This window comes from Leopardus geoffroyi, chromosome D4 (assembly GCF_018350155.1).
Source record: "Leopardus geoffroyi isolate Oge1 chromosome D4, O.geoffroyi_Oge1_pat1.0, whole genome shotgun sequence".
Taxonomy (NCBI): Eukaryota; Metazoa; Chordata; class Mammalia; order Carnivora; family Felidae; genus Leopardus; species Leopardus geoffroyi.
The window spans coordinates 25,782,131-26,358,846 of record NC_059342.1 but is presented as its reverse complement, the minus strand read 5'-3'; the positions used below and the strand labels follow the sequence as shown (position 1 = coordinate 26,358,846).

At 43.3% G+C, this 576,716-nt stretch overlaps 1 protein-coding gene, 3 long non-coding RNA genes and 1 pseudogene across 8 annotated transcripts; 2 read left to right on the top strand and 3 right to left on the bottom strand.

The window, feature by feature from the left end:
- Positions 1–41,983: 41,983 nt before the first annotated feature.
- On the top strand, positions 41,984–71,014 carry LOC123592788. The gene is made up of 2 exons (XR_006709929.1): positions 41,984–42,352; positions 66,737–71,014. It is a non-coding gene; the product is annotated as an uncharacterized LOC123592788 (long non-coding RNA).
- Positions 71,015–154,635: 83,621 nt separating this feature from the next.
- Positions 154,636–162,967, bottom strand: LOC123593261. The gene is made up of 5 exons (XR_006710218.1): positions 162,788–162,967; positions 158,762–158,957; positions 157,671–157,805; positions 154,964–155,911; positions 154,636–154,807 (listed from the first exon to the last, which is right to left on the bottom strand). It is a non-coding gene; the product is annotated as an uncharacterized LOC123593261 (long non-coding RNA).
- A 15,344-nt stretch (positions 162,968–178,311) lies between these two features.
- On the bottom strand, positions 178,312–516,923 carry NTRK2 (neurotrophic receptor tyrosine kinase 2). 5 transcript variants are annotated; one of them, XM_045468970.1, is made up of 18 exons: positions 516,350–516,717; positions 488,562–488,636; positions 488,368–488,439; positions 483,662–483,730; positions 480,766–480,920; positions 467,826–467,962; positions 467,186–467,318; positions 464,420–464,725; positions 452,570–452,605; positions 449,447–449,547; positions 443,065–443,164; positions 336,823–336,870; positions 331,115–331,303; positions 267,271–267,401; positions 252,295–252,467; positions 245,699–245,933; positions 183,578–183,736; positions 178,312–182,792 (listed from the first exon to the last, which is right to left on the bottom strand). In XM_045468970.1, exons 1-18 carry the CDS (start codon positions 516,559–516,561, stop codon positions 182,607–182,609), a joined length of 2,517 nt encoding a protein of 838 aa, XP_045324926.1. In that variant the 5' UTR covers positions 516,562–516,717; the 3' UTR covers positions 178,312–182,606. The 5 variants fall into 5 exon arrangements, with proteins under 5 accessions (XP_045324926.1, XP_045324927.1, XP_045324929.1 ...); XM_045468971.1 differs by lacking the exon at positions 336,823–336,870 and having other exon boundaries at positions 516,350–516,923; XM_045468973.1 differs by lacking the exons at positions 178,312–182,792; positions 183,578–183,736; positions 245,699–245,933; positions 252,295–252,467; positions 267,271–267,401 and adding an exon at positions 326,228–326,968.
- Positions 229,101–231,761, top strand: LOC123593308. The gene is made up of 2 exons (XR_006710250.1): positions 229,101–230,863; positions 231,407–231,761. It is a non-coding gene; the product is annotated as an uncharacterized LOC123593308 (long non-coding RNA).
- A 53,982-nt stretch (positions 516,924–570,905) lies between the features above and the next one.
- Positions 570,906–576,450, bottom strand: LOC123592692 (annotated as a pseudogene).
- Between the last annotated feature and the right edge of the window lie 266 nt (positions 576,451–576,716).

The following is a 576,716-nucleotide window of genomic DNA, read 5'->3' as shown; positions in this document are numbered from 1 at the left end:
TGCTCCCACCTTCCATACTTGACCATACACAGATCTTGTTCTTTTCCACCTCAACCAAATTCCTAACCTTAGTCCATCTATTCTAAGTCTCTAAGGCACACAATTTTCCTGTTTTGGGGCCATTTGATAGGTTAGTGATTATTTAATGTTTTATTGTCCTACTTGAGTCCTGTGTCTGCCAATTTGAAAGCATTTGGCCAATAGTATCTCTACCTCAGGTTAGGAAGCTTCTAACAACAACAGAAAGTGTGCATTAATATGTAGTTTATTTATTAATTAGAGTTTGAGGGTGTGATTAAGAAGGAAGCTTGGGGATCTGTATGTTTGAAGGAAGGGGGGTCTTTTGAGTCCAAATAACAAAATGTGTTTATTATCCTCATCTTACCTATTAGGAAGTTTATACTCAGCTCTGTCTAGTATCTGCCCAAGAATACCCAGATGTTAAATTGTGGAGCCAGTATGTGAACCCAACTCTGACTTCCAAGTCATGCTCTTTCTTTACAACACAACAATAAGAAATGGTTTTATTCCCCAAGACATCAGTGTCTTTAGCTACACAAATAAGAGCTATTATTTCTAACATGAGACTGAAATCTATAGGACTTGTGTAAAGGTAGACAACGAATATCACTATGTTCAAAGTCTCGCTATTGTATTCCAATTTTTTTCACATTGCAAAATTTTCTAAGACAAGGATTCTCAATGATTTCCTGATTATAATGATCCTTATTCTTGTCAAAGCCTGGCAAAAATAAATGCAAAGTGGAGAGAGTAGGTTGTGTTACTTTTAAAGCAGTAATTATTAATATAAAAAAAAAGGGGGGGAGAGGGCTTTCATGAAACAAAAAGCATGAACTCTTGTCTCTCTCTTGGTGGACATATGTCTTAGAGAGTAGGTTAAAAGTTTACCATAATATACTTGGGTTATCTGTTCAATTTCAAGTCCAGGATCGATAAGGCTTATCAGGGTATTTTTATGACTTCAGCGAGGTTATCACTATCTTAATATAGTGATGAAGACAAAACCCAGACCTCACTTGAGGTCAGAACTGAGCAATCAAATTAACATCTGTTAGGAACGTCTTGGTCCGATCTTCAAGGTCAACATATTCACAGATGTCAAAGTGTCTGAATGGAGAGATGATAATCATTGACCCTGAAACCCTCGGGGGCTTGGCAGGCAGTTGAGGGGGAGATAAGGAGCTTTCTTCTGAGATAGAAAATACATGTTTGAAAGTATACTTCCTTATTTTCTTTTTGTGAAATAAGGGGAATTGCCAAAAATCACGTCTTAGTTAACTGTGGTCCTGTTGGGTGGAGTTAAAGGAGTTTAGTGAGGTCCTCCGTTCCCACAACCAGTTTCTCCAGAATTATAGCTCAAGAGTTCTTGCCAGATATTGTTCCCATGCTTTCTTTTACTTATTAACCCTGAATAGGAATTGGAAAGGGGTAGGTAGCCAGGAAAAGAAACAGGAAAGAGGAGAGATTAAGTATGGCTAATCGATAGAGGGATCAGTCCACTTTGCATGGAAAAGCTGTACGTTTCATACAGCTTTAGTGTGCCGTCATCAACCAGGTAAGCTCTTAACAAGGTTCATATGGAAAGATTTTCCCACTTCAGATCAGAAACTGCGTTCCTAACTGTAAATATAGACCTGAACTCGAATTTATTAAAAACAAAACAAAACAAAACTTAATAGAATTGACAACTGTGTCCTTTACAGTCTACAACGGTGGGGCCTAAATGGATATTACCTACCGATAAGTGTAAACTCTTGAGGAAGGAAACATTATCTGTTTTGTTCCCCAGTGCATTCTTAATGCCTAGAGAGGTAGAGAGGCATACTGTCTCTGAAGCCGTTGTAAAGTCTCCTGGAGCATTTTTTTCTCACAAAGTGAAGCAAATCAGTCAACTGCAACACTCTAACTCTGTTGATGGTGAGCATGCTATTGCAAGCAAGATAAACCAGATAAACTGTGGGGCGCCTGGGTGACTCAGTTGGTTGAGGGTCTGACTTCGGCTCAGGTCATGATTTCGTGGTTTGTGGGTTTGAGCCCCGCATCGGGCTCTGTGCTGAATGCTTGCTCAGAGCTTGAAGTCTGATTCAGGTTCTGCGTCTCTCTCCCTCTGCCCCTCCCCTGCTTGTGCTCTGTCTCTCTCTGTCTCAAAAGTAAATAAACATTAAAAAAAAATGTTTTTAATAAAAATTAAAAAAAACCAACCAACCAAACAAACAAAAAAACCCAGACAAACTGTACTGGAGGCTCAGATCTTCATAGTAGCTCTTTTTAAAAAGTTCTGATTTATGGGGTGTGAAAGTCAGAGCCTTATGAAACTCTTTGTTTGTTTGTTCATTTGTTGCTGTTTTTTGTGGAAGGATCAGTGGATACTTGGTGCCAATCAAGACTGACTTATAACTCGATTTTGTGCCAATTAAGACTGACTTGATCTCTAACTGTGATGCAATGCCCATCATCATGTAGTGATGGCCCCGACTACGCACTGGCCACAAAATGATGAGAATTGTGGTATGCAATTAGATAGAACACACAGCTCAGCTATGTGACTGATGACAAAATGTCACAATGTTGCCTAGATATTAAAGTGACCTGTAATAAAGCAGAAGAAATAGTGGCAATCAGTAAACAGTAATTGGTTATGTCTATGAGACTTGGCCAGAGACTTGCTGGTCTATCTGGGAGACCAGGTAGGGCATAGTAGAAGGAGCACTAGCATTGGGTCTGATGAAGGAAGTGGATTCAGGTGCTAATCCAACCTCTGGAATCTCTATTTGTCTCTAAAACATTATCATCCAGCATCCTATAGAGATTCTTTTGAGGGAAGTGTTGTCATTCAAAACCAGACTCTCAAGAAAAAGATACTTGGGTCATCTCTCAGTTATTAGTCTATAACTTATCCATGAGTTAGATTTCCTACTATACTTTTCAGTCCTATGTTGGCTTTTCCTGTTGCTACTGGGACACTTCCAAGAAAGCTCCCCCTGCCAAACAGCCTGTATGTTTATGGGAATAAATAGTTAGCTGACTTTTCATGCTCTCACTCTTCAAGAAGAAAAAGCACACCTTCTAAACTGTCGAGGGGGGAGAAACCTTCCCAGAGGCTCTTATCTTATCCTGAAGTTAAGCATTCCTGGTCCTACAGAAGTCCATTAAAGACCTCCTCCTGCCAATGTATATCATCACGGTCTCCAATGACAATAAGGATAATGATAACAGTGTTAATAACATTGTTGTTCATGTGACATGGCCTTTGGCCCTCTCGCCAACCTAGAGTTTTGACTTTATAGGGACTTACTGGCTTCACTTACCCATTTGTCAAGATTGCATAAAAAGAATTGGCTATCATGTTGATGAGATGTATGCCTGCTTCATGAGGGGTTTAGGAGCTAGTCTAAGTACGGATAAAAGTGAGTAATGTCTTCAGCCAACATGCTTATCAAGAAGTCTCTGTAATCTTTCACTTTCAAAAAATGCCACAATTCTTGATGTAAACGCCTCTTGGTAGTTAGAAACCTAAGATCTTTCTTAAACCATTGAATTAAAAATAGGAATTGGAGGGACACCTCGGTGGCTCAGTCCGTTAAGCATCTGCCATGGCTCAGGTCATGATCTTGCAGTTGATGAGTTCAAGCCCTGCATCAGGCTCGCTGCTGTCAATGTGGAGCCCATGTCAGATTCCCTGTCCACCCCCACCCCTGCGCCTCTCCCCCCACTGCCCCACTGGCTCTCTTTTCTCTCTCAAAAATAAGTAAACATTAGACAAAAAATAAGAACTGGCCAAAAAATCGGATGGCTCTCACCCTCCAGAAGTGGTAGTGTTTGACTGTATTTTCCTCCCTACTCTGCTTTTCCCATCATGCACTTCCCTACTTGCATTTCATTAGGCAGTAAAAGAGAGTGACCCCATCTGTGCACCTTTCCTTTTAGAACATCTACCGTGCCGTGTGCAACAGCAGAGTAAAGAAGGGACTAATCTATTGAACATCGACCATATGCCAGGTGCTTTGGTGTCAAGATTGATCTTCTCACCTGTAAAATATCTCAGGATAATAACAGCTCATGCATTTTTGAATTAGTGTGAACATTAATTAAGACCATATCATGAATCTACTAGATTCATAAGCCAAATTAACTTTAAGGGTGAACCCTCTCTTCCTGAACCATTCCAAGTACTCTGAGTGGCCCCACGCTCCCAAGGTCTTTCCTTTTGTCTCAGGTCAAAGTCTGCTGTTAAGGGGGAGCTACATAAACTCTTTCTCACTAACTGGTAAATGGTTCATAACTCCTAAAAGTGAATTGTCTTAGGAAGATTCGGATTTGGCCGGGCTGGAAGATTTAAGAATGATACTTACACGGGAGTGAGACACCTGCTCGTGACAGATCCCTTTTTGCAGGGAATAGAGGAGGGGGCAAAGTCAGCTCCTCCTGACAGCCCGCCATGATCTTCCCCATCTATGGAGAAGGAGGGTGGTGGCTGAGAGGGTGTGTTGTGTTAATTGTCTGGGAGAGAAGTAGGCCCTGCCTGTTCCCTTGAAGATGCTTCACGGCTCATCCATGAGAGGGCACTGGTGCTCCAGACAGCCCTTGCTCTGAGTCTTGTGTGAAGAAACATTCATCCCATAACTTCAGGAGTGGCTAGCCACTTGTATCACATCTGTGGCTGTGTTTGCTAGAAGATATACACACACACACACATATGCATACATACACAGACAGAGAGAACCTTAGGAATTCTGTCATCTTGTCCAGCTTAGCATGTCTGTGGTCTTCAGACTCTGGCTGCCAGCTGTTAAACCTACTGCCCATGTGTGCAAGAGCTGATCACCAGGTGCAATGGATATTTTTTAAAATGAAGGCAACAAGTCTGTAATTCAGGATTAGGCTAGAAAAAAGACACCAGGACTCCCTAGAAGGCCCTCCAAAGGAAGGAAAAGGATCTCTTTCAGTGGAAGGAAGGAAGGTATAGGAGGAAAAAAGAGGGGGTGGGGGGAAGCAGGCAATTTCCAGTGAAATGAATAATGTCTTACACCCCTCACCCTAACTTGAGAAAAGTCTTTTGACAGACATGGGGGTCAAAGAAAAGTCAGACAAAGCCCGTACATACATAGATTTTCAGTTGGGAGCAAACGGCACATCACAGTTCAAAACGGATCGCCTAGTGGCATTACCCTCATTCTTTACAGCCACTCTCTTTCCTATCATCCTGTTTTATTTTATTCAAAATGCTTGACACTATCCGAAATAAGCTTAATCGTTTACTTGTGTGTTTATTTATTATTGCCTGTCGTGTTTCCTCGAATATAAACCCCCTGAGGGCTGGGTCGTTGACAGTCTTTTGAATGGTAATGTCCCACAGTGTCAACATTTCCTTCACAAAGAGGGTCAGGGTGTATGTTCAGTGAAGGACTGTGGCTTCAGAGAGACTGAAAAATGGGTTATAATACAGCCTGCCCCCGTGGGGTTTGAATGTGAGCAAAGTGAATGGGTTGCTTTTCTGACCAAGGTGAGCATCTAGTCACATCAGTGGCCATACACTCTCTATACCCATGTACGCACACCCACACATTTATACATTTTATTAACTTCTTAATATGTAATTATGGAAAGAGTGGCTTCAGACTGAGTAGTCCTAGGATTCGAAGAAAATATATTATTCAACTGGGCAACCTTCCATGAAACAAATTAACTGGGAAAATTCATGAAGATTTGTATGTATAACTGAGCTACCTGTGTAAAGAAGTGGCCATTTGGCTAGAGATTTGGAAGATATCCCCATACGTCTTTATTTTGGAGTTCAGAAGATTTGACCAGTAATACATATAAAGAAAACACTAAGTGACTTCAAAATTGAAATATAATCTTTCATTTAAGTCAATCTTGATTTGGATTATGAATGCTGGATAACCAAATAGTGAGGTACGGGTGACCAGCTTCAGGCAGGGTGTCAAATTCAGAATCAGTGCCTGATTTGGGGAACATCAGACCTCCTGGAGTCACAAAGTGGGTTTGCTATGGCCATCATGAATTTATGCTTCCTTTCTAGTTTCAGTATCAAATGCAATAGAACAATTCAGAAAATTAATGAGGCAACACATTTTTGAGCGGGTACCACATACTCTGTACTCAGCTAAAGCTATGGGGGAGAACTCAAGATGATCCTCCCTTTGAGAAGGTTAAATTGTGCTGTGGAAATATGGCACACTTGCATCTTAGAATGGTTTTAGTTCTTATTACTCTCTCTCTCTCTCTCAAAAATAAATAAACATTAAAAAAATTTTAAAAAGTGGGGGGGGGGGGCACCTGGGTGGTTCAGTCAGTTTGGCGACCGACTTTGGCTCAGGTCATGATCTCACAGTTTGTGAGTTTGAGCCCCACGTCGGGCTCTGTGCTGACAGCTCAGAGCCTGGAGCCTGCTTCCGATTCTATGTCTCCCTCTCTCTCTGCTCCTCTTCTGCTCTCTCTCTCTCTCTCAAAAATAAACATTAAAAAAATTGTTTTTAAAAGAATTGTTTTAGTTCTGATTAGTCAGGGTTCCCCAGAGCAACAGAGCTAACCAGATATATCTCTATCCCTATTGTTCTATTATCTTTCTCTCTCTTTTCCCTCCCTTTCTCTCCCTTCCCTCCCTCTCTCTCTCTCCCCCTCCCTCTCTCTTGTTCCCTCTCTCTCTTCCTTTCTCCATTTACTCCCCTCCCTTTCACTCTCTCTCTCTCTCTGCCCGTTTTTATCTCTAACTGTCTCTCTAATCTGTCTACCTGTCTATCTATCCATCCATCCATCCATACATGCATATACACACAAATACACAAGGAGATTACAGGAATTGGCTCACACAATTATAGAGGCCAAGAAGTCCCATGATCTGTCTTCTGCAAGCTGAAGAACCAGGAAAGCTGGTGGGCAATCCAGTCTGAGTCTGGAGGCCAATGGTGTACTTCCTGGTCTGAGTCGAAGGCCTGAGAACCAGAAATATCAATGTCTAATGGCATAAGATGGACATCCCAGCTCAAGCAAAAAGAGAAAATTCACTCTTCCTTCTCCTTTTTGTTCTCTTCTGCCCTTCAGTGGAACGTGGTTGGATAATGCCTACCTGCATTGGGGAGGGCAATTTTCCTTACTCAGTTTGACAACTTAAAAGCTAATCTCTTCTGGAAACATTCTTACTGACATACACAGAAACAATGTTTTTACCAGCTATCTGGGGATCCCTTAACCCAGTCAAGTTGACATATAAAGTTATCACAAGTTCCACGTAAAGAAAACTCAACTCAAATTGACTTAGGTAAAAAATACGAGTGTGTTGTCTCATATACCTGGAAAGTCAGGCTGACTTTGGACTTTATTAGATTTAAGACTCAAAATAAGCCACAAGCTTCCAGTATTTCTCTGTCTCTCAGCTCTGCCGTCTCCCTGTGTTGGCTTCATTCTCAGTCTCCTGGTGGATCATTTCTCCAGGGCTCAAATCTAGTGCAATAAATAAACTCTGCCTTCCCATCTCTCAAGCCAAAGCCTTGAAATGAACACGGATACGACTAATTAGTATAGCTTGCCAAAATGAGGACAGGGGGCTCTTACCTGAGGGCTATGAATGGATGTGAGTGACTAGAAGTCTACTATTGACCCCAGCGTGAATATCATGCAAATGATTCGGGTCAAACATGATTTGAGAATTCAAGAGGAGGAGACGTTAGTGAGGTTGGAGCCATAAAGGTATAATCCACAGATAAAGGTAAGCTGGGTAAAGGCCTCTAAAGACAGTTTTGGGGCATCTTCTATGCCTGGATGCTTTCTGGAGGGCTCACCACGTATAAAATACTGACTAAGTTTTGTGGACAATCAGCCAGTGACACCCATTGTCCAACATACAACTTGGCATCTTCAAAGTGCAGAGGAGAAATCTGCCTCCTGTAAATGCCTTTGGGTGCAGTGCCATTTACTGAGCCCCAAAGTGTCAAGCTGACAAGTTTTGACTTCGTGTTGATGGCACAAGTTCCATTTCAGTTTTCAGTCCACTGCTATGTGTCTCAAGCCTCCCCTGAGCAGATGATCAGCTATCGCACCAAGCACGTTCCCCACACTGGTCTGGAAAGGGCTGGACACAGAAAGCGTCCTATCATTGCAGAAACCAGCTCCTCTGCCAGGTGGGAACTGCTCACTCAGTGTGGGATGACCCCAGTGATCCAGCCCTGGTCTGGGTGGCGGACATAAGCAACAGCCTATGTCAATATTGACCTGGGATCTAGGACTCTTATGTTAGGTTTCTTTGGAAACTGTGAAATTTGGGATCTCGCTGAAGTTTGCAATAGCACAAAGTTTAAAAGAGAGATAATCAGAAAACATGAGATATATATACTCCTACAGCCTGGGAAGGCTGATTAATTAGACTCCAGGAAATAGTATAGGGTTCTAAATATGTGTGGACTACTTTCTGCTTTCTCTTCCTGAGTATGTGGTGTATTATTTAAATCTCAGAGTAGTTCTCAAAAATATCTGAACATCATTTTTTTTTAGAGAGCTTTCTTTTCTTCCCATATTTTAGGACATATTTTTATTGGCACACAGTAAAGTTTTAGGGTATTTTACATATGATTAATGTATCATCAATGGCAACCAGAAGTCCAGTGACTAGGTGCAAGTTAAAGATTCATAAGTCAGAATTTTATTTTTAATCAGAGGGGATGCTCAACAAATCATTCATTCATTCGATACACACTTATTGAGAATATTTCCAGGCCAAACACTCCGATTAAATATGACTTCTATTATTATCACTGTACGACATCTCTGTGCCTGAATTTAAAGGCATTTATGTTTGACAATATTGACTAATTCTCTACCCCAGATGTGAAACTACCATGGACGTAGGCATATGGGTATATATGCATACCTAAACACACATATACATACACACAAACATAAATTTATAGTTAGGAAAAATCCAATGCATTACCACTCGCTGAAAACACCTACTGATTTTAATGAAGGTAGATGATCTTAGATAATTAACTTGTCACAATAAATGGAAAAGGCTGAAAATGAAGAACCATGTAATAGTAGTAGCTAAGGAAAAACAAAACCATGACAAAGACTTTTATTTTTAAAGAGTTAGGATTATCCTGTAATCACACGTTGATTGCTGCTGACTTTTACACTTATGCCACACCCCAACCATCCCTCTTCAGTCTTTACATCTTTTTCACTTAAGGGAAATCAGGTGAGAGTTTGAGGGGTCTGGGGGAGAGTCCTGTGACAAGTCCTGGATTGTTATACTTTGCTGACCGCTTGCTATTCCATCTTAACCAGTTAAAACCGCAATTTGCAAAATGAAGGTTACAGGGTCTGATGATCTCTCTGGGTTCTAGCAGGCTGTAAGATGCAAACCCAAATGCCACTGGGTTTCAGAGGAAAGAGAGTCCGGCTTGAACCTCACGCCGGATCTGGTTCAAGTTGCATGACCTACTTAGCTCTGTAACCTTAGGCAAGCTGCTTGACTTCTCAGAGCTGACTTTCCCCCATTTTGGTTTTCTCACTGTCAACTGGTGGTAGTAATAGGTGCTTAACTCTTTGGGGTAGGAGTGGTGGGCAGATTAAATTAGCACAGGGAGGTAATTAACACAGTGTGGGTGGATGGGAGATAGTCACGGGGTGGAAGTAACTGATGATAGTCAAATGGCGGATAGTCAGCTGATGGAAAGGTGGTGACATTTAATTCTCTGCTCTCTGATTTAGGAATGCTGAATAAATGAGGATAACAGAGGCTCAGACAAATGGATGAGATGGTGACAGAAGACGGCCTGGACTTGTGCCTCCTGTCTCAGTGTTCCTCAGTGCAGCCCCAGATCCCCCTGGGGGACTAGCTTGCTATTTATGGCCGTTAAACATTCAAGTACCCTGAAGGGATATTGGCTGTGCAGTCTACCCAACTTAAAAAGCACTTAGAGGAATGCAGATCCATTAGACCAGGCATAATGGACCCACTCAGGGCCGTGCTTTGTAAATACACGGCTAATGTCATTCTGACATGTTTACAGGCCAGGACGCGCTTCACACGGGTCAGGACCCTCGGGTGAATCCGCGGGCTCTCAGGAGCCAGGACCCTTACCTCGCACACCCAGGGCTCCATCCTATGACTTGAATACGAAAATTTTTTAAAACTGACAGTAAACAAATTACTGTTTCAAAAGACTGTGGAATGGCCTTGGAGGTGCCCGTGTCAGACCAGCACAGGGCAGTTGCCCAGAGGTGAAGGAAAGCCATTAACGTCCTTTGTAGCTGGTTAATTAAAGCCTATTTTTGTCATCTTCAGTTCCGAGAAAGTCAAGAGAGCTACAGTCAAACTTTCACAAGAGAAATTCCTGAGAGAATGGGGCTAAACACTCATTAGCTTTCTCTCTCTCGAATGAGAGTTAAGCTTGTCCTTCTCACACCCTCCAGATTTTGCTTGGTGAGTGTAAACCAAGATCTCAGGACTTTTCTTTGAAGCTTCCTGGAGTCTAAATTACCTGGAGATGACCCTGCAGGAGGATCCTACGGTTGTGGTTTATCTGATTCCTTTTTCCGTTTTGCAAGGTCACCAGCATTACTGATGATAGAATGCAAGAGGTCTTAGTATTATGTGTTCAAAGCTCAGGCAAGTATTTCTTAGACTTTCTCTCTTCAAATGCTTCCTTTTAAATATTATGTGTTAAAAGCGCATGAAAATGTTTCTTAGAATCTTTCCTTTTAAATTCTGAAGACAAATTATTTCGTTTTTGGAAATACACTGGTATCTCCTAACTCAGAGAGATTTTGAATCGATGCCTAACATTTTAGAGCTAGGAGGCTTCTGAAAAGCCATTTTACGGACGGGTGCATTTTTGGCACTTGTTTGCAAGGTCGAAATAATTTGATTACAATAAAAATGTACATAATTCAAAATTCCATGGCAGAGAAAAAATAAGCAAACTCAAGTCAGGTACTTCTTATTTTCTTTCTTTCTTTCTTTCTTTCTTTCTTTCTTTCTTTCTTTCTTTCCTTCTTTTTTTTTTAAAGTTTATTTACTTATTTTTGAGAGAGACAAAGAAAGAGCACAAGCAGGGAAGGGACAGAGGATCTGCAGGGGGCTCTGAGGCTCTGATCCGAAGGGGGCTGACAGCAGAGAGCCCACTGAGGGGCTCAAACTCACAAACCTCGAGATCATGACCTGAACCAAAGTTGGATGCTTAACGGATAGAGCCACCCAGGCACCCCTCAAGTCAGGGACTTTCTACTGTTTAGAAAGCACCTCTGATTTCAGGAAGCCTGGGTACCTACTCACTTCCCCTCACTCCTTCTGTAAATTCCCCGTGAGAACACTGGATCTTCTTTTTTTTTTTTTTTTTTTTAATTTTTTTTCAACGTTTCTTTATTTTTGGGACACAGAGAGACAGAGCATGAACGGGGGAGGGGCAGAGAGAGAGGGAGACACAGAATCGGAAACAGGCTCCAGGCTCTGAGCCATCAGCCCAGAGCCCGACGCGGGGCTCGAACTCACGGACCGCGAGATCGTGACCTGGCTGAAGTCGGACGCTCAACCGACTGCGCCACCCAGGCGCCCCAAAACACTGGATCTTCTTAGCAATAAGAGGGATGGGTCATTGTCTTTACTCTTTGCTTCTCTTCCATCGATGGAAAATTAGGCTTGTGCACTTCAAAATAAATAACTTAATTTTCAGGTCAAGTGATACCAGTTTACATGTCAGACTTTTACACTGAGTTTCTAAGTAGTCAGTATTGAAAAATCTATCTAATTGCAAAACTGACCAGTGAAAATGACTTATGACCTTCAAATCTAAGACTCTGAATGGAGCAAACCTACCAATCAAACTGTTGGGATTCCCCACTGGTGTGTGTCAAAGGAGTTGACAGCCAAGAGAAGAACAAAGGTTCCTTGATTCCTGATCTGCTGAGCCCCATGACCTCATTATGCCAAGTTAGTCACTGGTCCTGGTCCTAGGATCACAGAATGATATCCCAAAAGAGATATGGCAACCTTTCCCACCGTAGAAGAAACTGATATGTTGGTGAACATCTTAAGGCCAATATAGAATACACATGCATAATCTGGGTCTTTGTGCATGTTGCCGTCTTTCATTACGAAACGCCTTTTGAGCACCAACTCCCAATGGCACTTCTTCTCCCCTATGCATGGGCCAGGCAGATTTGACCTTCCCCTTCTCTCTTTCCTGTTGTATAGTATCACAGTCTCTATTGCAGCGCATGTCATAATTGTTCAAGTTTCTTTCTATCCATCTAGAATTTGAGCCCCAAAGAGCAGGAATCCCACTGTGTTCCCTGATTTATCCCCAGAGTCTTACTCAGAGGTAGGCAATGGAAGAACACAACAGAAGGTCTTTGAATGGTGGACAAAGAACACCAGGTTCTCAGCTCTCTGTTCTCTCCTTCACCTCCCTGCCTGCCTTCTTACCACCCCTACCCTTTCACTGCACTCTGGCTCTGTGCTCGAGTCCCCAGTTTCCCCATGTCAGAGGTGTGTGGTACCATGATACTCTCTGAGAGGCAGCACCGGAGATTGGGTTTCTCACTCGGAGCGCACCATCAATGCTAACTAAATCACACGACTCTATGTGTGTTTCATCTCCATGGCTCCAGGTCAGTGTCCTGAATGCAGCAAGGATCTTTATGCATAAAAATCATTAATCCGGATGTTCTCATTTGATGGATCTGGGAGTTTGGAGTGACTAGGAAATAGTCACCAGACTTTTCTGCCTCTGTGTGTGGTTTCAGAGAAGCCCTCTGCTTTTAATGATGAACAGATCCCATTTGTTCTCTTCTTTGGTCTCCAAGCATCTCCCCAGTCTTCACAGCAAGAAGGTAGTATCTAGAGTTGGCCACCTTTCATATGATTCACAATTTGCTTCTAAATCTAGACCTGTCCCCTACATCAAAATAATGAGACACTTGAACTGGTCCCTTAAAATCGACCTCCAGGATTCTTTCCTATCTTGGAGCAAACACATTGTCAGCATAATGCTATATACAACTCACTGGGGCCATTCTTTTGAATGCATTGTCTTCTTGGGAAGCTAATGGTTGGGTAATGTTGAAAGACTAGAATGTTTAAACCAAGAGATATTTAAAAATGTATCGCTCGGCTTTCAAATGTTCTATATATTTGTTAACATGCCACTTGGTTTTTATGTTTTGGTGTTAAATTAATTTCTATTTAACACTGAGTCACGTTGTTGTTTTCCAAATACAGTTCAGTCCTTATGGTTTCATTGTCTGGCTCACGTTGTTCCCTCTGCTTAGATGTACCTTCTTTACTACTTTTCTTCTCCCCGACAAATACCTCTCCTTTTGCCACAGCTTTTTTGGCATGGCAAACTTCTATGCATCTTTGACACTCAGATGTCACCTCCTCTGATTTCCATAACTGGAACAAATTGGTTCCTACTCCATGCGTGTAGCTAGGCTTTTATCAGGCTGCGTGTAGCTAGTTGTTCAATCTCCCCTTGTGTGTCAGCTTCTTGAGGGGACCCTTCTCTCCGAATTATAACCCAGGGACCGATGAACAATAACTACCATTTCTTAAGAACTCTGTACGTGTTGCATGCTTTGGGAAGGAGTTTGCCTGCATCGTGTTATTTAACCCTGACAGCTAGGCTGAAGCTAGGGACTATTTGTTACACCCTGTACTGTCTCAGAGCAGTAACTGATTTGCCCAATTCTTATACCTAGTGAGAGGGAGAGCCAGGATTTGAATCCAGTTGGTGTGTTTTCTGACTCCTGGCTCTTCGTCACCATTGCTTTCCCAGAAAGTGTGGTAAACGGTGGCCCAACCAACATAGGGAAAGGAAGACCCCGATGGACAGAGGGGCAAAATATGCTTACAGGAACTTGAGGGAGAACTGTGTGCCAACTCTCCCTGCATGGCTCCTAGATGCCTCATGGAGAGGACGGAGTACAATCGTGTCCTGGGGTCTCCACGGCCTCCACACGGTTAGAGCTCTGATTTTAAGACGCCCACTCACTTCTCTCCTGTTTCTGTGTTCTCCTCATATTTTCCCAAGCATATGCTCTCCCCAAGCACCTTAAACCCCTTCCATTTGAAATGTCTTGCATTTTCCAAAAATCTTAGCAGAATCTCTTGTATGTAGAAGACATTCACTAAAGGAACAGTTATTTTTATTGATGTATTTTACACATTGTTATTGAAGGATGGCCCTCATACATAAAAAGGCACAGATCATAAGCATACAGCTCAATACATTTTTGTAAGGAGAACACACCCAATTAGCCAGTACTCAAGAAACCTCCCCTGTGATTGGTGTCTCCCAGAAATCACCACCTCAAACATAATCACAATTCTGACTTTTATCACAGATTTGTTTTGCCTTTTTTTTTGAACTTTATACAATTAGAATAATAGAATATGTGCTTTCTGTGTGTGGTTTCTTTTATGTAACTGTGTGTGTGTGTGTGTGTGCGTGTGATGTTCATCCAGGTAGAATGAGGGGTTTATTTGCATAGTTGTGTAATAGTCTATTGTATCAATGCACTACCATTTATTTACCTATTCTATGGTTGATAGACAGGCTGTTTCCAGTTTTCTGCTATTGCAAGTGATGCTTTTAGGAGCTTTTGTATGCAAGGTGTTTGGGGGGTATGGTGGGGAAGGATTCACATGTGTGCATTTTTCTTGCGTCTATATTTAGGAGTAGAATTGCAATTCACTGAGTATGAATATATTCAGCTTCATTAGATACTACTAAGCAGTATACAAAGTACTTGTACAGAGTTAGAGTCCTACCCACAACATTATATGAAAATTCCTGCTGCTTCGTATAAATGTCGACTTTTTGCGTACTCATTTCTATCCATTTCAGCAATTCTGATGGATGTGTAGCAGTAATTCATTGTGATTTGAATTTGCATTCCACAGTTGATTTGTGTAGAGTGACCTGGTATCCAGTAAACTTACTAATAAATTCACTTATTCATTACTGTACTTTATCTGCAGATTCTTTTTGCTCCCTACATAAATAATCATATCATCTGAAATAATGATAGTTTTGCTTCTTCCTTTCACTATCACGTGCCTTTTATTTCTTTTTCTTGAACCACCAGTATGATGTTGAATGGAAGTGGTGAGAGCTGATGTCCCTGTCTTGTTCCCAATTGCGGGAGGAAAAGCCTTCAATATTTCACCATTAAATATCATGTGCTCTGTGGGCCTTTTTGTAGACATTTTTGTTGAGTTTAGGAAGTTTCATTTTATTCCTACTTTCCAATTGTTTGTTTTAAATCATGAAAAAGTGTTACATTTTTTTCAAACGTGCTTTTTTACATCTATGAGATGATCGTATGACTCCCCCGCCCCTCTTCCCCTTTCCGTTAATGTGGGAATCACATTGTGTGATTTTTGAATATTACCTCCCTTACGCTTCTGGATAAAACTCATTTAGGTATGATGTATTACCATTTTTATGCATGGCTGGATCTGCTATTTATTTTGCCTTTTTGCATTTACGGTCACAGGAAAAGTTGATCAGAATTTTCCTTTCCTATAATAGTCTTATCAGGTTTGGTATCAACTTTATGCTCTGTTTTCACTTTCTTCTTTTTTCCTCTTTATTAACTTTTTGGTTATATATTTTTTGACTGTTATTTAGTGGTTACCCTAGAGATTATAAAATCTATCCTTGATTTATTATCATTTTGCCCTTTCCCAAATAATGTTAGAAACTTCTAATACTTTAACTTCATTTTATTCCCTCTTTTCAATTATAATTGTTATATAATATGGCAAGAGTTATATTATATATAAGTGTTATGTATGTATTATAACAATATATGCAGTATTGTGCACATATTATATAACATATACATTATATACATATATACACATCATATAATATTATACATAATACATATTATATGCGAGAGGCATATCATACCTAATTTATATGTATAGCAATATAGTATTTATAAATAATATAAATACAATATTTATATTTTATAAAAAATACATATTGTATATATTTTAACTCCACAAAGCATTATTAGTGTTGATTTTACTGTCAGTATTCATTGTTATTTCCTAAGTTTTCACTTTTTCTGATGCTCTTTATTCTACTACTATGTCCTTGTTTCTTTCTGGGATCATTTTTCCTTCTGCCTAAAGCATTCCCTTTTTTGTCTTTAATGCAGGTCTACTGGCAATTAATACTCTTAGTTTCTGTTTGTCTGAAATATCATTCATTTCATCTTCATTTTGAAGGATGCTTTCACTGTGTACGGTCGTCTAGATTGGCAGTTATTTTTGTTAGTGCTGGCAAGGCAGTATTCCATCATTCTGTGGCTTCCATACTTTTCTACTAAAAACTCAACTGGAAGCCTTATTGTTCCTTCTTTGAAGGTAACGTGTCTTTTTTTTCCTCTGGCTTCTTTCCACATTTTTCCCTTTGCCTTTGTTTTATGTCGGGTTTGCTCTGATATGCCTAGTTGCGATGTTCTTATATCGATCCTGGTTGGTGAACTGTTGGCTATGTTTCAGAAGTTCTGGAGCATTCTCAGCTATTGTCTATTCACATATATTTTCTGTCCCACTCAATCACTCCCTTCTGGGACTCAATTACAAATGTGTCAGAACTTGTCTAAGCTCGGCATATTTTGCTAATGGTCTTTTCTGTATTTTCCATGTGTTTTGCTCTCTAGGATGCAGCCTGGATATTTCTTACCGTCTTTCAGCTCCTCAGTTCTCCCTTTTGTTGTATTCAGTCTGGTATGAAACCTAACAAGTGAGTTCTCAGTTTCAATTATTGTGGTATTGAGTTCCAGAATTTCTACTTGATGCTTTCCAAAGAATATATTGCAGGTCCTCGGTGCAATTTTCATACTGTCCTGTATTTAAAAAAACATATTAATCATGGTCCTTTTAAAATCTGTGTCTTAATAGCTCCAATAACTGGGCTATTACTTGTGTGGATTTTTTTCCATTGTCTGTCTGTTTTTATTCTCTTGTTTCTATGTTTTGGTATGCCTTGTGTGTGTGTGTGTGTGTGTGTGTGTGTTTAATGTTTATTTATTTATTTTTGGGAGAGAAAGAGAGAGCAGGGGAGGGGCAGAGAGAGAGAATCCCAAGCAAGCTCTGTGCTGTGTGTGGAGGCCCAGTGCAGGGCCCAACTCGGGGACTGATCCCATGACCACGAGATCATGACCTGGGCTGAAATCGAGAGTCAGACGCTTAACCAACTGAGCCACCTAGGTTGCTCATTTGATTAACTCATCAGCCACCCATTTGATTGAATGCCAGACGCTGTACATGAAAGATGTAGGGAACTCAGGGTAATGTTAGTTCTTAGAGAGGGTTCGTCATCCTCTTTGGTAGGTAGCTTGAATTGGGGGAAGATTTTTAGTCTAATTGATAGGGAAAAATCTGTTATAAGACGGTCTACAGGACTGATAGGGAAATTCCAGTCCCTGCCTGAAGACTCCCCTTCTGGGTTTTTCTTCCCACCCTGCTTGCTGCATGCCAAATTACTACTAATGCAGAAGTAACAGACTATAAATTGTCCTCTCTGCTTATGCTCGCTTGGGGCTCAGACCTCTGGAGGGTGATATCCTCTGAGCCCACAGGTAGTAAAGTAAACCTCCTGCCTTCCAACATCTCTGACCGCCGCTTGGTTCTTCCCGCTGGGTGATCCAGACCAGGTTCCGTAACATAATCACACACAGTGCTGACCCAAGGCTGGATTTTGGGTTTGATAAGGCTCCATCTGCCTCCTTCTTCATCCTTGCTCCTAGGGATGAAAGCCCAGGATGTTTACTGCTGCCACTTTTCTTGGGGGTTGCTCCTTAACTAATCAGCATATCAGACTGTGGAAAACTCTGTGATGTTTTCCGCAGCTCTCTGCTGAACTTTTCAGGCTTTTGCTCTGAACAGCTTGAGAATTTGTCCCTGTGTTTCCTTGCCTCCAAATTCTCCGTCTCTCCCGTGCCACCTACCAGGCAGCTCCAAACCCCAGCTTTTTCTCCCTGTCCCTGTAAGCTTTCCAAAGGTTCTAGTGGCTTCCTTATCTGTTAGCCACAGCTCTCTGCCCGGTTTCTCACATTCTAACTTCTAAAGACAAGACCCAGCAAATGTCCTGAGGGGAATTGCAGCACACAGAAGGTCAGTTCAGCTCCCCACATATCCCTTCTCTCTAGGCTCTTGTGTTCTCAAGTTCTGGTTACCTTAGCAGCTCTCCAATACCTTCAAGTAAATGTTGGAGTATTTTATCTAATTTCCTAGTTAGTTTTGGAGCTATTAGCATCGTAATCTAAAGCAGATGCCTGTAGACTTATTTTTTTTAAAGCCTGCAACCAGCACACGGATTCTATATTTTTTGTGGACATTAAAACATCTTTTGGTAACAAAAGATGTGAAGATAGTTGTAAAGGCAAGTGGAAAAAGGGGGTTTTTGAAATTGATTTATAATGTGCACACTACATTTGATCCAAAGCCAATTAGAGAACACAGTGTTTGGGGTAGCCAAACAGCACTCCTGTTCTATTCTTTAATCATGAAATATATAAATGGCTTTGGAATATATTTTGTGGAGTGAAATAGGTTGTGGCTGCAGCAAGGAGTAAATCAAGTATGTTTAGCATAAGTTCATACATTCAGTGATAGGCTCAGAGGGAGAGGAAGAGCAAAAATTCTTACCTAAGTCATTGACCTTGAAATATATTCAACAATTATGAGTTGCCAAGAGTGATAATTTTTCTAATTTTGCGATGGGCATCTGCCCACACTCTCATGTGCTGCAAAATGTGTATTAAGTGACATCTCTCCTTGGAGATAAGTTATTTTTGCAAAAGACATGGGTTAGGAAAGTTAGAATTTTTTCCTGGTTTTGAACCCAGGATGACCCAGTGGGAGAATTCACTCAGTTGTTATTTTCTGTTTCAGGAGACTACTTTCTGTGCTTTGTATTGTGTAATGGAATGAGGAGTTAATCAGATGCATAACGTGGCTTCTCTTGGTAACATATTAAAAAGCACTCTGTCTTCTATGGACCCAGAAATCACAATTCTGAAAGTGGAGAAGTGATCTTTCTTTGCAAGAAAACTTTGGAAAACCAGAGGCCAAATTCGGCAGGAGTCAACCCCTGCTTCAGAATCCAAGCTGTGGGACAAATCTCATCAGACTCCCTGTGCCTGGGGGTATTTCTAGCGAAATTCGGCAGTGGGGGTTATGTCTGGGAAGGTGAGACTTCCAGCAACGGGGCCTCTGAGGAGTAGGGACATTCTTTTTGATGTCATTAGAGCTAAGGGTTTTGGAAGGGTTCATGTGTCCTTTGAGTTATTTTTCAACTTTGTGTGGTAAGCAGTTAGAAAGTGTCCCCAGACATTTAGATAATAGAGGGCCTTAGAAGATGGAAAAAGTCCGTTTCCTGAAAGTCTTTTTACAAAGGATAAGAGTCTTGGGATGCCTGGGTGGCTCAGTCGATTAAGCATCCAACTTCGGCTCTAGTCATGATCTCACAGTTCATGGGTTCCAGCCCCGCCTCAGACTCTGTTCTGACAGCTCAGAGCCTAGAGCCTGCTTCAGATTCTCTGTCTCCCTCTCTCTGCCCCTCACTGGCTAGCGGTCTGTCTCTCTCTCTTAAAAATGAATGAACATTAAAAAAAAAAAAAAAAGGATAGGAACCCCCTGGAGATCTTTGTTGTCATCCAGACATTGCTTATTCTGTATTTCTGCACTCTGCCCATGGTCACCTTTTACCTCTTATGCTCCTTGCTCAACTTCTCACTTCTTTGACTATTTGAATTGTCCAGCCTTCAAACCCAGTTCATACCCAGCCTTTTCCATGATGTCATCCCTGACCTGGAATTGATGCTTTGGAGGAGAAAGGGGTTTAGCATGTGCCTTTGGCATCTTCTCCATAGCATCCACGGATGGTGCAGGGGTGGGTGCGTTCCTCAAGGAACAGGGGAGAGAGGCTGGCATTTTGAGGGAAATTGCACAGTTAGAAGGCAGGAGCAGGATAAGAGAAGTCTGAGCAGTTGAGGAAAGTTTCCAAACCAAGGAGGAAATGAGACTGGTGGGGGCAGCAGCAGCAAGTCCCGAGAGGTCCAGAGAGTCAAGGGAGTAGCCATTAGGTGTGGTCACTGTGGGGTCCCTCAAGGCTTTGAAGATATTTTTCTTGTATATTTTTGGTGAAAGTGGGATACAAAGCAGTACTTTGAAAACGAAAAGATTAAAAATTGCCCTGCTGTGTGCAGTTATAAAGTCATCATCATTATTATAGTTATATAGAATGTTCTACATCATTTCCTTCTACCCTCGTAGTCTCTTTGGTTCAGAGAGGATTTCAGTGCTTCCAAGAGGACTTTGGATAAACACTTCTTTGCTTTCTTCTCTCTCTTTCTTATTAGTTGCCTCCAAAAACATCACACATGGGAGACTGCATTCCTGAACTGTTTCCTTTTCCACCTAATTGCCATTTTCTCTCATATGGAAAACAAACTCAATCTTTGCTGCTTAAACAACATTGTATTTGGAGACTGTCAAGCTTAATTAAAGCTGAATATTTTTCCAGGTGGTGTATTAAGGGCCAAGGTGATAGACTGCGTTCCAGGACAGAGCTCAGCCTTTTAAGAGGTTCTCTGGGCAGAGAGGGAAAGTTCTATTTGTGGGTGATGTATCGGGATAAACCTTCTCCGATGGATTCAGAGAAAACAACTACGCTCTCCTGCCCCCACGGGTCCATTAGGATCGAACATGCTTCCAGTTAGCTTTCTCGAGGAAGAGAAAGAAAAATAGATCAATAATATTTATGATTTCTTGAAAAGATGTTTCCTTGCTGCACCATTGCCCCATTAAGGCTCTTTGCTATTAATAGAGTTGTGTTGGTTGCACATTAGCTGGGGTTCATTATATCAAGAGGGCTGCAAAAATTGTCTTTGCTCTGTCCTGCTGAAAATGTTCACAAGCTTCCTATTAACTTTGATGCTGGCTTGACATGCTAAGAATTCCCTGACGATAAAATGATAATAATTAAAAAATAATAAGGCCAGTAATAATACATACCTTTTATTGACTGCTTTCCAAGTACTAGGACCCGTGCTAAGTGCTTTGCATATATAATACCATTTAATCTTCAAAGTAATATTGTGAAGGTGACAGTCTCAGGCCATTTTCAAATGAAGAATGTGAAGCATCGGCAGGTTTAAGTAACTTCCTCAAGGTCACGTGGAAGACTGAATTCTGAGCCCCGATCTTCCTAACTCTATAGCTCAATTTCTCTTAACCAGATTACTCTGCCTTTAATCTAGTCAGTGATTTATGAATCTGTAACATATAATATTAATTCTACAGCATAAATTTCCCATTTGGAATATGTAATCGTCTGCTTTTTGAAAAGTCACAAATATGATTCATTTAATATGCATGCTTAAGTATTCTATTAGGCAATTCTAACTCATATCTTTTCATGGTTTAATATGTCAGATAAAATTACTCAAAACATCTATTTTCCAGAAACTTTTCATGTTGATCTTTATAACCGCAACATTAAATCTACAAATTTACTCCACTGATAAATTAGGTTATTAATAATATTGCCTATAGCCTTTAATCTACTTTAGAACATCATAAAAATCAGTATGATACCATCAGTAATACATATTCATCCGTGCTGGGTAAACGGTTTGAAAAATGAGCTACAGATGGCTTCATGTTTATGGATGTCCACATGCATTTTGCAATAGTTAATGAGGATCCGTTTGGGGAGCTTGACTATGTCTGACAGGTAGATGAGATGCAGAACAGGTATGGAAAGCTATTCCTCAGTTCTCTTGTTCCCTTAGTCCTATTCCATTAATGATCACTTAATAAATGGTATCTTTTAGTAACTCTGAGCTGAGCACTCTGAGCTTTGCTTGAAGATCAAGTGTATGCACTGCTCCTACCTTCAAGGGTTTTACAGTAGCATTGGAAAGGTAAGAATGAGTTGCGAAAGAAGTTCAGAACATGGGCTATATGGTAAAGTTGATCACTGTTGGAGGAATTTGAAGAGGTCACGTAGGGCTGGGGAAGTCAGGAAAGGTGTAATGGGCTCAGAGGGTGGGCAGGATTTGGAGATGGAGAAGAGAGATAGTATTCCAGCTGCTTACAAGAAAAGACAGAGGTGGGAATTAGAAGGTGAGAGAGGTGGCTGTGGGAGAGAGGACAATGATGCTCTGTAGCAGGTGCCATTTAGGATGTGATGGGGTATAAACTTGTCCGGACGATGTAGGACCATGATGTGGAGCATATGTAACAGGTCTGCCCAATATAAAACAGGATGATTGGAATTAAAGAATGTTTTCCACCCTCAAGTTGATCTTGGGGGGAGCTGATATGAGGAGGATGGGGAAACATATCATAAAAGCAAACACATTGAAAGAAATGTCTTTAAAAAAAAAAAGAAATGTCTTGTAGAGTTACAAGTAGGGAATTATGGTTAATGCACACTGGACTTCCTAATAAAGATTCCATAATATCTTTTATTGATATGATTTACATGTTTATTATTGAAAATAGTATAACAACATGAAAAGATTTTTTTTTTAGTCCATATTTTCACCACTGTGTTGCAGGATAAGAAAACTAGTCTCTTTTTGTGTATTCTTTTCCAGTCTGGCTTCACATAATTGTACTAAGAAGGTAATAGAATGTTGTGTTCTGTTCTTTTCACGTAACACATGGTTTGCCATGTTTCCATGTAGTGTTTATAATTATGAGTTTTAATGAGCATATAGTATTCCATTCAGACAGTTAAACAGAGTTTGCTTTAGCATTAGAGTACTGTTGGACACTTTCATGGTTTTCTAATTTTTGTCATTACAGGTGACACTATGGAAGACGTTTAGGACAGTTTTTGGCTTCTACTGAATTACTTCCTAAACATGTATTTCTGGGAGGGTTTGTATGACTAGGAAAACATTGTGATACTTTCTATATGATAGATATTATACCAGGCTGCATTTCAGAGGCTCATCCTGATGGAGGGTGCTACCAGCAATAAATTAGGGTGCCACTGTCACCCCAAATTTGGAGCAGGCATAAAAAGCACTTTTGTGGATGCTAAAATATCATTTCATTCATTGGAATTTCTGTGTAACTATGAATCTTTTTTTTTTTTTTTACAACATTTACTTTCTGCATACTAAGGGGAAAGGGGAGGCTGAAATGGGTTTGAAAGAGAAGCCGTTGATAGGTGATGGCAAGAAAAAGGAGAAAGAGAAGAGAAGGAGAGACAACAATGGACAAGTGTGATGGAAAGACTGGAAAAAAAAAAAAAAAAGGAGAAATACGGGCTAACTGCGCAATGGTCGTTCAGTAGTGAAGGTAGCTATTGAAATTCCTTGGTGTCTGGGTGCTGTCAGCCTGACCTCTCCCAAGGCCTGAAAGGCCCTGGGAGGGTCAGGTCTGAAAATTTCTGCGCCATCTTCTCAGCCCTGGGCGTCATCTGGAGTTCTGTGTTTTTCTTCAACTCATGTTCTTCACAGCTTCTATCTGTCTGCACGTGGTGCTAATGGCCTTGCTCTTGAGCCGGCTGGGCATGGAGGTGGGAATTCTTAGGAGGGCTGGCTGCATATCCAAGGCCTTCCTCCCTTCTCTCCTGCCCTTGCTTTTGGCCTCTCCTTGGGCAGGTGTTTGGGAGGAGCGTTGATTGTTGAGATTGGTCTCTGGGTTTGCCCTCCCATTATCATAGATCCCCATGGATCACAGCTGTGGAGAGAGTGCACAAACATAGTTTTGATTCCTTTTTTTTTTTTTTTTTTTTTTGGAATGAAGTTTCAAACACATTTATCTGTGCAGGACTACAAGTAGGTCCTTGTCTACACTGGCTGGGAAACATTTAGAGCAAGAATGTGCTGGAGTAGCAAGCCTTCCCCTGATACTTCACACATTTTCTAGCCTTACTGTATTTTTGTCAATGTTTTATGAGCAAAAGTATAAACCTCAGGAAGTTTTCATACAATTTTAACCATCAAGGAATGTCTGAAGGGCAGAAGAAATATGGGCTCTAAGAAACAAATTTTTTTTTTTCTTCCTGAGTGCTTCTGCAGGTCTTGGGCAATGGAGACATGTTCTCCTCCTGGAGTTCTCGGCCCCAGAGAGTCACATGACTTCCTTTAGGTCTTTGTTCAAATGGCACTTCCTCAGAGAAGCTTCTCCAACCACGCCGGCTACGAGTCTCCCTCCCTCACATTCCATCCCAGTATCTGCTTTATTTTCTTCAGAGTTGTTATCTGACACTATCGTTCTTCACTCGCTGGCCAAAGCTAACCATTGTTTTCCCAACTCCTAGGAGAGGTTGCTCAAAAAATATTTGTGGAATGAATGAATAAATGAATGAGACATAGGTATTGGATCTTTTGACTTAACATAGAAAAAAAAATTCTAAGAAGAGTCACACTGGAACAATACTCGGGTATGTAGAAGAAATGTCTAGGTTACAACGGAGATGGCGTATGGAATGAAGCTGGCTCGAAGGACCACAGCATCGTTGATACTAGAAATTTGCATGCTTACTCAGCTGACAATCTCACTGTCTTGTCTTGAGTGGAGCCTCTTCTCCTCACGTGTCTGCTACGGGAATCTGCATGTGGGAGCAATGGCCACATATGTGGAAGCTTTGGTTCCCAGGTGTGAATCATGCCGAGGGTGGTGGTGGTTCACTGCTCAGAATCTGCGAAGAGTCAGGACGCAATTATACCCTGACAGAGGGTTGATCCAGATGGGAGAGAGAAGCAACAGGAAGTGGATCTCGCCTGTTCTCTCTCCTTTCCTTCTAACACAGTCATGCCACTCTTGATTCCCAGAAAGTATCTGAATGGGAAGGGGAAAGGGGTGTAGGGTAACAATCACCTACACTTCTTCCACAGGACCTCAGCCACCCATGGGGACCTAACAGTGGCCCAGGGCCCAGGTGAGGACACGGCAGAAAGGTAGCCGTCATTAGGAACGTGGGTAGTCGTCCACGGTTCTTTTTCCCCATCACTGCCAACGTGGTACCCTTTCTCCCACCCTGAAATACCGTGCAGCACAGGGTAACAGGTATTAATTGTGGTTTGCCATTTTTTTTTTTTTTCTGAAAGTTGCTGGTATTTGCTTTAACCCTTAGCTATAAAAAGATGAGGATTCCCTGAAAGAAATGTCACTCATTCCTGTGACAGCATATGGAGTCAGGTCTCGGGAGAGAGAAGGTTTCGTCTCTACTTGAGGAATCCTGGATGCCTGGTGCAAAAATGAGCCCGCTTCTCTACCGCCTGGTGTCCCTGCCCTTCACAATGTGGCTGGTAGCCCTTCCCAGTAGCAGGGTGCTGTCCATTCCCCCGGAGGGCCACCGAAAGGGCTCAAGCTTAGGCCTCAGGAGGCTTTCGAGAGAAAGCAAACCTCCGTGGCCTTGTGGCCTGAGAGGGAGGGGAAGAGGGAATGTGCAAAGAGCTTCTATCCCTTACCTTACCCTTAAACTTGCTAGACCCAAAAGGTGGTGGCTGAGGAGAAATGTATTGATAATGGGAAAAAAACACCTGTTTCTTTTCTTTACTATGGTTGGAAACATGGGTGTAGATTCCTGTGTTCGAATGGTGCACAACCAACGACCCCAAAACTTTCATTTGGAATCCTTCCGCTGACATAGGCTCAAGCTTAGGCTACTCACCTGTTTGAGTGACATGGGACACATGACTCAATCAACACTTGTCACTCCAGCTGTCAGACAGTCGATGGTGAGCCATCCTAGGCCAGGTGACTGGTTGCAGGCACAGCAGCGAGCCTGGCTAAAATGGGCAGAGTCTGGCCCAGATTCCCAGACCACGCGGCTAACCCGTGCATTTACGGTCAAAGACAAAGGGTTGTTGTTTTAAGCCACTGAGCGTGGGGAATTTGTAACATTGCAATACGTCACAGATACACCTAGACTCAAGGGAAGCAGAGGTGGGGGGAATGTTGAAGGTTTGGCTGATTTAGGGGGCCTTTACCCACTTGGTCATCCAGAGGACAAATTGGCCGTGTGGGCATCTGTACTGTAATATTTATATAACCAAGAACCGAAGCAGGTAACCTCCGGACACTTCGACGGATTTCCTTACGTGGGAGTATGTCTAAGCTCAGGCTTCAGTCGTGAGGATAAAGCAACCAGCAGTGGCCCTTTGGCAGGCAATTTCCCATCTTGCATGAACTCCACCCACACCCTGCCAAGGATTGGCAAATCCAAATCCAGGCAGCCCCAGGTCATGAGGTAGGATGTCCATGTTATTAAGATGCAGGAGTGACAGATACAATGGGGGAAAGAATGAGCAGGATGATGTAAGCCCAGCCTGTGGTAGTAACTGATGGTGAAGTCATAGGAGGAGAAATGGAATAAGGAGCTTCTAACCTGCAATCGCCAAACTCAATTTAGAGCCACCCTCCGCCCTGCAGCCCCCAGCTCTGCTCTCCACACGAACCTCATGTCTGCTTACAATCTGTGTCAAGAATTTTGGGGCTTTGGGGCACCTGGGAGGCTCAGTCAGTAAAGCTTCGGACTTGGGCTCAGGTCATGATCTCACGTTTGTGAGTTTGAGCCCCGTGTCGGGCTCTGGGCTGACAGCTGGGAGCCTGGAGCCTGCTTCGGATTCTGTGTCTCCCTCTCTCTCTGCCCCTCCGCTGCTCATACTCTGTCTCTCTGTCTCTGTCTCTCTCTCTCTCTCTCAAAAATAAATAAACACCAACAACAAAAAAGAATTTGGGGGCTTTAGTTCAGTGGTAGAACTTCTTGTGGGTAAATGCTGGAATTAGGTCTTGAATTTTCTTCAGCGATAAAGGCTCAGGACTCAAACTGGCACACTCCCTGTGGCTAAGCGGCTTTCCAGTGCAATTCAAAAGAAGTTCCATAGTGGTCCGGGAGGGTCATTTCATGAAGTTGACATGCCCATCAAAGCCCCGTTCACATTCCATAGAATGCAATAACTGTAGTGGCTGGCTGATTCCTGGAAAATGAAAAGGATCGTCCCAGGTTTCTGAAGATGGCTGTGTGAGCTCAGTGTGGCCACCTGGGGATGGTTGTTTACAGCCTTGCGTGTTGGTTTTGGTCGTGAGGCCAAAGGCTCAGCGGGTGTTGCTCAGAGCACTTTGTCCTGTGTGTAAAGTGTTCTTAATCGACTCAAAAGAGGTGATGGCATCCACTCTCAGCTGCACCCTTGCCTTATCCTTTCTCTTTCTGGAAGCTTCGGTCATATCTTATTTCCTCTGTGGTTTGAGTGTCAGATGAGTGTTTTTCGAAATATGGCATGGGAAAAGAATCAGTTTCTGACATTTAGCATTTAGCCTGGAGTTTCTTTGACACTATTAATGTTTTCTCAGTCAGGTTAAGTCACTGCAAACTTACCTCTCTATATTGGCTCTGGTTCTTAGAAGTTTCAGACATGGGTTAGCAGGTTTTGCCTGACTCCAAATATCAAGGGGAGGAGGAAAAGTTAATCTAACAAGCACGCCCTTCCCGGGTTAGGGTGCAAATGATTCCAACCCCCATTCTTCCCTGGATGCATTGCCTGAACAGCCACCCTAGAAGGAAGCAGAGACACTGATCCCCCTTCAGGGCTCTGCTGCATGCTTGTCTGGCTGGGGATCTGCGCGCGTCTGCAGGGGAGGAGGCTGGTCTTCCTTGGTTCTGTATCGTTGCGCTAACTGTAGTGTAGGGTTGCAGCTACCTAGCCGACAGGGGCCTCCATGAGTTTGCCCAAAGTACAGGCTAAGTCCTTGGCTTTCCAAAGGGTCCAGGTGCTCATGGGACGTCCCCCTCATGGTAATTAATCCACGTTCCTCTGTGGAAGGGTTCCCGGCTGTATTACCTGGAATCTTCGGCTTCAGATCTTCTAAACCTCTGTTCCTTGCTGAAGCCAGGGCCTCCAAGGAGCCTACATCCTGGGAGGCCATGAGATGTCTGAGGAATGTCACATTGAAGGCCGTCTTTCGGATGTAGACCAGAAGCTTCTCAGTAATATGATGGCTGTGAAGTCTCTCCAAGAGAGGACAACCGGCTCCTCGGGTAGATGAACAGTGCTATTTATTTTATGTGTTGCACACCCACCCCTAAACACCCAAGTCACTTAGCCATCGCCTCTGAGTTCTCCTGTACAGACAGGTCCCGGGGAGCAAGTGCACATGAGGAGTATGGGGTTAAGGGCAGTTCTGGAATCTATCCATTGGAACCAGCGCCATGTTTCGACCCATCCACAGCCTACACGACCTCTGTGGAAGGGGCCGACCCTTCTCCAGGGTCATTAAGCTGTAGCCTCTGCACCTACCTTTCTGTCCTAATCTGAATTCCCCTGCCCAGGGAGACATTATAATAGAGAAGTTAATAACGCGTGAGATAAGAAAGTGGTTTATTTGGGAGGGGATTCTAGGAAGCACAGTTGGGAAGGGAGTCAGAGAAGAGAGGAAAGATAGTAAAATATGTATTAGTAAACAGGTAACCACCAAGGGCGACCCGGGCTCAAGCTGACTGAGGACCCTCTGAGACACTGTGCCTCAGGACACCTCAGGACTGTTGCACTCAGGCACAAGGAACCTGGGATACCCTGCCACCAACTAGCACCCCTTACTCATTAAGGGGTTAAGAGTCAGGGCCTTTCTGGCCAGCCCTGCCTGTGGCACAGCACTCACCTGCCATGAGAGGACCCCCCACACAGAGAGAGGCGAGGAGCCCTTGGTGTGCGAGGAGAAATTTGCAGGTGTATTCCAGAAGGGCTGAGGGGATTTGGGCGGGGCACGGAGAGTGTCCTCTTCTCCTTGCAAGAATACTGCACCCAGTGTCTGCAGCCTTCGCACTGTCCCTGCCTGTTCTCTGGAGTGTCCGGCAGATCGTCTTATCGAGAAGGACGGAGTGGAACGCACATGCATACACTTGATCCCTCCCAGGGAAGCCCCACCACGTTCAGAACAGGAATCTGCAGATAGGAAGTGGGGGCGGACAATGCGAAACACCAGAGGGCTGGTCTTGCCTGGAGGTAGGGGGTGGGACCTTTGTAAACCCTTCCCTTCCAGCCGCTGACTGAGGAGGTGGCCTGGGGCATCAGCGATTCCCGAGAAGGGGGCCACGTGTTGCCCACAGCGGCCGGAAGATGGCGCCCTGGCAGATAAAAGGGGCCAGAGTGGGAAATGACACCATCCGGGACACTCTTCTTCTCCATCAACGATTCTAGGACTTAATAGCTATTTAAAATTTTTCTTTGTGGTTTAGCGCACTGAAGATACATCTCGTGTAATGTTGGGAGCATCTGACAACGACTAGATGTTATCGGTGTTGCCCATCCTCGCCCTCTCTCAACATGATTTCAATTAAGCCCACGACTGTGCAAGTCAGAGAGATGGAACATTTCGGGGGGCTGATCTGAGGACGTGCAGTGTTGCATTTTGTCTGCCCCCATGTGCTGCAATGGAATCAGTAGTATCTTGTTTACCTCGTCCCGAGAGGGTGTCATGATAGGTTCCCAAGCGGATGGTAGCTGCTTTACAGGAAGAATCTGAACAGCCTTCTTGGTATTACATAGTTGCGGACGTAGAGATAGATCCAGAAGTTGGGATGGAATAGATAACCAGGGGAGTTTATTGCCTCCTTCTGAGCAGAGAAGCAAAGCGTCCACCCAGGAGAATAATCTTCTTATGGCTGGGAAGACGTTCTGGGATGGCTGGGATGGAGACGAAGGTTTTCATAATGGGGGGAGTGGGGTGGCGTTGCAATCCGCCCGAGCCAGAAACAGAATTTACTACGTGCTTGTGCTTGACCTTCAGGCTGACACAAATTGAAGTGGCAGAATCGATCTCCTCCCTAATTTATGACATGGCAAAGAGCGACAACAGACGCTTGTTTTCCTGCGTCTCAGAGAATCCTCGCCTCTGTTCTCTTCAGAGAAGCATTTTTGTACCCGGAAGAAAACTCCCTTGAACAGTAGCATTAATGCCAGAAATCTTGCCTATCTTTCTAAAAGTATCACTACTTTTGTTAATTTGCAGAAGAAAAAAGCAAGGCTCACCGCAAAACAAAAAAATCTATAAAAGTTGTCTTACTCCTTGGATTTATAGTGGTTAAGGGAGGGTTTAGGAGCTTCAGGGAGAAAGAATTTTTCCCAGATTGGGCTTTGAGTCACCATTCCTGAAGTTAGAACGAAAAAATGAGGCAGTTATAAAAGATGCCCACGTGAACTGCTGGTAGCCAGCAAGGTGACTTCGAGCTCAAAAGCCTTTTACTCCTTACCAATGGCACAACCCCGGTGAATGTCTAAACCCAAGCTTCAATTCCTTCTGTTATTTTTTACTTTTGGCCTAAAGGGAGTGATATGAGGAGGGGGTTGTTTTCCAAATGTACTAATACACCAAGAAAATGTTTATTTTGGAAGTCAGGAATGTGAAGCGCTTGTAAAACAGAAAATCGCTGTACCAGTGAGAAGCATCATTATGGTTATTGGAGACAGACTCTGGAACATGCAGAGGTTGGAATGTGTCATCACAGTGCTGGTCCCTGCAGAGACCTTCAAGTCCTTGATCATCTGCTCTCACTGGCTCATTTGGAGTCAAGGGTGGACCCCTCGTGCAGGAACTAGCCCTGATTGGACTCCATTCTATAAAGGAGGCTTCCAGATAACCTGCCCACCCAGATTCAGACTTTTTTTTTTTTTTTAAGTTTATTTATTTGTTTCTGAGAGAGAGAGAGAGAGCGCGCGTGAGCATGTGAGCACATGCACACACGGGGCAGGGGCAGAGAGAGAAAAATCCCAAACAGGCTTCAGCACAGAGCCAGACTCAGGGCTCGAATGCACAAACTGGGAGATCCTGACTTGAGCTGAAATCAGGAGTCCGGCGTTTAACCAAATGAGCTGCCCAGGTGCCCCTAGACTCAGACTCCTGATCACAAATTTAGTCAGATCCATCTGATAGAATACCCTTTTAAAAGTACATTTTATATATTAAATATAAATTTATATTTATATAAATTTATATTTAGTAGTTACATATTTATGTTAAATATAAATATAATTATAATATTAAAATATAAATGTATTTATATAAATTTATTTAATAGTTACATATTTATGTTCTATTTATGTTAAATATTTATGTTAAACATATTTATGTTAAATATGTAACTATTAAATAAATTTATATAAATACATTTATATTTTAATATATTTAATATATAGCAGAAGAAATACTTGATAATGGCTGAATATGATAAACTCACACCATGCACATATTTAACTAATATAAAATCAACCGCTCCAGTTAGCAACATGGGAAAATATTTCCATTGTTTGCTCTGAAAGAAAGAATTACCCCCAATCAAATTACATCTCCTTCTTCATATTCCCAGAGGAAGGAAAGCCACAGACAAAAGGCAAAAAAAAACCAATATAACTTACTTCTTGGTTTTTGAACACCAGTGGCTCTATGTCCTGGTGAGTTCAACTCTGTTGAAGGATTTGCAGGCCACAGTTAATTTCTGGAGTCCAACCTCTGTGAAATGCACATTGTGGGAAAAACTATTTATAGCAACTAGGGTTTATTTAAGTGGAAATGTATGCACATCAGCTACCAACTTTGTAGCTCTCTCATTGTATTTAGTTACATTTGCAGCTCAGCCCTCAAAGTAAACCTCAGGGAATCTGTTTCACTGCATCCTAAGGGACAAGAGCAAGGAGTTAACCACCAACCTTGCCTCACAGAGCCTTGGGGAACCCCCCAGCAGGTCCTGGTGTGATCTGATTCCTCCTCCTCTTTGGGTTTCCGGTTGGTTCTGTGTTGGCTGAAGAGATCCATGCCCCCACAGTAAAATTGTAACACTGCTCGCTTCCTCCTGCTTCCACGAATCCTAAGGCATTCTTGATTGTTTTAATCTGCAGCGACTCATGTTCAGCCTTAAAATGCAGCCTCATCTCTCATCTCTCATAAGTCTTTTCTTCTTTTAATTTTTTTTAATGTGTATTTATTTCTGAGAGAGAGGGAGGGACAGAGAGAAAGAGAGACAGAATCCAAAACAGGCTCCAGGCTGTCAGCACGGAGCCCGACGCGGGGCTCGAACAGATGAACCGCGAGATCGTGGCCTCGGCCGAAGTCAGACACTCAACTGACTGAGCCATCCAGGTGCCCCTTTCACAGGTCTTTTATGTTGAGTGATTTCTAATTTTGCCATGGGTAAATCCATAAAGTGCTTGAAAGGTGACACTTCTCAGATGGAATCTTCTCTGCAAATGCCTCCCGTGAATGCTGGTGAAGTTTTACAGCGCTGACTCATAGTGGAAAGAGAGTAACTCTTGTGCTGAGTGATACCTGAGGACTTCCAGCCCATACTGGGGAGAAGCCTTCTACTTTCTGGTAGTTTCCCATTTGTTCTGTCATCCCTCAGGCAGCTCGGTGGTGATAAAAAATAAATCTATTTGTATTGCTCTGGGGATAGGAGGGTTCTGTTTAATTGCTGTGGCAGTGAAAATAAATGCTCCCCCACCCCCAGCCAAATGTCCACAATCCCTGGAGCCTGTGAATGTGTCAGGTGACAGGACAAAGGGGAATAAAGCTTGTTTTTATTTATTGCTTCCATGAAGATGGAAGTAAGGTTGCTAGTCAGCTGACCTTAAAATAGGGAGATTATCCTGAATTGTTCGGATGAGCCCAACGCAATCTCAAAGGTTCTGAAAAGTGGAAGAGGGAGGCCAGAGAGGAGGTCAGGGTGATGCCATGAGAGGAATCTCAGCCCTCCGTTGATGGCTTGGCGATGGAGGAAGGGATCTAAGAGCCAAGGAACATGGGCAGCTTCTAGAAACTGGAAAAGGCAAAGAAACGAATTCTTCCCGAGTTTTCAGCAAGAAACACGGCTGACACCTGGATTTCAGCCAGGGAGACCTCGGTTAGATTTCTAAATGCAAAGAATTGTCAGGTAATAAATTTTTATTGGTTCAAGTCACTAAGTTGGTGATCCTTTGTTGCAGCAGCCATAGAAAACCGAGACAATTGTGTAATTTCAAATTATATGTGGGGTTCCTTGGATTTGGGCAATTGGTACTATAATTTTGCTGTTGTTACTTGAGAGTGGCTACTGTTTACGGAGTGCTTACCGCAGGCACAGACGGATTTTACAAGCAGGTTAGGTTCAATGCCTCTCTGCTATACCGTCGCCTTGCTTTGCCACGTGGGAAAGCAAGCCGATTTTGTAGGTGGGAAACTCTAAGCCCTGAATTGCCGGATGAGATGTTACCGGAGCCAGAGCAAGCCCCCTCTGGGCATGTGGTCCCCAGGATTGGGCTTTTTAGTCAATAGTGGTGCTTTCTGAGAAGCATGAATGCTCCCCCATCTAGATGGAGACAACTGTTCAGCTTGCATATCATAGAAGGGGCAGCAGGGGGAGGTGGGAGCAGGATGGGAAGAGGGGAAGGCATGGGATGTCAGGACAGAAGTTGTAGGCAGCCAACTGTGAATGGTCTGTGGTCTCCTGTTCTGTGACCTCTTTTAAACTCTGATATGACACACAGATTTTTTAATTAATTAATTAATTAATTTTGAGAGGGAGGGAGAGCATGAGCAGGGGAGGGTCAGAGGGGGGTGGAGAGAGGATCCCAAACAGGCTCTGTGCTCTCAGCAAAGAGCTTGATGCAGACTCATTCTCATGAACCATGCGATCATGACCTGAGCTGAAATCAAGAGTTGGACGCTCAACCAGCTGAACCACCCAGACTCCTCTGTGATCTCTTTTAGTAAGCGTGATGTCTTCATCTTCTGGGGCCAAGAGTACGGCTTGAGAGTCCATCAAAAACTAATGAATGTGGCATGACAGTGGGGTGGCAACCTGAAAGGGTAGGTCTCATGACCACCGTTCTCCTACTTTTGTGGGCCATTCACAGGGTACAGCCCCTTAATCCACCTGCTTCCACTTGGCCAACTAATTAAAAAAAAAATCAGATGACCACACTGAAATCAGCACAACAAATCTCACCGCTCTGGATGAGAGAGGGGCCAGGTGTCTTCCTGGCTTTTATTTAAGACTACAAAGTGAAAGTATTCAAACATGCCCCCCCCCCAAATATATAACCGTTGTCACAGAAAGATTAAAAAAAAAAAAAAAAGATCTTCCCGCATCAACCTTTCCACACTTTAAGGGCCTTGCTTAGGACATCTGTACACCACTGATTTGTGGCATGAGTGTGGGAGTACAAAAACATGTTCTCCATTGTCTCAGGTCACATAACGTTTATTTTTCAGCATGCTGGGCTGATTTTTTGTGTGTGTGTGTCTTTACTCTCTAGTCATTCCAAGCTTTAGGATTGTCCAACCAAATTAAAATGCATCTCAATAATTTAGATTAATGTAAGTCTTTTCAGTGGAGACTGGTATAAGTTGCATAAAAAAAAAAAATGAGACCATTAAAAGACGCCTCTGGCAGCGTTACATAGAAACACAAGCACGGACTATAATAGTAATATTAATAATATATTGTTTTATGTGTTTTTCATCCCAAAGGATTTCAAAGAGCTTTACCAACTTTGCAAATAATGCTTGTGTATACAAGTAATGCATGTATGCATTAACCTTGTGGATATTCCTTAATATTATCAGCACCTACTCCCCCCATTTGAGCCTTCATATCTTTATTAGGATTCTCCATATTTTCATATTATATACTTTATCCTCTTATTTTTTAAACGCAGTGAGCACCCTGACTTTTTTGCTTGAGTACTCCCATCAGTAAAAATGCTGAGGTCTGTACCCCTATTACACATATATGTAATTACATACCAATTGTTCCCCCATACTATGGTATTGATATATACTGTGTATTATAAAACATACCTAGAAAAATATTTTTAAAATAAAACATACCTAGAAATATAGAAATTAAAGATGATGATATAAAGATGAAATATACAAAGTTTTGAAATGTTAACTACCTCTGAAGCCTTCGCATTTTCAGTAGCTTATATCTCAAGACCCAAGAAACACCTAGAGAGAAATTTAGTAATGATACTGGATGTATACCTAAATTTCAAATAGCATCCTTGATAATTTCTTCCTCCCTTTAGCCAACTTAAAAATTTCTTTAAACATTTAATTGTGAAAAAAAAATTAAGTACATAAATGTAGAAAGAATAGTATAATGAAACTCCACATTTTTATCATTCACCTTCAACAATTATTTTTTTAACCTTTTTGTTTTTAGAGTTTATTACTTATTTTTGAGAGAGACAGACAGAGCACGAGGCAGGGAAGGGCAGAGAGAGAGGGAGACACAGAATCTGAAGCAGGCTCCAGGCTCTGAGCTGTCAGCACAGAGCCTGACAAGGGGCTCGAACTCATGAACCGTGAGATCATGACCTGCGCCGAAGTTGGATGCTTAACCAACTGAGCCACCCAGGCGCCCCTCACCTTCAACAATTATTAATGATGATCATCATGATTAGATCATCATTAACTGGTGATATGGTTAATAAACACTTTATAATGGAAGCAAGGTCACAACTCTGTTGTTTTATTTTTGTTCATTGTTCTTGCATTTTTTTTTTGGTAAAGATACAGTAAATAAGCAAGCCAGCCTGGGTGTGTGCGTGTACATGTGTGTGCACGTGAGTATGCATGAGTGCATGTGTCGGCCATTAGCTTCACCTTGATCACTGCCACAAGGTAGATGTCACAAGGTTCATCCTCTCTTTAATACTCTCTTGGTATGGGAAGAAGGAAATGCAGGCAGAGAGAGTTCATACACAAAAAGCAGTCAGCAACTGCAGTAAATACTGGAAAGAGCAGAATCTCTGCAAATTGATTCTCAGAGAGCAAAGGACGGAAAAAAAAAAAAAAAAAACTTTTCATATGCCAAAGGATAATTTTCAAAAATGTAAAGACATGACTCATTCAAATACAGAATGAACGAGTGTCAAAATGTATTAGCTCATTACTAAGGGAACCAGGAAGTTGATAAAGCTACGGAGGGCATTTAGAGAATTGGAATTTACTAAGTCTGTTAGGGGAGACACACATGGAAATGTGCACATGTGCATGTGCTTGTGTGTGTCTGTGTGTTTGTGCACATGTGTGTATAAGTTAGGGGAAAATCTGGTTATTATCCTACAGGACAATGTAACCGTAACCTTTGGGGCATCTCTCCTACTGAACAGAAGTAATTTGCATTTCTACGAGACACAAATGCACAAGTTAACATTTAACTTCACAGTGTCTGGGCTCTAATCAATAGTAAATAGAAATGTCAACAGAGGTACAGTCTCCAAGAGAATTAAATAACCCCTCCAGGGCCAGGAGCAGTATTTCAGAATGGCATTGTAACTGGGCAGTCATCCTGCCGGCCTGGTTGCCAAATCTGGATCCATTTTCTTAACACAGGCAATTGCTTTAATCCAGTTTCCCCATGTAGGGGAACTACTTCAGCAACCCAATACCTGTCTTGCACAAAGACTGATCAGGAGTTCCAGACTGCATCAGCAAAACATGACCAAGGCTGGGGCGGGCGTTTGTCAGGATGGCCCGCAGTCAACCCTTCCAGAGAAACACAGATGCTGGAGGCCCGTCCAGTCAAGCCCTTATTTTAAAGGTGAAGATTCTGAGGCCCAGAGAAGCAAAGTGACTTGCCTGGCACGCCCTTTCTTGCTTTGTCTTTTAACACCCAACCCCAAAGCTATCTTTTTTCTAATCCCCAAATCCTACTCGCGTTGGTAGAAGCTATGTCTTCCCTGCCACTGTGATCTCATGGTATTTTATTCCCATGTTTACCGTAAGATGTACCATATTGTTTAATACCCATTTGTTTGCTTGCGTATCTCCCTGGCGGGGCTTTGGGTATTCAAATGTAGGAACAGTAACAAATTCATCTTCCTCCCTGAGTGTTGAACTCTGTGCCTGACATGTAATAAACACCCCGTAAAGGTCTATTGACTTGAACTGCAACTGACATCCCGCCAGGTTGTGGCAGAGCCCAGCTCTCCCAGATCCTAGACAACAACTCAGAACTGCACTCCTGTATTATCATAAACGGTAGCCCAGTATCATGAATCACGTGTGTAACAAATGGTATACGCAGGAGTTCAAATACATGGAATCTTTCCTTCCTTAGACTTCCTTTTGTATCAGTCCTTAGGTGAGCAGCACAAATGCTAATTCATGCGAGCTCCCGGCTCTGGCTACAGAGCTAACAGTCTTCATAGGTTGGCAGCTTTTCAGTCTCTCCTAAAATTCCCTATTCCTATAACAATTTTACATATTATAGTTATCTGATAGCTATATATAGTTATGATCAATAATTATATATATAATGATATATATATGATAAATAACTATATACAATTACTTTTTAAGTAACTTTTATGAGATGATATGTAAAAAATAGTAAAGAAGAAAATGAAAAATTTAAATCATCCACAATTTCATCATTCAAAGGCAACTGCTGGTAACAAATTGTGTGTACATCCTTCCAGTCATTTTTCTGCACATGTATATCTGAATATGCATAACATATTTAGATGAATTGTGATCATACTGCCTATACTTTTTATAGTCTTCATTTTTTTTTAATCTGCACTTTTAAATTACCTATGTGGTATGAATGTCCTGCTCTGTCAATAAGTATATATATATTTAAAAAAAGTTTTTTAGTGTTTACTTTTATTTTTGAGAGAGAGAGAGAGAGCGTGAGTCGGTTAGGGGAAGACAGAGAGGGAGACATAGAATCTGAAGCAGGCTCCAGGCTCCGAGCTGTCAGCACAGAGCCTGACATAGGGCTTGAACCCATGAGCCACGAGATCATGACCTGAGCTGAAATCAGATGCTTAACCGACTGGGCCACCCAAGTGCCCCACAATAAGTATATTTGTATCTATAATTTCTAATAGCTACATATCTTGCCATTGTTTTGATGACCATAATTTATTTAACTATTTAAAAAGGTTTTTCTTGGCCACTTTGGTTGTTTCTAATGTGTTGCAATTATAAACAATTGAGAGATAAATATCATGGAGACTAAATCTCAGCACATATCCTTTGAAAATCATATTTATTACATGAAGGTTTTGTTTTTCTATTTACAAAATTTAGGTTCTTTATTGGTGGTAATTTTCTAAACCTTCTTTCTTGCTTCAATTCTTTCTACCTCAGTGTTTCATCATTTTCTTTCCCTGGGTGCTTTGAGCTGATGGTGTGCCTGTCTCTGCCTCTTCTCCTCCCTATTTTCTAATTCTTTTTTTTTTTTTAATGTTTATTTATTTGTTTTGAGAGAGTGTGTGTGTGTGTGCATGAGTGGGAGAGGGACAGAGAGAGAGGAAGAGAGAGAATCCTAAGCAGGCTCCATGCTGCCAGTGGAGAGCCCGATGTGGGGCTCGATCTCACGAACCGTGAGAACATGACCTGAGCCAAAATCAAGACTTGGACACTTAACAGGCTGAGCCACCCAGCAGGCCGGCGGCCTGCTAATTCTTTCTTTTTTTTTGAAAAGAGGTAGTGCCAGAATGAATGAACAGAGAGTCTCTGCCACCATTGTTTGTTCTTTCTTATTTTTTTCAAATTCTCTTCCTTGCCTTTTCTTCAGTACATTTCAGGGATGCTTCTCGTGGCCAGCCACTTGGAGAACCAGACAAGCAATATGGTAACCGCAGCCAGTGGACAGGTCAAACAACACCTTTGATTACTATTACCAAGATGTTTCATCTCCATTGATGTCATCTATGCTTCTTAAAGAAAAAAAAAAAAAAAGCTAACCAATCCAATTGCCTAAGAAAGAGCCATATGCTTTTCACTATTAACGAATCATCGAAAATTATCATTTCAACAATCTTCGGGGAATTAAATGTTTTCCACGTGTGAGATTGCCCAGTCATCTTCGTAGCACCTGCCATCTGGAATAGCTGTTCTACATGAGTTTTCTAACTCTTTCCTAACATCCCCATAAGATACTCAAGTCTTGAAATGCTTATTTTTTTCTGAATTTTAATGAACAATGTGGCAGCTGAGGGCACAGTTGGTTGGAGAAATGATTTAATAAAAGCTCTGCCCTGTCTGGATGTGCTGGAGTTGAGCATGATTGCAAGGTTGCCTTCTTGCCTTCTTTTCTCTTCTTTTGGTTCTTTGTTTTGCATGAAGACCCTCTCCCTTTCAGAGAGCATTGATCTTACTTGATCATGTATGGGAATGGCAACATGAAGTTAATGCAGCTGTGAAAGATTATAAGTGAGAGAATGGTGGGGTGGGGGAAGATGGGGAGACCATCACACGTGGTTAATAGTTTCCTCTTAAATATTTCAGTAAACTATGAGATGATTGTCTTCTCTGCTCTCCCTTTCTGCTGACCTTACTCAGAAGATGAAAAAAAGTGTGTGTGTGTGTGTGTGTGTGTATGCAGTGATGGGATTCTGTCTGAAAATTGGCTGAAGCCCCACAACAATTATTATCAACTATCTCACATTCCAAAGTCAGGGGTCCTCTCTGCCTCCTAAGATGACATTTAAGTACTGACTTAGAGACCATAGCTGACCACCCATTCCTGGTTTACGAGGGGTTGAGAGCCTACAGAAGAAGCTGAAGATTAGGTCGAGGATTTCTTCGGAGGGATCTATGCTCTGGGTCCTACTCCTACTCCTCACATAGGGGGAATGAGGGTGTTTCTCTCTTTTCTCATAAGCTGAGCTTCCAGAGACCTTTGGAGTCCTTTGATATGTGACCCCTCGAGTCTGAAGGATGGTGCAGGGTCCCTACTCCAGAAATCTGAAGGATTTCAGGCTGGCTGATGTAGTCTGTATCACAGAACCAAAGGAAGCCTGCAGTTAAGAGCTGGGGCCTTCACAGGGAGAGAGAGGGTGGAGGTCCCAGGCAGGGAAGACATGTCAGGACTGTGCTGGGGACCTGCAGGTTGGAGGGCATGCCCAGGAAGGTGTATCGGCCAAGATTCCAGCAAAGCACCCCATGACAGGACATCTCCCACTGCGAGAAAACACCACTGTAAAATCAATGTCAGTGAAGTTAGAGTTTTCCGCTCTACCTCTCTCTTTCTCACTCCAACATGGGTGGAGGGTCCGGGAAATTCCAAGTGAGGGAAATAAGCCAATCATGCCTCTCTTCCTCACTGTGACATTCCTGCCTGAAGGGGCCTGGCCTGGCCAACTGTGAAGCTTAACTTCTAAACGAAGTTTCGAGTTTGATTATTACCTTGGACTGGATACACTGATAATACTGAAGTGAGACAAATTGAGAGATTAAAGAGAACAGAGGTGGTTTTATTACCTGACGATCTGCAGACAAGCATCCATGCCTGCTGGGAATTGTCTCTAGGGCAAGGGAAGAACTAACCATGGACCAATCCCGTCATTGGACCAAACAAAATCCCTTGTGATTTGCTTACACGAGTATTACTGTTTCAACATACAGGTTACCTTACGTATTCAAAAGCAAACTTGGACCTTAAATAGACACTAAAATGCTTCTTTTTTAATTATGAGAGAGGTGTAAGCTCTATATCTAGTATGTAACTTCTATAATGACTCAAAGAATTCTACCAACTGTAATAAATGTAATAAATCTTGTCAAAGTATTATGTCAGTCATGGCACTATATAAGCGTAAGAAGATACTGGTTTTGATTACTGGGGACATTCCCCCCAGTTTAAAATTAAAGTCCACCCACGGCTGGGTGGATGGTCTAGGCCCAACTTGACCTTTTATCATCAAAGTGTTCTTTCCCTCTGTGAGGAAATGACCCAAAGCATTCATTGTTGTGTGCGGCAGTGGATCAGGTCATTATCATGGCGTGACAAACTCAGTGATGTGAGACGATAACCTTTAATTATCAGTCTTGCAACTGCGGGTCAGCCAGGGGTCAGTGGATCTAGCCTGGGCTTGACTGGGCAGCTCGTGACTCTGCCCTGGGCTGGCTCACGTATCTATGGGTTGGTCAGCTCTGTTCTAGTGTCCTGTCCTCCTCCTGGGACCAGCAAACTGGCTGGGATGTGTTCTCACAGTGACAGCAAAGGCCCTAGAGGACAAGAGGCAATGTGTGAGGCCTCTTTAAAACTTAGCCGGGCTTGAAACTGGCACATCTTCACTTCTGGCACATGCCCTGGGTCACATGACTAAGTCCAAAGTCAAGATGCAAAGATGAACACTTCATCTGTAAAGGGGCCGTGGCAAGGGTACGGAGGCAGGAAGTGATAAAGAATTGGAGCCCCAAATAGCATCTACCATAGATGGACCTCTCGGAAATGTCGAAGGTCCAATAAAAACATCACATCCTGGAGGAAGTGGGTACCTACTGTTTCGGCAATGTTTGGGCCTTTAATCCAGATCTGTCTTGGGTGTAGGAGGTCATACAAGGAGCTGGGGAGGGAGAATCGGTAGTGAGTCCACCCAGGGCTGAAAGTTCAATGTTCTTTCCTTTTGCCAATTCGCAAGGCAATTGGGACCAAGAAGCTGGCGGAAGCTATTCTTTACTGAGTACCGACTACATTCCAGGAACTAGGCTAGATGATTTTGTAGAGCGTCTGGTTTCATCTTCACCAAAATGATGCTGTGTGGTGGTCCATAACCTCCCCATTTAATAAATGCGAGAACCGACACAGTGAGCAGTGAGTCGCTTGTCCCAAGCCAGCACACTGGTGCCTGGATGAAGTGAGTGGACGAGGTGGTCCGTGTCGCATCTGCCACTGCCGTCACGCCCGAGACGAGGGCTTCGCTCCAGAGAGAGTTGCTCACAATCCCCAGAGCTCCAGGCTTACACACTTCTGCCACTTTGCACACTCTCACTGAGACTCAGGGAAGTGCCCGGTGGGAGCAGGGGAGGTGCCTTCTCTAGACAAGGCGCGTGATGGGGGGGGTGATTGGACTATTTGACTGAGCCCCGTATGTAACACTTCCAGAAATACCGAGCTTCCCCGTCATTATGAAATCTTGCCTTGTCTCTGAAACTGAGGCGCCCTGTTTCCCAGAATGGAAAAAGTCAAATCCATATCTGGTTTATCTTTCAGCAAGAGAGCGACTCTACCTTCCTGAGGTCCCAGACAATCTCTGCACGTGCATCCTGCCCGTGGCAGGCCCGGAGGTATGCTCCCCTCGGGCCCCAGCCTTCACTAGTTTCCAAGAAACAAAAACACAGGCTCCGCATCTCACTGTCATCTTTTCCTGGGCCAAATGCAGGAGAGGGTTGTCATGGCAACGGCGGCCGAATTTAGGACACGGAGGATGTTTGGGCCCTGCTGCATCGTTGACCGAAAGTTGTGCCGTGTGACTGTGACAGCATCGCGACTGCCCATTCAGGGCTCTGGGTGCATGTCTCCCTCTCAAAGTTGTGAGCATTTTGGTGAGTTATTTTCTGTTCTCATAGGCTCAACTTTTGCTCTTGGTACCCTGCTTCCCCTCCAACTCGCCAGTCAGGATACATTTTCTGTAATCAGATGGGCTCTGGCCGGGCTGGCAGTGGAGGAGAGCATACATGTGTGTTCTGTTGAGCTCCGTTTTCCCATCCTCTTAGCCTTCCTAAAGTCTTGCCCCTAGCTTCCTCTCCAACACACCTTGAAACATCATTCCCAGATGGCCCTCCGATGCCAGTGATTGAGTCGGGGTCATCTTTGAAGGAGTTCTCAAAATGACTTTTAAAATTCATATCACGGTTCTCTTTGGGGACAATTGGAGGAAGTTTGAATGTGGATTGGATATTCGATGTGGTGAAAATTCACTGACAAAGTGGCAATCGCGAACAGACCTGATAGTTACACTAAGATGTTAGTAAGATTAATCTCTGACTTATGGGAAGATGATGTATTTGCTTTCTTTGTTGCTTAATTTTTAAAAAAATGTGTTTATTTTTTTGAGGAGGGGGTGGCTAGAGAGAGAGGGAGAAAGAGAATCTCAAGCATGCTCCACGCGCAATGCAGAGCCTGACTCAGGGCTCTGTCTCATGACCACGACGAGATCATGACCTGAGCCGATATCAAGAGTTGGATGCTCAACCAACTGAGCCATCCAGGTGCCCCATTTTTGCATGATTTTTTGCAATGCACATATACTGCTTTTGTAATAATAAAAATTTGTCTTCACTATTAAAATAAAAAAATCAATGTCTGTCTTTAATATATTAAAATTCCCAAACTGGTTAAAGTTTGTGACTAAAACCAAATCAAAGCAGAAGATATAGTTTCTGCTTTCTTTTCATGCTGCACACAGTCTCAGAAATTCTGATTTGTAACCCTTGCAGAATCACTTTTGAGTATATAAAAGTAGAAACTGAATGAGATGATAGAAATGGGTACTTCTTAACCTATTATTATCATTTCCTCCCTCCAAGAGCCCAAGAGCCTAAGATACTCTAAGTCCATGATGAGAAATTCAATGGTGAATCTATTCTTCCTCTAAAGCATCTTACCTTCCACCAATCTGCTTATCACACAGCCAGGACCCTTCGCAAAGGGAGATGTCCTACCACCTTGCCCCTTATGGTGTCATCTGGGAATCACCAGTATCGGCAACACGTGGAAACTTGTTAGGAAAGCAGAAACTCAGCCCCCACCCTAGATCTACAAAATCAAAACTTGCATTTTGGTAAGATCGCCATGAGATTCAAATAACATTAAAATTTGAGAAACACTGCCCTGTATACTACCTCTGGGCCTGAAGAGTATGCTTACCTTTCAGAAGATGGGACCTTGGCCTCAGCTCATACCCCTGTCAGACACATGGCACGCCCTACGAATGGGCAGCTTTTCGATCAAATCCAGAACAGGAAAAAATAGATGTGGACCAACATTTGGCTCTTTTGGTGCTACTCCCAGAGCTGTTCCTCTTTAACTCTGCCTTGCTCTGTTACCTCCGTTACATATGCCCCTTTGTAATAGTTATCTCTGCTGCAGACCACATTACTCCAAAACATAGTGACTGAAAACAACAGGCACCTGTTATCTCGCAGTTTCTGTCGGTCAGGAAAAACGAGTACAGTAGAGCTGGTTGATGCCTCCCCATCAAGTTGCCAGATTTATCAAATAAAAATATAAGGTGTCTAATTAAATTGGGATTTCAGATGAACAATGGGGTATTTTTTAGTACAAGTCTCATTCAATATTTGGGACATACATAAAATAGAAAAGTTATTTTTTGCAACACTGTCCACACCTCTTTGGAAGTTGTGATCAAGCTGTTGACGGGGACAGTTATCATCCCCAAACATGACAAGGATTAGCGGGGTGGTTAGTTTTGTGTGTCAGATTGACTGGGCCACGGGCTCACAATACTTGGTACTTGGTCAATTGTGATCTTGGATGTGTCTGTGAAGGCATTTTTAGATGAGATTAACATCTGAATAGGTAAACTGAGTAGTCTAATATGGGTGGGCCTCATCCAATCAGTTGACAGCCCGAATAGATCAAAAAGGATGACCCTCTCATAAGCAAATTGGAACTCCTCCTGCCTGACTGCCTTGAGCTGGTTCAGCTGTGTTTTCCTGTCTTTAGATTTGAATGGAAACATTGGCTCTTCTTGGGTCAGGCTGCCAGATTTTGGACTAGTACTCAACATCATCAGCTCTCCTGGTTCTCAAGTCTTTGAACTTGGACTATACTTACACTATAGTCTCTCCTAGGTCTCTGGCTTATTAATTGCAGATCTTGAGATTTCTCAGCCTCCATAATCACATGAGCCAATTCCTTACCATAAATCACATCACACGTGTGCGCACACACACGTATGTGAACACACATGCACAAATCCTATTGGTTCTGTGTTTCTGGAGACTAATACAATCTGCTTCTGATCACTCTCACATGGCTGTTTGGTTGTGAGCAGGCTTTGGGCCCTTACCACGCATGTCTGTCTACAGGGCTGCCTCATGACATGGCTCCCTGGTGAGCCATCCATGAAAGAGCAAGAGAGAGTACAACCAGGGTGAGAGCCAGTCTTCTTATAACCTAATCTTGGAAGTCACATTCCAATACTTCTGCCACGTTGTATTTGTGAATCGCTATGTCCAGCCCACATGCAAAAGGGGGATTTACACAAGGATGTGAAAACCAGGAGGCAGGAATTACTGAGCCATGTTAGGGGAGGTCCACCATACTCTTGCTTCTTTCCGCCCACCTGGAAATAGGGGTTAGAAGGGGACATAGATACTAACTTGCAATTTATATTCTGGAAGACTATAAAAGTCACAGGAAGATAGTGAAGTCTGAGCCTTACTCGCGAAGACGTCTGGTGGTCATTCCAATGATATGAAGGTAGTACAAAGAACTGTGGGAAAACGGATCTGGAAATTAAAGTGGCAGGAGGGCCCTGTAGGGTCTGAAGGTTCCTAGCTGGGGATGCCCTGAGCAGCAGCTCAGTTCCTGGATCCACCACCAGGAGTTTTGTTGGGTTTCACGTGGCGATTCTTATATAGACTCCCTGATTTTCTCAGATTTGCAACAATTACATGCTAGGATTGAAAGAGAAACGTCCCAACAACATTTTTTTTTAGCATTTTAAACACAAAGTGTCTTTAGAAGACTGAGAAAGTAGGTTCAGGGATAGGAAGGAGAGGATGTATTCTAGAAAAATCATCCAGAGAGGATTCTTGTTTCCAAATGCATTCCCAGAGCTCATTCCCAAAGGCAGAAAAGTGACTCCTCCCCTTCCATTCTGCCTTTCCCCTCCCTACTTATAGAGAGAGGAGTCACAGATGTGACTGCACCGTAGGCCAGCCCAATTCTGAATCCAATCGTGCTCAGAGCATTTTATGGTAGAGGAAAATGGGATCAAATATAAAGGGAAATAAAATGGTAGTAATGAAGGGCTTTGAGCCAAAAGCACCATTAAAATAAGAACATGAAATAAAATACATTTAACTATCTTAAGGTCTTTTTGTTTTTGTTGGTGGTGGGGTTTTTTTTTTAACCATGCTATGCAAACATTACAAAAATGATTTTTACAGAACTCAGCTTTGTTTGAGGCAGCCATGTAGAGCCAGTTTCTAGTAATTATAAGGCAATCTCACAAAAATAAAGCTAATTCCATGGCAGCCTATCAATTCAAATTCTCACAAAACAAAACGTCTTTCCAAAGTTTCCATTAAGCATGGGGTGGGCTTGCAAGCATATATGTATTAAAAAGAATAGGGTAGAAACAATTGAAGTAAGTGATTTTTACATTGAGTTCCCAGAGCATTTTGCACACAATATAACATCAACTGTATCCCAAAAGTAGTCTGTGCATTTAAGTTTAATAAGATACAATTGAAACCAGGTTCAATATGGAGATATCCCCAGTGACCTGGGAATTCTCCTTTTACTTATGTTACAAAATTTGGATCACATCCTTTGTTTAAATTTATTGCAGAAACAAAGCTTGTTGAAGACTTCTCTTCTAATCCTTCCAATCCCTGTCAGAAAGAAGGAATTTCTTGGTGGGTCTAAGCACTGTCACAGGGTTGGTTAGGCTAAACATACTAGCATTGGTATTTTCAAAAGGGGCTTTGGTCTTAAAAGGCAAGAAACAAAACTGGATTCGTTTTTTTTTTTTTACAGAGCTGTGTGCAGCTTATGTTTTCTCAGTATGTCTCTGTTTCAGCCCCCAGCCAGTATGGCAGTTTTTAAAACATTCATTAAGCATTCAAGTCAAAATATATTTATTTTGTTAAAGGCCGTGTCCTAACAGCAGAAGAAAAAGGTGGATGTGAAGAAACTTCTGCCCTCTAGAACCTTCCATCGTGTTAGTGGGGTCCAGGCAAGTGTGCCAGGCATGGCCATTGTTAACTTTGTTGATGCCTGCATTTACATTCTAGGCGTTGCTCCTGGTGCTTTACGGGAGTTAACTCATTTCATTCCTACCACAGCCATATGAAGGAAGTTCCATTATCATCCTCATACTATGGATGAAGTAACCAAGGCTAACAGAGACGTTGAGAACTTTCTCCAAGGTAAAACAGCTAGGTTGTAGTATAGACCATGTATGAGATGGAATTGTATCCCTCCAAAATTCATGTTAAAGCTCTGACCCCCTAAGACCTCAGAATGGGAGTGTTTGGAGATAGGGCCTTTTAACAAGTAATTAAGCTAACATGAAGCCACTTGGGGGAGGGGGTGCCTAATCTCATATGACTGTTGTCCTTATAAGAAGATGAAATGCGAACGTAGAGAGGTAGAAAGGGAAGACCATGTGAAGCTATAGAGAGAAGACGGCCATCTGTAATCCAAGAATTCAATGCCATAGACACCCTGTTCTTGGATTTGTAGTTTCCAGTACTGTGAGGAAACACATTTCTGTTTTTGAGCCACCCAGTCTGTGGTCCTTTGTTGTGGCAGACCGAGCAAACAAATGCAGACAGGATTCAGACCCAGACTGGCTGATGTAAGTGTCTGTGCTCTTTACCATGCAGAGCTTGGTTATGTCACCTCTTTTAATTTGAAGAGGAACAGAAGAGAAGTGCAAGCATGTGGCAGTGGAGACTCAAAAATGGGGCAATCACCTCTCTGATGGTTGTGGGAGGGGCGTGGAGAGGCTTATATATGAAGAGGTACTTGAGATGATCCTTGAAGGTGGGAAGGATTTGGACAAATTCCGACAGTAGGGAGAAGGCATTTCAAGTGGAACAAACAGATGGGACAAGAGTGCTATAGTCAGAAAGCATGGAGTAAATTTATCAAACCAGGAGCTGTCCCGGCCTGGATGGAGCCCTGGGTGTGATAAGTTAAGATGAAGAGGTTCTTAATCCTTTATTACTATTATTTTGGTCCCATATACTTCTTTGATGTTATGGCCAACTCTATGGATGTCTGCAGATTAATGTTTTAATTGCATAAAAAATACCAAAAAAAAGTTTAAATACAGTCCTCAAAATAAATATTAAAAAGTCAAGGTAAGTAATTAAAAAACACATGTGCATCTTTGTTAATGAATTTGATGAGTAGATCTATTGGAAGGTCTAAGAACCACCATAGTTTTGAAATAACGCACATGTGTGGTATTTTGAGATGTCTGCTCTACACGCAGCATAATAGGAAAGGGCTTATAATTTCTGCCGAGAGAAACATATGTGTTGCAATTACTTACTGTGCTTTGTCGCCTCATTCACAATCAAAATAAATGCTAAATTTCAGTTCGAGATTAGTAAAAATAAAGATCTACTTTTTTTTTCCCACCCAAATTGGTAGACCCCTGGCTTCGAGCAATAATTTTTTTATCTCTCTGGGTTCCTTCACTCCTTCTAGAACCTGATGCAAATTGTAGATCTTCCTGTGTCTCCCACTTCTGACAAATAATAGTAATAAAAAAGCCCATATACATGAAACCCAATTTTGCATGCAACTTGAGGAGATAAGTGGACTGCTAGCCTAGAAGCGTACCAGACTGGAAAGACAGGTTCAGACTATATTATGGAGAATCATGAATAATAATGAGACTTTCTACTGAAATTGATAGCTAATGATAGATAATTGGAAGGTTTTCAGCAGCAAAATAATGCAATTGGAGATGTGCTCTCAGAAGACTTATCATAAACTATTTCTTGAGAAGTCGCATAATCTCATCTTGATTGTCCCTTAATTTCGATTTTACAAATGTATGCATCATTTACTTTTAAATACCTGCATGATCCTGATAATGCATTTTTCATGTAATTTCTTAGTAATGCAGTCTTCTTGCTTACCAACTTTGTGGAGAATCAATAGTATAAGGAGCTCCAGCAGAGCCTGCCTCAAAAGCATCGGTGACCACCATATCTCAGGTGTTGTGTTCATGGTCATGGCTGAGTACTGAGCCATTGATCATCTGCCAAGTATTCAATCCAATTTATTTGTTAAAATGGCTGGAACAACTAGGCAAGTACCACTACAAATGCTTAACCACAGAGCTGGCTTAACCACTCATCCATCAATTGATTTTTTTAGCCCATATGACAGCTGAGAAACCCAAGAATAATCTCCCGACAGTCCATTCACTGGCACTCCACAGACGCAGCTACTCAGGTGAGAGAGTGCCCTTCCCTTTCTCCCTGGTGTCATATGCAACAGTTGTGCAGGATCCATCCCGCCACTCCTGGGGGAGGGAATGAGTCACAGTCTCTGAGGCTGAGCGAGGGTCTGTGAGAACCTTTCCAAACTCCGTGCCCTGGGGCTCAACCTTAGAGAGGACTAAGGGTCAAAGAATACAGTCCTGTGTAAATCAGCCAAATCCTTGACTTGTGCTTTGCAAAAGCCACGTGGGGATCCACAGCAACTCCCAGGAGAAGCCTCTGACTTCTGTTTACTTCCATCACTCCCGGAAGGTATTCTTCAATAATGTCCCCACAATCCTTTGCCAAACCTCTCTCAACTTCTAGGCTGGGCCCTGCTTCATCTTGAGCTTCTCTTTTGCATTTCCTCCACCTCTTTATTATGTAGATTGACTAAACCTTTCTAGCTGGGAGGAATTCTTCCTGTTTCAAAGGAAGGTGGAAGGAGGAGAGACAGAATCTGTGCTGGCAGGTGAAGGGCTGTCTTTGAAGGGTTGGATCATGAGGGGGCTATGGACAATCCACATTAACCATTTTTTTCAAAAGTTCTTTTTTTAAAAAAAAATTATTTATTTATTTTGAGATAGAAAGAGAGAGAGTGAGCAGGGAAGGGGCAGAGAGACAAGGAGAGAGGGAGAATCCCAAGCAGGCTCAGCACTGCCAGTGCGGACCCCAGTTGGGGGCTTGAACCCATGAATCATGAGAACATGACCTGAGCCGAAACCAAGAGTCAGATGCTTAACCAACTGAGCCACCCAGGTGCCCCCCCATCCCCATTAATCATTTTTGTCTTTGCCTCACAGGCAAAGTCTGAAGACTGTTCAAAGTAAAGGCAGCCTTGGAAACCATGAATTAACAGATGAAAAGAGAGATGGTTTCAGAGAGGTGAAGTCACTTCCCTCACCCTTTTGGTTAAAGTGACAGAAAAACTTAAACTGGCTTGAGTCAGAAAAGGGAATATGTTGACTTCTGTAACTGAAAAGCCCTGGAATAGTCTTCAGGAGCAGCTGGATCCAGGTGTAAACATGAATTTACCAAAATATGTTGTTTCGTCTTTTTGTTCTCTGTTGAACTTATTCCTGGGAACTACTTCCTAAGTGATAGCACCGTTGGTCTGCAACAGCTCCAAGTTACAACTCAATGAAAGAATGTGCTTCCGCCCTCATTGTTCCAGGAAACATTCCAGGAACAGTGGTTCAAAGTCGACCATGTGCCCATCCCTAAAGCAACCTCTCTGAATGTGATTGGCTGTGCCTAATTCTTGGTCTTGTCCATGGAACGAGGATGCACTGAGAATGTGTGTATTGGGCAGAGATAGACATTTGACCAAAGAAAACAAAATGCTATTAGTAAACAAAGGGTTGAAAGGATATTTGGCAGTAAAAAAAAATGGTCAAAGCCCTGCAGCCCAGTTGCTGGCAGAGGGTTGCTGTCTGAACAAGATGCTGCAGGTACCCTGTGGTATGGTTAATCACTGTTCTTCTATGATGGCTCCTGGCAAGATGGCTGAAGTACTGAGGACTTCAGTAGAATTGTCAGGACTAATGCTTCCAAATGCTGAACCTCTGTGTGACTCAGTTTGCAGCCTGGCTTCTTCTTTCTGGGTTAGTTGGGAACCTGGGCTCCTCTGTCCTCAAGTGTAAGACATTGCTAGACCATCTATCGGAGACCTATTTCCTGTCTTATTCTTTCCCGGATAGTCTCCCAGGTATTGGGTTTCGCTTTGCTATTTTCTTGGACCTGATGCTTGCTTTGTTTGGCACTCCAGGCTGTGGTTCCAAAAACAATGTCTCCGGTTGTGCTTGAGTTGGTTCTCCTTGCATTTCAGTATCTCCTTGGAATTGGACTAGTTTTGTGGTACCTTTATTTAAACTTAGGTTTGATTTGTCAAGATCTCATTGTGGTTGCCATTTATAGGCCCCTATCTGCCTACATAAAACTCTGTGCTCCTTGACCTTGATTCCTATACACCTTAAATGTTCAGTAGAATTCACCAGTGAACCCTTCTGAGCCTGGTGTTTTCTGTTCTGGAAGGTTATTAATTATTGATTCAATTTCTTTAATGGATATCTGCCTATTTAGATTGTCTATTCAAATCATATTTATTTTTTTAATTTATTTTGAGAGAGACAGAGACAGAGACAGTGTGCGTGGGGGAGGGGCAGAGAGAGAGGGAGATAGAGAATGACAGTGCGGAGCCCGATGTGAGCCTCAGACTCATGACCTGTGAGATTATGACCTGAGTTGAAGTCAGATGCTTAACCAACTGAGCCACCCAAGAGCCCCTCAAATCATACTTCTTAGTCAAAGAATCCCATACAATCCAAATCAGGTTAGAAAAACTCATGCTACAAGACAATTGCCTGCATTTGTGGAGTTCCTACTTTGTGCCCAACACGAGGCTCAGCACCATGGATACAGCAGTAAACTAGGAAGATCACAGTACCGGACCCAGGAATTTTAAAGTGTATTGAGGGGCGCCTGGGTGGCGCAGTCGGTTAAGCGTCCGACTTCAGCCAGGGCACGATCTCGCGGTCCATGAGTTCGAGCCCCGCGTCGGGCTCTGGGCTGATGGCTCAGAGCCTGGAGCCTGTTTCCGATTCTGTGTCTCCCTCTCTCTCTCTGCCTCTCCCCCGTTCATGCTCTGTCTCTCTCTGTCCCAAAAATAAATAAACGTTGAAAAAAAAAAATTAAAGTGTATTGAAAATATGTGTAAGAAAATATTTATATTTAACTAATTAATTATAGTTCTGACAGTATAATAGCACAACAGAAGAGCACAGAGTGCCAAGAGAGAAGATTGAAATTAGACCAAATTAAAGAAGGGCTTTAAGAAGAACTTCCAACCCGCTTGATGGGCCCCGTTGAGTCAGCCAGATTCACGCCAGAAATTCTGAGCACCTAGCACCATGGTTTCCCAAAGTACCTGGGAAATCTTCTCTGCTAGCACTTCCTCTCCCTTAATTACATTTGAATTTCCAGAATAAAGTAGTTGGTAAAACAACGTATGTCCAGACTTCTCTAATTCTGCTCTGTAACCTTGAGTTGGGGAGAAAGGGTGGTTCCTTTTCCAAACTTCTCAGTTTTGAACATCCCGTCCCTTTCTTTTGTCCCCTTAATTCTAATGGTGATAACTGTTTCCTGATGTTTCTAATATCTGGCTACCCCACAAACGTCTTTTTATCTTTGGTTCTTTCAACGATTGTACAATCTCTTCTTTGCATTAAATTCACTCTAGTTCAAATGCCCAACGTGGTTTCTGCTTTTCCAATCTGATCCTGACTGATAACAAACGTCAAATATATGTTTCAATCTCAACTGAACTTGATCTCTGTATGTGAAGCAGCTTTTGTGTAAAGATATTGTTTGGGGAGGGGGGGGATGAATTCTGGTTACAGCTCAGCCACTATTTCATAATTTGACCTTAAGCCAACCACTTTGCCTCTGTGGGTCTCTATTTGTTCATCCACAAAATGAGGAGTTGAACTTCATCACCTCTGCTTGAACTTCATCCACCTTAACATTCCATGGTTCTGTAGTTTAATCATTTTAGCTTCATCTCAGATTTCATGTGAGCAGTTCACTAGATCTTCCAATTCTCTCTTTAGTGTATATCTTTATATCTTCTAATAATTAGAAAATTCTTCACACTTACAGGTGTTGTTCTTCCTTCTGAGAGCAACCTCCCTAGCCTACATGTGGTTAAGTCATCTCTTGGCTAGACTGTTTTCTCAAGGAGAATTTAGCCATCCTAGACAAAATTGCTCCTTTCTCTCTAAGACAGCTTAAGGATTGAACATCTTGGTTCAATGAACTCCTAAACTCTTCTCCAACCCTCTGAGTTTTGTGCTAAACCATTTTCTCTCTTAGTATGAAGCTGCACGTCTCAGCAATTATTGCTGGCATGTCAGTATTCTGTCTACACACTCTTCTTGACATGGAGCAATAATAACAGTCATAAAAAGAGTAGACCAAATGTGTAACAGATGCCAAGTGCAAATTGAGGTGAATGATTGTGGATAAAGAACTGTCATCACCTACATCACAAACATATCCAGCTGGTATCTGAGACATAATTTACATGGAAATGTGGAATACACCCTCAACCTCTAGCACTAAAGTAAAATAAATATTGTATTATAATGTTGATGAAACTAATAATACACTCAGGATATCCCCACCAGTTTCAAACATGTATGCCTTTTAGAAGTTGGTTCACCTCTATGCCAAATTAGCCCAATTCTTATGCTTGGGAGCAATACCAAAATCTGGGACCAAAATGGCTGAGACAGTTAGTTCTGTGGTCCTCATCAATGGACAACGTCCTTCCATTGGGCAACATGTGACTTTCACTGGTGCCATAACAACAAAATTAGAGATTGAAGAGGATGGCAAAGAAAAGAAACAGAATTTAGTCTTAGATGACATTGGTATTTTTTTTTCTATTTCCAGGCACTCTGTAGTCATATTTTTTCTTCGATTAGTAACTCTAATTTCCAGGAAATAACAATGGAAGAATGTCAATTTTTCAGTCTCCAGTTTGGGTCTCTCAAAGTGTTTTGGTTGGGCTTTATCCATTGTCCTGAGAGGCAGTAGATGAGGAAATGCACATACCCACTGAGAAGGCTAATCTTTCTCATCTGTGGGTTGAGTACGAACATCACCAATAGTCTTTTAGGGGATTCTTTAAGAGCCACTTAACTCCTTTGACAGCTTACCATTAATTGGGAAAAGTGTCAAAAGGAAGAAGGACTTGAGTTTGGATGCCAAAAACTGAGAGCTCTTTTCCAGCTTTAGATCCATGAGGTAGGACAATGCTTTATGTTATAATATTTACTGTCATTTTGGAGCCAGAGATCTTGATTTCTTCTATTTAAATTCTCATCTTCCAATTATTTTCCTTTCAAACCTCTCAGGGACTCTTCTGTCTACCCAACAAGTCCTTCCATGAGATACTCTATTGTGAAAGAGTTTAGAGTTTATTGACCTCAAATACTATGAACAGCATTAATGGCATCGGTGTTCTTGGTCTTATTAAATGGTGTTTATATGAGTGTTTGGGGTCACTGGTGATCCACGGGGGGTCATAGCACCCTTCAGGAAGAAAGAGACACAGTGGTATTAAGCATTGGATCCCATTTGCAGGTCCAGACAATATTGTTCAGCAAATAAAGTTTTTCTTCTGTCTATTGGTCGTCTTTTTTTCTTTTCCCTTTAGGGATCTCTGATCTCTTTTCCTTTTCTCTCAGCCTGGTATCCTCATTTTCACTCTCCCTTTAAAAATCTCCTCTCAATAATGGATCTATTAAACTCATTTACACTGAGTTATGTAGGACAGATGGGACTTAATGTGTCCATTATCATAATCGGTTGGAATAAAAGATAAGAAAGCATGATAGGGCAAGTGCCCAGAGTAGTTCGCATTTAAAAGGAAATATACTCATGAGTGGAAGGAGTAAGTGTCTAATTAGAAAATGGAATACATCAGTGCATTGGTAGAAATGTTTTAAAACCCCAGAATCATTCTACCTCCATGACCATCTACTCATGGTTCATCTTGCCCAGTTCTGAAAATCTCCAACTGCAGACAGCAAAACTGACATCTCCAATTCCAGAAGTTTGGTATTTTGGATGTCCTTCACTCTGAATTGACATTGTGAGAATTTGTATCTCTCGGGGTGGAGATGATCCAATTTTACATGGGAAAGTCACTGGTATCATTGTATACGTCACTGATATGCTAAAAAAGCACATAATCAAACACATTTGATTTTTTCTTCCACCTCACCTTTATTTTATTTTTAATTTTCAAAAATGTTCAGTTATTTTTGAGAGAGAGACAGACAGAGTGCGAGCAGGGGAGGGAAAGAGAGACACAGAATTTGAAGCAGGCTCCAGGCTCTGAGCTGTAAGCACAGAGCCTCACGTGGGATTCGAACTCATGAACTGTGAGATCATGACCTGAGCTGAAGTCAGACGCTTAACTGACTGAGCCACCCAGGCGCCCCTGCCTTTAAAGTATATTGTATGGTGAATCGTTTATAATACCTCTTGATGAAAACTTTTCAGGTCCCTGGACTTTTTTAGTCATTCTTTTGTAATAGACATCCTTAAAATAACTTTAAGTCATGGGGACATTCTCTCCTAATAATCAGAATGCCTAGAAGACATTGATCAAAATTATGGAGCTGATTTAAAGTGAAATTATCTCTGTATTTGCAACTCTTGAGGAAAAGTAGGTTTCTCAAGCTCTCAAAGTGGTCCCATGAAACCCCCTTCCTTGGGCTTTAGGTAAAGAAGGTAATATCCCTTCCCTCACTCCCTTGGGAAATTAGAAACTTGGGATGGCAACAGTTCTTTTTTAAGGAAACAATTCCATCTCTTCACAACATGTCCAATTTTTCTAGCCTTGGCATTGCTGAAGAGTCAAGAGTATGCAACTAGTTCTCTACCATTTCTTTGAAAATTATGTATTTGAACATTTGTCCTGCACTCACTTTGATAAATGGAATTTATCTTAGAGATATTTTAGTTGAAATTGAGACAGGAATAGTTCCGCTCTAACACCTTCTTTTATCAGTTAACTGTTCTTTCTCTTAGTGGTTTCAGTTTGTAAGGTGGAGTTGGGTAGGGTCCCATGGATCAGAAATATTGAATACTTTCTATTCTGTAGCTGCAAGCACAGAATTGATATTTTATGTCCAAACAATGGCTACATGGATTAAGAAAGGCGGCCATTGATTAGACATCTGTTAGATATCATAGAGACTTGCATTTGCTACTAATTTAAAATTTTCCTTTCTGCATTTAAGTTCCATGGGACAGTTTGTAGTCTTTATAATCATGGATCATGTTTCTGTAAGTGTTGTTCTTAATCTCTGGAAAAGCAAATATAAGAACTCTTTTAGTTATGATTTTACAGCCATGTGAGTGAGTCATCTTGGATACAGATCCTCCAGTTCCAGTCAAGCCTTCAGATTATTGCAGCCCCGGCTAATATCTTGACTACGATGTCACAAGAGACTCAGAATCAGAACAATTCAACTAAACCTTCTTTTAAATTCCTGACTCATAGAATCTCTGTGATGATAAAGGGCAAAAGCCTCTAAGATATGAGGGCAATTTGTTATGCAGCAGTAGATAACTAATACACCTCTGCAAACAATATTTTTTGCATGTCTCTGAAATGGAGACTCATTGAAGTTGAACTGAGCTGAAGAATCATGCAGAGTCTAGTGATGGTTTGATCACATTAGGAGAAGAATTTGTTGGCATAGGAATAGAGTCTGGAAAAGCCACAAACAGCAGTAAAAAGTATTGGAGAATTTTCCAGTGAAGGTCACTGAAATTACTGAAGGAGGCTACTGGTAACAGGAGGTTTTTTGGGGTTGATAGAAAAGAAGAAAATAGAACATATTTTCATAAGGGCATTTTCATTTACCAAAAATGGAATCTTAGGGGCATTCACATACTAGATTTGGCAGTGAATGTATTCAAAATAGAAAAGCTTAATTCAAACCCAGTTTGAATGTTCTAGCAGATTTGAGGAATCCCTATACTTGCTCTAAGAAGATTATACTTCTCTAGTGCCCCAGGGTCTTGCACGATCCCTTGCACTTCCCTTATACCCTGCTTACATCTAAGTGGTAATGAAGGACCTAAATAGGGTCTTTATTAATCTTTCCTTGAGCTTCTTAATTTGAGAATATCATCTCTTTCTTGCCGGTAGAGTCCTTAGAGATTTTCTTAAAACCCACAATATTGTCTCTTTGTCTACAGGCAAGCATCAGGCCTTATCAAAGGCAGGATCACATTACTTTTATTTGAGTGTCAAGCCCACAGTATGGAGTTAATACAAGTTTAATAAATGTGTAAACAAACTCAGAGGAGGTAGAATCAAAACACATAATAAGAAGGAAGGGAGGGAGAGAAAGCATGTTCATCACAGAAGCGTATTCTATATGAATCTAAGAAGTAATACACCCCATCTCCAATATTATGGAACTTGGGAATAATATAGAAAGCTGCATATCTTTCAATTCTTTTCAGATAAAACTTGGCCTATAAGGTAAGCTTTGGGTTTAAGAGCCGTGCTTGGAAATCAGGCAGATATCTCTGAGTCCTTTTCTCTTTCCAGTTTTATAAACTTGAGAAAGGCATTTAAACTTTGGACCCTCACTTCCCTCATCTACAAAATGGGGATAACAATACCTACATCTAAGTGTGTTATAAGGGTTTGATGAGGTTATGTTTGTAAATCATTTAGTGTAGGGTCAGACACTTGGGAGAGTGTAATAAATGAAAATGCTGGGCATTTGTGGGTTTTTGTCAAGGCCTTATGATTTCCCCAAAGACATAGTAAGTTGAAAATTAACTCAACATAAAAGCTTAAGCCAATGTATGCAGTGGATAATCTTTCCTCCTTTATCCCACATTATAAATATTGTACTCAAAACACGTAAGTCATGCCTGAGTCCCATACACTTGTCCTGATTACTCAATCAATTATTATGCATTGGGCATTTCTATCCTGTCCCCTTTCCTGTGTCAGCTACGCTTCTACCTTAGGGCCTTTGCACTTCCTGTTTTCTCTGCCTCAAAAGCTCTTCTCTCAGATATTGACATGTGTCCATGATTCGCTTTGCTCAGATTAATACACAGACATAACCTGTTCCCACAGGTCTTCCCCTTACCTGGCATTACTTTTTAAAATAACCCTTATTACTATCTGGTATGTAGGCATACTTACTTCTTGGGGTATTATCTGTCTCTCTAATCCCAATGTTAGACCGAGGAGAGCAGATATTTGCTGTGTTCTCTACTGAGGCTCAGTTTATAGAACAGTGCCTAGTACCTAATGGGTACACAATAAATACTTGAAGAATGAATGACTGAATAAAATTCTAAGAGTTATAAAGATAGCAGTGTATGACATGACACCCGAAATGATAGCTTACAGACTATCTCCCTGCATTTGTCAACTTGTTTCTTCCCACCTGGAATATCCTCACTCCAAATTATTACGTCCATATTTTAAAACTCCATATGTTTAAAGTTAATCTTCCACTCCCAGCCCCAACTCTCAACTTTTCCCAGAAAGCCTTGTCTATTCCATGCAATTTATATCTCTGACATTCCTTAGGACAGATCTCCATCTTGATCAATGAGAAATAATTAAACAAGAGAAACTTTGTGGCTGATTACCTATATTTAGGAAGGATACTCTGTATTTTGGTGGAAGCAATGTCTACTAAATGTCTTCAACCCAATAGTTTTGTGAATAATTTTGTGAATAGTTTTGCAAAGAGCAATTATCTGTAAACTCACCTGGTGTTTGCAACTTTGTCTTCCTCTGAGACCCTCCTGTGCTGGCCCCATAGGTGACGGGAGACATATAAACTGGCCGACTCAATTTCCAATACATTCACTTTCTAGTTAGATAAGAGAAAGAGTATACGTGCTGTCAAAATTCTATTCCAGACCAAGGAGACCTAGAGTATTATTCAGTCATCATGCAAAGAGAGGTGATGGGAACATGAGGCATTTCCCAAGAGCCATAATTAATGAGTTAATACATCTTTGACACCAGTCAAAATGCACGAATCTGCAACAGAAAGATATGCTCAAGGCACATCCCAATTTTTATAGTGGGTGGTTCATTTCCACTAGGGCTGCTTAATGTTCTGACATTCGCTGGATGAAGACACTGGTATTTCTTCTGTTGACAATATTTCTACCTCTTCTTTCTTTTTCATTCCTGCCCTTGTCAAAACCTCTTTGGGTCAATGCTCAACACTCCTTTACTCAACGTGAGAAAAAGCAACAGAGGAGGGAGAGGGAAAGTTTTGTTTAATACATGCTCCAGAATGTTTAGTAAACTTTTGAGGATGTGACGGTGATCTGGCTGCTACATCTGTGACCCCTTGATTGTCAGGGTTGATTCGGCTGATCTGGCTGGCTAGGCAGCTGTCCATTTCCTCTCTCACTGTTCCATGTGCGTCTCTCCCAAAGCTGCGTGCTCAGTAGAAGAAAATGACCTTCCCTGATACAGGAGGACTGTTCTTTGGTCAAGGGTATATGAGTAGCTGACTAGCTGCACTCCCCTACTAGAACATCCAAACAGGCTCTCAAGGCCCATTTTTAGGAGAATATAGGGTAGTCAAACTTCCAAGACTCCGAACACATTCAAATAAGGCATTGCAAGTGGTAGTCTGCTTTTTGAAGAAGAAGAAGAAGAGGAAGAAGAGGAGAAAGAGGAAGAGGAAGAGGAAGAGGAAGAGGAAGAGGAAGAGGAAGGAGGAGGAGCTGAAGAAAACTTTTGAGTAAAAAGTACAGGTTTCCCCTGCTATCTGAAAGTACAATGTCCCTACGAACCCTTTCACTAACTGAAATGGTGTAAAGCTAAGAAGCAATTACCATTAATTTATATGGAAATCTTTTGAGCGTTCCCAGACCCCAAAAATAACCTCTCCTAGGCTTTTCTGATACCCTAGGACACATCTTGCTAACGGATGCACAAAATAAATTAAGATAAAGCACAGATGCTCACAAACGCATTCAAAGCTCTGGCAGCTCGATGCTGAGTGCTGAGTGTGGTTTCCCGGAAGGAATGGGTGGGGCTGCTCTCTGCTTGCGGTGCATTGCTGTCTTTGTAACGGTGCACTGCCAAACAAAAGCTAAATGCTATTTTTGCTTCTGCCCTTTTTTCAAAAAAGCAAAAATCCTCTTGGGATTTCTTTCCGTTAGCGAAAGCCGGTACTGATGTGATCTTTCATAAAAGTGAAATGGCGTTAACATGAACTTTCAAAAAGCAGGGGGTACCTGTGGAGTGAAATGTCTTCTAATTGTACTGTATACTTGCCACGCAGTGAATGTTAATTTCTGGGCAGTGGTGCTTTGCATAAAGGCGGGATATGAGCTCTTACTGGTTGAAAACCCAGAAAAGTTACCAACCCGGGCGCTATGTCTTTGGAAATCCATTCCCTCTAGAACTTTTTTCCAGAATCCCTGAACAGGCAGCTTTCTGCTTTTTCAAAGACCTAACCAAAGGATTTTGATCATGAAGAGAGAGGGCAGGTTGTTCCTTTCACTGAAATTACAACTTCTTTTTCAAGCTCCCAAATCGGGCATTGCTGTGTGCATTGCCAGGTTTTGGTTATGTAAGGGGATGTTAAAATGGAAGCTTTGGTAGAGACCCGTAGGCACTAAATATCAGATATTGAAGTGAGTTGTAACACATCAGATTGTAGAATTTAAAGAAGAGAATCAAAAGTCAATTGCTCCCCTAACCTCATCAGGACTATAAAAGGGTCTAGATAGGTAGAGATAAAGGGAAGATTTGTGACAAGATGTCTTTGAAGGGAGATGTGCTGACACCCACCGCCCCTTCCCCAAGAGAAGGGGCAGGGGAGGCTCCCTCTTTAGAGAGTGGCTGTAACGAAACGACTCTGAGAGCACATCTTATATCCTCTGAACTCAAGAGCACACAGTGGTTCTTAGATATGGAATTTTGGCTTATTATTATTATTTATTTTTTTTTTCAACGTTTATTTATTTTTGGGACAGAGAGAGACAGAGCATGAACGGGGGAGGGGCAGAGAGAGGGAGACACAGAATCGGAAACAGGCTCCAGGCTCCGAGCCATCAGCCCAGAGCCCGACGCGGGGCTCGAACTCACGGACCGCGAGATCGTGACCTGGCTGAAGTCGGACGCTTAACCGACTGCGCCACCCAGGCGCCCCTGGCTTATTATTAAAAAAATAGTCTTAGGGTGCCTGGGTGTCTCAGCTGGTTAAGTGTCTCACTCTTGATTTTGGCTCAGGTCATGATCTCCCAGTTGGTGGGTTCGAGACCCGTGTCGGGTTCTGCGTTGACATCGTGGAGCCTGCTTGGGATTCTCTGTCTCCCTCTCTATCTCTGTGTCTGTCTCTGTCTCTCTCTCTCAAAAATAACTAAGTAAACTCAAAAAATAATCTTTCCATTTCATCTCCATGGCTGGAGTATACCTCACCTGGCCCTGCGATTTGTCACTCTACCATGTGATTTGATTTGTAATGGGACATTAACAGATGTGATTTGAGCAGGGTGTGGAATATGCTTGCATGGTTGGGCATGCGCTCCTAGCACCTCTGCTTTTGTCTTGATAGGAGCAACATGCCTGGCTAGCCCCCTGGTCCACAAAGAGTGAAAGACATGGGGAACAGATCTTCTGCTCCAACCAATCTACAGGTACAAGAACAAATTTTGTACCCCCCAAATCGGGGGTAGTTCACTATGCTGCATCATCGGGGTTATTGCTGGCTAATATTTTTGACTAACTGTTTGATGGTAGAGAGAAGGGGAGCTGCCACCTGCGATGTCGGAATTAACCCCCATGCTAAGCTTATCTGAAGACATGTCCCAGTGTTTCTGTGGATCGAATGTGTGCTACGTGCCGGAAGGAGACTTAGCATGGGGATGGTGTCAAGCAAGGCTGATGGATTTTGGCTGGTAAAGAAATAATGATCGCTTATTCGATTCAAACTCTTTGCTACCCACATCGCAAAAGCAGGAGTAGCAAATGCGCTAGTTTTCTGTGTCCCTGGTTCTGTCGGACGACACCAGAGCAAAAGGGGCTGGATGATTACATGAACGATAAAGCATTCTTGGTGCTGACAAGCCCGTGCCCTGCTGTAGCTAAGCCGTTTTATGGCCTGTGGCTGTACCCTAAGTGGGAGTGAGACAGAACGCCTCATACCTTGTCGGAATCCAGGAGGCAATGAGGAATTGTCTGGTGACAGCCTCCCGGGAAGATCGGGAGGCAAGTGGAAGATGGTTCTTGCAGCAGCAGCTTCCACACCACGTATTATCATTAGTCTTTCAGCTTAAAAAAAGTGTTTGAATGGACGGATCCCAGAAGTATTTTCAGATTCCAAAATTGCAAGCAAATTTTTGAGTGCCAAAACGAGATCTGCTGTAATAATAAAAAATGAACTAGCTGCTTTTATAATTATAGAGATGATCAGAGATCTTTTTAAAGGCATAGCCATGGATAGACGTAATCACGGTGCAAAAAAAAAAAAAAAATTTCCTCTGCTTGTCCAATGTATGTATTTTTCTCACAAAAAGACTTGCTTATAGGCTCCTGTGAATACAAGTTCTTCTAGATAAAAGTTCAAAAATAATAGCGAATTTTTGCAGAGACTCCATGGTTGAGTTGGACTTTATGAAAAAAAAAAATAGGGGAGATAATGCAAATACAAATTTCAGTAAATATTTGCATAAAAGTGCGAACAGAGTTGAAGCAAAGCATAGACAATTCTATGGGAGATGTGGGTGTCCTATCCATATTTTGCAAAATGTTACTCAGACAGCATCTGATATCTTTGCTATTGACATCAAAGTTAGGAAATTTTTCTTGTATTTCAGGCATTTATATTGTGTGAATTGAGCAATTAAAGGATTTTTGTGATCCTGTTGGTATTTAGTATTCTTCAAATACTCTCATGTTCAAAAAACCTATTGGTTTCTCTTTAACAAATGTAATTGTGAGAATCTCCAGTTTTATTTGAAGCTCCGAAAGCAGATTTTAATTCTGCAGGATAGGTCCTCCAAATTCTTGTTGACTTTTTAAGTAATCTATTGAATGAGGTCGACTTATTTTTTTCTTACAGTCTCCAATATCTCTTTAGCAATAGGATTATGCAAATTGAAAGAAAAGCAAATAGTATTATTGAAGACTCCATGGCTTACAGAAACTCATTGAATGTGTTAAAGAAAGAAATGACAGAAAAATTTATCTCTTTAAGTGTCAAGGCTGTTCTTAAAAAGACAAACTTACTTATGCGCAGGAAAAGAAATTCTGACTTGAAATGGATAATTATCACAGCCATGACTTGCCATGACTATCTTTTGAAATGGGTTTTATCCCCTGAAGAATTCAATGATGTTATATGGATGTTACTAAATACTCTTACAGCATGTGTAGTGTTGAAGAAGAAGGGATTAAAAATTGATGACCGTGCTCTTTTTTTGTTTTTGTTTTTGGTCACTGGACACTTAAAATATTGCTGAAAAGATTCAATGTAATTGTGAAGAATTGAAAAGCAAGTTATGCCAGGAAAGATGGCATTATATGTTGCAGGAAATCACATTTGAGGAGCATTTCTTAGAGTTGTTACCTTTCTATAAGCGCATGGTTAGTATCCTGGCCCATAGTGTTAATGTTGAGCATGGCTTCTCGCTAATGAATGTTCAGTGGACAAAAGAACAAAGCAAATTGGACGTGACCACCATAGAAGCTAGATCACAGGGACAGAGCCAAAAGCGGCAAGAAATTTTATCAGCAGATTCTGCTGAACAGGTAACTGCTCAGGCAAGCCAAATCATCAGAGAAATACAATTCAAGGAAAAAAGTATGCAATTTAGATCCCCGTCAGCTTTATCAGATAAGTGACAAGTAATTTTTAAGTGTAATATATACCAGGCAATACATCTTTTAATCACAATCTACAATGCATGGGCAGCTCAAAATAATTAAAATGTACTTGGGCATTACATGCTTTTATTTGCTTAATCTGACAACTGTAAGGAGGGGTCAGATGGAGGGTGACTCAGGGCTCTCCTAAGCTATCTAACTTACTTAGGAGCCAATCTCTGGCGTAAGCAGAACATCAGATGAAGAGGTAACCCCTAGAAACTAGAGGTAGCCTAGTCCCACAGCAGGAGGAATCCCATCATTAAAGATGGCCTTACAGCCCCGCCTCACAGCCTAACTCTGGAAAAAGCCAAGTAGACTGTCAATGCACTTGTTGTCAACATTTCTCAACACCTTGCAGGCTTTTCTTAAAGTCACAATTTACATAAAAGTCATTTCTGGCTCTTGCTGACTGAAGACAAAGTTAGCATTGAACTCTGGAAGATGCTTCCCTCAAAGGAGTTGGCTTTGAGCACCAAGGAGGAGTGTGTAATCCCTCCGCCCAAGGCTCGCCCATCCCCGGGGGCAGTGGAGGACTCTGGGTTGCATTTTTAGTGTTTCTTAAGTAGCAGCCGTACTGCCATTAACATATTTCCTAGTTAGAAGGTAAACTTCATTCATGGAAATGTTCTGTAGGGTTTCCTTTTTTTCTAAAATGCTTCTCCTACTGGTCTCTCAAAAAAATTACATTTTCTGTTCCTGTTTTAATTGTACACCAAGAAGCCTGTTTCTGTGTCCTGGCCTGAGCATGGGGTTTAGCCAAATCCTGAAAACATTCTTTTGCCTGCATGTTACCATTAGGAAAGGTGATAAGGAACAGCAAGAATGGCAGCAGGTGGGAGTCACAGCAGAAGTAGGACAGCACTTCCTGTATCAGAGATTCTTCAACAAGGGAAGATGCCTGGTGGCACTAACCAGGCGCCTAGAAGGTGCCTTGGAGGCAACTCACCAACCTGAGTTGAACCTTAAGGAGTGGAAGTGAAATTCATGACACACTGGTATAAGGAAGAAAAGAAAGAAGAAAGAAAGAAAGAAAGAAAGAAAGAAAGAAAGAAAGAAAGAAAAAAAGAAAGAAAGAAAGAAAGAAAGAAAGAAAGAAAGAAAGGAAGAAGGAGAAAAAGAGAGGAAGTCAGGAAGGCAGGGAGGCAGGAAGGAAGGAAGGAAGAGAGAGGGGGAGAGTAAGAAAAGAAAGAAGGAAAGAAAGAGAGAAAGAAAGAATGAAAGAAAAGAAGGAAGGAAGGAAAGGAGAGGAAAGGAAAGGAGAGGAGAGGAGAGGGGAGGGGAGGGGAGGGGAAGGGAAGGGAAGGGAGGGAGAGAGAGAGAAAGAAAGGCAGACAGGCAGGCAGTCTTTGGTGGAAAAAGCAGTGGATTGATGCTCTTACAAATTTTTATTATGACTGGTCTGAGTTCCAGTGTTTGCCAGAAAAATATCAGCCCCTTCAAATGTGTTTCTTCTTTTGAAAAAGAGGCGTAAGGAAGGGATGCCCTTTTCACAAAATTGTGTGAGGATTAAACGCACAAGGCCCTCAGTAAATGTTATGTGTCTTTCCTTCGATTTACTCATGTCTGTATAAAGTCATTCAATCTACAAACACTTATGGAACACCTACTTTACACCAGCCAATGAAAAACAAAACTGCAAGCTTCAAAACAAAATATGTGTGTTTATTTGGGGTCTTTGAGATTGCAATCTGTTAGATACACTTTCGAGCTAAATGGAAAGCGAGCTCCCAAGAGACAAAGGAGGTTAGAGTTTTTGCAGAGGAACACAGAATTTACATAAGTTGTTTTGAACAAAATGTGATTGGTGCTGGTGTAGCTCCAGTTACACTAAACTCTAGGCGATTGGTTGCTAGGCCTGGCTTTGGATGGAAAGCCTGCTTATGTCCATTTCAACATATAGCCCATGTCCTGGCTTTTGGCAGAGGTCAGCAAAAATGCCAAGAATTTGAGACAGTTGATGTGCATGAGCCCCACTTCTTTAATGCCCTCCCAGCTCCATTTAAATAACCCTCTTAGCAATGCTTACCCCATTTTATTTACTCCTTTATCATATGTGATGGCACTCTTATAGGTACTAGACATACAATGAGGACCAAACTCTACCCCCTCCAAGCAGTAACCCCCAAACCCATGATTGTCACTTTCTATGGCATTTACACTGGCAAATGAGACAGGCGTGAATTAGACCTTAGACTTCAGAATATAACTGGGATGCTGGACGTGAAGGGAGGTTATGATGCTGTTAGAATATTAGAGGCCTCAGGTAAGCTTTCCCTGAGAAAGTTAAGACTGAGTGCAGATTCACAGGATAAGTAGGAGATAGCTATGCTAACAGGACTAGTGTGTGCAATGTTGGGAGGGAGCCGGGGGGCACCCCAGGAAGGGAAAAAGGCCAGCAAGGATGAAGCAAATTGGAAAGCGTAAAGTGCGGCAGGTGAGCAAATGGGTTGTTCTTATCCGCAAAGCTGAAGTAGCTGATATCGGAACGCTCTGATCAGCCCTCAAATTGAATGCGTACAGCTTCATGCTCCACTACACTGACCCTTTGTGGACTGACTCAGTGCACAGCAATGGATTAGATTTTCTTTAATGGTCACTCAATTCAATTATTCATTGACCAAAGTAACCAGATCATAAACAATTATTTCAGTCTTCTTAATAACACATTAGCTTGATTACAGCAATAATTGCGAAAGATGACCCAGTTAATTTGTTTAGGGGAAAATGGGTTTTCTCATATATGTAGGACTTAATGTAACCTAATACGGTTTGGTTAGAACCTAGTTGGAAATGGAAAGATGTGTTCATGACAAGCTAGTTTAGGTTTTAAAATTATGTCTTTGTTTATGATCTTGCAGTACTGATCTCATATTGACCTGACATGACCTGATATATTATGCATGGCTTTCAGGGTCCAAGGATATGTCCATATATCTGTCAGAGAACCTTCAGCCGAAGTACTAACCCTGAGTGTTTAACAGAGCAAGATGCTATGTTACAGTGTGAGAAGGCTACGATCGTTTCCAAACTGTGAATCTTCAGCGATAGTTGGATAGATCCAGCCTGAGATTTGGAATCACCCAAACTGGGGTTTTGAATCTAACCTTGGCCGTGAGCTGTGTGACTTTGGACAGATGACTTAAGCTGTATGGCGCCTTAGGTTCCTCATCTGTACAATGGGGATATAATTCCTATTTCTCAAGATTAGATGAGACCAAATACGCAAGAGCAGATATCTAGTAAGTATTTACTGCTCTATCTCCTTCTTTTGTAAGATGAGCCAAGGATCCTGAACATGCATGGTGAGGAAGGAGACGACCCGAAATAAGAGTTCTCCGGGGGAGAGAATGTCAAGTCAGGGACTCAAGGAGAGAGGACAAACTCTGGGCTCAAAGGACTACGTCACCCAGCGATGGGGACATCCATAGCGATTGCTATTACACCCATTGGACCTGTCTGCAAAGGGGCTGGCATGCCTGAGAATCAAGGAATAAATCAAGAATATGTGTGGCTGAAAAGACCCAATATGCAAACAGCTGTCCTTTGCTCTGGACAAAAAGCAGGGCTCTGAGTGTTGCTGTTTCTTCAGCCCCAAAGACACCAGACTCAGAAGGCCCGAGGAGCACTGATTTGCCAGAAATGGTGTGAAGTTATTCTTGTGCTCAAGAAGTCTACCCAGGGGAACTGGCTGTCCCTACTGCCATCGGCTGAGAAAGAAACAGAACTCACATTCTGAGGAGACCAGTGTCAGTTTTCCAAGATCCTACAGACTCCTCGGGCCGCCGGAGAATTCTGTCGGCGCTCGCTCGGAGCTGGCTGCAATCTCTTGTTAAAATCATGATCCCATTAGCCGTGGAACTATTAATCTTCTTATAGACTGTTAGACAGAAAACCACAGGCAGTGAAATAACAGCTGGTTGGGGGTGACGAAACTTTCAAAGGGCACAGTTGAGAGGCCCGGAGCGAAACCACACACCAAAGCCCAGCCTTCAGGCAACAAACCCGATTACTATCCCCCATAGGCTGGCTGAAACTCGTCCAGAACTGGGAAGATCCACAAGGTGGGTGTGAGAAGCCTGAAATGCCCTGTTACTCATGCCACTCACTGCTCAAGCCCTGGAGGAGTCAGCCAAAAACTAAAATCTCTGAGTTCACAAAAATTCTGACCAGCTTACCACACATCTCTCTCCCTTCACTTCCCACACTTATCCTTGTCAGTAACAGCACGGGCACTGGCGAATTGCCTGGCGAAAGGTCTGGGTGCAGGTTGCAGAATTTCTTTTCTATTAGGACTCATATTTGCTCTCAGGGCAATTTTCTCTGTACCTATCCTGGGCTTTAGCTCTATGCTGGGATAAACAGTTACATTATTTAAGCAGAATTTAGTCTTGTGAGTCCCGGCACTTAAACTGAGGATAACAGTAGCCAATCGGGTCAGCCACAGGGGGATTATAGCTTGAAGGACGGGACCTCTGCCAAATTTCTGAGCTCCCAATGGCTCCCAGTAGTCTCTAGGCCTGGATATGTAAGTTGGATTTGATACAGATGTAAAGTTACTCAGCCTTCTTCCACGAGCCAGGCAGAATATCAACGAGAAAAAGGAAATTCCAATATTCAGCTGCAAACTGTCACACCACGGGGCCGCAGAGTATAGGGGCAAGAGTATTCCTGGAGAAACAGCCAGTAGAGCCTAGCATCTCTGGTGCCCGACAGCATTTTCCTAGGTGCCTGTGAGAGGTATATCATGGTAACGACTCAAGGGTTACCTTATCTATTTTCCAGGGCTTTCCTTTCTCAGATATTTTCCTTTTATGATTTGCCAAAAGAAATCTCCTGCGTGAGGATGTGGAACAAGCCTCCTACATTGCCGATAGGGCATGCACTTTGCAAAAAAAAAGTCTGGTAGTTCCTCAAAAAGTTAAACACAGAGTTATCATATGACCCGGCAATTTCACTCCTAGGTCTATACTCAGGGGAATTGAAAGCATGCCTACAAAAAATGTGTATATGAGTGTCCCTAACAACATGACTCATAATAACAACCCGAGTGTCCATCAACGGATAAATGGGTAAAGGAAATGTGCTATATCCATAAAATGGAATATTGTTCAGCCACGAAGAGGGATGAAGTACTGACACATGCTGTGACATGGGTGAAATGTGAAAACATGTTAAAGGATAGAAACTAGACACGAAAGGCTACATACTGTATGACTCTATTTAAATGAAATGTTTAGGTGAAGCAAATACATAGAGGGCAGAAAGTAGATTCGTGGTTGCCTAGAATTGGGGTAAGTGGTGTGGGGAGTGACTGCTAATGGATATAGGGTTTCTTTTTGGGTGAGAAAACTGATCTGGAATTGGTGGTGATGACTGCACGTACTAGAACCCACCAGATTGCATGCTTTAGGATGGTGAATTTTATAGTATGTGAATACTATCTCAATTAAAAAAAAGAAATCTTTGCCAAAATGAAATGACACTCTAGTAGGAATTTATAGCTAAGGGACAGATTCTGGATTTGTACTTGGAGATTCACATGCTTATTTTGACTGTGATGGACATATTTTGAGCATTTTATGATGTCTATAAGAAGTACTGTTTATAAAAGGGTAAAATCATGACTCTCATACAAATGTAAAATAAACCCACATCAGAGGCTTTATTTAATTCATGAATTAATGAAGGAATGAGTAACATTAACAACAGGTTCAAAGGAGAATTCGAAGAATGAAAAATATATGGGCATAAGGGATAATGGAATGAAACTTCAAATAATTATACAACTGGTCTACCCACAAGGCAATAATCAATTGTGTTCCACAGGACGTAATTCATTTCCATTTGTATAGAGAAGAATCATTTGCATTCCTGTCGATTTTCTCCAACTTACAAAAATTGTAAAATAGCTCAAATCAATAAAAGGCAGAGGAAAAACCCCAGAAGAATGCGCTAGAGAGGAGACCCAGTAATCAAAACTGTTTGTCCATTTCCAAGGTCATCATTTTTCTTGCCTAAGATATTGTAGGTGCTTTGTTGGTTGAGTGGTGGAATGAATGAATACTATTGTTTTCATTATGAGTATAGTAGATGACATAATAAATGACAGCCATGTCAATCACCATCTATTTGATAAACATATATTTAATAGTTATATGTAGTTGGGGAAGCTGGGTGGGAGGCACAAATTATATTGAATATGAAAGTGATTAGCCTCTTAATGAGAAACACTGGCAGTGTAAGAGAGAGTTCCAGAGGAAGGAGGGATCTCTGTGGGTTGGAGCAATCTTTGGAAGGAGGTGATACTTGGAGCTTAACCTTCAACACGACAAATATTTGATAATCCATCACTAAAGGCAATAGACTAACCTACATGCTTGGATTCAGGAGACACCCAACCCGGGCTGAATCCCAACTTTGCTATTTGTGTAATCTTGGACAAGTTACATAACCTTCCTGCACCGGGGTTTTCTCATTTTCAAAACAAGGCTGATAAATGGAACCTATCTCATGGATTTCTTGTGAGGATTAAGTGAGATAGGAAATGCAAAGTGTTACAAATGGCACCTTGCACACAATAAACCCTCAGTAAGTGATAGATATGTCCACCAAACTTTCCTGAGGTCCATTCCTTGCCCTGTAATAGTTCAAAGTTCAGGGATGATAGCCGTGCATAGGGAAAGGCACTGATTTCTTAATATGTCTATAAAGTGGAGGCCCACCTGACACTTTTATATACAGCATCTCCTCTAATTCTTACAATTAACTTGTGAGTTAAATAGCATCAGACCCTTCTTAGAGGTTAGGAAAAGCAAGCCCACTTTGGGGTGAGAATCAAGGTTTGGCATATATACGTGCCGTCCTTAGAGCAGGCGTATACGTGCATGGTGCTCAGAGAAGGCAGAAGAGAAATCTTTCCCTCTCAGGAGAAATACCATGGCAGGGGGACAGCCTTCTGTGTTAGGAAATGGCTGAACAGAGGCACAAAAGCAAATGGAAAATAGGAAATGGGTTCTAGAGACAATGACAAAGGATACACATGACAAGGACAAGTGGAAAGACTAAAAATACCTTTACATTTGGATGCAAATGTACAAAAAGGGTGGAAGCCTGAGAATGGCACCATCAGGAGGAGCCAGTAGAAAACCTTTAACTCCTTTCCTCCTGGCCATTATCCCTGGGCCAACCTTGTCAAGCATTTCATGGTAGCATAAGGGTCCTTTTGTTCAAACATGACCCCAAACAGATCAATTAAAAATGGGCCCGTGATTGAGGCTGAAGCTGGGTGCAGACCTGCAAATTGTGAATGTCTTTGCATACAGAGGTTTGTATAATATTTGCTAAGGGTTATTTGAATCTGATAAGCTCCTTTGTTGCTTATGAACAAACCATGCATGCCGAGAGTAACAATCTAGTTATCCAAACTGCTGGTATCCAAGATACTGTCTCTCAAGATTAATGTGTTTGCGTTATGAGTTTGCCTCTGAGTGAGAGACAGTGGTCCTAAATAAATTGCATTGAATCGCTGTAACAAACAATAAAAATAAATCAACTTCTTGTGTCAATTCTAGACTGGGGTGATTTCCACTGTGGATAGAGCAAGGCCAGTCTTGGGCGCTAGAATTAAAACAAAGTAATTTTGTGGATCATGAAGAACCATGACAATCCTTCTTGGCTAACGAACTTCCTTGTTGTCCTTCTGGAAGCACAGTCACCCACAATTGTCCTTTTTTATTATTCTTTCCTGCAGATGTTTATTTCACCCAGTGGCTTTCGACCCTGCCCAGACGTGTTCACCTAGTCCTGGGGGTGTCCCGCCCGAGGCAGAGATGTTTCAAACATTGGGGTTGGCTCTAATTTAGTGATTAAAAAGTGACCCTGGAGCCACATTGCTCGAGTTCAAATGCCAACTTCTAGATTTACTGTGCACCCTGGCCAGGGGCTTAACCATCTTGTGCTTCTGTTTCTTTATTTGTAAATGAGGATGATATTACAAAGATACTATTTTATTTTATTTTTTATTTATTTAAAAAAATTTTTTTAATGTTTATTTTTGACAGGAAGAGAGACAGAGCATGAGCGGGGGAGGGGCAGAGAGAGAGGGAGACACAGAAGTAGGCTCCAGGCTCTGAGCTGTCAGCCCAGAAGCTAATGCGGGGCTCGAACTCAGAAAACTGCGAGATCATGACCTGAGCCGAAGTTGGACGCTCAACCGACTGAGCCGCCCGGGCACCCCTATTTTATTTTATTTTATTTTATTTTATTTTATTTTATTTTTATGAGGATAAAATGAGTTCTTCACGTAGGTCTTTAATAATGCTGGTTATCATAATCTTCGCTATTACTGTGCAGTATGATGGATAGGGTCCTGGATGTGGAATCAAAATAGCTGGGCCCAAATCTTAGTTCCACTGCTTGGAATTCCAGATCTATGAATTTGGGAAATGTTATTTGAACTCTGAAGTCTGTTTTCCGTCCATAAAAGGCAGTAGCATCTACTTTGTGGGGTTTCTGAGAGGCTTAAGCAGGAAAGCACGCGGAAGCAGGGGTAAAATTACATAGTGGTCTAGGGCGGATGTGTATTATGGAGCTGCAATGACCTGGGCCCAAATCTCCGCCAGCTATGCGGCCTCAGGTAAGTTATTTTTTTTCCTTTCTGAATCTTAGATTTATTGTTTGTAAAATGGGAACAGCAATGCTACTTATTGCTATGGGGATTAAATGGTTCAGCACAGTCTGGTCAGTGTTCCATTGAGCAGCCAATAAGCAGTGGTGAGGGGTATTGTCACTAAAGCACTCAAACAATGTTTGGCTCCCAATGGGCACTCAGAGCACCCATTTTCCACCTCCTCTTTCTCTTCCCCCACCTCCTCTTTGGGAGCAGCCAGCAGCTTCCTCCCCGTGCGTCTAGTTAGGATCTGCTGCTTAGGGTGGTCAGCATTCCAAGATCCCTTCTCCCTAACGTAAATCACACCTCCCCCCTCCCAGAAGGAATTGGCCATGAGATCCCAGCAAACAGGATCCCGTCCTGGACCTCTTAGGAGGGAAGGTCCAGAGCAAGGCAGGGAGAGATGTGTGCCATCGTGGGTCTGATCAGAGTCTAGGTTTCTTTCTGTGGCTGCTGTTTCTCTTCCTGGCAAGACAGCAGACACTCTTCTGAATGGCTCTCAGCAAAAGCAATTCTCCATGCCTTTGGTGACAGAAAGCTTACCAAATACTGACACGGATTATTATTTCAAAGGCCTCAGCTCATGAAAGTTACTATTTCTTCTCCTACTCATACCAACTCAGGGAACAGCACTTCGTGTTTTTTTTGTAATGCTCTGTGGTTTCCAAAGGGTTTGTATGACAATAAAATTCTATGGGATAAGGGGGTTTCTTAGCATTAGATCAAGGGAGTACGGGTAATAAGTCTCATTTACTGAGGGTCAAGGATGTGTCAGACATTCATGAAACAGATTTCAGAGCCCAGTTTTGTAGTTCCAGAAGCTGGAGCACAGAGCGATTGATGGCCTTGCTCACTGTAACACAGATCCAGATCCGGAGATGATTGCTATTCACCCAAGGGTCTGTTTGATTTCCAAACCTTGAGGCTTAAATACAGGTCACAAAAAGAATCAGGGCCTTGCCACAGGTGTATTATTACTAAAATTTGGCAGAGAGGAGTTATTTGAAGCAACGTTTGTGTTTGGCTTTCTTCATTAAAGAAGAAATAGTGAGACAATGGAGCACCTGGGTGGTTCAGTTGGTTGAGTGTCCAACTTCAGCTTAGGTCATGATCTTGCTGTTTGTGAGTTCAAACCCCACATCACGCTCACTACTGTCAGCCTATCGGCACAGAGCCTGCTTTGGATCCTCTGTCCCCCTCTCTCTGCTCCTCCCCTTCTTGTGCTCTCTCAAAAATAAATAAATATTTTTTTTTAAAAAGAAAAAAATTATGAGGTAACTGGGGTAGTTCAAGAATCTGCCCCTGAGAAACTTATAGTCGATGAAATTCACTTGTCTCTCAAAGGGAAATGTCCACGTGACTCTAGCATGCAGTAATTCTGAAATGAACTTTTAGTAAAATCTAAACCTGCATTGCACAATATGGTAGCTACTGGCCATATGTGAATATTCACATTTAAGCTTAAATCAACTAAAATTAAATACGGCTAATGCAATTAATGCTATGTTGTCCGGGTCTCCTGCCTCTCCCGTCTAGTCAAGAGCTGGGAAGAGCTGTGCCCTGTAGGCACCTAGCACTGGAGAGCCTGCACTGGTCTAGCAAGTGAAAAAAAAAAAAAAAAAAAAAAAAAAGCAAGCTCTCCAAGAGACTAAAGAGAAACTACCCTAGAACCAAGAAGGAAAGCATTTTGTCTTCCAGCATGTTTTCTAGAAAATTCAGAAGGGGCATGAGGTAACTTTTGGGACATAGAAACATTTTCCGTGTTTGTTGTGGCAGTGGTTGTACGATGCACATATCATCGAATGGTGTAATTTAGATGGGTAGCTTTTTAATATGTAAATTATCCCTCAATGAAATTGTTTTAAGAAGAAACATAATATAAACACTAAACAGACACATACACCTACCTCACCTCAGAACAGCTGAAATGAAAAAGACAGAAAATGCTAAGTTTTGGTGAAGATGTGAAGTAATTGGAACTTCCCTGGTCCTGTTGCTGGTAAGATAAAATGTACAAGATTGAAAATAATTCCTCTTTTCAGGGACTATTAAAACTGAACTTATGAATACCTTGGATCCAACAATCCCAGGAATTAAGAGAGGTGCAAACATAGGTTCACCAAAAAGATGTTCAGTAGAATATTCAGAGTAGCACCAAAATGTTTCTGGTTTCAAACTGGAAGAAGGTCATAATGGAAGAAGGGGTTAATCAACTGTCATATGTTAATACAGTGGGATATTAAATATCGACGGAAATGAACAATCTATAACCACATAACACTATGGGTGAAGTTCACAAACACTGTGTTGAATGTAAGACAAACAAAAGAGCAGAGCATGATTCCATTAATTTCAAAATTTAAAACAGGATGAGGCGCCTAGGTGGCTCAGTCGGTTAAGTGTCTGACTCTTATTTGGGCTCAGGACACTATCTCATGGTTCGTGGGTTTGAGCCCTGCCTCGGACTCCGTGCTGACGGTGCAGAGCCTGCTTGGGATTCTCTGCCTCCCTCTTTCTGTCCTTCTCCGCTCATGGTCTCTCTCTTCCTCTCTCTCAAAATAAATAAATAAATGAACATTTAAAACATTTAAAATAGGCAAAAAATTGTGGTCAGAAGTCAGGGCAGTGGTTAGTCTTTTGGGGACAGTGACAAGAAAGGAGAATGTGAAGAGTGTTGGTACCACATTCCTTCTTGGCATGGGTGATAGTTACATGGGGCATCCAGTTTGTGAAGGCTCCCTGTACTGTGCCCTTATGGTTGATGCCCTATTTGATATGTAGATCATACTTCAGTTTAAAGTATGCAAAACTCTCAGCACTGCTTGGTACAACCCAGAGCCCACAACCCGTTGGGTTTGAATATGTTTTAGGGGAGCTTATGCTTCTTCAGAAGGAATCGGCTATTCCCATTTTAGTATCTTGTGAATCCGTTCACCTTGACTATATATATCCCAGGTACTATTTGCAAGAACATATTGGGCCATCACAGGCTGTGGGACACTATAAGTGCTCTTCAACTCTGTTGCCAGGTGGAAGAGGTGCCAGGTTGTGTAGAAAGAACATTCTGGTCCAAGGTGGTGAAGCCCTGGGATGGAAGCAGGTGAGCCTCCTTCGGTTGGTAGAAGTTTCAAGGAAAAGGCCTTGAGCTCTTTGGTTTGTTTTCATTCTACGGGGTTAGCTTGGCTCTTTCCTGTTTGTGCTTCTAGGCAAGAGGAGAATTGAGGATAGGCCAATACCATTGGTGTGCTTCTGGATGTTGAATGATAGAAAGGCATCCTGTGTAACAGAGGGAGCTCAGGGCTGGCAGTTAGGCTGTGGACTTGAGCTCTGAGTTGCCACTTAGTGTATTAAGATGAACTTGAGCAAGTCATGAAACCACGTAAAACAGAAGAGATACACCACATTTGGGGTAATATAAGCATTATTGTCATAATTGTATATACTTATTTTGATCACGATCTGCATTAAGATAAACATTCTACACACACACACCCACACACACTACAAAATAATACTCTTATTATGTGGGATAGACTGATATTTTCAATTCCATTTTTTTTTAAATAAGTGCCGGTTGCAACCATCTAAATCGACTTCATCATCTACCAATAAGCCACTGCCCACAGTCTGACAAAAAACTAGCACAAGGCACATAGTTGTCAGGCATGAAGGAGACCACCGTAAAGGTTGGATCAAATCACTTCTTTAAAATTCCATCAGACTGAAGTCTGCTGTTCACTAGCAAAAGTGGGTCTTCCCAAAGCAAAAATGCCTGAAAAGAGTGGTTCTTGGTGGGACTTCTAACTTTAGTAAATGGTTCTCAACCTTGGCTCTATATTAGAATCACCTCTTGTGCTCTAAAAACTCTCTAGGCCCAGGCCACGCCCCAGGCCAATTAAATCAGAATTCTTGAAGGTGAGACCCACATCCTGAAGCTCCCCCATTGATGTCAATGTGCACCCAAGGCTATGAACCACTGGTCTAATGGGCCACATGAACAGTCCGTCCCTATTCCAACCCACTCTTCTTCCTCAGGGATCAGAGACAACTGGACATTCAGCCCTCCCTTTTGTCCAGGCCTCAAATGCCCATCAGAAGCATTAGCAATGCCCCGGTGGTAATACCTTGATACCCATTGATGGGAGATGGGTGGAGAAGAACTCACTTTCTCTGGCTCTGAAGCGGTGACTAAATCTGCAGTTATCTGAGAATTCACCTACAGTGACATGAACGGGAGCCTGCCAACCTCCTCAGGCCGTTGTTGGGATTAGCAGGCTAGTGTTGCTAAAGCAAGTGGAGGTCCCTGGATCAAGTGACCGAGAGATCATACAAGAAAAGCTGTGACTTTTATGTTTCACTATGGAGCAGATATAAAAATAAGGCAGTTATCTCCCTTTGGGATATGCCCAAATCACACACTCTGCGAGTTTACTCCGGCTTGCAGAATGTCTCATCGTGGGATGTGCAGGTATTTGGCTAACTGGGAGACCAGAACTTTCCCTTTTTACCTGCATTCTGAAAGATGGTCTGGACCGTGGGGCACCAGGGTGGCTCTGTCTGTAAAGCGTCCGACTTCGGCTCAGGTCATGATCTCACGGTCTGTGAGTTTGGGCCCCGAGTCAGGTTCTGTGCTGACAGCTCAGAGCCTGGAGCTTGCTTCAGATTCTGTGTCTTAGTTTCTCTGCCCCTCCCCTGCTCGCACTCTGTCTCTCTCAAAAATAAATAAATGCTAAAAAAAAAAAATTGTTTTTGAAAGATGCTCTGGACCAAAACATGTCATGGCCCAGAAGTTTCCAATCACATCAGAACATAACTGTAAAGATGCCCTACCTTTCTAATCTAATTGTAGGACTTCACCTTACCAGGAATCTCCCCCCATTAAAGAAAATCTGACCGAAAAATGATGCAACAGAAATGCTCACCGAGCTTTCTTCTCTTGATTTTTATAGGCCACCAGAGTCTAACCTCTTGCAAATAAACATTGAAACACAGAGATTTATTTGCTTGTTTACTTCTTGTATAAAGATGTATTTCCATTTAACATTTTCATTAGGGAGGGGGGAAAGAGGATTGAGAAGAGAGAACATCCATCTCTCGTGTGCAATTCCGATCAATCACTACATTTATCACATGATACCAGGCACACGGGTTATTGCATTATGGGGCTTATCGAGCTCAGATCTCTGAGACCCCATTTACTCTTCCAGATGTATGTGCTCTGATTAATAATAGATGGTTAGCCACATAGTTAAGTAGAATGACTGGCACCTTTTATTGGTTGTCTTTAAAACTAATTTAATGAAGCTGGCTGACCAGAGAGGGGAGGTTTGTTGCTGGCCGGCTAACAAATAAATGCCTTCCTGCTTATAAACTAAGAAAGCCCTCTTTCTGAAAATTGAGCTCTCGATACCCTCTGGACATTTGCTACATTGTATGGGGTGTTCAAATCCTTTTGGAGACTATGCCCTGAGTCTTCCCTTCTTTTTAGTATAAGGATATTTCACCATTTTGGTAATCGGCAAAAGTTTGTGCTGATACACGCACCCCTCTGAGCCGGCAACATCATTAGAAATTAACCACTGATTTGCTGAGACTGTATCCCATGAGGCTGGTAAACTTTGCAAGGACAGTTTTGCTGAAGTTTAGTTGCTAAAAACGCCACTAAAGAACGGGCAGTGCATCAGGGTGCCTCGGTGGCTCAGTCGGTTGAGCGTCCGACTTCGGCTCAGGTCATGATCTCACAGCTCGTGAGTTCGAGCCCTGCATCAGGCTATGTGCTGACATCCCAGAGCCTGGTTTCCGCTTCTGCTTCTGTGACTCCCTCTCTCTCTGCCCCTAACCCACTCACATTCTGTCTCTGTCTCTCTCAAAAATAAATAAACATTAAAAAAAAAAAAGAACGGGCAGTGCAGTGAATAAACACTTTAAGCCAAACCCTAAAATTTAAAAACACAAAAATAGCGGGGTAGGGGACAGGGGAAAATGGGTGATGGGCATTGAGGAGGGTACTTGTTGGGATGAGCACTGGGTGTTGTATGTAAGTGATGAACCACAGGAATCTACCCCAAAAACCGAGAGCATACTTTGCACGCTGTATGTTAACCAACCTGACAATGAATTATATTAAAAAAAAAAAAAACCATGAAAATAGAAAGCTTGAGTTAGCTTGAGTTGCAGTGAACTTTATGTGCGTGTGTGAGTGTGTATGTTGAGATCTCTACTGAGCATAGGGCAGGGACTGGGGCAGAGTCATGGGTTTCTCTGTGAGTGCTGGGGGCTGGGGCGATCCGGGACATGGAGGTTTACTGCTCTCCCTCCATGTGCCGGGCAGTGACACGGACTTTACAGGCTGACTTGTTCCATGCTTAGACTGATGTTTGTTGGGTTTCTTCTGCTTCAGCTCCCACCTCCCAACCCAGACCCGCTCTTACCTAGTTCTGGGCCCCCAGGAAGCTGGTCTGCATTAAATGCATCAACGGGCTCCCTGTTCTGGGACTTCCACTTGAGTGTGACCAATAGTTTAGTACTGGCAGAAAGGAAGCAGGAGAAAAGCAGTTACTCTTCTGGTCCATTCCTGTGAGCTTGCCAAGGGTTGGCTGCAACTCTCAACCAGAGGCCACAGCACTTGTCAGATGTCTCTGGCTGCAAAGTTACCCCTCTGGGTTCTCATAACCATTTCTCTCCCAGCCCTTCGGATCTAAGACTGCTCATGCAGTCTCCGTACCACCCTTGCTGGTTTCCCCAAACCCTACCTGCACCCCATAAATAATCCCTTAATTCAGTTGTGCCATCACCCAGCTCGAAAGGCCCACCTGATTCTTGCCTGGGCTGTGGCTGAGACCACATCCCCAGCGCTGTCGGTAGAGATGAGGCATCTGAAGGTCAGATCACATAAGTAACTTGGCTCAGCTCCTACAAAGAAGAACTGGTGAGATTTTGTTGGGTCTTTTATGAACACAAAGCAAAGTATCCTCAGATATGGCAGCAATGGAGACCACAGCTGGAGCTGAGTTTTCTCAAAGGGGACTGATGGCGACTCAGACAGGCATATGAAACCGGGTGAGGAGGGCAGGTGCACTGGCAGGCTCTTCCGATGCTTCTCAGTGCCAGTCACCCCTTGGGCGGCAACACGATAATAAACAGGGGAACACAGGCATCAGCACATGTCTGCGTTATAGGGTAATGTGGATCCTGGGATCATCTAGAGGCCAAACGCAACTCCTCAGGGACAGGAAACCACCGTCTGATGTTTGCTCTTGTTCTGTCAGCTGACAACTCACCAAGGGATTCTTACTTTCTTCTAGCACTTTCTTAAACTTTTGCAGTCCAGTGGAAATGAAAGGTTAACAGGAATGCTGTGTAGCAAATACGTTATGCTGGGGGAGTTGCTTAACCCATTAAAACAAATAATACAATGAATATTTCCCGAGTGGTTATGGGGCATTAAACACTGGGATCATAACTGTATACACAAATGTACTCAATTCTTCCAAAAAATCTACGAGGGAGCTCCTGATAATGTTCCCATCTTATAGATGAGACTGTGGGTTGTAGAGAGACTCAGAAACTTGAGTTATGTCTTACAGCTAGTCAATGGTAGAACCAGCACAAACAAGCCACCCATGTTTGTCTGATATGAATATTCTTGCTTTAAACCATATGCTATGTGAGTATATTGGTAGTTATATGGGTGTTCTTCTTTTCCTTGTCATTTCTTCTCTAAAACTGGCAAGACGGTGGCAATTATCTACCGAATGTCCTGCCCCTCTCCACCTCCCCGTTAATACATGCTTTCTCCCATTTCTCCCCATGGCCTTTCCATGATCAGAGAGCTCCTTTCTCCTTGTTTAGGCAAGACACTGACTTTGACCTGCCTTAACTTTGAAATCGTTGAACCTAGGTATTGTCCAAAGTCTCTCATCCATTCTTGAAATGGAGAGAGCAAGTTTGTACTAAATGTTAAAAGGAATGGACCAATATTGAAAGAGCACTAAGAGGTCTTCCAACTCAATGTTTCCCCAGAACATAGAAGTATTTCCAATTGCACTGCTTTTCTTCAAACCTAGAATCAACAAATGAATAACAGATGTCAACTTCCATGGAAGGAATACTCACTGAATGCTGGCTGTTCTTGCTTAGTAGAAACCCTTTAGCCTGGGTTCTTTGTGTTTCTGTTACCATGACAATATCTGGCCCCTTCCTATGCTTTCTTTTTCCAGATCTGAGGCACACTTCACACGAGTGAACTTATCATGACAAGCATTATTTTGCCCCCTATGATGGCAGTCTTAAGTGGATTTTGTTTATCGTCCTCATCAGGTTTGTGTTGCACATATGATTACTTCGGTTTGTCAAGCTATGGCATTTAGCGCAATTGGTATTTATCCCATTTGTGCTTCAGCTTTCAGCTCAAAGGTCGTTTACTACGAACTGCTCTCCTGACTCTGCCAGACTGTGCTAGACTGTTAAGTTCCCTGCATGACCCCCTTCGTTGCATTTTCCACAATCAGTGTAGCTTTCCTTTCAAAAAAAAAAAAAGTTATTTTTTTAAAGCAATTTCAAGTTCACAGAAAAATTGAACAGAAGACATAGAGAATTTCTGTATACCTGCTGTTCCTACACATGCACAACCTCCCCCACTATCACATCCCAGCCTGAAGTGACACGTTTGTTATAATCGATGAACCTATGTTAGCACATTGCTCCCCCCACCCCACCCCCAAGTCCAAGTTTACATGAGGATCCATTCTGAGTGTGGTACATTCTATGGATTTTGACAAATGTATAATGGCCGTTACAGTGTCACACAGAGTAGTTTCACCCCCCTAAAATTCCTCCATGCCCCACCTATTCAGCCCTCCCTCCCCACCAAAAAAAATTGCTGGAAACCACTGATGTTTTTACTGTCTTTATAGTTGTGCCTTTTCCAAAATGTCACAGGATTGAAATAATACACTATGTAGGCTTTTCAAATTGGCTTCTTTGACTTTGTAATATGCATTTAAATTTCCTTCACATCTTTTCATGGCTTAAGAGCTCATTCCTTTTTATTGTTAAATAATAGTCCTTTGGATGGGTATAACAGTTTATTTATCCGTTTATCTAATGAAGGGCATTTTGGCTGCTTCCAGGTTTGGGCAATTACGAATAAATAATGTTCTAAACATCTTCGTGCAGATTTTTGTGTGGATAGAAGTTTTCAATTTATTTGAATAAACACAAAGGAACACGATCATTTGAGCATATGGTAAGAATATGTATATTTTTGTAAGAAACCACCAAACTATCTTCCAAAGCGGCTGTACCATTTTACCTTCCACCAGCTTCAGAGAGTTCCTGTTGCTTCACATTCTTGCCAGAATTTGGTGCTTTCAGTGTTTTGGATTTAAACCATTCTAAAAAAAAAAATTGTTCTTAATGTTTATTTATTTTAGAGACAGACAGAGCACAAGCCAGGGAGGGGCAGAGAGAGCTGGAGACAGAATCTGAAGCAGGCTGCAGGCTCTGAGCTGTCAGCACAGAGCCGACATGAGGCTCGAACCCACGAACCATGAGATCAGGACCTGAGCCCTAAGCAGGACGCTTAACCAACTGAGCCACCCAGGCACCCCAGATCTTGGCAAATCTAATGGGTGTATAGTGGTATCTTATTTTAACTTGCAATTCCCTAATGACATCCCATGTTGACCATCTTTGCTCATTTTGTAAAATAATATTGTTTATTTTCCAGTGTAATTGTTTAATGCCTGTGTTCTCTGAAGGAAGATGAAGCCCTTGGAGGCCGGGCCTGTGACTTTTTGTTACAGCTGTATTCTCAGCCCCTCGTCCAGAGCCTGTAGGAGTACAATAAGTGTTAGTTTAAGTAAAGAGTGAGGGTGTGCATGAATTTGACCTCTGCTCCCGTAATTAACAAAGCAGTCAACCTGGCATCATGGATTCACCGTATTGACCGATGTGCTTACTTTGCAGCCACAGGTAATTTAGTCTGTTTCTTCATCTGTAAAGTAAAGATAATCATAAAACCAAACTTTGTGACGGTTGTGAAAATGATATGGGATAATAAATGTGAAAACACTTTGTGAGCTAATTTTTTATATTTATGAGCTATTACTTATGATAAAGTCAAGCAAACTGGGCCTTAGGTAAACATTTCAGGAGAACTTTTGGCACAGGAGAATTGTTAACAACTTCTACCATTTGCAGTCTGGGTACAGAGGAGCACCTGTTAAATGAGCATGTTCTATATGCAAGTGTTTGCCACAACTGACTTTTAACCATTACAACCGCGCTGCCCTGAAAGTTTCATTTTTTCTCTTTCACAGATGATAAATCTGAAGCTCAAAAAATTTCAGCAACTTGTGCAAGATCGCAGTGACTGAGCACAGACTTGAGCCCCGTCGGGTTTGACAGCAAACACGAAGCACTTTCTCCTTGCCCTGAATGGTCTCTGACGACAAACCTAAATGTCTAGTCTGCATATTTTTAGAATTTTCTGAAAGAATAACGCAGTCCATGGAAGAAGAAATCGAGACACTAGAGAATCTCTTTGCTCTCTTTGGGTAGTCGTTGTGAAAGTGTCCTCCCCTCTGCTCCCTTCCTTTGAGCTGCGTGTGTTGGGTCCATGGGAGACTGAGGCTCTGAGCCCTCATGCACAGATGGGAGACGGGGGCCCAAGAAGGGACTGCGCCTTGGCCTTGCTGTGAAAGCAGCTCATTCAGGCCAGAAGGACAGCAATGCTTTCCCAAATGGAATAGCATGTTTGAGCCTGAGGCCCAGATAGAAAGGCGGGAACATGTTTGTCCCTTACCCGTGGGCCCGGCATAGATCCAAAGATCAGACTGCACTTGATGCAATCAATGCTCTTTATTACCTATGCAGGATTGTCCATTCATATGTTTCCAGTGACTAAGATACTGGATTATCGAGAGTTGCTCTCATGGTGATTATCCTCTCCATCTTGCTACGACCACAAAACGCTGGCATAGAAAGATTAGGAGGTTACCTGGAAACAGAACACCTCAAGAAGAGAGTTTGGAGCTGCAAACAGAAATACAGAAATAGACATTCCCGTATACTCAGCCACAACACAACAGATGTAGATCTAAAGGAGTCTGTTAGAACCAGTCCTGGGCACATTTTAGGAGCTTGACAATTGCTAGGGTTTCTATTTCAGTCTAGAGTCTGAAAATGTGTTTAGTGCTAATTCTACTGCCTAGGTACAGTATTCTCTCAAAGGATGGTGGTTCTTGCCCTACTTTTTCTTTTCTAAAAAGCTCTCCAAGGAAGAAATATTTCTCTTCTCTACGCTGCTGCAGATTTCTTCTTCCAGCACTTCGACCATGATCAAACCAGTAGACGGTAAGTGCTCTGTCATTACTGAAGGGCCACAAACAGAAGTGACCTTTCTTTCCCACTCTCCACCCCTGGCCTGGCCATCATCCCCATGTGAAGACATTTGACAAGGTCTTTCAGGACCGCCAGTGGGGAAGGGTGTCCCCACCACTGAGTCTGACTTCTGCCCTGCATCAGTGCCTCAGTGCATTTTATTACCCTTATCTGCTTATTGGATTACCATTAGCTACTTATCTTGACAAATGCACAACCATAAATATAATTTACTGGATTTTGAAACTGCAAGCCATGGCTTGTTTATATCATTCTTTGTTTCCAGGCAGGAGTTAGTAGTACATACGTTTTATTAAGGAATCTTTCCTCTGCTCTACTCCAAGCAAGGGACTATATTACACAGATCCTTTATTTCCTTGCCAAAGAGGCCCAAATAGAAACTGCTGCTTGGTTTATATCCCTTAAAATTTCTTTTTTTTTTTTTTTTCCTGGAATAGAAGAATATGGCGTTTGAGCAAAATATGGCACTTCCTTCACAGAAATTTGTATGTTCGTGATGATCATGAGCCAAAGAAGGATTCAAAACTATTCCTGACACCTATGTCTCATATATGTGCCAGTGAAGTTTTAGACAGGGATTCATGAAATAAAGAATCTTCTCATATTTTACCCTTAATGAGCACATGTCTTTCTTCATCTGAGCAGCATATATTTTATTGAGCCCTCAGAGACAAAGTACCTACAAACTGGGTCCCAGCTGCCAGACATGGGATTGGCAAAAGACTATTCTGCCTCAGCGTCAGCTCTGGAAGTTCTTTGAAATGCCTCTCTTACTTGTTCTAAAACCACTCACAACACCTTACCTTTTGCGTGTGCATGCTGTCCCCCTAGTTAACTGATATTTCTACCTGAAACACTTTTCTGGAATCTGGCATGGGAAACTCAGGGGCAGGACATGAACACGTGGGTTGAACATTTTTCCTTGGAGTTGAAGGCAAATCCAGAAATAGAATTCAGTGGTGTGGGCGTGGAAAAATTTCAAGAGTCTGCAGACTCTGCTAATGGACTCAGCAGTCACCGCTTTTTAAGCCTCTTATCAAGCTATTCATAAATAAGCAGGGAAGACCTGCCCTTTGTGCACTAGACAGATGCTTTCCTTATGTCAGGTCTCAGAGCCCCCAAAGGGGACCCCAAGGCTGCCTTCTGTCCTCTAAAGCCCCTGGGTTGTCACGATATACCCTTGAGAGCTGGGAGCAAATATAGCTCATTCATTCACACAGGCAGATGCAAATAAAGAACAGTTGTAGGGGCACCTGGGTGGCTCAGTAGGTTGAGCATCTGACTCTTGATTTTGACTCAGGTCATGATTGCAGGGTCATGGGATCCAGCCTCGCGTTGGGCTCTGTGCTGAGTGTGGAGTCTACTTGGGACTCTCTCTGCCCCTCTGCCCCTCTCCCCAACTCGTGCTCTCTCTCTCTATCAAATAATAATAATAACAAAGAGAATTTGTAACTGACTTTTAAAAAATTTTAAGTTTATTTATTTTGAGAAAGAGCACAAGTTGGGGAGGAAGAGAGAGAGAGAGAGAGAGAGAGAGAGAGAGAGAAAGAGAGAAAGAGAGAATCCTAAGCAGGTTCCACATTGTCAGCACAGAGTCTGATGTGGGGTTCGAACCCATGAACCATGAGATCATGACCTGAGCTGAAATCAAGAGTTGATGCTTAACTGACTGAACCACTTGCACACCCCTGTAAGTGACTTTTATTATTTTTACCAAGTGCACTTGTGAAAACAAAATACTCTCTTGAAAAGACCCCAGAATTCACCATGCAAATGTCTCAACCTTCTGGGGTTGCCCTTTATCTTGGTATGATTCAAGAAGAGAACGCAAATCCCCATCCTACCCTCCATGGGCTACTTCTCCCAACATCCCAGGAGATTTCAGGGATGCTCTTGGTCTTCTGGTAAGTCCACAGAGCATCCAGTTTGGTATTATGGATTTACGTTTTGTCTTGTTGGTTTTCTTCACCCCACACTGGAAATTACTGTAAAATCTTTCTTCCTTCAAAGTACTACTAAGTCTTTTGTGCACAGTGAACTTTACAGAATGTTTAAAACAACAAAAGGAGATTACTGTAGGCAACTTCATCTTAGATGTTAGACATCACTCTCCAAAGATTCTTTCAGCCATTCCTTATCCCAGGCAATTTATCAGTAGCCAGGCTCTCTTGGGTGCCATCTTAGTTTGACCTTTTGGAGCCTCTTTCTCTTTCAATAGCCACTCTTCCTCCATGCTTCCTATCTCCAAAACATAAATGTCTTATGTGACATTCCAGCTCTTACTTTCTCCCCCACATTAATTTACAAAGCTACCTCTACATAGCCAAGAACTTGCTGAGGTCTTCTCAAAAACAAAGAATGATCTACTCCAACCAGGTATCCACATTTTATTGGTACAAAACCAGGGAGAATATTAAAATCTTCAACAACTGGTATAGCATGGCCATTGTCAATCAAGGGCCACCCATAAACTTCTACGTGGCCATACTATGTGTACCATTAACAAAAAATTCAACTAAAAGTATGAACAGAAGCTATGAAATTATGGTTTTTCTCAGCAGGAGACCCTCCTTCATCAAACTCTGCAGGCATAAAAGGAGTAGTTGAAAGAGGTACTCTCCCACTGGCCAGGGCAAGTCCCTTGTTTTTTTTTCTCCTTCAAATTGCATTGATACTGTTTATTAGTACATGGAATATCTAGAAATAGGAAGTGAACATTCACTAGCTCCTGTTGTGGGGTTGGTGCCAAACACATATTACTTAAACTTCCTATACTGATGCTTGGAGACAAGTAACATAATCCACACTTAATGAGGGAAGAATGGGAGTTTCAGAGGCTTGAGGATGGTAGGTAACTTACCCAGGGTCAAGGTAAATGGTAGAGATGCGATGTGATCTAAGGTCTGGCTGATTTTTTGGTCTATGCCTTTCCCTACATACACAAGAGTGAGTGCCCTCTGTCTTCTAGTTCCACTTCTTTGCCTTTTCAGTAGACAGGGAACATAATCTAGGCACTCTAATAACCTAGGAAGCTTAGATCCTGTCTTCTGTCTTCTAAACATACACTGAACTCCTTAGAGAAAAACCTTAAGTTCGCCAAAGCTTCATGTCTGTGTGGAGCACATGCTACCTTCCTCTACAAGCATTGTTACAGAACATTCACTCTGCAGAAAGGCTTGGGCTTCATCTACAGATATTCTTTGTTTTATCTCAAATACCCATTGACACTAGTCATTCATATACCCCCCTTGTTGTTAATATTCTAGGAGAGAAATATAATAAATGAAATGAGCTAGAATGTAGAAATGTTCCCCTCGTTCCACTCAAGTGGAAGCTTGAGAATCTTTTTCCTCATGTTCTCCCATTTCCTACACTGATCCTCCCAAGGTCAGTGTCTTGTCCACTCATTTGGGATAATGACAATGTTATGGCAATATTGGGGAGATGGAGGTCAGAGATGGTTAGGAGTGACTCAGGCTTTTCCCTGTTTCTGAGCTCTTCAGATTACAACTGTATCTGCTGATGGATGCAGACCTGCTGGCTCACAACAACGGAGAAATGAGAAATCTTTGTATTTTTTCTTGGCATCTTAGAGTAACCAAGTTTCCTAAGAACTTCTTCCCTGGGGGAAGGGCAGAAAGGATTCACTGACAGATCAGACCAGAATTAGCCATTTAATAAAGACAGCCTGGATTATGTCAATTGCCATTGATGAAAGGTATCCTTCTCCTGCCAATGAGCTTCAAAAGTTTCAACAGAAATCCCCAGGGTATTGCTGAGACAAAATCGTGATGGGCAAGCCACTATCACCTTTCACATAGATTAGAGGCTCGACTCACCTGGTCTCAACGGCTTCCACCATGTATTGGGGGCCCCAAGACCACTCTCAGGCTCAGTGATTTGCTAGAAGGACTCACAGGACTTAGAAAAGCTGTTGTTTTCTTACTATGGCTTATTACAGCAAAGGCATGCAAATGGAAATCAGCACAGGCAAGAGGCAATAGGACAGAGTCCAGGAGAAATCAGGCACAGGTGTGTCCTCCCAGTGGACTTGCAGAGGACACACTTAATGTGTTGGCAATGATGTGTGACAACACGTGTGAAGGATTTCACACAGGGAAGCCTCGGTGTCCAAGCCTATTGGGGGTCAGTCATGTAGGCATGGAACATCTGCACGACTCACCCCACCGACTCAGACTCCAGCCCTCTTACCTGGTCCAAGGCCTGTGGGCAACAACACTCTTATCACACAGAGTGCTCCAGGGGCTCAGAGACTATCTCCCAGAAGCCTCTCCCCAGCCAGGCTTTGTTGCTGTTGTTGAATGAGAAGGGTTTGAATAATCTAGGCCTGCTGAATTAACCCTTTCCCGCTCACACCCTCACTTGCCTTGAGTCAGTTCTCTGCAGAGCCAGAGAGATGCTGTTGAAAACTCTTCCCTTGGCGATAACCTTCATGACACCACGTGATCCAGATCCCCATCACAACTGGGTTCACCTCGCTGCACTCCACCCACACTGGCCTCCTCCCTGCTCCTCATGGCCCCAGGCACATTCCTACTTTCAGGCCTTTGTTCCCTCTGCCCAGAAGGCTCTTCCTTCAGCTATACACACAGCTTCTTTTCCTGGCCACACCGTCTAACATTTGGCCTCACTCTCAGGACATTAGACATCTTATTCTTGCCTATTTTTTCCTCCTTGTCACTCACCACTAATGATCATACTCTATAACTTCTTTATTGGCCGTTGCTCCTAGAATTGCTTCTTTATTGTTCATGTCTCCTAGAATGTAAACTCCTTAAACGTTTTATCTATTTGATCACTGCAGTATCAGTGCCTGGCATCTTCAATAAAATTGTTGAATGAATCCATAAAGGAGGCAAATATGGTTGCACCTGTCCCTATTCTCAGTAGGTAGGAAGCGATCATCAATGCCGCCATCATCAAGAAAGCCTTACTCTTTTTTGGCCATTTACAGATTACACGGAGTTCTCACACCTGTTAACCACCTGAGCCTCTCCACCTGTACAAGACCAGTGTAAGTGTGGGCACCTCTTCTGTTCTGCTGTGGGTTGTGACCAAGTGGAAGAAAAGCAGGGACAGGCAGAGGAAAGGTTAGAGTCAATGTCTTCCACACTTTGGGTCCTCACAGATTTTCATTCTGTGGGGCTTGTGTGAGTCAGTTTATCATGTATGGCTCATTTCACTTTGTCTGTAAACTACAGAAGTTGAACTTGTATCTTATCATTTTAAGTCATTCATCTTGCAGAAGCTGGTTGTAAAATCCCAGTTTTATGAGCTCCAGTGAGGTTTTTGTGTTATGTTTTTCCAACTAAAACCATCTACCTCTCCTTCTGAGGAATGACAGCTTGGGCCAACAGTCTTCTTAAGCTCCCATGATTGTAGCTGGGCCCCTGGACATGTCTAGAGACTCACCTAAAGCTTTCTGTACCAATCCTTGCTATTGCAACCACGATAGGTCATTTTACCCCTTCTAGGGTTACCCCTTTAGTCTAACCAGGAGTCTTTTGTGATCTAAAATATGTAACAATGTTTTGATATCCTGGAAAAGTGCTTATGCCATCTACTAAGTGTAAATAGCAGCATCTAAAAGTAAATGTAAAGTATGATCTTAATTACAGAAAACCACGTAGAGCAAGACCACTGGGTGGAAATATGCAAAATGTTGACTGTCATTTCCTTTGTGCAGTTAACTTATGGTTTTCCCAGCCTAGCTATTTGTTCATTTCTGTATTTTTTTTCAAATATTCTAAAACAAATATGTATTGTTAAATAATGTTATTTATTTAATTTGAAATTTTAAGACAAAACCCCAAAATAATAAGAAGAAAACATAAAATATAGAGAGACATAACTTATAGCAATAATTTTCATTCTCCCGGATAATATCATGAGACTCTGAACATAGCCAACAACAAAACTTTAATGTTTGCCTTTCCTCTGCTTGAGTTTCATGTCAACACTTAAATAATCCCAACTGGTAGCCAAGCTCTCCTTTTGGGGTTGTAAGCTACAAAACCGGGAACTTATTTGAGGAGGGTAGACATTGGAATTACAAGTATTTTTATTTTTAGTTTATTTTTTATTTATTTTGAGAGAGAGAGCAGGGGGGTGGGTATAGAGAAAGGGAGAGAGAGAATCCCAAGCAGGCTCCACGCTCAGTGCAGAGTCTGATGCGGGACTCAATCCTACCACCATGAGATCATCATGTGAACCGATATCAAGAGTCAGATATTTAACCAACTGAGCAACCCAGGCGCCCCTGGAATCACAAGTCTTCATGCAACTTCAGTTGCTTCCAGAGTTAACTTTTGTTCCAGCCTAACTGAGTTTCAACTCACCACAATTCACTGAGAAGAAACTCAGACTGAGAAGGCTTTGCTCTTTCTCAGTTCTGGGACAGACAGACCCAAGCAGGAGCAAGTTCATGTTCAAATGGACCAATGCAATGATGTTTACAGTGGTTCAAATTAATTTAGCACAATTCCAGAGCAAAAGCGCGTGTGTTTGTGTGCATGTATACATGTGAGAGAGAGAGAGAGAGAGGTTCTTGCATTCTCTTAAACTGAGTCATGTTTCAGTACTCCCTCATTGCCCATGCATGACTGTCCCTCATTTTAGGGGAGCCACCACATACAATAACAACAAAAACAAAACCCTACATGAGCCATTTCTGTGCTTCATTTACACAACATCACTTATGTGCTGAGGTACTTGAATTTACATCTTCTCTCTTTCTAAGTGTGCCAAAACCGATTGCAGATTCTTTTACATGAAAAGTAAACTCTGTTTTCCCAGGCATCAGGTTTTATAGGTGGCCGTTGCATAGATGTATTTGTGTGTGTGTGTGTGGGGGGGGGTAAACATTTTGACCTCCATTATGGATGAAATTTACCCAGTTTATACCCCTGCCCGCCAGCCTCTGCCTAAATATCCAAAGGATTGGGACCCAATTGAGCTTTTGATAACACTAACTGCCCAATTGTGTTTGTATCCATGCATGTCAGTGCACGTACTTCCTCTCCCTATAAAAAATTACAAGCTTTTAAAGATTAGGGCTGAATCTACTTTTAAAAAATTCCCGTATCCCATCACACAGTGTCTTTGTAACAAGAGGTGACAGGTTGTCACTGAGACTACCTATAACTGGGCACTAAGTGGCCCATGGTTAATGGAATGGGGTGGGGGGTGGGGGCAAGAGCAGGCAAAGAACTAAATGCACTGAGCACCACGTCTTGACAGTTACTGTATTATGTACATTACAAAAGCTCATTTCTTCCCCATAATATATTTAAGGTGCGTGTTATTAGGCTCACTTTATAGATGAGGAACAGGAGACAGGAAAGCCATGCCATTTATAAGTGGAAGCATTAGGGTTCAAAATCAGTTCGGTCTGGGGTGCCTGGGTGGCTCAGTCAGTTAAGCATCTGACTCTTGATCTTGGCTCAGGTCATGATCTCACGGTTCATGAGTTCGAGCCCTGCGTCCAGCTCTTTGCTGACAGTGCAGAGCCTGCAAAGAATTCTCTATCTCCCTCTCTGCCCCTCCCGTTCACATGTGTGGGCTTTCTCTCTCTCTCTCCCTCTCTCTCTCCCCAAAATAAATAAATAAACATTTTTTAAAAAACAGAGATCAGTTTAGTCTAAGACTTCAATTCTGTCTTGGATTGTTGTTCCATGACCCCATAATGTCCTTGTCTTTGAAATGTCCTCCTGATTATCTGACAGGCATGAAGACTATATTCAGGACAGCAAGCACTGGACCACCTCTCTCTTGCATTTCTGTAGTGTCCACTTCCCTATTTGTGAGGGGCATCCAGAGCCTGGGGAGAACTTGCGTTTACTTTGAAACTTGGCTTTGAAAAGTAGACCCACTTATTGGAAAAGCCCTCGGGGGCTAATAGCTCTAGCATTTGCAGGTTGACTCCTGTCCAAATCGAGATCACCTTTCACAGAGTAACAGTTCAAGGCAATGGTCTGTCTTTATCTCTGCTGTCTTGTATTGCTCTCGGCAGATAACTCAGCCATCAACAGCATGTCAATGGTAAATCTTAATTTCTAATTATTTAAACCTCAGGAGGGACATTTTCAAATGGACACATAGTATGACACGCCCCTGAATGTGTTTGCTGGAAACATATGCATTCAGTCCAATCCTTCACTGACTCCAGAAATGGAACATACCAGAACAGTTTAAAAGAAAGTACATGCTGTGCTTTATTGATCACTCTAGTGAGCCAGCCTCTCTCCCTCCTCCCACACCATTACAAGCAGCCCATGATCTTGGGGACACAACTTACATATTTAAGAAAAGTGGGACTGGGAAGTTGTTGGAAATTATAGGAATTAGGCACGGTATGAGCTCTATGCAGCCAAATACTGCTCAAGCGGGTAAAGGTGAGGTTGGAAATTTAGAGGGGAAGAGTCAGGAATAAACAAAATGACTACCTCATTAAGGAGCCCTTCACTCTTCAGGGTGTCCGGGGCTCCTTCTTAAGCTTTCCTTACCCCCCAGCTTCTACCAAAGTTGTCTGTGTTTGCAGAAGGCTTGGTAAGAACCTCTGCTCATTTGAACATTTACTTACACAAAACCTGTGCATTAAGAGCTCACCCTGAGATTTCACTAAGCCCTTGACATTATCCAAAAAGAGCATTGGGAAACGGGGCAAGTGTGAGTGTGTCTGCCCACGTGCAATGGAGACTTCAGGAAAAGAGCTACTTTGGGCATAAATGGATGGCTAAGTGTCATGAACTCAGCCCAAATATATTCTGTGCTTTTCCCAAACAGGAACTCACCATGGAACTCTGTGCCCGTGGTTTCTCTCAAGTTCTTCTCTCTGAAGATTTTATTTTCCTTATGCTTTTCTTAGGAGAAAAGCATGGGGGGGGGAATACATGTCACTATTTTCTTAAAATTAGAATTTCATTCCTTCATACTGAGAGACCACATGAAACGAGATACCCTTCTGCAGACAAGGCACAGGACGTTGCATAAACCTGGTCACCTGCTTCATTTTCCCCTAATGCAAAGCCTCTGGCTTTATGGGCATGGGTAGAGTCTGGGAAAGACTCATGGCCGTGGTGCTCCCGAAGGAACAGGCTGGTAAAATCCCTCCTCTATGAGCTGTTTCTCTTTCCCTCACTCCCCACCCTCTAAGTTCTTCCTTCATTACTTAACAGAAGAGCTGATTTGGGGTAAAAAATAAACTTAAAAGGGACTTTGACCTGTCCCTTACTTTAGCACCTTCTCCCAACTTGAGCTTCTATGTACCATACATCTGTGTTTTCCCATACTGTTGTAGACATTTGCCTACTTTCGTGAGCAGACAACCTCAAACGTGTCATGACTATGTTCCTAAGTCACTTACCAGTTTGTGTGAGAATTAAGAATGGGTTGTGGTTAGAGGGTAGATTCCAAGGCCAGCTCACAAGGGTCTGGGGTTCACTGTGGTCATAACTGACCCTGACCACCGAGGCTGAGTATTGTTATGTGAATCAACATTCTGATTCCACCTTGCTAAGGCAAGAATGTGGCTGAAGTTTTGTAGAAAGATGGGGAGGTCAGGGGAAGCTGCCTGTGGGGGATGGAGGAGGGTCTGGACGGAGGAGCTGAGGTGGGGCAGAAGGACATTGGACCCAAGCTCATTCCCTCTCTCTGTCCTTTATCAAGTGCTGAACAGAAGAAACAAACATAAAACAAATCAATTCGCCTATGCTCTTTCAGACAAGTGTACATTTAAGTGACTTTCTCCTTCACCAATTTTATTTTTCTCCCCATGTTTCTCACCCTCTTCGGCTGGCACCTCAAAAGACAAGGCATAAGTCTCCTCTGGCCAGAAACTTAGGCAATGTGGCTGTCAAGGGAATATATGGAAGGGACAGCCCCTCCTAGATCATATCAGTTCTTATCATCAAGGTGCCTGCTGACTGTCCATGTGAAGGCCAGCTTAGCCAGCCCTCACCAACCCCGAGGTGGGCCAGCCATTCCAGAGGACAGTTGCTCCACTGTCTTCTAGGCAGGTATGTCACTGGTCAGAAAGGAAACCGTAAAGAGAAGGGTTTCCTTTGACAGTGGGCATTCACGCCCTGTTTCACCAGTGCTTGCTCCCTGGAAGGGCAGCCCAAGCCCTGGCACTAGCCCATCAAGCCCTGGAGCTACACTTTGGGATGGCTTGGCATCTCATCAATGTGCACATCTGGGATGTGCAGCTGGATTCAGAAGTTTCCAGTGGACTCTGGCGCTCGGCAGAGGGTTAGGCTTGTTAGCATTGACTCAGCTTGGAGGGGTTACAGCACATCTTTCTTGGGAAGGCCCTTCTTGCTCCATCCACACCTGTGGACCAAGGTAGGGAAAGGAGCCTGTGCTCCACTCAGGCCAAGAGAGTGAATGCATGATCAAGTTCAATGAAAGCACAGCAAGTCCAGATGTCCGTCAGCCATGGGATGATGTTTTCCATCCAGAGGAGAGTGGTGAGCCACAGAGTGTGACTAGGGGTTCGCAGAACTGACTGGCTGCTTCCCAGTCCCTGGCCACCTCATGGCACTCACAGGTCACCAGGTTGCCAAAGTAAGGCAGGTTGATGAAACCATTCTTACCCTTTCTCCTGCCAACCTACTTCTACCGTGTCTCTGACTCTTGAAAGGCAGCAACAGCTATTTATTGAATATTTATTGGGTGCCAAGAACTTTACATACATTGGCTCACTTAGCTTTTACAATAATCCAAAGATGTCTTATTCTTATTCAAATTTGAAGCAAAGGAAACTAAACTCATAGATATTAATTATCTTGGTCCTAGAGATAGGAAGCGGCCACATAAGACTCTGTGTCGCTTCTTTGTGACTTGAAAATCCATAACCGTCATGGCTATGTCATACTACGTCCTGAACTCTTGAAACTCTACTTCCTAAAAGTTTCGACAGGAGTTACAGCTGTAGACATAGCATTGGAATGTCTGGCTTATCCAGCCTATGCTGTGACTGCTATGACAAAGACCCATGGTGAGAGTAGCTTCTACAAATTAGAAGTTTCATTTCTCTCAGTCCAGACAAAAGCAATCCACTACTGATGTGGCAGCTCCACAGGGTCAGGTAGATACTAGCACTTCGTCCTCATCCATGGTTCTTCTCCATGTCTGCTTCTGACTGGCAGGATGAAGAAGAACAAGGCAAGAGAGGGAACACCCCCAAAATGGCCACACCCGATTGACCAAAACTTAGACACAGAGCCATGCATGGTAATAAGGACAGCTTGAAAATTAGCCTTTATTCTGAACATTTGTGTGGATAACTAAAACCTCCTTCCAAAGAATTATAGAAGAAAGGAAGAATGGATGTTGGGGCACAATTCTTAGCCTTTGTAATATATTCTAAAGGTCAATCTGGATTTCAGAAGGGAAAAAAGTATTATACTTCTGATGTAAAGACACCTGGGATATCTTGGAGGACAATAAGATTCTGAGGTACAATCAGGTCATTTTCTGAAAAAGAGAGAGAGAGAGAGAAAGAGAGAGAGAGAGAGAGAGAAATAGAAGAGGGGGAGGAGGACAGACACTTATAGTCACTGTGGTTAAAACTTACTTCTGTTCACAGACCACTGAACAAAATTGGTCACATGGCTCTAACCAAACTGCAATGGAGGCTAGAAAGTATAGGGGATCTCAGGGATTTGGGGTAAGCACTGGCTATCTCTACCATGGATATTTTCACATAAAAACGGGAATTTCCAACTTTTCTTAGAAAAATCAGATGTCGTAAACTCAGCTCAACTTTTACTGGGCAAGATCCACTGGAGCTCCTCAGCTGCCCCTTTAATCAGAAAAATTGGTTTCCAGTGTGTCTTACTAACCATTGTACAGCCCCACCGTAAGGACTGATATTGTCAGAATACAGTTCACAATGATTTCAGGAGCCTTTTCTTAAGTTGGTCTTGATAAGCCAGGGCAATTTGTCTTATAACCAGGGTTAGAACCATTTCTCCCTAAATGTATTACCTTGCATTTTCCTCAACGACTCTCTACACTTCCTCACAGTTTGCCTTGTGAGAATGACCTTAATGTAAACCTGTGGAATTGATATTTTATTACTCAAATATTACGGAAGCCATCTAGTATGAGCTGTGGTAAGTAAGTATAAGAAATAATATCATTTTGCATACTTTAATCAAAGCTTCACAGATGGCCATGCTTCCCCTTTTAATTCTATTCATGGATGTTAGGTGGAATTTTCAATCTAAAGACATAGGTTGGAGATGTGGTCCTAAGACTTGGTGGCTATCTGCCAATGGGTATATCTCTGAATCTCTTGGAGCCCTCATAAACTATTCAGTACAAAGGTGGTCATGAGGGTTGTAAAATGCAATACCAAATCAGTTTCCTATCTAGTTATCTGCCAAGTTTTGTTGTTTTCCATTTCTTTTCCATTTTCAGTGATTCATTCTCCTCTACATTTTACTATTTTATTTTCTATTTTATTTTACTTCAGAAAAAGAATGCAGGAACTAAGAAACAGTTCTAACCATCTAGAAGGGACATTCTGCATTTGTGAATTTGTCTAGCGGCCAAAATGTATTGGTAATTCCAAAAGCAACACTCCTGGAACTTTGCTGTCATTTGCAGACATGTGCAGAGCAGTGAAAGATTTGAGTCACCCAACATGCATGTTCCTAGCTGAGCTTGACAAAAGGTCTGCTTGCTTTCTTGTTTCAGTCTCAAACTTGTTTCAAGTGGCTTTTTTTTTGCATGCTTTTAAGTTTTTGTGCTTTTTGATGGTGCTTTCACTGTTTAAAATGGCCCCCAAACACAGTGCTTCAGTGTTGTCTAGTGTTCCTACATGCAAAACTGTGATGTGCCTTATGGAGAAAGTAGGTGTGTTAGATAAGCTTCATTCAGGCATGAGTTATATTGCTATTGGCCAAGAATTCAATGTTAATGAATCATAGATATCATATATACACACACATACATATATGGTATCTTTAAACAGAAACACACAAAACAAGATCATGTACTGATTGGTTGACAAAAATGTTGTAACCATAGTCTCATAGGAACTTAACTTTATATTTCCATTAGGAGCAATGGTTCAGTATAGCTAATTCTATGTTTGAGGCAACTTTAGAGAATATAATTACTATGAATAACGAAAATCAACTGTACATTGTCAAATGTGAACCCTTCATCATAATTAAGAAGCTTTAAAAATATTGCTTTCATTTCAAGCCCTCTTCACGTAAAATGATGGAACCAATGAAAAGCTCTGTCTTGGTGGGGCATCCTTGACATGCCATTGACATTATCGTTAATTTTGGAAATACATGGCCAAACTTTTGTTTCCATATGAGTGGAGGTATGATCCTAAACTCAAGATTTAGTTTCTAAACTCAGAAATGAGTAAACTTCATTCTTTTTGACTCCACAATCAAAATGAGCTAAAAGTTGAGGAATTGGTAGGTTTGGTTAGTGCGACAGTAAATGAAACATTCAGACTCGTCTCTCCTCTTGAAATGGTTATGTGATCCAATCTTTTTGCCTTTCTTCTGTCCTTGCCTTTCTTTTCTTTTTTCTCTCTCTTCCCCCCTATTTTCACCTCATTTTCCTCTCATACTCCTCCCTCATTTCTCCTTTCTGATGTCATTACATTTTTCTGTAGACTTAATAATTATTCGTTTAATTTTAGGAATACAGAGAGCTCACATCAAGTCCACCTTGAGAACTCTCAAAATGCAAAGACCAAAAGGCAATCTGAAAGGAGCTGTGTTGTGAGATAACCTTTAAGATTCCAGTTTGTTCTTCTCCTAGTTCAGGGCAAAGGAATGAAAAATAATGGGAATCCATTTTAAAGAAATTCTTAAAAGTAGCCCTGCCTTCATAGGTAACTTAGATACCAAAAGTGACATTAAAAAACATAATTAGATGTTAACTGCATTGAAGAAAGCCTGGTAATGAAATAAAGAAGTGATTTCACTTGGAGATTTGGATAGGAATTAAGTAAAGCTGGACCCCCCATTGCCCTTCAGGAAATATCCCCACGGTTTGCATTTTGAGACATTAACGTACTAACTGGTCTAGCTTTGTACAGATGTGTGCACGTCAGAGGTAATGTGCTTGAGCTGGATTAGACTTGCTTGGTTTCTCTTTTCCCCCTTAGATGCAGGAGTTTCAGTCCTGATCCTTCATCCCAAGAGAAGAACCAGAGAGCTTTTAGTTGAAGAGCCATTTAGTGCATCTGAAGGAAGTCTCAGGGCCGCTTCTCAGTTTGTCCGGAGTCACTTTAATGATGCAAGGGAGCACATAATGCACTTTATCATGACATTTCATTACTTTAGGCACTAACCCATTGTCAGACCCACCATCAATATCTTATTAAATTCGTCATTATGTCCTTGACATTATTTTAATAGCACTGGCAACGGCATGACAGAAATAAATAAATCACGAGCCTGAATTTTCTTTTATGTGACTTCCTGACTCAATCTACCACTCACTTTTCCTTAGCTCTAAAAACACTTAGGCAACCAGTCGCTCTTATTCATTTGGTGGAGACCGAAGATGGGCACTTCTCATGGTTGCTTTCTGTAGCAACGACTTCAACAGTGCAGATTTGTACATGGAACCAAACCCTAGAACGTTAAAAACTCAATGTGTTTGGTCGACCGTGATAAGTAAGAATTTGGCCACAGCATTCTTCAGTTCAGGCACCAATGCTAGTTACCTGGCAAAAATGTGTTCTCGTGATTCCTTCACGTAGGGAAAGTGTGGACCGAAACGTTTCCTTCAATCTTTGCTACATGGGAGCATCATGACTATTTCAAGCTTAACAAGCAGTCTGGTTTTCTATATTTCACAACTTGAATAAACCAAACATCTCATTCTGAGAAGTTCTCTGCCCTTTTCTTTATTTCTTTCTTGTTTTTTTTTCCCCCTAGCAACATATGAGCCTTTACACCATTTACTGATGCTAACTGTGGATTTTTTTTTTAGAACTATGCTGTGGCTAGCTTCTTTATGCTATAAATACTCTAGCTTGACTGTTTTAGAGACAGATAAATTATGAATTTTGCGGAAAACCAGGGTAAGATCAGGGTCCCGTTAGATAATATTATGGCCAACAGGGCACAATTCCCCAAATCACACCCTTAGAACACTCACCCTTCTCTGGAATGTGCCTGAGAAGCAGACACAATAACAGGGTGATAGACTGCAAATAGAAGGCAAAGTAACATCCCCCATCCTAATGAAAAACTCCAGTGAGGTGGGTTGAGTCACAGGAAAACAACTTCTTCTTCAAGTTAGACACATGGTTCTCAAACTTGAGCGCATACCAGAATCAACTGTAATCCTGGTTAAAATACAGATCACCAGGCTCTGCCTCCATAGTTGCTGAGGCAGTAATTCTGGGAGGGGGAGGGGGCTGAGAATTTGCATTTTCCCAGGTGACATTACTGCTATTGCTCTGGGAACCTCTCACTTTGAGAAGCACTAAGTTAGACCTTTATTGCCTCAAAAACAAAACAAAACAAACAAACAAAAAAAGCAAAACATATGGTCTACTTACCTATTCCCCTCAAAGTCCACACCTAAATTTTTGATCTTACCGTTGTGGGTGTTGGGGAAGCTCCTTCAGTTTCTGGGCATCTAATGACATTTCAGTAGTTCTAGGATCGCCTAATGGGTGAGAGAAACTTACGACTGGGGCCCCATGGGTGGAAGAGGAGAATGAGACAGTGTCTCTTGCTCATCCACTGCCCTGATCAACTTTCAGAAGCCCTGCCCTCCACCCTAAGCCCTGCCCCCTACGCTAATCCGTATGCTGGGAACTGACCAATCAGCTCACCCCCACCCCTCGCTGTGTGTCCAGAATTATTAAAAGAGGGAATCGTATCTCTGTTTCTTTCTCTAGTAGCAAGCTGCCTTCCACAAACCACAGCCTGTGGTAATTTACGAATTTCATCGCCCCCCTGTACCAGTGTGTCTTTGTAGGTATGCCTCTATCTGGACAGCTGGGGTCCGCTGTCAAATTGCACAAGTATGTTTGAAAACAGATTCAAAATGCTACATGTGTTAGCAGAAAATATCACTGAACACAATCCTCTAATGAGTATTTCTGTAAATTATGTCCTTTCTCCTATACTCAGCCATTTTATATCCCCCCCGCCCCCACCCGCCTCGTGCACACATACGGTCTGCTCTGAGTGAGGCATGCACATTCACACCTATTTGCCCACTGCTTCGTGTGCACATTTCATTGTGGAAAATTGCAAACATGCTTTCGTTTTTCAATTAAAAAATTCTTCACCTTAAAAAAATGTTTTACCCCACTTTTCTATTGTTCCAGCTTTATCTGGTGCTGAGGGAACATAAATAAAACTCTCTAAGGAATTTACTCTAAAGATAGTATACTTCTTGTCACATGGTATTTCCTTCAGGAAGCCTCAGTGTTAGGAAAAACTATGCTTTCCTTAAGGAACAGATACGTTTGTATTTGACAATGTGACTCGTTCTGATCATGTTTCCCTTAACTTCAGGTTGAAGACACTTAGACTAAATGTGCCATCAACTTCTAGCAGTTGTGCAGAATCTTGGGCACTCATGTAAGAATACTAAGGTTGCCCTTACTTTCTTTTCCTTGTCTCTCTTTTTTTAATTAAATTATTTAATTTAATTTAATTTAATTTAACAATTTTATTTTACTTTTATTGTTTTTTAATGTTTATTTATTTATTTTGAAAGAGAGAGAGAGAGCTCATGTGCACAGGTGCAAAGCGGGGGAGGGGCAGAGAGAAGGAGAAGGAGCGAATCCCAAGCAGGCTCTGAGCTGTCAAGGAAGAGTCTGATGTCGGGCTCAATCTCACAAAGCCTGAGATCATGACCTGAGCCAACATCAAGAGTCGGACTCTTAATGGACTGAGGCACCCACGCGCTCCTTCCTTATTTGTCTCTTTTTGAATTCTATTTTATTTAAAACACTTTTGTAAACTCTTTCTAAGCATCATTAAAAAAAGAGGTTGAAAACAAATGGATGATTTTTTCATAGAAAGGTACTTTCTTCCTATCCTGAATATACACCATGGCATGGAATCTGGGTGCTATGTAGAAAAAGTGTTTGTTCTCAAAAGAAAAGTTGTGCCCAGAAGCCAACTGGCAAACTAATCTCACGAATGTCATACGGCCAGCATAAGAATGAATTCTTGTGGCCAGCTCTCATGCCTTTTTCCACTGGGCATGGTGGAAAGCTTCCATTACCATCATGTGGACCTTATTTACTTGACCGAACTCCAGTGAACGAACAGCCTTTCCAATTTGGCCCCTTCCCACCTTCAAGAGGCCGTGATCTCATCACTGCTTTTGGTTGTGGAAATATTTTATATGAAGGTAAAATACATGAACAAGGTAATTTATAATATATAAAGAGCTCTCACAAAATGACAAACAACTCATTAGAAAAGTGGCATTGGGGCAAACAACTCACATAACTAAAAATGACCACACACGGCTGAGAAAATTCTTGGCAACTTCGTTCATAATGGAGGACAGTCAAATTATACAACCAATCAAGTAATGTCTTTGGCCCGCCAGACTGGCAGTATTTTAGAAAAAGTAAGAACAAGTGTGAGAAACAAATACTGTTGATTAGATTATAAATTGTCCTACACTAGAGGGCACGTTGCAAAGAATTATCAAAGTTGACATGCAGAGACTGCACCAGGAATTCTTTTAGGAATTTAGCCTACAAATATTGGCACACGTGCACAGAAGCATGCATACGTGTGTCATTGCCATGTTAATTATAATATTGAAAAAGGAGATAAACCGCTAATAGCATTTATTTATTTACTTACTTATTTATTTAAATAAACTGTGGCGTAGCCATACAATGGCGTACTATGCAGCATTTTAGAATGTGATAGCTCTCCATGTGCCAGCATGGGAAAGTCTTCAAAGCATATGGTTAAAAGGATGAAAGCAAGACACAGAACAATATGAAGAGGGTATGAGTCCACATATGTAGTGAACAAACTATGGCAGACAATATGTTTGTGTGTGTGTATATATAAAACACATAGAGAAAACACATAGAGAAAGGACTTGTTTTATAGCTTTCCTTGGTTACGGAGTAGGATGGAGAGGGGGTGGAGAATGAGAGTAAAGGGGGACTTTTATCGTTCTATCCTATATAGTCCTATCCTATATAGTTTGTCATATGGAGCCTATCCTATACAGTTTATCCTGTATAGTATATCTGTATAGTTCTATCCTCCATAGTTTATCCTATATGGCCTACTTTATATACCCTATCCTATATAGTTTATCCTATATAGTTTTATCCTGTATAGTTTTCCCTCTATAGCTTATCCTATACAATTTGAACTTCTGCACGTGTGAATCCCTCCGTTGTGCAATTACAAAAAATTCCTTTAACGTAATGTGAAAAATGGGGGCACTTGGGTGGCTCAGTTGTTTGGGCATCCGACTCTTGATTTTAGCTCTGGTCACGATCTCACGGTTCGGTTGGTGGGATGGAACCCCGTGTCGGGCTCTGCACGGACAGCGTGGAGTTTACTTGGGATTCTCTCTCTCCCTCTTTCTCTGCCCCTCTCATGCTTTCTCTCTATAAAAAATAAGATAAAACGTAAGAAATTAAAAATAAAATGATGCGAAAAATGAAAATTAAAGGACTAAATAGCTACATACTAAAATATAATCTAGGTAATGAGATTGTGGATACATTTTATTTTCTTTGAGCTCTTGCTCCAAATTTTTTATTTTATTTTATTTTACAGAGAGAGTGTGAGAGAGCAAGTGAGGGAGAGGGGCAGAGGGAGAGAGAGAGAGAATCTTAAGCAGGCCTCACACTGGGATCATGACCTGAACGGAAATCAAGAGTTGGACACTCAACTGACTGAGCCACCCAGGTGCCCCCCCCCCAATTTTTTACAATGGATATTATGTTAGCAGACTAAAACGTGTTCAGCTGGATAACGTTTTCCCCCCAGTACGAATCCTTTATTTTTTTTATAGAACACTTACTTGGAAATGTACATATATTTAATGACTTGGTTATACTCTAGATGGAATACAATCCTGAATAGCTACTTTACAGTCCCAAAATGTTGTCCTGCTTCCTCTCACCCCAGATAAATGTGCTAGTACCACTTGTATGCATATTTCTGTATCGAATGTTCACACAGGAGACAAAGGACCCTCCGATGAGCAGAGCCCCCATCCCCAGCCATGTGAGCCTGCTGGCCTCCCCACCTGCGTCCTAACTGGGTCTTTCCTTTCCAAACACATAGGGAAAGGATATGACACACTGTATTTTAATCTCTAGGTTTTCCCTTCTCACTCTTTTACCCACTAACATCGTTAGAGGACATCTATTTCTCCCGTTACTGTACTTCCCGTCTCTGTGACAGAGGTGGCTGGGCCAGGCTCTTGGTGACCACTCCAAACACCCAGAGTAAGGTTCAGCCTGGCTAGCATCATGTGGGTAGAAATGCCTGCCTCCCTCCAGGAGGTTGTTAGGGGAAGATGCTGAACGTTTAACAAATTTGTCTTTTCTGTCGGTACAACATTAGGCAACCCTGAGTCTCCATTTCCTGTGGATTTACCTGGATACCTGGAAATTTCTTTTTTAAAGGAAACATATTTTCTTCCAGCTGTGCCCTCATGGGCAACTCCCATCTCCATTTGGTCTGGAGCTTTCACAAGCTGAATTCCTGCCAGTCTCCCTTGGATGGGCTCACAGTCGTATTTTTTCCTGAACATGCCATATGGACTACTTGTGGATGATTTCCCAAGGCCTGCTCACCTTTCATTATATGTGCGACAGGTGTTTTTGAGAGGTAAAGAGTATTTCACAGAAATAGATACTTGAGTGAGCTTCCCTTTTCCGGGGTCACCTTGCTTTAACCCCCGCACCCCCCCCCCCCCAGTGGTATCTCTGAAGCATTCAAAATGTTTCCATGGGGGCAGACTTCTCTATCAGTAACCTACTGGCAAGTCACCTGGGGATCTTGTTGAAATGCAGATTATGATTCAGAAGGTCTGGGGTGGGGCTCAAGACTTTGCATTTCCATCAAACCCTGAGGTGAGGCTGATTCTTTTGAACTGCAGGCAACATTTTGAGTGGTAATGTTCTCAAGGACTTGGGAATGAGTGAGGAAGTCCCATCAAAGTCCTGCAAGGGTGAGATGCAGTTTGTTTAATTGGAAAAAGGAAGCCATCCATATAATAGTGAAATAAAATGAAATAAACATTAAAAAAGGAGAACCAGAGATGTGGCTGAATGTATGGATGGATGTAGGTTTCATTTAGAGTTCCCTTCTTTTTTTTTAAATTTTTTTTTTCAACGTTTATTCATTTTTGGGACAGAGAGAGAGCATGAACGGGGGAGGGGCAGAGAGAGAGGGAGACACAGAATCGGAAACAGGCTCCAGGCTCTGAGCCATCAGCCCAGAGCCTGATGCGGGGCTCGAACTCACAGACCGCGAGATCGTGACCTGGCTGAAGTCGGACGCTTAACCGACTGCGCCACCCAGGCGCCCCATAGAGTTCCCTTCTTAAGTACAAACCAAGAGGCCTCCAGTTTTACAGAAAGATCTGGCTGTGAACAGTGCATCCTGGAATCACAGGAACGGAAGGGCAGCCCAGAAGGTGTGTATCGGGACTTTTTGAAGGTAGCTGAGCAGGCTGTTTTTTTTTCTGTGGTCTAAGCGAGAGTAGTTTGCAGTGCGCTAGGTTGTGAATTGCAGGAGAGGTGTGCCCAGGCTGTGTGCCCATTCAAATGTGGCATCAGAAAGACAAACATATAGTCCCAGCTCTGTGGACCTTTGATATGTCATTCTGAAATTTTTTTCCTTTTTTTTTTTTCCTGCTCAAACAATTTTTTAAAACTTACTTCTTGGGATAGTTAAATAATTCACACATTTCAAGCATCAAAAGTACAAAAAAAAGATACAACAAGTAGATAAAGGCTTCCTATTGTAATGCCCGACGTTCCAAAACCTCCCACAAAAGACCACCAGAGTCGTGAGTCAAAGCCAAGCGGCAAGGGTCGTTTATTGCAGGTTCGAACCTGGACCTCTGCGCACTCGTTGCCGGTGACGCTAAGAGGCCCCGATCAGAGTTAGTATAGGGTTTTTATAGACAGGGACAAACAGCATAGGTGAGGTTTCAAATTATGAGGGGCCTGATTAGTTGATTTTAAAGTACGGACATTTGTGGTTTTCTGATAGGGCGTCCTTTGTCTGTCCTTTGGCAGGAAGGCTTTGTCCGTTACTTGTGGTGGGAGAAAAAAAAGGGGAAGGGGATAGGTGAGGAATGTGCTAAGCAAGCAGGTTTACAGAAACGAGAAACGCCGGTTAGTTTATGTACAACCACTCATTCCATTACATATCAGACTACATTTAGGAAGGTTTACAACCCATTCTACTACACAGCGGGTTACATTCAGGAAAGGTCTCACAATGCTCATAGCAAACAGCAAGCAAAACAGACTTCTCAGCAATTGTATTTCTTATCAAAGATCCATAATAAGCAGAAAAGAGAACCTAGCTTTAAACTAAGGTAGGGCTGTCATTTGGATTGTTCCTTTCATTCCCCCCTTTTTCTTGTGCCTAAAGAGCCAATCTTGGATCTTCAGTTTTCTATTTGTAATGTCTCGAGGGGTTGGTACTGAGTTCGTAAGACCATTAATTGTATAGCATTGAACCTGTCTTGGACAAAATTAATAATTTTGTTTATGATGCAGGGTCCGAATGTGAGAGCGAGAAGTAGGATGGCCAAAGGCCCGAGTAAGGCGGAGAGCAGGGTAGTTAACCATGGGGACGCCCTGAACCAGGATTCAAACCATCCAGCCTCCTGTTCTCTTTCCTTTTTTCGTTTATTTAGCCCTTCTCGGACCTTGGCCATAGAATCTCTTACTATTCCTGTGTGGTCAGCATAGAAACAACATTCTTCTCCTAGTGCTGCACAGAGACCACCTTGCTGTAGGAACAGCAGGTCTAATCCTCTCCTGTTTTGTAAAACTACTTCCGAGAGGGAGGTTAGGGATTTGAATTTTCGGGGCCTTTTTTTTGGGGGGCTACTTGGGTGTCCGAGGAGCCAGTACTCCTGCCTGTGATGGTATGGGGCCTAGTAGTGGGTTTTGGAGATGGCTTGTTAGGGCCCTTTCCCATGGGGCTTGGTCCCACTAGTACTGGTGGGACTTTGGGCTGTGCCTTTAATTTTATCTGAATGAGGGTTCCATAGAGAGGATACTGATATAAATAGAGTCCCCAAGTCAGCCCGTGAACCCATCGAGGGTCCTTTTTTCCCTCTTCTGTGAACTGCACACGGATGAGATTACAATTTTCATTATACCTGGTGCGAGTACATGGTCGGACATAGGACATTTCAATGAATTGGGAGGTTACTTTCCACTTCCATTCCCCATCATTAGTTGTGACACAACTCCATGCGGCGCAATAGAGAGATTCTATCCCCCCACAGGTGCGTTTCATCTTTCCTGGTTCCCTAAATCCCGGACATGCATAAAATCCATTTCTACTGATTGACACCCTTCGCTGTTTCTTCCTCCACTCACCCCCTTCCATATCTTCTAACGGACTGACTTTTTCTAGATTAAAATATAAATCTGGCCACCAGGTATTCAGGGGGACATCTGTCTTAGTGGTGACATTATATATTTCATGGGTTTCTAGGTTAGTAATTTCCCAGGTTAAAGTATAGGGTGTATGGGGGTTACTTGCAATGCTTATCAGTCCGTAGGAGGTGAGCAGGAGTACGCTAATGAGGGTTCCTCCGATCATTGTAGGTCCGGAGCTGTTGCAACAGTCCTGGTATGGGACACCCAGGCCTTTGGTCTTAGCTGGTTTTCGGGGTCAGGTTTTCGACGCAGAGTCAATTTTAAAGGATGGGTCTTACTCTGGTCAACCGTCCAGGCGGTGTTGGCTTCCGGCACGAAGTCTTTTTGAACCGCAAAGGTATCAGCTGGTCGGGCGTGGGTGTAATGGATCCAGGTAGCAATCCCGTCGACTTTGAGAGCAGTGGGTGTGGTTAGGATCACAATGTAGGGTCCCTTCCACCGTGGTTGGAGGGTCTCTTGCTGGTGTCTCCGCACATATACCCAATCTCCGGGTCGGTAGTGATGCGGCTCAGGAGGGGGCCCGTTCTCATAAATGGCTCTCAATCTGGGCCAAACTTCCTGGTGGGTGTGCTGGAGTTCCCTCAGGGAAATAAGAAGTTCATGATCATCAAATTCAGTTAACACATTAGACTGTAGGTTGGGAATTATAGGGGGGGGCACTCCATACATGATTTCAAAGGGGGTTAATCCAAGTTTGTAAGGGGAATTCCGCACCCTGAACAGAGCGTAGGGGAGTAAGACTACCCAGTTAGCGCCAGTCTCCATGGTCAATTTGGTTAGGGTCTCTTTTAGGGTTCTATTCATTCTTTCTACCTGTCCTGAACTTTGGGGTCTATATGCACAATGTAGTTTCCAATCGGCCCCAATAAACTGCGCTATCCCTTGTATTACCTTTGAAATGAATGCTGGTCCGTTGTCTGATCCTATTAGGGTAGGGAATCCGTACCTGGGCATGATGTCTTCCAATATTTTCTTTGCTACTACCTGCGCAGTCTCATGCTTGGTGGGGAAGGCCTCTGTCCATCCTGAAAAGGTATCTATAAACACTAGCAGATATTTGTATCCATATTTTCCAGGCTTTACCTCGGTGAAGTGTACTTCCCAATAGGCTCCCGGCCTGGTTCCGCGAGTTCTGGAGCCAGGGTTTTTCCCGTGGTTGGTGGCGTTAGTTAGTTGGCAAGCTTTACAGCTAGTAACTATCTGTTCGATTTTTGTCCCCTCCACTTGTAGCGTTACCCTAGGTTCGGGGAGGGGATCCGAACCCCGTCCCCCCTATTCTGCATCTTGAGTGAAGAGGGCAGGTGTAGTTTTTGGCTGCCACGGTTTTTGACCATAATGTGGCTTTTTCTTTTTAGGGCATTCTCGGGCCCAGTGGCCTTTTTCTTGGCAATAGGCGCATTGGTCCTTATCTAGGGGCTTGTGTTTATCCAGGGGCTTTTGGACAACAGTAGCCAGGACTTTGGTCATTTTCTCGGTGGCTTTAAGTTGCCTGTCCTCTGGAGTCTCTCTATTATTACAGACACGCTGGGCAATACGGAGTAAGTCCTGAATCTGTTTTCCCTCCAGGTCCTCTAGCTTCTGGAGTTTCTTTTTAATATCAGTGGCTGCTTGATTTACAAAGGCCATTACAACAGCAGCTTGATTTTCGGGGGCCTCGGGGTTCATGGGGGTATACTGTCTGAAGGTTTCCATTAATCTTTCTAAATAAGCGGCAGGGCTCTCTGTCTTACCTTGTATTATTGAATACACTTTTGCCAAATTAGTGGGCTTGCGTGCAGCAGCCCGGAGACCCGCCATTAGAGTCTGGCGATAAATGCGCAGCCGTCCCCTACCTTCTGCCGTGTTGTAGTCCCAGCCATCCTGTGGGGGTCGGGTCAAGGGAAAAGCTGCGTTAATGAGATCAAGGTTAGCAGTGGGTTGGCCGTCATCTCCAGGAACCAGCTTTCTTGCTTCCAATTGAATTCTTTCTCGCTCCTCGGTAGTGAACAGGATTCGGAGGAGCTGCTGACAATCATCCCAGGTGGGTTGGTGAGTAAACATAACGCTGTCTAAGAGACTTATTAAATCTTTAGGGTTGTCAGAAAATCGGGCATTCTGGGTTTTCCAGTTATATAGGTCACTAGTAGAGAAGGGCCAGTATTGAAGTCGGGGATTCCCCGTATCATCGGGAGGCCCTATTTCCCGTAAGGGTAAAGCTACGGTGGAGTCAGGAAGGCGGAGTCCTGGCTCACGTGGGGCCCGCCTACGGGTATGTCCAGCCGGCCCTTGGACTTCGCCCCCACTAAGCATGGGCGCGGGTTGAGCCTCTCTATTCTCCAGTTCTCCTATGGGCTGGGCTATGGGAGGCTCTGCCGGCGCAGCAGGGATAAGGGCAGCTTGCGGAGTGCGAGGAGGAACCTGATAAGGGGGAGGGTCAAGGAAAGGTAAATCTTGGCTGTCGGGGAGAACAGGGGGTGCAGCTGGAGTTGGCGGCTTGGGAGGGTTGATGGATTTAGCCGCCAGGATTTGGCATGACTCTGCTATTAAGGAAGAGGCCATCCAAGGAGGAGGGTTTTCTACTAAATCTTGCCACACCAGAATATAGGGAATCTGATCCGAGTGACCTTCTTTCCCTGGTAGGAAAATTTTTGATTTTACTTTAAGGACCACAGAGAGGCAGAAGGTTCCCTCTGTAGGCCAATTAACCCCAAAGGTGGGCCATTCAGAGCGGCAATAGGTAATCAACTTCCTTTTGTGAATGTCTAGGCTTAAGCTGTGTCCTCTAGCTTTTACGTCCCTGAAGTTGGCGAGAAGGAGGGAGAGAGGGGTGCTCTGCGTTTGGCCCATATTATGATTCTGAGGAAGAGGAGAGGAGAAGGGGGGCGCCGCTGGCCAGGGGGCAAGAAGGAAAGCCGCAGAGAGCTGAGGAAGGAGGAGAGAGAAACAAAGGATGGAATAATTAATTCTGATCAGCCGAGAAAACACTTAATTCCAATAAAACATCCGACCCATGAAAGAAAAACAAGAACTAACAAAAATCTTTCGCAGCGGTTCCAACTTTCTGGTGCTGTCTCGGCCAGCCCAACAGAAAGGGTTATGGCTAGGACGGCGGTAATTACAAGGGCCCAGGGGTGACAATACATTTAGACTGACATAGAAGCACTCGCGTACTCGCCCGTCCGCGTCCCTCGCGGGAACTTAGGTGCCTCTTGGCATGGGCGGGCAGGTATAAACCCCCTGCTCGGATCAAAAAGATTTTGACCGCCTTAAGCCGTATGAGGATCACCGCGGAAATCGGGTTAGAGCCCACTCGAATCCCGTAGCTTATGCTGTGGGACTACACATAGGGTAAGTCAGGCGCGTGCCCCTGACTCCCAACAATCATTCCATTCAACAGACAGACACACAGACATACATCACATCAAAATACCGGTAACAATTGGCATGCCTAGATGGTTTTTCCTCTTTTTTTTTTTTTTAGACGCCTAGAGATATTTCTTAGCACTCTAGAGGTTCATAGAGAAAATGAAAGTATTTAGTTCGCAGGCGCGTTGGGCGTAAGCAGCCCACGGAAAAGAATCCAGATGGGCCAAGCAGCTCCCAGATGGACCGAGCAGGTCCCTAGTTGGACCGAACAGGTCCCCAGATGGGCCAAGGAGGCCCCAGATGTCAGTGGACGTCTCCAACTGACCCCGGCTGGGTGCCCTATAGCGCGTCCGCCAGGGTCACACCAGCTTCCAGACAGAACCGGTTCTCCAGAGAAGAAGCACAGATCAGAGAGAAAAGGAAGAACGTTAGAGCCGGCTTACTTACCGATCGGAATCAGATACGACCCATTGATCAGAAGTCTGGTGGGCTCGGGGGAGATCTCGGTGGAACCTCCAAATGTAATGCCCGACGTTCCAAAACCTCCCACAAAAGACCACCAGAGTCGTGAGTCAAAGTCAAGCGGCAAGGGTCGTTTATTGCAGGTTCGAACCTGGACCTCTGCGCACTCGTTGCCGGTGACGCTAAGAGGCCCCGATCAGAGTTAGTATAGGGTTTTTATAGACAGGGACAAACAGCATAGGTGAGGTTTCAAATTATGAGGGGCCTGATTAGTCGATTTTAAAGTACGGACATTTGTGGTTTTCTGATTGGGCGTCCTTTGTCTGTCCTTTGGCGGGAAGGCTTTGTCCGTTACTTGTGGTGGGAGAAAAAAAAGGGGAAGGGGATAGGTGAGGAATGTGCTAAGCAAGCAGGTTTACAGAAGCGAGAAACGCCGGTTAGTTTATGTACAACCACTCATTCCATTACATATCAGACTACATTTAGGAAGGTTTACAACCCATTCTACTACACAGCGGGTTACATTCAGGAAAGGTCTCACAATGCTCATAGCAAACAGCAAGCAAAACAGACTTCTCAGCAATTGTATTTCTTATCAAAGATCCATAATAAGCAGAAAAGAGAACCTAGCTTTAAACTAAGGTAGGGCTGTCATTTGGATTGTTCCTTTCACTATCTGCTCAGTTTCCAGCTTCCCAGCCAGGTGAACAATTATTAGTTCTTTGTTTACCCTTCTAGAGGATTTTATGCTTATACAATTTAATATAGATAAATATTATTTAGCCATGTCCCTTTTTAATGCAAATGGGAGCATACTGTGTGTATTTTAGTCGCTTGCCCTTTTCACTTAAAATATATCTTGGAGGACTTTTTTCTTTTTTCTTTTTTTTAAAATACCAATGCCTTTTTTTTTCTTTTTAAGTTTATTCATTTATTTTGAGAGAGAGAGAGAGAGAGTGCTATGTGTAAGGGAGCTCTTGCTCCTGGGGAAGGGGCAGAGAGAGGAGACAAGGCTCCTCATTGGCAGGGCAGAGCCAGACTCAGGTTGGAACCCACAAACCCTGAGATCATGACCTGAGCCAAAATCCAGAGTGGAACACTTAACCACCCAGGTTCCCCTGGCTTGACCTTTCTAAACAAAACAGAAGCCATAATTATTGCATTTTAGTTATGAATGCTTTCAATTTCTAGATTAACTTGGGGAGCTTGACATCTTTATAGTGTTGTGTCTTTCTTCCTAAAAATATGGTAATATCTCAATTTTTTATGGGTTTTTTCGGTCCCTTAAGAGTGTTTAAAATTTCCTTAAACATCTCCTGCATATTTGATCTTTTTAATTTATTTACCCCCATATATTTATCCCCACATATTTGATCTTTTTTATTTCTATTATAAATTGGCTTTTTCATCAGTTTTTTTTTTATTTTTTTTTATTTTTTTTAAAAAAAAATTTTTTTTTTCAACGTTTATTTATTTTTTTGGGGACAGAGAGAGACAGAGCATGAACGGGGGAGGGGCAGAGAGAGAGGGAGACACAGAATCGGAAACAGGCTCCGGGCTCTGAGCCATCAGCCCAGAGCCTGACGCGGGGCTCGAACTCACAGACCGTGAGATCGTGACCTGGCTGAAGTCGGACACTTAACCGACTGCGCCACCCAGGCGCCCCTTTCATCAGTTTTAATTTACAACTGATTATGGTGTATATGTATGAAATCCACTAATGTCTGTATAATCCATCTGTGGTCCACTGGTTTACTGAATTATTTGTATTGTTTATTATCATTGTTGATAATCTTGTGTTATCCAGATATACAATCTTTACCTCTGTAAATGTCAATAGTTTCTTTCCTCCTTCCAATTTTTTTCTCTTGTCTAATTACATGGCTAGTACTACTAATAATACAGTGAAAAATGCCATTGGTAACAGTGGGTGTAACAGCTATTTATCGACATAATAATACCACAGAACAAATTCCTTCAAAATTTACTGGCTTAAAATAGTAATTGTTTATGCATGAGCAGGAGGCTACAAATTGGCTAAGTAGTTACTCGGGTCTCATCTGGGCTCCCTAGGACATCTGTCATTTACTGTGGTTTGACTGGTTGCCAGGTGGTCTAAGAGAGCCTCATCTGGGAGACCATGGGTAATTCAGATGTCTTTGTGATCTCTCTTCTTCCAGCAGGCTATCCTGGGCTTCTTTTCTGGGATGGCAAGGGATCGAAGAGAACAGAGGCATCTCTTGACAACTGTAGGCTCAGAATTACCATAGGACCACTTAAATCACATTCCGTTGGCCAAAGTAAGCCACAGGTCAGCTTAGAAAAATTACATTGAGAAGGGTGTGTGTAGAAAGAGGGATGAGCCAGTGTAACAGAGGGGATATTCTTGCCTTATTCCTGACTTCAGGAATTCAACAAGAATGCTTCTAATACTGTCCCATTAAGAATGATGTTAGCTGGGGGATGAATGAGCAATTTTAGTATCATTTTAAAGAAGTATTCATTGAGTATGTCTCATTCGTTATGTTGAATATTGTTAAATGCCTTTTCAGTTGGTATGGAAAATTGTATGTGTGTGTGTTTCCCTTAGACCAATTAATGTCCTGAATCTAATTAACTGACCTCTTAATAGTAACCATCTTTTAAATCTTGTAATAATTCTCATGTAGCCATATATATTCTTCTTTTGTGCTACTGACTTCTGTCTGTGAATATTTTCTTTTTATAGTTTTTGTTGTTGTTGAAATTGATTTTTTTCTGTCTTGCCAGTTTTGAAATCAGTATGCTTGCACCATAAAAAGAATTTAAAAATTTTTATACGCCCTGGAGTATTTTAAATACTACTAAATTATTTGCTCTTACAGATTTGGCTGGTTTGCTGTGAGACCATTTGGATGTAGCACTTTTTTTTTTTTTTTTTTTTTAGTTTATGTTATTTTGTGGAAATCAGTCTGTTCAGATTTTTCTGTCTCTTCTGAGGTCAATTTTGTTGAAAGTTTTTCCTGAAAGAGCCCATTTACCCAGGTGTTGTTAATATTTGCATTGAATTGAACAAAATTTCTCTTAGCATTTTCTTTAATTTCCCAGTTTATCTGCCTATTTCCTCTTTACTTATTTTGTATGTTTGTATCTTTTTTTTCTTATTTTGATTCTCTTGTGACTTCTCTGTTCTAGTCTTTTTTCCAAAGTACTAGCTTTAAAATTCTTTAATTAATTTTAATAGTTTTCTATTTCAATGTACTTTTTATTAATTTTTACTTCTATTTTCTTTTGGCTTATATTTTTTATTTGTTTTTTCAAAATTTTTGAGCCAATCATTTCATTCTTGTCTGTCGATGTCATTCTTGAAGGCACTTTTTTTTTTTTTTCTGAGCAGATTTAGCTGTATCTAATTATTCTGATAAATTATATTTGAATTATAAAACATTTTGGTTGGCACTCCCATTTTGTAGTTTCTAGGAGAAAAAGAATTTGTCATGTTGCTGTTCATTTTTAGTTTTGGTACATTATAATTAGAGATTTACCAGTGCTATTTCATATTTCGGTATATATTGATGTTTTTTTCTATGGTCTCAATTTTTTTTCAATGTTTATTTATTTTTGAGAGAGAGAGAGATGGAGAGAGAGACAGAGACAGAGCATGAGCAGAGGAGGGGCAGAGAAGGAGACACAGACTCTGAAGGAGGCTCCAGGCTCTGTGCTGACAGCTCAGAACCCATGAACCACAAGATCATGACCTGAGCCGAAGTCAAAGGCTTAACCCACTGAGCCACCCAGGCTCCCCTGAATTCTTTACAATTTTGATGAGTCTTTTTCTTTTTCTTTTTTTAAAGTTTTATTTATTTATTTTGAGAGAGAGAAAGAGAGAGAGAGAGAGAGAGAGCATGACCAAGGAAGGGGAGGAGAGAGAGGGAGACACAGACTCTGAAGCAGGCTCCAGGCTCTGAGCTGCCAGCACAGAGCCTGACACGGGGCTCAAACCCATGAACCATGAGAGCATGACCGGAGCTGAAGAGCGTGACCTGAGCCGAAGATGGACACTTAACCAACTGACTGAGCCACCCAGGCACCCCTCTATGGTCTCAATTTTTATTGGCAATTGTTAAAGCTGTGGTATGGGCACTAGGAAATAAATTTTAGCTCTATTTCCAGAGTACATAATTTGAAATATAAGAATGTAATTGTATTAATCAATTCTTCTGCATGTTTGGTTATTTTTTTTTTTGTCCTTGATCTTCAACTGGCAAAGGCAAGATAGTCGCAAACTACATGTGCATTACTTTTTGTCTTGTGTCTTTTGACTTTTTTTAAAATTAATAGATGTTGATGTTACGTAGAGAATATATGTTCATAATTGTCATGGCAGCGTTACGAGATGCCCCTTTTAGCATAATAAATTGTTATTCCTAATTTTGTGACCTGAATTCCACCTTGTCTAATTCTCAGTTTTTTTGATATCACCTTAAACTGAGGCACTGGAAGAAAGGACCCACACACCTCACCTTGATGCCTTCTCATCGTCCATTTGTGCCTGCAAACTACCTCATACTCATATTCACTAACAAAACCAGGTTGGAAAGTAGATGAAAGGAACAAAAAAAAAAAAAAAAAAAAACCAGATGATTCCTAAAAGTAAACTAAATTGAGTTAAAAATTTAGTGAAAGTCTTGAAATATAAAGTCTGGATAAACTTCAAGAAGATAAAACCAAAGCCAATGACAGTAATTTGAGAGGAAATTTTAAAAAATGAGATAATCAGGAGCTCTTGGGTGGCTCAGTCGGGTGAATGTCTGACTCTTGATTTGGGCTCAGGTCCTGAACCCAAGGTTGTGCGATCGACTCCTATGTCGGGCTCCACGTTGAGCACGGAGCTGCTTAAGATTCTCTCTTTTTCCTCCCCTTCTCCCCCACTCATGCATTCTCTCTCTCTCTCTCTCAAAATAATTAAAAAAAAATTAGACAACCTGATCAGAAAATCTAGTATCAGACTATTAGGAATTACAGAAATCAAAAAACAAACAAACAAACAACCCCGCCGCCCCCCCCCCCAAAAAAAATCCCAAAAACAAAAAAACAAAACCAGGAACAAAGGGGAAGCATTTACAAATACTTCCAGGAAATTTCTCTGACCTCAAAGACACATGTCCCAAATGCCCAACAGACACTGGCCCTAATGAATGACAAAAGATTCAAACTCAGCAACGTCATTGTGAAATTTCAACCCATCAAGGATAAAATCCTATAGGGGGGAAAAAAGGAGAAATATATTACGGGTGAAGGAATGAGCGTCAGAATGGCATCAAGTTCTGCACAGAGCACTTTAAGCACAGCCTGGGGAAGTTTGCCCCTCCGAGATGCTGTGCCCCGTATTAGCTGCCTGGTTGGACTCATGGTGAATGACTGCGTTATATCTGAAAATAAAAATGCCATAACGGTTAATGATACTTGTAGGCAATGTTACAGAAATAGAGCTGAACCAGGTGGTCCCCAATCACCATTGCAGTCAAGAGTCTGAAATACCCACAGCAGGTAGAAGGTGAGCAACCATCCTTAGAATGGGGTGTCCATTCATTTGTTTGGCACATCGTACAATCAATACTACTATATAGACTCTGCAGGATTGGGACCTGCTCTGTCTGTTCACTAAGGCACTTTGGGCATCTGAAAACTTAGGTGGTGTAAACAGGTCCTCCATAAATACATTAAATAAATAAATGAAAGGACGTTTCATCTCTGAAGCTCTTCACTTCTTCTCCTATGAGGAAGGCAGATTCTATGTAAACAAATGTCCATAGATCAGCTGGAAACAGGAGCCTCCTGGTGTGGGCATGAATCAGAGTTGGGAAGGAACACAGGGGGATCCAACCTTTTCAGGTACATATTTAGAATTCGGATGTTCCCCTTTGGCCTACTTCATGGTACATACTTAGCTTTCATTGATAACAGAGAAGTTAGTCAAACATTTGGAAACACAGAGGTATTTAATAATAACACAAGAATGCTTGTTATTAGAAGCCCTAGTTTCTAACACAGGCCCCCTTATTACTTTAGGTTTGGTTTTCCAACTATATTCCAACTATATAGGTTTTCCAACCTATTACTTTTGGTTTAGGTTTTCCAACAGTTTCAAATACATGTTTCTTCGAGAAGTTGGCACGTCTATTTTCAGAGTTTGAAGAAAACATATTTTTGGCATTGATAGAGTTTTTGTCTTATTTGGTGGTATAGTTTCTTCTTTTCTGGCATTTGTCTTTTCTTCTTATTTCTCAGGCCTGTAATGCATTTAATCTCTTCACTTGTATATGCCCAATACAGTGTTATGAACCCTGGAAGGTCTCGACTAAATACTTTTCAGTTAATGTGCTGCCATTTCTATCCACTTTCATTTGGATTAAAAAAAAGTCCTCCCGTCTCTAGCAGATGCCTAAGGTGCCCCACAGCACACTGCTGTGAGATTCGTCAGCAAACTTGCCAAGAAGACTGAAGGTTCCTCCCTTTTACCTTGAAGAAATGTCCCCAATTTAAAAGCCAGCCCCAGACACATCTCTTCCTCACCCCCAGGAAGAGGGAGCAAGGAAAGCTGCATCATATTTCCACTTAAAATCTTGTTAATCTGATTTTCAATTACTTTTTAAAGTTTTCCTCTGCTGAATGTAGCACATAAGTGCATGTGATTCACTGCGGGGACCAAGGCAGGCCTGCATCAGAAACAGGCCAATCCTGTAAGTGATTAGAAAGTGTCCTACAGGACTATTTCGTGCAAATTGGACTTAGCACAAGATCTGCCTTCAAAGGGCAAAACTGATGGTTAAGTGGAGAAAAATTATTCCCTTATGATTAAAAAAGAAAATGGTATATTTGGTGCAGACTCGCAGCATCGTTCTGATGTTAAAACTTTCTCCCGTCCTGTCTCTGCCTTCTGTGAGGAAGCAGGGAAAGAGAAAACTAATCACGCCCTTTGTGTTCCTTCTCCCTAGGGAAGTTCTAGACCAGTGCTACTCTCAGTGAGGTCTGCTGACAGGCTGCGGTTCCTCACACTGGTGGTGAACAAGACAAAGAACATGCCAGGGGATATAAATCCATCCCATTAAGAAGCACACTTTTTGGCTCAGCTGAAATTCATAATGAGACGTTCTTGATGGAGCAATGCCTTGATTCACATCTTGGTGTAAGCTTCTTGTCTCAATGGGACTGTCACCTCAGGTAGAACTGCTCTAGTCCATGGTAGAAGGAAAATGCTGAGCTCTGACTCTGGAAGAAGCTGCAAAACTACTTTGGGTTTGCAAACGGCAGCAACACATTGGAGGCAGCACAAGAAAAGCATTTATGTTAGGGAGACAGAAGTGGAACCTCGTGGAAATTCCAGAGCTAATATAGAGATGAAAATACCGGAAGCAAGTGCCAGAGACCAGCTCCAGATCCCAAGTGGGCTCACCAAGGCGGCAGCCAAGCTTGTGGACTTACATACCTATACTGTTAAACGGACAGGTTTTGGAAACAGTTCACGCCTTCGCTTTGCTCACAGTTCCTTTTCCCTCTTGACCAGGTCTCTCGCAATATCCTGCACTTAATAAATGGAATCTAAGACTGCCTTTGAGGTCACTCTTCTCTCAATGAAGGCATTAAAGGTAAAGAAAATCTGGAGTTATTAAGCCTTTGCATGGGGATTTGGGGAAACACAAAGCCTTAAGTAGTGTTTTGGCAAAATCTTTTACCTTCCATTGGCAGGGATTAAAAAATCGATTTGAGGAAGATGTAGCAGACAGTGCCAGTTACCGTAGGTGAGAGAAAGATAAATAACAAACACTGTTTAAAACAGACACGAACTAATTGTCTGAGGGACAGATCTGCCCTGCAGATAGGTTTTATTTGGCCTGCACGTTGCTTTCATATATATACACACACACGAACACACACACACATGTAGATACACACATATGTGTATGTATATAATTTGAATTAATCCATGTGCATCAATCCATATCCTATTTTCCACCCAGAGGTATTGGTCTCCTGTGGCTGCTGTAACAAATGGCTAGAAACTTGGTGGCGTAAAACAACGCCTTAACGCTCTTACAGTTCTGAAGGCTAGAAGTCCAAAATCAATTTCACTGGGCTAAAAGCAAGATGTCAGCAGGACGGTGCTCTAGTGGGGGGAAGGCTTGTCCCTGGAATGTTCCAGCTGCTGGTGGCTGCCTGTGTTCCTCGACTGGCCACATCACTCCAAACTCTGGTCACATCGCCTTCTCTTCTGTGTGAAATCACCCTTTCCTCACTCAAAAGGACACTGACGATTGCATTTAGGGCCCACTCAGATAATGCAGGACAATATCCCATCTCAATGTCCTTAACTCAATCACATTTGCAAAGGCCCTTTTTCCATAGAAGGTAGTCTTTACAGGTTCCAGGGGTACCTTGGGGCCTTTACTCAGTACACCGCACCGCATGAAACTATTGGTTGGCTACTTTTGATCTGTAAAAGTGATTTTCATATGGTGAAGTCTAATAGCTGCCAGCAAGTAAATCAGATTTCACACAAATACAGATCTCTCTCTCTCTCTCTCTCTCTCTGAAAATGGGAAGATCTGGATATGCTGGCCAAACCCTGAATAGGAACATGGCTGGATGTCTGCGGCATCTACCCCTGTTCAGGACTCACCTATGACCCCTGACTCATTGCCACACCCATTGATAGTACTTAATTGGATTCTGAATGGATCTGAGTTTATAACCTATGACTTTAAATCTAGACAGAGTTGCCACATTCACACACATACACACCTCCCATACAAAGCACCAAGGGCTCCCTCATGGAAAAAGTACACTTGAGCTGATTCTCATGGGTAGGTCAGGCAGAGTTTGAAGTAGGGTGGAGATGATGGAATGGTAAGTAGGTGAGCAGAATTTGGAGGTTGGAAAGTATTGGGTGCTAAGTCACCTTAGGGCAGCTTAATGTTTCTTCCTGTATTCCTGAAGGCAAGACGGCTCTTACATGATGTTGCTGAACGTGGACCTGGAATCAGGAAAAGCTAAGAAAATCTCCGAATCCCACCTGTGATCTTCACTCTATTAACCCTGTAGCAGAATCAACTGAATAGAACAGCTGGCCAGTCCTGTAAGGCCCTGGAAGGCACAGAACATGTTTCCTTACAACAACTTGCACACACAAATGATATACAAAATTAGAATGACACTCACCGAGAATGAAAAAAAATGTAGTTTGACTTGCTTTCATCATGGTTCCTAAAATGCTTTGTGAAGAGGTATTCGTAGCTAGTTTGGGTTCGTTTTCTGGCACTCAATCGTAATAGTGTTAAATTCTATTATTTTCTGAACTTGTAAATTATACCTTTCTCAAAATCTGTGGAGGACAAAATGTATTGCATTACAAAAAAGTAATATACTTTTAAAATGTGTATATTGTGTCAATCACTAAAAAATGAATATAGCTGAGGTCAAGTTGACATTTTTGTAGCTTTTTTACTGAATCAGAGAGAGGAGGTGGGAGCAGAGATGTGTGGTTGGTACTCCTCTGTGAGTTGGTGTTTTTGAGAAAAGTAAAATTTTGTAAATTCCTTCTTTCTTTCTCCTCTCTCCTCCCTCTCCTTCCTGCTATGTTTTTTTTTTTTTTTTCTTCTCGTGTCGGAAACAAATCTATTCCATGATGTTTTTGTGGGGGGAGAAAGGCTTGATGTCTTGAATGAAAACTATAACGATTGAGTTTGAGTAGTCAAAGCTCTGATGAGACAAGATGAGCTTCTCCTCCAACTCACAATGCTGGGCGGTGGGGGGAACTCAACAGCTAGAGGTCCAGCAATAGTCAACCATTTTCTCTTGATAACAATAATGTGGGTGGTAAGAGTCAGCTTTGTAGGCTCTTCTCTGGAGGAGAATAAGTGAAGAATAAAAATAGACGGTTCGTCAAAATCGTGACTGTGCAAGCATGTGACTTTTGTCTTCACCTTCTCTTCCATCGCATCCTTAAGTTAGTACCTTTTAATCTTTTGTTCGCTAATTCAGAAATATTTCATGAGTATCTACACATGCTTGGCACTGTATAAGTTGATGGGAATATTTTAGTGAAAAGAATAAACAAAATCCCTGAATCCTGAAGATCACATTCTAGTGGGAGAGCAAATAACAATAAACCCAACAAATAAGGGAATGATCTCATACATTTGAAACTGGTAAGATGTCTCCGGGACTCAAAGGAGAATAATAAGGAGCAAGGGGGCTGGGGAATGAGTTGCAATTTTAAATGGGGCAGTAAGATGGGCCTCACTTTGCTCAAAGACCTGGAGGAGGAGAGGGAGGGAGCCACGTGGATAGCTGGAGAAAGAGGAAGAGCATATCATGCAGAGGACAGCCAGGACAAAGGTCCCAAGGTGGGACACACCCGGTGTGTTCTGGGAGCAGTTAGGAGGCCAGTGAAGGAGGAATCAGGAAAGCAGTAATCAGGTTGAACAAAAGGGTCTTGCAGGCTATGAAGGGATTTTGATTTTTACTCTGAGAGGGGATATTACAAGGAGATTTTGAGCACAGGAGTAATATGATCTGATTTGTGTTTACCAGGCTCGCTCTGGCTGTTCTCTGGGGGTTAGATTATAGTTAGTCCAGAGTGGCCGCAGAGGGATCGGAGAGGAAGCTTCTGCAAAGAACCACACGAGAGAAAACAGTGGCTACTCTGGTAGGAGAGTGGAGGCAGACATATTGTTTGAAGGTAGAGTCAAAAGAATGTCCTCACAAAGACATTATGCTAATTAGAACCTAGACCATCGAAATGCCATGGTGTCCCAACTTAAGATAACGTAAGAAGGCTTCAGGGGAAGGACTGTGACATAGAACACAGCTAAAACTCCACATCATGCCTGAAGTGTAGTAAAGTGGCCAAAACAGAAGTTTAAAAAGACATTCTTGGTTTTTTTTTTTTCCCCATTGATTACTCCCCAGGTACAATCTTCTTCATCCTCATACTCTGTCCTTCCCCTGACCCTCAAGCTGGGTCTCTTTGCTTCCCAAGGACATTGAACTCTGGCTCTCAGTTTAGAATCCCCTCGGCAAAACACAAACCGACTAGGGGGCTATTCCCTCACTCTTCAGCGGCAGCAACCAGCTAAGCTATCGGTACGCAGCATGACTGCAAGTGCTAATGCTCCGCTCCCAGCACTTTATTAAAATATTAGCCCAGCAGATACAGATCCTTTCTTGGATTAAGGATGCTTCTGCCAAAAACTGTAATTTTCCTACACATTGTTACAAAAAGAAGTTTGCAGTTCATCTCGTAACCATAGAACATCAGGTGCTTTGGAGGGTTTCTTCCAGAAACAGAGAAATACAGGAGCACATAAGGTTGCACACAGCTAGCCGTGTCTTGGAACCAGCTCATACGGGTTCCTGACAGCCATTCGTCTACACCCTTCCAACTTCTACATTCGGCGACTTCATGTTGTATGGTAGTATGTATACCATAGGAATTACAGCACGGCCAGTCAAGGTTTTAGTTTGCCCCATAGAATTGATTTACCAGATACCCCTGCATACAGGTCTTACTAGTAAAGATGGCAGCCAAAATTATAAAAACCTCACTTTCAGTTGCCAATTTGGAACAAAGCAGATTGAGAAGTCTAAATTAAAATTTTTCATAAAGATAGAAGAGAGATCAAATATGAAAAAGCTACTGTTTATTCTCTCTAAATACAGACTGAAAATGGAACAATGTGGGACTTATGGTGCAGTAGCCCCTTCCCTGGTCCTCCCCCTCATAACTAAAAAACGGACACAGTACAACAAACAAGGATACAAAATTTCTGAAATGTGGAGAGAAGAAAGCGGGCTTCCGGGGATCCTTGGGATGTGGTGGCGCATTCCCTGAGTTTCCTTATTATGTCCCATGTATGCCTGATAGGACACTACAGAAGTCCTCAGCCCAGCACCTCCAACAGACAGACAAAAACATGCTCCTCCCGCCCCGCAGCCAAAGGACTGGGGAAAGGATAATCCGTCAACAGAAAACCTTTCTGACAATACCCTCTACGTGCTAGCCAAACACAAATGGAAAACATGCAGCCCTCTCTGAAGTTTCCAGTTCAGTTTATCTTGCACGACCCCACCCCTCACAGAAGCAGGTGGCATCCTCTGATTTCCCCTGCCAGGTGGTGTCTGTGGGGCTGAGTATGAACTTACTCTGTCACCCCTCACCTAGCAGAGGGAATTAGTGGCAATCTGGTCCGACCACTGGGTAGCGTTGGGGGAACCAAGCAGGCAGCTGATCTTCCCGCTCTGCTTGAAGGAAGCAGGCCATGCCCTAAATCCCCCATCTGGATGTCGTCCATGGGGTCCAGTGAAGAGCGGAAGTTTTACCCCCACCCAGCGGCAAAGGGATATGGGGAAGAGGCGGCAGGCAGGGGCAATCACCACGTAGATTCACCACCTCCCCTCTGATGTCAGCAGGGTCCTGTGGTGAGGCTTTACCCCAAGCTGGCAGAAGTGATCTAAACAAAGTAGGCAAAGCAGGGCTAGTCAGAACATTTATTCATTCCTTTGAATGAGAGCCTTTGTCCCACCCAGCATCAACAAGTCATAACAATGCGGTACAAGGTAGGGGAGTCAAGACACTGTTTCCACACCCTCCCACCTCCCACCCCATGTCAGCACGGCCCAGTGGGGAGCCGCCTCCACCTAGAATCAGCAAAGCTGAAGGAGCTTGTCAAAGGCAGGACTAGCTGGCACTGGGCTCCCTGCCCCCCTCCTCTGGTGTCAGTGGGGAGCTGGGATTCAACACTCACTTTTCAGTCACAAAGCAGTGTGAGTCAGCCTTCTGCTTCTGCCCTCCCCTGATGTCAGGGAGACCTGGTGGAGAGCTGATCTTACACCTCCATTCGAAGATAATGAGCTCGTGTAAGGTGGTGCCTATTCCCCCCCGCCCCCCCCCCTCCACAGAAGGTGTTGGGGGGTGCTGAATTCTCACTGAATGTCTTCACTGAGGCAATGTGAGCCAGTGTCCCACTTTTGCTGGGATGGTGTGAGCACTGCCCTGCAGGAACCTGAACATATTTACCTACACCTCAACAGCAGGGATGCCTGCTAAGTTAGATTATATAGAATCCTGAGTCTCAAAATGTAATATTCAAAACATCCAGAATACAATGAAAAAAAGTTACTAGTTAATCCAAGAACCAAGAAAAATGACAAAACCCAATGAGGAAATACAGATGTCAATAATGGGATGAATCCAATGTTGGGATTGTCTGGAAAGGATTTTAAAGAACTTACGATAAAAGCGCTTCAAAAAGCAATGACAAAGTATCTTGAATTAATGAACAAATAGGAAGTATCAGCAAAGAAATAGAAGTTAGGAAAACAAAAAAAGAACCCAAGGCAGGTGTAAAAACGAGCAATAAAATAACTGAACAAGCCCAGTGCATGAGTGTGTTCTAGAGTGGAGATGACAGAGGACAGAATTAGTGACCTTGAGGACAGATCAATAGAACTGTTCAATCTGAACATACAGAAAAGACTGATAAAAAAAGGACAAAACCTCAGGTACCTGTGGGACAATAACAAGAGTTAGTATTTGTCTCGTTGGAGTTCCCAGAAGAGAGAGAGAGACAGCAGGATTGAACAAGCATTCAAAGAAATACGGTTGGAAACACCTCAAATTTGGCGACACAATCTACAGGTCCAAGAATCTCTGAGGATCACAAACATGATAAACCCAAAGAAGTCCACATCAAGACGCATCAAAATTAAAGTGAAAACTAAAGATAAAGAAAAACACTTGAAGGACATATCATATTACTTTTAGAGAAACACAGATTTGAATGATAACAGATTTCTCATCTGAAAAAAGAGACCAAAATCTTATGGTAAACATCATGGTTAAGTGTACTATTAGAAATGTAGCCCCTGAGGTGCCTGTGTGGCTCAGTCATTTGAGTGTCAGACTCTTGATTTCGGCTCAGGTCATGATCTCAGGGTTGTGAGAGGGAGCCCTTCTTTGGGCTCTGCACTGAGTGTGGAGTGTGCTTGGGATTCTCTCTCAGCCCCTCCCCTGCTTGCACATGCGCCCTCCCTCTCAAAATAAATAAATAAACATTAAAAAACAAACAAACAAACAAACAAACAAACAAAAAACGAGTCCCTGGGATTGGGAACAAGACAAAGAGGTGACTTCACAGCTTCTATTCAACTTCTCTCGGAGATACTAGCAAGTACAATAAGGCAAGAAAATTTAGTAAAATGCTTAATAATTGAGACGGAAAACAATACTTATTTGAAGACATTGTGTATACAGAAATTTCAAAGGAATCTGCAAACAATTAGAATTAAGAATCAAGCTTAGCAAGATGCCTGGATACAAGGTCAATATAAAAAATCAATTTTATTTCCACATGCTAGAAACAAACCAACAGAAAATGAAGATGAAAAAAATCCCTACACACTGTTATAATCAATACTTGAATTCAGTTAGCTAAATAGATAGATATGAAATAGGTAGTTATGAAATACATAATTATGAAACAGAAAATTAGGAATTCACGTAACAAAATTAGTGAAGGTTTCTACACTGGAAACTACAAAACATGATCCAGGGAAATTAAAGATCTAAGTAAATGGAACTATAAGCCATGGTCATGGCTTGAAAGACTCAGTATTGTCAACATGCCAGTTGCCTCCCCCCCCCCCTCCGTTTATCTATAGACTGAATACAATCCTACTCAAAATCCAGATCCCAACAGGTTGTGTGTGTGTGTGAATGTGTGTGCAAATTTTAAAAATGGATTTAAGAGTGAAGGGGGAAAGGCAAAGGGGCCAAAATAATTAAGGTGCTTTTGAAGAGGAGCAACAAAAAGCTGGGCACCTATGCAACTGGACTCCAACACCCACCGAATAACTACAGTAAATGAGAGAGTGTGATGCTGACCCAAGCAAGGGTGGACACAGCGACCATTATGACGGCGGAGAGAATCCATGAACAGGTCTGCGCATGTACGGTCTCCTGACTTGTGAGAGCAGCACTGGGATACCTTGAGGAAAGGACAGTCTTTTTAACAAATGATGTTGGGTCAACTGAATAGCCACATGGCAAAAAAAAAAAAGGGCTTGGCTTCTATTTCACCCCCCCACAAAAATCAATTCCAGATGAATTGCAGGTGAAAACACGCATGGTATCACAATAAAGATTTTAGAAAAATGTCCTCATGAATATGGGCAAGGATTTCTTAAATGTGGTACAAAAAATACTAGTAATGAAGGGCAAAAAAATTGATAGATTGCATCACATTAATATGACAAATTTCTGTGTAGTGTTAAGGGAGTGAAGAGGCAAGCTGTGGAATGGAGTTATATTATTTGCAATACATATATCCAATTCATGCCCATAATAGAATATACATATTTTATTTATTTGATGTGTGTTAATATAATATAAATTGTATATAATATATACATAAATATATAATGTAATAATATTATGTATAAATATGTAAATTCTATTAAGCAATAAAAAAGCAAGAAAACCAAAAAAAAGAAGAACAAAAGACTTGAACAGACTCTTGCAAGAAGAAGGCATCACTATGGTGAATAATGAAAAGATCAAGGCCATCAGTCATCAGGGAAATGCAAAAATAAAATAAAACCACAATGCATCACTTCCACACACCTAATGATTGCAATGAAAAGGCAAAAAAGATCTAGTGTTTGTGGGACAACCGTGATCTCTTGCACGCTGCGGGCGGGAGCGTAAATGAGTAAACCACAGCGGAAAACAGTGTGGCAGTATCTGCTAAATCGGGACATAAGCAGACCCTAGTTTCACTTTTAGGTATACGCGCGACAGAAGGGCAAACATATGTTCACCATGAGCACATATGAGGCGGTTCCTAGAAGTGCTTCTTGTAATAGCTCAATATTGGAAGCGATCAGATTGTCCATCAAAAGCTGGCTGACCTGAAGGGGAGTCATGGTCACAAGCAGGAGCCCTACAGCAGAAACCGGCAGAGACCCTGTAGCACGGGACCTTCAGGGATCTGAGAGTCTGGAGGGGTGGGGTCATTGGATGCCTGCAGAGATGCCCCAAACTAATAGTTTAGCACAGACCAGGCCCTGCTTCGCCGCTTCCCCCATCTCCGCATGATGTCAAATGAGACCAATGATGAGAGACAAAAAGCTCTCTGTTGCCTGAGCTTAAATCTAAAAAGCCCAAGAGTAACACTTAAGTGACTGAATTTCTTTATTTTTATTTTTATTTTTTAGCTTTTTAAAATGCTTATTTATTTTTGAGACAGAGTGAGCGAACGAGCTAGCGCACGTGCGTGCGCACAAGCAGGGGAGGGGCAGAGAGAGAGAGAGAGAGAAAGAGAGGGAGAGAGAAAATCCCAAGCAGGCTCCACACTGGAGCCCCTCTGGGGTAGAGGGGGTAGGGGAGGGAGGAAGGGACGGAGGGAGGGTGGTGCTTGATCTCACAAACCGTGAGATCATGACTTTGAGCCCAGCTGAAATCAAGAGCCCAGGGCTCAACCAACTGAGCCAGCCAGGAACTCCAAGTGACTGAATTTCTTTGGAATATTTTAGATTCACCTTCCTTTTTTTCTTTTTTAAATTACTTTCTTGCTTCTTGCTACTTTTTAAAAAAAAAGTGTGGTAAAATACACATAATATTTACCATCTTAAACATTTAAAAAATATTTTTTTAGACAGAGAGAGAGAGAGCATGAAAAGGGGAGAGGGGCAGAGGAAGAGAGAATCTCAAGCAGGCTCCATGCTCGCATGGATTCCAGTGCAGGTCTTGATTCCGGGCTTGATCCCACAACCCTGGGATCATGACCTGAGCTGAAATCCAGTCAGAAGTTCAACCAACCGAGTCGCCCAGGTGCCCTGTATCATCTTAACCATTTAAAAGTGTACAGCTCATGGGGCACCTGGGTGGCTCAGTCAGTTAAGCATCCAACTTCTGCTCAGGTCGTGATCTCACCGCTCGTGAATTGGAGCTCCGCATCGGGCTCTGTGCTGACAGCTCAGAGCCTGCAGCCTGCTTCAGATTCTGTGTCTCCCTCTCTCTCTACCCCTCTTCTGCTCTCTCTCTCTCTCTCTCGAATATAAATAAAAATTAAAAAAATAAAAAACGTATAGCTCAGTAGTATTAAATCCATGCATGTTGTGCTACCATCACCGTAAGGACTCTCTTCATCTTATAAAATGGAAACTCTGTACTCATTAAACGCGAACGCCCAATCCCTCTTCCCTCCAGCCCCTCGTAAACGCCATTCTACTTTCTGTCTCCGTGAATTTCACTACTCTAGGAATCTCATATGAATCATACAGTAGTAATCCTTTTGCATCTGGCTCATTTCACTAGGCATAATGTCATCAGGCTTCATCCATGTTGTAGCATGTGTCAGGATTTTCTTCCTTTTTAAGGCAGAATAATTTTCTTCCGTATGGATGTACCATATTTTGTTCATTCACTCATCCGTTGACGGACAGTTGGGTTTCTTCCGCCTTGTGGTTATCGTGAATAATGCTGCTTTACGTATGGGGTGCAACTGTGTCTTTGAGCTTTTGCTTTCAATTCTTTGGGCTCTCTACCTGGAAGTGAAATTGCTGGGTCCCATGATGACTTTATGTTTAAATTTTTAAATTAATTATGATAAAGACCACCGTATTGCTTTCCATAGCAGCTGCACCATTTTACATGGAATGTTTTGGATAAGTTTTTAAATAAAAAGGAAACTCAAGACTGAAGCAAAATTCAATTGTAGGAAAATAAAGAAAATTAGATTTATTTTCCACACCAGTGTTTGTCGACTACAGAAATGGATACCTGCTGTACTAGTTTGAATTAAGAATTCTGTTTTCTGCCTCCTGAAGTTTGAATTCATTAACTTGCTCTTTATTTTTTTTTCTAGTTTGCAGATTGCCTACAAAGATGATTTGCATGAATTTTTGCCTTGGCCTTCTGTGTCTCAGTATCATGGAAACAGCCTTTTCCCTAACTTTTCATAGTTTCGAGAAGTAAGCAGCAGCTTTAACGAATGGTCTTTCCTCCAGACATCCTCCTCCTTGACATCTCTGTTGGACTGGATATTGTGGACCAGCCTCTTTTAAACGTTGGCAGTCCCTGGTTTCTGTTCCTATTTTCTTTTGCACTCCTCTGACCGCTCTCTACCTCCTCCTGTTCCCAAAATATCCACGAGGATATGCCCTTTGCCTTCCTTGCCTCATTGACACTAGCAGTGACCTCTGTGGCCTGTGATCTGGGGGAACCCTGGGAAAGCAGAGCAGAGGCTGAGAGTAAGAAGCCTCTTGACATTGATACAGCTCTCTGTGGCCAAGTACACGGAGTAGCTGAGTGAGTGGGAAAGCCAGCGTTGAGATAACTCAGAGGTTCCTGCCTGGGCAATTGAGTTGTTTCACCATTTGTGGAGGAAGGCAGAAGGAACGACAGGCTCTGGGGGAGATAATAACTTCAGTTCTAGACATGTTGAGTTTGAGCTGCCTGTAAGACATTCAGGTGGCATCTGCTGAGGTCCTATCATCTCTCACATCTACCTCTGTACGTCCCCTCCTGCCAGCGCCCTTGTCACCCTTCACCCGGCCCCCCCAAACAGCCTCTGACAGGCCTCTCTGTCTCCTGGTGTCTCCTTTCCATTCCAAACTACCCTGTGCTGCGAGATTCATCTTCCCAGAGCACGACCCGTGCTATCACGTTTGCATGTCACGCAGCACACACTGCTACATGGTCACATCGCGTGCTAGCCTAGACCACGTGTCACACAATACACACCGCCGCAGCCCAGATCGCATACTCCCCGACACCGCATGTCATACAATACACGTCGCACACGGTCACATCATATATTCTGATCACGTAGCCCATGCCACATAGTACACACTGTCATATCACATGCACACATCACATGATGCATCACATCCCATGCTTTCATATGTCACACCACTCCACCGAGTACACACTATCACATAATCGTATCACATGTGAAAACTCACCCCTCAACAACCTTGAAGACACCACCCATCCTCCTATATTTAGGGTAAATTTCCTACCCTGGAATTCCATACAAGTTGGGAGGTTTTTGGTTGAAAGACACAAACCTTGACTTCAAATGTCTTAAGCCACAAGGACACTTAATATTTTTATTTATGCCCAGTTAGGTGGATAACATTGACTCCAGCTTAGAGAAGAAGAAACTGAGACCCCAGATTCTTCACTGACTTACCCCGCACAAAACAGCTAATGCCTGTTAGAGTCAAGAATTAACCCCAACTTCACCATCTCCAAAGCTCTACTCTATACCCTCCTGATTTGAGTTTGCCTTTGCTTATCCATTGCTTCTTCTAAGACGTTAGGGACAAGGAGATGTCACTGGATGTCAGGACCAACATTTTTTCAATTTGAGCCAGTGAATTGAAAATTCCTTTTGGGGTATCAGCTGTGTCCCAGAACAGTGGGACACATTAAACATTGCTTGGCCCAGGGGTGCCTGGGTGGCTCAGTAGGTTAAATGTCTGACTCTTGATTTTGTCTCAGTCACGATCTCATGATTTGTGAGTTTGATCCCCTGGTCAGGCTCTGCACCGACAGTGTGGAGCCTGCTTGGTACTCTCTCTCTGTCTCTCTCTGCCTCTCTCTGTCTCTCTATCTCTGTCTCTGTCTCTGTCTCTCTCTCTCAGAATTAAAAAAAAACCAAACAGTTGCTTGGCCCAGTTCTTGCCCTCAAGGAGCATCCAACCTGGTAGGACAAAGAAGGCATAAAAGCATAAGTAACCTCTAGACATCAATAAAAAGGGTCAAGTCTGAACTTGTTTAGAGCAGAAGAGAAGCTGATCGCTTCCTGCCTGGACCTTGTAAGTGGGTAGGATTTTCCTAAAGTGAGTGGGAGGAGTATTCCAGGTGAAATCAACAGTGTGAGTAAGGACACAGCAGAAGGAATTCATTAGTGGTCATAAAGCAAGAAATCCTCTGCCTGCTACCTTTTCTGCCACCTGTCCCCCTCTCTGCTCTGTTACAAGGGAAGAGGAAGGCATGGCTTGGCTGCATTCCTCCCCATCCTAAACCCTCCCTTCTTCTTGGGACTTCCCTCTGACCTGTCTACCATCCATTTTCTCTACAGTCACAATCTCTCCCTCTCTATGGACTCCTCTGTAACTGCATCTACACATCATTAAGAAAGAAGTACTTCAGCAAACACATCTGCTTCCATCTCTCTTCTTTTCACAGTCTGCTTTCTTTTCTTTTTTTTTTTTAATGTTTTTACTTATTTTTGAGAGAGAGAGAGAGACAGAGACAGAGACAGAGACAGAGTGAGTGGGGGGAGGTAGAGAGAGAGAGAGAGAGAGAGAGGAAGACACAGAACTTGAAGCAGGTTCCAGGCTTTGAGTTGTCAGCAGGCTCCAGGCTCTGAGCTGTCAGCATAGGGCCCGATGCAGGGCTTGAACTCATGACCTAAGCAAAGTCAGACACTTAACCAACTGAGCCACCCAGGCGGCCCTTCACAGTCTGCTTTCTTAGGAGAAATATATGCCCTCACTCTCCTTCTTGGCCATCATGATCTGCATTTCATTCCCCATTATGCCTCTTCATGTTTGCACCAAGATCCCCAAAGGCATCCTTGCTGCTAAAGGCAATGGTCATTTCCAGACATTTATGTCCTTGATCAAGCAGCAGTATTTGGCACTGGTCATGCTCCCCCTGGAGGGCTTTTCTCTGACCCCACCCATCCCTCATTTCCCTCCTGGTCACTTACACTGATGTCATTTGGAAGGTTCTCTTTCTCTGCCCTGACCCCATCCCCTTAAATGCCGGTGTTCCACATGGGGTCACCTAGACCTGCGAATACTGTCACTACACACTCTGACCCAGTATCGCCAGCTCCTGCCTTGACCTCTACTAACATGAGTGCCATTTTATGTCTACGGGCCAGAGCTTTCTCCTGAGCTGCAGACTCAAATGGACATATCACAGTGATGTCCCCAAGAACTTCAAAGTCAACATGTTCAAAACCAAACTCATCATCACCTCCTCCCTACCCCTGTGTCTACCCCTCTACCTATTAGTCTTACCTCCATAAACTGCCACCCACCCAGAACCAGAAACTTGGGGCTCACCCTCAATACCTCCTACCTCACACCCCACCATGGCCAATCTATGACCACCTCTTATGGATTCTAAGTTTCAAACACACATCTCTCCAGCTTTTCTCACCATCCCTCCTGCAACACCCTGCTAAGCTCATCGTATTTCCCTTACCTGAGTAACTGGTGCAGCATACCCAACATAACTCCCCACTTCCAACCTTCCTCCCTTACAGGTTGATCTTAGCATGGCAGCCCAGACTAACTTCCTAAAATTCAATTCCTCAAAACATTTCAATAGGCTATTGCTTGTCATTCTGGATGATCCAGGTCACCTCTCCTACCTCACCTGCGACCATACTCCCCTCATCCTGGAACTTCTTTTGTTTTCTAGAATGTGCCATTCTCTCCTCTGCCTCTGGGTCTTTGTAGGTGCTTCTCCCCTTTGCCTGACACATCCCCAGCTCTGCTTCCCAAAGGCTTTCCTTGGTATAGGAGACTCCCAGCTTCTCCATGACATCCTCTACCTCCCTTTCATGGTATGGATCTTATGATTGTTTGGCTGTCTGATTCAGGCTAGACTGTGGGCAACATGAGGAAAAGGTCTGTGACTAATTCATCGGTTGCTGAGTCCCTTGGGTCTAGCACTAGGCTTGGCACACAGCAGACCTTCAACTTTGTGTTAAATAAATAAAACGACTCTGGCAGATTCACTTTCTTTCCACGTGAGCTGCCAGAAAAAGACAACCAAAGATGGTGAGTTGACAGAATAAGAAGAAGATGCAACCAAGAGAAGACATTAGTATGAAGAAGCACCTAGGCCTGGAGTTGGAAAGTCTCCATCAGTGTCAGAGACTTGCAGAAAATTTGAGCTGAAGGAGCCATCCGGACGTCAGCGCTGCTCAACCCCCTCACTTGACAGATGAGGAAATGCGCGTGTCACTTGCCTAAACCTGCAGTGGAGCTCACCGAGAACCAAACTCTTCGGTGCTTGGTGATGGTTGCAGGCCACGAAGCCACACAGCTCCTAAGGATTTCATGGCTCTTCCTACAGCTGCGGCTAGCACCGGCCCCAGTCCCAGACAGGGAGCTGGCCCAGACACACAGCCACATGTGCGTCGTGGTTCCTACAGCCTCCGCCACCAACCGCATCTCATTTCCCTCAGCAGACCTGCCCGGAACCAAGAGTACCTAGGAGGCCGCTCTACTCTGAAGCACCCCTCATGCAACCCAGGTAAAATAAGTGAACCCCCTCTCAATTTCCTGTCATCTTTTGCCACAATGACAACATGCTCATCTATCAGACTTCGAAGTCTCCCGTCTTTTTGTGCCAGAGGCTGACACTAAAACCCTTCCTCCCCTGATCCAGTGCTGCTGCCAGATTTTTTAAAAATGTTCTTTCCTGGTATCTGTCTGTCGTCATCAGACAATTCTTCCATAAAGTGTCCGTGTTGCACTCATTTCTCTTTCAAAGCAAATAGGACATATGTAGTCAGTGCTGCTTTAAGAACAGTACTTCTAGAACTCACATGAAAACTTGCCTACTGGAAGCCAGATGCACACAAGGAAGGTCTGCTCAGGCTGGAGCCAGGACTGGGAGATTTTGGTTGACCTTCCCAGCAGACAGAAAGTTCTGGAGGGTCCATAAGGAAAGGAAGAGAGAGCCTGAAGCTACTTCTCAGAGTGAGGAATGAAGTCAGTTCTGTCTCCCTCTTATAAGAGACAGAGAGGGGAGACCTTCTCCGGAAGGCAGACAGAGCCTGTCTGTGGGAGTGGGCTGGGTGAAGTGAGACATGGGAGACAGAGGGGCTGGGAGGCACTTTCACAAGAAGATTGAGAACTCAGACCCTGGCTTAAGATTCCACTTCTGGGGAGCCTGAATGGCTCAGTCGGTTGAGTGTCCGACTCTTGATTTTGGCTCAGGTTGTGATCTCACAGTTCGTGACTTCAAGCCCCACATTGGGCTCCATGCTGCCTACACAGAGCCTGCTTGGGATTCTCTCTCTCTCTCTCTCTCTCTCGTTTTCTCTTTGGGCCTCCCCCACTTGCTCTCTTTGTCTTTCTCTCTCTCTCAAAATAAATAAATAAACTTAAAAAAAAAAAAAAGATTCCACTTCCTGTACCGGGAATGTAGCAGGTGGGAGGAGCAGAGGCATCAGTCGTGGGGCCCGGGACAGACTGCTCATCTGCAGATGGGAGGGGAGTCACAAACCCACTGCCTTGCTGTGGGGTGGCTGGCACATTGCTGTCTGCTGGTGGACAGCAGAGGCCAGCGAGCAACAGTCAGCCTAAAACATTTACTTTCTGGCCCTTTATGGAAGAAGTTTGCTGACCCTGGCATAGAGAGTCTTCTGGCCATCTGGATGACTCAGAGAAGTATTGCATTGAGGGTATTTCCACTTACAGAACAGCCTTCATGGCCCTGGGTGCAGGTTCTGTAAAAGCCCAGGAGGGACCAGACCCCCCCTCTCTGAGGTTGAGGTGGGACTCTCTATGGGACTCTATGTCCCAGCCTCACCCTCATGGGAACTCAGAAGTCATTCTAGTGTTCACAATTAGCCTTGTAAGTACTCGACATTCTCAGGGTGGGTTTTTTTTTAATTTTATTTTTAATGTTTATTTATTTTGAGAGGGAGAGAAAGAGCACACAAGCAGGAGAGGGGCACAGAGAGAGGGAGAATGAGAATCCCAAGTAGGATCTGCACTACTAGCATAGAGCCCGACATGGGGCTTGAACTCATGAACCGTCTGATCATGACCTGAGCTGAAACAAAGAGTTGAAACCTTAACCGATGGAGCCACCCAGGTGCCCCGTCAGGGGGTGTTTTTTAATGAACCACATTTTCCAACTGAAAGACTAATATGTACATGTGAGTTTTTTGAAAGAAGTTATACAATGAGAAGAGTCTTCCTTCTACCCTAGACTCCCAATTCAAAATGACTGTTATTGAGAGTTTCTTGTGTATCCTTGTATGTGTGTGTGTGTGTGTGTGTGACCTTTTACTTTATACAAGTGGAAACAAGTTGACACCATTATTCAGGCTCTTGCTGTCTTGCCCCTCCCCTTTTTTTTCACTTAGTAATATAATGAGAAGTTCCTTCCACATCAACAAATACAAATCTGGCTCCTTTTTAATCACAGCATTGTATTCCTTTGATGGAATCTAACCCATCTGAACGAACGAATCGCTTATTAAAAAAAGAAAAAAGAGTTGTCTCTAGTGTTTGTCTATTGTAAACAATTCTAAATTTAAAATCCTTTTACAACTCCTTTGTACAAAGAGTGAATGTAATTGGAGCGTGACTTCCTGGCTGTGGAATTGCCAAGGTAAAGGGCAAGTGAATTTGAGATTTTTATACGGTCTGACAAACAGCCCCCCCAGAAAAGTTGCACTGATGCATGTTCTCACCAACAATGAATAGGAGACCTTTCTCCCTAACATCTTCCTTAACATTAAGCCTATCATTACTAATTTGGTGGGTGAAAATGACATTCCATTGTACATCATTGAATACCATTGTATAAACTGTCATCTTTTATATTTATTTTTATAGGATCTGCCAGTTCATGTTTTTGTTCATTGAGATGTTAGAGTTTCCCTTTTTAACACCTCCCACACCTCATTACACACACCCCCAGAATACAGGGACTTTATCTGTCTCATTTGCCCACTGTGTATCCCCAGAGGAAAGCCTCGAGCTGTACCTGATATGTAGTAGACGGATAATAAGTATTTGTTAAATGAATAAACAATTTTAAAAAATCGCTAATACAATTAAGTCCTTTGACTGTCACTATGTGTTGCAAATCACTTTTTTCACTGTGTTGTATTTCCTTGGTTTTGTCATTTAATATTTTGCAATGTAAAAAGTTCATGCAACATTTCCATGATTAAGGACATCATTCTTCAATTTGTTTAAAATATATTTTGCCATAAGTTATGTGGAAGGGCTCCAACTTAAACTTCTCTGCCTTAATGTGTTTTCAAAGACACTTACATGGGCCTCTTCCTAGAATGCCTTCTGCACATTGGTCGATCCATTAAACTTCATTGTAAGCACACCATGCCTTTATCTCAAGGCTCTGGTTCACATTCCTGAGAAGTAGTCTTAACATTGCAGGCTTTTGTACTTGGACACAAACAAATTCATCAGCTATTCCCACAGTAGGCTTCACTAGGATGGAATGACGGGAATGGGACATTGTGATCAATCTGGAATGCTGGTTGGGGTAGAGAGAGAAGGTTGGTGTAGAGAGCCAAATGTACAGGAAGAGGACATTAGAAAACCCAAGGATTTCTTTGCTTATTTCACAATAGTTCTGGCACTGGCTTAATTAGGATATCTTCTAAGGTATGTGCAATTTTATTTTGGATTTTTCTATGCAACACGGAGATATCAATTCTGAGCCTCTTTGCCCTTGAGATCTAGGGGGGATTGGGCAGTGAGAACCCTAGCATTTTTGAGAATTCCTGGAAGTCTTTAGTTCTCCTGCTTTCTCAGCCTCTTCCACTCCAACTTATTCACCATTTTCTGTGGGATGCCTCGTATGAACCCCAGTGGAAACACAGATCTTTCTCCACTGTCATTACCCACAATCACAACAGAAATCCCCAAGCCAAATCTTTGTGCATCTAATGGAGTTTACTGAAGACATTTTTGGGTAAAACTTTCTGTCATGATGGCATCACCATCCTTCCCTTCACCCTAACCCTCTATCTCTGCTTCTCATCCCCCCCCCCCCACCGGATTGGCTTGCAATTTTTCTCCCTCTGTGAAGACAAGTAGCACACCCCCACCTGCTGAAGTTTCATCTAATGGAAAAAGGAGCGTGGGTCACCTTCAACACAAAATGTAACACAGGACACCATTAGTACAGAATTTTTCCAACAAAGACAGCTTTGTCCCCAAATGGAAACCTGGCACCACAGATCATAAAATGTTCTCCACTTGTTGCGCGTATGTTACATTTTTACAGGCCCACTACTACTTTCTCCCATCATGCTCCACCTACCAGCGCAGACAAGCATCTGTGGGCACACGCTTCTCTCTTTGCTTCTCCTTATCCACTAAAAAGCAACTTATCAACCAATATGAAAACCAAGTGAATCAAAGTGACTGATAGGCTTTGGGGAAATGGCGGAGTTTTTTCTGGTTTCTTGCGGTGCAGTAGATTGGACAGATGAGGTCTAGGCCTGATCCAGAAATTAGAACTTCTCACCTAGTGGAGCAGACACTTAGTGGGCTAAGTGGTCACTTGATGATTTGAGGTCTCAGAAGAAAGTCCGGACTGGTAGACAAAAGGCAACGGATAGAAAGGGATGGTCTAATACTTCCTCTGACACTGGGGGGATCTACATAGACTTGGTCACACAAAGTCCAAACAGGTGGACAGGGGCCAATGACAGCGAACCCAGCAGCTAATCACACATGAGTGGCTTCACCTGGTGCCTTCCGTTGTGGGTAATTGTATATCTACACTGCCAGCGGGGGGCGGGGGGCACCAATGAACTCTGACACCAGGGAGCAGAGCCCTGCTATATTCCATATTCTAACAGGCAGAACTGTTGGCTTGGAAAACAGGATGAAGGAGTCTGAAGAAGTGAATCGGGTGTGTCGTAGTCTCCTAAAACTGAAAATGGAAAAGAGAAACCCAATGGGAAGCTAAACTTCATCATGAATCTCTGGAAGAGGGTTCAGCAGACTATGGCCCATGGACCAATCCAAGCCACTGCCTATCTTTGTAAATAAAGTTATATTGAAACGCAGCCACACCCAATCACTTACTTGCATATTGTCTACGTCTGCTTCTTTACTCTGACATCAGTAGTTGAAACAGAGATCACAAGGCCTGTGAAGCCTACAATATGCACTACCTGGCTCTTCACAGAAGAAAGTTTGCCTACGCCTGCTTTTGAATATGAGCTCCCAAGAGCAGCAAGATTTTTTTTTTTTAACGTGTATTTATTTTTGAGAGACAGAGAGAGACAGAGCATGAGCACGAGCAGGGGAGGGGCAGAAAGGGAGGGAGACAAAGATTCTGGAGCAGGCTCCAGGCTCTGAGCTGTCAGCACAGAGCCGGGCATGGGGCTTAAACCCACAAACCACAAGATCACGACCTGAGCCGAAGTCGGACGCTTAATGAACTGAGCCACCCAGGCGCCCCCTGAGAGCAGCAAGTTTTGTTCATCTTGTCTACATCTCTGTTTCCAGCATCTACAAAAGTGCCTGGCACATATTAGGTACTCAGTCAGTATTTGCTAAATGCACAAATAGGCAAATAAACACACGAAGTCCTGAATGTCAGCAATCTCCTACTTTCCAAGCTCCTTTCTCCAGACGGCAGGACTAGTCATGGAGACTACAATCAGGTCCCTCCCAATGGTGGAGAGAGCAAGGTCTGTGGAGAACATACCAGAACCTAAAGACCATCCCGTAGGCAGAGGGAGGTTTTCAGACGTCCGTAACTGCTTTACCAGCAGAAACTTCCCCTGTGTGTCTATTTCTAGAAATTCAGCCTAATTTTAAATCTGCAGAAGTAGCTAAACAGCCTGATAGTCACTAATGAATTCTAATGGTTAATTATGCTTAGTCTCTTAATGGTTTTCTCCCTCCATCAGGGCCCTCTGTGCTGGCTCTGCTCAGAGGGCACAAAATGATACCTACTGATACCTACTGATTGCGTTTCTTAAAAAAAAAAAAAAAAAAAGCTTTGAGTTCACCGCACTGTGGAGGTTTCTTTTCTTTTTCTTATTGATCTTCTTCGTTTTTGCTGATAACTAAGAGCTGATAGGAAGAAAAATAAAAGAATGGCAACCAGCTAGTCAGGTTCAACTTTCAGTGTTTAAGTGACTGCAGCTGACATTTTTTAGACCTTGGGCTTGGGTGAAGGTTGGTGTTAAGTGACCACCCCTCTTCCTCAACCACTAAAGTTTCCAAAGAAGTGAAATAAAGTCCTCATGTTTAGAAGCAGAACGTGACGAGGATGTGAAATCCTGCTTAACACCAAACTGCTAAACAAGAGGTACCCCGCTTTCTTTTTTTTTTAAATATTTATTTATTTATTTATTTTTGAGAGAGAGACAGAGAGTGAGCAGGGGGCAGGCAGAAGGAGAGAGAGAGACACAGAATCCGAAGCAGGCTCCAGGCTCTGAGCTGTCAGCACAGAGCTGGACATAGGGCTCAAACCCATGAACCATGAGATCATGACCTGAGCCGAAGTCGGATGCTTAACCAACTGAGCCAACTAGGCACCCCAAGAGGTACCCCACTTTCTTAAGCCTCTTGCATAGCATGTATCAAAGGACCCTATAATCCTTTTATTGGTAATTTCCTTCAAGTTCTTCTTTCTTAAGGACCAAGGGAGATTATGCTATGGTTGACAAGTCTTTAAGCCCTGTAGGCGTGATCAGCCCTTGCCTGAGTCCGTTCGGGCTGTTACAACAAAACCACAGATGGGGTAGCTTAAACAATAGCAATTTATTTTTCACAGCTCTCGAGGCTGGGAATTTCAAGATCAAGGTGCCCGCAGATTCAGTGACTGGTGAGGACTCACTTCCTGGTTTGCAGATGGCCATTTTCTTGCTGAGTCCTCATGTGGCAAAGAAAGAGATCACTTCTCTCGTGTCTCCTATAAAGGCACTGATCCCATTCATGAAAGATCTTCCCTCAGGCCTAATCACCTCCCAAAGACCCCACCTCCAGATGCAATCAGACTTCAACATATGAATTTTGAGAGGATACAAACATTCGGTCCATAGCACCATTAAAGCACTAACATTAGTAAATGAAATCTCCGCTTTCCCAGCTTTTCTGTCACTGTGATTGTTTTACATTCTCTGAGGTTTTCAGTGAGGAGGTAGGATGTTGGTTCCAATTATCACATACCCACTCTCCTTACTTCTGCACTCAATGTGCACTGTTTATAGTGAAAACTTAGTCGCCAGAACCCAATTGTAAAACTGGGGGGAAAGAAAAAAAGGAAGATCATAGGAGTGGGCAAGAGGCGTGCAACCAGACCCTTTACATCTGTGAATCTGCACATCCATTTGACAATTAGGTTTCAGCAAGTTCAGATCTGGAGCCATGTGAACTTGGAGCGACTTCGGTCAGTGGCTTTCCCCGAGGCATGCTGGAAAGCATCCAAAGAGTTAGCAGAGAAAGTGTTAACATAATTAAAACAAGACCAGATAACATCCTGGAGGAGTTTCTGTATCTGCCCCCTCCCTCAGTTTGCCTCCCTGTGATGATATATATTCAGACCATGACTTGTAGGTATTCAGTAACTGTCCACCTAAGCCCCTTTGTACACATGTTACACATGTGTGATGAATAACCTCACCGTAGGGCTATCATTGCCCTGCTGAGAAGTAGAGTTTGAAGAGTGAAGCACCCTTTTGCTGGTTAAGGTGTGTTTGAGATATGTGTTGGTATATGCCAAATGAATTTTAGCTTTTAAGACATATAAGAATGCCCCACTCCCCACTACAAAAAAATACAAAAAAAAAAAAAAACCCCAAAAAACAAAATCCAAAAAACTCACAAATAATACACACCATTTAGTCAGCCTCAAACCCTGGACCCTGGAGTAGCAATGGTGGCACAGAGAGATGGCCTCCCTTGACTTTGGGACTGTCCCAGAGACAAGAGGGGCTTGGAAGTTGCTGAGGGCCTTGATAGGTATAGGAAGGAGGAGGAGGTACACAAGGACCGGATGTTTGAGGCCACAGAGGCACCCCGTTACTTCTGAAGATGCTGGAGTGCTGAACTGGGATCCGGGGCATGTGGGGGGCGGGGTCGGTGAGCACCAGACACAGTCCCCCGTCTGGATGCTACAAACTTCTAGCAGAAGCTTCTGTGCTAACTAAGGAGTCTGGACAGGCAGATGTCACCCTGGGAGAAAAGAGAGAGGGGGAGGATTCTGAACTGACTGGGGATTCACCTGAAGGGGACTCGGTAGACCTAAAAGTTACTGCATCTAATCCAGAAGTGAACGTCAAGGTTATGTTTCTTTTTTTGCCATTAGCAGAAATAGGGATTTGGAGCTACTTATAGTTTTATCGCAGACAAATAGAGCGCGTTCTGTTTTTGCACTCTGAGTTATTCAGTTCCTGGCTGACAGCAGTAACATCCAGCCAGGGAATGGTTAGGAGCAAGGGCTCTGGGTGAAGACTGGGCTTCATTTTATGAGCACCTCCACCCTACCCTTTACTAACCAGAAGCGCTGGAGTAAGTCATGCACCCATTCTGTGCTTTGGTTTCTTGGTTGGGAAAACCTGGGTAAAAAAAGCACCTCCCTCGTCACTGTGACAGTTCAGTGAGCTCCTCTGTGGACAGCACATGGAAGGCTGCTGCCTCACCTAACTCGGGCTGCACATTTACGTGGCGCTCTGCGTGAGCCCGCCTGTGCTGGTGGTCCTGATGCAGTGGCTGGTGGATAGCCTTAATAATGACAGCCTTTATTATTCTGAATATTACTACTGGATTCATATTTCATCACCTTTTCTGGACAGTTCTCCCTGCCAATCTCCTTCCTTTCCTCTCACCCTGAGTGAAGGACTTAGAAGCACCTGTGGAATCCCCTACAGTCCTGCCCTTTGCTTACCTGTCTTGCCACCTAAACTGAGCCCCTTGTAGGGGATCGTGGCTCTTGTTTGTTTCTCTGTCCTCAGGCCAGATACAATTTAGGTACCTTATATAAGTGGCTCAGCTCTTGCCTGAGGCGTGGGCAGATGAGGCCAGGGTTTCTGATAGTAGATCTAGTGACCTTCTTACCATGCTTTTGGGGGCTTCCAAAATGATAGAGAAATAGGTTATAGAGATGCAGCAGCCAGCTGGGAGAAGGGCCAAGATAGGTAGTAGGTTCATTTCCTGTTGCTGCTATAACAAAGTACCACAAACTTGGTGTCTTAAAACCAAGGAAATTTACTTCCTCACAGTTCTAGAAGCCACAGTCCAAAATTAGTAGCATTGGGTTGAAATCAAGGTGTGGGCAGACCATGCTCCTTCTGGAGAGAAGGAGGGAATCCATCCTTCGTCTCTTCTGGGTCTGGTGATGGAAAGGCTGGTGGTGGTAATCCTTGGCCCAAGCGCCCATCATCCCAATTTTCCAGGCCAACATCTTCAAATTTCTCCATCATCACATGGCCTTCTCCTCCATGTGTGTCAAAGCCCCCTCTGCTTTTCTAAGGAAAGTTATGATTGTATTTGGGGCCCACCAGATAATCCAGGATAATCTCCTCATCTCAAAGCCTTTAATTTAATCATACCTGCAAAGACCCTTCTCCCCCAAAAAGATAACGGTTACTGGTTTCAGAGATTAGGACCTGGCTACCTTTGGCGTTTATTATTCAGCCTACTACAGGCAGTAATAGGCATTTTCCATAGAATCACCTGCACTTATTTTTCCTGATTTTTTGTGTGGGGGGGAAAGCAGTGACAGCCCAATTTCCCAGGACATTGACTGGCTTCATGACATCCTGGGGTCCTTGGGTAGAAAGCACGTGACAGTGACCTTCTTCCCTGAGAAGCAGTGCCGCTTAACTGGAGTCTGTTCAGTAATAAGCATTTCTTGTGTGTCTTGCATGGATATGCCATTCACAGGGATGCGTGCTGGAGATACGAAGAATGATAAGACAAAAGGAGGGTGAGTTTTGAGGAAGAGTGAAGGGGAAGCCAAAACGCAGAGGCACACGTGTAGTTACGATTCAACAAGTACTTCATTAAAATCCCGGGATTATCTTAAAGAGCAACAAAGTAGGAATTTAATTGAAACATGGAACCTGGTCCAATTGCAAATACCACCCGAGTGTTCCAGCTCTCCCAGGTGGGGCTGCCGAGTCCTTTTGACAAGGCAGTTAAGGTCACCTTCAGTGACCCTCCGCAGAAAATGTATGTAACAGATCTCATTTCTTCTAGACCCTGTCTTTTTGTTTGTTTTGGCTTTTTTGTGTGTGTGTGGCTAAACTACAGCTCAAAATAATATCTATAATATCTGCACAGGACTGTGGAGACGCATCAGTTTATGAATCCTCTGGAAAGCTGTCAGGATCGATGCTGAATTAGAAAAGACCGCTGACACCTTGGGGCACCTGAGTGGCTCAGTCGGTTAAGCGTCCAACTTCAGCTCAGGTCATGATCTCATGGTTCATGAGTTCAAGTCCTGCACCGGGCTCTGGGCTGACCGCTCAGCAGAGCTTGGAGCCTGCTTCAGACTCCCCCTCTTTCTGCCCCTCCCCCACTCTCACTCTGTCTCTCTTTCTCTCTCTCTCTCTCTGAAAAATAAACAAACATTAAAAAAATTAAAAAAAAAATTTTTTTTTTTCAACGTTTATTTATTTTTGGGACAGAGAGAGACACAGCATGAACGGGGGAGGGGCAGAGAGAGAGGGAGACACAGAATCGGAAACAGGCTCCAGGCTCTGAGCCATCAGCCCAGAGCCCGACGCGGGGCTCGAACTCACGGACCGCGAGATCGTGACCTGGCTGAAGTCGGACGCTTAACCGACTGCGCCACCCAGTCGCCCCAAAAAAAATTTTTTTAAAAGAAAAGACCAGTCACTGATTTGAGGGTGAGTATTTATATATTTTCAACATCTCATTTGTAACTTTCCCTGTAGTTTTCCCGAAATGTATTTTCAAAGTGAATTTAGAATGAGTTTCAAAAGTTATGAAAACCGTGCTAGCATAAGTTTTGCGGATTTAATGGAACTCCTTAAAATGATTATTACATGGAAGTTTCAAACATGAAAGTGCACTCCCGAATGAGCCCCTGATAGTATACTAGAATACCATTATATATATAGTATATATAATAGAATACTAATTCACGGTGGGGACTTTAGTACTAGATGGGCGTGTTTGGGTCATAATCATAGAATTTTAGCTTCCAAAAATAATACTATGAGACAATCTCTTCTCTTATGTAAAGATCTCTATCTGTCCCTGCTTCTCCTTACTGAATTTCATGACTCAAGCGCTGAGCCAACAGAAGCTACCCTTCACTCTGTGATGCCCCTTCTCACCTCCTCAATAGCTTTCTCGGATAGATCCTTGTGTCTAAGTGGGAGGCCACAGCGGTGCCTTTCAATGTGAAAAATCTGCCTTCTGAGCCTTCGGTTTGCTAGGAAACAACTATCCATCGTGCAAGAATAGTTTTCGATTTGGAGTTTGATCCAACTGACTGCTCTTGGTGGAGGTGAATGTCAGACCTTGGGATACTGCCGGCGGGGAGAGGGGCAGGTGGGTTATTTGCCTGGCCTCCCAGGCACAAAGGACAACCTGTCACGGAAGCAGAGTGATAGGACTGAAAGCAGATGTCCATCACACAGCTTCCAACTTGTAGTCTGCTCGAAAAAATGATCCATGTCTCAGAAACAAGGCAAAAGAATGGCTTGGCCCTCTTCAGTGTCATCTCCTTCATCTCTAGGGCGGGGGTGGGGGGGGGGGTAACATGGTTTGCACAGGTGATTAAGGTCCAGACATTTGCAGTTCTGTGAAACTGAGTTGTAATGAATTTCTTTCCTGACTTTCAAGCAAGACAGCCAAAGGTTACAATTTCATTGCGGTGGGAATACATTCACCAGTTAGTGATGAGGGAGCATAAAGCAAGTTGACACCCCATAACTCTGCCACCCCCCCCCCCCCACTCCCCCAGGTGGGATGTGTGTGACTTTCCTCAGGAACTCCTGGCTGCCCAAGAACAAAGGAAAGGGAAGAACAAATGGTTAACAGATAGAGATCACAGTCATCCAGGACAGGAGTCTCTATCCGTTTACAAATGTCTTAGTAAATGATAAGAAAAAGGCAATCTTATCAATAGCCTAACCTCCGGAAACCCAAAGACTCAGTTTCCTGGAGCCCCAACAGCACCCTCCCCTCCATAGTGATGTGGGGAACAAAGGCGAGAAGGAAATGGCAGGTAAAATTAAATTTCCTTATAACTGCAGCCCACTGACAAATACTTGAGGCAAATAAGGAATGTTAAGTTTCTCCAGGAACCCCTTCCTGTCTCAATGTTAATGCCTTACCAGAGGGAAAACAACCTTAGCTTGACAATAGCTGAACCTCAAGTATCTTAGGAGTCTTCTTTAGCATATGAAAGTCCTTCTGAAGACCTCACTTTGCCTTTACCTCCATCAACTCCATGGTATATAATCAGTCACTTTTCACAAACTCCAGCGCAGCTCTTTCTGACCCTGGGTCCTGTCCCTGTGTTTCAATAAAACCACCTGTTTGCAGCAAAGATGTCCCTCTTCTTTCTTGGCTGTCAGTTCCAGACCCCTACCACTCCAAAACCCCATCAGTTAGTATTTAATTTAGTAATCTTATTTTAACATTCCTGTATCTCCCATTGACCACAAAAATCCCACATTTTCATATTTTCCTTATGAACTGGTAATGTCATCCTTCTCTTTTCCCATTAATAAGTCAAACAAAACTCTGGCACGTGTTCACTATATATTGTGCAAAAGTGTTTTTAAGGGTTTTTTTAAATTAGATTTTTATAGTTGTTACCAGACCACCCACACTACCTATACAGAACTATGACACAGTACTGCTTATAAGTCTCTGGATACCCTTCTGAATGGCTCATTCATATGGCATTATGTGTTTGTTAAGGGCATTAGATTCTTCAGTGTAAACATTTAAAACATACTACAACTTTTGTATCTCTGGTTTGGCATTGTCTTATTTTCAGTACAGCAAGTGTCTCAAAAAATAAGTGTCTCTTGACTTCTGAGAAGCCTTGGTTGATCACCACCTTCTGAAATGTGCCAAGAGACGTGAGAAAGTCTCTCCTTGTTACCAAATTGTCGATAGAATTTTAAAGACCTATTGAACATTGAGAAACATTAACACATATCCCCTCCGACCCTTTTCTTTCTTGAAGTAAGAACTTAAGGATGTCCCAAGGGGACAGAAACCTTTCCCTTTGATTTTGTTTTTTATGTCTCCCTCACAGTCTGGGTACCATTAACACCTGACATCAAAGTCACAAGCTAAAAGCATGACCTTCCTCAAAGGAATTCTAGAGAAAATTACTTTTCAAAAATGGCCAGTTAGGATCATGGAATTTTGGGAACCCAGAGGTAGAGACCAGAGATTAAGGACCACCTTCTAGGGCTGCCCTTGACAGTACTGAACTGTGGGCTGTTAGCAGCAGCCCCTAGATCCATGCAGTGCCTCACGATCTATATGGCAACTCTGGATGGGGTCCTGCAAGAATCGCAAACTAAGCATGTCCAAAGCTGAACTCATGATGCCCACTTTCTTATCTTCCCCATCTCAGTCAATAGTACTTATTTTTTCTCATGACTGACCTTGGAATCAATCTTAAAATGCCATTCTCTTCTCTTCTTTCTCTTCTCTTCTCTTCTCCTCTTCTCTCCCTTCCCTTCCCTTCTTCTCTTCCCTCCTCTTCTCTTCTTTTCTCTTCTCTTCTCTTCTCTTCTCTTCTCTTCTCTTCTCTTCTCTTCCCTTCTCTTCTCTTCTCTTCTCCTCTTCTCTCCCTTCCCTTCCCTTCCTTTCTTCTCTTCCCTCCTCTTCTCTTCTCTTCTCTTCTCTTCTCTTCTCTTCTCTTCTCTTCTCCTCTTCTCTCCCTTCCCTTCCCTTCCTTTCTTCTCTTCCCTCCTCTTCTCTTTTCTTCTCTTCTCTTCTCTTCCCTTCTCTGTTTTCCCTCCCCTTCCCTCCCCTTCCTTTCCCTCCCCTTCCCTTCCCTTCCCCCCCCTTCCCTTCCCTTCTCTTCTCTTCTCTTCTCTTCTCTTCTCCTCTTCTCTCTCTTCCCTTCCCTTCCCTTCTTCTCTTCCCTCCTCTTCTCTTCTTTTCTCTTCTCTTCTCTTCCCTTCTCTGACTTCCCTCCCCTTCCCTCCCCTTCCTTTCCCTCCCCTTCCCTTCCCTTCCCTTCCCTCCCCTCCCCTCCCCTCCCCTCCCTTCCCCTCCCCTCCCCTCCCCTTCCCTTCTCTTCTCTTCTATTCTCTTCTCTTCTCTTTTCTCTCTTCTCTTCTCTTCTGATTCAAGCCAATCCAGCCCCAGTGAGGCTACCATCTAAATCTCTTGGATTCATTCACAACTCCCCATGTCCTTTGCCAGCAGCTAATGTGAGACGCCATTATTTCTCCCCTGAATGGCTTGATAGTTTCCTAACTTACCTACCCACATCAGTCTTTACCTTTCTCTAATTTTGATAAATACAAATTCATACCTGTTCATCAGCCTACTGCTCCCTTAGAATGAAGCCAGTCTGGACATGGTTTACAAGGCCCTGAACGACTTGTGTGACGACTCACCTCTCCAAGCTCATTCCAGTTCTTCTCTCCTTCGTTCTCTTGTGTCTTTTATCCACCTGCAATGGCTTTCCTTCAGTTTCTTGACTCCACCAGGCCCTATCTGCCCCAGGGCCTTTTTACATGCCATTTCCTCTGCTGAGAACACTCTTTTTTCCTCCTTGCCCTCTTAGAGATGACATCCTCACACCACTGGTCTGGGTCAGGATGTCCTGTTACAAGTTTTCACTTCACTTCGTATTTCTCTATCAAACCAGTTACCAGAATAGAAATTGTAGCAGTATCTTAAGTGCTTGAATATCCAATGTAATGCTGATATGTTGAAATATTTTTTTCTTTTCTTCCTTTTTGTGTGCATTTGTTGCAAAAAAGTGTCTTTTTACCCAACCTTGATGCAGGGGTGACTCTTTCCAGGTCACGATGAAAATGTACCTCCTTCCCTCTACTTTCTCTCCACTGCATGCAGACCAGGCAAATCTTTCCAAAGACCAAGAGCATCCTACCCTTGACACAGGCGAACCATGTTTTCTGTTGGAAATGGTTTGGGAGCAGGTCTAATAGGGACCCAGCCTTTTCTTTATGGGCCAAGTTCTATTGGAAGAGACACAGGGGCTTTGAGCTAAAACATTGAGGCTGAGGCGGGGAAGTTAGGACAGCCGGGGCGGGGGCAGATTTGTGATACGAAGGAGAGGATTCTGGGCCTGAGGACTCCATGTGCCCTCCATGTGTGGGATGTGATCCTGACCAGCTCTCTGAGAGTGGATCTGCTGCTAGGAGGCATCTGGCAAATGGACAGACTGGAAAGACCACTGGGAGAGCAGCAAGCCTACCTAGCAGCCTTCAAACAAGGGGCAATTCCAAGACACCTGCATTTGAGCTACTCCCCAGCCCCCATCTGAGGACAGCTCCAGGGCATCTGTAAATCTAAGGGGATCTCTGGAACCCTAATGGAGACTAATGAAGAGTTAACGTTCTAAAAAGTCTATCTGAGCATTCTGGAGCATTTTAAGCTTTTCTAGAGCTCAACCTATTGTATAATTTAGTAATGCTGCCTTTAATGGCTGCATGTCTTTCAATTCCACCCCAGTGGATTGTGACTTCCAAGAAAGCTAGACTGTCTGCATCCTGATTTCTACTGTATACCCACACAGGACACAGTAACTGCACGCAAACTTGTTGAATGTTTCCACAATGAAAGTGGGGAGACTGGATCACATATGGTTTTTTTTTGGTGATGTTAGCCCTCAGAAGTGACCCTGATTTTTTTTTTTTTTTAATTTTTTTTTTTCAACGTTTATTTATTTTTGGGACAGAGAGAGACAGAGCATGAACGGGGGAGGGGCAGAGAGAGAGGGAGACACAGAATCGGAAACAGGCTCCAGGCTCTGAGCCATCAGCTCAGAGCCCGACGCGGGGCTCGAACTCACGGACCGCGAGATCGTGACCTGGCTGAAGTCGGACGCTTAACCGACTGCGCCACCCAGGCGCCCCATGTGACCCTGATTTTAAAAGAATCAGACTTAGGACCCCATACAAACATCAGTTAAAATGAGAGTTCTCTGGCTGAGTCAGGAATGGGCCTCAGCGTCTCAGAAGGTCCTTTACTTTCCCTGCTCCTTCCCTGATGCATCCCCCACCTGGAATTCCTGGGACATCATCCAACACCCCCAGGACTGGATCATCTATTAACAAGCCTGCTTTGCAGTTGCATAAAGCTTTCCAGTTACAACATGCTTTCTAATATATTATTCTTACTAAATTGGTGACCTCAAAATACATCCTGTTCTAAGACTCTGGAATTAGTGTGGCAGTGAGCTAAGAAACTTGTAAGCTCTAAGAATCTTCAGGATGAGCCAATTTTCTTGATGCCTGAGGCTAGAATTCCTGGCCCCCAAAACAGCTTCCTTAGTACATGGCCATGAGCTGATTCTGGTATTTCAATGAAGCAAGGAAAAGTTGCCCAGGGCTGTGGCCTGTCTCACACCAGGTGGTCAGAAAAGGTTGACTTAGCCAATTCCTGCTTTGGACAGGGAAGTTCGCCTGACTTCCTTGATTAGTGATTGCATTTGACAGCCTAGCCTTATCTTAATTCCCCAGCCCTCTCTTACTTAAATCTTAGGAATGGGAGCAGGAACCCCATTCTGCCAAGTCTGGGCTCTGTCTGCACTTTTCTCCACTGCCTTAATCATACCACTGTCTGTCACATTTTCCAGACCCCAAGCAAATCTCCCTGACGCCAGCAAGACCAAAATCTTCTGCTTTCCCTGCTCCTGCATTTATTCTTCATCACTGGCCTTCAGACTCAGGGGACTGTCCCCACTGTGTGAAGACGGCATGGTTTAGATTGCATTTCCTAACATGCTGGGACCAGATCTTCAGCATCATGCCAGCCCCTTATGACAGACGTGTGAATTAGCTTCTATCCAAGGGGCTGTGATCTGTAAGAAATTAAGGGGGATAAGAGCTAATCATGTGTCGTAGGAGAACACATTTTATGTTGCAAATAGGACTCCTGGCTCTAAGAGTGGACCAACCTCTTCTGCCCCCTCTCCGCTGACTGAGAGCAGCGCCCAGAGCCTCGGTTCTAAAATACGTAGATGCTTAGAAAGGGGCCTAAAGTCCCCACACTGTAAGAAAAACTGACATCCACATCATCATAAGCAAAGATGGTTATGATTTGAGACCTCAATTTAGCATCTGATGGACCTGAAAAGTATCACCTGTGCTTTCTTAATGAAAACCATTTATGTTGCCCTCTGTGCTCTGAAAATATGTCTCTCTGACAACAGATATAATGTGATTGATGTCCATGAGAACATTCTATAGGCCCTAATTGCTCTGATTGAAAACAATGACTTTCAAAGTCTTTGAGTGAGGGAAATATTGTCTCCATCAACCGCCAGAGCCTTTCCCGACATATTGCCTGCCTTTTTCCTCCCCACTCACACCTTTTCTCCAGATGAATTACCCCATTACACCAATGGGAAATTCAAGCTTATGGCTGGCAAGTTGTGAAACCAGCAACTTAACTCACATCTGCTGGCTTCCAAAGGATATGGCTTTTTGCAATCTCCTGGAAAGGATTGTCTATATAATCCTTTTTCCACCAAGCTTCCACCAACTTTTATTTTTTTCTTCTCCATTTGTTTCAGCCTCCACACTTACTTCCCAAACACCTTCCCCGTATCACCTCAACAGTAGGCCACCTTTTCCCCTCCATCGTTCCTATTTCGCAATGGCAGAAATAGCCATAGAAAAAGGAAAATTGATTAGAGAGGGTTGGAATGCACACATGATGGTCTTTATTCTCTATCAACTGCACTAAATATTCAACAATACCAGGGGTTTTTCAGACAAGTACCCTCATCTAAATTTGTTCATCATAAAACAATTTCCTAATTTCCTGGGGGAACATTACTCTTTGGGGGACTAATACTCCACGTTAGGTTTCTTTTACAATAAAATCTCATTAAATTTGGCTCAAGCCACTGGGAAAGTGTTGTAATGTTCCTGCATTGGGAGAAATGGAGAAATGACTTTTTAAAAAGCATCTATGAAGAACTAATATGCTAAGCCAGTAATAGTGTAAACGAGGGACCTGTTTGACCTACTTTAAGGAACAAATATTTAAAGAACCATGGTATAATGCATCGTTTAGGTGTTAAACACAGTGCTTCTCAGGCAGGTATCATTCAAATTAAGATACTCCAAGTTTTGCCAGATCTTGAACCACATATACTGCTTTATTAATATTTTTCTTTATACCTCCTCTCTCCTTTTCACATACATGAATATATCTCTAAAAGAAACTTTGTATCCCCAGATAAATAGAAAACAAGACTCAGTCCATAAGTAAAAGCTACCAGTCAACATTAACTCAAAGGAGACAGTACAAGCTACCAAGTTCTGGCTAATACTGGCTGCAGAGGTTCTCCGCCTGAGACTGGCTAGGGCTGCACAGTGTTGATCAAATAATAATCCTGCGTTGAGTCTTCCTCCTTTAGGGAATCAGAATGTTATCTATTATATTCTGATATTCATATTCTGATACTATCATTCTCTCCTTTAGGGAGTTGCAAATGGAATTTGCTATGTGATTTTGCTATGTGATTTTGTATCATTTAGCACACTCCGCCCTTCTAACCTTAAATAATCTTTCTGCCACGAGGGGTATGCTTCTATCACCCTGAGAAATCCAGCGAGCCTCCCTCCCTCATGTATTCCTCACACTCTCTCTATAAGCAGGATCATCAAATCTTCATGTAAATAGTTTCTAGCTAGTAAATTTGTAGATTTGAGTGTCACAAAATTCCATTCCTTTAATGACCTCCCTAATCCAGATTCTTACTACTTTGCGGTGACCTTCTGAGACTTCCCCCTTCTGGTCAGCCCATTAGTTCTGTGCTTCACTATAAACAACCTGAAGCCAAAAAGTTTTGGGGGATTCCCAGACTCAATTCTGAATTGGGCTGCTCCTCTCAGAAACAAAGCAGGTCAGCTCACCGTGCAACTGCTCTGTGCCATCACTCAATACATAAATCTCTAACCACTGGGATCCTTGCAATAAGAACTGAAATCTCGAGTGATTTCCTCATTCTGGAAACCTCTTACTCATTAAAAAAAAAAATTTTTTTTTTTTTACATTTATTCATTTTTGAGAGACAGAGACAGAGCACAAGCAGGGGAGGTGCAGAGAAAGAGAGAGGGAGACACAGAATCCGAAGCAGGCTCCAGGCCCTGAGCTGTCAGCACAGAGCCCGACAAGGGGCTCGAACTCATAAACGGTGGCGAGATCATGACTTGAGCCACCCAGGCGCCCCGCCTCTTACTCATTTTAAAGGAGCCTGGGACCCCTTCTGCCAGTGAGGCTGGATTTCTTTCTCACCCACTTACTTCTGCAAATGTTGTAAACTCCTGTAGTGATGTAACGGGAACTGGTTGCTGGGCAGAATTTCCAGGGTGGCATGGAGAACAAGGAATGACAAGGCAGGGAGGAAAGTGCATGGACAGGATCTCATTTTCACAAAGCAACACCCCAAATCAGTCTTCACCTATGTGTGAAATAATGGTGAACTTGTAAGTAGTTACTTAGATGTGCTTATTTCTGTATTTAACTGAATCATCCTTTTGAATCTCTAAATGTGGAGGGTAGAAAACTGAAAACTTTCCAGTCAATGGACTATTTTGATATCCAGTCTCCGGTGTATAAACACCCCCACCCTAATTTAGCATGGTCTCTTTGGGAGCAACTAGACTGTGAATTCAGTCTGTCCTCCTCCCCGTCTCCTTCCAATATGGTGTCCGGTGAGGCTGCCCCTGGAGGCTCTGGCTCACAAGGGACACTGAGCACAGGTAGCCCATCCGGGTCCTTCTCCACGGGGCTCTGGCTGAGAAGTTTTGCCCCACTTGTTACTGGACACAAGCTTGTTCTCTGCTGAAGTCCCTGCTTGAAGGGAAGCTCCATGATGGCAGGGATTTGGATCTATTTGTCTCATGGTTCCCTCTCCAAGACCCAGAGCTGCGTCAGGCACACAACTGGTGCATGAGAATCCCTTCTTGAATGAACTAATGACTATAATTGGTTCCTCCTGTCCTTCTGGCCCTGAGCCACACTGTTGCCATTGAGGCCCCAGCCATGGTGCCCTACCTGCCCAGTCCCAGGCCAGTGCTAGCCCACAGGCCTTTCGGTATGTCACATCTCCCTGGGGGCCCACACAGAAATTTTCCTCTTCCAGAAGACCTAGACCCAGAACCATATACAGAAAAGATCTGTGAAGAATGTTATTTCCCGGCTCTCTTTCTATAAAGCAAAGAAGAGCTTCCAAGTGCTGAGTGGTAACGTTGAGTCAGTAAGTGAAAAGCCGCAAACCCTGCTTAACTGTTTAGGAAGATGTTTCTCTCTTGCCAAAGACTATTGTCTTTCTGCAGGTTCAGAGATCCTCTTTTTGTATGTCATAACAGAACACTCGTCTGGCTCTTCCAGTTCTTTCTGTAGGGAACATAATTCTTTCCCTGTTAGAAGGGATGTTAGCAAAGGGATGCTTCTAACGGAAAAGGAGATTGGTTGTGCTCAAGGCAATGCAAGAAAGAAAGACATTATTTTCCCAAATGAATTAGCCAACAGCTTGTGTATCTGTGGACGTATCATTTTCATGAATATACAGCAAGGTCTGGGAGAATAAGCACCACATTATTAACATTTTTCCTGTGTCGGGGGCCGAGTAGGGTGGGCTTAGCATACAGAACAGTAGTTGTTCTGCACATCTTTGTTGTGTGAATGGCTAAAATGAACATTGTTACTTTCATTTTTAATTTTTTAAAAAATATTTATTTATTTTTGAGTGAGAGAGAGAGAGGCAGAGAGAGAGAGAGAAAGAGAGAGACAGAGGATCTGAAGCAGGCTCCGTGCTGAGAGCAGAGAGCCTGACACAGGGCTTGAACCTCACAAACTGAGAGATCATGACCTGAGCTGAGGTCGGACCCTTAACCAACTGAGCCACCCAGGCTCCTCAAACACTGTTACCTTCAAACTCAAGATCTTGATACGTTGGACAAGTGTTACAAACACTGTTACCTTCAAACTCAAGATCTCGATACGTGGGACAAGTGTTACAAGAATGACAATGATAAAATAAGCTGCTTGAATCTTCAGAGGTTTACATGTCTGTGTGTTTATGGGTTTGCTCTGCATAGTACTTACAGCTCTGAGGTGCAGGAAAATCACTGGGGGACTGAAAAAACCCCAGAGAACTGACACCGATTGTCTTGGGTGGGGACCCGGGTGGTCCTCACACACCGTGGACACTGAGAACCACATCCAGCATGGATGGCAGTCACAGTGACGTCTTGACAAGAAGTCCTCCTGTGGAGGCAAGCTTGAGGGAGAGACTCTGAGATTGAGGCTTATGACCTTATCTGTCCCACCCTGCACCCCCAAAGAGAGGCTGCAAACACCCCCTTTGCGCCAACAATAAGCAACACATCGCCAGGGCTGACTGCTTTCAGTGAAAGTGACTGATTGTTCCTTTCACAAACCTTTCTTAGATACCTACATGATGTGTGGGGCACCCCCATAGCATGGATCCTGTGGGAATGTCCATAGCAGGGTGCAGGTGGGTGTGGCGGGGGTGGTGGGGTGAGGGCGTGTGTGCTGATGTCTTCGAAGAAGCTGGAGTAATTTGCAATACGCCCCAAGGAGCCTTCTGAGATGAGTTTTCAGGCATACAGATTTGAAGCATGAGCTAGATAGAGAGTTGGGGTGATTACAGCACAGTTCTGTCACTTGATGTCCGCGTGGAGGGGTATGCAAGGAAGAGGGAGCCCAGGACTGGGCAGCCGTTTGATCAGAATCTCAGCGCGATCTTAATATTGCAAGATCTCAGCAACGCCAACAACACCAGCATGGTCAGTGATAAAAGGAAATAGGGACAGTGACTTTGAAACCATAAACACACAGATTTGGGAGAGGTTATGTGACAGGGGCCACCGAGAACAGCCCCTTGGAGGAAATCAGCGGCCGTGCTGTTGAGGATTCAGCGGTGTGTGCCCTCACCGTTGGCTTCGTCGTCTGTGCATCAGCAGCTTGGTACATCCCAGGGACAGGGAGCGGGGGCACGCCGACCTGCATCGGGCAGAGCTGGTCTGTGGAACTCATGTGAGACGCTACCAGGGAAACTTCTAAAAGTCACTGTTGGGAATACGAGGTGAGAACAGGGCTAGAAAAATGGTGCTTGTTTCATCATTAGTCTGATTTAGTCTTGGACACCTGCATCCAAAAAAAAAAAAATTGCACAAAATGCCAGTCACCCATGATTAGCATAGCGCTCTGAGCGTTAACGTGGCCACAACTTGAGGGCCTAGGAGAGCAGGCCAGGCAGGCCAGGCAGAGTGGCTTCACTGAGGAAGTGTCAGGAAGTTTGCCCCCCCAGGGGGTGGGGCACGACACAATGCAGGGTTTTGGTGGAAGTTGGCTTGTCTTTGTCACAACCCAGCATTCCCCAAGGATGTCAAAGACCCTCAGACAGGGCCTGATCTCTTGGAATTCACCAGCTAGTCTGCATGTCTGCATGCGCCTTCGGGAGGTGGGGAATCTCTGGTTAGTGTGTTGTCTGAGAATGTATCTGTGGTTTCATCGGAGTAGAATTTCCAGTTACCAACTTGCATCAACAAGAAAGGAATTTGTCACCAGCTATTCTCCAAACATGAGGTTCAAAGCCCCAAATACTCGTGAAAAAAAAATCTGAAATTTCTCCTATCTTGTTTTTTGTTTTGTTTTGTTTTGTTTTTTCTTTCCTCTCTCTCTTTTTCCCAATGTCACTGTTTGAGTCCTTGGTGTTTTCTTACTTGTGATGGACGATTTCCCTTCAGCTCTGTGTTCTCTGTCAGCGAGACCCAGGCCAACTTATGGGGTTTATGGTGTAGCTCCTTTCTTTGTTGGAAAACAAAAGAAGTAAATGTGATGATGTTCAGAAGACCAAGGAATCGTTCTGCTGCCCTCCTTTTTGTGAGTTTTGCAATTTTACGTTTCAAACCCCTTTGAAAGAAAATTCAGAGCTAAAGGTAAAAACCAAAGATATCAACTTACCTTTCATCTCGGCTTCTGCACATTTGGTGATCCTTACAGCTAAGAAACCAGGGCACCATTTTGCCAAAACATGTTTTTGAATTATAAACGTATTTCAATAAAACTTAAGTATATTTAAAACATAAACTATGTATTTTTGAGGTGTATTTAAAAGTGAGTAAATATTAAACAAGGTTGTAAAAACTGAAGTCTATTTTACACATGCCATTTAATAAATAAATGTTTTACTGTGACAATGATGGAATCATTACACTATTCACAAAAACTTTACAGAATTTACCAAAATATTAATTTATCGTGATAACAGAAAAGAGGTCTGGGAATGAGACCTAAAATTGGAATTGTATGATGGGTATCTCCTTTTATTTCTTTCTTTGCTTTTTTGAGACTCTTAGTATAATTTCATTTGCTGTGCCTTGGGGTCATGAAACATCATCCAAATGGCCCTCTGGTCCCCCCATCTAAGCCTTGCACCTGGGGTAGCTTCGTCTTGCTTTGCCAGTGGGGCCAGTTTTGTGCACGAGGCAATGGCCAAGAGAAAAGACTTCTGCCTTCTACTCAGCTTGCTTTTCCCTCATGAAATGGCTTTGACATGGCTGGACCACAAATCGTGCCCATGGCACAAGAGAACCTGCCCCATTCTGGCCTCCTACTGTGGAGCCCATGGGCCTCACTCAAGCTCTCCGCAGATTCTACTCATTTTCTTTTAGACCATACATGCTCTTCTCCTCAAGACTCTATACAAAATGGCAAAGGGAAGCAAGACACATAGACTCACCCTGGCATGGAAAGATCGTACAATTGGCTTGGGGCCCTAGCCTGAAAAAAATAAAAAATAAATAAAACCCCAAAAACAAAATGGGGAGGTGTGAATATTACCTAAGTTTGAAAAACAACCTCCAGCACTCCCCCATCTATGGCTTCATCAGATACAGGTCTGGGGTCATCCTTGAAGAAAGACATGGCAGCATTTTGGTGGGTTGATAGGAATGTTTGTAGATTAATAAATAGACCCAATAACTGTACCCTACCCATGAAATTTTCTTGAGCCAAATTCTAATAGAAATGAGTCTTTTCTAGTGAAGTTTTCTGATGAAATTCCAATATGGACATCCACTCACTTGGGAATATTTATTAAAGGGGGAAATGGAACAGAGATAAGGAGGAAGACCATGTCAAAACAATGTAAGGATTTTTCAACAAAAGAGCATGAGGAGGGATGCCTGGGTGGCTCAGTCCATTGAGTGTCCGGCTTGGGCTCAGGTCATGATCTCACGGTTCGTGGGTTTGAGCTTGACATCAGGTTCTGTGTTGACAGTGAGGAGTCTGCTTAAGATCCTCTCTTTCTCCCTCTCTCTCTGCCCTTCCCTCACTCACACTTTCTCTTTCAAAATAAATGAATAAACTTGAAAAAAAAAGTACGAGGACAGGTAAGGGAAGACGAACTCAGTTGTTCCTTGGCCGTGGGTTGAATGTTCACTATAGTTGGGGGAATGAAGACGGGTATGGAACTGGTAGGAGATGGTGCCCTGTTCTGAGGTGTGGTGACAGGCCATTGCCATATGCCAGAGCCACAGCTACATACATCATGGATTAGGGAAGGAGAGGCGAGGAAATCCCTAAAATAGATGAGGGATTGGTACCCCAACTTTTTCCATCCAGGAGCCAAGTTACTTTGTGTCTCTAGGATACACATGGGACAGAAAGATATGCATCAAAAACTTTGGGTTAAGAGGGGCGCCTGGGTGGCTCAGTTGGTTAAGTGTCCGACTTCAGCTCAGGTCATGATCTCACAGTCTGTGAGTTCGAGCCCCAGATCAGGATCTGTGCTGACAGCTCAGAGCCTGGAGCTGCTTCGGATTCTGTGTCTCCCTCTCTCTCTGCCCCTCCCCTGCTTATGCTCTGTCTCTCTCTGTCTCAAAAAAAACCTAAAAACAAAATACTTTGGGTTAAGAGACCAGAAAGTCACCAAAACATAAAAAGGAAGAGGCATTAATACCTCTATGAATTATCATCAGTAAAAAAGCAAACTGAACTTTCCAGATCCGCTTTGAAACTTAATGGGAGGGAGAACAAAAAGCTTAGGGTAGAAATTCACTGTACAGTATGCATGAGTATTGATGTGATATACGTAGAATGGTGTCAAAAATGCCTTTATTCGGGTACCATTTTTGTCTTGTTTTGTGTACATGAAATAATACACATGGAGGTTTCATCTGTGTGTTCATAAACTTGTTGCCATAATCCTGCCAGTTCCACGGAATCCCGCAATCTGCAATCTTTTTTTTTTTAATGTTTATTTATTTATTTTGAGAGAGAGAGAGAGAGAGAGAGAGAGAGAGAGAGAATCCTAAGAGGGCTCCATACTCAGTGCAGAGCTCGGCACAGGGCTTGATCCCATGACCATGAGATCATGACCTGAGTCAAAAATCAGGAGTCGAACATGTAACTGACTAAGCCCCCCAGGCATCCCTGAATCCTGTGATCTTGAACTGTGTTCTCCTACTTTGAAAATCTCAAGGACTCGAAACTTTAAAATTCCTTACAAGTCTGGATGTCTTGATAGCAAAACCCAGATTTGCCAAGGCTGGTCCGACTTTTCTGGGGACTGGGAGTAAACATGTGGGCAAGTTTGGATGACCTTGCGTATGAACGCCCCACAATCTCTCTAGGGCAGGAAAACAAAAGCCTTAGAAATACTGCTTACGCTGGCCGGCCGTGCTTCAAGAACATCCTGTCTGCCTGGACTCAATCAGAAGCCTTTTCTCCATACATTCTCTGCGGGGCTCAACTGTGGTGCATCTAATGACGGTGCTGCTCACGTGTATGTTCAGTTTCCTCCCTGCAAGAGGGAAAAAGGAGCCAGACCAAACGCAATTAAAAAGAGCACTGTAAAACTTTTAGCGTGGGACCTGAAAATCTGGAATCTAATCACAGCTTTGCTGCCACCTGACTGTGCACCCTGAAGCAAATTACTTCACTTCTCTGGGCCTGAGGTTGCTTACGTTTAGAATGGAGAGGCGGGGTTAGTGCTAGAGGATTCCTCCAGCTCTCACATGTTAAGATCCTTTTTAAACATATTTTCATTTTTAGGTGGTGGACACCTTTCTAAAACATCAAAAATCACTGATATTCCTCTGTATCAAATTTCTCTGCATTGTCTTTTCTGATTTAAACTCTCCTCTCCCTTCTCAGAGGGACTGGCTCTTCTAAATATAGTGTTTATTATTCTTTGCATTTCTTTTTATACTTTAATGATATATGTTTGTACCGGTAAGCAATATATGTTGCTGTTATGCATCTTTTAAACTAGATGTATATAACCATAATCTAGTCTATTCTTTTGCAGATGGAATTATTTGTTTGAAATTCTGTATTTGAGGGTCGTATATGCTGGCAGAATTTTACTAATTTTCTTTGTTGTAAAAGAGCATATTAAGAATATATTGAGGGATGCCTGGGTGGCTCAGTCGGTTTAGCACCCGACTTCGGCTCAGGTCATGATCCACAGTTTGTGGGCTTGAGCCCCGTGTCGGGCCTTGTGCTGACAGCTCAGAGCCTGGAGCCTGCTTCAGATTCTGTATCTCCCTCTCTGTGCCACTCCCCTGCTCATTCTCTCTCTCTCTCTCTCTCAAAAATAAGTAAACATAAAAAATTTTTTAAAAGAATATATTGAATACATGTATTGATTACTCAGCTGCTCAGCATTTAAATTGCTTTCCCTTGTTTGTATTACAAACATTAATATTTTGGTATGTGTGGTCTTGTATGAAAAGCTATATTCTTAGAGGTATATACCTAGGAATGGAACTCTGGTCAAGGTCATGCATGTTCAGCTTCAGTAGTCCACTTTCCCGAATTATTCTCTAAAGTGGTCGTGTCCAGTTACATTCCCACTAGGAAGTTATCGGAGTGCATGTGTATCACATCACGTCCTGCTGGGTTCTCCTGATAAGGCAATGTAGTCCTCCCTGCATACAGGTGACCATCTTGTCTAGTTTATAGGGCGACAGTGATAAGAAATGGAAAAGAATGAATATGATTCATTCGTTTGACAAATCTTGAGTACCTACTGTGCACCAGGCATGAGGAAGTGCTGGGGCTCGAGAGACCTGCCCTCGTGGAACTAACCAGGCACATGTTTAGTGACGGTCTCCTCTGTACAGGGAATCCATCGCCTATTATTCTCACGTCATTACTGCAAAAGCCATTTGAAGTAGCTGTTGGCAACTGTGTTTTACAAATGAGTAAACTGAGCCACGGAAAGGGCACATAACTAGGAGTCCAGAATGGATCAGAACCCAAGTGCGACTGCAAACGCCCCGTCTATTCTTCTACTTGGTCCTTCCCCACTGTTTGTCTGAAAGCCAGTGTGCAGGCTAGACTCACCCTGGAATCCAGTGTGAACAGGAAATATAAAGCTTTGTGCCTGCCTTTCAGATTGAGAAGGCTGGAAATCCCCGAAGAGGAAATTGTTCTTCAAAGCTCTCATATCTGGAAATATTTTGAAACTCTGGGGAAGAGTTCTTATGTCTACTCCCTTCTTCTTTTTTGTATCTTTTGAGAGGACTCATGTTTGATTATGGATGGCTGGGTTATGGTCTCTGAGAAACACTAGATACCCCTAACCCACAGAGATATGAAACTATACAGGTGCTGAATAATATTGACTTCTAAAGAGCTGGAGACTTGCCCCACCCCCCCACCCCCACCGACATCTTGAAAGTATTTTCTCTGTGTCAACTACATTTCTAATCCTAAAAGAAAGATCTTGGTATTTGGAATATACAATGTGCCTTTTTCTCACAGCAAGGTGTACAATTAATTCCTTATGTTCTTGAATAAAATAGTGGAGCAGAGTATCTCCAGGATCCCCAGAGCTTTCAGGCACACAATAACCGTGTTTATCTTTCCATTTTCAAAAGTGACCACTGCACACCCCTGCCTGCAGGAGAATGAGTAGTTAGAATTTTTTCAATTGTTTTCCCAAAGAAAAAGAGTAAATGAAGTCATCGAGCCATCTGGTCGACCTTCAGCAATCATTCACTATATTCATTTATCATATCTATGGGTAAACTGTAATAACAAAGAGCTAGCTACAGAAATACGAACCCTGGGAAAAGTTTAAGTGTGAAATGTTAAAATTTATAAAAGGAGGACACGGGAAAAGGGAATATAGCCTCCTCGTACCTCTTGCTGTCCTCGTTCTTCCTGTGTTTCTCCATCTGTCCTTTAGTCTTGGCTGTTCTGACTTTTCATGGTGACAAGTATTTTCATACTTCCCCACTCTGGGGGAAGGAGTACAGGGGAATAAAATTTGGGGGGACCGCCTTCTCTCTAAAATCAGGCTTCTGCCTCTCAGAGGCTGAGCAACTGCCCCAAATAATAGAATTTTAGACAGACAACTGGAATTCAAACCATCAGGCTGCCACACTCCTAAATCTCCGTCCCTGTACGTCCACTTCCCATCATGGGGACCTAACTGGTTAATTAAAAACACAAATCTTGGGGCGCCTGGGTGGCGCAGTCGGTTAAGCGTCTGACTTCAGCTCAGGTCACGATCTCGCGGTCCGTGAGTTTGAGCCCCGCGTCAGGCTCTGGGCTGATGGCTCAGAGCCTGGAGCCTGTTTCCAATTCTGTGTCTCCCACTCTCTCTGCCCCTCCCCCGTTCATGCTCTGTCTCTCTCTGTCCCAAAAATAAATAAACGTTGAAAAAAAAATTTTAAAAACACAAATCTTTATCAGATTAAAGCAGAGCACACAAAACCTACAAACTGACTTGTGGGAACTAGGGCGAATTTTTATAAAGTGACCCAACATGTCCTCATCTCCTCTGAAGCTACACAGTGTCCGCATCTTCAAAGGAAACCTTATTTGGAAGCTATTAGGTAAGAAATGACCTGTGATTAGCTGGTGTCACAGTAATTCTGGATGTGGACTTCTGGTCTTTTACAAAGCGATTCTCACGTCCGCAGGGGAAGGACAGAAAGATCTGACAACCAGGTCCAGGAATTATTCTCCAGAGTAGCCCAGCTCCAAGCCAGGTCAACTCCCAACTCATACACTGGAGAGTTATGGATATGGTGAATGGAACACAGCATGTTCATGGGATAAAACAGATGGGTGGCTAACAAGGATATTCTCAATTTGTAATATTAAGAATGTCAAGGATGGATGATCAGAAGTGACATCCCATCACATTTGCCATCATCTATTGGTTAAAAGCAAGTCACAGGTCTTGCCTACACTCGAGGAAAAGAGATTGCATACAGAGCATGAATATGGGGCACCTTAGGGTCTATTTCCCCCACTGGGTGATATGAAAGGTTGCCAGCTTTCAGTATCCATAACAGGAAAGGGCTTTGCAGCCGGTCTGTGGTCAGTGCAAACAGCACTGCTGTTTGGACCATAGAGTCTGGGACCCCCTATGGTAATAGGATAGTAGAGGTAAAGTGCTCAGAAGAAAGGCCATGTGGATTTAACTTATTAATTAATTAATATTTTAGGTATCAGAATCATAATTTTATATAATACAGTAAATAATAATGCTTTATGAATGTGCTATCTTGATTGGTCATATGATTTTTCTGGCCCACTTTCCTACAAATTCATCCAAATGTGGCAAGTTCATTTTCAATGAGTTGAAAGCAATGTCAGCAGCTCTTGGCAAATGTAAGAACCACAGTAATTTTTAATTTTGAGAAGTCTCTTTCAGCTGATGCAACCGTAATTGGAGTTGAGTGTTTTACAGGTTGCAACAACATGAGGACAAATTTCTGATAAATTACTTCAAAGTAAGTTTTTAGTACATCTAGAGTATGATTCTAAATCTTTTTTTCTGAAAAGACTTAACCCTTTATATAAATCATTTTTGTTTAAGTCTGAGTTTAATTTTAAACATAAATTTATACAGTGGCATTTTAATGCTTCCTCTGACATTTCCTGTAACTTGTGGAGTTTGTACAAGAAACCAAGAGGGACTTTGTGATTTTTATATAATTTAAAACGCCCATTATGTAGTCTGTTGCTATATATTCAATGACAAGAAAACATTAATTTAAAAATTGCCTTTGTTGTTAGTAGGAATTTGTTCATTGAAAAATTCATAGGAAACTACTGTTTCTTTTGAATGGATGCAACAATTTTTAACTACAATTTCTATTTCTAAATTTGCTTTCCAATCTTGCAGCAAGTTTCAAAGCCAGAGATTCTAAATTCTTTGAAGAATTCTAGTAACTCCTTGATACGTTTTATTGCAATGTCTATTGTGTATGCCTTCTGAGTTCTGATCCCAATTTCAATGTGTGTGTAGTAATGGCGGGTGGGGGGGGGGAGTAGTTTCCCCACACATTCAAGCAGTTCTGGGACACCAGCTGGGTGTCCCACAATTCAACTCAGTTCTGACACTATCTCCAGGTAGATAGTGTCTTCAGATGCCACTTGCAAGTCTCGGTCATTACTCATGCTTCTGGTGACTGGCTATAGGCTGGAGGGTCCAATGACCCCCTCTTTGGTAGCCATTAATTTGCTAGAGTGGCTCACGGATGCTGAGAAACATTTTATTTACTAGGCAACCGATCTATTATAAAAAGATACATCTCAGGAACAGCCAGACGGAAGGATGCATAAGATAAGGTGTGAGGGGCAAGGGTGCAGAATGCCCATACCCCCTCCAAGTGTGCCATTCTCCCCAAACTTCCATATTTGTGTCAATGATAAACTCTCTGAACCATTCTGCCCACACTGTTTTTGGGTGTTTATGGAGGCTTCATTACATAGACCTGATTGATCAAGTCACTGGCCATTGGTGTTGATTCAACCTACCTAGAGGTCAGGTAGGTAGTAGGGAAATTTCAACCCTTGGATCACAGGGTTGGTTCTTCTGGCAACCAGCCCTCACCCTTAGGTACTTTCCAAAGTTGGTTGATGTTTCTTGCTGTCATTGATATTTATTGATGTTTATTGCTCTCTTCACTTAGGAAATTCCAAGGGACTTTGGAGCTCTGTGCCTGAAATAAGGATGAAGACCAAATATATATATATATATATATATACACACACACATATATGTATATATATATTTATACATATTTTTATACATACATATGTATGTATACAATATATACATACATATATCTATATCTATACACACACATATTTCATATTATAAATCACAATATTACAGCTTCATTTTGCAATAACTTACTGAAACATCTACTGGCTGCACAGGTAGTTCCCACCCTGGTGCTCAGGATGGAGAGTTCGTGTTGGTGAGGCAGCCACAGGGACAGGCTCCAGGGACAGATGGCAGAGCTGGCCTTTCCCCACAGGTCCCAGCATTGAACTCAGGAGGTGTCTCTTCTTTCTTTCAGGGCTGTGGCAGCAACTGCTGTTGCTGCTGCTCTGTCATCCCAGCCAGGCTACCCTTTGGGGTCTTCAGGGCCCTGCCCTGCCCCCCCCCCATATGCTGTGTGCACCAGGTAGCCAGGCCAGCTGCTCACGCTCACGCTCCTGTGCATCCTGAGCACCGCCTGCTGTGCCTGTGGACCTGACCCCATGTGCGTGGACACTGTCACCTCGTTATCTCCCCTGCACACGTGCATGATCTTTTGTCCCACTGGACTTCCCCGTAAGTTCAAAGACAAAATCGTTAAGAATTTCAAGATCGTATCAACAGAGCATTAAACCAAATGTGTAGCTCCTTATGGGGGGGGGGGGGGGTCCTGAGAGACTACACTGGTTATACTTCCATGAAGCGAGTCCTGCTGGCAGAACTTGCTGGAAAAGTGAGTGTCATGGAGGTCCTGCCTGCTGCTGGCCGCTCCTCTGTCATAGGAGCAAACAGGGAAGAGCACACAGAACCAGGAAGAGAAGCCCTTTCCTCTTTTCATGTTCCTCCAGTGTCCCTCCGATAACAAAGATTAATTACGCCAGTTGACAAAGAGAAAATGTATATAGGGTTCACCTTCACTATCAATGGAGGATAAACAATGGATTTAGAAAAATAAAGCATTGGCCTAAGTCACTCTGGAAATGGGTGGGGTCTGTAAGACTAAAGACAAAAGGAACTGTACGTAAGCACTGTACTCGAGTTGATAGGCTTTTTTCCATGAAGGTATGGGTTAGCAATTCTGAAACCACTATACATGTAAACTTGGATTGATTTGCTTGAATTAAGTAGATGGGTAATCTACTTTGGAGTAAGAGATTGCAGCTAAGCAAGGGGAGGAGACTGGAATGTTCTGTGCGGTAACAGATCACAATTGGAGACATCGGTATAAACCCATTTGTGGCCCAATATAGACATACATGGTTACATAAAGAAATTCTTATAGATATGCATATAGACACTGGTTAATATACACACATACATCCCCTTTATCTGTCAGCTGAGAGGGAAAGCCTGGAAGCAATGATACCCTAAGGCAACAAGTGCACCTAGAAAACAGATCTTGGTTTCTGATACTATTCACTAATAAAAGGAATGAGGGTCCCTTGGAGAAGTGGCTAATTCCAAGACTGTGGCAGAAAATATATGAGATGAGGTCGGTGTATCTATAGTGCCTGAAAGAGAGAAAGTGCTCAAAAACAAAAACATACCACAGTAATGGGGTTATGTCAACGGAAGGCAGATGGCAACTAAAAGACTCCCAAATGGCCAGAGCTGGAATGATATCAGCCACAAAATAAATAAGGTAGTTTTGGATTGTTATTGAATACCTATGAGTCCGTACTGAGATAGATAAACGATTGAACAAACAAGTGGGGTAGAATAGACAAATCCCCCACACCAAAGAACTGTAAATGATTTATGTAGCTGTTCTTCCACCCCCACGGTGATAGAACATAGGAAATGAAGGGGAAGAAAAGGGTAACATCATCTCAAGCCAGGTGATCAGGGTTAGCAACAACCAGTGACATCAGTGATGTCACGCTGATAGCACGCACTCTTTAAATGGTGTGAGAAGGATGGTCCGTGGCTCTGTGGTCTTCCTTCCAAAAGCACGTTCCTACACAATAAAAACCTCAAGACAAGTCCCAGTTGGGGAATATTCTATATAATGAATGACCTCAAAACTGTCAAAAATCAGAAAAACCAGGGAAGTCTAAGAAATTGTCACAGCCAAGAGGAGCCCAAGGAGACAGGACTATTAAATAGAATGCGGGGTCTTGGATGGGATCCTGGGATAGACGAGGGCACTCAGAGAAAACGGAGACAATCTGATGTTCGTGATCAATCAACATTGGTTCATTAACTGTGACAAATGTACTCTACAAACATAGAATGTTAATAATAAGGGAAATTGGGCGTCTTCGCAGTCTTTCTGTAAATCTGAAACTGCTCTAAAAATCAGCGATTTAAAAAAAGAATGGATTTCAAGCAGAGAGGCTGAAACTAAGTATGTGGCACAACATTTTAATGTCCCTCAGAGTATTCACCCCTGAAAGAGGCACAAACCAAATAGACAAAATGCTTGGGTCCACTCACCTCAGCCTCTGTCATCAGCCATTCCAGTAAAGGCACAAAGGGCACATGAGTGAGGGTCATGGTGCTAAGGACGAAGGTTATGCACGGGCCATCAGCATGTACTTGAATTCACCAAAGCTGATTCAGCTATCACCACTGCTAAATGTCTAATCTGCCCATGATGGGGGCCAATGAGTCCTTGACATGGCACTATGTCTCAAGGAGGCCAAGTGGTCATTTGCTGTCAAGTTGTCAAGTGGACTACATCAGAGCTTTTTCACGTTCCCAGTCCTGCTTCCTTTCCGTCTCTTCCACAACTGCTCGCCCCAGTGGCGCTCCTTACATGCTGACCTCCATCCCAGTGTTTGCTTCCCAGGGAACACAACCTGGGACAATGTCTGTTTAGTGTCAGGATCTGTGCCAGGTGACTTAATGTTTGTCACCTCTGTTATTCTTCTCAACACACTGACATGTTCTCAGTGGTGGCTACCTTTAAGAGTCGGGGCGGGGAGCCTCAGAGGTTCATTAACTTTCCCAGGATTCTGTCACTTTTAGGTCCAACCGGCTCCAAAGACTGTGTCTAGAAAGTCTACCGTTCTAGCTACAGCCACTGTAGTGACTGTAGTGACTGAACAAGACGCTAAGAATCGTTTCCTACCATAGACCAGACATTGTGCTGGGAACTTGTACCTACGCATCATTCAATTTTCACAGCAACCCACATAAAGCACAGAGTGTTAGCCCCACTTTTACACATCTGTAAAAGTGAGGCTAAGACTTTCTCAAGGTAAGAAACAACATTGGTTCTGGAACTCAGGCCTGTATGGTTCCAAAGGCAGTGCATTTTTCTTCTCTGTCAGGTTGCTTACTCTAAGATGGGGAGTCATCCACGGAAAGCACAAGATATTGGAGCCCTTCAGACATGCATTTACCTACAAACAGCTCAAATGATGCAATATTCGTTGAAATATCTACCATAAAGATGGGTATCTTTTTTCTCACAGCCTTAGAAATTTTTTCAAAGGGTCTGTCCCCAGCCTCCTAAACCCTGTGGTTACCTATAATAAGGGTGCTTATATAAGTTTCCATCTGAAGCACGACACTTGAGAGAGTCATGGGACATTAGCAACAAACCAGGGTAGCCATGGGAAAACAGAGAGGAATGCTCACCCCACCACTGAAAAAGCATATTATGCTGCTTAGGTGATGCTCTTAGTTCATACTTAGCTGGTGCCTCCAACCAACCACATTATAGGTTCAGTGTGAGACAGAGTGCTTCAGAATGATTCTCTGAAAGGCTCTAGCTTTAGTGCATTAAGTTTTCCCTAGCAAATTCAACTGTTATCCTGGCCTCTTAATCACACGGCCACTCAGTTCCGTTCTGATATAAACACTGTGCATTTCCGATTTGTGGAATTGTTTTCCTTTAATTAAATGAAGGGGAGAGGTGTAGTTATTTTCAACTCTCTGTAATTACTACCCTTAGAAACGAATAATGTATTGTAAGGAGTACTTATTCTATTTATTGTACCGTCTATTGATATGTGTTGGACTTGTTCTATTTTGGAGGCACTGCCATGGTAACTGGGCTCCTGACAAAGGCCTGTGTCAGAACAGAACTTGAACATGCAGAACTTCACATAAGTGATGAAATAACCTCAGCAGGCTCAGAACTAACAATTTGGAGGATTGTGCTTTGCTCCTGGCTATATTTGTCCATAAAGTTGGGAAGTCCTGAAAGACAGCCCAGATTTACTGGACAGCGAACTGGTCCTGAGCAAAATGGTGGAAGAAAGTCTATTTTCACAGTCTCTTAGCTTCCCTGTCAGTATCTGTTTTGACCTCTGGGTCGAGCCCCCAGTGTTAGGAAAGTACTAGCTGGTGTCGAGCCTTCAGAGAGTCAGGGTGGTTTTAGAGGATTGGCCTTGAGTCTACAGGTCTGAGATGCACTAACTAGTTGAGGGGCTTCCCCATACTGGAATTCTGTTTCCCACCTATGCACTTGGATGCTCTTGAAGGCCTGAGAGTTCCACCCTCATGTTCCTCTTGACGCTGACGTGAAGGGGAGACAGGGAAGAGTCCTGATCAATTCACCCTTCTCTGTAGACATAGCAGATTGCAATGTTCCTGTAGGTAGTGGGCGCCTAAACTACGCTCACTTTTTATAGTCCAGCTCTACACCAGAGGACACCAGAAGGAAGCCACTAGAACAAAATTCCTCTCCATGAAAGATTTTCCTTTGGATTTCACTTAGACACAAAAGTCTCATCATATGTACCCCATTTCTCACATCTAGGGAATAACTGATAAACCCAAACAGTGACCAGGTCTGCTCTGCCTTCTTCATCTCTCCCTGAACCCCCCACCACCTTCTCAGAATCTCTCGGCCTATCTGCCCAGGCTTGGTTTAGCACCTAGGCAGGGCCCAAGAGTGGAAAGGATCTCATGTGCCCATGAGTAGCTGTGGACCCCTCCATGGGACTTGTCCCAGGATTCAGAGCCAGTGTGAGACTTCCTTTTCTACTAAAATTTTAGCCATTGCTCATGGCTCCATGAGCCAAATTGTTCAGGTTTGAATTCCATCTAGAAGCAAGATAGTTGCAACCTCTCAGGAGTTGGTTCAGAAGGACTAAAAATGGACAGCCTGACAAGGCTCTCTATGGTAAGCCATGGGCCCCAGAGGGGAGGCCGATGGAAATGGTATCATCTGTGCAAATTTCCTGACTCCAGGAGAAACAAACTGGGGCACAGGCAGGCAGAGAAGGGAAGGCATTTCCCTATTTATTAGAGAAACAACCTCTTGCTTGGCTGAAATAAAATTTGTAAGATTATCTAGAAACCACAGCTTCTCATCTTATCCATCATTTCCTCAGCCAATATCTGAGAGGTCATTGCAAACTTAGCATGGAAGGGCAGGCTTTAGTGCCACCTCCTGTTCTTTCAATCAATGCTCCTGCAACAAAGCACTCTGTGTCTCACCTCCTGATCCTTGGTGCCCGCTCCCCCTCCTGGCCCCCGAAAGCATTCCAATCCTTGGTGTTCCCATTGGCCCTCACTTATCCCCAAGCCTTAGCCAGAAGGCTTGACCTTTTCTGAGGTTTGCAAAGTTGAGGGGCCCCTGGGTCAGAAATAACAGATGCAGGGTCTGAATTTAGAGCAGACCCAGCTTTCCTCAACTCTCTCACCCTTTCAGTTTTCTTTGATTGATAATGGAAATCTCTCTTCTCTCTCTGATCCTACTCTGTGTCTCTTTCCCCAGATATCCCTCTCCCATAAACAACAGAAACAATTGCCTTTCCACTCAACAGCCTTCTCTCTTGGGATCCTGAGTATTTCCAGTCAGGGGAGTCAGCTATCATGCTAGCTCATGCTTTCCTCCCTCATTTAATCAATTCTTACTCCAGTTTGTCAAATATTTACCTTGTCAAGGACACATTTGTGGTAGGGGAGGGTGGAGAAGACCTGGAGATCATGGAGGCACTGGGACAGCAGATGGGGAAATCTGTTTTGGTTTGTCGTTTTAGGTGAAAAAGCAAACTAAGATGTCCAGTGACTGTAATCTTGATTTTTCTAGAGGGCAGAGTTCACAATTCAGAAAGAAAAAAAAAAAGACAAAGAAAAAAAAAAAAAGAACGGAGTGCTTGAATGTCCACATCTGGGGCGAATATGTGTAAAGGCAAGCGATAGCGTGAGGAAGTAGGAGACTGGCCAAAATCCTACTAAGCCACAGGAGGAAGACCAAGGTGGGGCTCTGTATTTTTAGGGGTGACGGAACACTTCCGGCCTGTGAAGGCTTGAGATGTTAATTATAGGACCTGAGGATGTCAGCAGAGATCTTTTAAAAGAATAACTTAAGTGCCTAAAATCCCCCCAAGAATACAGAGCCCGTTTTAGAAATGGCCATCAAAGACAACAAAAGCGAAATGCGCAAATGCCTTCTACGCAGGGTGGTGCTGGGCAACCAGCTCACTTTCCAGCCTCCCCCCTCCCCCCACGCCGTTGCTAGGAGACGGAAGGGCTATACTTCCATCATCTCCATACTTGCTGGGAGATTGAGTAATTGGTCTCTGGATGTGCGTGTGCTGCTTCCCAAAATATCTCTTTAAAAAGATGTGAGAGGGATGCACAGCCAGTAGGTAGGATGATGTACGGCGGACTCTGTCCCAAGAGGGCAGTGGGTTCCAAGAGCTAAGGCTGAAACTGGTGGGGAGAGGAAGCCCCCCATGGGGGATAGAAATGGGGAGCTGTTTACAGCTTTCCCGGATTCTTCTCATCCTCAGCCATTTTACTTGGGACTGATCTCCTGGGTGGAGTCTGGACATTGATGGGGACAACTAAAATTTAGGGAGTAGTGTTGTTTGTTTTTTTGTTCTTTTTATTGAGATTTAGTAAGACTGGAGGAAATATTTTAAATTTATTTTGTAGATACTTAAACTGTAAATACAGACCCTTTATTGTGCAACCATAGGTGTCGAACCCTGTTTTGGGGGGAAGGGAGTGAAGAAAGAAAGAGTCCTGCTGTGGACACACACCCATGCACACATGCACCCATGCACACAGGTCGCAGTGATGAAGATGGTGATGCAAATGCTTCAGCTGCAGCCAAAGAAATAGGATATTAAGGCCCATAGCTGTAGGGTGTTCGGAAGTTAGGAACCTGAGGATGAGACTCAGCACTGCCCCTAATGGCTACATGACTCTTCGTGACCCTTCTGTGCCTTAGTGTCCTCATCTGTAACCTGACAGAGATAAGCTGGTATATCCCCAAAATATGCTCCAAATCTCCAACTTTACTGAGTCAGCATCTCGTCTCCCCTTCTCCCCATAGCCACGGGATGATGTCCTATCATTTCTCTGTGGAGGTCTTCAATTCTCCCCTCTAATGAATGGGGAAAGTCTGACGCATTTTGCGTTTTGTCAAACGTCTGTTCAACCGCCTATTGCTGGAAGTCTTGAATGGTAGATATATAGGTGAAGTAGCTGACTTTTAAATTTATTATTTTTCCTTTGGGTTATGCTTTCATACAATACTTCGCATGTTCAACAATTGAATTTTTACTGGCATCACTTTTTATTTTTTGAACCAAGGGAGGAGAGTAGAAGGAGGCCAGGGGGTTTAGGATATACTGTTGCCATATCCTGATCTAAGACTCTGGGAAACCTTCCTTAAAGTCACTGCCCAGATGATTGGGTGTTCTAAAATCCTATGAAGAATTAGGAAACTCGCCCTCTAGTTCTGACTCTGTCCCAACTCTCGAGACCATGACCAGACCCTTATCTGCAAAACGGGGGGCGGGGGAGGGAAAGCCTGTGCTCCAGCCTCACAGGAATGTTAGGAAGCAAAATGCCATAATATATGTAAATGTACTTTGGAATGTAGAAAGAGTGCACAGAATGTTCTGCATTCTTTTCACTGCGTGCCTAAGAAATGTATTCATTTATTCAGCAAGCATTTTCTGAGATGCTGCTGCCACCAGGCCCTCGTTAGGTATTCATTCACATGGCACGTACACATGGTCAAAGTCATCCATCGTCCACCCTGTCCCACAGTTCCAGGGAGAGTGACTCCCAATTACTACAGATAACTGAATTCTCAACAGCCCGTGCCCCCTGAATACTAGACATTCTCTTAGGCTGAACCTTTGCGCAGTGTGAAAAATGCTCTCAAATCACTCCCACGAGTGTCTGTCTTATTTTGTTCTCGAACACTCCCAGTGACACAAACCTCAGACACTTCACTTCCTGTGTTAATGAATGCCAGTGTCTAATCATTGTGCAAGCAGATGTTCCTTAGGAAAAACAAATAAAATTAAGGCTATCTTTAGGTTAGCAAACACCCCCACCCTTGGTTGAGCAGGCAAATAAGCAATGCCTTTCACCCTTTTTTCTCTCTCATTAGAGATGGCGAATCTCACTGTCCCTTGGAATATCCAGAATCCCTTACTCTCCTTGTTCTTTTTTTTTTTTTTTTTTTAAGAGAGACAGCATGAGCAGGGGAGAGGGGCAGAAGGAGGGAGACAGAGAGAATCTTCAGCAGCCTCCATGCTCAGTGCAGAGCCTGACACAGGGCTTGATTCCACGACTGTGAGATCACGACCTGAGCTGAAATCAAGAGCTGGATGCTCAATTGACTGAGCCACCCAGGCGCCCCTCACTCTCCTTGTTCTTAACAGCATCCAGGGAAATTTTAGATGGCCCTCGCATATAAGGGCTGTGGATCTCTATGAGTTGTCTTGACACCACTGATAAATTATTTTATCAGAGGAGAAGAAGAGACACATCTCACTTTTAATCTCTCTGATCCCTTAAAAAGTTACTTTCTTCTTGTGTCAAGAAGAGTTGAAGCCTGAAGAACAGGTAGGGGAAAGTGAGCTGATACGAAGAAAGAGTAACCAGGGAATTGTGGACTGGGCATAAGTCTTACCAGGCAGAGCTGGGTTCGTTGCCCTTTCTCCTGGGTATTTGGCAAGCATTCTAGAGTTTTCTGTAGGGGGATGGATGTGGGAGGAAGAGCACAAGGGAGTCATAAAAGGATGCCAAGTAATAATGAATAAGGGTTATTCTGTGCACTCCCAGGAGATCTGAGCCCATGGGAGGCAGATGTTGGTTCAGCACCAGGAAGTGCTTGCTAAGGAAGCTTTGTAAAATGCAAATGGACTTTGGTGGGGGGATTGGCAAAGGGGGGGCAGGAGGATGTGTTCAAATAAATTCCCTCTCACTAGGGCTGGACCCCCTGGCAAAGATGTCCAAAGGATTGCCCTCTGCAACCCCTCCAACCCTTTGAATCCATGATGCTATAAGAGATCTGGGACAACCATTCTGATCCATATTTATCCCTCTGTCCTAAAGCCGGAAAGGCCATGATTTGTCTCCAAAAAGTTCTCTCTCCAAACTAAAAAAAGTATTACATAACTTTGCAAATGCTTTTTGAAAGTCTACTATAGAAAAGTCCTGTGGTCAGGCTGAATTGAACAAAAATGCTCATCATCCTAAAGCTGCCACAGAATTATTCTAGTTCACTCTAGTTGTAGGAAATGGCCAATGACAACAACAACAAAGATAAATAGAAATTACAATATTTTCATGAATGGCTAGATAGTGCATATAGTAGAACTATTAGAATATTATGATTTGGGAGAGGAATCATGGAGACAAAATCAGTAGCTGATATGTGTGTTCCCAATTCAGTTGCCCATTATTCTCTGGGATTGAACACAGCAGTCTGGTATGACTGAATTTAGACTCTTGAAGGTGATCTTGACCTTGGGGTTGTGAAAGCTTTAAGCTGTATGATTAAGGAAGTGTTGGTCCCTCCCCTGCAGTGATCTGGGGCCAGTGTATGATACCAATATGGCAAAACTTCAGCTCCATCATACCCTGCCAGCTCAGCTCTCTTGGTCACCGGCTGGGTCCAAGCCTTGTGGTTACTCTGCAATTATAGCAAGCTGGTAGTAGGATGATCCTCATCAGAATCTATGGTTGGAGAGCCATCAGCTGTTCTTCTGGCATAATGGGGAGCTGGAGTCTCAGTCTTTTTGCTTATCAGGACTGTTTGATTGATTGCCTTAAGCACTGGGCCATAATTTGTTTCCATGGAGCTTTGCAGGAAACTTGTTTTCTGAAAGAACATATAACTCACTATTCAACTTCTTGGATACTGATGATCTGCTTCAAATCTATCTAGTGCTCCATCCAGCATCCTTGAACTAAAGTTCTAGACACTTCTCTGTCTGGCCCATTCTCTGCTGAGTTAAAGCCTAGGTCTGTCACCAGGTGTTTTTTGTTTGGATGGTTAAAATTTGGGGGCTGAACATTGTCATCCCCTACAATATTTCTCAACCCAGCTGCACATTAGAAGCACCTAGAGAATTTGGGGGAAAATGCCTACTTCTTGACCCCAAATCGGACTAATAGAAACTAATTTTTTCAGGGTGAGGCTTTGGTTTCTACATTTTTCAAAGTTATCCAAGTGATTCTGGCCCACAACAAAAGCTGAGTGTTCTAATATTCATCTGGCCAGAACAATAAGACTATGTGAGGAGAACTCTCATCTCAAATTAAGAAAGAAAACTTTGAGATTTCCAAGGAAGATGGAAGACGGAACAGGTGCACAAAGCCTCCCATCTTGTTCTGCACATGTGCATATGCTTGATAAACTATAACAGCATGGGAAAAAAAGAAAAAAAAATCACCCCAAGTCAAACTAAACTGAAAACTAAATTAAAGTCTTGGAGGCAAAGCCTTCTGATCCGTCTTGAGAGTAGGTAGTCACAGTACCTGGTGGATAGGGCATCAGGGAAGCATTGGGGGATGGCTCTGGTGTGTCTGATGCACCTGTCCTAGATGCAGAGCCCTCTGCTCTGGCACCACCACCACTGGGTTGTAACAAGCAGTAAATTTGGATATTTCCTGGATATCAATGAGTCTTGAGATGCCTGGGTTACCCTAGGAAAGGGGGCATACCCTTCTTTGTTGAATAATTGTTGAGATTGATTTTTCCTTTGTGGGATGTGAACTTGAGTCAAATATAACTTGATTTAAAGGAAAAGATGAAAGTAGCATTTCCTACACTTTGGTTGGAATCTACAGATCCCCGTATCTATCATAAGATAAAAGGTTGTGATTCTCCATAAGGATGTGTTTACACTGTCTGTGTGGCAATTAACTTTAAAGTCTGTGTATAGATGTCATGTGTGTGTGCAGGTTAAGTCCAGCCTCTATAATAGAAGTGATTAGATATTGTGACATATCTAATATGTCTATCTAGTATATGACGTATAGATATCCTATGGATGACATATGGATGCAGTGCCTATGTGAGAAATGACTTGAGTAGTGAATTGGGATTTAAAATATTGTTATATAAGCAAGAGGGTTTGTTAATTGGCACACGGGACATTAGAGGGTTTTGTATTTATAGGAAATGACTGGTTCTGAAGATTGAGAATTTATTACAGGCATTGTACAAGTGCCATCCTTCCTGCATGAAAGAGGCAAAAGAATCTGGCAAGGCCAGCTTTCTCGTGCCAGGAAGGCAGCTTACAGTGACCAGAGTTCCCTGGGTCTTGTGTTGTCTTCCCTGTCACCTGATCTAGACATGGGCCAGGCTGGTCCTGGCATTAGTATATCATTGCATCTGCCTTTCAGCATGATTTCCATGCAAGGACAGGGAGGGTAAGTTTCCTGGCCTACATAGCAGGCTTGTAGTCTTGATACTATATCATTGCTTGTTTGGATGAGTTGGGTTTGAACCCTACATTCATTGTAAAACACCACCTGTTGATGGCACAGTGGGTAGGGTCATTAGCTCTTATACAGCCCTCATCATGGGAGACCACCACAGAACCTGATGTTAGGGAAGTGGCTAAATATGCAGGGAACTAATTGCCAAAGAGGTTCTAACATCACCCCAAGCCTCAGAACCCCATTGTGTGGTGGCTCCCTCCACCTGCAGGCTCACCCTTCTCCAGTCTGATGAGTGGTTGAGAGTGAGGATTAGGATCGCTAGGAAAGCACTCCAGAGACCTTGCTGGGGGTTCTCACTTGACTCTGGGCTTTGGCTTAGTGACAAAATACTCACCTTGTGCCTAGTGACCAAAGACTTCACCCTCCAGGTTTAACTTCTTAGAAACTCTCTAGTCTCCTTGAACCTTGAATCTTGGCATTAGCTCCCACTGATAACCTCATTCCTGCAAGGCTGCCTTCTTGGCATCAGAAGGAAATGCTGAGTTGCTTTCTATTAGACCCTAAACACCAAGTCAAGTGGCCAGCCCAAGTCCCACCTGTAGGGCTTCCCCATGCCTCCAGGTGCCTGCATTTCTGACAGTTACCTGCAGCAGGAGCCCCTGAGCATGAAATGACTATCTCCATGGCAAATAGTAAGCACTATATTTACCAATTTATTTTGGTCAAACTTCCTGGCAAGTTGCTTAATTTTTAGTGCCTCAGTTTCTCACCTGTAAACTGGGGTAATAACAGTACCTGCCTCCCAGGGTTGATTTAAGTGTTGGATAAAACACTGTAGTTGAATGGTGGTATCCAAAAAGATATGCCCACTGTGTAATCCCCGGAACCTTGGCCATGACCTTGTAAAGGAGAAGATGTAAGGCTCTTGAGAGAAGGAACTTATCCTGATTATGCAGGTGGGCCTTAAATGCATCTTTAAGGGTGAACTGCAGGATTGTGTTTGAAGAAGCAGCAGACAAGGGCACTGGAAACCTTGACCTTGGGTTTGGAATTTAAACTGATACCATTGTAATGGTCTCAACAGTAAGACTATCAGAATATGTTCTGGTGGAAGTGTGGATCGTTAATAGTCCAAATTGGCTTCTGGCTGGCCAAGTGCCTGTAGTTTAACCTTCCTCCTTCAGTTCAGTTTCCTGGAGTGGGATATACTCTCTATCCCACAGGGACACATGATCCTATTTGGATTTTTGGACAAGCTGTTTCCCTCCTTACACAGCTTTGAATTCCCCAAGTCTCTGCTGAGCGTGAAGCTGGTCATATTTTTTTTTCACTCAAGGAAAACTATCTGCACCAGTAAGAGGGGCTTTCATGAGGTTCCCGAGGAGTTGGATTTGGGGACGATCCACTGCCAAACTTTAGGTTTCTGAAGCCTCCACTAGGAATGTTACCCAGATGTCTCCTTTCTTCTCAGAGGAGATGGAGGGGAAGAGGTCAGACACTGGAAAATACTGAGCAGTAGAAGTGGAGGCAGGCTACCTGCCGGCCAGGCAGAGAGAGGCTGCGAGACCCCTGACAAATACCCCCTATATTGTTCTCCTTCACCTTTTCCATTTAGGAATTACTGGTTAACCATGAAGGCAAGAGAGTGTGACATTTTGGCTACTGCTCCTGGGTCACTGTGATCCTCAATGATGCCCCAACCCAGGGATGCCATGGCACACAACTTGTGTCTTGGCAGGTTGCTTAGGTCTGACCTGCTAGAAATCACAGTGATTCAATCTCCTTACTCCGTGCTGGGTAACATGGTAGCCACGAGCCACATGTGGCTCTTTACATGTGGACCAATTGAAACTAGGTCAAATTTAACGTTCAGTCCTTTAGTCACACTGGCCACATTTGAAGTGCCAATTAGGCACATCAGACAGTGCAGATAGAACATTTATGTCATTGTGGAAAATTTTGGTGGACGGTGATGTTGTAGTTATCCAGGACAGAAGGTGAAAGTGCCAGGTTATATAGGGGTCAGCCAGGGAACTTGTTCCTAAGGCCACACACCCTTCTTGCTTTCAATGAATGAATACTGCAGGCAGCTGCAGTGACCACATCTAAAATACAGACAGAAAAAAGACAGACAGACAGAAAAAAAGAGCACACGTGCCTTGTGAAAATTCTATACATTTTTAAAGTAATCATCATGTAACTTTTAGTGTCTCTTTTGGAGGATGTTATTTATTGTAAGACATCATTTTTATTAAATACACTGTAGTACAAGAGACTTTCCGTGTCAGGTTGAGAGAAGCTGGTCACATGATTTACAAACAAAACTTTTTTTTTTTTTTTAAACACTGATATTCTGGTGTCACTTTGAAATCAGCCAAGATGCAGTGGGTCTCATTAAAGCAACGGACCTCAAAACAGATTGCAAAACAAGAACCAGTAAGTGTCAGCACAGAGACGTCACATTAAAAGGAAAATAAAGCAAAGAAAAAGAGAGTTTCAAATACCAGGTCACAATTTAAGGGGCAATATATCTTCAGAGAGATATTGAAATGTGTGTGTGTGTATGGCCTGGATATATACAAACATCTCCCCATGTACAGAAGCAAATGCAGACAGTGTCCACATCTCTAGGCAGATTTGTAAGTGATAGGTAATGATCAAGGGATTCAGGGAGCAATATTTCACCTAATTTGGTCATTTGTCAAGGGATTACATATTTAAAATCCACATTTAATTCAAAGACCTTGTATTTAAAACATTTCCAGTTGTTTTATACATTATTAAAGCAATAGTAAGATATACAAGCTGCAAGAGGTAGGCCTTTATACATTTCATTTCATTTCATTTTCTCCAATTTTTTTTCCAGTCCACACATGTGGCTATTAGCAGCTTTTATTATGCTTGCTCCATATGTTGAATGTTCAGCCAACCTTCACTCAGGATCATTTTCATGAATGCACAGACCAAAGGAAAACAAACAAACAAACAAACACAGACCTGGCCTAGAATGCATAGACTAAAAAAAATGACATCCCCATGTGTTCCCATTTCGTCTCCTGAGACGTATGTTAAGATGGCAAAAGAGTTGCTTGTTTGCTGTTGTGAAGTTCACAGTGTTTTGCCTGCGACACACACACACACACACACACACAGGCACACACACACATACATATATATATATATATATATATACACATACATATATACATATATATATATAATTTTTTGCTTTGCTTTGTGTTTGTGACGAATGGAGTCAAAATATATAAATAAGTAGATAAATAAATACATACATACATACATAAATACATAAATAAATAAATAAAGGTAAAAGGAAAGGAGGGACAATACAAAACTAAGGATATTCAAGAACCTTTGACTTGATCAGCAGTGATTCACTCCAGCCTTGACAACAAGAAAATACCCTTTCGTGTGCTGTTATATTTAACTACAAATCCCTCCCACCCCTTAATTCTTTAGAATACCATTTGCTTTCACAACCTCGGAGTCTCTGCATTCCACAATTATGCACTGTGAAGGAAGTGCTTTAACTTCCTTTTAGCCATCTGAGGAGTTGGGTCAGGGGCCGTTCCCCTCGTGAGATTTTCTGTAATGGGCCAAACCAAACTCAACATTGGAAATAAAAATCCTCAACTAGTAGAAGAGAGAGAGAGAGAGGACAAGAACAAGAGAATTGAGGGTGTGTGTGTATGGAGTCATTTATTTAATCAGACATACAATTTAATACTATTGGCATTATAGAAGATCTAATTTGCAAAAAAAGAAAGGTTCAAAAGAAAAGTCTGTTCCTGACCAGGGGATCCCTTTGTCGTGGCTCTTTGCAAAGGACAGCATTTTGTAAGGTTGTTGCTTCCATTCCCACTCAGATATGGGAATTCCTAAGAGTCACTCGTCTTGCTACGGGGTCTTAGACTTCTCACCACTGGCCTTTGAGACACCGGGCTCCCAACATTCCGGCTCTCTTTTGGAACGCTTGTACTCTGAACACGAGTGTACAGGGGTCACAGTGGGACAAGGTGAGCATTATACAAATGTACAAAAGGATGAAAAAAAAAAAATCAGTTTCCTTTCCCGGATCTTTACATAAGGAGATCTATTTCAGTCTGCGTTTTCCTTTGCAAGGAGCCAGAGAAAGGACTCAGTGTAGTGGGATGGCTTTGATTCAGTTGTTTGGGGAAGCACATTAGCTTAAATATGTCTTCCACCCATGCAGTACTGCAGAGTTGAAAAGTGCGATGGAGTCCTACCCACATGGAGAATGGAAGCATTAACCGCAATAGGACATTACAAAGTTTTGGTTATTTAGCAGACTTTAAGCAAATTATTCATACTGCACCCTACTCATAATTATCTCTATTACTGTGTGCCTATACATTTATACATAAACACACAAACACACTATGTATGTGTGTTTGTATATGTATAAATCAAGTATTTATATAACACACATATAAATACATGAAAATACCACAGGTAGCGCTGATGGGGACGCATATGTATAATATGAATTCTGATATAATCTTTTCTAGCATAGTTCAAAGTGTTTTCTAAATAAGCCTGATTACAATGTTGGTTCAGTGTACGAGGATGTAGCCGAAGCTATAAGCATGATTATATATCACGATATTTCAGCTGCTTGTCATCTCACGTTTTCCATTTTGCTTTTCCAACTTCATGTCCTGCTTCACGAATTGATCGGTGCACTTGCTTTCTTGGATTGTTTGTATCCTGGAGTCTCCAGTGGACAGAACCACGGACTTCAGAGTTAGAACACTCAGATTACGTCCCATTGGTGCCAGAAGCTAACCTGGAGGTTTCTAGTACGCCACTTAACTTCTCCGAGTCCCAATTCCCGCGCTCATAAAAAATGGGGATAATTGGCTACCAGATGTGAAAAGTGTCTGGAAAACTATTGAACAATTTGCAAATGGAAACGATTGTCAGACTGAGTTTGGGCTAGAGAATTAGGTTTGCCCCTACTACTGTTGGGATTTCTCACAAATTTGATAGCAGGCCATATTCTGTGATCATTACACAGGACGAGGATGTTCCTTTTCTCAAAATTAAAAGAGCATGAGAAGAGGGGATGGTGGAAGAACGGTGATGAATGAGTTAAGCTATTCGGTGGTTCATTCGATCTGGTATTCTTTCAATGAGAGATGTCTCTGAAATCAGTACATACTCTTGAGACAACAGAGAAAAAAATAAGAATAATGATCAGCAATATAAATAACTATAAAACTTTGCACTTGCATAGAACCTTTCATTTCAAGACCTTGAGGGACTTGTCAGAAGGTAAGAATTTTTTTTTTTTTTTTTTTTTTTTTTGCTTTTTACTTTCGGAGGAAAACACAACATCGGAATGGAATAGAATGCTGCCATCTTCTCATTTGCCTTGAACAAATCCTTGCTTTAAAACTGCACAGCCCTTCTTGAATTTGATCCCTTAGCATATTTGTCTCCTTTGCTCTCTGTTAAAATAAAACAAATAACTTGCAGCTTCTCCCCCACCCCACCCCGTGCCCCTCCCTGCCCCACGCAGCTGGCCAGTCACGCAGAATGACAAGCGTGTGCAGGTTTTCAGGTCATCACTGATGGAATCTGGAGAGGTTTTGTACAAATCTGCCCCTTCTTTACTGCTTCCCAGAGTGCCACAGTGTTTTAACAGTACCATGGGTCCTTAATAGGATATATACGTGCAGGTATATATCATGGAGATATGGCTTTCGTTATATTATTATGTGTATTCTGGAGGGTATTTTTTTTTCACCGACAAAGAGAACAATCAACTCAACTCCCGTGTCTCATAGGCCAGCGCAGAACTTGAAGGGACTGTAGGGTTCATCTCGTCCAACCCCCTTCACTTGACCGGAGATGCTACTGCAATTCTTTTTGTTCTCTGTTAATCGACACTTTTGATTTTTTGAAAACTGGCTTTCGAAGCCTGTCGTGGAAAACAAGGTGCTCCAGGATTTAAGGGCGCAAGCAAAATCTAAACAGAGCAATTGCACCTTCAGAAACAAATATGAAATAAAATGTCCTAAGATGAATTAGAATCACTCACTTTCAATCTGGCTTGTGTTATAAAGATGTCAAGTTAGCAAAAATTCCCCTCACAGAGGGTAGCAAGTTTTCTTGAGGAACAGAAATAGTTTTCTTCCTTGGTAAAACTGATCATCCAAACAACTGTAAATTTCTATTTAAATTTACAACCTTTTTTTGCAAACGCCATGACTATACCCAAAAGCACAACTCCGAAGCTCGGTCTGGGCACAGCTTCCCAATGGCATGCTGTGCCTGAATTTTTACTTCTTTTAATGGAATGAAAAAAAAAAAAAAAAAAACAAACCCAAACAGCATACTGACAATGGAGTACTCTTGGAATGAAACCACTCTCCCAACCAGAACCCAGAGCAAGGTCTTGGCCTGTGCACACTGAACATCAATGCATGTGATGCCCCCAGGGTGAGGTTTCTTTTCCCTTAGGAACTGAGTGTTCCCTTCCCACAGTCCCACAGTTGGTTCGACGTGGCTTCGGGGTCCGTATTCGTTAAAACCCATCACCACCATACAACCCAGAGACATTTATACTTAGCTAATGAACTCCATTAGCTTCCCCTAAGTATATAAGTTATACCTTTTATGGATCTGCTCTACATATCAGGGGCACGACGTCTGGAGCGGTAGTTTCTGCACACAAGGTATTAATCGACGAAGACCATGCACAATTTTGCTTGCACAGTTGAAAGGACGGGTGGGGTGGAGGGTAGGAGTCGGAGGAAGTGCTATCTGAAAAGTTCAATATAATGCCTCCGAACTTATAGCTTGTCCTATCTTTTCCAAGTCTTTGGCTTTCCCACCTGACCCTGAAATGATCTCTGGACAAGAATGCACCCATTTTCAGCTAAACTTGACAAAGGTTCAGTGGACAACACTTGGAAAAACAAACCAGTGCTATCACCGTGACCTGCAAAGACAAGACTGTCGGAGCGTGTGATGCGCCATCTTGCGTCCCATGGAAGCCATCTTTTCTCTCAACTACACCCTAGTGTTTCTGGTGATGGGAAAAGAATAGTCCATGGCACAGAGTTCAACAGTCTTTTTACTCCTCAGAAAGCTCCTCAGGGGAAGGTGCCGAATACATTCCTCCCAGCTAACAGTGGCTGGGTTTTTCCTAAGTAGGGACTGACGCCAGCTGATCCAAATGGTTGTCTTTGTTCCTCCCATACTGTGGTTTATAATAAATCTTCTTTCTCTCTGGTTTTAATCTCCCATAGATAAAGGCTTCCCAGATTAAACACAAGTTTTCCTGTTTCATACACAGGCTTAAGCCATCCAAAAACAATAAGAACAGTAATAATAATAAATAAATAGAAGTGAATCCATAGAAACTCTCGATGTCTGTACAGCAGAAGTGACAAAGTTTAAGTCAAATATTTGTTTTCCCTTTTTTTCATCCACATCAAAGGCAGGAATACAACAAGGCATTGTTAGTTGTGGTGGGCAAACTGGAGTGTCAGCTGATATAACAAATTAGGTTTGTTAAGGCCTTTGTCTATGCAGAGTTAATAGTAATGCAGAAGCCAGATTGATTCAAAACAAAGAGTAAGGACTGTAAAGCAAGGAAGACAAAAAAAAAAAAAAAAAAAAAAAAAAAAAACCAAAAAACCCAAAAAACAAAAAAAGGGAGAGACAAAAGAAAAAGGAAAAAAGAAAAGAAAAACTAGGGAAGAAACCAAGGGAGATGGAAAGAGAGAAAGAGATAATGCCAAAAAGAAGTCCATACTGTGTCTGCAGATGGAGAAGTGCACATGGCTTCCCTCTGAAAGCCTCTCGGTGTCTTTGTTGTTAACACTGTCGGAGTGCAGAACAGCAGATTGATGGCATCCAGCGGCAGTTAAAAGACGTTCATCCTCTCGGCCCATCTGAGGAGGTGCTTTGGGAAGGATCGGTCTGGGGGAAAGGGCCCTAGCCCAGAATATCCAGGTAGACCGGAGATGCCTTGGCCAAGTTCTGAAGGAGGGTGTGGATGCCCTTGATGTTCTTCCTCATGTGGGGCTCTCGCTGCCAGCACCCCAGCATCAACTCATACACCTCCTGGGGGCATGTTCTAGGTCGCTGCAAGACTCGGCCCTGAGTGATGCATTCTATCACCTGGACGGGACAGAGACCGAAGACAGAATCAGACAAGAGGAAAAACAGTGCAATGAAACAGATGTCAGTGCCAGGAGAGGGCTGCTTTAAAGAAACCCACTCGGCGTTCACTTGTTTTGGAAGCAAGAGAGCAATTACCACGGGCTGGTAAATCGTGGTTAATTTGATTGGTTTCTGTCCCTTTTTCGTGCCACACTGACGTCACCACACTGGCAGAGAAATGCTTTATCTCTGTGGGGTGCTTCTAGACCTCACCCTGGAATTGCAACGTGTTTTAGTCTTACTGGCCTGAGATGGAACCTGAAACTTTGGTGTCAGGGCGCCGACTGATAAGGGAACTTCAAGCCGTAGAAATGAGTGGTTATTCTGGATTTCAGAGCTGGGATAAGAGACAGATGTGGGGGCTTGAAGAAGACGCAAGGTGCCTGACCAAGAAGCTATGCCTCACATACAGACATATCTACAAAATAATTAAAATAGGGAAACAAAACACTACAACGTTCTAGTGAAATGTTAAAAAAAAAAAAAAAAAGAAAAGAAAAGAGCCCTGAATCCTTAGTGGAATACTACCAAAAATCTAGCTGTGTTAGCAAACACTGCTTTGCTTTCTCTAGAACTCTTAAATTCAGAAAGCGATGATACTTTGGCCGTGACATTTAGGTACAGAGCAGGCCATGTGGGAGGTGACACTCCCAACAAGGCCACACAACATCATCTCCTGGCCTCCAGCCGAGGGATGCCTCTCAACATCGGCCCTCGGGGGTCTCGCCCAGCCCACTGCGCACCTCGTTGTTCGACAGCTGGTACCAGGGCTGTTTGCCGTACGTGAAGATCTCCCACAACACGACTCCCAGGCTCCAGACATCACTTTCTGTGGTGAACTTCCTGTACATGATGCTCTCTGGAGGCATCCAGCGAATGGGTAACATCGTGTGGCCACCGACCTGGTGGAAAGTGGGGTGAACAGGAGGCGTCAGTCACCCGAAAACCAAGTCCCCATCATTAGCGGGAAAAGTGTAGAATAGAAACGGGAGGCGGGCACTTTGTCCCTTTCCTTTATTCGTATTTATTAACTTTATTTATAAAATACATGAGGGAAATACAATTTCTTGATAATCTCAAGCAACAGAGACAAGAGGGCAAAGAATAGTCAAAGTATTTTTTTTTTCATATTGTTTCCTATTCTCTCTTGAAACTAGATAGGGCAGAGATGATGACTGGACAGGTGTTCATCGTGGATAAAACATACACTCACACACACACACACACACACACACACACACGTGCTTTCTGGTATGAAGAGGACCCAGTCTTCTAATTAACAAGATCACTTTGACCAGGAAACAAGTAGGGAGCTCTGTCCAAAATGACCCACCAAGTGACTCTACTTTCTTAGCAAGGCCAGAGCCTCCTTCCACTGGGTCTTAGGATGAGCGCACAGTGTTGCCTCAAATACCCTGGCCACCATGATCCAGCCACGGGCACAGCAGAAATTATTATTCCCATTTTACAGGTGAGGCAGCTGAGGTTCAGACTGCTATGGACACAAAGAAGTCAGGTCTTTGGACTCCGAGCTTAGGACGTTCCTCTACTACAATTGAGCTTCTGTACAAAAACAAATAAGTAAATACAGTTTTGAAAAAGTCCATTTTAGTAAAAAACACCGAGGCTGAGGTGTTAGATGGCAAGGGCTTTAGCACAGACACAGAGTACTTTGTTTGACAAGGACACCTGTTTATGATTTCCTACTTCCCAGAGAAAAGTTAAGAATTTCACTTTTGGATTTGTAGCACATCAGGGCTGTCTGATTTTAAACCATGATCAAATTTCTGCACGGCAGCCCTAGGTGTGGCAGATCCCACTTTTCAGGCCGAAAACCCCAGCACTGCCAGCTCAAATGCGCTGCCTGATGCTGGAGTAGCAGGTGGTCACGTAGACAGCAGGAGTCAGACCTCATGACGACCGTCAGCCCCTGAGCTCTTAGACTGATGCCACATTGCGTTTCTGCCCGATTATAATTGTCGGTGTCCATTTCTGCCTCATTAAAGGGAAGAAATGGACTAAGAGTACGTGAAAAAGGCTGTTCAACTCCTGAGCCCGAGTTGCTGAGAGTGTCAGAGATGTCTAATATGCTCGGTGATTTCCAATGATGCTCTTGGCATCAAAGGAACCTTGAGTGTCAAAGGAGGAGGGCATGTTGTGTTTTTTTCCCTCCATTCTTCTATGTACAAGGACCCCAAATCTGACAAGTAGGGACATAAATTCCTGGGTCAGGGGTAGGGTGGTCCCAAATCTTTGATGTATATATGTATATGTATGTGAATATACATATATATGTATATACAAATATATACACACATACATACACATATAGAGGTAGGTTGCCTTCCATCACCTTTCAATGTCCTCCCTTGCTTTTCACCATGGGGTGACAGGCAGTCACTGTTCCATGAGCACAGATTTCCCTCATGGAGCTGCCTGGGGACGCCTGAAGGTGATGTCAATACTTAACCATCAGGCTTGATATTCAAAACACAACTCGTGTGACACAGGCATTGGCAGACCAGAAAGGATGCCAGTGGCCATATCAGTGCGGCCATGTTGGTGCCGTTGACCTGCTGAGTAACTGCCCTGCTCACAGCCCTGTAACCCCATGCGCCCAAGACTTTGGGAAAAGGAAATCTGCCCATGCACAAGGGGTTCCCAATGTTTCCAGATACTCACGAGGACTCAAAGAACCAAGGTGGAATGGTCCTCTCAGGTGCTGGCAGCCATATACCAGCACCAAGGAGAAGGTTTGTGGCAGCACAGGAGCAACTTAGTGCAGACTCCGTGGACTGTGAGGTCTCCGCGCAAAATTTTTTTTTTTTAAGTTTATGTATTTATTTTGAGAGAGAGAGAGAGAGAATATCCCAAGCAGGCTCTGCACTGTCAGCGCAGAGGCTGACACGGGGCTCGATCTCAAGAACCACGAGTTCATAACCTGAGCCAAAACCAAAGGTTGGACGATCAACCGACTGAGCCACCCAGGCACCCCTCTGTGCAGGTTTTTAGGGAAAAACACATATTTATTTATTTTTGGGGAATATTGAAAATAGAACCCAGATTTATGATCAGTATATCGTTGGTCTGTAGGGGATAAAAAGATAAGTAGGACATTATGGACAAACACGTGGTATTCTTTTGGACACCACAGGCCTCAAAAATATTAAGAGCTAGCTCACTGCAAAGGTTATGTCAAATATGCTGTAAGCTGTAACTTGCTTCACTTCTTGGAGAGTCATGATGCACACAGCCTTCTTGAAGTGTCTCAGGAGTTTGGCCGAAAAAAAAAAACCCACAGATTTAATTTCGTTTAACATAGCAAATTCAACTAAGTTGAATGAGTGTTTGTGCAGGGGCAGGGGGAGTGGAGACAGAGAGAGAGACACAGAGAGTGAATCGCTTACATACATGTAGAATCAGACAACTAAAGATACACCGTGGGATGCGTTAACCTAGCAAGATACTATGCTTTCTATATTCTTATGCATTCACACCGGTAATGCCACAGACAACGCTCAGCTCGTGATCGTAGAAACGATCCAGGGCACACTCCAGTGCACTGTTTCCTAGTTGGGTATCCCTGACTAGTTGCCAAACCTCTCTGTGCCCAAGCTGCTCCAACTATAAAATATAGGTTGCAATATATACCTCCCACGGTTATCGTGAGGTAAACACTCAGACAGTATTTGTGAAAGTGCCTTATAAATCTCAGTACTAATACAATCATGCTGTGTCTTCCTTCTCTGTAACCTTGAATACATCTTATCTCCTCCATTCTGGAGGCATTAAAAGGGCCAACACATAAGACTCTCCTAGATGGCTCACTCTCCATTGGCGAGTGCTCTGGGACCCCTCTGGTTGTGGCACCTCCCAGTTTCTCTACCCCATGTTGTTAGTGGCCAAAGAAAAAAGCTCCTGCTTCCTTTAAAGGAGTGAAAAGATTCAAATTTTGATTTACATGTTTTCCCATCTGATCATTTGTTTTATGCCTGCAGTCTCTTCGGGACACATTTTTCACGTTAATTCTTTCAAGCGTCCCTTCTGGGATTTCACACACGCTGTTATAAATAATGCTTTCCTTGTTCTGATGTCAAACGGGTGAGTGGTGGGAGAATCTAATAAAAGTTCAGGCAGGGTTCACAAGTTTTCTAAACCCATTTAGAACATTTCTGAACATTTCTTTTGCAGGCCTTTCTCAGGATTTTGGAGCATGTCACAAAAAGTAGACCAAGGGGGGCGGGAATAGAGTCACCGTTGTTAACAAATTACTGTCATATTCCAGTCACAGTGACTGGATGGCTTTTGGATTTCACAAAACCACATACTGTGTGGCAACAAACACAACGAGGCATTTGTTTTGTATTGTGCCACCTGGCAACTTGCCCTCGTATCCTGGCTTAAATATTTGTGAGATGGAATGCGACCCCAAGCAGGACACAGGGAGTCAGAACCGTCGCTTCGAGTTCTGGACACTCCGAGGTGCCAGGCAAGGCTCTGCAGTGATCAAGGCAGGTCAGGAGCTTGCTCTTCACCAAACTCACCAGATTGGATTGATGCCAGATGGGAAATCCAGGTAGCCGGGGAGTTGACTTGGACGTGAGCTTTTTATTTTCTTCAACCCAGCACTGTGGGGTTCTAGACCCTGCTATGCTCTTAACTAGCTCAGCTAAGTCACGTTAGGTCTGGCTTATTGGTGAAATGTGACAGGTTAGACCAGCTTTTGATTACTTTTAGCACAAAAAACTGTGGTTCTGTAATCACCCACCACCACTTGGCCACTGTGGTCATCCATCAGCACAGAGGAGTTCACCTTTACAAACAATTTCCACTCAAAGAATTTCCACTTGAACCCAGTAGTTACCGTCGGGGTAAGACATTGGTTTACCTTCATATTGCAAATTAATGCACCCAGATTTCAGAGAGTTTAAGTAGCTTACCTAACGGCACACAATAATGTCTGCCAGTGGACATCGTGTACTTATTCCAATGGGTCACTCTGCACGTCTGGCTTCTGCAATCTCTAAGACATGCCCTATGTCCAGCCCACAGGTCCCATTGTGTGGCTCCTTACCCAGGCTGAACCTACTCATGCCTCTTGGAAGTTTGATCTCCTTTCCTTTCAAACTACTCTCCAAAGATCTCCTGAAGGTGAGCTCAAATTCCACCATTTCAAGAAACTCTCTGCTACAGCTCACTGAGTTCTCCACAGGTAGTCGGGCGCCCCTCAACATGGCACACAGTCCCTACTTTTGTTAACAGATTACATACCTGAAGAAGGATGGGTGCCTCTCAGTTACGTCTGGACAGGCATGAGGGGGCTGGTTGGTAAGCATATCATGTCTTTGAATGAGTTTCTTATGAGTGCTTATATTAGGAGAGGAATTCTCAACATGTTCTTTTAAAGAGATCACTGTTCACTACTTTCCGATCTAACCTCAGATAACTTCTCTGAACTCCTGACAGAACCAACCTTAAATTAAATGGGTGGAAACTGGCTCATCCATTTGATGCTACAAATAAGATCCATTTAGTGAAATTCATAACTTCTTAAAATTCAACCCCAAATACTGGAGTTCACAAGGAGTATGAGAGCTGTCTGAGTTGTGTGGGGAACCCCATCCATTCCTTGGTTTGCCATCTGTGCAGTAGATGGGGGAGTCTCTGGTGCAGACATGAAACTATTTGATTTAGGAATGAAGTCTAGAAGAAAGATGTCATGATGCATAATATGGAGGAGTATCATTCTGCATATAGTGATTAGCATCTCATATCCTTTGAGGATGGAGAAAGAGGGCAGACTAAAGAAGAAAGTTAGTGAAAGAGCAAAGGGCTGATGATCATCTTGGCTGCTGAATCATTGCAACTTGCTTCAGTCAGTGAAACTAATCAGAACAATGTCTGAGTCCTGTGGTCAAAGAGAAATTCCATAGTGCCTAAAATAAATCAAGTTATGGAAAATAATTGATCCTGTTTTTCTTTTCTTTTCTTTTCTTCTCTTTTCTTTTCTTTTTAGAGCAGGCGAGAAAGAGAGAGAGACAGAGAGAGAGAGAGAGAGAGAGAGAGAGAGAATAAGCAGGGCAAGGGCAGAAGGAGAGAGAGACAGAAAATCCTAAGCAGGATCCACATCCAGCATACCCAGTATGGAGCTGGATGCAGGGCTCAATCTCACAACCATTAGATTATGACCTTAGCCCAAATTAAGAGTCAGATACTTAACCAACCGAGCCACCCAGGTGCCCCTGGATCCTGTTGAGACATATCAAGAAAAGAACTGTTCAGTTATATCTTAATGTTTATTTCCCTGACACTTCATAATTTCGATGGTGACGTATATAGGATGATCTGGTTAAAACCAAAACAACTTGTGCTCTAGTTAAAATACCTAAGCCTGAGCATCCTTTAAACATACTTGTGTGAAAGGTGTGTAAGACAATAAATCCTAAAGAAAATACTGAAAGTCCATTGGTAAAATTGGCTTTTTGCTTGAAAACAATGACTTCATTATTTTTAAGTCAAATTGGATACATCTAATCAGTTCAACTGCAGTATTTTTTTATCCAAAGAGTACTCTTTGGGTACATGCTCTTTGGTCACTTGGTTGTAAATTGTGAAAATTCCCTATGGCTTAACAAACAGTATGATTTATTTTTCTACATTGGAAAACTAGGATTTGGGGAAGTCATGGAATTTCCTGGGCAAGTGTAGATGTGAACATTGGAAAACTAGGATTTGGGGAAGTCATGGAATTTCCTGGGCAAGTGTAGAGGTGACCAACAATACTGAAGACAACTCCTCCTCCCACCGCTCTTCACTACAAGATCCTAGGTTCTTTCTCACTGTTATAAATATATAAAGCATCTTTATTGCTATCCTCTTCTCGACTCTTTCCTCCCCTTCTCCCTTCCCATTCCCTTCTCTCCCGTCCTCTTCTCTTTTCCTATTACATCTATTCTTCTCAGTGTGGCCCCTTCCAGTTCCATTCCTGCTCCATTTCCTTGAATTCCCCTCAAATCTCACCTGTCCAGTTCCATTCCAAAAGACAATGTTATATTTCATCTTGTCCAATTCTTTCATCTCCCCCAAATGATCATGTGTGTCCCCACCACAACTCATTCTCCAGCCACCATGAGGTCTAGTCTCCTCTCTGTGTTTGTATGAGGCACAGTGGGAGGCTGGAGCTGGTCCACAGATCCAAAGCAAATGCTTAGCTGGCTTTGAAACTACTGGTGATTTAAAGGTGAGTAATGCTAATCTGGGACCTTCTAAACTCAACTGGCAAAGACCAATGATGCCTGGGAGGCCACTTTCAGCTTACGGTGTTTAGTCAATGAGTGAGTGATAACTTGTTTGGAAGCCAAACATTTTACTCCCTTAGAAATATGCAGGCCAAAGGGCAAGCCCCATTAAGAGATGATTAGCTGTCAGAGGCTTTTGACCACATTAAATATAGAAGAGGCTCCTAGACCTCCTTGTCACACCCTATACCCAGCTGTGTTGCTTCAGTAGTTTCTTCTGACCTGTTCCTTAAAAATTGATGAAAGCTGTAAACTTTAAGAAATAGCCGGACCTTATTTACTTATTTATTATGTGTTGCATCTGTACTATGAAGTTTAAAAAAAGGAGAGAGAAACAATTGATGCAAAATATTCTCCTTGGAGAAGCTGGAACCCTTGCGGTCAGACTGTGGGCATTTTCTGACCACATCCAGGAAGCTCAGAATCCTCCTATTATCAAGAGTGATGGGGTGCTTCCGTGGCATGTGGCTACTGAACCAGGGGATACTTTGCGGGAAGAAATTCAGCCCTTCCTGCCCTGATAACTGTCCTGAATGAACGCAGCTCAGGTGGAGTCCAGAGGAGCACTAGGGACGGCCTGGTCATCCTCTCCTTGACAGTAGGAACCGATTATTGCTACACTGGAAATTGCTGTTATTTACAGCCCAGAAATCTTTCATTACCTTTTACTGTTACCAATGTGGTCATAGACATAAGGGTTATGAATTAGTAACTTCAAGCCGAGTGTTTTTGAATTAGTCATAGAGAGGATGTGCTGGACCTTACTGCTAACCATATTTTTGCAAATACTTTTTTCCATAATTAAATCTCTGCTGCCAGAATGAGGCAAATGATCATGATTTGAAGGGAAAGGTCCATAGAACTTTCATTGCTATCTCCTGACACTTGGATTCTAGGTGATCAGATAAGGCAAATTCAATACCAAATTTCCACTGAAAATTGATTTTGTCTTTATTCTACCATGAAATAATGATAATACAAGTGAGGAAAATAGCAGTAATAACACCTCATGTTTGTATAATACTTTTTCATTCATTGTATCATTATTGTACCTACCCCGAAATATGTTTGTGAAGATTAGCTGATTAATTGAATTAATTAATTGAATCAACTGATTAATTAAAGATTAAAGTTTCACATTGGAAAAGCTCTGTGGTGCCATTGTGTGATGCCATTTATGTGACTTTCTTGAAAAGGCAAAATGATAGGTCTATAGAACCCAAGGTTGTCAGGGAATTGGTGGGAGGGGGGCTTGCTTTACAGGGACACAAGAGAATTTTGGGGGTTGATGGCAATGTCCCACGACTTGATTATGGTGGCAGTTAACTGACTGTGTTTGCCCCAAATCAGAACTGCACACTAAAAGAGGTGAATTTTACTATTATGTATATTATACCCGAGTGAAACTTGACATTAAAATCAATCAATCAATCTCTTGGAATAATGCCCAGTATATAGTAAATGTGCAAAAAATACTAGCTGTTGTTGTCATGCTAAGTAGTTGATTCTTGATTCTTTGATTCTTGATTAATCCTGTGTGGCTAGTCAGACATGATCTTTTATCCCAACGTAAGAGATAAGGAATCTCCGGGCCCAGAGGTAAAGTAAGCTACCCGAGGCAACACAGCTAAGGCATGGTACTGTCTGCAGCAGGGCCCAGCTCTCCAAATGGATGGCACCCTTTCCATTCTGCCTCAAGTCTGACATGGAGTCAGATTTGGAGCTGGGAAGGGCCCTCTGCATTAGTCTGCTTGGGCTGCCATAATAAAATATCATACGCTAGGTGGCTAAAGCAACAGATATTTATTTTCTCACATTTCTAGAGGCCAGAAGTCCAAGAGCAAGGTTCCAGCCAGTTCAGTTTTTCTGGTGGGAGATCTGTTCCTGGTTTAACAGACAGCTGCACAGAGCCTGTGTGTGAGCAGAAAGGAAGTAAGCTTCCGGTGTCTTTTTATAAGGATTCTAATCCTATTGGATCAGGGCCTCACCCCATGATGTTATTTAACCTGATTACTTCTTTATGGGCTCCATCTCCTAACATACTCACGCTGGGGGCTAGGACCTCAACATGTGAATGGGTAGGGGGTACAAACATTTAGTCCCTAACACTCTCCTTGCCAACGCGCCCCCTTCTGACTCCAGTCCATTATGGGGAAGCAAGAACATGTCTGCCTACTAGGACCTGTGTAATTCTGGTCCAGAATGCAACTCTGTGGTTCTCTGTCAGCATCTTCACGTCCCAACTGACGGCTTGACCCCAGTGTTCCCTTTCCTCCTGGGTAACTCTTGATCATTATCGACTAATTCTAGAGCTTAGCAAATGACTTGACCTACTGCTGTTCCACAGAAGATTCGGTTCACTTGCAGTGCAAACCTTAGGACAGTCTCAGTCCTCACACTATTGCCCTATCCCCCAGTCCACCTGGGGTTCCCTGGGGTGACTAAGGGAGAGCAAGCAGACCCTAGACTCCCTAGTGATGTGTAGATACAGGCAAAGGGCTTCCAGGACTCCATGTTGCCTCAAGTGACATCTCTCGTGGGTCCCATTGTCTCCTGCTTGTGCTCTATATACGATTTAAAGAACATAGAAGTGATTGCAGCTTTATCTTATTTTTACATTTGGCTCTAATCAGAAGCAAATAAGTCATCTCTCAGTAAAGCATAAAACTCCAATTGCACTGATGTTTAAGAATCACATTTGGATCTAGATGGGGCGCCTGGGTGGCTCAGTCGGTTGAGCATCCGACATCGGCTCAGGTCATGATCTCGCAGTTCATGAGTTCCAGCCCCACATCGGGCTCTGTGCTGACAGCTCCAGGAGCCTGGAGCCTGCTTCGGAGTCTGTGTCTCCCTCTCTCTCTGCCCCTTCTCCACTCATGCTCTGTCTCCCTCTGTTTCTCAAAAATAAGTAAACATTAAAAAAAAAAAAAAAAAGAATCACATTTGGATCTAGAAACAAAGATTGTTCACCTTAATAATAAAGTGAAATTAGAAGTAACAACATTTGCCCCCTTCCTGATTGCCTCCCCCATCCTCATTGCACTAACTCTTATCAACCTTGATGGGGAGTTTCCTGAGTGGATCAAGGCGGGGGATGATGGCTTTAGAAAGCACTAATACAGCATGCTGCCTGGAGTGTGATTATTGTACTCCTACATCACTCAGCAATGGGGAGTTGGACATTCCAACCGTATACATTTCATCAAGCTGCCATTTTTTTTATGTTCAGTGTTACTGAGCTTTTGATGGCCTCCTAAGCATTATGGTTTTAACCCCGAGAGACCATCTGACTCTAACATTTGAGACCGAAGCGCTGCCTCCTTTCATGGTGAAAAGCCAACAGGGACCGGCATGCTCTGAACAAAGGCAATCAGAAAAGCAGGAGCAATGTATATTCATGCCATTGTGTATGTTACGGTGATTTCAGTGTGTTGGTTCAGGACCAAAATTCCGATATGAAATTGTTTCTACGGAAATAATTCCGAAGGGCTGGTGTTCCAGCTAGTTTTTACAAAGGAAGAAATCAGTGATTTGTCAACAGAGGAGGAAAACAAAAAGAAAGCTTTTCTGTAATAGAATCAGACCTCTCCATATCAGCTGTGATTACGGTAGTTACTGATGCCTGGGCGCATCAGGTCCAGTAAGTGGAGAGATCAGGTTTCTGGGTGGACACCATACATCTGTCCCCCATTAACCCCAGCTTGTTAGTTAACACGGAAGGCTCTGCCAGAATGTACATTCCACCATTAACCTGAGATGAAGACTTAATACACCAGAGCCAGTTTCAAATGAATAAAGTTTTCTTTCCTCTAAGCTGCAGAAGTTCATTCTGAAAGAGGAACTGATGCCTTGTGTCCAAAGGAATGTAACAATGAGAAAGTTGTTTCCTCTAGGGAGCTCTGAATGCCTACCTCGGCATCCTTATGGTCCTTTTCTACAATGTCTGTGATATGTGTAATGTATAGAGATTGTGACCTTGGTTATAAAAGACTTAAGATTTCTTTTTTTTAATATTTTTTTTAACATTTGTTCATTTTTGAGAGACAGAGAGAGACAGAGCATGAGCAGGGAAGGGGCAGAGAGAGAGACACACACAGAATCTGAAGCAGGCTCCAGGCTCGGGGCTGTCAGCACAGAGCCCGACACGGGGCTCGAACTCACGAACTGCGAGATCATGACCTGTGCCGAAGTCGGACGCTCAGCTGACTGAGCCACCCAGGCGCCCTAAGACTTAAGATTTCTTATGATGATCATGAAAGGTAAGAAATAATATAATAAAATTAACTCTCAGTTATCTATTCTGTGAAATAGAATAGAAATAGAAATATCTATCTGTGCTAAAGACATCACCTTTAATTTAAATTACCTTTAATTACCTTACATTTAAAACTCATCTTTCTCATATCTCTCCAGACATACTTACAGACAAAATATACCCATAGAAAGTTCACATATTACAAGAATTGGAGTGCAGTTTCTTGCCTGATGATAGTGGCAGCTCAGTGTTATGGAAACCCAGTATGGCGTCACTGGGTGCTTCTCAAAAATTTCCACCAAAGCACCCCAAACTGCAGAAAGAAGTAAAAGGCCAAGGATGTGGGGAATAATTGGGACCATGTCTGTGGGTATAGCCCAAGGTGCTTATGGCAAATGTGGAATTTCTTCAGAGTTTTATAGTTCGTCTGTAACATCTGATATAAGTGTTGCATTCAACTTCACAATGCATTATCAACGGTAATGATCTGTCAACAAATAATTTATGAAAACTGATGCCTTAGAAACATGGGCCATGTTCATTTTGTGGCTTCAGGGGTCTCTGGTCTGGACCCACCATTGTGTGTTCAAAGGCTACTCAGACTCCTGTTGGAGAGGCATTGGTGCAGAAACACAATACGGTGTGTCCAGACCACAGACCCATGAAGCCACAAAATGAACATGGGTTTTGGAGTCAGCAGACCTGGTTTCTTATTCTAGCTTAGCCACTCACTAACTAGGTGAACATAAATAAATTACTTTATGTCTTAGAGTCTCTCTTTTGCATCGAGATAGGAATACAACCTATAAGTCTAAATGAAGCCTGTGAGGTTCCCTGATAGGCTAAGCTCTTGAGAACACTGTGGTTTCCCTGGAAATCAGCCTGATGGCCAGAACGAACCAAGAAGAAACATTCAGGCAATAGCGATGGAATAACAGAAATAAGTCTGCATGAGGATTCCCTATGGCCCCGCCTACTACTGCACATTCCCCACCCACAACCAATATCTCATTAATCTGCTTCTTTTCATGTACATTTATCAGAGTACATTTCAACAAATTTGCATTTAGTTAGTGCCATGTCCACTGTGGGGAAACAACATTGGACGAGAGTAGGTCCTTGCCCTCTGGAGTTTGTTCTAGAACTATAATGCAAGGCAGAGGGTTGAGGCCATGGTGGAAATGCGAACAAATGGCCGTGAATTGTGATACTCGTGCGGTTTGGCCGATAACTTAATCTCCTAATGCTTTCAGCTCCCTTCCATGAAGAGGTATATATTTGGATACCCGAACATTTGCCACTATGTCCACAGGGTCATGGGAAGGAGACTGCTGGGAAATAGCAGGACAGAGAGTTTTCAAAGAAGATTGAGGAACACATTTCTTCACTGATGTCCCTGAGAAATAGGAGTTGGCTGCAGTGTCCCAAAGAGGCTGTGATGGCTGAGTTGTGTTCAGCTTTGTGGATGACGTTGAGCATCTAGCTACCGTCTGTTGCAGGCCTACCACGTGCAAGGCATGACCATGAGCTTTACACATATTCTTTCGATGAGCTGCACTGAACTACAAACCAGGCCAATACAGCAACAAAGAGGGCACATCAGTTAGGGATCCCCATCAGCCGCGTGCCACGGACGCAGTGGCCTACCCGGGGAGAGAATTCACTTCACTCACAGGAAGTCTTGAAGTATGCAGTCAAGGGCCAGTGGAATTCCCTAAGAAGTCCTTTCAAGGTCTTTCCACCTCCTGTTTGACCTCATGGGCCACTGCAACTGCCTGCTAACTAACGCCTCCCCCCCCCCCACATCCTTTCTGACCTTCCCCCAATCCGTTGTCCATACAATAGCCAGAACAATAGTCTTAGAGTTTTAATTGTATCAAATCATTTCATTTTCTGCTATCAATTCTTTCATGACTTCCCATTGCCCTTAGGATAGAGTAAAAAGCCATTAAAATAGCTGCTAGAACTCTTGTTGATGTCAGTAGCTCTTTCTCCAGTCTCCTCTCATTGTTTGACACCTTACCTTGCCATGACCCATTGACTTTGGTCTTCCTTCTGTTTCTTGTGTGTCCTCAGGGCTATTTCACCTCAGGCCCTTCACACATACAGCTCCTTGAGTTTTACCAGACTTCTACTTGTCCCTTGGGACTTAAATACCACAATTTGTACATCAAATGCAAATTAGACTATCAGGCAGCACGATTTTCCTTCCCCTCAGCACCAATCTGTTTTAATGACACGCTTATTTGTGTTTATGATTTCCCTCTGCCGCTAGACTACAAGCTTCATGAAGGGTGCCCTATCCGGTGCTTGGATGCTCAACAGATATTTGTCAAATAAAATGATGGCATCTGGCTGCCTCAGGCAATGGCCCTGGTAGACAGACACTCCAGTATGAAATAAATAGGAAAGGAACACATGGGGCTAAAGCCAAAAAGGCAATTTTCTGTCAGCCCCATTCAGGGTTGTCAGCACAGACCCCTTGGAGCTGAGAGGGGTCTCCAGAGGGCAAAAGGGAAAAACAGACAGTAGCCGATTTGCTTTAGACAGTGACACCCGTTTCTAATTTAAAGTGTAAATAAGGAATGGGACAGACATATGTTGTACACAGAGAAAGAAACATATGGGACAAGTTACCAAGAAAAGCTATGGAAGCTGAAGATTAATGGGGCTGAAGCGACCCATCATACAAGAGAGGGCATGGTTGTTGTGGACAGTGAGAGAGAATGGAAGGGGTGGATGTCCCGTCCCACGGGTTCCCTTCCCTTTGCTCATCCTGTGGGATGCCTGTTGGCCACCCCAACTGCACTCCACGAAGCCATCCCACTTACACAGGCCCCCCTGCGGCCCCATTGGAATTTCCCATGGGAGGGGTGTTTCCCACTGGGGTGGCTGTTGCTTGAAGGCGGGGGACGCTTGTCCTCCAGTGGCTGTGGCATGGCACCACACCTGCTTAGTCTTGATGGCTGGAGAGGCCCACAAGGCAGATGGAAGTTAAGGACAGGACACCTACACTTCCCTCGCCATTATCATAATCGCCATTATCCCTTGCAACCTACCCTCTGCCTCTCACCTAACTGCCCAACCTTCACAACCTCCAATCATCACCAGAGTGCTGTGGACTAACTAACATCTTAAGTTCAACTGAAAGCCAAGCCCCACTCCCTAAAGGACTATCCATTTCCATCACAGCAGAGAATGTTAAGAAACGCTACTGTAACACTTTTTGGATTCTCAAACCCTCGCTGCACGGAGTATAGACTGATCTTTTTAACTGTTGAATTGATAATCATTTGCTTGTCTTGGTATCATTTACTCATTCAGTAAAAATTTATTGAGCTACTACGGGCTCCCAGGCATCGTCCTAGACACAGGCTATTGATGTGAACCAGCTCCATGTGTGCATGAGGTTCTCATTTTAGTGGAAGACACAGACAGACAATACATAAATAAACTGATATCCATGCATGAGGATGTCAGGTGGTGATCAATACCGTGGAGAAAAGGAAGTAAGTCGGCGGAAAGGATAGAAAGGCATACTAATTTAGAGAAGAATGTAAGCAAAGGCTCTTCTGAGCAGGTGATAGGTAAGCAGAGATCTGAATAAAGTGACAGAATAAGCCATGCAAACGTCAGGAAGAAATGCATTCCAGGCCTTGGCGTCAGCAACTGCAAAGGCCCCGAGGTAGGAACAAGCTTGATGGGTTTGAACAGTAAAGGGGCCAGTGTGGTTGCAGTGATTGTGGCAAGAAGGTGAATGTAGGAAAAGAGGTGGAGCGTTTACCCGGGCATCTTAGGTGGGGTTTTATATAATGGTGCACCTGAATTGCTGTGTGTGTCTACCCATATCTGTATTTATATTTATATCTTTACTTTTATATCTAAAACTGCTATATTCAGATAGTACTTTAAGGCAATCTGCTTGATATTGTTTTACAACGAACACATGGTCTATAACCTAGCTACTACTACCGTTTACTAAGCAGGAAAACCAAGACCATAGTCAGAATCAGGGCCTGAGGTGGCAATGGAAGACAGATGTCTCAAATCCACCAATCTTGCCTCTTTCTCTTTGATTTTTTTCCTCTTGCTTCACACTGCTTGCCCTAATCTGTCTGGTAGCATGACCAGCTTTGTATGCAATCATCAGCCACTTCCTCTGAGCCCTGTTCGCAAGGAAATCCCTTCTTCCCTGATCCAGAGAAGTCGACAAGGACCTGACTGCACCACAGCAATAACCAGTGCTTTCTTTTTGCAGGATGTGGTGGATTTAGGAACTGAAGTAGGTCTGACTGTGTGGGTCCCCCAGCCCTTTCTTTCAGTGCAAAGAGAAAGAGGCAGTGGAGGGATCTTATTATTTCTGGGTTCCTCAGTAGCACAGATACATTCCTGAGTTTCTCAGAGCGTGGAATCTCTGGGGTGCTTAGTTATAGCCCCCTTGGTATTTAGCCTTAAGATTTATGCTAATGGGCCCTGCAAGTTTCTCTTTGTCAGTACGTGGTCAGGAGACTCCTCTCTACATTAGTTTGTTTTCCCTGATCATTTCCCCAATATTCCACCCGTTATATGGTCACACCACTGCTGAGGCACCCTTTGACTCCTGAAACAATCTGAATTTCCTTTGAGGAAGAGAGCTGCCCTGTGGTATCTCAGGGGAGAAGAAGAAAGATTTCATAATCCTGAAGTCCTTAATGACGGTGTCTTCGCATTCTTTCTTTGTGCATCTCCCTTCCTGCCTCTATTCCTTCATCAACACCTATGGCCATTTTTCTGTAAATTCCCTCCCAAGGTCTCTCTCCCCAGATATTACATTTTGTTGATGCCAAAGCATCTGTTTAGGTACAGATCGTTGGCATTTAGGATCCTATATTTACTGGTTCATATCTACTTGAATCCATTTACAGAAATGGCTTTATGAAACATATAAAGGTCTTTAAGCATTACTATCCACTCTATGAACACAGACTCAGGGACAACAATTCCCTTCAGCCCTGATTCGTCTTTAGAGATGAAGACGAGAACACTCCAGAGAAGGGCAAGGTTTACACAGCACAAACAAGCCACTGCAAATTAACTCAAAACTGCAGGGAAAGACAGAGGTGACTCCAGACTCAAGGCACTTTTAAGCAATCTGCCCCTTTCCCAGGTGTTGTGTCCTCTGCTTATCCAAGGGTGAAAGGTCCTCAAATCCCCGCCTTTGGGACCTCTGTTCCTCCCCCCATCTTCTGAATCCCCCTGAATAGCACCACCATCCCCACCAACCACCATTATGTTTGTTCAAAGCCAAAAACCTGTGTCATTATGGATTCCTTATTTCCCCTTGTCCCCCTTGTCCCCCCCGTATCCAAATCACCACCAGGTTCTTTTAGCTCTGCCTGCAAAACACACCTTGAATGCACGCCCCTGCCCATTTCCACTGCAGCCAATCACATGTTTTCACAGGAGCCTCTACTGAGCGCTCAGCTCTGCCCCCAAGAGCTGCCCCACTCAGCATGGAACCTACCTGAGCTCTCCTCCTAACCTGGCCCACCTGATGTTTGAGGGCCTCGCTTGAAGACAACCTAGCCTTGTCCCTGAAAGCTCCTTCATGGTCTCAGTGGCCTGTCCCTGCTGCCTCTGCCCCACAGGAGTGCCTCACCACACGACTTCCCTCTTTGCCCCAGGGGCAAGATGTTACCTTTGCCCATCACTGTAACTAGATTTGAATGAAACTTAATCCTGGAGCACTCAAATAACAAAAAGTATATGCTCAGGTGGTTAGTTCTCTACGGTCTGTACTTGGTAAAACTTGCCAAAGACAGGAATGTAGATTTTTTGAGAAACCTGTGAAAGGCATTTTATCCATTTGCTAAACACGTTAATGGTCACTTCATTGCCTCTCTAGATTAAATCACTAAAGTTGCACCATTATTGTAAAGTGGGAAAAGTGGTTACCCCTGGAGGGAAAAATTAGGCTCAGCGGAAGAGGAACCCAAAGTGATCTTTATAAAGTAAAACACTGCAGAGAGACGATGGCAACTAATAGCATCTGGGAAACCCGGCACATCCACACATCTGAGGCTCACACCACACGTGAACCGTGAGCCTCACGGGTCAGACGCTTAACGATCTCCACTAATGAAAACCCAGCCAATCAGAACTGGCCTCATTTTGATAGTTATCCTCCTGGGGTCTTCAGAAATTACAATCAGGCTTGCTTTGCATTTATATCACCCAAGTCCTGGTCAGGGAAACTGGGAGCTGGGCAGTGGGGAGGGAGCAGGAGTTTATTTACCTGAGGGAAACAGGCTAAGGTGTGGCCTGACACCATGTTCAAGTGAGGAGACAGTATCACCAGGGGAGTGAATAGTGCCTGGTCACCAAGGGCAGGTCAAGAAAAGGTGAAGGTAAATTGTGGCATGAGGATCTTGTGTTTGATAGAATTGCTTTTTGATGTTAATGGCCAATAAGTCATTAACCTTTGAATGCTCAGATGAGTGCCGCTGTGAAGTACCCTTCTCTCTACACCTCTGATGCCCTATCTTAAGATACCCAAGGGGGCTTTTCCGGGTAACCCCCTGATTTAGAAACTTCAGCTGCAGGAAAATGTGCTCGGCATACCCCAGCACTGTCTCTGACAGCTGGGTCGGAATCCTGCTCTAATGATAGAACGTGTCCCATAGTAAAGCACCAGCACAATGCCCTAGGCCCCTCTCCTCCTCTGTCTGAAAGGGGAGAGAACCGGAAGGGGAGTGAGCAAGAGAAGTGGGACTATTGGCCTGGGGGCCCTTGATGGAATGTTCTTGAAAGGGGGGTCACCTCCTTCCCTTCTCTTCTCTCTCCTCCGCCCATCCTCAACCTGAAATCAAGTAAAGGACTTTGAGAGAATTCCTCATAAAGACCAGGGACGCCTTAAGAAGGGCAGACTGGGCCCTTGTTCTGCATTCGAGCCTCTGTTTCAGCAGCAGACTGTGTTCATTGAGAAGGAAGAGGGGAAGGATGGCAGAGCAAAAGGGGGCCACAGGAGAGCCTGCTCCCCCAGCACTGGGAAGGGAAATGGTGTGCGGGCTTCACGGGAGTAAGTGGGCGCTGTGGGAGGTGTCCACGTTCGAGCCTTTTGATGTGTGCCGCGGCTGCTCCCAGGTGACCCCTCACCCCTGGCAGTGTTAGGAGAGAAGCTCTGATGGCAAAGCAGAGGATGACAATGGCAGTGTAAGAGATGTTTGCCCTTTATCCTCAATCTCTCCTCCCAGACCCTAACCTTAGAAGACAGAAGGCGAGAAGGGGGAAGTCCAGCCTGTGATGCAGTACGGAGAAGATTTGATTCTGATAACGGAAGGACATTGCAAACTAGATGCAACTGCTTTTATGGCTGAAGGTGAACAGAAAAGCTTGGAATCTATCTGAGATGCTCTTACGTGCTGGGAAATACTGGCCTCAGGAGGGTTGCAATGCATACCACCCCACACCTATTAGGATGGTGAAAATGCATGAGGCCGACAACACCAAATGCTGGTACGGATGTGAAGCAACAGGAACTCTCATCTGTTGCTGGAGGGGATGCAGAATGGGGCAACCACTTAGGAATGCAGTTCGGCAGCTTCTGACAAAACCAAACATACCCTTACCATATGATCTGGCCATTGCGCTTCTTGGTATTTACCAGATGAGTTGACAACGTATGTCCACAAAAAATCTGCACGTGGATGCTAATAGAGGATGTATTCATAGTCACCAAAACTTGGAAGCAACTTGAAGATGTCCTTCAGTAGGTGAATGGATATATCAACTGTGGTACGTGCAGACAACAGAACATTATTCAGCACTAAAAAGAAACTATCAAGCGGTAAAAAGACGTGGAGGAATGTTAAATGCATAGTAGTCGGAAAGAAACCAGCCTGTAAAGGTTATATACTATAGGACTCCACCTCTATGACAGTTGGAAAAGGCAAAACTATGGAGACAATAAAAGATCCAGAGGCTAGGTTGGAAGGGGCTCAGGGAGAAGGAAGAATGAACAAGCAGAGCCAAGAAGATCTCTAGGACAGTGAAACTACTCTGTATTGTAGACAGTATGACATGATGGCTACATTATACATTTCTCAAAACCCACGGAATATGCCCCACTAAGAGCAAACTCTTATGTAAGTTATGGACTTTGGGCGACAATGTGTCCATGTAGGTTCATGACGGTGACAAATGTACCACTCTGGTAGCAGATGGTAGCTGGGGAGACTGCATGGGTGCAGGGCAGGAGGTATGTGGGAATTCTCTGCTTTCTTCTCAGTTTTGCAGTGAATCTAAAGCTACTCTAAAGCATAAAGTCTATTTTTAATTAATTTTTTAATTTTTTAATGTTTGTTTTTATTTTTGAGAGAGAGAGCATGAGTGGAGGAGGGCAGAGAGAGAGGGCATGGAGGACTGGAAGCAGGCTCTCATGCAGGGCTCGAACTCACAAACCGTGAGATCATGACCTGAGTGGAAGTCGGGTGCTCAGCCGACTCAGCCACCCAGGTGTCCCATAAGGTCTAATTTTTTTAAAAAGTGTGACAATGAGCTACAACAGGGACCGAAGCTCCATCGCTCGGTTTGCCGGTCCTTCCCTGCCCTCGCTGTAACCTGCCGTCATTCATAGGACGGAGAAGCTGAGCAGTGGGCACAGAAGTGTGCCTCAGAGGAAAGCAACAGCGGAGAGAGCTGGCTGGCGTGGGGTAACCTGTCTGCCACGCCTAGGGGCGGAAGTTAGTGTGGCCGGAAGTCCGCCCTCCACAGGAAACAGAAAACTGTGTTCCTCAGGAGTCTCAGAAATGGGGACATAGTGAAAGCTGAGGAAGGAGGCCAAGAAAATGTGGGGCAGAACCATTCTCACCAAAAGTAAATTAAGTTTACCGTGGAATGTACACACTGTTTCCTCCACATAGGAATTTAAAAATAAAAGCTTTTTTTTTGTAGTAATTTTGAGAAGTTGATAGCTAAACTTGCCAAGAGGATGTTAGGCATGTCAGTATGGCAATGGTGCTGAGCTGGAATAAATTAAGATGAGGAAAAAGTAGCAGATATTAATGAGAAGCATCTTTAATTATTACAATTTGTGTCTCAATGGGCCCGTAATGTTGGCTGTATCATTGCCAAAGGTATTAGAATGACTTTAGTCATAACAGTTGTCTCTTAAAGATATTAGACTCCTAACGGACGGTCCAGAAAGAGCTTTTACAGCTTACTGATGGTGAGGGTTCACAACTGAGAACAAAGAGTGTCCATTGTCCTTTCCCACAGGCTTCTATAGGCTTGGGCAGTCATAGAAGAACAAACTTCAATGTTGGGTTAACAAAAGGGTGTTCAATGGAGGAGATATAAAACAAAAGGCTGACATGGACTTTGTGTCTGGCTAGCTGGTCAGCCTTGTCCTCGTACACATATAAGTGACTGGGTTTTCTTATGTGAACCAAGAAGAGGGTCCCCAGGAGGCACCCAAGAAAGAGTGTGTGGAAGACAGGCTGAAAATGTCAGAAGACATGACATCTGGTCGAGAGAAAGGAAAGGCTGTTTGGGGTTTCAATAAAAGGGACTGACAACCTCCTCTACAGATGAGGGTTGATTTGGGGCAAATTTCCACCCACTGGGGCTTCACTAAAATGACATCATCTGAGTCTGGATTGCAGAACCATGTCGGGTGATGCTGCATCGTGTATAAATGAGGTCCTTCCAGTAGCAAATTCCTTTTCTTCCCAGAATGGATTCACCTTATATCAAATTCTAAGAAATAAGAATGGTGGCATGTAGGAGAGTTTCTCCATGAAGTGGAGCCTGAGGCCAAGGCTTCTGTTTTCTCAGGGAGTACAGTGCCAGGGACATAAGAAAAAGGAGCCGCTATTTGGTGTCCATGAGACTGATGGCTTGCTCACAGGCTCCTTCTGGGAGCCTACCGGAAGTACTGGGTCTTGGGAGAGTCTGAATGAAAGGAAGAATGTGGAATAACTTATCTACAGTTTCTTTTCCCCTATTGCTCAAAGACTTTGACACTGGGTGTTGGCTTCCCTGCGAATACCAGAAGAGCACACATGGGTATCAGAGTGAGTCTAGCGGAGTTTCACATCACAGCATCAACAGGCAGGCAAGAGGCCATGATGTGACAGGTACACAGTGTGGGCAAGATGAAGGTGCTATTATGCAGTCAGTTAGGAACACACACAAGGAGCTGGAGTGGAATGAATGGCCAATGGTCCCAAAGAGGCAAAGCCCAGAGGATCTGAATCAGTGCATGAGAGGTATCTGCTACAGGAAGGGCATTAGGCTACAAGACCCTGCTCTCTTTCCTTTCTTCTACCATTCCACTAGGGCTGGACCCAAATTTCCTCACCCACGTTTTCAGACCCATCATTACTTGAGCAGCCTCAGCTTTCCCCAGCCCCTTCCCCAAATTGCTTTGCTGATATAGAATCAACCTTCACGTCAGGCTGACTTGGTGTCCCTTTGTTGACCACCCAGCCCCCACCTTATGCCTAGAGTACCTCTTCTTGTTCTTCTGCCCCAAGGGTGGCAAGTCTGTGCTGGCCACCACGTACCCTCAGCTCACAGTTCAAAACTCAGCACTGGAGTGTCTCTAGATACTCTAGACACTTTTTCTGGCACAGAGAGGGATTTTGCTTGATCTCCATTCTAGTTATCACTCTAACCAGAGTCTTGTTAGACTTACTTGTCTTCCAGAGATATATGGATCTCTGCCTCTAAACACAAGCTCAGTACTTGGGTCCCTGTCCCCCAGGGCATATTTTTTTTTTTTACAGCCAATTCCTGCTTGATAGGATTTGGGGATATCTGTGCATAAAACTCCTCATTTCTGGGTCCATCCACTTTGAGAGGCATTTAGCTTCCTCTTGACCCCTAGCCTGGACTGGAGATTTCTTTCAATCTCAGACACTAATTTTGCCCCTGGGCTAATTTCCTACCACTAGCTGGACTTGCCCACCATAGTGTCTGAGTCTAAAACCCAGCACCTGTGTACCCTATACCTAACCTGCCTGGCTACTACATATTCTCTTTGAATGCTATACTATGAAGACAATTACAAATGAAGAGTTGATAGACTTCGTACTTAGTTTGCTTCCTGCATAGTTGTTCATGCCTCTCACTGGGTAAAATGTGCACATGCTCACCTTCATGGCCGGATGGAGACCGAGAATCAGACATATGCTACTAATCACTGGACTGAATGTGGACAAAGCCCCAGTTGAGTCTACGGATGGGCAAAACTGGGCTCACCAGCCTGGAAAGAGCCACAGAGAGGAAGGGGGTTAAACAGTGAGGGCACTAGAAAATCAGCCAGATCACAGAGCACCTATCGTGATGTGCACACCCCTGGTAGGGGACAGGCTATTATCTGGCACTCTCTCTTTTTCTCTCTCTACCTTTCTGTAGACCTCTTCTCTATTCTGACTTTCTTTCCATTTTATCTTCCATATAATACCATGATTCAGAGGATGATTTTGGTATTTAAAGACCCGCCAATGGTAACAGCTTCCTGGTTGCTGACCTAGAATAGAGTCCTAGCTCTCTGACTCTGAATTCAGGGCTTGCTACTCTCCACCGCATGGTGTCCTGGCGGCAGCCTGTGTCCTCTTCTGGGACTCACCCAGTGAGGGCAGAGTCTGAGGCCCCAGTTCAGGGTGTCTCTCCTTCAGTCAGGTGTGGTCAGGCAATAGGTCAAGGGGGAAATAGCTATTCTTCCCATCTGCAAAGCTGAGCTTTAAATGACTTGCCTCTGGGCATCTGTGCTCTGCCCACTAGCCACAGCCCCCCGGGGGCAGAACTGCTACCTTGCTCCTGCTGTTCCTCTGGCAAGATGCCTTAAAGATTTCTTTTGCAAGCTTGGCGGAGTGAGGAACCACGATGGCGGTCATCGCTGAGTCTTATCACGTCTTTCACGCTGCGTTAGTAAATTTTGAGTGCTTAATAACTGACATGAATGGGAAGGGGTTTACATCTTTAGAAATGCCTTTCCCAAGGTTAATATTTCATGCTAAATCTATTCACTCTTTTGACATTTTTATGACCTGTGCAGAGCAGTCTCATATGTCCGCAATCATGCCCAAATTGAAAGAGTATGATGATCACTTCACAGTATAAAAACTGCTCTCTGGCAAGTCAATGTTAAGCATCTTGTTCCATTTGGGATTTGTGTCCAATCAGATATTTTCCTTTTAAAACTCTGACTCCTTCGTTTTCCCAGGATTGTAATATTTGGAAAGACAAGAAAGAGACTGTTGCCTTTTCTGGGGATCTCAAGCGTTGCATGTATTTGTTGTCCACTATTAAAGGCTAATTACCTTCGGACAAGTGAATGTGATCTATTGAATTAAAAGTCTGGAATGGTTGCCCTAAAGTTGGACCTGCTCTTGAGTTTTTGTTTAGTTGGCTAGATAAAGGTGGCATGTTCCAGGGTTGGAAACATAACCAACATATGCTCCAGACCATATGCTGGTTCTTTACATACATTAATTGACTTAGTTTCTTGCAACAACCCAACAAGCTAGGCTTTACAGTGTCTAAATCTCAGATCAAGAACCTGGGGGCTCACAGAGGACGAATGACATGCCCAAGTGTGTGGCCAAACCAGCCCCGCAGTGCCTAGATGCCCAGGCCAGAATCAGCTCTAATTTGTTGGGATTATCATCATGCCTTGGATTCAGATCAACACCTACAGAGGTCAAACATGCTCCTCACTTGGGCACCTGGGATTCCCTGGGGGCATGGTGAGACTCATAAGCCACCCCATGCAAAAAAATGAAACAAAACAAAACAAACAAAACAAAAACAAAACAAAACCAAAAAACTTCCCCCAAAAAAGGGGATAAACAAGGGTCTTTTCCTCAAAGTCCACCAATACTGTAATTATTCTGGGGGGAAAAAAGCCCAACAACAGCTGTGTGTAGTCATTCTTCTTAGAAATACATCCTGTACAGTGTGATTCTTTCTGAAGCCCAGTAGGCTTTTCTACGGGACATGCTGGCCAGAGACCTGGATGATCTGCATCCCAGCAGGAATCCAATTTTCCCACGACCTGTCTGTTTCTAAGGACTCACATGGAGTTTATAATTCACTTTGCTATTTATAAAATGGCCTAAGGATTACCTTTAAGCCCTGACCACAGTATGGCCTTTTGGGGGGGGGGGGCAGGAATCCTACCCCTCCGGTGAGAGCATGTCTTGTGCCTTGCAGTTGGGCTCTGTGCAGATCCATCCCCGCTGCCCATTAGTGACTTGTCTGGGTCTAATTTAGGTCACAACACACATCAAGCAGGAACTCTGCAATTCCACGTTCTCTTCAATGTTCAGCAGATTTTGTTCACTCAACAAATGTTAAATGCCAGTAATAACTAACACCTTCTCTCTCCAAATAAAGCACTATTTTGAGACAGCATATACATGACCATTCTGATTTCATCTTTTATTTAGAGAGCAGGAAAGAAAAAAAAAAGCCACACACAGATTCCGTCAGCAGTGCCTGAATTTCAAAGTCTAAAACTGGGTCATGGAGACAGGCTGGAGGCTATGGGATGCGGAAGAGCCCGGAAGCATTGAAGGGATCCGGGGACGGTAATAATAAAAAGTGTCTTCTGCAAACCTTGGCGTAGGAGGCAAGGCCAGAGGGTGGAAAGGGCACTGGGTAGGCGACCTGCTGCCAAGGGGTGGTCCATTACTGTTGATGCCAACATGTGTTGCTCTCAGGGGTCAAAGTGGATGATGCGCGAGAAAGGTCTGTGGATACACTTACATTATTCATTTGCTGAGCACGTATTTATTGGGCACCTCTCTGTACCCCACATGGGGAAAATAATGGAGAACATGGCCCTTGCCCTCATGGAATTTAGGTTGGGGAAGATATTAATCAAATAAACTCAAAATAAGCATGAAGTCTAAGTGCGATGCACGCTCTCCTCCGCGATGCAAAGAAAGAGGAGAGAAACTCAAAACCCCCAGCAGGCACTGACCAACCACACCTGCGTAGGTCTTGGTGCGAGAAGGCTCCCTGCTGTGCCTGGAGGCCACTCTTTAGTGGCTGAAGGACGCAGACTCCGGGTAGTAGCTGTCTCCCAAGTTGTGTGGAAGTCTTTCAAGTTTTCCAACCCGGTGTTCTGGCTGCACATTGGCATTGCATAAGAGCTTATAATAGAGGGATTTGCTCTGGGCTGGAAGACTGGTAAAAGGCTTCATGTAGGGGTAACATGTGAGCCAAGACCTGAAGAGTAAGTGAGAATTAACTAAGTGAAGAGAGAAATTATTTTTAGGCATGGTGAGTGGAGAGTGTTCAAAGGCCGTATGGCAGGAGGGAAGAAAATGTGTTTGAGGAGCTTAAGGAAGTCCAACACGGCTAGAGAGCATCCAGCAATGGCCGCATAATAGGGGATGAGGCGGGGGTGTTGCACAGGAAGCAGAACGTGCAGGATCCTGCAGGTCGGTGAAGGGATTACATTTATTTCCCTATGAACAATGGGAAGCCATTAAAGATTTTCAGCTGAGAAAGGCATGGCCGGATCTGCATTTTACAAAGCACGCTCGGGCTGCAGGGGGGAGCTTCCGGACGGCTGTTGGGTTCATTCAGGGGAGAGACTGGTGGCTCAGACTAGGACTGGTGATGAGGGTGGAGAGAGTATAACACTTCTTGCTTGCTAAATTGGTAGATGATGGTCATTCACTGACAGAGGACACACTTGAATAGGTTTGGGACATGTTGGTGATGGGAGCCAAGAAGGATTCTTGGAAGAGAGATAGAGAGGTTGGCCATGTTGCCACAGGGGAGCTTCTGTAGTATCCCGGAGGAAAACAGGGTACAGGGGGGTGCTCTGGACTGGAGGTGCGCATGTGTGAGTTACTTCTTCAGCAGTGGCCACTGGCCTCCAGACTGTGAGGAGACAGCCTAGGGAAGAACAGTGGCCTGGGGGGGGAGGGGGCTTGAGAAATTCCAGCAGTTGATAGCTGGCCCTGTACCTATGAAGGGGGCTAAGAAAGCATGACTGGAAAGAAGAGGGAAGACCGGGTGGCCTGGTATCAAAGAAGCCAAGGAAAGAGAATATTTTGAGAGAGGGGGAGTGGACAGCAGTTGTCAAATGAAATGAGGGCTGAAAATGCCCATTGGCTTGATCGCCCTAGAGATTTCCATGACGCCTTAATGAGAGCAGCTCTATTTTTTATTCAGCTTTTCACTTTGAACTAATCACAGACTCACAAGCCTCACAAGTGATTGTGTGGTACAGAGAGGTCCTCCACACCCTCACCCAGCTTCCCCAGTGGTAACACCTTGCACAGCTATAATATCAAAACCAGGGCACTGACATTGGCATGATAAAGGAAACTCCACTGCAGACCTTAATCAGATTACAGTAAGAGCTGCTTTCATGAGGTAATGGGGTCAGAAGTCAGATCAAAGGGGGTGGGAAGGAAGAAATAGATGCAGTGTAGACAGTAAATATTGACTGTGCTCTGCTCTGTGCTAGGCGCGATGTCAGGTACTGGGTACAGGGTGCAGGCCTGTGGAAACCTTCACATCCATAGGATCTGGACAGGAAATAAGAGGGAAAGGGAGCTGAGGGTAAAAATATATCACTGGCGGTGGGCCAGAGGCGACACTGGGCCTGGGAGCAGGGTCTCTAGTAGGGAGTGAACAACCCCTAGGCAGTGGCAGAATCACGAAGACACATACTGTGACAAAAGTATTAAGGATCTTCCTTCAGGACAAATTTTCGGGGGGGGGGGGTTGTCACCCTAATGCCTCTCAGATTTTACAAACCATTAAGAGCAGAGAGTCTTTCTACCATGGAGTCCCAGACATGTTACAGCTCTTCCATTTTCTAATTGAACATCGGAAGGAACTTCAGCTGGTAGGTTGGAGTCACATATTCCTAACAAGCCCGTTTTCCAGATGAACACACTGAACCCCAAGCTCCAAGGGAACTCACGTCACCCAACCACATATAGCAAGGTCCTCCCTGGATCTCAGAATTTTGTTTTTGAAGTTTCCATCCCATTGCCTCTGAGAGTACCTGACTTTGTGTGTTGCTCTGGGTCTCCAGAAACAGATTCGATTGAGTTGTGTTTAATTGATTAGCCACTGCTTCCTGTGAAAGTTTGACCATTCTCTTCTTCCCCATATCACCCAAGTTGGCTATCCCCAGATAGCCAAAAATATCATAGGAGGACCTGTTTATCTTTGTCTCTCATTCTAGTTGATGGATGGCCAAGAACCAGAAAAAATAATTAAGTATACGAAACCTTGAGGGCAGATTTGACTACCACCACGCGTTCCCCATTTGGGTCATTCCTGTAGCTCTGCTTTCAAAAGGGAGGCAGAGGAGAGCGGGTCAAAGGGGGAGGTGCAGGTGGAAATGGGCAGAAGGACCTGGGTGCCCACAGGGCTGGGTCCGCAGGTTGGTTCCCTGCGCCCGCCTTATTCCATCTCTGCGGGAAGACAGAGAGCATAGCACTGGCTGCTGCAGTAGGAGAAGCTGTAAAAAGCCCTGGTCCTGCATACTAATTGGCCTACTTTAATGACTCTTCATCCCCTGCCTCCGACTGCAACAATCCCCTCTTCCGAAATCGCCAGCTCCTAGTGGAGGAGGCTCGCTGCCATGGCAACCAAGCCTTCCAATGCTGGGAAAACTCACCATAGAGATGTGGGGAGAAAAATTCCACTGGTGCATTTCCAAAAAAGAAGGGCTTCAAGGGGAGGGAGAGGGAGAGCAAATGGGGAATGATGTGGTTGGAGATGGGGAGCTTCCCTGGCTGAGGGCAGGGGGAAAGGATGCTACACAAATGTGCATCCAGACACATAACCCGGCAGAGATAGGACCAGCGGAGCCTGGCACTGGGAGATCCATCGACACAGTGATGAGGTGTTCACATCACCTCATCCACGGGGTCCGCAGCACAGAGAGGGAGGGCAGGAGGGTAAGAACACGTCTGCAACGGCCTGTCTTGTTAATAAAATACTCCCTACCTGCTCACTAAAATACAATATAGAGGTTGAATGTGCTCTGATCCCAATGTGGACTTTGTCACTGAGAGCTCTTGTTAGGGCTTCGATTCTGCTAGAAAATCATATTTGGAACACAATTATATTTCCTTTGAAAAGACAGGAAACCTATTCCCTACAACGTGCCTACTGCGTTCCCAAGTTGCTTCAGGATAGGGGGCATCCACCCAGGTATGTTTGCTTGGAGGCAGCCTGCTCCCACCCAATGTGACCCAGCACTTTTGCTGTGGTTGTGGGGAAAGACACGAGGCCAACAACGCCTGCTGCCTCCACATACAGGACAGGATGAGAAAGCAGCACATGGGGTATTTGGGGATCCCCTCTAATTCTGGGGTGCCCCGTAGCGTTGTCCGAAGCTCTGTCCTTTCTGAAGTACTTTAATTCATTCCCCTCTGTTCTCTCAAGCTCCCCTTCACATCCTTTTCTTCCTGTTTTTAAAGCAAGGCAGTGCCTTTTGCGTCATGAGCCCAGGGCATCATTTCTGAAACACCCCAGTGTTAAGTAGCTGGCACACGTTAACGTCGAAAGGGCTGTTTAGTTCCCAAAACCAAAGCAAACACACACACAAATGTTCTCTTTGGGACCAATGTGGGAGAGAGTTTCTAAAGGCCGACCACAAGCTGATTGTGTTTCTGACAGTCCCCTTCTCTCAAAGGAATGAGCAAATTCTGCCATGCCTTTATCTGCGCCTAACAACTCCCAGAAACAAGCCAAGGCTGGGAGCTCGCCTCAGATCCAAGTCAGGAAACCCCGACAGCAGCAGGCGGCCCACATTTGGAGAATGAGGTGCTGGAAACCACACAGAAATGGGAGGTACTTGGTTTTTGGTCGAAGCGGACGATGCAGAGAAAAGCCTTACTTGGTCGAATGAAAGAAGATACACCCTGTTACACTCACCTCTGTCCCTCTGATGGCATTTCTGACTCAAAGACTGTAACATGCTTGACTCCCAAGCCCTGGCTTTCGATGTGACACGTGACGAATCTTTCATTCATTTCTTTCCGACAAATATTTATTGAACAAACTCCGCTAGATGCCGGGGGTACAAAGGGGACTACCCACCTGTCCATCTTTAGGAGGAGATCTGGAAAGAACAGCAATCTCTTACATTTGCAGACTTCCAGTGTCCAAAACATTTCACTCACACCATCTACATCTGGCGACGTGTAGATAAACCTCGGGCTGCTGAGCAAGGAATGAGGGCCAGAAGGCCCCAACAAAGGATGCCAACAATGTTTGGGGGCGCTCTCCTTGATATCACCAACTCAGTCTGTACCTAGGAGATTTCGGTGCTAAAACTGCATGCTCCCTGGGCACAAGGCAGTCTGGGTATGAAGACTCTCTTGGGAGATTTAAAGAAGTTAGCCTTCAAAGAAATCTTTGAAAGTGAGGACACTTTATTTAGAAAGAAAATTAGTTTTACTTTCAAAGAAGACATTTCAAAGAGATAGCTTAATAAGGCAGAAGAAAACACTGGCCCAGGAGTTAGGAGGTTGATAGCCGGGTTCTACCCTGTGGCTTTTAGAAAATGAGGAAATTGGGCCAGATTATTTCTAAACTGCAGGTCAAAAATTCAGCAGGATCTGCTACACAGGTTTGCAATCATATATATTATTCAGAAGTTTCTGAAAAAGATTTGATCAGATGCAGTTTTAGATGTTATGCGATTGGTTATTACATATAAATGTATTTATCTAATTGCCAAGATTGGTTGTATGTCAAGAGCTGAATAGCATGTTCAAGGTCTTCTCATTTTGAGGTCTCCTCTCACATGTACTATAATCTAGACAATAGATGATAAGGGTGGAAAGCGTAACGTCTGGAACAAAATAGACATTCTGTAAATATTCGCTTCATAAATGCATGAAGATGTGGATGGGTGGATGGATGTGGAACAGATGACTTTGTGGAGCAGAGAACAGGATTTTGTAGTGGTGGCAGAGAGGAGAATGCAAAAGAAGATCCTTCTGAGAAGCATATCGAAGCATCTCGTGCCAAAGACAAAAGCCATGTAACCAAGAAACAAAATACTGCCTCAGAGGGAGGGGATTTGGGGGGTGGGTGGGTACCTCTGTACCAGAAGTTTTAATTTTACCACTTTACCCCTACTACTTTTTTTCCTTAACGTTAGTCTGGTGATTTACTACTGCTAAGCAGCCAAGTTGCCTTTGTTTTCTGATCTTAGATATTCGCATTTGGAAAATGTGGTTACTCTTGTACCAGCTCTGAGATAGCACAATTCTGTGTGGATCCATGCATTGGGTTTTTTGTTGTTTTTTTTTTCTTTTGAGAGAGAGAGGGGGGGTGCAAGTGAGTGAGGGGCAGAGAGAGAGAGGGAGAGAGAATCCCAGGAGGGGCAGAAGGAGAGGGTGAGTGAGAGAGAAAGACAGAGACAGAGACAGAGACAGAGACAGAACTGGGGCTTGAGCTCACTTGATGTGGGACTCGAACTCACGAACTACGAGATCATGACCTGAGCCGAAGTTAGATGCTTAACAACAACCGAGCCACCCACGCACCCCTGAGCATCAGAATTAAATCCACACCTAAGAGATCTGTCATTTTAGGTCATTCTATGTGGTCAAATAAGCCACTTGGGGTACCCTCAGCCCTTCAGCATCTTAGCCTATGGGCCACTCACAGATGGTGCCTCGAAGGTTCTGCCAACCCTGTTTGTTGTGCAGCTGCACATTGACGGGCTCCATGCATTCTAGACATCTCCCACCAGTGGAGCCCTGGGCTCCAGCCACGGAGGGCTGCCTATGGTACCTCTGGTGTCTCTGTTTGCTGTGGCTGTGTCTCCTGGGGAAATGTGCTCATGTTTCTTCTGGATCTTGGCAACTCCTGACCATCCTTCACCATGTAGCTCAAGACCCTCGGTAGCACTCGACGAAACCCCCAACCCAGGGGAGCTTCTAACACTTACTCTTTCTGATAAAACTACTTATCAGATTAAACCCTTGTGCTGTTACCACCTTACGCATATTCCTTTCTTTTTTCCCAACTAGATTAAAAACCCTTCTATGTAATAATCCTATTACAATATGTAAATTTATCCAAGCAACATGATGTACACCTCAAACTAATGTTAGGTGCCAAATGTATTCAATAAAAAATTAAAAAACTACATTTCTTCTTGTAGAGTGGGAACCATATTTGATGCACATCTATATCCCCACAGTGACCAGTAGGGGTTTAATAAGCATTTGTTGATTGATGGATAATAAATATACCATGGTGATTATGTTAAAGAAGTCACTGCAGTATTTAAGGAGTCCACTTAAAAATTCACAACTTTGAAGTACAAACATATGAGCATTACATGCAGACCAGAATCATTTAAAAAATAAAATGGAAATTCAGAACTCCACCATTAAAATTCTTGTTGTGAAAACAAATTAAAAATTGTGTTTTCTGCATCGTAAGTGTCATTTAGAAGCGGTAAGCATAGCAGTCAAGAAGAATTTATCTAGGGGCACCTGCGTGGCTCAGTCAGTTAAGTGTCCCACTCGGTTTCTGCTCAGGTCATGATCTTATGGTTTCATGGGTTCGAGCCCTGCATCAGGCTCTGTGCTGACAGTGCAGAGCCTGCCTGGGATTCTCTGTCTCTCTGTCTGTCTGTCTCTCTGCCCCTCCCCAACTTGTGCTGTCTCTGTCTCTCTCAAAATAAAGAAATAAACTTAAAAAAAGGAAGAAGAATTTATCTAAAGAGAAAAGTGGGAGCAGAATTATTTGCTCACATGGGCCATTGCTCAGTTAATGCTTCTGCTCGGAAAAATAACTTTTACACTGCTCGACTTGGTGTTACTGATTTTTCATTCTTAATGCTTCACTGCCCTTTGATTCCTCAAAAATGATTCATGAGCTTTGAATGTAAGGCTGAGAGGGTGGGAAGTAAAGAAAAGAAAAAGGAGGGAGTTTAAGTGCTAGAAGAAAGAAAATATTTATTCTCTGCTTTCTCCAAGGACTGAGCATCAGATTTAAATCTCTGCACTGAGTGAACAATACTACTTGTATTGTCCTGACTTAAAAAAAAGAAAAGGGGGGTGGGGTTTCTTTTCCATTTATTTCACAAAACTGTACCACAGTCCATGCATTGAGTCATCTAAAGGGAGTCCCCAGATCATTTCTTCTTTTATGCAAACCAGTTATTGACCAGATATTGATGAAAGCCCACGCTTTTTTTTAAAGCCTGGTGCTCAATTAACATAAAACCGTAACAATGCCCTTCCAGTGGTGTACTGGACTAGAAGGCTGACCTTCCTAATCATTTCTTTTCACCCTGAAATGCAAAGTTGGACAGATTGGGGTCTTGAATCCTCACTCTTCAAATCATCTCAGATACAGGAGAAAGTGCGATTTTTCTCCATTATCCTCACTAGAAACAGCACCAGCTCATTGATTTCACGTTTCCTTAGTGAAGTTGCCAGTGTTACGAAGTCTGATGGAAGATGTTCTCTTCTAATCTCAAGGATACTCCTATAGGGTTTTTGGATGTATCTTAGAATGTCCTGAGTGGAACAGTTCAGTTACAATCACCTCTCTGGACTTAAGCATATGGAATGCAAATAGTGGGGTCCCCAATTATGGGCACAAATTTTCTCTCTCTCTCTCTCTCTCTCTGTCCCTATTTCTGTCTCTTGCTTGCTCTCTCCAATAACTTCTCAAATAGTTCCAGTAGATCTAAAGGAGTTAAGCCAACAAATGAGATGCATAAATGACCATGGGACTCTTTGATATTATTAAATGGAAGACATTTTGAGGGTGGCCAAAACAGTTTCAGTGGTGACTGGAACAATCTCTCAAAAGAATTACCATCAGATGGTCGGAGTTGGGGACGGCTTGGGAACTTTATAATTTGGCTGGAAGGCTGTTTGTCAAAGGGTAGTCATCTCTGGCCTTCAAATAGCAATCAGATAATAACTGTAATTTAACCTGCTCATGCCTTGCAGACAGCAGCTACCTTTTCAACTCTGGGCAGGGGGGTGGTTCTGCACAGAACACAGCGCGCATCTCTGTGTAATTAAAGCTCCAGCTGCATGGATCGGCTCATGGAAATTCAAACTGTCCTGGAGACCAGTCTCTTTCAGTCTTCCTCATCCCTCCCACATCTTCTTGTTTCCACTTTTTTCCCCGCCCTTTCTGGCTTTATAATTCATCTCTGAAACTGCAGCAGAAAAGCTGCAAAAACACCTGAAGGTCCCACTTCCTAACTAAACCGGGTACTCCTTGAAGGCATGCCCTATTTGTCTTAACAGAGGGCCTTAAGAAATGTTGGCGGAATTAATGAAAGTGCTCTTTGCCCCCAGTGATGCTAGCAAAGATATCACTTGGATGCAAATGAATTGTGCACTTTAAAATATTTAACCTTATCTCAGTGGGGCGACTGGGTGGTGCAGTCGGTTAAGCGTCCGACTTCAGCCAGGTCACGATCTCGCGGTCCGTGAGTTCGAGCCCCGCGTCGGGCTCTGGGCTGATGGCTCAGAGCCTGGAGCCTGTTTCCGATTCTGTGTCTCCCTCTCTCTCTGCCCCTCCCCCGTTCATGCTCTGTCTCTCTCTGTCCCAAAAATAAATAAACATTGAAAAAAAAAAATTTAACCTTATCTCAAATTATGCTCAACCAATTCAAGGAGGGTAGATTTTACTCTTCAGGAAGATCCCACCATAACACGTATCCACATTTGTACCACGCGATTAGCCTAAAGATTAATCGGTGGGTAAATATCACTTTTCAGAGGTCAATTGCTTCGTCAAAAAGGCAGTCTACTCACAGTTAGATTTTTGGCAGAGGGATGCAGTGAATACTCTGCAGGTTCAAATCCCAGCTTACAACATGCATTGATTGTGTGAATACAGGTAGAGTTTCTTTACCTTTCTAGGAGGGGCCTGTGTACTTTAGTGAGTACTGTAGGGAAGATTTTATGAGTAGCACTTATAACATGCTCAGAGGGGTCTGTCCTTAGTAAGGCTCAATAAACATTGGTCACTTCAACTAATTGATCATGGCTCTTTCAAATACAGATACAAATTACAGTTTCCAAAAGGGCAACTTCACTTTGTTTGCCTTATGGAAAAGGGACGCTAAAATAGCATCAAATATTTGGTTTATACCTGATTTGTAATTCTCTATGTGCCTGGTTTATCTAAAAATAATATATTAACAAAGGACTTGGCTGTTTCTGCAAAGACCCTTGTAAGGACAGATAGGTGATTGTTTTAACCTCCTTTCCTTAAGGACACACAGTTTTGTACTGACAGCTTAGTCTAAGGCATGTCTATGACAGCCGGGCAAAGCCATGCTCATTGTCTATCATAATGGCAGCAACTCTAGTGTCTTACTGTTTAATGCACTCATATCACCAAAAGCACTCATCTCCACAACAGCCTGTTGAAAATATAGTCAGAAGACAACCAAAAATGACACAGAGAGGCTTAGTGGCTTTCTTGTCGTCACTGCAATGAAGTAGTGGCAAAATAAGACTGGAGCTTAGGTACCTTGTCTTTCTACAAGCCCTTTCTAGTTTACGTATCAACTGCCTCTCTGTGAACCACAGTTGATATTTAAAACTCTGAGTACGTGCTGTAAACAGTTTTTGTCATACCACGACATGGTGGCTCTCAGCGAGGGGTCAACAGACCAGCAACATGGTCTTTACATGAGAACTTGTGAGAGACGTACATTCTGGGACCCCACTGTAGACCTGCTGACTCCGAAACAAGAGGTGGGGGGTAGGATGGGTGCAGCAGGCCATTGTTTCACCAAGACCTCCATGCGACTCCCACGGGCACTAAAGTTTGAGAACCACTGCCCCAGAACAAGGAGGCTAATATTCATTAAATTATCTCATTTAGAACTCATGACAACTTCAAGATATGTAATACTGCCATCACAGTCTTGGATAAAGGGAACTGAGGGTCTAAAGGAATAGTCAACCTTTCTAACATCGTGTGGTTGGTAAGAAAAAAGCCTATGTCTGTCCAACTCCAGAAAGCCAAGCTCCTAAAACCACTGTCCCACTGACTCTCAACAAGTGTAACTTGCAGAGTTTTACCAGAAAGGGTTCATTCAATTTTAAATAGCTATAATTCCTATCCAAATAAGGCTATTCCTTTATTTCACAACAGACTTTTACATTTAAATTTTTTACATTATTTTTGAGAGACAGAGAGCACATGTGAGTAAAGGAGAGGGACAGAGGGAGAGAGAGAGAGAGACTTAATAGGCTCCACACTGAATGTGGAAGCCAACTTGGGGCTTGATCCATGACTCTGGGATCATGACCTGAGCTGAAATCAAGAGTCCAACACTCAACTGACTGAGCCACTCAGGTGTCCCTAGACTTTTACATTTAAAATGATGGATAGTGTGCCCCCCCCCCCCCATTCTCATCATACAGTTTGAGGGATGGGGTGCCTGGGTGGCTCAGTCAGTTAAGTATCTGACTATTGATTTTGGCTTGGGTCATGATCTCATGGTTAATGAGTTCAAGCCTCACATGAGGCTCCATGATGACAGTGTGGAGCCTGCTTGAGATTCTCTCTCTCTCTCTCTCTCTCTCTCTCTCTCTGTACCTCTTCTCACACTCATGCTCTCTCTCTCTCTTACTCAAAATAAATAAACAAACTCTCAAAAAAATTGGCAGGATGGACCACTAAAATAATTAGTCCTATATAGTGGGAATCTGAACTTTTCTAGGGAATAATCATCCAGATAGATACCCAATTCTAGTGGGATCCAGGCTCATACAGCTCAGGTCACTTTGTACACAGTACTCTAAGTTTGAAATTGAAGAACACTTTGATCACTGAGTTCTCCAAATGGTTGGTACTTATTTTCTAAGGGAAGAAAAAATGTAATTGACCTCAATTTCCATAACTAGAATTGGCTCAACAGTTCAAAGAGAGTTCTTTGTAGTCAAACAGTTAAAACAATGACGAAGGCCTGCATTAGCAGAGGAAACCCCCCGATGGAAGTCTTGACAGCTGTCCGTAAAGATATTTTTCAAAAAACAACAGGTGCACTGTGGTTTCATCCTGGAATCTGTTGATGCAGATCCCAGCACAAGGCCTGCGTGTAAGTGGCTGCATACTTCATTTTACGTGGCCTCTCTCGATCAACCTTATTTTGGGGTCATTGTGTTTTAAGGGAATCATGGCAACAGAACTGATTATAAACTTAAGGGGCAGCAATTTGGTATAAGATGCTGGAAAAGGGCAAGTAGGTAGCAATTTTTAAGACTAGAATTGGGGGCACTTCAGAGGCCTTTTTGCCTCAGCCCGTACATCTGCAAAAGACCTAATTCAGAAGGGTCAGAAGAGTAAGTATGCTTTCCACATCCCTCTCTGTACTTCACTCAACCAAAGTGGGGTGGGAGCGGGGGGAAGAATGAGACCAGAGAAAGAAAGAATGTACCAGGGCTCTGAGAAAGAAAATCCATATAATCTATAGAAAACTCATGTTGTCTATCCCCTTTGATAAAGAATTAGATATGCTTATATTTTGTCTATATATCTTTGTGAAATGGAAGTCAATATAGGATACCTTCTAGTTTTGAAATGATTTTTAAGTCAAAGCATATAAATTACTTCCTTTATGCTAAAAGGTCTCATATGAATGTTAAACAGTAGCTATCCTGTGTACCAGAGAGGTGTTAGTTACCCAACCTCTTTATACCCTGGCGGATGTGCACAAAAGTGTGATAAGTGTAGGTAAGTGTAGGTAAAATTTGTAGATAAGAGGGGCCAAAGTGAACTCAAGTGGAGAGGTTGGGATAAAGAAGATAAGGTAGCTTTAAAACAGCCTCAAAATTTTTGTGATGATAACCTCAGCATGCAGAAGAGAGGGGCCTTTGGCTACCATGTGGATTTAGATTAGATGCCTCCTTTAATATAACGCCTCCTGGTAATTTAAGGTCAAGGTCCTGTTGAGAAAGAATCCTGCTTCATTGTACTTTGTTAGTCCTCAGTCAATAAGAGGCATCCAGGGAACCTGACGTGTATCCTCTCTGTGGGAGTAGATGGGGTTTTCTAAAAGTGATCTTAGCTAAAGGCCACCCCCCCTGCCCCCTTTCTTAAACTTCCAGTACTGACATCAAATACTAGAACTTTGTTCCATGTGGGTGTAGGATTTATAATTCAACCCAATCAAAAGAAAAAATGCTACTACCTGCAAGTGCTAAGAAAATGCACAACATTGTTAAGTAGTTTACATGTTCATTAATCAGAATGTCTACACAATGACAAAGACACTAGATAAAAATTCAGAAATTAAATCCCTTGTTAGTTGCTCCATGTGATACCAATCAATCAGCTGGATTGATATCCCCTTCCCCCACCGAATTAGCTAATTTCTTGGCTAGGCCAATTTAATTATTTTGGCTGCATAGACTTCTTTTCAGACTAATCAATAAAAACCCAGAAACTATCATTTTAAAGGTTCAACTGCTCAATGATTCAAAATACAGGCATTTCAAAATAATTTCTCTCTCCAAAAGCCCTTCCTTTTTATCCTATGGATTTAATGGCTGAAGTGAAATGCTATTTAAAAAATACAGTTCTTTCACTTATGGAGAAAAAGGATGCCAGGGTATCATGCTTTCTCAAATGATTTGAGAAGACAATGAAAAAAATCAGCAAGTTCCATTTTTTTATACAATTTGAACTATAGGCTACATAAACTATATTTTCTTTAAAAAATAAAATGGAAAAACAATAGATTAGAAAAAATATTTGCTTAATTACATATATATGAGTAATTACACACACACACACACACACACACACACACACACACACACCCATATATTTTAAAGCATTATTCACTTAGAATAAAAAAAAAATCAAGACCTCAAAACAAACATTGAAAGCACAAAGGCAGAGAATCTACATAAGTAAAATAAGAATGGGTTCTAAAAATTGGAGAACGGTTGATTTTGCCATCTGTCTTTTCTAGCCCTGCCAACGGGGGCAACACCTAAATGCATCATAAAAACCTGGCACGCAAATCTGAAGACCTTGTTTTGGATTACCATCTCTCTCACATTTTGATTCACTAACCTTGCCTGCATCCTCCCAGGTTCTGCATCTACATCCACTCGGAGATACATTTTCAGCACCACGTGCTTGAAGGCTCATTTTGGACACACTACCCAAGCTCAACCTGGCACATGGCCTCAGGAGGTGCCACCCACATTCAGCCTCTGCTCTTGGTGCTGGCATAGTGGGTGAAGGACCTCACCGGTTATTGACTTTCTGCTTTGCCCCAAAGGAAGTAATCAACAGTCAGAGGGACAGAGATGCTGCACCAGTAACCGAAGGAAAGAAGATTCACACCCGGGCGGACAGTGTTTTATTTAGGAATTTGCAAAACTTTCCATGTAATCACTAATCTTCCTAGGCTTGGATGCAACCAAGATACAGGGATGGGTGGTTAGAATATTCATACACTGGTGGATCCTGTGCAAATGTTTCAAAAGCAGTTGACAACATAGATCAGGAGTCATAGTAATGTATAGATCCTTTGAGTCTGTGAGTCTACTACTGGGAGCTTATCCTAAGTAAATAATTCAAAAGAAGAGAAAAGTCCTACATACAGTCATGCTCTCTGCGCAGTTATATAAAATGGTAAGGAAAGGAAGAATTTAGGCATTCAACAGTAAGGAACAATTAGGCTTACTATGGCAACTCAACCTGATGGAATATTACTTAACCATCAAAAATGATCATTATACAATGATCATTCATTGTAACAAGATAAATGTTTATAATAAAAGACCAGGCACAAAACCTAAATAGACATGGTAAGCTCAAGGTGATTACAATTATATGTTTGCGCACACGTACATGAACATGCACATAGTGTATATGCCATAAGACACTCATTTGCCAACACTGTGTTTGCAAGCTCTCCTACGTTCTGAAATGTATTTGTAACCCCTCAATCAATACTCATAGTGCTTTTGTAGTAATTCACAGACCTGTGCAGAGCAGGGAAAATTTTGAGTCATCTGATGCATACGTTCCCAGTTAAGGTCAGATAAGGTGACCTTCTTGTTTTAGGTCTTGTACAACAATGAGCATCCTCTTCACTGTCTATTTATGGCCACATTTTTTGCATCTATTACGGGTTTTCTTGGTGATTTCATTTTTTAAAATGGCCTGCAAGCATGATGCTCAGTGCCGTCTAGTGTTCGTAAGGGCACGAAGGCATGATGTATCATACAGAGAAAATAAGTGTGTTAGATGATCTGCCTTCAGGCATGAGATATAGCATCGTTGGCCACCAGCTCAATGTTAATGAATCCACGATGTATATTAAATAAGGTGTCTTTAAACAAAAACACATAAAACAAGATTATTTATTGATTAGTTAATGAAAATGTTGTAACCAGATTCACAAGAGCCTAACCCTGTATTTCTCTGAGGAGCAATGGTTCAGTATGTACTAATTCAGTGTTTGCTGTGACTTTATAGAGCACAGTTGCCACTAATAACAAGAATCAACTATATATATGTATGTGTACATATATACGCATGCATATGTATACATACACACATACATACATACAAACACTACAAGAAAACTGTACCTACAAATACACCGAGATGCAATTATCTGGATTTAGGGATGATTTAGTTTTTCTCGTAAAATGTCAAGATTGTTTTTCTAACATTGCTCTGACCGTGAAAACACTGAAAATGAACAAAAGTCAAAGAAACCCTGCCGACTGATAACAGAGTTCTCTAGTTATAAGTATAGTTTTTGGGGAATACAGTGGCCTTACTACCCTCGTCAAACAAAACAAGCTCGCTAGTGTGTATCCTTTATGCTCATTCTCTGAACAGGTCACCTGATCTTGCCATGTTTTAGTTGGCTCTACTAAGAAGTGAGGATGATATCAGGCCTTGCAAAAATGTGTGCATGAAAATCTTGCAGTCAGCCTCCCAGGGAGATATTCTGATTCTCTTGGGGCTCCAGAACTGTGGTTTTCGGAAGGTCTACTTTAAACTGTTACTGGGTGCTGTAGACTGAGTTTTGTCCCCTAAACTGCATATGTTGAAACTCTAACCCCCAGTGGGATCGCATTAGGAGGCGGGCCTTTATGAAGGGATTAGTGGCCTTACAGAAAGAGACAAGGGATCTCTCTCTCTGCATGCACATAGCAAATAAGGTCACACAAAGACATAACCAAAAAGGAACGCTCCCCCAAAACCTGACTATGCTGGCACCGTGATTTCCGGACTGCGGGAAACACATTTCTATTATTTAGGCCAGCCCATCCATGTTACTCTATTAGAGCAGCCAGAAGAGATGACGACAAAGCCGTAACCGCTCACATGACTGTATGGAAGACAGGTCCTTCCAGGAGCCGATTAAAGTAAATTTCATAAGGGCGGAGCCATGATTCGGTAGAACTGATGCCTTTATAAGAAGAGGAAGAGACACCAGAGAGCTTGCTTTCTCTCTTTCCGCCCTGCGAGGACACAGTGAGAAGGCAGCCATCTGGCCAGAGAGTCCCCACCAGAAATGAAACAGGCTGGCGCCCAGATCTTGGACTTTCAGCCTGCAGAACTGTGAGAAAATACATTTCTGTTGTTTAAACCACCCAGGCTGTGGTATGGCAGCCCCAGCAGACTAGGACACGGGTTCAGTCCTTTTGCTCTCTAGCTTCGCACTGGGTTCAAAGGACAGGACGTTGGCGATGGAGCCATCTCGCAGGCTGGCCACATCCTTGCCCCACATCACAGTGCTGGTCAGGTGACTCTCCAGGTAACCACCCCTCTTGGATTCAGCTAACCACTCCCTCCCCTTGTCACTCAGACCAAAGGGTGGTGGGGTCCTACACTATCCCTTGTGGTTTCCCTAAAACCTACCTACACCTTTGTAAATAGTCCTTTTATTCAAATATATTTCTATTACTCAATTTCAGAGTGCCACCCATTTCCTGTCAAAACCCTGACAGGGACTAATACAACATGGAAGTGCTACAAAGATTATTTTTAAAAAAATGTAATTCCAAATACTGTCTCATTGATAGACAGACTGAGGCCCAAGAACCCATAATTAGCTGTTAATGATGTCACACACTCAGGGTCACCCGAGTCACTACAAACGGGATCACCACGAGACAGTGGCTGCTCATTGCCTGTACCAGTTGGCTGGTGATAACAAGGCCGTGATGGTAAGAAATGAAACCCCCTTGTTCTGCCTAGAGCAAAACTTATTAATATTACATTTTCCTTCCCCTACTCGACAAGCCAGACCTTCCATAATCTCTGGTTCCATTTTTATTTTTGCCATGTCTTTTCCTCCATCTTGGTTCCATTCGCTGAAAAGTCTCCATTGTTCTAGGGGTCAAGAAAAAGGGGCAGGGGGAGCGCTTGTTTAGAAGTGATTGCCTAGCAACCCATCTTCCTTATTCCAAGGACAGAGGCTATTTGCATTTTGGGAAAGAAGAAAAAAGCTCCCCTTCTCATGAGTCCCAGGGTAAGAATGTCTCGCTGACCACTCCTCAAAGGAACCTTCCTTCCTCTGAGAACTCCCCCTGGGTGGCCTTTCTTTGCCTGCAGCTGCTTATGTGTGCACTCCCTTGGGACCGGTGCTGCCTTCCAAGGTGCACCCAGAGCTGCCTAGGGCAATGAGTGCCCTCGCACTGCCAAGCTGCAGCCCCGGGCAGGCGGCACCAGGACAGGGCTCAGAACATCCTGATCTCATTCAAGTGGACATTTCTTTCCCACACTGTTCTTTCCTTTTGGAGCTCTCTTTCCTGGAAACATGCCACACCCAGGGGATGTCTAAGCTTGCTGCTCTTAACCCTCAAACTGCTGGTGAGTTCCTTGTGGTTGCTCGGGGAAAGCTGAAGCAAGCAGGAACATGGAGAGAAGAGGACACATAACCTCCACTCGAAAGTGCTCAGCTAACCTACAGGAGGCAGGAGCCAAGGGAAGAGAGATTGGTTTTCAGGTCACTTGAGAAACTGAACTGAGTTGGTATATGGAAAAAGAATCTCTGTTGTAAACTAGAGACCTCCTACGAAAAACATCTCACCCTCCATCCTGCTCGGTCTCCTTGATGAAGGAAAAAGGAAGGTTCTCTATAAATGAAGTGTGGGGAGGGATACGATTGGAGTCCTCCCTGTTTTATGCTTTAAAGATGTAAAGAAAACTCTTGGGATATCTGGCTCCAAGTTGGGCAAGACCTTTAATCTTCTGAAGCTCTAAACTGCCATCTATAAAAGAGATCTTTAGGAATTACATTGACAACTGTTGACAACGTTTAACTTATTTGAACTGCACCAAGGAACACAAGGCATGTGCCTTTGGTGTATTATTGAATAAAGACCATCTCATGATTGTGTTTATACTGGCTCCTCTGTCTCCTTATCCTGTTAGGATATTTGTCACGAGGAGAGGCCCTGGCTATCCACAGGTAATACTGATCTCTAACTTTGTAGTAGATATGTCTGGTAGAAGATGTTATGATGTTTTATATAACTTTGTGTTCCATTGTCGATTTATATATTTCCATACGCACATACACCCAACACAAAGAAACCATGAAGGTATGCATAAGGCTAATAAATAAATAACTTCTTTGACTAATACAGAGATAGTCCTCTAGGAGACAAAAGATAGAAGATAATACAACCTAATCCTTCTATCTGTGAGGCCAGGAGATGAACACATCCAGAAAAAAATTCCAAATGATTCATGGGAGTTGGTCAATGAGCAGGGAACACAGAAACAAATTTTTAAAAATACCACTAAGCAAAAAACTTTACCTCATGCAGAAGAACATAAATGTGTCTTTGTTTTTAGTTTTTATTTTTGCCAGATTGGTACATTCTCTAAGAATTGGTCTCAAGTCTTCCCTGTGCAGAGAATATTTTTATTTGATTCAGTGGAAGTAGAAATTGAGCTTAGGATTTTAAAGCCGAAAGGACTTTAGACGTCATCTGACATGAACGCCGTCTTCATTTCACAATTTGAGATCCACGTTCAGAGTCCCAAGGACGTTCAGGTTTGCCCAGAGGACATGTGGATCGCACGGGTGGTACTTAATGCACAGAAATCATCACTTGGGACACTTCAGGTTCAAGTAACTACAAGTAGTTGACTTCATTAAATAATGGCAGTATTATATTTGTTAGCAGACCAACTTTGTTTCTCATTTGAAAGGGTTTTGAGGCATATGCTTTTGAGGAATGAGGCATCTAGAATGTCGAGCAAGGGGCTGAAATGGATCACCATGCTCCTCTACATTCTAGCATGAGTCTTTGAGGACACACTGTGTGTTCTAGACTGAATGTGAAACCAGGCAAGACGGTCACAGCCAACTGTGTCCTTGGGTGAATGTTCTCTCTACTGCAAAGTTGGTGAGTTTTGCTGAGACTCTGGGGAACAGTGAAGCAGTCATCTGGTAAAAAAGTTTTAATCAAACATTCTCTGTGCTCCCCTGATCTGCTTACCATTTCCCTTTTTTCTCTTAACTACTGCCACTTCATTATTTACAGTCAGTTGTGTTTCAAAGCCATGAACATTTGGGCATTCTCCTCTCTGTGACATGGAGAAATCATTGAGCATGGTCCTTATGCTATTTAAATAATTATGTCATAAGCATAATGAGATACTAAGCTTTAGAGTTTTTAGAATAGCCCATGCACATATAATCAAAGCCTCTGAAAGCCTCGATGAAGTTTAGCAAGTTTGAAAGAAGCAAGGAGAGTGTAGAATGAGGGCCTATTGGAGGGCATAGGGTGAGTCTGAACCCTAGTTGATTCTGGAAGCAGAGTGTCTCATAAATTTCTCCCTGTGCAACACTTCGGTTCTTACTCTTTTTGTTTGGGCTAAAATAATTTACAGAAATAAGAATGTGGTAGCTGATTTTAATTGTTGGAATAAAAACCTTGGAATCTTTGAGTTATAAAGGTTTTCACAAGTTATTCACGGCACACTCATTCTTGAAACCAAATCTCCGAAACTAAATCAAATAAAAATCCATTATATCAGTATGAATTTATTTCTAGAACTTCAAATTGGTAACATTTATGTATTGTAAATCAAACAACAAAAGCACATTAAAGTTTTGCTGTTGCCCGATGTGTTAAAATTGTATATACAACCTATCTGAGTATGTTGGTTTCCATTAGTTTTTATTAACAGTTATAAGGCACTTAGTATTAATAGTAATATTAATGGTTATAATACACATAAGCAGATGGCATCTAAATCAGAAATCGGCTATTTACATAACCAATCACTGAAGCTTCCCCCCGACAAAAAAAACCACTGAGTTCCACAGAACTCAATTTACAAAACACTGACTCCTTTCTACAGTGTCTTGGAAGGCAAAAAGCCTATGCTTGGACACTTCCTCCGGTGACAAGAAGCTCATCTCTTGGAAAGGCAGTCTCTGTCACATCTCTCATTCTCTGGCAGTTCTTCGTCACATTGTGCCAAATGTACTGCACGAAACTCCTCCCCAGTGGTCCCAGTTCTGGCCTCTGGAACCACTGCCCTCATCTGCTTGGCAGAAGACAGCTCATGTGTTCATACCTAGGTCTTTCTCCTTCTCACCCCAGTGCCCCCAAGTTCTCTCATTCATTCCTTCTACGGTCCCAGACTTCTTGGTCACCCACTTCTTAGGGTTCTCTTGCTCGTTAGAGACACCTTTGAAATACAGATGGCTTCAACTCACCTCAAGCTCAACATGGACCAAACTGAATCCTTGCTGTCTCCTCAGCCCATTCCAAAACCAGGACAGCGAATGATACCACTGTCTACCCAATGCTGTAGGTCAGAAATTTATTTCACATCCTTGATTTCACCTGCTCTGCACTTTCCACACCCAATCCACCACTGAGTCCTGCAATTGTTTCCTCTTAAGTAATTGAAAAATCCCTTCACCTGGCTCTGTCTCCACGGCCGCCACCCTTGACTGCCACACCATTGTCTTTCCTGAACTTCTGCAAAAGCCCCTTGGCCCATCTGCTTATAGCTGCCCTGGCTCTCCAGAATTGCTCCGTCCCACAACTTGCTTCAAACTCTTGCAGCAGCGTCCCACTGTTTCAGGATAATGAAAAGTCCTTCACATTGCTGACGAGGTCCTATGTGACTTAATCCCTTTCCGCTTCTCTAGGTGGGTTTTGCGTCTTATGCTCTGTGCCCGGCACACTGGCCCACCTTCACCATGCTCTGCTTCTCCTGCCACGTGGCCTTCCTACTTGTGGTTACCTCTGCCTGAAGTGTACATTTCTCCTTTTTTTTTTTTTTTTTGCCCATTAAACCAAGTTGTAGGGCTCAGCTCAAAGATTCCGTACCTCTGTCTTCCTGGAACTCTCATACCAGGTCAGATTCCTTTATTCGTAGATTCTTACAGACCTCAGGACATCTCCCTTATGACACTTATCACAGTTCTTATTTATAGATATTGAGATTATCTGATCAATGCTTGGCTCTCCCAATGGATCTTTAGTTCCACTAGGCTAAGATGTGTCTACCTTGGCGTACTTTTCCCCTCCTAGTACACATAATAAGTCACTCAGAAACATTTGTTCAGTGAATTGACTATGCAATTCCTATTTTGATTCTCTCTATTCTATCAAGGGAATTTGATCTTAAATCTAGAATAGGTGGAACAAATATGGTCAAGAGAAATCTGAAACTCAAAGGAAACGAGATAAATGGAAAGCTCAAGGTTGTATTTAAAAGAACATGTGTCTCCAGACATTGCTAAGCAGTGTCCCAGCCTACTTCCCTTGGCAGTATTAAGTTTGGCATCCACACAGACAGTGGGAACTAGGGAAACAAAGGAGTGAAGATGATAAAGGCACATGGACAAAGGTTGACATGATTTTCAAAAAAGGGTGAAGAAATAGGATTCCAGAAACCTCTGATAACGAAACATGACCTTTGTCCCAGGCTGAATTTTAATGGCAACTAGTTAAAGGTGGTTGGAAAGCACTTGGAAAAGGGAGAGGTGATAACTGGGAGCAAGGACAGGTCCATTAAGATGAAGTCATAGCCAAAGATCATCCAGTGTCTGTTGGGCTGAAGACGAGGGATTGCCACGGGCATGAAGTACACTGATCTCAACAAGACTCTTGGCAAAGTCTCCAGCAGTCTCCTTGAGAGGCAGAGACACATGGGCTGAACCCATAGCTCCTCAAACACCAGTGTGTGCATGCCCAGCTTAACACTGCCCTGCCCAAGGCTGATTCACTGTCATGCCATTTATTTCTGAGATATTCTCTTTAAATGCTCATGTATAACTATAATGATGATAGCTGACATGTAAAATGCCCGCTGTGAGGTAGGCATTGTTTAAAGTGATTTAATCCTTACACAAGCAATCTGAGAAGGCGTTATCATGATTGCTATTTAACAGTAGAAGAAATTGAGGATTGCGATCTGAAGTGACTTATACAAGGTCACATAGTTAGTAAGTGGGTTCTGGAACTGTATTTTGAACTGAGGTGGTTTGGCTCTAGATACAAGTTCTTTACACTGCCTCCCAACCCCTACTTCCATGCTTCACACGCTCTAGAATGATCCTAGCCAGCAGGACTTTAGCGTGCCCGATGAATGAGCATCCGCTCATGGTTATGCAATGGTCTAAGGTAGAACTTGACCTATAATGCATCCACCCTTAAGGGATTCATGGGTAGAATTCACAGGGTTCTATAAACTTGAATTGCTTCTAGTATTTACTCACAAAATCCCTCGCAAAAAGGTAACATTTCCTTCAGTTACAAACATGGACAACAAACCACAGTAGTATCAGCAGCATGTGTGAAATTGCCACCGGTAGAAATTCGATATTTTTATATCACCTTGTTGTTGTAGATATCTCAAAACATCATTTATGTTCATCATTTACGTTCAAATTATAGTGATTATTAGACCTGCCACCAGATCGCATCATTTACTTAGTTTTAACAAAAACACATGCATTATAATATCACACTATTTACATGTTATAACTGTACTGCAATGTAACTGTGTTCCTTTGTAACTCTTCACATTTTGTGTTATGAATTTAAAGCCTTATTTGGAGAGGGCGTCTCTGGGCTTCATCAGACTGCTGGAAGGCAGAGCCCGGTCCTGTGGCGTCCAAATTGACTTATGCCACAAGGTGTGTGGTTTATGCCATGACGGCTCCCATTTATGACATGTGTTTCATGCCCAGGCAAATAGTTATGATTCATAATGGCTGACAAGAGGTAAACAAGTGATAGTTCTGGACCAACCACAAGGAGACAAAGGAAACATAGAAATGAAAATATGCTTTCTGTGGTAGCAGCTAACATTGCCTTTAAGGGCATAGTAGTAGGAGTACAGAGTTCAGATCAGCAGGAAGTAGGGATCAAGGGAAATCTTTGGACATTCTCAAAGACCTCATAAACATCACTCTAGCCTGGGAGGGTTGGCCAACAGTGTATGAAGAGTGGCTGTAAAAATACTCATAGAAGGTAGGTCATAAATTCAGGAGACATAAAGGGAGGGAAAGTGGTGGTCAATGTATGTGTCCAAAGGCAACACCCTGGGACTCTTCCATAAAGATCTGAGACAGCGCTCACATTTCTAGGAACTCGTCCCAGATTCAAGGATGTTTATCTAAGACAGCATTCCCCCACACATGGAAGGTAGAGCCCAGCATATGGCCAGATTCAGCTTCGTATATTTCCTACTTTCCACAGTGGCTTCATGACAGCACTAAGTAGCAGACAGCCTTCTATACCATTTTACTAAGATGGGAAGTAAGGTTCAGAGAAGTATAATGAGTTGTTCAAAGTCACACACTGCAGACATATTGCAGGTGAGAATAGATCAAGGCCTGCTGTCTGTTGGTTCCATGTTCCTTTGCATATTAGCCAGATTTGGAATCGAGAAAGATTCCAGAATCCCTCCTTAAGATCCTTAAGAAGGTCAGATTGTTTTTTTTTTTCTGAAGCCCCTTCCCAATCTACAAGGTTATGGTTCAGAAATTTAAAGTATCCCTTTTCCTCCTCCAGCCAATAAAGCTTTCAGACTTTGTCCTACACAGTGAGCCACTGTCCCAGATGAATCCGTAATGGCCACTATCAGCAGAGCTCTGAGAATCTACCAGATGCCACTTCACCAATTGTAGGGAGAAGACAGAGGAGCCTGAGGGCATCAGGGAGGTTCAGAGTGAGAAGAGTATGGTATTTTCCTTTGAGAACAGGGCTTCAGATGTCAGCTTTGCACCTGGATAAGCTGTGGCATCTCAGGAAAGTGACTTCACCTCTCCAAATATTACTCTCCTCATCTGTATTGTTAAAGAGGGGTGAGAAGGTTACATGTCAAGCTGAGAGATAAAAGGAGGCCAATAAACGTTAGTCTTCCTTACAAGACCCAACATCAACCCTCTAAGACGTTAACAAGAGTCTTTTAAGGTCACAATCCTTTCCTACAGTGAAGCCTAAAAAGTTTTCCAGAAGAAATTCACCTCTGCCCTTAAAGACGTGGGAACAATTCAGGTCTCTGGTTGCCAAAAGAAAACATGCAAATACTGGACTTAACTCACTCTGGGATTTCACTGTTGGGTAAATGTTCCCTCTCTGCTCTTAAGATTGTACACTAATCCCTCTACACCCTTGCAAAACCCAGGAAGCTTTCTGTGCCATATGCACAGGCGAGGCATGAGCCCCGAGTCCTCCTCAGCCTCCGCTGCTGCTTCCCCGTCATCAGCAACATGTGAATGAACCAAATTATCTCCAGAGCTGAGGGCGTGGGCCACATAGCCGGGCTCCGCCGTCAAAGGAGCCCAGCGTCATGTTCTCCACCCCCTTAGGAGATGGCTGATGCTGTCATAGGGCTGTGAGGGAGGAAGCCAGCCTGGAAATGCCATGTAGGGAAGAAACTGTTCCATTTCAGTGTTAGGATTCTAAAATAGCTGCTAATAAAAAGCCTTCATACTGTGACACTTCAATACAGACACCCACAAGGATACCTTAACAAGCTGTTTGACTCCTTACAAGCCTTTTCTTGCTGCAGGGCCCCCACCAGTCACCCACACAGATATACAACCATGCAGTGACAGCGAAGGCCAGCAGGGGTCTTCCTAGACTGCAGACCAGCCAGGGGGACCTTGCTCCTTGCAGGAGGAAGGCTTTGCTGCTCTGATGTTGGCTTGTCCAGGAGCATGTCACATCACTTCGAACCTCCTGTTTATTCTGTCGTTTTTTTTCTTTCCTTGTGTTGTCTTCGACAAAACATACCTAGAGAATGAGCCAAGCTCACCTCCTAGGATGATGGTGGGGGTTGGGGGGGGGGAGAGGAATCCTCAAATAATATTTCATTTACCAATTTGGAGATGCCATGGTTCAAAGAATCTAGACTCTGAGGATAAGAATAGTAGGGTATGATTGTATGATAGTAATTAACATTTAGAGTCTTTCCCACTGCAAGTCCTAAAAATCCATTAATTATTGTAATACCATCTCCATCAGGAAAATAATGGGTCAAGTTTGAGAAAATTTTTAACAGCACCTATCCTATTTTTAAAGCTTGATAATTAAGATCTGTTATAATGTTACCACTTGAATCTTTGCATAGATGAGCCCATGTTATGCCCTCAGCTACTTTCTGAAAATGCTGCTGATTAGGACCAGTGCCAATTCTTAAACTTAGCTGCACATCAGACTTACCCAAAAAGCTTGCTAAAACTTAAAAAAAAAAAGCAAACCAGTTTTCATCCCCCTCCTCCAAGATGCTGAATTAGTTTATCTAAGGTGAGGTTCAATAATCAAGATTTTGACAAAAGCACTGTGAGATATTGAAGTGTGCGGTCAAGTTCAGGAGCCCAGAAGTGGGGAGCTCTTTAGTACCAGGTAAGATAATACTGCTAGGCCTCCATTAGCATGAAAAGAATTTGTCTTACAGTCAGACATCACGAATAACTGTGTGTTTAAAAATTCTCTTAGTGGAGCACAAATTAGGATGTGATTTGTCTGCAAAGTAGAATTTCTCAGCTCCTATGTCTGTACTAAGTTCTTATGACCAATAAAATGATCAGCAAGAGAGAGATGCTGCCACAACTCTGCAGAGGGATCCATGCTATTATTTTTAAGGACTTCATGTGTGTCCAAGAATAGGTTAGGTGGCTGCAACAACCTCTGAGGGTTTATAGTTTTTCATATCTGGACAAATAGACCAAGCAGATATGGGAACTAATTACTGGAAGGCAGAATTTGTTTGTAATGTTTCTTTGTTTGTTTAGTGAGAGAGAGAGAAACAGCATTAATGGGGGAGGGGCACAGAGAGACAGGAAGAGAGAGAGAGAGAGAGAGAGAGAGAGAGAGAGAGAGAGAATCTCAAGCAGGCTCCACACTGTCAGCACAGAGCCCAACTCAAGGCTCCATCCTACGATTGTGAGATCATGACCTAAGCTGAAATCAAGAATTGGACACTCGACTGACTGAGCCATCCAGGTGCCCCTGGACGACAGAATTCTAAGAAAGTTTTACAGAGTGCTGAGAGAGGAAGTCAAGTCATACTTGGATTTAGGAGCGATTTCTATCCTAAAGACCCATCGTGATGGATAGCAGTTTTACTTTCACACTTCCAAGAAGAATACCATACCATCTTTCTTGGAACCTCCTTTTAGGCAGTTATAAACAGTAAGGCCCTAGTAAGTGCCTCATACCATGTGAAACATTATGGAGGTCAAAATTAGAAGATAAGCATCCTGCCCAAGAATCACGTGTAATTGGATCACCTCGTCTTGGTTGTAACTGTGGTCACATGCAATAGTCTTTAAATTCCCACCCTACCCCACCTGCTATTCTTTCCTTAAGATCCAGGTCAAATCTTGCTTCCTCCAGAGAACTTTCTAGATTTCATTCCCACATTCCAATAAAAACCAATTTATCTCTACTCATAACATGTATCACACTATGTAGCCTCAGAGTGATTCATTTATGTGTTTTCTCCTCAGGAGGCTTGTCATCTTCTTTAGGGAGCAGAACATGTCTCACTCAGTGTCTACAAATTCAAGAGGCATTGCTGAGAGCAATATATATAGTACCAGCTTGGACTAATTCATTTCTCCATCCAAGGTGTTCTGTCCCTGACCATAGGACCAAGATCGTGGGAAAAGGTAAACAGTGTGGAACATTATTAATATTTCAACCCACATATTTTTTCCAAAGCCTCCTTGAACCAATTCACAATTTGATCCTAGGGAATCTCTCAGAGGTAACAGGAAAGCTAAGAAAATTTCCTCTTGCTCAATACTCACTGGAGATGGAGAAAATCTACTCTCTTACTTAAGTAATAATCTTGTGTAGGCAGGAAAACTTTAACTGTAGAAGAAGTATTATGTAAATGCAAGTTATTTAATTAGAAAGGAAAACAAAAAACCTTTACAGGAAGTAGCTGTTCTAAAGAGGTGGGAGAACTTGTTTTCTTTGCTGCAGCTTATAAGTGGTTCACTAATAGATTTTTGGAATGACATATTCATCATCAAGAGAGATGGCAACTGTCTTCAACTGCTAGGCAAGATGGAGTAACAGAAAAGAGATTTACCTTCTCATGCGAAATAAGTAAAAAATGGCTTAAATTCAGATGAAACAATTATTTTCAAGACACTAGATAACAGACAGTGGAGGACAATGATCCGTGAGAGATGAGAAACAGATACGATGAATCTTATGATTGTTAAGCCTAATTTGTTGAAAGAGACAGAGGTGGGGAAAACCAGATGGAGATCGGCCAGCTCCCTAAGTTCAGGAGTTGGGAGCTGGGAGTCTGGGGAGATCAAGGCAGCTAGAGTGGAAAGGACAGAATTCTGGAAAAGGGAGAGCTGTGCACAGAAAGAACGCTGAAGATCTGCAGAAGGTGCCACTTGAGTATTCAGCTGAGCACTCAACAGTGCATGCATGTGCAGACACTATTAATGGCTGGGAAAGAATTCTTAGCCCAGGGGATCAGTGGAAGTCCAGTGCTCACAGAAGGTCAGAAACAGTGCTGATTCCCATGAAGACGGTGAAAACCTCATGATTCATGGGGACTTGGGTAGAGTGCCAGTAGATCTTGTCTCAGTAGCAAGGAATTATTAGCTCTAAAGTAAGCACTGGTCAGTCCTGCCTAATCTTAATAGCAACACACAAAGAAATCAAACTGTTTCAAGGCAATATAACCCCATTCCAGAACAAAGCGCAAAAGTATTTATAGGAATGAAAAAATATCCAGTACCAAACAAGATAAAATTCACAATGTCTGGCATCCAATCTGAAATTACCAGGCATACAAAAGGAGCAGAAAAATATGACCCATCGTTAGGAGAGAAATCAACCAGTGGAAATTGATCCAGGACTGGCACACATGTTATCACTAGAAAAAGCATACTGAAACATTATTATAAATGTACTACATATGTTTAAAAAATTAACTAGAGGCATGGATGATATAAGAAAAGCCATACTGAACTTCTAGAAATGAAAACTATAATGCATGATATGAAAAATACACTGTTTGGGAAGAATGGAAAAATAGACGTCGAAGAAGAAAAGATTATGGAACTTGAAGATACAGTAATAGAAAATATTGAAGATGAAACACACAAAGAAAAGAGAATCCAAAAACACAAAAGATTTCAGTGAATCATGAGACAGTTTTAAATGGCTTAATATGAGTCAAATTGGAGTCCCTAGGTGGTGAATAAGAGAAAGAGAAGAAATATTTGAACAAGTAATGGTCAAAAACTTTCCAAATTGATGGCAATTGTAAGGCTGCAAGTCCAAGTAATCCAAAGCATCCAAGCATAAGAAACATGAATGAAACTATATGAAGGCATGTTCTAATCAGATTTCTCAAGACCAGGAATAAAGAAATTATTTTAAAAGCAGCCAGAAAAAAAAGAAACATTGTACACAGAGGAAAAAAGATCTCCCACTGAGAAATTCCAGTAGTTTAATTTTTTAACAACGATTATGTGCCACTTCCATTTATTGTTCTCAACAACTTTTAAAGGCAGGAACTCATTGCAAGTAAATACATAGAGGCCACAAGGGTGCACAGGGTGAGTATGACATGATTTTCTTTACTCTTCCCAAAGTCATTCACTTTTGCTTCCTTTCATTCTATAGCAGAATCCCAGTTTTGTTTAGGTCTTTTACTGAAATGTCACACATCTTTTGGTTCCTTCTTCCCTAGAGTAGACTCCCAGTTTTGTATAGGTTTTCAGTAACAAGCCATTGATTTCTGCAAGCCTGTTCAGCACTTAGTCTTTTTTTAAAGTTTATTTATTTTGAGAGGGAGAGAGAGGGAGAGAGAGCAGGAGGGGCAGAGAGAGAGATGGAGAGAAAACACCAAGCAGGCCCAGCACTATCAGCACAGAGCCAGATGTGGGGCTCGAACTCATGAACTGTGAGATCATTGACCTGAGACAAAACCAAGAATTGGACGCTTAACTGAGCTACCCAGGTGCCCCATTTTTTGTTCAGCCCTTAGTCTTGCCCCACCTGTGACCAATGAGGGCACCATGAGGAGGCATCTGTGGAGGGGATGTTCTGGGAAAGACTTACTTTCTGATGAGAAGAATGTACACAAGAAGAAATTATCTGCTCCCTGAAGCCGCTCCACCCCCATTCTCCCCTAATTGAAGTTTTGATGTGCTTGGAGTAGCTGCCACCACCTTGCAGCCATGAGGAAAAGACCAAGGAAACAGCAAGTGCCAACCCCCAGCCCTGGCACTGGGTGGCCTGTGAATCAATCAGAAGCTGCCCACATATGAACTTCTTGTCATGCTAACGAAGACAACTCCCTATCTGCTTCGGCCACTGCTAGCAGCATATTGCTACCTTCCGCCAAATTCATTCTTCACTGATAGAAACATAAGATTAGAAAACAGAAATCAGATTTGACTCCCTGCCTTGAGGACCTCAGTCCAATTTTCTTTCCTTTATACCCCAGCTAACTCTTCGTCACCAGCTTTTTAAGGGGTTCTGGTGTGAGTAATGAAAAACGTGGAATGTCACAGGCGTTAACAGCTGAAGCCTGACTGCTTCAAAAAAGGAGGAGAAAGTACCTGCTGAAGATGCCTCTCAGCACTTTGAGGAATTAGAATCCAGCTGGCGCTTCCGGGCCAATGAGCTATGGCGTCCCTTCATTCCCACAGCACCGGACAGCGTATTTAATTTCTGCAGGTAACACTTCCATGCAAAAGTGGACAGGCTAGGGGCGCCTGGGTGGCGCAGTCAGTTAAGCGTCCGACTTCAGCCAGGTCACGATCTCGCGGTCCGTGAGTTTGAGCCCCGCGTCAGGCTCTGGGCTGATGGCTCAGAGCCTGGAGCCTGTTTCCGATTCTGTGTCTCCCTCTCTCTCTGCCCCTCCCCCGTTCATGCTCTGTCTCTCTCTGTCCCAAAAATAAATAAACGTTGAAAAAAAAAAAAGTGGACAGGCTAGTGACCCCAGGGATAAAGGACTCAGGAGACTAAAAAAAAACACAAGGGAGATTTATTCCACATCCTGCTAACAGTCTTCACCAGTCTTCACTGGGAAATGAATGGGACCAGGGACCTGGACAAAAAATTTGCAGGCCAGTTCTTCTATGCTGGCCTTGGCCACTTTCCATACCCCTTCTTCAAAGGTCACATGGCATAGTGACATATTAAAGGCTCTGAGGAGACCTGAAGCATGGAAAATGATTACTTATCTTAGTGATCACGGATCTCTTTTCCTTGCGAACACCACCAACAGCTCACGGGCCCAGTTTGAGAGATGCTGCTCTACTCTAGGAGTGGGGATTTGGGGATCTGTTGGGCAGATCTATTTTCATAAGCTGACAAAATGCAATCTGACATGTTTCTTTCTGGCATAAAAACTCTCAGTGGCTCCCTGCTGCCAAAAGGACCAAGTCCAAAGTCTTTGGCATGGCAAACAGGTCCCCGCGAAATCTGATAATAGTCTCAATAGCCTACTTTGTTAGCCTGCCTGCAAAGATTGCATGCAAAAGAGCCCCCATTCCCTGGCCACACACCATGGTGTTTACACTGCCATCTCCTTCCATTGCTCCCTCCCATGCCAACAATGTCTCCCTCCCCACCTGGCGTGGGTCCTCTTGCCAGAAGAACAATTTGGGGTTCATATTTTATATGCTAGCTCAAACGTCACACCTCTGTGAGCCCTACTCTGATTCCCAAAGTAGGCTGGTGGCTTCCTCTTTAGTGTACATGTCTCTTTTACAGCATTTATCACAATATCACGGGTCTGAGATCTCCTCCGAGTCACAACCCATGTGTCTTTTTATCTGGATGCCTTTAGTATCTAGTAAAGTATCTAGCACATAGTAGCTGCTTCATACATGTGTGTCAAACAAATGAATGAATGAATGAATGAATGAATGAATGAAATGACACCCACCCTCTTGCAACACCAAAGCATATGTAACAGGCTCTTAGGAAGGCTTGAATACAAATTAAGCCAATTTAGAATCTTGAGATAATTTATGCAAATCTAGTTTAATATAGAATTAGTCTGAACTCAATGTTCTGATTTCTCCCCGGCAGACAGGTTCCTCTGAACTGTGCTCTCTCTGAGTGTGGTGCAAAGCATAAATTGAAGATGATTTCATAAAATAAACAAGCTCTTAAGTTTCTGGGGCCACTTTAATCAAAAGACGTTAAATGGCAAGGTCTACAAGTGGTCCTGTGGAAGTTGAGTGATTGTGTATAATGTATTAAGGGGGAAATTAAGGAAATGATGTATGCAAAAAAGAGTTAATGACATTCCTCTACCGGGAAGGGACTGTGTTGCCTCTTAAAATGAACAATGTGCCTGGTTTCAAACATTGTAGGTGGAGTATACCACAGGAGATTTTTCTTTTCTTTCTTTTCTTTTCCTTTTTCTTTTTTCTCTTTCCTTTCTTCCTTCCTTTCTTCTTTCTTTCTTTCTTTCTTTCTTTCTTTCTTTCTTTCTTTCTTTCCTTCTTTCTCTTACTATAGTGTAAGAGCAAATAAGTTTTAGCTCTGGGATCTCTACTGAAAAGAAAATGGTCTGAGATAAGGGCATGCCTCTCTCCCTACTTTTACTTCCTGAAGCCAGGGCTCCCAGCCTCAGGGCCAGGCCCATCTGCAAATCTGAGTATCTTCTTTATTCTACAAGGCTAAAAAGTCACACTCATAAAGGCATTTCCTGATTCATGTCCTGTTCAACAATCATGCATTGGCCACCTAGTATGTGCCCTACCCAGTGGCGGTCTCTCTGGTTACAAAGATGTGTAAGACTTGCCCTCTTCCTGCTCCCATGTTAGTGAGAAGACACATATATGCACAAATTTCCATGATGCAATGTGCTTATGCTGTGATATTTATTTATATATTGGTGAGAATGCATTTATTAGTGAGATACATTTTTTAAAAACTTGAGTGTAGTTGACACATGTTTTGGGTGTATGTAGCATAATGTATAAACTTGTCATATCACTATGCTGTAATGCTTATTTATATGAAGTGTGGAGGTACTATGGATTTGTGAGTGATTATTCTGCTTGGAGGAAATCAGGGAGGAGGGAAAACAGGAATTGTCTTAAGAATTAGCAGGTGGGGGAGTGCCTGGGTAGGGTTAAGTGTCTGACTTTGGCTCAGGTCATGAGCTCACGGTTGGTGAGTTCAAGCCCCGTGTTGGGCTCTGTGCTGACAGTTTGGAGCTTGGAGCCTGTTTCAGATTCTGCGTCTCCCTCTCTCTCCTTCTGCCACTCCCCAGCTTGCACTCTGTCTTTGTCTCTCTCAAAAATAAAAAATAAATAAGTAAAAGAAAAGAAAAGAAAATAAAAGAAAAGAAAATTAGCAGATGGGGCGCCCAGGTGGCTCAGTTGATTAAGCGTCTGACTCTTGATTTCATCTCAGGTCATGATCTCATGGTTCCTAAGATCGAGCCCTGCATGGAGCTCTGCCCTGACAGCACCCACCCTGCTTGGAATTCTCTCTCTCCTCTCCTTTCTGCCCCTCCCCTGCTCACATGTTCTCTCTCTCTCTCTTAAAATAAATAAACATTAAAAAGGTAAAAAGAATTAGCAGGAATTCACCAGGGAGATTCAGTGCTGTTCTCCATAAAGGGAATGATGTTGGTATTTTACACAATAAACCACTAAGCACATTTGTGGAATGAATCAAGATTGATCAATCAATCTATCAATCAATCAATTGATCTTTCTAGAAACACTCATATTGCACAACAAAATTCCTTAAAAACTAAACACATTCTTCTCAATACCTAGGTATGAAAGTTAACGCTTGATTATTTCTTATGCATTTCTCTGGTTCTTAAGTTATGTAAACCTTCCCCTAGCCTCTGTGGTTCAGGACTTTATTTTCCAGTTGGTACTGACGTTCAAATCAGTTCTTCTAGCTACTTGTTACATCTTCTGATTTTGGTACAATCCATCTTCTTTTCTTTCTGCAGTTAATAAATTGGTATTGAGCACCTAAAGATGATTTCTTAGACGTTGTTGCTGGTATCACTTTAATACTTTAGGATTCTGACGATGGCCTTGCTTAGCCCATATATACTCACTTGCCTTTTTAAACGTCCACCATAAATTAACTTGCCGATTCTGCTTCCTTCTTTTTTCTCCTTAAGTGGAAGGTGAATTAAAGGATGGTCTCTCTTACCACCTCAACATAAAACGAAACCCCAAAGGGGAACAGGATTTCAAAGTTAGGATTTCAGATCTTCAGGGCTCTCTCCTCACCAACAGATCACATTCATTTTAAGCACACATTGGACCCAAAGAGTGAAAATCACCAAGGTGCACTTCAGGAAAATTTCAGTGGACCTACTGTGGCTCAGCAATGACCAAGAAGAGTGTGCTCCTCGGTTTCCAAAAGGCAGAATGTGGCAGAAATCTGGTTCAGATGTTTCCTAAATGCTAGGTTTTGCCAGTGAAGGGAAGGAATAAAAACCAAATAAAAGACTGGTACTGCAGAGCTGCTAATGAAAACAATTCAGAGGACATAAATGCTAGAGTAATTTTGAACTCGCCATATCAGGCTGGTTTCAATGCAAATGTACTGTTCTGATTTCTCCCTTCCTCGGGAGGATATAATTAGCTCAGCTGAAACAGGGTGGAAGCCTTGAGGCAGCCGTTTCCTGGGGCAGCCAGCTCCCCCATGATGGAGGAACAGCTGCCACATGCCTCTCCTGCCACGGATTGCACGGAGCTGTGGCCACCCCACCAGGTTGCTCATAAGCCACCACGAGCAGAAGGCTCAGGTTGCCAGGGGGGATTGGCTCTTGCTTAAAGATAAGGGACATGTTGCTCCTCAACCTAGTTGACTCCAGGACTAATCACCATTCTTCCAGAGAAGATAGCTGTGGCAGACACAAAAATCCTTCCCTGCTGTTGTGGCGGAAGAGATTCTTAACATTGGTGATGACGGCCCCCACCAGCTACGGCAGTTCCTCCCCTTGGGGTCTGATGCAGGCTCTTGGAGAGGATAGGAAGTAAATAATGAAGAGAAACACACTTCAAGTGCTGGCCCAGGAGAAACCCAAACTCTAAAGAAAGCACATTCCCCAGCTACAATGACAAGGAGGATGAAATCACACCATGTTGGGAAGGGGATAAATGCAGGGCTTAGAGATGATCCAACTGGTGGAAAGCAAGAGTGCTCTGGGAAACAGCCATTGCAAGATGGCGCTGGAGTTCACCTGCAGAAACAGCAACAGCTTCTTCTTGTCCATTTGGCAGACTCAACAGAACGGAACCCACTGATTTGCTTTTGATATTTTAATAAGCAAAAACATTCTACAAATGAGTTCTAGGATGATAAATACTTTCATGGAACCAAAAGGTGAACAAGAATTTGTTTTCTTACTATCAAAATTGTCAGGTCTTACATCCATCATCCACTTTCTTACCCCCTTCTGCCCACCCCCACCTATAGCAAAGGCCAATGTAAGGCTGGTTCTTCTTCCTCATCTGAAGGATGAACAGGCAAATGGACATACAGATCCTGCAGCCACCACTGAGTACTGATCATGATGGGAAGGAGGTGGGGGGTGGGGTTAAAGAAATGTGACATCTGAAGCACATTTGCTAATGACTAGGACAGTTCCAAGAACATTCAACAAATAACGAGACTGGGAATCGTAATCTCCTCTAATGAATTCAGAAGAAAGTACTTTGGGAAAATGTCTCCTAAGCGGTGAATTTTCTTTTAAACAAATGTTGACAAAATAAGATAGATGACAAACAACAATACTTTTATAATGCATACATAATCCAGACTAACTTCTTACGTTCATAATAATGGTCACTATTTTACTAGTATTTTCCTTTTCGGGTTGTTTTTTTAAAGAGATGAGATATAATTTATGTACCATAATCTTTACCTTTCTAAAGTACACAATTCAGTATGTTTATAAATATACTAGATAACCACCACCACTATGCACTTCTAGAACATTTTCATCACTGCAAAAAGAAACTCCACATCCAGAAGAAGTCACTCCTCATTCTCTATTCTCCCAGCTATTGGCAACCACTGATCTACTTTCTGTCTCTATGGATGGGCCTCTTTTTTTTTTTTTTCAACGTTTATTTATTTTTGGGACAGAGAGAGACAGAGCATGGACGGGGGAGGGGCAGAGAGAGAGGGAGACACAGAATCGGAAACAGGCTCCAGGCTCTGAGCCATCAGCCCAGAGCCTGACGCGGGGCTCGAACTCACGGACCGCGAGATCGTGACCTGGCTGAAGTCGGACGCTTAACCGACTGTGCCACCCAGGCGCCCCATGGATGGGCCTCTTTAGGACATTTCATATAATGGAGTCACATATGTGACCTTTTGAGTCTGGCTTCCTAATTTGCCATAAGGGTTGCATTAAGGTTCATCTGTGTTATAGCATGGATCAGTACTTCATTCCTTCTTCTTGGCCAATAATATCCCATTGTATGGATCACCACATCTCGCTTAGCCATTTATCAGTTGATGGGCACTTAGGTTGTTCCCACTTTTTACCTATTATGGACAATGCTGTTATGAACATTTATGTACACGTTTTTGTGTGAACGTATGATTTCAGCTCTCTTAGGGACATACCTAGGGGTGGAATTGCTGAGTTACACCATGAGTCTGTGTCAAACGTTTTGGGAAGCTGCCAAACCATTTGCCCAGGCAGCTGCACCACTTTGCATCCCTACCAGCAGTACGAGGGCTCTGATTTCTCCACATTCCTGTTAACACTTGTTATTGTCTGCCTTTATTACAGCCATCCTGCTGAGTGTGAAATGGTATCTCACTGGGGCTCTGATTTACATTTCCCCAATGACTAATGATGTTGAGCATCTTTTCATGTGCTTATCGGCCATTTGTGTATCTCCTTTGGAGATACCTCTCTTAAAAAGTTTGCCAATTTTTTAAATTGGGGGCTTTATATTCTTACTACTGAGCGTTTCTATATTCTTCCTCTGATTTCTTTTTTCTAGAGGTTGTAGAAGGGGACAATGGACTCCACCTGGCCCTGTCCTGGCTTTGGGAATGAAGCATGATTTTATCCATTTGGATCAGGATAAAGTTGAAAAACATTTATTGAGTACTTATTTTGTGCCAAGCATTCTAAGACCTTTATTGACTTACTGCTAAAGAGAAAGCTGTTGCTTGGGCCACATGCTTTTCCCTTCGATGCTCAATCAGATCATTAAAGCTTTTCTTTAGGGAAGCACTCATGTGGTTCTTCATCTCTTGAGACCAAGAGATGTCCCCTACCTCTCCTCTCACCAAAGGAGCAGAGCTGGCAGTGGAGATGCATCCATTGGCAGATAATATCTCCTGCCAAAGTTTAGATATCTAGAACAGACTAGTCATCCCTAGACTCAGAACAGGTACTTTGAAGCTCCATTTTAAACATCTGAAGTTAAGACCATGCTCACGTTTCCTACAAATACACCCAAGAGACTCCTTTTCAATTTGGTTCCCATTCTTCCTTTGCCCCACAGGCTGTGGGCAATGCTTCCCAAGGTGACCAAAGGAGGAAGCCCCACAAAACAATCTACAGAGGAATATGCAGGAGAGCATTGGATTCATTTTCTTAGACTACCTGTAGTGATGTTGGCTTAGCTAAAATGCAGAGGCATGAGAAGTGAGTAAGGCTGCAGAGAGGGGCACAGGAAACAAACAGACAAGGCTCCTCAAAAGTAAATCATGAAGGGATGAACAAAGGTAAGGAGAGGCATTCTCTCTACCAGTCCTACCTTATTATGAAAGCTAGCTGAATTCTGTGTTTTACCTTCTTAGGCTCTGTACACACACCACATTTATTCCTCTTCCTTCCTATTCTCTTACTCTGCCCTTGAAAATCAGGTAAAACCACAAGAGAAGCAAACTGAGGGTTTGACGTGGTAGAACACCACTTCAAACCTTCACTTTCATTATCATGACTTCAAGGTTTCCAGAAATGTCCTTTTCCTCTCCTACCAAGATCCAAATCCACCTTGCCAATTCCAGGTGATCAGGGGATTTGAGTTGTTGTCTATAACTCTAGCCCCCAGTGCTTCTAGTGCTGGAACCCCAGCCAGGGGTGGCACTATTCAGTAGGAGGCAGAACAGAACCTCTTCCATCTCACCGAGAAGGCCACCACCTAACCCGCTTTCCACCAAGATGGCTCTGGGTGGTAACTTCCAAGGTCTACCATGCTATTATTTATGTGGACAAGTTCATCTTCAGCCACACCTCAAACAGAGGCTCCAGGAGTAATTTCACAGAATCAAACCCAAACCTCAAAACCCTTTAACCTCATGCCAACCAGGAATTCTCCCAAGCCCTGGGGCTCCCCTGGAGGAACCATTCATGGTGAGGGCTTTTCTCTTGGGAGATATCACACACCACTCTGGAGAGCCACGGAAGCCACAGGATGGGTTTTATTGGCTGAGTTGTGCTCCCTCCAAATTTGAACCCCCAGTGCCTCAGCATATAGCTGTATTTGAGACAGGGTCTTCGAAGAGGTGATTAAGTGAAAATGAGGCTGTGGACGGGGCCTTCATCTAATCTGATGGTGTCCTTAGAAGATGAGGAACTTTAGACACAGAGAGAGACACCAGGGATGAGCACGCAGCAAAAAGACCATACGAGGACGCCGAGAAAGGCACTGTCTGTAAGCCAAGGGTCAAAGCAACCCTGTCTTCACCTTGATCTTGGACTTTTAGGCTTTAGAGAAAATAAACGTCTGTTATTTAAGCCCTTTGTCTCTGGCATTGTGTTACAGCAGCTCCAGCAAATGAATACAAGGGCCTCCCAGGGAAAGAGGGCCCTGGGGGCTCCCGGTGGGCACAGCCACTCACCCTGTAGTAGTCAGTGCTGTACACGTCCCGGGACATCCCGAAGTCCCCGATTTTCACCAGGAGGTTCTCACCGACCAGGCAGTTCCGGGTGGCCAGATCTCGGTGCACAAAGTGTTGGGACGCCAGGTAGACCATGCCCGCCGCTATCTGCTGGGCGATGTGCAGCATCTGGGACTGCGTCAGCTCTGTCGGCGGGTTGCCTTCAGCCATCAGCACAGCGTCAGGCCCGTGGGCCCTGTGGAGGACATGGAAGGCGTTGCTGGAGCCCCAGCTTTTTCCTCCGGGGGCCCTTTGCTCCCATCAGCTGCTGGGGCTCAAGGGCTGCCTGACTTAGCCAAAGAGGGGGGAAGGATGCTTCACCCACAGGTGCACCCCTAAAGCCTTGAGAGCACCCAGGCTTCATTTCCCAGGGCGCCTAGAATTCCCAGGGCCATGTGGACCTGAATGGTACCCTCCTCAACACACACACAGAGGTGTACATTTTAGGGGCTCCAGAGCTGGGCTGGGGCCAGGCACTGGCCAGAGCCCCTGACCCTGAGAAGCAATGGAGAAAGAACATAAGGGGAGAGTTTGCTCTCTTGAAGCGATGGGTCATCGTGCCTTAGCGATGGGTCATCGTTCCCACCCCAGCCCTCCCTCTCAGCTATATGCTTCAGCCGAGCGCCCCCGACCTGGGCCAATGCCTCCAGAGTGACCCCACCAGGGCCAGAGCTCTGCAGCAGCGGGGGGTGGGGGGTATGGTTTTCAAGCTGTCCTCTCTCCTTCAAGCCCAACTGAGCAGAATGTCAGGGCACCCTCAGACATCATTCCCCGTGACAAATCCCATCTCCTCCTGCCCACCCCTCCCCCCACCTCCGGCTCGGCATGTGCACTGGCCACCACATGGAGAGCTTTTTGAACCACAATACATTGATCCTTTTACTGGGCTGAGTTTTATACTTTCCACTATGGGGGGGGGGGGAGGGTGTAGAGGGAGTATGGTATTTTATATCTTCTTTTTCTTAAATAGTTTTTTTTAAGATTATTTACTTAGAGAGAGAGAGAGAGAGAGAGAGAGAGAGAGAGAAAGAGAGTACAAGCAGGGAAGGGGCAGAGAGAGAGGGAGACAGAGAGAATCCCAAGAAGGCTCCACACTGTCAGCGCAGAGCCTGACACAGGGCTCAATCCTACAAACCGTGAGGTCATGACCTGAACGGAAATTAAGAATCGGATGCTTAATGGACTGAGCCACCCAAGCACCCATATCTTCTTTTTCTTCTGCCTTATGCACTTGGCCTTTTCCCAGCTGTGTGATGACTTAAGGTATCTAAACACTGGCATGTGCTTTCGGGAGGGGGGGTGTCCCACAGTGAGGATGTGCCCTCAGCCCTGGCAGTCCCCACTCTGGAATCCTGCCAAGACCAGTGTTGCTGCCCCTGATGGCTCTGTAGAGCAAAGAGTAAAGGGTCCCTTTCTTCTAGAAGCTTCTGTGGAGGGGTCAAAGGGGTTCTCCCTCCCAGAGGCAAATAAGGGAGAAGATTTCCTTCAGGACAGTTGGAAGCACTCAAAATAAATATAGAAGATTTTAAATGGATTTTAAAGTGGACGACCCCACCTGCAGTGTTCCAGAACCGTATGAGAATTTGCAAATAAAAGAGGCTGAATGATCCCAGAACTCTCTGCTCCTTCTGTCTCTTCGTACCACCCAGACCTACCTCAGTCAGATGGTCTCAAACCACGGGTGGAAGTGCCTCCTTCCTGGCTCCAGCCCACAGTGATTCCCCTTTTCTGGATTTCCAAATCTCTTACTCCCGTATTCCCTTAGAACAAGCACTGGAGGGGCACCTGGGTGGGTCAGTCGGTTAAGCGTCCGACTTCGGCTCAGGTCACGATCTCACGGTTGGTGAGTTCGAGCCCTGCGTCGGGCCCTGTGCTGACAGCTCAGAGCCTGGAACTTGCTTCGGATTCTGTGTCTCCCTGTCTCTCTGCTCCTCCCCTGCTCACTCTCTGTCTCTGTCTCTGTCTCTCTCTCTCTGCCTCTTAAAAATAAACATTAAAAAAAAAAAAAAAAAAAAGAACAAGCACTGGACAAGGAGGAGGGGAGTTTCCCAGCACCAGGATCTAGGGAAGCTTTGAACTTGTCCAGTCTGTAATTTCCATCAGTCAAACATACAGATATTAGGCTGGGTGATCCTGTAGGTCCCTTGTGTCTCTAAATATCTGCGTTAAACCATTCCCAGGGAGGGGCTTCTTGTTTTTGTGCAAGGAGGTTCTGGTGCCTGTCACCTCCACTCAGACCCAGCCCCTAGTGCCTCCCCGTTGTAGCACTGAGGAGCAGTGTGGGGAAATGCCCTGGGGCTCTGTTCAGCTCAAAACCTCTGGGCAAGGCTCAGGGTATCCAAACGGAATTTGAATCTCATCCTAGCACACTAGCTGTGACCTCAGGTGACCTGCAGAACCGCTCTGGACCGTCTCCTCATTCTGTAAAGAGGGGGTACCCACCGCACCCTCCTGAGCTCACTAATACGAGCAATAACTGAGAGCTTGCTTGGGCTTTCGTGCAAAGCCAGCACTAAGGATTGCTCCAATGTTGTTCTTCCTAGCACCCAAGGGGGCCGGGGAAAGAGGGGAAAGTGGGAATGTTGTCTCTTATTACAGGAGACAAAGCCCTGACTGTGACTTTGATACCAGCAAAGAGACCTAGAAGAACACACAAACTATGAGAAATCCTGAAATATCCCGAGAATCTAGGCCAGGATGGAATCTCCTTCATGGATCTAAATCAAAGAGTGAAATAACGTTGCCGATTTGCCAGGAATCTAGACCCTTCTAAGAATCTATCAGTTGCAAAGTCTCCAGAGAAGACAGAGGCCAGTGCCATAGGCCACCTGTGCACAAAGCCCCATGCTCCAGCCTTACCCTCCAAAGGCCCCAGAAAGCTGTGACTCCCCAGTGCCTTCTGCACTCTCTGATAACCACGTGCAGGTTGGGGCAGGCTCTGGCACGCTAAACCAATGGTTTCCCTGCTCGCTCGTGAGTACTTAACAGGACTCCTTGTAATGGGAGACACCTCTGCATGCTTTCTTGGAGCAGAAAGTCCCGCTGTAAGAGGGCAGGTGAGTCTTCTAACCAAGTTCTCAAGAGGAGTATAAATGAACTTAACACAGCAGCTCTCTGCTTCACTCCTCAGGTGACCCTGCAGCTCTTAGAAATCAAACCATGTTTACCTCTTCCAGGAGAACATGCCTTAAGAGGGGAAAAGCACCATTAGCACCCCGCTTGAGGAGCGGGAAGGCTCAGTGGGCTTCTAACGGGGGAAGCTGTTCACCGTTCCTCTGCTTATTCTCTCCAAGTGTGGGTTACAGCGGGCACTTAGCCACACTGTCTGGCTCCAGAATGCCACGGCACCCTACCTTCCTTCTGAGTTTTATCAACAGCTACCCCAAGAGGAAGTATTGCAGTGCTCTATGGGTTTTGCAGCCAGGGTCTGTGGGTTTGAATCTCAGCTGTGTCACTCACCAGCATCGTGACCCAGTTTTTTGGACCATAAAATGGGAATAATGGTAATCATAGTTTATTAAGTTTATACAAGTTAAACCACTTAAATTGCTTAGAAGGCTCAATAATATTAGCTGTTATTGCTTGGAAAAGCCTTATCTCTCTTCCTCTTGTTGGAAAGGAATTCTGGAGAGATTCCAATAGGCAAAACTGTCATCTCCTTGCCAGCAAGAACTATGTTTTACTCCTCATTTCCTGGCCAACCTAGCAGAGGACTTGGCCATGTTGGTACTCAATGTATGGCTTCGGGGTGAATAAAAAGAGTGAGAGGAAATTGTAGACATCTGTCTTTATAGGCCAGTGCCAATGATGCTTGGGGACATGTTCATGGTGGTTTAGGGGCTAGACTCCCTTCCAGAAAGGGAGGACAGACTATAGTTCAGAGCACATTATTGTGCCTAAGAACCTGATTCTTGGCATTGAATACCTCTTGAAACCAGAGTTCATCAGATTCTGAGATCGAGCAGAAGAGATTTCTAAAAATCAGGTGCCTGCTTCTTCTGGAAGCAGGAAGAAGAGCTAAGGAGAGGTTGGTTGAGCCAAAAGCGAAAGGATCAACACACGCGTGTGCGCGCGCACACACACACACACACACTTGATTACATACGCATGCATACACGTATGTGCACACGCAGTGTGAGCTCACAGAAGCATTTCATTGCATATGGGTGAATACGTTTGGTTGTATTATGCTACAGTTTTTGGAAAGCACCATCTTTAAATAGACAAGTAGCTGAGATCATGGGAACAAGGGAAAAATACTTCTAGGAGCAGCTAATTTTCCTCCTTTCACATCAGAGCTGAAAGACAAAAGCTACCATCATCATCTCTTATCACCTACAAGAAAAACCTTGCAGGCACAGAGTAGTGCATCAGGATGATGGTCTCTGAACACCAAGTGTCAGCTACACATCCCTAATTTCACTGGCTTTCCTTCCCCCCCCCCCCCCACCGCCCACAATTGTAAGCAAGGCAGAGCACGGGGACCCATACCAGCAAGAGGACTAAATTGCACACGTATTCATGAGGCTAGAGACGGCAAAAGGGATCCCGAAGGTGCAAACCACATGATGGCATTTTCTAAGCACAGAGCTACACTGCCCCCTCCACTGTTCTCACCGTGGTGGACTTATTATGTAAACAGCACAGTTTCTGATCTTCCAGGGGCTGAACGAAGAGACTACCTGGTGCCCTTTTCTGGGGAAAGCCCTTTCCAGCGCCCCCAGAAACTGGAGAAGGATAGAGAGGTGTAGGTCACCGTAACACAAGACGTATAATATCCCCAGCATTGTGGATGCCTCAGCGTGGCAGAGAGGGATGACAGTGGGGACAGCATCTACCGATCATCTGCCACCACAATAGTCTTGACACTAGTCCTCTATGTGGGCATTATTATACCCCTTTTACTGAGGCCAACATCTTTCTCATTTGTCCTAAATTCTACTACCCACTGAGATATCACAGGCAGCACACTTGCTAATCTTTCAAAGTTGAGGGGCAGCTACATTGGAAAGAAAACTGCATGTTAGAGCCAGAGGTGACACAGAGAGAATCTAACTCAGGTCCACGTGGGCTGAGGACCCACCCAAGCGACACAGCTGCTGATGCAGACTGGGAAGGAGAATCCAGTCTCCCCAGCCCACGCTACTGGGAATCTCACTCTTTCCACTCATGATCTTAAACGGGTGGGTTCCATTCATTCCCCCGCTCAATGCAAATAAAAGCATTCCTTGGTTTCCTTCAGCAAGGAGTGTGTGGATCAGCTCATTTCTTCTGTCCCTTGGGAGGTGCAGGAAGAGAACACTGACCGGGAACCCTAGCTGGGTGACCACTGACCACGGACTTCTCTGTCTTACCCAGTGTAGTTCTCCCAGTGATTCCCTTCGCGGAGGCAGTTGGTTTACCAGTAGATATCATCACCAGTGGAATTCAAGCTTCCGCTTGTTGAAAACTTCCTATTTGCTTCCATGCTAAGAGTTTTTTGTACTTATCCTAACTTAGTCCTCATATCTGCCCTTCTAGCTCCGTATCACTACCTGAACAGCTGAGACACTTGCCCAAGGTCCCTTGGCTAATAAACGCCAGAGCTGAGATTCAGCTCCTCACTATTTCCGAGTATCTTCACCTTGACCCCCGGATTATGGGCACTCAGCATTGTCTCTCACTTATTCTGTCTTGAGACCCCTCCCTGTCATAAGGTGGGGGACTTTCTAGGAAGCCACTGGTTAACTAAAATCTAATTAGGTTAATGCTAGAAATCCAAGTGACACGGGCCCTATTTTATAACCCAGTGAGTCCCTTATATAATCAACATTTCCCCCTTCCTTGCCTTGCCTTCTTCTAATGACCCTGTTCGCCACAAAACACCTCAAGTGAAGGCTGTCCCTCTTTGCAGGGCTTCAGGGGCTCAGCAAGAACTATAGCCTGTGTTTCCAATGGTCCCATCCAATGTTTTTTGACCTCCTTCCTTCCAGAGCTTTTGCTCTATGGATTCTGTTCTTTTCACCACATCCCTGACCTCCTGACCTCCTGGGTCTCCATTTTGTTGTCAGGTTAAAATCCAACTGCTCATCCCTCCACCCTTGACTCCTCCTCACTCCTTTTACACATCCTGTGCCTACTCTGCGCTCTCCACTCTTGGATGACCAAACCTCTCACCGTGACAACTTAGTCCCTTAACTCACTGATTCCTTAGCGCTGAAGGACACTCCTCTCTAATCCACCTGGCAAACTCCTACAGATACTCTACGGTCCACTTCAAATGCCACGTCACACGTCACTTCATTAACAAATGCTCAATGAACACAGGTGCAACTGAGTGGAATCGCTCACATCGCATGCTGTAGAGTTAGTTCATTAAGACAAGAACGTTGCCATGGCCTCAGTTTCTTTCTCTGTGGTACATGGTGGTGGTGTCACCAGCAGAGGCCATTCTAGAGAAAGTTCCAAGTGACCCTTGGACCTTCCCAGCAACTGCTGGTCCTCACCCTCCGTCTGTCTTAATCATGAAGGTCTGCACCGTCCTCAAGCCCCCTCCCATCCCATCCCCCACCCCGCACCTGAGGAACTTGTTGAGATCCCCGTGCTTCATGTACTCAAAGACCATGATGAGCGGGTCGCCCTCCACACAGACACCGTAGAACTTGACAATGTGCTCGTGCTGGAGGTTGGTCAGCAGCTCTGCCTCACGGTGGAAGTCCTTGCGGGCGTTGTCACTGGCGTCCTTCAGCGTCTGAGGATGAGGGGCAGACAGAGGAAAAAAATCAACACACCTTAAACTGACATCAAAGGGAAAGGTTGTGTTGAGAAGGGAGTACTTCATTGAGCCCCGAGGTTTGTAGATGGGAAGGAAATCCATCTCATTTACTGTACAAAAGATTGGAGGGGCGCCTGGGTGGCGCAGTCGGTTAAGCGTCCGACTTCAGCCAGGTCACGATCTCGCGGTCCGTGAGTTCCAGCCCCGCGTCGGGCTCTGGGCTGATGGCTCGGAGCCCGGAGCCTGTTTCCGATTCTGTGTCTCCCTCTCTCTCTGCCCCTCCCCCGTTCATGCTCTGTCTCTCTCTCTGTCCCAAAAATAAATAAACGTTGAAAAAAAAATTCAAAAGATTGGAAAATTGCCTAATTCCTGAAGAAACACCGTTTGTATTAATAACTGAGGAAAAGTCCCTTATGGGTATGGAACGCTTTACGGTTTACGAAGCGCTCGTACAGATGTTTTCTCATTAAGTAACAGACATGAGCTTTTTATAGTCTTAACCCATTTTTTTCTCTATCATTACCCAGTTATCACCACAGACTTCTCTTCCCTTTTGGTACCTGTTACGTTTTCAAGGATGCTATGTGCCGCTCACATAACTTTAAGAAAAACTTGATATTATGGAAATATCCAGTAGATAGGAGAGCATACTGAACCCTCGTGCACCCATCTTCCAGCCTTGACTGTGATCACTGGGCCGGCATTATTATGTATCCCTTCAGAAAGGCTTCACTCGTGCTCACCCACGCTGCCGGCCCAGGAAAAGCGCCGATCTGGGGAGGTCCAAGCAGGCCGGTCATGTGGCCAAGATGAAGGTGCCCAGGACAGTTCTCTTCTCAGACCACTCTGCCCCCACGGTGTCACAGCAGGGCAAAGCTGCCATAGGCTGATGACACACACCTGCACCGAACTCCTGTCCTGTGCCGGTCTCTGAGCCAGAGCTGTGGTGACATCGGGAAGACACTGACCCATATCCTGGCCTCAGGTGCTTATGGGCAAACAGGGAGATGAGCCACATTTATGATTAACTATAACTCAAGTTTAAGACGTGTATCCAATGTGAGCTCCCCTGCATCTCTGTCCAGTTTGATCACTTGACATGCTTCTCTTGAAACCTATGCTCCCACCTAAAGAAAGATCCACAGCTGCCCAAATGACATCAGGCCGTGCCTTCCTGTCTCTGCGTGTGTTCATTCCTCTGCCTGGAGTCCTGACTCGAGCATGGGCACTGGTGTCCGAGGTTGAATGATACCCGTACAAAGGCGTCCATGTCCCAACCCCCAGAATCTATGAATATGTTACTTTACATGGCAAAAGGGACTTTGTAAATGCGATTACATCAAGATCTTTTTTTTTCTCCATGTTTATTTATTTATTTTGAGAGTGGAAGAGGTGCAGAGAGAGGAGCAGAGAGAGTAGAATCCCAAGCAGGCTCCGTGCTGCCAACCCAGAGCCCGACCTGGGGCTCAATCTCATGACTGCAAGGTCACACATGGTGGAAACGCTTAACCGACTGAGCCACACAGGGGCCTCTAAGTGAAGGATCTTGATGTGGAGGGATTATCCAAGTAGGCTCAATGTCATTCCAAACAAGGGTTCCTGGGTGAGAAGGGTGGGAGGGTCAGGAGAGAGAAGGTGTAAGGTAGGAGCAGAGGTCAGGCAGTACGGAAGGTGCTACACTGTTGGCTTTGAGGGTAGAATAAGGGGCCACGAGCGAAGGAATGAAGGTGGCCTCTAAAACCTGGAAAAAGCCAGGAAACGTCTTCTACCCTGGAGCCTCCAGAAGAAGCCAGTGCTGCCGACATCTTCCCTTTAGCTTTAACAAAACTGATTTTGGATGTCTGACCATCAAAACAACGAGAGAAATTATCTGGGTTGCTTTAGCCACTCCGTTTGTAGTAATTTGTGACAGCAGCCACAGTTAAGGGACAGGGAGAAGGGATGGCCAGAGGACTCCTCCTGGTAGAGGTGGCATGTGGGTATGTGAATCCTTTTTCCAAAGACTTCCATCTGTCTTTATTGGTGTTAGAGGGCAAATGTGAACATCCATAGTCACTCGGGAACAGAATGAAAGCATGTCGCCTGCCAGATGTGTACCTGCCAGATGTGTACCGAACGGAATGAAAGCATGTCGCCTGCCATATGTGTACCACACACTGCGTCAGGGTCAACGAGCACTGCCAGGCTTCTGGTGGTCATGTCGCGTGTTACAGCTCATTGCTGCCTTGACTCTGCTCTCCTGGGTGGGAGATACTCCTGACCTGGGCAACTTCTAGACCTTGGAATGTGCCACAAGTCAAGTTCCTGAGGGAAAGACTCTGGGATAGAAGTTAGCAGCCAAGACATTCATTGGGGCATGCTCTTGGGATTAACAACTGCTGGGAGGGATTGGGCACCGGGGGAGTGGAGCTGTGTCTCAACACTCCCCCACAAGGCCTATGGGATGACCCTTCAGAGCTGTCCTGAGTTTCAGCCAAAGGGGCTGGGCCTTTGTAGCTTTGTATCAGTCAGCCATCAGACGGAGGCCACTGGGAAGGGAGTGTGATCTTGAGTGGCCTTTCTGAGCCCCCACAGGCTGCTGGTAGCTGAGGACTGACTGAGGCTTCCTAGCAAGTGAGAGAGCAAATCCTTCATTCCCAAAGGGGGTCAGGAGGCTCGTCATCGAGTCTGCCACACAATGACTTTGCAATATGTAATTTACCATGCCCAGGGCTGCTCTCCCAAGCAGGGAAAGCACAGGAGGGCACCGATGAATATGCAGGGTCTGCTTCATATCAGCGACAAGAGAACATTAAGATGACAGAGGCAACAGCAAGATCACAAAGTCTTTTCTGCTACAATCCGTATAGAATCTAGTGTTTTCACGAACTGCCTTTAGCAGGATTTGAAGCTTTCTTCCCATTGCTGACCTGACCCAAGGAGACAGAAATTATATCTACAGTTTTCATTAGGCTACAGGCAATTACCTCTTATGCCAAAGCCTGGAGGTACCGACTGAAAAAAGGGTCTGGTCGTGGGGTTCCTCCATTCTCACATTAGAATGTGGTTTTCCAAAAAGCATCCCTTAAGAGCACCTGCTTTGAAAAGTGAGCTGATTTGGGCCAGCAAGTAGTCAGAGAAGCCATAAAATTTTGGTAGGGCTGTTGCCATGGAAACCGCACATTTCTTCATTTAATAACAAAATGAACAGAGGCTGAAAGCCTGCGTTTTGGGGCTCTGCTTCCTCGAAGCTCCAGAAACTGGGCTTGTCCCCATCCAAACTAAGCCTCCTCATGGGAGGCATGAAGTGCTTATCTTCACGACCTGTTTAGGTTCGTTTTATCTGTGGGCCTGCTTTTTAGGTGTTTTTTAATCCAACCAGTGTTTTGGTCTGCTGAACTTCTAGGTAGAAACATAAATCACAGTTAGAGCAAGAAGATGGACACAGAGGACGTGGACGTTGCCATTGCCTGGGAGCAAAATACACACATCGGAACGTCTCCTGTACTTGGACTTGCATTATGGTTTTGGGTACGTGTCTGTCTCCACTACTTCCGCTGACAACAGAATCCAACGTTGGGCAAATAAAAGAACCCTGGACCCACGAGATCTGTGCAAGCTAGAGATGAGAGAGCACTGGAAAGGGCTGAAAAGTGGACGTTCATGTGGAAAGGTAGCGAGTGGGCCCGAGTACATGTAGAGAAAGCAGGGACGAGAATGTAAGGATGAGGAGACTTCCCAATGCCTTCTCTCCTGGAGGGCTGGCCCCAAGCGGTTGTGTTCTCCTTCTGGTCGAAAGACAGATCCTCACAGGGCACCTGGGTGGTTCAGCCCGTTGGGCGTCCAACTCTTGATTTTGGCTCAGGTCGTGATCTCATGGTTTGTGGGGTCAGGCCTCACGTCTGGCTCTGCACTGGCAGTGCAGAGCCTGCTTGGGATTCTCTCTATCGCTCTCTGCCCCTCCCCTGCTTGCTCCCACTCACTCTCGCTCTCTCAAAATAAAGAAACAACAACAACAGAAAAGCCCCACAAATGAGAGATCCTCACAATAGTGGGACTCAAAAAGAAGGCATTCTAGCTTACAATTAAAAAAAAAAATCTGGGTTCAAATTCTGACTGCTCTGGATCTCTCTGAGCTCTGGTTTTATCCTTTGTGGAGTGAGGGGAACAATGTCATCTATTTCTCAGGGTCACTGGGAGGACTGAGTGAGGTAGTGTAAGCTAAGAGGCCTCCGAGGGTCCCCGGTAGTCAGTGATATTTGAAATCAAAACCACAACTAGGCCTGCATCTGATTTGCTCACATGAGGATGCAAGGAGGCCCAAAGATGCATGGATAAGGTACAGAGATGGCTCAATATGAGAACAGCGGTACCCCGGGCTGCCACCATTTCCCTCGAAAAGCCCTTTGAAGCCTGTGATGTCTTCTCAGAGATAAAGTCTCCTTACTCAGAGTCTGCCCTGTGTCACTGAGATTATTTCTAGGGCCTCAGCCTATCATTAACATTGAACTAGAGAAGACTACTGACCCTTTTAGGGTATTATCACAAGGCATGAAAAGATTCTTCATGTAATCTCTCTTCATAAGTTTTAACTATGTACTGTTGATTCCAGAATGCTAGATTGTGTGTGTGTGTGTGTGTGTGTGTGTGTGTGTGTGTTTAAGAGAGAGAGAGAGAGAGAGAGGGAGGGAGAGACAGGGAGAGAGTTCGGCAGTGGGGTAGAGGGTGGGATGGGAGAGAAGACAGAATTTTTGTTGGGGGGGGGCACCAAACTAAAAGAGCTAATGAGCATCTCACATCTCCATTTCCCCAAGGCAATACACTTTGGGAAGAGACTGTGCGCTTAGTGTAATGTCAGAAGCTGTGCTTCAGTAAAATTTTTGGATTTGAGAAAGATTTCACTATTCATGGGGTGAGTGCATCCTACAAACCTAGCTGCATCCTATGTGCCCATCCATTTTTGCATGTTGGGTCCCTTTTCTAAATTATGATTCAATCCTATTTTAAGAGATTCAGAAAATATGGCAGTAACAAGTTGGGCAAAATCATCTTCTGAATTTGGCACTCAGAGGGCAGAATTTTTCTCGGGGTGGAACCATAGCCAGACAGCAATCAGAAGCTGGAAAAATCCTGCTATCAACCCTATTTATAAAAATCATCTCTGTTTTAGTACCACGGCTGATTGTCATTTTACTCAATTAAAGGAGGCTTGGCTGGTTCCCCGAGTCCTTGGCAATGGACATGAGGTGGCAGCTTCCCTCACTGACAATTCCCTCCACTTAAGTTTCATTTTGACAGGCATATTTGCCCCATCAGTAAGCATTGCTATTTTCTTACTCCTGGTGTCTGCTTTGTAGCTTCATTCCTTCTTACTCCTGGTGAATTTCCTGACACTTCAAAAGCTACCATCCTTTCTGAAGACATTCTCAAGGGAGAGGTCTCATCCAGAGCTACAGAGAGTTACTGCCTTGAGCACACACTGATTCAGAGTTGGAAGAACTGAGCAGCATGCAATAAACTTCAGCACAGAACTGAGAAACTAGCGAAGGCAAAATGGAGGTAAGGGGGAAAAAAAACAAAAGGAAAATTAGCATTCATCGCAAATGCTTCCATGAAATATTAAGGCTAACTAAATGAAAGCTCGGAGGAGAGGCGAGAAAGCTTATTTGAAATCATTGGTGTGATTGGATGTGGTAGGATGTGACAAATGATCATTGCATTTCAAAATACAGGTGGCTTAGGAAACACAAGCTTGTGTCCTTGTTTTAAACACTAATCTCATATTCTTCTCCTATAATATTTAACATCATAGAAACAAAGTTAAGGTGAAGTATAAAAACAAAGAGATTATTATGGTAGGACTTCATTATGCCCAATGCCTATTACCATGCTTAAAATATGGAGGGCAGTGAGTTAACTCCCATATGAAACAACTAAGATGCATGAGAATGTCTGTCAACATGCCTAAGTTCTTCCGGATCAGGATAATTGATTGCATCTAGCTCTGCTGATAATGGACACTGTTGACCTTTCTGATACCTCTTAGACCTGTACTATTCAATATGGTAGCCAACAACTACATGTGGCTGGTGGTCTTTTGAACTCTGGCTGATCCAAATTGAGATGGACTGTAAGTATAAAATACACACCAGGTTTTGAAAACTGGCAGTGTATAAAATATCTCATTAATATTTTTATATTAATAGTATGTTAAAATGATATTTTAGATATGTTGAGTTAAATAAAACATATGAATACAGTTACTTTCATCTGTTTCATTTGACTTTTTAATGTGCGTACTAGGAAATTTAAAAATGCAAATGTGACTTGCATTTGTGGCTCACATTATACTTCTGTTAGATAGCACTGTTCCATAAAAGCCATCTCAAAAGACTATCAACGGGTCAACCTGCCTCTTGCAACTGTTGGAAAACAACAGTAAACTGAAATAGAATTAAGGCAGACACCCTTCTTATACGGTTCTTACAGGCAACAATTAGCCAAGGATTTAGAGTAAGCTGTAGTCACGATACTGTGTGGTTCTTCTAACTTACAGGGTCTTCTCTAAAGAAAGGTAGAGGAAATTTTTATCAAATTCTTACAAAAGTGAATTTTGGAAGACTATATTTTAATAAATTCAGAGATAGGAAGAGCTTTATAGAAATAAGATCTTAAAAATTAAGGAGAGTGCAGTGTGCCTGGGTGGCTTTGTCAGTTAAGTGTCCAGCTCTTGGTTTTGGCTCAGGTCATGATCTCCCAGTTTGTGAGCTCAAGCCCCATGTTGGGCCCTGTCCTGACAGTGTGTGGAGCCTGCTTGAAATTCTCTCTCTCCCTCTCTCTCTTTGTCTCTTCTCCACTCATGCTCTCTTTCTTTCTAAATAAATAAATACATAAATAAGTAAATAAGTAAATAAGTAAACCGAAAAAAAAAAAAAAAAAACTAAGCAGAGTCCAATAGGTGGCTTGCCTACATTAAGGCAATGAAAACTAATTAAATGATTATATGAAAATGAAATTGATCACACTCAGTGCTTACTATGTACTAGAAACCAACACCTGTGTATATCAACTCAATCATATGTAACTGGCCTTTGCAAGGACTTTAATTATGTACCAAGTGACAGCTTCAAATACAAGATTCATAGCCAGGGTGTTGATTGCTGCTATCTTTATTTTCACAGCCATGCTGACTCTTATGGTTCAGAATCTAACAAGTTGACCATCCAATGGGAAACACAAGGCCAAGTCCTAATTCACACACTTTAAAATGTTTACAATCATTTGGGTACTGAAATTGATGGTTTATGCGTGCATATCACATCAAGTTGCATATTACAAATGCTAAGTCTTTGGAAGACATCAAACTAATTCATAGCAACAGTCATATTAGAAAAATATTGACTCAAAGGAATGAATCAGAAGTTGTCCTCCAGCATGGGCAGCTGCAATATATTTACCAGCTTTAAATACAATTAAAAATTGGAGCCAATTGCACTAAACTTGCTGATGGATCATGGTAGACCAAGACTCAATTGACAGTTGGCTTATCATGTTAAAGTCAATTAAAAAGCGGGGCAGTCAATTAAAAAGTGAGGCACATATTCCAGAGATACAGAAGTGTGAAATGAAGCCTCCAGCTATGTTGAATACCAGATGAGTCCTCATTCCAGTGAAATGCACTGTTTTGGGCTTAGCATGTCTGAGAAGATGGGGATAAATTGTAGACAAGCCAGAAAATAGGGTTAGCAAGACAACTTAACAAGACAAAAAACAGATCTCTTGTCAAAGGTTAAAAGTTGAAGTTACTGGAAAGGGGACACTGGTGGAGCAACTTAATCACCGGGGCCCTGACTGAATGCAAGAGGGACCCTCACCAGGCAAATGTTGCTCTCAATCCAATGCTGTATGGGAGTGCACACATTTCTCACACAGCCCTCACCCCCCCCCCCCCCCCGCCATACACACATCACAGATACACACGTGCACACACCCACACACACGTGCCAGGAAAGAATGGCCTTACACTAAAGTACAGTAGAAATCTATTAAACAATGTCTGGACCATAAAGACGATGAAGCCTTTTAATAAGCCACCATTAAAAGTTCTACAACTTCTATTACTAGAGACTTGTCAAGATGGGATTGATAGCACTTTCTGCAACATTCTGTCCTGTTAAGGCATACAAACTCTTTTTATAGGGCAGCGCTGACAGATGTTCTCTTAAATATACTAATCTTGTCATCTTCCATTTCCACGATGTGGGAACAAGGATTCCGTGTGCCGTGGGGAGAAAGTGAAGGAAGAGGGAGGAATGGGAGGCAAACCTCATGATTTATCGCATGTGAGGACTGATATGGTGACTGCCACAAAAACAAAACAAAGCAAAACAAAACAAAACAAAAAAACAAAACTAAAATGAAAGAAAGCAAGAAAATAGCCACACGCCTTAGAGATAAACGTGCCTGGGTAGAGCGCTTGAACTGATGAACTCTTGATGTCCTTTCTTGTCTATGAATTGTTTCACTCTTCTAGAATGGGAGGGAATGAGCTTTCCTTTTTGAGCCCTTATTCTGCCCTATACATATTCTGAGATAATTGGTTCTAGTTGCTTCTTCCCCACAGATGGCCTCATTTGTGCCATGTGACCACCTTGGATAGTTGGTCCACAGGTAGGTGGCCTGGCATGAAGACAGAACAGAGCAACTGAACACACAGTATTTTCCTTCTTGAGCAATCTGCATTGGGTGGGGGGTGGGGGGGGGGGGGAAGAAAGAGACTACGTGAGCAGCAGTTGGCCCGGAAGCAGAAGTCAAATGTTAGGAAGCAGCAGAGGCAAGAGATAGCTATACTCCATCAGCAGGGAAGCCTGGAGGACAGTCCCTGGCGTCTCCTGCTGAGAGGATAAAGAGGGCATAGTCACAAGGGCCACCTCAGATCCAGAGTGAGTTTTTAGATCCCAACTGTTCTAGCAGTGAGGCCTAGCTGTCCTGTAGTTCCTATTTGAGTTGGTCATATTCCTTTTTTTTTTTTTTTTTTCTTCTCAGACTTTTACCCCTTTCTTCAGGGATAGAATCTCTCATATTCTTTCAGGGAAGCATAGTTCCCCACGTTCAGTCCATGTGTGTTGTGCAGAGTTGACCCACCATCCATTTGCAAGAATATGTACGTGACCCAGTCCTGGATATTCAGACTATTATCCAGAGAGTCAGAGGACTTGGTGACCCAACTCAAGACAACTAGCCAGTAGGAAGTTGGCCCTTGGACTTTTGTGTAATTGTTGGGGAAGAGGAGCTCTCTTTTGGGTTGCTGGATGGCAGGATCCAAGCCCAGAGCTGTTGCTTAGATAGCTCACCACAGTGTGGGGAGAACTTGCCTGGGAATACGGTCAATACAGAGGAAAGCAGACCCGAGAGATAGAGACAGGGAGAACTGATTTCCTGGATCCATCAGTCCCTGAAGCAAGGATACCAGTAGCTTGAACCAATAAATTTCCTTTACTTCTTAAACCAGCTTGAGTTAGGTTTCCAGTGAGCAGTCTACCGCTCTTCTCCTCAAAGCCGATTGTGATGTTTTGTTAACATTCATTCCAGAATCCAGTTTTCTTTATTTCTGCCTATTTCCTCGCATTACGTTTCTACTGAGAAAACAAGAAAAGTATCTGTCGACCTTGCACGCAAATGAGCACAACTAGCACATACCTTTGTGTTACTTGATAAGTGGCACTGTGTTGAATTTCTTCAACTTGGTCTACCAGGGCATGTGCAAAATTCAGTCAGTAAGAGTGTGGTACATGGTAAGCATCATACTGACGGGGAGGCCTGAGTTTTAGTCCTACGTCTGACGTTAGGTGACCTTGGTCAAGCTATGTGACCTTGGATGAGTCATTCATCTTCTCTGGGTTCCCGTTTCTTCCCTCACAAAAGGTGGGAGTTAAGCTAAAGAACATCAGCTAATAGTTCTATATATCTGCATAGTGATTCAATCATTTCTAAAATGACTTCTCATTAGATTACACTATCCTCTATATATCATCTTTACAGTGCCTCTCAGCTATAAAGTTCTATGATTATCAGTAGCTCATCAGATCATTTCCTTACCTAGAAACGTCAACTGCAGACTCTTCACTTTTTCAAAGGCTATTTTTTCTATAGTTTATCTGTCCACCCGTCTATCCTTTTGTTCACTCAACAAGCACTGATTCCATGTTCCTAGATATTAGACAATGTGCTAAAAAGCATGGTTCTCGCCCTCAAAAATACCGCTCTAACGGAGGAGACCCACAATCTTGCCATTGATTAACTAAGCCCGCGGATACATATAGAATGCACAACCTTGACAAATGCTGTGAAGGACAAGGGCAGATGCCTTACTAGCATGTAATAGGGAGGTCTGACTTAGCTGGGGGAGCAGGCAAGGGAATGTATCTCCAAAGAGGAGCAACCTGAGCGGAGAGCTGATGGATTAATGGGAGCTGTGTGCATCGAGGGGGCGAGGTAGGGCTCTCCAGACACAGGAATGGAAAAACATGCTGGATGTGACTTTGGGGCTGCCGAACGGTAGTGTGCCAGAGGGCTTATCAGTCAACTCTTCCAAAACCCTTGGTGAAGAAAATCATCCTTATTTCCTCTGTTAACAAGAAGATATTCAGAAACATGAAATGCAAAAATCCCAAAGGAAGTGCCTGCTGAAGTCAGATTTCGTCCTTTCTAGTCTCAAATGTTCCTGTGCTGGTGCCTCTCACTCACTTTAACTTACCCCTCAAGGAAGTCACTCCACTTCCCTGGGTCTTGGCTTTCTCATCTATAAAACATGAGGCTTGGGTTCTGTAGGATTTCTAAAGTCTCTCTCGTGTGCAGCATTTTATGTTTCTGGAAATACACCTGAGTTAGTGGAGAGGGGGAGGAGAGGCCATGAATCCTACAAAGCGCACTTGTGGCTATGTTGAAAAAACAAAAATCCGCATGCATTCATAGTACAAGAAAATGTTGTAGGCATTGTAGCTATTGAAATGCAGGTTGGAGAGAGCCAAAAATAGCTAACGCACCCACAGCTAATGCAGGGAAACTGCCATGAAGCGTTTCCTTGGCAATTGAGTTACTTAAAGGTAAAGTAACTCATTCTGATCAAAGACTGGTTTCTCTGCTTCTCATTCTCTTTATGGGCTCTTCAATTGTAATACAGTGTAAAGAGGAAAAAAAAATAATTGTCAAATCTATTTCACTAAAAAACAAAGGTCATCCGAAAATATCAAGAAAAGGTCAATCTGGCTGGCTCCAAACAAGCAGATACTCTAAAGGGAGAGGCACACTCAGCCCTCCTGCACCCTCGAATGCCCTACACATGCCTTAGGATCACTTCCGTCTCAAATTGGTTCCCGTGGATCCCTCCAGTTCTGAAATCACTTGGGGCAGGCGACGCCAGAATTTACAGGAAACTGACATCTGTCAGTCTGAATGCAAAGTCTTGGATTTCAAACCAGTCAGCTCCTTCTAGAGAAAGAAAAAGGACAATAGCTGCAATTTCTTAGCATACATAATCAATGCTGCCGGGGTTGCTAGGCAACGGGCAGAAAGCCTGTCAAACATCCCTGGGTGCCTCCAATGGGAGAGAAGCAGCTCCCGCAGCCACTCCTCAGAGGTGACAGTCTGTGCAGGCCCCGGAAGCTGCATTCAGCTTGTCTCATTCCTTAAAAATTCGCTTTCCTGTGGTTAGGGCCGGAACCATAGACGTTTTCCTCCCAGGCTCCTGGGATAGTCTTTGAACACACTTTCAATTGGCCAGCTCGCAGCCCTAAAATTGAGCAGGTTGGGCTGGAGACAGCAGCTTTGTAAAAGGCCCATGTGCAATTCTGATCCATTCATCCGGAGCCTGTAGAAGATCTGACTCCTTCCTTGTGAGGTTGCAGCCTGCGGATCCCGGAAAATTAACCTGGGCATCCTCTCTGAAGCTTGAAGTCATTCCAGCGAACATAAACAAAGCCTTTGATTTCAACAAAACTGCACATGCAAGATCACTGAGATGAGACTTCTTAGGTGTACGACCTTGAAGTTGGAACTGCATTTTAGAGCTGCAGGCATTTTGTCCTCTCTGCTTGAAACAACAGTTGCATTTGAGTTTCAACAAGAAGGACCTGGCAGAGGAGGAGTCAGGATTTGATAAAAGGGAAAAATCCAAGTTTTTGTTCCTTGGCTTGTCTCTTGTTTGTTTGTTTGCTTGTTTTTAGCGGTGTTAATTAGCCAGCACTCTTCATAGGTCATTCATTTGCGAACTTATTTGGCGAAGCCAGGGTGTCTATGAGGACTAGGTCCTGGGTCTAGGTCAGAGGTGGGATTAGGGCTGTGACTGTGATTCAAACCAGAGAAGCCTCACCGACAGTAGCCAAGGGAGATGTGACCACGTGGAAGCATGCCCCACTGGCTACACACGGCTGATGCCGGCTGATCTTTCATCATTACCAGCCCAAGCCCTGAAACCTTATTTTGGCCTGTGTTGGGAAGGAAATGTAACCCAAGAGCTGAGGGTGCCCTGGATTTAGCCGTGCAACACCCTCTCTGCAAGGGCAAAGAAATACAGCGAAGTAGGCAGAGAACAAGAAATGATACCAAAAAGAAAAGCTATACCCACTGAGAAATTTCTCCCTATCGGGCCGAGGTCCCTCAGCTACTCCTACACGATCATCTAGGATTCTCTAATCTCCCAGAATGTTTGTACATTCAGAGAGTCTCACCTTGTGACCTCAAGAATCTGAATTCAGAATCTGATGGGCTGACTTAGTTCCCTGGGTGGTCTCCAAATATCAGTGGGAGGAAACATGAGCCCAGAACACAAATCCATGGTCTTCAGTGTCCTTGTGTATAACTCATGACTAGATTAGGATCAGCTCTTCCCTAAGCTTTTTCCAGCTCTCATGTTTTATCAGTCTCCGAATCTACAAAAATAGAGGCACCCCTTGGTCCCATTTATCCTAAGGGGGAAAAAAGAGCGGCAGAAGAGAGCAGAGCCTGCAGATATAACCCTGCCAAATGTTCTGAACATTCTGTGCTTTAAAAAATAACAAACTTTTGGGGTAAAGGAAAGGAAAGAGGAAGCAATCGCAACAGCAGGAATTAAACCCTTGCCCCCCCACCCCCGCCCCCAGAATCAGAGCAGGATTCTTATTTTACACCTTCTACCCTACTTGACCTCACATCTTTCTAGCATCTCCTTCCTGTTTCCTCTCCTCTGGCTCCCTTTCCCCCTTCCATTTGCTTAACTTAGTATGATGTTTATTGACACTACATTTACCCTCCCTAGAAAATTCTGTTCTTTATTCGCTTTATTTTTATTTTATTATTATGTGTATTTATTTTGAGAGAGAGAGAGAGAGAGACAGCGTGTGAGCGGGTGGGGGGGGGGGCAGAGAGAGAGGGAAACACAGAATCTGAAGTAGGCTCCAGGCACAGAGCTGTCAGCACAGAGCCCCATGCGGGGCTCGAACCCACAAGCCGTGAGATCATGACCTGAGACAAGTTCCGATGCTCAACCAAATGGGCCACCATGTCCTTTATTCACTTTAAAATGCAGCTTTTAGAAACCTCTGGTGAGCATCTAAGAGCATCCACTCATGTTGGTTACTTTGGAAGATAAAGAAAGCAAATGCACTGTTTTTTCCTTTGGATGAGTTTTAACAGAAACTGTGTTTAATCTGCAGGATGAGAAAGTTCAAGAAGAATTTTACCTCTCTCCTCAGTGACCTATTCTGTATATGCCAGAGTATTTTAATGCTAAGTACAACAGTAATGGAATATACATCTGATTTTTTTAAACATGAAAGGTTGTCCTGATTATAACCAGTAAACAAACGCCACTCATGTAAACATTCTGTGTTTGGCAGAAACAAACAAAACTCAGTCATCTTCTGTTAAGCCAAGAAGCTGCATTTTATTATGCTAGCCACGTCTACATTCCTTTGCCACCTAATTCATTTAATAAGTATATGCCTCTTTTAAGTGGTTTGCATATATTATCCAATACCTTGGTGAGTTGTTTTTTAAAATGTTGACAACGCATATGTAAAAGATACGCTCAAGTCTTTTGTGCTATTTTTGTTAATTCTTGTGTTTTAGAGAACTCAGTGGAACTTTTGTTCCCCTCCAGTAATATTTATCTTATTGAAGGCCAGGTCTCCTTTTTGAGTTTTGGGGGAAATGGCTACAAGTAAGGACTTTCAGACTCTTTTATTTCAGTAAGACCTTGTATCTCCTAGGGTAGTGGAATTTACAAGAGACTCCATCCACCCCAGGATAGAGTCTTGCCCGCACTGTTTACAGTCCTGGGGCTCTGGGAACATTTGGGAGGGACAGGGTAAGGTATAACAGAAGACGTCAGCAGAGCAGAGGCTGAGAGGGAAAAGTGAACTCTGGTCTCCCTTCTAGAACCTTCACCAGAGACAAGCTCTAGCTGAGCTTGGCATCAGCATCAAGCAATCTGAGGAGACAGATTGAGTCTCCAAGACTTAGCTGGTTGAATTCTGTTTGACCCTACCGACCTCCACCCAGAATTGAGTTAGCATTGACTTGTCAGAGTAGCCCAAAGCTATTCACAGCCTGGAGATGGACAGGTTGCCCCTGAGAAGAAGCTCAGACCGCTAGATGTGCCCCAAACACCCTTCCCGCTGTCCATTTGGGTACAGGAAATTCGAACACATCCACCATAGCAGACATAATTGGCTCCTGAATTGGCCAAATACAAAATGACACAATGCGCTTCCACACATTAGTGCGACAACAGATAATGAGACATTCTGGAGTGTTCTCTTACCTTCACTGCCACCAAGATCTTGTCCTGCTCAGGACAGAGGTTATAGCATTCAGCTAGGAAAACTTTTCCAAAGGCTCCTTCGCCTAGCTCCCTTTTCAGAACAATGTTATGTCGCTTGATGTGTTGAACAACTGGAAAACAAAGACAGAATGGAAATTGGAATCGAGGCACGTGGAGGTAAAGGCTGAGGGTGGGAGTCAGGGGCCTGCCTCCTGAGCGTGCAGGCCTGAGACTCTGCCCCTCTGCACTGGCAAACCAGAGGAGAAACTCAGTATCCATCCTCACAGACCACCCAAATGGCTGGAGGGAGGTTGCACTGGCTTGCTTTCCAGGACTCAATGGTCATTTTCGATAGAAATCCAGTAGCGACCTCCTCATTGGCTGCGGAATGTCATTAATGAACTTCCCAGATTAGGAAAGGGGAGAGATGAGAAGGGATTGGACATTAATAGCAGGCCTCTCATAAGCCAGACACCTTGCATATACTTGTTAGTCATGTGTCTAGTGGGGAAAGGCAGAGAGAGAGCTAGGAATCCCTAATTCTTTGTTAAGACGCCTCAGACTCCTGAGGGAAAGAGGCTCAAAGGACACAAGGGGAAAAGGCAAGGTCTGGGCATTTCTAATTAAAGATTTGTCCCCGTCCCAGCTTTAGCCTCCTGCTGAGGTGGGCTAGACCATGGTTGAGACTCATTTCTCCTGCCAGAAATGTCTAGGCTGTGCTATGGCTGGCTTCCCCAGCCCATTCTAAGATCATGTCCCCAGTCTTGGTTATCCAATGCCAAGAAGAGATAAGAATAGATGCATGGTGGGAAGAGAGAATATTTCCCCCTCTAGTCTAGAGTGGAGCTGGCCCACATCAATTCATCCATACACTTTCCCAAGGAACAAGGCAGGAGGCAGCCAAGGCTTTCTGGAAGCCCATCAGCTGCAAGGAGGGGAACAGAGCAAAGCATTTCTCAGAAGAACAGAGCCAGTGGGAAGCCCCAAAGGAGACTCTGTGGAGGACAGAGCCGTAGTGGGAGTATGTGGCTCTTCACCCTGTCCATCAAATGTTGAACTTCTCAGCTCAAGGGTTCCACCAGCCCATTGGCCACCATTCTTTTCTGGAAGGCTCGTCCCTGAATGGCAGTATTAAAAAGAGATCGGGACGCCCTCTGGAGCTTGGAATGTCCAGCCAACAGTATTCTCTCATTTTTCTCGCACAGCCCTGGGAAGCAACCTTCTCTGCATTTTGTACACAGGGAAACTGAGCCTGCAGAAATTTCAGTGATTCACGGCATGGGAACAGAGAAGTTGAAGTTTGAATTCAGGTCTGAATCCAGAGTAAATGTTTTTTTTTTTTTTTTTCTTCCATACCACAGTTTCTTTTTCGTTATAAATTGTGCTACACATGGCAAGAAAAATAGAATATGCAAACAATAGAATAAAAAGTAAACATAATCTCCCAGCTTCCTTTCTGTTTAGTTCACCCTTCAAAGGTGAGTTCAAATTCTCACTTCCTGAGAGTTTCCAAGACCACCTTGACCACCGACGACCTCGTTCTCTGAATTCATATTATATCATGACTTGTGCTTAGTTGAATTCTGGCTTATGTCTTCCATTCATTTCATAACTGGAAACTCCCTGAGTTTAAAAGCAACCCTATCTGTCTCCTATAGTCTTGTGCAATGTCTCAGGTGCTGGGCACACAGAAGATTTATTACTGTGGTTTAATTTGATGAACTTTCTTTAAAAGTCTTTTTTTGGGGGGGCGGGCACCTGGGTGGCTCAGTCAGTTGAGCGTCCGACTTTGGCTCAGGTCATGATCTCACGGTTTGTGGGTTCGAGCCCCACGTCAGGCTCTGTACTGACAGCTCAGGGCCTGGAGCCTTCTTTGGATTCTGTGTGTCCTTCTCTCTCTGCTCCTTCCCTGCTCACACTCTGTCTCTCTCTCAAAAATAAATGAAGATAAAAAAAATTTTTTTAAGTCTTTTTTTTTTAACTTGAATGTGAACTGCATTGTGAAAACACAAGAAAATATAAATCAAAATTCTGTAGTTGAAATAATAGTATTAAAATGAATGCCCATAAGCCCACCATCCCATTTAAAAAACAGACTATTGGGGCGCCTGGGTGGCGCAGTCGGTTAAGCATCCGACTTCAGCCAGGTCACGATCTCGCGGTCCGTGAGTTCGAGCCCCGCGTCGGGCTCTGGGCTGATGGCTCAGAGCCTGGAGCCTGTTTCCGATTCTGTGTCTCCCTCTCTCTCTGCCCCTCCCCCGTTCATGCTCTGTCTCTCTCTGTCCCAAAAATAAATAAACATTGAAAAAAAAAATTAAAAAACAGACTATCACTAGTATGTTGAAAGCACCGCTCTACCACTGGGACTTTCTTGATTGTATCCACTTCCCCACTCTCTTCTGGGGCCCAGTCACTACCCTGAATTTTGTGTTACTCATTTCCTCTACAGGTTTGCTACTAACGCTATATCCCTAATGAGATGTGATGCGAGAATGTGTATTCTTCGCATCTTGCCTTTTTTACCCAACAACGCCATGGAGATTGAGTTACATTGAGTTCCAGTATGTGTGTGGTAGTCATCCTTTTGCTTTTACTACTTTATAATATTCTGTGAAAGGACTATACCGCCATTTATTTATTCATTCTCTGTTGATGGATATGCTCTACAGTTTCTTTTTAGATACAATTTGATGTAAAATGCAAGCGGTGATTAAGGTTTGGCCTTAATAGGATTTTTCCCCCGATAATTCATGTGGTTTGGAGCAATGACGGCTTCCATGGGCCTCTGGGAACTCAGGGTGATAAAAATCAAAAGGTCTTTTATGAGCAACAATATTAATGAATATAAGAATGTATATTAATTTCTCATGCTCCAGTAGCAACGGCTGAATTTAAGAGAAGAGAAATGTGTTCATTAGGTAGAGTGCCCATATAAAGAGACAAATGTAATTCTTGCAGAGAATTAGCTGCCATATTTAAATCTAATATTTAACTCCATGGTGGTCACATGTTCAGTGGGAATTAAATTGCCACTTGATTTACTTTCATCATGTCAAGGCAAGTATTTAACTTCTTTTCGTTTTTGATTTACACTTAAAAAAAAATTTCAGATAGGAGAAGAAATCGGTGGAAAATAAGTTTAAGTTTTTAAAGCTATGGGTAAAGCCACATTTCCATCACCTTCAAAACTAAAATTGATGAGACCAGTTTTCCTATACTGACCTTGAAAGCAGTAAGTGCATCTTTTCGTTCAGAAATGGGCTATTTTGCATTAATTTGCTCTGTTGGTTTGGGACACAATAGATTATATGAAGGGTGGCCTTTTGCCAATGTATTCCCTCTCAACAGAATTTCTCTCTTAGAAGACTAGAAGCCACTCAGAAGTACAGGTAACACTTTTGTGTTTGTATTTACATTCCTGACAGGGCCTTACAGTGTTTTGCATACAGTTGGTACAATAAAAATATTTATTGAAAATATGTATCAAGCGGTTATAACAGCCACAGATAAATGCTATTTAATCATATCATTTCAGTTAACTGACAACAATCCTATAGGCCATAAAGCAGCCAAATTCTCAGAGGTCAGGGGTGGAGAGAATAACGAACCTGAAGCTCTCCTTTCACTGACCTAAGAATTTCTTCCTAATCTCTTCCAAGAGAGTGTGGGGCCCTCCTTGACTCAAATAAAATCTTGGCTATGCCCCGAGGACCTCCTTGGCCTCAAATGGAGGCCATCCTCCAACCTCAACCCCAGGTACTTCAGCGCCTGTGTGCCTGATTTCTGGCCACTACCCCCTCTCTTCAGCTAGAGCTCCAGCTATCTCAAAGTATCTACTTTAAGGAGCCATCAGTCTCTACACCATGTCTGTCCCCTCATTGCTGGTTATTCCTCTCATCCACTGAGCAACCCTGCCTACCCTCTCCCCCTCCACCCTACCAGTGTCTCCATTCTCAGGGCCTGAGGCACAGAGAAGTTCAGTAACTTGCCTAAGCTGCAGAAACCCTGGACTTCCATTTATCCTGAGTCTTTCAGTGCTGTAGCTAAGAGCCCGGCATCGGGAGGTTTGGTCTGGCGGTCCGAATGGCATTAAGGTGACTTTTTCTGGGAGCAAGACTGTCTTAATGAAGGAAGAAATGCACTGATTCACATTCTGGACAAGCTCTTTACGTCACGGTGGACTAGCACTTTGAATAACACTGTCTTTAAGGGCCCTATGAACATTTGGATTCATTTTATACAAAATATTCTGAGTGAGGTGAGTCTAAAGATCCCATGATAAATAAGCTATCAGGTAAGCATATAAATTTTTCACATTTGGAGGAAAACTCAAAAAGATAGTTGATTTTTTAAAAAAGGCTTCATAGGAAAGTTTTTCTTTAAAATTCACCTTGCCTGAGGACAAGGAGGTATCATTAAGAGATATAGGTGGTGTAACAAATACACCTTCAAACTCAGGTGGTCTGCAGACCGATCCATGTACCCTGATACAGTCAAAACAAAGCATGTGATTAGATATTCTATGAATAAATCTACTTTATAGAATCAGAGAGAAATTGATGACCGGCAATAATAATCAGTGGCTAAAACTATCCGGACGTCTTTGTCATTAATGGAATTTTCCAGAGTGGAAATTTGGGGCCCTTGGTCATTTGCTTCAGGAGTACCAGAACTGAGTCGATTTCCAGTTTTCTGTTAGTATCACGTAATTACAACCACTGACAAATGCGTTTTCTCACAAGTACCTGCAGTAGTTTACGGATACACTTGCAATTTCAGATGGTTTAAATCACGTTCCTGGTATTGATATCTCCCAGAAGCAGATATTCTACATATGCACACGCAGGCTACAGATGAAGTATTCATCCACGTCTGTATCTATTACTACTAACTCTAAAACTAACTAACTAAGTAAATAAATAAATCAATAAAACCCTACCCACTTAAGGGTGAAATTGGAACTATGTCCTTCCAATTTCTTCAGTAACGGGGCTTTATAGAAAGCCCCCTTGGCCTAGTGCACATGTCCTGCTCAGCATATGAACCTTAAATTGAGTCATTAATTGAAATCTCTAATATATGCCAGGTACTAAGTGATCTTCAGTTAAAAGGAAGCATATTTTAAAATTCTGAGAAGAAAAGTAAAAAGGATTAAATTCTAGAAGATAATATTCTGGAGTAGATGTGGTCTCTCTGTTTCTTTACAGACCCCAATGGAGGGATCACCTTCAGCGGTTCCATTGCAAAGGACCTGACACTGTAATGGCAAAAGAACTTAAAGATTATTGAGGCTGACTGCCTCATGTTTGACAGTCAACAAGTGACACGTCTTCCCCAGGGCCACACAGCTAGATGGTGACCGAGAAGGGGACACTGGATTCTGTAACACAAGCCCCGCTTTGAGACTGAAGGCAGTGAGGGCCTCCTGATGTTAAATGGCAATAGGGATTTCATCTAGCTAACATGTCTTCTATAAAATACTTGAAACATTCGTGTTTATCTTCTGAAATGGACCAGATGTCTCATAATGAAGAAATTCATCAGAAAATTGTCAACAAAATAAGAGTGAGAAAAGTAAGAATTAAAACTTAAATACCTTGAAAAATACCTGAGCTTGATTTTAAGTAGGATGAACAAATGCTATTTACTAAACATCTTTATGTCTGTTTCGGGGGCAGCATACTGAAATAGGTAAAATCATCCACCTTGTAAAAATAAAGTTGCATGACAGACTGGAACTATGTTTTTCAATTTCATCTACATTTTTATTAAAATACAAGTTGGTACTAAATTGGAAATAAATGCAATTAAGACCACAGACATAAAACATACCAGGAGAAGACAAGGCCAAATATTCATAAATAATATTAATGATGAAATAGAACTTATAATAATACTGAGCCATTCTTAAGTACTTTTCAGCAAAAAATCCCAATGTGCATTACCATCAATAAATTTTCATATCTCTCTGAATGAGGTCAACAGTCACATTTATTTTACAGATGACACCACAATTAATTGACTTACTTGTGGTCATAGAGCAATCCACTTATCCTTTGCCAAGTGTTATTTCCAATGAAATGGGGAAGTGGGGAGGGGCCTAACATGTGCACATTGCTATTATGGGCCAGAAAACGCGCTAAGAGGTTTACAAGAATTATCAATCTTAACAGCAGTCCAGTAGGGTACCCTTATCTCCATTTTCAGATTAAAGTAAAAAGAGGCTCAGACGAGCTAAGTAACTCACCCAACGTTGTTCAACCAGTGACAGGCAGAGCTAAAATTCTTTCTACTACAATATTCTGCCTTGACTTTCTTACAGAAAACAAGACGAAAGAAAAACTGTGTGAGCTCAACTTTGTCCACCTAGCGAGCTGTGGGTTGACTTTCATCAATTTAGTTCAGTAAGTGTTTACAAAGCACCAACTATAGCCTGGACATTTTTCTAGGGCCTAGCAAAAGAATAGGCAGAGTAACCCCTGTCATCAAGCAACCTACAACCTAAAGAAGCAGAAAAACACACATACTTGTATCTATCGTATCTTTTACTAACCCCTTTGCTTCATTCACAAAAGATTTTTCAGTACTTGCTGTGAGTATGCGAAGAAAAACAAAAAAATTCAAATCAACACTCGAGTCAGGGAAAGTGGAGTAGAAGGCTAAGAGACATATTAGTAGAAATGCAAGTGTGCAGATTCGAGGGTCCCACGTGGTCATTCACATTAAGTCATAATTTGACTCCAAGCGTCCTTGCAGCAGAAGCCAAAAGAGAAACACAGTAATTTACAAAATCTTGACTGCCCATACGTAAAAGCAGAGAAACTCCTTACGGTAAGTAAGATTCTTCATGGCATTTAGTTTTTGAAGGAATATATCAAATGGAGTTTTGAAGGAATATATCAAATATATCAAATATATCAATGCCCTCAGTGATGTCTAGAGAGTTAATAGTGATCTTCCTCAGAGTCGTTCTTGTGGCCGAACTCCATATGGAATAAACACACGACACAAAAGCTACCCTCGGTGAAAATGCTGCAAGATATGACGATATCTCATCATAATGGCTTAAAAATCAGGATCTAAGGGCATATGCAAGAATGCTTTGGGGATACGACTTCCCCCACACTCACCGCTGGGCCTAGAACATGTCAGGTAATCAAAACAGAGAACAAGGAACCCTGTGACCAAAATGTACACCTGAGAAAGGGCCATGAATGAGCCTGAGGAGCAGAAGGTGGCTTGATGGAGACACAGGAGTAAGTGGGCAGAAGTGGAGGCGGTGAGTAGAGACTGCACATGTGGGAGATGGGGGCAAAAGGGAGTGGGGCATGGGTCAGGACACAAAGGTCAGTCTAGAGATAGCATGGCGGCAAATCTAGAGGATGGGGCTGGGGGAGTTTGAGGGAGAGATTTAAGGGTGCTGGTAAGTTAAGGAGAATAGTAGAGAGTAAGGAATTAAATAGGCACAGAAAAGAAGGAAGGAAGGAAGGAAGGAAGGAAGGAAGGAAGGAAGGAAGGAAGGGATGAAGGGAGGGAGGAAGGAAGGGAGAGAAGGAAACTGGCAGAGGAGATTCTTGTGGAAGCCAGTTAGGGTACAGTGGTTAAGAGATACAGAAACATTCTGGAAGAGTGAGGAAAGATGTTGAGTGAGCCACCTCCTGAGGGCCTCAACTCTGATGCTCATCACAGCACTGAGCCACCAAGGGAGGAAGTAGACTTCCAGGGATTCCCAAGGGGTCCATGAAGCTCAGACCGTCATAAGCCTTTGGGCTAAGCCTGGCATTGGGTCCAATGATGGGCAAGACACTTCGCAAGTGACTTTATATTCCTGAGAGGGTATCAGTTTTCTATGTGGATGCCTCATACAACATGCAGTGGCAGCAAAGGACCCTTTCATCCAAAACTGCATTTCAAGGCTCCTGTGCGGAACGAGAGCAGGGCAGCTGTGGGGGTAAGGGAGCAGGAATGGAGTTTAATGGAAATCCAATGTCACCACAGTTAAGGGCGATGGAGTTATTTGAAGTTAAAATCCAAAAACTTCTTGTAGAAAACATCCAGGGAGGGGGAAAGCCCCAGGAATCTTTCAAGCTGTGAGACTGAAGGGAACACCACACTTCAAAATACACATACGGCACATCCTTCGCTTTGACAGCCCCTAACAGCCAAAATTATATCTGTTTTACACACTGGCATGTGGTGGAATTGGATTGATTTGCCCTGACAGCCCTCCCTGCTGGAACAATACTTGTCAGTCAGCCCTGGCAATGTTTATATTTTCAAGAATAATTATGCAGAGTGATGGTACAAAATCCTGGCAGGTGGGCCAGAGAGTCTTATCTGTCTACCCCTCTGACCCTGCGTCCCTGAGCTCCAAAGCTCCTCCCGCTCCTAAGGATGGAGAACATCCCTTTCACACCCTGCTTCCCCCTCCGAAGCTGTATGCACAAGCCTCCATCCAAAGCTTCTACACTGGAGCCTGTCTTATCATTTGCAACCCTCCACTCCTGTGCCCTCTCCATGGAAACTTTCCTTCCTTCAATACCTTAAACTGGTAGCCATCACATTTTCCTAATTGACTTCTTCAAGAAGTTGGGCTTTACTGATGTCCATCTACATGGGTGCTCCCATTGTGAAAGACACCTTTAGGTTTCGGTGGGGGTAATTCAGAAACCAGACCAGTGGGCATTCAGGGCTTCCCTGACCTGTGTCTAATGTAAACATATTGACTATCTTCTCTGTGCACACACTCTGGCATACATGTTCTAGATCAGAATGGGATCTAGATGGTGATGGTGATGGGAAGGATGAGCAAAGTGTTAGGCAAGTGGGCCACTCAGGAAAGGCTCATGGAACCATTGAGCCAATCTCAGAAAAGCAGGCTGGAGTCTTTATGAGCAAAGCTCTGAACTCAAGAGAAAGGGCCAAGTGCTTAGCTTAATGCACAATGGGAGAACAGTGGGCATTTTATAAGGTCTAGAATTCCATGGCAGCTTCCCAGGCTGCTTTCCATGGCTATAGACTCTGCTCCAATTCTAGCGGAGCTCATAACCAATGATACATGGCCAATATCTGAAAGATGGAGGGTGACAGACAAGATGTTTTCAATCTCAACTGTTTTCCATCTCTAGAGGGCTTTCTGTCCAATTAATAGGCAAAGCAGAGTCCAATGGTATTTCCTCTTTAATATTCTTAATTAAGAATTCATAGTTTAAAAGTAATGTTACTGTTTACTTTCTTCAAAGGGTTTTGCAATACTCGTACCATCTTTCAATTCTTTTTTACCCCTCATTTCCCCGGGCAAGCATCTGTGTGAAAAGAATTGTGTTTGGCACTGTGGAAGGCTCAAGGATGAAGAAGGAGAAGAGGGTGTCAGCGGTTACTAATTACACATCTGCTGTGTGCTAGGCATTGTGTTAAGCATTGTACAAATGTTCTCCTATCGAGACATTCTGCTGGACCTGGGGACAGACATCACTGTTTCCATTTAGGCAATGTGGTAACTGAGTGCTGGAGATGTGAAGTAATTTGCCCAAAGCCACACAGCTAGAAAGTGGCTAAGGCAAGCTCAGATTGGTTTCAAAACCATGCAGTCTCCCCCAGTAGAACATGAATCTTTCCTCCAAAGGATGGGCATTCTAACAGGGAGATGAGACAAATACACTAATGGTTGTCAAAGGCGGAATATAAAAACTTTTATGACAGATATGAAAAATACAGGGTTAAGGGTGTCTAGAAGAAAAAGAACTAAATCTTTTGAATAAAGGATTTGGGCTTGGAGGACGTGTCTTGTGAGTTCTCCCTTGTAAGTTGAGCAGGGCTTGAAATGTTGGTTGGAAAGAAAGGCTGTGTTGACCATAATTAATTATGACATTTCCAAAATGCCACGATGTCACAGACTTGACCACACGCTGGACCTTCATATAAAAAGACATGTCCACATTAAAGTCCCAAATCTGAAAACTACTTAGGTTGAACCAAATGAAGTTTCCATTTGTGCAGACCCAAATGAGACAAATATCAGCTATTTCATGTGGCTTAACCTAATTTATCTCTAGGCTGTTGTCTTTGCAAACAGAACCTCTCAACGTTAGAAAAGAAGCCATTTCTTTTAATTTTCAAGAAAATATTAAGGAAAACAATACACAGACATGGTAAGAAATCAAATAGTGCTGAAGAGCTCACAATGGTAAGAAATTTTACCCTTCCACGTGCTTCCCTGTCCTCGATCCCATTCTCCTGGGTGATCAATTCAATCCAGTTTGAATTTTTGTTTTCTAGGGACTTCCTCCATAACTCTAATCAATATATGTACTTTCTGTTCCTGTTTCCCCAATTTAAGACACTTATCAATTCTCTGCTCTTCGAGAGAAAGATTTTACTCACACTGTCTCCCACCTCTTCCCAGTAACTGGGAGCTATGTTATTTTTAGTCCTTCTATTGATAAACTATCACACTATATCTTTTTAAGCCATTATGCAATATTCTTCTGTATATCATGAGCATATGAGTCCCTCTACCTTCCCTCTACCCCAATCACTTCACATATTCTTTGAGCTTGACTTTTATAGCAACTGCGTCACAACCGTTCTTATGTACATTCAACTTACAATATGCTACAATTAAGTGTCTTATGCGACTAAAAATTGAAAAGCAATAAACATAATTTATATCAATATGGCCAACTGTATGCTACAAACCTAAGTAGATGCCAGGGTTGCATTTTCTTTTCCACATCTAGTGTCATACAGAGAACTTCTGGGCCACTCGAAGGGGGATGTTCTAAGCATCAAAATCAAATGGCTTTTCTTCCCTACCATCAAGATTGCCCTAGGGTAGATCTATTTTTAATTTTTTGAGGAACCTCCACACTGTTTTCCAGAGCGGCTGCACCAGTTTGCATTCCCACCAACAGTGCAAGAGGGTTCCTGTTTCTCCACATCCTCGCCAGCATCTATAGTCCCCTGATTTGTTCATTTTAGCCACTCTGATCGGTGTGAGGTGGTATCTGAGTGTGGTTTTGATTTGTATTTCCCTGATGATGAGCGACGTTGAGCATCTTTTCATGTGCTTGTTGGCCATCTGGATGTCTTCTTTAGAGAAGTGTCTCTTCATGTCTTCTGCCCATTTCTTCACTGGATTGTTTTTCAGGTGTGGGGTTTGGTGAGTTCTGTATAGATTTTGGATAGTAGCCCTGTGTCCGATATGTCATTTGCAAATATCTTTTCCCATTCTGTTGGGTGACTTTTAGTTTTGCTGATTGTTTCCTTTGCAGTGCAGGAGCTTTTTATCTTCATGAGGTCCCGATAGTTCATTTTTGCTTTTAATTCCCTTGCCTTTGGAGATGTGTCAAGTAAGAAATTGCTGTGGCTGAGGTCAGAGAGGTTTTTTCCTGCTTTCTCCTCTAGGGTTTTGACGGTTTCCTGTCTCACATTCAGGTCCTTTATCCATTTTGAGTTTATCTTTGCGAATGGTGTAAGAAAGTGGTCTAGTTTCATTCCTCTGCATGTTGCTGTCCAGTTCTCCCAGCACCATTTGTTAAAGAGACTGTCTTTTTTCCATTGGATATTCTTTCCTGCTTTTGTCAAAGATTAGTTGGCCATACTTTTGTGGGTCCAGTTCTGGAGTCTCTATTCTATTCCATTGGTCTATGTGTCTGTTTTTGTGCCAATACCATGCTGTCTTGATGATTACAGCTTTGTAGTAGAGGCTAAAGGCTGGGATTGTGATGCCTCCTGCTTTCATTTTCTTTTTCAATATTACTTTGGTTATTCGGGGTCTTTTATGGTTCCATACAAATTTTAAGATTGCTTGTTCTAGCTTTGAGAAAAATTCTGGTGCATATGACCCAGCAATAGCACTGATAGGAGTTTACCCAAGGGATACAGGAGTGCTGATGCATAGGGACACTTGTACCCTAATGTTTATAGCAGCACTTTCAACAATAGCCAAATTGTGGAAAGAGCCTAAATGTCCATCAACTGATGAATGGATAAAGAGATTGTGGTTTATATACACAATGGAATACTACGTGGCAATGAGAAAGAATGAAATATGGCCTTTCATAGCAACGTGGATGGAACTGGAGAGTGTTATGCTAAGTGAAATAAGTTATACAGAGAAAGACAGGTACCACATATTTTCTCTCTTATGTGGATCCTGAGAAACTTAACAGAAGACCATGGGGGAGGAGAAGGAAAAAAAAAGTTAGAGAGGGAGGGAGCCAAACCATAAGAGACTCTTAAAAACTGAGAATGGGTGGGAGGGAGGGGAGGGTGGGTGTTGGGTATTGAGGAGGACACCTGTTGGGATGAGCACTGGGTGTTATATGGAAACCAATTTGACAATAAATTTCATATAAAAAATAAAAATTAAAAAATAAAAAAAAACATTGTCCTTAGTGTCTAATTCAGACAGGTAGATTTTTCATTTATCCTGTTGAAATTTGGTGGAACTCACAATTTGAGGTCTGGGGCTTCTTCAACACTGGGAAATTGTCCTCTGGTTTTTTCCTTGTTAATTTTCTCTCTACCATTTTTTTTCTGTGTTCTCATTATTAGTTGGAAATCTTAGTAGCCATATTGTCACCTTTCATGATACAGTTGAACTGTATGAATTCTCTCTCATGAGTTCCTTTTCTACTTCTCCTTTCTTCCCCAACCTTGTCTATCTCTGTCTTTTTGCTCTTTTTTCTGGAAACTTTTCTACACTATCTTTCAGACCTGTGATTGAAACTTTTAGTTCTGCCATCATATATTTAATTTTTATGAGTAAATTTGTGTTATCTTATGATTAATTTTTCATAGCTACCTAACTTTGATTTATGTATATAAAATCTTAAGTCAGGGAGTATATTTTTTTTTTTTGTTTTTAATTCTCTCCTGATTCTTAAAATATTTCTGTTTCTTCCAATGTCAGTTTTCCTCTTTGGATCTTTTCTTTCAGTGCTTATTGTCCTCATGTGTATGGTGGATCTTAAATTTTATTGATGTTTAAGGATGAAAGACCGGGTAGCTAGTAAGGGTATCTTGTGCTCTTATGGCAGTAATTCTGTTTTCAAATATTTAATTTTTTTTTCAACGTTTATTTATTATTTTTGGGACAGAGAGAGACAGAGCATGAACGGGGGAGGGGCAGAGAGAGAGGGAGACACAGAATCGGAAACAGGCTCCAGGCTCTGAGCCATCAGCCCAGAGCCTGACGCGGGGCTCGAACTCCCGGACCGCGAGATCGTGACCTGGCTGAAGTCGGACGCTTAACCGACTGCGCCACCCAGGCGCCCCTGTAATTCTGTTTTCAGATAGTAAGTTTGCTTAGGAATTGGCTCATTGGTAGAACACATAGATAGACAGGCCTTGCTTTAGGGCAAATAGGCAGAAAGTGGACCATGAAGCTAGAGCATAAACATGCCAGACTAAAAAGGACGTTACCCTGGGCTTCACTATCTATGCTATTAGCCCTCATCCTCTAGGGCAATCTGACAATTTCTGCATAGAAGTGCTTTCAATTTTTTTTTTCATTTTGGTCTGAGGATAAATAATGGGCAGTCTGCTTCTCTGACAGATTGGAGGGGAGGTGCATACCACTAATGCCATTATCCCCCCACTATGTTTAAGCCCTTTCCCACCGATACTCTCTAGTGCACCTGATGCGCCTGCTGGCCCCAAGCCACCCCAGGTTCCACCAAACAGGCTGTCCTGCCTCCACTGAAGAACCCCATATCATATTCTGAGATGAAGACTCCTTCACTGTGTTTCACACATGCACATGGCAACCTCACACTATCTCTCTTCCGGAAATCTATTGACAAATCTTACCCACTAAGGATTTCCACCTCTCCTTCCCTTCACTGAATTAATAAGAGGCAAACAGATGTGCTCAGCTCAACAGTCTAGGTGGAATGTCTTCACTACCTTTCTAAGGAAGTGCTTGAGGTCTCCACAGCAGATGGATGTTCTCCAAGAGCTCAAACAAGACCTTAAATAACCTATCCATTTTATAAATGAAGACAGCAAGGCATAGTAAAAGTGTTAATTTCCCAGAGCTGAGCCAGGCCCCAAAACCCATTTGTTTGCCCTTAAATCCAATGCCATTTTCATTATACTCTGATCCTTATCATAATAGACATTTATCGTCCAAATACAATAAATAGCTCAAAAGATTAAGAACAGGGGGAAGCAGGGAAGATAAAGGCGATATGAAGTCAGTGGACTATTGCTATGGTCTGTACCAGAAGTCAAATCACCCTTTCTCTGTAGTGACCAGATTTACCTCTTTTGTCCTCTGCCTATTTACACGCTCCATCTTTGATGAGCTGCAAAACCTTGGGTGTGAATCCATGTCAAGAAGCATGGTGATGAGGGCAGTTTATGAGCTGTGAGCAAATTTATAATGTGAGAGTCATGGGGCTCGGGTCCCTTTCCGCTGTGTCTTAGGATAAAGACTCATTTTGTGTGCTTCTGTCTGCTGGAATGCTTCCAAATCTTGCAGTCAATGATACAAACTCCGTTTTTGGAGACCAGTGATGAGGAGTGCAGAACTAAGTAATACTTACCTAATGGCCCTGCTTTAGAGAGGAGAGAACGGTTTCCACCCATTGGGCTTTGGGATCCTGTTGGGATACTACGGCGGGGGGTCAGACAAAGCCGGCCCCTGTTATGCTTCCCCAGGTTTTGTAACGAAGTCTTGTATAGGAATTGCCTTCTCCTAAGAGAGTTTTGATGCTGCTATTATACAGGGAACTACTTATACTTGGTGTGATTAAAACTTCTGTTCTTATAGGTTAATATGAACCATTTATAATAGGAATGGCAAGGTCCAAAGTACTGAAATGATCAAATATTTGGAGGAGATGATATTAAACAAATGCATTCAAGAAAAAAAAAAAAAACCACCAATGTCAAATTCTATGGTATGTTGAAGTTGAGGAAGAAATCAGCTGGTGACAGTTTGCCTCCAGGGGGTATGGCTAAAAAGTGCCCACCTCCGCCTGATAGGCCTGATAGCCCGACCTGGGACCTGGGTAGACAAGCCTCCAGAAAGAACCTGATTTCTCAGGAGGACTGAAATCTGCAGTGGGGCTTCAAGTTAATGTGGCTGTGAATGAATAGTGAGGGCTGAACACCGGACTCCGGTCACTTATTTGGTCCAGGCCCCTCCACCTAAAAACACTTGAGTGAACCACTGATGTTTGTAAGGCACAGTAAACTATTCTTATATTTCGTCCTGCCACCTTATGAATGTGCACAGTGACGACAAGCCCAGACAAAACCACTCTAAGCATACAAGAACCCTTGAAGGCCAAGGAGGAAAATGCCCATGGAGGAAGAGAAGGGACAAATGAAGTGGAAAGTGTCCTCTGTGCAGGGCCCAGGGTGGTAACGGGGGAAGCAATGAGGGAAAATGACCACAATTTGCAGGCAGGGAGGAACAGGCAGGAAGGAAGCCCTAGGCCAATCATCGCTAATAACTAACTATGTGACTTAGAGCAATTTACTTAAAATTATCTGTCCAACTTCGATTTCTTTCCTTAAGCTGGAAAATGGGAATAAAAATACTTGACCCCTGTATCCTAGCGAGAACAAAATGGAATTCTAAATAAAAAGTACCCTGACCAATAAAATGTTCTATAAATGTTACATGTTGTGACCACTGCTATTCAGGCAATTTAGCACTCAAGATCTCTCAGTGCCTTACAGACGCAGTTTACTGGTTTGATGTAACGCTAAATATTGCACACAACTGCAATAATAATGGGGCCTTCTGTTCTTCGAGCACTTTCGGGCTCATAAAGTACTCTCCCATGTTCTTTAATTTGAACATTAAAACAACTCTGTGAAATAGACTGTTTCCCGAGTTCTATTTTACAGCTGAGAAGGAGGGGCTCAGAGAGGCCAAGGGGTTTGTCCGAGGCTGCACAGCTGCTCGGTTCTATAGCCAAACACCCAGCTTGGTCTTTTGCTTCCAAGTTCAATGTTCTTTATGTCAGAGTGGCAGAGTAGGCATTCTGGAGACCGAGAAGGTAAGAAACTTCCTTCCAGATGCCAAGATCAAGGCAAGATGCTAGTGCAAAATACACTGCCAAGCATTTGCCTACTGGAGGGATATGAAGTTAAGAAGGTGAAGTTAATGTGGATGGTAATTGTAGGAAAGGCTTCACAGAATTAAAACAAAAACAAAAGGTCTAGGTTGAACTGTGAAGAGTGGATCTCCTTGAATAGTTAGAGGTAAAGTGGAGGAAGACTCTGAAGAAACGAGGAGAAGCAAAGACATAAAGTCAGGGTAGTAGGAACATGATTGCTTTGGTTAATCAGGGGTGTGAAGAGAGCGGGTGGGATAGAGGTTTCAGTGGAGCTTCCATTGGTCAAATACGACAGATCATAGAGCACCTGTGGGTTAGCTGAGGAGTCTAGATTTGGTCCGATACGTAGATGGGGGCTATCATAGGTTCCTGAGTGGGGGGCGTGGCCTTATATAAGTAGCATATTTTCTAGTAGGAATATGCCCCCTACAGCAAAGAGAGCAATAAGCATAGTCATGAAGTCCTAGGTTACAGGAAGACGATGAAAATAAGAGGAAAGCTATAAATCCTAAGAGCCAACTTACCCGATAATCTGAGCAAAAGAGTGATTCACTCAGCTGCCAAACTCCATATGACCCTCGGAAACATGACTAGCTTTCTCAGTCACATTTCCCCTTAACCATGGTGCCCAGTGATCCAGATTTGTCACAGCAAAGAGTTCACTAAAAAGTCACAGGAAGCGTCAGATTCTTTATTTCATCCCTTGGTCTTCTATCCAAGAAGGCTTCTTGGAAGTAAAATGGTTATACACATGTGCAAATACCACTGGCCTCCCCTTCAGACTTTCCCAATGCCATCAGCTATGGATCGGTGTCCGATGAATCCCTGCAGCAAAGTGTCAGAAGATGTCGTCAAGTGTCACCTTTCACTGGACCCATATCCCCTCCCTGCTGGGGAACAGCAGCAGATACAAAGAAGCCCCAAGTGCGGAGCAGAAAAAGAAGTATGTAGCACTGGTGGCTGGAGAGCTCGATCCTAATAACTTGATGTCTGATCCAGCCCGAGTCTCAGCGCTTGGGTCTGTCTTTCCGGCACCTAGGATCTGAAGCCTTGCTCAGAAGCAATCCAGCTTCAGGGTGGAAATCGGTTCCCTCTTTTTTCGCTTGGCAGCTGGGTTTGTAGACACGCTCAGATTTTAATATAGCCGCAGCCTCTACCGTCATACGTGAATTTTAATAAAGGCATACTTCCCCTTTAAATTTCAGTGGCTGTGTCACGCTTTCTATTCCCTCTTCATTTCAGTGTGTGGGCATTACACACACACACACACACCCAGACACCTCACATGCTGTACCAACAGCTGCTTGCCAGTCAATGAAGTCACATTACTCTGTCATGGGGATGTGTGAAATAAGCTGCCTCACAGGAGGTGGGCAGAGGCATGCACGATGCAATCAGTGTAAACGGGATTTTTCTCTCTCTGCGCCTGACTGTTTTGTTGGCTCATTGAACAGAGGAGTGAACAAGCTTCATTAGGTGCAGAACTGTATTTAGGAAAACGCTTTCCTTTTTATTGTCACTATATGTGATAATAACTTCATGAGACTGTCACCGTTAGATTCGCGCTGGTTGGAGATACATGCTAGTTGGACAAAGCAGGCTCCCTGCTCTCAGAAAAATCCAACAGAATTGACCTTCTTTTCCCATGGAAATGTCAACAGCAATTATACCACCAGCATTCCCTGCACAAATATGCCAGAGTCCCTCCGAAGGCTGCAAGGCTGCAGACAGGCTCAATCACTGTCAGGACACCTTCGGCGCCTCAAAGCATCTCTCTTAAAGCTGATACTTAACGCACCACACCAGGCGGCTGCCACCATGGTCAAAGGGCTGCCCAGACCAGGTGTTCTCGTTGCTGCACACATCTATGAACCATCATTCCAGCAGAATGACCTCCGTCCCAGATTCCTGCAACCCAGAAGGTGATGACCTAAACCAAGTACCTGAGAGTTCAAGTGATTTCATTAGAAGTCAGCCCTCAGTAAAAAAGGAGCGTTTGAAAGGCAGATGTTCATGTTGGGTCAAATGCACTTGCATAATGCCTGCTGGTGTGCAAAAAACTATTTGTCTCACCTGACATCGTTAGACTGCCCACAGGGATTTCTACGCCCTCAAAGTTGAACCTCTGTCTAAAACCAACCAAAGCCAACAAGCAGGCTTGATTGTTTAAATAAGAAATATACAGGGAAGAGAAAGCTACAGGACACAAGGATAGGATGAGGCTCAGAAGGCTAATTAGCAGGACCAGGAGAAGGGAGTGTGACAGCCTCTCACACACAAGTGAGCTGGCAGCCCTAACTAATTAGCAACAATCAATTTTACGGTAGGAGCAAGAACACATGTATTATGTTCTATAAAAGCTTAATAGCTGTCACCATAAATCACGCCCATCTCTCCCCTGAAATTCAACTTGCATGCAGGCTGCTTTGAAATCTTTGGGAATTAACAATATGGAGCTGCTAGGTATTGGATCTTAATATGAAAAGTAAGATGGTTTCTTCTCTGCCACTTGGCCCTTGACTAATCTCAGCTGTTGTAACCGACGTTGGCATAAACTGTCTCAGCCATAACAGACCCTGTACCAATTCTGATTGAAGGAGGAGGCAAGAAGTGAGCAGCCCCAGGCCTGCTTCTGGTGGGATCTGGGATCCATTGTGCTGTTGCTCTAGACTGGACATCCTGTGTGGTGACAGTGGGCTCCTTGCCTAAGATGGAAACAGGTTTTTTTCATCCATGCCTTCTCCTGTTGATTGCAAGTGACTGCATAAGGCATTATGCTGAGAGAATTAGGGGCTTAGTGCAAGAGTTCCATGATCAATTAGTAATGTCTGTTGGGCACAGGGATGAGAAATACTACTGGGTTTGTTGTTTCTTGAAGATTTTCAGGTTTTTTTTTTTTTTTTAATTTTCAACCATTTATTTAAATTGTGGTGTAAAATACATAAAACATAAAATGTATCATTTTAAAGTCTACAGTTCAATGGCATTAAGTACATTCACAATTTTGCACAACTATCACCCCAAATGGAAACCCTGTACCTGTTAGGCAGTCACTTGCCATTTCCCCCTCCCCTCAGCCCATGGCGACCACCCATCTGTTTTCCATCTCTGTGCATGTGCCTCGTCTGAATATTTCATATAAATAGGATCACACAGTATGTGTCCTTTTGTGTCTGGCATCTTTTCACTTAACATAATGCTTTCAAGGTTCACTGTGCTGTAGCAGGTATCAGCACCCATCGTTTTGATCACCCTGCCTAGCCCCATCTGTCAACAAGTGTCTCCTAAACAGCATCTCAGTTGTCTTCTGAATTAAGAACCCCCTATGGAACCTAGCCAAGTCTTTATAGGCCCCTTCTTCTAATGCGTGCACTCTATTGTTCACCTTCAAGCTTCCTGAACTTGATATAAAGCATCTATTAAAAAAAATCCTACATTATACTTAATGGTGGAAGACTGAAAGCATTCCCTTCAAGGTCACAAATGAGGCAAGGCTCTCACCTTTCTTACTCAACACGATAGTGGAAGTGCTAGCCAATATAATAAGGCAATCAAAGGAAGTAACAAGCACAGGATGGGAAAGGAAAAAAAAAAAAAATCTCTATTGGAAGAGGCAATGACAGCCTACATAGAAAATTTTTTAAAATCTACCAAAAAAACAAAACAAAACCAAAAAGTCTTAGAATAAGTGAGTTCAGCAAGGTTGCTGGATACAAGTAAACACGAAATCAATTGTGTTTCTAAGCCTAAAAATGAATTTGTGAATGCCAAAATTTAAAATGAAATACCATTTTAGGGACATCTGGGTGACTCAGTCAGTTAAGCATCCAACTTCAGCTCAGGTCATGATCTCACAGTTTGTGAGTTCGAGCCCCACTTGAGGCTCTGTGCTGAGAACTCAGAGCCCGGAGCCTGCTTCGGATTCTCTCTCTCTCTCTCTCTCTCTCTCTCTGTCCCTCCCCCAACTCATGTTCTGTCTCTATCAAAAATAAATAAACATTAAATTTTTTTAAATGAAATACCATTTTAAATTGCTCCCCCCAAATTAAATATTTAGGTGTAAATCTAACATAATATGTGTAAGACTTGTATACTGAAAACAATATTGATGAAAGAAATCAAAGATCTAAATAAATAGATAAATACTATGTTCATGGACTGGAAAATTCAACATAGTAAAAATTTCAATTCTCTCCAAATTGATATATGGGTTTAACACAATTCCTATTAAAATCCCAGTGAAATATTTTGTATATATTGACAATATTGTTCTAAAATGTATATGAATATGCAATATATAGGATAGCTGAAAATAATTTTGAAAAGGAAGAATAAAATGGGAAGAATCAGTCTATCAGATTTCAAAACTTACATAGCTACAGGCATAATGTCTATGTGCTACTGGTGGAGGGATAGACATGTAAGTCAATGGGATAGAACAGATTACCCAGGGGTGCCTGGGTGGCTCAGTCAGTTAAACAGCTCTTGATCTCAGCTCAGGTCTTGGTCTCAGGCTGGGCTCCACACTGGATGTGGAACCCACTTAAAAAAAGAGAGAGAGAACCCAGAAATATACCCATATAGCTCTGCCCAACTGATCTTTGAAAAACAAGAAAACACAGTTCAACATAAGGAAAGATAGCTGTAGTGGGTTGAATATGAATATGCCTGTTGCAACCTCAGAATGCGATCCTATTTGGAATAAGAATCTTTGTAGACATAATTAAAGGTAAAGATTTTAAGATGAGATCATCCCCGGATTAGGGTGGGCCTTAAATCCAATGGTAAGTGTCCCTATACAAGACAGAAATGGAGAAGGCACAGAGAGAGACACACAGGGAAGACAGCATGTGAAGATGGAGACAGAGATTGGGGTGATGGGTCTATAAGCCAAGGGACACCAAGCATGGCCAGCAGCCACTAGAAGCTGGAAGGGGCAAGGAGAGAGGCTCCGCTAGAGCCGTTAGAGGGAGCACAGCCCTGTCAACATTGATTTCAGACTTCTGACCTCCAGAAATGTGAGAAAATGAATTTCTGCTGTTTTCTACAACCAAGTTTGTGTTAATTTTTTATGGCAGCCCTTGGAAACTAATATAGTAGCCTTTTTTTTTTTTTTTTTTTTCAACGTTTATTTTTGGGACAGAGAGAGACAGAGCATGAATGGGGGAGGGGCAGAGAGAGAGGGAGACACAGAATCGGAAACAGGCTCCAGGCTCTGAGCCATCAGCCCAGAGCCCGACATGGGGCTCGAACTCACGGACCGCGAGATCGTGACCTGGCTGAAGTCGGACGCTTAACCGACTGCGCCACCCAGGCGCCCCTTGTAGCCTTTCATCAAACGGTGCTTCAGGGACTGGACACCCATGGGCAAAAAACCCTGAACCATGACCTAAGTCTTGCACCTCATACAAATACCCACTAAAATCTGAATTATGGACTTAAATGTAAAGCATGAAACTATACAACTTTTTAGGGGAAGAAATCTAGAAGGAAGACAATCTTTAGGACTTAAGACAAGGCAAAGCTTTCCCAGACTTGATGCCAAAAGCATCATATGAAAAAGGGAAAATTAATAAACTGGACTTCATCAAAATCGAACTTTTACTGCAGACCCTACTTTAGGAGGATGAAAGATATAAAAATTTGCAAGCCACTTATCTAATAAAGAATTAGTATCTAGAAAACACAAAGAGCTCTCAAAATTCAACTTAAAAAAACAATCCTTGGGGAGTCTGGGTGGCTCAGTCGGTAAGCATCAGACTTCGGCTCTGGTCATGATCTCACGGTCTGTGGTTCAAGCCCCGCATGGGGCTCTGTGCTGACAACTCAGAGCCTGGAGCCTGCTTCCGATTCTGTGTCTCCCTTTCTCTTTGCCCCTCCCCCCCCCCCTCTCTCTCTCCTTCAAAAATAAATAGACATTATAGAAAATTTTAAAAACGATTAAAAAGAAAACTAACAATCCAATTAGAAGATGGACAAAAGGTATGAAGAAACGTTTCACTGAAGTAGCCAAATGTTTTGGCAGTTTCTTTTAAAAAACTAAAAGTGCAACTAGCATTTCATTCAGCAATCACACTCCTGGGCCTTTATTCTAGAGGAATGGAAACTTATATTCACACAATGTACATAAACGTTTATAGCAGCTTTAGCTTTATCCATAATATCCTAAAACCGGAAATAGCCTAGATGCCCTTCCACAAGTGACTGGTAGGCAAACAGGTACATCTGTACCTTGGGACACGAGTCAGAAATGAAAAGAAACAATCTATTGATACACACACCAAACTGGATGGGTTTCTGGAGAATTATGCTGAATGAAGAAAAACCAAAAGGTTATATCCTGTATGACTCTCTCTCTCTCTCTCTCTCTCTCTATATATATATATATATTATAGATTATATACAATAATTATATATATTATATATATTATATTATAGAACATATATAGAGAATATATATAACATTATGTATATAATATATAAAAACATTATATATATAGTATATATAACATATATAACATAAATATAACATATATATACATACATATAAAACATTCTAGAACTGACAAATTTATAGAAATAGAGAAAAGATTAGTAGTTGCCAAGGGGTTAGGGATGGAAGAGAAGACCCTGGGGGGGAATTGGGTGTAGCCATAAAAGGGCAACATGAAGGATCCATGTCGTGATAGAAATGCTCTGTAGCTTGACTGTATCAATGTCAATATCCTAGTGCTGATATTATACTATAATTTTTCAAGATGTTACCATTGGGGAAACTGTGTAAAGGGTACATGAGATTGCTCTCTATTGTTTCTTACACTTGCACGTGAATCTACAATGATCTCAAAGTAAAAAGTTTAATTAAAAAAATGTCTGAGAAGTGCCTTGTGCCATTGGATATGTTTTTAATATGGACAAAGCAGGTTACTTGCTTGTAAAGAACAGTTTACCACTAAAAGCTACCATTCATTATGAACAATTACGGCTTTGGTCCCACCTGCATCATCAGTGCACTCCTTGAAGGCCTGACTCATGTATTATTTATCCATAAATGCCCCACAGTGCCTAGCAAGCACCCTGCTATGTAATAAGTGCTCAATAAATGTTTGTTGACTTAATGTTTTTATCAGTAACTCACTGAGTATGCGAGTATGTATATTGTGCGCTGTTAAAACATTGCTTGCTGCAAATGAGAAAAGCATTAAGGAAATGTGTCATGAAGTAAATTAGTGCCATCCTTAAAAAAGCAATTAGATCTCTTTTTATTTTTTTTTACTAGAGTTCACTTTATTTATTTTTTCTTCCTTTGTTTTTGTCTGATTCCAAAAGTAATCGATGTTCATTGTAGAAAAGTTTTCAAGGCTAGAAAGGTGTAAAGGCCTTTCACTGCACCTATCTGAATGACTAGACGAGTGACTTCTGATATGACATGGTATGCTTCCAAAGTGCGTGACCTCAGTTTCTTGTTCGTTGAGTCATCTGTTCATCAGATGTATGGTGAGGACCTGACGAAGGTGGTCATGCAAACCCAGACGTAAACATGACTCCCTACATTTTACAAATGAAACGGACTCGCTTATCTGAAGGGTCCGGCCATCGGGAGCCTGTATCTCTTTCCTGGTATCCAATATCAGAAGAACCTCAGCTTCCTGTACTTTGACATTTTAAAGGAACAGTGCTTCCGGGTTAGTGATAAACACAGTGGAGTACTTCCTTAGCAGTAAAGGTTTCCAAAGAACATCGCCAGGAGAACATCCCTTGGTCTGGCACCACAACCAGCAGAGAAGGTAAGAAATAGCTAAATGGTTGGCCTTTATATGAGAAGTTGGGATTTCAGAAACTATACACTTGGACAAGATCTTGAATGTATTCAAATGTACTCAAAGCAGAGCAAAGCAAAATACAACACAGGACCATATGATGGGGTCCATAACCACCTTATATTTACATCATTACTATAATCTTGGAAAAAGTAGGATAAACAAGGCAAGCATTATTCTTTAAATTTTTTTGTTAATGTTTATTCATTTTTGAGAGAGATGGAGACAGAGACAGAGGCAGAGTGCAAGTGGGGAAGGGGCAGAGAGAGAGGGAGACACAGAATCTGAAGCAGGCTCCAGGCTCTGAGCTGTCAGCACAGAGCCTGATTCGGGGCTCGAACTCACAGACTGTGAGATTATGACCTGAACTGAAGTCAGATGCTCAACTGACTGAGACACCTAGGCACCCCTAAAAAATTTTTTTAAATGTTTATTTTTGAGTGGGGGGGGGGAGGAGAGACAGAGAGCCAGAGACACAGAATCTGAGGCAGGCTCCAGGCTGTGAGCTGTCCACCATAGAGCCCCATGCAGGGTTCAAACCCACAAACTGTGAGATCATGGCTTGAGCCAAAGTCGGACACTTAACTGACTGAGCCACTAAGGTGTCCCAACAAACATTATTCTTTAAAAGAAAAAAAAAAGTAATACCTCCAAGACAACCAGGAAAAATCTATTACTTCATCAACAGAAATGCATTATTTTCATTCCCTGATATTTGTTGATGGTGTAAATTTTATCCACCAGCATTAGACAGTTTGCCAGACAGGTACAAAAATATGTGTGTTATGCTTTGTTCTACATGTCAAAAGAGAAGTTAACTAACTCCGAGAGTTTCTTTAATTATTCCTGTTGATAATGATGGGGACCCAAGAAACCCAGACTTTTACCAAAATACTAAGTGGGATTCCAAACTCAACATGCGTTCAGCTCATTTTCTGAAAATGTTCTGCTGTTACAGAAATGACTGTGCGAGGGGAACCTAGGTGGCTCAGTCGGTTAAGTGTCTGTCTGATTCTTGATTTAAGCTCAGGTCAGGATCTCACAGTTTGTGAGTTCCAGTCCTGCATCAGGCTCTGAGCTGACAGTGTGGAGTCTGCTTGGGATTCTCTGCCTCCCTGTCTCTCTGCCCTTCCCCTGCTCATGCTCTCACTCTCTCTCTCAAAATAAATTAATAAACTTAGGGGCGCCTGGGTGGCTCAGTCGGTTGAGCGTCCGACTTCGGCTCAGGTCATGATCTCGCGGTCTGTGAGTTCGAGCCCTGCGTCAGGCTCTGTGCTGACAGCTCAGAGCCTGGAGCCTGCTTCCGATTCTGTCTGAATCTGCCCCTCCCCTGCTCATGCTCTCTCTGTCTCAAAAATAAATTAAAAAAACGTTAAAAAAATTTTTTTAAATAAAATAAAATAAATTAATAAACTTAAAAAAAAAGGAAATGACTATGCAATTAGCCAATGAAACCCATTCTTCACAGGTGAGGACCTTCTAACTGGGACTAACATAATTTTTTTGCCTTTCCTATATTACCCCTTAGTTGCAACTTGCATTAGAAGCAGCACTGCCCACTAAAACTAGGCATTTTGTAGGCATCAAATTCACATTCAGCACCACTTATTACTAACAGTAGGTGAGGCTAAATACATTTTTTGTGGTTCAAAGGAGATTCACGTGTTTCAATTCACAAAATATTGCTTCGGTACTTAGTCCAGAATTTCCAGAAGTATCCTACCTTGCCCCCCATACTTTGTAGAAACGATTTGAATTTCCCCCAAAGCATACTGGATATTTTTGAGCCACATAATTCGTGAAGTTTTTCCTTTTTTTTTTTTTTTTTTTTAAGAAAATGCCCATTTAAAAATTACTTTTGCAAAAGGAAAAAGTGAAGACTAATTCCAGGTTGGAAGTGGAGTTACTGATAAGCATAATTTACAAATGAATAAATAGTTAACATTGAAGACAAAGCAGTCTGTCCACAGGCAGCTGCCCCCATGTGATCTTAAGGGCACCAGAAGGCACGTGTGACTGACAGCTTCTCTCATCTATTGCCTTCCCTCTTCATGGACCTGGTTGTTATGTGACTGGGCAGGGCTCATTACCATCCACTAACCCAAGAGCTCTGAGAGAGGGACAGGGGATGGGTCTGCTTGGTGGAAAATATACTAAGTCCAGCAAGAGTCACTGATGTGGGGGTTAGACAGAGATGGGAAGAGGCAGCCAACTGGAAGGGCTAAGACAAATCTCAGCCACTCTCCCTTTTGTCCCTGTCACAATGCCTGGGGTTCCCACCACCAGACTACAGAGCCTTGCATTCTCTTCTCCTGGAGGTCTGTCTGTCCACGGTGGTCTGAGGAGGCTCTCCTCCACCTCACAACTCCATCAGCTGTCTTCCTCTTAACCGCCATCTTCTTTGTCATTTCCTGTCTTGTCACTCCCATAATGCTGTTTCTCTCATTTCCTCATACTTTTCCTCTTCTTGCTCCTCCTGAATTCTAGACATTCCCAAGCCTGGAGTTCTGGAATTGGTGTCCTCTTTTTCTTTCTCTTAACACCTTCTCTCCAACTCCAACTACACACTTCTTCCAGGCCTCAAAGCTTTCCTTCATACAGATCTTTCTCCATCAATGTCTCTAGCCCCACGGCTCTTCTGAACTTGTTAATTTCCGGTTTCTTTGGGCCACTTGCCCTAGGGTGTCATTTCTGTCTCTCATCCCCACATTATCCTCCACCATGTCCTTATATCTCTTCTCACACAGCCAGATGGAAACAAAAAGTTTTGATTTCCCCTTCTCTTCACAATCAGTGGCCAAATCTCACCCATCCCACCTCTGTCATTTCCCCCACGTCTGCCTTCCTTCATTCCCTTCACCACTGGCAACCTGACAACACCCTTCCTCCTCTACTCTGTATTCATTTGGCAGAATCCCACGTAGACTCCATCTACCTGAGACTTCCCAGTTAAGCATCCTAAGGCACCACACAAACAACATCATTCCCTGATTTTGATTGTGACCCAAAGGAAGAAATATTTTTTATGTTGCACCCTGGCTACCCATAAGCCAGGGTTCACCTGAAATTTCATACAGGTATTTACTCTCGATGGGGTGACACACTTGTTAAAACTCAACTTAATTCAGGGCGTCTGGGTGGCTCAGTCGGATAAGCGTCCGACTTCGGCTCAGGTCAGGATCTCACAGTTTGTGGGTTCGAGCCCCGCGTCGGGCTCTCTGCTGACAGCTCCGAGCCTGGAGCCTGCTTCAGATTCTGTCTCCCTCTCTGCCCCTCCCTGGCTTGCACTCTGTATCTCTCTCTCTCAAAAATAAATAAACATTTTTAAAAAATTAAAAAAAAAACAACTCAACTTAATTCCATTTTACTTTATTTTAATTTCTCAGAAAATGACAATGATGCCCCCCCTCCCCACTAATGAGCTGAAACATGCAGTTTAAAAAGCACTGGCTTACAAGACAATTTGGCAAAAACTTATTTTCCTCTTGTTCTCTCTTACATCTTACTGTCTATCATTCAGGTGAAGCAGAGAAATGAATCATTCTTTAATTATGCCCACTACATCTTTTTTTTTTTTTTTAACCGTGATAGAGTATACATAAAATGCAGCATCTTAGCCACTTTTAAGTATAGAGTTCAGTGGCATGAAATCCATTCACACTTGTACATAATCACCCCACCATCCATCCCGAAGAGCTCCTTTCGTCTTGAAGAACTGAAACTCTATACCCATTAAACAGTGCCCCCTACCTCTCTCTCCCCCAGGCCCTGGCAACTGTCTTTCTACCTCTTGTCTCTGAATTTGACTAGTATAGGTACCTCATATAAGTGGAATCATAGAGTATTTGTCCTTTAGTGGCTGGCTTCTTTCTCTGAGCATAATGTCCTCAAGGTTAATAGATGTGGTAACTTGTCAAACGTCCTTCCTGTTTAAGGCTGACTAACAGTCCATTGTATGTATATGCCACATTTTTTTTATCCATTTAACCATCGATGGACACTTTGCCCGCACTTTTTTAAGTTGTTTTTGATGTTTATTTATTTTTGAGAGAGAGAAAGAGACAGAGTGCAAGCAGGGAACAGGCAGAGAGAGACAGAGACACAGAATCTGAAGCAGGCTCCAGGCTCGGAGCTGTTAGCTCTGTTAGCATGGAGCTCAGCGCAGGGCTCGAACCCACGAACTGCAAGATCATGACCTGAGATGAAGTCAGGTACTTAACTGACTGAGCCACCCAAGCGCCCCGCCCCGCACTTTTAAAGCCCTGCTTCTGTGCCCATGTCATTTCCTTTTTCATACCTAGTTTGTGCCCCGTCCCCCCCTTCTCTCTCTCTCTCTCCCACACACACGTTCTAAAACCCCACCATGGTAGGTATGGGGATAATCGTGTCACCTAGTGTTTCCCTTCCCTTTCCTCAACACCTCTACCACCTTGTTCCTCTTCTTTTACCCACTCTCCTTCTCCTTTTCCCATTGTATTGTACCTTCCAGAAAAAAGAGCTCTACCCCAGCGAATTCTTGCTCATGAATATGTACCTTGTCTCAGAGTGTGCCTTCTGCTCTCATCTAATGCTTACATGGTTACATGAGCATCATCCCACTATCTGCCCATCTTTTCTTCTTTTTATTACAGTAAAAAACAAAATTTTAATGCACTTTAAAATTGACACACAGTGTAAGGGTTGCAAAAAAAAATGGTAGAAAAAAGAAGAAAAGCGTTAAGATTTCTGGACTAAAAAGCAGATGTTTTCTATTGTATTTAAATACTTGGATTATAACAGCATTTCTTTCCACTATTTTTCATTGCAAACTAGAGATCTGGCTTTGTGTGAAATAGACTGATGTGAGCTAGCCTCATACTCTAACCGTCATTTCTAAAATTGTTCCTATACAAGTAATGATCTAAGTTTCAAAAAACCAGCTAAATCGTCAAGAAGCATTTGAAACCTGAGAGAAATATCTCCTCTCCTTTCTTATAATGTCTTGCTATTTGAAATGATATCACTACATTTTTATCTCTGATATCAGAAGAGAAACAAAATTTGAATGAAAACATTCACAGAAAACTCAGATGACTTCTAGCAATTAACTTCCGCTTCCTGAGCTATGTTTTCTTAAACGACAGTTGTTCTAAGAAGATAAAAATATCATGGCCGTGGAGGATGGTAAGAAACCATCCATAGTGAGGGTAGGAAGAGGACGTAGAACAAAGCAAGTGGGAAACCATAAATTAGAGGCCATGCTGGAAGAATGAATGGTTGCCTTGCTGAGAACTTACCTTATTAAAATTCAAAGGTATTTATAAAGATTAAAAATTAAGGTTGGCTAGAGTTATGCAGCTAGGCAAGTTCTCTGCAAATTCCATTAATAATTAAACCTTTTACAGCATTCTATGTGATTCCTGGAGGAATGCATTAAAGACACTGTGTGTCCTCTGCCCAAGGTTAGGCAAGAAGCCAACTCAATGATGAGGATTAGAATTCATGAATTCTCAGTTCAGAACACCATGTGCCCGGCATACAGGGTAGGAAAAAAAAATCCTCTATAATAACTTCTGATCAAGAAACGGAGGCCAGAGAAGAAGGTGCTTAGACGTAAGGGCATTTCCACACTTAAGCGGGTTTGTGGCACCAATCAGGTTTTTTTCTCACATCTCTTTGGCATTGCAGGTGATGTTCATTTAGATTCACTAATTTTGAGCAGCCTGAAGCAGCTGTTCAGTAATAGTTGCAGCATCTGCTTAGCAATACTCCAGGTGGGGAGTTCTCCAAGTTCACTGATAGAGCAACCCCCTGATTCAGTAAAAAGACCACTGCTCCCAGGCCAGGTAAATGTTCTTAGTGTGTATTTGGAAGGGAGGAGGGAAGGTAAGGAAGGGGAGGGGAGGGACGGGGGAGGGAAGGGAAATAGGAGTCAGGGGAAAGAAAAGGAGATTTTCCTGCCTATTAAGAATACAATGCTTCTTCAATATGGCCTCTTCTCCCATTTGAAAAAAAAAAAAATGATTACAGGCACCTGGATGGCTCAGTTGGTTAAGTGTCTGACTCTTGATCTTGGCTCAGGTCATGATTTGTGAGTTTGAGCCCCTGTCAGGCTCGGTGCTGACAGTACAGACCCTGCTTGGGATTCTCTCTCTCCTTCTCTCTCTGCTTCTCTCTCTCTCTCTCTCTCTCTCTCTCTCGCTCTCTCGGAATAAATAAATAAACTAAAAAAATGATTCATTGAGATCAAAGACTTTGTCCAAATTAAGATAGAGTTAATATCTTAGTTCCAGGATGATCATTACACAGGAACTGGGAAAGACGGAACAGGAGGAAATTGTGCGAATATAATTAGCTGTAGAACATCGCCAACGATCAGCTCTAAATTATTGCCCTGCTGCAACCCATGGCTTCCAACCTCAGAGTCACCCTGTGGTCACAACATTGAGCCCACAACTCCAGCTGTCTTCCGGGAAAGTTTTACCCAGGACTTTTGTTTAATTCGTTGGCCAGAACTGTGTCACACCGATAGCTGCAAAAGCATTGAAAGGCCAGTAGATCTTTCTGCAATGATGGAAGCATTCTACGGTGCCGTTCTATTTCGTAGCTATTTGAAATAAGGAACTGAAATCTTGATTAAGAAACTGAAATCTTAATTTTATTTAATTCAAAGAGCCCTATGTATAGATTTTCAGTTGGGCAGCCAAATAGAATCAGAAAAATCCCCTGATCTCTTAGTTACAAGCTGACCGTAACGAGGTGGGATGGGATGAGGAAAGGGATAATGAATCATTGAGATAATTTGTAAACATGGGAAACCAAGCTAATGACTTGTCAATTATTGTGGCACTTAGACCTCACAGAAGCTACAGCAGGCTTTATTGTACCCATTTTACAGATGAAATAACTAAGGCTCAGTTCAAGTAACGTGGCTAAAGCCGTAAAGCAGCGGAGTTGAGTTTTGAACCTAGGGCTGACACCAGAGCCCATGCTGTCTCTGCCATCACAGAGAAAGCCTCAGAGACAGAGTGAAGAGGAACCAGGAGTCCTAGATAAAGCCTAAAAGTTCAGGAGAGAGAGTTAGCAGATGGTTTTTAGGTGGAGTGACCTTCTGTCATCTCTACCTTTCCACTACTAGCCCTGAGGATTTGTGTGCCAGGCACTTCCTTACAATAATCTGAAAAATATTAAATGCTTTTTAAACCAATGTATACTGTTAAAAAAAATTCAGACTTCTTCCACAAGTACCAAAAACACAGAACAAAAGAGCACCCCAAATCCTACCACCAGTTCTGAAGCTTTTTGCTTCACTTCTCTTTCTCCTGACCTGCTGTGAAGTAGGATATAGATTCACAGATTCGCCCTAATCTCCATGTCCCTACAGCATACTTGTGGATCCTTCGAACCATTCAAAGAAGCACACACAAGAAGTTTTTAAAGTTCCTTGCCCTCCCACCGGTGGGAAAAAGACAAAGATCCTTAAAGTCAAAAATGCTGATGGTATATCGATGGTAGTAAATAATGTTACTAAAGTAATGTGCATCTATACTTCCAAGGATGGTGAGTTCCTGGGCACTTGGAGCAGTGGGGGTTACGGTGTAGACGTGGGCAGAGCTGGGGCTTTGGAGAGGGCGGCAGTGGAATGAAGGGCAGACAAGACCCAGAAATCAAACACCTTCTCCAGCTCGCTCCCCCCCACCAGGGCTGCATGGTAGACATATCCAGCATATTTGGGAAAAGCAGAGTTATAGATGAAGAGACAGACAAAAATAAACATGCTCTTCATAGTAACTCGGAATTTGTTAAATAATCAGTAATTATGGTGCATTTATGCTTATTTTATAGGACTTAGAGCATTGTTTACATCTTTAAATTTTTAACAGTGCTCACAGTACTTTATATCTGTCTCTCATTTGGGGAGTTCTATCTGTGAGCTATTCGTTGGGAAAAACCTTAAGTATGCAACATAATCGTACATTGTCTTTAGAAACTGCCATCCTATTTACAATGTTGCACTTAGTGATTTTATTTCTATGTTAAAATGTGAACCGACTGTGTAGTGTATGTGGTCCATTAGCACAGCGGGCTCCCTCCCTCCCATGACCCACTCATTCTCATTCGTCTAGATCAATATGCTTCTTCCTGTGATGCACGCACAAGAAAACGTTTGTGTGCTCAAACTGATAGATGTTTTTAGGTGTTGAAAACTTTTTTTTTTTTTTAATTTTTTTTTTCAACGTTTTTATTTATTTTTTTTTTTGGGACAGAGAGAGACAGAGCATGAACGGGGGAGGGGCAGAGAGAGAGGGAGACACAGAATCGGAAACAGGCTCCAGGCTCTGAGCCATCAGCCCAGAGCCTGACGCGGGGCTCGAACTCAGGGACCGCGAGATCGTGACCTGGCTGAAGTCGGACGCCTAACCGACTGTGCCACCCAGGCGCCCCAGGTGTTGAAAACTTTTTAATTGAAGACTTGGACAAAGACATTTTAAATGATTCAATAAAATGAGGCCTTTGCATTTGTATTTTATCCAGGCTGTCCCCTGTCATCTCAGAAGAGCCAAAGAGGCTCTTGGATGTCACTGAAGACATGTTATCCCAGGGAAACGAGTCTTCATTTGGAAATAAACGGAAAACACTAAAAACACGCTTTCCGCAGTAGCTTTTAAGCCATTGTGTGGTTCTGCACGTCTGAGCATGTACATAGTAAGGGCAAGGTCCGTTTGTCCAGACAGAAAGATCTACGTCCCCTAAGTGCCTGGCATCCAGCCACAGGGCAGACACAATTTTATACATCACAACATCCCCTGGGACACCACAAACAGCTGGTGAAGTGGAGACAGTCTTCCGAGAAGGACCATGGAATGCCCACGCTGAGGCAGAAGTCCACTTCCCCAAGCCCAGGCGTCAGACATTTATCTGTGAGCCACCCCGATGCGGCTTCAGCGGATCTCACCAGCTGGGGTCATTTCCCACTAAGGCAACAGAGACTGTAACACTTCCATAGAGATGACTCTGTCTTACGAAGCTGGCTTTCAAGGCCAACTATTGGCATCAGTGACAGAATCAACAGTAGCAGATTGGACCTTTTGTCTTTGTCTTGTCCTATGGGCTTCTCTGCCTCTGGGTTTCCCTGCAGGTCAAAGGGGGCACTGAGCACAAGACAGTGGGTCCCGCCATCCGCCCACCCCAGGGCTAAGTTGTGGTTGCCACGGCTGCAAAGATGCCAACATCCCTGGGTCTTTCCCTCTCAGGACTTGCCAGCTAACAGTTCTTTCATCCTCTTCAGATCCCCGTGTGGCGGGAATGAGATGGAATTTGCCACCCCGGCTAACGTGAGTGACCAGCACACGAGCAGCCAAATGCAAGCGCCCTGAAGAAGTGGTTTGTGAGGATGTGGAGGGAGTGATCGCTTACTCCTGTGCCCTATCCTTCTGGGTCCTATGGCACCCATCCCACATGGGTTCAGGCATCATTCTCAGCCTCACACTGTTTTTGACCAGGAGCGGGATGAGAGGTGCCGGCACCCCAGGGAGTTCTGTCCTGGAGCAGGCAACTGACCGTGGTGACCAGCGTTAACAAGCCCTGTAGCAGAAGTCAGAACGGTGGCATAAGTAATGTCACAGCAATACCCATGGCACAGGGTTCTGGGGGAAGGAGGACATGGTGGTAAAGAACTTGGGCTCAGAAGGGGACCTCTTCTACTGGCAAGCTGTCTAGCCATGAGAAGTCACAACACCACCTGGACCTTGGTGGCCTCCTGGGTCAAATGGGCACAATGGTATTAACAATAATGGCATCTCTTTCTGAGAGCTGTGACAGTGACTTCCAGGAACAGATAAGATGAACAATTCTAGGAAAGGAAGGTTCCCCCCTCCATCATGCCCACTCCCGCGGCTCCTACTTTCCAGGTCCTGCCATGGAAAATCCAAGGGCCACCTTGACTCTTCGCTGACCCATTTATTCTCACCTATCCTAGTGGCCGTCCTCACCATCCTTCTTCCAAGGAGCCACTCTCTCTAGAGAGCCGGCAGAACAAGAGGTTTTTGTTTTTGTTTTACCTGAGATGTCCTCATGTTGGGGCTTTGAAACACCTCACTGCTAAATTTTAACCCCTCATTTTAGAATGTATGGTAGGAGATCATCTTTGCATAAGTACAGTCAAAAGTAACATGGGGATAAGTGACATTTTGTTGAAATGACTATTTCTTTAACCCAACCAGACCCTTTATTTTATTTTTTTTTAAATTTTTTTTTTAACATTTATTTATTTTTGAGACAGAGAGAGACAGAGCATGAACGGGGGAGGGTCAGAGAGAGAGGGAGACACAGAATCTGAAACAGGCTCCAGGCTCTGAGCTGTCAGCACAGAGCCCCACGCGGGGCTGGAACTCACAGACCGCGAGATCATGACCTGAGCCGAAGTTGGACGCTTAACGACTAAGCCACCCAGGCGCCCCCAACCAGACCCTTTAAATGCACCTCGTCGCCGCCAGTTTCATTTCTGAGTTGTGTCAAAGGAGTAGATAGGCCAGAGTACTTCAGGACACCATAGACAACTAACATGAAATCACTTCTTTCCTTCCAAATATCGCAGGATTTCACCTGAGAACTGAGAACTGAACTGAGACTGAACTGAACTGAGAATCAGTTCACATAAGAACTGGATTAGTCCTGGAGGGAAAGCTATGTGCTTTCCACTTCCTGTCACTGTGTGCCCTATCTGTCCAGCATGTTTCTGAGCCCTCTCTGGAGCAGGCGGTGTTTTGGGCACTGAAGGTATAGTGGTGGGTAAGGCAACCAAAATCCCTACCCTCATAGAGCTTGCATATTCTTGCTCAGTGCCTGGTACCCAAGAGTGTTCAACAAATAGTTGTTGAATAAATGCATGCATGCCCTTTCACCTTGATGACCAAATCATATACTAAATCTAAATTAGCTATATGATTTCTTCCAGAAGTGTAGCCAGGTGCATTACCAAAGTTGCCTCGTTCAGAAAAAAGATTAAAAACAAATCAACCCGTCTTTGATTTGTTTACCAGAGAACCTATCCCAACAGACCAACAACAGCAGAGAGAGAGAGAGAGAGAGAGAGAGAGAGAGAGGCTTACTCAAATGGGGCAGCAGAAGATTCTAAGAAAATGCTATTTAGAAATTAACACAGTCTTACGGTCGCTTGAGTGGTCTAGTCGGTTAAGCAATCAGACTCTTGATTTTGGCTCAGCTCATGATCTCACAGTTTGTGAGTTAGAGCCCCTCGTTGGGCTCTGCACAGACAGTGCTCAACTCTCTTTTCCTCTCTTTCTGCCCCTCCCCAGCTTGTGCTCGCTCTTGTGAGCGAGCTCTCTGTCTCTCTCAAAATAAGTAAATAAACATTAAAAAAAAAAAAAAGGAATTAACACAATCTTCTGCAAGAGAACACAGAAGTGCCCTAACACACCCTTTGAGAATCTCATGAAATGAGTTAAAGGTCTCAAGGCACCTTTTGTCCTGTAGTGTTAGGGAGTAATTCTCCACATGCCCTCCACCCAGCAAGCAAGCCCCTTACACTACAGGCTTCTCCCACTAAGGCTGCGGGGGTGAGTGGGAGAAGGGAGCGAAACCTGGCAAAGGCCAGCCTTAAGAGCTTTATGTGCCCTGCAACACTCTATTGATTTGCTCACACTCCCCAAAGATCTGAGACATTTTATAATCATGACCATAATTGAATGCCATCAGGGGTTCGGAGGGACTTCCTTCTTTAACATTTAAAGAGACAATAAGCATCAGTTTAAAAGCCATAAAACCTTACCAAGAAGCCAAGGCAACCCCACAGACAGACCCTGCCTTTCTGAAAATCCTCTGCTCTCTTAATTGTGGCTCTGGGTGCCTGGCCACCGGCTCCAGAGACACATGAAGAAAATTCCCCATCCTTCTCCTAGGATTCGATTATCTGGCTGCCAGGACAGGACGAAGTGCAGAAGAGGAGAACTGCTTGGGGAGAATCATTTCCAGGGACAAGCAATTAAAAAAGCCTTTCATCAAAGACTGCTGCTGTGAATAGGATCGGTAATGGGTCAAAAGTGCCAGGAACTTCCAAACCTATTCACCTCTAAAATTGCATCCAGGCAGCATCCCAGGTTCAAAGAAAGTAGAAATCTCTGCATCAAAATCACTGCTTAAAAGTTGGGACTGGAAAGTTGTAAAGTATGTCTTTAAGATTCAAAAGACGTTAAGAAAGAAAGAAAGAAAGAAAGAAAGAAAGAAAGAAAGAAAGAATACAAAGTCCAGTGATCCTCCTGCCCTTATTGTTTGTCTTATTGTCAATATCCTGCTGTCTCTCCACCCCTCACTTCCTTCTGTTTGTCCTGAGTTTGGTAGATCTTGAAGGTTATTGTCCCAGCTTGCCCTGTTGCCTAAGGGTTATACTTTCCCCACAATTGCTTGGATAGGCTTGAATCATAAATCTATATATTTTCCTGCAATTGTATTCCAGCCAAGTCAAGTTGCAAATGCCTTATCTTCTCTGATGCCTGTACAATTTCCCTCTATCTGTTAGGTTTTGTTGTAACTAATTAAAGGAAAAGACTTTTGAATTGTGTCCCCAGTCCTGTATGGTTTTTTTTGAAGTCATCATAGACAATATTAAAGATGATTGGTAGAACCTGCTGTTTTGAGGTCCGTATGGAAATGTACCCATTTAATGTCTATCATCACTCATGTTTCTATATATTTGTAGACGAGGCTTCACAGTAAGATTTTTGTAGATGATTTTTGTAGATGAACTATTGCTTAGAGGATCATCTTACATGACCACAGTATTTCCAGCCTATAAAGCTCAAAGAAACCTCTTGCTCTTGGCCAGCCTTTAAGCCAGGTCCTGAAGTACAGATAGGATATTTAAGCGGAGGGAGGCTGGAGGTGGGGGGCGGTGGGTAGCAGGGAGAATCTTTCTGTTACTTGCTGATTAGACCCTGACTGGTCCGTGTAATGAGACAGAACAGAAAGTTGAGATCGCTAAACCGCGGTAAGCCCCCCAAATTGCTCAACTTTGCCTTGGCTCAGCAGCCAATGACCCATTAACGTACAAAGCTAAATAAAATCATCTGTTAGGGAAGATAAGCGTGATTGCGGCTGGTCTGGTTATACAAACTGTGTCCCATTAAATTACGCATGTGAGATGCAAGACAAAGAGAACCGGCTCACAGTTGGAAGGCATTCAAGGCGTTGGGGCAGCAGCTTCCTTCGATTAACGCGGCCGTGCAACACAGACCATTCAAACCCCTCCGAGCGTGGGGTTTGGCCAGTGCACGCAATATCTGGGCACCGGTCAGGTTTTTCATTTATCCGAATGACACCGAGTGGCTCAGCCTGGGGAACATACTCGCGGCAGTCTGGTCTTCTGGATTTATAACAGCCTAATGAGATCTCCGTGCAACACTTAGTTGGTGGGGCCTCCCGGGGTGCATTTCATCTGCGCTGCCCTCTCTTTGTTACTGAATGTACCACATCCATCTCGGAAAGTAGGGTGACTTTTTCCTTTTTTTTTTTTTTTTAGGTTTTTTTTTTTTTATCTTTATTTATTTTTGAGAGACAGAGCACGAGCAAGGGAGGAACAGAGAGAGGGAGACACAGAATCAGAAGCAGGCTCCAGGCTCTGAGCTGTCAGCACAGAGCCCGACGCAGGGCTCAAACCCACGAACTGCAAGATCATGACCTGAGCCGAAGCTGGATGCTTAACCGACTGAGCCACCCAGGCGCCCCGACCTGTTTCTTGTTGTCAGATTTGCTCTGTGGGTTTGGAAAAACCTCAAAGTTAGTGTCAGCTCTGGCATGCTGCTTCTTTTTCTACACGGGAGGTAGAGTGGGCCAGCGTCTGTCTGTCTACTTGATCAAGAATCCTCCCCCTGCTACCGAGACACGCGCCATCCTCCCCGTGGATCACGCTGCGTGCTTTGAGGCAAACGATTTCCTTCTTTGTCTCGTGGAACAATCAGAACAAAATCGATAACGCAGAGTCCGACTGGCAGACACAAAGGCTGACCCGCTAATAAACACAGCCATGTGCTGGGATTCGCGGTGTCTGGGCATGCCATGCCTTGTCTCCACCACAGCCAACCCACACACCCACATCCACCTTGTCAATGAGAGGCTGCTGCAGGCAGTAGGGACTGATATCAGGACACCGGAGCCGCTGCTCCAAAATTGCTGAGCCATTAGGGATGACTCCTGGCTTCTATTGGGCAGCAAAAGGAGCAATACGCTTCCAAGGCTTAAGATTTTTAACATAATAGATAAAGAAGCTCAGTTCATACACAAGATACACACTGTGTTTCCATTCACTCAAAGCTCTAGAACAGGCAAAATGAATCTGTGGTTTAAAAAAATTAGAACACCAGGTCACGATCTCGCGGTCCGTGAGTTCGAGCCCCGCGTCGGGCTCTGGGCTGATGGCTCGGAGCCTGGAGCCTGTTTCCGATTCTGTGTCTCCCTCTCTCTCTGCCCCTCCCCCGTTCATGCTCTGTCTCTCTCTGTCCCAAAAATAAATAAACGTTGAAAAAAAAAATAAAAATAAAAATAAAAAAATTAGAACAATAATGATGCCTGATGGAGGTTGAGGGAGGCCACAAGAGGAAACTTGATGGGGTCATAGTTTGTTCTGGATCTCCATGGGGCTTTGGGTTACACAAGAGCATGTAGGTGTCAAAGGTCATGGAATAGTACATTTAGGACGAATGTGTTTCATCGTCCATATCTTTCATCTCAAAAAAAGAGAGGGAAAGAAGGAAAGAAAGGAGGGAGGAAGAGAAGGAGGAAGGGAAGGAGGGAAAGAGAGAGGGAGAAAGAGAGAAACCATAAATAAACATTGAACCCTAGCTTGCGATTGTTGAAATATTTAGGGTTGAAACGTCCCCTTGTCTGCAGCTTACTCCGAAATGCTTCTGAAAACGAATGGGCTGCACAGGATACAGAGATTTTCACTGCAGAATCTAGGCGTCTATATGGTGTTCACCGGACAATTGACTTCAACTTTCCGGTATGTTTGAAACTTTTGTTCATAAAGTATAAGGAACAGGGAGAAAGAAATGCAATTCTAGTTTTTAGAAGTCAGGTTTCCGAGTTGGCAACGTCAGTCTGGGGGACGTGCCAGATGGAGTCACCCAGAAAGTTTGAGATGGGGGAGGCGGAGCAAATGCTAACCTGGGCAGGGCACACAGCAATCCCCGCCCTCTGTGTGGCTTCCTCCTGGGCCACTCCCTCCCCCTCTGGGCTCTACCCAACTGTAATATACAGTGCTGCTCAGGCAGCAGAGCTCAGATAACTTAAGCAAGAAAAATGTCCTTTGGATAATTTTCAGACTTTGACCTGAAACAAGGACAGATGCATTTAGATATATGGTTTATTTTCCGGCTGCTACGCTATTTCAAAGCATCCTTGTTACTGCTTGTGGTGAAAAACTCCTCCACCATCAGAGAAATGAATCAGGCTGGGTTGCTAAAACCATACCCCACAGCTCCCTTGGTCTACATCCATCTTACTATCATATGGGCCTAAGTTCACCTCTTAAAAAAATACTTCCAGTGTGACACATGCAGGCAAAGAATTCTTTGTTTTTTTTTAACAGAACATATTGGCTGAGCCAAATAAGTTACGTTACATCCCCGGACATCTTAACAAAACAGGGTCCTTTCTATATTTTCGTAGGTTCTAATTTATAGCTCTCCATTCTAGGGGCTAAAAGGTGAAAGCATAGACAGGAATAGCATTAACAAGTGCTGCTATTGGCTTTGGAATTCAGCCATAGATGTGTACTAAGTAAGATAAATAAATGAACCAATCATCTGCACTGTGTCCCACTTTCCTCCCAAGACTCCGATGAGAAAAGAGGAAAAACCTGGAACTCCCTTTCCCAAGCGTCATGACCACAGTAGTGTGCCAAGGTTAAGCAAAACCATGGAATGAATATTGCCATAATTTCCGTAAGAGTGCACTTTATTTGACTATGTGGGGGATATATTTTTATACTACAATATAACAGTTATGTTCTGGAATAGCGTGCAAAATTCCTATGTTGTGGTAGACTGATACTTCCGTGACATCCAGTGAACTACGTCTCCCTGTCTTCATGTTCTTGCATAAGTTCCTCCCTGTGAGTCCAAAAAGGGCCTGTGATCTGCTTTAACCCATAGGGTGCAAGGAAAGTGAGACAGTGCTGGTTCTAGACCCCGAGTCTTAAGAAGGCCTGGCCACCTTCACTGCTGTGCTTTTTATGGTAAGTTTGACTACGGTGACTCTTCCATGATGTGAGGAAGCATAAATGTCTATGTGGAGAAGTTCATATGGAGGAGAGTGAAGGCCCTGGGCGGATGATCCCAGCAAAATTCCTAACCAGCAATCACCAACTACCTGCCATGTACAAGGGACCACCCTGGACCGTCCTAACGTCCAAGCCACCACCACATAAAGTAGAAAACCACCATCGACCCACAGAATTGTGACAGATAATAAACAGTTCTTAGTTTAACTGCCAAATTTGGGGGTAGTTTGTTACACAGACCTAGATAACCCAAGTGTATGTTTAAAATAAAATTTGAGGGGCGCCTGGCTGGCTCAGTTGGTTGAGCGTCCGACTTCTACTCAGGTCATGATCTCACGGTTGGTGAGTTGGAGACCCCCATCGGGCTCTGTACTGACAGCTCAGAGCCTGGAGCCTGCTTTGGATTCTGTGTCTCCCTCTCTCTCTGCCCCTCCCCCACTCATGCTTTGTCTGTCTGTCTCTCTCTCTCAAAAAGAAACAAACATTAATCTAAAAAAATTGTTAAAAAATAAAATAAAATTTGTGACTTCAAAGAAATATTACAAGTGAAGAAAGCACCTTAGAGTGACACCCTGAGACTTTCACCAGTCAGAGTACTTTACTGCAGATGGTCAAGAAGCATTTCCTTAGAATATAACTTGCAAGAAGGTAATCCCCTGGGTTCAGATATATTTCCTAGTTGTTATCTGATCAAGAAGAACCTCAAGTCCTGAACTCTTGTTAGATGGTCAGAGATTAGCATTTTTAAGCCAAGTGGGTTTTTTTTTTAATGTTTACTTATTTCTTTATTTGAGAGAGAGAGAGAGAGACAGAGCATGAGCAGGGGAGGGGCAGAGAGAGAGAGGGAGAGACAGAATCCGAAGCAGGTTCCAGGCTCTGAGCTGTCAGCACAGAGCCCGACGCAGGGCTCGAACCCACAAACTGCGAGATCATGACCTGAGCTGAAGTTGGATGCTTAACGGACTGAGCCACCCAGGTGCTCCAAGATAAGCATTCTTTAAATCATGCCTCTTCACATTGAGGTGATTGCTTATGGGATCATTTCAAGACATTATGGAAGTAGGAAGCTGATTTATATTTGGCACTCTCTTCTAGACCTCTGAAGTATTTTTCTCCTAAATTCCTGCTCTGGTAACTATGAGCCTCCCTCCATATGGCAGCTGTTACTGGTCCCAGAGGATGAAGAAAGATCAGTGAAGTTTGAGCTACATCTGTTCTATTCAGGACAAACCACCCAAAGCGAAGACGAAGACATGGACCCTCACTTCAGCAGTTCATCAAACGGCCCCCTCATATAAGACCCTCAGAACCTCCCTGCCGGGTTAAATGTCTGAATCAACATAATGAATAAGCCCTGGCCTGGCTCAGGACCTGTCACATGAGGACGATGAGGGTCCTAGTCATTAGCAATGATCAGTCACATCCATGGAGCTGCTAGTTTCCAGCACCAGAGCCCGAGCGACTGGGAACTCGTAAGAGCTGAGCCGAGGAGGAAAAGGAAAGGGAGACACAGGAGAACGGTAATGACACTTATTGACCGCAAGGAGCCGGGCATTATGCTAGATGCGTTATATGCATTCAAAATCACTGAAGATGCAGAAAAACCAGAGCAGGTGGGCATTATTACCCTCATTTTATGCATACCGTAATGACGTCAGCAAAGTGTTTAGCATAGCAGCTGGGTCTTAATACGTGCCCCCAAATAGCAGCCATTAGTATTTTTACAGAGGTTGATTGAGGTTATGTGATGTGCCAAGGTCACACCAGAGCAACAATGTGGCACCAGGATTAAAGGCCAGGTTTAATGTCTGATGCCACTGTCTCCATGCAGGTAATAATGATGGTGTCAAAGGACAACTGTTTCCCCCTGGTGACGGCTGAAAATGTTATACCCTCAGAATATGCCACCAATGATATGCTAACGTTGTATCCAATCTAAAATACGAAAGTATTTTTGGGTCCTGCTTAATGCATCAAGGGTATTTTAGAATTACAGGAAGGGAAAAAATGTTTTCAAAGAGCCATTTAAAAAAGGCATTGCTGTCAGTAATAACAAATGGAGATAGTCTATCCATGGGGCAATTAGCCAATAGACAAAGGCTGAGTTTTTCAGGGATTTAAACCAAAGTAGAATTTGTAACCTGTGATTTGTCGCGATTATGGACCCACCCATCCACTGTTATGGGTTGAAGGGTCAAGGTCAACCTCATTGTGTATGGAACATTACAAGGACCAGGTCCAATCCCTTAAGGATCTCCATGGGGTTGGTGGCCAGGTACTTGGTGACAAGTGGTGGGGCAGAACCCAAGTTTGCATCTTGTCTCTGCCACTTTCTGCTGAAACTGTGAGTGTTACCTAAATTCTCCCCGGCGCACTTTCCTCATCCATAAGTAATTGCCTAAATGTAAACTTTAGCTGAGATCCTGTACTAGAAACACTTCAGACATGGTACATCTCAAAACAAGTTCCCTTTCCTTTTACTTCCCAAACTGGTTAAGTTCTGTCAATGTCCATCTCTAGCATCTGAACCCAGGAATAACATTTTCTTCTGCTTTCTTTGTCCTGGCTGACTTCTGTTTGCATTATTAACTACTTGAAAAATAGTAAGGCTGGATTTGTTTTGTTTTCTACTCTACTCTGCGGTTTTCAGCAAGCCATGTACCTTAAAAAAATGGATTTTGTCACTTCTTATAAAATGTATTTGACTCTTAAGCAAATAGAGCACAAAACAAAACTCAGTGTCCCGTTTGTCCCCCATTAACATCAAGCAAATAATGTGTGACCTCAAATAACACTAACAAATAATCTTTCCCTTAAGGAAAACAATGTGGACCCAGCCCTTCTGTAGTTTCCCAACTTAGGTTTTTCGACTGGCACCCAAGCCAGAAAGCTGGAATCTATATAACAAAGCAAATCTGAGAATGGATGCTGCCATCTTATTGTAGATGGTCACCCAGGATCCCTAGAGGCAGTGATTGGCAACAGCCATGAAGAGAAACATCATCTCGGACCACACTTGGGATGGGAGCTTGTATGCTATTGATATATTTGGTCTTCTGTATGAAGAACACTTAGTACGGTTTATGGTCAAGTTCCAGAGAGGCTGCCATTTTTGTTTTTGGATATCAAATTGCTTGAGCCTCACATCATTTGACTCCAAGGCCTTTACTAGCTGTCATAAATGATGCCAGAGTATTATTTTTTAATCCCTTTGACAGCAGAAAAACATCCCCTTGAAGGGATGCTTAATTTCTTGCTAGTCACTTGGAGATGAATGTCTCCAGGCCCTCAGCAGCTCTTGGCCAGATTCACACAACCAGGAGAAGATGCAGGCTAATGGGAAATAACCTTAAGTCAATCCTTAAAAATTCATTGGGTGTTGAGTCACCTGGTGGCTCAGCTGGTTGAGCATCTCTTGATTTCAGCTCGGGTCATGATCCCAGGCTTGAGGGATCTAGCCCCGTGTCAGGCTCCATGCTGAGCGTGGAGCCTACTTGAGATACTCTTTCTCTCTCCCTCTGTTCCTCTACTCTGCTCATGCGTGCTTTTTCTCTCTCTAAAATTAAAAAAAAAAAAATTCATTGGGTTTTGAAAGCTGACCTAGGGAAAGTGCCTGACTTAATGAAGAAAACGAGCAATACACTCACACTTGGTTTCAGAATACCTGTTTGGACCTTTGTAAGAACCTATTCCATTTCTTGAAATAAAATCAATTCTCCTAAAATAAAATGCATGAAGAAGTGCCACAAGTCATTTCTTCCTTCCTTCCTCCCTCCCTTCCTTCCCTCCTTTTCTTTCCTTTCCTTTTCTTTTCTCTTTTCTTTCCTTTCCCTTTCTTTCTTTCTTTTTCTTTCTTTCTTTCTTTCTTTCTTTCTTTCTTTCTTTCTTTCTTTCTCTTTCTCTTTCTTTCTTTCTTTCTTTCTTTCTTTCTTTCTTTCTTTCCTTCTTTCTTTCTTTTCCTTCTTTCCTTTCCTTCCTTCCTTCCTTCCTTCCTTCCTTCCTTCCTTCCTTTCTCTCTCTCCCTCTCTCTCTCTTTTTTTGGATGAGCCACATACCTTCCGCCCAAGCAAAATTTATTCTCAGGAACAGAGCCCAAGCCCACGCAGAATCTTTATCTTTTGTTCCAACCCCACACTTGTTTTACCCTCAGCTAGTTTAGGCAGAAACTGATAGCTAATGCTTTTCATTAAGCCAGTCAAGAAAAATTGCTTACCAGGTTTTACTCCTTCATCAGCCTGACTAATTACACCCATTCACTGTTCCTTTCATACGAAGACTTCAAATTCCAACTCTCAAAGACACACACCACCCAAGAGACATCTGCTTCCTGGCTCACTCTGTCTCCGTTTTATATTACCCAGTGAAAACGATTCAGTGGCCCAGAAAACACCAACTAAGCAAAATCTGGAAGTAAGAACTGGTTTCAAGTTGATGAAGGGTCAGGTCAAGGAGAAGGTGTTGAGATAAAGGTAACGGGAGATAGTGGGTAAAAAGACAGGAAAGAATCTTGTCATTCACCACATTCAGTGAAAAGCATTTGGCATAGAGACTCCAGTGACAAGTCTCAGATACCTCTGCACAGTGAAAGAAATGGAATGTGCACATGTTACTAAGGCAAAGCTTCTCTGAAACAGTTTGAGGCACCAAGCAGGAGTGGACGCTCTAGGTTTGAGTGATAAGAACCAAGGCTGGACTTGACCACCAAGGCTAAGCAATGCTTGGGTTGCAATCACATTCCTCCAAATCATCAAATGTCAGGCTTTAAGCAGGTTAGGGACCAACAGCTCCGTAAGTTTGGGAAGCAACTTCTCATGAACCCACGGTTCAAACTGAAATTTCTCCTTTGAAAGAAAATATGGGAACACATGCCAACCTCACAAAGTCTTAAAATCTTAGCCTTCCCACTGTGGGAATTTCTTTGCATGGACATACTTTAGCTGAATCCCATTTCCCATCTTCAATGTGTTCTGAGTTCTTTGAAGATCTCATCTTTCTGGCTAATGAAACCGTTGGTAGAAATTTGCTGATTTAAAAAAAAAGCATCTTCAAGATTCCTGTTGGAAAGGGGCGCCTGGGTGGCTCAGTCGGTTAAGTGTCCAACTTCAGCTCAGGTCATGATCTCACGGTTCATGAGTTCGAGTCCCACATCGGACTCTGTGCTGACCGCTCAGAGCCTGGAAAGTGCTTCAGATTCTGCTTCTCCTTCTCTCTGTCCCTCCCTCACTTGCACTCTGCCTCTATCTCTCAAAAATAAATAAACATTAAAAAAAATATGATTGCTGTTGGAAAACCATTCTGAATGCTTGATTTAAATCTCATAAGAAATAGGTCCAACACCTTTTTCTTCTGAAGTTGCCCAACTTCAGAAGAATAAACTCATTTAGGGCTTTCACATGTGCTTGACATAATGCTTCTCAGGATCATTAAAAGCAAAAAAAACAAAAAAGATAAAAAAGAGGGTAACACATTCTACTGTAAGTTCATTTCACAAACTCAATTTACTACAGCACAAAGAACACCATATGGGGCTCACATCTAAATTGTGTCTTTAACATAAAGATCTAGGGCCTCTGAAATTGTAAATGTGCAATCTCTGTTCTTCAAAAAACTGTTTAATAACTGGAGGTCATGTTTCGGGGTCTTGACCCCACTATTTAGAGCTCGATTCCCTTTCAGTGATTTGTCACTTGAACCTCATTTTCAAGGGATCATCAGGAAATAGGCTTCTGGTCTCTTAGGTTTCCAGTTAGTAAAGCCATATATAAAATGCTAAATATTTTTTTGATAAATGAGGCTATATTAGGTCACAGATTTCAAAGTTGAGTAGCCAGCAGGGACTTCAGTAATCATCTCTACCCCAGAGAGTTACAAAGTACTAGTTCATCCAGGAGATTCATCTCAGGCCACTCAAGACATTGCTCCTTTCTCCGGCCCTAGGCTAAGTAAGTAGAAAGCAAGAAGACAGGTTTCTCTCATCCATTTCTTGGACCACATATAGTCCATAATTTATGCATTGCATGTTTAGCTCAGTGGCCTGATTTTTTTTTTTTAATTTTTTTTTTTAATGTTTTTATTTATTTTTGAGACAGAGAGAGACAGAGCATGAACGGGGGAGGGTCAGAGAGAGAGGGAGACACAGAATCGGAAGCAGGCTCCAGGCTCTAAGCCATCAGCCCAGAGCCCGACGCGGGGCTCGAACTCACGGACCGCGAGATCGTGACCTGGCTGAAGTCGGACGCTTAACCGACTGCGCCACCCAGGCGCCCCTCAGTGGCCTGATTTTTTATGTGTAATATTTTGAGGAAACACCTCAGTTCTGCAAAATACAAATAATCCTGTAGCCACAGAAGATCCTATTTGCCCTGAAATACATCAAATAAAGGAAATACTTTAAATCGCCCTTACTGGCACTATACACAGTATAATCAGGGTTAAGCGTCTGTGATAAATTGTGCCTCACAAATTGTTCAAGCATCATAAGCATTACGAGAAGACCACACTTTCATTAAACACTGAAAATTGTATTTTTCCTGGTGGTTGTTCTGTCCCCACTAGTGGTGGTAGAGAGACTCACAAATACCACACTACGTTATGCCAATGGAGACACAGCCTCTGTGTAGACAAAATGAAAAACTTTCCTCATGTTCAGTAAATGTGTTTAATTAAGAAAATATAAAGAACGGCTAATCATCAATATTGTACCCACGTCTGTATCTGCAGTCTTATGGTTTAAAAAAAAAAGTCTAGTTGAAGGTGGAACCTTGTTCTTTCGGGTTTCAAATTTCAGTTTCCAAAGGGACTATTGATATTGGAGTAATTAGAAAGCACCCTAATCTGGCCCCAGAATTTATTAACTCTTCCTTAAATTTTTGCTTTCAAGTGAGTGGCATGCCAGGGTTTTAATTTGTAAGAGCAGCTTTTATTATACAAATAAGCAGACACTGTCTGGGGGACAAAATTGAAGCAGCTTCAATAGTTTTATTAATTTATTTGATTTACTTCGGGTTTCTCTTACCCAATCTTATTTATGTCAAAGTAAGTTGGAGCGGAATTCATTATGTAGTGAAATGCAATTTGACCACTTTTTATTGGGACACAGTGATTCAATCATTTCTCTCCTTAAATCCCATTATCTCTTCTTACGTTATTGTGCACAGATCAAATCACGTAAGATGAAATTCCAAAAGAAAACTAAGAATTTGTGGGAGGGATGAAATCATCTCCCAATCATTCCTTATACTATGAATGCTGAGTTACGTAGCAATTACCTTTCTTACCATTTTGCATTATGATAGTATATTTTCTCTGAAGAAAATTAACTGAGTTCGTGAACTTGACTCCCTAAAGTAAACCTTAAGTTTCTTATCATTTAGAAACAAATTATCAGAAGTGCTGAGCCTAATCCGACCCAGTTTGGGCATTTCTGCATTTTGTTGATTATGCAGATTACAAAATTTGCCAAGTTACTCCTAGATCCTTTCTTCTTCGACTAGTAGAGCCTGGGAGTTTTTACATGTTAGTAATTTTATGCATTTTATGTTAGTAATTTGTGAAATAATAAAGAAGTAGAAATTCCTCTCTTCTGCTATTCATTTACCTGTTTCATTGTGTCCAGTACATTGTTAATACATCAGGAACCCTCCCCCCCCCCACCCCCCGCCAACTCATAAATGGATCTAGTTACCGAAGTCCATTTCTATGTCGATTGTTTAGAAATAGGAGTCATTTTTTCATGGAGACATTGCACTTGTACTTAGAATAACGAGGACTATTCCTTAAATGCCTTGTGAGCCCCTGTGTTACTGTGCCCTCCAAATCTCATCTCCTATGTCCTAGCCAATCATGAGTGAAATATCTGCATGTTCAGAGAGACCTATAAGAGCTTCATGCAGACCAGAGAGGGTAGCCAAATGTCATCAAAGGAGGGAGGGCGAAGCAAAACCGATCAGCAACAAAAGTACAAACATATCCCCAGAGTGGTTGCCTCTACATCTCACCAAGTTTCACGGTCCTTCCGGAAGAGAACTTTATACAGTGAGTCTGGCCTGAAGCAACTGTCCTAAACTCCAACACGTATCAGAATCATCTGGGGGCTTCTGAACAATGCAGATTCTCTGGCCTCACTTCTAGTGGCTCCATTTTGATAGATATTGGTTGTAAGGATTTGATTCTTAAAATTTCTAGGTACCATGTTTCTCTCTCTCTCTCTCTCTCTCTGTTTCAACACACACGCACCGCAGTGAGGATCACAGGTCCAAAAGTTTCTGCTTGCTGATGGCAGCCAATAGCTGACTGACTAGCTGGATGGTGTAGGGTCAAGGGTAAATAGGTACAGATCTCCTCCAACAGTGGTATGCCCCAGCTTTGCTGGGTATTTGAGAAGAAAGAGGCTGGGCAAAGCTCCAACAGAAGGTTACCAGGTGGCTCCACCATCACCACCCAAAGCCATGTCACTATCATTGAGTAGCTCTCCATCAGAGACGAAGCCTTGAGACCCTGGTCTTCACCATTTGAGATCATTCCCTACTGTGTTGTCACAGGCTGTTGAGAATGCAAAAAGTACTTTTTATAGAGTAGGCGGGAACTTCAGGATTTAAACTATGGGCAAAAGGAGAAAGTTGTAAATACATCTCATTAGTTAAATTAGCTAAATTCCCAACGTAAACTGCCTCAAATCCTTTGTGGGCCAATGTGTGTGTGTTGGGGGAACATGAGAAAGGACTAGCTTGGCTGGCGAGACAGAGGCAGAGAGACGGACATTAGGTCATGTGTGCTTAAGAAAACAGACGCCGGACTCAGACTGCCTCGGTTCAAAACCTAGCCCTTCTGCCTGGTAACTACATGTCCTTGGGCCAGTTGCTTAATTTTTCTGGGCCTTATTCTTTTTCACTATGTTATGAAAGTAATAATAATACCTATTGCATAGGTAGCTGTATAGATCAAATGAGATAAATGTTTGTAAAGCACATTGTACAGTGGCTGGCATCTATTAACTGTGTGATAAATATTCACTCAAAACTTACAGATTAGTCCCAGGAAGGAGTCATCTGACACGCCTAAAGCATTGACCCTGAAAACTCCCTCCTCCTTCCCTAGAAACTTCCGAGTTTCTTTTTGAGAACAGGCACCCCAATCGTCTTTCTAAGCAGCCCCTTCTTGGTCCATGAACTTCAAATCTTCCCAGTGGCCACTGCTTTTAGTCCCTGAGGGTACAGTTTATTCTTGTTTCTCCAGAATTTCTCTTTTTTCAGTCTTTATGTTACCTCTAGTTTTGGCCTCCTTCTGGAAGCCTCTACATATCTCTCTTGTGGCCAGTTCTCTTCCATAAAGTCACCCTTGGAACTTGAGGAGAAATTCCTGAGAAATTATTGACTTGGAATACAAATTATAAAGCATCACCATGCCTGCAACCCATTTTACAAAACCATACAGGAGAAGTCTCAAAATGTGAGCCACTTGGGAGGAGGAAGGGAAAAACAGGAAAAAAGCTTTACACCCAAAAGTGAACTGACATAGCTACAGGGGTGGATAACATGTGATTCAAATGGGAAGACTGCCTAACTTCTGCTCCTACCGAAATGAGAGGAACCTTTCGCATATTAGCCATGCCTGACACTCGGTGAGGTAGAGATGTATTTTTTCCCTCACAGCTACAGTCAGATTACAAATACAGTAGATACCATTATCCTTTTATTGGTTCACTCTGTTATTCGCCACATTTATCATGCACCTACAATGTCCTGGGCAAGGTTCTAGAAGCCAGAGATGCCAACACACTTGTTTATCCATTGAACAGCCCATGATTAGAAACTTAGAAAATTGTTGATAAGTTTTTCCATCTGCAATTTTCAATATCATTCAATGACTTACTACTGCCACTGGAAAGACGTGACTTCCTGATGACACACATTCAGCATCCGCCAGAGACATGTGATTATACATACTGAGCCTGATCTGAACTTTTATCCCCATCTCCTCTACCCCGCCCCATCCTGGAGTTTCATTGTTAAATGTTCCAGATAAGCTTATTCGTCAGAGATTTGTTTTATTTCATTTCATTTGGGCAAGACTTTCCATACTGGCAAATGTGCCTAGGTACCTGCAGAAACGGACACGACCCCCATTCTAGGGGAAGCAAAAGACCCATCGCGCTCTCTCTTTGGTAATATTTCAAAGTTGAGTTTGAGTTTGAGAGAGAGAGTGCAAGCAGGGGAGGGGCAGAGAGAGTGGGGGGTGGGGGCAGAGGATCCCAAGTGGGCTCCATGCTACAGCAGAGAGCCTGAAGCGGGGCTTGAGCTCATTAACCATGAGATCATGACCTGAGTCAAAGTCAGACACTCAACAAACTGAGCCACCCAGGCACCCCTGAATTTTGACCCTTTTTAATGCAAAGTTTGGAAACAGGAAGCTTTGCATGGAAAATGAAAGAGTGAGTTATAGAGTATGAACAAGAAAAGTGATCTGTCTGTCCTACGAGATGCTCACACGTGGCTGGCATCGAAACTGGTTGCCTGTAGAATGTTTGGGGAGAGGTGTTATTAGCCTCTGTGTCCCCTTGGGCTCCCTAGAACAGGGTGACCAGGTGGGTACTGGGGGTGCCCCAACCCTCACAGCACTGCCTACAGACACTCAGTAAATGTGTGCACCTCCATTTGCTCCTAAACCAGTTGGCACTCTTTGAACTCTGCCCTTTGAAAGATGGACATCAAGTTCACGTAGGAAACATATGTGCTAATCTCAGAAGAGTGAAGGCATTCGAGAAAGAGTTAGGGGTCTGTAGTATCAAAAGCTTTTCCTAGGAATTTCTGAAATAGAACAAAAAAGCAAACCTTTTAGAATGGGCTTGGGGAGGGGAGAAAGTGGGATGTTTACATGATTTTAATTAAAGAATAAGGGCTGATTACTCATGATTATTCAGTATTTCTGGTAAATACTCTACGGAGAAAAACTCACTACTGCCCCAGCAGGCCATGAGTCAACCCTTACATTACGGACTGGGCCTGGGGTCAGTGACTACTGGCTCCTTTTTCCACCAACGGTAAGTTCACAACCCGCCATATGGCATTTCCTCAGCCTTTATGTCTGAAGGTTAATACACTCCGCACAACTTGATAAACCCACATGAAAGGTGCAATGCCAACACTACAATTCCTCTTGCAGAATTAGAAAACTGCCAGACTTTGTTTTTGGAAAAGGTCAGCAGCAGCACTAGACTAGACAAAAGAGCCCCAGTCTTCAGGGAGGCCGACTGAGGCCTGAATATAAACTCTTCCATGTGTTGGGGGTGTAATTCGGGTCCATTAACTCTCCTCCTAACCTCTCTGGGCCTTGCTTTGGTCACCTGTAAGACAGAGTAATAATGTCTGTCCTGCAGCATTGACAAGGATTCATGGTCCTTTTGTTTTGTTTTGTTTTTTAATGTGCCAAAGCCAACTCATAGGACCTGGGACGTTAAAGGCATTAGATATTGCTTGTTTAATAATAATAACAATGCAGACTTTACAAAGGAAACTCATGACATTAAAGAACAAGCTAGGTGAAAATGAAGTGTTTTAAACCTCAAATATTATACCCTTAATACAGCAAATGTAATACTCAAACTCCAAATATGAGAAAATAAAAGCAATATCTGATACATTTTTAAAAGGAATTTCACTTACTTATTAGACCTTTATCTAATTTTTTCCCCTAGATTATTTCTCAAATGTACCAAGAAGTTCCCCTGACCTTCTTGATCTTTTTTTTTACCTTTTTAAAGGAATCTCTCTCTCTCTTTTTTTTTTTTTTTCTTTTTCTTTTTTTTTTTTTTAATTTCCAACTTTTTGGGCAGCCTTGTTCAATTTCCTCACTCTGGAGAGTCACATACAAGACAAAAAAATGCAGTGAGAAGATGAGAGGGTATGTCTCTGCAGTAGCACAGGATGGTTAATGCTGGCAGTGCTGAGTGTCAGAGAAATATTTCTCCAGGGTCAGACGAGGGGGGCGGTGAGGAAGGACAATCGGGCCAGGAATACAGGAAGGGAGAGAAGACTGAACACTAATCAGCCCAGCCATTTATATACAAAACTGACCTTTGCAACAGTGAGGTTTACGCCAGATCCAGGCCAGAAAGGAGCCTGTGGCCGGGGACAGGCCTAGCACCGACGGAAGAGAGATTCTCTGTGCGTAAAATTTGCGGGAACACCCGAAATTCAGTGCTTGAGGTGCATTACATTTTAATGCAATCGTTTTAAAAATAAAAATTAATACAAACGTCTATAATGAAAAAAATATCAAAATTTTAAAGAAAGACAGGATGTGACCCTAAACGTCCAGGACTGACCTTACTTAATCCCAGCCCTCTTAGATCCATCCTTCTTTAAAGTTGTGATACTTTCTTGCAGATTTTTTTGGCATTACTTTTTGTCCTTTAAAAGAGTTCATTAAAATATTATTTATCTTCATTGCTGAGACTGTTGGTGCCCCATTAAATTTGGCACCCTAAATGAGGCCCTCACCTGCCTTACCCTGGGGCACCTGGGCGGCTCAGTTGGTTGAGCGTCCGACTTCACCTCAGGTCGTGATCTCACGGCTCGTGAGTTCAAGCCCCAGTTCGTGGGTTTGAGCCTCACACGGGGCTCTCTGCTGTCAGCGCAGAGCCCACTTTGGATCCTCCGTCCCCTTCTCTGCACCGTCCCTGCTTGTGTTCTCTCTCTCTCAAAAAGAAATAAACATTTAAAAATTAAAAAAAAAAAAAAATTAGGCCCTCACCCACCTTACCCTCATCCTGGCCCTGCCTGGGTGCAGAGGGAGCTTCATGAAATCCTAGAGAGTCTGCTTGGGAGCTAAATGGGGACAAATGGGGACAACTTCTAAGACGTTGTTTGTGGTGCTTTTCGGAATCCCAACACTCAGCTATATTCTCAAGTCCATGTAAGAATAATTATCAGTAGGTAACAAAAGCAGGCAACAGACCCATGGATCTCACACTTGTCTTTATTGGTATACGTGTTTGGCTCTGAATTATCAACTACATCACAAATTCCAAAATAACAGATCTCATTTCCGTGTGTACATGTCTATATAATAACGAGTTCCCAGCTCCACTGCTCACTCATACATAGGTGTAGACAAGCCATGGAGTCTCTGAACATAGTAAAAGAACACAAGTCATGTTTCAGGTCTGCTCTCTTGCATCAAAGGAGAGAGGGAAAGAAAGTGAAGCAACATGTAGCAGTCAACAAAGACCCCTCCCAAGCCCACCCCCGCAGACCATGGTGCAGCATGAGAGGGCCGAAGTGCTGTGAACCAGCACTGTGAGTCAGCAGGCAGGTGCCCCGCCGCCAGAGGCTCACTGCCCCGTGGTGGGGAAGCAGGAAGACCTCACAGAGGGGATGGCTGCAACACCCAGACTTGGTTTGGTATGGAACTGGCATCCATATCCACCCGCACAAGTCCCTTCCTTCAGAAGTGTGCAGAGGGTGGAGGGCCCACCTGAATCCACTGCCTCCCACACCCAATAATCCCTCCCAGAGCCCGGACCACACACAGAAGCTCAGCCCTCAATGACACAGATCTCTTCCGGAGAACAAAAGATGGCACTGAGTTGTCAACACCAAGGACCGTACCCTTAGATCAGCTGTCAGACCCAAAGCTGACTAGGATCTACTTCTGTTGAGACTTGGGGTGAAATTTGTAGGAAACAAAAGATAGTATACGAAGCCCAGAGAAGAAGAATGATTCAGGAAGTGAGTGACAATCTTATTCCCTTTGCTACTGTACCATCATCTCCCTCCCCAAAGCTCGGGTGTTCAGGAATCCAAGGCAGAGCAACCCATCCCCCGTATCTTACTAATGAAATGAGTGTTTTCCTCTTCCCAAACCAATGTTGATAAAAGTCTGGGTACGGCTCAAGGAAAACTAAGATGTTATATGTAAATAGAGGAATTTTTCTGTCAAGTCAAAACAAAATCTCTCAGGAGGGATCCTGACATCCTAAAAGTCACAGCCCTTGGAAAGAAACAAACAGCCTTATCTAAATAAGGCTCAGGCAGTGATCATGGGCGCAAATCTGCTTCTGTGGGTATCAGCAAATGGCAATATGGAAGTAGGAGCTGGGAAGAAATGTCATCATTAGCATCATGGTTCCTGAACCCCAATACACAGAGAAAAGGAGGGAGAGGGGTGGCATGAGAAGGGCAGAGGGATTGACATTTACGGTTCAAAAGGAGTAGACCAGGATGAAGACAGGGTGAGACCAGTTAGTGCTCAACTGATAGAAGGTAAGAGTATGAGTCCTGTCTCTGGATAACAAGTTAAGTTTCTCTCTGTTCTTTAGCAATGGACTGAAAGCCAACTTTTGTTACTCCAGTAGAGAACTGTGTTCAAGAGCAGGGGTGGGGATGAGTACTGGGCATGAAACAGAACAGGACACCCACCATTCTTGCCAGAAAACAAGTCAGGTGGTTGCTCAGTTGTTCCTCTGCTGTTTTACAAGCAGATATATCATGTAATCTCCTCTAATAAAGACATTCTCTAATGTGAAGACTAACTCTTTCAATATAACTAGCATAGGATTGTATCCTGTCCCCTCTACATCAACCACCTTGTTGTTGGAACATTAGGAATATGGCACTCAGTCTACATTTCATCATTACCTAATAATGAGTTTGGTTTCTACTTTATTGCACCCAGAAGGTCAATGGCACAGTTAAATAGCTGCTAAATAATAGCAACAGGATAAAGAGAATGTTGATGTCTACCCATATTCATAGCATGTGTGGTAAGTGATAAGAATTATTTAGACACTAGGTGTTAGATCGTTGTTTTCTTTCTAGAATTCTCCCCTCCCTCCCACCCCTGCTTGGGTTCAAACTCACACAAGTCTTGTCTCTTACTGATCATAGGAATCTATCTATTCTGAACTCATTTTTAGAATCTGTCGACCTTAATACCAACACTGACATACTATATATGTTGTACAATCAATCGATAAAGTTCCCCTTGCCAGAATCCCGGTCTCGGCCTAGATGCCTAAGTCATCAGAAGTAGAAAGAAGCCCTTCAGTATAAAAAATCTGGAGATCAGTAGGCAGCTAACTCAATCAAGTTTAGGGATGGCTGAATGACTAAAGAGACATTCCAACTCATCAAAGATTCATGCACAACCTGGGGGGATCCTGGGTGGAAGAAAGGCAGTCCCTAAATAGTGAGAAACATACTAGATGTATCCAGCCGGGTCCTTAAGATTCAGCACACTCAGGTCCCCAAGAGGAGCTACCTGGCTAGGGCGAACAAGTAGGGGACAAAAGGTGATCATTTGCTTCAGTTGAGCAATAAACTACATCTGGAGTCATCCAAAGTGTTGACCTTAAACCAATCCTGTCAGCCTGCCTTGGCAGACAAGGGGCCTCTTCTTTCCTGAATCTTTCCAGCACACGACACAGTCTTCATTTCCTCTGTGACACTCACCATGTGAGCTGAATACCTCTGGATTTAGGGTCCCTCTAGGCCAGACCTGAAGTGGCCAGCCACGTTCAGCCTGCCAACCTATCTTAACTCCTGAGTACCACCGAGCAGATAAGACATCTGAAACTGGCAGTAACATACCCAACATGCTTTCTACAGACTTTCCAGCACAATCCACCCAAGGTGAGCCATTACTACAGAAATGTGAACAGGGGCACCTGGGTGGCTCAGTCGGTTAAGCGTCCAATTTCGGCTCAGGTCATGATCTCATGGTTCATGGGTTTGAGCCCCACATCGGGCTCTGTGCTGATAGCTCGGAGCCTGGAGCCTGCTTCAGATTCTGTGTCTCTCTCCCTGCCCCTCCCCTGCTTGCACTCTGTCTCTCTCTCTCTCTCAAAAAAAAAAAAAAAAAAAAAAAAATAGATAAACACTTAAAAAAAGAAAGAAATATGAACAAAGCCCAGTACAAATAAAGGCAAAGGCAAAAACAGACTTTATATCACAGGCATTAAAAGGATATTCTTAAGTCTGGAAAGCCATATACATATTTAACTGATATCAGTTGGTATCTCTAATGGTTGGAATTACAGGTGATTTTTTATTTCATCTTTGTTTCTTACGTTTTCCAAATTTCCTAGTATAACTTGTATTATTTATTTCTATTTTAAAATATCTCATTCTAGGGTACCTGAAGGCTTTTGGGGGCATTAAGACTTAATTCTGTCTCAGCAGAAATCACCAAGCCTATGCCACCTAGGGCGACCAATCCCTTGTGCTTTGTCTGGGACTGTCCTCGTTTTAAAATGGAATGTTTGGCATCCTAGGAACCTCCTCAGTCCTGGTAGTCACTATAGTACCGACATTTTCTTTTCCTTTGGGCACAAATACTGCCTTCTAATTTTCTCCTGTTTGAGGAGGCCAAGCATTCAGAAAGACACGGACTTCTCTCAGCAAAAGGGAGGAGGCTCAGACAGAGGGCAGCATGGATCCAGGAACCCTCCCACTTAGGGGCTGAGTCTTAGCAGCAAGACTGCTTTTGTGCTCGGCTATCAGGTTGAATGAAGAAGTAGCCTGAGCCTGTGTGGCTCAGTCGGATAAGCATCTGACTCTTGGTGTCAGCTCAGGTCATGATCTCGTGGGTTGTGAGTTCAAACCCCACCTCGGGCTCCATGCTGACAGCGTGGAGCATGCCTGGGATCCTCTCTCTTCCTCTCTCTCTGCCCTTCCTCTGCTCTCTCTTTCTCAAAATAAATAAATAAACTTAAAATAAACGTAGTTCTTTCTTCAGTTCTGTCCATGGTATAGAGCAAATTCATCTTACCTGCTTTTCAAGGGAAATGAGGACTCCCAAGGAAAAGGATATTCAGTCAAACAACTACAACGTGAGTGAACATAAAGAGAACACGGAGAGCTGGCATGATGGGTAATCTGAGAAGAAGCTCTGCCATGGTGGGTTACCCTCCCGGGCTGGCAGAACTAACAAAAACGGAGGAAATGTGCACTTCACAAGGAGAAGAACCTGAACTCTGCTATAATGGCGGCCATACAGGACTGAGTGCCACGTCCCAGAAAAACTCCCATCGTGCCATCTCTGCTTGACCACAGGGAGCACTCAACTGTTCCCAGCATCTGGGTAGCAGGAGATTCTTAGCAGCATAACAGACTCCTCTGCATTTGTGTTTGCTGAGCTGGCCCTGGTCCACAATCTGCCGGCACGTGCAAGCGTGACCAACAAGAAACCAAAATGGAGGTGCCACCGGACTAGATTCATCCTGCTGGCACCCATGCTCCAGTCAGGCTGGGCCTTGGGAAGTGCTCAGAAGAAATGCATTAGGATTCTGCGTCCACCGGCGTGCTTCCAGGACATCACTGATGATTAGGTGACATCAGACTGACATGTCTGACGTGGGGGCATGCATAGTTCCATCTTGTCTGGCCAAAGATGTGGAAGTAAAAACCAGTCTGAGAACATCACTAAGAGTGTCTCTCCCCCTAAGTCCATAGTCATTTTCCCCTTTCGGCCATTAAATGTGGGATTGGCGTGGTTTCTCTAGGAGGTCCCGGTGTCCTCTGAGTAGCATTTCTTTTTTGAGAACAAATGGTATCACCCAGTGGTCAAAGGCTAATAAAATGGCATCTCTTATCTGACTTAGATGTAAACGTGCTTGAAACTGGTTTGCTAACCGAGCTTCATCTCTGTGGAATTTGTAACATGGCTTACATTTTAAATGTAATTATGCAGCATGTATTCATTTCCTTTCTTCTAGGGAACTCAAGTTGCTTTTTAAAGCATTATTTGATAGCTTCTTGCCATCTCCTCTGGAGTTGAAAAGAGAATATGATATCAAGCTGTTATAGCTAGCGATGGGGAGCTACGGCACCAAGAGGGAGACAGAATTAGTCTGGGACCTCAGATTCGAGCCACGAAGACCCCCAAGGGATGAGTTGTCAAGCCAGTGTGCTGTAAACGAAGCAGTTTCTAAGGATCCTAAAATAACTGCATTCTCCCCTCCGTCCGAACACTCACGCTGGGCGGAATGGGCTTAGCTTATTTTTAAAGTGCAGGTCACAGCCTTCGAAAGGGATATAAACAGTTCCCGATGCAGCTATTACTTGGCCGATTAAATGCTTAGAAGAAAATATACTTTTGAAAGACAAAAATGAATAGGCAAAACATACAGAAAAGCGCTAAAGCAATTGTTTCCACCTGGTTGTAAATCCTGTCCCCGACCATCAAAATGGGCCACACCCACCGGGCGTTCTGTGGTTTGATAACCCCGGGTCACCCTTAGGACTCTCATCCTTTGATCTAAAGTGCTCGTTCAGCCCTGGATTCAAGACAAATTCAGGATTTGGGCTCGTGTGTACTCAAAGTGACGCTGCAAATACGTTCAAAACCCCTGCAGTTCTGTGAAAAATATCACCTCCCTTCCTCCCCTTATTGTCAACACAATGACGGTTTGGGTATGGCAGTTAAGGGGAGCAGGAGGAGTGCCCTGTGTGATGTTTTCAACCGCAGTTAAAAGGCTCCCTCTCCTTATTGTGTCTCATTTCCCCACTTCTAGCTGGTCTATGAATCTGTGCTTATCTACATAATCGCCTAATAAGCATGAAACCAACGAGAACACACACACACACATACACACGTACGCGTGAACTATAATACCTGGGGAAGTATGGCACACTCTGCAGGAAATCAATAAATATCCACTTGTCATTGGAAGCAGAATCAAAGGGAAAGAGTCAGAATTCTGTATATGCATCTGCCCTAGGGAGTTATAGCCCTAGGTACTCACAGGGGGCATGCGCTACATGGACAAACACATACAGTTCATATTTAGAGACAATTCTAATTTAATTCTGGCCTCAGGCCTAGGGCCCTAGCTAATTTACAAGGCTGCTCTAGGAAAGACACACATTTAGGGATGACAGTAAGTCTACAGCATTCAGTTTTCTTGCAGGGGAAGCTATAATGCATTCCCACCCTTCGAAAGAACCCAAGATTGATGATTCGGGGCCGGGGGAGGAGGGAGTTGCTGGTTAGTGTTTCTCTCTTTCTTTTATTTTTTTTTCAGCCCAGAAGGTGTGTTTCCATTGTACCCTGTCAAAACTTTTCTCAGCAGTCAAGGAGAGGATAACGCACCGCTGCCCTTGAGCCGAGTTGGCAAATCCTACTGGGAAACCACCCCGTGCTGTCAGACGATGTGGTTTTCGGACACGTCTACACAGACTAGTTGAATTAAAGACCAACTCCGGACTTGGATGTTGCTGAGCTCCTCAGCTCCATCTTGCCGTCCTGATTGATCGAGGAGATGGGTCTATAGTTAAAGTGGCATAGTACTTTGAGGGCTTAGTCATTAGAGCACACTGCTTTCTCTTTGGAAGGCAACTTCTTGCTTGGCTAGGTAATGGAAGCTAAGGAGTGACGTCAAGATGTTGCCTGGCCAGAATTTGCAGATAACCATAGAACTCTTCTCCTCCATCAGCCATGGATTTAGCCTCCATTATTCCTGCAGTGACATAGGAGCCTCCAAATACCAAATTATTATCAGGCGGTCTTGGGGGAACCTCTGGGCCCTGAAATAAAGTAGACAGACTTGCTATTGGAAAGTGCTCAGGAGCAGTTCAGTCCTGTTCAGATTGCTCTAAAATCCTGCAAACCATCTCTGGACTTTTTTTTTTTTTCTTTTTTTTCTTTTTCTTTTTTTTTTAATGAGTCCACTCACATAGCTCCTGAGAGTGAAAAAGTGCTTTGGGGGAAATAATTTATCATCATCCTTCACTTAAATGATTTTACACATCATTTAAGGAAATCTGGTTTGATCCTGATTTTTTGCTTGTGTTTTCATTGTTTTGTTTTTAAAGCAAAGCTATGCAAGCATGGAGGCTGTGTCATTTTGGACAAGCCACTTCTGAGCATCTTTTGTAAAATAAGGTTTGTATTAATTGACCTTTAAGGTCTAACTCAGGGGCCGCAAACAGATGGTGGACTATGGACCAAATATGACTCATATGGAAATAATTTATTGATCCCACCCAGTGTTTTAAACCTTAGGGAATTCACATAAAAATAATAAATGCTGTTCTTGCTGGAAAAATGAGAGGATCTGGTAATAGAAGGCCCACATTCTAGTATGGCCTTCACTACGCCACATCATCTTTCTGACCCAGCCTGTTTCTCCTATGACCCGCCTGATCCTATAGGTAATTGAGGGTCAGGACCCTTGCTCTTAGCTATCCTATCAAGGTGTTCTGTGATTATATGACAGTGTCTGTAACCACTAGGTTCCCAATGAGACTCCTTGAGGGCAAAGGACACGCTACCACCCTCACCAAATCTCAGGTTCTTTGGCGTTGTAAGAGTGTTGTGGGTAGTCAATAAATATTTAATGAATTGAACTTCACCTTCTGTATTAGATTCTTACAGTTCAGTGGAATGAGACCGGGACTACTCCTTGTAAGATCACACATCTATTCTAAAGCCAACATCTTTGAATAGCACGTATACTTAGGAAAAAGAAGTAAATATGCTGGTTTGTGGCCCAAGATCCAAATGAGGTCAAGTTAGTGGTGTCTTATCCATAAAGATAGTTTGCTTTAAGTATATGGTGAAATTTCTAAACTTTTTCTGCGATCTTCTTAACTTTGTTTTTCAAATGTAACATATCCAACTCCTTGGAAGACCCCTTCTTTTGAGGTTCTTTGGAGGTTAATTCATTGGGTATATCTAATGGGAATCACTTCGCTGAAAGCTAAGCTCCCAAAATTGGATGGGCCTATAGCAACGAATCTCTCTGTATGTCTCTGGTCTATGCATTTTTGAATACTTTAATTCCTGGATGACTATGGTTAGAAGGTTCAAAGAAAGGTTTTGTTTTGTTTTGTTTTGTTTTTTGGTCAAAAGCTTATTTCAGCTAAATTGTTATTTAAATTTGACTAAATTGGCTAATATATTGTTAAAAATTTGTCTAACAAATAAACTATTATATAGGCAATTTTAGTAGGGGTAGTGCCAATGAAAAAGGCTATGGGCTCATCTTTACTTGTTATAAGTCTGTTGGTAATTACTATTTCAGTAATACATAGCCACATCTGGTCAACATCCGGCCAATATCAAAGGTACATCATGTCCTTTGCTATGAAAGAATAGTTCAAAAGACACAGTTCCTGCTCTTTTGGAGCTTACAATCTAACCTAAACAAGACTATATAAACACATACTGAAGAGTGGTCAGACTCAGGACCTAACAAGAAGCAACATACATTGAAGATAAAGGAAAAAACTATGGGGTAAAGAATGACATTTAGGAAAGAATGAAGAGAAGGAAAGAAGTAAACTGCTTCTTCATTCCCATTTCTTTGAAAAAGATTCATGGAAGATGCATGATGGTAAGTATTCTTAAAATCATGAAAGAGTGGGGCGCCTGGGTGGCTCAGTCAGTTGAGCGTCCGACTTCGGCTCAGGTCACGATCTCACAGTTTGTGGGTTCGAGCCCCGCGTTGAGCTCTGTCCTGACAGCTCGGAGCCTGGAGCCTGCTTCGGATTCTGTGTCTCCCTCTCTCTGCCCCTTCCCCGCTCATGCTTTGTCTCTCTCTGTCTCTCAAAGATGAATAAATGTTAAAAAATTTTTTTTTTAAAAATCATGAAAGAGCATATAAGTTGATGCCTGGAAGAAAAAAAAAAATTCTTCTGATGTAAGATGTTGTGAGTGACTGAGAACCCTGGGCAGGGTAAGGACCACTGGGTGAAGGGCCCAGCAAGACTTTATAAGGAAGGAACTACTAAATGAAGAATCAGTGTTCTGGAGGACAGAAACTGAGGGGAGGATACGAGTCTCCTAAACTTGCTTCCCATGCCTTCTAAGTGGGGGTGACACAGAGTGGCTGAGCCACAAATCCAAGACTCCTCCAAAATAACCAAAATGTACACTTAAAAAACTTTGAAAAACTCTCCATGGACTCTAGATTAAGGAAACCACCTTTAGAAACTTTCTGTGAGACTTCAAAAGGTAGAAAGCATATCCAGATAGAACTATAGACTCAACAGCCACCTAGTCTATATTCTTTTTGGTTCTCATTTGTTTATTTGCTTTCTTGCTCATTGGTTCATTTCCTCTTATTGCATGTATTGCACTGATGCTATCTACTTGATTATTCAGCTTTATATTTCCCCATCGACAAAGAAGAACAAACTTTTGAGGACAGGTTGATTTTTGTCAACCTCAATTATAATACAGCCTCAGGTTAACTGAAGTATATCATATAACCTGGTACTGGTGGTGACAGGGGTGTCAAAAGACTCTGTTTCTGGGGAGCACCATCAAAATGATGACAGAATTCTCCCATCATAGTACCCTGACTTGCCTTATTCAACATTTGACCGTTATGCATGCAGAGTATTTCATGGACCTTTGGAGGGCACTTATCTCAACAAAGAATATACGTTTTAAGCAGTGCCTCCATGCATCTTGTTCACACCATAATGACAATATTAGGATTAATAATACCTTGATTTCAAACAATTTTTATTTCAAGGAACTCAATATTCCTCATTTATGCTATTCTATTTATCTTGTCATATTGCATATTCAACTGAAATCTATGGTGGGTCTAGTTTCATACTTTACAAGCTCATAATACTGTTTTTTTTCTAATGATTACATTAAAATGCAATATTCACCATACCTTGGGGGTAAATTTGAATGAATAGGAGGAAATTATAGGTATTTCCTTTATGCAAAAAGATGCTTATTGCTAAGTTCCTTTATCCCGTGAGAGTTCTTAGGAGAGTCAGTCTCCAAAATCTAACTTTGCACTTGTTACACCTTACCTCTGAGGCAAGGCAGGAGAACAGTATTTAAGACAGAGTAAGAACATGCCAAATAGACAGAAGGTGTCCATCGGTGTCGGGTGAACCCCTAAGACCTAGGCCACCTGATGTTCTGGCTCCTTATTCATGTATGAAGAAAGGCCTGCAGTTCCAATGGCATAAGCCTGTTTGTTCACTGGTTTTATTTTTTGTTTTCCATAAAGCCATGCTCTATTTTTTATATTTGAGCAGTGGCTTTGAAGATAGGATAAGAGTCTCTGAGGAAAACCCCAAGCTTCTCAACAGAGGCTAATGGGTTCATTTGGTCTTGTGAAGAACAGGTCAGTGTACTTAATATGCACATGATCTGTTGTGATGTGTCTTTCCTATTGTGGCATGACCACAAATCTCATGCTGGGAACAAGAACTGAACAAATAATACAGAACTACCCAAGTCAATACCACCTGTGTGCAACACAGTACCCTCCTGACTACCAATGGTGTATATTTTAAGGATTTTCAATAAATCCAGTTTAAAAGCCACCAATCGCCTGTCTTTTGTAACTGATGTATGTGCAGTCTACTGATACCTCTGGTTTCCGTCTCTATCTTTTTCAAGACAAGCATGCCTTGATTCCAACTTCATGGTGACAAATGGTTTTGGGAAATGGATCCCAAGAGAAGTCGATATCTGCCCACAGTCCCAAGCCCTGCAGGACACACGCCCTGAGAATTCCATAAGCAGCAAACTAAAGGATATATTCCATCGGCCCAAAGCCCCACCAATCCTCAGCCATTTCACTGCCCCTCCCCTCAGTCATCCTTGTCAGGCGCTCTGATAAACACACTGATTGATATAGCTGTGCAGCAAACAGGCCAATAAGTATAAAAGTAAGTATAAACAGGTGTACTTACATGTGTCTGGCTTGAGCTGACTGTTGGTGATGCCAAAGTACTGGGGATTTTCAATGACAGGAATCTTGGTCATTCCAATAATGACGGCGTCGGGGCCGCCCTCTGAAGATGATGGGGTGTTACTCCCATTGGAGATGTGGTGGAGTGGGCTGGCAGAGTCATCATCATTGCTGATAACTGAAGCTGGGCCTGGAGTTGGAAAAAAAAAAACAACAACATATTCTCCTGTAATGCTTTGAATGCTCTTGTTGAGCTATAATTCACACATACATGAAGTTCACCCATGGAAAGCATACAATTAAGTGGTTTTCAGTATATTCAGAGAGTTGTGCAGCCATCACTTCAATGTAATTTGAGAACGTTTTCTGTCATTCCCCACGTCCCCCACTCCCAGCCCCAGGCATCCATGAATTTGCATTTATTTTCTGTCTCCGTGGACTTATTCTGGACATTTCATATAAATGCAATCATTTAATATGAGATCTTTTGAAACAGACGGCTTTCATTTAGCACGCTTTTAAGCTTCACTCATTTTGTAGCATGTGTCATTACTTTAGTCCTTTCTATTGCCAAATAATATTCCATTGTATGGATACGCTTCATTCTGTTGATCCGTTAATCCCTTTGATGGACATTTGGGGCATTTCCACAGGTTGACATTTGGGGTATTTCCACATTACAAATAAATAATGCTGCTATGAACATCTGCGTACAAGTTTTTGTGTAGACATACGTTTTCATTTCTTCCGGGTAGAATTGCCAGGGCATATGCTATCTCTATGTTTAACATTTTGAGGAAATGCCCAACTGTTTTCCAAAGTGGCTGCACCATTTTCTATTCCCACCACCGATGGGCAAAGTTTCCACTGTCTTGACTTCCTTCTCCGGTAGGTTAACATGCAGTTTTGCTCTCTGTTCTCTGAACATCTTTAGAACAAACACTCTCTCATTGAAACTCCCAGCATGAATGCAGGATTCTTGTGTCACCATATCCTGAAAGATGCACTAGCAATTTAAAGATCTGAGTGCCTTCCTCCACTCTTTGGACAAGTCACTTACCTTTTTTGTACCTCTACATCCACTTACATTTGTAAAATGTGCAAAAGAATATCTGCTTGTTATTTTATGAGACTAGTGATAGCAAAGTGTATTATAAACTTAAATGGGCTTCATGAGTATGAATTACTACTAGGTATTATTAATAACTTCCAACCGGTGGACTAAAGTTACATTGGATGGTCCTATTACTATGTTTCTCTTTCTGCACACACCTTGTTAGCATTTTGCCTACAAAATACTTTCATAACAATAATGGATCAATCCCGAGGCAAAGTTGCCCACTTTGCCTTTAACCCTAATATTATGTGTAGACTACTTTATGGATGTCTTTATACTAAAGCCACAGCCATGACATATTTCACACAAGACTTAAACTTTCTGGTCCCAAGTCTAAGAACGTATATGCCCATAAATATGGTCTACTGTGTCTTGTTTAAACAATTTATCTACTGACCACTAAACCCATGTGTCTGCAAACAAAACTAGATGCGCAGAGTTAAAGGTCTATATGAAAGCTTCAAGACAATTAAGTTCTCGCTGGTTCACGATACACATTCTGCACGTGAGAAGTCAACACCCACTCCCAGACATAGATTACACGTGTTTCTGCAGGGCACTGCGTGGCTGGAGGGTCCCACTGAAGCGGACCACTGGCCACAGCCACTGGCATAAGCCAAGAGAAACACAGGAAGGAACGGTAAGGAGGAAAGATGAAAGCATCAGTCAAGCAACTTCGTACCAGGGGAAGAAAAGCCTGAATTGCTACTTGCTGAGCGAGCACGGGATTGTGCGGTCATCCAACTACCCAGGGCACATGCTTCCACACCTCCACCCTTCTCTGTCTTTTCCCTCTCAATTAATTAACTATTTCAGTGAGGAGCACGGCAATTCTAAAGACGAAAGTAACTGTGTCACACATTTTCGAATCCCCTATGAAAGATAATGGTAATCCGTCTCCCGACCTCCAAGATTCATTTTCCCCCTCAGACGGGGATTATCACCGTTTGTAGTGATAACAATTGGACATTCTGCAGCTAGCTGAATCTTAAACAAACTATGCAGGAGGCAGCTAACTGCTATTATAGGTAATTTTTTAAAGCATCCTCTCAAGGGGATGTGCATTTAAGTTGCCTTTAATGATACACTCTGGCTTAATTCTGCAAACAAGTCCTCACACAGCCAATTTAGAATCTTCAGATTACTCAAAGCAAAAACAAGCTCACCGGTTGTGCTCATCTTGAGTCTAGCACACCGGTATTAGTAAAGGGCAGAAACTCTGCCAAGAATAGCTATAAAGACAAGTTCTTTCCAATATCCTTAACCATCCCCGTTTTATGATTGGCTTCCTGACAGGCCTAGATCACCCAGAGCTTAAACCCAGAGATGGAAAAACATAAATGTGTTATGCTAAGCGTTCTCTGCATCTTGCCAGTAAAACCTCCCCACCACTGGCCCCCTTGCCGTGTTCCTGGTGCAGGAACCAAAAGCATGCTACTGCCTGAACTCCCCGAGGTGGGTGCGGTCAAGGTCGTACATTTCTCAACATTTACCCCCAGAAATGCAGGAGCTGTCATGTTCAGACCTTCCACATGTTGTCAGAAGGCCAGCGATTTTGCTTCTGGAGCCCCTGCAATGATTAAAACACACTGATCCCAGTTGCTTTCTTCTGTGACTCTCCCCTGGGCCAGGCCAGGCCATCAACATGCCTGTAGCATTCAATCATCTTGGAGGAAGCTGATACCTAGAAGACAATGCTGAGACTCCTCCAGGAATTCGGGCTCTGGATCATCTGCCATGTACATAGTGGAACCCTGACTTAAAGAATTACAGCAAAATACTTGCTCTTTGTTTTTCTTCCTCCACCAGAAGAGACCCTTTCTTTGCCTTGGTTTCTCTGAGTAGAACCCCCGACTCTGCAGTAACAGAGCCCCAGGGAATGGGCTCTCTGTTTGGAGGGGGGAATGTTAAGCATAAAAGTGGTATAAAGCATCAGAGGTCATTTTTCAAAAGCCCTTCTGCTTTGCCAGAAGGCCGCTGTTGACAAATCTCGGCAACACATAAACCTCAACAATTTATCAAGTGAAATATTAATCCAAGTGCTGTTTCCTTCATCATCGATGTTCTAAATCCTGGAAGATTGATATGGCTGGCAAGGTTGCAGCGATCCAGCCCATTTTTCTATGAACATTTTGATCTCACGGAGCACAGCAAAGTTGGGAAGGGGAAAAAGCTCTCAGCAGGGACAATGAATGTCTATATAATTTGACAGCAGGCTGTCTGTGCCTATCACGGGATGTGTCATTGTGTGTCTGTGCACGAGCTTGAGGAGACACCACAAAAAGACAGCCAGAAGAAGAGTCAGGGGCACATCACAGCGTGTTATAAGGAATTCACATGAGGGTTTGAAAAAAAGTCTTATAATATTAATAAGAAGTTTCAAATTGTGGGATATGTGCAACCTGCCAGGTTGTTGCGGGGGGGGGGCATAGTTCTAATTACTGAGCTGACAAATATGGGCTATGCCTGGAAACATTTTTTAGCCCATTTTTATTTTACTATGTCTCAGGTGCAAAGAGAGATTTTTCTGTCAACGGAGCTGCTTGGTAAGGCATATTGCATGTCTGACTCACAGATATTTCCAAGCCTTAGACTTGTGTTCCTGTGATAAGAATGGCTGAAGGTCACCTGGGAAAGGAGTTTCCTTCTCTCAAGACCAACAATGTCTTCGAGGCGAGGGGAGAGGCCATTGTTCTTGGGCAGCTGTGTTAACTATGTCTTTTACTGTCTGTATTCTGATGCTTCATCACTGGGGCCTCACTGACCCTGAAGGAACTGCCCCTCCCAGGATAGCCAGTCCCTAGAGATGGTAAAGAACTTTTCCGAGAGCATTCTTTCCATCTCCAGTTCAACCAGTCCATAGCCTGCACCACCTTATCAGGCTGTCATACTCCCGGCCACTATCCGCCTGCCCTGTCACCCCAGAGCCAGGCACCAGCCAACTGGGGACAGCCTGTCTGCCCCAGAGTCTGCTAAGGTCACTCAAACCAGCTGATCCTAAACCTGCTTACCCTGCCTCACCAGTTCCTTCCTATGGTAACCGCCATAAAAGCTCTTGCCCCCATGTTCTGCCCTCTGACTGACCCCAGTGTTTCCCTTGGGGTCCCCCCACCATGGTGTGGCTGCCCTCTCCTCTCAGGAACGGCGAGTAACAGACTATCTTTTCAATGGCTGTCCTCCTCTGGCCTCTTGGCCTCACCAGACCCGAATAATAATAAAACCTACATTTTAAAGCTGCAGCATCTCTGATGGACTGTGGCTCAAAGAACAATTCTGAAGGAAAATTCTCTCTGCTGTGGCCTAAAAGGGTGAAGCCCTGTTTTTGAAGTTGTCTAAGAACAAGCACCTCTCAGCAGGGCAAACTGGCCTGGAAAATGCTTACATGGTTACAGTGATCTTCTGTTTAGTGGAGAAAAGACCCCCATCTCACAGCGCTATGGTATGAAACCTTATCACCCTCTGCCTCCTCCCCGCTAACACATACACAGAACACAAAGCCTAAACACAGAGCACCTTTAAGATCACCCAGCAGGGCAGTCTCTGGTCTCCTGGCAAAGTGACTGAGATTAGCTGAATCTGAAATGTGCCCCTCGGGGAGTCACCAACAAATCCTGAGATGTCTGAGTTTAATGTTCCAATTTTGCCACGTCCCTATCTTAGCTTTGACCTTGGAATTCATGGGGCTACCTAAGGGTCAGGGTTACTAACATCAGGCTCATAAAAAGAAAGGAAACAGAGTTCCTTGCATGGAACGGATGACTCCATGCAGAACGCTCCATGACACTGGTACATTTCCCCTAATTCGCAGTTTTACCTATAGCCAGCCTTGCTACCAGAATATATACTAATACACAGATGCCCAAGATGGCCAGATCTTGGAAACACACGTGCAAGATGTAAGACAGTCTGTCTTTTTGTGCTTTCTAGTGAATTCCTGTTCATAGTCGCTGTACCCATAGAAAGTACTGAACAAATTGGAGGTCCCGGGAGATCACACCTGATTTCAATCCCAGTGATGAGATACATTATGTGCACTCATTTGGTAAGCTACAAACTCTGCTTTTCAATTGTCAGCACACAGTCTGAATGCAAGGAATAGAATGCAATCAAGTACAAATCAGAGCGTCTGGACGTTAGAGTCTTGTTTTGAAAGAGAAATGGTCATAAATGAACAGCTGATTTACCAATTCAGAAGTGTACTACATCTTGGCCAATGGAGGAAGTTAAGATCCCAGCTTGTCCAGACGTGACTTTTAGCCAACTTTCCTGTACATGGAGTTTTGGTGCTGTTGCATTTTCTTTCCTGAACCTTCTTAAAAGCCCAGCAACTACCTCGACCTGGTACAACAGTTGGCATTCTTCCTGGGATGAAAACAAGCCGACTTCAAAAATATAAAACCATTTGCTGAACTCAGTGAGTGAAAGCCATGCCTTTTCTGGAAAAATTCTAGCCCTCTCTCTTCAGCAAATCAGAAACAAGGAACACAGAAAATTAATCATGGGGCCAACAAGTGGGAAGAAGGGCCAAGCAATTTCATCCGAATCAAGCAACATAAACTCGTTACTTATCCAAAGAAGGAGTAACTACTTACCAACACCTTGTCTTGATTTTACTTTCCCAAATCCAAACCATGAGAAATCTGAAAACCACAACAAAACATAAAATAAACTTCGAAAGAGAAGCGTAAACCAGGGGTATTCAGCACTGTCCTTAGTGAAATAACAGACTTCCTCAAAAAGCTCCTGCGAAGAACAAAGCTTCCTCTCAAACACCTGGAAACAGATGCTTGAATTTTGGTGTAAAGATTTATGTCTCATCCTGAGAACATGGGCATTTGAACCAGGTAAGAGACAGTAGCCTGTCTTTGAGAAAAATGGCCCAAATCGAGAGTTAATGGCTCTGAGCGGTTTTCTTGATTTCTCACTCTCTTCTTCCTAAGTATCGAATCATCTAACTAAGCTCTAGGGATGAAAATACACAACGCGTTTGACAAATGCACCATGGTTCTCGACTGCAGCAATGTGGGAAAATAACAAGACAAAACAGATCTTTTGTGGAGCTGAGGCAGGCAGTGACAAAAGGAACACGTAGTCCCGTGGGAGAACTGATACTTGGGCTGGAGGGGGATTCAAGGAGAAAAAAAAAGGGGGGGGATCTTAATTCTACACGGATTCTGCCACTGACTTGCTGTGTGACAGTGGGGAGTTCACAGCAGCTCTGTGCCTCTTGTCACACAAAGCTCCATGAAGCACATGTAAGTAAAGATCTGACAAATGTTTGGAGGTCCTCCAGGGAATAAAGCCACAGTGAAATGCCTATTTGTTTCCTGGGCCTGACTGTGCCCCTCTATGTAATTTCCGCGGGGTTCAAAGTGAACTCTACACAGTGGGGGGATCCCTGGATAAGAGGCGGATAAAGGGTATGGGGCCCAAATAAGTAACTGTGCTTCTCAGATCTTCAGATCTACAGTGGTTTTTGTAGGCAGTGAAGATGTAAAGCTGCGTAGAAGAGCCAATTTAAGTGAAACAATGTATATGAAAACTCTTGGCACGATAAAAAACGCCTTACACAGTTGTCATCATGATTATTCTTTTTTCTAGTTAACCTTCCTCTCTTGGTAGCCTACAACGTGGGCTCCCCAACCTCGAAGGCAATTTTTTACTTCTGATTGATATTCCTCTGAATGCTTTCTTCCAGGTTTTAGAAGACAGGATGAAGGTCTGGCCTCTATCCAATGCCAAATAAAGATCCCTTTGCACAGAAGACAGTGAGCCTCATTCACTGGGTCCTCAGTCTAGCGAGGCAGCGCTGTGTCTGTGGCTTTCTTAGTTACCACTAATCCCTTTGAAAACAGAGGGTATTTCCTACTGGTCAATTTTTGGTTTCCTCCATTTGTTTGATTTACATAGTTTTAATTAAACAGTAGATCAAACTTTTTAAGACTGCCTCTTTTACTTGAGCATTTTTTTTTTTCGAAATCGTTTCCATCTTACAGAGAACCCGCAGAAGGACAATGCCATAGCAGCCCCTCACTGATTTACACATTACAGATTATTGTCAATTGTAATAATAAATACGACTGTAAGGAACACCTGTCCACATCTCAGGTGCATCCGTCCCCATTTTCAAAAATCATTCCTTCCAGATAAATCCTGAAATGGAGTTAGTGAGTCCAAAGGGATGAGTAATGTTAAGGTGCCCAACACACGAATTCAGCTGCTTTTCCACCATACCTGGTCTACTTTTATTAATAGTGTGTGAGAAGGCAGGAGTGTATTTTCACAGTTCACCCAATGGGAAATCAAAGGGTGAACCATTTTCTACCTCCATCCTGCCATTGACATGTCTCCACCTAACTGAGCAGAGATGGCGTGTCTCCACCTAACTCTCACCTTTGCCACATGAGAACACAGATATGAAGAGGGTCAGAGCCCCTCTGATTTATTCAGATATTGTAATTCACCAGGTGTGTCCCCCACGCAGGACATTTCTCCCTTAGTCCTCCGCCAGACCCTGTAACATATGACCCTCTGTTCATTGATAAGGAAGGAATTAAGACTCAGAGGCTGATAAACCTAGCAAAGGTCACACACCAAGTAGTAACTGAGCAGACTCACCCTTCCGATGCCAAATCTGTTTTTTTTTTTTTTTCATTCTTTCATAGTTGTCTTTCCAAACTTCCAAAATGCTTAGCCATAATTAGCCATAGTGGACAACATTACAATCGAGATTCCATTTTATATAGAGGAAAGCACTGTATGTAGCCATTCATTCTTGCTCATTTGTTCAACAAGAGTGAGCCTGGGTCAGACCTCTGAACACGAGAGACTCCGCTTGGAGACTAAAACTTCATCTTGTTTTTTTGAAACAGGAGCTACCTTGAACCGCTGAACCAAGCAAAGGCATGTGACTGAACCCAGAGCTGCTGAATCCACATTCTGGATAAAAACTGGACGCTCTGCAAAAGATGTTTTCCTAGTAATTGACATAGTATACTCAAAAAACCAATGACGTGAAATGAAATTACATTTTCCAAACATGATTTTTGGAAAACCAGCTTGTGCATGTTTCCTAATACTTCTGCAATTTGCTAATAAAGACCACTGGCTTTCACTCCTCAGTGGGACACAGTTGGGGTTTCTACCTGAATCGGTGCTCCCCACATTGCAATTCTAAGACCCCCCCAAATGCTTTTGTTTTATTTTAGATCTTCCTTTTTTTTTTTTTTTTTTTTTTTTTTTCCTTGATCAACACAGGTACAATAGAGGATTCAAAGATAAATGAGCTTCCCTCATTTGGGTCTGCCCTCAGGGAGCTGACAATTGAGGATTAGTTATTGGAGAAGTATATCCAGGATGCAGGGGGACTCACAGGAGGAACATATATCCCAGTCTAAGGGAGATGGTCAAGGGAGAGTTCTCTGGCTTCTGGGTAACAGATCGGAATAAGACAAGAATGGTGTGGGGTGGGGGCGGGGGGGGGGTGTTGCTGGGTGGCTTGGTTGGTTAAGCATCTGACTCTTGATTTTGGCTCAGGTCATGACCTCCCAGTTCATGAGATCAAGCCCTGCATCAGGGTTCTCTCTCCCTGCCCCTCCCTTGCTCAGTGTGCTCTCTCTCGCTCTCTTTTCTCTCTCAAAATAAATAAATACACATGCTTTTTAAAATAAGAATTAGTCGGGGTGCCTGGGTGGCTCAGTTGGTTAAGTGTCCAACTTCGGCTTAGGTCGTGATCTCATGGTTCCTGGGTTTGAGCCCCGCGTCAGACTCTGTGCTAACAGCGCAGAGCCTGAAGCCTGCTTCAGATTCTGTGTCTCCCTCTCTCTGTCCCTTCCCCACTCACACTCTGCCTCTCTCCCCCTCTGTCTCTCTGTCTCTCTCAAAAATAAATAAACATTAAAATAAAAATAAAATAAAATACACCAAAACAAAACAAAACAAAACAACAACAAAAAAGGAATTAGTCAAGAATGGGGAAAAGCAGAGAGAGGCACTGTCACTATCCACTCACAGCTAGGGTGGGGGGCTCTGCATGTGTCGGGGGGGGATGGGTGATGCACCAGGAAAGGGTAGGAAACTGAGAAACAGAAGCAAGGGTCAGGCCAAGAGTTTGGGTTTTACAATGAAAATTGCTGGTAGGCTCTAAACAAAACAAAATAAAACAAAACACCCTTGGGCCAAGCAGTAATATGATCAAGCTGAATTTTTGAAAAATCACTTTGGCTGCAGGATGGAAACAGGATTGTGAGAGGGAAAGATGAGGGCAGGAGACCCGTTAAGGAGGCTTCTAGAGACATCAAGGCATGAGAGAGCTGTGGCCTGAATTGGGCACAGTGGAGGGGCACGGGGACAGGAGACGGCTGTCAGGCCTGTTTATGGGAATGAGTAGGACTTGCCACGTTGGGGGGACTATGGGGAGTGAAGAAGGAAGGTTTTGGTTTTGGATAATAGGACATATGGTGCTGCTGCCCGGAGTGTCTGTGAGGAACTCAGAGCTCAGCTGAGTGGCTAACCTTAGAGCATGGGCGTGGGGCACAAATCCTAGGTCAGGGGTCTCTGTGGAGAAGATAAGAGGGAAGTATCCAGTGTCTGGACCACAGGTCTAGAGCCCAGGCATAGGTCTAAGGCCCAAGTTCCAGAGCCCACAGTCTAACTGGGAATCACGCTAGATGCCGTACTTAGGACACATTTCTTATTTGGCCAAATGAGACACCCTCGTCTGCAGGTACCAACGAAAGGGCCTCCCCCAACTGCAGCTACCTTTTGACAAACTTAATCCGAAGTTGCTAAAGTAAGTCTAAGCTCTAACACAGCGACACAATTATTTCGTAAGAGAGGACAATCTTCTTGGCCATTCCCCAGATTTCTTGGAAAATTCGAGACCTGAGATAGCAAGGTCACATCGGTCCTCTCTTCCTCCTCAAAAGCTGTCCCTTGTTCAATGGGTCTTTCTTGATGGATTTAAGCAGTAGTCTTAAGACCTTAATACGAGATCTCACCAGGAAAATTCTCTCACAAGGCAAAAAGAAACAATTTCTCAATTTCCTGTGATGTTTCACCCATTGGGAGTAGAGTCCTGCCAGACATTCTTTTATTTTCTGTTTAATAAGGACACTTTATTTGCTGCAAGATAAAGGACTCCTTCAAAAGCAAATGTAGTTGCAGTGAGTTCAAAGGAGCTTGTCTTTCTGCAAGCTGACTAACAAAGACTCTAAATTATGAAATCAACCAATTAAATCCTTCTCATATTGAAGAAAGTTTAATCTTCCCTGACCAGAGAAGGAGAATATAGGAAAAAGAATGCATTAACACATTAATAACTCTAAGAGGAGATCCAAAATAAATGGTAATAAAGATTGCTTTTCAAATGTCTCTCAAAGGAAAACAGCTAAAATTTAGGGGGCTGAAAAGGAATATTTATGATACAGGCGAGAGAATCAGGGGAAGAAATGAGAAACAGGCAAGGTGGAAGAAACCTAATCTTCCCCGTGGGTGCTGAATCACACAAACTCTAAATGCAATTGTGAGAAGCATTCTGATCTCCAAAGAACACAGTTTTTGGATTTTTTCTTTTTCTCTAAGTTTCAGAAAAAATGTTTCAGTCTGTTAGGAGAAAAATCAGCTCTCCTCCCTTTTAATTCGGGAGGAATTAAAATCTGTTGTGTTCTCGAAGGTAATCTCTTTATATTTTAAAGCAAGACTCACCATCCTCCACCCCCAAGAACATTGTAATGGGAGCAAATGGGAAAATATGATTCACTGACAGGATGTACTTTACCTCCAGCTTCCTATGGCCACACCCACTCCCTAAAGGGCACCGGATAGAGGAGCCTCCGGGCTGCCTTTCTCTTATAGGGAAAGTGAGGACCAGGCAGCGTTGAGCTCAGAGTAGAAACTCAGTAAGTGCTTGACCGAGTGGCTGATTGCCTATTACCTCAAAGACCAGGAGGACTGATCATCAGAGTGGAGGGGAAATGAACGCAAAGAATCACTTTGTTGACAATACAGCCATCTCCCTTTCCAACTGACACATAACCAGAGTGAGTAAGAGTTTATTTCAGATGAATTCCAGCTCGTCAGGGCGCAGAAAAGTGTAGTCCGAGGCCAAGTTTCTACTTTAATTTAATCTTAATCTTTCAGTTAAGGACACAACCTTTATATAAGTACCATCTGCACAGGCGAGGAAGAGGCTTTGCTTTTAGTTAACTGGTTCTGGAAATCATGGCAAGGGTCCTTCTGACCAACCCTCACTGGCTTCATCCCTCACCTTCCCTCAAATCTCTGAAGTGACTCATTACGCTGTTCTTTAGGAAAAGTAACATTGAACACCTCCAGTGTGACAAATACCAAAGAAACCACATGAATGTGTATTATGGCTGAAAGTGCTGTGTGCCTTCTGGAAACTATATTTCCCTCTTCTTTCTGGGCCCACAGCTAGACTACCCTTTCTCGCCCTCCTTGAGGTTGGCTGTGGTCATACCATTAAAGTGCAGCCAACGGAAGGTGAGCAGAGCGAAGGTACCACTTCCAGGCCAGCCTGTCAAGACGTCTCCTATGTGTCGCCCCATGCTCTTTCCCCCTCTATGTGTCCAGAGTGGAAACAACCTTCACAGCAAACTTGAAAGTTATGACATGAAGACAAGATGCTAATTCTCCCAGTATTATTTTACAAGTATAGGCTGTGAAGAAACCAAATTATTCTCCCTGAAAGCCAATGAAGTCGTTTATCCTCTTTCATCTATACGCAAGAAATAAACTCTTGTGTTTGAACAATTACCCACTCGGGGACTCATTTACTATGGTAGGGAGCCTTTGCCAACTAATACATGTAGACAAATAATATTTATATCTATATCTATATCTATATCTATATCTATATCTATCTATCTATATCTATCTAGATATATAGATAGATACATAGATAGATACATGGATAGATAGATATCTGAGGTGTTATTAACTGACTCCATGACTTTCTGATCATACAAATCACACAAATTCAAAATTGAGTATCCCTGAGCACTTGCATCTTTCCGGCGCAAAAACTCCACAGATGTCACTAGATTTTCAAAGGGTCCTTCACCACAAAATGCGGAGAAACACGAAAATGCATTTAAACGGTGTTAGAGACAAAGATGTGAATGCACAGTAGTCTGCCTTTAAGCTCTATTTAATTATGCTCCCTGCCAACAGTTGAAGCCGGGTGCTGAGAACCGTCCACCGTCTCTCAGCTGAACCTCCAACTGGCGTCCTGCTCCACCCTCGGCACCCTCCCCCCAATCTCTTCTCCACGGAGCTGCCAGAGAAATCATTTTCTTTTTTATTAATTTATTTTTGAGGGAGAGAGAGAGAAAGAGAGAGAGAGAGAGAGAGCACATGGAAGGGGCAGAGAGAAAGGAAGAGAGAAAGAATCCCCAGCAGGCTCCACACCATCAGCACAGGGCCCAATGTGGGGGCTCGAACTCACGAACTGTGAGATCACGACCTGAGCTGAAGTCGGACGATTAACCGACGGAGCCACCAGGTGCCCCCAGAGTAATCCTTTTCAAGTAGGAATCAGATGACTGCACGCCCTTCCCCTACTTAACCTGTTCTAGCGGCTTCTTGTTGTGTTTAGCCTAAACTTCTGTTCCTCGTTGTGGAGTCCTGTGTGATGTAGCCTCAGCCGTCTCCTGCGAAGCCACCAACCTGGCCTCTTTCCTGTCCCTGCTCACTTTGCACATCTTCTTGCCTCCTCCTAGAGTCTTCTTCTGGGCTCTCTAATCCCTGCTCCAGGCTTCAGGTCAGCCAGCACATCCTCGGCAGGGCCCCAACCTCACCGCTTTAGCCAATGTCTCTCCACTACCATCTCATCCTTCTCGGCACACACCAAAAAACGGCCCTACTTCCTTGATTTATTGTTTATTGTCTGTATCCTTTCCTAGAACTTGAGCTCCCAGAAGTCAGTGGCTGTCTTAGACAAGGCTTCCTCCAAAGCAGACTCTGACCCAAGGACTCAGGAGCAGGCAGGGAAAGAAGCTGGCAGTGGACGCCCTTGTCCAATGGGACACACTGTGTACAACTAGAGTTCAAATCCCTGGGGGTCTCGGGAGGCAGTAGTGAATGCACCGTGGAGTCATCCCACCCAGAAGGTGAGGAAGCAGGGTCGTTCCCTCTCCGCTGTCCCTTGCCACCAGCCGAGGGCTTCTGGCTAGGATAAAGCACCGAGACAGAGTTATGGGCGCCTGCAACAGGACTCTGTGGGCAAGCACAGACAGTGGACACTGAGCAGGTATGGGTGTGACATCAACGGCATTTGCAACAGGGATCTTGCCTACGTAGTACCTCCAGTAGCTGGCACAGACCCTCAAGAAATGCTTGCCGGGGCCGCCTGGGTGGCTCCGTTGGTTAAACGTCTGACTCTTGGTTTCAACTCAGGTCATGATCTCACAGTTCGTGAGTTCGAGCCTCCCTTCGGGCTCTGTGCTGACAGCAGAGCCTCCTTGGGATTCTCTCTCTCCCCTCTCCCTCTTGTGCTCTCTCTCAAAGTAAATAAACTTATAACAAAGAAATACTTGTCTAATAAATGAAAACAACTTTCTTAAAAAAGCGCAGTAAGGTCAGCAAGTCTAATGAAAATGCCAATATGCAAATGATACACTCCACACAAAAACCACTATGTTTTTGCAGATATGTTTGCTACCGCTCTGATTCATTTTTGGCACTCCAATGAAACCTCCCTGAGGACAATATTTAAAGGTGAGCGACACTTAGAACCCAGCACTCCAGGCAAGAGTGTGGAATAAAGATGCATAAAGAACAAAGATGGAAACCAGACGTCAGAGGGGGCTGGCCCTAAACAAGGCAAGAGACAAACCGCATGACCTTAGGTGAGTCACTTCCTCCTTATAGGCTCTGATTCCTGCTCCATGAAGACAGGGGTTGCGAAAAGGCATCGAAGGCCTATTCAAAATCCAGTAATCTATAGTACTAATCATTAGGCACATATGTCTGAGAACAGATTGCCACATGGCCTTATATAGCTTCCCTGTGCGTGGGTATTTTGGGAATGTGAGATCATGTGCAATTTAAAGAAAAGCTCTCAGTCAACTGGCCTAGATTTTCTCCTGCTAAATAATGCTCAGATGCTTTTGGGTCACTATATTCTCATCTTGAGAGAAGGGCCTGGCTGTGCAAATGCAATTTTAGAAAACAGTACTTACTGAATATTTGCTATGTGCCAGGAAACTTATGGGGGATTAGATATTACTTTAATTAGGGAAAATTGGTCAGCTTCTATTGCTTCATTAAAAAAATAAAAACAGACTAAAGCTTTAAATCCTACAGACTTAAAGTTCAGAAGTCTCAAGTGGCAATAGATGAAACCAGACTTGCTTGGAATGTGGCAAAATGTCCTGATCCCATGTTTCAAACATTTAACTTTGAGAGGGGGAAATGCCGACTACTTCCCTCTTTTATGTTGAACATGTGGAATATTTCCAAGGAAATTCAGTTGGTCCACATCTTAGTCATTCACAATTAAACTGTACAAATCACTGTTTTGTTTTGTTTTGTTTTGTTTTGTTTTGTTTTGTTTTTAAATCTATTGCAAAAGGCTTTTTCTTTAACAACGGCAGTCACAGTCTTCCCTGGGCAGGTAAAAAAAAAATGGAACCTGAAACTTCTAATAATTCGTTTCCAAGCTGGGAACTTTGAGCAAGGCAGGGTCAACCTCTGTTTACCAACAAGAGTCGATAGACACAAGAGAGCCCTATCAAAGCTTTGCCTTTCTAGAGTATCACCGTAGCGAGAGCAAAAAAATGCTCTACAAACATTTTTTTTTTTTTTTAGTGTTCACAAGCTTCCTGCAGGGAAGGCAGGTGATGTCTGGTTGCATGCACCCAAAATCTCCATGTTCACACTGTCTAAATGTGCAGCGAATGACGGCCCGAGATTCACCCCAAATTTCCCTCTCTCTGCAAAGCAATGTTGGTAATCACTCAGAGCAAGTGTTTGGAAAGGAAATTGGCTGAATCTCAGCGAATCATCTTAGAAGTGATATTAGTGGCCCTCAAAGAGAATGACAAACCCATAGAGTCTGGCAAACACTTTATGTCGATTCCCATGAGCTTTCGTTTCCATGGAAAACCTAAACAATGACTCAGACCTTGGCTGACTTGCTCGGACCTGTCAATTCTGTTCAGTTGCCAAGTGAGGCCAAAGTGAAGGCAGGCTACGCTCCCCACTCCTCCCTCCTCAAGGTTTGCTGCCACGTCAGATGCATTTGGAAATGCCTTTGCAATGTCTGCTATATATTTATAGTTATAGTTAGATTTACTTTACATTATTTATATTTATATGTACATAACATGCAATTTTTTTTAGTTCCCCTAGGCCAACACTTGCTATAGCTAACGCAAAGCACCATGCAGGCATTTTTGTGTGTGCGGCTGTTCTGTGGAATTTTGGAGGGAGAAAGAGATGATCGTTTTTCTAAGCAGGATTCCACTAAAGGATAGTCTCCATTTTTAACTATACTCAACTTCTTCCCTTTGATCTGGGAACGTGATTACTTGCTCCAGATCATCCTTTGTCTTGGTTTTCAGTGACCCACCGTCGCCCTTCCCGTCCCACCACCTATCTCCACACTCTTGAATCCCCCCAAGGTCAGGAAATGTGTGAGGCCGATACAAGAGCCCGGATGTGTATTTAATTTCATTACTGCGTGCTCTTCTATTAGGAAGCATCCATAATGGAAGAGAACATAATAGGATTATATACACTTATTGTGTACATAATATCTGTTGTGTATCAATATCTGTTAAGCTGGGTGCTGAATAAAAAAATAATTGAATAAAATGGCCGGCCATAAATAGAACGAAATGAAAACCCATTATTTAGAATGGAATGCCGGTCACATGAATTAGCTATCGGCCCCGCTACTTGGTGTCACTGTTAGTGGAAGAAACCCAAACCCATCAGATGAAACTGTATTTACTTCTTTAGTGTTTCCCCACCGAATGCCCAGTGGCTCTTGAAGATCCGCTGCTTTTCTGGAAATGGATCAAAATTGACTGGCCAGGTCAGTGGTTCTCATACGGGGACAGTTTTACCTCCCAGGGGAAGGTCAGCAGCGTCTAGAGACATTTAAGTTTGTCACAATGGGAGGAGTAAAGGGGAGGGTATGTGCTACTGGCATGTAATGGGTAGTGGCCGGGATTTTGCTAAATAGCCAACAAGGCACAGGACAGTCCCTCACGATAACGGGTTTAAGGCCTAAAATATCAATGGTGCTTGAGACTGAGAAACCCGGGCCTAGGTCATGGGCCAGCAAAGGGGGAATTTATCCTTAAACTTTTATCTCTGTTGAAAAGAAACCTTAGCTGTCTACACTCACTGCCACTAAGGGAGTTCAATCTTTTCTCTGTTATTCCAATATTCTTGTCACCATCACTGGGGTCTTTGCCCCCAGCCCCCTTCTTTCTGTTTATCTTATACCTTGCAAAAAACAGCTCTGATACTATCATTTCTGCTGCCCCAAACACCAAAGAATGGTGTTCTGGCCCCACAGTAGAGGGACAATGCAGTATGGACAGGAGCTGGATTTGGACTCCAAGTCTTGGGTTTCTGTCTTGGACCCACCATTTCCTGACAGAAACCCCACAGTGACCGGGTCTTTCTAAAAGTCCCTCCTCAGAGCAAAAATTACCGCCCTGCTCACCTCACACAACTGCTTTAGGAGGTGTTTTGGAGACCTCCATGAACACTCTGGCATTATATAAACAGAGAGGTAAGGAAATAATAACGTCCCAAATCTTCAATGGCATTCAAAACCTTGTCTTGGCCCCATGACCTGGCCCAAGCTTTATCACTTACGACACCCCTTAAAATCCCCTAGATCCTAGTTAAACTGTTAGTTTACATTCCATAAATGAATATGCCTCGAGTTTTCCTGTTTATCCATCAATTCATTTGAAAACTATTCTTTGACCACCTGATAGATGCAAGGCAGTGTGATAAACGCTGGGTTTGTAATGCAGAATGGAATAAAATAATCGCGGTTGCTTCCCAATTTTGTGCCACCTGTTTCTTTCTACCTGAAATGGAACCTTCAAGCTCCATTTTTGATCATCAAACTCCATTCGCCAAACAAAATCCACCTGAAGAGTCACTCCATTGGGAACCACTTCTTCATTCCTCAAATCAAAAATATCCCCCATTGACATTTAGGTTGTGTGTCTCCCGATAAATGCCACATTCTCCGGTGTATTGATGATTTATGTACTCTTATTTTTCCTATTAGCTTGTGAGCACTCTAAGTTGAAAACATGAAATTTAGTTCTTCACCCTCTTCCATTAGAGCTTTATAACAGTTACAACACTGTCAAGGAGGCCACTTTACACATGGTAGGTGCAACAACAAATAGCTCCGTTGCTGATCGGGTCAACCTAGAAGGATTTGAAAATAGGGCATGAGATGTCCTCCAAGTATAGTGGAGATCATGTTGTACAGCAAGAGCTAGACAACAGTAGGGACACTCATCACCGTTGACCACTGTCCTCTGTATTTCCAAAACACATTGTTCTTTCTCTCCATTGCTCATCCCACTGTGAATTTTAATCATCCGCTTACTTGTTGTAACCTCTCCCCAAACTGTAAGTTCTTTTTTATAATTTTTTTAACATTTGCTTATTACTGAGAGACAGAGAGAGACAGAGCATGAGCATTGGAGGGTCAGAGAAAGGAGGAGACACAGAATCGGAAGCAGGCTCCAGGCTCCGAGCTGTCAGCATGGAGCCCGACGCGGGGCTCGAACTCACAGACCTCGAGATCATGACCTGAGCCGAAGTCGGACGCTTAACCGACTGAGCCAGCCAGGTGCCCCCCAGACTATAAGTTCTTTATGAGTGACAAATATTTGTTTCTTGTCTCTCCATCTGTAGCATTGAGTGCAGTGTCCTGGTATATTTTAGGTGCTCCATAAAGAATTATTGAATAATTAATCGAATACATGAATGAATTCCAACCTCCCACCTTTGCATTCTTTGATCAAGAGCCAAATTTGGGGGGGTGCCTGGGTGGCTCAGTCAGTTGAGTGTGACTCTTGATTTCAGCTCAGGTTATGAGCCCAGGATCGTGGGACTGAGCCCCATGTTGGACTCTGCACTGAGCATGGAGCCTGCTTAAGATTCCCCCCCCCCACTCTCTCTCTCTCTAGTAAAAAAAACCCTATAAGACAATAAAATAAACCAGTTTCAAAAAAAAGAGCCAAATTTGGTATAACATGGGTTCGTGGTTGTGTCACCCACTACAATGCTTGCCTCTCCTTTCTGGCCCAGCAGAGGATTGAACCCTCCTCCCCACCCCCACCAATCCCTTGTTTTTGCCAACGAAAGCAGTAGAAATGACCCATATCCCTTCTAGGCAGAAGATTTCATAGTGCTGGGTTTTCCACTTCTTCATTCTGCCACAGTGAACCATGAAGCCTCATGTTTAGGTGGTAGCATCATAAAGTTCTGGGTTTCTAAAAGCTAAGATAAATAAAGCTGTCCTGCCAACCTGTGTTGTATATGCAGCATAAGGAGACATTATCTCCTTTTCTGTTTTAAGGGTTATTTATTTCTGCAACATAACCTAGCCTATTCTGACTGATGTAAGAGGGAAGTTCCAAGTGAACCTTATTAAAAGACAGTCCTATCTATAAAACTATGTGGCTTTTATTTTATAAAAGGACTTCAGTACATGTTAGAGAGTACCTGCCCACAGAAGTACTCCCTAAAGCATACACAAGTGTGTACATAAATACATAATGTATAAATGTTAATGATGAAGTAATGCAAAAAAATTTTTTTAATGTTTATTTATTTTTGAGAGAGACAGAAACAGAATGCGAGTGGGTTAGGGGCAGAGAGAGAGGGAGACACAGAATCTGAAGCAGGCTCCAGGCTCCAAGCTGTCAGCACAGAGCCCGATGCGGGGCTCGAACTCACAAGTTGTGAGATCATGACCTGACCCGAAGTCGGACGCTGAACAGACTGAGCCACCCAGGTGCCCCTTTTAAAACTCATTGTAACTCATATCGCGAAAAGAGTTGTGACCCTGTAAACAATCCCTTTAGAAGGGATTTTAACAATCCCTTTAGAAGGGATTTAACAAACATTGCCTGTTTGTCACATTTTCAGAGCTTGTCCTGGGGAATTATTTTTAATTAATATAGTAGAGTCTACTAACTATGGAAACCTTCATTATTTGAGGGGAAATTTTCATTTTTTTAAGAGGCAAAGATCATTTGGAACCAAGTCTGATGGAATATGTGGGTGAGTAAGCTAGGTCACATTACCATCATTAAAAATATCAAGGGGTCTGATTCTACGGGCTTAGGCCTCTCTTTTATTTTTGTGGAGCTCATAATTTTTCACCAAAAGCCCTTCTAAAAGATGAGTTCTAAAAAAGAAGGTCTCTTGTCTGGTGATTCTCAAATTTTTTCATAATTCTAGAATCATCACTAAATATTAATCTCCAGAACCTTCTTGGTCCCTACATTCATGGTCATTAAACAGATGCAACATGACCGGATACATGGCTGCGTGTTCTTCACTGTATGCGTTAGAAGCTAAGCACGTTTACTCTCAGACTATAAAACCACAAAAACGGTTGACTCCTGATGGGTAAGAGCCCATTGAAGCCCTCATCTCCAATGTGGCTGTATTTGGGCCTTTAAGGAGGTAACTAAGGTTAAATGAAGTCCTAAAAGTGGGGTGCTAATCTTACAGGGCTTGTGTCCTTATGAGAAAAGGCACCAGAGCTTGCTTTCTCTGCAAACCACAGAGGAAAGGCCATGTGAGGACACAGTGAGCAGGTGGCCGTCTGCAAGCCAGGAAGAGGGCCTCACCAGGAACTCTATTGGCTGCACCTTGATCTTGGACATCTAGGCTCCAGAACTGTGAGAAAATAAATGCCTGTTGTTTAAGCCAACAAATCTGTGATATTTTGTTATGGTGATCTGAGCGGAGTATTCTAGTTTGTTCTGTTTGTTTATCCTTGTTGCTATTTGGATTGCCACCCTGTATGCATGTCTTCTTCCTTAACCGATGATTTTCATTTGGTTGTCCACCCTCCCCTGGGCAGCCAACGTGATTCAAGAAGGAACCGAGGGCTCAGGCATAAAAAATCAGCAACTCCACTCCCTGCCCACAGAGGTTGGTTCAAGAATTGGCCTGTAGTCTGATCAAAAGCAAGCCTAGGATGTATGCACGGAGGTTGATGTAAGCAATGTTCTCTTTCCTGCTGGATGGGCATCTGGAAGGATCTGGCAACAGGAGTGGATTGAAGTCATCTTTGCTACAACCATGAGGGAAAAGTGTGGTTTCCAAGTCGAGCCAATCCAAGGGAAGACAGCCAAAAGATGCATCCGGGTCACAGAGTTGGGGCCTTGGATCAAACCATATCCAGAGCTTGGGACATTGTTCAAGACATTTGCAACCATACACACCACATTAACACAGAGATTGGGGTTGCAGCAGTCTAACTCTCAGTAAGTCGGTCCTGCATCCCCAGAGGCCGGAGTGAATGGATGCCCTATTCTGGAGTTCTCTCGTGCACCCAAGTTTTACTACCCTAAGCTACTGTTGGACAGGCCCGTTATGGAGATGTAAATGTCCTGCTCTTCAATGGCTTGTTTGACAGGATGAAAGGCTTTGGGATTTCAATGACTTTGACTCCACTGGAGATGGGGGGACAGCCTATTTTAGCAATTTGCATGGGCATTAATAGACATATACTTTAGCTATTCAAATATTTAACTAGCTCTTTTGTTGGTGTTTTGAATCCCAAAAGACTGCAGCTGCCTGTTTGTGTCTGTTGTGCCTTTAAGGGGCTTGCTGATTCAGTAGGATCCCTTGAATGCATTAATTAGCCTTCCCTCATTTTCCCAGCCCATGCCTATGAAGAAATGAGCATTTGCAGCTCCAAATGCAGAACGATGTTGAGTCTTGAGGGTACCAGATAAATGGAGGCTCACAATTGCCTGCTTTGTGATGGGCAGTTTTATGCTGCCAGCAGCCTGCGTGGTACGGCTTGCGCGGCTGCATGATTAATTTATTGGCTATCACTATCGGCAGGCGAATGAAACACAGGCCCCGGATTAAAGCGTCACAGGGGAGAGGGGGCATTAATCAGCCCAGGTACGTGAGTCAGAAAGACATAAGGATCCAGAGAAAATAAAGTGTTATGGAAGGCTGGAAAGTGATTTATCATTTTTAATATATATCATCCAAACCCACTCTTTATAACTGCTTGTAGGCCTCCACGTTATAAAGACTTGGACAGGAAAACACTCCTTCCTTAAAACGCTTGAAGTGAAAGATGCTGGTGGGGCAAATAAAGAAGCATGAAGAATGAACTGACTGTAAGAGGAAAAGAAAAAACGCAAAACTTTGGCTTAAAATGAAATTTCCACTCATTTCTTTTTAAACAGTTTAGAAATACGGCTTTGGCTTGGAGAAACTGCGTTCTGTCGATCAGATGGAAGAGAAGACGAAAGTCCTGCCCGAGAGGGCCAGTGTCTCAAGTCATTTTTGAAATTGTTATAATATTAGAAAACGTACTTTCAGAGCGTAAGCTGTGCCGGGCAGGCAAACTCGTTAAGCCAACCGAATGGATCGCTCGCTGTTGCCTGAGAAGCTGGGAGCTGGAAGGGTGTTCTGCACGATCACGTGTTCTCAGATTTGGACGTTAGCAAGAATAAAGTCTAGATGGAGTTGAAAATTGAGTGGAAAGAGACATCCCTTCCTCCATTCACAGCTACTATTCCTCCTTGAGTTTTTTCAACCCAAGAAATTAGAAGAGCCGTCATCAGGAAGGCTCCCCTTTCTGTCATGGGCAGAAACAAACAGCAAATGTCCCTTTGCATCTGCAACACTTTACAGCTTCTAACAGCAACTGTTTTTCTCAGTTCCCTTTCAGAAGCGTCAGGCGTTTCTAGCAAACAGGCAGAGAAAGACCGAGGACTTATCCGGAACTTAGGGGGTCTGTTGTCTACTCCTTTATTTTACCCCCTTTACAACAATTCTCTGACTTGGTCGGAACACAGGAGGACTCTGTGCTGTGTCCATAAACGTAGAGCCCATTGCTTTTTTCGCAAAGAGTGAACCATCTGTGTCTGGACTAATGCTACATAGAAAGGGCCGGTCCCTCCACCCCTGGTCCAGGCCCCTCCACCTCTGAGGACAGCTGCTGCCTTGGTCTATTGGAGCCTCTCCTTCCTCTTGCCTCCTCCAGTCCATCCCCCATTCTGTGGCTGGAAAGCACTTTCCAAAATGCCACCTGTCTTCTTCCCCCATCACTACTTAAAACCAACTGAGGGTTCCATCTCACCGCCTTACAGCCCAAACTTCTAATCTATGCCTTGGCCTCAACTTACTTTGTGATTCTTCTCTTCTAGTCTCTTTCTCTAGTCTTGTGCCCTAACAATGGAGACAGAAATTGGTAGCCCCAGGCTCACCCTGGGCTGTCTTGTCTCTGCGTCTTGACTCCGTGTCTCTGCCCGTGTCAACCTTTTCCTCAGTTTTTCCTATCTTTTGCTACTCACGAGTCACCTCCTCCAGGATGCCACCCCCGGCACTTCAGATTGGACTACATATTTCTCCTCTCTGCTCACAAAAAACTCTTTAAAGGTCTTAATTATTGCTGTGTATTATAATGATCTTTTCATTGATCTTTGTCCTCAACTAGATTATAAACTCTTTGAGCAGAAGCTTCTAGTCCTTCAAGAGTTTATTACTATTCAGAGCCTGGCATAAAGCCTGCATCCTCTGCAATAGGCCCAGGCAGGGCTGAGGCATTGCACTGCACCCTGACTGGTGCCCCCTGGAATTATGCAGCTCAGAGCAGGGCCAGGCTACATACGGCCCACAGTGAAGATCCACACCTTTGAGCTCTAGCTCTTTTCTTCTAAAATCTACCAGTTAGTCCATAGGGCCCTAGGCAGAGAGGGACAATGGACAGACGCCTCTATGTTAGGAGTTGTCCAGGGGGCTGGTAGAATCCTGCACTGGAAGGGGAGGCTATGAGAACGAGGCATGGTACAGGAGTCATGACTTATGTCCTTCCCAAGCCTTCCTGATCACCTCCAGGTGTCGTCACTGCTTGGCTATTGTAGATCCAGAGATTTGATCCATCCGCTAAAAATGTTTATACTGGAAACCTACTGTATGCAATACTATGGGAAGCACTAGCATTTATGGAGTTCTTCCTATGTACCAGGCACCTTATTTCACCCTCACCATTACACCATCCAGTAAGTATCATAATCCCCACTCCTAAGTTGCAGGGGTTTCAGTGATCACAGGTCATACAGACAGGAAATGTAGTAGCATCAACACATAGTTAAAAATTAGTCAGGAAGGCCAGATCACAGGGATAACCAGAGGGTCCTCCAAGCGCATACCCTCTCCCATGCCTCTCCCCATCCAGACATTCATGATCTTTCACACACTTCTGGAGAAAATGGGCGTCGGTGGTCTAAGGCCTCATAACACCTTTGTATTGGCCTTAGAAGTGGGTCTAGAACTCAGTTATCCAGATGTTCTCCCAGACGTTCAACAAGGTCTAGTCCTCCCCCCAGCTTAACCTAAAGGAACCGGAAGTTCTAATCAGTGAGGCCAGGTGGTGATGCCAGACCATGGACAAAGTGCAATTCCAATTCTCACATGGCAGAAAACCCAATCTTCACTGGAATCAGGGGCCCAGGGAGAGAGAAGGCTTCCATGGGCCTGCAGGTCACCTCCTGATAACCTGATAACAACAAAGCAGCTTATGGGTGGATGACATGGAGAGGAGGAGCCAGAACCAGAACCCCCCCCTCCCAGTCACTTAGTCAGACTCTAGTGGTCCTGAACTGGAGGTGAAGTTTTGAGGTAGATCAACAACTTGGGCCAAGGGTGTCCCTTTGCTCTCAGACCTAATTTTATTGGGTCATCCAGAACACGGATGGAATTCACACATGGTGCCTTAAAGACAGAGCTTACCATCTGATCTTGTAAACATTTGTTTTAAGAAGATGACCCTGGCAGTCATGGAGAGAATGATTTGCAGAAGGGCAAGACTTGAGTCAAGAAGGTGAATCAGGAAGAGGTTACTGCCATTGACTGGGGAAGTCAAGGGACTCTTCACACGGAACGTGTTGCCTCCCCAAGTATGCTCAACACCCAGACTAAGATTGTTGAGTTTTATTCCTGTGTGTAAGAGCTGTAGTGGAACGCAAGAGTGGCTGGAAATGAAAACAGGGTTGAAGAGGGATGCCAGATTCCATTGTGTCATCAAATTCCTGGGGAAAAGGATAAAGAGTTCTGCCTGTTGCTTCAGTGTTTTGTCTCTAGGATGTAACACACCTGCATATTTAGAAACATCTGGGCCACTAAGATCTTCACTTTCAGTGCAACACTTCCCATCACTCAGCCCTGGACCTTGTTGGCCCCCAGATTCAACCTGGGATAGTCATTCTTTCACTCCTTTATTCACCAAATATTTATTATGATGAATTATCTTAAGATGAGTGAACAAAATGGACTGCCATCGATGAAGCTTATGCTTTGTGGAAGAGACAGGTGACCAACAGCAACAACAAGGAAATATGCAGCATGTCTGGTAGTGACTAGGGCTTTGAAAAGAAGAAAGTCAGCAAAGAGGAGGGACAGCCAAGCGGGAGTAAGGACTGCAAGTTGATAAATGGTCAGGGAAAGTCTCCCAGAGGTGATGTTTTAGCAAGGATCTGAAGGAGATGAGAAGAACACTCTGGAAAGAGAATCACAAGTACAAAGGCTGTGGGAAGAGAGTGTATCTAGGGGAGTAATCTAGGAGAGAGATCAGGGAAACTGGGGCCAGCTAGAGCAGCAGTAGAAGGGGAAGAAAGCAGTAGGATTCTAGATATATTTTGAAGATAGAGTTGGCAAGTAGTTGGAAAAGGGATGTGAGTGAAGAGAGAAGTCATAAGACCCACAGATTTATTGAGATGGATTTGACCGCGGAAAGATCTAACAGTTCAGGGCTCTGTTCTGGACTTCTGGACGCGCTAAGTGTTAAGATGGCAAACGGATATCCGAGTGGAGCTCCTTAGAAGATGGCTGGCCATATAAGTCTGGAGTTCAGGAAAGAGGTCTCTACCAGAAATCAGATTTAGGAAAAGCTACCATTTAGATGGATTCCAAGCCTTAAGACTGGATGAGTCCCCAAAAGAGTGTATGCCTCCAGAGAGGGGAAAGGCTCAGATACTGAGCTCTGGGGCTTAACGATGGGAAGAAGGAAAAATCCACCTCTGAGGTGGGAGGAAAAGAGGAAGTCAAGTGCACAAAGTGTCTGAATAAGACAGGAGAGGCTTGCCAGGTGCTGCTAGTGGCCAAGCAGGGTAACAACTGACAATGACCAGCGCATTTATAGTGGTGATCTTGAAGGAGACGCAAGAGAAAGAGGGACAGCGGGACTGGAGAGAGGGAGGGCAGCTCTTTCCAAGAGATCCCTGCGGAGAGATCATGCAAGGCCATGATAGGACAAACAGACAGGGGTGGGGGCTCCCCACGGGCTCACTTCTGCCACGTGGCTTTGGTTTTCTCAGGGCAATGAGAAGCAAGGCAGTGAACTAAGGGTGAGTTAAGGGGAGGAGGAGGTGGAGGCATGTGGAGAAAGGAAGGGAGGGAGAGAGGGAGAGTGAGGCTTGGGGGCAGCACCACAGAGGGGGTGCTCTGAGGTGCCTGGGCTGTGGAGCACTGGAGTGAGCTCACGTGGTTGTTTTGCCAAGAAAGGGGCAAAGACACTCTGAGTGTCTTTGGGGCAAGGGAGAGATGACTGTCAGTGATCATGGAATCAAAGTTAGACAACATGAGGGGAAAACAGAAAAGAAGAAAAAGGTGGGGTCCACGTTTTTGGTCTAAGAAGGTCAAAGGACTGTTGGCTGGCATCGGGGTAGCGGGGGGAGCAGAGAATGAGCTGGAAACAGGATCTGAGAGGGAGGTTCTTAAGATTAGGGAGAGGTTGGTCATGACAAGGCTAAGGAAATGTCCATGAGAGCAGGACTGCAGCAGGACGGAGGATGTGTTTCTCACAAAGGACCACGCTTAGTAAGGATGGGCTGAGTATTTTTCCTAATCGGTGAGAACAGTCAATAAAGAGATCTTATTTTATTTTCAAGGTCTTTAAGAAGGAGGAGAGGGAAGGAGCCAGGGAGGGAGGGAAAGACAGAGACATTGGCAGCAAAACGCACCACTTAATCACATCATATTTCTGAAAGTAGAGCTTGAGAAAAAGTAACCAAGAAACCCGGCACCCTGTAGTTTCAGGGCTTCCCAAAGTCCTTCATCCATACCTCTAATAAAGAGCAGCAATTTGTCTGCATTTTGCAGACACACTCCATGTGCTGGCAGCCTTCCGCACCAGCCTGTGTGCAGGGATTAGGAGGAAGGCGGCATAACTCCTGCGCAGCTAAGCGGAGAAAACCCGCAGGCACGCTTGCTCTGTGTCTGCTGGAGGCTCTGGAATCAGCTCCACCTCGTAAAGGCTAAGCCTTGGCCAAATGAGGCCCAGACCTGGGTGTGGAGCAGGCACTCCATAAATAACTGGTGTTGACCAAAGGAAGGAAGCTGCCACTGCTCTGAATCTTAGTGGAGTGGGACTGAGCCCCAGGGTGTGCGTGCCTTCAGGCCAAGGTCAGACCACGCCAGACCCCACCTGGGTAAGGGAGGTCACAGGGCCAGGAGTCTGAAGCCCCAAGATTTTGTTCGCATTTCCACCCAGTCCACAAACATTTAGCCAACAACTATTGGGTGCTCGGCTTTTGGCTTTGGGCCAAGAACTGCGGGGTCTCGCGGAAATCAGTCGGTGGTACATGTTTACCAAAATGAGTAAGATACAACTGAATCCAGTGGAGGGGCAGGATTACAATTTGTGCTCACCTGTGGTCTATATTATTTTAGGTTTTTAAAAAGTATATTTTGGCTCTTCTGGTGAGAAGTCATTAGGAGAGCAGATGAGCGCTGAGTGTTTCCCCCACCAAAATCGTCTGACAAAATACCCATTACGTGGCCCACCAAACCACAAATGGAAGGTAATAAATAATATATAGCGTTGGTCAGAATGAGTATGAATGTGGGTTAATTACTACAGTGATAAAGGAAGTGAGGTAATTTATTTTTCGAAGAGTTAATGAAATGGATGTTTCACCTTCCAGTGCCTTCTTGTACATCTTGGCATTTCCTCTGTTCCGGAAACTGAATCCGAGTCTTATAGCAAAGCATTGGGAAAAAAAATCATTAAGGCTTCTGTACAAAATTTCAATTATGTTTAATCAATGAAGAAAAGGTAAATAGTGCTGTTTTATATTTTAAAGACTAGGGCTGTCTATTTTGAGTAAGTAAGCCAATATTTATTTTCCTTAACATAGCCTCAATAAAAGTTCACAAAATAGCATATATTGGGAAGAAAAGTAATACTGGTAGGTAAATTCATTCCTCTGATATTACGTGTTTTTCCTCAAAAGCTTTTGCAGAACTTTTTGCATGATAAAACAAGTGCTTGTTCTTTTTTTAGAACATTTGAAAAACGCAGAAAGTATAAAAAAGAAAATAAAATCATCTCTAATCCCACATCCCTTAATTATTAACATTCTGGTGCTTTTATTTTTTTATGTAAAAAATAAGTATTGGGACCACAATGCCTATAGAATACTTAATATTCTAAACTTTTTCATTAACATTGCATTGTGAGCACAAAACTTTATTTTATTCATCCTTGAATTTTTTTCCATCATTCAATGAATCATTCTGATATCATTGAGCATTTAGGTTTTTCTTTATTTTACTGTTTCATATTGCATAGATGGGGCCAACTTTGTATGCATAGCTTCCTCCCCATCTCTGTCATCATGCTAGAGTTCCTGCTATTGCCATTTTCCTATTCTGAACGACTTTTTTAACTACTATATTGTCTGACATGATTGCTAGCATATGGGTGAGCTACTAAATAGCCTGTTTGGTATCCAGCCAGATGAGAGAAACTCCAGGTTCATTCATAGGTTTGTAAATTGGTTCTCCACCATTTTCTAGGCATTCACAATATCTGTAAGTATTCGTATCTTTCACTTTTTAAAGGTAAACCTCTTATGTCCAGTTCACGTCTTATTCCATTAGCTAGAACTTCCAGAAGGTGATAAAATCATAGCAACAATGTAGGCATTCTTATGGTGTTTCAGAGATTAGCGGGGAAAACTTCTGAAATTTCACCATTAAGTCTGATGGTAACAGTTGGTGTAAGATGTAGCATCTTTTTTCTTCATACCCATGTTCACAGCAGTATTGTTCATAACAACCAAGACATGGAAATGTCTAAGTGTCCATCGATGGATCAATAAATAAAGAAGTTGTGACATACATATATATATATATGTATGTCACAACTTCTTTATTTATATATATATATATATACATCCACACATCCACCTACACAGTGGAATATTATTCGTTAAAAAAGAGGAAATCCTACCATTTGCAACAGCACGGATGGACCTTGAAAGCATTATGCAAAGTGAAATAAGTCAGAAAGAGAAATTCAAACACTGTGGGATCTCACTTACATATGAATCTTTTTTTTTTAATTTTTTGATGTTTTTATTTATTTTTGAGACAGAGAGAGACAGAGCATGAGCAGGGGAGGGGCAGAGAGAGAGGGAGACACAGAATCCGAAGCAGGCTCCAGGCTCTGAGCTGTCAGCACAGAGCCTGATGTGGGATTTGAACTCACGAATTGTGAGATCATGACCTGAGCTGAAGCCAGACGCCCAACCGACTGAGCCACCCAGGTGCCCCTACATATGAACCTTAAAACAAAACAATACAAAACAAAACACCAAACTCCTAGAAAAAGATCAGATTTATGGTGACCAGAGGTGAGGGGAGGGGTGATTGGAGGAAGGTGGTCACCAGGTACAAACTTCCAATTGTAGGACTATTAAGTACCAGGGACGTAAGGTACAGTGTGATGACTATACCAGATCCTAAGAGTTGTCCTCACACGGAGAAATCATTCGTTTTCTTTTCTTTTTATTGTATCTATATGACGAGATGGATGTGAGCTGAACTTCGTGTGGGAATCATTTCACCACATATGTAAATCAAACCATCATGTGCATGCCTTAAATTTATACAGGGAGGTATGTCAATTATTTCTCAATAAAACTGGGGGGAAATGAGCATAAATATATAGTATCTTTGTCACACAAAGGAGGTATTCTTTTTTTTCTTAGTCTACCAATTTTTAGCAGATAGTGTACTTAATTTTGTCAACACTCAGACCAAATGGAGATAACCAAACAAATTTTATTTTGTGACTTAGGCCTAGTCCCTCATTCTGAGCTTATCACAGTAGCATGGGGGTATTCTTTTATGATTAGGTTGCAAAAAAGGTTATCTGAAGTTTTATCTTTCTGTCTAAAAGCCCTCTCCACTCCCCTGGACAAAATTCCTTGCTGCAAAGTCTCCCTCTGACACCTCGGATTTTGCTGACATTATTCAAGTCCTGTACGATTCCAGGCACAGTTTCTAAACACTTTCCGTGCGTCTCGAGACGACCCTATGATGGAGACCTTATTGTTATTTCCATCTTACGCACGAGGAAACGTAAGCACCGAGAAGCGAAACCACTGTTCGAGTTCGGCGAGTGGCAGAATCAGGACCCGGACCCCAGACGGCCTGACCCCACAGTGTGCTCACGGCCACCACAGCCATATCCCGGGCTGCCATCACAGTCTTATCACCTGCCACCCAGGTGACCTTGGGCAAGTCGCTGAACTTCTCTCAGAGACGGTTTCCTCCTCTGTGAAGTGAGAGTAACAATAGAAACAACAATCCGGACCTAGCAGCGTTGATGCAAAACACTGTGTCTGGCGTGAGGTAGACATACAATGAAATGACAGCTTACGTTTCTTATTATGACTTTTGTTTACTTAACGAATATATATTAGAGAATGCCTCTCTGCCAGACACGATTCTGGGTATTTGGGAAACAGCACTGCCCTCACGGAACTTCAGTTACAGTATACCCAAAGTGATTTAAGATTAGATTATGCTACATTACACTCTGCGACGGCCTCCCAATCCGTTGTCTGCACTTCTGAAGTTTGAAACGTTCTGAAAACCCAAAGGTAAGCTCATTTGGTACTAAGACCTGACCTGAACTGCTGGGAGATCCTTTGGAGACTTTACTGATTCCAGTTAGCATAACCACTTCTTCATATTCACTGCAGGAATATCATCGAATGTGACTACGAAGAGCTTGCCCAGGGCCCACTGGAGGGGGTATTTAGCACTCCCTACAGCTACCATGTTGCATTTTGAAAATCCAAAGTGTCTCCAAATCCAAAGCATCAGCTCCAGGGGTTTTGGATAAAAGGTGTGGTTCTGTGTAATCTATAATGATATTAGTTTATGCTAGAAACGAATCACATAACAGTGATCTAACAGTGCGATCAATTTGTTCTCTCAATTGGAATGCAAGTCACTTGAAGGCCCTGACTTTTCGTGCTCATCACACTGTCTCCTACAGTAACTGACATGCTCCCAAGTCCCTAGTGGCTTCTTGGTGATCATTTTACTCAAATTAATTATCTCCAAGAGTGTCCTCCTTGATCCAAGATATTTCAGTCCCCTGTAGGGCTACTTTCCTCAGATGAAAACATCAACATAACCATCATTTTCCAGCCATCGTGGGGCGAACGGGCTGGGCAGACCATTGGAAGGGCTGCCCTTGACTTGCATTTCCCTACACCTAGAGATGATTTCCTATCTCAAATCAAGTGTTTGGCCTTAAATATCTGAAAAGAAGTTGCTTTACCAGTAAAAACACGTCAGCACATCTTAACGATTTTTCTTTCACCATAAGGCTAACTCAAAACGTTTTTGGCGAAGAGCACAACTATGGCATTTGCTCAAACGGTATGGAACTATGTTTCTTTGAGGTTTTTGCTCAAAGATGGCCCCAAGATGTGATGGGATCTTTGGCACAAGGCACAAGACACTAATTCTTGTCTCACACTTCAACCACGAGGGCTTCCTTATGTTTCTGGAGCTGTTTCATCTTGTCAATTGTTTTGAGTTCTATGTTAGATTACAATGTGCTGGCATTGCAGGAGGAGATCGCAAAACTGCCACAAGCAGCTTCCAGAAACCAGAAATAAGAACAACGACTTACGTCACCTTGCCGTATATTTCAAAGCACTTTCACATATATGATTTCTGAAAAATTTCCCCTCAGCTGACTTCCCCAGGTCAGCCTTACGTTGCCATTACCCACGCAGGTATCTTCATCAGTGGCGTAGAGGACAACGACCTTGCACGATTTTATGATTTGATTATTATAAAGGAAGAGAGGGGACAGCCGGGATTTTCAGCCAAGCCAGCGTGTCACCTTTTGATTTCTGTAGGTTTGTTGTTATCGCTGCCTGAACCCACAAGGCAGATGCCAGAAAAATAATTCAGTAGTTCTGGCTCTTGATGGACACCCTTCTTTGATGGGAAAAAGCTCACTGTTCCAAAGGCAGCAATGGCTGTCTTTCAGAGTCAGGCTGCCATCACCGACAGAATGTGGCTTTAGCATACTACATCTCGCAGTGCAGGGCCATGCACACAGGAGCACTGAATACACTTAATGTGATGATCGACAATGACGACGGGGCAGGTGCTCAATAGCTGCTGATGGACAAATGATGGCAGCTAACCTAAATGGCAACACCACCCTAAAAGCTCCTCTTGAAAAGGTACGTAAATCCATGCAAACTCCCAGATAAAATGTCTGGACTAGGAAATTACGTGTCTTTGAGTTGTGTAAGTCTTTCGGAAGGTGAGTGTGCCTGGAACAGTGGGGAGGAACGTGTAAGCAGTTGTTCTGGGTCTTCCCTGCCAAAGGAATACCACTGACCCAAGGAGAGAAGGCCAAGGCCATACCCACTATGGGGAATAGAAGTTATTGTCTGTGTGAGGAAGCCACTGCCATTAGTCTAACCACCAGTGTTCTGGTGGGAGCTAGACCAGTTACATAATTTGCAGAGCCCAGGGCTAAATGAAACGCAGGCCCTTTGTCCATAAATCAGGTATTTCAAAATGTTGACAGCAGAGCACCAAACCAATCATGGAACCCTTGTATGGAGAGTCTGTGTGAAGGTCCAGTCCACTTCCCGGAAGCTGACCCTGAGTACGTGCAATGGGGTATGTAAGTAATCTTATGGTTGTCCTTCCTGTTCCCTGTACTTGGTGGGCTCCTGGAGTTCTAGAAAGCTCTGAAGGTAGGCAGAACTAATCACAAGAGGAGGAAGGATGAAGCCAAGTGTTACATTGGCTCCACGTGAAACACATCCCTCAATTAGAAACGGATAGTGAGCAAGAGAACGCGAGGGATTCCTAGGTGCTTGAGGCTAAATGTTGGCCTTGCTAATCAAGGGAAGAGGTGACATTGGGGTTAACTTCACGTGATGGGACACAAAGTTGTTACCTCCATGTAAGCAGAGGCTCGGTGAAGAACTAGGAACACTTTGGGGCTCAGGAATAATTACCCTGGGAGGCAGACCCCAGGGCCCCCAGGACGTGCAAGCAAGGACACAGGCTGTCAGTGGCAGAGTCACATATCTGCCACTTTAAATTTATTTGGACTTGATTTAGTTTCCTTTATAGGTAGGATGAATTCAGGACGCCTAGTTAAATTTGAATTTCAGACAAACACGAAATAATATTTTGTGTAAGCATTTCCCAAATACTGCATGGGATGTAATTATACAAAAAACAAAAATCACTTGTTGTTTATCTGAAATTCAAACTTAACTGGGCATCTTGTATTTATTTACCAAATCTGGCAACATTACTGTGGATGGGTTCTTGATAGGTTCCCCTTCCATATTTTACCAAGTTCTGTATGAAAATGCCAGCTTCTCCCAGCTGAGCTCAAATTTGGGAGAGGTGACAGTATAACACCACGGACAGAAGAGGCCATGGTGATGCCACAAGCTGCCCGCGTGGAAGAGAAATCCAAACGAACTAAGCTGTGGAGACGTCTGTGTGCATATCCTCACCTGGGCTTCTCCTTCAATTTCAACTCCCCCTGTACCCTAGAATCACCGGGGGTAGGGGTGGGGGTGGGGGTTAAAAACATCAATGCCTGGGGCTCCTGGGTGGCTCAGTCAGTTAAGCTTCCAACTCTTGATTTCTGCTCAGGTCATTATCTTATGGTTTGTAAATTCAAGCCCCATGTCAGGCCCTGTGCTGACAACAGGGAGCCTGCTTGGGATTCTCTCTCTCTCCCCACCTCTCTTTCTGCCCCTCCCCTGTTCACATGCTCTCTCTCTCTCCGTCTCTCTCTCTCAAAATAAATAAACATTTAAAAAACATCAACACCAAGGTCTTGTCCCCTACACAGCCTAACTTAATTGGTCTGGGAGGCCCGCTAGGCAGGGCGAGTTTTAAAGCTCCCCAGATGAGAACCATTGCATTAAAACCTCAGTGGGTCACCTAATTTGGTTTATCAAGGGAAGTCACTGTTAGACCCCAAATATATATGTATCCTCCAAATCCAAGGGTAAGAAATGGGTTGGATGTTCACTTTAATATCTACAGGCATGACTGGGCTTGCTTTCTTTCTTTCTTTCTTTCTTTCTTTCTTTCTTTCTTTCTCTTTTCACATAAAGCACTAAAAGCATGAAGTTAGGTATCCAATCCCAGTTGTTCTCAGACCTGGGTGCACATCACATTCCCTGTGAGATGATAAACCCCTGGAAGTTGTGTCTCCTGTCTCCGTATGCCCAGCAGCGCTGGGTGGATGTCAAACACTTACGTACTGAATTGACATTGGGATCATCGATACAGCATCTCAAAGCCTATACCCAGGGAGCAGTGAAACCCACCATTTGAAGTTAAAGGAGCACAAGAGAGGTAACGAGAATACAGGACATCAAGGTCACCGAATCCATGGTCAGAAGCTCAGCATGACAGGAAGATGTTAACTTTGTATTTCCAAAACAACGGTGTTTTCTGGACACAGCAACAAATGCAGTTTCTGAATCCTTTGGCATTGATTTCGGCCTTACTATGAAGGATACGGCACAAATTCTGATTTCTGAGATGGCAAAAGACGCTCGTGTTTGAGCTAAAATATCTTGCTTTCTCAGAAGCTTGTTACTTTGAGTTCGGGACCTGCACCTACTCTCCCATTCACAAGAAAAGAGAACCATGAGATTGTGCGAAGTGGGCTTCTGTCCTGGGAGCACCTGTGCTGACCACATTCTGTTTCACACCCTTTGCCTGGCCTGGGCCCTGGGGTCATTTCTTCCCTCTTACAGTAGCAGGAAGTTCTGCAGGAATGGTTAACAGTGCAGACAGAAAGCCCAGATTGAATTCTGGTTGCGACAGTTATTAGTTTTATGACTTCAGGAAAGTCACAAAGCCTCCTTGGCCCTCAGCTTCCATATTCGAAAAAGGAACATCATATAAATACTAAAGCTAAGAGACTTCTTTCTTATTGGCGGTGAACACACGCACACACACACGTACACACTCAATCACCGGTGGACAGGTGGACAGACTATCATATAAATACTAAAGCCAAGATTAGGGAGAAAAAGTGAACAGAACTCAATGTTAACAAGGATACTAAGAGGCATTCTTAAACATTGCTTTTTTTCCCCCTTAAAACCTATCTGTTGTGAGTGCAAATTAGCCGATAGGGTATTTCAGAAAGTAAACTGTTAATGGATTATAAGGGTCTTAAAAATATTAAAAACCTCATGAGAAATGTTACCTCTGACATCAGTGCCAAGGGGAACAAAAACCGAGATGGACAAAGATACCCATTATGCTATTTTTAATAATGAAATTGGAATTTTTAAAATGTCCAATACTAGGAAATGATTAAATATATTATGGTTTATTCACAGGAGGAAAGATTACAGAGCCATGAACACATTAATTTATAACAAATGTTAATTCCATAAAGAAACTTTCATAGTATGCTGTGCTGTACCTCTAATAGGAAATAAAAATATTTATATGCAATATTATTTCAACTAGGTAACAATTACATACACAGAAAGGTACTTGGGAGAAAAAGGTAAAATATTTCTGGGTTGGCAGCATTACAGGAAATTTTTACTTCTTTCTTTGTACTTTATATATTTGTTGAAAACACATTACCAGTGTAATTTTTTAAATCTCTTAGGAAAAGAAGTAAACACAGAATAAGGGCATCAGAATTAGTTCATTACCACTGGATGGTTCTTTAAAAATTTTATCTTCTAGTGCTGGAAAAAGCTTTGGGGATTCAATTGCTCCTACTTGAAATAGGGTACGTGCATATTTGCAGGAGACTCTACCTTAATTCCAGCACCTTCTTTCTCTCTTGATCACTAAGAACAGCTCAAAGAAGGATGAAAACAAAACAACCCAAAAAAACCCTTGGGCTGCTCAGTAAAGCAAGACAGGGAGGAAGGAGTGGAACACAAAGCCCCTATCTGGCTCCGGCTTCTCAGATCTACTCATTTGGGGATTGTGTCTGTGGCACTTCCGACCAACATTTCTAAAGTTTAAACACTCCTAAGGACCCCATAAAACCCTGCCTGATGACATGGTGTATAACCTTCCAGGTACAGGACACTACACAAGAGCATGAAGGTAACTGGGGATGGGCAGGGACTCAGTGAGGCTTGAGCCCAGGGGGGGCATGAAGGCTGCACAGGGCAGAGTTGGAAAAGGGGAGGAAGGCCAGATGACAATGGGCTCTGAATGGCACACAGTCTCCCAGCCAGCAGCTGTTGCCAGTCACTCTTGAGTTTCCGTGTTCACCATAATTTTACACGAAACCCCTAAAATCTTAAATCTAACTGCGTGCGGGCTTGGTGATGAGTGTCCACCATAGGGTGAGTGTTCCCTAAACCACTCCTATTCTGGAGCAGTGACAGCCATAGCGCAGCTTTGCCCCCCGATGTTGTTGATGGCATGTTCCAAAAACTTGCTTGTGTTTTCCCCTCTGGTAGATGAGAAACAAAACACTCAGATTCAGTGAGAAAAAAACATTCTTGCTATCTGTTGTGGGTAGGCAGGTGGCCATCCAGGAGTTCCTGAGGCAAAAGAAAAATGCAGGTCCTAGTGGAGAGGATTAAACTACCCCATCCGTCAAAGGCAAAGAGAGATTCACAAATCCATGAACACTCCCAGAAGGTGTCTGATGGCTCCCACCATCTGTCTTGGAATGTCAGAGAGATGCGTGTGCAGGTCTTTGGGACACGCTTACGATCACAGCTTCTTCTTACACCCAATGTGCAAATGGGAGGACACCTCCGGTAGGGCCAACAGAATGAATATGTAACAAGTCAGACCCCGAGAAGAACATGAGAACAAAACTGGTTTACAAAATTGCTCAATTTATAGGAAACAAAGCCATTCTAAGCTGTTGGGTGGCACGTCCTGGGGCAGAAATCCCATTCGGGAGGGGGGATCCAAGGAGTGAACTTGCCCTCAGATGTACTTTGACCATTACATTGTTTACAAAGAAAAAAACTAGACATGATCTGCCAAGCGCTTTAAAAATTGAGACATTTTATATAAAAATACTGATCTCGGGCTTCTCGTTAAAAAAATGAAATGGACAATCCCACAGAATGCTCCACGCTTTATCAGCAGAAAGAAAGAAGGACCCTCCTTTGGACCGGCCATGCAATGTCCCCAGGAGCCCAATGCACTGATTTATATGTTTTCCTCGCTCTCAGTTGGCAGTCCTCAAATCACAGATCACACAAGTAAATATAATAACTAAATATCTCACTCTTCTCCAGCATGTAGAAGAGACAGACATTTGCTTTCTTCCCTCTCTTTGAACTTTGCTAGCCAAAAAAAAAAAAAAAAAAAAAAAAAAAAATCACCCAATTAAAAAGAATTGTTTTATTCTTTTTAAAGAAACAAAAATCATATTGAGTTAGAAATACACCGGGGACAATTCTACTTTGGGGGAGGGGTTACTAATGAGTCCATCTGAGCTCTTTGGAATGGATAAGAGAATTCATCTGTTTGGAGGGTAGGGTGGTAAGAGATTTGTCTCACTAGAAAATCATCCCCTGAAGCCTGAATCTCCATAACTGCAAGCAGAATTAGGGGGAAGAAGCAGATCTATGGAAATACAAAATTTCCCTGTCATAAAAATAAATCCTCAAAGATAAATTTTTAGCTTCAACATAGAATGAAGTTATAGCTTTTTGACAAATGATGTTCTGGGTTGTCATGACAACCGGGCCCCGGTAGAGGTGTGTGTAAAGAGGCCTGCCCATAAATCAGAACATTTGAGGAAGGGGTTAAAACAAACATTTCTAGACTATTCCCAAGATTTAGTGCCAAAAATGTAATTATAGACATTTGTATCAGTCTGCCATAAAGCATGACAGCTCCAATTTTGCAAAATGTTAATTAAAAAAAATCTATTAAACCCACGTCCCTCTGAGAGAAATTAATATCACACCTAAGGTTGGGAGTCAGGCAACTCAGAGGCTGTGAAAATTGGACGGCCAAGGAGAAAGGGAGGCTTAAAAGCAGACTAATCCATGAGCAGTTTAGTTAAGAGTTTGGGCTAGATTCTGACCCTCTGGAGAAGTACCAAGGGCCAGACGTCGTCCTCGGAGGCTTTCCAGAAGCCTGAGACAGCACAAAAAGTAATCAACGATTTGGAGATGGAATTAGAAAGGAAAAGCTGATAGATGGAGGTTAGCTCACCTGAAAATACAAGAATGAAGCACCAAAGAATCATTCAATGCGGGAGGATGTAAACAGCAAGAGGTAACCATTAGCAACTTCCAGCGAAGGGAGGAACGATGAGAATTGTGAAAATCGGACATCAGAAAAATGCTTCCTAAGGTAAAGGTCATGCTATTCTATGACAGGGGTCACAAATCAGAGGCCTGCAGGCTACACTGAGTCAAGGGACAAAGGCTGTCTGGCCTGTACGATGTTCTTTTAAAAATGTACGGTCTTTCGGGGCGCCTGGATGGCGCAGTCGGTTAAGCGTCCGACTTCAGCCAGGTCACGATCTCGCGGTCCGTGAGTTCAAGCCCCGCATCAGGCTCTGGGCTGATGGCTCAGAGCCTGGAGCCTGTTTCCAATTCTGTGTCTCCCTCTCTCTCTGCCCCTCCCCGGTTCATGCTCTGTCTCTCTCTGTCCCAAAAATAAATAAAAAATAAACGTTGAAAAAAAAAATTTAAAAATGTACGGTCTTTGCCAACTTTTAAAATTCATGAGACTGCACATGAAACTCTGGCTTCTTCTCTTTAAAATGATGACCCAGTGATTAGGCCTGGGGCACCTGGGTAGCTCAGTTGGTTGCAAAACTGACTTTGGCTCAGGTCATGATCTCACGGTTTGTGAGTTTGAGCCCCACATCAGGCACTCGGCTGTCAGCACAGAGCACGCTTTGGATCCTCTGTCCCCTTCTCTCTCTCCCTCTGCCCCTCCTCCACTTGTGTTCTTTCTCTCTCTCTCTCTCTCTTAAAAATAAATAAATAATTTAAAAAAATTTTAAAGACCTGAGTTTGAATTTTAAAATAAAATAAATAAAATAAAATAAAATAAAATAAAATAAAATAAAATAATGACTCAGTGATAGGCCTGGATTCCCACATGGACAACTGGAGCCAGGATCACAGAACAGAAGCTCTTGAGGACGAGGGGTTTGCCTAGTTCAACCCTGTGTCCTCAGCACCACAGCACAGGGCATAGAGTACCCAACACCTTCCGAGTTGAATGAATGATGACTTCATTAAATACCTGGCTGAATGAATGGATGAGCAGCTGCTGCCCTCTTTAAACAAGGACACACTTCCAGGAGGCTCCCCTACCCAGAGCGTTGCCTGCCTGGACGCTAAAGACAGTTGAGTTTTCCGCTCTGCTCTGTGCAGTAAGTTTTCTTTAGTTGAGACACCATGTTGCCTCTTGACGTGAATTCCCCATAGAACCCACTCTAATGGCCATATATGCGGGCCACTGAGGCAAAATGACAGTGCAGTCATATTCTTTAAGGATATTAAAGAATAGTTAAAAAAAAAAAAAAAAAAAAAAGAAGGTCTTCCTTTAAAGGTTTGGCATCCTCGTTCATCCTGCAGGTAGAAGGCAGTACCAAAGGACTTGCCGAAGTCTCTTCCCTTGCTTGAACAAAGCAGGGACTTCTTACAGGCCTGAGCAAACACTGAACCTTTTCTAAGTGCTAGTATGACTAAAGGCCATGTGATTGGTCTCTTTTACCTTCATGGCCAGAGATTTAAACTTTTTTGTTTTTATTAAAAAAAATTTCTTTTAGGTCTATTTATTTCGAGAGAGACAGCAAGCAGGGTAGGGGCAGAGAGAGAGGGGACAGAGAATCCCAAGTAGGCTCTGTGCTAACAGCACAACGTGGGGCTCGAGCTCACGAACCGATGAGATCGCGACCTGAGCCGAAATCAAGAGTCAGACACTTAACTGACTGAGCCACCCAGGTGTCCCGAAAATTAATCTTACAAGAGGAAATGAGGACATAGCGACATAGGAAGAAGGCTGTGTGAAGACAGGCAGGGATGGAGTGGAATGTCTACAAGCCCAGCAGCCACCAGAAGCTAGGAGAGGCCTGGAACGGATTTTCCCTCAGGCTCTCCAGAAGGAACCGATCCTGCCACCACTTCTGGCCTCCACACTCTGAAAGGATACATTTCTGTTGTTTTCAGCCACCAAGTTTGTGGTCCATTTGTTAACAGCAGCTCTGGGAAGCTAATGCGTCAAAATCCTCGAGGTTGACGTACTAAAGAAGTCCCCAGAAAACTTAGCCTGTTCTGTTCACGGGGCGGGGGTGGCGGAGGGAGGACTGGGCTGCATTCAGGACCCTAACACTTTGCTGACCTTCCTCACCTCGGAGGCTCCCTTTTTCTGATCAAGGCTGAGGCCTCAGCTTTGTCCAGAAACATTCTCACGTTGCAATAGAAGTGAACTCAACTAAGAATTATAGATATTTCATTCTTTCCTCAAAAGCACATGAGTCCTCAAACAGGAATGGTGTGTGGCCCAGTGCCTTGGATAGATGATCAAATACAGCCCAACACTATTACGGGACTATAGGTAAAAAAGGTGTTGCTGCCATGTGGGCAGCTCTGGGGAAGCTTCTAGACGGGAGGCAGGAGCACAGCTGGACTTTGGAAAGGTACTCCAGTAATGATAATCCTCACAATGTTATTATTTATGGAGCACCTACAACATGTCCCAGGCTGTCCTGCCCACTTGCTATACTTTTCCCATTAAATTCTCCCAGTCACCCCACAAGGTAGATAACTGCTGCCCTTGTTTCCCTGAGGAATCAGGGACTTGGAGAGTGAAGTGCAAAGTCCAAGGTCACGCGTGGGAGGACTCAGAGGGTCAAACTAGGTGCGGTGAGCAAGTTGGGGAAGCACGGAGGTGGTGGGGAGGCATGGTAGAAAAGACGGGCTGGAGGAAGAATGTTCTGGGAGCTTGAAACCCCATCTGGGGAGCGGGGACTGGATCTACTTAGCTACGTGAGCTGCCAGAGCAGAACGAGCCCAGGACCGACTACCTCAAGTCTGTATTTTGGGAGGGAAATGACTCACAAAGTTGGCAAGCGTGGTGAGAAAGGTGAAGCCGGTCTGCCCCTCTCAAATACAGGCGGCCTGAAGGAAGGCAGCGGGGTGGGAGTGCGGAACCCCAGGCAGGCTTGAGAGATTTCAGGGAGAAAGACGTGGTGGCTTGATTTCAGGACGGCACGCAAGAAGCAAAGGCAAGGAAGGTGTCCTGGCTCGGCTGGAGGTTTGGAAGGACCGGCGAGGTGTGAGCCACAGCACAGGACACAGGGCAGGGGCTGTGTGGGCAGACATGGCGGATTCACTTAAAAAAAACTGATTTTGGGGTGTCTGGGTGGCTCAGTTGGTTAAGTGTCCAACTTTGGCTCAGGTCATGGTATCACGGTTTGTGAGTTCAAGCCCCATGTCGGGCTCTGCACTGACAGGTCAGAGCTTGGAGCCTGCTTAAGATTCTCTCTCTCTCACTCTCTCTCTCTCTCTCAAAAGTAAATAAATAAACATAAAAGTAAAACTGATCTTTTTTGTCTCTGGGACCCTCAAACTCCAGGGATGTCCCTCAGCAGATGATGCGGTAGCTTCTGCCTTTTCTCCCCACCTGCTGGATTTCTCTCAAGGGGAACAAGTTGAAGCTCAGAGGGTGTATTTTTCAATTTTTTCCCAACGTTTATTTTCAAGAGAGAGAGACAGAGACAGAGAGAGAGACAGAGCGTGAGCAGGGGAGGGGCAGAGAGAGTGGGAGACACAGAATTTGAAACAGGCTCCAGGCTCTGAGCTGTCAGCACAGAGCCTGACATGGGGCTCGAACTCACAAATAGTGAAATCATGACCTGAGCCTAAGTTGGTCGCCTAACCGACTGAGCCACCCAGGCACCCCCAGAAGGTGTATCTTTAAATGAAATACACGAACAGTTTTAAACTCTCCAAAGGAAACTGTGCACTCTAGGTGTGAATCATGCAAGATGTATAAACCACTGACCTATTTCCCAGAAAGATCCACCTCACCAGCAGCAGGGCGGCCATGTCTTGTAGGCCCAGAACTCAGCATTGTAGCACAGGGCATCCCCAAGCTCCACCCACATCTCAGATGTGAAATCCGCAAATTCAGTAAAGAGAAAGAACTTAGAGCGGGGAGCTGCCTCCAGCTTTTGGTTGCCCAGGCCGAGCTGTCTAGAACATTGCTGGTTCCAGAGCTCCTTCCTAGCTCCTGACCACCTGCCATTCCTCGTCCAGAGAGCCATGCCATCCTAGAGGAAAGATGAGCTGGGAGTGGGGTCCAACACACAACTAGTCAGGGTCTGAGATAATCTGAATTCTGCACATCGATCTCATGAAATAACATCTGAGAAGAGTCAGTAGGCACTGGACTTGACTGGAATCAGAAGATCAGGGTTTGAATTCTGACTTGACATGTGGTTCTCATTACCACTTGGCTTGGGTAAACCCACCACTCTGGAGGTAGGCTGTACTAGGCTCTGTTGGGTCCACCGCCGTCCCTGCCAGGGTCTCCTTCCTGGAGGACTGCCCTTAAACTACTGGAGCCTATTTTTGCCTCTTTTGACCCTCATCCAATGGCTGGTGGGTGCAAGAATATGAAAGCCCAGCTCTCAGATTTCTGGGGTGCAACTTACACTCCAGAGTTCTCCTTCCAAGAGAAATCATCTTCCTGCTTAGCCAACCGTTCCCAGTCCTGCCTTGTCCACTCCCTCCCCAGGGTGCCCTGGAGCGCACCCTTAATAAATCCTTCCTCTGTGAATCTTCATCTGTGTCTGCTTCCAGGAAGCCTGGCCGCAGACCAGCATCTGCTCAACGATGCTGTGGAGGAACCGTATCTTGAGAGCGATGAGCAGAACATCCAGCAGAAGGGTCACAAAAGGCAAAATTTGGCAAAAGTCATGTTTAGTTTGGCTCACAGAGGCTGTAAAAAATGTGAGGGGTCTTGCCAGCATGTAAAAACTGGGAAATGTCACAGAAAAACCCAGATCTCCCCTGGTTTTGGAAAATCGGATTTGGTGGCTCTGAGCCTGTGGTCTGACACAGCAAAGAGGTGGGGCAACCGGGGGGTGGGGTGGGGTGGGTGCTCTACCAGCGCACGAGCCAGTCCCCACCAGGCCACCTACCCGCCTACTCCTACGTGACCTATCTAGGTCTCTGTAGCCACTGGAGTGACCAAACCGTGGTCGAGCACCCCGAAAGTACTCAGCAAAGCCTGTTCATCCTGAACAAGACATCATTTTTCTTGAAAGCAACTGAGCCGTGGGAGAGCAGGGGTGGTGAAGAACCGATAAGCAGATGCATGGCTCCCATCCACCATGAGCGCTTTCCTCTGACCTGGCGAGGTGTGGACGTGCGCTGCCATGAACGCTCTCCTGAAAGAAGGCGAACCAGGAAGGAGAGCTGCCATGACAGGAAATTCGAGGGCGAACACAAAAGGAAAGGAAATGAAATCACTTGCGGTTTGAGCATGCAGGCGAGAAAAGCAAAAACAGATCTTGGTTTCAGATGCCGTTTCGCGTTTTGCCATAAATAAAGGGACGGCTACAGCTCAAAAGTGGCATTTTAAACGGTTCAAAGTGTTGACCTGCCCGGTCTGTGTACTTCTTTTTTTGTTTGTTTTGTTTTGTTTTACAGGATGATCATAGTCGAAGCCTTTTAAACCAAGATAACTGGTAGTAAGTGGCGTTAGGGAAGCAGGGGTTCCCTTGAGCACTGGAACTCAACCATCCAGGTGAGCGTCTAGGTCACTGTCACTTATAGGGAGATGGGGAGTAGTGCCTAGCAAGTGCATCGGTTAAGTGGAGGTCAGATGAGGCAGCACCTCTTGTCCAAGAGCATAGTTGACCAACGGCCGCACTATACCCTGAAACCCACAGGTGCTCTGAAACCCATTCCCTCACTTGCACACGGTCCACGCTCCCCATGGGCTGCTCCAGTACCAACGACTGGGTGTCGGACCGCATACTGAGGAAGACCCAACCTGGGAGCCAAGGAGCTCCTCTGATGACTGACTTGGCTCCACGACTCCCCGGCAGCCCTGCCCACATTTCCGCAGGGCGAACGGAGCCTAGGGCGCTGGACCTAACCTCTTTCCCTCGCTCACGCGAGGTGTACTCGCACTGCGGCCCGCTGCCCCCACAGCCTTCCCCAGCTCCTTCCCCATCTTCTCTCACACAAGAGTTTCTCCTGATTAGAATCCTGGCAGCTTCAATCCCATCTTGGCATCTGCCTCTCAGAGGACACGTTCCGCATTTGAAAATTCCTCCTGCCTATATTCGGCAAAATCTGTCAACTCTACCCAATGATAGAGGCTCTCAACTTCTGTGTGGTTACATGAATCTGAAGAAGCAAGTACTTACAATGAGAACTGAAAATGAGCAGGCTTTAAGGAACTGGATTAGGAGTTAAGAGAAAGAGGAAAAGAAAAAGCAGGAAGAGGAAGGGCAGGGAGGAGAAGAAGGAGGAGACAAGTTTTTTTCACTTATTCCATTTTGACAACTTTCCACAAAGGAAATGGGCAGGGAGGTCCCCTGAACCACCACCTGCTCCCACCTCCAGGAAAAACTCTCAGAGACGTTCTGTGTTACCTGTCCTGCTCCAGAATGCCCTCTGTTAAACCTTTGGGGATCAGATGTGCAGTCCCTTAGAACACTGCTGGCCAGGAAGCCCTTTGTGGCCACAGTGGAGACCGCAAGACTCTCATTCTCAATACCTCAAACCCCAACATCTCCAATTGTCATTTGGTGGAAAAGCAGGGAAAGGGAAGTACACTGCCTGTATGAGATACGTAAAACGTGCCTTACAACCAAGAAAAGAAAGAACACAGCCACACACACACACACACACACACACACACACACCGGCACTCTTACTCTGCTAAGAGGGTTAATGTTAAAAGGAAACCTTCAGGCTGGGTATTTCATAATTCACAGCAAAATAGAAAAGAGAGACAAAATCAGCAGCATCGTTTATAAGCCCTGGAAAATGGAAGTTTCCAAGCTGTCATAAATAAGGATGGAAGCATTTGCCAAGTCAGAAATTTTGCCAAGTTTGAAATCCACTCAATCCTTACATCTTGGAGCTCAGAACGGAACACCAACCTTTTGGGATTTGTAATCATTTCTTCTCCGCGAAACTTCTTGCTATTTATAAAGAAGTAAAAACAAAAAGCAAAAAATACAATATGGAAAGTTTTTAAAAGGAGCTGGTTGGGAACATTACAGCACGGTGCGCATTGGGAAGGCAATAATGGTACAGATGGTGTATGTACTGGGATTAAATTCCTATTTAATCAAACAGGGCTTAAAGTATGCAATATTCTGTGTGTGTGTGTGTGTGTGTGTGTGTGTGAAAGAGAGACAGAGAATTATTGTGTCTTTCCTTGCTGGTACCTCTCTCTCTCTCTCTCTCTCTCACACACACACACACACACATGCACACACACACACAAGCACACCATGTCTTTACTATGCAAATACTTCACCCAACTGATTCTACATTTTTAATGTGTGAAAAACAAAGAGAGGTCAAAGCATGTTTCTGCGTGTATTTGGCTTGTGCAGAAAGGGCACTACAAAAAAAGTAGAGAGTAATTATTTTTAACATAAAAGGGAAAGGGGGCACCTGAGTGGCTTAGTCAGTTGAGCATTCGACTCCTGATTTCAGCTCAGGTCATGATCGCACATTTCATGAGTGGGAGCCCCACGTCCGGCTCTAGGCTAACAGTGAGGAGCCTGCTTGGGACTCTCTCTCCCTCTCTCTGCCCCTCCCCTACTCATGCAATCACAGCATCAGTATTATAGATGTTACCATCACACCACAGCCCGTGAGGCCAAAGATGGCATCTGTTCTGCTTATTGTGGTAGATCCTCCCGTGCTAGGCTCATGGTCTGACCTACAACTGACGCAATAAATATATACCAGATTTGGAATAGACCCGATGTAAGATGAAGCAAGATAATGAAGAATTTAGTGTACGTTTCAGTTGGGGTCATGTCAAGGAAAAAGAACTCAGTGCAAGTGGTTTAAATGAAGAGATGTGGGCACAATGTAGAGAGGTGTGGGCAAGTTAAAGGGGCAGACAAGAGACAGTAAGACCCTGGAGACGGCCCACAGTGAGAAGGCTTTCCCCTCCACAAGGATAGAGGGGAGCAGATGGAGAAAAGATGAAGCCTGTCCGGCAGGACTGCAGATGCGCAGGGATGAGCCCTGCTAGGGACGGACCTCGCCGTGTGGAACAGGGAAGATACACCCCTGCCCCTCCCCTCCCCCCGACACCTGCTAGTCACCCCGCTGGTCAAACGCTCAGGGGAGCCGCCACACCACCACCCCAGGGAGTAGAACATGGCATGCAATTTCAGTGTTTACCGAAGGAGGGTGAGGGACAGGCAACTCCCCCCCTCCCCTAATCCAGGAGCCTAAGTAAACAGAGAGAAAATCCTTCAAGGGAGTAATCTTTGCAAAGACTGAAGCATCCCAGTAGTCCACGCCTTAGTTCATGTAAAAACTCAGGGCTCCTGCATGGCTCAAGTCAGTTAAGCATCTGACTCTTCAGTTCAGGTCATGATCTCTTGGTTCTCGAGATCGAGCCCTGAGTCGGGCTCTGCACTGACAGCACAGAGCCTGCTTGAGATTCTCCCTCCCTCTCTCTCTGCCATCCCTGCTTGTGTTCTTTCTCTCCAAATAAATAAATAAATATTTTAAAATAAAAAAAAAAAGAAGAGAAAAAAACCTGAGAGCACCCCCCAAAGGCAAAGCAGTGCTGGTGACTCTACTTCTCACCCCGGCTCAAATGTCTTTAGTGAAATGGCATGAACTTACCTGAAGCCTGATGCTAATCTTTAAATCAAGCAGCCACGGCCTACATTTTTATTTAGCAATTCAGGGCGACTAAACACCGTACGATGAGAATTATTAAAAAGAAATGAAAAGGTGTCAAGCACAGAAGAGGTCTTTCCTTTCCTCCTGGGAAACACAATCAATATTTTAAAAGAAGTGGCTGGGGAGGGGGGAGGATTTACTGTTCATTAGTTTATGATTGCACAGAGATTTTAATTCAGTACACACAGGCCCCTGGGGTCTTGTGCTGTGTGACAAGGGGCTTGACCAAATGACTGGGAAATTAGCGCATGCCCTTAGCAGTGTCTTTCAGTCACTGGCTGCCAGATGAGATATTTGGGGACTAGAACATCCACAAGACTGAGCTACTCAGACGCTGTCCTGCCTCGCTGTGTTTCAGAGGCTAGAAGCCGCTCGGGCCTCTTCTGCCACTTGTTCCAATGTCTGGATGCTCTACCTGGAGGTGGCAGGATGCCGCGTCCTCAGACAAGCTCCCCTGCCTCACCCCCACCTCCACCCCCACTGAGGTGGATTCCCTCGCTGTTACTCATCGCAGAGTCAGGACTGCTCCAAATGAGCCGTGAGCACTCCGGTGCCAGAGCCACGAGAAAATGCATCTCGGAACAGTCAAAACCAATAAATCCATCCTCGGTTACAATGGATGAAACAAACATGCGCTGGGCTTGCACTGGCTGATCAGCAAGGAACCCCTGCTTGATGCAACTTCTCTGTTTCATAAAGTAATATTTAGAAAACGTGTGCAACTCCCTATTGTGCCACACAGTTCTAAGTCGAGATTTGCGCAGGCTTTGTTAGTCGCACATTTAAATAGCAGGAGGCTTACTGGCGTGGCAGGTGCCTTCACGATGTCATGGGTTAACCTTACAATTCTGCTTTTCCATGGTAATAATCTCTACTCAACCTCTAGCTCCGGTAGGAGTGACTGCTGGGCACTTGCAGGGCCCCGCGGGTGCCCCAGGCACCTCGCTGGCCTCACCCCAGCCCGAGCGCTGCCCAAGGGTCCATACAGGGTAATCGTTTCAAGTTCCAGATCTGGAGCCAGCCTGGCGGAGTTCAAATCCTGGTGTTACCACTCGTTAGCTGGGTAACCTGCAGCAAGCCCCTCAATCCTGCTGTTCCTCAGTTTCCTAACGTTTAAAATGGGAGGAATATTAGCATTGGCCTCACGGGGCCATTGAGAGGATCACAAATCAATCCATGCGGCACTTAACCCAGTACTTGGCACACAGGGAGAAACCGATACTGGCTCACGAGTACTACCATTTAGATACTGGGGTCAATGTCACTTTACAACGTGGAACACAACAGCAACGGCAAAAATGCCTTAAATCAAGTGCTGGTTAAGATTTCAGCACCACTTATTTAAGATGATTTAATAAGAAAAAAAGCCCAGATGACAAAATATTTTTGAAGAAATGAAATTGTATTTCTTCCAACATGAAGTAACTCCAACCAGGCCAATCATGCATTCCTGCCAGAGCTCCTACGAGAAACTACCTCAGGAAGTAGACAAGCGTAAACTTGTTTGTAACTCATTGCATGCAAACCCTTGTCTCCAAGGCTTAAGGGAACTCGGAACCGATCCTTTCTTTCACACGGTCTCTCAGCCACTTCATTTCCAAAGATTTTCAAATGGATAATTGAAAGTTAACGTTAACGTAGACCCCGTTCAAATGATCCAAAATTCTGAATTAACAAAGTAAGAGGCAGACCATATTGGGGTATGATCTTCAATGTTTTTTCTTCCAGAATCCTCAAACAATAGACTGTCACTCCAACTCACCGAACTATCATAATATAGGTCCAAACAAATTGTACTCTCTTATTTTATCAAAATAAAATCTGGAAAAAATACATGTGCAAGAATTGCCTGGGCAGAGTGAAGGCTCTAGGAGGAGAATCACTGTGACTCTGGAGACAGATTCACAGCCCGGACCACATCCAGAATGACCCAGTGAGTGAAGTTCCCTTCCACTGGACTCCATTATTTGCGCCCACACAATCGCCATATGGCCAACTCATACAGATGAGTTGGGATTCCGGGGCACGTACTGAGGGATACTGAGCATAACTGAACACCCAAGTCCATCAAAATATTTTTATTAGTGACACCAAGTGCCGGCCACATCAGAGCCCGGTGGGTGGGGGCTATTAACATTATCATCTCCGGGCACCTGGGTGGCGCAGTCGGTTAAGTGTCCGACTCTTGACTTCAGCTCAGGTCAAGATCTCACAGCTCATGAATTCGAGCCCCACCTAGGGCTCTGGGCTGACAGCATGGAGTCTGCTTGGAATTCTCTCTCTCCCTCTTTCTCTGCCCCTCTCCCCCGCTCATACTCTCTCTGACTCTCTCAAAATAAAAAAATAAACTTAAAAAAAGTTTTATCAGCCCGTGAGGAATAGAGCCATGAAATATCTTTCCCAAGGTCAGGTAGCTTGCGAGTGTAACTGGGATTCAAATCTGCACAGCCTGGGTTCATTGCCAACTGCCTCAATTACTACACAACCTCCAAATCCCCAATGAGACCTGTTGAGAAGGGTATTTAGAAAAAGTACACGTCACCAGTACTAACCAGGCTCTCAGAAGAGGTCAGCGTACTTGGGTTGATGAGACATCAAGTCACAATGGATTGGTTTTTCCAGTCCCCAAGTCTTCAGTGCAGAGCAAAACCCTTTAAAGGTCACCAGAAGGTGAAAGCAGACTCAAACAAATCCGAGCTGGGGTCCTACAGACCTTCCCTTTTGGTCCTATCCTAAAAGGGAAACGTGAAAAAGAGACGATCCGGGGGATGGAGGCAAGAGGACTGTGAGCTGTGGCCACCGCGCTCACAGCTGTGGTTGGATGGCGTTGTACCTCTCTGTGCACTTGGCTTCCTCTCTGTTGCCTCCATGAAGGCACAAGCCATCGTAGTCATCTGGCTACAAAGTCACCGAGAATCGAGGGACAGAGCACTGAGTGTGTCCCCTTGCTGGGACCTGGGCCATTCCAAGTTCTTAAAATACCAAAGGGCTTTCCCACAGAATGTAGGTTGTTTTTTTCCTTCTTTCATTCCCTTGAACTTTGTTTGTTTGTTTTTGAGGATTGCCTCTTAGCCAATGAAAACATATCCAATGCAAGAATCAGTACATAGTAAATGTATAACTCACATTGATGGGAATTTTAAAAGTCCCTTTTGAGGGACAGGAGATGTATTCCAGGATCTATATAGTGGGTCTGGGACTCCCCCAAAACTCTGAGTGACGTTTCTCACACTCTTTCTTCGGACACCTTTAGCCTTGAACGTTGCCAGTGCCACACGGGGTGACGGTATGTGTTTGAGGAAGGGAGAGGTATGTAAGGCCCTACACAGAATGCAAGACACATGGAGATGAATTATAAAACTTTATTGGCTTGTTAAAAAAAAATGAATGAATTCAGCAAGTACATTTATGGTCTATCCACATTGTTAAAACAGCACTTAAAAATAAAATAAAAATGATTATCCATTATTTACAGGAAACGTGAAAAAAATGACTTCAAAACCTGGAACATTATGGGGAAAAACGGGGCATGCTGATGATTCACAGACTGCCTATGGATTACAGCAATACAGCAAGTGGATGTGAACAGGAAGTGAATGAAACCCGAGGATTTTTCTTTCTCTGGAATGTCTTGTTATTTTTCCCTTTTATTTTCTTTTTAACGGTATTGGGGTATAATTAACAAGTGAAATTGTAAGGTATTTAAAGGATACAACGTGACGCTTTGATATACCTATACATCCTGAACGGAATCTTGCTCTTTTATATTTGATTATGCTCCATTCATAAATAGACTGTCTTAAAATAAAGGGGGCGAAAATCTCCGTTCTTTTCCTTTTCCTGCATTTTTTTTTTTTTCCGTGAAAACTAAGGATTCAGACACAGCCAGTAGCAACCCATCTTGGGTGTCCGCTAATGACCATCCCAAGGCCCCACTGCAGCATTAGCCTGAATTAAACCCAAAGTGATCTCCCTGTCAGAATCAGATGGCCGGGAGGGTCCCTTGTCCCTGACGACCGAAACAAGGAAATGGGCCAACTGGAGTGGAAAGCCGCCTTCTGTGACAACTGTTTTCGTGTCACTCTCTGGGTTGGGAGTTCTGTTCACTTAATTCCGTCTGGCAGCACCCCACAGAAAGTGATACTCTTGCCCTGTCCGGGAGAGTCCTTAGCCCTCCCAGGGGCCCTTGAGTAGATCTGACGTGGCTGGTGGGCACCGTAGGTGTGTGAGCACAGCAGATACACTTAATGAAACGGTGGCCTCCGTTCCGGTTTCCTTGGAGTCCAGTCTGCAGGGGCTCAGGGGGCCTCACTGACCCTGGCCTGACAGGAAGGGCACAGCCCGCGTGGCCCGACGTAGCCGCCAGGTGAAGGCCTTGCATGACACAGAGTCCCGTCTTTCCAGTGCCCCCCCCCCCCCCCCCCCCCCGCCGCCTCTGCACCTGGTCTGGACAATGCAAGACAAAATGAACATCTACTGCCGGGTGAGGGGACTGGACGAAAACCAGGGAGAAGTTCTAGGCAGAAAGCCTAACAGTGCAAGAGTGCCTCATCCCGCTCCGCGGTGGCACGAGAGAAGTTACTTCAGGCCCCGTTCGTGTTTGTTCCCATTTTGCAATGAACATAAAAAGCGTGTGCAAAGCAACCAAGAAAGCAAATAAAACCAAGCCCTCCTGTCATGGAGTCAGTTTGGATTGCTAGAGGGACAGAGAAGTCAGGGGTTTTAAGCAGATCATGAGACCAGACAAAGGAGAGACAAAGCAGGTGCGCCTCCCTCACGCTCGCCCTCGCATGGGGCCCTGAGCTGACTTCCTGCCTGTTGGCCTTGAGCCGTTGGCTCCTCAGACTGGTAACCATGGCCTCTGCTCTGCGGGAGGCAGAACCTGGAGCCCTAACCACTCTGTGTGACCTTCAGGCCAACCCCCAAGGTGCTCTGAGATTCGGGGTGGAGCTGGGACTGTGTCCTTCTCGTCTGTGCCCCCTACTTTTGGAAAGACACTCAATGGGTCAAAAATGAAATGGGTCTGGGCTGGAAGACCAGGAGTGAAAACCCCGGAATCGATGGTCTCCGAAGTATGTGGGGATTCATTTTTTCCTGTGAGGAAATTCACCTTCCTTGGCCTCAAACCAGGGTCATCGGGGATGCCAGTGGGAGTAGTTTCTTAGTCTGTCCCAGCTGCCTTACAAGCTCCCAGGGGGACCCCATTCAAAGTACGGGCACTGAGCCACACCTCTTGAGGTGGCACACCTGTTTTCCGTTTACCAATGGCCACACGAGTACGTTAAGGGCCCATGAACGGGGCTGTGTACTTTCCCACCTGAACCCAATTACCCCCAAGTGGGCCAGGCAACATGGAGTCACACTGGTGACATGGACTGTCACACTGGTGACAGTAGGCGATGTCAGATAAAACAGGAAGAAGGGCTGGCTAGGTTGTCTCTGGCCACACAGAGGCGGGGCCAATCGGGATGGAGGGAAAACAGTGCCATAAGAGAGTCCCAGGCAGGGTGACAGAGCCAAGGCCCTAGCTGGTGGAGATGGCAGGAGAGCCCCAAAGGTAAGTGACATGCCAGGGATCACTGGGGTGCTAACCTCAATGTGGGAAAGCTCTCAGTGGCGATGCCAGGAAGTGTGTTTGCAAAGGAAAGGTAGCAGGAAACAGTGAGAGAACAATGATGTCGCTTTAAGACAAAAGTAACAAACGGGCAGCCCACAGTTGTTTTGTTGGCCTACATAATGTTTTAAAAATAACTGAGCCAACTTTTTAAAAATAGGGACATTTCACATAAAAAAAAAAAATACAGACTTCAAGTTTCTCTTAAAGAATCAGAAGACTGGGGAGCCTGGGGCCACATTCCCCGGTCAGCAGGAGTCGGCTGAGGCTGGGTGACCGCCGCCTCTCTGCAGGGATGGTTGTCTGCTCACCCAGCACGTGCCCTTTACGAAGGGTACCTGCCTGGCGCTGAAACGCCAGGTCCTTGTGGGGGCGGGAGGCAACAGACTCGATTTCAACAAAAATGCCTCTTGTCCTTTTCTAATGCTGAAAAAATACATGGTACGTGTCATTAGGAAGCTGTAAAAAGATTTCTTGTAGGAGACAAAAAAGCAAAGGATGAAAGAGGGTTGGTCTAGAGTATAGAAATGAGAAGATATGTCACTGGCTGTGGTCTTCGGGGATTAAAGAAAAATGAAAACCAGGAACACAAGAACCATATGAAACAATTTTCTAATAGCCTGCTGTTTTCATCGTTCCCTAGGAGATGTCAACTGCTCTTTGATATATTAAATTGCCTTATCTGTCCACTTCTCTACATTTTAAAACAAAAATCTACCCTGGAAATCTTCTAGCTTTTGAGGACAAATATTCTTTTCTTTTTTCCCTTTCAGTCTGGGCAGTGCACAAAATAGTCCTTAAACAATTCATTGCCTTTTTCTGGTTCCACAGAATCAAATAGAAAAGGTTTTTTGAAAAAATAAATAAATAAAACTTGTACCGAATGGCCGATATTTAAGAATGCTTGGCATACTGCTCAACTCTCAGTGTGAGTTTCCTTTTTCTTGCAGGGTTCGTGATTTCTGCAATTAGCTGGCCTTTTTGCAAATCAACAACTTTGGGAAAGATCAAAATCTAAGTAGTGACAGGAACTGTCATTCAGCAGCGAGCAAGAAAATGGGAATTCAGAGACTATTCAGGTCCCCCTACCCCCACCAAGGGCCAGCTGCTCTCCCGCTCAGATGTGTCTTTGGAAAGAAAACTTTTGAGAACAAGCAGCCTGTGTATGTTTTGAAGAAACTGCCCCTCTTTCAGGCATGGTTAAATGCTGTAATCCATAGGACTCTGTGAAATGTCTGTATCAAGCAATAACATATTTAGTGGCTAATGTAAAAGATAACAGTATAAAATATTCATCATGGATCATCTTTTTATATCAGTTGGTGCCTAAATGGATCCTGGTTTATTAAGATTAACGCCTTGGTTACACAGGATGCAAAACAGTGTTTCCAAACATGTTGGACTAGTTAAAAATCTATAAATCCTTAAAGCTGAACTGCAAAACTTGAGTAACTATTGCCAAAAAAAGATTTTGTTTTGTCAAACGCCAATAAGTTTCCAATCCAGCCATGGCATCTATGAGCATGCCTTAACAGTCAGAGCTGATTGTATTTTTAAGCAAAATGGTCCAGGCCTGGCTCCCGAGTCCCCCTAAGAAGAAAAGTGTGAGGTGAGATGGGGCAAGGGCAGCCAAAGTTGGCCGCAGGACAGGGATGCTACCTGGCAGATAAGGACCAAAGGTCACTGCAATGGCCAGATGAGTGACACAGGTGTCCGTGCTAGGACTAAGGCTGGGGCGCAGGATTCTGTTATCTCCAAGGCTACCCTCTCAGCAACGAGGCTGGACATGATAAACCACATTCTCATTACCTCTGTGCTGCTGGGGTCAGGAAGAGCCTTCCTGCCCATGAAAACCAGCAGTAGTGTAGGATGTAGTAGGGGACTATCCTTCTTAGAATATGGTCTCCTGCTCCCAGCAGGCCAGCCATTCTGCCCGCAGACCTTTTCAGAGTAGAAAAGCTGTAGTTCTGTCATGGGAACAGCATGAGATACTGCGGCCTTCTCACTAGGAAACTTCTAAAAAGCAGGTGGATCGCAGGGGGCGAATAAAAGGACATACGCACCATATGTGTCTATTTCACTCTTTCAGTTATCCTGAAACTGACTATGCCTAACCTAAATCTATAGCCCCCTACCGCAGAGCTGCTTTTTATTTTTTTTTTTTCTGCCTGCTAATAAACTTTACAAAAATCATTAGCGTTGATTGCATGACTCTGGACTTTTATTGCCAGTGAAGGGAAGAACCTCTCAGTGGGGTCACCAGGTCCCCACAGCGATGCCCTCAACTCTTTTAGTCACTGCGCTGTAGACGGAAAAGTGAAACTTTCTGAATTCAGTTCTCATTAAACGTCAACAGAAAACGATGCTAACCTACGTGTTAGATGGAGATTAGGCTGTTTAGTGTGTTCTTATACCTGTCCCTAAATTTAGATTTTTTGTTTTTAACTTTGCAGTTCACCTTTAATCAACAGAAACAATAAAAATCAATACATTTCCGGTATGGTCAAACCAGCACACCTTTCAGAAGAGATGCATGATCCAATGGAATTCCATTTCAGTTTTGTATTTGAACAATTATAAGAACAAAAGAGAAGCATGAATTTAAGATGTTTTCTTGAGTGTTTGCTTAGCTGCCTGTGAGCTGCCTCTGCAATGGTGCTCCCCAAACACAGCTCACAACATCTGCAGGCTTCGTGTGGTACCTCCTGCAAACACCACGCACGTCTACCAGAAAACCCCAGCTACGCGGCACCTCCCGGGAGAAGCCAATGCCCGTCCCAAGAGTCCAGCTTACAAGGCAGCATCAACCAACAAGCACCAACCGCCCCCTTCTCTGTCTTTTCCTTTACTTCAGCTACCCATCCAGTGGGATCTTATGAAACAAAACAAAACCTAAAAGAAACACAAAATAAAACATAAGTCATGCTCAAAACAAAAGTCAATGAAAATTAACATACGAGTATAATCACTTTTAAAAGAACATAATAAATAATCAAAATCAAGACACAACATGGAATATGCTTTAAAACATAAAGTAACATATGATAACAGAACAGAAATTGGGAGAAAGTGTGCATCTCGTTATCAAGCCACTTAGTTTTAAACTTACAGAAAACACGGGAAAGATATGCAAAAGATTTCTGCACACAGTTCCCACCCGCAACCGTGTAAGATGTTAACATCTTAATTTAAGGAGGGGAAATCTGTGTACAATATAGATGACCCCTGGAGAATTTTAATGTATAGGGGGAAAAAAATAAAACTCAACAACAAATATCTACCCAAATCCTGATTTTATTTCCCCACTTAATTTCTCCAAATTATTTCCAAAATATCTGTTTAATTACTCAGCCACCAGATCAAAGAACTGGCTAGTTTTAGTGGGAAATACTGGGCCACACAAAGGTTTATATTCTTTTTCAGGAATCTTAATATAAATAATTAATTAATTGCCTAAATTCAATAGATCATATCATATACATGACACGCAGACATAGATAGATGGAATATCTATTATATAGCATATGATATACAGCATACAACATGTGGTATATTACATGTGTATATATATTGCATATATGACATATAGTATATATATCATATATTATATATAAAAAATATAATATATAATAATTAATCTTGCAAACATTTATTGAGCACTGACCAAATAGTAGACACCACAGAAGATGATACAAAAATAAAGAAAATGGAGTTCCTTGACCTCAAATACTTAATTGCCCCACAGACGAAAAAAGAATGAGTAAATAGCTTGCACAATAAACAACAGCTAATCCGCTTGGTGTCAGGTGTTCTTCTAAGCTCTTTGTCCACATTAGCCCTTTAAAGTTCATAATAACCCTATGAGGTGGGTTCTATTAACACCTTCACTTTACTGATGAGAAAACTGAGGCCCTGGGAGCAAAGCAGCTTGCTTGAGGCCCAACAAGTGTGTGATGGAAAACAGACTCCAACCCAGAAGCTCTGATTCTGCAGCCACTGTATTGTGTCACTGCAGAGAGGACAAGATCCCTCCTACTTGACTAGGAACACCCAGCAAGAACAAGGGAGATTCATTACATACAATTCTGTGTATAATCTGCACGAATCTTCATCAGATCCCTAAGTGGCAAAATAGATGATGGTACTGTAGAAACCCCCAAGACGTTTTCAAGTTCAGCTTTGGAAGGCACTTCTAAACCCAACCCTCCAGACTCTGGATCTTCCTCACCCTGGTGCCTGATCTGCCAAGTGCTGGTGTCATCTGCCTCCAGAGCTGTAATTACCGCCACCAATCTGCATCATCATTTACAACAACCCTAAAAGAGTCTACAGAGCTTAATTTCCATGGCGCTTCTCTCTCCTGCCCTTCCAAGTCTCAGGAAAAGCTCTCAGTGCAGATGCCAAACATCGTTTATGGATTTAATCGCTCACAAAGCACTGAGAATTTAGGAAGCACGTGGTAGTGCTGATTAAGATGCCTTCATTTCGGACTCTAGGCTCCTTCCGTAAGTTCAGCCTCCGGGCAAACATGAGCCACGCTAGTTTAAGAGTGCACCGTAATGCACACAGGACAAGTCCACCAAATTAACCATACACCTTCCCCTTCGAAGAGGGTGGGTCTCAAATTCCTTCCCGCTAAAACAATAGGATTAATATTAGGATATCAAGTTTGCCAATAAAAACAGAAGGAACTTGGTGATGCAAATAGAAGACATAATCCCCAAACCAAAAGGTTTGTTGATTCAACATACTAATTTCTCTGTACATTTGGTTTTGAAAAGCTTTTGATTTTCAAATAATAATAATAATAACAGAATAGATTAAACTGTTATTATTATTATTATTATTATTATTATTATTATTATTTCCAATGGGTTCATGGAATAGGAACTCTTAAGAGTTTACCCATGTCCAAGAGTTTACAGCAGGACCCACACCACTCTTCCTTTGCTTCGTTTTTTTTTTAATATATATATTTATTTTGGGGGGGGGGAGAGCACAAGCGGGGTAGGGGTAGAGAGAGGGGGACAGAGGATCTGAAGCGGCTCTGTGCTGACAGCAACAAACCTGATGGGGGACTCAAACTCATGAACCATGAACCGCGAGATCATGACCTGAGCCCAAACTGGACACTCAACCCACTGAGCCACCGAGGGGCCCGTTCCTTTGCTTCTTTTTGCCATGTTCTTTCCCCCAGACACAGCCAAGCTCTTTATTACAGTTGGGAAACAATGTGCTTTGCTAGATGCAAGCTCTTTTGGACTGTCATTCATTCAGGCTGCAAGTGCATTTGCCCCTATTTAAACTGATGTCATGTGTCCCTCCTCAATGTCCTTCTGCTTTGCCTTTCATGATGTGTCCTTCTCACAGAACCATACCTCAGCTCCACACTTACCCATGCAATGAAGGGAATAAAGCCACCAGAATAACACAGGCAGTGTCTTCCGTGTAAGGAAAAGCCAGTCTGTCGCAATGATAAGCCATGTGCAGGTCTATATTCAAACTGTTACTACCTCTCCCCACCCCCACCTCAAGGAAGGCAAGTCCGCCTCCTCTCGGATACACTTGATCCTCACACACTGTTGATACACTAAAGATACGCCACCATATATTGAAAAACCAGTTTGATTTAAAGACTTGACTCTTTTATAAGGAAATGTATCCAGTGCTTCCTATTTCTAAGGGCTTGATAGTAAAATTCAATCAGCTCCCCAATTTACCCACCAGGATCTCAAGACTTCTGCCCACTCATGTTCCAAGAAACCTAAGAAAGGGGCCACAAAATGATATAAAACAATAGATAATTATTTTCTCTTAGTGAGGGGGAAAGTTTTTAGACCACAACAAATGGCTGAACATCTTGCGGGTTTAGCAGCCAAACGAGCTGTCTAGCTTCTGAGCCTGAAATATAGATATTTTGACAATGTGACATTCTGAAGGATTTGCAGCATTCCGATGGTGCATGGTAGTTATCGTGAGAACAGCTCCTTTATCAAAAAACTTCAGAGAAACTTTGCTGCTGCTGCTTGCACTGGCTGATCTAAATAAGAACAAGGATAAAGCAGGTGCTGTCAGTAATGTGGTGTAAAGTTGAAAGCAGAGAAAAAACCCCGGATGTGCCCTAAAAGTCAGCCTCTGCTATTTGCTGATTTCTTTGACCTCTTCAAAGGGATGGACTGGGGTGGGGAGCTGAAGGTCAGCGAAGCACTGTGCTTTCTTTACCACCGGCTTCCGATCCATTTAGATTTATTTACATTCAAACGCGCACACATTTCCCTCCTATAACTCAGAAGCAATCAGCCATAAAATGGCAAGGATCTGCAGCCCATTTAAATTAGCAGCAATTTATCTGGAGCAAAAAGGAAAACTGCTGAGTGGAAAGGAAGCAGAGGGAATGAAAGAAAGATGCAGCTGTTTGTCTAAAAAAGCAAATCTTATCTCATTTGGAAAATTCAAGTAGGGAACTGCCAACTTGGGCATCCGCGTGGCATGGTGCCACTTTGGAGACCGTATGGTGGCCAGGGTGCCAGGCTAGCGACCCCCCTTCATCGGAGAGCAAAGCAAATGCCTCCTGAGCCTTCTGGAAAATGTCTACTGGGTAAAATCAAAGAATAAACTCCTATGTTCTCATAACACTGGGTGCCTTGAAAACAGTGGGTGCAAACAGCTTTTCGTCATAAAGGTAGACTTGGGCTGGGTGCAATCCTGCTTCCTTTCAGCACAGGGGCTTAAATGCCGATCATCCTAATTTGACATTTGTGGAGCATTTAATATCTGTTTGTGGTTGCACCAACTGTCCCTTGCCATTTGCCTTTTTTTATTTTATAGGTGACTCACTCAACTCTCATGGCCAATGTGATGTGTCCAAGGTCACCCAAAAATAGAATCAAACAGTCAAAATCTAAACTCAGAATCTCTGGGCCATTGGTCTCTCTTTTAAAATGGCATCCTCTGCACCTGTAGTGGAAATTTCCCAACATGTCAGCCAGGTCTTGGTGCTTTCTTCTCCATGCTCATTCCGGAAGTTGCTTCATCATCCTTCAGACACCCCTTTCCCTTCCCAAGGATGTATTTTGTCCACATGCCACCTCTCGCCCTAAGATCCTGTTCCACCAAGCATGCTCTTCTTGTTGAAGCCTTGACCAGGCTTAAAGGTCCATGCAAGGTCCAAGCCACTTCTGCGAGTGTTTAGTTGACCAGCTTCTTAACCTCTAGGATATTCTATTCCATTCATTCACATGGCCTTCTTTTGTATCTTTTTAAACTTGTACCCCTTTTCTGTCTACTTTCCTGTATCCCAGAGCGCAGGCCACACGAGGGCAAAGAGAGAATGTCTATCCACCTTCTGTGCCAACAACGCCTTGCGCAATACCAAGGGCTGAACACAATTTTGGGATTCGGAATAGTGATGTCTAAACTTCGAGTTCTACTGAAGACCTTTGATGTACTTGGTAACAGAACCAAAATGGAGGAGAGGAGAGTGTACAAAACGAGGTAAGAACTACTGTTTCTCACTGGTAACTGGGTTAAGCAAATCACTTCAAAGCTTCCTGCATAAAATCACATATTTGCTCACAAGCATATTGAAGGTTACAGTGAGAAACGCGGTCACCCAGTGAGTACCTCCTGAAGCATTTTAAGCTCCTGGGGAAAAGGTGCCAGACTTAGTTTATTCAAATTCTTGTGATGATCAAAACCACGGTGGGCGTTGGACAAAGACAACTGTTGTCATTTGTTAGCTAAAGAAGAACAACTAAAATTAAATGGCTGAGGATGGTCAGCAAAGCTTTTTAAAGTTCTGGTTTGACTTTACATAATTTAGCTGAAAACCGAAGCAGGAAACACAAAGTTCTTGGCAAAGCTCGAATGTGTAAGGAAAGCCAAAGCTATTGCACAATTAAAATTTAATGATTCTAAGGAGGACGTGGTCTGATCGGCGGGGCCGGATGACAAGTGTCCAAGGGTTCAACTACTACCACGTCAGGGACTTCACACAGGATGGGGTGCACATCCACACACTGATGCCATGCTCCATCTGTGGCGTCTCTTAAAAATTCTATAAGTGGAGTAGAAAAAAAAAAAAAAAGATGGGAGTTTGTGGTTTCAGGGGCACTGAGATGAAGGCTTTCACTACAACTACACTGAGACACCCAAATCAATCTATCGTTCTCCTGCGGGGCGTGTCTAGCCTTCTGGCTTACTTCAATATGTATACGGTAAAAATCCATAGGTTAGCTCTTTGTTACATGAAGTGACATCTTCTTAAAGACACTGTTCCACAATTCTGAGACCAGAGAGCCTTGCCAGTGACTCAAACATTCAGGACACATAGGGATGGCATTATAAATTTCATTCCAGAAGGCCATGCACTCACAGCTGCCAATCGAGGCTTGTGTCTAGATTTGTTTTTGCCAAAATACTGTAGCCAGTGATTCTTCCTAGTGCACAAAAAGCCAGAGCACTAGAACCTGCCACACCCAAATAAAAGACAAACGGCATAAAAACTATTACTCAGTTAACCTATAACAACGTCAAACCTGCGACATTACACATACACAGTGGGAGTTGCTTGGCTCAACTGAAGTGTGGCTTTAAACCACGGCACACCGACCAGGTATACACTTCTAGAAAAGTAAATTAGGCATAAAACAAGCAAGAGGAAACAAAGAGCCATGGGTCGGCCATCGCCTGCCTGACAATGATGATGACGGTGGTGCCGAAGAAGAAAGCCAGGGATGCAAGGGAGAAGGGCAGAAAGAGGAGAAGGAGTTCAAGAAACAGTAGTTGTTGTCAACGCATGTGGGAGACCTCAAGCGTGTAAGGGGGTGACCGTAATTACTGGAGAGTGGCAAGAGATATCCTAAAGCCACAGAAAAGGATTCGGAGTCCAGGTCCAAGTTTAAGCTGATCCACAAAGGAAGAGAGTCAGTAAACATTAAATCTGTCCTGGAGCACCATTTTTTTCATTGGGCCCTCCAAGCACTACTTCAGAAACAAACCTTGAAGATGGCTCACGGTCAGGATGCTTGAAGAAAGCAGCAGTGGGGGACGGGGGCTTCTGTGTGCATCGTCTCTGCCTATGGTTGCAAAGTCTGGAGGTCAGATCCACTAATGGTTCCAATTAAGCAGAGAGAGGATCAAACAAATTGTCTTCTCTTGAACAGAGGTACCTTGTAAATCTCATCTCCATTTAAATGAGCTAAGGGCCCATGATAATGAAACCTCCCCTAACCACCAAGTATTTCAGAACGCAAAACAAAGATAGGTGGGACTGATCATCTCTGTGAACTGACTACAATAAATACGAGTTACCCAAATCTGCCCCAGAAAAAGAGCGAGACTTTGTTCTGTCTGGTGATGGACTTCTCTGAAGGTAGGCTGCCATCCTAGGATCTGGCACAGACGAGGTGAAGCCGCCAGGTCCACGTTCTGAGAACACAACTCTTGCTTTTCAAGGAGTCTGGCTCACGGGGTCACTCCCCAGCCCCGCGATGGTTTCCTCTCCCCTGTGTTGCTGCTATATCACTTCCTCCTCGCTGTCCCCTGCCCCCACGCAATGACATTACCTCCCACTGGCCAGGGTCCTGCTCCCAGGTCACGGATCTGCTTCCCACACACAGGAAGTTTGACAGATATCTATCTGGCCTGAGCCTTTTATCCAGAGAAGTGGATGTGCCCAAACTCAGACAAACACATCATGGGGCAGGAAGGAGGTCCTTCACCCAGACATGCCCTTTTTCTCTGGTGCCTTTTCCCAAGCAACATTAGCAGAATGACTTCCATCATCTCAAAGTTACCTTGCTAGAACAAGACCTAACACATGCCTCTTTTCCAAGAGGGGGAGTTTTGGGTTGGAAAGAAGAGTCATCCTGCCCTTGGCCAGACTACCTGGGACGTTACCTGACACTTCTCTGTGAAACTCAACTTAAAATCCCAGATTGGACCCTGCAAAAGCATATCCAACTCTAACCCCAAAGGTTAGCCCTCACCCTAGCAAGGGCTATAAGGGAATATCCTGGAACCGTTCATCAGTCTGAAAGAGTACCAGCCAGGGGGCTCCTGGGTGGCTCAGTCAGTTAAGCATCTGACTTCGGCTCAGTTCATGATCTCACGGTTTGGGGGTTTGAGCCCTGCGTCAGGCTCTTCTGTGCTGACAGCTCAGAGCCTGGAGCCTGTTTCAGATTCTGTGTCTCCCTCTCTCTCTGCCCCTTCCCTGCTCGCGCTCAGTCTCTCTCTGTCTCCAAAATAAATAAACACTAAAAAACAAATATTCAAAGAGTACCAGACCATTTACACCACCAAGAACAGGATTCACAGTCCAAAAATGCTTCCTCATCAGGCGGACCCCTCAGGATCTGGTGCCACGGTCAGTGGCCCTGCACACCTCTTGTAAGTCGCAGGTAACCCATCTCGAAAGCCCTCAGTAAAATGGAAAGTGTATTCTCAATAAGAAGCTGGAGAAGTGCAAAGTCAATCCTTAAGACACAGCCTTGGATGCATTCAGACTGAGGCAGCCAGCAGAGCTCCTGACTTGACGTAAGTTAACCCCATGTTCCAGAAGCCTCTGCTGCTAGTGACACTTTTTCTTTACTCAAAGAGCTCATTTTGGAACAAGTCCATGCTGTCATGCCACCCAAGCTCACCATCCTTACTAACACCTCGGCAGCATCTTATGGCAGCTGGCCATGAGCCAACCTCAGTGGTTCTACCTGGCAACACCCCTTCCTGAAAGACGAGCAAGATTCTTTCTCCTCCAAGTCCCTTCCGCATCCTTTGGTTCGGGTACAATTTCCACACGGAGAGAACTCTGGGTTTTAAAGAGAGTGCATTTTTACACACACCAGATTTCACAGTTTATTTTCTTTTTTAAATAAAGCATGCATGGCATATATGGCATACTAAATATAACAGCTTGGTTAAGAATTATAGCAACCATGCCAAGAATCAACCAGAACTAAGACACTGGGAAAACAATGTATTCTGGTGGTTGTTTTTCTTTTTAATGAAAATTTACTGTACCCAAACATCTGACATTATTTTCAGAAATGCCTTCCAAAACTTCCAGGAAGTTCTCTGCTAAGTCAAAGTGATTAAAAGGGAAAGGCTATTTACCCCGTAACCCTGCACACATTCTTAGTTTAAAACAGAAATCGCCATCTACGTAAACGCGAGAGGTGTTCAAACACGTGATGGACAGATGCACCACCTTACAGGAAAGCAGGAAAAAAAATTTAAATGTCACGTGGATGAAAGGACACAGTACAATGACCCGTGCACAGCAGGTATGCCTGGATTATAAAATGGTGCTTTTTCTTTATTCATATTTACGGCCATTTATCATCCACCGTTTACATAGACAAGATCCTAGACCTTTACTTCCCGCTACCCCTGGAGCTAGAATTTTTATAAGTACGGTGACCCCCACATGTTTATCTTCTTTGGCAATTGTGTGCTAATAGATCCATTTCCACGGCGGAGCCTGAAAGAGAACTGGCTGGCTCATCATCAAGAAGCAGCCTGAAGCCAGACAGACCTGGGTGTGGATCCCGCTCCTGCCCCTCCCAAGCTGTGCAACCCTTGCCATGTCAGTGGACCTCTCTGAATTGCAGTTACCCAACGCTAAGACACAGATGAAATAAATCCAACATATTGTGCTGAATAGAATAGGAGAACCTAATACTGTCCATGCCCATATACGAGATCCTCAACTCAGGGCACTTGCTCAAATTATGACTCTTAACATTTAGACAAAGTGCCAAGCCTTAGCACTTTCAAACTAGCCTACTGACAAAAAAATTTAAGTTGGAATGACCCCTCTCATTACAGGTGACTCTATGTTTTATCAAACATGTATTATTTACCAAAAATATGTTCAGGAGTCTGTTAAGACTTCTAATCCAAAATGTTCTGGATTTGAACATGATGTTTTCCCTTTACAAACCCAACCGAAGTTGTACTTTATTGATTGCAAGTAATCCCCCCGCCCCCACCATCTGTGTTGCTGTGGTTTGTTTTTTGTTTCTTTTTGGTTTGGGGGGCAAAGAACATTAAGCCTAAGCCCCAACCATAAATGAAGATACACCATTTCTTAAAATATTATTAAATAATGTAAGGAAGATGGGGTGCCTGGCTGGCTCAGTCAGCTAACGTCTGACTCTCGGTTTTGGCTCAGGTCATGATCTCATGGCATCGTGGGTTCGAGTCCCACATCAGGCTCTATGCTGGCAGTGCAGAGCCTGCTTGAGATTCTCTCTTTCCCTCGCTAGCTGCCCTTCCCCCATTCGTGCTGTCTCTGTCTTTCTCAAAATAAATAAAGTTAAAAAAATTTTTTTAAATAATGTTAAGGAAGAGAAATATGACTATTTGTAAAAATCTAGTCTCCATATACCTTTCCAAGTATATATAAGTCATATTTCACATTCTTCTTTTGGGAAGGGGGCTATCATTTGCTTACTGTGAAGTGAAAAGGAGGTTAGTGCTTCTATTTTACAGATGAAAACATTTAGGTAGAAGGGGGTTAAGTAGTCATGTGTTTTTGACTTAGGTAAATGTTTCATTTATTAATCAATCACAAAGAAATAAACCACTTCCCATCATGATGACATGACACCAAATGTCTTTTAAAAATTGTCTCGTCTGGGGCGCCTGGGTGGCGCAGTTGGTTAAGCGTCCGACTTCAGCCAGGTCACGATCTCGCGGTCCGTGAGTTCGAGCCCCGCGTCAGGCTCTGGGCTGATGGCTCAGAGCCTGGAGCCTGTTTCTGATTCTGTGTCTCCCTCTCTCTCTGCCCCTCCCCCGTTCATGCTCTGTCTCTCTCTGTCCCAAAAATAAATAAACGTTGAAAAAAAAAATTAAAAAAAAAATTGTCTCGTGTGAGGTGACCAGGTGACTCAGTCGGTTGAGTGTCAGACTCTTAATTTCGGCTCAGGTCAAGATCCCAGGCTCGTAGGATCGAGCCCCATGTCAGGCTCTGTGCTGAGCACAGAGCCTGCTTAAGCTCCTCTCTCTCTTTCCCTCTGCCCCTCCCCACCCATGTGCTCACGCTTGCTGGCTCTCCCTCCCTCAAAACACAAATAAATAAAAATTTTAAAAAATTCAGCTTAGCTGAATGCAGCTTAGTGTCATCCAGCTTGGCACTTTAGAACAGAAACTTCTTCAGCTTCCTTTCCAAAGCAAGGACTTCTGTTATCCACCAAGAAATAAATGCTTCAAACACCAAGGGGACTTTCAAATAGATGAACCCTTGTTACCACAACCACTGGGGTGTTGCTGGGATGCTCTCCTACTACACACTAGAATAACTCTGCCTTCATGCTTTCCACATTTCTATTCACAGGCTGAGCAGTGAGCTCTAATCCTGCACACAAGCTCCAGTGACCACTGCAAATTATTACCTTCAACTGTATTTTCAATGATAGGCCTAAATAAGACTCTTTGTTAGGAGCTGGGATGTAAAATCTCACAGAAGGCAACTTTTCTCAAAAATTCCATCTTTGCATGCCTGGAATAGTGGCCACCTCTCAGTGAGAAGCCCTGGGGATGCTGGACCACCAATGTCAGAGCCACAGGAAGTCATGTGCCGGATCACTCCCTTCCCAGCGGGCAAGATGTCTTTCGAGGCCAAAATGGCGGCCGTGCCTGGTGATACCACTCTGAGTCAGAACGCTGGCCAGCGCCAGGGATTTCACAACCATGGCAGAAAATGTCTGAGAACCATTCCACAGCGTCCGTTCCAATTCCAGAACCCCAAAGAAATGTTTTACCTCCCTCCATAGCTATAGAAATCCACAGTTCCACAACTGAGGAATGTACAGAGATGATAATTAGGAAACCACATCTTGATTGTCCTAGACACCCACACTAGCTGCCCAGAGGCCAGGGGCGAGCCTACTGTCACACATCCTCTAGACCCAGAGTTGCTTCCGAGACATTGCCCATTTCCTCCTATCTAGCATCTTTCGGCAGCAGGCGAATGAACCAAACCCTAACTAAATTTAACTGGCTAATTGCACCTAAATTACAGTCACAAAGCCCCTTCAGAAGATTCAATTTCTTGAGGGAGAAAGTAAATGTTTTACTATATAATTATAAACTTAATTAACATAAAATAAATTAATTAGGGACTTGTGCTGGTAATGAACACCATGGTTTAGCTGTTTATTGCTGTATTTTCCAGGGGAAGACAAACCTGGAGAAGAGGGCTAACTTCTGCTTCAAACTTAATTCCATCTCACCTCTCCCACACCAATGAACTGCTAGAGTTCTCTCTTATCCTCAGTGTCATGGCAGCGAAAATTCGACAGGATTCCAATGGAGAATGTGTATGTACTAATCTCTAGGGGAAAAAAAAGAAAAAAAAAAAAAACCCACCCCAAGCCATCTCAGCTACCATAGTTCCTCGCTGGCAGTTCACTGAAATAACAGATGATTTTCCAAAGCAATAGTTTTCTGTCCCAGAGTATAATGACAAAACTCACCTAGAGCCGAAACAACCATCTGCCACAGATTGTTCCACATGGTTTGTTTGCTTGTTTGTTTTTTAATTCTGAGAAAGAATTCAAAATTGGTACTGGCAGAGAGGGATGATTTCACAAAAATGACCCAGTTTCCAACCTGTATTTTCTCAACTGTTGTCCTACATTTTTTTTTTTTTTTATCTGACTTAGGAGAAGAGGCTGAGCAAAAGAGCCTCTGGGGATGATCTTGATGGCACAGAGTAGGTTTGGGGTAATGAAAAAAGTCTTGTATTAATTTTCAAAGGTCTCCATAATTTCTAGGAACCACAATGTATCTCTCTAGTACCTTTCTTCCCCTTAAATTGCAGTGTAGCTGGAGAATGGTCATACCCACCGGGAGGTGGAACAGAAGAGCGGTTGACACTGTGGGCTCTGATGCTAGAACGTGCCATGACTGTGTGATATTGGGCAAGCTGCCTCAGTGTCCTCATCTGTGAAATGGAGCTTATGATAGTACTTAATTCGAGGCTTCTGTTCAGAGTAAATATGCTATTCCATCTAAAGTGTTTGGAAGAGGGTCCAGCACATGACACATGTTCAATAAACATCAGCTATTTCCATTATCTGCAGATGCCAGCTCTCAGCTCTCATGAGCTTTGAAATGGCTCCTGCTTTATGTTCAAAAAGAGCTGTAAATGTTTAATGTACGGGTCTAATTTGTTGGACACACCGGTCCACGCACGCACCAAATGGAAAAGACAATTCAGAGCTGAGACTGTGAATAGATTCCTCTTGTTCTGATAAGAGGTGATCTTTCTCATCATTGAATCTGACAACTTTGGTGAAGAAAGGAAACTCAAAGACCCTAACTCTGGCCCATGCCCCAGTTAGTCTCCCCCTCTCACTGAGAAACGAGGAAGAGAAGTTTCTGAGAGCCTGAGTAGCTCACTCAATGGCACAGAGACAGCAAAGGGGAAACTCAAGGCTCCCATTAATGTGTGGGCTACAGACTCAGAGCTGGAACGAACATCAACATGGTGAGAACCTCTCCCATGACAGGCGGAAGCCAAAGACAGAAATGGAACCAGTTGTTTTTGATAGGAAAATAGACATCCTAATGGCTCTGATCTGGAAATTGTGAGTTCACATCTGCTAAATTATCCACATCTTTTACTTTATTTTATTTTAATTTTTTTTTCAACGTTTTTATTTTATTTTTGGGACAGAGAGAGACAGAGCATGAACGGGGGAGGGGCAGAGTGAGAGGGAGACACAGAATCGGAAACAGGCTCCAGGCTCTGAGCCATCAGCCCAGAGCCCGACGCGGGGCTCGAACTCACGGACCGCGAGATCGTGACCTGGCTGAAGTCGGACACTTAACCGACTGCGCCACCCAGGCGCCCCTACTTTATTTTATTTTAGTTTTACCTGAACACTAACTTGATTTCCACAAGGGAGCGGGGGTGGCGGGGCAGGGAGTGGAACCCGGTCCCTGAGTTCAGCTAGAATGGAATCACCTATGATGGATTCTACAGGGGCTGGCAAATGTTTTCTGTGAAGAGCTAAACTTTAAATATTTTCAACTTCTCAGACCATACGGTCTCTGTCACTACTACTCACTCTGCCACTATAACACAAAAGCAGTCATACAATATGTAAAGAATGAACTGGATGTGTTCCAATAAAACTTTATTTATAAGAACAGAAAGCAGGTTACACTGGGGCTGTAGTTTGCTGACCTCTGATTAATGCATCCACCTGCCTGATGCAGTTTTTACCTATCTTCTTTACGTTTTCACACCTTAAGCTACTTCCTTAAAATGAATATTCATATCTGTTTGAGTATTCTTACGAGGATATGATCGACATGCAATAGAAGATAGGTTATTGTATACTAGAAAGAAAAGCCAGAATGAATTTATGAAAACTCTAAATTATGAAATATGTTTACAGAAATACACTTTTATTACTTTCATATACATCTAGGAGTCAAAATTAAGCCAATAAAACATTTCCAGCATGTCTGGGCAAGTAGGGGCTAATTCAGCCTTACCCAAAAGAAAAGAAGAAATTTAAATTATGTAATTCATCAACTGTTTTCATGAGCTTTCTTCTAAAGGACTTAGAAAGTTTGTTCTCTAAGATGATGAAATAGGATTGTTACACAGCCCCCCACCCGCCATCTTGTTTCCCTTAGTAATTGATTTGGGAATTCCTTTGTTCAGAGAAGATTCCCAAATACTCCACCGAACCAATTCTCCAGTAAATTAATTATCTGAATCAACAAGAGTTTTTAACTTCCAGAAAAGCTGGATAAATTGTAATCCTATGACATCATATATTCATACCATCTTTGAAACACCTAACTCTATTAGTAGACTTTGTGGGTTGTGTATTCAAAATCCATTCACAAACCCCTTTTCCCTTTCTTTCCACTATCTTTGAGGGAGGAAAGTCAGTATACATGATTTCCCAGTATCCCTTGAACCTAAGGGTGGGCATAATTCTTGCCACTGAGTCACAGCTAGAAGTCCAGGGCAAGTGGGGTCCTTTCTTCTTGAATTAAAACTCAGAACCTCATTAGAAGAAAACTTCATTGCCCTCTTCCTTCTACCTACTGGGAGTATAGATGTGACATCTGGAGGAAATGCAGCCATCTTGAGACCACAGAGTCACGAACATGAGGAGGAGGCCTACTTGCTGAAGACAGGAGCAAGGCAAGGTGGAAAGAGCCAGAGTAGCCCTGCGGGCATCACAAAGCCACCATAAGCCTTGGACCCAGAATTCCTGCTGTGTGAAACAAACTTCTGTTGAAGTGATTATTTTGGTTGGTTAAGTATTGTAGTCGATGCAATCCTAAATGACTCACAACTGACAGAAGGAGGCTTCGGGCTTATTTCTGTTATTCTGAGGGCAGCAGAGAGGAAGAAGGAGAGGGAGAGCTTGAAGGCTCTAAACTAAAGAGCCTTAACTACTACCAAAGAAAAGGAACCAGCTTTCAAGTGCCACTGTGGCATTTGGGTGGCACTTGATGCTCTGCAATGGCCAGTGCAGAAATGCTCCCAGGACGGCCACACCCGTGGACCCAGAGAGCTGTGGACAAGCAGCCAAGCCTTTCCCGTGCCTTTATAAAAGGGTCACGGAAGTGACCTCAAGGGAGGGAAGGGACATTGCATGAGCAAGGAGCTAAAGAGACTCTGGGGTTCCAGAAGAGAACCAAGCAGAGAAGAGATGCCATGTGAGTATATAACTCAGGGAGTCAGACATGAGGAGGAGGCACCATGGCTGAGCAACCTTGAGGCCGAACCCCAGGGTTCGGGAGAACCAAGAGAATCCCCTAGACATCTGAGGACTTGAGAACTGGGGCGGCCTCCAGGAAGAAGCTGCATCACATATGTCCCCTCTTCTCAGAGAGCTGTGGGATGGCACCTGGCTTGACCTGTGCCCACATGCAAAATGGCCTCACAGGGCCCTCTGGGTTTCCCAAGAGTCCAGGGCACTGAGCAAGAACATCCGCAAGTTCCTGTGAGCCCAAAAAGGGCACAGAAATGACCAAGGTCATCACTGGGCATGAAGACAAACTGTTGAAAAAAGGGAGACAGAGAACAACCTGTGTGGACTTGATGCTGAGGGCCACAGCAGGCCCGAGAATGTCAGCAGTGGAGACACACAAGTGGAGGTCAACACCCAAGACCAAAGGCCAGGCAGATGCCAACAGAAGTTTGCTAAGAGGCAGGCAATCCCCAATCCCGGTGACCCCGTCCCATAGATCCTGTTGGGGGAGGGCAGATCCCTGCAATTGCTCAGTTGACCTGAAATGACAATACTAAGAGGAAAACAAAGGCCACACATGTGAGACTAGGGAGGAGTTTTAATGTTTTTCTGGAACACAGACATCGCGAGAATGTCCTTCTGTCTACCCACATCCCGAGACTCTGCCTGTCACCAAACACAGCGAGGTGGAGACATGCCCAATAAAGGGGAGATGTCTGTTTCAGACCCAGACATGGGGAAAAGGAATCCAGCCCACTTACCACTAGATTCAACCTTCTTCCAAGACCTCCCAAGTCTCTTGATATCCCAGAACTTCTCCCCTCCTTGGGTGATACTTGCCGTTGCCAGAATTGCAATGTGTGAAAGAGGGAAGACAGGAGAGTAACTCACATCTTCTCATGTCTGGTTGTGTAAGGCACTTTGCATACGTTAGCAAATTTAAAGCGTGTCTTATCTTTATATCAGAAGTGAGAAAATGAGGAAGATAAATAGCTTGTCCAATCTCCAAGGGCCAGTAAAACACAGCTATGTCCAGCCTCAAAGAGTACTGCATTGTTTTGTTGGGGTTTCTTGGGGGGGGGGGGTGTTGTTATTTATTTTTGCTGTGTAATTTTGTTCGCGAATCCGAATCGCCTTTTTGACCTGTTTACTCTCTCTCCAAGAGGAAGTTAAAGAGCCATCATTGGCCTTTGCCCCTTCCCATAAACAAAGGCACCAACGGCAATGTTTGAGGATGCCCCCATTTTCAGGTGATGCCTCATTCTCATTTCTAGACAACTTCTCCGCAATCTCTTTTCCTGTAATTTGGTATTTTCACAGATACAATGTCTCTCTTACTCTTTCTCTCGAAACATGTGGCTCATCTACTGCCAAAAGACTAAAGCATTCCTACACATAGACGTTGTCTGACCTCTGACAGATAACACGTGTCAACACCTAGGACTCCCAAGCCTCCCTACTGCATTGGCATCACTGGACACGAAAAGAAGGTAGTGTGCACTTGCGTGGAGCCAACAGGTTTGTCTGGAACCTCCTCATGTTCCACAGCAGGGGCCAGCATAGTCTTTCAGTAAAGGACCAGGTGGTCAAGATTCCCAACTACATGCCATCTACCTGGTCTCCCTCCAGAACAACCACTCTCAAGTCCGATGTTTTATCAGGAGAGCAGCCATGGACAATGTCAAACAAATGAACATGACTGTGTTCCAATAAAAATTTGTTAACAAAACCAGATTTGGCCCACAGCTTCGCTGACCCCTATTCTCATGTTCATGTCTGGAGGGCTAGTGGTTCTTCCCTCCCTCTGAAATAGAACAAGGCAGAAATTCCTTCCCATTAAAGTATCTCAAAATACAGAATGAACTTATATATGCTGTCCATCAAAAGCCTTCTGGGAAAGAAATTCTAAACCCTATTTCATAACATTATCACCCGTGTTTGTGAGGAAACTAATGCCCAGGGCAGGCAAACGTGCCTGAGGCAGCACAGCGTCTGTGGGACGCAGCTGGGAGAGGGTTTCTCGTGGCCACACTCACAGTCCCCAACTTCACCATAGGAGAAATGCTGCCGCTCAATTAGTACCGCAGAAATAGTAGTATTTTCATTCTGATTCACACTCTGCAATTTAGGTCACGCCTACGGCAATCAATAAAATCCTCCACTTAGATTCTCCATGGCTAATTTGATCCCCCCCCCCCCCCGCCCCTAACCTGGGGATTTTTTTTTTTTTAGTTGTTTTCAATTAAGCTAATTTGTCACAGACACCTCTGTTCTCGATAGGGTATCTTCACCCAGTTTCTCCTTCGTTTTGAAAATAGCAAAGTGGGTGAAACGCATGCGTAAGTATCAGGCTCAAACCACTATTGTTTGTGCAAAGAGTGACTGTCAATAGAGAAGAGACCTCTCGGCAATCACACCCACACCCCCCCCACACACACACCAGCTGCCTGACTTCATTGTCTCACTGTGCACATTCTGTTCACACACTTGAGTGACCAAAGTGTTAGACACTGATGGTGGTGTGCACATGATGACAATTGTTACACACTATTAAGTGTGCATGACATGATGGCTACCATGGGAAGCTTCCCCATGATGTTTCTGCTCTCCCTGTTTCCAGAAGAGGAAATGGAGGCTCAGGGGAGTTATATAATATACATCTATTTTATAGGGAGGCTACGGAACACTGAGGTCAAAGGCAGCACAGACTTTAAATCTCCACCTTACTCATTTGTGACCTTGAGCAACTTTCTTAACCCTGGGTAAGGCCAGATGTTCTCATCTGTAAACGGTTATAATTATGTCTTCTTTAAAGCTATGCTGAAAGAATCAAATGAGACAACATCTACAAATCTCCTAATGTGATGCCTTAGCACGTGGATTAGTCTGAACCATAGGAATATGCCTGTATTTAACCACTGTCTGAGAATGACACTTTCACATGGCTCAAACTAGCAACTGCTCAGCAAAATGGGATTATCAGTACCATTGTTAGTATTGCCCAAGGACAGCAGTAAGTGGCAAGGAGATTAACATCTGAATTTCATAGCTGATGGTGAAAGCCAGTGTTTTGGGTTTTTTTGTTCTTTTTTGTTTTTTTGTTTTGTTTTGTTTTGTTTTTACTAATTTAGCAACCTTCAAAGAAATCCAATGATATTTTTTACTGAGAGTTTCTGCAATAAACTGAAACTGACATCAGGGAGCTAGTAAATGACAAGAACAATGTTGTTGTTGTTTATTTCACTAGTAGCATTTTATGAACGGGACAAAATCCATTTCAGAATCAGTGCAGTGTTTCCAAAACTTGTTGGAAGTGTATTCACCAAATGTCAGTCGAATAAAAATGTGAACTGTCTCTCTTCTTTAATGTATGAAGGGTCATGATCTACTGAAAATTGGGACCTGCCTCATTAAACAGTTATAATTAACTCTGCTCATCATATTCCACCACGGAATTACCGCTGTGGTTCATACTTAAAACCAGTTGGATAATTCAGCAGCATTTGAGGAAAGAACAATCAGATTTTCTCTTTCACATTCCATGAAGGGAACTGGGAGTAAAAATAACTTTCTCTTCCCAGGCTGGGGAGTCATAAGATAAAGAGACTTCCCTTCAAATGTCTGTCTGCTCATTGACAAGCTTGAAAAGAAAGAAATTCCCATCAGAACCTAAACCATTTCTTGTTGTTTTACCATGTTCCCAATGGCTACGTATGTTGAAAGAGTCTAGACATTTTTCAAGCTTGAGTTGCATGTCAGACAATGTCTTTCAAACTCTAATATAATTCTAAAAAAGCCTTTCTCTCTAAAATACGAGATACTAATCTCCAGGGTGTTGCCTCATAGGGTTGTAAAATCCTCATAGGGGATGTAAAATGCAATTCGAGAAAGGAATTTCTCCACTTGCTTTTACTCTGAATAAATAACAAAACATCATTCTACAGACAATATATAGAGAGGAAATACCGTGGTCAAGAAAACTTTTGAAAATATGTCCATGGCATTTTGACTTGAAAACCGCAGGTGTCCTCTGGAACTTTTCAGGGTATCTATCTACCCCTGATGTGTCCACCTCCTAGGGAACTCTCTGGAGATAAACTTGTTAAGGTGACTGTTTTCACCATGGGCTCTCTCAGATTTTGAGTTTGCCCTGGAATGCTACAGATAGAATAGTCAGTGATTTGGCTCTTTTTATTTTTAATTTTTTTTTCTTTTTGACTGATGGAGACATAAGCAACTGTAAGTAAATATTAGGGCAGAGGCAGTTAAGTCCAAGATTTAATCTAGGTATTCTGGTCAAAATCTGCAAATAATGAGATGACCAAAGGGAACACATCTTTCGGAGGGATCGGGGTCATGGAACAGGAGCCCTTTCATCTCTCAATCACCGTTTTGAATGTTGGGCGGTACAATCATTAAAGCTCTTTTCATAAGTTGCCAACAGAATATTATACTCATTCTGGTCAGCAGAAGAGGTAAGCAGCTCACATTTCTCGAACACGAGTAAGTTAGTCTTTATTCTAAAAAGCTCGCCTTAACAAGTAAATAAACAGAATGTGACATGACGTGACCAGCCAAATCCCAAGGGGGCAGTGTTACTTTTGAAACGAAAGGGCCAACTGAAATATGGCAGAAATAACTGAAGATGAAAGACATTGATAAAACCACATTACAGCCAGGGTTCATTTTAGTAATAATAATTGACTCATCTATCAATGCCGATTGGCAATCATAGGGGGGTTTCCTCTCTTGATTCCCTAGAGTCTGTCTTGAACTAAATTAGTCTTTCAATCCTTCAAAACTCTATCATAGATTTCCCTTCAGATCCCCACCACATACACCCACACTCCATCCTTCAACATCTCACTGGCTCTCCATGGAAAACCCTGTCTCCCTGCACTAACTCTATGCAATTCTGTCAGGGTGAATGCATGGGATGGTTTTCAAAACTCTAAAAAAAAGACTAGCTGACATAGCAGATATCAACAGTGACCTTGAGGGTATTGATCAAGCTCTGTTTCTCTGTTACAGAAGTAGGAAATTAAGCAGTCTTCTAAATCATTCATGGATTCCTTTTATGTTCTTCTATTCAGGAACATAAAACATCCCTCACCCAAGCCAGGAATCTGCGTCCTTACAACTTTGGGAGGAAATGGTAAATTTTTTTCTATCAAAATGTTCGCACAGAAGACTCAATTTTCTTTCACCTACTGCTTAGAAGAGCCAGGGGAAATTTTATCCACAATCAACTAAATAGCTGCCTTGGAAAGGTACATGAGTTTTGCTTCTGTTGTGGGGCTGATGGTTTTGAGTCTCCCTTCAAAATGTATTTAAAAGAGAATGAGAAAAAGAAGACTTTAAGCACTTACTTTGTAACTAAAAGTTTACTTAACTTCATTTTTCCAGCTAAAAATTTTCTCTGACAGAGAATTTGAGATCAGCATGGAGACCACTTCGATTGATAGACTGAGACTCTGTCTATGCACTGGGCAGAGACCTATATTAAAAATGCAACAGTAAAAGATGCATGGAAGAAATAGAATGCCATATCCACTACATCTCTTGCCTAACACCCTAACATTTAAGCTATTTGTGTACCAACCACCTCATGAGGCCTTGGGATGAGGAGCAAGGGCTGTTATGGGTAAGAAGATAGAAAGCGGGTAAGAAAGCTTAAAGTTATGATGAGCTTCACTGATAATCTCTGTGGCCAGAAGACAAGAAAGGGCACAGGGCAGGACAAGAGGGGAGAAGACCGCAGGAATGTGTGAAGTGGACTATGTGCATGGACAAGAAAGTCCTCCCGGATTTAAGTCTGCCACTAACTCCAGGCTGACCTGCATAAGCCCAAGGGTCACTCTGGGCCTCAGTTTCCCCAGGGAAGCTGCACTGGCTGTCTCTCCCCACTCTCTTTCCAGGTCTAACACCCAGAAGTTCCGTGACCAAAACCTGTCTTTCCTTGCTAACTCTATGCCAAACTCTGCATCTCCGTGTTTTCAGTGGATGGATACGCAGATAGATGCCTCGGCAGCCCAGGTGAACAAAGCAGTCTGTGTCCTTCCAGTGTGAGGCAAAGGCTCTGGACACAGCTCTGGGCTATCAAGATCTGGCACTGATACAACGAATTCAGTTCACCTCACTCACCGAGACTTCTGGCTGCTCCCCAACAGCTCAGCAATTTCGCAGTCTGCTCTGTCCGAAACTGTCCGCCTAGTGGCCATTTCTTCAGGCCACACCTAGGACAGGCAGCAGTCATTCTCTGTGTCCCTTAGCCTCCCCGATTCTTCTCTCCCCTTCATGTCGCAAATGAGAGGCGTATACCTTAGTTCCTGCCACATCAGAAAGTAAGCTTCTCAATAGCCCTTTCTCCAGCCTCTTCCATCAGACCAAGCTGAGGCCTTTGGCATTGGGGAGCACACTCTACTTCTAAATCTCTCCACTCTCTTGATTTCCCTAACTGTATCCAGGCCTCTCTCTATCCTCAATCTGGCCATGTCTCCACCTCCTCCTCCAGTTGCGGCTGTCCCCAAGGCTTTCCGCTCCGCATTCTCTGGCAGCTCATCCACACTCCGGGCTCTCACCTGGAGTTAGGCTTCCCAATCAATGTCTCTGACCTTGTATTCTCATTCCCTATTTCTCACCGCTAGGAAATAGACACCTGTTCCAGGGAGGACCAGGGCCCTGTATTCAACTCACCGTGGCTCACAAACCTGATGCAGCCCCTTTCCTACCTAATGTCTTCTCCAGGCTCCCTACAGGAACACGGCCATCCCAGGCCACCCTGATCTCCCGCTCCCTCTCTGTCTTCTGCCCTCTGTCAGTCCATCTGGACATTATTTGACACTTCTCTATTCTCATGCATCTTGTGTCTCAGGCACATAAGACCCTCTTCCCGCAGAACACCCCATCTTGCCCTCCTTCCACAAACCCAGACTTCTGCACAGAATTTCCTTTGCTACTTCCCTGCCTAGAGGACTCTTGGAAGAGCCAAGCTCAAGTGCCTTGTACATGAAGTCAGCTCTGGGTCTCCGAGGCTGGGGCCCCATCTGAGCCCCAATCTGGGCCCCAATCAGAGACATTCATGGCAGAGCATATCACTTTGCTCTTTGGGACTGGTTTTTCAGCAAACACTTCTCAAGGGTGAACCTCCCCTCTCTATAGCCACAGCCTCTAAAATATTCAATCACACATCTGAAAAATGGCAGATGGACTCAATGAATCCGATCAGCGTCTGCCTGATCTACATTTTTGATAATTTTCATTTTCTTCCCATTTCCCCAACTTTTAAAAATTTAATTTTCACTTCCTACTAAACAGCGGACTCTTTTTTTTTTTAATTTTTTTTTTCAACATTTATTTATTTTTGGGACAGAGAGAGACACAGCATGAATGGGGGAAGGGCAGAGAGAGAGGGAGACACAGAATTGGAAACAGGCTCCAGGCTCTGAGCCATCAGCCCAGAGCCCGACGCGGGGCTCGAACTCACGGACCGCGAGATCGTGACCTGGCTGAAGTCGGACGCTTAACCGACTGCGCCACCCAGGCGCCCCTAAACAGCGGACTCTTGAACAACAGGGTGGGTAGGGGAGCTGACCCCCCCCCACGCAGTTGAAAATACATGTGTCATTTTTGACTTCCTAAAAACTTAATGACTAATAGTCTGTTGACTATTAGTTTAACTACTGTTGACCAGAAGCCTTACCAATAATTTAAGCAGTTGATTAATACTTGTTTTATATATGATTATATATTGTATTCTCACAATAAAGTAAGCTAAAGAAAAGAAAATGTCTCTAACAAAACTATAAGGAAGAGAAAATGCATTCACAGTGCCGTATCTATCAGAAAGAATCCACATATGAGCAGACCTTTGCAGTTCAAACCCGTGTTGTTCAGGGATTAACTGTACATTACTACTGGTCTCTATAAAATATTTTAATTCCCAAAGATTACATTATATTCTGATATAATAATTATTATGAGTTAAAATTAATAATTTTAAAATAATACTTGATCCTATGTACAATAAAAGTAGCTACTCCATGACATTAACTACATGCCAAGCTTTCTTCTAATTGCCTTCACATGTATTAATTTATTCAATCTTCATAACAGCCCTATACGTAGTACTCTGATTATCTCCTTTCAGAGCTGAGGAAACCGAGGCACAGAAAGGTGGAGTAACACAGCCAAAGTCACCGAGCCGGTAAGTGCTGGATATCTGGTTCAAACAAAACCAAGAAATCTGGCGCTGTAGTCCACGAGGGAGCTAGACCGACTGCCTCCCTATACACTCTTCTGCCCACCACCACTCTTAGTTAATCTCCACAGTGACTCTATCAAGTAGGGTAATTATTATCACTACTTTTTGCAACTAAGAAAACAGAGGCTCTGGTGGGGGTTAAGAAACTCACCAAAGGTTGCACAGCTAATAAAGGGTGGACGCTGGATTGAAAGTCCAGTGTTCTGCCTATATTTTCACATGAGAGAAAATGAGGTGAGGGAAGAACATACACAGATTATTAAGACACACCCACCCATATAGTCAATATTGTTCATGCAGCAGCATTTTACCATGACCTAGTGCCCCCTGTAAGGGAGGGATCTGCTCATGTCATCCTAATTCTGCAGATGGGTAGAGAGCCAATGACTAGCTCAATCTAAGAGCCATGTCCGCTAGGTCCCGAGACTCCTAAGCTTGTCTTGTTCCATTGTCTCTGCCTTTATACCTGAGATCATTTTAAGCCGGCTCATTCTGAATATGGCTTAGTTCTGGTACCATCATTTCAAGCTTCTGACCAGCACAAAATAGAATTGCTTCTCCCTTGGTTCAAGGACAATGAAAGATCAATAAAAGGGATTAACATTGAGAGTAGGTTCTGGCGGGTTTTTCCAGAAACTGCATGATTCCATCTCCACCCTGGCATGTCCAGAGTTTCTTAAAGTAAACAAGGCTGTCTGTAATCACAAACATGGGATCACCTCTGGGAGCTTCATCTCTGAGAATGCAAATGTTGTGCAATGTAAAATCTCTCTCAAGAGTAAGCTTTTCTCCCCCTTTTTAGTTCTGAGATCGCACCTTTCTTTCCAGGGTGTTTTCAATTTTTCTGGTCAGATATTATTAAGCCAAGATGATTAAAAAATTAGCTTATAAAGAAAAACACATATCTAATTTTGGAGAAAAACAGAAAAAGAAACCAGAAGTAGAAACAGATGGATCAAAATAACAGAAGGAAAAAAAGAGAGAGAGGAAAGAATAAGTAAAAGGAATAATAATAATGATGAACATCATTGAAAATTTGCCCAGATGACTGGTATCTGCCCAGCTTTGGATCCTGGTATTGCCACACACCACGCATATATATGGGACCCCAGGCAAGTGACTTCATCGCCTTGTTTCTTGGTTTCTCCATCTGTACTTCCTCATCTAATGCATGAGGTTGTGGAGAGTTAAATGAAATCATGTATGCATACAAAGTACAGAAACATGCTGGGAACAAAGCAAATGCTCAATAAATGATTGAGCTATTTTGTGGTGGTGGTTATTTTAAGGAGGACATAAATTTTACCAGCTTGATGGTTCCCAGGGGACTCTGGGAATGTGAGCCCCTAAGAGGAGGCAGAGCTGACAAGGAACAGTGTAAGAACAAAGTTGACAAGGAACAGTGGAACCCCCACCACAGTGTAAGTCACACTGTGACTCAACATGTTCCCGTTTCCCTGGTTTTGTACAAAGGCATGTGCGACTTTCAGAATTCCCAGGTCACGTTTCTAAAAGATTCCTCAATTCCTTTCACACCAAAGTTGTAATAAATTCTGGTGCATACTGCCAGAGGAGAGGCCTCCAATAGCACGGGGCTTGTGTGTCAGTCACCAATTTGGCTGGAAATAAAAGAAACCTCAGTTCATCCTTCATCTGCAAAGATTAGCTGTCCCTGACTCTTGAAATCGATGTTTTAACAGTTAGTCCAACAAACTAATGCCTTCCAAGGACTTTTCTCTAGTGTAGGTTGTCATTAAAGAAATAATAAAAATCTTCACAGCAAAAAAATAAGGCACAATACACAACTAAAACGTGTGTGCGATAAACCCTGTGCAATTAGGGATTTCTCAAACTGGAAGGTTCTATAGGCCAGTCCTTCAGAGGCCCCATTGGAAACCAATTCTCCAATTTTTCCATGAAAGCATCTTGATAGCATGAGCCAGCAGTAATCTTTCTCTCTGAACCCTCACAGCAATATCTGTGCCCCTCTTCTAGAAAATACAGAAGCCACTTGATTGCAAAGGCTACTACTCACTTAGCCTCATAACTACACTCCTTCTTCCAGGTATAAACACACCGGGCCCTTCACAAACATTCAATGAATTGGTGAATACACTCATTTGATTCAGATCCCAGATCCACATTTTTCTAAGCAGTATGGATGATAAAGAGGGTTGGCCAGGGGCAGCCAACCTATTCCAGGAAATGATTGGTTTTGACCCGTGCAGCCTGATTTGGGGTTTGGATCTTCCATTCTTATTGATTAAATGGGGGGAAAGAAGCGGGAACAGTCCTTTCTAAAACTTCAGCGATGTGATTTGCATTTTCAAATTGCCGCTAACGTCATCTGTTTAGAGGGCTCCAGAGAAATACAAAGAGAGGATTAAAAAGGGGACCTTCTTTCATGAAATGCATGAACTTGAATTAAATAGGATTTATGACTCTCTAGTTCCTCCCTCTACTTCTCCAGCCTCCCAGAGAAAACGGATTCTACTGCATAAATGGGTTTGCCAAAAACATTTTATAAATGTCCAGTCTTCAAAGTAACTAAATAGTGAGAAGGAAAAAGTACTCAAAAAGATATGGATAAACCCTCAAAGGGCTTATTTTTCCCAATCAATCTGAATTAAAATGTTAATAACTCAGAGGGATGGTTTTCTAGTATTTTGATTTATGCTGGCTATTGGACACTTTTGTCATTGTATTCGAACATCAATTAGTTGATGAACATTAATTATTGAACACTCTCTGTCCCCACCCCTCCGGGGATATCGCTCAGAAGAACACAGTCCTTGGTCTAGAACCCTGCACATGGTAACCACTAAAGAGAAGTATCTGTTGAGTATGTAACACGTAAATTAACCATTTTTAAAAAGCACATAGAAGGGAGCCTGGGTGGTTCAGTCGGTTAAGCGTCCAACTCTTGATTTCAGTGTAGGTCGTGGTCTCACACTTCGTGAGTTTGAGCCCTGAGTCGAGCTCTGCGCTGACAGTGCAGCGCCTACTTGGGATTCTCTCTCTCCATCTCTCTGCCCCTTACCCTCTCTCCCACTCTAAGGCTAGATATAAATAAACTTTAAAAAAAAACATTATAAATAAGCATACAGAAAATACATATCTAAATGAATGAAGGTCCGCTCTCTGTCTCCATACATACATCCAAATGAACTCACACACTCACACACCTTCAAGGGTAACCATCAAATTCATCACACTAGCACGAGTAATGCATTCCACTCCCATGCACACCACGAAGAACATCCCTCGTCTCATTGTCCAGAAGAGGAAAAGCTGGATAAGAGAGGTAAGGAATCTACCCAAGGCCACACAGCCAGTAGCCCACCACACTGGGACTGGAACCCAGATCTGCTGGACTCTGCCTGTGTCTTCCATCATACCACACTGCTTCCTTCAACCATGGAACATTTGTAGAATTCATTTTTAAATCTTACCTTTAACACCCAATAATATTAGTTTGAAATACTCGAACTCATCATCCTCATTGGCAGTTCGACCCCCACCCATTCTCCTCATGGCCCCCAAATTCCATCATACCACACTGCTTCCTTCAACCATGGAACATTTGTAGAATTCATTTTTAAATTTTACCTTTAACACCCAATAATATTAGTTTGAAATACTCGAACTCATCATCCTCATTGGCAGTTCGACCCCCACCCACTCTCCTCATGGTCCCCAAATGTTCTTTGTGCACATCCACATAATTAAGATGGTGCCCCTGTACAAAGTCCTTCAGGATAAATCCTATCCAAGGGGTGTCTGAGGGCCTCCAAGGTAGTCCCCCCAACTCCCTCCAGGCTCTCATCCCAATTCTCTGCATCCGCTCGCTGCTCACCCAAACCAAAGTCCTTGCAAAAGAATGGCTGCCAGAGATTTCTCACTTGCTCACGTCTTGGAACAGGAAATCCCTACCTGGAATGCTCCTGTCCTCCTTCTTCCTACGCTTCCCCCAACTCCAAAGCCCCTCCAATGTTCATCATTAGGACCAATTTTTAAGCTAGTGTAGACACTCCTCTTTGGGGCTCCCACAGCACCCTGCACTTGCCCTCTCTCAGAGCATCTTTCAAATTCCATTTTAATCATCCCCGGACTCTGCTTCCCCAACGAAGTGTATGCTCCTGGGCGATAGGGCCATCTACCCCAGTGCTTAGTGGAGATGCATGTTTGTAAATGAATAAATGTAAGTAGGAAGGGATGGCAGTACACACTCAACCTTTGGGGGTGAACCTGACTCAGAGAAATAGTTGAGAATTATTCAGAGCCAAGTTGAGCAAATAATATGAGTGATCTAGTTGGGTCACACTGTTTAGGGTCCCAAACCATCGCAAGAAAAATCCATCAAATAAAGACCATTGTCAAGATGTGCAAGTCAATCCCTACAGGTACCAAATGCCCCTTCATAGGCTGATCAACAGTCCTGAAGAAGCACCCATGAGAGGAAATGTCATCAAGAGCATTTGTGACACTATACGTTAGTGGCCTCTCCTGGTGGGGATGTGGAGGAGGGGCAATGAGAGGATGTTCACAGGAAGACAACAGCTGTGTACTTGTCGTCTAAGAAACAAGCTCTAGAAGATCTTCAGCAAGCCTCAGTGGTTTCTTTTGGTCTGTCATGTATAATCAACCTTCCCATACGTGGGGAAGCCAAGCCCCACACTCTCACCCACTTCTAGACACAGGCCAATGGAGAACACAAGATGAGGCATCATGGCTTGATCAAAGGCACTGGTTTAAGAAAAAGAATTCCTGAGGAAATCAATTCTCACCAAGCTGTTCACGCATCTCCTAGTACTGGCAAGTTAACAGACAACGTCAGGCCGGACTGCTACACTCCAGAGTGCAGTCCCTTACAAATGCTGAGGCAAAGAGACATCACTGCCTCAGAAAATGTGGCACTTGGTGATATGACAAGTACAATGGTATTTATCATCCACATCCACAGCCTAATGGACATGAGCCATATCTGAAAAGGGAAAGGGTGATTCAGCCCATTAAGTATGCAGAACATCATCTTTCAACACAAGATGGTCCTTGATGATTTTTTTTCTATCTCCGAAGGCTCCATCCAAGTGGGGAAAATGCAGAAGCAAAACAAGCCACAGCTTCTCCGCTACAGTTCCAGTCACAGCAAAACCGGGTATCACGGAGCGGGGAGCAGCATCCCCCAGCCCCGGGATATGCAGACAATCTTTCTTGTCCTGATTCTGTTCCCTGGCGAGGGGCCACAAGCTCATACTTCAACTCCTGCTTTTTCTTTCCTCTACTTCCCTTAGAAACGCTTTGCAAAGTTTTCTGCCAGGTGGATTTCAAGTGGGTGCAGATGAGAGATTTCCAAAATAAAGCTTTCTGTAAAGACTTGAGTCCCTGGCAAGCCCACATCCCTGGCTTGGTAAGCCCTCCCTGCTGAACTGACGATGAATTGTCTGGCAGTTAATGAGACAATGGCATAAAGTTGTCATTTGGGGAGACTCTGATCCCAGATCCTGTTCCTCCCTCCCACCAACGTTTTTGTGTGTTTGTTTTGTGTTTTGTGTGTTTTGTGTTTTTTTTTTTTTCCAGGAGTCCATCTTATAATCCTTTCAACAGTTCTCTCCTTATGCAACTGTTTAGTTTTAAAACACCCTCTGAGGTAGTATCTAAAAGTTCTCCATTAAAAAATCATTACAAATGGCCCTGCTGTAAACGACTCTACCAGCCAAGAGATTCCCAAGTTAAAGTAAAAAACACTAAAGGAATTACCATAATAAGGGGTTCGTTAGCTCCTGGTTGAGTCTTTCAGTCAATATCAAAGAGACCCTCCCAACTTGATGTTATTTTCTACTTACCGCATTTAAATGGAGTGCTCACTGAAAAAACTCAAGAACTCTCTAAGCTGGCTCCATCATACCCCTACAATGTCCCATGAGGATACTTGATATAATTGTACCAGTTGCCCATGGGCCCCCCAAATCAGTGCAAATATTTGCTACTGTTTCCACCAGGGGGCATCCGTCTCACTGAAAAGAAATATTTTTCAACTGTTTGGCTAAATTCAGGGTACGAGAGAAAACAGGGTTGGTCACACTGAAATAGCCAAAATACACATTTTGTTGATTAATCTGGAAATTCACACTTTCTATGGGAATGCAAAAAGGCGGTCTTTAGTGGGTACGTTTTGCACGAAATGCTTTTGTGTATATGCAAAGATATCATGAGTACGGGAAAATTATTTTGTTCTAAAAGGTAAGATATACTTGAGAATGTTATGAGCTCTTCAGAGATGTCAACAAAAAAATACATGTAAAGAGCATCCAGCTATAATTAGAGGTTAACTTTAGGGGCTATAATTAATTTTAGATTAACTGGGGGAGCTATAACTGGTTGTATCTTCAGATTCCTCTCCATCCGAAAAGTATTAAAAGACTCCCATCAAAGCATTTTTTTTTTAATGACTGCTTCTAAAGGATCTATCACCTCTTCTGATTAGACCACATAGTTTCTTTGAACACAATAGATCTGGACACTAAAATATAAAAACAGGGCTGGCCTTCTTTGGAAAAGTTATAAAACGAGGAAGCGAAGACAATGGAGTACACAGAGACTGCACATTTACCATTGACACTGGGAATCTGGACAGTCTTAGGAAAAAGAAAATCCATGTGAAGTTACAGCAAACATCGTCAAAAAGGACTCAAGCGCAGAACCCCTGAGAGAATCTGCATCAGAACCAAACCTCTTTTTGTTTACCTACCAAGAATCTATCACACACAGTTTGCCATATCCCTGAAATTTCCACAACCCATATAAACCAGAAAACTCCTCCTTTTTTTCTTTACCAAAAAGACAGAAGAGAACTACTCTGAGTATGATCGTTCGTATTTCTACGTATAACCATCTACCTATAGCTATAACCTCGCTCTTACCCAAGAATCCATAGATCAATAAGGACAGTTGATCAGTGAGGTCTAGCACCACCCCCAACTCTGATGGCAACCTTGACCACATCTCTCTCTATATATACAGTTTCTCCATTTTCGTATATAAAATGGAAGTGTCCATAGCAGGAGCTACAGACACTGAAGGCAAAATTGCAACAGAGAGTATTCGCTTGAACTAGAACTTCTTTCTGCTCCCATCTCACTGCTTATTCACCTGCCTAAGAAAAGCCAAACCAGCAACCTGCTGTAAAACAGGTGGAGTGCTGAATGATGCGTTGTTATTTTGTTAGATATTTTGCCTATTTGTTCTTAAAAGAACAAGGGTCAGAAAATTTTTTCTATAAGGGGTCAGATACTAAATATTTTAGGCTTTTCGGACCATACGGTCTTGGTCACAACTACTCAACTCTGCTGTTGTGGTGTGAAAGCAGCCATAGACAATCCATAAACAAATGGTAGGGCCGTGTGCCAATAAAACTTTATTTACAAAAAACAGTGCACCAGATTTGGTCTGTGGGCCTTTAGCCTGACAACTTCTGTTTTAAGGGGATAACTCAAGTCTTTGTATGCTCTTACACTGGGAAACTCTGATGTGTACCACATTCCAGAGGTTCCCTAATGGCAAGCATATTAATCATAACTAGATTCTTAAGTGGAAAAAATAATGTAGAATCCCATCTATAATAACTTATATATTCACAAGAGCCAGCTTCCAGGGCGCTCCTCTGACCCACTAATGGTGCAGGTTGTTAATGTCAGACATGGTCTGAAGGGTCTTGGTTTCTTCTTGGCACCTCTGGTGTTTGCTTTTATCAGCAGTGGGTAGAAATAGAGAAGGAGGCTTCTCCAGAGAGGAAGTCCAATGTAGGGTCTCAGACCCGATATATGTGAGAAAAGTTCTTCAAATTTACACACACTCTTCCTATCTAACTAAATGCCTCACCTTCCTGTTCCTGTACATTTGGGGAGCAGGTAAAGTCATCCACACCTCGCTGAGCCTGTAAACAACCCATCACCACTGTGCTATTCATCCGAGTAAGTGAGATGGGAGTAAGCGGGTGGGTGGAAACCGACCTCTCAAACATGGCAGATGAGCTGTCTTTTCAATTTGGCCTTAGCCTAAAGAGCATATCTGTGTCTTCTATCTCTTTTGCTTGTTAAAGCATTTTCCTTCCGTGGAGAACAAGCCCCCTTGGAAATGAGTGCATTTTATAAATACAGAAAAAATCAAGTTATAAAGGAAGTTCCAAATCAATGCTATCAGGCTTCCAATGGAGTTGACGTACAACTTTCAAGATGTGTATCTATGTTTGATGGACTTTTTTCTATCATTGTTATTTATTAATATTTTTACTCTTGTCCGTGTGCCCAGAGCCCTTGGTGAGATGAGCATTTTATAAATCTGATAAATAAACAATTAAAGCCTCCCAATCAATAGCCCCTAAGGGAGAGGGAAGGAGGTACTCAACTCTGCATTAAAGTCAAGGTTCCCCCCCTTCTGGTAAACGCTGGGGGAAGGAGATAGAGGCCAGGAAAAGCTCATCTTACTGGGTTGGGCTCAATATAGCAAGCTGGCTCCTTCCACGTATCCCTCAGTGGAGGGTAAACGCCCACTATGTCAGGTTCCACAGGGGCACATATAGGCCAGGAGGTGGAAACATGACACGGGTGCCCACGGAGCAAAGTCCACCAGATTAAGCTGGGCCGTCTATGCAGGAGGGCCGCTTCCTCCCCAGGAGCTTCCCTGGAACTGCGGTGTCTGGGAGCACACTTAAATTCTCTGAGAAAATGCTTCTTCTGTCAACACAGCAATAAAGCACGGCTGAGAGGGAGTTCACAGAACTCTGCAGCCAAACTGAGCCCAAAGGGAATTCCAGGGCAAGGCTCTTGAAGAGGTATAAAGCCTCATTAGTGCAGAGAGGATTTGCCATGAGCCCGGTCCAACCACGGATGCAGGTGCCTTGTTCCTGAATTTGCGAGTCATTATGATTCTACAGATCACCCAATTACAAGGAATCATCACTGGCTGGCGCCTGCAGAGCCTCCTTCTCTTCTAAAAATATCAGTAACAATCAGAGGGTACCTACAGGCCTTTCCAGAGAAGAGAAATATGCTGAGCTGGCAGATGGTTTATTTAAAGGAAGCAAACAGCCAGGCTGGGTATACCTACCCACAATATAAAGAAAGACTAAAGAAGGAAGGAAGGAAGGAAGGAAGGAAGGAAGGAAGGAAGGAAGGAAGGAAATCACACTGTTCAAATGAAGTTCAAAAAAAACAAACAAACAAACAATTGAGACTATCATCCTGCCTTAAGGTAAGTCTGTCTAAGAATCACCAGGAGCAAACAGAACATACATTATTGTAAAAGACCTTGCAAAAAGAAGCTTCTACTAGCAAACCTTTCTCATGATCAAAAAGGTCATGCCAAAAAAAATGGCTAATCAGGACAGTTTCTCAATGGGTTGTTGCTGGTTTGGTAAATTTTGAGGAATTTGGGGAGCTGACTGACTTTACATCGGTAGCTTGGAATCAACCATGGTGGAATACCTTACATCATGGAAATCGGCAAACGGTACAAATTAGGGCCCCGACCCCACTCCACCCCCACGAGCTGGCTGTGAAACATTTATCAGTGTACAGTTGTCACATGCTTTGCAAAACTGCTCCAGACTTCTCTTCTCCAGACTCTTACGTCCGCTGAGAGTGGAGAAAAACTCTAGGAGGCAAAGCAGGAATCACGTGTACAATTTTCTACAAGATCTAGCCTCTAAGTAGAGCAAAAGAAAATCAACTGCATTGCCCAAAGACCACCCATTTATAGACTACAAAACTGCTCTCTTGGAAGGTTACCACTAGTCCCAGTTTACCTGTGCTAGTCTTCCCAGTGTTCGCCATTCCTTCAAATGCCTCTTAGTGTCTCTGGAGCTCTCTGGATTATGTCCTAGCTCTCAAACTCCAGGATAAGAACAGATTCAGTACTTGAATGGCACAAGCGACACCGTGAAGAGCCACAGGTGACCTCGCTATTTCGGATGCACAACCATACCTGCTTTGTGCATACAGCTGCTCCCTTCTGGTGACGAGTGAAGCTGAATGACCAGTCTGGAAGGTATTTGCCTGCTGGAGTCTTTCTGACAGAAACAACCCTTAGTACAACCTGGGGATTGGGAAATGTATCTTCCATGGCTTCCAAAAAGTATTTACTGGCCCTAAAGCCCAATAATAAAGATGTTCTAATACCTATGGTTGGAAGATTGATTCTCCATGGGTCCCTTGCATTTCTGTCTTTCTCACAAAGACAGGCACTGAATTCCTTTTGTTCCAGATTATCATTTTAAGCAAGTCCAGATGGCAAACAGCCTTAGAAGATAGAGATAGTAGCTCAGGAGGAATGAGAAAGCATGTTGACTGCCCATTAAAAGAATCCGGATTCTCTAGACTCAGTTCCTTTTCTCCAACAATCCAGAACATGTGCAGGCATTTATCTGGGTTCATCTGCATCACCCCCACGGGACTGGGGGCAGAGAGACCTGATGCACATACACTGCACATACAGCTTCCTTTGTCTCTGACCCAGGAGTCTCCTGTCTTCTGCCACTATCTATGACATTGTGGCAGGCTAACTGCTTAGCTGTTAAGGACATTAAAATTTCAGAGCCTTCATAGTTGTTGCCACATATTACTTACACAGCTTTTAAAAAGTAATCTAGGAGCTCATGGTTGGCTCAGTCAGTTGAGCATCCAACTCTTGATTTCGACTCAGGTCATGATCTCACGATTTGTGAGATCAAGCTCCAAGTTGGGCTCTGTGCTTATCGCATGGAGCCTGCTTGAGATTCTCTCTCTCTCTCTCTCCCTCTCTCTCTGTCCCTGCCCCCATTCATGCACACACACTCTCTCTCACATGCAAAATAAACTTTAAAAAGTAATCTATATCTATAGTTTTATCTGTATCTATCATCCATCCACCTACCTGTGTGTCTAATGAGGACTAACTGTGTCCCTCAGAGATTCTGGGCAGCAATCTTGGATGATAATGTATAAGGAAGCTCACAATGAAGTTTTATTAGGATGAAAACTGTAGAGCTGTCACATTTATTAAAGGTACCCATGTGAGGGGCACCTGGGCGGCTCAGTCAGTTAAGTGTCCAACTTCGGCTCAGGTCATGATCTCGTGCTTCATGAGTCTGAGCCCCACATTGAGCTCCATCCTGACAGCTCAGAGCCTGGATTCTGCTTTGGATCCTGTGTCCCTCTCTCTGCCCTTCCACACTCGTGCTCTGCCTCTCTCTATCTCTCAAAAATAAACATTAAAAAAAAAAAAAAAAGGTACCCACGTGAAAGTAGGCAACATGCACAAAACAATGACCGGCCTTGGCCTCTTTTGCGCGCTCTAAGGCAGGGCTTCTCAAACTCTGAGGAACCCCTAAATCACCAGGGAATCTCATTAAAATGCAGATTTAGATTCAGCAGATCTGGGATGAGGCCCAAGATTCTGCATTTTTCACAGGCTCCCACGTGATGTTGATGATGATGATCCAAGGACCATACTCTGATAGCGAGGTTCTGACAGCAACTAAATATAAACTGTAGGCACGTTAACACCCTGATATCTGCACAAACTCTAACATTTCTTAATAAAACTATCTATGACAACTCAGGAAGTCCCATAACTCAGAGAATTCCTATACTGGTTTAGTAAAGGATACTAAAAAAAATTCCTGAGTACATGATTATGACTGCTTATATACTTCTATCAAGAAAATATCTATACGTGTTGTGAATTACTCCTTATTGCAAATGATAAACACATTCCAAAGAACCACAAGCAAAGGGAAAACACTGCAGGCCTTCCTAGGCTACACAGATCCACGGACTGTAGCAAGCTTATAATACACGAGGCAAATTACGATCCTTACGGTTTATATCTTTTATTATACTTCTGGCTAAGCTAATGCCAATGGGCTAAGCTTAGCAGGGAAAGAGAAAATAGTATGTGGAGAGAAGACTGACTCTAAAAAGTAAATGTGCTTGAGGGAAAACCCAGTGAGCAGGGAGGCAGGGCCTGAGTTGCAGCCCCCATGCTTTCACCCCTTTGCTGGGGGAGCTGAGGGAAACAGTCAGGCCTCACTGGGAAGTAGGCAGGGCGAGGGGACGCTCCAGGCCCAGGCCCCTCGCCACGTCTATCGCCCATCTTGGCTGTGCGTCTCAGTCGCCTGCACCGAAGTGACCCCTTGGCCTCCAGGACTGTTTTTTAAAACTGTTGCCAGCCCAAAGAAATCAATCTTTGTCTCATTTCATTCACTTGAGAAAAATCTTGTGTGCCAATTTGAAAAGCATGGGGGAGAGAGAGCCCAGAAAGAAAAGAAAGATGGAAACTGTACTTTATAGTTTTATTGAGAAATCCTGAGTGGCGCTTTCCCTTTATTCCTTTTCTTTATTCCTTTCTCCTCTTTCTTCTGACGTCTTCTCTCCTTTCCTATCCTCTCTCTCCACCACTCAGGCAGCCAGGTGCATTCTCTTATTCCACCCATAGCTTCTCAGGAGGTTGGTGACGACTACTTTTAAAAAGATTTCTCTAGTCCCAGCGCCTGGGTAGCTCGGTCGGGTAGCCGGTGGCTTCTGGCTCTTGGTTTGATCATGACTCGGGTCATGATCCCATGGTTCGTGAGCTCAACGCCCATACTGGGCTCTGAGCTGACAGTGTGGAGTCTGCTTGGGATTCTCTCTCTCTTCTCTCGCTGCCCCTCCCCCACTTGTGTGCTTTCTCTCTCTCTCTCTCTCACTCACTCCAAATAAATAAAAATTAAAAAAAAAAAAAAAGATTTTTGTGGTCAGATATGCTCAGAAAACCATGAGTCACAGAGAGCTCAAAGGTTTCTTCCCCAAGGCCCACAGACACCATGACTTGCCAAGAGGTGGGTAGGGGGCAACATTTTCCATATCTGACTGTAGAAACCAGCCTCTCCCCTCCCTTGCTAATGTTCTGAGGAAGCTTCTCTGAGAAAGAGAGCTCTGGCCTCAAGATTTTAGACACCAGAGCCAAGCTGTTCTACCTTAAATAGGCTTGGTGGCCTTGGGCAAGTCACATAACCTCTCTGAACCTCCAGTTTCTTCACGTGTAGAAGGAGTCAAATGACATCTGCCAATGGTGCCATTGATTTTGTCACAAAATGAGAGTGTGAAAAGTGTCAGGCACAGAGCTCCCTCTGCAACCTGGCTTTTCAGATTCAGAGGTGATATTAATCCATGTCGCCCAAGGGCTGGCCAGAAAAGTGTCCATTTTGGGGTACCTGGGTGACCCAGTCAGTTAAGCATCTGACTTTGGCTCAGGTCATGATCTCATGACTTGTGTGTTCGAACCCTGCATCGGGCTCTGTGCTGACTGCTCAGAGCTTGGAGCCTGCTTTGCATTCTGTCTCTCTCTCTCTCTCTCTCTCTCTCTCAAAAATAAATAAACATTTAAAAAAAATTTTTTTAAAAGAAAGAAAAGTGTCCATCTTACTGAAAACTACTCTTGGAGATGAGGCACTGGCCTCTTTTCCGACCTCAGCCACTGTTTCTGAACTTGGCACGTGTCTTGTCCCGTCGCTCAAACCCGAAGATTCCCTTCCAAGGGCTGCCTAACCGGGCCGTGTCTGTCTGTGTCAGTCCCAACAAATGGCATTCACCAAATGAATGAGGGAGAGAAAAGAAACAGGGAGACAGGAAAGGTCACAGAAAACAAACAGGCATGAATGAGGCCTGGCCAGAGACAGGAAACATGACTGTCCTGAGTCAGACCAGGCTTCACCTCATAGGAGGAACATGGCCTTGGGCAAGTGAAATAACCTCGCCAAGTCTCACTGTCTCCATTTGAAACATAAAGATGACCATGGCCATCTCACGGAGCCCTGTGAAAGAATGAAGAGAGATTTTATATGTAAAGCACTTCACACAAAACCTAGCCCAGAGTAGGAACTCAGCAGGAAAAGTAAAAAGTGAGCTAAGTGTTCTTGTTGGAGCTAAGAGGGAAAAACAGAATGTTATGATTCTCAAATCCAATTCTCTGATTTCTAGATTAGAAATTGGATATCATAATTCTTCTGAGGAAATCCCCAAAAAAGGACTATACACAGGGTAGAAAGTTTCATTGCCTACAACTGACTTCAGATATGCCCAATGGGGGGTGGTTGTTGTAGCTTTCCTGCTGCCTGACAGAAAAAGAGGTTCAGAGAGAGAGAGAGAGAGAGAGAGAGAGACAGGGAGAGAGAGAGAGCCTTCTACCTGCTGGACTCCAAGAACAATAAAGTCAGCAATGGAAAAACAACGAGATTCCAGATTTGCTGAATGAGGACCTCCACCCCGACCATCCTCACAGACAGGTAGAAAGGCCACTTCCTTCAGGCAGGACACCCCTAGCTTCCTCCACCCACTACTGCGTTCTTCCCTTACATATTTATTCATCTACTGTCTGTCTTCCTCACTGCAAGGGACGCTCCAGCAGGCAGGGACTCTAGCTGTCCCCAGGATCTATTACAGGCTGGCCCAGAGCAGGCTCTCAGTAAGTATCTGTTGAAAGAATGAACGGATCCCACATTAGTTATTTAATAAACATGACCACTCAAGGATTTAGAGTCCATTAAAACCATATGAAGACCATGAGACCAGAAATTTTCAAAAATTAGCAAGGTTATTTATAACTCAAATGAACAGCTTTAATAGCGAATCAAGGAAGAAGTAAAGCGGCTTGGCAGTAACCAGCTCAGCATCAGCGTGATCCCTCTTCACATTTAGATGTTCTAACGCTGCCTCTTAATGATTTCCTTATCAAGCCCAACTTAGGGGTTGCCTCCGGCCGTCCCTCCATCAGCGTCTCCTGCCACCGTCCTCTCCTATCTCACACTCCGGCAAGATCCAAACTACCCCAACGCGAACCTCCAGACTTTGACAGGCACCTCCTTCTCCAACTTGTCCACGTGGTGAACTCCTACTCGTCTGTCCAGACCCCACTTGAAGGCCACCTCTCCTGTCAAGTACTCCCTGATTTCTCTAGAGAGAACAAGCCAGCCTTCTCCTGTGTCAGCCTGTTTAGATTAGCTACCGCGACATCATTGGCCTAGAAGTCAGTCCTTCTCTGGATCACAAACTTCTTGAAGGCACATGACACACCCTCAGTAAAATGTGTATCAGAAAAACAAATAAATGGATTCGTGACCACTGTTACACCTTCTATTCCCCCATCACTATCCCCCCCAGCTAATGACCTGACACCCAATGACAAGAGACTGCCGGGAAGGTTCTGAGGTAAACTTGTCCCACTTTACGGGGCGCCTAACACTGCTAGGCACTCTCTTATTCTGTGAAGTTGGTGCTGGTATGCCCATTTTACAGATAAAGAAAATGATATTCAGGGAGCGCCTGGGTGGCTCAGTCAGTTACGTGTCCAACTTTGGTTCAGGTCACGATCTCACAGTTTGGGAGTTGGAGCCCCGCATCAGGCTCTGTGCTGACAGCTCAGAGCCTGGAGCCTGCTTCAGATTCTGTGTCTCCCTCTCTCTCTGCCCCTCACCTGCTTGCTCTCTCTCTTTCTCTCTCTCTCTCTCTCAAAAATAAAGAAAACATTTAAAAAAAATTTTAAGAAAATGATATTCGGGGTTGCCTAAGTGGCTCAGTTGGTTAAGCATCCCACTCTCCATTTCAGCACAGGTCATGAACTCACAGTTCATGAGTTTGAACCCCGCATCGGGCTCTGTGCTGGCAGTGGGGAGCCTGCTTGGGATTCTTTCTCTCCCTCTCTCTCTCTGCCCCTCCCCTGTTTGCTGTATTTTTCTCTCAAGATAAATAAATAAACTTAAAAAAAAATTTACAAAAGAGATAGTCTCCTCCAATTTTAGTAAGCTATGAACTTTGATGTTGGAATGCTTCTTTGAGCATCTAGAAATAGATATTTTTAATACTCTAAAAAGGAAAGAGTCAGCAGGACAGCAGCTGAAAAAACTAAAGCATTAAAACCAGAAAGATCTGGATATGAATTGTAGTTCTGCCAATTACTAGCTCTGTGTCCTGGGCACATTGATAAATGTCGTTGGACTTCAACGAACTCATTCTGAAAATGCAGGATTATTAGAAAAATCAGACAAAATGCATCAAGGATGTGGCACACAGTGTCCCCTCCCTCAATAACTGGTAACTATAACCTATACCTCACTTAATTTTTTAATTACATTTTAAGATCACCACTTGCACATGTGTAGCCCAAATTAGCAAACGAGATAAAAACATTTTTAAGCGTACTGATAAAGGGGCACCTGAGTGGCTCAGTCTGTTAAGTGTCCGACTTCGGCTCAGGTCATGATCTCACGGCTTATGAGTTCTTGCCCCGCATGGGGCTCTCACTCTCACTGCAGAGCGTGCTTTGGATCCTTTTCTCCCTCTCTCTCTGCCCCTCCCTCACCCACACTCTGTCTCTCTCAAAAATAAATAAATATTTTAAAAAAATGAAACGTACTAATAAAAAGCATTGAGTAACATTTAATTTCTCAGCGCTCCAACAGAAAATATTGCCTTAGGTCCGTTGCTCAGAATTAGACCCAGAAAGGAGTGTCCACGGAATTGAGTTAAAGAAGGGCCCCCAGGAGAGGGGGAGGCAGGAAAGGGAAGAAGAAGAAGCAGCCAAGCAAGGCTGCAATTTCAGGTGAGGACGCGGCCTCAGTCTGATCATACAGGGAGCTCTGCAGTGTAAATGACACCACGGAACCTGCAGGGAATTTGTAAGTTACCCCACAGAAGCTGGCCCTGGGCACCAATCAGTCATCAGCCAAGAAGCGGTTGAGGGAATGGGTTGGAGGGTACTTAGCTCCAGGCCAATCCCAGCTGTGTGTATGCACGTGTGCTCGTGTGCACATGGGTGTGTGCATGCATGCGTGTATGCATGTGTGCGTGTGTGCATGCATGTGTGTGTGTGCGTGTGTATGTGAGTGTTGGGTTGGGGAAGAGCTCTGCTAGCTCAAGGCTCACTCTCTGAAGAATGTTCCAGGTGCCAGGTCTCAGGAACAAACATACACAGAAGCCAGGCTGAGCCCCCAGGACCAGTGAAGGGAATCTGAGGGTGGCTGGTGGGGCACTGACAATATCTGCAACATTCATCAAGAGAAGTTCATGGAAACATATCTGCGTTGACTCCACCTTCCAATCACCACTGTTGGTTCACCACCAAGTGACGTACACTTAACTGTAAATACATTCATTTTTCTTCGGTAATTTATAAAGAACTAAGTTTGAAGTAGATATTTCCTGGGAGGGTAAAATTTCATTTTGAAGGTTTGCCCTCGGGCATCAAAAAAAAGAATGAGCTCTTTGACCTATTACAGTCGTGATTTTCCGCTGAAGGAAGTTGCTGTCGGTCACGAGTAGGGGGCATGGACCCTGCTCAGGCAGAACTGACTGGGAAGGGGAGGTGGCCAACTCCTCAAAACACCAGGAGAAAAACCGGCAGCAACGCTCCTCAGCCCTTTCACACGAGCATATTCATGTAACCATCCACACTGCACGGAGAGTCTGGGATGCTATTGAAATTGCATTGTGCAATCCATGCATCTGGTTAACACAGGTCTGGAGTACAGAAATTAAAGACTCTGCTTTATCCAAGTAAATTCTCATAATTAAAAAATATAATTCCTTATACCTCTATGCCTTATCAGTAGAAGGAAGATGCTGACCTAAAGATTTCAGATAACAGGGGCTTGATGGAAATCGCCAATTGGGTAGGTAGACTGAGTCACAAGATCACCTGAGAATTAACTAACATACTATTATAAATTATTACAAAAACATGAAATATCAAAATAATTTTTAAGTAACACATGCAATTAATTTTTAGGGTTGTGCATGGTTCAATATATACACCCCTTTTTTATGTTTATTTATTTTGTGTGTGTGTGCGTGTGTGTGTGTGTGTGAGAGAGAGAGAGAGAGAGAGAGAGAGAGAGAGAGAGAGAATTCCAAGCAGGCTACAAGCTGTCAGCATGGAGCTTGACACAGAGCTGGATCTCATAAACCCTGAGATCATGATGAGCAGAAATCAAGAGTTGGATGCTTAACTGACTGAGCCACCCAGGCGCCCTCATACATGCCCTTTCAAAAATTTCCAATAATATATATAATTTGGCCATTTGTAACTTAAAGCAATTATGTCAGCACATCTGGAGGACCCAAACTAGAGTAGGAGAGTACCCCCTACAAATGCCATATAAGCTGGTCCATTAAAATAAACGTCATGCAGAATTTCTGAGGGGCCCAAGAGAAAGATAACACTGATAATTAATGGGCACCTCAAGTTTTCACACCTAGATAGGAGTCCCAACTTTAAATAAATAAATAGCGAGTGACCATGGCTGCCACCAAGGGACAGGGGCTGTTTACCATTTCAGGGACTCTCAGAACACCACATGAACTTAGGAGAGGAATGGAAAACACCTGTGGGTGCAGGGAAGAGGCGGGGGAGGTGACACAATGTACCCTAAGAATGACTGAGTGTCTTCCTCAAACAACATTCTCAACCATTACCACAGTTACAAATACCTGCGATGATCATTCAAGGTGAAACATTTACTAAAATCGGCGCTAAAATAAGGAACAGAGCTACTCAGACTTGGCGTCTCCCACTCTTGGCATATTTTGAATTCTGAGAATTCAGAGTCTGATTATAATTCTCCGCTTTCCCTTCCATTGTTTTATAATTGAAAAGAATCCGATATGTAGTATAAGATGCCAAACAGAAGAAAAACAGAGAAGTCAAACCAAAATTAATACCGCCCAAGAATCCATGCCAATGAACGGGATTATCCAACACTGTGGCCATTGTTTTCCATTTGTAGCTTTTCATTGTGCAGGTATGCACAGGGCAAATATGCTTTTTTTTTTTTTTTTTTGCTGGTAATATCTGGGTTAGTTTCTTTGAATTTGCTATCCCAAAGCTCGTTAGGTGATGGGTAAGAAAATCGACTAGAATAAATATGTATTACTGGGCAGTTCATAAAGAGGATGATCTACCTGACAATAATGAGGACTTCCCAGGTCTTACGGGATCTGATGCAAAAAATTCTGCTCCACACCACCCAGGGCCAGAGAAGAGGGACAAGTAGTTGGAGAAAGGAGGAGAAAGAGGACAGAGCTCCCCAAGTGGTAGGCAATCAACTACTTCCTAAACAGAGAATAAGTTACAAAGCACTAAGAAAGAAATATCTATTTAAGGAGATCTGGATAATTCTGTCCACAGAATAATCCAAACCACCCCAATACCCTACCTCTTGGTGATCCAAGAAGGAAGACTGATCCAGACCACAGGATGGCAAAGTGCTATTAGTAATTTGTTAGGAGGATAATAAGCAGGAAAATCAAGTGCTCTCTTCCTCTCTGGAAATGCACAAACTCGAAACTTCCTGCCTGACTTCAAGTTCTAGCCTTGTCTCTCAAAGCAAAAGTCACATACGCAGAGAATGAGTCCTCCTTAATGTTTTCTTCACCATGATGAAGAGAAACAATATCTCTGCTCGCTCTGAAAATGCATCATTTGAATTTTCAAACACTGATGCTTTTCTCCCAATAGCAACTGGGATTTCAAAAAAAGGGATTTGACTCAAAGTGTAACAGCCATGAAACTAATTATAATGACCCTGCTCTTAGATGGACCTGAGCTGCATAAAAGGAATCGGTGAAGCTAGAAGAACCAGAAGGAAAACTCAAGACACAACTCAAAGCCTGGGTCCTACCCACTTCTGGTCGCAAGTGGCCACAGTCATGTGATCACCAACAACCATGTTCTTTTCCATGACAGGTAATGCAGGGGCGAATGCAGACAATGAACAAACTTGCAAACCCTCAATGTGGGGTGCGTGTGCGTGTGTGCATTTGTGTATGAAAGTTGAAGAATGGAAAGGGGTGGGGAGGTCATACTCCTGAAGCTGTTTGTGAATCTGAAGTGAAATTTTCTGCACACCTTGTAACATGAACGTTTCTCCCCTGCTCCCCAGCGATACCTTCCCCCAAGTCATCTTTCTTTACCAGAAACCAATTCATTATATTAATACATCACTGCTGCCCCCACTGGAGTGTTTTACATACACTTACACAACGTACACCTTGTTCTCATACCTTCCGCACCGTGAACCCTCATCAGACAAAAGGCCTGTAAGTCCTTACATGAGCTGCACTTCTGCCACCCTTTTGCTTTCTCCTACTACTCTCCTCACCTTCACTCTGCTCTAGCCACACAGGCCTCTGCTGCTCCTTCAACATGCAGAGCTCACCCCAGGCTCCATGCCTTTATGTTTGCTGTTCCCTCTGCCTGGAATGCTATTCCCTCAGATATCAGTGTGCTCACTCCCTCACTGCCCTGGACTCTTGGCTCAAATGTCATCTTATCAGACAGGCCTGTCTTAACTATTTATAAACGGCGAGCCTGTCACAATCTTCCTCTTACCTCGTTCCCTTTATTCATGGCGTTTGTCATTACTTATAGATTACATCCGTATTTCTTCCTCTGTCTTTCTTATCTTCCCTCCATTAGAGTTTAAGCTCCATGAGGCAGAAACATTGCTCTGCTTGGTATTAAATTTCCAGTGCCTTAGGGTAGCCCTACTCAAACACTCTTTTCAAATTTAAATTTAAATTATTTAATATTTTTCCTTTATTTCATGGTTTTAATTTAAGCCTTATCTTAAACAATATCATGAAACCAAGAGTATGATGTGCCAGGTATATTTTTTTCTAATAAATATTAAAATAAATAGAGAACTACCCAAATTAAAGAGGTTAGCCCCTGAGCATCTGCTAAAACCATCTCATTATCACTGATAATATATGTGCCCAGCTTTGAGAAACACAGTATCACCCAAAGGCAATGGAGACCAGTGGCAAAACATGTTAGGCACATCCAATGGCGACACACACTAGTGCTAAAGTAGTGAATCTGGCAAGGAAACAAGTGTTATTTATTCCTAATATTTCTTAGTTTCACAGCACAAAACATTAAAGTTGGAGTCCTAAGGCCTGGGTCTGGCACAAACCAGCTATGTACCCTTAAGGCCAAGTGGCTTAAGCTCCCTGGACCCAATGTCCTCACCTTTGTAACAAAGGCTTCGGATGATTCGTAAGCCCACTGCCAGTTCTCTGTCTTTATTCTACCAATCACCACAAAGATGCAAGAGGGAATCCTAAAGCAATTAATGTTATTAATATTTCATATTTAATCATTGTGATAAAGAAAAATAGAACAATTCCCCTGATATCTTTGCTCAATGTCTTTGTGAAACAGAAAATAATATTTTATGAAATAAAATAATATTTTTGACACAGTTATACTGTGACTATCTTTTCTATAATCCTATGACCCATACCAATGTAGGCGGCCAGATACAAAACATCCAGTGCCTCAAGGAAGGGTTATCCAGGTAGAACTAAAATGAAAAAGTTGAAATCCTGGTCAAGGCCAGACTGCTCTTTTTTTTTTTTTTTTTTTTTTTTTGTCCTCCAATGGAAGGCAGTATGTATAAGGAAAGATTGACTTTAAAAAAAACACCATTCTGCAACCCTTAGAAATTAAGTAAAAATTTCAGGAAAGGATCAGAGCTAGATACTGAGCCAATAGGTTCAAGTTTTGGGGGAAGAGGATATTTGCTAGATGCTGAACTATCACTCCACAAATTCCTTACCAGTTGCAAAGAAAAACTTAAATTTACAAGGAAAAGATGTGGTGGTCACCTTCTTTGAAAATGACTCCAACTTACACTAATAGCGTGACAACCTGACATTATATGCTTCCAAATGAGATGCAACGTAAAGTGCACAGCATCTCTGCGATGGCCATCTTCCCAAAAACATTTCACTTAAACCTAATCGAGCCTTTAGAAATAAGCTCCAATTCAAGGAAATACAGGGAATAAATGACAGATTAAAGAACCCCACCAGAAAAAATCATCAGCTATATTGCCAGAATGCAGGACACCTGGCTGGTCCCCTCAAAATGTCAATGTCAGGAGGAAAAAAAACATGGAGGGAGCCTTCTAGACTGAAGGCGCCACAACAGCACAATCACCAAATGCCCTGCGTGAGCTCTCGGTTGATTTCCGTTTGAAATAGAAGCTGTAAAAGGCACTGTTGAATAGCGGGGGGAATCCGAAGATGGACGAGGTATTATCTGTTATTACAAAGCTGTTCTAACTTTCTTGGGTGCGGTGATACTGGTATCAGGGTTGTGCTTTTAGGAGCTACTGTGTCCTTTGCTTTCAGAGACATGTGCTGGAGAGTTTAGGTGTGAAGTGACCTGATGTGGGCGCCTTATTTTCAAACAGCAGAACGTTAAACGGAGGTTGAACCTTGGTGTTGAGTATACAGATGTTCGCTGTAATATTCTTTCCAATTTTCATCTTGTTGAAAATTTCATCATAAAAAGTTGGAGAGATCTACATAAATGGCAAAAATTAGTTGGAAGAAGATGAATCAGGAAGAACACTCTTCTTATTCTTTCTGTCCCCATAGGAAGAAGAGTGTCAGAGAGGAGGCCAGCAAGTTAGCTGCAGCTAAGAGGAGCCTAGTAAAGTATTGGCGGTTGGGGATCCATAGCACCTCTAATCGGGGTTGCAGATTCAAACTGCAAGGAAGCCGGGCGCCTGGGTGGCTCAGTCGGTTGAGCATCCGACCAGCTCGGTCATGATCTCGCAGTCTGTGCGTTCAAGCCCTGCATCGGGGTTCTGTGCTATTGGCTCAGAGCCTGGAGCCTGCTTTGGATTCTGTGTCTCCCTCTCTCTCTGCCCCTCCCCTGCTCATGCTCTGTCTCTCTCTCTCTCTCTCTCTCTCAAAAATAAAGACTAAAAAATAATAAAAAACACATGAAGAAGCCTGTGAGCGCCTGGGTGGCTCAGTCAGTTAGCATCCAGTTCTTGGTTTCAGTTCAGATCATGATCTCACGGTTCATGGGTTCACATGAACTTGCATCTGTGCTGACAGTGCAGAGCCTACTTGGGATTCCCTCTCTCCCTCTCTCTCTCTTCCCCTCCCCCACTCTCGTGCACGTACACTCTCTCACTCTCAAACTAAACAAATAAACGTAAAAAAAAAATTGAAGAAGCCTGAGTCCACCTTTCTGGGAAGACCTACAAAGGTGGCTAGGAAGCCAGAGCAATCCCAAGCCCATAATGGCATGAGAGTAATAAATTAGGGAGACTATAGTGTGTCCAGGCACAGATCCCACATAATCTGCACCATTGTCCAGAAACTGAAATGCAACCTGAGGAAATGGAGAGGAGAGACCAGTGTGAGAGACCCTGACTTGGCGGAACAAACAGAATTTTCTGTGCTTGCCCATAATTGTCTGAGATTGCCATGCAGACATCATATTTCTTATGTTCATAAGAAGGAGACCATGGTTCCACAGTGGAGGGGAAAAAAAAGACTATCTCAATAGCTCATTGTGCACCAAAATAATAAAAGATATCACCAGAAGTACACGGCAGACTCTTCTAGTGAGTGTATGATTGTTTTCGCTGATTTTGTAACAGGATGGTAGACATTGAACCTGGAGGGGACCCTCAGATGCCTTTCATTCCTGTACTGTTATTTCTGGTCTTCACCCAATTTCCTTTCAGGGATGATCTAGGAAGGAAGTGTGGGAAAGGCTCAGTTGGGTGTTTGACTCTCCTCAGGTCTCTCCAGGACTACTAACATGGACAACTCTGACTGTAAATAGGAACACCACCTCATTCCCAACATTCTCCGCTCCCACACCACCCCTGCTCCTGAACTCACGCTCCGTTCTTGCCTTCCACTATCACTACTCAGGCTGGAGAAGACACGTCTGCTTTCAATTCTGGGTATTAGCTTCTTAGTACTAACAACTTAGTACTAATGACTCAGTACTTACAGAATGAAGATCTCTCTCTCCCTCTCTCTCTCTCTCTCTCTCTCCTCCTTCGTCCCTTCTTCCCTCCCTCTCATTCTCTCTATCCTCGGACCTCTAAAGCTTCCGGGCAATCACAGAAGAAGCCAGTGACTTCTACTTTTGCTGATGCCTTGACGAAAACCACGATCTCCCACTGCCATCTGCCTGCTCAAGCCTTGGCTTCTCTCGCAGGAAATGCAGCGTCTTGGTCTATGGATATAATAACATGGATGAAAATCGACAGTGTAAGGAAGAATTTATATTCTCCAATATCCCTCTTTTCATCTCTAGCAGGCTGTAAATATATCAAAAGTTAAAGGCTACTTTGGGGGCACCTGGCTGGCTCAGTTGGAAGAACACGTGATTCTTCATCTCAGACTTGTGAGTTTGAGCCCCACATTGGGTGTAGAGCTTGCTTAAAAATAAAGTCTTAAAAAATATATTAGAGCCTAGTTTTGTTAAAAGAAATCACTTTCCCAGCTGTAATCTCCATGCAAGAGGGAAGCAGGGAAGCACATTTGAACAGGAGGCTCCATGAGCTCTGAGGAGAGGGGGTTTCTACCCCACCCCACCCCTAACTTCCCTTCCTGCCCCTTCCCTATGGTAAGTGCCTCTCCCCCGCCCTCCCCCCAAAAACCCAGTAAAACGTACATATCCAATCTATCAATGAATAAAAGAGACTTCTTATAAACTCAAAACAATTTTAACAGGTGAATCATTCAACGGACAATAAAATTAAGAATTTTCAATAATTCAAACCTAGTGCCTTTAAAGAATGAAGGGTTTAACACAAACATGTTTCAGCAGCTTTACATTCATCATGCATGTCCATAAACTACAGACACATTATAATTACAATTTTTTCTATAAGCTCAACTAATAAATAAGCCTGAAAACACTAATATACACTGTATACACATGGCACATTTTTCTGCAATTCAGACTCAGTATAAACTCAGACGGGACTCTCCCCATGATCTTTTCCTTAGTGATGTATTATTACTATAACGTAAGTCTGAAAAATAACTACCTTTTATGGAATTAGTTCAGTGAGCCAGTCACTAAACTAAGCACTAGTTTAATTCTTATAATCACCTGAGAGATGGTATTATTTCCTCATTTTACCAAAGAGGAATCTAAGATTTAGAGTTTAAAAAATTCCTCCCAAGTTATGAATAGCAGGTAGGAGATCTGGGATTTGAACCCAAGCCTGTCTGATTCATGAGTCTCTAATAGTATATTCCTCTATGCTCCTAGGTTTGAAGACTGAAGAGTTAGCAAGTTACAAACATGAAGGATGTGCAGAATTCGAACAGACTGTTTTCCAAAGTGCCACGGGACAATTCTGCTGATTTAGAGCTAAATTTATTCCCAGAGTCATTCAGTCTCTTTGCCCAAAAGAAAGGAAGATAAAATCGAAGCATATGTTAGAATTTAAGCCAAGCTATTATCTGTCCTCTTCGTACATTCTGAAAAGCTTGTCCACCAAAAGCAGATGCTAGGAATGAAGAGGAAGAAAACCAAAAGAGAGGGGAAGAATGTAAAATTAGGAGACGGGGAAGAGCAAAATGAAAGGCGGGGAAAAAAAAGAAAGGTTAAAAGGAGAGAAATGGGAATGAAGTGGAGAAGAACACCCCAGATATACTGATCTGGGAAGTCCTTTGGAAAGTATGCCATGACCTCTGTGAGGAGGTCAAAGTGGGCTCGCCACAGGGTTTGCCAAAACCAAAGAAAGGGGAATGATTTTTCCTGACTTTTAACTGCAAAACCTAATTTCTTAAGGGATCCTTCATCTTTTAGCGAAACACTAGGAGTGTGGAAGGTCCCTAAATGATACTTGTGCACTTTAAACACTTCAGGAAGGCATGGGCCCTCCCCTGAACCACACTGGGCTGGGGCGGGGTGGAGGGGGGGTGCATTGCCCAAGTAAGGCAGGTCATTTAAAAAGTCCGAGGTCAGGGCACTTGCAAGGCTAAGGGGAGAAAAGCTGGTGCTTCCTGTTTCCCAGTGGAGCCATTTCCTGAAAGTTCTACACCCATGATCAGTCTGCTGCAAAGAATAAGCATGTTCTGTCCTCACAGAGACATAACCCAAATGTCGGCCTTAAAAGATGGAAGAGAGATTGGAGGGCAGATTTTCACCTCACAAATGTATGGGGAAAAGTTTTGTATAACACGCTCCAAATGACAGAAAAGGAACACTTGAGCTAATCCCCTTTTTCCAATAAATTTGCAATCTGTTAAATTACCCACAACTCTTTCCACTGCATGTCTTTTCATGGATATCTGAAACTTTTATTACAATTCTCTACTAAGAGGCCATGACAATACACTTTGAGTTCAATCTGAAGCAGGGAGGAGGGCAGTAAAAAAAAAAAAAGTTCCTGTGAAAACCTACATTCTCTGATACTACTTGGTGAGGCTTACACTCCCATAAATGAGAATCAACAAAGCTCATTAATTACTTTCCAAAAGAGTTAAATGCTACGTTTTCCAAAGTCTCTTTTTTGTTTTATTAGGGGTTTTCTGATTCCAGAAAGTTAAAATAATATTCTTGGTCTCTCTGAAAATGTCACACGAAAATTTGTGCAAATATCTTTATCTATCTCTGGAGGGGGAAAAACTAAGCACTTAACACCAAGTTGAAAAAAAATTCAAAAAGATTAAAATGCTAAGTTAACACACACACACACACACACACACACAGAGTAAAACTAATGAAAGAAATATTAAGAAGTATGTTTACAACCTTAGAGAGGAGACGCCTTCCTAAGTGAGAAGTAAAGCTTAGATGAAAAAGATGGGCACGTTTGCTTCTACAAAAAGGTAAATAAATCTTTTGTTTACCAATAGATGCTATTTTGTTAATGTTTAGGTATTATTCTTTGAGGGAGAGAGAGAATGAGCAGCAGAGGGGCAGAGAGAGAAAGAGAGGAGCCCAAGCAGGTTCTGCGCTGTGAGCACAGAGCCTGATGCAAGGCTCAAACCCATGAACCGTGAGATCGTGACCTGAGCCAAAATCAGATGCTTAACTGACTGAGCCACTCAGGTGCCTCTACCCAAAGACACTCTTTAAAAAAGGTAAAGCCGACAAAAGCATTAGAGCAACCTATATAACCAATAAAAGATGAATGTATATAATGAATAAAGTAAGTCAGCAAATCAACCAGCAAAATACACATTCCTTCTCATTGGTCACTGATGAAGATGTTTTACCTTGTTATTCATCACACTATCACTTTAACTGAATTGGCAAAAATATAAAAGATTGATAATATCTGATACAGATGAAAGTATAAACAAAGGATACCCTCACCTACTACTGGTGAGAGTTTAGACTGACAAAGCATTTATGCAAGATAATCTATCAACATACAAAATATGCACAACTTTTCTCTCAGCAATCCACTCCAAGTATCAATCTTTATATGTAAGGCATTATTTGAAATACTTTGCTGAAAACATGGCATAAATATAAACTTTAAAACATAACAACATAAACATTAAAAGGAGACAACAGGGGCACCTGGATGGCTCAGTCGGTTAAGCATCTGGTCTTGACTTCGGCTCCAGTCATGATCTCATGGTTCGTGAGATAGTGCCGTGTGTGTGTCAGGCTCTGTGCTGACAGCGCGGAGCCTGCTTGGGATTCTCACTCTCTCCCTCTCTCTCTGCCCCTCCCGCTCTCTCCCTCACTCTCTCTCAAAATAAATAAACTTAAAAAAAAAAAAAAAGGAGACAATAAGTCACAATTGGTCAGTAATAATAATCGTAACAATTACTACATGCCAGGAACTTTCCTGAGTGCAAATATACATACACTCAGGGTGTCTCACAACGACCCTATGAGGTGGGAGAGTGCCCCACAATTATTGCCCCATTCCAGATGGAGATACTGAGGCCAGGGAGGATGAGAAAGTTGTTTAAAGTCACACAGCTTACACCTGGCAGAGGCAGGTTTCAGACCCAAGGAACCTGGCAGCAGAATACTCGGAAAGACTATGAAACAGAACGCATGAGATACCCAGGAACTGATACAGAAAGATCCACAAGGCAAAGTGCTACCTTAAAACAGTTGCAGCCTTGGTTTGGGATTAAAGTTTCTTTATTGCAACCAAAAATGAGTCTGTTTGATTATCTACCTACTAAGTGAAGCCACGGATTTCATTATTTACATAACATATGCATTCTGGATGGTTAAAGAAAGTTCTCCCTCGCAGTGGAAAGGGGAGTAAGAGAGGAGGGTCAAGTGCAATCCCACTTTTGGCTGCACATATTGCCAAACTGCTGGAAACTGTGAAAAACAAGAATGCATTCATGTGTTACTGTTATAATTTTTTTAAAGCTATTTGTGTTTAAAAAAAAAAAACAGTGGGGGTGCATATGGAAAACAGTTTGTCCTTCCAGATGTTTCTACAACCGCGCTTCTGGCTTGCGAACACATTTTTCCTTCTTTTAAAAAGTTGATCCAAATATCTGTTAGTCAGCCTCCTCAACTTTACAGAATTGCTTTCAGTTCATAGAAAAGGCTTTAACCTTCACCTTCTCTAGCTTCAGTCCCACTATATGTTTATGACTATTTTTAAATAACCCAATTTGGGGCTGCTGTTGAAAGACCTTTAGAAGATCATGTACAAGAGGAAAGCTGGGGCGCCTGGGTGGCTTGTGGTGATTGGTTTGTGGGTTCAAGCCCCGCATTGGGCTCTGTGCTGACTGCTTGCTCAGAGCCTGGCGCCTGCTTCAGATTCTGTGTCTCCTTCTCTCTCTGCCCCTCCCCCACTCACGCTTTGTCTCACTCTGTTTCTCAAAAATAAGTAAATGTAAAATAAAAAAAAAAAAAAAAAAGAGGAAAGCCAAGCCATGGACCTTGAAGCTGAAGTGAAGAGAGGCCGGCACTGCACTCGCACGGAGTGCAGCGTTTTGGTCAACCGCGAACTGGAAAAGATCTGCAGCTCACATAGTAGGAATGAGGGCACATCAGCGGTTTACGTGCAAGGACAGGAGGCTGCAGACGAAATCTGCAGGCTGTCAACACGGAAGGAGAGAAAGGGCTTCCTCTTCCATTTCCTCCCGTGGGATCTCTTCGGCTCACTTGGATATATTTACTCTAGAAGGAGGAAGGACGCACTGGTACTCAGGAAATAAATAGCTGTGTGGATTCCCTTCAGAAAATGTGAGGAACACAAAGTTGATGGTCACGACTCCCCCGCCAGGGTGGCAAATGCCACGGCCCCTCCACCCTTCTGGCTCTCTCCTATTTTTTCCATCCATGCCACCAGGCCGGGCATCCAAAGTGGATGCTCTTGGAAAGCCTGGCAGCCCTTGGGCCCCCTGATGCTTGCATTTCCCCATCCTGCACACTTTCCACATCTTCAGTGAAGAAAGGGAGCCAGGAAGCAATGTGAGAACTGAGCACGAGACTTGGTTACAACACGCTCCGGGTAAGAGCACCCGGAGGCCTGGTTGCCTGTTCCTTTGGCAACACGGGGGCTCTGGAAAAGTCCTGGAGCCCTGTTTCAGTGGAAACTGAAATTAAAATAAGTCAGAGGATCCTCAAGAAAAAAGGGATAAAATCATGCATCTATGTATAAGGGTATGGATACAGACATAGACGTAGATCATGTTATGCGCATGTATAAATAATCCCTATGCAGATGACCAAGCACTCACAGAGACCTTTATTCAGGGCTTCTGTGAATATGGGAACCAGTTATTCAACCAAAAAGCAATCGGATGGTGTAAAGACATAAAAATGAGCACAGAAAAACACACTGGGGTAAATTCTACTCCCTGACATTTTTATCGACAAAGGGCCAGTGGTCTATTGAACGCTGGCAATCAGAAGCTTCAAATATATGCAGCATTAACAAAAGATAAATCCTAGGTTAGTGCCAAGACAGGAGCCACTCACTGTGAGGCCCTTCTGCCAGCTTCAAAGCTAGACAAAGACACATATTCTAAGGCCATACATTCAAAAGCAGAGAGGCAGAAATTGAAGAAGCTCGTGTGCAAAATGGAAAGCCATAGTGAACCCTCCACACTTAAACAACAATAATTGTTTAAAACAGAGTGTGAAGGGGCACCTGGGTGGCTCAGTCGATTAAGCGTCTGACTCTTGATTTCGGCTCAGGTCAAGATCTCACAGTTCGTGAGTTTGAGCCCCACATAGGGCTCTGTGCTGACAGCAGGTAACCTGCTTGGGATTGTCTCTGCCTCTCTCTCTGCTCCTCCCCTGCTCACTCTCTTGCTCTCTCTCTCAAAATAAATAAACTTAAATAAAACACTGTGTGAAAACCCACAAATCCTAAGAGAAAACCTAGCAAAGTAACCTCCTGTTTGGGGCCATTACTCATCTGGAACCATCAAGTAAAGGAGGGGGTGGGGAGGGAGGGACTTTGACCCCTTAAAAACTCAGAAAAGCTCTGAAATTTCTCTTTAACCATTCACATATGAGCGATCCTCCAAATATTAACTGTTTTCCAATTACTAAACCAAAGTGAATGGAGTTAACAATTCTCTGTGATCATTCATTCAGTCAATTAATACTTATTGAGTGCCAATTTGGATGATGGACAAGACCACTACAAGCCGTGTAGAGCTCACAGTTAGGACTCCATGGGCAAGACAGCCCCCATCAGCCTTTGGTTGCAGTGAATGGACAGAACAGAGAATTAACCCTAGGAAGCTTCCAGTCACATAAACCCACCTCCGGAGAACATGCCACCACTCACTGGTTATATTCTAAAATCTAGATTGAACTCCCAGGTTTGGTATTTAGAGATCACCTTCCCGTGGAAGCAATGCCATCAATAACGCTTGGGTCCTCAGGTCAATCCAGAGCTTGGGTTTCCCTGTATTCTGCTGCAATGTGATTTAAAGAGGTTTCTGGTTACCCCAGGCCCTTCCAATCAACAGGCTTAAAGTATGGTTTATGATCCTGAGGCTGCTACTGGAACGGTCGACACTGGAGCCTGAAGTCTGCGATGCCGGGATGGGCAAGAGGCCGTAAATGCCTGGTGGGTGGGCGGGCTGCCACCCTGCTCTCTCAATCTGTCTCCAGGACGAGGGAATGGGAACGGAGGTAGAATCCCCCGAAGGTGCTTATGAGGGCAAGAATTACATTTGGAATAGCTCATTTGCACATCACACAGAACGAAGGCATTGGTTCTGGCCAAGGCTATGCACATTTCACATCATCGTTACTGAGGAATCACCACTCACACGTTTCCTGGTTATTTCAGGAGGTATGATTGTGGTTTTCCATTCTTCCCTTTTTAAGGCACACGATTTTTCAGCAGTGATCCCAGCACTCATAGCATTTAAAGTACATTAACTTCTATTAATGTTTAAATACCACTTTTCATGCAGCTTCATTGGCCCTCATCTTCCCTTCTAGACCCCCCAAAATTATCAACTCAGAATCTGACTAGTAAAACAATAACTTCAGCTCAGGCCCTTTGTGTTCAAACCATGGCACGGATAGATGTGAGGTTAAAAATAGAAAAAGAAGCTATTCTAAATAAGACCATGAGTCTCCAAGACACTTTTCTTTAAAACAATTTTATTTATGTTTGGAAATAAGGGAGTGAAACATACGACATCGCAGCTCCTGCCTGAAGGAAGTCATTTACTGGCTCTGGGACAAGGTTCAGCAAGATCTTTCTTACAATTCATTAAGGATACCCTTAGGTTATACATGTTCGGGAAATGTAGGTGCTTTCGCAGTAATCATCCCGAATTATCCAAATAAAAATACTGTTTCAGTCTTCGTTCTGGAGTCTCTATATGAAATATAATGTTCTCTGAAACAAATGTCTACCTTTACTCTCCTCCATCACTGCACCTCAGAGTATGTGAACGTTTATAGATCATTGTGTCAGTTGTTTTCCTTCACACAGAGCTGGGATGGGGTGCCTCCTGAATACTGTCCCTAGGGTTTCCAAAGCTTTTGTGTGGCTCCCTGTAGAACCTAGACAAATTTTCTCTCTGGAGAGCCCATGAGATGAAAGATCTCAAACTAAAGCCTCAAGATGTGGGAAGTATGGTGCTCGTATCTGACTCTCTCCAGTAAAATCCCTGCTTGGAGACATCCACTCCAAATGCCTCTAAGGAAACAGAGCACCTGATCAGAATGAGGAAAACAAAATGCCTCGGTGGCTGGCTGAAATGCAGAGAACAGCAGCCTAGCCTGGACCTAGGTGCCAACTGAACACAGGGACCCAGAAAGGTCTGCAAAGCAATGCCCCTCCCCCATCTTGTCCCACAGAAGGTGCTAGCCCACGTTGATCCCATAGAACGCTGATTCCCCAGGAATGCTTGTGCCACAGCAGTACTGGCGTCCCATGGAAACTGTTAGAAATGCCAGGTTTCAGGCCGACCTCAGACCTATTAAATCAGAAACTCTCGGGGTGGCCCAGAAATCTGTGTTTTCACAAGCCCTCTAGGACTTGTGGATACAAAGTCAAGTGTGTAGGAGCGCCTGGGTGGCTCAGTCGGTTAAGCACCTGACTCTTGATCTCAGCTCAGGTCATGATCTCCGGGTTCCTGAGTTCAGGATTCTCTCTCTCTCTCTGCACCCACCGGTGCTCGTGCCTGTGAGTGCACGTCCTCTCTCTCTCTCTCTCTCTCTCTCTCTCTCTCAAAATAAATAATTTTTTTAAACCACAAATATTAAAAAAAAAAAAAAGTCAAGTTTGTAAACCACCATTACAGGACTAATTAAAATCACCATAGTATGGTCTCTCTTCCAGGCCTTATTTATAATTGGAGAATGAGAGATCTTTTCCTCCTCCAAAAGAAATGTCAAGAAATCAGCAGGTCAAGGAATGTCACGAGGAGATTTGGGGGCTTTTCAAGGCCCAATTTACCACCACTCCTCCCTGTTCATTTCAGCTTTAGGTTGATCATGGACACCAACAGAGGGAGAGGACAGAACGTCAGAAATGGATCCACTCCACCCCAGAGCCAGGTATATGCTGGATGGCCTGCTGCTACATAAACATCGCTTCCAAATAAGTAAGGAACACAAATAGTAATTGTAATGAACCATGCAGATCAAGAAAACCCGCCACATCGTCTCCAACAAAACTAAGCCACCACTAAACCTTCACAGCTTTCCCAAGCTAGTGGCCATTTATGAGAGACCACACAAAATTCAACAATAACATGTTAGTCCATACATAAGTTTAAACTTCAGAGCAAATGCTTTTCAATCACTAAAACTCTTGGCTACTTATAGAAAAAGAACATTTTAACAAATTTTTCCCCTAAAATGAATTTTCAATCCTCTGATAGAGACCCATGGTCTATTCTTCGGCAACACAGCCACGGATTTTTTAATCGAGCGCTAGGAATCTTTCCATTAAAAAAAAAAAAAAAAAAGCAAACCTCATTCACAAAGCTTCAGAGTACAGCCACAGGTTGTTCGGATTTTGCCTCCCAACACAGTTCAAATCTCAGAAGATGAGACTTTATAAAAGCAGCAGCGACAACAAAAAGCATTCCACAGAAGGTCTAGAAGTCAACTGTAGAGCAGAAAGGACCTTTCTGCACAAAATACGTGTCTGTAACTGGCCTACGGCCACCAAGCCTCTCCTGCCTTTCTGAAGCCCAAGGAAAACTCAGGCACTATTCGCCTATATCATTATTAGTCACTTGATACTCAGGAAACCAGTTCTGTGTCTTCTGGGACAACTGTCCTCATTGCAAAGTGGGTACTGCTGGGTAATCAACATTATTTTGCTCTGCCTTGATTTGTAGTATCATATCCCCGTTGCTATTTTTTCAGCCTTAAAACCTAGTCATTGTAAATCTAGCTGCTTCTCTCTTTAGTGGTAATTAGCATTAGTCATAAGCCAACAAATGATTCCACATAAGAAATAAAATAAACACAACCCTTCTTACCTTTCATGCCAAACTTGGAGTGTCTTGCCAACTTCAGCAGAAACAGCATCACCAGCAGACAAAATCCCACCACAGACGCAATGACCACCACAGCATAGACCTAGAGGAAAGGAAGGGAGGGCCGTTATGACCTTGCTCATTTGGTTCCTTACATCCAGATGATGGTGATAATGACGATGACAAGTTCATATTTGCTACTTGTCCTGCCAAGAACCTTGTGTCTATCAACTCCCTTATTCCTCAACAACCCTACAATGGAATATGTAGGTCTTATTACTATCCTTACTTTACAAATGAGAATATATAAGTTAAAGCTTATAAAAATATCAGTGTAATTGATATTATGGAGACATAGAGATACATTACTCTCTCCCCATCTGCCTATCCTCCTACCTGCCTTACCTGAAGAGAGAAGAGAAAGTATATGAAATTTGAATGACAAACTACTGTTATTTCTGAAGCGATGAAAGATACAGTGGGGTTCATTTTGCTATGCTCTCTACCATTGTGCATGTCAGAAAGTTGTCCGTAACAAACAGATTTTTTTTTTCTAAGTTGGCTGTTGTGGCTCTTAGAAACCAGAGTCCCCTGGAGCTGTGACTAGGCCCAGAAGGGAGCAGGAGGGGCCCCTGCCGGTGAGTTTATTTGTGAAAGCTCAATAAGTTGCAGACTTACGATTTGCACACATTTGTGCATGTACGATAGAGGTCAATACAAAGTTTTTTTAAGCCTAAAAACGTAATTCTAACATGTAGATTATACAAGTAGAGAGTGTAGTTGCAGATCTACGTGAATCCTGCCACCACCCTAAGCGAGATCACAGAGGCACAAGTGTGTAATGTTAATGAAGTACATATTAACATTTGAGAAACCAAGATAGAAGCAGGACGATGCGTCTCCTTCCATTCCTGCTGCTCATCCCAAGGTCCTGCTCCCAAGAAAAGTGTGACTTTCTAAACCAGGAAGTGGCCAATTTTGGCTGTAAAGGGTCAGACAGTAAATGCTTTAGGCTTTGGGGGCCATAGAGTCTCTTTTGCAACCTTTCCACTGTGCTGGTATCCAGTGAAAGCACCCATAGACAACATGTAAGCAAATGGGCATGCCTGGGTGCCAATAAAACTTTATTTACAAAAACATATGACTGTAGTTTACAGACTCCTTTTCTAACCTGTCTTGGGGGTCCACACTTAACTAAATGCTTAAGCTTCTTTGTTGCATTTAATCTGCATAATAATCCTTAAGAAAGATACTATTATCTCCATCAGTGGTAATCACTGATGCTGTTTACCAAACATTTCTGTTTCTCCCTGTGTTTCTCTTTGTAGGATTCACTGCCTGGCTTCCTCGTGGTAAGGTGGGTACACGTGACCAGTTCTGGCCAATGAGGTTAAGACTTGCATCCCTGACAGTGGAGGATTCCACTGCTACTGTGAGATCTTAGACTGAGGCAGTGCTTCTCAACCAGGGATAATGCTGCGCCCAGGGGACATCTGTCGATTTGGGATCATCACAAGTGGGGGAGGGTGCTGCTAGCATCTAGTGGGTCAAGACCAGGGATGCTGCTAAACATCCCATAATGCCTAACAGCCCCCACAACAAAGAGCCATAATAATAACGGCATAAAGCCAAGGCCGACAACCCTGCTCTCACTGCTTCTTTCTCTGGGCCTTCATAAATGCTAACTTTCCAAAAGTAGCTTCCTGTCCACCTAGTCTTAGAATGAGGACAAGGCTGACAGAACTCCCAGTGAATACACACAATGAAGCAAGAAAAGAACGTTTGCTGTCTGAAGCCACCAAGATTTGGGGATTTTTGTTACTGCACAGCTTATGCTGACTGATGTATCCACCTCCGAGTGAGAGGCAGTACAGAGTAGAGATTAGGAATGTGAGTTCCTCGTGAGTTTGAAATTTAGATTCACCACTTATTAGGTGCTTGGCCTCAGGATTACTTAATCTCTAAGCATCTCACGCTCTTCTTGTGTGAAACAGGGAATATAATCACTCTACCTAGCAGGTGCTTTAAATCCGTAGTGAGTTAATGCAGATAACGGGTTTGGAACAGAGTCCACCACAATAGATAAGAAACTGATTTGGCTATGATGATGATAAAATAGGTTTATAAAAAATTAAATACACCACCCAAGATCACATCTTCCAAGCTTGGGATTCAAATTGAAGTCTGTCCAAGTATAAAACCTGTGATTTATCCATGATTTACTCTTTATACTATTTCTCCAAAACACATGGCTGAGAGGGAAGGCAGGATAATCAAAACACATGGCTAATCCTCCCATGACACCTTCTCTGATGTCAGATGGGGACAGCGCTAAAGAAGGCACAGGAAAGGGCACGTGCCAAGGCCTTGGCCAGAATGGAACAAAGGTGTGAGCATTCTCTCCTCTGGCACTGCGGTCATAAGTGGCTCTCCCACAGAACACGTCTGCGAGTGTCTGCGTGCAGACTTAACTCTGTCTCTGCAGCCCACATACAAACAGAACGGCTGTGATTCCTAAAAGCTTAATTGTGGATCAACATGCTCTAACTAACACTATTTCCCTCAAACGTACCTAATGATTTGGGGTGTTTTTTACATGTTCATTTTATTTTTGAGAGAGCAAGAGCTGGGGAGGGGCAGAGAGAGAGGGAACAGGGGATCCAAAGTGGGCTCCCGCTGCTGACGGCAGCGAGCCCATCAAGGGGCTCAAACTCAGGAACTGTGAGATCACGGCCTGAGCCAAAGTCAGATGCTCAACCAACTGAGCCACCTGGCGCCCCCGGGGTGGGTTTTTCATCTTTATTTCTAACTATCATTTTCATGGGAAAGAGCTCATAGTATTATAGCTCTGTTTCTCTATCTTATTATTAAATTTCAAACTTCTACAGCTAGAAGGGGAATAACTGCAAAAACAAGTTCAAATCCTATTTTAAAGATAAGGAAATGGGGATGGACAGATGTTAGGGGACTTGCCCTAAGCCCCGCCCCCAACCTCTCTGGGGGACCACAGACAGTCTCTGACCCACTTTGGAAAGTACTTGACTGGCATGCAGAAGACTTGGCCCCTATGTTCATAGGGCACTTTGCCTTTACCAGCTATGAGAGGTAACAGATGCTTCGCTTCCGCAAGCCTCCATTTCATTTGTACGTGGGGATAATAGTACCTGCCCTGACTTCTCTATTTTGTTACAGAGTGTTTAAGTCAACCTGGAAAATGGGAATGGGTTCTACTGCTGGGAATCAGTTAGTGATCTACTAGCAACTATTTAAACCTACTGAAGCAACTCTAAATGCAAAGCCTCCTTTAATAAACAAAGGATCCCATGACAATGAGAAGAATTGTTTTCCCAACAATGAATTGTTTGATGAAGTTTCATGTACCATGCATATGTTGGGATGCGGGTGGTCTTTATGTGGGAGACAAGTAGGGGTAAATGTATTTGTTTGTTTAGTTGGCTGGTTAGTTGTTCGGTTGGCTGGCTGGTTTGCGGGCTGGTTGGTCAGTTGGTTGTTTGGTTGGTTAGTGGATTGGTTGGCTGATTGGTTGGTTAGTTGCTTTTTATCTGAGGGTATCTCTCAGCATAGAACAAGGGGTCATTCCACTCAAAAAATCCAGCAAGGTGCATGAGGAGGACTTGTTGCACCAGAAAGGAGAGTGTCTGAGGCTGTCTTCCAAATGCTCTAACACCTTTAACTTTTCTTTTCTATCAGTTCCCTGACTCTGAAACTCTCCTAATCTAACAATCCTCCCTGTGATCAGGGACGGTTCATGTATCAAATACCTGATCAACATTTAATTTTTACATTTTCTTTAAAGTCTATAAAGCATTTTCTTGCACCTCTCATACAGATTTCCAGGGACCTCGGGTGGACCTGTAATGTACCAACTTTCAACAAAGATGACTTTCACTGATTTTGCCTTCCAGCGGCCCTACTGTGGACAGTTCAGCCATCACTGAGATATGCCAAATGGGGGCTTAAATTTCTCATTTTCGTCTCAAAAGAGAAAACTGAAGTTGACACGTAATTTTTCGTAACTGGGATACATACATACCTGTGGGGCTAACACACACTCCTTGGACTCCTTATGTACACAAACAACTTTCTCAAACCACGAAACATTAAGTGGTTTGGTATGAGAATAAACTGAAGCGATTGCACAAGGCAGGAAGCAGAAAACATTCTGCAGCTGATTTATTTTTCCTTGCTATTTCAATGTATTGCATATCATCATCTCTGGAAATGTGTGTGTGTGTGTGTGTGTCCATGTACTTACTAGATATGCATATTTTGAGTCACAGCTGAGATACATCTGTTACGAGCCTCCAGCTCACCAGGCCCTGGTCTAAACATACATCACATCTCTTTATTACCACTCCAGACCCTCACTAATCACACTGCCTCCGATCTCACTGTTCTGCAACCCATTCCACAGCGTTTGCCATTACTCTGATCAGTCTACAATATTTATTATCTCCTAGGTGCCAGATACTATTCGAGGGACGAGCTGTGAAAAACACTGACCAGGTTGCCTGGACTTAGAAAGTCACTAGAGAATCTAGGGAAGGGAAAAAAGACATTAAACAAGTAAACAATAAATAAACAAGGGAATTAAAGACAATGACAACTGCTCAGAAGAAAACGGAACATGGCAATGGCTGCCTGGTAGCTAAAGCCATGGGATGACTGTGGGGAAGTGTGTGTCTTAGAGAGGGAACAGCGAATGTAAAGGGTATGAGGCAGGAGTAAGCCTGGATGGAGCATGTGGAAGGTCATTAAGAAAGACAGGTGGTAAAAACAAGGGCAGGATGGGAGGTGAAGACAGAGACACAGACACGGACAAGATATGCAGGGCCTGTTTTCTTTCACTTGCATTAGGAAGGCTCTGAGAATGACAATAAAAGTGATCTGATGTGTGCTCTTCACAGGTCACTCAGGCTGCTGTATGGAGAAAGGGCGGGAGATCACAAGATGGGAGAGGAGGGACGGGTAAAGGCCACGAAGGTCATCCAGGAACAAGCAACCGCGATAAACTTCCTCCTTGAAGGGCCAGATACTAAATATGTCCCACTTTGCAGACCACACAGTCTTTGCTGTGGCTACTCTAGCCGTCACTCTAGCACAAAAGTAGCCATGGACAATACGTAAATGGGCATGACTGCGTTCCAATAAAACTTTATTTATGGACACTGACATATGAGTTTCAGACAATGTTCATGTGTCACGAAATAGCATTCATGTGTTTTCAAACCACTTAAACACGTAAAAGCTCTTCTTAGCCTGCCGATGGTACAAAAGCAGGTCGGGAGCTGGACTTGGCCCACGGGCCATAATTTGCCAACCCCAACGGGGTTGGCCTGGGCCTGTGGCAGTGGAGGTGGGAGATACAAATGGTTCTGGAGTTTATAAGGAGGCGGAGCTCACGGCACAAGGGACTGGGTGCTCGTGACAAGTGAGGAGAAAAATGAAGGAAGCTGTTGGCGTTGGGTCTCAGCAGCTGACAGATCAACCCCACAGGAGCCCCGGGGCTCACGCGCGCCCCCTTCAGGCTCCTCCCTGCATAGTCAATCTAATCCCCTGGCTCTGTGTTTTAAAACCACATGACCTGGCACAGGCTCCACTCCAACCTTGCCCCTGACAGCCACCTTTATGCTTCACACACCTTACCTTACAGTCAAAACCATTTTCCGGGCTGTGAGCTCTTGTTCACACACCCAAAATGCCCTTTCCTTTGTTTCCTGTCAGTCTACATGCCCGCCATCCTGCACAGCTGGAAAATGCCACCTACCCCACAAAGACACCTCTGGCTCTCCCAGCGGGAAGGAGCCCAGTGCCCGCCCCTCTATTTCCATTGCTCGCATCCCATTGCTGCTCTACCTGAATTGTAGGTGCCGGTATTTCATTCACATCTCAGGGCTCCGACTGAAGTATAAACTCCAGAAGCACAGACCTGATATTCACTCACATTTTTATATCTGCTCACTGCCAGTCGCTTCCGGAACCTACTAGAGTCCTTAAATTTAGTGGGCAATGAGACTTTTATTAAAATACTGGACAAGACAGGTGCGACGGTGTGGGAGACAGGAATAATTACACATGTCCCTAAATGAGACACTGCCCAGTTCACTAGAAAGTGATAATCTTTTAAAGGACAGATATTTAAAATAAGAACCACGAGTAACCATAGTGGCACATGAAAGGGGAAGCAAGGAAGTCAGAGGCTATCTAGCACATTTATCACTTCTCTTAATTCTTCCAAACGTCAACACCCAATCCACACTGAGCAGTGAAAATGTCGTGCGCTGAAGGAGTTCCATCCCTCCAACGTTTAAGCATCTCAAGTGCTCAGAGCCAATCTAAGAAACAGCGACTGATGGCCACTCACCGAAAGATGTTCCCGACCGCTTTTGTCCGCCACATCTGTGGAAGGGATTTCGTTACTTCTGTTCGTGGTGTCCCCAATGTCATTTGCTGCAGTCCCATAATCTTAAATTGGAGAAATGGGAAAGAGAAGGAACCATGAAGTTGTCACTAGGCTACCAACAAACATGAGGTCACAGTATGACCCAGAAAAATGAAGCAAGACAAATCACAAACATAAGATTCCAAGCCACTGTCAGCCAGCTGGGGGATAGGGTCGGGGGGGGGGGGTGGTGCACGGAACATGACCCAGCTCTTGGGTTAAAGCCACCGTAGTGCTGGGATTGCATGATGCTCACATTTTACACAACCCAGATCTTTCTATCACTGGTTTGGCAGTCAAATTCTAAACCAGGTTTAGGGTTTTATTTTTTGATGAAGCATAGAATATAAATATGAAAAGGAATCGATCATCAAAGAGTCATACATTTATTGATCTGGAGGGGTCTTCAGATATGGAATCTAACTGTCAGCTTTATGGCCAAAGAAAGTCATCTGAGCAGTTAAATGACCAGTCTAAGGTCAACTGGCAAGAAGGTGGCAGAACCTCAACAGGAACCAGCCTTGACATCAGCAAACACTGATTCCAGGGAACATGCACCTTATTTGGGTAATAGGCAACCACTCAAGTTGGGCTATGGACTGACTGAGCATTGACGTGAACTTGGGTACATGTAAGAACTTTTGTGAAAAGGTCTGACTGGGGGCGCCTGGGTGGCTGAGTCGGTTACGTGTCTGACTTCAGCTCAGGTCATGATCTTGTGGTCCGTGAGTTTGAGCCCTGCACCAGGCTCTGTGCTGACAGCTCAGAGCCTGGAGCCTGCTTCCAATTCTGTGTCTCCCTCTGTCTCTGCCCCTCCCCCACTTACACTCTGTCTCTGTCTCTATCTCTCAAAAATGAATAAATGTTAAAAAAAAATTTTAAATAAAAAAAAAGGTGTGAACTGTCCACATTTCAGTTTCAGAATTAATAGATAGGGAACTGCACCAACAGTGTTTAGCATTGTGAGAATATGTTCTCACATCACCATGTCTCAAATGTCATTGCCATCTTCTGAATCAATTTTAGTCTACACAGATCAGGATGGAAATAAACAATTGGTTGTGTTGTGTTTGTGTGTGTGTGTTTGTGTGTGTGTGTGGGGGGGGTAGTGAAAGTTTTTATTAGTAATATTACATGTAAAGAGTCATAGAACATTTTTGATAAACTTACTGCATATAATGTTGCTTATCAACGTTTGTTATTTTTATTCTAAATAGATCTGATGACTGCAATTTCCATCTTACACAAACAACCTCATTAAGTCAGCCCCAGCCACACTTTCCTAGGGAGAACTATCATGCTGGCCTTGGGGCAATAAATTTAAATTATATTTTGATTAGCCGAGTGTTCCTTTGAATGTGAATAAAAAAGTAACAGAAAAAGCATTTATTTTCTGCTTGCTGTTCCAGTCTTACTCCAAAACTACTATTACCATTTTCATTTTAAATAGACTAGAACATTAATTTCTACCAAACACTAAGAGATATCATCTATTTGCTAATTTTTGACCTCTTTATATTCTAATGAGCCACTCATACAAAATCAAATCATTAAAGTCTCTATAGTTTGATATCACGATATTTTTTGGCCCAAAGATCCAAAGTGGGACCTGAAGCCAATGGGAAGATAGCATTTTTAAAGTCTTGAACTTACTGGAAAGGAGTCCAAAACATTATTTTAAAATGTAAAATCACAATTCAAATATACCTCTCTGTGATACAATTTGAGATACTCTTTCTTTAAACTGAATGGGGACAAATAAAAACAAAAATATGCAAATCATATGCACAAAATCATCTGAACAACAACTTGAAGGAAATACAGTTTAACATGCATAAAACAGGTAAAGATAATGTGATTCCCTAATTAAAATTAGCTCAAGTTAAATACACACACCTGTAACAAACATACAAATATAGAATCACTTTATAAAAATAAAATGTCGATGTGTACATAAAACTAAAGAATGGAATACTGAATATTTAATGACATTTTAACCAAGGTGACTTTTAATCAGTCTTAAATTTTGAGACAAGTCTTGAAATTGAGCTTGCCACTTCCCCCAAACAGAGGCAAAGCCTCCTGGTCATGAAGGAGGTCTGGAAATCTGTTAAATATGGATTTTTCACCCCTAGTCAAACATCCCTGGCATCCCATTAAAATAGCAAAGTACAGAGGAGATACCCAGCTAAAAGCTAATGCAGTCCACCTTCTGGATTCTCCCTGTCCGCATTCCTAAGAGAACCCCATTTTATTCAAGGCTTCACTGACATTCTCTGAGGAAGCTGGTCTAAACTTCAGGGATGGCTCCAGTTAGCCAAGGGTTAACCATTCCCTCTTAGCAGCAATGGAGGCAAGAATGGACCATGACCCACTGGGTCGTGAATCAGATTCAAGGAGGACTGATGGAGATTTCCGGGAAAGGTCCCTTTCTTCTGGAATGCTTTCAGAAGCTCTTCCATTTCTCCCAACAATGCGAGCAACAGCGGCCCTTCTGCCGGCATCATCTTAAAACCATGAGGGAAACCAGCCTTCCGCGAAGTGGGCACAGTGTGCAGGGGGGGTGTAAAGATGAAAAAACTTGGGTACCTGACGACATGGTTGAGCTGCTGATTTAACCAAACCTAAAAACATGCCCTACTTTTGAGGTTCCTGTTTGTGAGCCAAACTTCCTTATTATACAAGAAACACAATTCTGAATTGGGTTTACTGTCAGAGCCAGAAACTGATACACCTCCCTTTTCTTGGTAGTCATGGCTTTTAAACAGGTAATTAGTTCCCAATTATAGAAACAAAATGTCTGTTACAGTGGAATGGATTCACTACTTCCAAGAACAGAGCATGAGAGAGAAAATGCTATTTACAAGCACTGTAAATACCAAGGGAAAACAGCCATCAATATTGAATGATTTTTGAAATATTGTGGCCTATGTAATGCTTGAAGTGTATATTTAACTGAGCTTAAAGGTCCTCTTTTAGTTGATTCATTCCATCTCAGACAAACATTTTGAAACAAATACAAAATAAAGACAACAGGATAGCTACCTTCATAAATTACATCAGGATAATTTGGGTTGGCACCTAAAAGGCAAAACAAAGCAAAGATTCGTAAGTATGCATTCAGAGTTAATACTAAGTATACCCACTAAAATGGGTTAAATATATATCGAGGATTTTACAGTTGAATAGGTTGTTTTATAGGATGAGTACACAAAACCTGAAACTCTTGGTTTGCTCCTTGTTAGCTGTTTCCCTCCCCAGTCCCCAAAGCCCCCATCCCTTCAAAACAAGAAAAGAAAAGAAATCACTATAGCTGGACAAACTTCAGCAATCAATGCATTATGACCGTTTCTATTATACCATTGGCCATTTTAACTGCATTTCTGGTACTTTTTTTCATTCCAGGGACAGACCATCTCCACACCATGTTCAACGACAAAAGATAAAGCCTCTGGTGGTTTGGGTGTTACTTGCAAAGTGTATTTTGGAAGGTCTATTTGCTTTCACAAACATGTTATTAACCAGCCTGAAATAATGATACTAATGCACGGTTTTGCTCTCTACTTGGTGTTGGGGGGGGGGGGGTTGCCAAGGCTTAATAAATAAACCTTTTCTTTGCCTTTAATATAACACAGAAAAATATACATACTTGCTCTATTGAAATGATTTATGTGTAAGAGATCACAAATAAACGTTACGTTTGTTATGTCAGGGACAAATGCAAAAGCATAGCCACTTAATTTGGGGGGGGGGAGATTCTTTAGGCACCAAGACGATAGGAATACTCAGTTTTAAAATATTCCCGTGAAAATTTGCAAAAACATGTTGATTTTTTTTAAATCTACATCAACAGGAACTGGTGACAAAACCAGCTAGCTGTTCCTTACTCTCCAATCAGAACGAACTGGGTCTCTACATGAAAGCCTACTTGGAAATAAAATTAAAACTTGATACAACCTTTACGTGATTAGGAAATAAATTTCCAATTCTACTTCCTCTCCTTTTAGTCTTCACGTACTTACTTGTAAACTATAAAGCTTATTCAGGTCTCATTTCATTTCTAAACCCTCAGCAGAAAAGTATCATTTCAGATAAAGGGAAACTTGAGCCAATTTTCTGTTCGTGTATTCGCTAGGAAATAATCATAAGTTTGTCTAAATGAAGAACCAGATAAACACGTCCCTAACATTCAAATCAGAATTTCAACACAGTTCAACTCACAGAATCTGTAGTTTAGCAGGGGAAACACTAAGTAGATGGTTGTGCACGTCAAGTCAGGGATGCTACATACTGCTGAGCATTCCATGCTTGGTATAACTCTAGGGGGCGCCATTTAGACTGTACTCTATGTGAACCGAAATTGTGCAGCGCACAACCAGTGCCACATATGAGTTGGCCCTGCGTCAATACATGCAAAGTCATCGATTCCAGTATATTTCAATAGTATTTTGAGTTTCAGTACCTCCAACACCACTTCAAAGTAGTCTTGAGTTACAATTTGTTAATATGTATTGTCAGAATGGTTTGTAGTGGATATGCTCTTCCTGAGAAGGGCCTTGAAGGCTGCCTTGCAATTTGAGGGATAATTCGGTGGATAAAGTAGCATAAAATCCCAGTGGTAGCCCTGGTGATGTCATATGCAGGGCACCCACCCACCTGCGGAAATCCTTTCCCTTTGCAAAGTCCTGGGAACAAAGGGTGTCCTATCGCTGTGACTATTGCATACCCCTACTGAAGGAAAGGTTATGTAATCCCAAGTGAGCAAGTCATTCTTTGAACTGCTCAGTAATCCATTACTTAAGAAGATCCCACTCTGTGCCCTCAATATACAGGTCTGCACCTACAAGGGTACCTGTCCACCAGAGTCTACACTCGCCTTCTAGACCTCACTTCAGGACCCAGGACCCAGATTTCCTTCCCCACACACCACACACACACACACTTCCTAGGACTAGCTAGTTTTTTCCCCACATCTGTTAGCCCACAAGTGGCCACACCATCAGTCTGAGCACCTTCTGACCCAAGACCCAGGAGAGGGGTGAGGGCCAAGCAAGGGCAGGTGAGCTGAGGTGTCCATATGCACCCTCTTTGCCTCTCATCTACCTCTCACCATACAGTCAGAGGCACAGGGCAGGGGCTATGACCAGGAACCAGCTCTACCAAAACCACTATGTTCTAGCATGGAAGTCCAAGAATCAGGGAGAATTTGATCCTCAAACCTACCCTTCCAGGTCATTATCAACATGTATTTTCCAAGGTAGATAGAAAGAACCTATTTGATTTAGCAATTCATTAACTTGACTCATATTTTTAAAGTTATTGAATGCAAGTATACAGACTTTCATTTGTACTACGTTGACCCACCATCTCAGACTCTCTGAGACTGAGGACATAGTTTGTCCAAGAATGGGGGCTTTCCCCAGACATAGGACTTTTAGTGTAAAAACTAGGAGTAGTCAGTCACCCCGATTTGTCCTCAGGTTCTCAGGGACCCCACAGAGACCACCTTCCTTTACACATGCAATCCCGTAAGAAAGTAAAAAGACTGAAGATTCAGAGTCAGATTTATGTAGACCACACATTGGAAGGGCTGCAGGGACTGTGACTGATATACAGGTGTAATCAGCCTTGTCAGAGAAAGGGAACCCCCCTATTACTCACACAAGGCCCCCAGGAACATCCAGAACATCAGATCAAGTCAAGGCAGCAGATATCAGGTATAGAAAAAGGATCTGGGATGGGCTCAAAAGTAAACAGGTTAGCCCATAACCTGGAAAACTGATCTTTTTCCAGAGTTAGAATTCATATCGGTGGATGCCTTTCCTACCAAGTTCACCAGCAAAACCGTTAGGTCACATCTACACTGTCAGAAGACTACTATATTTTCCTAATTTCATTTTTTCAAGATGTATGAGAAGTACTGTCACTTTCCTTTCATTGTCAGGAATACTCAAATTTAGCGCAAGATTACAAAACTCACGGGAAGACAATGTGGGAGGAACAATAAGGTGTTCCCCCTCCCCACCGCCGCCCCGCCAACCATACCATACTGTGTCTGATGAAGGTCCACTCGCTACAATAAAGAAATGTCTCTGTGTACAAAGGTTTAAGAAGCTGGTGCCTGGGAAGATACACAGACCTAAAGTTTATGAAAAACAAGGGTCACGGTACTCCAGCTAATCCCAGCTCATCAAACACACAATTTTGCTTCTAGCAACTTCTCAGTCAAGTTAACCTCCCGTGGTGTTTATACTCCAATTGTAGGGCAGTTGTTAACACGATGCTAAATGCAGACACGGGACAAAGTCACTGCTTCTTTCTTAGACTTCTGGCAATGGTCATATTGGGAAAATATCCTGCCATTTTTAAGCCTAATTTCTAAGTGGCTTAAATATGTTCACTATATATTATTATGTTTAAGGGTAAAAATGCCTGTTTGAGATATTCAGGACTAAAAGGTGGATGAAGAAAGGCAAACAAAAGCTGGCCCAGAGAGAGTGAATGACTGGTGAATGAGTAATGTGCTTGCTTACACGGGGCATCTGAGCAGAGTTCTGCTTCCTTGAATACCATCCCCGTAGCTCGTCAAGCAAGAAATCCCAGATTTAGGCAGCAGGAGGCGGCATTAAACCCTAAAGCTTCATGTTGAAAACCACCGGAATAAAATATGGGAATTTCCAGAAAAAATAAATAAATAAATAAATAAATAAATAAATAAATAAGGAAACTCAGGGACTCCATCAACCCCACTCCATTCCAGACAAGCAGCGGGCCACTTTCTACCCCCATCCCCCCCCCCACCCCCGGCTGGCTCCAGTGTGGAAACAGCAGCTACTCCCCAGCCCAAAGAAAGTGCATGCCAGGCACAAATGGTTGCTTGTCTCATCTTCCAAGTCCATTTGCTGAAGCGTTTGTGGAGTGTCAGCAGACGCTACACTCATTTGTGCTTGGCCCTTGACCTAAGGCGTGTTGTCAGGATTTGGGGACCACTACTAACAGGTGCAGCCCGAAGCACTCCCAGTGAAAACCCTGGGGACTGTCCTGTGGCCACACGCACTCCAGAGCTCCAGATGGCGCGTGTGATGTCTGCACCTCCACAAGACAGACCTCAGGGATGTTAAAGGTTTCTAAGCATGGATGATACTGTCACTTTCTCCCCAACAATATCAAACCAAAGCCCCTCACCATCCTCCATGCTAAACTGCTTTTATTTTTTATTTTTTTTCAACGTTTTATTTTATTTTTGGGACAGAGAGAGACAGAGCATGAACGGTGGAGGGGCAGAGAGAGAGGGAGACACAGAATCGGAAACAGGCTCCAGGCTCTGAGCCATCAGCCCAGAGCCCGACGCGGGGCTCGAACTCACGGAGCGCGAGATCGTGACCTGGATGAAGTCGGAAGCTTAACCGACTGCGCCACCCAGGCGCCCCTAAACTGCTTTTAAAGAGAGGGCTTTGGAGCTTCTCTATTCTAATCTGTTACAGCTCATGAGTAAATCTTCTGACTCCATGTAAGTCTTTATGAGTAAAACTCCACGGCTTTTTAACTGTTAAGACTCCACTATTAAAGGAAAAGCGCACATGTACGATAAAGAAAAATTGTGGAAGGGCAGGTAGGCTTCCCTTTCCATCCCACTGCAAAGATGAAAGTAATGATGGAGGCCAGGAGACACATCTGTTTCCTTCCTTTCAGCGTTCAGTTTCTCTCTAATGTCTTAAAAAAAAAGAGAGAGACTTCTCTCTCAAATCTATTTTCAGACTCTGCTTAGTGTGATCGTGAAAAATATCTCAAAGAATTCCATACGATAAAGAAATAGCAAATGATTCGTTCTTTTCAAATCAACCGTCCCGTCCTTGGTTTGTCAACAGTGTTGTCTAACTCGTGGAAGTCCCTCCTTCTGACTTCCAGATACCTCTCCTCTTCCTTTTCTGAACGGCAGGGCCCCAACACACTAGGGGTTCGGATGTCCGGGTTTCATTTTTGGCTGAACCACTAACGTGCTATGCAGCATCAGGGGGTCTCTTCACTTTTCCTGTGACAAAGGAATGTTCCATACCTCAGGAGAGGATAACAGCATTGGCTCTGGCAACCCGTCAGGAGCTTTGGGAAGCATAATTAATTAACGTTAGTACTCTTGAGACCTAAAGAACTATTTAAGTATAAATCTTAATTATCACGATTATTAAGAGCCCATAGCCAAACCATAGTCTTCTCGGTTATTTAAGACAGAAAAGCAGGTCAAACTTTCCTTTCCTTCCGCTCCCAGGACAAGAAACGGGTCCCGACAAAGGGCCAGAGAGCGAGTCGTGGGGGGGCTTTATATTTTCTTAAAGTGTAACATTTAGAGAAATTTCCTCTCCCTGCATTCTTTGGCCCAAGTACACCAAATCTAAATCTGCCAGTTTGGGGGCAACTCTAAGTACTGCAGAGAGCTCCAGTTCATCCAGACGTCATGAATCTCTTGATAAAACAGCACGAATGAGAAGCTGCGGGGAAAAATCTTCCAATATTTATAGTTTGCTCCCGACGCACACTGTGCATAGGAGGCAAGTGCTCCCGAATTAGGAAGCATAAGTCACTCACTCCCACTGCTTGTGTGAATGAGCATTCTTGAGCTGTGACATTCTTCCTGAATGAGTGGGCCACAGAGACACTCTTTATGTACTGCCTGAAGAATGGGAAGCTTTAGAGCACGGGTATTTTATCACCCAGTGCTCGGGCTAGGTTTGTGCCAAGCCTAAAGTATTAATCATTCGGGGGAGATTTCGATAAAAGAATCTACCCTCGAACAATCAACGTGTTCACAATGATGGAAATAGCCGACCTTGAAAATTCTTGAAACTCATGCCGGCTGATCCCAAGACGCTGGCGAAGGCCCCACATTTCTTCCTGGTGACACTCACAAGCGATCTCTCTGCCATTAATTTCTGGTCATAGTTCTACTTGAAAACACACACTCACCACTTCTAACCTTCACCCAGTCTCCACGCACACCTTCGTGTTCCCGAGAAGGCTTTTCCAAGGACAACCATGTAGTGGATCAATTTCATCTTAGGTAAGTCTTATTTCTGTCCTATCGGCTAACTAGGATACAGCAGAATTTTGGGAGACTCCCCAGAGAGTCCCGCGTTCCCTCTGTGAGTGCTGCACCAGGTTTCTCCTTTATCCAGTCTCCCTAAGCCTCCTGAAGCCAACACATTGAATTCATCCTACCTTTTGCCAAACCCAATTAGAGTGCATCTCTGTGCACAAACTCTTCTGTATTTTTATCATTATTACTCGTCGATATCCACAAGGAGTCAGTACAGCCATCTCGGCAGATGCCTATGCGGTCCTTCCAGTGGTTTCCCCCAGGTTCCGCAGGGCAGAAGGGAACCCCCCTCACTAGGCAAAGTGTGGTCCGGAACCTGCAGCATCAGCTGGGAGGTGGTCAGAAATACAAAATCTGAGACCCTTCCCCAAATTCATGAGATCAGAATCTGTGTTTTAGCAGGATCTCCAGGAGAGCTGTATGCTCACTGAAAGTTTGAGAAGCCCTGATTTATAACTCCGTGAGAAGTCTGACTGAAGTCAAAAGACCTCAGTGGGCATAGAGGATGGCCATTTTACAATGAAACATAAAGCAAACCTAAAAAATAGCTAGATACCCAAACACCAAGGGGGGTGGGTACTCTCTGGCAGTGACCGCGATAAACATTAGGGGTGAGGGCAGGAGACGTCTTGTCCCCGTGGCATACCTCTGAGGGGGAAAGAACTTGGACACCAGAAGGAGCTTACATTTTCCTGCCCTCTCCAGGAACCAAACTGTGACTTAGTTTTCTCCTTAGAGCGCCAAGTCTAGAAAGTTCGTGTAGTCAAGTGGCAGAGTCTTGAGGTCTTCTCTGGGCAAGCCTCAGCCTCTGGGTAAGGGAGGACAAAGCAGTGCTGAGAGAAAAGCAGTTCTGGGTAGAAAGTTTCTCCCTAACGGCCACATAGAACAAACACAACGCGAAGTGAGGAATGGGTACGTTGTTGGTTATCTGCTCAGTGCCCACTAAAGAGAGAATAACACTGCAGAACTCACAAAGGAGATGAATGAAAGCTGGACCCATGTCCTTTGAAACCTCTGCTTCACACTGAGACTTCTGAGGTCCCAAAGAAGACAGAAGGTGCTCATTCAGAACTTACACAGAAGTTTCCACATAGCCATGGGGCCTCCACCACAGCACTCTGAGAACCCAAACCGGGTTCCCTGCAGGCAGAAGGCTCTGAGGCCAAGTACCTGCCTCCTACCAGAGAAGGTGAAAGCAACCAATGGAGGCAAGATGCAGGTGGCATTTGCGTTCAACCTATACGGCCGGAGGTGTCAAGACAAGGGACCACGAGGGCTCCCCGTGGACCAGACAGAGCTGGCGTGAGAGAATGTCTGTCCTGACAACAGCCCCCTGGAGGAGCAGAGGGATCTCAGCAGCACGAAGCTGCATTCCTGGGTTCTGAGGAAGGAGACGCTTCCACCAGCTGGAATAGAGACGTGTTTGCTTCCTGTCACGGACTCCCTGGAGAGAGGCCCGCAGAGACAGGAATCACCAAGATCCCACAAAAAGATCCAGGAAGGTCTGTGAATCAGCACTGAACACACGCCCTGAGCACACCTGCCTGCCACCTGTCCCCCGTGCCCACTCCCTTCTACTCAGGTAACAGAGGGCCTGAATTCTGCTTAGCCAGCTCTGCAATCTCCCTCCCGCACCCCATCCCCGCGCCTCCCCACCCCCTCAGCCCCCACCCCACCCCCACCCCTGGCCACACACACATCATGCTGGCCTGGACTGGACTTAACTCAAGTCCAGAGTTTTGACTTCTAACTCAGATAGGACATGCTATTTCTCAATCGAGATTTTTGCCTGCAATCTAAAGTGACCAAAGGATTGTCTGTTACTCAACAACGAGCAGAAAAATCTCACTTGGGTCAGGGCTCTCATCCAGACCATTTTCACCTTTGGTTGCACACTGGAGTCACTGAGGATCTTAAAAACAGAAAATGTGAAAGCCTGAGCCTCAACCGGGAGCCACTGAATCAGAATTACTGGAGGTGGACCCTAGAAATGTGTGTTAAATAATGAAATCACAATTAAAACTCCCCAGCTGATTCTAATGCACAACAGGGAGCCGGGCCCTAGTGTTCAGGAGCCAGAAAAGATTATTCTTAGTGAATAAATAAATGTTCCAGGGACAATGGAAAATAAAAACGAAATAAAATTAGTTTGATTGTTACAAGCCGCGTTCCTCAGCGTGCTGGAAAAGATAAACGCTATCGTTCCCTAAATTTCATTTGGAAACCACAAGTTGAGTTTTGTGCTTTAAACGTAACCCAAAACTGACCTGAGCGGAGTTCACTTCTAACCGTGGGATCCAAAATGATCAATCTGGTGTCTGGAGTTTGGGAAAGTCTTTCCTCCCTTTCTCAGTCACTGGTCAGGTTGCCAGTGATGAACAGATGGGAAGGCACCGGCTTTGTGTCTGGGGCCCTGCTGATACCCGAAGGTCTGAGAACACCTGTCCTTCCTCGTTAGCACCCTGGCTGGGTCTGGTATCGGAGTCTGCAAGGTCCCGGCACTCTGGAGAGACACTGTAGGGCGACCTTTACCGACGGCCTCACACCCTGTGGGTGGCACCCTCTTGACCTGGCTGATGCTGGCTCCAGGTCTCTCTGCCCATCCTTTCTCCACGCAGAAAGCAGGAGAATGTCTCCCACCGCATCCATGGTTTCCATTGCAGGCGGTAATAAAGGCAATCGGGGCTGTAACTCCATTCTTCACCAAAAAGCTCACCAACTTTTTGCTTTAGGGACTTTTTTTCTTTGTCTTTCTCTCTCTCTCTCTTTTTTTTTTTTTTGAGTTTATTTATTTTGAGGGAGAGAGAGTGGGAGAGGGGCAGAGAGAGAGGGAGGAAGAGAATCCCAAGCAAGCTCCGTGCTGTCAGCACAGAGCCCGACATGGCTCTAACTCATGACCGTGAGATCATGACCTGAGCCGGCATCGAGAGTTGGATGCTCAACCGACTGAGCCATCCAGGTGCCCCTCTTTGTTTTTATTTCTGTTTTAATTTCTTTCAACTCTCTTCATTTTCTATCTACAAATAGACAGTGAATTCCTTTGCAAGGTGACTACTCCACAAAAGTCCCAGTTCTGAGCTGAGCTGCCATTTTAATTCTCCTGGCTGCATATGGAAGAGTAACCCTACTTCACTGATCCCAGGCTGCCAGCTTCCTCATAAGCCAGTTAACTTGCAATGCAAAAAACAAAATAGAAAAAGAAAAGAAAGAGAAAAGCATCTCACCAAAAAAAAAAAAAAAGAAAGAAAGAAAGAAAGAAAGAAAAACTGTAGCTGAAGCATCTTATCAAAAAGATTTGTAAAAAAGTAAACTTCTTACCAATTACTATGTGACAACAACAGAAATACTGAAATACTGAAGGAATATAGACCTACACTTGACTTGCCATCCTAAACCTGTAGACTTTAGGCCAGCAGGGAAATATATATAGATTTGTTATTTGTTTGTTTTTCTTTAGTTTTAAAGGAGGGTAAGAGGGAAAGGAAGCGATTCTTTAAAAGGCCATTATCTGTATGCTATGGTTCCAAATCTCATAAATACCAAAGATTCTAAAACACAAGCCAAGTGAGGTCAATCTCTAATTGGTCACACTGGTTTATGGCCCACTAGGGCCATTTATATCCACTATCACCCTGGACCAAGGCTCTTTTATTTCCATTTCATTTATTACTCCCTGATAGCTGGTCCTTGAGTAAATACTTAAAGAGGAAAAAAAATCATTTCTAAAAGCAGATGTCTCTATTTTAAAGACTTGACCAAAACAAGTAAACAAACAAGAAGAAGGAGAGAACAAACATCTTTATAAAATTAACCTCAACTTTTATTTTTGATCAGTGATGATTTCCTTTAAAGGGAGTATTTGAGACACTAAGTTATTCTTGTACCAGAATTCACTTCTTTCCTATCATTAGTGAAGTTCAAACTAACAAAAGTGATCCATAAAAAGGAGGCCACATGGATGAGAAGAGTTAAGCTCTACCAAAGACTGGCACCATACAGAAACGTTCCAAAGAAAAATACATCAAACCTCTATGTTAAATAGAAGTTACTGGCTTCCCCCTGGAAGAACTGAGCATATATATCAAAGCACACAAACCACTTCTAAAGCTTTCCAATGCCAGACCCTCACCCTGAATCAAGTTCACCTCCCAACGGTTTCAAAAGGCAGCTGCTGGCAAAATTCAAATCAAGCCTGAAGTTTAGTGAATAGTAATGTGCCAATGTCGGTTTCTTACTTTTGACAAACATACCACGGTAATGAGAGATGTTCACGACAGTAACAACTGGGTGAGAGGTGTCCAAAGACTCTGTATTGTCTTTGCAACTTTTCTGTACATCGAAAATGACTCATAAATAAAATGTTTACTGAAAAACAAACATAAAGCAAGTGTCCCCAAGCAGAATCTCTGGATTTAACGATAAGGCTGTATTCCCCGAAACACACAGGAAGAAAGAGAGTAGTCTAGAGATTTACTACAGCAAATGTAGCCAAGCAGCTAACTCTCAATTAAGAGGAAGATTTAATGGAAAAGACAACTGCCAGGGGTGTCTGGGTAAGGCATCCAAACACAGTTTGTTTTGTGTGCTCCTGAAAGGCTGTTTGTAAATCAAAATCACATAATTCAAATAACATTTTGAACATGCTAAGGAAGTTTGTGCCCTTAAAAAGCTATTTAATACACACCAGTGTAATGACAGACTTATTATGTAATGGGCACTAACTACATTCTCACTACTTGCTGAAGGGGGCTCCGTATGCATCATCTCTGCCTGTGGGACTGCCCTCTGGGCCCCACGAGCACATGCTGCCCACGCAGCCCCTGCCCCACGGGCCGCCAAACTGCTGTCTTCCCTTCCCACTGCCAAGCCATCTTTGTGTGGCCCTCACGAACTGAGAATTATTACAGCGAATTCTACTCATATACAGGTCCCAATGTCCAAACAGGCCTCAACCTCCACAGTGTCATCCAGTATCTGGGCAACAAGACCCAACAAGTAAGAATACTCCACCGGACAACAGCATCAGAAGCAGATGAATGCACGGCAATTGCCCCTGCTGTTGCTGGGGCTCACATTGCAATTTTCCTGCCGGCATCCCAAACCATTGGTCAGATGGGGGAACTATTACCTCCTAGAAAAACAACTCAGGATCGGATAAATGAATGACACCACTCAGCCCAGGTAGGCAAAACATTCTAAGAAACTGGTTTCTCGTCCACGGTGAGAGGGCAGGATTCTGAATTCCAAGCGGGTAAGGGGCTAGAAAATACATCTTCAGTAGTTCATGAGCCAACCAAACACGGTTCACCTACGTACATCTTGCATGAGTTTTGCCATGATGGGTACAAAATGTCACTGAACACTTGAGATAAAAATAATGTGCACATCACACTACTGTCCAAAATGATTCATTCCCCCCACCCCATCACTTCCCTGGGAGTATGAGTCCCTGCCCCTGGACTTGGCTGTGGCCCTATGGCTTCCTGTGGCCAGTGGCATATAGCCTGAAGAGACCACGTGCCACTGCGGAAGCTGGGCCTTGAGAAGCTTTGCCTATTTCTAGTTGCCCTCCTGCCATCGGCACTTGCCACTCAGAAGCAGACCTCCTGTGTGGCTGCAATTTCTTCACCTGCACCCCAGAATAAAGACATATGGAACAAAACCCCAGCTGACCCACAAGCAAGACTAAATAATGGTGTTTTCAGCCCCTGGGTTTGCAGGTGGTTTGCTGAAAGCATGATTTTGTCAATAGTTGAGTGATATACCCTATCCTCTCCCCGGATGCAAAAGCATCAGGTACTCACCATCTACGATTCCAGGCCAGCCCATGAAGTGAGCAGAAATCTGTTTCTCATCCTTCCCATACTCGTTCTTGGCTACTAACTTGTAGTCCCCATTGTTCATGTGAGTAGGATTATCCAGCTGGAGGCAGCCATGGTACTCCGTGTGATTGGTAACATGGATTTTAGTACAGATGTACTTGGACTCATTCAGTATCGCCCCGTTATAGAACCACTGAAGAGCTGGTTTGGGGTTGCCTTTCACAGTGAATGGAATGCACCAGTGGTGGTCTGAGGTTGGAGATTCGAGAAATGTGATAGTTGGAGCAACTAAATTGAAAAAGAGAAAGTTAATAGCATCAGAAAGCTCAGAATTCTCCCCATCTCCAGATTTCTGCGTCATCAGTGGGGGGATCTTATTCAACGAACTGTTTGGTTTAAGAAAATACAGGACCAGCGACTCTGGAATCCATCAATATTTCGAATCACCATCAAGGCTGATCGAACTCCCTACAGACAGCTTCAAAGAGATTCTTTTCCTCATACTTAAGACCCACGAACCATAGTCGTTTTTCAAATTTCTCAGTGTGAGAACCAGCTCCAAACAGATCGCAGAGATTTCTGACAGCAGAAAGGGTTCACTGGAAGTCAACTTTGGCTTCTAATACATATGCTTTGATATTACGTAGATTCATCACCAGAAAGCTGAGGGCCACTGTTTCTGCAATACTTCACTCAACAACACAAATAATGAAACGACTTTGGAAATCTTGCCTGCAGCACGGATCTCACACAGCTTATCTAAAACGGAGCAAATTGACCAAGGCGGGGACTGCTGCTGCCAATGCTGATTGATTATTATAAAGTATGATCCGCTGGTATTTTTCACTGATTGCCAATAGCAAATGCTCTTTAAAAGTATCACATTTCATGACAGTACGCTGCACTTTTGCTAGGATTTCAGAAGTCAATGTTTTGATCCTTTAAATGTCTGTCCAAACCTAGACAAACAACCTAGAGACCACTTTAACTTGAAAAATAAAGCACTTTACGCTTTGGGGAAACAAACATTCAAGTAGCATTTTTAAACACAGTACTTATCCTGAGTGAGGGTATTTAAAATCCCCCATAATTGTTTATTTTATTGTGGTCTGACTTTGATAATGATACAATTAAGGACTAGAAAATACCTCCAGAGCCCTAAGAGCATCATTTTTCAGGTGAGGAAACCCAAGTCCAAGGAGGGTAAATGACTTGGTCAGTTTTAGGGAGCGAGACGGATCTGGAACAAGGATCCGGGTCTCCTGATACCTAACCCCGCAGCCCTTCCATCCTTGCCTTGCTTCCCAGTTGTACATGTTCATCACACAAAAAGGGAGAAAAGTCACAACTTGCTAACAAATACACTTTGACCAGGCTCACTACCAAGCCTATCTCAGTTGTTAAAATTATTCACCATTTATTCCTTCTATTCTTTACCTAGATTGTGATAGATAAGGTCAATTCTTCAGACCATGGTGAACACCACAGATATTAACTGAGAGGACTTTGAATTTGAGCATCCTTATTTGTAGTTCTGTGTTACAAATACAAGGACCCCAGTGGGGTAGGGGCAACACTTACCTTCCTCCCACCAGCCCAGGCCCCCAAGCCCAGGGCCCACATATTCCTTCCACCATGCTCAAATGAGCTTTTGGTGAGGTGTTGATTTAAGGACATAAAGTTGGAAGCTGGTTGCGTATGTTTGGGGATAGCATTGATTTCAGGCTTCTGGGTGGGTCGAATGATGAGAAATTATGAGTCCAGTACCTACTAGGCACAGAGGTAGTACTGACAGTGACAAAGGACTTACAGTTGGTGACCATAATCATGCACTCCAACAATCACACACTGCATGTGCGCCACGGGTGAACCTTAGCCAGTGTATCGATACCATGTGTCTACGCGTGTATAATGTGTATTCATACACACACACGTGCACACTCGTGTTTCTCTCATCCAAACCCTGACCCAAATACAGTAACGCCTCATTAATTTATAGCACGCCAGCTCAGAATTTGGAACAATGTGCAAAGTATATGTGATTCGTACCAAATACATGTTCGCCCTAAACGCCACAATCTGGAATGTGAAGCTATGTGTTGTGTTGTTTACAACACTGGGAAATGACACACGTATGCTGAAGAAGGATTAGTGTCCTGTATCTTAGTTGCAATGTATACAGAAATTTAAAACAATAATAAAAATGTTCTGTGGGTAATAACAACTTTCAATAACTTAAGCAGGACACCACCAACCTTCCCACAGAAACCTGATGTCAAACTAATGAGGTTTTATTGCATCGACGGCACAAATGGGTGTTTGTGAACAGCCAGCCTGATACTTTAGGTGGTATAACTTTAAATCTTCATATGGCTTTTATGGAGAAAACAATTTTAGGAACTGGTTTGGCAGAAATTAAGCTAAAACTTATTAACAAGAGAACAACAACCAGTTCAAAATATGTTCTATCCAAAAAAAAGGTTGGGGGGAGGGGGGGAAGGGGAGGAAGGCACAAGAGGACAAGTTTAAGATCAAAAAAGCAGCTTAAAAGAAAGACATGCACCAGTAAGAGGGATGAGAAGAAACAGAACATGTGACAGAGGCTGATATCTCTTTAAAAACTGCACACAGAACACAGCACACACTTTTTTTTCACACACTTCAGCAGCACCCAGAGTGCCCAACGACAAATGCAGGTGTGTCCGCGATTGTTTGCGATTAAAAACATAGGCCGGTCTGATTACGTACAATGTACAGTGAGGTTGACAGAATCTTGGTCTTCTCCTACAAGATTTTCTGCCACACAGGAGATCTGCTTTCCACTGTCATCAGATGAAATGTTAGTTATCCTTAAGGAGCCCTGTGTGTGGCTCGTTTCATTCTACAAATGAATTAACAGACAAAAATAATCTTTATCACAACTGATGCCAAAGTGAAAAGATTTGGGGTGTCTCCCCCTAACGAAAGAAAGAAATCTATACCATTAGAAAAGGTTTGGGGCCAGGCAAAGGAACCAATCAGGAGCCACTCTACTTCTCTAGATTACAATGGTTTAATGCTCAATGCTGATTTAATCTTTGAATTCTTACCTACCTTTCTCCAAGGGAAAAGAGCCCAAGGAGAGCCCCTCACCTTGCTCACAGGGTCGCAAGAAGCTCACCAGAGACACAGAGACTCTAATCTAGTAGGTATACACAACGAAAATGCAAACCTGCACTAGACTTTGTTAACTAAAAGAATAAATAGCAAGTAAATGTGCATCAAAAACAGTGTAAATTTCTCTTTCTGGCCCTATAAAATATTAAACGATCATCACTAGATTAATACAATCTCAAGTTCTGAGACACTCTCATCTCTCTCTGAACACAGAGCCAAACAAAAGCCTTACCATATGCTTGGAAACCAGATTACCGACATCCCAGTACAAATTCGGAACTGGATCGCCTGAAACACTGCAAGATAATGTGATAGACCTTCCCTCCTCCACAGTGAGGTTAGGTGCGGCCAAATTTGCTGATGGCAAACCTGCGGAACAAGAAAAAGTAAATGGAGATACACATAAATAGTTCGATGCATTATCAAAATAGCAACAAATTGAAAACTCTTTATGCTTTAGAACTGGTAATTACTTACTTTCTGAGACTGACTTATGGTGATCTGAAAAAGTGCCAGGTTGGTAAGCTTTACAAATTTAATGTGAACCAAACAATATGAGGTAATAAGATGTGTAAACAAATTTTGCACATTTCTTAAAAATACTATTGCAGGAGCACCTGGGTGGCTTGGTCAGTTGGCGTCCGACTCTTGGTTTCAGCTCAGGTCATGATCCCACAGTTTGTGGGTTCGAGCCCCACGTTGGGCTCCATGCTGACAATATGGAGCCTGTTTGGGATTCTCTCTCTCTCTCTCTCATTCTCTGCCCCTCCCCTGCTCACACTCACATGCATGCACGCATTCACTCTCTCTCTCTCAAATCAATAAAAACTTAAAAAATGTTATTACTGCAAAATAACTTTTCACTTTAAAGAAAACTACTTTAGGGGCGCCTGGGTGGCGCAGTCGGTTAAGCGTCCGACTTCAGCCAGGTCACGATCTCGCGGTCCGTGAGTTCGAGCCCCACGTCAGGCTCTGGGCTGATGGCTCAGAGCCTGGAGCCTGTTTCCGATTCTGTGTCTCCCTCTCTCTCTGCCCCTCCCTCGTTCATGCTGTGTCTCTCTCTGTCCCAAAAATAAATAAAACGTTGAAAAAAAATAAATAAATAAAAAAATAAAGAAAACTACTTTATAAAACTATGTCTTCTCTTTCACTGTTCTACAGTTGCCAATCTAGTTGTTTTTTTTTTAATGTTTATTTTTTGAGAGAGAGAGAGAGAGAAAAGAGAGAGAGCAAGCATAAGGTGGGGGGAAGGAGCAGAGAGAGAGAATTCCAAGTAGGCTCCACACTGTCAGTCCAGAGCCCGATGAGGGACTCGATTCCAGGAACCGTGAGATCATGACCTGAGCCGAAATCAAGAGCTGGGCACTTTGACTGAGCCACCAGGCGCCCCGATAACCCAGTTTTTTATAGTCAAAAACAAAAGGGTGCAAGGCATCTCTGTTTTTTGGATAAAACAATTTTTTACATTAAGTAACTCATAAACATAACCTCACTACCAGACCTCAATTTTGAAACAGATTATGGGGAAAAAAAAAAAGATAGTTTTAAAGCATTCTTCAGACACGAAGCCTGACCATCACAGTATTAGAATGTTCCGAAGCTATAGAAGTCATAGCCAAATATCATAAGAAAAACTGGTTATTGTAAACTTCATGATATGATAAAAAAAACAAGTCATGTGGATCTATACTTTCACATTTCAAAAGCTAGCTTTTCTTTATTGGTTCCATTATCACTTCATTAAACTATCGCACCTAGTGGGTGTTTACACTGCTTACAACCGCATGGGACTCATAGTATTTTCTGCATGAAGGCGCGTCCCAGCGAGTGTAACGATATGTCACGTCCTGCCTGTCAAGCTAGTCCCGCACTTGGTATCAGAAACTCTGCTTGGGACTGCGTTCAGCCCGACAGCTGTGTCCCAAGGACCTATGACACATCATTAACTCAGGAGTAACCCAGAGGTCAGAAAAGGCAATTCATCTTCAAGAGCCGTTGAATTGCCCTATTTGACCCACTATCTTCACAAAACTGCCATACACCCCACGCCTACGATGCCATCCCCACTGACAAAGCCATTATTCTTTATTACTGAAACCGGACTGGAGCAAGGTTTATACGGGGTGGGTCTCAGGGTGTTCCCACCCCTGGCAAAGGACTTCCCAACAAGATCCGGCTGTCAGTGGCCTGCGTGACCTCTTCAGGACCTTTCCTATCAGCAACCAATAGACAGCGATGTTGTATCTTTCATAGGGTTTCAAAAAGGCCCCTAATACTCTGAGTTTCATACTCCGAGGTTTTCAATCTCTGTCGTACTTTTAGCTTCTGAGGCTCTTCTTTTGTTCCTGAATGGTCTTCTATTTTTATGGCACCCTGTCTTTGTTTCATGGGTGCGGTATCTCCTGATCTCTTTGAGACGTCAATAATCTTTTGAATTTTTCTTCTCTCCTTATCAACACTGTTTCTCGCAACTTTTTTTTTTTTTTTTTGTATCTGTTTGTTTGGTATTTGCCTCTCTGATTATAAGTTTTTCTCAAACAGCGGGTATTGTTGGCCATTCACACATCTTTAAGAACAAGGTATGAGACACATTGTGCATTTAACTGCCAGCTTCGTTGTAGAGTAGTATTAGTGGCCTTCTTAAACTGGATACCACCTGACCTTAGTATCATTACATCACTTTAGGACAAGGTCTGGTCACATTATTCAGATAATGCTCTACCAGTGTCCTGCCCGGAAGAGGAAGAAGGATGGAAATATCAATATTCAGTATGTAAATCCATCATTTTCTCTATGGCTCTCACAGCCTCAACCCTTTCTGGAGTTCCTGATAATCTTTGTTTGATCCTCTTTAGTGAATAAACTTCCCGGGGCACCTGGGTGGCTCAGTTGGTTAAGCTTTCAACTTCAGCTCAAGTTATGACCTTGCAGTTCATGAGTTCAAGCCCCGCATCATGCTCTGTGCTGACAGCTCAGAGCCTGCAGCCTGCTTCAGATTCTGTGTCTCTCTCTCTCTGCCTCTCTCTCTCTCTCTAAAATAAATAAACACTAAAAAGAGAGAGAATAAACCTCCAGTTTTCTGCTGTGGAGGGAGGGGTGCAGTCAGTTGGAACGTATGGAATGACAATGGCTTTAACTGCTCTACAAGGAACTTGAAGCACTCTCCTGTGCTTGGTTCTCCCTGCATTCCTGCTTCTTTCTGAGCCTTGTACCAGCTCTGCATCCCAAACCAAGTGTCCCCAAGCCTTTGCTGCTGCCAACCCGGTAATCAGCATTCTCAGCATTTACTTCAGTTTCTATTCATCCGTCTGCTTTCCAGCTTGCACCCTTCCGGGCCTTGTTGATTCCTCTCCCATGTTCTTGGACTTCGAGATTTATCTATTGATTCTGGAGGGATCACAGAGCCAGGGCCTGCCCTGCTGCCTGTCCTCAAGGTATGACCTCTTCCACCAGCCAGACTCCACCAAGAGAGCCTGGAGGCATCCCTTTTGGCACCTTGAATACAAACCTATGACATCAATTTCCTACCTTTTACAAATGCATGTAATAGTTTGGAAATCCTGAGCAGAAAAAAAAAAAAAAAAAAAGGTTAAAATAGAGATTCTCAGTAGAGAATGCTGTGCCATAATCTTAATTTCTCCTAAAAAAAATTTAATTTAGTTTTTTTTTTTTGGTTAAGCCTAAATTTATATGATTAACAATTCTAAAAATGTTTGTTTAATTACAATAATAGTAGTAGTATTTATTGGGCATTCACTGGACCAGAAACTCTTTTCTAGTACTGTATTTTTTAATATTAATTTATTTACTTTGAGGGGGGGAGGGGCAGAGAAAGAGGGAGAGAATCTCAAGCAGGCTCTGTGCTGTCAGCATAGAGCCCAACGCGGGGCTTGATCTGATGACGGTGAGATCATGACCTGAACTGAAATCAAGAGTCTGATGCTCAACCGACTGGGCCACCCAGGCGCCCCTCTAGTACTTTAAATGATTGTTTTATTTAATCGTTACAAGGAATCATGGAGTTAAGGATTTGTTCTCATCTGCTTAACGAAGAATATGAGTTCTGGAAAAGTCAAATACATCTTCCAAAATTGCCCAAGTACCTGTAGACCTGGGATATGAACCCAAAGTTCAAGATCTTCACCACTACACTGTACTTCCTTCGCAGACTGAGTACATCCATTTTAACACAGAACATAAATACCAATATGTATCCATAACCTAAGAATTTAGTTCATTTAAAAAATAATTACGTGTCTATTTGTGAAGGAAGAATGAGTCTCCTTTATTTATAGAGAAATTGTATCACCCTGTCATAGCAGTCTCCAAAGGAATCTGTGCAAAATTGGCCAAGTCTAGATCTTTTAAATGTAAAGTCTTCCACAAATGAGTAAGCATCTGACTCACGTTAATTCTAAAGCATTAATATGCTGGCCAAAGATTCAATAATGGAAAAAACAATCTGTACTTGAAATATCACTTGAGGCTTAATTAGCACAATAAAAATGAATTGGGATGCATGAACAGCCAAGGCAGGATAAACCATTTGCCAGGCACTACTTCCTGGCTTAATAAGATTTGAAATCGGCATGAGCACAGAGCAAAGCTCAGCGAAGCTTCCAACAGCTTCTAGCACTACTGTCATGGGATCCTGATTGAAGCTGCAGACGTGTCTTCCTCTTGCACTCGGAGAAACCTGACTGGAGATCAGAAATGACCATCTGCCCAGCCCGACAGCCACCTTCGTGTCCACGTCTCTTGATGCGGATGTGTTCAGAAAGGACACACCGGCCTGCAGACCTTGGCAGAAAGTCACCAACCGCACAGTGGAAAGGCTGACTTTCTTGAGACTGGGGCCTCCCAAACTGTAATGCGTATGTGAGATGACCAGCAGATCTCATTGAAATCATTGCTTCTTTTGAGGCGCCTGGGTGGCTCAGTTGGTTAAGTATCTGACTTCGGCTCGCATCACAATCTCACGGTTCTTGAGTTCGAGCCCCGCACCAGGCTCTGTGCTGACAGCTCAGAGCCTGGAGCCTGCTTCAGATTCTGTGTCTCCCTCTCTCTCTGCCCCTCCCCTGCTCATGTTCTGTCTCTTTCTGTCTCAAAAATAAATAAAAACATTTTTAAAAAAATCACTGCTTCTTTCTAGTAGGTCTAGGTTGGGGCCTTGAAAGTCTACATTTCTAGCAAACTCTCTGTTCCACAGACTACACTTGGAGTAGCAAGGGTTTGTTTAGATGATAGATGTTGGCTGGACAATTGCTCACTAGGTTTTTGTGTCTACAACTATTATTCTTAAATTTGGCAGGGGCCCGAGCAATCATCTCATCCATGGAACTTTCCCCAGAATGTGTTCTGGGGAATCCAGACTCCTTGAGATGTTCTGTGGGGGGCTAAAGAGGGAGGTGTGGAATATCTAAGATTTAAAAAAAATAAGAGCCTAGTGTAACTCTGTATTGTTCTGTAACTCTGAACGTTCACTATGCCCATCACACATTAAAAGCTCTCAGAAGTCCTGCTCTAAAGGAATCATTTCACTTCCACTGATCTTATATTCCCCAGCTTTTTTTGAGTACGCCACTTCTCTGTGGGATCTCGTTGTGGCTTTCTTGCTTTTATTTGCAGCAATTTCACAAAATATAAGAGATACGCATATCTAAATATTAGATGTAAACTATATTTAAGGCTAAATGTTCATATTGATGATCGTAATAACTTTAACAGCTAATGTTTACTGAGTACTTAATGTGTGCTAGACCTTGTCTGTAATATTTTCCACATTACCTTATTTGGCATCCTAAAAACTCTTGAAAGCAGGAGTCATTAGTATCCCCATTTCCAAATGAAGTTAAAGCTTATCAAGTATCATAACTAAATAGCTAATGAGTGGGAGCTGGCCTTGACCCTCATCTGTCTCCATGGCCTTAACCAACACACACAGCCTCCTTCAATGGGCTCTCCCATGCGTCTGTGTCCTTCCATTAGCACACACTTCCAGAGTGTTGACTACAGCTCCTAGGATCACTAATTGAAAGTATGCAGATTCTCGGGGCACCTGGGTGGCTTAGTCGGTAGAGCATCAGACTTCAGCTCAGGTCATGATCTCATGGCTCATGAGTTCGAGCCCCACGTAGCATTCACTGCTGTGAGAAGCTGTCAGCGCAGAGCCTGCTTCAGATCCTCCGTCCCCCTCTCTCTCTGCCCCTCCCCCACTCATGCTTGCTCTCAACAATAAATAAACATTGAAAAAAATAAATAAAAATAAAGTATGCAAATTCCCTCCAGTCCTTTGTCACCATTCCTAATGGATAAGAAATGCTCACTATTAATAAAATATTAGGTAAGAATAAATGCGGGTGACCTATCACTAAAAAAAACAAGAAACAAATAAGTAGGGTCTCACTTCCTCATAAGTGAGGCAAACTGACCTCTAATCATTTTGAATCATTAACTCAACTTTGCAGTAAGTGACATAGGTCAGATTTGGGTTTCATTTTTCAACAGCCACCTGAAGTTAGAGATTACATTCTTTCTCATCTTGTTTTAGTCCTCCTGAGCTCTGTTCATTCTGTGTTGGGTCATCATTCCATGCATGAAATATTCAAGGAAATTATGATTTTGTCTAGTGTCTCCTCTCCTCTCACTTTCTCTCGTGTTGGCATATCTTCCAATCTCTCTCTTAAGCATATAGATTTCACTACCAGGAATGAAGCCAGAATGAGCCTGACCTATTTAGAAGTGGCTGCTTTACACCCAGTTACAAAAATGACAGAAAATTAGCAAAGTGACTTTCCAGGCCCAAAATGGAAATGGTGCTTCTATGCTTGTGAGCTGTGTCATTACAGAGTCAGCAACCAGGAAACTTCTAAACACAAAAACTGTGTCAGCAGCTGACAGAAAAAAAAAAAAAAAAAAAAAAAACAGCTTTATTTTCCATCCTAAAAAGATAAAGGAAAACAACAATCCACTGTGTGGTTGGCTTTATTTTAGTAGACAGAACCTGATCCCAAGTAAAAGTAAAGCAAAGTAATAAACTAGACTTTTTTTTTTTTTTAATTTTTTTTTTTCAACGTTTTATTTTATTTTTTTTTGGTACAGAGAGAGACAGAGCATGAACGGGGGAGGGACAGAGAGAGAGGGAGACACAGAATCGGAAACAGGCTCCAGGCTCTGAGCCATCAGCCCAGAGCCCGACGCGGGGCTCGAACTCACGGACCGCGAGATCGTGACCTGGCTGAAGTCGGACGCTTAACCGACTGCGCCACCCAGGCGCCCCTAAACTAGACTTTTTATATGCTTTTCAGAAAAAAAAAAATCTATCCAGCTAAGATGGTAAGAAAATAATGTGTTATACCAATATAACTTCCAGAGTATTGACATCACATTTCCTTTTCATCTCCCATAATCTAACAAAGCAGAATTGCTATCAGTCTATTTTCCTGGCTTAAAACAATGAAGGGCTCTGTAGAAAGGAATATGCTTAACAGACGTATGCTACAAACCACAGGGCAACAACCAAAAGTAAATCTTATCGGTTAAGTAAAACCAATTTACCTCAAGGAACCAGCCTTCTTCTCCAGGTACCTGTGAATTGACTTTTACCATCATAAATAATATTTTGTTGGTGTGTCTTAAGGAATCTCTATATTGAAAGCTTCAAGGTCGAAAAAGTTGGGAAAATTGAAATTGTCGTTATACGTAACAAGGAAACCAAAGGCAGGACTGATTTAAATCCAAGGGACCATTAAGGGGGTTTTATACAGTCAACTGCAGTCCAACCATCAAGTGAATTACCACCTTATAGTCACTGTGGGACTAGCATGTTCTGTGGTAACTAGCTCCTAGTAAAATGGATGGAAGGATTGTTTTGATATGACCCAGAGGACTATTGCCCTTCTTAAACATATTTGTCATCTACTTAGAGCATCCCATCCACTGCTAACACTTCCTGAAGAAACTCTCTTCCAGAGATTTAAATCATAATCAAAGCATAAAGTATACTATTCTTTAATAATCCCACTTACTGAGGGGAAATGATTGAAAAGACTGCATTGCAAAACTAACTGCTGAAGATCAACCGACAAAGTAGCAGGGATGGTCTTCTATTAAGTCAGCACAGTGACTGGACAAAATAATATTCCTTCTACAAAATTTGTGTGATTCTATCTCTGTCTCCAGAACCGGTGTGCGTGGTGACCCTTTTTTTTTTTTCTTATTAATGTGGAGACTTGAGATGCATGTGTTTTGTTGCCTTTAATAAAGTTAAATTGTTGCTGCAATTAATAAAGTTTTTCTAAGGTTAAAAAGGACCTAGTGGAGAAACAGACCACAACATGTTTCCCAGCGTGAATAAATTTACAGTAGTTCATGGCAGGAGGGGCTGTTAGAGAAATACTGTGAGACATTTTGACCATGCTGCTAATGGTAACAGGGCCATTAAACTTCCCAGCCCCGCCTACTAAGCTCAGTTAATCACTAAGAAGAAGGAAAGGGAGATACTTTCACGATGAGATGATGACAGAAATTTCAAAGGGAACTACAAAATACTAAAATATGGAATAATTCAGCTAGAATAACACAAATGCTTAAGTTATCTTAACTGAAATATCCATACCATTATATAAAAATTTAGTCCAGCCTGATCATTAATAGAACATGTGTGGCTCATGCATTTATTAATTGATGAATTCAGCAAACATTAATCAAATGCCTATTATGTTCAATGGATACATTAGACACCACAGAAGGTGTATTTTTTGCTTTAAAAATGTAGAGCGTTTGTTAATACAATACTTAGATGGTGAAATAGTAAAAGGGAAAGTTTTTAAAGAAAGCCCACCTTATGAATGAATGAAATCTCGGTAGCTCTTTCTTACTGAAATTAAAATGTTACCAGTTGCAAATTAATGGAATAGTCACAGTTATTGGGAATCATTGGTTTAGAATGATGAAACAAACACACAAGACCATACAATACTCTTATGAATTACTCTTGGACTTAGTTAACAGTTTCATACAAAAAAAAAAGTGAAGCTGAACTCTATGAAACTGTGATGTAATTAAACACAATAGATATATTTTAAAAGTCTGCAAAGGGCAAGACCTGAAAGAAAAGCCAACCGACCACAAATCCAAGCTCTAAACAATAGATCTATCTAACTTAAAGATAGTAGCTTATTTTCTGATTCCTGTAGTATGGACTTTCAGAAACAATTTAAATCCAACCACCTAGTGTCAATCTACTGCTCAATCCAACTTCTCTTTAAAGAGCCCAAACTAGGAAACCATGATGAAGAAAAGCAACATATGACTAAGCCCCCAACCGAAGCTTCCCATTCTGATCTCAAATCTCTAGATATTTTGCAAAACTTTTTAAAATTCCAGTGTTAGTGAATAAGAAACCAGAACACGATGAAAAACTCCTGAACAAGAGAAAGGGAGAAAGTGGGGTTAAAGAAAATCAACACAGCCTCAAAGGGACACGTAAGTATTTGCTTCACAAAAGCCAAAGGGAAGCTCTAGGCTGACCCAAGACTCAAGGGGCAGATGGTAGGACAGAGTGGTGCCCCACTTCAGCTGAGCCACGGGGGCCACTGGTTAAGAAAACTGAGTAGATGCGACATATCCTGTCGCTACGCTCTCACTGTGGACACAACATCCAGTAAGAGTTGGAGCCACTCCCAAATGGAAGCAATGAGTGCAGGAAGCTCACCAGAGAAAATCAGCAGTGCTTGGTACTGGTGACACCCTGGGGATACGGTGAACCCCAACACGGAAAAGGGTGTTTCAGTCATAGAAAAACTCAAACACTAGAGACTGTGGAAATTCAAAATTAATTGTTGGAAGGGAGAAACTCAGTATCTGGAGAAACAGCTGAAGGACAAAGCATGAGTAAACCAATGTTCCCATCATGTCACACAAAAGGACAAACGGATGGGAAACACTACCGAAGGCTGAGAGGTATGGAGGGTGGAGCCGGAAGTGTAAACGTCCATCTACATAAATTAGAAAATCCTTCCAGAACTTCAGACATAAACCCTCACACTGAAAGAGTATGCTGCGTATCAAACAGAACTTTACAAAATCTTTTTTAGAATAAAAACACACACCTAGTTACATGATGGTGAAAATTTCAGAATAACATGGAAAAGGAGAAAATCCTCAAAGCTTCTGGAAGGAAAAGAAAAGCATAGGTCACCTGTCAAGAAGTAAGCATAAGACTGGCCTCAAGCTTCTTATCTGCAACGTTGAATACAAAGAGAACATGGTACCATGTCTGCAAAGTTCTAAAAGGAATTTGTTTGAATCTAGAATTTTATACTTAGCCAATTCCATTGAGAAGAAAATACACAGTCTTGAGTTTCCACCAGGCAAGGACTTGAAGATTTTTTTTTAATTTCTCTGAATGAAATATTAGAGGCTACACGCCAGCAAAAAGAAAAGCTGCTCCAAAAGGTAGTAGGGTACAAGAGTTTAATGGCATGCAAAGAAATAGTAAATCTTCATAAAAGTCAAGTAACAATCTAAAAATAAAATCCTATTTGACAACAATCTGAGAGATGGGACGAGAAAGTAAAGAGAAATAAAGGTATCTTTTCCTGTCTTGTTGGGTGTTATCTCTAGATGCTTACAAGAAAAAATACGTTTTGATAGGGGCGGTGAATATTGGGGCATTATATATTTACAAAAAAACAAAAATATAATGTATAGCTTTCAAGCAAATTAAGAAAAAATAAAATAAAAAACACTATCAATGGAAGAAAAGGAAAACACTGTAGAAAAATAAGCAAAGGATGTAAGTAGATGATTCATCAAGGAATAGACACAATGTCCCATAAACACAGAAGAAACTCAATAGTCATCAGGAAAATGCAAACCAGAAAACAATGACCTACCAGTTTTTAGACAAGCAAAAAAGTAAAAAGTTTGCTAATATCAAGGCATGCCTTGCTGGAGTGGCTATAATTTGGTACAACTGCTTTTTAATGTGCAAACCATAGATGCCAAAACTTCTGCTTCCTGTTCTGGATCCCAGAAAAACTTTTTCATCTGTACACAGTACAAAGAGCAAAGAGTAAAGATACTCGTTGAAACATTTCTGGAGTGACGAAAAATGAGAAATAAGCTAAATGCCCAACAATATGGAAATTTTAATGTAATTGAGATATATTCCACCATGAATACTGTGCAATGATTCAAAAGAGTATTACAGATCTCTAACCACTAACCTGAAAACAAGAAAAACCCAAGCTTTATGTGTAATGCAGGTTATTTTTACAACAAAATGTATCGACCTTATTTGTGCAATTATTAATAAGTAAAAAAAAAAAAGTTTGGACAGAAAGAAAAATTAACAAACAACAAACCAATCTAAGAATACAAAAGTGGTAGAGAAATGATTTTACAAGGTAGCTTTAGCATCATTGACACTGAAATTAATTGTGAATGTTACCATGAACGCAATGGTCCTAATGGAGCCATCAAACATATGCCTCCCAAATCATGACAGTGAATTCAAAAGCCCCTAAGACACACAGTTGACTAATCTGTAGGAAACAAATAAAAACTTACTGAAAACTGACAAACTGACCAGGAAAAATGAGGACCAGTTCCCTCTTACCCTTACCCTCCCCCAATCGTAATAGTCTATCAATAACCCTATAGATTCAGCGCATTACCAAAAGCTGTCAAGACAAGTTGGCCAAAAATTAAAATTATTAAAAAAAAAAAAAAAACCCAAAGAACTGGCTTCAGGCAAGGGCAAAGCAGACGTCTATTAAGAGGCCATGTGTGAACTAAGAGCAGGACTTAGATGCGCTTTCTTTCTTCCTCTCAGTGGTTGCTGAACCAATGTGGTCACAACAGCCATGTGGACTTGGGAGCCAGCCAAGAGGCCAGGTGACTCAACACTGAATTTCTTGTCCCTCCAGGCGATTTCTCTCAGCGGTGCAAATTTATACCAGAACAGAGCACAGCTGCCCTCTTCTCAATCGGGAGGAGATATATATTAAAAGTTGGGTTTGTTTAAGTGTTGGCTAGCAAAGAAAGCTCAGGGAAGCTGTCAAGAGAACAAAGCCTGGTTCCCCTATGATAAAGCCCAAGGGCTCTGGGAGAGAAGAATCTATGGGAAGAGTAACTGCTGTCTTGTAAGCCCCTTCAGGGTAAGAAACAAATACTTCTCTTTCCTTTTATTACATTCTCTTTAAAAATGAACAACAGCTATATTTTCCTTCAAGAAAAACTGACCCCAAACAGCACGGTCTTCTGAAAACAAAGAATCGAATGTTCGTGGTTCATATACAGATTCCTGACAGACAGGAATCAGGTGCTACATGGCTTTCTGCTCTGTCACCAGCCACTCGGCCAGAAGATCAAATATAACTGTGAGCTAACTAACTGGCTGGACGACGCATATGTGAGTATTCGAGGAGGTACATCACAGAAGTCCTTAGCAGGAAAATCCTAACCAGAACATTTGGGTTTTCCTTCCTTGCAAACAGACTGGCACTCACAGAGAGATGGGACTTTGTCATAAGGTTCCCCCTTAAATTCTGGAGTTGTAAATGCTGAGGAGGAGTGGGGGCAAGATGAAGGAGGAGCCTGGAAACCCAAACATGGGAAAAGCAGGTATAAGGGCAGATTCGTGGTGCCCCATCAAGAGACACAGACATCTGGCAGCAAGACAAGGGTAAGGGAATGTGCTGGATTGATCTGCATTTTCTTGTACTGGGAGGACACTTTATCACCACGAGATCTTTCCCTCTCCACGGCCTGGGTAAGCAAATACATAGCCAATCAAGTATTACACTCTTAGCAGATAGTTTTTGGATGGATGGATGGATGGATGGATAGATGGATGGATAGATGAATAGATGGATGCATGAACAGACAAACGAACAAAGAAACAAAGGAATCAACAGTGTACTTTTTCTCCATGCACTTTAAAGCCATCCACTCAGAATTAATATTCTACTTGCAAAGAATATTCAGCAAAGTTGTTCCCAGCTGATTTCTCCACACTGCATACAAATGTTGCCCAGCTCACCAGAGACCTCAACAGCATACTATATAAAATCTGGGTAGTGATAATCCTCCCAGACTCTCTACCACACCAAGGCAATTAGAATAATTAATAGCAAGTAGAATTCATTGATTCAAAAGTAAATTACCACAATTGGGTATCTGCAGGTTTGCCAGGGGAATATTCTTGCTGCTTTCATTTAGGCAGTACAAATCCTGAGTTTCTGGGCTGGATTTAGTCTCCTGAAGAGTCTTGATCCACATAATGTCACAGGAGCATGTAAATGGATTGCCCACCAGGATCCTACACAGAACAAAAATGAAACCAGATCAGGCTTCTCTTTTTTCGTTTTAACTACCCTAGTGTTTATGAAGCACTACAACATTATGAATTCTTTCTGACCCACAATCTTTGGAAGTCATACCCACCTGCGTAGTTTCACAACACTTATTCATTCATTTAGCTAATACTTACTGGTCTTCTGCTAGGCGCAAACACCCCCGTGGACTCTAAAGGATGCAAAGTAACGCAAAACCTTTCAGAGTAATAGGGAAACAAGACAGGGACAGAAAGAGCTATAATGTAGGATAGGAATGGATGTCTCATAGGATGGGGAAAAATAAGATGCCATAACAAATTTATCACAGCTATTATATAGTAAGTGAGATCTTAAGTCAAGATGCCAATAGTTAACAGTTGTCAGGAATGCTAACACACTTATTTCTGACCTGGCTACAGATTCGAGTGTTATTATTTAATGAGCTCAAACTACAGTGGGGAGCACAGCAATTTCATCTTACTTTAAAATGAGACTGTAAATACAAAGCTAAGATTAAAATGTTAGAGCCAGGAGGGTGGCGCCCCCAGCTTTCTGCACGATGCAACCACAGGTCAGCCGAACGGATGCCAAGAAGTTAGAGTAAATGTGACCAAGAGCCTGGAAGGGACTCTTAAACCTCCTACACACACACACACACACACACATTCACGCATGCACGCTCACACATGCGCACACACACCAAGTTCAGGGTTTCTGACAGCAAGGGCAAGTGAGCTCCAGACTGAGCCACTCAGCCCGCTGTGGGACAGTCTGCATACAGAAAACCACCACTCAGCCGAGCTGCCTGGACTCCCGTGGCCTACGAAGGGTAACAGAGGAAGTAGTCAAGAGGAAAATAAAAACCACAAGAAAAAAATCTTTAAATGTTTATTTATAATACTCAGTGGCCTATTTAAGATGAATTCCATTTATGGTAATGAGCCTTTAAATGAGGCCATTTACAATCGTTACATAGGCTCTGCCTGACATTAGCCACAATACTTAAGATTTCCTTGAGGACAGGACCTAGGCTTTGCAACATCATTTACTCCTGTGGTTTTCTGGTTGGGTTCTAAGAATCTCTGGGATCCCTAGAGACTCTTCCAGGAGTTTCTTTGGGGAAAATGTGGTCATGGCAGACTCAATTAATTTGTGTCCGCTTGATCGCCTCCAAGTATCCTTCCATCACCACAATACGATTTGATGCTACTGGAGACAGACTACAATGGGAAGACATCCACAATGCTTAAACTTCAACTAATCCAAGAGGCTTCCTGGCGCTCGAAGTACGTGAAAAACTAAAGAATCTTTCAAAAAAAGAAGGTACAACTAAATCCACAGAAGGGCTAAAGAAGTGAAGGATCTTCAGTTGTAACTATCGCAACGATCAATGACCACACAACGCTGGCAGACAGCTGGGGTTCAATTCTTCAGTCCCCATGCAAACCCCTCTTCCAGAGACTGTCAGAGCACATTACACTCATTCGCTTACGCTTCCATGTCTCCCACTAGAGAGCAGAATCCTGGAACACAGAAACTTCTCCCTACATCCCAGTCCAATATGCAACCAGGCCCACAATTAACATGTGTTTCGAGAACTGATTAAATATGCTGCAGGGAGAAAACAGAAATGTGTGAATTTGAAATCAGTGCTCTGATTTTTGACCCGTTGAGGAAATTTCCTGCAGTGATGCTCAAAATGTTAACAGTGAGCATCTCATTCCATTTCACATCTTCCTTAAATTGTATGTGCCTATTCCTATGTGAGAAAGCTTACCACTTCAACTCCGCAAACTCAGTATATTCCAATGACTGCCCATTGTTGATATGGGGCACCAGGCAACCCTCCTTATAACCCACTGATTTGTCTCTGCACTAATGGCATCTTCTCTCTGCATGTTTTCCTTGTGAATAGGGGCGGATCCTACAACCCAGGCAATATATACAGTTTGAACCAAAGCGACTGCCTGGGATTCAAAGGCCTCGTCCATCCGGCAACCCCACCTCTGATACACAGAGCCTCTGCTTTGAGGTGTTCTAGGCAACCTTCCCATAGGAATGTCAACAGTTTATATGTGTTTCATGGTGATAACACAAGAATTGATCACACCTGGAAATGCCGGCCAGTAGACATCAACACATTACAATCTTTTTCCTATCATTTTACAGCCAAGGAAATTAGAGAATAAGGGTATATACTGAGTGCAGTAGCAGACCTAGAAGGCAATGTCACAAGGATGGGCAGGGAGGGCAAAGGACGACCTCTCCACCAACGTTCACTAAACACCAGCGGGCACTGTGGTTGTGGATAAAAGCTGGAGAATGTTGTGCCCATGGCTATTTCCCCCTTGAATGGGTTTGCTTGCCATTAGGTCCTGGACATAACAAGGACCAAACATGTCGCCATTATGACACAAAGCATCCCCCGCCCGCCCACTCTCATCTTTTTCTGTTTTCCCTCCTTTAGGAAACAAATCTTTATGTAAAAACATTTAAACTCATCATAAATGATACCTTACTATTGAGATTGCTGGGTTAATTTGTTACTGAATCATGTTTTTTATGAGGGAATAAAAACACAAGTGGCCAAAACCTGAGAAACCGTTTTCTCAAGAATTTTGATATAAAAATGCATCTACAGCATCACTCATTAAAAAAAAAAAAATACATAATTACTCTCTCCCCTGAAACTGTTACCAAATGACACACAATAATCATTACTTACAGTTCAGACAAATCAAGGTGACGAAAATGTTTCCTAGACAAGCTGGTCAGTTTATTTCGGGTAAAATTGCTGAAAGAAACCAAAAACATTAAATGTGAATTTGAAACGTTACACCTCAAGAATAAAATATGCAAGTAGAAAAACATATATGTTTTTCAAAATATAACTTCATTTAACCATGGTTCATTTCACCATGGTTCAACCATAATCTCTTTCTTCCATCTGGAATGACAATTTAAATTTTCCTGCCTCTCCTATAATTCTTGTGCATAAGGGGAGGAGAAGGAGGGAATACTTTCCAATGTGTCTTTTTAATCTCTTTCTTAACAAAAAGTTTATTTTTCATATGCTGATTCAGAGCCAAGTTATACGCTTCCTAGAGATCTCTGACCTCTTTAAACAATTAATAGGAGGAATAAACTTAATTTGATTTAAAACCATGAAACTCACTAGGGGAAAAGATACTTTAAAATTAAACAGCATCATGAGTATTTTGAAATTACAAGACACATAAATATTTAACTGAAATTAACACATCCTTATAGGAAAGAATATACACTGATAAACTCTGATTGATTGATTAACTCTGCTGATTGTTTATACATGATTTCTAAATAACCCGATAATTCCAAGATAAGGACAGTAACAAAAAAAATCACATAACAAGGAATATGTTAGATTTCATCTGACACTATTCTAGCGACACATCATTTTAAGATTTGGACCAACCAGACAATGAGAAGTCCATGAAACCAAGTCATAAATACTAATGAATTTACTGACGTATTCCAAATATGTAATTTCACTCAATGGCAGGAGTTTCCGTTTCCAGCGATCAGTGCCATGAGGCCCTGAGTGGGGAAATTCAGAGCCATAATCCCAGCAACTGACTCGCTCTGTGGATTTGTTTACTGGTTGAATTTATTTAAAAAGTGTCTAATGCTTGGGTCTCCAGACATGTGCCTAATAACTAGCAGGAATGTAAAATAAACATCAACTTTTACAAAAACAGCCAAGCCCCCAACAAATTACGAGACTTACAGTATCTGTTTCCTGCTCAGGAAAGGAATCGCTGGGCTGAGAGGTAAGAACAAGGGACCTGAGGGTGACAGTTGTCCTGACGCTTTACCTGAGGCTAGACTATTGTGTCAGCCCAACAAAATCATCGGTTGACCAGACATCCTGCTATGTCTGACCAGCCACCTTCACAGAGGGGTTCTAACCCAGGAGCCAATGTATGAGCCAACGCTGGTCAATTGAAGGAATACAGAAAACACCGCTTCAGGGTCTCCTGTTTCAAGAATGCATGTGTCCTCTCCCAACTTCGTTCTATATTGAGATTTCCACTCATCCAAACCCCTACCTACACAGGGTTCCTTCTTCTTCCTATGCTTACTTCTTCTGTCTTTATACTGCGTGTAAAGTGCTCACCCACATGAAAAAAATAATTCACCGGGAAGTTGTAAAATGTGCCCACATACATCTTTTTCTCTTTTCTTTTGGAACGTGAATTAAGAATGAGTTTCCCTGGAGTATCATACACTGAAAAGTCAGTCTGTCTGTGTTCTCTCCAGTCTTTGAGACACAAATGTTTCCATCTTCAGAAATCCCTACCCTCTGAAGGAAAAACAAAACAGCAAGAACAAAAACAAACAAAAAACAAGCAAGCAAACAAACACATCCACGACTCTTCTTCCCAAGAACCAGGAGAGGGGGGAGCAGAGAAAGAGGACACTATGGTCAAGGTCTCGGTCAGCTACAAAGACAGCACCGGGGGCAGCTGGCCCTGTCGGGCTGCCAGCAGCACAGCCCAGAGTGGGGTCATACGCCAAAGAACAAGATGAGTTTTATGAACCATACTTATTATTGAGGCAAAAGCCAAAAAAGAGGAGGAGGGGAGGGAAAAAAATCAACAATCCTCTTACTGTTTGATGACAGAACATTGCGAAGGAGCTAATTAGCACCTCGGCAAAGTCCCTGGAAAATACACAGGCTGTCTTTTCTCACAACCCCTGGGTTCTCCGAGGCCGGGGAGGAATTAAAGGCACCAAGAAATAAACTCAGTGACCGGTCATAGAGGCTGCAGACAGTCAAACAGATTACTCTTGTGCACATTTTTATGTTGTTGGGGAGACTCAGAGATAATCGGTATATCCCTGGAGTAGAGAGAAATGTGTTTGGTTCTCAGCTCCCTGGTACCCAAGGTGATATTCAGAGAAATCGCAGAAAATCAGATAAAACAAGGGTGCCTGAGTCCTCAGTCATAAGGACAGGTTGGGACTAAGGTCTGCAAAAGCAGACACCTCATTTGCTTCCTCCTCCCTCCCTGCCATTCTCAAAGCCAACCAGTGAATTTAATATTTGGGTGAGTAGGAGCCTCTCTCATCCATGAACACTGTACACAAAGCTTCCCAGCATCACCGAATGTCTGAATATCGTCTAACTTCATTCTCTCTTAATACCTGACCGTGCCTACAAATGGCAAGGGAGTTTTTGCAGCTCCACCAGTGACTTGGCTTCCTGGCTACTGCCTTTTAAAGATACTATATAAGATATGTCCACCTCTTTGGTTTTCTGCCCTCAAAGGACATGTCTTTGGGAAACAGGGATAGATAGCTGGTTTTAGAGAAGCTGTCTGCAGCACATAGAATGCCATTCAAATTACTCTACCATATAATCACCCTGAAAACATACATCAAGTGGCTTTGGTTTTCGTAAAAATGGCATGCAACAGGCAAGCAGAGAAAGTAGGAGAGGTAGAGTAAGCCCTCTTACAATTAAATCCCCTCATCAATAAATAAGTTTATTACTGAAACTGCAACTAACCGTAGCCCAATGCCCAAATCACATCGTTAGGGGAAGTGATGGGGTGGAAATAAAATGAGGCTGAGAGAGTAATCCGGGTGTAGTGTCAGCTGTAAATACCAGAACTTAAGCCCCTGAAGTCATTAATTACATTTAAGTGATGGCTTTAGAGCATTTTGACTTTTGTTTCTGTCCAAGTTCTCTCGTTTTGCTCTCAAGACCTATGCAGACATCAGATTTGTGCAGGCCACCCAACCACAGAGATGATGCCAAAAAGGCATTTAAGTGAAATGTGTTAATCAAGTTCCTTGGAGTTGTACCACATTTTTGCTGAATGTTGTATATCTTAGTTCTACAGACTTTATTTTCAAATCGACTTCATCATTAACGCCACCTATAAAATATGAAGTCATGATACTGGCTTTACGAAATTCATGTTTTTCATAAAACCCACAAATCTCCGGGGAGTGTCCAGGCAATCTGCTGCTAAAGAATGATTTCTTTTGTAACTGGTATGGAAATCAGTTGGGGAACTGTTCTCTTCAAGGAAAGAAAGAGGAAAAATATCCTAAGAAGGCTGATTCTCTAATTATACGGATGGTAGAAATTTTATTTCCTGTGCTCTTGTTGTAGGAGCACGGTCAGGGTGAGCCCTGGAGTCACAATTCTGTCACTTTCCATCCTGTGGGCTGGAGAAAATCCTAGAACTTCCTCAGTGTGATTTCATGTCCATGAACAGGAACCAAAAAGATCGTCCCTACCGATTGTCAGAAAAACCAAGCGAGATATCATGGGAGAGAGTTCCATAGGTAAGCTGTAGATGATGAGACATAAAAGCACGGTCGCAGAGAATTTGCAAAGCACAAAAAGACCAAAGAATGCCGGCCAACGAATTCCTCCAGCAGACACTCACTCCCCTTAACACTCGGGGCACAGGGAGCACCAACCTGAGCTTAGGGGGAGGTAATCCTCTGTTGAATGAAGAAACCTCTCCAGGTGCCTGCGTGGCTTAGTCAGTTAAGCGTCTGGCTCTTACTTCGACTCAGATCATGATCTCATGGTTTGTGAGATCGAGCCCCATGTCCCTGCTTGGGATTCTCTCTCTCCCCCCTCTCTCTCTACCCCTTCTCCGCTCATTCTACCTCACTCTCACTCTCTCTCTTTCTCAAAATAAATAAATAAATAAATAAATAAATAAATAAACAAACTTAAAAAACAGAAAAATAATGAAGAACGCTCTCAGGAAGGCCATCCCTTATGGATTGCATGCTACCCTCTAACAGGACTTAACAGCAGACAACCTGAGAGCTTCCATTGTCCCTATTTCCGTCTGACCTCGGTTGACAAAGCATCAACGTGACTTCAGTGAGGCACTTGCTGTTTTGCAATTATCTGAACCTTTGGCATGTCCCATGATTGATTTTTCTCCGCTTTTACCAATCACAACAGATAGCTTTGAGAAAATGAACTTTCAAAAGAGGATCTCCGGGGGTGGGGGTGGGAGTGGGGGCACTGGCAATTTTTAGTTCCCTAAAAAGGCCGAGGCCAAGTCAGTTTCTTTCAATTCCATTAGTTTGATGTCTTCCAGGGAACACGTAATGATTCCCAGGAAAAGAATCAAGGACCTTGTACCAGGACATAGTTTTCACATCAGACTCTGCTGTTGGCCTACTGCTCCATCTAAGATGGAAATAGCCCAGAAATCCATGAAAGGGAATACACAGGCTGTTCTAAGTACCCTTCTAAAGCTATTCAAAAATCAAAGCTAACATTTCTAAGCTATTGTCACACCTATACTAACTTTTAAGAAAGGAAGTTCATAGTTGCAAAAGAAGAAAACAGAGGGGAAAAATATTGAATACATTGGGTCCTGGGAAGCAAGAGCATCAACCTTTACTTACATGTGCTGTAAGTTGCTGTTTTTCAGAAACGCTTTATGAGCCACAAATTTTAATCCAGAATCCACAATTGTCCTAAGAAAACACACAGTTGCACGTACGTTAGAACGAATGGGCGAATGCGCGCCTGACTGTAACACAGCATAAGAAAAGGTATAGGTATGCAAGCATAAGGTATGCAAGTCCTGAGTACTCACAGATTTTTCAGTCCTGCGTAAGCTTCAACATCATCTTCGTTGATGATTTCCAACCTTTTCTGATTGGCAATGTAACTGCAAAAAGAGCAGAGAGTGAAAACCAGTCACCCAGAAGACAGTACACGAAAGAATGGGTAACCTCATCCCGCCTCACCAAGGTGGCGACCCCTCTCCACCCACCGCAGCCCCACCCTTTTTCTTAAAATACAACAAAGGGAGAAAAACTGAATGTGGCTAAGAAACCACGATTGATCAGGTTTCAAGGTCAATGACAGATTCACCAAGTTTCATTTTTTTTCTTAATCTTGGATCACTCTTTCAACTCACAAGTCCAATCTGCCTCCCCTTTCAAGGTACCCCCTGTGTCGAGAGATGAAAATAATTTGGACATGTATCTGCTGCCTCTGAAAAGTGTTTCGTCCTTATGGTGACAGCCACAGGGATGCTGGCATCATCACACGCAAGACAAATCACATCTTTCCCCACATGCCAAGAGAACCAGTCACTCCTTTTTACTTCCTAAAACACTGAAGCAGATTCTCCTCCCCGTTCTCCTTCCTCCTCTACTCCCTTCCTTTCTCCCCACTCTCTCTTTTCCTGGCCTAGGATCCCCTTTGTCTACCTGTCAGTAGCAATATAAATTTCTCCTTTTGGGAACCACATTTCATAAAGCCCTACCACATGGTCCTAGGGCACTCTCTGTAGGAACCCTCCTCTTCCCCACCCGCCAGACCCTCAAATGCAAGAGTGAACTGCTGACTGGCAGGACAGAGAATTCTATCCCCTTGGCCATGATGATTGCTTAGACATGTGCGTGTGACCTCAAGCAGACCAATGAGAATCTTCCTTAGAACTGAATAAATGAATGCTGGGACAGAGAGAGACTCTTTCTCTGGGATCACAGTTGAAAGATTATACAGGCCCAGGGCCTCCATGAGAAATTTTTCTGCCACAAGGAAAGAGACTGTCTAACAATGAAGTCAGCACACAGAAGGACAAAAGAGCTATGAGGGGCGTCTGGGTGGCTCAGTAGGTTAAGCAACCAAGTCTTGATTTCGGCTCAGGTCATGATCTCAAGATCATGATGAGATCAAGCCCTTGCATCAGGCTCCATGCTGAGCGTGGAGCCTCTTGGAACTCTCTCCCCCCCCCCCCGCCCCTCCCTGACTCACTCGCTTGTACTCTCTCTCAAAATAAATAAATAAACATTTTTTTTTTTAAAAAGAGCTCTGAGATATAATAAGAGAGAGGACCCTGAAAAATGCCACTTGAGCCTTTGGATCCAGACATCTGTGAAGTTAGATGTCACTAACATTAGTTTGATCTGAATTTCTGTCACTTGCAACGAATAAAATCCCTTATAATACAAACACAAAGCTATTAAAACTACCACCATAGAATTTCCTTGTGCTACAATTATCTGAATATTTTCTTAGGTCACAACCTTTTTGAAGACAGCTGGATCCTGTTCTATAATTCTTAATATGCACCACAGCGTATAACAAAGTACCTTGCACACGGTAGGTGTTCAAAGGGTAAAGGGTAGATAGACGGGTGAATGGATATATGGATGGATGGACAGAAGGATGGATGGGCAACACTATTTGGAACTGGAGTTCCAAAGGCACTATAGGAAGCGGTATCAGGATAGATCGTCCCCCTTTCTTTTTCAAAAGAAGTTAAGACATGTCACATATTCCAATTAAGACACTGAAAACAAATATGCAGTCCTGCTCTTACTAACATGAGGTAAAATGAAAAACATAGTAACTGATGCAGGAGAAGACACAGCATCTGTCAGTTGCTTCTACACAGTCCAAAGAAGGAAAAGTGGACATCAAGATATATGGTAAGAGTTGGGGTGCCCATTTTTGGAAAATAAATTTTAGAAATAAAGTAAAATAAGGAAATGCTCTGAGAGAACAGAAAAGGACCAAAGAAAAATAATTTTCAAAGGACCCACATTAACATTGTCCCCTGTTTCATAAAAAAGCAACCTCCAAGATAGAAAGTCATCTTCTGCTCAAAGATCTTGGCTTTCCCTGATACCCAGGGCCTGGCACTTAATAGGTGTGCAGGAAGGATTCATTCCCTTCTCTTGTTCTACTACACGAGGAGGAAACACTTCTCAGACTCCAACCTAACGCTCAAAGAATTTTCAACATCAAGATTTTTTATGAAATGTTTCAAAATCATCACAATTTTGATTATTTAAGTTATTCAACTAACATTTTCAATAGAGACCACAGTGACCCCCCTCCTTCTTCTAAATTATCTCCCAGCAAGAACTTTATTCCAGAGACCCCTAAATATTAATGCTTCCTTCATGCAACTGGCAGCAAAAAGGGCAGATAACGTGGGCCAGGTTTCCTTTGCAGTCACAGCCAGGACTTCCAGAGAAGCTTATTCCTGTCTTACAGCTGAGCTAGCATGGTGCTGTCACTGTTCTGAAATCATCTACGAGTTTTTCATCCCTTGGAGGGATCATCATCACTGTATCTTTCATGCTGATGACAGGGGCCTAACATGCAATAGGTATTTAGTCAACATCTGTGGCACAAAGCATTTATCTTTAACTTTTCTTAAAGTTATTGATGGCCTTTGTGTTTTTCAATTTCATTTTTCATCAGATTTTTAATTGATAAACTCCCTGGTTGTATTCAGTAAAATACAACGGGCTAGTATAAATTAGAATGGAAGGCATAGAAGGAAAAAAAAAAAAAACCCAAGGGCGGAGATATAAACAGAGGTAGGGATTAGGTTCAAAATGCATATGCTTGTTAGAAAAGGGCTTGTTAGAAAAGTGAGTCTAAGCTTTCCAGTCACTGACACTCAAGAAAAGAAAGAAAAGGAAATAAATTTCATCAGTGGTAAATTCAGTGTTTGTGAGATGAAAATATGCCAGACATTAAGCAAAGCGTAACAGTTCTTCGATCTAAGACCAGACAGGAGATTTTGCGGAAAACCATCAAAAGTACCATGTGAAATTATTAAAAAAAAAAAAAAAAAAAAAAAAGGTCATTAGAGAACATTAGAGCATACTCTTCCACTGTAGGAGGCAGGAATGCCTTGGATAAATCTGGAATATTTCTCCCGGTCAGAATGGAAAAACCAACAGATGAGCTGTATTAAAAGGTGGTTAAGTGCCCACCAGATGCCAACAGCTACCCTTTGTAAGATATCATCTGCCGAGATGCCCGCACCACAGCTGCTGGCTATACACTGCTCATCGACTCTAGCCCTCAAGAAACTCTCCTCAGCTTCCTCCCCGTGAGGAATCTCAGGGTTAGAATGGGAACCAGCCCAGGTAGTATCAGACAATTCACAGAGGGGAAGCCTCAGTGGCCAAGAAACAGATGACAAACTGCTCACCCCGCAAGGAACGCAAATCAAAACAAGGACATAGCACTCCTCTCCCACTAAATGGACGTGTTTCAAGGGTGACGACATAAAGCATTTCTAAGGATGTGGGGGATTTTTCTTACACTGTTGGAGGGAGTGTGAATTGGTACAACCGCCCTGAGGAGCAATTTATTCTGGAAGATGATACATCAGCCCACTTTACAACCCAGTAATCCTATTTCCAGGTATATACCTGGAAGAAATTTGCACACAGCCACACACAGAGACATCTGCAAGAATATTCGCTGTAATACAGTCAGAACTCAAAATCAGAAACAAGCCAAGTGTCCATCAATTAAGAAACAGAAAACAACCAGAGGGGAAGTGGGTGGGGCATGGGGAAAACAGGTGACGGGGATTCAGGAGTGCACTTGCTGTGATGTGCACCGGGTGATGTATGAAGTTTTGAATCACTATATTGTACACCCGAAATTAATATTACACGGTATGTTAACTACACTGGAATTAAATTTTTTTTAATTAAAGTTTATTTATTTATTTTGAGAGAGTGTGTATGTGCACAAGCAGGGGAAGGGCAGAGAAGGAGGGAGAGAGAAAGAATCCCAAGCAGGCTCTGCACTGTCAGCACAGAGCCCAATTCAGGGCCCAAACTCACGGAACAGGAGATCGTTACCTGAGCCAAAATCAAGTGCCAGATGCTTAACTACCGAGCCACCCAGACACCCCAAAACTTTTTTAATTTTTTTAAAAAGAAACAAACAAAAAAATAAGGTTTAAAGTTGGATTGGACCAGATCTTCGTGAGTAGAAAGAGATATTCACACTAAGTGAGAAGGCAAAATTAGCAAAATTGCACACGGATATGTGCATACAATATATAACAATTTATGTAAACTTTAAAAAATACACAGAAAACACCACCACCTAATGCTCACAGTCAAGGATATCTGTTACAAAGTATTTTTACGTCATTATACATTTTTGAAATATATTTCTATATATATTGATGAAGAAAACAGAAAGAAGGAAGGGAGGGAGGAAGGAAGGAAAGGAAAAACAGACAGAGAAAGCCATACAAGTGAAGTGACTACAGGGAAGCTGGACCTGGGGACTTCGGGGTTATCAGGTGGTCAAATACACCCGGGCTCAAGTTCCTGGTTCCCTGGACCACGGAAAAGGCCAGCAGCCTGAAAGCCTTCTGTTCCCTGCCCCAGAGCCCTGGACAGCAGCCAGCAGATTAAGGAGGACATTGGGCTGCCCCCTACTGGTGATCTCCATGTGCCTCCCACAGGATACTGGCCACACCAGGCCTTTTGAGTTCTCCCAACTCACTGCACCCGTCAGAAAAGCAGCAGCTGCTCAGACCAACCCAGGGTTAGGAAGGAGAGAGAAAGCGCTGGCCAGAGCACACAACCGGAGGATGTGCCTACAGGCCAGGCTTTCCCATCTCTCCAGTCAAAGTGCCGTGAAACTCTAGGGGCCCTTGACGGAGTCCAACTTTGCTTAAGAAAGCACATCTCCATGAGGGGTTCCGTTCCCCACGAAGCAGTGAAGCAGGCCCCCCATTTTGGCACAAGCCTTTCTTAGGAGCTTTCTCTCCCGAAAAACTGCTAACTCCTCTGATCTCTGACCTCCTCTGACCTCTGTTCTGGAAAGGTTAGGCCCCAGGGGTTTTAAGGCATAAGACCTCGCCCCTGAGCCCATGTCCCAGCATCTATGGAACCTCTTGTGAGTTTAGCAGAGCTTTGTTTCTTCGTGGAAAAGTGAGCTTCTGTGGCCCTAACCTTCAGGCCCTGCCTTCATTCTCTTTTATTTAGGCAAGTCCCCATCCTTTGGATGGTAACGAAGGGACTTGATGGGTTTGGATTTCTTAAATTCGGTACTCCTTAAGAATTTCTCCATTTACCAACTCGGCCTCCCAGCCCCTGTGGCCCACCCCTCCATCAGCGATCTGTCTAGAAACCACCATTGGCCTTCAACCCTCCTGTTTTGCCCAAATATGCCTTCCTTCTTTCTTGCATCTACATATTATGTACTTTCTTACGTCTACATATTATGTACATATTAATGTACATCTACTTCATATTACGAAGGTTGTTTTAATTGTTGCTCTTCACTTTTGCTATATCCCAGAATCACTATCTATTGCCCTAAAAGCTGAATCACATATTCAAGGGGCTTCTCAATGAATTCACCCAAATCGATTCTGGGACCCTCCATTATCTGGAATACTGCTTGATTCCTGGGCAACACCAAAAGGGTTTTTTCTTCTCAATCAGAACATTTTTATTCAAACAGTTGGCAAGCATTTCTTTTTCTTTTCTTTATTTTTTAGCATTTATTGTATTTCTTAACTTTGTAATTAAGAATTAGAATGAAGGTTCTCTTTGCACCCACACATATTTTTTTCTCTTAGCCTATCTGACTCCCCCACTGGCTGTTAAACTCCTTGGAGGGAAGGGTCTTTTTCGTGTCACTTCCTGTCCACTTCCTAGCACAGAGCTGATGCTCCGGGATGTCACAGGCTTAAAGCAATCAAACATATCCCCGGGTGCTCCACTTGGAGTTGTTATTATCCCATTGGAAAGACCAGATACACAGATACATGTGTGATAACAGGAAATGACCGTGTAGAAAATAAACAAAGTAAAGACAACAACAGAGGAGGGCAGAGAGCCAACTTGGAAAGCAAAAATTGTCCAACCCAGAAGCAAATTTAGATTGCAAGCACACAACAGATTCAAACCAACTAATTTTTTTAGTGACAAAAACCAATTTCCCTCAGAAGATGAGCATTTATTTGCCACTGACCCCCTGAGGCTCAAGAATGTTAAGACTAGAAATGACCTCCAAGAATCTTCAGATCCAATGGTCCTTGACCCTGAAGGAGGGTCCTTAACCCTGAAGGAGGAGATGCTCCCTGGGGGACAGTGCCTGCTGCCACAGTATTTGGAGAGCAGGGGAAAGAAGGGTCCACGCAGAAGCACAGGCACCCATACTGAGAGGGCACAGTGGAAGGAGCTACAAGATGTGATTGGGCAGGTCAGCAGAGGCTTTGGTGGAGGTCAGGGCTTGAAGAATGACCAGAAAGTCAAAAGATAAAGAACGTGAACATAAGCAAAGTCCGTGCTGTTTGCCATTTTACTCTGTATTGCCACCAAAGCTGCTCCAGTCTCAACTTGACATCCAGGACCTTCGCTCAGACATTTTCTGGAGGGTAAAGAATTTCCTCTCCTAATGCTTAACAAGAAGCTTATGGGAGGTTTTTTGAAATAGAAGAGAGGAGAGATAACTTTAGGGAAAATTCACAGAAACATTTCTGAATTACAGGTTCCTGGAAAAGGTACTCATCCCATCTTTTAAAAGATTTCATGTTGGCTTGAACAGCCTATCAAATAATTTCTACAGGTAATCTTCCAAAGTAACAAAGAGTGCTTTTAACACGTCTTGCCTTCATGTGTATTAGCTTAACAGCAGTATTGCTCAAAAGTGAAATTTCCCTATAGCCAGGACTTTATTGCCTGAACCGTACTCTGGCAATAAATACATCAGAAAGAAATAGCAACAGGAGTGAATATTTCTAATGGCCACTCTTCCAAATGCAACCTCTTCCTGCTATGCTGGCCACCCTCCACCACTACCAAATAAGTAAGTAAATAAGCTAATAAAAGTAGAACTGAAACTGCCCCCATGAGATTGCCATACGCACCCAGGCTTACAGCTGGTGGGGCACTTCAACTCTGATGGGATCCTGTCTGCTGTAAGATTTTTTTCATAAGGAACATAATCTGTAAAACATACTGCCCCTGGTTCCCTGGGCTCACAGCTAGGCAGCTTCCATTTTTCAGCAAAAATGCTGAGAGTTTTGAAAGTCAATCCCTGAGCAGGTGCAAATGATACTCTGATGCACCAGAGCAAGACTCCAGATAGGACTGTCCTAATCTATTCTTACGAGAACGGACCCACGGATTGGTCCATTCTTATGAGAGGGTGCATCACCCCAACTGCGAAGACATGAATGCAGAGAACACCAAATGAGCACGCTCCAAACCCGAATTCGAATGGCCTACTAGTGCACACTGTTTGGTATTAGCACTTCCAGCTTCTTTTTGGCCATGGTCATAGAAGGAGCATCAGTAATTCCCTTGGGTGGAGTGCCATGTGCCAGGCACTGGGGTACCCAAGGATTAAGGGTACCCCTTAACACAGCAACGCTACCAGGAAAGCACCATGATCGCGTCCACTTTTCAGAAGAGGAAACTGAGGCAAAACCATTCCAGGTCCCTTCGCCAAGGTCACACTGCTGCCAAAACAGGATGGGAACCCGGACCTACCCACCTCTGGACTCCGAGCTCACGGCCACTAAACCACACCATTAGGACTTGGACGTGTAAATCCAGCACCCTCGGTACAGAATAGTTTCTACAGAAACCATTTCTACAAAGTGCACCTTCCCAGATAATCCTGACCTAAAAACAATAGTCAATGGAAAGGAATGAGGACATTTTACAGGATGCTCTCCTGCCCTGTATGCACACAGAGCTGTAACAGGAGATACATGAAAAATCTTCAGATTCTTCCACAATGCCAAGCTCTGAGAACTGCAGTTTCCCAGAATAGCCCAACTGCCCTGGGAATTTAATAATTCAAGCGCCTGGAAAATAATAAGTGGTGTGGTATGAGGGATAAACACACCCCGCTAGCTTCATCTCTTACGAGCTCTACGACCTGGGGCAAGTCCCTACTCTTCAGCCTCCTTGTCTGTCAGGATGTTGGGGAAATTAGGACACCCCATCCCGTGAGGGCATCTGAGGTCCCATATGGGGGCTTCAATTAATGCTAGTTACGAGTAACAATGAGCAGAAGACTGAGGTTCAAGGCGTGGCCAGGTCACTAACCAGCTCCTGAGCTTAAGCTCACCCTGCCTCCAGTGCCCACACCTGTGGAAGAGGACATTTGGACTTGGTAAGGTCTCAGCTCCCTTCAGCACACACATTATAAGAAAACTGCAGCAAAATATGATGAAGAAAAAAACTACAGTCTGAGTTTCTCTCAGAGTATCTCTACAGCATTTTTCCTCATCTATTCCTCTGTCAACAAGGTGGTTACCGACAAGGAACACCACAATTTATGACCAGAAAAGTTGATTATGAAAAAAAAACCTTAAAGTTGGCTTTCTCTATAAAATATATTGATCTTCTCCCCAGAAAACACTGGACTTATTAGCATAGCCTTCCACATAGTCTCAGGACTGGACCCCCGCCTACAAATTACGTGACACGTAAGCCTTAGAAGCTGACCAGAAGTCACAACAATTGCATGTGGTCTAGCTCTACATCCAGTCAACACAGGGTCCTTAATTTTTTACTTTTCTTATCAGCCACCAACTTTGCAAAAAGGGAAGATTTCCCATTTTACAATTCTGAATTTCCACATTCTCTTAAAAAAAAAAAAAAAAAAAAAAAAAACAGAAACAAAGCTGAAGGTCTGCCACACTGGACTAGCATTTCTTCCTGGCAACAGTCAAGACGAGCTGAGGAACACTGTCCCTGGAGGTTTGGGGCACATGTCCAGTCGGTCACATTCCCGACTGATCTTGGCAATTTCGCTGGCCTGTGGAAAGATCATATGACACCTGACTTAATTCTTGCTTGTAGTCTCCACTGAGATGTCAGAGCTCCAACTGTTCTCCTGCGTTGACAGGGCATCTCCACGCACAGACATCCTTACAAGGAGTCTCATCAAATAACATGACACAGAGGCCACAATAGAAGTACCTCACTTTTTAAAAAGAGTCACTTCTACCTATTCTGGAAGCTTTAGAAACTTCCTCTGTTGTTAAAAACTAAAATGGATACAAACATAGCCACATATGATTTTATACTTGGTAGAGTGGTAAATACAATCCCCAGGAGAAGCAAGGGATGTGTTTTTTCCATATATATATATTTTTTTCCTTCCAACTAATTTAATTTCTTTTTAAAAATTTTTTTTCAACGTTTATTTATTTTTGGGACAGAGAGAGACAGAGCATGAACGGGGCGGGGGGGGGGGGCAGAGAGAGAGGGAGACACAGAATCGGAAACAGGCTCCAGGCTCTGAGCCATCAGCCCAGAGCCTGACGCGGGGCTCGAACTCACGGACCACGAGATCGTGACCTGGCTGAAGTCAGACGCTTAACCAACTGCGCCACCCGCGCAATAAAAACTAATTTAATTTCTAATGTATATTCCCCATTGGGTCTCAGAGCTCTGGAGCAGTCACATCAACGTATCACAGTAAATGGAAAGACAAGTAACTAAACAGGTACGGTGACATAGTTTCACCATAATAAATGAAGAGCCCCAGGATGGCTATGGTCCAATAGCCAGAAAGAGGCTTAAGTGATAGTTAAGCTAAAATTTTTTTAGGGGGTGGGTAACGTCTAACGTTGGCCAATACGAAACCACCAGACCCGCGAGTCAGCTCACCGGGGGGCCTGGGCTGCACTCTGCAGCTAATTCATCCTGGCAGACCCTCGAGGAGCCATCCCCCTTGGGGATGGGGGCACCCCAGGACTCTGAGTGGACTTGTCCTCTGGCTGGGAAGCCTTCTGGTCACACCTGCTCCTAACAGCTTCTCGACTAAAACCATCTCTGCTGTGCCCTGCGGGAGGAATTCTGAGGTCTCAATGGAGCATCTGACCACGTTCTGGGGCCTTCAAAGGGCTAGTTCCCTGGCAGGCCTGGGTGTGCCTGCTGGTACCTCCCCAGCTCATCTTCATCCACGGACAGGGTGGCTTCCACCTGGATGAGCACGTAGGCCAGGCTGCTCCGTCTGTAAAAGGATGTCAGCCCCACCATCTGTTTGTCTGGTTTCCCAAGAGAATGGATCTGGCCTTAACCAGTACCAGAGATTAAAATTTTCCAGGCTCTGGTCAGAGGGGACAACTTCAAATCATCTGCAATCCAGCTTCTAGCAAAGCCTGGTTCAGCAAAGGGTACTGGGGATAGAGACTGAGCTCTTGCATTGTATCAGTTTTATAATTACAGCACTGGCATATTAAATTGGCGGGCCACCTTAGCTTCCTTGCAGAATTATGCCCTTGTCACCTCCAGCTCCCCCCCCCCCCCAAACCGCCACTGGCTTCCTCAGTAAGGAGAAAATGAAATCTACTGATGCATTTTTCATAATAGCTGCAAATCACATCATTCATTGTCCTTGCAAAAGAAATTCCTTTCAGGACATAGTGCCAGACAAAGCTATGTTCCTGTGGAATTAGTAGGCATTCTCTTTACCAATAATGAGCTTCTCCTTTCACAGCCAGGAAGCCGAGAACAAATGATGCACTCAGCTACGGCAACCATGTCAACCATTTGAGTTAGTTGGGAGTCCCAGCCCCTATTTTCACTCTTTATCCCCTCCCTCTCATTTTTACCTTATTGTCTTTACGGTGTAAAATAATTATCGCCGGTTATTCAACTACTGATGATAAAGTGAATAATTGTGACATTTGTAACATTTCGTTTACTGCAAATCAGGTGGCCACTAGGACCAATAGGACAAGACTTACACAATTACCATAGAGTCATTTCAAGAGATGAATTAGTAAACAATTGCCTCCCCGGGTTGTTTTCAGGTTTCAGAATGACTGTTCACAAAATCTTCCTGCAACTCCAACCCAACACATAAATTATCTTGTATTAAAAAAAAAAAAAAAAAAAAGTCTTTTCCTCTTTCCCAGTTACTCCGCGCCAACCAATGTTTCATTTATGACTCGTGAAGAAGAACTTCCAATGATTAGCCCAGGCCTTAAGAATTTTAAGAAGTGTTCAAGTCAGCACTAATCACAACAGAACACAGTTCTGAAAGCTCTTGGCCTCGGGTCAGGTCAAATCATGCCATACGAGGAGCATTTTTGGAACTAATATTACTGCTCCAGCTTTAGGACAGATCAAGCACGGCACCGAGAAAAATGAGCATCAGGCATAACATCAAGAAAAGAGAATGTTTCAAGTGGTAAAATTTTAGGATCTCTGTGTGAAGGTCTGTTTTGATTTTGGCACAATTTTTCATCCAACATTTATAGGCTGTGGGAGTAAGGAGAGCAACACTTCCAATTTTATCTTCACTGGTTTCACTTCGCATGTTAACCTTTAGTCCATTTTTATAGAAGGTTAGAGATTACTTTCTTTGGAGTGAAACTACAAAGATGCTGCTTTTCTGAAAAGGGATCCCAGTCATAAGTGGCTGTGTAAGGCGGCAATAAAGAGAAGCTATTTTGCAGAAAGGAAGTGTGAGTGCATCTAAAAATCCAAAACAAATCTCTCATAAAAACTTTAATCCAAGGATGGTATCACCATTCAAAAGGATGGATATTTCTGAGGTACCTACGGTAGTCAAATTCACAAGAGACCAAAAGCACAAAGGAGGTTGCCTGGAGTTGCAGCGGGGGAGGGGGGGGGTCCGACAGGGTGGGAGTTTGTTTAATGGGTACAGAGTTACAGTTTTGCAAAAGAAAAGGGTTTCGGAGATGGACAGGGTAATGGTTGTGCAACCTCGCGAATGAACTTATGCCACTGAAATATACCTGTCAAAAAATGGTTTCCATAGTAAATTTCATGTTAGGTGAATTTCACCACAAGTTTTCAAAAGACATTTTGTAAAGGCTTTACAATTAAAGAATAAGAGAGACAGTTAAAAGAGAAAACGAATTACAAACTAACTGATAACCTCCAGACTCCAGGGGGCCTGTTACAAACAGCCTAATACATAAAATGGACCAAGACTCTGCAACAAAACAAAGTTGCAGAACAAAGACCATGACCTGAATGACCTGTGGCTAAATCTGACCAGGGATTGCTCCTGCACACAAATGGTCAATGTCCCAATCAGCTGAGTGCGCCAGGTCCCACACAGGAGAGTAATAGCAAATAAGCAAAAGAGAACCAACGCCCTTTCACCTCTGCCCTCTTAACCCCAGCGCCTGCCCAGTTCCCCCCCACCCCCACCCCGCCAGGGCAGATTTTCCTACCGCCTCCAGCCCTACAGAGTTTACTCTCCTTCAGAACACAATCCAGCATAGGCGTGCCAAACAAAAACTAATAGCCAAGCTCTTACTATGTGTTAGGCACTGGTATGAACCTTTTACATGCGTCTGCTCATTTTAACTTCACAGAAATCTGATGAGAAATATTCTATTATTGTCCCCTTTTACAGATGGGAAAGCTGAGACAAAGCTTTAGTAAATTATCCAAAGTAGCAGGGGCAGATCAGCTTCACGGGGCGGGGGTCTCAACCCACCAAGCTATCCTGCCTCCCAACCAGCATCCCTCCCCTACACCAACACCCAAAGAAAATGAAACATTAATTTGTCTTTCCTCCTATATACACGGCAATAGACATATTCAGTGATTTTTCAATTCACGAAAAGAAATAATGAGGAAAGGAACATTTTAGACATAGTTTTCAGAATCCCAGGATCTTCCTAGGGTGCCACTAAAAAATATTAATAATAATAATAATAATTCAGCCATAATGACCTGATTCTTCGAATACTACATTCAGATTTAGACCTTTCAGGGGAAATTAAAAAAACTCTGTATGGGAAAGAGAGAAAGGTGGAAACTGATAGTTACTGGCATTTAGCAATCCCCATTAACTGCCAGGGACAGATCTGTGCACTCCTGGTCTGTCTGGGTCTGTGATAGCACAATGCTTATAATATGGTCAGGGGGCGGGGGATCTCTATGTGCTGTGCTTACTGGAAACATGGAGCTTGGTGCTGGAGAACTTCCCTGAAGAGAGGGAGCACAGCAGTGAGAGGAGCTGTCTGGATAGCCTGCCCACCCCGCTACATACCCCCAAGGCATAAGCACTGCGCCTCCTCTATTCCACACCATCACCACAGCCCAAACCTAGGCTGATGCAGAGCTCAGACACCCAAGGCAGAGGCCCAGCCGGCACTTTCCCTTAGCTCTGGGCAGTGTCCAGGCACGTTAGTGGTCCTCTCTCTGGTGGTCCCTCCAGTCCAACTTCCTCCATATGAGTCAGTGAGTGTACAGGATGCTCCTACGCCTTTCCTTGCTGACTCAGTAGGATTCTGGAATTCCCTACCCAAAGACCCTGAATCTACTCCCAAAGCCTGTACAGGCCTTTTCCACAGGCCTGTCCTCCTGATGGTGTGCACAACCCTAGGCACAGCAGTGTGTGGCTAGGGGGAGGTCCGAGGCTGCTGTCTGTGCTGGTGTAGATGGAGTTCAGACATGGAGGCTAGACTGCCTGCCTACAGGGCTTCAAGAGAGAAGGAAGGGGGTGACCAGACTGGGGACCCCCACTAATGCCTTTCAATGGGCCATATAAATAGAAGCAGCTGGCTCAAGTCTTGTTACCCAAGACCCAGAAAAATGCCTGGTGGGGAGGACATGTTCAAAATATATTTGTTGACTGACTAATTGACTAAATAAATGAATGAGTTGATCAGCCAATCAACACATGTACGTACAAAGAGTTCAATGTTGACCTCCAGTCCAGCCATCCTTGGGAAAAGATGACTCTGTCAACAGGATATCTATTGTCCCCTGAGCTGTACACAGATATAAGATACAATGAAAGGAAAGGAAAGATAGATTCCAAGGTAGACTGAGGGAAATCAAAGCCCAGGAGTGCCCTCAATGCACCAGAAGACATTCTTGATGGGTGAGAGAGCAATTTCAGGAAAGAAAGAATGAAATGGCTAGTAAGTTAAATCCTAGAGGGTCACCCAGGCTTAGCAGCAGAGCCAGTGACTCCACCAAAACGAAGACATTTCTCATGAGAGTTAAACATTATGTGTGGGTTCCATAATGCTCCTTTTTAAAAATTTAACTTTCAAAATACACACGGAGTCGAAACTATTTTCATCTGTATGTATATTATGAACATACTGCATCGTGTAAACATAAATAAATGGATGTTATTTATCTCAAGGGGGAATTATCTTTTTGGATTATTCAACACAATCTGTTCACCTATATACTTCCCCAGTCTATTTTTAAAAGCCTCCCAATCTCATATGTCTATCAGTTGTTTTATGATCAGTTTTGCAAACAACTATCAAAATTTCAAGATGCCTGATAGTGTTAATTATCATAAATATAAAGGAAGCCCCATGAAACATTCACAGGATTAGCCCAATGCACCTTGATTGCGATGGCACAAAAATGCATGTATCAGATGGTACATTAAACTGGGCCTGACACACTTCTCCTTTTACACTCCTGATGTCTGCAGTTCTTTAAGAAAAACGAACAGCTCTGGGCATCTGGGTAGCTCAGTCCGTTAAGCATCCAACTTCAGCTCAGGTCACGATCTCACAGTCTGTGGGTTTGACCCCCACATCAGGCTCTGTGCTGACAGCTCAGAGCCTGGAGCCTGCTTCAGATTCTGTGTCTCTCTCTGACCCTCCCTCTCTCTCTCTCTCTCTCTTTCTCTGTGCCCCTCCCCTGCCTGCGCTCTCTCTCAAAGATAAACGTTAAAAAAAATTCTTTTAAAAAGAAAGAAAAATGAACAGCCTCTACCATCCACGCTACAAGAAGGATAAATCACATCTGCAATCTCACACCAGAATCGCTTTGTAAGAGAACCCCCGCCATAAATGCAGTCACAGGGATAAGTGCAATTGAACCACAGGGATGGCCATTATTAGCCATTACACAACAGAAAAAGCACAAATCCTTCTCATTAGATCTATCTGTTTGCTGGAGATCAGATGTCCCTCGAACGATTCCTTTTCCCTGAATTTGCCTCTGGTGTTGAGCCGGCCTGTCGTGCGTCTCTGCTCATCCGCTTGCCCTCATCCTCCCATCTCTTCGCTGTCCTTCCTTCCTGTTGGACACTCCCTCATCAAACCTCTGCCTTGCTTCCTTTCCAGCTAGCTATGCTATGTCTCTACAGTGAATTGGTTTTTTTTTTTTTTTTTTACTGTGCATGAACCAACGATGTGCTATTTAATTCCAGAAAGGTTCCTTATTTCAACAAACATCTTAACTGAGGACTTTAAAAAGTCATGTCTAGAAATTTCCCTGTTGATGGCCCAAAGAATAGCTAGTACATCTTCTTGTTTGGAATTCTCAGTGATAGATACGCGGAGGAGCGCACGCATGTGTGTATCCACGTGTGCGTGTGTGATGTGGAGGTCTAGGGCATCGTACTGGGCGCTGGGGAAGAGCGTGACCAAGCTCCACGTGGCCCTCGCCTTTAAGTAGCTAAGATTCTACCGGTGCGTACGGAAGGGTAGCCAGGCAAGCATTTATGTTGCTAAGTGACCTGTTCTGGGTTGGGAACCCAGGAGGTTTTAACGTTTATTTATTTTTGGGACAGAGAGAGACAGAGCATGAACGGGGGAGGGGCAGAGAGAGAGGGAGACACAGAATCGGAAACAGGCTCCAGGCTCTGAGCCATCAGCCCAGAGCCTGACGCGGGGCTCGAACTCACGGACTGTGAGATCGTGACCTGGCTGAAGTCGGACGCTCAACCGACTGCGCCACCCAGGCACCCCTACCCAGGAGGTTTTAAAAGCACACGGTGGGGACACAGCCCAGAGGCAGGGAGGCAGAGGAATTTAGCCAGAGACAGAAGGCAGGGGAAAGGTGTCCTAGGCAGAGAGCCTGGCCAGTGTGAAACCTGGGAGTCAAGTAAAAGTATAGCTCCATTAGGGGTACTAAAAGCCCTGAGAGGCTGGAGTGTCTCACTAAAGAAAGGGAAAGGCAAGAAATGAGGCTAGAGGATGCAGGGCTTTTAAGACTCATTAAGATTGTTTAAACATATCAATGTAACGCTATCTTCATTTAAAACACCAATATAGGGGCGCCTGTGTGGCCCAGGCGGTTAAGCCTCCAACTCTTGATTTTGGTTCAGGTCACGATCTCACAATTGGTGAGTTCGAGCCCTTTGTCAGGCTCTGCGTTGACAGTGTGAAGCCTGCTTGGGATTCTCTCTCTCTCTCTCTCTCTCTCTCTCTCCGCTCCCCCATTCACACTCTCATGCTCTCTCTCAAAATAAATAAATAAACTTTATATATATATATATATATATATATATATATATATATATACATACATATAACACCAATATAATGTGGGGAGAGCTAGGCAAGCAATTCCTATGGAAAAATTATCATACAAAAATAACTGAAAAGTCTGAAAGAAAAGACTAGCGAGTGAGACTAATACTTCAAATAGAAAAAAATAATAATATAAAGCTTCAGGAGACAAAAAGTTCAGTAATGAAAAATAGCCAGGCTGATTAACAGAATAAGATATATCCCCAAATGGCCTAAATCTTTAGTTGAAATTACTGACGGAACAGTAGAATTATATATCTACAGTGTCAAGAGACCTGATTGGCTGATCAGCTATCTTGAAAAAATAATAAAACACTTTTTGCTACCTCTCTCCTTACACTTTGAAAATCCAGATGGAGCCAAGCTTTAAATATAAAAGTATGAAGTAGCAAAAGACAATATGGAGTTATTTTATACTCTCAGAGAGGGGAAAACTTGCAGCCACATTTACAACATAGAAGCCATAAAGGAAATAATAAATTTTACTACAAAAAGAATTTAATTGTTTTACCAAAGGAAGAAGAAGAAGAAATACCAGCACCAACATCAGAAGACAAGCAAAACATCAGGCCACATACACATTTTCTTTTTGTTAAATAGGTCTTATGAATCCATTTTTTGAGAAGGCCACCCAGCTAACAGAAAAAGAAAATAGCTAAGGATATGACAAACAGGGTTCACTGAAAAAGAAATCCAAATGACTTACTCCATGTAAAAAGACTTTCAACCTGGAACATAATTACAGAATTGTGAAATAAAACAGTGGTGAATCCTATTGTCCAGGCAAAGGTCAAAAGGTTTGGTAACAAATAGTATTGGCTGAGTTGTAGAAAAACAGGTGCTTTCAGTTTGAATGGCAGAATGAAAGAGTGTCATCTCTTTGAAAGACGCCTCCCTCACTATCTATCAAAGTCACAAACATCTTTGCAAATGTCCCTGCAGTTCAAATTCTAGGAATTTTCCTATCAATAAAATCATGCATGTGTATAAGAAGTTTGTAGACAAGGTTATTCAAAAGGAGGCTGGTTCAGTAAAGAGAAGCCTATTCATTCAATGGATTACTGTGTTGCTGTGAAAAAAACAAGATTGGTGTACATGTGCTGATACAGAAACATTTTCAAGATACAGCGTTAAGTAAATAAACACCAACATGCAGCACAGTGGGTATAGCATGCCTTCATCTGTGTATAAACAAAAAAAAAAAGACATATATATGCACTCATGTATGTGAGTAGACTCTGGAAGCTGAGAGATTAGAGAGTTGTAGTCCACAACAGAAGACTAACTTTTCATGACCCACTTCTCTGTACTGACTGCATTTCTTATCATGTTCATGTATTACTTTAAAAAAGCTAATTCCTGGGGCGCCTGGTTGGCTCAGTCAGTTAAGTGTCCGACTTCAGGACGTGATCTCACGGTTTGTGAGTTCGAGCCCCGCGTCAGGCTCTGTGCTGACAGCTCGGAGCCTGGAGCCTGCTTCCGATTCTATGTCTCCTTCTCTCTCTGCCCCTCCCCCAACTTGTGCTCTGTCTCTCTCTATCAAAAATAAATAAATGTAAAAAAAAATGTTTTAAAGCTAATTCCTGGGGTTCCTGGTGGCTCAGTCAGTTAAGATTCTGACTCTTGATCTCAGCACACGTCTCAAGGTTCCTGAGATAGAGCCCCACCTGGGGCTATGTGCCGACAGTGCAAGCCTGCTTGGGATTCTCTCTCTTTCTCTCTGACCCTCCCCCTCTCGTGCTCTCTTTCTCTCTCTCAAAATAAATAAATAAACTTAAAACAAAAAAAAGCTAATTGCTAATAAAATTTCATACAATAAAGTTAATGCATTTCAGAGAAAAGAGGTGTAAAAATCACTGTAAAGAATCTGAACGGTTCCCAGGCTTGAGCAAGCTTGGCTGAAAGCACTAACCTTTCCAAAGAAAAAATGTGTCACTCAGCTTTGGTGCTGGGCAGTAAATGAAGGAGAGAAAAAGGAGTGTCCATCCAGGGGACACAGGTCCGGGCCAAAGTACTTCAAGTTCTGCATTCCCTTTGTGAAGGCGATCCCATTATGGAGATAGATGCCTTGGGCAAGCTTAGCTTAATGCCATTTAACATTTTAAATGAGGAATGAAGTGCCCTTGCTCTAATTCCAAGATCACCAAACAAGCTTCCAGTTATAATTTGTACTCCTTTATAGATCTACTGGTGTAGAAAACAACCTAATGCTGATCTGCGTATTTGGGTCCACATGATTGCTCTATGCCTTATTATATAGCAACGTAATGACGATCTGGATTGGTGTTTGGCTTTTTTTTGTTGTTTTTTTTTTGTTTGTTTTGTTTTGTTTTGTTTTGTTTTGTTTTTTTACTAAATAACAAAAACCAAACAACAACAACCAACTTTGGTCTTTAAGAGACATGAGGAGCCACAGGGCAGTTATAAGGCGTGACACCCTGGCACCTGGGTGGCTCAGTCGGTCAAGCATCTGACTTTAGATTTCAGCTCAGGTCATGATCTCGTGGTTCGTGAGTTTGAGCCCCATGTCAGGCTCTGTGCTGACAGCATGGAGCCTGCTTGGGATTCTTGTCTCTCCCTCTCTCTCTGCCCCTCCCCTGCTTGTGTTCTCTCTCTCTCTCTGTCTCTCTCGAAATAAATAAAGAAATAAACTTTAAAAATTTAAAGAAAAAAAACAAGCTGTGACATAATGAGATCAGCATTTTACAAACACCACACCAGCACACATGGCACATGGGTAGAGAGGAAGCCCGGCAGGGAGGAAGGTTCTGCAGCACTATAGGCAGAAAATGATGATTTTTTCCCCCCACCAGGGACAGCTTACTCAACATGTACTGGTCCACCTGTACTTTTTAGTAATTACATCAACGAATCCACATGTTCGCGTCTGATCAGAACACCTGCCCTTTATATGCACGTTCTGATTTTTTCAGCTCCCCCGGTGGACAGGAGAGTGTGGATATGAAACCCACACCCCATCTCGCCGCCCAGGGCTCCTTCCAGTTATCCCAGGTACCTGCACGCTGCCACCTGTCCGGCTGTGTTAAGCTCGTCGCGCCAGGTTCAGTGGGAATGGTGATGGTCCACCCACAGGCCCTGCAACCCGAGATTTCTTGACAGCCCATTAAAAGGGCTTTGCGGCCAGGTGCCTGCCTGAGGGGGCGTGTGCGTGTACGTGTGCGTGAGCGTGCATGCGTGGTTGTTGGCCGCGGGGGAAGAAATGAGAACCACCACCGGAAACAGAAGGAGAAAGGAGAGTGACAAGGGGAAAAAGCCCAAGCAAGAAGGCAAGGCAAGCAGTCCAGGCGCAGAATCTTCCCCAACGCTGAGCCTGGGGTGGCAGCTGAGGTGCTCTGGAGTGAACCCGGGAGCAGACTAGAAATGTGTTCAGCCTTGCCCGAGAACACAGAGGCCACCCCAGTAGGCTCCCTCTCGCCCAGCACCGCCCGCCCCGCTGCATACACGCTCACACATCAATCGACCGAGGCCTGCAATGGGAAGCGAGCAGGCAACAGAGAACTCGGCCACAGGTCCCTCTGCCACCCCGCAGGAAGGGCCTCTGTGGCACATGCAGGGGACACAACTTTGGTGACCAAAACTGAAGTTCAGAAGAGCCTACCTACCTTTTTTTAGACTGCATTCTGTTTCAGAGGCTAAAAACCAAAAGTCCACTGTCTTTTGATTTAAAATCACACCCCTGTAGCAACTGTCCCCAAATGCCTCACTGATTATTTTATGTTGAGAACTGATCACAGAGGACGGACACAACGGGTCTCTGGCCAAGGGAACCAAAGAACTAACCTCTTACTACTTCACTCAGGTCCTCATCCAGAGAAACCTAGAATGATTAAAACAAAATTAAAACTCTGGGTGGGGATGTAATGTAGGGCCCGGTGAGTACAGTTAATAATACTGTAGCGTCTATTTGAAAGTTACTAAGAGAATAGATCCTCAAAGTTCTCAAGAAAAATACGCATAATGATGTGTGGTGACGGATGCTAACCAGACTTAGGGTGGTGATTTCTCCACGATACATGCAAATACCAAATCATTACATTGAATACCTGAAACCTGAAATGTCAGTTCTATCTCAGCAGAAAAAGGGGGAGGGGGGGGAGTCCAGGTGGTTTAAAGAAGTAAATGCTCAATTATTAGGAAAATTTTACAATTCAAGATAATTAAGTCTGAAAGGACCACACCTGGTGTTTTATACACACACTTGTATCTTCACAGACACATAGACAAAGAGAGTCCTGGTATGTGTGTCTGTGCGTCTAGAGGATTGTTTGGATGTGAACATTATAGGCAAGCATGGGGTATGGAATAGCAATAGGTCTTTATCTGCAATAGAAAAGAGACTCTGGGGGTGTCTGGGTGGCTCCGTCGGTGGAGCGTCCAACTTCGGCTCAGGTCCTGGTCTCACAGTTTGTGGGTTTGAGCCCCCCGCCCCACCCCGCATCGGGCTCTGTGCTGACAGCTGAGAGCCCCGAGCCTGCTTCTGATTCTGTGTCTCCCCAGCTCTCTGCCCCTCCCCCGCTCACACTTTATCTCGCTCTGTTTCTCAAAAATAGATAAATGTAAAAAAAAATTTTTTTTTAAAGAAAAGAGACTCTGGGTGGTGTGTGATTATTATCATCTTTATCCTATACTAGAAGATGCTGTATTCCCAAGGAATACACAAATCATCGATGTCTTGATAGTCTAACACATGGTGCAGGTAGAAATGGTGATGGACAGCAGGACAAAGACAGGGGGTGAAGCCCCACTCCACTTCCTTCCCACTGCCATGCCCTTTAACTTGTGACCTTTTATGTGAATCTCTACCCTTGCCTCAAAATTGCTTGTGCTCTCGAGGCCAAATCTGGGCAAGTGGGGCTGAGCAGACAGAGGCCTAAACGAGACACTGGCTAAGATTCTATCCCGAATTGTATCCTGCTCCACCAGAGAGGGCTGGACAAGCCAATCAACCTGACAGTCCCTCCGAGGCTCTCAAGACCTTCTCACCTACTTCAGACCTAAATAAGCAGATGTCTGGAGGGAGCCTTCCAGGTCCCTGGAGAGAAACCTTGCCTGAATCTAGAGTTATGTCTCAGTGCAGGCCATGGACAACATACAGAATGGTAGCAGAATGAATTCTAGATGGGAGTCCGCAATCCTTAAGCTTGCTCAATGGCTCAGTCATTGAGCTCAGCCATCAATCTTGGGGCAAAGAGAAGTCAGGGGCAAAAAAAAAAGGGCAGGAAAGAATAAGCATGCTCTGGCCACAGGTCTTTCATAGGCGCTAAGACAGACTTTGTATAAAGGGCTGTGGGGTCCTCCACTTATAACCACCCTTGACTGTGGCCAAGACTCCCAGGGCAGCAACTTTCATTCTGCAGCGTGTGCTCTGCCCTCCTTCCACACCCAACCTGCCAAGATGGGTTAGCATCCCTCACTGCTGCCAATTCATGAAGGCTCTTCTCTGCAGCTGGACTTTCATGTACGAATTGCTTACAGATGAGGAAGCCTCGAAATTTAAAAAACAAAAACAAAACACAGTCATCTAAACAGAAAATGCATTTCTTCCCATGTGAAGATGAGGCCATTGCTTTGGGATCGACAGCTCACACGCTTTTTAATTGCTCTGTCTCTAGTAGAGACAGCTTTGCACAGACTTGGCTAGACTATGCTTCTCTTCACATCTCTGACACTTTCTCAAATGGTGGGCTGGGGTTAGGTTCAATCAAGGGTGCAGAAGAGAAGGGTGGTCCACCAAAGTAAAGGCCATGGCACTTCCTTTGGACGCTGGGGGAAGGAGCTTCCGGACCCACGATGTCTTTAACATATCATGGCCTTAGACTCTCCACTGGCTTGGTTTGTGCTGAGAGTGCCAGAGCAGAGCATTCCTGGGACCCTTCTCCTTCTGTGGTACCAATTCTGAGTGACCCTGTGTGTGACCTTGGACTCAGCAGCCCAGCACTAACGTGCCACCAGTCTTATTAGCGGCTCACATTTGAAGAGACATGCTTTGGGGAATTGAGAGCAGACACCAACACATGCACATGTGACAGTGTCACCAAAGGCCATCAGATTCTCACATGACCCTTCACTTCATAACCGATGTATAAACCACATTATCTCTGCCACTGAAGCTTCATGAACTTCAGGGCCAGGAGACACTTGTCTGAGCACTGAATCCAAAACCCTCAGTTTACATCTGACAGGCTCATGCCCAGATAGTAAGGGGCTGCTTCAAGATCAGGTCACTGCTGACTCCAACTCTCTGTGATATTCGGGTCTTTAAATAAACAAACAAACAGGTTAACTCAGTACCTATGCATGACTTTTCTTCCCAGGTTTATAACCCTCACAAGCACTCACTCCTTCATCTTCCAGATCAATATTTACTGACTCCCCAGTCCCTTTGACAACCCAGAGACCAAAGTGGTAGAAGGCACCCTGATTATGTGAGATCTTTGCCTTCTTTAATGGAGATCGATCAGCAATCAAATGTAGGGTGGAAATTATCAGGCTACTGCAGGGCTCAGACCCCTGCCACCTGGGGGTGGGATTTGTGTTTTAAACCAGTTAGACCAAGTAGATTATGAAAATGGTCAATCGGCTATTAACCCAAGGTTCAGTTTTTTCCTCTGCCTTTCTCTCTCTCACACATACCAAATGAGGAAAACATGTGCCCTTCTAAATGATCTCTCCCAAAAAATCATCCAGTGGATTTATAAACATCAAGAGGAACCAGAATTTGGCATCGCACCAAGGGGCAGCAGGTTCAATGCCGCATTCCACCCTATGGTGTTTGAAGCCACAAGGAGCTCTCTAGAGAAGTGGTAAGTTAGTCTGGAGGGTTGAATGTCAGCGTGTGGCACTCAATAGTGGTTTAATAGCGTTTCTTTCCCTAACAGCCAAGATGAGCAATGAGTTAAAACATGGCACTTGCTTCGTACCAAAGGCAAAAAAAAAAAAAAAAAAAAAAAAAATCAAAAACAAAAACAGAAACAGAAACATACAGAAAGGAAAAGAACAAAAAAAGAAAGGAATTCCCCTTCCCCAGCTGAACAAAAACTCTAGGTTTTATACTCTGACGACCCAGATATAGTCAAAGAGATCATACAGAATGTTCCTAGGGAGAAAAGAGACCTCAATTCTTAGCTGTCCGGCCAACTTTTCAGCTTAGAAAAACGTCTTTACAAGGGAATATTGAAGCAGACACAAACAGAGGTTTATGGGATAGAAACAGTGAAAGATTTTAAACAGAACTAAACTCAGCTCTGGGGAACTGTGACCACATTATCTCAACTTCCCATTACTTGCTTGTAATAACACATAACCCAGGCCCTTCCCTTCACTTGAGTACTCTGGATTCCCATAAGGAAATATCACTTTTCGGAGAAGAAAAAAACATCAAACACGTTTTCCTGTATAGTCAATGAGAGGTGATGGGGGGGGTGGGGCGGAGGGAGAGAAAGTAGGGTCAGGAGGGTCAAGGCACTTTTCAATTGTTTTACCCAATGTAAGAAAAACCTCCTTAACGCAGAGATTGAAGATATGAAACTAAGAAGGCTCCACATTGTCCTGCTGGGGTGAATTCTGTAAGTATCTTCACTGGGAAGACAGTGCGTTTTCAACTGCTGCTTGCAAGTTGTGTTAAATAATGAATGATGTAAATTAGAATGCCTTATTTATTAACAAGTCCAGTGTGGCTTATGTAACCACACTCAAAACTTACTCTGTGGCCCTTAAATGCGCAGAAAGCACAATCCAAAGTTCTAGAACCCCCCGTGGAGGGGCTGAGAGGTAAACATCAGACTAATAAAAACTGATGCCTGTCACTGAATGCTTGCGAATGCCAGGATTCTTGTTTTTAGTGCAATTAATTGCGGTGGAAAAGCTTACTAAGGTGAGGGGGCCAAAATCAATGTATTAATGACATAACATTACAGTCACTTAACCAAGCCAACAATTTATTGCACATAGAGGCTCTGGCAGCAGAAGCTGCAAATTCTATTTATGTTGCACTAAGAGGAAAAATGTTAGACTTGTCTCCAAATATGACCCCCAAATCAGAAACTAACACCCAAGAAATTCAGGAAAAAAGGCCATCACTGATGTCTATAAAATATAAGCAATATAAGAATGCATGCCCCCCTTTCACGACCATGTAAATGTACTTAGCACTCAACACCAGTGAATGTTACACTTAAAATGATTAAGGTGGCAAATTTTGTTTTAGGTGTTTTTGACCACAATAAAAATAGAAAAGTATGATCTGTTTTAACCGTGCCTTTTATCACTTGGGTGAGACACAACTTGTCCTTTAGAGAGCATTTTCGCACTCGATACTACAGAGACCTCAATGGCCGGTTACATAATTCTAACAGTAGGCTTTACTCTTGAATTCCACTTCTGTGCGGCAATGGTACTGTTTTGAAGTTTAATCTAGCACTGCTTTGGGATAACCATCTCAGAGTAAGAGAAGCTGGCACCTAGCATCTGTGTGATCCTGGGCAGGTGTGATGCATCTCTACACACAGGGAGAGGGATCCAGATATCGTGTCGATGGGTAAAGAGTATGAGACAGACACTATGCTAGGAGAATTTTTGATAAAACAGGCTCAAACAATGATTCTAAAACGAAATGTCAGGTGGGCCTAAAATATGCACGTAGAAACAAAAAATAAAATCCCATGCATATGGTTTTAGAATGTTCTACCAATGGGCTCTCTCTGAACCCTAAAAAAGCACAGTGGGGTAATTTCCCCGAAATATATAGACATTGAGTGATATACCATTTTTAAGTGATACAGTAAACCATGGCTCCAGCAAGTTCTAATTACAGTTTACTTACATTTCCCCTATTTAAAAAACTAGAAACATAAAATTTCAGCTAAGCACCATTAAACTGGAACTTTAAAACAGGTTATTTCAGGAATACCATTGGGTCTAATAACAAAGTAAAAAAAAAAAAATGTGTAATTTGGTTCCAACTGGAGCTGGTATCCACTGGCCAAGAATTCAAAAGCTGTTCAAGCAAATATTACTACGTAAGAAAAAGCCAGATGGAGTCATATATGGATGACAGTGAAGCAAGTCCATTTCGATATCAAAACAGTAGAACTCAAAATAATTATACGAAGTGCTTCCTAAACAAGGGTTTTGATACATTTTACAGGACATCAGGGAACAAACAGGCTGGGCTCAAACAAAGCTGAGGGACAGAGCTGAGATACGGACTTTTTCTCAGAACGCACATCTACCAGCCCCATTACTGTCACTAAGGAGCGTAAATTCTCCATCCCAAACACTCACCCTACACACCTCCCAACTCTCACTCTCGATGATCTTCACATCAAAAGAAAAAAAAAAATAACAGTAGAAATGAGGAGCGCCACTGAAGGAATAACTGACAAACACTTTAGTAAAAAAAAAAAAAAAAAAAAAAAAGAATCAATTTTTTTAAAGCCGGAAAATAGGAACCTACCATCAGCTATAAAAGAAACAACAGCAATTAGCAATTATGAGAACTGATATAAGAAAGCTCAACTCAAGTCCACTGATTGCATAAATACCAGGCAGCCAAGACCATGAAGGTTTAAATGATATTTTTTTTTAAAGAGTTTTATTTTCCTTTTCTCCGATGATGGCTTTAAAAATATTAAAGTGGAAAAAAATGTTACAGTGAAAATGATGGGCCCTATCTCCTATCCTTCTTCATCATACATGCATCCTCTAATACAGAATTTAAAAACAACAAAACAAGACGTCTGACTGTATCAAGGCACACTCCCCCTGGTCTCAAAATAGTCCGAAGGGCTCTGAATTCCATATGGCTTCCTCCATCTGACTGCTGACATCTCATCTCGTGAAAGAGACACAGATCCTGATAAAAGGCCACAGACACTTTGACCAGGCGAACCAGGGCCAGCACAGTTGGGGCCCTACACACCCTCTCCGGCACTGCCTGCTCCAATCCTTGCCAAAAAAAAAAAAAAAATCCCAGCATCCTGGATGCAGCCTGACAGTTGGTCGCTCCCAGCACATCTCAGCTCTGCTAGGCCTGCACATTCCCCTCTGTGCTGTTGTCATTTCCTTCTGCCCTAGCCTTATAACGTGAGCATCACCAGCAGAACGAACAACAGAGGCCAGGAAGGTCTCTTACTTACATTAAAAAACAGGTTATCTCAGTCAACTACGTTGGCAGAAACCAGGCGTGCGTTTTCTGGGGAGGAAAAAAAGCATGCGCACTCGCCAACCGGAAGGCCACAGCCCAAGCCCTACTTTTTGGGCTGCCTATCTTAACATCAAACACACCATAAGGAAAACTGGGAGAAACTTTGCCTTACAACCCTCTGCATGAATGAATAAAATCCCATGCCAGTGAAATACCGGTAATGGCATCCCCCTTGTGGGGGAAGGTACACCTCTAGGAGAGGTGACAGGGAAATGCTGGAGAAAGCACTGGTGAATCCCCGCTTGGTAATGTACTTGTTACAGGGAGGACCGAAATATACAATTCTGCTTCCCCATCAGCCCCGGGGCAAGCTCAAACATGTCCAGGGACATAGGGGTCCGTCGCAAAGTACTACACCCTGCTTTATCATCCAACCTGGTCCCGGGATACTATTCAATGGGCAATTAAGATTTATAATCCAAATGGTCTCAAAATTTTATCTCTGGGAAGTCAGGTCCAAATTAAATCAGACCAGGCTTTTAGGCTTCCCACGAGCACATTTTCCTTTTCAAGAGAGCACATTTCAACACTCAGAACTTCTTCTCTTACAGACCATTTTCAAGGCCAGCTCTGGATGCCATCTCCTAAGCCATATCTGATATACAAAATGAAAAAGGAACTTGGTGAACTCCAAACCTCAGAGAAAGATGTTAAGGGAGAGACTGAGCTCCTTCAACAGATTTCAAAAAGTTCATTATTTTTAACCCCCCCCCCCTTCCAGTAAATATTACTGGAACTTCTCTTAATACAACATACACATAGCACCTTATGAAACAAAAATGTCCAAAACTAAGTTATTGCATACGGAAAGCCTATAAAGCACACCCAGCAGGGCTTTGAAATACAGTGTATAAGGAATCCCTTCCCGCAAAGAATATACATATTTATGTTATTGACACATACAGTATACTTAAAACTTATTTTCAACTGTCCACTTCTCCCCGCGTTAGCAGCCCCAAGCCCGAGATACAGGTAACCCACAGATGGCCCAGCCCTGCATCTCCGATGTCTGACTTCTCCCCAGACTTGAGACAACATCCATGCCCCGACAGACACGTCTGGCCAGCCCCAGCCCGAGGTACCAGGAGAGAAGAAAGGAGAAAGAGCACCGGTAACTCACATTTCGGTGATGTTCTCAGGGTCTGCACTATTAGGCTCCAACCTCGGAAACGCCACGATGCCCGGAGAAGGGTCGCTGCACCAGATCCGAGAAGCGGTGCACTTGCAGGACGTGGGACAGGCGAGAGCGGCCCTCCAGAAGCCCACAACCAGCCAGCAGAAGCCCCAGAGCCGCGCCATGGCGGGTCCATGCCACCTCGTCCAGGACGACATCCCTAGCCTCCAGTGCCAGCCCGAGTCAGACTGAGTACGTGTCCCCGAGCTGCACCGGCCGGCTTCCCCTGCCCCTGCTGGGCGGCCTGTGCCGCGCTCGCCGCTCCCTCGCCCCGGTGTCTGTAGCGGGCGCGCAGAGCCTACAGTGACCGGGGCTGAGCGTGTCCTGGCGGGCGGCACCGTTCACAGTGGCCGGGGCATCTCTGGCCGCCTCACAGGGGGCGCTACCGCCGCTCGGAGCTCCGCGGCGGCCGCCGCTGCATGGCCCGGCGCGCCGAGCACCGGCCGGCGGCGCTGCCGGCACTCCCCGGGACGCAGGCTTCTTGCTAGACGCGCACTGGAATCCGGGACGCACCTCGGGGCTGAGAACAAACAGACACGCGTTAAGACTGAGGGCAGGACCCCTTACGAAAGCGCGCTCGCGGCACCCCCACCCTGACCCCAGCCAGGGGATTGTGGATGGATGAATGCCCAGCTCCGGCCCCAGAAATCAACTTGCCCCTCGATGGCACTGACGCCGCCGGGGCCACCGATGTGCCTCCGCCTCTCTCCAAGCCCGAGGTCGAGGGAGGGGAAATAGGGCAAGGGTTCCCAAGACAGGATTCCATGGCCCAGGCCGGGCGAAGAACCCTTGAATGGGGGACGCGGAGACTGCCGGCGGCGATGGCTCCGCGACGGGGCCCCCAATGATGCTGCAGAATCCGCCACGGCCGCTGGGCGCAGGGGGCGCGGGCAGGTGGCGCGGCGCGTCCCACCTGGGGAGCCTCCGCGGCAGCCCCGGGGGGGACAGCGAGGGCCGAGACGCCGGAGGGCACCGTCCGCGCTGCTCACCCGGGCTCCGGCGCCTACCGCCCGCCGGCGGCGCCTGGGTGCAGGCTCCTCCTGCCGCCGGGCACTGAGCACGGAGAGCGCGAGCGAAGGAGCGAACGAGGCTCCTGCTCCAACCCAATTCCGGGAGCCGCCGCCGCCGCCGCCGCCGCCTCTGCTACTGCTGGCGAAGTGACGTGAGGGCTGACGCAGAGCAGGGGCAGAAACTCCAGAAAATTAGTCTGAAATCCAAAAACACACACGCTCATACACACACAAACCCATAACACCCTCCAGACAAAAGCAACAGGGAGGGGAGGGGAATCTGGGGGCGAGCGGGGAGGAGGGAAGCATCGGTGCCACTGGCCGGGAGCAGACAGCAGCAGCATGTGGGAGTTCATACACGCGCACACACGCACACATCCTGGCCGGGTAGACGCGCGCCTGTGTGTGTGTGTGTGTGTGTGTGTGTGTGTGCTCGCTGTATGTGTGTGCATTGAGATCAGGTACCTCCGAGATGGACCGTTCCACCGCTCGACGCCTCTCTTCCCTAATTCACACCGCGGTCTCTTCTACAATCGCAGTACAGGCTGTCTCCTTTTTTGAAATGGAAACCGGGCTCGGTTCAGCTCTGAAAAATGCGCTGATTCTTATTATAGGAATCCACCCTCCCCTCTCCCTCCCCGCTGCGTTCTCCTTTCCCATCCTGCCTAAAAGGGAGGGAGCGAGCCTAAAAATAAATAAATATTGTAAACACCAAAACGTGTTCAGCATTGGTAACCAAGGATAACCGCCCCCATTCCGGGCCATCTATTTGGGAATCCGTGGTTTTGGAGGGTCTTCCTGTTGGTGCTTTTGCAGAGGGAGGGGAGTCTCCAAATGCAACTCTAGCTCTCTAAGTGGGTCTTTTTCCCGCTGTGTTCCGGCATCACACGCCCGGGAAACAGAGACATGTGAGGGGAAGGGAGCGCGCCTGACGCGTATTGGGTTCCCTAAATGCGCGGCAGCAACCCTGGCCTGTCCGATGTGTGGCGCCGCGTCATTTTCTCTCATCCTTCAGCCTGGCGGTATGCAGCCGTTCCCAGATCGCCGCTTCACTCCCCGCGATGCCCACCCCCCCGCGGGGCACCCCGAGCCCTCGCTCCCCTGCCGTACCTTGCGCGTTTTCGTGTGTGCGCGGGTGTGCGCGAACGCGTGCACTGCGCCCGGGCTGCCCAGAGCACGACAGGCATCCAGCTACCGGCAACCCCGGCGCGGGCAGAGCCTCGGGGTCTCACTAGGGACAAACGAGGCGATCCGGGAGGGTCGGGTGACAAACCGTAACTGCTCTGCGGGTGCAGTTAAATGATGGCTGCGGGGCATTCGCAAGCCTTGTCTGAGAATCCGTCTTCCCATTTGCGGCTCCGACTCTATTTTTCCGCAGTCATTTAAAAGGGAACTGGGAAAATGCACCGCAGTGCCTGACACTTCCGAGGGCTCTGGTGCCCCCGCGCGGGGAGAGAGCGCCCCGCACGTTCGGGAGCACCAACCCACTCCCGCGGCCCCGGCGGGCACTGCGCTGGGGGCGCGCTCTGGCGCCAGATGCGCAACCAGCGGCGCCCCACGCGTGCGCGCCCCTGCCCGGCCGGCGCACTGCTCTCCCGGCCTCGCCGAGCTCCTGCCCGGGGAAAAAAAAAGGCGGGTAGCTCTCAGCGCCAGAAAGGGCGTCTGGATGGGATCTTGTTCAAAAGATAAGAACCGTCACGGATCTGCTGGCAGAGGCTGGGGGTGGGAAGGATCCAGAAACCCGAACGTCAAGGTGAATGCTTACATCTTGGTGATGCCTTAAATATTACAAGGGAACGGAAAACATCTAGTGGGGCTTCTGTACAAACCCAGGGCGCTGAGTGTAATCGCGGGAATCCTCCTTCAGCTCCCGGAAAATCTCGCTGCAGGACCAGAAGACAAGGCCGGCGGGTCTACCTCTCTCCACCATCAGTCAGCTGTGACATGCGTCCTGTGGCGAAGCGCCAGGCTGAAGTTCATTTCTCAGCTCGCCCACCGCCCCCCACCCCCCCCAACCCCCGCCCCTTGCGGGGTAAGGACGTGTCAAGGAAGGAAAACCAAGGGCAAAATTGTCTTGGCCCAGGACACACAGTAACACTCTCCCGCCTACCTTGCCAGTGCCTTTAGCGGAGCTGGCCTTGCGGAACACCTGGGGGAGGCTGTATATCTAATTATCCGAGTCTCTCTTACACCCCCACCCTCATCCCATTTTTTCAGAAATGGCCCATTTGCGCCCTAGTGGCTGCAAAGTGTAATGCAGCAGCCAAAGGCCGGGCGGTTTCGGAGTGGTTTGCAGACCAGATTCTAATTACGTTGCAATATTTTTAGAATGTGTGTTGTAATATATATACTATTATATTTAGATCCCAAATATACCCCACTGACTATCTTCCACTTGAAATTAGAACTGGCTGCCCCACTTCTAACGACACTTCTGCTCTGTTTCTTCCATGTTACTTACCATTTTTTAACAGATCATTTACCTATGTGTTATATTTATTGTTTATTGTGATTCTCCCAGTGGGATGTAAACTACGTGAAGGCAGAGGTCTTTATTTTTTTCACTGATATATCTGAAGGACATAGTATTAAAATATATGTGTGTTTCTGTCAAAATGGCTAAAATTAACAGCTCAGGCAACAACAGATGTTGGCAAGAACCCTGGAAAGGGGAACACTTTTGCACTGCCTGTGGGAATGCAAACTGGTGCAGCCACTCTGGAAAACAGTATGGAGGTTCCTCAAAAAATTAAAAATAGAACTACCCTATGACCCAGCAATTGCACTACTAGGTATTTATCCAAAGGATACAAGTATGCTGATTTGTAGGGGCACATGGTCCCCAATGTTTACAGCAGCATTATTGCCAATAGCCAAAGTATAGAAAGAGCCCAAATGTCCATCAACCGATGAATGGATAAAGAAGATGTGGTATATATATATATATATATATATATATATATATATATATCACATATATATATACACACACACATATATATACCACACATATATATATACCACACATATATATATACCACACATATATATATACCATATATATATATATATATATATACCATATATATATATATATATATATATATATAGTGGAGTATTACTTGGCGATCAAAAAGAATGAAATCTTGCCATTTGCAACAACGTGGATGGAACCGGAGTGAATTATGCCAAGCAAAATAAGTCAGAAAAAGACAAATATCATATGATTTCACTCGTGTGTGGAATCTAGGATACACAACAGGTGAACATAAGGGAAGAAAAGTAAAAATAATATACAAACAGAGAGGGAGACAAACCATAAGAGACTCTCAAATACAGAGAAACAACAGGGTTGCTGGTAGGGTGGTGGATGGGGGGGATGGGCTAAAGGGGTGAGGGGCATGAAGGAGGACATTTGTTGGGTGTTACATGTAAATGATGAATCACTAAATTCTATTCCTGAAATCATCATTACACTATATGTTAACTAACTTGGATTTCAGTTTAAAAAAAGTAAAAACTTAAAAAATAAATGGACAAAGTAAAATAAAATAAATAAAATAAAATAAAATAAAATAAAATAAAATAAAATAAAATGGTGGTCTACAGACCAACTCCATCAACATGATTTGAGAGCTTGTTAGAAGTGGAGAATTTCAGGACCCACTCTAGAACCCGGGATTTAGAATATGTATTTTAACAGGATCAAGTTGATAAGTACCCATCCACTTGATCTCTATGATCTTTCCAATTTCTGAAATGTTATGAATTTTGAACATTTAACTGTAACATATTCTTTTTATAATTCTATAATCAAGTGAGTGAATACAGTTTTGGAAGCTGACTAAAAAAATAAAAAATAAAATAAAATATATGTGTGTGTTTAATGAATAAATGAAATAAGCTAAAGTTGAGATTCCTCAAACAAGCCCTCTACACTCTCCCTTTCTTCACCTACAACCCTGCAAGTCAGTCTGAATGACTCCTCCTGGAGGGTCTCCCCGCCATTATCAGAATCTCTGAATTGTCTCTGTGTTATTCCCACTCTTAGCACTTCTGGAAGTCTGACTTTTGACCTCTTCTATTAGCCAGAAAGGTTCCAGCACTGGGCCAGGGAGGGACTCCCTCTCATCCACGCTGGTAACTCGACATTATCAGGCACAGTATCTGGAACACACTGGCCAATCAAAAACTATCTCTCAACTGATAGAATTATGGATTTATCTCAATTTTAAGACCTGCCAGAGCTTTTCACAGACATTTCAGGGATTCTCAGACCATGGCTTTGTCAGAGTTGAATATTTTCACAGATGGACAACCACTTTGGAAACAAAGAAGAGTTTCTCAAAAAGTGAAGCATATATCTACCATGTGACCCAGCCATTTCACTTCTATGTATTTACAAGAGAGAAATCAAAGCCTCTGCCCATATAAAGACTCCTATGTCAGTGCTCATAGCAGCTTTATTTGTACAGGTGAAACCCTGGAAACAATCCAAGTATTTATCAACAGGAGAATCAGTGAACAAATTGTGGCATACCTACACCATGAAAGGCTACTCAGCAATGAAAATATATATATATATATATATATATATATATATATATATATATTGATACCTTCAGCCATATGGATGAATCTCAAAATAATTATGCTGAGTGGAAGAAGCCAGACAAAAAGGAATACATACTGTATGATCCAATTTTTATAAAAACTATAGAAAATGTAAACTACCGTGACAGAAAGGAAATCGGTAACTGCTGATAAGAGGGACAAAAAGAGCAGGGAGGGGACATGGGGAGCAGTGACTCCGGAACAAGGAAGGTTTGAGGATGATGGATGTATTTATTATCTTGATTATGGTGGTGGTTTCCATATTACCAAGTTGCATGTTTAAATATGTCTAACCTATTATATGTTATTCGATAATGCCATTTTAAAAAGCAAGAAAGAGGGGCGCCTAGGTGGCTCAGTCAGTTAAGCATCCGACTCTTGATTTCGGCTCAGGTCACAATCTCATAGTTTGTGAGTTCAAACCCCGCTTAGGGCTCTGCGCTGGCAGCATGGAGCCTGCTGGGACTCTCTCTCTTCCTCTTTCTCTGCTCCTCCCCCACTTGCTCACTCTCTCTCGAAATAAATAAATTTTTAAAACTTTATAAAAAAGTAAGAAACAAACCCTGCCCTATATCTTCCTATCATCAGCTTCTTGTTCCCATTGGAATGCTGTTAGAACTTCCCATTTTAGGGATCTATTGTAATGTTTGGAGGTTTTTTTTTTTAAATAAAATCAGAATCTGTAATGTTCTAATATTAGAAGGACCTGCTATGTAATACCTTTTACATTCTGGAAAAAGATTGGGGAAACCATTATTTGAAAGATGGGAGAGATAGTAGCCTGCATCTAAAAATAGCTTGAATGTTCATCAGTAGGAGAACAACTCAATAAATTATACTTCCATTCTTAGGCATGATCTACCTAATTAAAAATGAATTAAACTCGGGGAGTCTGGGTGGCTCAGTCTATTAAATGACCGATTTCAGCTCAGGTCATGATCTCGCGGTTCGTGAGTTCCAGCCCCGTGTCAGGCTCTGTGCTGACAGCTCAGAGCCTGGATCCCTGCTTCAGATTCTGTGTCTCCCTCTCTCTCTGCCCATCCCACACTCATGCTTTGTCTCTCTGTCGAAAATAAGTAAACATTAAAAAAATATTTGTAAAAAAAAGCTAAACTCTATACCTTAACCTGGAGGCATGTCCACAGTATAGTAAGTGAATAATGCAAGTTGCAGGGCAATATGAAGTCTGAGCCTACAGAGAAAGCCAATGTTTGTGAATGTGTATGGAGGAACAAAGTCGGAGAAGCATTTACACCAAGCACATCAGTAACCTAGAGGGACTGGAGAGGTTGTTTGGAGGAAAAGCACAGACCAGAAAACTTGTGAAACGGTTCTTTGGCACTAATAACCTCCTTATACACAACGTGACTTCTTTTATCACCTCTTCCTCTTTTTATTGAGGCTTTGCCCCTCCAATCCAGAGTTATCCTGCTTCCAAGTTCCCTCCCTTTGGTGGCAAACAATTGAATGTAAGTGTTTACGATCTAAATAATGTTCACCACTGGATGTTTTGCCTCCCCAAGGGTATCTGTATGTTAGAGGACACTGAGGAGAAGACATAATCCCAAAGGTACCATGCCATCCACAAATGGGGGAGTCTTTGGGGACCGAGGACCCTCAGCGCAGGCCACAATGGAACCAGAGATGTCTACTCATGATCAGCCCCACACATGCTCCCTCTCACTTGCCTCTTCTGTTGTTCAGAAAGTTCCCAACTGTTTCCCATCCCAAATTCTCCATCTCGGAGTTAGGGTCTCACTTTTTCCCCTGCCTGCCCAAATAGTCTAAGAATCACAACTGCCCTGTCACTCTGAACCCTCATCCTGTCCTCCAATTTTAGGAAGGCACTTCCTGTCCTCCCTTTGCCCCAACCTTCCACTTTTAACTCTTAGTCATACCTTTAGCACACACTAAATCTGCACAGACTTATGGGGCTTTTACGAACAGCTAAAAAGAAGAGAGCATATGGAGAAAATTCTACAGAGCCTCAGGAAATTGCAGTCACATACACCTGGATGACCCTGAAATCTAAGTTTTAATTATTGATCTAAGTCTCGTGGTAAACTCCTATTTCCCAGTATATGTCAAGAGTCTTATATCAATAGTCATACAAGGGAGTTCACTTATTCCTTAATAAAAAGTCATGGTATGCCTTTTCTATGCCACCCAGCCAAGATTTACTGAGGCAGGCAAATGTTCCCATTTCCAACTCAGTTGACAATTACAATCCATGAACAGATCAGTGTTTATGGCCACATCACCCTTAGAGTTAAGCTACAAGCATTCAATCATATCAGACTTCTACAATTTTTTAGCTAAATGTTCTTACAAATGGAGTAGCCACTCAGCATATTTTTGACCAATATCTTTTGAGACCCATGCTGTCCAACATGGCCGACAGCCTGCACAGCTCGTGAGTGTACTTGATATATGGCCAGTCTAAAATGAAATGTGCTACAAGTAAAATCCACACACAGTGTAAATGTGCTACGAGTAAAATCCACACTTTCTTAATAAGAAAAATGTAAAATAGTTCATTAATAATTTTGTATTTTTTTGTGTTGAAATGGTAATATTTTGGACTTATTAGGATTTATTATGTATTTGGATTTAATATATCAATAAAATTAATTTCATCTATTTCTTTTTACTCTTTATAATGTGGAGTACTTTTTACTTTTGTTTTTAAAAATTATCAACTCAAAAAAAAAGGTATCAATTAAACATTGATCTTTCCTAAAAGCCCCATTGTTGTTATTTTTGACTCAGTGATCTAGATCATTGGGTCTCTTTGAGTCTTCTGTGTAATCCTTTAAAACCCTGAATCTGTCATCCAACATTTCAGCTGTTCCTCCTATTTTTTTTTCACCTGCAGATCTAATATGTGTGCTTCATGCATTCCTTTAAGTCATTGATAAAAAATATTTAACATGACATGTTGAGACATTCAACTGGAGACATTATCTAGGCTGACATTCATTCCTTAACTAATTAATTCATCTTTACATTGAGTGTGGCTGTTTAACCAGCCAAGAATCCATCAAAATGAATTCCATAATGATGTCTTCCTTGACCTTTTGTCTGAGCCACCTGTGAATCATGAACCCAATTACATGAAGACCAAGCTGGTATTGCCCATTTGTGGTTTTTGTTTGGGGGCTTTTGGGAGAGGGGAAACTGTTTTAGTCTAGTTTGGTTTGATTTTTTGCAATCACCCTGGAACTCATTTCTCATGCCAACTCCGTACCTATCTTCATTCTAACCTGATGTCAACCTAGCTCTCATATTACGGTTTTTTGACGTATAACTCCATTCCTTCCCTTGGTCCCTTTTGAGCCTTATAGGCTGTTTTTCCAGTATTTAAATCAACTTCTCCAAGTGAATTTGTCTTGACTGCCCTTTCAACGCTTGGTGCACTGGTTTGTCTTGGATTGGAATTCCTCTTGTACAGCTTAGGCTTATGAAGCCTAGCCACAATCCACTTGGCTAATTTTTCACTCACTCCCCTTTTCCCTGATGGGGAAAAATTGGGCAAGATGGTTTAGAAAGAGAAAGAGTAGAGGAGGCCAGCAAGAGGTGGTCTGAGAAACCAAATGAACAATAATTTAGGTGCATTTGGAATCCATCTTTGTTCCTTTTTGGGCAATCAAGACATTTTCTATTCTCTTCTTCCATATGCCATTATTACCAACAGTTGTTCTTGGGTCACATGAGCAAGCCCAGTTATGATTTTTATCATCTCTGCAACCATTTAAATATGCTATGATAGCTCTTACATGGTCTCATCGACTAAGAGTCCAAATTTTTGTTAACCACATTACTTCTGCTATTTCCAATGTAAAGATCCTTTTTCTCACCACAGAAGGCAGAGATTGAGAGGTAAATAAAATTGTGTTGTCTCTATGATCTGCTAATGTCTCTCCATCTGCCCCAGCTCTGGACTTCGCTCTTCATTCTTCTTACTCTGGGTCTGGTTCAAATAACCTTTTTGTGTGTGTTGCTCTCTGTATTATTATTTTTTTTTTACAACTTTAATGAATTCTGAACGTCAATACTTCTGCCATTGTTCATAGAATTGTGCTGCCCTATCGCACTCAAAACTTGGCCATATAGCCCACCTCCCATCTTGTTCCACACCAAAATCCGCAGCCTAGTGACACAGAGTCTCCTTTATTCCTCTTGGGGATCATTCATGCCTTTGTGGTCAAAATTTTATGTTTTAGAACTTCCCTTCTCTCTCAAATAATATTCTCTTTTACAGTCGGCTAGTCAAGGGATTTTATCTATTTTTCCTCAAAAAAAACAAAAACAAAAAAACCCAAGAAAACCACCAATCTGTTTCCTGAAGTGTAGGCTATGTTACAGACTTCTCAGCATCCCACATTTAGCCAATATGGCCTCCAGTGCTGCAGCCAAGTCAGTCGTGTGGGTTTCCATGGCCCTGTCATGAGTGTCCTTCCTCCCCACCCACCAAGTCCTAGGAACCCACCCCTATAATATCCAAGCAGCATTTCCTTGGAACCAAGACAATGGTATCAACAGTGGCTGAAGTGAAAGTATCCCAAGAGAAAAAAAAAGGGGATCAAGGGGGCAGAACTAGGTTAAACCAGAGATGCCTAACACGGCTTTCCAATTAGAGATACCCTTTCTGTTGCTCAAACTTTGTCCTGTGCTCTGTTTTTTTAATGTTTATTTGTTTTTTGAGAGAGAGAGAGAGAGAGACAGAGTGCTAGTGGGGGAGGCGCAGAGAGAGAGGGAGACACAGAATCCGAAGCAGGCTCCAGGCTCCCAGCTGTCAGCACAGAGCCCGACGTGGGGCTTGAACCCACGAACCGCGAGATCATGACCTGAGCCGAAGTCAGACACTTAACCGACTGAGCCACCCAGGTGCCTCCTGTGCTCTGTTTTAATAAGAAAATTTGCCCATTCCTGTGACCATGTCTTCTCTTCCAAAGTTGTGATTTCAACTGAAAGATGGGCATCACCTATGTTGGGAGCCTACCTCCCTAAGTTCTTTCATTAACATAACAGGTAAGGTGAAAAATTAAGCTGCTTCAATAAAGAGTCCCCCTCACCAAATACAGTAGCTCAAACAAGTAGGAAATCTATTCCTGTCTCATGTCACAGTTCAGAGCCAATGTGTGTTCTAGGAATACACGGCTCTGCTCTGTGGGGTTATCCACAGATCCGGACTCCTTCTGTCTTATCCTCTATCATTTCCCCAGGGTTTCCTCCCCTACATGGTCAAAGCTGACTCACTAGCCCACAGGAAGGAATGAAGATAGGAAATCGAGAGCAACCAATTTCCTTCTAAGGAAATGATGTGGAAGCTGTATACATTACTTCCACGTATGTTTCTCTGGTAAAAACTTAGTGGCCATGCCTTTATTGCAGAGCAGGGTAGGAAATAGAGTTATTTAAGGGGATGTGACCAAATGTTCTGAGAAATTCGAAGTGGGGGTTCTATTACTCAAGCAAAGAAAAGGAGAATGGACACTCGGGGCCAATTAACGCATTTTCCATAGTTTCCTAAATAAAGCCTCAGCAAAATATAGTCTGGAATTTTCCTAATCTTCATGTTGAAACAGAATTTAGTGGACAATTAGAACTCAAGGTAATACCCTGACACCTTCCCTTTCTGTCCCCGGGGAAAAGCACAGGGTCTTCCTGCCATATTGGCCACTCCAGCCAACTCTGAAGTCAGCCTTTTATACAAAACTTTATTAATAAACATAGGCATAATACTGTGCGTGGCAAGCTTTACTGTTTTAATTTTCATCTCTAAGCATAGCTCTGAATTTTGATCATAATTCTAAAAAATATCTATAGGGAATATAACTTGTTTGTATTTGTTCTTTCCAGTACCTTTAACTAAAGCGGTTTTTTGGGGGGGTTTTTGGTATTTTTTTTTTTTGCCTTAATCAAAAAAGGAGGAGAAGGAGAAGGAAGGGGTAGGGGAAGGGGAAGGGGAAGGAAAGGAAAGGAAGGAAAGGGGAGGGGAGGAGAGGAGAGGAGAGGAGAGGAGAGGAAGGAAAAAAATAGAATAAGCAGACATAGAAATACTCTATCATGTCACAGGGACCATCCTGCAATATAAGCTTTGTTATAGAAATCATTGGGCTTGAGTTTCCATCACAACTATGCCACTTTGTAGTTTGTGTGGTACTTTTAGGTAATAACTTACTTTTCCTAAGCCTCAATTTGCCTATCTGTAAAATAGGAATGGCAATTTGAAAACATGGTCGCAGATCTTTTGACATTACTCCCATTGAAAAGTGGACTCTGTGTCCCCTTCCCTTGAACCTAGGCAAGCTTGTGACTTCCTTGACCAATATAAAGTAGCAAAGGTGACTTCTGAGTCTAGGTCATTAAAAAAAAACAAAAAGATGCAACTTTTGCTTCATACCCTATAAGACTTGTTCTTGAACCCCCTGAACCACCACATAAGAAACCCAACTACCCTAAGACTGCCGTGCTGGAAAGATCTCAGGCAATGGTCCCAGCTAAACCCAGCTTTCCCTCCTAGACACCACTCAGGGGAGGAAGCCTCTTGAGTCCTCCAGCCAATTTATCCACCAGCTGAATCCCACTGAGTGACTTATGTTGATGCTATCTGGAACCAAAGAATTAACCAGCCCTGCCTGAATTCCTGACCCACAGAATTGTGAGGTAGAGTAAGATGGCTGTTGTTTTAAGCCACGAAGGTTTAGGTTATTATTCCTACACAGCAAAAAATAACCAAAACCATGAGGAATTGGATACCCTCCATGGTGTCCTTTGACGGTGATATTCTAGGACTTTATAAGAGAGAAATGAGTTCTAGCTGCCTCATTTGCACTGGCCACAAAACCCTCTCCACATCTCTTACATTTCTCTGGGCAGATCCTTACCTGTATTTACATAATTAATTAATTAACTCTCCATCAGTAAAGTAATTGCTCTCCAGAAAAAGGATAATGTTTATAATGGTATAAACAACGATACACTGTTATTGCTTGTGAAGGCAATATTGTATACAGCCTTAGAGCCTTTGAACACATTCTGTGACTGCCTTACAACCAGCAGCAGCCACAAGCCAGTGGAGAGCTACCAACCTAAGTGCTCATACCCTGACTTCTAGAGAGGTAGTTGGGGGTGGTAGCCATCAGACCTCCAATTCTCTTCAAGTCAACCGACAGACGTTGCTAAACGCTGGAAATATAGACAGGAATAAGACAGGTTCCCTATCTCCTAAGAGCTTGGAGTCCTGTGGAAAGACACATGCAAAGTGGATCATGTCCATTTGTGTGGCGTAAGACTGAAGGCAGGTACTGGGAATCATAGAAGACAAAGTGAGATGCAGGTAAGGTTTCAGGGAGGCAATGACCTTTGAGATGAGTCTTAAAGAATGCACTTGAATTATCCAGAGTAGAGAACTGGGGGTGGGGGGGGGTGGCATGATAAGGGCAAAGAGGCCAGAGAGCACAGGGCATGTGGGTGGAAATACACGGCGCTTGTGTGGTGGCCACACCCACATCTTGCCTCTACTCTCCCAAGAAAATTAGCACCAACTGTGTACCCTGGCCTCTTGGCCCCTGACTAGACTCTAAGAGGACACGGTGACTGCTTTCTCACTACTTCTTTCTGCTCTGATCAGAATCTGCCCTGTGGCCGGTCCACCCCCAGCAACGCAGCAGCCTGTCTAAAGGGTATTTGGTGACTCCTGCCAAGACTTGGCAATTGACAGGCCCTGAAGCATTTCCAAGTATTTTCATGTGTGTGCGTCTCCTTCTGGGCTTTCTCCTTCTCTCGACTGGAGGATGGACCCTAGCCCTCGACTTTGTATGAACTTAGGACTATTCTATCCCAAGTTCTACAGAAAAAAAAATTATTTTGTAGAACAAAATCCACCTCTTCTTGAGATTCTGTGGTCTTTCACTTATGTGGTTTCTCTTTCTTAAAGGACCCTCCAGGGTCGGTTGACTGACCTTATGCCTTATTATATAAATACCTCTTTTCTGTCCAGATGCCTTAGAGATTCTGCAAGGCCCTCTGCAAACACAGAAACTGCAGCTTTTGCTTCCCCCCTATTGCCCTTTAAAAGTTTTAATAAGCCTTCTCTACCACTGGAGGACCTCTTCTGTGTGCATGATAAAATTTCTTGTGGATTAAGAGAGAAGGTCCTGGAGTTGGGAGAAGCCCTCCTGCCTTCCCATTTCCTCTTACCCTCACAAGTAGGAGAGAAGAATCTGTCTCCAAAGGATAATTCAACTTCTGAGGGTAGATAATGCTAATTCTGGGTTTTCTGTACTCCTGGATATCTCTAATGCTCTTCAAAGAGTGTTATCAGATACTCAAAACACAACTCAAAACATCAATTCTTTTTAATGTTCACTTGAAAAAAAATTGCCACTTGGCACTTTTAGATTGAGGGCGGACACCGTGAGAGTCATCCCCAGTGGTTCTACAACCCCAAGACATGATCGGCCACTGTCTTTGGTACTATTTCTCAAGAGTCCTTTGAACTCTTTGTTCTCTGAATAACCAAATAAATAATATTCACAGAAGGATCACAAGATTGTCTATGGAGCAAAAATCATAGTGTGGTTTCAGGTTCTCCCCTCACCTTTCTGTGCCTGCAGCTCTGCATTTAACAAATGGGGATAATGTTATCACATGACCTCTATCTCACGAAGCTCTTGGATGAGAAATTAGATACTGTTTTTGACTGTGAACCTTTACGTCTGCAACTTCCTCCGTGTGAAGAATGTCATCTTCAGAAGCAGCATTGCTTTTATTAATTTCACTTTGTAAGTGAAGAAAATCATATACTAGAGGATCAACAAGGATCTACAGTGTCGAGGTAACCCACACTCTCCAGGATGGACTAAAAAACAATCAGTTGAGAAGCCCCCTCTCTGCCTATTGAAAGGACTGCCTTGCAGCTGGCCATCATAAGAAATGTCAAGGCACTGAATGACCTCACCTCATCTCGGAAGCACAGCCTGCCAGCTTCCTTTGCTTTGGAGATTGTGACACAGTTATGGGGCTAGCTGTGAGGACCGGGTTACCTCTGTACTGCCAAGGCTATGTTGGGTGTCTCATTAGAGGATTCCAGAGAGCTTCTTGTTAAGTTAGACTTTCCTCTTCATTCATCTTTTCATTCTGGAATATATTTTGGCAGAAAAGAGGGTGTTCCGGAGTAGGTAGTTTTCTCCCTCATTCTGGATTTCAGTGGCTACTGGAGACAGAGAGACAGAGAGACAGGGAGAGAAAGAGGAGAAACAGGGTTTTTAAATTTCCTGTTAAATATAGGCTGTGAGTGAAACCCTATCTCAACACTTGTTAGCATTTAGCATAGGTCTTTGTATAAAGAAGGAAATGCCCCATTCTCCTATTTTCATAAGAACACTGAAAAGAGGTCATTATAGTCTAGCCCAAGACCCCTTCCATCCAAGAACCAAGGCCCTTTCCTGCCTTCTCCCAGCACATATGGTTTCTGCTTCCTTCTATATCCCCTGTACTTTCTTAAGGTCTTTTCTCTAGAACAGAGCCAAAACACACATGTGGAACCTAAGCCCACACATATTTAGCAGACTCAAGACTCTAATGGGAGCCAGTTTCTAAAACAAAGCAAAACAGCACAAAAAAAAAAAAACCCTTTCACTTATTTTTAATCTTTTTCCTTCCCTCATCATCCTTCTTGATTACTATTTATTTTTCAGTATTTCTCAGCAACACAAGACTTTTGTTTCTGCTCTGTTTCCTATCACCTTTTCCAGACAGCCTTGGGGAGTGAAGCAGACGTAAGACTGCCATCTTGTGCTCAAGTCTGTTATCATTGTTTCTTTTGAAATCAATTGTGATTTGTGGGATTTGAGAGAAGGCTTTGGAGTCCAGGTCTGATGTTCCTTGACCTGGGTTTTCCCAGAAGCTTTTGAAATTTCCCCTCCTTTGGCACTACTCTTTCTTGGCCTTCCCTCACCAGGATGCCATGAGTCATCTATTAGTTGAAAGCCTTTCCCCCACCCCCCCAAATGACTCCTAGCATGACTTAGGATAATTTTAGTTCAGATGCTACTACCTATGATTTTATGACTGGACTCAGTGGGCCAACTCGGGAGAGTGGGCACTTAATAGCTAAGTCACAACAGGTGGTTTAAAAACAAAGACCTAGTGAGTAGTCCCCACACCCTACCACCATCTCTACATTGGAAACTGACAAACAGTGTATGGCATGCCAAGACCTTGGCTGGATGTCCTTGAGGTCAAGATCCCATAGGACCTAGGAGTACCCAGATGGGCTACTTTTGGGTAGCATGTTAATGCTTACCAAAGTTGACAGTGGGCTTACATCAATAACCTGGGAGAGACAAAGCAAAGGAGAGAGGTAGGGGAAATGGAAGGAAAGTAAAGAAAGAACCACAGGCGAGGAAGAGAAATCTAAGGAAGTCACCAATGTAAAGATCTAAAGTGAATAAAGAGAGCTCCATATGGGAACAAGCACGAGGCAACTGCAACAATAATGCCGGGAAAACTATAATGAGGGCAAGGGACACCGACAAGAACCCACAGTGTCAGGGAATTGACAGGGATTTGTGGAGACTCTAGTGAACAAGAGAGATCATGTCTCATCCAAAGGGACATCTCAACTCAAGGATGCACTTGTCAAGGAGGAATGTGGCTCTACCGTTACTGAAGCTTCTGGTTTTTAAAGAGAATTCATAAACTATACCTTTGCATATGAAATTTTCAAATGTTTAAAGTTGGCTCAAAATGTTTTAAAAGACACTGTGTGGGACAAATATATAGTGTTGGATTTCATCTGTGGCTGCTGGTTTAAAACCCTCCCCTATGCCCGACACAAAATTTTACTTATATATGGGGCATAAATAGGTATGATAGCCATACCTTCCCCTGTGTCCCCCTCTTATTCAAGAAAGTTTATGAAAACATAAGTAATGTTGTGGATGGTATGATGGTCCTCATTTCTTTTCAAAAAGCATTCACACAAAGTGGACGTCCGTAAGCAAAAACCTTGACCTAAACTTCATATCTTATAAAGAATTTATTCAAAATAGATCAAGAACTTAAATGTAAAACAGAAAATTGCAAAATCTTCACAGGAAAAAAAAAAGCATAGGAGAACATCTTTGGGACATGCGGCTAGATGAAGAGTTCTTAGCAAGATTTGGTGTGAAAAGTATAATCTATCAGAAAAAAATTGATAAAATGGACCTGAGTAAAATTAAAAATGTTTGTTCTATGACAGATCCTGTCAAGAGAATGAAAAGACAAACTAAAGAGTGGAAGAGTATATTTACAGACCACATAGCCAACCAAGTGATTATATCTAGACTTCACAAAGTACTCTCAAAACTCAACATGAAAAAAAAAATACAATTCAATCAGAAAATGGGCCAAGACATAAAGAGATATTTCATCAGAGAAAATATCAACACATGAAAAAGTTTTCAAAATCATTAACTATTAGAAAAATTCAAATTAAAACCACAATGGAGATATCACTACACACCTACCTGAATGGCTAAACTACAAAATAGTAATAACATCAAATCCTGGCACGAATGCAGAGAAACTGGGTCACGCATACATTGCTGGTGGGAATGTAAAATGGCACAGACACTCTGGAATATAGTTTGGTAGTTTCCTCTGAAACTAAAAATGCACTATCATAAGACCCAGCAATTGCATTTTGGGGCATCTATCCCAGAGAAGTTAAAACCTGTGCTCACACAAAAACTTACACATGAACGTTCATGGAAGCTTTATTCCTAATAGCCAAACATTGGAAACAGCCCTAATTTCTTTAATGGATGAATGGTTAAACTAACTGTGGTATATCCATACCATGGAATACTACTCAACAATAAAAAAGAATGAACTACTGGTATACACTACTTGGATGGATCTCAAAATAATTATGTCATAGAGCATATGCTTATAGTATGTAATACTCATGATGTAAATTGTACGATTCCATTTATATAATATTCTCAAAATGACAAAATTATAGAAACGGAGAACAGATTAATGGTTGCCAGGGTTAAGGTTTGGCAGAGAGGATGAATGTGGATATAGCTATAAAGGGTAAGCATAAAGGAGTTCCGTGGAGGTGGTACAGTTCTGCATCTTGATTGTGAATAGCAGTTACACAAAACTATATGTCTGATATAACTGCATGCAACTGCACACACACACACACACACACACACACACACACACACAAATGAGTGCAGGTATAACTGGTGAAATCTGAGTCAACTCTCAATTGTACAATGTCAATGTCTTGGTTTTGATATAGTTCTATAATTATACACAATATCAACACTGGGGAAGGCAAGGCAGGTAAAGGGGTTCACGGAAGCTCCCTGCACATTTCCTTGCAATTTCCTGAGTCTGTAATCATTTCAAATTAAAAATTTTTTTAATTCATATATTTCAGCACATTACCCATAATCAAGAATAAGCCATTTATGCTATATCTTGCAACAGGGTATATGCAACAAGTATGACATTGTGTGTCATTGCACCTGAATTGAAAGCCCACGCCTTTCTCCTTCTCTCCAAAATGGATTGCACCTAACCTCACATGATGCCTTTCACAATAACTGACTAATCCTATGGCCTCAGAAGTAACTAAATAAAATATCTCAGGAACAAAAGGGCCTTTGTCATTCCATCAGTTCAGGACTTTTCCTCATGTTAAGTGGACTGTGAGTCACCTGCCGTAAAGATGAGTTGATGGATAAGAATTGTTCACAAAGACAGTGGAGTGAGCCCCTGAATGTATCAGCCAGGACAGGCTACCTGCTCTAAGAAACAACTTTAAGTTCCAAGTGGCCTAATACAATCAAAGTTTATTTCTCACTATACAAAGGACAAAGCGGATATTAGTGATTGGATGAGTCTTTTCCCATGATGACACAGGTACCCAAGCTCCTTTCATGCTATGACTACCCCGTCATCAACAGAAGTCTGGGATTACCCAAATGCCAAGAGTGGGGAAGAGAGGGAATACATTAAATGGAACAAGATGCTTTTTGGGTCCGCTCTGGAGGAGCACGTATCACTTACTCCAGCACTACTCACACAGCTCCTTCTAAAAGCAGGCGGGCTGGGCAATACAGTTTAGCTGAGGGCCCAGGAAAAGGAAATGGTTTGGTAAGTATATATAGCCAGTCTCTGCCACATTAACCGTTCTAGAGGATCCCTCCTGAGAGTGGAAGTCGGCTGTTAAAGCACTGAAGAGATGGTTAGGCAACATGCAATTGAAGTTACTGAAGTGTGAGACACAGAAGGTTCTATGTGGAAGCCCTATTTTCAGGATCCAACAGAAATAATAATTTGTTGGCATTCAGAAAGATCCTGAAATTTCTAGATGATTGAAAATTGCTCTTACAGCTGCTGTGGTGTGATCCCATATGTTTTGGCAGTTATTTTTCTTGTCACTTGCACTGATATTGTCCTGATGATTATTCACTGCATGTAATAGTTATACACTATAAATTATTCAGACTTCAATTCTCCTCTCTCATTTCTTAAAGGTGAAATAACTCGCCAAATGGAGCCACAAAAAGAGGAAACTTCTCCCACCAAATTCTCCCCTCATCAGAAGCTAGACCTACGTTAGAACATAGGATGTTCATAGCTTTCAAAAAATGCAATTTTCTAGTCATCTTTTCAACAGCATTGGACGTGGCCAGGCCTTACAAACAAGAAATCTGGTTGCATCATGGGGAGAATAGACCCAGTAACACATCTGTTCCTTGGTCACACTCCCAACTGAGCTAAATTTAGCTTTTCAATGGCATAGGTGGGTTATAAATAGATTTAGTCATCATAAACATGCTCTCAATGTGAAGCAAGCCCTCTAAACACTTCTAATACATCCTTTTCTAACCCAAGATGGGAAACATGGTTTATTTCCACCCAAAATCCCTGTAGATGGCCCACTGAAAGGCCCTTCTTTCCCTAACCTCCCCGCAAAATCCTTGCCTATAACACAGTGCCCCTCCTAAACAAGCCCTGCTCCCACTTGCTCCTGTATTGGGCTTTCTAGAGTGGTCTCTTCTGTTAGGTATGTCACCATGAACCTGTTGTCTTTGGTGTAAATCTGAGTCATTATTATACGTCTTTCTCTCTCACTAGTGGATGACAACATCAACAAGCGACTTGGAAGCTGATGCGACCACTTCTCTTCAAACCAAGCAGCCGAAACTTCATTAGAGGTGCTTTATCAGAGCCAAAATAACTCCCACTTGCTATATTCCTTTTCTGGGTGAAAGAAAAAGTAACAAAAACTAAGCTCCTCCCGGAGATTTATTCACAAAATCAGCTGCCAACTTGCGTTGTTGAGTCACTTAGCCCTATCTTCATTAACTATAGTTTTCAACAGGGAAAGCCAACATTCACATGCAAGGAATGTTCATGAACATTCCATTGGCTTTAAACCCTAAACCAGAAGGTTTTAGTAACAGTAAATGAAACAACCAAGGTTCCAGTTAACTGAAGTAGTTACTGTTAACTGATGTTACTGTTAATGGAGAATTTTGTTGTATATTGGAGAAGTTGGTGATTCAGAGATTGGGAGCACATTGGAAGACATTTACTGAAGTGCCATGGTCCTAGAAGTTCCAGTATAATGAGCAGTTAGGAGCTGAAGGATATATGCATGGAAGATGCTCAAAAGTAACACTGGGTGAAACTGATAAAATAATGGAAATAATTTAACTCGTGTTAGTGGAGCACCTACTCCGTGGCACACATTTAGTCTTCACCTGAAGCCTACCATATAGATAGATAGATACATAGATAGATAGATAGATAGATAGAGATAGATATACATATACATATACATGTACACACACATATACATATACATATACATATACATATACATGTATAGATATATATTTCTGTGTTTCTTTGACAGATAAAGAAATTGAGGCTTTGAAGTAACTTGACCAAAGTCATACTTGCAATCCAAGAGGAATCAAACTTCAATCCTTAGATTCCTTTTCACTGCTCCAGTCCCCAACCCTATCTCTCATTCTTTTTCCAGCTTTTTTGAGGAAAATGAATTTTCCATACCATGGATCCTCCATTAATCTCAGCCAAACCTCACCAAATTTACCTTTCATCTCTGAGATTTCTGTTAAGTCAAACTCTCTCCCCAGACTTCTTTCTGTGTTATCCCCACAACTACATGGTTTGACACCATCATGGAAACTGCTCCTGAAATTTCATTCCTTGAAAAAGTCGAGATCATTTGAGCACAGAGTGTCTTTCACTACTCTCCCAGAACATTCTCCCAAATCTCCATCTCAATGATAAAAACCAAGCTTTAGATATAAGTCTTTCTCTTAAAATGCCACTTTGTGTAGATGAAATGAATAAATATCACACCCAGCAGGGTGGGCAGAGAAAATAAACTTAAAAAAAAAAAGCATAAAAGCTTCCAAGTGCAGCATTGAAAAGCATCCACCTAGATGTAGCCACCTGGAAACAAGAGCAGGCAGACAGACAGAAGGTCAAAAATGACCTGGAGTAAATAGGATGGTTTTTTGCCAGGGCATCATGGATAATGTGACACTCAGAGGTAGAAGTTAAAAGAGTGCCAGGGACTGCAAACGGCAGCCAAAGCCACAAATCAGGACACTGGAGAACCTGAGTGTGTTGAGAGTGGGGGTTCGAAGAAGGGGGTCACTAAATCCCCCCACTGGCTGTACCTGTGCAGAATGACCACAGTGCAAGCATGCATTTGCGGGAGGAGAATGGAAGAGTTAGTGGGCAGAGAGGCCCTTTGAGAACCAGACTGGGATAGGAAGTGAGTTCAACCAGGAGTAGTAATAAAAAGAAGACTAATAATCTAGCACCAACAGCAAAAGAAATAAGCTCTCATCCTTCAGAAATGGAGAAGCTGTTTTAAATATGTGGCGTGGGGTGTAGGCCAGCCAGGCAACAGCGAGTATTTACACCCACAGGCAGCCAGGGTTCCATGCTTGTAGCACGGTCTCCAGAAATTTGGGAAGTGACTATACTCCTTGATTCTCCAATGTCCTCCTAAAGGAAGGAAATAAACATCCCTGGTTGTGGAAGAGAAGAAAAGGTTCTATAAGCAGTAGATGCTCAGGAAATTTGCTTATCATTTTAACTGTGTGTTCCATACTCTTTCCCGTTCACTAAATTTTTAACCGTGGTAAGAATGCTTTTGATAGGAGTAAGATGCCACCTTATGAAATTGGAGGAGCTTGTGCAAAATTATCTGATGCAGGTACCAAATCCTCACACACCTAATGTGACCAGGTATGGTTCTACCTATTCCAAAAACACAGGGAAAGAATGTCGTTTGTAATAATTTGGCAGAAGCAAATGGAGGTTAGCACTGTAGCTGAAAATTGCTTAGAAACTTAGTGCTCAAGAAAGCCATAAAAAATTAGATGATCACGCAAGTCATGTTCTGTCAATAGGAGACAATCTCCCTGTCCTCTGTGGGTGCGTTCACAACATTCACCCGATCCATTCTGTCATCTCTAACATCTTATTGTGAGAGAGGCTGTCAGAATCCCTGTGGACTGGCCACAAGATCCAAGGAACAAATTGGAGACATCTGACTGGGAAAATCATACAGAAATCTGTTAAAAAGACATTCCCAATTATCTGTAAAATCAAATCTGGGGAATTCTTGGATAGAAACATTTCTCACCTTGATGATCAATAGTTGTGAGAATGTGGGGTATTTTTTTGTTTTATTTTGGTTTTATTTTAGTGTGCGTGCATGTGTGTGTTCATATTCTTGCCACACTGACCTCACCAGCGTACTGTTTATTAAAAAATCAGAATTCATCAACGCCGTTTTGCATGATCACTAATTGAAATATTAATTCCAATGAGTTCTCCAAACACGTGTAGTGGGGCTGGATCAGGGATCCACAAACTTTTCTGCCAAGGGCCAAATAGTAAATACTGGAGACTTTGCAGACCATATGGTTTCTGTCACACTTTGTAACTCAGCCATTGTCACGTGAAAGCAGCCATAGACAATACATAAATGAGTGACGGTGGCTGTGTTCTAATAAAACTTTATTTGCTAAAACAGCTGGTGGGCAGGATTGGCCCCACAGGTCCTACTATGCTGACCTCTGTGACAGATTAATCTCCCATTAAAAAGATGCAGATCTCTACAGATGCTCAGGGTTTCTCTTGGATAAAAAATGTCTTGTCATGATCAAGAAACTAATGTTAACAGCAAATCACTATGACAATTTCCTTGTGTGACACAGATCCACAAAATGAGACCTTTAGCTACCTCTGTAAAGTATCTACCACATTTCATTCATTGCCGGGGGGGGGGGGGGCTGATATTATCGTCAGTTCACCCAGCCTCCATTCCGATGCTCTTTGGCACACCAGTTGGTTGTGTATGAATTACATTGACTGGACTCCCTTGCAGCCAGGGAACCAGTGGTGATTCTAGCTCCTTGACTGTGGCGAAGGCGGCAGCTTCCTTGGGAAGTCTAGGTCTGTGTGTGATTTGGGAGTGGTTCCTGTAAGTTCAGGCTATAGCCTGTTTTCTGGAACTAATAACTGTAACCAATACAAGGGATGGTCATTTTAGGAAGTTAATAGCAAGCATCTCCCAAAATTTTATTTATAAATAGATATATAATGGTATTTATATATTTACATAAATATTATTTTACCACATGTAACATAACAGGGACTTTAGTGACAATAAATCTCCAAGATCTAAAGAAACCAGACAATGCACTTTGATAATGTAGCTAAATTAAAATAATTTGTGAATTCCTGAGATCATTTTTTCAATTGTATACAAGTCAACAAGTGCTTCCTGAAAAAGAATTCCTTAGAAACAAAAATATCAGAAACAACAAAATATCAGCAACAAAATATCAGAAAAATAGTAAGTCTGTCATTGTGATCTCATGTCCCCCCACCCCTATATATATAGTCACCATACAACACTGTTACAATAATTTATGCCTTTTTTATGCTAAGTTCCCCATCACAGACAATAAAATGATTGGTGAAGGATCTGATTGCAAGTTAAAAAATCTCTAAACAACTGGATGTTGATGGGAGTAAGGCTGAATTTCTCAGTCTACTTGGTCCAGGGATCCAATATGCTATAAATTAAGAAGTCTCCTATTAGGAAGATGTTAAAAACTGAAGGAATAGAGACTATACCATTTTGTGTAATAGCTTTTGACTTCCCAATCTAATGAAAGTCGTTTCAGAGATATATACAAGGCAATTTTAATCACCAATCTGATATAACATTTACCAAAAGTAGGAAATTCTACCTGCCTATTGATCAGGATGTTTAATTTAGCCTCTTATTAATATGGTTATATGATTGTGATGCTATACCTGGTTCTACCCATTATGACTTTGTGTAGAATATACTAGAACATTCCAGAACCTTCTGTCTGCCTCTATCAACTCTTTCCTTTGCTCTTGGGCATATCCAGGCAAGGGAACACGATTCTATGGCATGGGTGGTCTTTGCTTTTCTTTCTTTCATTAACCCTAAGCTGCACAGTCCAAAATATCTATTCCCAATGTGCCAGTCTGATCATCTCCTTTTAACTCTTTCTAACAGCCAGTTTCCTGTTTTCAATAACTTCTAACGAAATGGCAGGAAAATTATTCCAGTGGATGTTAAGATGCATGCATTTTAATTTCCTGGATTATAAGATATTAAACATTGTAAGGGAATAAACTCAAGGAAACATGAGAAATGATGAGATGGGGATCCTCTCTGAAGCCAAGATATATATAATAACCAATGCTTATTGAGCCCTTGCAAGGAGTCATTCAGCATCTCATTTAATCTTGACCCCAATTAAAAACATAGATGCTGTTGGGGCGCCTGGGTGGCGCAGTCGGTTAAGCGTCCGACTTCAGCCAGGTCACGATCTCGCGGTCCGGGAGTTCGAGCCCCGCGTCGGGCTCTGGGCTGATGGCTCAGAGCCTGGAGCCTGTTTCCGATTCTGTGTCTCCCTCTCTCTCTGCCCCTCCCCCGTTCATGCTGTCTCTCTCTGTCCCAAAAATAAATAAACGTTGAAAAAAAAAAAAAATTTAAAAACATAGATGCTGTCATTATCCCCACTTTACAAATGAGGAAACTGAATCTCAGAGATATTAGGTGTCTTGGCAAAGCCATACACCTGGGAGCAGCAGGGCTGGGACTCAACCCCCATATCTGCCTGACCTTAGTCATTGCTCTTAATTATTATGACAGGTGCTCCTAAACACCAGTCCACAGTTAAGGCTGGCTGGTGACCATGTTTTTGGCAGTCAGCAGTGCCAGAACAAAATTTATTTAATTTCTTAAAATTATGAGCTAATACCTTTCCTACATCTTTTTGTTTTAAAGCACTCTTCTTTTTATGGAAGGGTGGCATATTGGGTCATTAATGTTACTTATTGCCTGTCACATTATAGTCCGTTGTGAGTCAGGTTGCTCTAATGGCACATCTCCTCCAAGCAGAGACTCAGGAATCCTGGTAACTTCCATTGTGTGGATTCACCATCTTGGAGTTCTTCACTTTACCCATGGACATGCGGAATGGAAGAAAGAGGGGGAAGGCACTTTGGCTCTTCATTGCCTTGGTCTGGTGCCGAACCAAGTCACTTCTGCTTACCTTCCAGTGACTAGATCACAAATCAAACAGCTCCACTTAACTAGAGGGGAAACCAGGAAATAGTCTTCCTATGTGCCCTGGAAACACTGGAAAATGCTTGCAAATTCTGCAAGGGTTGAGGATAATAGGGAACACACGTTTGTATCAGTGTCCTTATTTAGCAAAACCAACTGTTGGCAACTTTCGGTTGAAATCCAAAAATATTGTTATTATTCTTCTTTTTCACTAGTACATAAACCCCAAACTCTCTATTGAACCCCAATTTATATGGCAAATGGTAGAAAAACACAATCATTTTTACAGTAACTAGACTATAGCAAATTAGGGGCAACAATCTGATGGAAGCTTAGAAAAAAAGTTCATTTCTTACTCACAAATGAGTTTTGTAGCAATATTATTAAAAGAGACAGACTGCCACTAATTTCTACTAATATTTATTTCTCATCACACTTTTTGTACATCAGATTCTGTACAATCACAGACCCCATGGAAAGAATTGTATTGTGATACTGAAAACAGTAGTTCAATTATGGATAGATTATTACCATCAATAAGCAAATTTATAAATATCCTCTGTTTATAATAAAAAGCATCCATTAGTGTCTTCAGTCCAATACTCAAAAATCTGTATTTTTAAAACCTATTTATTCAACTTACAGAAGTACAAGAATTGGTGTAAGAAAAATAAAAATCAAAGAATGAGTGTAGTCATTTTCCTAGCAGAGATAAGTCTGTGTTCCTTTTTTAAACCTATCTTCTAGAAATTGCTTAGTTGCCACATTAATTCAGTGTGGGTGGAGAACAATGAAATGTCCATACTCTGAAAGCCAAATAAAATAAACAAAAATTCAAATGCCTGAAATTGCAATGACATTTCAAAAGCATTGTTTTGGAGAACAAGTCTCTGCTTTTGGACCGGTCACCAATTTCTTGACTTTAACAATGATTTCTGGAGTGAACTTTAAAATGTTTGATATGTTGAGGAACAAGAAAAGGGAAAAGCATCAGGGTGCTTTGCTGCCTGCATGTAAACACTAACTGATGCTTCTCAGCTCTGATGTCTGTGGAATTGCCCTCTGATCATCTACCACTTAAGTTCAGAACAAAAGTAGGTCAAGATTATTATTGAATACTTCAAATAATCTCTCAGAGAGAGTGTTGGTTAAAGTCGGAAACTCTGAAGGCTGAACATTTTGACAGTAATCTGCAAATCCACTAAACTCATCTGGTTTCGATTCTCTCATTGGAATCAACACAACAGTTTGAGATGATGTCATTTGTGCCCAAAGTGATTTTTTTAAACAATTGTCTTTAAAGCTTGATTCGTTAAAATTCAGCTACCTTTACACAGTGATGAAATAAAATCACTACTGAAAGGTTCATGTAAACTTCTAATGCAATGAGTTTTAAACACACCTGCTCTTGGGGAAAAAAAAAAATCTCTGATTCCTAGTTTACATACACAGATTTTTAAATAGCAGATCAAAAGCTCAATAAATAAAGACCCCATCTGAAACTCTTTTAACTACTCAGCTCCTTATCCTTCCCACTTTGACGTTCCATAAATTAAATATAATAGGACCAGTTTTAATATATTTTTGAATTTTATTTATTTACTCAGAGAGAGAGAGAGAAAAAAAAGAACAGAGGAGGGGCAGAGAGAGAGAGAGAGAGAGAATCCCAAGCAGGCTCTGAGCTGACGGCACAGAGCCAGACAAGGAGCTCAAACTCACAAACCTTGAGATCATGACCTGAGCTAAAATCAAGAGCCAGATGCTTAACTGACTGAGCCACCCAGGTGCCCCTACCATAGGACCATTTTTGATAAAGTACAAGTAAGAGCCTCTAAAAACCAGATTTTAATTTCCCAAATACACATACAATACAAATACATATAGTATGGCCAAAATTATGTCAAACGAACATAAAAGCTATTCCCAAGGGAAAAAAATTAAATAGCTCAAAATATAAATAATTGTGTATAAGTAGCCAAAAGTGGTTTTCTCCTCCTTCTACATGGGTATTTCTTTTTTAATCTATTCTATAAAAACCTAATTTAATCTGTGTGAGTCTATTTTTAAAGCTATTATAAACTTTATCATTTCTACCTCAGTTTTTAGTTTAAATTTTGGTACTTCAGATTTTGATTCAGATTCGATTTTCATATTTTATTTTGGGTATAAAAGTTTCCCCTGTTTTATGCTCTCCACCTCTCTCCTCAGGTTAATGGTGAAGTTATCTGAACTTCATGTCTGCAAGCTGAGTCAGCCTTATTGAAAATGAAATGACAGTGGCTTTGTCAGCAAAATGATGTTTGTTAAAGGGTGGGAAATGGAAGCAGCAAATCCTCCTGTTAGTATCCATCCACCTCCATAGGACTAGCCCAAGATTTATGAGCAACGTAGAAATTATCACTTTTCACGTAAGGCAACATTCTTTGTGGTTAACGTCTTTTAGACACACGCACACACAAATATGTTTCTTCCCCGTTCTCTTTCCCTGTTATTCTGTCCCACTTTCTTTTTTCCCCTTACTCTTTTCAAAAGTAAACAGCAGAGCACTTAGAATTTTTTTCAGAATTAGGCAGAAGGTGTAAATGACCACTCTTTGATTTTCCAAAGTAAGATGCAAGTCTTCGCTGTCTGAGTTCCAATTTGTGGGGGAAAGAGGTACATTTTCCTATCTGGAATGCCTGTGGAAGAGCATATCAAGCCAGCCCACAGAGCATTAGCTACGCCAGGGTTCATATCATAGTGATTGAATTCTGTGATTAGAAATTTATTTTTCTTAGGAAAATGAATATCTTTGTTTCTTCCTTTCCATGTTTGCTTCTTATTATTACTATTGCCATATGCAAAATTCACGGTCATCAAGATGATGACACAGGCTCACTGCTGAAATGATTTTTCTGATACGGTCAGTCTCTCAGACTTGTAATTATGACATGCCTTCTTCCCTGTCATCTCTTTCCTATTAAAAATGAGACCTCAAACACGAATTTACAACTCCCTAATGATTTGACCAGAGAACCAACAGATAGTGTTGATCAACAGATCGACACTAAATCAACGAAATCCACAATTTAATTTTTAGTGATGGGCTAGGTCACGAGTTGACAGGTTAAACTGTGAGAAGAGGGGCACCTGGGTGGCTCAGTCAGTTAAGCATCCGACTTCCGCTCAGGTCATGGTCTCACGGTTCCTGAGTTTAAGTCCCACTTTGGGCTCTGTCAGCACAGAGTTTGCTCAGATTAGATTCTGTGTCTGCCTCTCTCCCTGCCCCTCCCCTACTCACACTCTGTCTTTCTCTCTCAAAAGTAAATATTCAAAATTTTTAAAAAATAAAAAATAAACTGTGAGAAGCACCAGTTTATTGCACGGTGCCTGGTCAGACACTGCCAGTAAGCATTGCTGCGAAGACACTACCACTCTTCAAATCTTTTGGAAAAAGTAGTCAGGAGAATATTTTCTACTCCAGCAAAGCATGCTTCGTTGCTTCAGGAAAGACTGATTAGCATAACATAAGGATGCAGGGGAAAATTCCAATCACCGGTGGAGAATGATCAACATGTTTTTCTGCAAAGTTTGTTGAAATTATTAAAGAAGATTGCTGTTCAACACAGGTGTTTATCTCCTGGAAAATGGGAAGCAAGGGATCAGTGAGGATGAGGAGATGTTGTCATGGAAACAGCCCTTGCCTAACATTTGCCTTTCAAGGACTTTTGAGACTTTCACGTACAATGAATTTTTAATAATTTTCTAGATAAGTGACCCCGTTTATGAGCACTGTTCACAACTGGAGCAACAAAGAATGCTGTGTTGACTGCGAATTTCAACATCTGTAATTGAGATTCTCCATACCTTTTTTTTGAAATAGAATTTTGGCCTCAAGACTACTTACAAATAGAAACGAAAGGCAGGTGCCTGATAAAATTGTTTATCAGCCCACACCTCCATTTACCCAGAGAACAAGAGGAAAGAGAGATGGGGAACATTGTGGAAACAATATAGAACCTCATAGGTTTTATGGCAGGTCCAAGGGACTCCTCGGGACAAGAAAGAGGGGCTTCTCACTAACTTCCAAGGTGAAAATAATTCTTTCCTATTCAAAGGTTAAGCTGTTCCATTTGGAGACAGCTAATTCAAGCGTCTCTCCATTCAATGGCAAGAGCCTGACATATGCAGGGTGAATGTGAGGCTAATGCATTGATCCCCATGGCAAACCTTGCCTAGGTGCGGTCTGCCCCATCTGGATCTGCAGCCAGGCCCCCAAATCCATTCCTCGAGTATCTTCCAGGACCCCCGTCTTGATAGGTAGTTTTTACTTAACACCACAGATATTTCTTTTCCTTTGGATTCGCTAAATCCACAACTTGTGGTCAACACACTGAGCTGAAGGAACAGTTCCTTATGGTATTTACAAATAGAGGCTCTGAAGTCAGACTCCTTGGGTTCAAATCCTCACTCTTCTGAGTGACATGGGGAAGGTTACACAACCACGCTCTGCACTTTAGTTTTTTCATCTACAGAAAAAGGATAAAGTAGTAACTTCCTCAGAGGCTGTTGTGAGATGCCATGTTAATGAATATAAAGTGTTTATATATTTAAGTATTTGCCATTGATAATTTCCAAGACCTTCTCTGAAACCATGCAGAGAAGTTCATAAAAGTAAACATATATTGTTAAAAACAGAGGCATATATTATTAAAAAACAATAGAATGGGCCCAAGTTGGAGTCACTTATGTCAAGCCCCACAACACCAAACTGAGACTTAATTTAATTCTAGTCCTGGATCTCCCAGAAATGGAATCTTAACCCAGTCAATCAGGAATCATGTGATAAGCATTAACTGGTAAATAATCTGCCTGATAAATGCTGTAGAAAAAGTAACTTTGCAATAGCAGATCCATTATTTTGCCTAGTACAACCAATTTGTTTCTACTCCTCTGCCTATAAATTCTCATGCCTTGCACAGCTCTTCAGATCTCCTTTCTATCTGCTAGGTTGGATGTTGCCCAATTCACGAGTCATTGAATAAAGTCAGTAAGATCTTAAAAATTTACTCATTTGAATTTTTCTTTTTAACAATTCTATATATTCTGACTAATATAAATTGGTTTATCCTTTGTAACATCCACATGCAATAAGCTGCTCTTTAAACTATATTTTCAAACTGTAGCTGAACCAGAGTTGAGATGGTTAGAAAGCACTGTGGATAGAAAAGTACTGTGGCCCAGAGAAAGTGGAAGATTTCACCCCAAACCATCTTTATTGTAAACACTCAAGCCTGCCCAAGGAGAAGAGAGAAAGGCATGGGAGCATAAATGCCTAGCTCAGACCACCTTTCAAGAAAGGACTGGCCCTGTGGCCATCGGGTGCCTGGTTGGCACACAGCCTCCAGGTATTAGCTCTTGTAGGGTTTGGCCCAGCTTTCAGGGCCAGGTCACTGCCCCCTCAGACAATGACTGTGCAAGGCAGTGGTCCAAAGGTTCATATGAGGTCCCAGCATGGGAACCCAGTGCTTCCCAGTAGACTGGCTGAGATTTTGTCAACTCAGCGTCGGGGTCTGATGGCTTCCTCCACCTAACCCTGCTCCCTCCCTTTTCCTTCCCCGGATGTTATACTTCCCTAAACTTTCCACATTCCCAACTGTCCCAGCACCTCCTTCCCCGAGAACCAAACTAGCATGGCATCTTTCATCCAAACTTCATTAGACCAGCATTATAAGAACCTCAGTCAGTCTAGCCCATGCAGAAAAATTCCCCCAAAGGAATTTTTTCAGTGTTTCATTTTTTAAATGTTTAAAATTTGCTGTATCTATTAAGAACATAATTGCGTTCTTTATAAGAAATTCAAATGGAAGAGAAATTCATACCATAAACAGTAAATATCTACAGAAGTCCCAAACCTCTTAGCCATCAGGTGCTTATTCCTCAAAGTTTTCTTCACATGCATATGCTAATATGTCTGGTGGCCAATATTTTTACAAACAGAATCAGAACACATTCTTTTATACGTTGCTTAAAAAATACATTCTAGACAGCACTATCAACAATAGCCAAAGTATGGAAAAGGCCCAAATGTCCATCGATGGATGAATGGATAAAGAAGATGTGGTATATATATATATATATACAATGGAGTATTACTCGGCAATCAAAAAGAATGAAATCTTGCCATTTGCAACTACGTGGATGGAACTAGAGGATATTATGCTAAGCGAAATTAGTCAGAGAAAGACAAATATCATATGACTTCACTTACATGAGGACTTTAAGATACAAAAGAGATGAACACAAGGGAAGGGAAGCCAAAATAATATAAAAACAAGGAGGGGGACAAAACATAAGAGACTCTTAAATATGGAGAACAGAGGGTTGCTGGAGGGGCTTGGGGGGGGACGGGTTAAATGGATAAGGGGCATTAAGGAATCTACTCCTGAAATCAATGTTGCACTAGATGCTAACTAACTTGGATGTAAATTAAAAAAATAAAATTAAATTTAAAAATACATGTTAGATATTACCTATGCCCACATATACAGAAATACCTCATTTGATTACCAGCTACATGAAATATCACTGGGTGAGTATTTCATAATTTATTTAAATGTTTCCACACCAAATGGGCATTTGTGTTGTGTCCAGTTTTTCCTGATTACAACAGAGCTCTCACACGGTTTCATTTGTGTTTACATATTGAAATGTCTGGGGGCGCCTGGGTGGCGCAGTCGGTTAAGCGTCCGACTTCAGCCAGGTCACGATCTCGCGGTCCCTGAGTTCGAGCCCCTCGTCAGGCTCTGGGCTGACGGCTCGGAGCCTGGAGCCTGTTTCCGATTCTGTGTCTCCCTCTCTCTCTGCCCCTCCCCCGTTCATGCTGTCTCTCTCTGTCCCAGAAATAAATAAACGTTGAAAAAAAAAAAATTTGAAATGTCTGTGGAAGACGTATGACTTTCATCTGTATTTTTTCATCATCTCTTTTGGTATGCTGGAGGTGGGGAGCATAACATGGAATTTCAGGGACGGAACCCACACTTATCATTTTGGCTCTTTACAGAGTAAGGGTTTGTGAATCATTTTCTTCTAATGGGGTTTTGCCAGCAGTGGTGAGAAGCTCTCACACTCCACCCATCTCTCTCCCTCACCTGCCTTGTGACCAGGAAAGCAGGTTAACTGAGGGCTGGAGGGGGTGGGTAGGGGTGGGACAGGTGCTCACTTGGAGGGCAGACCCAGTCGCTCTCCACCTACATATCTTCTCCCTTTTAAATCTTCATGGCTTTGTGCTTCCAAAGGCCTCCTCAGGAACACTGACAGCGTGTGCAGTAACCTTCTAGATTCTACGTATTGTTCAAACGTAGCTTAATCTCCATCTCTAGAAAAGTAAGCTTTTCTCGCTTTTAATAATTTGTTATACAGACCTCCTTTGGTCAAACTTTTAAAACAGGGAACAATGACAAAAGGTAAGGACGTGAAAGCTGAAGCCCAATCAATGTCTGTCTCGCTGTTAGTTGAGTTTGGCCAGTGAATCAGATGATTCTGCCAAGGCGGATTCACCCTGTCAGACACTCCCCTGGTCTTAGCTCAAGAGCCACCGGACAGTTTCTGCTAGTGGCACTGCAGCAGAAACATCCTTGGTTTACAAATGTCACGTGCATTTGCTTGGTTCAAGCACCCAAATAACCTCTGGGAGGCAGCGGGGAGGTCTCTCAGATGAGCTCAAAAGTCAAAACAGAATATACAAACACCAATAAATGAAGGTAGTTGATAGAATATACGCACCAGCAACTCATAGACAGCTTCGTGTTCTTCAAACAGCTCTTTGGAAACCATGAGAAGCATTTATAAGTCTGCTTTAAAAAAACAAAGTAGGGGGCACCTGGGTGGCTCAGTCTGTTAAGCGTCCAACTTTGGCTCAGGTCGTGATCTCGCGGTTCTTGGGCTCAAGCCCCACATCAGGCTCGCTGCTGTCTGTGCAGAGCCCGCTTCGGATCCTGTCTCCCTCTCTTTCTGCCCCTCCCTGCCTTGCACTCCCTCAAAAATAAAACTTTTTTAAATGTTAAAAGAAAAAGAAAGTAAACCAGTATTTTTTTCTTTCAGTCTTTCTTTCCTATTTGAACCAGTTACTGAGTTCCTAAATTTTTCAGTGTATATATCCATGAAGCCAAACAGTAAAGGTATAGATGGTGAAAAACTACACCTAATGAGTCTTTCTCAGACTTTAAAGCGCTGAGACCCACCTAAGGAGCTCACCGCGTGGCAAACTCCTTGATCCACTTCCCAGAACTCTGCTTCAGCGCATCTAGGGCAGGTCCAGGGAATCTGCATTTTCATGACCCCAGGGGATTTCCATGAAGAGGACAGGGAGACCACAACTTGAATTGGCTGAACAATGGCCCCAGGCCTGCAAGTCTTTTTTTTTTTTTTTTTTTTTTTCAACTATTCCTAGTCCATTGGTGAGTTTTGATATAGCTTTGGGCCAAGTCACATCCATCCTGCCCCAATTTCAGTCTGTAAAGTAGGGTTGGTCATATTTGCCACCTACCTCATTATCATCACATGTAGATTCATGAGATAACGCCTGTGAAGTAGTTTAAATTCCTCAGTAGAAAGGTGCTATCTTTCAAGTATTATCAAGTATTTACTTCTAGTATTACAGTGACACTTTGTTTTCTGGGGACCCACAAAATGTGGTATCATTGGTGTGAAAGTGTGGTAATAAGATGACCGCACTACAGGTTCAATCAAATTACATAGCTTGTCCACTAAAGGGACTGGCTCCTGCCTCAACTTTGACTTAAAAGCTGACTGACATCACGGCCAAGTCTATTTTTCAACTACAGACTGTTTTGACATTCTGTGGTGTATCACTCAGAGTTCAACCAGAGAAACACAACCAGTAGAAACTGTATTATCTCTCTATATAAACACAAATATACATATTTGTATATATATATACATTCATCCCTCTCTCCTTATATATATAAATATGTATAGTGAATACATGCATGTATGTGTATATGTATATATGTATATATAGAGAGAGAGAGAGAGCAACAGAGAGAGACAGAGACAGAGAGACACAGAGAGAGACAGAGAGAAGAACAAAGGAAGAAAGGGATGACAATAAACTTTTATTAAGCTCCAACTATGTGGCGGGCACATAACTTATCTCACTGAATCTTCGCCATGTTCTAAGAAATTCTATTAAATAGCTCTATGAAGTACTCATAGACATAAACGTTTGAATATAAATAGACACTATAGTCTAGCTAAGTTGACACATAAAACTAAGCCTCACACACAGCTTCCTGGTATTTTTCAGTGATTGGCAGTTAAGTAATTTATTGGGGGTGGAAACAAAGAATCCAAGGAACTTAACAATGGCACTGGTGAAGTAAAAACTTACCCTTGATTCATTCTTTTTGTTACTGGGTAGCTTACTAGGGAAAATAGGCTAATAATTCAATTTTTAATGGTCTTGGAAAAGGTCTTGTACCTTTTTTCTATGTTGTAATATAGACTTTCTTTGTAAGGTCTTTATATTATATAAGAAAAGGCTTAGAGTAAATTTCTACTGTTTTTGCCTACTTTGACTCCTTCTGGTGCCAGCCCCTAGACTCACCTTTGGAATCATGTCTTCCCCATTCTTGGTCCACCTCCCCTTCCAGGAGGAGGCCTGGCCACTCAGACAATTGCACCCTATTTTCCACAGTGAAGGGTTCAGGGGATGGGCAGATGCCCCAAACCAGACTGATGAGACTCAGGGTTGGAAGTCTTGCTGGAACCAATAGGTTCTCAAAAAGAGAGAGAGAGAGAGAGAGAGAGAGAGAGAATCACAAGCAGGCTCTACCTCCATACCAAGCACGCAGCCTGACGTGGAGCTTGATCTCAGGACCATGAGAACATGACCTGACCTCAACGGGACTAAGCCACCCAGGAGACCCACAAAAGGTCTCTTTTTGCTGTGATTATAAAGTTGGGAGGAAACAGTCTGGGAATTGTTAGTGACCATCTTGTCACAACAACAGAAGGACTTGCCTCACCAGGGCGCCTGGGTGGCTCAGTCAGTTGAGCATCTGACTTCGGCTCAGATCAGTATCTCCCAGTTTATGGGTCTGAGCCCCACGTAGGACTCTGTGCTGACAGCTGGGAGCCTGGAGCCTGCTTCAGATTCCATGTCTCCCTCTCTCTCTGCCCCTTTCCCGCTTGTATTCTGTCTCTCTGTCTCTCTGTTTCTCTTAGAAATAAATAAACATGAAAAAGAAGAAGGAGAAGACAGAAAAGAAGAAGAAGAAGAAGAAGAAGAAGAAGAAGAAGAAGAAGAAGGAGAAGGAGAAGGAGAAGGAGGACTTGCCTCAGAATGTAGAGGTAGATTAAGAGGTACAGATTCTGAAGCCATTGCTGGAGTAACTGAATACAGCATTCCTGAAGCCACTCAGATTCAGGGTGGCTTAACCAATAATTCCCTCTCTATGCTTAAAAAAATTTGACCTGTAACTTGCCACTACACATTTCTGACTACACTATATCTCGTGGTATTCACAAGGAGTTTGCCCTGAAGAGAACTAAACAGAGAAGCATGTCTTCCACTCCTCCCTCAGGCTCACTGTTGGAGCCAGCACTCTGATGTTCCCAGGAGCGCAGCATCTCAGATGGCAGCCAGGGCCATCCCAGGTTATAGTGCTGAGCAAAGTGAGGGCACTCCTCTTAAAGGTTGCTGTCACTCCCTCCTGGCATCTTCTTCTTCTTCTTTTTTTAATGTTTATTTATTTATTGGGAGAGAGAGTGTGAGTGGGGAGGGGCAGCGAGAATGGCAAACAGAGAATCTGAAGTAGGTCAGCGCAGAGCCCGATGCTGGGCTCGAACTCACGGACCGTGTGATCAAGACCTGAGCCGAAGTCGGACGCTTAACCGACTGAGCCACCCAGGCGCCCCGACTGCTGGCATCTTCTGATGGGCGCTCACTGCTGCTTGGGGCTCAAAAGCAGGTAGAGCAACAGCAATGGAGAAGGGGAAGCAAGTCCTATATCTTGGATCAACTTCTGTTTACACCTAGGCCGCCTCCAGCTGCTTGCCGATGGGGTCAGAAGGGAGGAGGCAGGAAGGAAGGGGAGAAGGGGATGAGAATGAACTTTTATTAAGCTCCTACTACGTGTCAGGCACTGTATCAAATACTTTTCATATAACTTATCTCAATGAATCCTCACCGTGTTCTACGAAGTTCGATGAAATAGTTCTATGAAGTACTTATTACCATATTCATTTTAATTGATGAGAAAATCGATCCACAGAGATTACCTGACCTGCCCAAGGTCACATGCTTAGATAGCCAGAGGCAGATATGGAGTTCAGACCTGTCTGATTCCAGCATCTCTGTGTGTGTGTGTGTGTGTGTGTGTGTGTGTGTGTATTCCTTTCTTTGAAAACATTCTTGTAAGGAACTCCAAGATATGAAAGGATGGCCCACCTATTTATCCTCTCCTCAGCACCATGAAAGACTCGGCATCTTCCCCTTGGAAATGTGGGACTCCAGGAGCACATTTTTTTTTAATGTTTTATTTATTTTTGAGAGAGACAGAGACAGAGTACAAGCAGGGGAGGGGCAGAAAGAGAGGGAGACACAGAATCGGAAGCAGGCTCCAGGCTCTGAGCTGTCAGTACAGAGCCCGACGGCGTGGGGCTCGAACTCACAAACTCCGAGATCATGACCTGAGCTGAAGTCGGAGGCTTAACCAACTGAGCCACCCAGGCGCCCCTCCAGAAGCACATTTTGAAAAGCACAGACAGGTATGGGGGAAGAACCTCTAGACTGGTTAGGACTCAGCTCAGACACCAGCTTTTCCCATGATGGGAGAGAGTAAAGAAAATGGAATAAATAAGCTAAAAAAAAATTTTTTTTTCTAATTAAAACAAAAAAGGAGCTCCCAAGTCTCTTACAGCTCCAGCACCCTCAGTACCGGTCAAGTCACTAAGTTGTACACCTAAAACTAAGTTGCATTGTGGGTCAGCCATAGAACTGGACACAGGAGAGGTACTTACTAAATGAATGACTAAATTGATGGTTAACACTGAATCACTAACTTGCCTAATTACAGTGAAGATAAGTGGGAAAGTTTGGATTCCTGCTTTTCTTTTCCTTGCAATAACAAGTTCCCTTCACGCTCCGCACTGAATCGTGTTCTCCGACGCTGGGGACTTAGAGAGGGCTTGCTGGCAGACTGCCTGATAAGATATGGTAGGCACATTATCACCACTTGATCTCTGGTCCTCCTATCAGAAGAAAGGATGTGCAAGGCTTTTAGGATTGCTGGGGAAACAGGATGAGTGGGAGTGGAAGGAAATGTTGAGTAAAAGCGAGGTAAGGATGTACTTTCTTGCAATTCTAATGATGACATCTATTACCCTGTGAAAACAAGGTTCTCCAAAAAGGCACAGCCTGAAGGAATGCAGTCCCTGATATTAGAAGAGGCACGTGACGGGATAGATGGTAGGTATACTTAAGGTGAACATAGCATAACATATAAACTTGTCAAATCACTAAGTTGCACACCTGAAACTAAGTTGCATTGTGGGTCATTCATATTCAAATTTAGAAACAAAAACAAAACAAAAAAACAGCAACAACAAGTTCTCCCATGCCATTCCAATTGACACAACCCTGAGAAAGATGCTTTGGAGGGGCATCTTGGGAGTCCCAACACAAGAATAGGTCTGGAACCAGCATTCGTCGAGTTCCTCACAAGGGCCAGGGTACACAGGAGGCTGGTTTCTGGTGCTCTGCATTCACTTAGGCTTATCTCCAGAAGGGCAAGCAACCTGATTTGCAGGGAGACCCCATCCCTGCTCTTAGCCTCTGTGCCTGAGGACTCCACCAGACTGAGGCAAGTGACTTACGTCTGGCCAACAGGAGCAAGCAATTTCCCCAGCCACAGTGATTGGCTGGAAGAAGGCCATGTGACTCAGGCTGAGCCAGTCAGAACTCATCAGAGCTAATTCCCAGGAATCCCAGCTAGTGCTTTCCAGCTAGTATTTGAAGGTGAGGTTGGAGATGTCTTTCCCTCCTGTGAAACCTGAGAACAAAATCAGTAAAAAGAAGGAAAAAGGAGGAGCACCTGGATGGCTCAGTCAGTTAAGCGTCCGACTTTGGCTCAGGTCATGATCTTGTGTTCATGGGTTCAAGCCCCACATTGGGCTCCACGCTGACAGCTCAGAACCTGAAGCCCATTTTGGATTCTGTGTCTCCCTCTATCTCTCTGCCCTTCCTCTGCTCTCTCTCTCTCTCAAAACTAAATAAACATTTTAAAAAAAAAAAAGGAAGGAAAGAGGAAACTGGAACTGAGGAGTAGAGTCACAGCAATACAAATAAACAAAGAGGATCACTCCGTTTGGCTGTGGATCCAATCTAAAGATCACCCTGTGACTTCTCAGTTACAGGAGCAAAGAATTCCCACTAGTTTGCTTAAAAAATTGACTTAAGCTGCGTTTTCAGTCAATGACAACTGAAAGAGTTGCATATGACACGGGCATTTTATACACTGCTTTTACTTGATGTCCCTATCCCAATTATTCCAATTCTACAATAAGCAAACCAAGGCCTAGGAAGGTTAATTTACTTGTCCGAAATTGCAGAGGGTATCAATTCTAATTTTAGAGAATAGGGATAATTCTTACTATCTGCGACTCTTTAAAATCATGTACAAGTTGCTGTCACAAGTACTGAAAAGAAGGATTTGCTGGAAATCTGAGAATGGATAACTTGACACTTTGAGGTTCCTTCAATATCGTGTGTGTGTGTGTGTGTGTGTTCATTAAACATCAAAAAAAGATGGTCTGTGTAATGGTTAAGAGCTTGGACTCTGGGATATGTCTCCTGGTTCAAATCTCAGCTCCACCTGTATCAACCATATGACCTTGGACAAATGAATCTTTCTGGGCCTCCGTGTCCTCATTTGAACTTTGGAATGAGGATAATGATAGCATTTGCCTTTGGGGATTAGCAGATTAGGTGAGGTAGTATATGAGAAGTACTTAGAAAGTACCCAGCATATAGTCAGTGCTGCTATTGCTATAAACATAATTACATGTGATGTTCCCCGTATGTCCCAAATTATAAAAACATGTATTGCTTGTATGCCCTGTTTATGCTGCCCTAAAAGACATAATGGAGCACATATTTACCAATCTCTTCTCCCAAGCACAGTCCTTCAGTGAAGTCTTCATACACCAACAACTGCAAAGCCAGAGCAGTAAAAAGTTGCCCGAGCTAGGAAACCATTTCAACGGGCACCTGGATGTCTCAATTAAGCGTCAGACTCTTGATTTTGGCTCAGGCCATGGTATCACGGTTCGTGGGTTCGAGCCCTGTCTTGGGCTCTGCACTGACAGTGCAGAGCCTGCTTGGGATTCTCTCTCTCTCCCTCTCTCTGCCCCTCCCCAACCCGAGTGCTCTTTCTCTCTCTCAAAATAAATAAATAAACTTAAAAAAAAAAAAAAAGAAACCATTTCAAGACTCTCATGGTGTACTGTCATTATTTCAAAGATTAGAAACATTTTTTGCAAGTGCGGTGTCAGCTTCTAAGCAGGAGTTGTTTCAGAGCCAAGTCACAAGAGATACCATCACACTCACGAGGAGGAGGAAGCGACTACATCCTGGCCCAGAGGAGTAGCGATAAGATCCCTCACCATCAGCGGGGATAATTGCAGATCCTTCGGTGTAAATGCCATCTCACAGCATTTTGCAATTTCTCGTTCCCAATATGTTTATGGACTTTAATTACATCCACCTTAAGTTTCCACCCTGGATAGACTTAGAGCTGGCGAGTCTAATGGGAAGACCTGCTTGCGTGAAAAGCAAAGTGGACTTTGTACCAGAGCATTCGTGTTGTCCCTCCCATCCTTATTATCTTCACCCACCACACACTCTTCCTCTGGAGAAAAAGAAATGGAATCAGGCTTCCCAGCATCAGCTGGACCCTTCTAGTTCTCTGCTGTAATTAATGCAAGGGATAAGCCCCACCAAATTCTTATCTTCCACAATATGGAACGGAACAATCAGGAACCCAGCTTTCTCTGATCGAAACAGCAAAGGCACCTGGCAAAAGTCAGATGGTGAGAAGTGGAAGCACTTAAAAGGTGGCAGAGTTTTTTACCTCCCCTTTATCACAGTGGGAAGGAGTCAGCTAAGCACAAACTCGGGAGAGAGTGTCTAAGCAGAGCAAGCACCACCATTATTGTTTTGACAGGGTTCTGTGGTCTGGTCTGCTGGCTGCAAAACGGTCGAATCAGTAAGTAGGCTTTGCTTCTCTCCAACTCACACTGTGTAATGTCCACTGGGAATCACTTGGTGCAGGGTTGATCAACTACAATTAGGTTTAGGTGTAAGTGGGATAAAATCCAAATTAACAATAACTTGAATTAGCTAAAAGGACAGTTTTTTTCATATCTAAACCAAAGCAGTCCAGGACTGATAGTGCTCTCCAGGAGGACAAGGGTCCAGACTCACCCTTTTTACTCCGTCATGATATACCTCATGGTCCAAGATGGCTGCTGCATCTGCAACCATTATTTAAATTTCAGTCAACAGGAAGGAAATAATTGACTGACGAATAGGTAAAGATGGTAGAGAAGGTGTAGTATAAAATATACAATGAAATATTACTAAGCCATCAAAAAGAATCAAATCTTGCTATTTGTAATGAGCTAGAATGTATTGTGGTAAGTGAAATAAGTCAATCAGAGAAAGACAAATACCACATGATTTCACTCATATGTGGAATTTAAGAAACAAAACAGATGAACATATGGGAATGGGGCAGGGGGAGAAAAGAGAGGGGGAAAAACCCACAAGAGACTCTTAGTGATAGAAAACAAGCTATTGATGGAGGCAGGTGGGTGGGAGATGGGCTACATGGGTGATGGGTACTAAGGAGTACCCAGTGATGAATCACTGACACTACTCCTGAAACCAACATTGCACTGTATGTTAAATAACTAAAATTTAATTTTTTAAAAAAGGGAGTAAATGAGCCAGAAGGGACAAAGAACATATGTAAGCATTTTTACAAAATTTCCTGGAACTTGCCCATGACCTCCACCTCATCCTTGTTAACATAGAGTTACCAGATAGCCTAATGAATAGATATCTGGTCTAATGGACCCCACACACAAACTCATGTAATTACAGTCTAGATCTTGGTCCCCAGAGCAGGCAGAGTGGGTAAGCATCATCTCTCATGGAAAGTATTGCCTTAGCCAAACTTCTTGTCTGTGGTGCTAGACGTCTCACACAGAGAGACTGCCAGCTTCTCTAGAGCCTGTATTAAGGTTAGCATTTTCTCTTTCTCTGTCTCTGTCCCCCTCTTTTTTTAAACTATAAAACAGACTTGCTTGCATCTCAACATTTATTTCAGATCATTAAAGAAATTTAATTTGAATGTTTGAATATTTAATTTGAATATTTAAATTGAAATGTAATTTGACTATTTTTTATTATTATTTCTCTAATATTAATATTTAAATATTACTGCCATTAAGTTCTTAAAGTATAATCCTATCATCTAGAAACCAGATGAAGGGTCCACGATACTGAGATCACAAATCCTTGGTACTGACCTAAGCTTTCAGACTCAGCCTTGCCACAGAAAACCTAACTGCTTTGGTTCCCTGTCTCCTTGAATCTGACAACCTGGAAGGGGATGAGGGGCCCAGCACTTTCTATCCTTTTATATTGCTCTTGACTGAAAAATAAAGATCCCAACTGTGTGGTTGGGCCTGGTGGGCACTGCAACGTGGAGTGTTTCTTCAGCAGATGAGTAATGCTTGAACTGTGGTACAACAATTATAACCAGGTAGCCTGGACTCAGAGCTCTCAGTTCTACTCTTTACAGGGTGTGTGATCTGGGATGAATTACTCTCTGCCTCAGGTGAGTAGGATTCAACATACGTGTCATACACGTCAGGTGGTTTCCGAGATGAAATGATTCCATAGGTATCCTTGGTATTTCCATCCAGATACCTGATGGAAAATGATGTGCTTAGTAAGTGTTAACCATTATCATTAGTTTATACATTAGAGGCGCCTCTGTATGAAAAAGTAAGCTGGACAATATTTTTGCCTTTTTAAGGCTAATTAAAAGAATTCATTCAACAAATATTACTGATAAATTACTACGGTTTATCTCAGTTAAGCACCTTCACCTATAGAGGTAGAAAGGAGAGAGAAGGAGGGAGGAAAGGAGGTTAAGTGGGCAAACAGAGCATGTGGCAGATGGTCTGTGAGTATGTATTTGGGGACCCAAGGCCATCACTGAGAACAAGAAGATAAGTCCCTCCTTGAGTTTTTATGTATTTCCAATCCCTGGGGTGAGGCTGTTCTCTGCGACTAATGGCTGTGTGTGCATCTAGGCAGGGAGCAGGTGCTGATCTACACAGACTAGTTAATAGCCACTAACAGCACTTAAAAATCCGATAAACTGAGAAGGATGTTCTAACCATTCACACCAGAACCAGAATTCTGTGAGGCCCTTCTTATGCAGTAGCACACAACATCATCCCCATCCCCATCATCATGACCATCACCATCACCATCCTCAGTGGCAAGTCTTCCTGCCTAAGAATCAATAACACAAACATTTTCCCAACCAACCCTGTGTGCTAGACACTTTTCCAGCACTGAAGATAAAAAGGTTAGTGAGATCTGCTCACTGGCCCTAGAAGCCTATGGTATGGACAGCAAAGCTGTCTGGAACTGACCATAACATAGTGTGATAAGAGCTATGGGAGGAAATTGAATCAAACTCCACAGGAGACTCTGATTAATGGTCTGTTTTCTGCTTGAAAGGGGCCCTTTTTTAACATCAAATATTGTCCAAGAGCAAAGGGATTCACCAAACAAAACATCACTGATGTCACAAAGCAAATGAACACAACTGACTGCAAAGGAACATGCTTCCAAAAAACCTTGTAAAGCTTCAGGTAAAAAGGCAGACTGAAGCACTATGTTAGTATGTGCCCTTCCCTGGCCAGGCTCCAAACATATAGTGGATAAAATATAACCATTTAAAAAAATTCTAAGCTGAATTCAAAATAAAGATTTGAATACCCTTAGGCACCAGGAAATAAAAAAAAAGAAAGAAATTAAAAGCTACATAGTTATCTTACAGATGATACCATGGCTGCCCAAAGAAAGGAGTGAATGGTATCAGGGACAATGTAGGAATTTTTGAAGGGATAAGATATATGGCTTTGAAACAGACCCTGGAAGCGTTATTTGCTTTGAGAAGGAAGGCTCTAGAAAAACAACAACACTATAATAGGGTCTACTGAATGGCAAGGAAGTACACCTCTTCCATGCCATTGGATGGATAGAACTAAAAACCACATGCCTGTGCCATGTGTGATTTGGAGATCTCAACTATACCCTTCCCTGCAAGGTGCCATGATGCCAACCCCAGGGAAACGGTCCAAAGCAAGTAAAACCTGTTGGACACCTGATGGAACAAAGCAAAAACCACTTTATGAGGATACTTCCACATTCCAGGGATCAGGGACACCCTTAGAGGAAAAAATAGCTCCATCTGAAGATGAGCTCCCACCTGAAGATGAACTTTTCAAAAATGAAAATCTATGATAGGAAACTATCCCTTGTCAAGAAGACCCAAGAGATGCAACACAAGAATACAGCAGAATACCTGAAAGAGACATTTTTAAAACAACAAAACAATATAAAACAAATTGTCCACGCCAACTTAACATAGCTGAATAAGCAAACTCGTGTGACTGAATGGAGGAAAGCCTTTGCCCAAAGGCCACTCCCCCGACCAGTGTTTGAATATCAACTTTTAGTAGATCATTCTTTTGTATGAGGCATTTTCTTCTTTCAGCTATCCTTTTAAAATATGCATATACTCCTGGGAGAATTAATACAAGTTAGCCTTTCTCAAATTTCAGTGTTTATTGGAATCATCTGTGGAGCTCTTTCAACATGAGCCCTACCCAACAAAATTCTGGTTTAAGTGCATTCAGCATGAGACCCACGAATCTCTATCTTTAACTAGTGTCCCAGGTGATTTTCAGAAAGGCTCAGGAGGGCAGTACAGTGAGGATGGACTTGAACGGCTGACCAAACTGTCTACTGTAGAAACTATTTAAGGGGCAGAGGACAGCATGCTGGGGAGCCTTTAGTTAAGAACTTGTATTTCACAGTAGAATAACTTTATTCCTATAGAACTATACATAGTCCATAAATATTCTTCTACACACACACCTTTTAAACCATATTGACTTTCTACCTGTCATTTAAGATTGATTTTTAGCATACTATTATGGTTATTGGTGGTAGAAATGAAAAGAAAGGAGAAAGAGAAGGAAAGGGATAGTTGCTAGTCAAAAGCTAACAATTAAGGGGCGCCTGGGTGGCGCAGTCGGTTAAGCGTCCGACTTCAGCCAGGTCACGATCTCGCGCTCTGTGAGTTCGAGCCCCGCGTCGGGCTCTGGGCTGATGGCTCAGAGCCTGGAGCCTGTTTCGGATTCTGTGTCTCCCTCTCTCTCTGCCCCTCCCCCGTTCATGCTCTGTCTCTCTCTGTCCCAAAAATAAAATAAACGTTGAAAAAAAAAAAAAAGCTAACAATTAAGCAAAACAAGGAAGAATTATTATCGTTATTATGTCTGTCAAATCCAGCTTGGGGTATCCGAGACATTTACTGCTTGCCAAACACCCATTGGACCTTTCACATTCCCAAACCTTCTTGCAGTGGGTATGGCCACGTGGCTAGAGCCTAAGGGCTGTGTGCAACTCTCTGGTCCAGTTCCCCACGCATGGAGGTCAATTCTCTAGGAGGGTCATCTGACCCCCATCAAGCTTGCACAAGCCATGAACAAACCTCTGTGGGGTTGTTGCTGAAATTGAGGGAAGGGGGTGTTTGCTACCACAGCATAGCCTAACCTGATACGCTAGTCTGTAAGAGATGGAAATAGGTATGATCTTGTTAAAGAAAATGGTCTCCCATGCCTTAGTAGTTATAGATAACAGTTCCTGTCTTGCACCCTCTTTAACTATTTATTTTCCACCACTGCTTCCAACATCTTTAAATTGCTAAAATTGGGGCGCCTGGGTGGCGCAGTCGGTTAAGCGTCCGACTTCAGCCAGGTCACGATCTCGCGGTCCGGGAGTTCGAGCCCCGCGTCGGGCTCTGGGCTGATGGCTCAGAGCCTGGAGCCTGTTTCCGATTCTGTGTCTCCCTCTCTCTCTGCCCCTCTCCCGTTCATGCTCTGTCTCTCTCTGTCCCAAAAATAAATAAACGTTGAAAACGAAAAATTAAAAAAAAAATTGCTAAAATTGAATAGAGATCCCAATAACCTCCAGGGAACTACTCACTTCAAGAGTTCCATGTTATATGTGTGTGTGTGTGTGTGTGTGTGTGTGTGTGTGTGTGATGTTATTTTTAGGAAACAAAAGATCCAGATATTTCTGATCCATACAAGCACTTACTGTCAAAATACACATCTCACTGACCTCTTTACAGTTAGTTTTCTTTTGCTGTAAAGAGAATAGCAGAACCAAGCAGATGTTCTGGCCACTCTGCAGCTGCTTGATTTACAATGTGACACCAAATTTATGAAATCAGCTGGGGGACCCCATGGCATCCTAAGGTTTCAGGAAAGGAAATTCACAGGTTTGAGTCTACCCAGTTTCCGTGTTGTCAAGTACTCTGCAATGGGAAGTTTCTGTGAGGTCCCCAAAGGACAGCCATGAAAGCTGGGGGAGAGCGAAGAATGAACATAAAGCAACATGCTTCCTTCCTTGACAAGACCAATGGGAGGGCCAAGAGGCGGAGGAAGGAGGGAGAAAAATCCCAAGAAGGAAGGAAAGAGACCCCATTTTTCAAACTGATAGTTTCCCCTAGGTTTGCCTCCCAACCCCACCCAGCATGGGAAGGATTCAGGAACCTTTTCCACCACCACAAGAGAACACCTGCCCTGGGTTTGTGCAGAAGGTTGCACCATCTTTCTGCGTGCTTCCCACTCCTATTGTGCTCACAATAAAAAATGGGGTCTCTGTGGGCTGAAAAGAGGTCTGGTTTGGACATTAGTGAGCTAAAGAGAGCCAAATAAAGTTTGACAACATCAGAGTTGAGAAGTCTGTCCTGAGGCAACACATTTAGTAATTTGCAATGAAGTTTCAGTGCAGGAACTTGCAAAGACACAATCCTTTGTCCCAAAGACAAAATCCTATTGTTTTCTGCTTCTAAGTGGAGTGCATGATAATTACATTTTAAAAGATCTCTTTGAACTCTCTTGCTTTTAAAAAAATTACAAAATCATTGCCCCGAAGTTTGCCGGCCACCCTCCTGATAAAAACAAAAACAAAACAAAAACTCAAGTGTCCCATAGGCCTTGCAGCATTTGTTGAATAAATGAATGGATACAAGGTCAAGAGGAGAAAGTAACCTGGGGATCAGTAGGAAATGTGGTTTTAGACACTTTGGGTTTGAGATGCTAATTGAAGCATCTTACACTAGACTGACAGATTTGACTACTTAAAAATTTTTAATTCTGTATGACAAAGGACACCACAAATAAACCCAAGAAACAAGCAATACGTTGTAGAAAAATATATACAATGTCCTAAAGAAAAGATTATTATCCCAAGTATACAGATTTCCTAAAAAACCTATGAGGCCCATATCTCAATAGTTAAGTGAGCAAACGCTATAAACAGGCAATTTGCAGAGGAAGAATTACAAATGTCAATAAACAGAATGAAATGTCAATAAAAAGATGGTGATGCTTATTAATAATAAAAATGCATATGAACAACCAGATATCATAAGTTTTACCCATTAGCTTGGCAAAAAAAAAATGTATATATATGTATGTATATATATATATATATATATATATATATATATATGAGGCACCTGGATGACTCAGTCAGTTAAGCATCTGACTCTTGATTTCGATTCGAGTCAGGATCTCACGGTTCAAGGGATCAAGCCCCATGTGAGGCTCTGGGCTGACAGCACAAAGCCTTCTTGGGGTTCTCTCTCTCCTTCTCTCTGCCCCTCTCTCTCACACTCTTTTTCAAAATAAATAAATAAACACTTTTTTAAAAAATGGGATGATTTCAAATGTTGAAGATTCTATAAAAGAAAGAAGCATTTTCATTCAATGTGGAAGAAATATAAATTTTAAAGCCTGTTGGGCGTAGGGAGAAACAATTTGGCAAGAGCCATCACAATTTTTAATGTGCCTGACACATACAGCACTTTCATTGCTACCAACCTATCCTGGAGAAAAATACACACTTGCCCAAAGAGCAGGACTAAGCCATTCGTGGCTGTTGCGTCTGTAATAGTGCACACTGGAACCAATTCAAACATCCATCAATAAGGGAGTGATTATGTAGATTATAGAACAGCCTTATAAAGAAAATGTTTTACTGCTATTTAAAAAGGAATGTAGTAGATTTTTATATGCTGATATGGGAAGATCTCCAAATCGAAAAGCAAGTCAATTGGTAAAATACAGAACATGTGAGCTCATTAAATTCCATGGAAAAGGGATTGGAAAGATATCCGCCAAAGTGTTAACATTAGTTTCCTTTGGGATGGGCGATGGTTATGGGAAAGGTACAGGGGTTACTCTTACATTTTACTTCAACCATTTCCATGTATGCTTTACTACAAGGAATTTTAGGAGACAGGAAATTGATGGAGTATGAGGCAAGAGAATCCATTTGCTTTTATTACTTCGAAAGGCAAGAATAGTGCAGTGGTTAAGATCATGGGCTCTTGAATCATATTTCCCAGTTTCGAATCCTGTCCACCCTGTTCTACTAAATACTGTGTGACCTTGAGACAAGTTTCTTAGTACCCTGGACCTCTACGCGCTCATTTTTAAAGTAGGATTGGTAGACTTCCACCTGTAAGTGATAGCATACAGTATTTACCTTTCTCTATCTGATTTATCTCAAAAATACTGTATGCTGTCACTTATAGGTGGAATCTAAAAAAGCCAAACTCATAAAAACAGAGTAGAATGGTGGTTACCAGGGGCAGAGGGTGGGGGGAATTGGGGATATGTTGTTCAAGACTACAAACTTGCGACTGGTAAATAAATGAGTCCTGGAGATCTAAGGCAAAGCATAGTGACTACAGACAACAGCATTTTATTATAAACTTCAAAGTTGCTAAGAGACTAGATCTTAATTATTCCCAACACACACAAAACAATGATAACTGTATGATATGATGGAGGTGTTAGCTAACACTACAGTGGGCATCATGCTGCAATGTCTAAGTGCAAGAAATCAACACATGTGCACCTTAACCTTACACAATGTTATCTATCAATTCTATCACACGCGCACACACACACACACACACACACACACACACACATTTTAAAAGTAAATAAGTGGGCTGGTGGTATTCCATACATATTAGTGTTATGATTAATATTGCTTTGGGTGTTAGCAATTTAGGTTATATTTCCCTCTCTCAGAGTCCAATCACAATAATTTGTTTGGAAATAAATAATATTTACATAATAAAATAGTGCTGATTTGGGTCATTGTTAATACTCAGAAGAACATATGGTCATGCATGGAATAATTAATCCTATCTATAGAACAGAAAACAAATGTTATTAATACTGACACTAGAAAAGTAACAGTTGTTAAAGTTATAAAAATAACTAAAGGAAGAATGAAAAGAATAACTAATATAAAAATGCTAAAGACGACTTACACTCGTTAATGGACGCAGATTTGGCTGAAGCATTTCGTAGTGGAGAATACTAGACCCTATCTGAAGTCAGTAAGTCAATAAAAGTGAATAAGTCAGATATATGCAGCTTATCTGAAATATGGAGCTGGACATCAAAAGCACTAAAAAATAAATACTTCAAATAATTTTCCTCAAGGAGAAGCATAAGGAGACTTTTATTCAGCAATTGATGTCTTCTCATACAATTTGAGTTTTGTAATATAATGCACGTTTTCATGATACTCAAAAAATAGGACACTCTTGCCATGGTGGAGGCATGGTGTGTGTGTGTGTGTTGATTGCATAAAATTCACTAGATGGAGAGTTATGCCCCAAAACGTGATAGCAGTTACTATCACTGGGGAAGGGATGTGGGTAGCTGAGGGACAGCATTAAGGTGAGTACCTTTCAGTAAATCCGTTTTGGGTCTTTTAAATTTTATGCCATGTTCATGCCTACTCCCAAAAAGAATACTTTTGCAAAGCCTCTGCCTTTCACAACATGGCTCTGTCCATAAAGGTAGAGCCCTAAACTTCCAGATGAAAGTGTTACCCAGGCTGGTCCCACTCTCCAGTTCCTATGTCCATACTCCCTGTTACTCCTCTGTCAACCCCACCAGAATTCTCACCCACAATCACCTCCAGAATTACAGGTGCACCCCTTTATAGAGGGCTACAAATTCACATTTCGACTGTCCATTTTTGCAAAATGTTACCAAGCAATTAAAATGACTCCCCTCCTCCCATGTTTTGGCCATTCCACAACTGTGCATTAGAGAAGAATGCAAAGCAATGTAGGTGCCTGGTGACAGGGTGAGAAGGAAGGATGCCCCGGGCTGGTGGCTGAACCACAACAGGGAGCGGAGTCATCTGGATAATTGCCCAGCTTTGTTGGACATGTGTCTGTAGAAAGGAAGATTGGTCATGTGCAACCTAACGTGTTCAAGAACTATCATAATTTCAAAGTAATGATGAACGTAAACAGTATTTCAAGAGAACTGAAACAACTGTAATAATACACGAAAGTATCATTGATTTCTTTTGCTGGCAAAGCCCCGGGGTCATAGGTACAGCTAATATTAGTAGGGTTCGTTGCCAACATTCATAACTGAACGAAATGTTGTATTTCAGTTCGAGGTTAGTGAAAATAAATATGTAAGTGTTCCTATCCAAGACCATGGATGCCTTGAATTTCATCTGTGGGCCTGAGACAAAGACCCTGTTCTAGATCCAAGTATACCCAGAATTATAAATCCTATTTAAGGAGGACTAGTTGATCTGCAGCCAGGCTTGAAGCCTTAGACACATTTTGAGAACTGTTTTAGACAGAAGCCACATGTCAGACTAGGGAGGATTCCATACCGACTCAAAGTCAAATATATTAAAATTCAAAGGAAGAAACTAGGCTTTTAAATAGATTACCTGGGATGTATAGCATATGTCATGGTTTTGAGCAATTAGAATTGTTCTCATTCACTTTATCTCCCCAGGCTAATGAGAGATGATTACAGAAACCACAGGTTAGAGGTATTTTGAGCTTTTGAGAAACTTGACTCCTTTAGCTGTGAATGGCCTGCTTTATGCTACATGCACAAAGATGTCAGTTAAGGTGCCGATCTGTATCGGTTTTAAAATATGGCCTCCAGTTTTGTGTGTGTGTCTTTCTTTTTACCTTCTTCGCATCAAGAGGTGGCGATCTATCTCCCCTCCCTTTGAACTAAGATTGACTTATGACTGTTTGGCCCATAGCATACTATAGAAGTGAGGCTACCTGACCTCCAAAGTTAAGTTATAAAATATTATGGAGCTCCCGCCTTGCTTGCTAAAAACACTTGCTTTTGGAGGTCCAAGCCACCATGTAAGAAGTCTGCCCTGAGGCTGCCATGCTGCAAGGAAGCCCAAAAAACATGAGGAAGCCAGGTGTAGCTCCCCCTTGACTGTCCCAAATAGCCCAAATACTCACTTCCTGTGAGTGAAGGAAACTTCAGATGATTCCACCCTCCAGCCATTTAAGTAGGACCCCAGATGTTCCAGCCCTCCCAGTTGAGTCTCCAGTCACTGAGGAGCAGAGCCAAGTCATTTTTGCCTTGCTTGCCCAAATTCCTGATCCACAGAATCAATGAGCGAAACAAAAGGATTGGGTGTTGTCATACCATGAAGCCTTGAAGTAGTCTGTTACGTGACAATAATTAACAAATTAAAAAAAAAAAAGGTCCAGTATTTAACTAGGAGGAAGCCGATGGAGTCAATATGCAGACATAGTGAGCAAACACCAGTACAAATTCATCAGAGCTTCCCAACCAGACCCTTTATATACATTAAATTGTTGTTCTAAACCAATGTATTGGCTATAAGGTCAGAGGTCAAAAATCCAATTGCCATAAGGGCTTCTGATCAATGTGAAATCTGACCCTTCTCTACCTTCTTTTCCCTATCCACCACTTGCATACAGAAGACCCCAAGGCTCAGATGGCTATGCCCATGAGATAGGAGGAACCTGAGTCCCTGAATGATTCATTGTGTGAAGGAGAGCTATCCACTCCCTGAGACACCCGCACTGGATTGTTACATGGGTAACATGATATACTTCTATAGATTATCGAGTCACTGGAATGTCAGAGTTTACTTGTTACAGCATCTCATGTAACCCTAACTGATACAGGAACTCACTCTTGACCTCAGCGTCGGAAGAGTAATAAGCAGGGGTAAAGACTATGGAGAATATAAAAACATCAGTCCCAACTCAACTCCAGCCAATTTTTGTCATGTGGAAATGTGGAACCAGTTGCCAGATGTTCCAATTTATTTGAGAGATGCCAGACACCCTTATTTTTATATGGAGTCTTAAGTTTAGCGGTTTACTCCCTTAAAAAAAAAAAAAATCAGTGAAGCCAAACAAAACTCACCTTCAAGCCCATTCTGCCACATTGCACCTCTCTGGGCTGTATACCAAGATTGGTGGGATCCCTTTATAATGACGGTGTTAGCTGAAGGGGCTAACCGCTATCAAAAATCAGCTGTATCGTACCAGACGTTTATTCCATCTGTTACTTCTTCATCAGAGCTGTCATCTCAGAACTGCTCATATCCTCCTCAAAAGACTTCCACTTCAAAAGCCTAAAGTTCTTCTTTTTTAGCTCAGCATTCAAAGCCCCCACAGTCTGGCCCTCACCTAACCTCCTGCAGTATCTTTTTCCAGCTTCATCAGACTCAGCCCTCCTGTGTATCTTCTAAACCCTGTGCTCCACTCATGCTGCCCCTACAGAACACGTTCATCTCATGGTTCAAAGTTCAGCTGATGGACAGCACAGGGTGAGAAACCAAACAGATCTGTGCTCGGATTCTGTGACACTTGCCAAGTGACCTTAGTTAACTCACCTAAACTTCTCCAAGCTGCACACCATAGGGGCTGGAAATGCCAGAAACCCCAGCCATCTACTCAGCTAGTTCAGGGGTCAGCAAACTCTTTCTGTAAAGGACAAGAGAGTAAATATTTCAGCTTTGCAGAACATTTGGTCTCTGTACAGTGACCTCTGCCACTGTAGCGTGAAATAGCCGTAGTCAATACATAAACAATTGGACGTGGCTGTATTCTAATAACACTTTTATTTATGGACATCGAAATTGGAATTGTGTTTAATTTTCATGTCATAAAATGTTATTTTGCTTTTGCTTTTTTCTTTTTTTTTTTTTTAATTTATTCTTGGGAGAGAGCAAGCAGGGGAGGGGCAGAGAGAGGCGGACAGAAGGTCTCAAGTGGGCTCTGCGCTGACAGGCTGACAGCAGGGAGCCCAATGTGGGGTTCGAACTCACGAACCGCTACCTGATGACCTGAGCTGAAGTCAGATGCTCAACTGACTGGGCCACCCAGATGCCCCACTTTTGATGTTTTGTTTCAACGATTCAAAAATATAAAAACCATTCAATATAAAAATATAAAAAATAAATAAATATAAATAAATAAAATAAACAAATAAATAGAAATAAATAAATAAATACCAATAAATATAAAAATATAAAAACCATTCTTAGCTTGTGGGATGAACATGAGTAGGTGGCTGGCCAGATTTGCCAATCCCTGAACTAGTTCACGGTCATGTGACTAATCCTGGCCGATGGAATCCGTGGCAAAGTTTTCCAGAGTGGTTTCCGGGAAACGTGTCCTCTTCATTTGTCCTCCCATATCAGAGGAAACAAGAGGAAACACTCCTCTTCTTGGGCTAGACATTGCCTTATCTCCACCCAATGCCATCCTGGGCCATTTGAAGCAAGGCAGGTGTCTTATAAGGATACTGAAAGAGGAGTGACAAATAGAAAGACCCTAGATGATACCATTAAGCTGCCAAAGCAACCCTGAAACCAGCTGACTCCAGAATTTATTTCATTAGAAACAGAATTTTTCTCATTGTTTCGCTGGGTGTTTTGCAGCGGTATACCAAGTCGGGTGGGCAGCATGCCAAGTAGGGGGTACCAAGTGGAGGGGCAATCTACGTGGGTGTGGGCAGTAAGGGGGTGTGTGGTCTGCAGGGAATTTAAAAACAGTAATAAAACCAACTAGAAGTGCATCTGCTGGTGATAAAAAGCACCAGCAATTCTAAATTTTTTTTTTTTCAACGTTTATTTATTTTTGGGACAGAGAGAGACAGAGCATGAACGGGGGAGGGGCAGAGAGAGAGGGAGACACAGAATCGGAAACAGGCTCCAGGCTCTGAGCCATCAGCCCAGAGCCCGACGCGGGGCTCAAACTCGCGGACCGCGAGATCATGACCTGGCTGAAGTCGGACGCTTAACCGACTGCGCCACCCAGGCGCCCCAAAAGCACCAGCAATTCTAAGCCATGCCAGTGATAAAATACTCACCCCCATCCAGGTCTTCTGCTCCCAGCACTCCCCAGTCTTATTCCCCAACTAATACTTTATGCCTTGCCCTCAAGAGGCTCCTAATGGATATGCATGTCCCAGCACCCAGTATAAATGTTTCTGACGTGCTGAAGAGCCCATGATCCACGCACATGCACACGAGGACATATATGAACCCGTGAAATAGTGAGTCATGTTATAATTGCATTCTCCCAGTTCTGGAAAATGAAGAGTATTTAGGTTTCTGCCACTTGACATTTCTTAAACCCACAGTGGAATCATGAGGCCTCTACCCTATTGTGACCTCGTATAGCTTTACAATGGTTTCTCAAGGCCTTTTTGTGTTTACCAGGACGGCCCTGGAAAAGGGTGCATTTGAATCAAATGCAAAAGAATCGAAATCAACTTAAAGCAATGTATTTGAATTTACTCAGGAAATGCAGTGTCCCCAAATAAGAAAATTAGCCCAACCGAGGAAAATGTAGCCGAAGTACCCAGGAGTTAGAACCCTGTGAAGTGGCGTATGGGTGGCAGAAAGCAGGCACAGGTCCGATGTAGCATGCCTCACTCCCCCTGGCTCTGCTCTGGGATCCCCAGTCATGTAATTGGGACTACAAGGTAGCAGTTTCTATAAAAAATGTGTGCCCGTGATTTAAACATCAAGCTTTAATTGTTACCAAGATCCTTTCCCAGCTGTATTTTCCCTGCACTGTCAAATCACACATGCATTCATGCGTACCCATTCATACACACACGTACATAAGCACAAAAACACATGTGTTGGCAAAAAAAAACAAAACAAAACACCCATTTGTGTACAGACAGGCACACGAATGCATAGGAGCAGGGCAGGGCTATGGATCTCCTCTTCTCCTTCCACCAGAAAGTAGGCTGTCTTTCCCTGTGAGCTGGGGGCCTGCTGGGCCTTCAGCACACACGGGGCCACCATTTAGCTGATGGTCTGGCAGAAGTGGCACTTCCTGGGCTGGGGTGACAGCTTTGCATCCCCTGCACGGCAGTCTCCGACCTCCAGGGTTGTAGCACCTGTTTCCCTTTGCTCTGCTCTTCCCTGCGCGCCTCTCATTCCCAAGGCAGAACGCCCCACCAAGGTTGGGGACTGGGATAGGTTCCAGGCCCTTAGCTGACTTCTTAAAGCCTCTTTCAGGCTCCAGAAGCCCCCCATGTGCAGCTCGCTCTGGTGCACAGAAACATCCACTGGGGCGGTCAAGCACGACCCTGGCAGTGGCGGTCACAGACAGGAAGTCGATCCCCGTGCGCACGCTGAACCACTGTAGATGGTGGCACCGAGCATCTGTAAGCAGCTGTGGCCCCTCTGCCACCTGGCGGCCACCTCTCGTGCCAAGGCGCTACCACCTGCAAACTGTTGGTTTGACGCAGAGCCCACGGTAGTCGGCTGAGCCCGCGGCCCTGGGCCTCTAGCTGGGCAGCTGTGGGCCCCAGAGAAGGCCAGAGGCAAAAAGGGCCAACACCATCGTCTCCTAGTCTCAGTCACGGTTGGCACCACATAGAATAACCAGGAGCCAGACTTGAGACCGTGCATGTGGTTACCTGGTTCTGTAAGATTAAAAGAACCAAAAAGAGTTTTGTGTGTCCCCACCTGTCAGAAGTAGGTGAGGACCCGTTAGCCCATTGGTAGCAACCTGCCGCTACCCCGAAAGCCCTGCCCTGGGCTGCCTTGCGTCCTGCCTGCTCCAGACACGGGCTCCAGCAGAGGCCCTGTGGGTTGGGCGGGTGTCTGGGTTGATTGGCTCCCTTCCACAGCCCCTTCTCCCTGCACTTGGAGTCTATTCATGAGCATTTCCAGGAATCAGAGCAAACAGTTCTCACTTTGGAGAGAGGTTGGGTTAATGCTAAGCTCGAAATCTCTGGGGCTCCATCAGGGATAGCCAGGCAGGCGGAGATGTGTGGCACCCCTCACCCTAAGGCCTGACACTGGAGAGAAAAATGTAGATGTCAGCCAGCAAAGCATGTCCCAGACTGGAGCAGCGTCCACACCAGGGAAAGGGATCAAGGAGATGAAAGAGTGGCTGGTCAGTTAAGCCTGGGTGGCTCAGTCAGTTAAGTGTCTCACGTCGGCTCAGGTCATGACCTCATGGTTCGTGGGTTCAAGCCCCGGGTCCAGCTCTGTGCTGACAGCTCAGAGCCTGGAGCCTGCTGTGTCTCCCTCTGTCTCTGCCCCTCCACTTGTGCTCTCTGTCTCTCTCTCGCTCTCAAAATAAATAAATAAACATTAAAAAAAAAAAAAAGATGATTAGGGATTAAATAGGGAAAGTCAAGACAGAGGTGATGATGGGAAAGGAGAACAGGACGTTTTCATGGCAATAACTTAAAGCCAGCCTAGGACTGAACTAGAACCATCTACCTCTAATTAGCTTTCCCTCTCTCACTCGCTCTTCTCTGCTCTCCCTAGGAGCACATTCAAAAAGTTGCTATATTTTCCTGTTACTTCATGAACTAAAATTAAAAATAGGTTCAAGAATGGTTTATTATTAACTGAGCCAAAACATCTGCACCTCAAGCCAAGGTCTACAACAAACAGTCTGATGCTATCCTGCCTTGCAGGAGTGCTGTTCTGCCTAAAAGTGTAGAGAGACATACACCAAAAATAATCAAGAAAGAAAATAAACAAAATAAAATTCAGTGACACAAACTCCGGTTCAAATCTGTTCCCTTTTGCTTCCAGAAGAGCAATAAGGATTGTTGTCATCTGAAATTGGCTTAATGTTTTCTATTTGTCTAAGCCTCGCAGCTTTCCTGAAATGTATAAGCCTTTCATGTTTAACAAGTATGGATAAAACATGGTTGAAACCCAAGAGCAAAGTAGTTTTAAATGGAGATAATGGATGTTAAGTTCCTGATAATGGATGTAGCTTTGCTGGACCCTCTCAGGAAAAAGAGACTCGGAAGCTTGAGTGAGGACAAGCCAGTGAGATAGGCTGGCTTTTGTGCTCAGGGCACAGTGGATGCTTCCAAACAAATTCAAGATCATCTTTACCAATAGTTTTATATTTAGAAAAAAAAAAAAAAAACAAGCAAAACATGGAATTTGGCGTCCGTCTATGAAAAACATGATTGAAAACACATATTTGTATTTTCTCCTATGCTTTGCCCTTATAAACTCAATTTCATCTACCCCATCAACATGATTAGTGTTTTTCTTGGGTGACAGCAGCACCATTAAGAACTAGAATGCCTTCATTTACCTATCAGCAGTCAGGAAAAAAGTGCTCTACATCTCAACCAGGAGAAACTCACCTGACTAGTAAACCAAGATTGTCTTATCCAGGCCAGGCAAAACCGGGCCAGCAGAATTCCCCGCAAAATGCTTTGCTATTAAGACTTAGCTAGGACCTAGTGAGCCTGCAGGAAAGCTTACTGTCTCCAATAGAATCGGCAAGGCCACCAGAAAAACAGGAAAGGGAAGAATGTAGAGCTACAGGCATCAAAAGTAGAAGAATTCAAGATTTCGATTTAAAAATTTAGTGCTCGTCTTGATAGCATGTAATGAAAATGGTACTTCATCTCTGTGGTCTTCCTCCCGCAACTCACAACCCCACGCTGACTATGAGAAAAACATCGGACAAATCCAAATTCAGGAAAATTCTACAAGACACCTGACCAGTACTCCTCAGTGTTGTCAAGATCATGAATAACAAAGGAAGTCCAAGAAACTGATACAAGCCAGAGGGGCCCAAGGAGATGTGACAGGTAAATATAATGTGGTGTGCTGGATGGGATCCTGGAATGGAAAAAGGACATTGGGGGGAAACTCATGAACTCTGAGTAGAGTGTGGAGTCCAGTTCATATTAAAGTACCTATCGATGTTGTTTCCTTAGTTATGCCAATGTACCAGAGCAGTGTGAGCTGTCGACAGCAGAGGAGTCTGGCTGAGGGCTGTGTGGAAACTCTCTGTACTATCTTTGCAGATTTTCTATAAATCTAACACTTTTCTAAAAAATAAAAGTCGATTTTTTAAAAATATTAGTGGTCATAACAGATAAGGAAGTGAGTTTAGTTAAAAACAAGGACTACCAAAACGCCCCGACGTATTTGTGATTTTCCTCTTAACGGAATTATTACTATTAAAGCCTGCTACGTACCTAGTGTAGCACTAGGACACGGGAGAGAAGATTCATTTCCCTAGACAAAGCCCAGTTGACTGAGAAGTGTGGTGTTCAACAGTTGACCCCATTTCCACATCTGTGGGGTGCCCGGCTGTCTGGACCACGCAGTCATGGCCAAGTCAAACCATCCATTCTCTTGGGAGAGGCTCACCAATGTCCTAGCTCAGTGTCCAGGAGAAAATCAAGAACTAAGGCTTGGTGTCATACACGAGTCATTCATTCTTTATTCCACCCTCTCATTTGTTTGCTTAATTTCACTCATAAAACATTCAAAAACATTCACCTGGGGCTGGGTGGCTCAGTCAGTTAAGCGTGCGACTTCAGCTCAGGTCACGATCTCGCAGTCCATGAGTTCGAGCCCCGCGTCGGGCTCTGGGCTGATGGCTCAGAGCCTGGAGCCTGCTTCCGATTCTGTGTCTCCCTCTCTCTCTGCCCCTCCCCCATTCATGCTCTATCTCTCTCTGTCTCAAAAATAAACGTTAAAAAAATTAATAAACAAAACAAAACAAAAACATTCACCTAAGTGGCCACTAGCTGCTTGTGCCAGACCCTAATCCCTGCACCACAGGACTGATAATTGGTTAAAACCATGTGCTTGGAGTCTGGTTTTGCTGCCCGGTCGCTTTGCAACCGTGGGCAAACTGCATGGACTTTCCTTACGTCACTTCTGTGAGTTAATGCATGTGATGTGTTGAACACACCCATTGTCAGCTCTCGTTCTTTGTCAACACTAAAAGCTCTGGGTGCTCGGGTAGGAGAATGAATGGAAGGCAATGGAAACAGATCGTTTTTCTCCCGCCTGGAAGCTGGGTAGCCTTAGGACATACGGAAACACGCTGGGACTCAGTTTCCTTGTCTGAAAAGTAAGAGAAATATGTCCCACCTTAGGCTTTCAAGGGAATTAAAAGAAATAAGACATGTGACACACTCACCAAGGTGCCTGGCAAGTGACAGACTCTCAGCCACTGAGGGCTATTAGTCCTTAAATACGATAGCAAACGTGATAGTCACAGAACTAGATGCAAAGGCTCCGAGAAGAGCCTGGCCAAATACAATTAGAAGATAGTTACAACAAAACAGTACCTGAGGGGGCAGTTTTGGTTCCTCACAAGATGGAGATGACAGGTTTTGCTCAGGAACACAAATCCACACAGCTCAGCGTGAGTCCCCTTTCCCAGGCTGCCTGAAGTTACCCAAACTCCTTTCCTGGCGTTCACGTGGTCTCAACTCCTTCACCTGACAACCGAGGCCCAGCCCCATCTGCCCCAAATGCCCTCCCCAACCAATTGTGTCTCTCCTCACCAGTCAGACCAGACTGTCTGTTCCCACTTTCCGACTCCTGTGTGTCCTCTGTGCCCACGTCCAGCCCACAATCCACCTCGTGTGTGGGGCTGGTTTAACCACCACCTTTTAAAGGGCTTTTTTCCTGGTACTTCCCATTAAAATCAATTCTTCCTTGCTCTCCATTAATATCCCACAATCTTTTCTCTGCTCTTCTCTCCTTTTTTTAATGTTTATTAATTTTTGAGAGAGAGAGAGAGAGAGAGAGAGAGAGAGTGCGTGCACGCAAGTGGGAGAGGAGAGGGGCAGAAAGAGAGGGGGACAGAGTATTCAAAGAGGGCTCCGTGCTGACAGCAGTAAGCCCGACGTGGGGCTTGAACTCCTGAATGTGAGACCATGATCTGAGCCAAAGTCAGACACTGAGCTACTTGGGTGCCCCTCTGCTCTTCTCTTGAAATTTTTTTTAACATTTATTTATGAGACACAGAGAGAGAGCACAAGCAGAAGAGGGGCAGAGAGAGAGGGAGACACAGAATCCAAAGCAGGCTCCAGGCTCTGAGCTGTCAACACAGAGCCCAATGCAGGGCTCGAACTTACAAACTGAGAGATTATGACCTGAACTGAAGCCAGACGCTCAACCGACTGAGCCACCCAGGCGACCCTACCTCTGCTCTTCTCTTGAGGCACATACCAGTCTCCGTCATCTTGGAGAGATATTTATTTCACCCTGCACCAAATTAGAAGCTGCTTGTGGGCAGGCTCCATTTCCTACCTCACCTCTTTACTATCCAAAGCTCCAGCGTGGCCTTTCCACACAGAGAGTCTGTAAGGATTTGCTGAATGTTCTGGACTAGAAAGACTACCCAGGACAGCTAGCTGGCACACACCAAAACTGTAAAATCTGCTGTGATCACTCAGTAAATTCTAAATAGCAGCCCTATAAGGAAAGCAGTAATAAAGATGAATTTTG

Excerpts from the sequence above, each read along its gene's own strand:
- NTRK2 (XM_045468970.1), bottom strand. The coding sequence starts at position 516,561 with ATGTCGTCCTGGACGAGGTGGCATGGACCCGCCATGGCGCGGCTCTGG. Across the intron at positions 488,440-488,561 it reads TACGCAGGACTGAAAAATCT|GACAATTGTGGATTCTGGAT; the intron begins GTGAGTACTCAG and ends GTGTTTTCTTAG. Across the intron at positions 480,921-483,661 it reads CACCTTGATTTGTCTGAACT|GATCCTGGTGGGCAATCCAT; the intron begins GTAAGTAATGAT and ends TGTTCTGTGTAG.